This window comes from Strix aluco, chromosome 1, assembly GCF_031877795.1.
Source record: "Strix aluco isolate bStrAlu1 chromosome 1, bStrAlu1.hap1, whole genome shotgun sequence".
Lineage (NCBI taxonomy): Eukaryota > Metazoa > Chordata > Aves > Strigiformes > Strigidae > Strix > Strix aluco.
In genome coordinates, this window is record NC_133931.1 from 141,036,838 (window position 1) to 141,524,424 (window position 487,587).

General features: G+C 39.1%; 3 protein-coding genes, 1 long non-coding RNA gene and 1 other non-coding gene across 10 annotated transcripts; 2 read left to right on the forward strand and 3 right to left on the reverse strand.

The window, feature by feature from the left end:
• Positions 1-113,135: 113,135 nt before the first annotated feature.
• On the reverse strand, positions 113,136-197,843 carry HIBADH (3-hydroxyisobutyrate dehydrogenase). Of its 2 annotated transcripts, XM_074838011.1 has the most exons (8): positions 197,708-197,843; positions 189,068-189,228; positions 184,052-184,161; positions 181,525-181,646; positions 127,189-127,322; positions 126,532-126,608; positions 119,440-119,596; positions 113,136-114,130 (listed from the first exon to the last, which is right to left on the reverse strand). In XM_074838011.1, exons 1-8 carry the CDS (start codon positions 197,787-197,789, stop codon positions 113,972-113,974), a joined length of 1,002 nt encoding a protein of 333 aa, XP_074694112.1. In that variant the 5' UTR covers positions 197,790-197,843; the 3' UTR covers positions 113,136-113,971. The 2 variants fall into 2 exon arrangements, with proteins under 2 accessions (XP_074694112.1, XP_074694121.1); XM_074838020.1 differs by lacking the exon at positions 189,068-189,228 and having other exon boundaries at positions 197,708-197,821.
• A 17,312-nt stretch (positions 197,844-215,155) lies between these two features.
• On the forward strand, positions 215,156-280,945 carry TAX1BP1 (Tax1 binding protein 1). 4 transcript variants are annotated; one of them, XM_074838035.1, is made up of 18 exons: positions 215,156-215,408; positions 218,458-218,652; positions 234,041-234,143; positions 237,575-237,762; positions 239,347-239,505; positions 250,422-250,570; positions 250,713-250,803; positions 252,096-252,281; positions 255,636-255,863; positions 256,921-257,067; positions 258,319-258,412; positions 259,763-259,881; positions 261,118-261,243; positions 261,807-261,878; positions 268,580-268,754; positions 269,096-269,244; positions 279,053-279,138; positions 279,806-280,945. In XM_074838035.1, the coding sequence occupies exons 2-18, from the start codon at positions 218,476-218,478 to the stop codon at positions 280,005-280,007; spliced, it is 2,451 nt and encodes an 816-aa protein (XP_074694136.1). In that variant the 5' UTR covers positions 215,156-215,408; positions 218,458-218,475; the 3' UTR covers positions 280,008-280,945. The 4 variants fall into 4 exon arrangements, with proteins under 4 accessions (XP_074694136.1, XP_074694146.1, XP_074694155.1 ...); XM_074838045.1 differs by lacking the exon at positions 252,096-252,281; XM_074838054.1 differs by lacking the exons at positions 258,319-258,412; positions 259,763-259,881.
• Positions 280,946-282,047: 1,102 nt separating this feature from the next.
• Positions 282,048-483,354, reverse strand: JAZF1 (JAZF zinc finger 1). Of its 2 annotated transcripts, none has more exons than XM_074838077.1 (5): positions 483,016-483,354; positions 372,503-372,575; positions 313,647-313,843; positions 291,511-291,680; positions 282,048-284,369 (listed from the first exon to the last, which is right to left on the reverse strand). In XM_074838077.1, exons 1-5 carry the CDS (start codon positions 483,128-483,130, stop codon positions 284,193-284,195), a joined length of 732 nt encoding a protein of 243 aa, XP_074694178.1. In that variant the 5' UTR covers positions 483,131-483,354; the 3' UTR covers positions 282,048-284,192. The 2 variants fall into 2 exon arrangements, with proteins under 2 accessions (XP_074694178.1, XP_074694187.1); XM_074838086.1 differs by lacking the exon at positions 483,016-483,354 and adding an exon at positions 384,993-385,177.
• On the forward strand, positions 289,276-293,352 carry LOC141929030 (uncharacterized). Its single transcript, XR_012624949.1, has 2 exons — positions 289,276-289,600; positions 293,088-293,352. It is a non-coding gene; the product is annotated as an uncharacterized LOC141929030 (long non-coding RNA).
• On the reverse strand, positions 447,948-448,009 carry LOC141934713 (U7 small nuclear RNA). The gene has a single exon (XR_012626409.1). It is a non-coding gene; the product is annotated as a U7 small nuclear RNA (small nuclear RNA).
• Positions 483,355-487,587: the final 4,233 nt, after the last annotated feature.

Sequence of the window (487,587 nt, forward strand, 5' to 3'; positions counted from 1 at the left end):
CATACTGTAGTACAGTACCTCTCTGTCTTCGCTCTGACAACATAAGCAAATTAAATTTGTGTGACCTGTCAGTGTGAGCCACTTTTTGCAGTTACTGAGCTCAGAGTGGGGCTTTCTCTTACACCATCTCCAGTGTTACGGTCTCCTCTCTCCAAGTATGGAAATCATAATTACCTACACAGTGTGAAGGTATTTAGCATTTGTTCCAGCAGCAGTCTGTGTTTTTATTTCTATTTAATATTTCCTGTACAGGCAACCAAGAACTGTACCAGCCCAAATGCAGTTCTGCAGCACTGCAATGGGACTGCATGTTCACACATTTCTCCACTATAGCATTGCTTTTCTCCACCTCTGTCTTCTAGGACATGTTCCTCAGTCTGTAAGGACCTCTTGTATCCATTGTTCCCCAAAGTCTTATTTTATATTTTGCAATATTTAGAATCTGTTTGTTTGTCAGGTCAGTTTTCTCTGTGACATCTATGCCCCTTAGCTGCGGGACTGCCCTGTTACCTAGAAGAACAGATTTACTAGAGGAAAAAAAAAGGATTGTAGTGCTCACAGCTCTGCTCTGTACACCCTCTTCTTTTCATAGATGTAGTAACAGCTATGTAGGTATGCAGATGCCACATACACAATGTGGCACATGCATCCTTGACACAAATTTGATCAACATTGGGTATGTACATATTTCTCACCATCTGATTACAACAGCCAGTAGCTCTGAACATACTAGTCTGTGCTGAATCTCGTTAGCTGTAATCCCATTTCACGATGATGTCTATACTGGCAACAATTTTTGTGCTCTTTAAATCAGTCAATTCTTAACTTGCTTAAAGTAGTCTCTGACACCTACTAATTAGGGACACTGTATAATATAGGGATACTGTATAATATTAGAATTAGAATGTCGTGGGGTAACTTCCTTACAAAAGCCTAGGCTGAGATGTTTATAAACTAAACCTATAATCTCACAAAAATAAATCAAATGTGCAATGCCAAGACCTATTTTTCATAAAACTATGCTGATTGACATAACTTACATTCCTCTCCTGAATTCTTTATTAAATTCATCCCATGTCAGTTTTGCTGTTATTTTCTTTTGTATTGGTGCCATGCTAATCAGCCCACAGTTACTGGGTCACATCCTTCTTTCCTCCTGAGTAGAAGTACAACATTATCTCTTTTGAAATTTCACCAGTATTCCAAGATTTCTTGCAAAAAACCATCAGAGTTCTGAGCCATTTCTCTAAAGCCTTTGCAAATTAACTGGACATTATTATTTCTCTATCCCACTAGGCATTGTTTAATATCTTACTAAAAGTACTTAATCTTCCTCTTTTGTTAAGATTACATCACTCTAATTTCCAAACGAAGATTAAACCACTTGATTTTCCACTTACAGCTAGTATTAGATCCGTGCTGTTGAGAGGATTTCTTTTGTTTTTGGTATGCTTTAGAACTTTTTTTTACCCCTGGGTTTTTCTTACTGCTTTTTACCCCTTCTACTGCTTATTACCCCTGGATTTTTCCTATTGTCTTTAGCTTCCCTTGTCACCTTCCTGCATTTTATAATATTTGATGTGTGCTAATTGCTATGTAATACCGTTCCCTCTACATGTTGTATGGTGATCTTTTTACTTCAGATATTTGTCTTCATTTCACTCTCTCCCAGGACTGTTCTGAAGTTAAGAAGCTGCCCTCCATGTAGATATTGCTCATATGCGATGTAATTTCCAGTAAGTTAGTAAGTATGTAATTTCCAGTAAGAATGTAAGTTCTCTAGCCACCCACCAGTTTCCAGTCTAAAAATTAATTCATCATGTCAAGGTCCAAAAAATAGTTTTTTTTCCATGCTGGACAACATGCCTTTCAAGTTGGGGAATTATCCACGATTTTTAGAAACTATCAGTGATGGTTTACTGCTAGCTGCATGAGATAAAGTAGCACACATGCTGAACTGAGTTTGTCCAGATGCTACTATTTTTATTCCTAGATATTGCAGACAAATGTTTAAGAGGTAATTCATCCCATTCTTGGGTTTGATTTGGCGGTTTGTAACACACCCCTGTCAGCATCCCTGGTCTTTGTTAGTCAGTACATCAGTCCATATGCTTTTGAGACCTTTTAGTTGTGAGTTATAATTACGAAGTTGCTCTTCCGTCTTTCTGCTCACTGGTTTTACTTAGTCTATCTGCATATCCAGGTTATAATCTGAATGTCATTCTCTGTTCACATGACTCATCTCACCAGGTGCTAGTGATGCTGACTATATCTTTTCACTAAGACTTTCCTGTTCCCTGACTGCATTATCCACACACACTACCACTGTTGTAGAAGAATCAGAAACATTCCTTTTCTTCACATTCTTTGTTACTTTGGTTCAAAGTTTGTTGTTTATTATACCATATTTGCAGCTGGAACCATGTTTGTATCTTCAGCTGTCTTCCCTGGAGTCATCGTACTAACACCCTCCTGCTGTTCTAGCTAATTCCCAGCCACTCCCTTACCCATGAACAAGACACGCTATTCATACAGCTTCTCTCCTATTAGTACATGTCCCATTCTTCCACCACAGCAAAAGTTCAGCTTCAGACCAGAAGCAAAGTCCTGAGGACACTTCAGATTTTCTGCTCTTTGTAACATGTAAGTTTAGAAGGATCTCTGAAAGGTTTGTATGGATATTCATCTAGCCATTCCTCTTGCTTCCTTCTTGAATCCCCAAAGTCTTTCTTTAACCCTCTGTCACTAGTTGTAGTGAGTATCAGAGTGGACACTTCCAGGATGATTTCACACACACATCTGCTTATATAGTGCATTGATTCTCCTTTTGGTCACTTTAATGTCTTTTTGGGTGTTTGCAACCTGACAGGTATCCAATTGTGACTTTTTAACCTCTGCATGTTGTTTAAGTCCACGTTTTGGAAAGCCTATGGTACTAAACATTTGGTTCAACAAAGGATAACTACATCCCCATTGCCCTTAGTTTTGCTTAGGGATTTGCTGATCTCAGTCCATTTCAGTTCAGTCCTTTTCTGACAACTTTTACATTCCCCAAAGCTTTCAGTCATCTCATGTCATTCTGTGCCACCATGGAGACCTTTAGTGCAATGCTCAGTGATGACAAATTACAAGTGAAGGTACATGGATGCATTAAAATAAATCTTCAATTGTATCTTTGAATCCCATAGTTCTTCTAGAACTTTTCTGAATCTCTTCCCAATTTGTCTGCATCCTTTCCAAAGTGAAGATTGTATTCTAATGATGGATTTATGCTACATATATTGAAAAAAAACCCTCTCTGTGTTTGCTATCTCCACTTGAATTACCCCTATGAGCTACCACACCACTTTGGGAATTCATGTTCAGTGATTGTCAATCCTTCAGAGGTTTCAACCTTTTCAACCACAGACTGCCCCAGATCCACATCCTGTGATAAAGTCAAATGCAGGATCAGATGTGGGACCATTTACCATGTGATCCAGGTAATTTAGTCAAAGTAACATGTCCTTAAAATATATTTATGTTTGAAGAAATTCACATTCTTTTCCAGCAATTCTTCCCCTAAAAATATCCATAAAATTAATGAGCAGTGGTGATCCATAGGAGAACTGCTGGAGGATCTGTGATAGATCTCCTTTAGGTGAGGACTGTCTCTTCTGCTGATCTATTAGTTACTGGTTTTCAACCCATTTAATATGTGTTACACTCAAATAGTACTACTTTTAATATCAGAATCTGGATTAAATCAAAAGGCATTCAGAGTTTGCTAGAGAAATGCAGATATCTTTGCCAACCAAGTATATTACCATTAAAGAAAAGGGCAGATCTTATTAACAGGATTCTTCCTTAATAAAGCAGACAAATCAAAAAACACTTTTGGTGGCAATTAGTTGTGTTGCCATCTTCTCATTCTTTGTTGGTTACATCTTACATTATTTTTTCTATGGCTCTGCCTGGGAGCAACTATTCATTTTAACTTTGGTATGCTGATTTTTTTCCATCCTCTTTGACATTGCCTCAGAATTATAAGATTTGCTACATGCCCTTAATGCACCCCGTATTCTTTAATGTCCCATGGCATTCTTTGAAAGGAAGTCTAGAATTCAATTCTGTAGATAGGTTATCTACTTGATTTGATCATCTGCATTTGCAGACTGCTCTTCAATCAAGCACACTTGGGACTTTTTATTCCACTATTTCAAACTTCTATCTGTTAGCAGACAGGCCAGAACAGCTTTGCCAAATGGACTCATTTTGATCTTGCTATTGGAAATGTGCAGAGCTTTGAATTTTAACCTTGGGCACGGCGCTTGCTGTGATTATGTTGTATTCAGCTCCACTATCTATTTGGAATTCACGTTTTATCCATTTCTTTCCAGTGTCAGAAGCCAACCTGCTATAGAATATACCGGCGTAGGTTTAATTAAGAGACTTAGTAAAACCTTTGTTTCATTAACAGAGCTCCATCCTCCAGCTGCATTTTGCTATCAGAGACCAGTGCCAACACCTTCGCATTGTGTCAATTCTCTCTGGGGTTATGGCAAACAAAGCCGGTCTCTACACCATGCTTCCCCTTGCAGTCTTACATTCAGTTTGGATGTGTGTTTTCAACTGTACATTTTATTCTTTCAGCACTTATTAGATACTTGGATTAAGAAAACATGCTTTCTGCTGTGTTTTAAATTCCTTTGCAACTTTGAATTTGTCTCTCACATTAAAGTTGCAGTGGCCTAGTTATCCTTTATTTTGTCACAGATAGTTTTGTTTAGTCTGTTAACATTCATGTGATTTGGCTTTACTACACAGACTGATGACTTAATGGGACAACCATTTCAACAAGGAGGTAGTTTCTGCTAAACAGAATTTATTTATTTGAAAGAGCTGTTTTTGCATGGGTCTTCCTTCTGCTGCTTTGTGTAACACATCCAATTCCCCTTGCATTTATCTTCACTTTAAAAATCTATGCCAAACTTTTCCATACTTGTAATCGTTCATTAGTTTTGCATCCTTCTGCTATCCTCTTTGCAGTAACACAATATTGCAGGTAAGAGCATACTACTGCTTCTCTCTCATCCCTTCTGTCCCTCACATTAGGCTTGCCTGTAGGCCTATAAAGGTACCTCAGGCTTAACTCTAGCAGAGCCAAGGTACCTATCCCCCCATAAAGCTCTGTCCAGCAATTGCCTAACCCCAGAAGCATTTTATTCAGCTGCTGCCAGACTCCAATCACTAATGCAGAGAGGATAGAGGGAACAAGGACTAGGAACTAGGGATCCCAAACAACTTGAGAGGCTAGGCTGTACACAACTGCCTTTTGTTTTTTTTTAATAAAGGAAACCCTCATGTGCAGGGAGAAAGGGTTTATGGTATGATCCAGCTGGCCCCCAATGGGGAGACACAACTGCACCGCAGTCCCATCCCAGGATGCAGACTCGGCTGCAGGAAGGGGTGTGTCTCTGTGCTTGTGCCTGCTTCTCTCTGCTCCTGAAGATGGAGTCCTGGTGCCCAATGCCAGCTTCTGGTTTTGCTGCTGGGACCTGGGGTACTTCTGGAGCTCCTGCTACCTTTTTTACAGTGGTTTCAGTATGCAAACCGTATTTATAGCAAAGCACATGATGCTCAACCTCCTTGGTCTGTCAGATGCTTGAGGCAGTGTTTTTAAAATTGTAGTGGGGAAGTACATGCCTTGCAACCACCCTTATGCTCTTCTCAGTAGATACATACTTTAGAATTCAGTTGTGATTTTTTTATCCTAATCAGATTCAGTTCTGTGCAATATTCATTCATCTCCCTTGAAGAGGCATTGAGTTTGTTGAGTCCAGATTGTTGGGTCTAGAACAACTTTCTTCTTGTTTCTGACAACATTTGCATTTTAAATGGTTTGCTTTTACAAACATCAGCATTACATGTAACAAATTCTGAAGTATTATTGATAAATGCACTAGCTTCCGGATCATCCCTGGAGCTTGCACAGAAATGGCAGCAGCAAACAATTTAAACCAAAGTTGGATAAAACAGGATTTGCAAGTGCAACATCTTCCTCTGCAGACACAAGCTTTCTGTAAGGGTAATTAATGATGTTAACAGCAAGACCTAATTTATAAAGGAGTCAGCTTAAGACAATCATGAGGAAATGAGATAAATAATCAGCTGAAACAATAAAGATCAGTTGTGACATAATTGCAGAACAGCATTCAAGGGCTCCGGATTCCTCTTCATTAATCAGAGTAAATATAACATTACAGATGTTACTTATTCAAAGACTGTTGTGTGTGCATAAGTATATACAGCACATCTCTGAGAGCAGATACCAAATCGAGTGTATGTAACTTGTCTATTATCATCTATGTGTAGAAGAGACTTTGATTTTTTTTTTACAGCAGAATTCATAAGAACTTAAAAGTTCAGAAAAGCTGTTTTTAAGCTAATATATGGCTTTGGTGGATACAATAAAACAGAGCTTTCATGCTTCAAGTGTTGAGGAGGAACGTTTGCATTTCCCCAAATCTCCCCTACAAGACAAATTAAACCAGATAGAATTGTAACTAGGTTCACCCTGTGTCAATCCCACCTGAGGAAACTCTATAAGGTATCACCTGGAAATTATGCAGTCCAGCCTGGAGACACTTAAGCAATGTAACACTTGCCTGCAGTATTGGAGTGAGAGGCATTCCATTACTTGTAACACAATGACATACCGTCTCTGTATATGCCAATAAAACCCTAAACATGTTTTCCTCTAAACTGTGACTAGTTAACTGACTTCAGACTTTACAAGTAACCATCAGCTATAGCACCTCCTTGGCAGATCAACCCTGCCTCCTTGAACTAGCCTAGTGGAAACAGTGGCTCTCCTTGCAAGTCCAGCTCCTCTTCACAACTGCCTGCATTTTACTTAATGGTTGAGTGTGTTTCTCTGCATACCTGTTATACAGAATTCAGCTTGTTCTCATCATCTTGCTGAGTTAGAGCCTTCTCTGCTCCCTCCCACTTACTACAAGGGGTCTTTAACCAGCTGTGTGCCATAGGACTAGTTGAGAAAGGCGTAAGGGGCACCACATGGGTAAACCCAACCGTTCCGCATTATTTGCTCCCACTTCTGAGATCCTTGTCCCAGCTTACAGCTTAAGTTCAGAAAAAAATGTTCCTCTCTTCTTGGAAGTCAAGTTGATAGCCCACAGGTCAACTTTTCTTACAGGTAGCAGTAATATAGGTTTTCTAAGGAGCAGAGATCTGCTACATATTCCCCCTTCCCCAACTTACTTTTTCTCACTAGCTCTTTGCTGAAATATGTGGCCACTGATGTGAAACAAAAAAATCTACCAGTGCATGATGGTCTCTAGCCATATGTTTTGTTATAAGCCAGGCTGATAACCCCGCCTGTTACTGTAGTTGCCTGATATTTCCCATGATATGATCCTTCTTTGAGTAACTTTCAACTTTGCCAAACACCATAGAAATGTTCTGTGCTGGGTGTGCACTTCACGGTGAATTTATATATATACACACACACATATATTTATGCTGAAAATAAACTGTCACTTCTAAGAAGGAGTATGGAGAAAACCATGGTGTTCTTCCCATGCTAAAAATTTCTGTTGACCTTTTATTTGGAAAACATAGGTCATCTCTCCCCTATCTTGAAATCTGGCAGCCTTTATTCATTTGTGGCCTTTATTCAAGGATGCGCCTTTTACCATCCCTTTGAGATGCTCCCCAAACTTGCCATCATGCGAGTCTGAAAAATTATGGCTCTCAAGAGCTCTGTAGGAGTATTTTAAGGCTGTATGGGCTACAAAGCCATCATCTCTTTTGTGTTCTCAGTCTTTGAACCACTGAATCATGGCTTCTTCCCTGGACAGTGACACAAGAAAGTCCCTCTACCCCAGAACATTCCACAGCTTGGGAATGAGGACACTAGCATAAGAAGTACGGGATAGGGAGTGTAAATCCTATTAAGGGAAGTAAAGCACAGGCACCTATACACATACATATGAAAGCAGGCAGTTCTTTTTTCAGCTAAATTTTGTTGAGATGAACCATGGCATTTTAGGTGGAGCCAGATCCTGTAGTTGATGGCAGAATACATCTACAACACTCTCCTGACTGAGAGGATATAGAGATCTCTCGGAGGATATAGAGATGGACAGTTTCTAGTTCCTGTTCTGGTGTAGGAGTCAGATACGTGACAAACTTTTCAGAACTGCTGACTTGTGGTAGTTCTGGGATAACAGATGCAACTCTTGGCACCTGGGAAGGTTTACAATAAAAAAGAAAAGCACGTATGGAGTTTAGAGGTTGATTGCTTTGCAGAGACTTTTACAACTGCAGTCTAACTTCTACTTCAAAAGCCAGAGCCTTTCTTTGGATTTGGCTATAAATTTCCTGAAGATTCTCTCTGTGTGGAGTTGACCCCAGGTGGCTTTTCCATCTTGTAGGCCTTTCTATTGCTCAGTCCTCTGTGACACAGAGCCACTGACTCCACTCTTCCACCAAAGCCATCTTCAGGGGAAGACTATAGTCTTCTATAGTGCCAGTTCCAGGACTGTGTTGCCAAGGTTGTGAATGTTCTTCTGCCTCAGCAGTAGGCTGAGCCAAGCCCTCAAAGCGCAACTGCTTCATGACCAGGGATTTAGCCCAGGTGTTAGCAAGATTCTTCCTAATATGTGTGATAGATTTCTACCATCAGCTCAGCAAGTGCCAGAGACTCCTTTGTAAGTACTGTGAGAAGGGCTACCAAGAACGTGGCTAGTTGAGAGACCTTTGCTGGGTTATCACAATGGGCCTCTGCACGTATTGTGAAAATGGACAATGTGGATCCTGCAGTGAGAAATATGATGGCAAAGTCCATGAATAATCCTGTCTTCATGGCAAAGGTTTGAATGACACGCAGTAAGTGCACCCAGAGAGCACACAGTAACCAATGCAGAGAAAACAAAAGAGTAAGTACCTGCTCCTTAGGTTGATAACCCCTTACCCAAATGACAAAATATTTCTGCTGAAAAAAACAGCACGTAATCACATAAAGAAAGGTAGAGCGAAACCAATCTAATTTTTGGCTTTTCCTAAATTTGGTTATTTGGTCTTGCAATTTCAAAGCTGTTTCTTTAATATTCTTTAAATCTCCTAGTTTCTAAACACTGTTTTATGCTTTTTTGGTCATCCGTTGTTCCTGCTTCCCAGGTGTTGGTTTCCTTCCTCCACTGCAGTGCTGAAGCTTCTTGGAGTGAGAACTGTCTTTTTAATTAGTGTCTGCGTGGCATCTAGCACAGCGGGCAACTGAATCTGATCCCAAACACATCATTTATGTACCTTGTTTGGGTCACCTCACATCTGCTCATGTGATTTGTCTAGCCAAATGCATAGGTAGCTTCTGTGCAGTTAGAGACTGATCTGAAAATCAGTCAAGGGGCTAGACAGCACATCAGATATGATGGATCAAGAGTTCAAAGAAGGCCATAACCCAGAATTGCTGCTGCTGAACAACTTTTGGAAAGCTGATCCATTCATTGCTCCATGAAAGACTGTTGCTTGTCAGAGGTTAAAGGGATAGTACCTTTGTTTACTGGGAGGTATCGTGCAAAAAAAAAAAAAAGAAAAAAAGAAACCAGTGTATTGTATTCTAATATTGACAGAAGGAACTTTACTTAGGTAGTGAAAAAGAATTGTAGTATGTGGAAACTACCAACATGCTTCACTGCACATCAGAGTGACTAAATTATAGAAATAGGCATGTGGCTGAGAAAATAAACAAAATCACCCAATGTTCACAACTGTGAAGGATTTGGCCTGGGATGTGAGAATTTCTTACATGTTTTTGAGAGACAACTGCATCTTTAGCAATGGGGGAACTCAAAAATAAGGCAGAAGGAGAGACAAAACCAGAGCTGCAGTCAGCTCCAAAAAGGATTGAAATTTGGGATAAAGTATACTATTTTCCAACATACATTATTTTGAGAAAGTGATTGGAGACTCTTTTAGTCTCAGTTAGACAACACTGTCTAACTGTCACGTTGGTAATATAAAGGAAGAGGAAAGACACAGTAAGGTTGATAGTGGTTTACCACTGCAAGATATGCTAATAAGATACTGGTATGTGTTAGTATTTGAACATGGTGCCTGCAATGAAGGCCAAGGCAGAGATCATCAATCAAGGAATGACAGAGTGAGCAGGATTTCCAGGAGAGGAATGAAGATGTGAGACATATAGAGTTTGGGTCCACAGAGAGAAGTGAGATCCATTTTCATGAAGAGATGAAAAGTTTGACTCGGCACCCACTGAAGTCAGTGGAAATATTTCTATTGACTGGTCCAGTGGTGTAGGGTATAACAAACATGGTCAGCATGAGTTGCAAGCCAAATGCACAATGAAACATTGCCAGTGATGAACAAGAGTTGAGAAAAGACCAGCAGCGCCATGGAAGTTTTCATTATTGGTATGTACTGCTGTCAAAGTAAGGTAAGCATTTTATCCCTGCACTTTCCACCCAAGTGGTGTTCATTTAGAGGTGGGTTTAGGTGTATAACTCTTCTAGTTACTACTGACACACGCTGATGAGCCACACATATGAGTTCTTGGAGGCTTTTTTGGCTTTTACATAGTGATGTGGTTGTGATTTTTAACAGCAAGAGTGATGCACTTCAGCATGAAAGGAGACTGACATCTGACTATTAAGTGATGATGTGGATATTTTCCTGATGATTATTTAATCAAACAGGAGAACTGAGAGTGTCAAACAAGTACCAGCAATTTATCAACAGCCAGTTGTAGAAGGAAGCATTCTCTGAATCATCAGTGTGATAATTACCACTGACATTTCCCCAAGGGGAACTGCATTTTTAATTGTTACAAATATAATCACACTTCTACAGAGAAGTGGGAAAAGAATCCTTTCAAGGCTGTTTTTGGAAATAGAAATGTCTAAAGTTTCCATGTGGAAAAAATTTGCGATAAGTAGTTATTTGGTACACCAGAATAAATATGTCATTGCAAAGGTTAACTAAAATACCAGCTACTGTACTCTAATTTCCAGAAGAAAATACATTTAATAACGGTCTCTGGCTTAAGTTCTGGCCCTACTGTAACTGCAGCTTCCTTAGCTGGGCTGGAGTTGACTGACTTTTGATGGCGAGGAGAGCAAGGGCTGTGTGGTCCTGCCGGGTGAGCAGGAGCTGTTGTCAGCTCCACCACCCCTGCTTGTGGACACAGAGGAGGTAATCTTCATGGTAACCTAAAAAGAGCTGCTTGAATAAGAGCCCAAATGCCTCTTGGGGCAAAACATGACTCATCCACTCACAGTGAACAGGCTGTGGGCAGCACCTCTCTGGCTGGTCCAGAACACATAGCCAAAGGGACCACAAACCTGGTCCTCTCCCATGGCAGCCCGAACGTGACCAGTCACATGCACTCACTCTAAGGTGTTTTTTTTCAAGGGGCAGATCAGAACAAATTTGCTATGTTTTGCCTCCCCTCAGCTCGCTGTTGCAAATAAAAGCCCTTAGTTGCTCATATTCCCCATTTCAATCTGGGAGGTGTGTAAATTGTGGGATTTTTCCTGACAGGATGCTAGGAGAGTGAAGGTCTTCAGTGTAGACAGTAGCTTTTCAGGTGATAAGGCTGGCTATCTCTTGTAGCCTGCAAAAATGAGCTGAGTTAATAAGGTACATGCCACTATTTGCCAACTACGGCATTTATCTTTATTATTTAAGGTAACAGTGCTGGCCTGAGGATGAGAGGAAAGTTTTGTAGTAATAGATTGTCTTCTACTGGACCAGCTGATATGGCTGGAAAAAAATCTGAATTTTTATCAGAATAGCAAATCCTTTGTTCTGTCATCTGAAGTAATTTACAAAAATCTCTCAAATTAAAAGTGATACCAGGTGTTTTAGCTTCTCTGCTGGCAGACAACAGCAATAGTGCGTAGGGGAAGGCTATTTAGTCCTTCTCTAGTAGTGTGTACTCTGTCATACGATGCCATCACCATCATGTGCTGCCCAGCCCCTCCATTTTGCCTTCCACTTACTCAGTTGCTGTGCCCATCCCTGTAGCACGCAGGTCACAGACAGGCTGTTTTAACTAAACTGTGATTTATAGAAAGTTGCAGTCTTGCTGTTCAGAGGTGTTGATTTAGCTAGCAGAGGCTGAACATCAGCAGATAATGCAATCTGATAAGCAATCTACACAATTTAGGATTTCAGCCTGCAAATTTATGAGAAAAAAACCCCAAAACTGTTTGGCTAAGAATGATTTGGTTCTACTCCCTTTTCATTAAGGACCTTAGCCCTTCTTCAATTGAAATCAATGGAAATTCAACTCTAGGTTAAGCAGACACCACTCAGTAACACTGACAGAGCTATGCCAATTTAACTTGGGTTGCATTTGTTCTATTAGATTGCAGTGCTCTCCTTCCTTTCATAGCTAAAATTAAAAGGGATGTTTTTGTCCTGTGTAAAAAAGGAGAATACACAGAAAAGAGAATCAAACTGAAACAAAACATAAAAATATACTAGCTAATCACTTCCTTAAGTGGTTAAAAATGGAAGGAACAGTATATTCAGAGAGTTGTAAATAGCTTAAAAGAGTACAGTTAACTGATTACAGCAAGACTTTTTAATGTTTTATATAAATGAACATGATATAAAATTAAAAAAAAAAGAGCAGGATTTGCACACATTTTTACTCTGAATGTGAATACAACTGGAGATTGCATGTGCAAATAACTGATTTGCTATGCTTTTTACATATCTGCTTTTTGCATGCATGCGCCATCTTGGAAACTGCACACAGAATTTAGGTGCACATGTGTATATGGCATTTCCTGAAAAAAACCCCACCCCAAAACCACACCCCACCCCATCCCCAACCAGTTTCTCTTTTTATGGGGCTGTGTATGAATGGGACTTAACCTTCTTGCAGATCTGTTTTATGATGTTGCCTACAACCAGAGTCCTTTCAATGATGGGTGAGTACCTGATCCACCCTCTTTTCCCAACGCATCCTCTCCATCATTGCTGTGAAGCCATATGGAGCTTTCCAACTCCAGCTTTAGCTTCTGTGACCTTGTGTTGGCTGTGGGTCTGACAACAGGCCTTGGCTTGTGTCAGCAGTAGCTGGGGTTTCCAGTCCAAGCATTTCATGGGGCCAGGTCTTCTTAGCTGCCAAGATCAAACGCAACCAAGTGAATTCATCCTGTTATGGCCAGGTCCTTGTGCTTAACCCTTACAGAAAAATTACAGCTTGCAAGATAGGTCTTCAAAATGAGGACAGTATTTCAAAGGGCTTGCTGCATTCAAAAGTATACAGATGATGTTAAGCCTCTGCAGTAATGCATGGTACTTACATTTTACAGACTACTGAAAGCATGGAGTACTCTCAAGTATAAAAATAATTTTACAATGGCAAAAGGTTGCTAAAATAATTCTTTAAAAAATAAAGCCCTGAAGAATTTGGCAGGAATCTGCTCACTCCAGACTTAAAATATATTCCAGCTTCTCAAGATCTTACTTCCAGTGTAAACTTGGAGAGCTATGAGATCATTCTCCTATGGAAAAAATAAAATAAAATTCACTAAACACTTCACGATGTCAGTTGATTTGACTGATCACACTTGATGTGATTTGACACATCAGAGCAGTGTGATTCATGAGCTGAGAGGACTTTTTAGCAATTTGTTCCCAACTTATAATGTGACATCAGCACTTCTTGAAAGCTAATCCAACGTACAGTAGGCATCCCATTTTCTAAAGATCCATCTCCATTTATACTGTTCCAGCTAATATTCCTCAGTAAGACTTTAGACTTTGGTCTGCTTAAGATTAAAACATATTTTTTGAATTACGAACATTTATCTCTCATCAGAGAAGATAAGTGTCCCTTAGGAGAGACATGAGAGAAAGATTTGTGAGACCTAACAGATTTGTACAAGAGAATCATGACAGGTATTTCATAATGGAAAGATCCTCAGAAAGAGAATTCTTTAGCATACAGATGAGTTTGCTACCTTAGCAGATGTTCACCTTTTAAATAAAAATATGCTTTTAAGAGATCCTCTGAAATGTCACAGTTATCCCCATTACTAAAAGATATCTTGATTTATACTATTACAGTTGTTGAAACATTCCTAAGCAATAGGTTCTGAAATCCGTACTTTACCTGCCTCACAAGACATTTAATTAATTCCTTACTTTCATTGTAGACACTGCAATTAAAATAATTCTTGACTACCTCATGGAATTTTAAACATTTTCAAGAAATGAATTCAATACAAGATAGTATGTGTGTAATTCTGCAACTTGGTCTCCCAGCTGTGCAATAAATTGCTGGGAGAAACAATTAGTGTAGAGTCATTTGTTAGAGAATGAACCAAAAATGTATCTAAAAATGCCAGTACTAAATGTGCTGACAATTAAGAGCAAATTACTTAGCAAAGATGCCATGTGTTCATATGTTGCTTCGGCTACATGCATTTGATGTCTAGCACCACATTTTTGTTTAAGACATAATTACACATTTTGTTCATTTTTGTATCTGTACTGAAATAAGGTGATAGGATGCCAACACTTTTTAGGCAGGTCTCCCCAGTGACTCCAGTTATCACCATACCTTTTCATTCCAAGGGCAAAAATATTTTTAATTAAATGTGACGCAGGCCTTACTCATTCATTTTGATTATTTTTCCCTTGCCCCCCAGAAAGTTTTATAGGGCAACAGAATGAGAAACAGAAATGACTTACTGTGGAATTGATGTTACGTGAAAAGATCTCTCAGGGGAAGCAGTAAGACTGTCATTGCCCGATCAACTGAAAACTAGGCTAGACAAAGCATTTATTAACCCTTTGCAGAAGACATTCCTGCATTGGTTGGGACTTTCAGGATGACTTACAAGCTCTCAAGTCCCCACAGTCTACTCAGGAGAATAATTTGTGGTGAGTCATTACAAGTTTCAATAAAGGCACCTAGACAGATACACAAAATCTGACTTCACAGTACACACAAATTAAGTTTTTTTTCTTTTTTTTTTTTTTCCCATCTTACGAAGATAATTTGATACTATTTGAGAATAGGTTTGCTGTTTACGTTTTTCAGATGTGCTTGAGTAACCAGGAACTGACCTCTTCCCCTTAAATAAGATCTGACATAAGGAATCTCTAGAACTGAAATTGCTTCTTTCTTTGAAGTCTAGAGAACAGACAGCACATTGAGAGAGGCCAGTGGCAATGTTTTACCATCAATGTTTAGCAAGATACAATCTTAGCGTTCCACAAACTGTTAAGTGCAATACGTTCCAATTTAACTGCATTTCAGTATGAATTTAACTGCATTTCAGTATGAAGCTGAAATCAAGATGAAATATGGAGATGCAAAGGAGGAACAAACCAAAAACATGCTATTCATACAGTTTATCCAAATCTCAAACTGTAATCTAACTTTCCAAAGAAATACAGCCTTCAAATCAAGAAAACTATTTGTAGAGCAATAAACTTCAAAATCTGTTGCAGTTCTGTCACATTTCAGTCAGGCTTCTCTCAAGATGACTTAATTCACTCCTTCCAAATCTGTTTTGGATAACAGTAAATGAAAACTACCGTAACATGCACATAAGACTGTTGTGAATTTATGGCACTTCACTGATAAAAAGGCAGGGAAGAGATCTATTTTAGCACTTACAGCAAAGAAGCAACTTCTTTTTGACAACCATTTTGGTATACTTGATAAGTGCCTGGTGCTTTTTTTAAAGGTAAATCAGGACAATGGGGTGGGAATTTGTTAAAAAGGATCCAGGAGACCACGTACTTCCAGCCCTCCTGACAAATCTCTAAGGTTTATTACTTCAAGCCATGTCCAGACAAAAACATTTGTATTGTTCATATTGAATAAGTATATTGTCTATAGATCTATCTAATAATTTGTAAACATAATGCATCTATAGAGAACATCAAGAATATCTTTACCTGCTGCTATTCATTCATTGGTAGGTCATACCATATGTTCAGATGAGATTTACTGGTAACATAATCCATAAGAAAATAAAACCAGTTCATCACTGAATGGATTCATTTTCTCCTGCTTACAGTTTTTCATTTCAGTTTTTAGAAGATTCCAAAGCCTTTTACCACCTTGAAAAGAAAGTGAGTGTTATTATCCTTACTTCCACAGAGCCTGATCTTTCCAGAAATCTTGGCAGAATGAAGAATAATGTCTGGTAGCTATGTCATTTCACTCAGATCCTCTTTTATAACAGACTTCCATTTTGGACAGTGAAACAGTAGAGTGTGGTGGAGAAATGGGATAACTAAACCTCCTTTACTGTGCAAAAGTTTTTGTGGCTAAAATGTTGGCAATAGTAAGGTCAACCAAAGTATTGTTAGCCTTGGGGTCCCAAGTCCTCTTAATCCCCGCCAACCTATACTGTAATCCACTTTTCTGCAAGGAAGCCATCTTATTCAAGATCTTTATTCCCCATACAATGGGGATTTTTTAGGCTTCTTTATTTGTTTCTTGCCACCCTTCCCCTTTCAACTTACTAACTTCAACAGCATCCATCTTCCCTGCATTTTCTCTTATTGCTCTTTCATTATCTCCTTTGATCGGCTCTTATTTTCCCATTTCCCTTTCCCTGAGGACGTAAGCATGCCCATGGACAGTACCACTCATGAACCTATGCTATAGCTATACCTGCCTATACTACAGCTGTAACTGCCTGTGTGGATGATCTCTGACCCTAGAAGTTCCTTCACTCCAAGCTCACCTCTCTCTTATGACTGCTTCATGTCTTTAAACCTTTGCTTACTCTAAAATCTTCCTTTCTTACTGATAGTTCTTAAAGCTACCTGTTTTTTACCCTCTCCTGTCCTAGTTAATTTTATATTCAGCCTTACTAGCCTTTTCCTTTTTGCTTTTCTCTGTTCTTTTTAAAATACTGCAGTGAGATATATTATCTTCTTCTGGTAATCCTTCCTTCCGTTGTCTATTGTCTTCTTTTCATTGCTCAAGTTCACTTCAAACTCCTCATTCTTGTTTACAGAGCCCCTATCTGCATCTTTAGTCATGTTTCATCTCACACTCTTCTTCACTTCTCTCATTCCAGTTCTTGTTAGCAGAGAAGGACCTTACCAGGGCTTCTTTATCTTTCTCATTTTGGGAACACAAGCATTCTGACACATTTTCCAGTGCAGGGAACACCACCTTCTTCCTCCTGCCAGACTCCTCATTCTCTTTTCTCATTCAAGACTTTTTTTTTTTTTTTTTTTTTTTTTAAGAATCATGTATTTCTCTGGGCCAGCAGTCTAAAAATTCTGTTTTCCCTGGGCAATTGTCCTTCAATTTTTTGTCTATTTTTATTTTATTACATTTTGAAAACAGTGCTATAATTCTTTCAACAATGGCAATGTTCTTTGCCATCTTATTATCAGGGCAATGCAGTGGTTCCTATTTAAATATATAATTCTGTTATATTAATGCACACGTTAAAATAAAAGCCTGGCTGTGTTCAAATCTGATCCAAATTTGCCGTTCACTTTTTTCCATTTAAAAATATTTTTCTATGATGGCTGGTTAATAAACTTTTTCTCTTCTTGAAAGTTGTGTAAGCTTAATTATCCTCAGTTTGTTAAGGAAAATATTAAGAGCTGTTTTCATTGTGATGTATAAATGGGTAAGAGGTATTTTAATAGAAGTGAGTGCTTCAGACTATCAGACATGGTGATATTCAACATCTAGAAGCTAATATATACAAATTAAGATGGGAAGCAAGATTCAGTCTTTTAAGAGTGAGAATAATTAGCCTTTGGAATAACTTTAATAAGTATGCAATGAATTCTTCTTTATTTTAAACCTTTAAATCAAGATTGGCTATGTTATATACATAGCTATTTCAGACAGAAGTTCTGAGTTTAACACAGGGATTTCTGGATAAGTTTCCACAACTGACCATCAGACAAGATGACTGTTGTCCTTAAAGTCTATAGGTGAAGGCCTGGACCCATTCAAGTAAATGAAAAATATTCTTGATTACAGTGGGATCAAGAGTTTAACCTGGGCGCATATGAAAAATAGGGCTAGCCATGGACAGATAACAGCCAAACCTTCCTCTGCCCTTCGGTCCTTGTAGGCTTTTGGTGGATCCTACATGTCAAAATGCCCTAAGGCAGCCTCATGCCAACAACGGTTTCACATGGTTCTCACTAGCACTGGTTTATCAAGTGACACGACAGCTTTAAATGTTTTAAGCTGCACACCCTATTTTCTTGCCTTGTAGAACAGGAATGGGTTTTGATACATGCTTTAAGGTAAGCGAGTATTTTGCAGAGCTGAGATAAAACACGACACTCTTGGTTGGTTAACAAGGTGGTTATTTTCTTGTTGATGAAGGAGAGGACAGGGTAATTTTACTTTGTTTGTCAGGGTGTATTTCCTGAGAGGTTGTATCATGTGAAAGAAACCTTTCAACCCTTTCATACTGCAGCAGAATTTAACGCAGTGTGTTTCTTCCCATGAGGCCAGGAACATATTTCTAAGTGCAATAACCCTGCATCGAAAGGCTACTGCCTGCCAACTCTGAAAACTAAAATTCACTATAAAGTATCTCAGGCCCCTTGCCACAATCTTGCCTTGAAGTGTTCACTTCAAGAGGTGCTTGTTTTTCACTACATCACTAAGCAGAACACTGTTGAATTTTTGGCCTCTTTGTTGGTACCTACCAAATTCAAAGTAGGTTGGATTTTGGCAGTATCTGTATCCAAGTCCTGAGGAGTGCTAAGGAGGACTTATTTTTATTTTAGACACCAAAACACCTCTGAGGACCTGGGCCTTCAGTTCTGGGAACTAAGCTGAAAACACTGGCTGACGAATTTCATGTACATCTCTTCAAATAGCCATCAGATGGTAGTATCATGGACTGTTACAATTAAAAAGTAAAGTAGACAATGAATGCTCTACCAAGAAATGTATTTGAGTGATTTTAATAAATTATGCAGGGTTTTTTAATGTAGGTGATCATCTGGCAAAGGTTAGGTTGAGCCCATCACTCATTTCGCTTGCGACCTGACAAGCACATTAAAATACAAACATCTCCTAGTAAGAAGCTAATGCCTTAGACTACTGCATTTCCTCACCTTCCTGCTACTCTGAAGTTCCCAAATGAAATACCAGGTCATTTCCAATAATGACCACACAATCAAATGATCAAGTATAATTAAAACAAGAGATTAATCATTTTTGCCTGCGTCTGCACTCCTGCTTAAAAGTTGTCCACATGCCGCTATGTAATTAAGCACCTAACTGCCAAACTCTCTTTCTGAATCCAGTATTTCTCTCTTTATCTCTCCCTCTCACCCATCCTGACTTGCATGTTAATATCAGATTGGAAAATGGCAGAGAACGAGGGTCTGCTCCCACAGAAACCAACCGCAAAACTCCCACTGGCTCCAAAGCTTACTTCCCCTGAGTGTACATGTTTACCTGCTCATGGCTTCATAGTAAAGATAAATATTTTCCTAAAAAACGTGATTATGCCTAATTTAAAGAAAAACCCCCACAACCCATACAATGGTCTTTGTTGTGTATCAGCACATGCTTTTCTCTTTAATAAAAGATGAAGATCCATTAACCCCAAAACTGTCAAATCTCATCCAGAATAACAGTGCCTAATGCTAAAGCTGGCTTATAAAGTGTGGGAGGACTGATAAACTGTCTTTTCCCCTGGGTTCTCTCTTTTTCTTTTCCTTTCCTTTTCAAATGACCCTCCCCAAATAATAGAACAGTGTTTTATGTTTCAAATGTACCATATGGCATGACGTGAGTGCAGTTTAATTACATATTAGCATATTCTTACAACAAGGGTTGGCTGTTTAAAGCAGCTTGACAAAACATGAATTAAAATATTTGCATGAACAATTTTGGAGTAAATCTGTCTTTGTTATTATGAACATTTTTTTAAAATCGTGGCTGTGTGATGATCTCAATAAACTTTCACAGCATGATATTGTGAAACAGCAAGAAAAGCTAGATCATCCTTTTTCTGGTTGGCATTTTAACTGTTATAGTAAGGGCCACTGAAATATATGAATGACAGGAACTCACAGCTCCCTATGATTACCTGATTTTCACTCTTCCTTCAAATTTTGAGGTAAAAAATAAGTAAAACTAATGATAAGGTCAATATTCCTTTAAATTACAAAGTGGTGAAATTTGCTGGTCAAGATTTACCCTGCTTTCTGTCTCATTAAGAATGTTTCTTTACTGATACATTTAACCATCCTTGTGCTGTCCTCAGCACTTGCGGATGATCAATGGCATCATTTGGTGTCTTAAGAAGAAAGAAGCAATTAGCAGCAAATTTATATGAAAGATTTCTCTGAACATGAACCCTCTCTTACACTATGCCTTCTCTCCTATTATTTCCTCTACTGTTGCCGAAGCATCACATTTTAAAATACCTTTTAAACAAAACAAACTAAAAAATACCTACCCAGACTGTCTATACATTGTCTGCTGCCCTCGGATGGTGCTGGGAACATACTTCTACCTGGTACTTTAAAACCAGTTTTGGACATCTTTGCAAATGTTTAGACATGAGTTTCATGGAATTACTTTTGTTGATAATCACTCACACAAGTAGTTGTTTGAAAGCTCAGACCCAACATTTGAGTGGTCCAGATCTTCCCTTTACTGACATTTCAACTTCCCAGTGCTCAATGAAGTAGGGGCATTCTCTAAACGTGCTCCTGCAATCCTTTATCAGTGACATTTTCTTCACAGTTTGTCTTGAATTGTTTTTATTTTACTTCCCATGGGTAAAATTCTTGTCTCTCTATGGTCTGGGTAAAGCCTATATATCCCTGAAGCCTACAGAAGAGGGATTATGTTGAATTCATACGGTGTATTGGCCGGGTGTTGGCTCCATGTGCACGGATGAATGGCATCCATGTCAAATCGTTAGTCTCCCCAGAATGCTCTCTATAGTGATAAAGACGACTCATGTTTCATGGAGATCGGTGGGCCAGCAACATCTGATCAGACTTTTCCCATCACTTGTTCCAGCCTCTCTAGGACTGAATGTTATCTTTGGAGAATTGAAAAAAAATATAGAAGAGGCATTCAAGAGTTTGTCAGTAAAATGTATATCTAATCCAATTTGTGGGATAATTTCCATTTTAGCCTTGGCTAATTTTCTGTAAGCAAAGTAAAAGCTACTTTTTTGCATGAGATGTACAAAAATAATATACTTTTCACTGGTAAGCTGTGTGGGAAGAGGAGCACTGCTACTGGAAGGAGTCATGAGGTCAGGAATAATCAGCCATTTCAGCATGATCTCTTTGATAGGTGATCTTGGTCCTATTTACAAAGCTTTGCCATTTAAAATTTGTTCTTTCTCCTGATCCTCCATATGACTAGTACAGTGTTTTCATTTTCTCAAACCAAAATGCAAATCATTACTCTCTATGTTCAGAAGTCTCCTTGAGAATGATCTTCTTTCCATTTGTGCTTGGGGGTACTGTCTTTCCACACGGTCTGTGCATGACGTGCTGGGCAGGGTAAAGAGAGATTGTCAGGCAGGGATGGAGCTGATCTGAAACCACAGAGCCAGGGCTCAGTCTCTGTTGGCAGGGAAAGGGGAGAAGGAGGCAGAGCCTGACTGAGGGCTGAGAGGGCATGAGGGCAAAGCTTGCAGCCCTTGGGACAGAGGTGCTGTGAGTTTCCCAGTAGTTTTACTCCTTGTCCTGTGGGACAGCAGCAGCCAGCCTGGGCTCTGGCATTAATTGCAGGCAGTGGGGCTGTTGCACTGGCCTCTGCTATTTGCTGTCCTGCCTGCTTCCCCGTTGCCTGGAACCAAACCTGGTGAAGATGTTTATCCCTACTGAGCTGAAAAGTCACTTATAAACAGGGCAAGAAAAATTCTCATTTTACTTGTTTCTGCTTTGGTAGCATCAACTAGTCTCTTGCTCACAGAGGACAACCGCAGGGAGCACATGGAGAATGAGAGGGTGAGGACAGGATGCTATTTCCCCTTGCCCTCTGCACTGCCAGTGAGGTGGAATGGGCAAGATTTTCTGGGAGACCTTGGGAAAGGACTGTAGGCTTTGGGTTGGATTAGGAACAGAGCTATAAAGGTGGTGGCATCAAATAGTGTAGAAAAAAAAAAAAAACAATTGAAAGAACTGTCTGAGGGGCAAAGAAACAAGGACAGGCAACAAGAGAGAGGGAGTGTGCCTGCAAGTAATGGAAGAAAAGGAAGAAGGAGTTCAGAGAGGTGAAAAAGGGAAAGTTGTCTTTGGATTGGGAAGATCTGTTCTCATATGGGCTCAAGAACAGAGCTGTTACTCTGCAGGTAGCTGTGCAGACAGGCAGTGATGTCAGCCTCCAGCCCCATTCTCTGGCCACATCAGCATGGTATTGTCAAGGTAGCCTATTCTTTTAGGAGTCCACCACCAAAACTACTAGGACCTCTGAGCAAACAGGTGTATTCTCTCTCCTTCACACCAGGAAAGAGGAAAGCATTTAGTACACTTCTTCAGGTAGGCCAGAGTTAAGAAAGTCATACTTATCAACCAACCACATTACTAACAGTTCAGTTAAACAAACTTTTATGTTAGACAACTTTGAAAAAAGACTGTGTGGTTTGGCATATTCTAAGTTCAAAGTGGGGTTTCAGTTTTGCAGTGTATTTCTGAGATTTTTGCTTAAGACAGCAGAAATCTCACAAAGTCCATTTTACTGAAGGACATTAGAGGCACCTAAATCTGAACCCGAAACTGGACCGTTATCAGTTGAATCATAACTGAAAGTTTGCAGGTGAAATGTCTCAGGTCCCTAAAACACAGATGAAATTGGGTTAGAAGTTTGGGCTTTAACCAATCTATTTCTAAATGGCTCTTTTGGTGATGTAAGTTATTTGGGGAGTATAGAGGCAATAATACTGAGTTATAGACCATATTTATAACTTCTGAGCTCTCAAACAAAGCCATAAATGTACATTCCATAGTTCCCAGACAAAAATAAACAGAGCCTTCTATTTCTAATCCATTCCTCCTTTCCGTTGGTGCTGATTAGATTCCATATCCTGAAAGGGATGAATTCAGGCTCTTCTAAAGTTATTTCTTAGAGGTTCATTTGTGATTTAACGCAAATGTTTTTTAGATTTGAAAGATATATGGCACAGCTGTTCCTTCTGCATATGACAACCCTTGTCTAAGCTCTTCTGAAGGAAAAAAAACAGCTCATAGCTATCTGTTTGCCACGGGGTGCTGTGGCCTTCTTAAAGCCTGACGAACATCTCATTCCAGAGTCTCAGATAGGAGATGATTTTGACCGTCACTTATCTGACACTAATTCCATGTTTAGAATACTGAGGGCTGGTATGTTTTTATCTTCTCTCTTAAAAAAGGAAAGACATTTCCTGGGCCAAAATGAAATATCTTGTAATGCATGCTGATAAGCCTACAGTAACTAAATAAATTTCAAGACTTTACAAGTAATTCAAGCATCAGTGTTTCAAATAAAATAACGTGTAAGAATTTGTTTCTGTAAAAATAAATTCCCCATGTGATTTAGCTGAACACATGCTACTGGCAACTGTCCATATTTTCCCCTTAGATGTTACATTTGTGCTTCAAAACCAAGTGGCTAACACCAAGCTCTCCGGCTTTCTCTTTGTACTGCTGTCAGTCTATTCACATGTAAAACAGCACCCCACTGCCTAATCCCTAATCTGCATTGAAATCCCGAGTAGCCATTTCAGGTTTGATGTTTATGGGTCATCTTTAGTTTGGTGAAACTGTGAGTGGTGCCTCCACAGCCTCCTTCCTCTCAGTAGACCACTGCTAAAGGACAAGCACATTAATGACTAGAGGTTTTATAAAGGCCAGTGCTTCCAGCAATCTGAAGATAAACCAGTGCTCCTTTGCCATCAGTGATCTGCCTGATTTATAGAAAACATGGGCATTTTGGTTTTTCCTGTTGGGAACCAATGTCACAGCATCAAATCCCATTAAACAATATATGGATTCAAATAATTGAATACATTATGGGAGTGACTAAAGCCTGAGGCTAATATGTTATGTATACAAAGGCCTCCATCTCTGTTTATTCCACACTTCCTATCTTATTAGACCTTCCCCCTCACTACAAAAAGGACATTGAATTACTCGAGCGTGTCCAGAGAAGGGCAACGAAGCTGGTGAAGGGTCTGGAGCACATGTCGTATGAGGAGCGGCTGAGGGAACTGGGGTTGTTTAGTCTGGAGAAGAGGAGGCTGAGGGGAGACCTCATCACCCTCTACAACTACCTGAAAGGAGGTTGCAGAGAGCTGGGGATGAGCCTCTTTAACCAAGTAATAGTGACAGGACAAGAGGTAATGGCCACAAGTTGCGCCAGGGAAGGTTTAGACTGGATATTAAGAAGTATTTCTTCACAGAACGGGTAGTTAGACGTTGGAATGAGCTGCCCAGGGAGGTGATGGAGTCCCCATCCCTGGAGGTGTTCAAGAGGCAGGTTGACATAGCACTGAGGGATATGGTGTAGTTGGGATCTGTCAGTGCTAGGTTAATGGTTGGACTAGATGATCTTCAAGGTCCTTTCCAACCTAGGTGATTTTGTGATTCTGTGATTCAGGGCCAAAAAATGTTAGAATTTGGTGACATTTAAAAACATGCATTGATAATACAAGAGCATTATGGTTGTGCTGTAATCACCCCAAACCTGATCATTACAAACCCAGGAAATTCATGGTTAAATTGGGCTTCAAAGCAATGCAAACATGTAAAGATGTGGAAATACAGGTATAAATAACAGCAGCTCTGCCCTTTCCTACCAGTAACACGATGGAACAAAGAAAGTTGGGAGGAAGACAGATTTGTGTTTTCAGTCTCAAATAGATTAAACTGATTTGTGGTGACTTTTTTCAGACACCTGTCTCTTCTTGGAAGGAGCAGAATGACAGGTTTTGGCATTTAACATTACACATTCATAAGAATTACATGAAATGTTAACCTGATATTATTGTCCCTTCTGAAACCGTAACAGTTAACTGAAGTAATCATTGATAACAACGAGTTTCCTCCAAATGTAGCCTGTTCTGATGATTTATATTAATTTGAACTGTATTGGAATTTTAAGGTATCTGCACTATTCTGCTGTAATGACCTTTGAGACTAAAAATACCCTACAAGTATTCCAGATTTACTGATTTATTTCACTGTCAATTAACAACTGATTAAAAGATCTGCTTGAAAATTAATAAAATCATCCACTTCTAGTGTTATAGTACCACAAATGGAGGGAGGCCAACATCTGAACTTCACTGTGAACAGGAGGGGGTGGATTCTTTTTTGGATGATATAGCTACATCCTGCCTTAAAAAAGTAAATAGCTACTCCAGACTATTTGTTCTGTGATATTTTTCATTATTCTAGGCCCTGCTGTATACCAGAGAAATCCCCCTTCCTCTCAGAGTAAACCTTTCTTTTTTTAAAATATTTTTTGAGGCAGGAAACTCAAAGCAGAGGGAGCTGCAAGTAGTGTGCTGGTATTTTTGGTGAGGTCTATACTGTGTTGATAGTCTGTGGCATTCTTCTACTGATGTCTCCAGAAGCAACTATATTATTAAAAGGCAAGTGTTAGAAAGAGAAGGATATCTAAGATCACTTGCAAGGAAACAAAGAAGAGCTGTCTCCATGCTGCCTTCTCTCAGCAGCATGGAGGGCTACAGATCCCATGAGCTCTCAGGAGCTCTACACTTCCTTGTTACTGGTGACAGCCAATCTGACTTCTCTAAGGGCACATCATGCTTGACAGATTTGGTGACCTTCTATGACAGGGTTACAGCATTGGTGGATAAGGGAATAGCAACTGACGTCATCTACCTGGATTTGTGCAAAGCATTTGACACTGTCCCCCACAACATCCTTGTCTCTAAATTGGAGAGACATGGATTTGACAGACGGACCGCTTGGTAGATAATGAATTGGCTGGATGGTCGCACTCCAAGAGTTGTGGTCAAGAGCTCGATGTCCAAGTGGAGAGCAGTAACGAGTGGCATTCCTCAGGGGTCAGCACTGGGACTGGCGCTGTTTAACATCTTTGTCGGGGACATGGACAGTGGGATTGAGTGCACCCTCAGAGAGTTTGCCGACGACACCAAGCTGCGTGGTGCGGTTGACATGCGGAGGGAAAGGAGATGCCATCCAGAGGGACCTGGACAGGCTTGAGAGGTGGGCCCAGGCCAACCTCATGAAGTTCAGCGAGGCCAAGTGCAATGTCCTGCATGTGGGTTGGAGCAATGCTAAGCACAAATACAGGCTGGGCAATGAGTGGATTGAGAGCAGCCCTGTGGAGAAGGACTTGGGGGTATTAGTGGATGGAAAACTGACTGAGCCAGCAATGTGCGCTCACATCCCAGAAAGCCAACTGTATCCTGGGCTGCATCAAGAGAAGTGTGGCCAGCAGGTTGAGGGAGGGGATTCTCCCCCTCTGCTCCACTCTCATGAGACCCCACCTGCGTAGTACCACAGTACTGTGTTCAGCTCTGGGGTCCCCAGGCATAAGAAGGACATGGACCTGCTTGAGCGGGTCCAGAGGAGGCCACGAAGATGGTCAGGGGGCTGGAGCACCTCCCCTATGAGGACAGGCTGAGAGAGTTGGGGTGGTTCAGCCTGGAGAAGAGAAGGTTCTGGGCAGACCTTATAGTGGCTTTCCAGTACTTAAAGAGGGCTACAGGAAAGATGGGGAGGGACTTTTTATTAGGGAGGGTAGTGTTAGGATGAGGATTAATGGTTTTAAACTGAAAGAGGGTAGATTTAGATCAGATATAAGGAAGAAATTCTTTCCTGTGAGGGTGGTGAGACACTGGAACAGGTTGCCCAGAGAAGCTGTGTCTGCCCCCTCCCTGGCAGTGTTCAAGGCCAGGTTGGACGGGGCTTTGAGCAACCTGGTCTAGTGGAAGGTGTCCCTGCCCATGTCAGAGGGGTTGGAACTAGATAATCTTTAAGGTCCCTTCCAACTGAAACCGTTCTAGGATTCTATGATTCTACGATTCAGTGGAAGCAAAGAAACAGAGGAAAGGAGTCTGAGGTTCTGTCCAAACATCAGGAAACACTTTTTCACTGTGACAGTGACTGAGCACTGGCACAGGTTGCCCAGGGGGGTTGTGGCATCTCCCTCCTTGGAGATATTTAAAGCCATCTGGACACATTCCTGGGCAAGTGGCTGTAGCTGGCCCTGCTTGAGCAGGGGAGTTGGACTAGATGAACTCTAGAGGTCCCTTCCAACCTCAGTCATTTTGTGAGAAGATTTTGGCATAGGTGTACATATTTTATGCAGGTCTAATTTAAGATTTCATTCCTGCCTTACAAAATCACCTTAATTTTGAGGACAACAAATAATTTTAATCTGAAAGTTTTTTTATCTTATAAACTGGATGTTTAATTTTTTTTTGTTAAAATTATCAACATCAAAATTAAAGAAAAATGTGAAGTTACGGCAAATGTTCCTTTCACGGAATGTGGATATATTGGACCATAAAGTTTTTTACAAAAGCAGTATTTTTGTCTTCCATCTTTGAGTGCTGCTGGGTTAATGCTCATGGACTGTGATGAAATCATGCATATTATTCACACCAGGGTAGATGCTGGCAGCAAGATCCACTCCAATAAATCATCTGAATGCCTTTTATGTCTCTGAGGGTTCAAAAAGAGTCACTGTAGTATTACAAACACTGACCTCACAGAAAATCACATTCTGGACCTTGGGTCAGTTTTTCTGGGTAAGTAAATTATGAAAACACAGACCCAAAGAAAAATGGTAATAATTTACATGGGACAAGAACATGAAAATATCTAGGCTACATATACACCAATGGACTTGATTTCAGTTGGTCTTGGCTTGTTCCAGCATTTCTTCCATGTGTTCTACTTATTGCACTCTAATTGACCTAGCCAAATGCTGAAAGAACAGTTCACACAGATCAAAATTAGTCTTGTTCTTTCTTCTTCACAAGCCAGAGGATGAACAGAATAATTGTAGAGGCTTAATCCCATGGAACTGTACTCCATTAGATTCCAGCATTAGGAAATAGCTGGGAAAAATTCCCATACTGACACGTGAATAGTGCAAGAGCATGAGTTTTATTAATTCAATCTAATTACATTACTCACCCCTTATCTATGCAGTAAGTCAAAATCACTGTTATGTTCCACAAAGACAAGAGTCTTAATAAAAACCAAATATTAGAGGTGTTGTTTGACAAGATGCAGTTTATGACAGAAAATGGTTTCCTTTCCTTGAAAAGGATGTCATTATGATTGTGTTCACTGATGATTAATTGTAATTATTGTGTTTTGTTTCACTTAATTCCCTGTAGATAGGCTCATTGGATTTCTGCTGTGTATGTGTGCGTGAATGTATTTTTTACTGGACCTCTCACTCAAATATGAATAATGAAAATCTTGTATGGATCTGTTTGGAAATGGTAGCCAGCTTTGTTGAAATGCAGAACATCACCCAGCTGGCATAGTGCAAGCAAATGACACTCAAGCTTCAGAGTCTTTGTGAGTATGCTTGAAAACCATTTCCTTTACATTTTTTAATGCTTCACAGCATTGCCTCTAATCATAACTAATGCTTACTTTGTGCCTAATGGTGCAAATATCATGTATGATGGCATTTTATCTGAGGTGGCATAAAAACAGTGCAAGAAATCATTAGAGAAAATGCTAAGCAAATGTGAAAAATCAGCAAAGTTTAAAATGAAATGTTCTCTCTTGATTTCATACATTCCTGGCATAATAATACTGTAGCATATCATTATCATTAGTTGTGCTGCTTGAATTAAGGTTATATAAACCAGTTGGGTATACCCTTGTGTTAGAAGGCATTCTTGGCAGTGTGATTCAACCACAGCTGTCTTAGCTGCACTTTTATAAGAAGCCCTGGAATGAAAGACAATATATCTAACCACCAGTTTGACCCTTTTTACATTTCGGGTATGGGTTTGCTACATAAAAAGAAACTTGCATTTCCACAGCTCTCCAAACAGAGGCCAGAAATGGTAAGAAATACTCAAGTAGCAAGAGAGGATTCTGAGGCTGCCTGTAAGGAGTTTCAAACTGTTTCAAACTGTCCCAAGTAGCTGGGTGCTGTTGTCAAAATAGCAGTTCTAGTTGGAAAAGGAAATATTTAATCATGATGACTTTCAGTTTTGTTTTGTTTTGTTTTGTTTTTTTTTTCCTGATTCCAAATGGTGCTGAAGTCTCACTTGAAATCAATATAGTTACAGGGAGCAACTGGCAGGATTGTGACTGTGCGTCTATTTTAGCCTTTGCAAACCATGATTGAAAGAATAATGTAGAGACGAAATAATCTTTTCCCCTCTTCTCTTTCCCTTTCTCTCCCCTCAAAATAATTAGGAATTTGTGCTTATGTCCATAATGCTGTTTCGTGCCATTCAGTCATTCCATAAAGCAGGCACAGATAATTGAGCTACTTTGAGTCCAGAGCTAAAATTTATATATTCTGACAACAATCCACATCCCAGCTTCATATAAACATTACAAATGTAATCTTACTTGCTATATACAAATTTAGTACAGTTATAAAGATAGAAAGGTGTATATTAGTAGGATTAAAAAACCCCAACCTGTCTTCATAGCCCAAATGGTACCATGCTCTTAAATTGCAGGTGCTATATTATACGTGTTATCAAAGTGTAACAAAAACTTTATTTTGACGATGGACACTGATTTTCACTCAGATAAAAATGTATAGGACCCACCCAGGACATGAATGTTTCCTGTCACTCTTCCACATACAGAGACTGGGCATGCGCAGAGATCAATGCTCACCAGGCATCACATATACTTTGACAACATCAGTTGAGATAATTCTAAGTTTGGGGCAGGATCTCTGAAGAAAAACTGCATTATGTTTCAGAACAGTTTGCTCACATTTCAGTGCATCTGCTGCACTTACTGAACCTGCTGGCCTAAGCATAACCGAGTGGCGAGATGCTGATAGTGGTCTCTCAGAATCAGATCAACAAGACAGCCGTAACGATTAGCCTGACAAGCCTTATAGTTATAGTGTAAACACATACGCAGCAGAAGTATTCAGGAAGCAAACGTCAAAGTCATTAATTTGATGTTTGTGTATACCAATTTATTTCTAATCCTTCATTTCTGTTTCACAGCATTCGACTACATGGCAGAGAGAGAACTGAAGTAAAATGAGTCGTGTCTTCTGATGGAGGCATCCTTGAAATGCAAGCTATGGTTTTAAATGGCATCTGTAGTCTAAGTGAGGCAAGACGATGTTCCAAAGAAACAGAGCCCTATTAAAAAACCTCTATTTGTTTTGCAGGGAAATTTTATATCAAACAACAAAGCCATTTTCTTTTTGTGGTAACAATATCCATCACAAAGTTTTCAGAGCTGGGAGTGGTGAAGAACAAGGAGACAGAGAGGAAACAGAACCTTCAAATACATTTCCTTCCTGCACACTTTCTGTTGAACTGAATTTTAATTTTATGTAGAAAATACTTGTGCCATATCTATATTCTGTTTTATTCCCAGGCATTCTCTCAAAAGGAAAATCAACAGCACAATGCAAATTTTTATGCACCTAAGTGATATGTGCTCAGAATAGTGATTGGCCCCCTGTGGTATAGGGAAAAAATGAAAATCTTTGCTAATTAGACACCTTTATAATAAGGAAATTTAATGGTTACTGTTATGCAATCAAGAATGAGAATTTCTTCCATTACAAAGAGCTATTCTTCACTACTATGCCAGAGCAACCACTAATTTTATTTTCAGATCAATAGTTTGTATGTTGAGTTAATAAATGTGAAATGTTAATGCAGTATCAAATAGCAATTTAGGCCTCCGGGTCCTAGTAACATCCCTTTTAATCAGCACAATCTGCAGTGATATATAGGGCTATCTATAGGGACAGATGAATCATACAATACAGAGAGCTGCTGTTAGCTCTTGTAATGATTCCAAGCTGGACAGGCCACTCCGAAGAGGAGCTGACCATACATGCTTTTTTATCTTGTTTGTCTAATAAAATCTGTATAATTGTGAAATTTGTTTTCTCAAGAGATATAATGCATATTTATTCTCTGTCTCAGGCCAGTTGAGCTAATAATGATTGCAATCAATAAGAAAGTCTTTCATCAGTATAGTTTTCTAATAGACACTTTAAGGGTCTCCAGCTATCAGATGAACCTACTTACATCTTGCGGGTAATTCACCAGAGACATCTTGCGAAAATTACTTAGAGGAGTTAACACTTATTTTCATTTGAAGCTTGTGAAAACCTTGTGAGATCAAGGGAAAGAAAAATATTTTATCTCTGCATTAGAATGGTAACTAGCAGGTTCAGTTTTCAAAGGACCCTCTTCACAGACTCTGAAATTACATGAGGAATGGTTGCATGCCAGCTTTCACATGCAACTCAACTCAAAAACATGAGTTTTACACAGGCCAAAAATTTTCCTATGAAAACCAGGCAGGCAATATTGCATTAAAATTTAAGAGAACACATTTGAAAATTTGCCCCTGATCGTCTAGTGTGCTGTGCTTGCAAATGGATTCACTGCCAAGGTATATTTATGGGACATGTGAAAGTCATTGTTATTCTCTTTGTGTTCCTCTTGCCTGCTTTAGTCATTTGGGTTCTCTAACTTTTTCCATATGCAAGCCATGGCAGCAGAAGGCCTCGATGTGAGGTTGTGTGAGTGCCTGTAGCTCTTCTTGACAGCCACGTCCCTTCTTGGGGCTAAGCAGCGCTCAACAAACTCTTTGGCCGCATGAAGTCCAGGCTAGCAAGTTGTAGTCTAGATTAAGCAAGCCAATGTAACCGTTTTGTGGTGCAGAGTGCTGCCAACTTTCCTGACTATACCATGATTCCTGTAATGTTTTATTTTTTATTTGAAGCCCCAGGTCCTAGGACCTAGAGGATCCTGGCTTTTCTTCAAAGAAAATGAGTTTCCAGTCCTCTTCTTTTTGAAGGAAAGCTTGAAATCGTAAATGAAAGGCAAACATTGAACGTGGAGCTTAAAACTAGAACTTTTTGTTTTTAAATACCCTGATTTCTAAACAAATCTTCTTATTTTTAAGGTCTAACTCCCACTTTTGGACTTATATGCAATAATGACACTGCAAGTTCTACCAAGCACACCGTTTCTATTACCTTGCTGTTGTTATTTTTATGAATAATGGTGTTTCTATCTCAATGGTTATTTTAAAGTGATGCTTGAAGGCCAGCCAAGCTGAAGTTTGTTCACATTAAATTTTGTTTAAACAGCTGCAAACAGTGATCTGTTGTGAATGTATTACAAAGATATTATCTAGGATTTCTCATGTAAAAACTTATGTAATTTTTTACTGAAAGATGGAAGTTAAAAATGTTGATAAACTGAACCAAAGGTGCAGACATTAAACCTTCATGTGTTGCTGCTGAATGTTTTTCCCCTTACTATATGGAAAAAAATGTAATAAGTATCTTATGTCCTTCACACAAAGGACTTGTCTTTGCAGAACTAGAGTAATTGTAAAAGCATTTGTCCCATTTCCATTCAAATTATAAGTGTGGGTTTGAGATTCAGTGGGATGGCACACACTTGACTATGTATAGGATAGTACGTGATAGCTGAATTAGCATAGAAAGACGTTCATGCTAAAAAAGTTTTATTGATGTGGGACTTTAAATTTTAAATATGAACAGTTAGGTATTACATTGTGATACAGATCAAGTTAAATGAAAACAGAATTGTTCTGAATATTTGCCATTCTTTTCCTAACTTGGGTAACAGGCAAATGAGCTACTAAAGAGAGAATCTTCTATGCTAAATACAGCAAATATAAAGCATGCATATCTTCACATCGGTAAAGATATGTGCAGAGATAGATCATTTCAGATAAATGAAAACAAATTACATTCTAAGTACTAAGCACCACTGCAAATTCAGTGTCAGCTTTGTAAATGAATACAATTCTAGCATTGTTACCAAAGTGGTATGCAGTTTGCCTGTGCGTTATCTATACAGAGATTGTTAGGACCTTGCAATAGCCATAATGGAAGATTCAGCCAGAGGTGTAACTTTTGCATCTGATTGACTCTCTGAGTAGTCATGCAGAGTTCAGAGGTCAAATTTAAGACTTTATGGTAAATCTGAGAAAAATTACCTTTCAGTTTAAGAGTCCGAGAGGAATCCAGCCATTGCAAGTGTAATTTAGAACGCCAACATAATATATATGCAGGCAGATACATTGTTATTATGCTAAAATATAAACTAATGACAAATTTTAAAAGACAGGAAAGAAATCAGTAATACAACTTCTGCTCAGCAAAAAAGGTGTTACAAATTATCCATCGAGATCTGAGGCAAATACTGCCTCTGAGCATGGCTGTCCATGCAAGATGAGTCTTCACATAACGCAATGATTCTTCGTTATTTATCCACTTAAAAATAACACTAATATCCAGCAGAGCTGTACAGGAAATTATTCTAGTATGTAGTGTTTTAGACTACACCAATAGGCACTCTGTAGGTACGCCTTCTCCTTACACCCTTTAGACTCATATTTTAAGGTCTTTTGCATACCTAACATCAAGCTGTGAAAGGTGTGTCCTGGGTGAGACCTTGCTGCTTAGCTTAACCTTCCCCTCCAAAAGCCTTCGAACATATCTGCTTCTCACTGCTGACATAGTGATACAGACAATTTAGGCTCTCATTTCAGATTGTCTGTATTGTATTGTGTGTGAGAAAGGTACCTGAATGCAAGTAAGAAGCTGGTTAAGGTGGACTCCAACTCAAAATATTTTTCCTGCTTTTACATAAAGACCTAGGTACTGACAGAGCACATCACTGCTTAATATTAACTGATCACTGATGTATAATTAGGTGAGTAATTGAAATAAGTTATTTATTATTTATGAATTATGGCATTTTAATTATACCTGGACAACTCCTAATAGTTCCTTTGAGAGCCTATGCACTTTACATATGTGGAAATAAGCATCCAAAGATGACTTTCTATCACAGGCCATTCTGTTTAATCATTTTAAATACTGGCATAGTTTTTCGGGGCAGTAATCTGCATTATATTTTGCAATGTCTGGGTTCAGTTGAGAACTTTTTGGACCTTGCTTGCATCCCTTGTGAGAACAAGACAGTTGTAATTTGAGGACTATAACACTTAGCATCAGGTTGAGTATAAATAAGCTTGATACTCGGTGAATACTCCTGAATATCTGTTATAAATTGTTTTGTAAAAAATATTACTTAAAAAGAATGTTTTATAAAAAAGATCAGTAAGATGTCATTGGGCTTGCAGAATGAAGGTCACTTGTATGGTGATTGACAAAAGGTGTGGATAACTTCTCAGACTACTCTGAAATAACTGCAGTCATATAGACCAATCCTCAGAAAATGTTAGCTGATTTTTGGACTGGAAGGGATGTAGTCTGGGGACTGGCTGCTAAGGGACTATCACTTGGGAGGGTATCCCAAGATCTGATTAATGATTTGCTAAGGAAATCATCTTTTGACTACTTCGGGCAGGAGCATGGCATGCCAATACTCCACGCGGTGTTGCTGGTTCTTTGAGTGACTTCTGCAACTTCACTGACCTGTTTGTGAAACCACTCACTTGCCTCTGCCTATAAATATAGTCAGAGAGCAGGGAGGAAGGAGCACCCCGCCAGACAAGGATCAGGAGCAACTACAAAACAGGTGACTGGGGGCTAAAGAAGGGCAAGCTAGATCATATTCCTCATAAGCTGTGTTTTGTTAAGGGCAGACATTCGCTGTTTAGAAAAAGGTGTCATTCAAAAGCCCGTCCTCCTGATGAAGTCACATACGGGAATCCGTAGATGCATACTCTTATCACCATTTTAAAGACAGTGCTGAAATTAAATTTCTAAAAGTAAAATTTGAGCAAGAAAGGAAAAAGAAAACTGTTTTTTTCTGTACCAGCTGGAAGGAAAAATTGACCAACCATTATGACTAGTTTATTATAAAATGTGCTACTTCTTGCTGAGATGTGCATATTGGCAAAAATTTCTTCTGCCCTCTATCCTTTAATACATTTGTAGGAAAATATTTACAATGAAAATACTGCCTATTCAGTAAACTATAATTTCACAACAAGAACAAAGCTGCAGCAATTACTTTCCTATCAAGTAATTCTGTGGATTTATACTATCATTTAGCAGGTGGCCTGTTGACCTTCAGCCACCGAATAGTTCTATGTGTTGTAAAGTGGCTGTCCTTAAAATATAACATTTACCTGCTGAGAACAACATTATACTATTTATGAAACCATATAATTTCAATAGCCAAACTCAGCAAGATTTTATTGCTCTCTCCACCTGTAATTGTGGAACAGCTGACTCATCAGTCCATAATCATCCCTTACCAATGAACAGCTTCACTAAAACTCTCAAAGTGACTTGTTTCCTTGTCACTCCTGCAAGCACTGCCCCCCCCACCCCCCCTTTTTTTTTTTTTGGACAGTAAAAGAGTTGTCTCAAAAGGTTATAATTAATTACAGTTCAGATTAATACCATGGAAACATTCATGCAACAAACTCTTCACTGCCTTGCTGAAAGAAAGATGTATACTTTTAATAACATGAAAACAAAATAAAATGCATTAATATCTTAAAATATTATACATATTTTAGCAGTCAGTTTACCTTTTGTCTAACGTATTAATGTAAATATTCCTTCAATGATGGAGACAGTTTCCTCTGTTTTTCTTTATTCACTGCCATAGAATAACTTCTTAACAAGCTTTCATCTATTTAAGAACTTTTCCCCTTTAAATCTTTTGACAACAGACATCACTCACTATGGTCTGCAGTATTTGTTAAGGAATCAAACATCTGTGAAGCCAAAAATTTTCCTATTTATTCCCTTCCATTTTTAGTCCAGGGACAGGGGAGAAATCTTTGATTTTGTAATAGCTGAAGCTCTATATTAATACATGACTGTAGTCAGGTCATACTTCAGCGTTTTAGTGAATTAGTTGCAAGGATCAAGAAGGAATACCTGGAATTTGGTACGCAACTGGAATTTGGATTTGGATTAGTTTTTTAACTCCTGTTTAGACATTTGCTCTGCCAAGAGCTGGGGTTGGGACACTAAGCAGGACAGCACAGCACTCTGAGCCTCCTTTCTCAGGTGTTTCCTGGTACATGGTGTTATGACTTAGAGTCAAACTTGACCAGAGTTGGAGTGAGGGAAGGTCTGGCAGGAGCCCCGTTTTTTGCAACATAGAATATAGGTCACCTGTCAGAATAATCTGAATCTAACAAATTCCCTGCTCTGCAGTAAGATGAACTGTTAAACTAAAGAGCATGGTCACATCTGCAGAGCAGTAAATTAATGCTCTTCAGTGGATAGATGGTTGGAGAGTTCACCATAAATACCTCAGACTACCCCGTTTCTACTAACGGCATACAATCAGTGTATGACTGACAAACTGAAATACTTCAGATTCACCTAAGTCATTTGGACTCAATCTGTCAACAACTGTACAAAACTGCCTGGCTTGTGCTCTGCAAAAGGTCAGGCTGAACAATGTGAAAAATCCCCCATGGCAAGAAGCTCTGCAAGTCTGGGGGATTTGTGGAACAGAATTTTAATCTCTTGCTTTTGTTTGCAAGGGAAGAACAATAGCATCATAGGGACCAAAGAAATGCTGCAGTAGAACTTAGCATGGATGACTCAGTAAATCCAGGATCTAGGCTTCAGGAAGGACTCCTGATGTCAGAGCAGGTGGTACTTTTCACCTTTTTTTTTTATTATTTTTTTTTTTTTAGTAGAGCATGTAGCTGTTGTACATAACCAGGTGATCATGACAGGTATTTATCACTACACTCAAAGTGAGGGATAGTTATTACTCTGAGGAGAGAGGAAACCACCTTTTTAGACGGTTTGCAAAACTACTACTACAACAACAATCACTCAGAAACCTTTCTATTATTCTTTCAATAGCATTGCTGAGGAGATTGGGGGTTTTCAGATAAGCAGCATCCTGCATTGGCAGAGCATGTGAAAGGGCAGGGCTGGCTAGAGCAGAGCTCCTCTCTGTGAATTCCTCAGCACACCCTTGCCTTTGAACTGTGTGCCTAAATCAGAGCAGTTTCCTAACAGCTCTATTCTATGTCAAAGTGACATCCACAGTCATTATTGTATTTTCCATACTCCTGCATTCTCCATTCCCTACTTTCTTTTGCTAAGGGGGAGGTGATCCTTGACTTTTATAATCGTCTCGCCAATATTTCTTTGAAAAGCAAACATTCTTTGTTTTATCCCCCTTACAAAGTGACTTACATTTCTGTGATATTGGCTTGTGGAACATTGTTCAGATAAACCAAGAGGAATTTTATTTGAATCATAGCTATATCTGAAGTGCTAAGAGGTGCCTAAAGGGAAAAAAAGAAAGATGGAAAATACAGACAGGGTCAGATTCTCAGCAAGTAGAAATTGCTATATCCTCACTGCTTTTGAGTGACTTTACACCAGCTGAAGATTTGACCCATGCATTAAAAATGTTGGGAAAGGCAGTTTATTAGTCATCTCAGGTAAATGGAAAGAATGCTCAGAAATGAAAGACTACACCCTTTATTTGACTTCTTCAAAACATTTTTAGGCTTTATTGTTAATAAGATTAAAAAGGAGATGAGCAATAAAGATATTGGAGCCGAGTTTATTATGAGAAAAAGTACACTTCAGGAAGAGTGCTCTCCCACCACTTAGACTGAAAGTTTGTGTACACATCCTTCCATTCACGTTTTTTTATTGCTGTTTGCCTAGGAGAAAAAAAATCCCCGTTAAAAGAATGTGAGCAGGAGTGCATTGCCTCCCTTCTCCACGTTACTCTGATGCACTGATCCACGTATTTCCCATAACTATGTAATTTTCTGCCAGTCATGATTGTAGACCCTTCAGTGGGTGAAACATAATACTTCCCTTGAAAATAAAGCAAGTCATCTGACAAACTGCGTTCCTCTTGCCTTTTGTGGGCCATTCAGTGACTTTATTTTACTGAGGAACAAGGGGAAGTTTATAATAGGATCAGTTTTGTTTGCAATTTGTTTCTAATAGATGCCAATAAGCCGGTTAACTAGGCTCTAGTTAATGGAAATTTTATTGTTTTTCCCCCTGCAGTGCACATGACCTTTTCTTACAAGAGTTTGTGATTCTTGAAAACATGTATCTGCTGCCTTGCCTCAGGGTCTGCTTACAACAGCAGGGATATGACCATAGGCTCTTCTGAACTTGTTCACCAGCTCTCTGCTCTGAGTAGACCAAAATACTTTGATCATCCTGTCAGTGGCAAATTTACAGCAACATACTGGCTTTTGTTCCATGTGTATTTCTCCAAATATAATATCTCCCTCAAGAAATCAATGATAAGCTGTTAAACTAAAGAGCATGGTAACATCCACAGAGCAGTAAATTAATGGTCTTTTGTGGATAGATGGTTACAGATTTCATCATAAAAAATGGATAAAAGATTACATATCACACAGAGCGAAACTTTTAATAACTCAACATGACTTTTCTTAATGGGTTTTATTCATTTTAATCATTATAGTGTCAATGATGATTATAGCCTTATTAGATTCTGGTGATTGAGGAGCCTGTTTATGAGATATTGAAAATCTTAGTCTGTTCGGAAGTGTAGTTGCAGTCTGTGTAGGTTTGATGTGTAACTTCATCTGCAGAAGTAGGGCTTGCCAGAAGAGTTTCAATTAATACTTTTACTAAATTGCTCCTGTCTGTAGTGACCTAGGTCACAGATGACTTAAAGATTCTACAACATTGGCTTCTCAAAACAGTAGACCAGCAAGAGTGTAAATCAAAGACAGCCAAGGAACTAAAAGAAAGGGAAAAAAAAGAAGGGGGGGAATCATATGGCAAAAGAAACCAATCTGCTTTCCTCTCTAGCAGCTACATAAGAATCTAGCCTTAAGTTATGGACTTCCAGACTAGGTCTTCCTTCCTAATGATGGAGCTTTTCACATAGACTTAAGCATATATGAACACTCACAATTAGAATGGCTCTTAATATTATCTGGAACATGAATAGAATAAACAAAGCTGGTGGAACAATACTGTATAATTATCTTTTCATTCTGACAGAGAATTACTGTATCACTTTTTAAGAACTGTTTTGAAAAATGTCTATCTATGCTAATTCCTTTTAATGTGGACAAGAATAAACCAGACCACTTTTTATTTTTTTTTTGCTTTTGTTCAAAGCTGGTTAAAAGAATCCTTTTCCTTGTGAGGCCACCAATACAATCTAAACACTACAAAATGAAAATGATGCCATAAGTGTGTTTATAATGAAAATAGAATATTTTTAGTAATGACATGTAGCTCTCTCTCAGGAGTGTCAACTTCCCCTTACAAACCAACAGTGTTATGATCTATAGAAGGTTTAGATCAGAGCCACAAAAATCTATCTAAATCATCCTGAATTAATTAATCTTTTGGGTCCTGAAAATCTGAGGAGTACTTCAGATGCATCCTACTTCTCAGCTTCATTCTGCCCTGTGGCCTATCCCTCACCATCAGACAAGCAGGGCTCAGGCTAGCTGCGACCCTGTGGGTGCTAGCAGGGTGCTTGTCCCAGTCACTTCTGCCTGCCGTCTCATACCACCTATGTTAGGGGAATTGGCAGGACATATTCAGAGGTGTCCGTGTTCTTTCTCCGCCCCCCTGCTTTGCTGGATATATTCCAGGTGCAGGAATATCCAAGTCTATAGCACCTTCATCTTCTTGTCTGGCAACTGCGTCTGGGCAGTGTCACGCCTCTTTCAGAATTTAGGCAAAATTTAGTGTAATCCCTGGAATCCTTTATCCTGGATAAGAATGTCAGGATTTGTCCTGCTGCGGATTCAATTAGACCTTGCGGTGCTACTGGATGTATTCTTTTTTGCATCTTTTCAGCTCTAAAGCAATGCTAGCAGTCTTCAAATATGTAAAAAGGCAGTTTAGACAGAAAGGAAATAAGCTTTCCTGTGTCCACTGGGGATAAAACAGCGAGTGTTGGGTTTAAAGCGAGTGTTAGGCAGCAAAGAAGGTTTAGACTAGACATCAAGAAAAAGCACTATAGATGGCTAACAGTACAGATAGGGATTGCTGTTGGTCATATACAGAAATTGTGGAAACATCATACCTGGAGTTTTTTTTGAACTGTCAGGAGAAGAACTAGACAATTTTCAGAGTCGGTTTTAGTGCAATTTTTTTTATGATTTCTTAGATTCTCCTCCCTGTTCAAGAGTTTACACTAGTGGTTTGGGTTTTTTTTTAAGTTCTGGGTGGTTGAACAGTTTCTAACTTAGTTAAACTTACTCCAGATTTGAGTTCTTAAATGTGAGTATTTCAGGTTCCGCATTTTCTTTTCTATCCTTTCAATTTGTATCAGGTATCATGAACTGGCTATCGATATTTACTTTCTTAAATCACCATACTTGTTACTGAATAACCATGCTTACAATAAAGGATTACAATAAAAATCTCCTCATTATTACAGTGCCACGAATAGATGCCAGAGGAAACCAACATGAATAAAAAAGTCTGGCAAAAATCCTTCTACTCAGTCAACACAAAGTCATAGTTCCATAGAATAGCAATGTGGATCTCTTTGCTGTTCTTGATTCACTCTTCTATTATTCCATTTGCATTGCAGACAAAACACTCCAACTGCAGACCAAGACAATAAGTGAATGAGCATTTGCTGTATTCTTACAGATATATCTGGTAGATGATAAAATACAGACTAAAACCCCACCGATTCTGTCATTCCCTTTCAGCATGCCAGGTGTCATGTATTGCTTCAGATGGTTAAGCAAACGTCATTCTTATATTACTATATTAGACAACACACATGCACACAGTCAAGGTAAGGAAACAGGCCTTCAGAATTACCATTTCTACAGCTCATTCACTTGATTCCTCTTTTCTTGGTAAGCCTATTGGAAAGGTAACAAATATCTGAAAGAAGGGGGAGAAAGGACAAAGCATGTTTGTTTTAGAAATGTCTGGGGATTTTTTTTAATTAATGTGCCAATCACTTAGTAAGCTGCAGGGCAGACTCAGTAGCTGGGACAATCCAAATAAAGCCCGCATGCTCCTGTTTCAGTCACCTCCCTTTCCTCAGGGCAGGCTTATTAACTCAGAAATGGGAGACCAAGGTTTAAAGTAGTGCTACACACTTAGAAGCAGAAATTTTCTAGCTCTGTGCAGATGAAAAGCTGTGAATCAATCTCTCTCCCTCTTGATGTCTCTATCTGGACCATCTTGTAGTTTCTTAGCTAAACCCACGTCTCTCTCACTCTCTTCTTCGCTATTATTTTGCAGGAAAGCTGTTATATGCTTTCAGAAAGGACCAGCAAATGTGGCCTACAGTTTGTCATGCCCGCTGTGCCCCCAAATAGGGGCAAATAGATTTTGAGCCTTGGAGCTGTGGCACAGCTCCATCTAGCTCTGTTTGGCTCTGCCCTGGTGCTCGCCAGTCAGTGAGCTCCTCCTAAAACACAGCCGAAGAGCTGCTTTCAGCTGCCCTGCCCCAGGAGTCGGGGAACGATGCTTTCGTCTGTGGTTCTCCCATTAATCAGAGAGCAAAGCAGACTGCTCCTGGCCCAGATCACCAGTAAATTACTTCCCGCTGCGTGCTGGGGTGGGGGAGTGGAGGGCTGGGGCTCTGCTGGCTCCCTGGCAGCCTGCTCTGCCCGTCAGGCACAGACGGGGGATGCGCAGGGGCCACCCAGGGAGACTTTCACTTCCTTATTCCCTGGTGTGGGTGCGTGGGGCAGCCTTGCCCTGTATCAGCAGGAAATGCTCAGCAAATATATCAAAAGCACCAAGGCAGAAACTTGCAAACTGCAGTCTCTTTATCCTTATGGGAAAGGCTGATAGCATTAATAGAAAACAAATACCTTTCTGAACTCTCCTATCAAGTTTCATAGGGATTCCGACAGACCGGGCTTCGCAGACAAGCATGGAGATGAACATGGCTACAGGACTCTTTAGAGCAGCGTGAAAACCAGCCATCCTCCTGGTCGGCTTTAGTCATCTAATGAGCTCTCCAGGTTTTGTCTCTATCAAACATTATGAGACACCATAAAACTTCACATCATTCCATCAGAAGATGGACCAAGTTTCTCTAATGTGAGCAAACATTACATTAGGATGTGCAGGATTTGGCCAAGTATGCTCAAGTCTGCATATGTTACCACCTAGTGACTATTCAGGGTACATCACAGCATGTTCTGCACAATGTAATGATGTATTAGAAGACTTCTAATGCAAGTAAATAAATGATGATTTATCAAAGTGAATGATCAATGCCATCAAACTAATATGTAACAGTATCAGTACTAAATTGGGCAATTAAAAAAAAGGCCCTGCTTTCTTTAGAGAGATACACCAAAAATACCTTCTCCAAATATTTGGGTTTTCTTCATTAAGGTCAAGCAGCCTATACTGTTTCCTGAAATTTGGCCAGTAGGTTCACGGTCCCATCTTTTCTTCTTTTATTGAGGTAATAACTAATCGTTTCTGTTCCATACCTTTGTCATATGTAATTGCCATTTTATTGTTCCCTAAGGTCAATTTTACTAAGACTTTAAAAAAGCTGAATTTAAAATGACTAATGCCGATTAAAAGTAGGAATTCAAGGTTGCAAAGCCTATCACAGCCTTATGCCATTTCCTGTGGCTGTATTTTAAGGTAATTAAGAGCAGATCTCCCTGTAGTACATCTTTGTAAAGTAACTGCAAGTGTATTAAGGTGCAGATCTACCTAGTAAACATTCACGCTTGGTTGTGAAGTGGGAGCTTTTCCCAAGTGTTTTTCTAAATTCTTCTTCACTTCTGTGTGTGTACCAATAAAAGTTCTTCCAGTTTGCTATCACCAGAATTACTTTAAACTGCTTCCCCAAAAAAATTCAAAACCAGGGATAGTAGCATGTCATATAGCTGCAGTTTAATTCTACCACCTCTTGCTCACCTGAACAAGGCTGATACAGCTTCTGGTGGGGCTAACAGTGGCTCAGGATGGGATCTCCGATCTAGAGCTTCCTATCCAGCTGAAGAGGATTACATTCAAACAAAAATCTCAGCTATTTCTCTGGGTCTGCCAGTGCCAATATCTTTGAAAATCGAGACTACTAGTTTATAAAGATAATGAGAGATTTTGCACATCTGAAGTTCTTAAACCATGAAAAAGCAGGCTGTCAGTAAGTCTGATGGAGTTAATGAGCCTGGTTGCTTGGCGTGGAAGTCTTAGCAAAGGTAACAAGTTTTACCTTTCAGCTTGCCAGATTTAGTCTATTTCTGCTTTTACTCCAAAGATTTTACATCTCAACCCAGAATTCACAACTGAGAAAAATAAAGGTACTTCCTAAAACTTTCTGGAAAGATGCTACTGAGCTTGTGAAAGAAAGTTGGCTAAAGTATCATATAGAGGAAATATTTTTATTGTAACTATTATGATTTTTTTTGCAGTTCTATGATGCCTCTTTTTAAAGGTACTATAAACATTATTTGAACCAGGTTCCCATTACTAAGAAAGGTCAAATCTTATAGTAGAATCACAAAGTCAGGCTAGCCATTAGTCAATAAGGGTTTATGGAAAACTCATAAAGCACCTAAAATGCCAGCTTATGTAATGTGTCTAATATAATAAACACTCTGAGGGAAGTCTAGGAGTGGAAAAAATGCAGTTTCTTATTATAAAATATTTGAACATAGTCAAGACTTCAGAAATTGATCAAGCTGCATGAGCCAGAGGGCTTTGTCACGAAGCCTGAAAATCCAGGAGACCTTTAGTTTGCTGAGAGGAAGCATTTTAGCAGACCCTACAGGGTGAATTGTTAATACAAATTTGTACGCTCAGTGCTCTCAGAAGTTGCGTAGCAGAGTTATCTGGCACAGCCATTGTTAGATTCACATTACACTAACTACTGTACAAACAACTGCTTCGTTTTAGATTACAACAACTATACTGTACTGCCAGTGAGACCAAGTAATGTGGGAGGAATGAAGCATATCACTCATTTCTGTTGCATAGGTGCCTTTTAAAGAAAGTTGCTGAGAAAGCCAGTCATTGATGGCTGGTTGGCACCAAGTTAGACTGTTTTCCTGAGCAAGGATATTCCCACAACAGTTATAGTCACCTGCTATTGTACAAACTACCTGCACAGAGGCGTTTGATTTGACACTCCATCATTGTGCTATTTTTGGCACGCTCCTTCCTAATTTGTGATTAACAAGGATTAGGTTGTTTTCACTTTGTAAGGGCTATTTATAGTTCAATAGGAGATTTCCCCCCACCCGTTCCCACTCCTACAGTGCATCAATAGCACGATTTTAGTCTTAACATGTGACCACAATTATATAGTCATGTTAAGTAATTAAAAAAAAGACCTGATTATGAAATAAAAAGGACTAACTAGAAACATATGAACAATGCACTGCATTTATACAACATAAATTTCTTCTAGGAGAACTAGATCCTGACAAGACTTTGTATGATGCTTTCGCAACTAACATGCCTCCTTCGTGTGGACTACACTGTTTACAGTTCCAAAACACAACAAAATCATGTGTTACAGAAACTGTAGAATATGAAATATTGAAATAATGGTAGAACTCAATGACCCAATCTTTCTGCCCCTTAACAAATGGGAGTTTTAAGACTGAATTCAGTGGGAGCAGGAACAGGCCTGGAAAATAGTTATCTAAGAGGGAATTTGACTGAGATAACAGGGTTATGATGCATTTGTAAACTCACAAGAGAGATCAATGTGACATAGGACAGTGCCCATACAAATTAGCTGGGGGATATTTGAAGTGGCCAGTATGCAATCTTGATTTAGGATGAAGTTATTAAAAGGATTGAATGCTGGAACAGCTGTGCTCCCACTGAAGTCAGTAGCTAAAAAAAAAATAATATTGAAACTTTATAGTATTTATTTTAAAAGCTGAATGTTTGTGAATCTTCAGACAGGGACAGAAAAAGGGATTTAACCTGCCTTCATCTATATTGCGGACCTTCAACATAACACAGCCATGGAAGAGGCAGGAGACAAATGGCTCTACCCAGAAATTATTGCAATATACAGGGGTCATTTATGCTGATTTACTGTAGCAGTACTTTCCAACAGACAACAGTTGTATCCAGCTGAGATAGATAGCAGATGCACATGCGAACAGCAAGAAGAAACTGTTGTAGATTCACAAAAAGGTGTTGTATGTAAAGGAGCTGAAGAAGCACAGTAGTCTTCCCAAGTAAAAGTGCTCTCAAAGTAAGTTGGCTGGGTGATGCAATGTGGAGCTATGTGACAAGAGAGATTGGCCACAGATCCAGGAGGATGGTCAGTAGCAGGCTGCTGATATCAGTGGTTCTGACCTCTTTGACAGGACAGATGGATGTACTAAGGGTGGGATCCAAATCCTGTACTGTCACCTATCTTAAAAAATGAGGTTCCTAGTCTAGGCTAGCCATTGAGAGCCCATTGTAAATCAAGAGTGAGAAGAGGTGTATTGAAATCTCTGGGGGAGCTTGTCTCCTTCCAGAGACAACTGCAGGAATCTAGACAGCTGAGAGGCCAAGCTTTTGGACTGCTCACGGTGCCTGAGATGCATCTAATGTCAATGGCTGCAGAATGCCCGCCTGGAATCTCCCTTCTCCCTTGCTGTGCATGCTTACCTACTCTGATGCAGCCATATGTTGTTAGTGGGCCTGAACAGCTAGAGAGCTGGATCTGTACTGGTCTGCTTAGGTCCCTGGTTTTGTTTGCTTTCCCAGTTGTACTATCTTCCTGCTCACTTAACTGCTGCATGCAGTCTGTTATGCCTGCCCTACCGAGCCAAACCTGTGCTGTTCTGTTGCAATTCTCATTTACTCTTTCTCTGGTTGTACATCGGCAGAGGAGTCCATTACCAAAGCTTTGTTTGTGCTCTGTCAGATAGCCTCTTTCCCCATCATTGCTCTGTATAGGGATGTAGCATGTTTTGCTGGAGCTGTATGTCTTTGCTGAGCCCCAGGAGTGCACTTAGATTAAACCCTGGAACATCAGAGTGCAAAAATCTGGTGGACAGCCCTACATGCGATTGCCAGTTTCCAGTTCTGCATCTCCCTGAGAGTGTCTTTCAGTTCAGCCCTCCCTTTCTTTCTCTGGGCTTCCCTCCCACACTGTATGGGCTGACTGGCAGCCTTCAACCCAGACTGCTTTCTGCCTCAGGGTCTTCTACTGGTGACAGTTAATGCTCTAAGAAATTGTGGCCCAGAAAAGTTAGTATCAGGCTGCAGCCAATAATAAAATGGCCACCCTCTTCATCTGTTTCAGACCTATCCTCTACTGGCTCCCTCTCTGTTTTGTCCTCTTACTAGATATGCTCTTCGCTCTTCAGTGCAGAGATGCAAATCTCAGCTAGCTTTGATGTCATGAATACAAATGTTGTTTTTATTAACCTTTCAAATGACTGCTACACTGGGCCACATCCTGCTTTTAGTTAGCCAAATGCAAGTAATGTTTCTGCTTGATTTCTTTTCTGTTTTCCACATACTTGTGTTGCTTTGATACCATTTTACGCAGTAGTGTTCTTATTTTCATGTGCCTTTTTGATTAGTTGGTCACTTACATATTAGTCTCCTTTGCTGATAATTCCTTCACCTTTACTGTATAGTTTCCTACCTTTACTAAGAAGTGAAACATGAATAAGAGCCATTAAGCATAACCAAATATAACACAATGTACTTTAGGAAGTCATTATACTTGTTCATTTACATTCTTTATTGCTTGTTTTTCTTATAAAGTATCAGGAAAGATGCAGATTACCATTTGGTTTTATTACTTAAGAGCTCCAGCCATCCTTACTTAAGATTAAAGTCATTGTTGCCACAATAGCTCTTCCACTTCATTGCAAAGGATTGAGTTTGCAGAGAAACGCATTCAGTATAAATGGGTTCTGCTGGATCTCCAGGACTCCTGCCTAGATTAGGGCAGGTTTTTAAGTTGGGAAATGACATATCTGAGCTGTGATCAGTTGTGCTATCCAGGCAAGTCTATTTAAAAGCACTTTCCATTTTAAATATAGCAATAAAATACCACACTAGCAAACCTTCTTGATAAGGGTAAAAGCAATACATCCAAATCCAATCTAAATTTGACATCGCCTAGAACAAGAATTCACATTGATAAGTCAGGACTCATTTACAAGGCCATAAATGGGTGGGTAGCTATAATTTGGGTATTAAACTTGTAAAATATATTGATGGCATGCAAGGGCTAAATAAATAATTTACTACAAGAAAATTGGAAATCTTTACACAGTACTTAATTGACCAGCCACTCTCTCATGTTCTTGATAGCTTCCTATTCTGCATTTTTTTTATTTTTCACATGCTGAAATTTTCCCCATGTGTATTTTTTTCCAACTTCAGTGAATGTTCATGAGTTGCTATATTTCTGCAAACATAGCCTGTTTCCATCTTTGTTTTGTTGGTCAATTACATTCTTTTTGACATTTTCATTTGTTTGTTTAAAAACATGAATGAATCAAATGCCTTTTTTGGGCACAGCTCAGCTGGTGTTATTCTTAAAACTAAAATGAAATTGCCTCAGTGATCAGCCTAACTTTGAATGTTAGTTAAATCCATTTCTAGCGCAAATCAGACCAAGATATTGTAGTTAATGTGTATTCCAGTGATCACAGTAAGAGTGGGATTGCCAGCTTTATACAAGCTTATAAAAATTCTTATGACTACCTCACTGACCAGTGTAACTCAGGGTAGTTACAGTAAGGCCAATGAATTTTGGCTTTAAAGGAGTTTTGCCATCCACAGATACTGCAGATCTGGTTTTGAGATTCCACACAGGCCCTTGGTTGACCCTGCCCTCCAAAGCACCCCATGAGTCATGAATCAGACTTACTAAATGTGTAAGGTTTTATTTTTAAATCATCACACTTGCTTTTTGTTAGATTCCTCCTCCGAAACCAGATCTCCGGGGTACATCTGACCACCTTTTCCTGTGACCTATGGAAGAGAAGTGGGGGCTTCCACCTGCCTCCCCAGCTATTGTCGTTTCCTTTGGTGATTGTGGCACTACTGTACATGCTTGTATACCTTTGATGCTCATGTGGACTCTCGATCTCTCTGCTGGAGCAGCGAAGGGACAAAAACGTGCCTTTCTTTTCCCCATTAAAGGTGCTATGGTCTCTCTGTGGAGTGGCTTTCACTGATTAAAAAGTTCAATTGCTTTTAAGAGGAATCATAGAATAGTTTGGGTTGGAAGGGACCTGTAAAGGTCATGTAGTCCAACTCCCCCTCCAGTGAGCAGTGACATCTTCAACCAGATCAGGTTGCTCAGAGCCCCGTCCAGCTTGAATGTTTTCAGGGATGGGGCATCTACCACCTTTCTGGGCAACCTGTTCCAATGTTTCACTACCCTCATTGTAAAAAAATTTCTTCCTTATATCTAATCTAAATCTACCCTCTTCTAGTTTAAAATTATTACCCCTTGTCCCATCACAACAAAAAAGTTCGTACCCATCTTTCTTATAACCCCTCTTTAAGTATTGAAAGGCTGCAATAAGGTCTTTGTGGAGTCTTCTCTTCTCCAGTCTGAACAACCCCAACTCTCTCAGCCTTTCTTCAAGGAAGGGGAGGTGCATTTGAATTCAGGTTTCTGCTGGCCTGTTTTGGTTCATTCTCATATTTAGCCATCCACAGCAACGTACTGTGCAAAGAATTATGCTCTAGACAGGCAGTGGTGGTACTTCCTCATAGACACATCCTTGGAGATCTTCCCACTGGAAGCTCACGTAGCAGCAGAGTTATTTTGCTGGTATAGTCTGTACAAGTTTTCCAGGAGATATAAGGTAGAGTGCCAGAGGACTTTGCAGGCATTAGTGCTTCTCTGTGAAGGCTTTTTGCCAGGATGGAATGCCATGACAAAACACATGTCATACCACCCCAAGTCATATATTGGACCCAAGGTAAGCACTGTAGAGGTAAAGGAGCAAATCTGGAAGGAGTACAGCAAATACGGAGTAAGCAAAGGGAGAGTTTTACTCCAGCTGCTCTGGGCCACTGCCATCAGCTTCCCTATTGTTACAGGCACCCTGAGACTCCCATCTAATTCCGCTTTCCACCTGCCCTCCCCAATAAATTCCTTTTAAAATGGTAGTTATTTTTTCTCAAAATATTTCCATTGTTTCCTGAGGAATGTCACCCCCCTCCCAGCTGGGACCCTGCCCCATGGATCAGGTTGACAGAGCTTTGCTTAGCAGCCACATGACCATTTTGGAGCCCAGACCTAGCTTCAGAGTAAAATATTTTGGGGGTGAGGGGAAAGTGCAGTATTCTTTGGACAGTGAGAGGGTGGGATGTGGGTTAGGGTTTTTAAGCAAGGGTTGTTGTACCCAAATTCATACATAAAAGATGTCTCTTGCCTGTAGGAGAAATGGTACATGCTGGTGGAACTTATATGTGAGGGAGCCAGAAGAAAGAAAAACTCAATGCTCTGCTTTACATGTGTGTAGTACGCTGCTGCCTGAGGGAGTAAGAACCCACTTACAGCCCCGCATGGATTACCCTGGCTTTGTCCAGGTGCATGAAACAAGCAGGGCCACACATCTGCTTATTTCCTCTCTGGGGATTAGAAAGTGGAGGGTGGGAAATGAGTAGAGCCTGGGGTCCATTCTCGCTCGCCAGCTCAGCTGAGCTGGTGAGCGCTTGAGGGGGTTGGGGAAGGAAGGGTGGAATATTGTTTTATTTCTGGCTTAGGCCAGAGGTAAATGACTGCCTGAGGGAATAGGAGAGGAGAAGGTGTGCCGCTGAGTTACAGTGCCTCGGGGGGCTCCTGCTGCAATGGCACAGCTATGTAACGTGCTCCCTGGGGGATTGCATCTGAAATAAAAATGTAGCCTGTTACTTACTGGCATTAATGTTCACTTACTAACGTCTTTTATTGCTTAACTCTTCTATTTTGGCGCCTGGGTAACTACTTAGGCTCTTTTAAATTCACTGAACCAAATTCAGTGATCGCATATCCAGAAATCTATGTAGAGTTCACAACTGGCAGAGTAGTGTGAATTGAAAGTAGTAAATTTAAGAAAGTCTAGGGAGAGAGACGTAATGAATAAAAGCATCATGGTAGATAAGATTCCTGCCTCCACCCTCATTTATTTTCAGTCAGCTTAGTTTGAGTGGGACCTTGTGTCTCCCTGGCTCCTTTAAATACTATAAATTATTTCTGAATCTGAGGTGTCTCTCAATGAAAAAGGATGCTGACTCAGAGTTAGGAGTTGCTTGTGGACTCCTAGCACACTCAAGAAACATTTGTGCAATACTTGGTAACATAACATGGAGGTCTTAGCTCTCCAATAATACAAAGTTTGCAGGCAAAACAACATCATGATAACCTTATATGAAGCTTTCCATGAACTATCCCACCAGTAAACCTGTCTTCAACATGAAAGGAACACCCAATACTCAGTATATTTCTGGAATCAAACCTCTACCCTCTATTTCCTTATTTAATTTCCATGAAGCCTGTCACCACCCTGTCTGCACTCTAGTCCATAAGTCAGACACTATTTTTTTACTGGGCGTTTCTCTAGGTCCTTGCATCCTAGCTACATGCAGAGAAAAAACTAAGAAACAGTTTTTCTCATCCAGCTCTTGTGACTGTTACAACAGCGGTATTGGCTCAAGCCCAAACACTCCCCATGCACAGCATGGGCATGAAAGTCAGGGGAGGACTGTTTTGTTTTTTGGGCTTGGCTAGCAGACTCATGGCTGGTTGTTGGCTGTTGAGAATGCTGCTGTCAGGTTCCTTTTCTCAGCCCATCACTTGGTGCCCGTCATGCTTTTCCATGTCACCTCCCACTTGTGGCATGTCTGCATTTTCAGGCCCCCTCACATCATGTGCTCACTCTCACCACCTGTTTAGTTCTTCCAGCTCCCACTTTCCATCAGTATGCATTCCCCCAAAGTATTTTGTGCTTTCTTATCTAATTGCCTTCAGATATGGAAGGTACATCCCTAAATCCTTACTGAATGACCTCACTATCTGCAGTCGAACACTGTCTCGAAGCTGTGCTCTGACACACTGCCCTCAAAAAGGCCATCGGATCCATTGCCTACAGTGGGCACCCCTGCTCCCCCATTAGCATCTACACTTCTGGTGTTTCCTGTCTTTTAAAAGAGAGATAAGACTATCTTTTTACTGTTTGTACAGTTCATAGCACCCTGGGACTGACCTCATTGTTCTAGCTGTACAAAATGCGAGTATCTTCCCCAAAAGCCATGGCCATCTTCCACAACATTTAAAAAATTACATGCCAGCCCAAGGGTCCTCCCATGCTACTGAGCCATTGCACAGCAGCTGGAAGGAGAGGGAGGGAAAGGGGTATATACAGTGTTCCTCAGTAAGGCAGGGGGAGGAGAAGAACCAGCTCTGTGTATTTAGTTACAGTTAATTATAAGTTTATGACCTTATGATGCAATTGTTGTAACCCTTGCTCAATATACTTTTCAGGCAGAGCATGCTGAACATACAGAGCGGGTGTATTTTATGGCTGCAGTGTTTGCTTGAGCTGTGCAGATGTCTCTCTAGTTAAACCATGACAGCAGATAAGAGAGCTGTAGAGAGGTCTCTGTGCAGGACAAAGTGGAGCCATTTTGGCTGTGTAGTATTGGCAGGGTCTGAGTGTCTCTGCCAAAAGAGTTTCTGAAGTGTAGATGTAAGCCACGCTGATCTGTTGTCCTCTGTCTTGTCTGGCAGCAGGGGTTGAATTTTGTTCTTGCACTTTCAGAGGGGAAGAAAGCTGAGGGAGGAAGTAGGTGTCATTAATGTGTAAGGGAAAACCATAATAGGATTTTTTTTCTTTATTTAGGAGAAGCAGATTTGGAATTTGACATTTGTTTCACACAAAGATTTTCAAATGCCACACAATTTTTTTTCACACAGTTCTTATATATTATGTCCATTTTATGGATAAGCTAACTGATTCAGAAAGTGAACAGTAAATAGAGTGTCATTTGCAGGTCTATGAATAGATTCAAAGACCCTTGAAACCTTAATCCACTTGATCCCACTTAAAGCCTTCAAGATGCATTAACAGGACAAAAAGAAGTTTAATCGAAGCACATCAAACTCAGTTTAGGCACTGTAACCCTTCTGCTTACAAGGGTAGCCACATAAAGAAAAATAAGAAAGCATTAGCTCGCATTTCCCTGGAAAATAAGTAAGCTGGAATGTATGCCACATCCTGGCTGGCATTTTAATCTCATCAAAGTGGAGCTTTAAAAATGGCTGTTCTTTCCCTACTGTGCTTTCCAACATGCACAGCACAAATGTGCTCTGAACACAACAGAACTAATTGAACAATCACAGCAAAGGAGGTCAAAACCCAACAAACAGTGTAGCATCTAAAATGACTCTGGAGGATTTTAACAGATGGACACTTGTAAATCTAACAGGATTTCCTACTGGTGAGAATGCCTTAGGTAAAATTCAGAATGTCTCATTAAATTGTCAGCCAGCTATGAGGCATTGCTCATGTGAATATGAACAGCTATGCAGCTTTACTGTAAATACACACAGTCATGTATTAACATAGGCCTGGAAAGCAACGTTTGGCTGTGAGTTTGGTTAGAAAATCCTTTCAAAACTGAAGGAGGATAAGGTGTAACATTTCTGGCTGGGATCCATTAGAGATACAGAAGGGAAATTAAGCCAGGGGTCAGGGTTTTTCTCTCCCCATTCTTGAAGTCGTATGGTTTTGCCTGTGTGTGCAATTCCATGCAAATTTGCAAATCAGTTTGACTTAGACTTCTCTGATCCCTTTTGCTATTGCTTTCTTGTAACTGTCTGTATTCTTAGGCAGTTGATGAAATGCATCAACAGACCCAACACAGGTATAATAGTGCTCTGTGTCTCCCAAGTAGATGTTCTCGTGCCAAGAATTTGAATGTAGGTTAGCACAATGCAATGGCACAGTGGTTGCACGTTTCCATTTTTACACATTTGTTTTACATAGTGTCAGTGATCTGGATAAGGGCAATTAGTCTGTTTCTCACCAAAATGCTGTGTGTGCCCCTGTACCTCCTCCAGCAACCCTACTGCTTATGAGATCTGTGAGCCTGTTGTTCAAATCCACGTTCCTGTACAGTCCCACTTTCTTGGTAAGAAATAGTCTCTGCTGGGTTTATTGGCATTTCTCACAGTATCTGAGTTCAAAGAAAATGATTACAAGTTAAGACAGAGCTCTGTTCTTTAAAGCGCCACAGTGTATAGATCTGTTGAGTGATATATAACATAGAACAACTTCCAACTGAGGAAAGCTTAACACAGCTCGGGCTAGCTTGCTGATAGCTGCTCAGCTCCTAGAATTACTGCTTACAAACCATAAAGGCCCCAGCTTGAGTTTCAGGGCGGGGGGGGGGGGTGTGATGTGTGTTGTGCACACCGCAAGTACAGCCACAGGGCGGGTAACCCGCCAACTCCATAACCTCAGCCAAAAAATCTGGCCACTGCCTGACAGGCAGAGTATGTGTATTCGCTGTCTATCAGTGGCAGCAAAACAGCTTAAAGTCAAAAAAGAATCGTGTGAAACCACCGAGTTCAGTCGTGGGAGTATTAATGTGCCAAATCGACAGGCTTGGTATCTGTTAAAACTGCCCTTCATTTCTGTGATATTTTTGGCAAGGAAACAGCCCGTAAATATAAACAGATCACTTCCCTCCTTACTGAAAAGCAGGCACCTCGGAGGGAGGAAGCACACTGCATGTTTATCAGAGTCATAAATTCTGCACAAGGTTTTAGAACCGGCATGCAGGGGCAAATTTCATGATTGAGCTAAGAGACTCAAGGAAGGACAAGTTAACTGTGAGAGAAAAACACATGCAGTGTATCCCCCAAACCACAAAACACACCTCTGTTGGGGACTGTTTGCACTACTGTGAGTAGGGTAATTGTGCCAGGACAGGACACGAGTCTATGATTATTAACCAAATCCTTTAGCAGAGAATAGGTGCAGCACTCCCAGGCTGGAATAGTAACTGTGAAGTTGTATTCCCATCCAGCATCTGGCTGGAGAGCCTTCATCTCCCTGACACCCCTCTCCTACTCCCAAGGCTCTTGTATTCAGACTGGCACTGGAGAAAGAACACTGAATATGTATGCATAAAAATGGGTTACAGTAAGATGCCCACACTGGTACAAAAATTGTGCTTGGTGTCACTGTAATTCAAAAGCAAATAGTGCACAGCGTATTGTTACACCAAATAAAGCAAATGCAATCTTCATTAGAGCTTTAACAAAAAAAGATAGACCACAAATGCCAGGCAAGATACCTCAATACTATGTTATACGAATACTTTATATTTACTGCAGTTGATCAGAAGTGCAAATTCCTTTTAATTGAAAATTGTAAGGGGCATGTATTGTGATATTTAAAAAAATAAGGATTTTGATTAAAAACTAAGAAGTTTTTACACATTTTACACATTTATACATTGTTTAAAGACTATCTTCTGTAGAGGCTACTATTTCTTTTTCAAGTTTAAATTTTCTTCATTTTCCCCATCCAATTTTCCCTATCTTAACTGCCTACCTTTGTTTGAATTCTGCCATCATCAAGCATACACTAGTACATTATTACTTTATCAGAAACCTAATGATCCACCACTCACTTTTATCTTTAAGCATCCTTCTCCTTTCTTCATGCTTAAAAGTGTCTTTCTTTTCACTTGTTTCTAAATTGAGCCTGAAGGAGAGAAGAAGGAATATTACTAGAGTATTAATCATAGAAATATGCAAAACCTTCAAAATAAGAAGGCCATGAAAACAGACAGAAAGGTGGAGTTCCTATATTCATTTATCCATGCCTGGTGTGTGTTAGAGTCCTCTTCCAGCAAAAAAAACCCCTTGAAACTGTGTCTTTTGCACTGGAGCAATCCTGGTTGTTGTGGTTATGAAGCTGCACTAGCAAAGCCAGGGGAGTTTCTCCCTCTGCAGTGGGAGAAACCCCTCCAACAGTCCTCAGAGCTGCAGTGGTACACTGCCTGGGCATGCTGCTGTCCTGAGCATGCTTGGCAGGTGACTGAGCAACATGCCTTTCTCCTACATTTTGGCAAATCAAAGAACTCTTAAAAGATTTGTGAGATATGACTTGACAAAAGCCTTTTTGATTCTTCCCTGTGACAGCACATTTATCTATATAGCTACTAGCTCTCTTCTCTGATACAATCTCTACCAGGGTACATGGCAGAGAAGTCAGATTTGCTGATCTGTAATTCCCATAATCCCCCAAGAGTCCTTTTTGATATCATCTTTGCTATGTTATATTCATCTGATATTAAGGTATATTTGATCAGTAAATTACCTGTACCACAATTAATAAAGCATTTTTATACTTAAATTCACTTAGACTTCTTGTGTGAATATTGCCTGACTCTGGCAATTTCTTATTGTTCCATTTATGGAGTTATCCTATACCCTGTATTATTAACACTAAAATGTGAAAATGTTCCTTAGATTCATAGCAACATAGAATCATAGAATCACAGAACGGTTTGGGTTGGAAGGGACCTTTAAAAGTCATCTAGTCCAATCCCCCTGTCATGGGCAGGGACATCTTCAACTAGATCAGGTTGCTCAGAGCCCCGTCCAACCTGACCTTGAATGTTTCCAGGGATGGGGCATCTACAACCTCTCTGCAGATTCATCCCTTTAAAGAACAGGTCTATTGTAAGAAGCCTGCTGAGGTCCTCTTAGTCAGCACAAATGCAAAGGATTGATTTATTTTATATTATATTATCAGTAACAGTTTTATCTTTCATAACTGTTCCTTTTATATTTTGTTAATATTTTCACCATGCCAGGTCTTTGGAAGGCATCCTGTTTCCGATGAGTTTGTTATTATTAGTTTTTATGGCTGAAGCATAAAATCTGAATCCAGATTTGAACTTTCCCAGAATTTGGAGGTTCACATTTGGACTATTATAAAAATAGGATCAAGATGTAGGGCCCGAGGCATGGTTTTGAGCCTAACATTGCTTGCAAATATGGCTGTGCCCTTGCAAAGTGACTCAGTAAAATGGCATGGTGGGTCTCCAGGTGCTCATTCTCAGCTCATTTATTCCACATTGAACTACTCACAAAAAGAATACATCATTCATGCTCTGCAAATGAAAGGCAGGAACCTGGTTATTTTCTCTTCAGGTGTAAGCATCATCAGGGCTGCACAAAAACCCCACAGCGTACAAGGTAGTCTGGATGATTTTTCACTGCTGATGATCATGTAGGAGAAGAAAAGGACCCACCTGTAAGACAAAGCCTGTATATTTATGTCTTACACGTCTGTTGGCCAACAGATGTTGGATCATCTACAGGGAGCACCTAGACATTTGCTCTGTTGTGTTATGAGCCACTGTCAGCTTGCTGCAACCAACTTCTGAGCTGATTAACAGCCATGTAGCCACAGGGAGGGTAGCGCCCTAGTTAATTAAACCTTCCTGAGAGACGGGTGTATTACCACTAAGCTGAGGTAACACAACCTGTAGCTATCTTGTAGTGTAGGCTTACACCTGTTGGGATTGTACCATTTAGTATATTCTGCAGACAGATTTATGGATGTACCTTGAGGAACATGGCTGACTGGTTGACTTCTGAGCCTCTTCTCCAACCCAGCAACCTGACTTTGATTTCCTACAAGCTGATAAGAGTAAAAGCTGACCTTTCAGACAGGCGTCCATCTTTTTTATTTGCCATCTTCTCCTTCTCTGGTATATCCCATGCGTTTGCTGTATGTCAGCCCTCATTGTAACTTCATATTCTGTCATTGAAACAAGACACACAAGTCAATAAATATATTAAAATGATGATGTTGTGTTTGTGATATGCTGTGCTGTTTTTCTGTCACACTATTTCACATAAGGCGGGCGAGTAAGAAGAAATTAGATTTGCTTCTAGGAAGTTAGTTTGATAAAAATAAAAGGGGTGAGGAAGGTTAAATTTTGATGAGCTGTTTTTTAATTCCTAACCACATACCTCAGCTCTGTAAACAGTAAATAAACTCAACAACAAACTCTCATTGTGTGATTTTTTACCTTACTTGTACTATCATTAATTGCCAGAAAGAGATGAGAAATGAAGAAAAGAATACGGAAACTAGCCGAGGAAGATTTTTTTTTTGGAAAAAAAGTCCTAATTTGCAACTTCTGTTCATGCATTACCTTTTCCCTGAAAACTCATGACTTAATATTTAAGTACAGCAGTACCAAGGGCCTGATTTACTCTGCACATCAAATACAGCAAATAACTCTCCCATGTAAAGAAGAGAAAGCTTTTTTGTAATTTGAGCTCTCACCAAGAAGAAAGTGGATAAGGCAGGGGAAGACATAGCTCCTGACATTATTCACTTGTTATATGCAAATTTAAAAGATTATCTGACAGCCATAGGGGTTTTTTTTTGCCTTTTTGTGGAAAGGTTAGTCATTTTTTTGGTGGTAAATATTCATGTATAAAGAGGTAAACTCTGAAGAAATTGATCACACTTTTCAGTGATCATATTTCTGACAATTTGTTAAAGACAGAAAGCTTTATCTTCCAGGAGAAGCAAAATGTGGAAGCAATACAGACACTCTGAAGAATGCTTGTATTGGGGGAAAAAGAGAAGGATGTAAAAAACCTCACTTGTACTTGAATAGGAATTATTAAAAAGTCATAATACTGTGATTGATAGACTTTTTTCTGTTTTTTAATCCAAGCAAGCAGTGTGCCTCTTTTCTCCTTACTCATCCAATGCTTTGTCAGCAAGACAAGGAAGAATTTAGATTGTATTTCTAACATGAATGCAGTTGCAAGCAATGCATACATACCATGTTCACATAGCAAAACAATCTCACTTGGGTCTCCCTGGCTAGGGAGCATTCTCCCAAGGAGGGCCAATCCTTACGGAGTTGGAAAGCCAAGAGCAGTGCCAGGCATCCTGAATCCCCCCTATGTCTTGAATATGCTGAGAAAATGTTGGTGCAGGGAGGAGTTGTGTCTCCTTGATGCAGTTCTCAGTGACCAAAGGCTTCCAACTGCTGTCAAGCCACTGCTAATGTGCATGTTAAGCAGATCCTATGTGGTGACAGCATACCTATTTTCTCTGAGTATTCCAGGAATTATCAAGTCTCATTGAACTGGCCATGCCAGCAAAGTGTCCCTCCGTGGCAATCATAAAGCAAGCAATGGAAATTTGTAACAAAAAATATTTTGGCAATCCATTCATGCTTGTAATAATTCTTCCAGATGGCACTAGTGGGAGAAGACCTGATACTATCTCACTCTGTAGGCCAACCTGGCTCTCTAATTGAATCCAGGAACAGCAGAAAATAAAATGCAGTGAGACCATGTTGGCTTCATCAGTTTATAGGCCTTGAATTAGGTGAACTCACCTAGGACCCAGGACTGTGAACCAGTGCAGAATTCTAGCATCCTCAATTGGGACTGAGGGGACTAATTGTCCCAAATTAAAGATTAGTTAAAAGTTCTTGGAGAACATTTAATTTTCCAGGTGAATTCAGTGCCTTGTCTGTAGTCTCCAAATAGGTGGGTATTATAATGCCTAATGTTTAGGCACACACCTGCAATGCCTGAGCACACCTTGTGCAGCTGGCAAGGGTTACCAATGTCATGCCATGCCCTTTTGCTCAGGAACCCAGCAATTAGGGCTTTCCTCCGAGATTTGAAAGACCTAGGATCAGACTGTTCTTCTACCTCCTGGAACATGCACGCAAGTCCTCTTTGAAAAGCCCCATTACCCCAGGTGATGTGGGAAGTTAGGTTCAACCACTTAGGCTGAAGCTGCTCTGCTATGTGTAGAATAGTTAAATTCATTGTGAGGAAGGAAGGAGGAAGAACAGCCTATGGTTGGTTGGGGCCACAGGGGGACAAGCAGAAGTACTAGTGTACCCTGTGCTACCTGCTCCACACAAGGTCACCATCCTCTCCTCCTTCTGGAGGTCCTTCTCTGGCATCTGACACTGAGTGATAACTGGTGCTGGGATCTTCAGGGGATCACTGGAGTGGAGTGAGAGGCATGTGAGATATGCTGCAGATGGATGGGCGGCAGCCAGGGGGAGGAAGAGTCTCCAGGTGCTCCAAGCCCTTTATTTTTGCCCTGATTGGACAGCCTCTCCACCCCAAGATCTACAGGTGATCACAACATTTATTCTAAAGAATATTTAATTCAAACACAAAGTGACTAAGTTTCAATAGAGGAAAGGAAGGCTTTCCCACCCCAGAGCTAATGTACAGGCAGAGTGTGCCCTTGTACAATACTGTTCAGATCCCCTTGGGCTTGAGACAGCAAAGGTGCTTAATGTGACGATGTCACCTAAGTCCTCTTGCAGAACCAGTTGTAATTCCCTACTAGCTGAAAACAAACCCATTTACAGTAATCATACGTGTGTTTACAGCTTCCAGAGGGAAAACAAATAAAGCAATTAACGTAACTTACAAAAACAAGGAGACTACTCCACATTAGGAATGACTCACATGACAAAAAATATTTTCTAAAGTGATCAATTTTTTAACAGTTCAGAAGCCTTGGAAATAAAGAAGTAATTTTTTTTTTTTTTTAAATTTTAAAGAAATAATTAATGAATATACTTTTATTTTAAAAAAAGGTGTAAAATTACTTAATGCCATTAGGATAACAAAAATTCTTCCAATAAAACTACATACTTTCTACCACAGGAAGATTTTGCCCTAAGAGATTTTAAAGTCCCTGAAATGAGTACACATTATAGCATATCCAAGTTCTGTGGGCTGTGGCACGTGCATCTACAATAGCTATCACACACAATGCATGTATAGAATCTTATACAGTAATCCTGCGTCAAGGGAAATACTCTCTTTGACTTCAGTGGGAATCGGAGAGGCCCTTAAGGAATAGAAGACTAAACGGTAACAGGAACAAGGCTTAGTTTAGATGTGAATCACAATGCTGCCATTGAGTTTATGCTCAGTTTAACCTATTAAACAATGTGAGATGAACAAAAATTACTCATTTCCATACTGCTGATTTTGCAGACTTCAGAAACCCTGAGTATGAAATAAATAACTTGCTCTTAACAACTTTCGGCATGGATAATATATTTAGATGTAGGAAGAAGTAAATGATGTATTTTTATTTTATTGCTGGTTACCTCTCGGTATCAATTCAGATAAATGCAGAAGTTTAAAATTACAAGGAACTGCCTAAAAAATTTGTCTGTTCATCACAAATAAAACAGTGGGTAAACCATGCTGTTATGGAAGGTTCTGAAGATTGAGTCAATTATATCAATATAATCAGTACTGTATTTCTTGAATGACTGTCCTGATTGTATAGCTGTCCATATCATAAAAATGCAGTGATAAAATTATATAGAGGAAAAGACTGGAAGTCACTGTATGAAAATCTAAGTAATATTCCTCTATGTCATTCTTCATTAGATGGATTTCCTGTGTCAATATACTGTGTTCATTCCTAAAGACAGCACTCTGAAAAGACAACATCACTCTAAAGGGCTCTTAGCACTTGAGAAGTCTGTAGCTGCTGGGTGGTGTTTTTTCTTTTTAATAAATAAAATGAATGTTTCTTAGACCCAATGTTTTGGGAGTTTAAAAGATAAATTATTCATATTGCAAGACAGGATGTATAAGAACTAATTTATCTGACATATTAGGGAATGGCACGGAAATTGGTGATTATGAAATTTGTTTGGTCTTCTGCTGGGTAATTTGCTGATATGATAAATTTTTATGAAATGCTCCCTATGCTTGGTAGGTAAAGCTGTGGTCACTTTCTGCATAGCTGCTTACCTTTGTGAAGTCTTTTCATCTCTCTTTTTCTACTGGACTTAGTCTATGACTCTTTTCACTGTCAAATCTTAATTCCACATACAAAACTGAACAAATAATAGAACACACAAAAACCTCTAACCACTTCTAATTCCTTCCATGAGCCTTAGTTTGTTTTCTCCTTTTTACTAACTTTGCCTTCCAGCTTTGTTTTCCTGTATCTCTTCTTTCTTGCCATGACCACAAAGAATTGAGAGACAAAGATGTGCTCACTACCTGCAGACATATAATCTCTATGCAGAGATGAGTCCCTTGTACCAATAACCATCTTGCCTCACACTCTTTCCTTTGCAATATTCCCCGTGAATGTAGCTTCCTTGTTATAGCAAAAACGGGTTATCAGATTCTAAGGAAGCACAAACAGACCAGGGTATCAGGCAACTATGAGTATTATTGCAGAGCATTAAAATGCATGAGACACTATAGCTCAATGTTCTTCTGAAGATCTCTCATGCTTAGACATGGAGCTGCAGCATTTGCACAAATTTCCATGCAACTTCTTTCTGAACTTCCACTTTCCACTGGTCCTTCTTCCTGAGCTCCTGCACCATTAGACCTCTATCTCTTTTGAGGTTTGTTCTCTTTGGCTCTCCCTTACTAGAAAAATGAGTAATTTCTAAGAACAGGAGCTGGCAATGGGGGCACCTGGAACAGTGCTGTTGCTTCTGTGAGTGGAGACAGAGAGATTAAAACTTGATGGGTGCACAAAATCCATAAATAAGACATCGGACACGACCAGTTTCATGTGGGTCAAAAACTTTCTGGGTAAACTGTGACATCGAGAGCTTTGAAAGCATTTAACTTCTTCCTGAGGTCAGGGCATAGCAATCCCCTGAATTGAAGATGATCTGTCCTTAGACATGAGCTTCTGCAGTGCCCTGCCATTGCGCAGCAGCTGGAGCGCGTGCATAGCAACTCATTCTGCATGACCTATTATTTCTAAAAAAAGGCAATGTGCGGAGGGTTGAGATTAAAACCACATCTGATAAACAGCCAAATGAAAAAGTAGTTAATACTAAAGTACTAGGATTTGGGATTTGAGTCTCACTGCAAATGAGAGATGAAATGGGAGAGAGGAAGAGAGAGAGGGATGGAGGAAGACACCTTTCTAAGTCTACAAGAGTAAACATCCTCCTAAGCTTTCAAAATCTCCTCTCTCAATGTGACATCATTATCTTATTTACAACAAGAATATTGTATTATGACATATACCAACCTATAAACATAATATATATCATACATGGACCACCTTATACCCAATCCAGTTATCTGGATCAGTGTTGTAATCCATTTGGGTAAGCACCCAATTATTTGGAAAACAGATGTTGATTTTATTTCAGATACAGTTCTGGGATTATTGTTCCCTGTCTGTTTAAAAATATTAAGTTAAATTATATTTTAAGATATAACATGCTTCATTGTGATTTCCACTGTAAATCCTGTTGAATACATGTTAACTTCCTGCCTTCTTACTAGGAGAGAGAAAATAAAAATTTTCAATTTAGAAATATTTTTCCATGTGTGATTTTAAAGCAGCATGTATGAATGAAACTTGGAACCACCTTTCAAAATAAGCTGGGAAATTTATAATTAAACAGATGACAGCAAATTTGCAAAAGTCTCTCTGGAGACATGTTCAGTAAGACTGCAAACTATGTATGTTTTTTTATTAGTAGTGACTAATTTTTTTGGAATGGTTGAAGATCAGATTTGCAGCAATTAAACTCATAACAGATATAACCTCATTAAACGTTTGTATACAAATAACACTGTGATTTAGCTGTTGCTTTCTTCAAGTTCATTTTGTTTTCCATCTGCTTCTTATCTGATCAGCAAGCATATAATGAGACTGGTTATATGAAAGCCATATAGCAAAAGTTTCTCCACCCCAATGAAAAGACACAGTAAATGGGGCCAAGAGTTAAGGGCTCACTTTAAAAGTTTTCATTATTCTACATTGTTAATCTCAAAATCATATTTTCCAAATTCTCGCTTTTCTTAGCCATGCTTCTTTCCTAAATTACTTTTCTGAATTTTGAGTGTCAAAGCTCTAAGTTGTTCCAACCTGATCACAATATAAAATCAGTTTTGGCTCTAAGTGATTGTGATCTCCAGTAGTCCCACCAAATCATTTTGATTCCTCATTCTTAAAAAAACCCAACAAGTGTTTCCAAATATCTTTGAATACTCTTTTTAAACAGAAGTGATTCTGTTTAGCAAGACCAAATGAAGTTTTGTTCACAGTAAGTGTCAAGAAACTCAAGACATGGCCTCATATAGTTCCTACTGTAGTGACCCCGTTAATATGCCACCTTAATGGCCACGCGCATATTGATGCTCCTCTGGCCAGGATTAACAAGTCTTTCTTTCTACATGCCGTTTGAAGCATGTTCCTGTCATGACCTATTTGGTACCGGGATGGGGGGGCTAGCTGCAACCTGAAGCACTGCCACTGTGGCTGGGGGTGAGCCTGTGGTCTGTCTGCCAGACAATTGCAGCTCTCGCTAACATCAAAAAGAGAACTCCTGTGCCTCTTTGGGCTCCAGAGGCCACCTTGTCATGTCTGTCAAAGAAGCTCTTCCTTTGTTTTCTTTCAGGCTAAGCCCCAATGCTTCATGCCAATGCTATTCTTAAACCTAAAAGCTTGAATACTTTCACTGGGCCATCAGGGAGGACTATGGTTAAGAGCATGGAGGCTGGTCCCATCCTGCCACTAGCACAGGTGCTGCTAAGCCTCATGTGAGGCTCACAGCAGCTTGCACATTGTCCCACATTTCAGAAAAGACAGCAATTCATTTCCTGAGGTGATTCATGGAGCCAGGCAGATGCTGGCCATCACTAAAACAGTTGTCATAAGCCACCTGAGGAATGAAATAAAGAGGGTGAAAATACCTACCAGAGCAAAGATACTCCATAAGACAAAATCCAGCATGTTCTGTAGTCTGAAGTAATGATACTTTCAATTTGGTGTTGATCTCTTACACAGAAGGGTTAAACCTGAGAGTGTAAAAGAGAGGGACTAGACATCAGAGAGTTACCAGGTATACTAATTCTTTACATCATTTTAATGTAACCCAATATGTACATTTACACTTTATATACAAATCTGTTTTATTTACTAGATATTTGAAAATCTCTTCATGATACCAGTCATTTATTTTTTTTTTCTCTAGGTGAATCAGATGAGATTTTAAAGAGGAAAGTCCAGCAGCAGAAGATAGAGTTCTCTGGAGTAACAAAGCCTAATGCTTCCTGCTGCTGCAATTGCCATAGAAACAAAAATGACACTTATACTGCTTTCCCTTCTCTGTAATGAAATATTGCCACTTGAGGGGATTTAGAGGGTCACATGCAAAGGCCTGGATCCTGCAAGGTGCTGAACACTCCTGGTGAGGTGGTGGGACCCTGTTTCCCAAGGTATTTACATCTATTGATTTTCAAAACCAAAGGGAGGTTGATGTAAAAAGACTTCTGAGGATGTGAGCCCTGCAGGCCTTTTAATTCTTGCTGAAAGGGCTGAGGGTTTAGGACTTAATTCATTTGCCATTGCTACTGGCTGGGACTTCTGCTGTTTAAACAATAATAGGTCTGGTCCTTTCATAAGTCTGCTTGGTATTTATCTGAGGTTAGAATGGGTCACAGAAGGCAGCCACTGATGCAGCACAGACAAGTGCCAGTACAGCCCTAAGCACGTTGGTTTAACTTGCCCAGTTCTTATTATTTTCACATCCTTATTTCAATCCTATCCAGTTAGGTGGTTGAAGCATGATATATTCCTTATTTACTGCTGAAGGTACCAGAAACTATTCAGAGCAAGTGGCCAGATAACCGTCTCCAACTTAAATAAATTTTGGGGTTTTTTTAGATCCACAAAGGGATCTCATTTTTTAGAGAAAGCAAACTGGGGCAATGATAATCAAAGTAATATTTACCCCTTAATAACTGCCTATTTTTATACTGGTGCTAGAGGTTAATAGCACTGTTATTTACTCCTCTGCCAAAAAGTACTGAAGGATATGAAATGTAGCAGTCAATAAAGCTGAGCCGTCAGATAAATAACATTCATATTACTATCTGACAAATTCTTTTGCTACACAGGGATATAAATAACACTAAGAAAGCAGTTCCTACATTACAAGTTTACTGATGTGTAAAATGTAATTTTAAAAAGAGCCCAAAGCACCAGGAGCCTGACTGGCTGTAACATGATATATAGGAAGAGATATATGGCATATCTAACACCTGTAAGGAGAAGAAACTGGGAGAGTGAGACATCTTTGTGAAGGTGGGATGCTGTATTAAAGTGGAAAAAATGGAAAGAACGACTCCCATTCAGAGAAGTGATGATAGCTTTATGCACTGAACAAAGCTTCAAAATAATAACGATAATATTTCTGTTTCTCAGTCCTCAGAGGGATGGATTGGCCAGGAACAGGCTGGCTCTCATAGCAAAACTGTATTGTGTTTATGTTCAGAAAACAGAGGGTGTGACAAGCTCCTGATGCAACACAGGAGATTTACCTCTGAGGGTTTTCTTTTCCATAAGCACCCAGGAGGGACCAGGCTGCATCTCTCCAGCAGTGAACAGCCACAAAGAGGGACACAACAGTGCCCTTTTGGTCAAATTGTCTGAGCTTAGAATAACACTTCATCGGTTCAGCCCCTTGAAAGTGAAAAATAACATTCTTTGCATTTTTACATTGGGTTTTGGAGTGAGTCAGTAAGAGAGATACAGGTAGTTAGGTAGGCAGGCAGGCAGGCAGGCAAGTAGGTAGATAGGTAGACAGACAGACAGACAGAGGAATGTGTTTCCTAAACGAAACAGGTATAAAATATTGGCATTAGAAAAATGGATGTGGAAAATGGCAGCATGCATGAAATGAGTGTTGGGGACAAGAAAGAAATGTGGAAGTGTTCTTCAGTGTGGTCAATGCTTCATGCAGACCTGTGCCCCTTTGCAGTGTGTATGGTGGAGAAAGAAGGAATCGCTTCATCCAGGAGCTGTACAATTTCTTTTAATTGCTCCGTCTCCAGTTTCTCGCTCTTTCAGAAGGCTTTCTTTGTGATTCTTTGGATACAAAATTTTGTTGTCTGAGCTACTTCCATGGAGAACACTGAAAATCTTCAGCTTCATCTTACATAGATCATTAAAATTATGTTCATACCATTACGATGGAGAGGTCCTGCAGCCCCTCCTGCATGCTCCTTCGTCTTCAGTCCCTGGCTGGGCAGAGCCGGTGCTAGGCAGGAGTCAGGAATCCACCTCGGACCCATCTCTGCCCGGCTGAGGAGAGGTGGGCTGTTCCACAGTCCCATGGCTCCAGCGGGGCTTTGGGGGATAGCTGTGTGGCTCTGCTCTAAGTGCTGTATAACATGATCCTTTGGATGACTGTTTCCAACAGGTTTTATTTTGGAGCTTATTGAAAAATTACATTCCACACAGTCTGAGGTGGGTATTTACAGAAGATCTTGTCCTGCAGATTGCTATGTGTGGTGTTTTCTGCTGTTTTGTATCATTAAAGAGAATTTCTGCATCATGTTACCTATCAATATGTACAAATTATAAAACTTCCGATTTCCTGAAAATCTAATCTGGGCAAATGTCAGTCTTGTCTAATGTTTTGTGGAATAAACAAGCCTCTCTGCTATCACCCATCAAAGACCCCAGTGACGTCTGTTCGGTGCCTGCCTTTTGTAGGGGAGAGAGAGAGGTGAAAGAAGGACAAAGAGAAAAAAGAAGGGTGGACTGTCAGCTATTGACCTTACAGCTGAGCTTGGCTATTGCTGAGGTGGATGACTGTTCTTGAGTAGTCCTGGATTTTGCTTTTTTATGAGAGATAATAAAAATATAATTTAGGGTTATTGCCCATGATATTAATATTTTGAAACTTCTTGGAAATATGTTGATATTTCAAGTTCCATATTTCCAGAACAATTGTATGTGTCTCCACTTTCTGAATTCCAAATGATCATCCTCAGAGCATTAACAAGCACACAAAGAAATGAGAGTAGGAAAGCTGTTTCTAAAATGCCAGAAATGTCTTCGTCCAGCTAAGGAAATTTATAGCACAAACAGGAAGAGGCAGAGTGTTTAAACTGTAGCAGCATAATGACAAGGATAAGCAAGTGTACTGAAGGTTTGGACTAAATATGTAAGTAATACATTTCAATCAGATCTTGATGCTGTGGGATTATTTAGATGCGAGTGGAAAGATGTCCCTTCAGACTTTTCCCTACTAATGGTAAAAGCATTTTTGTAATCCAAATAACTTTGTCTTCTTCCAAGAAAATAAAGAAATTACTCAAATTAATAGTATTTAAGGATATGTGGGAAAGTACTTCTGCAGCAGAGGAGTGAGACCTCTCTAATTTCTTTTAGAATGTGTTTCAGATGTGGTAGCTGCCATAAGCAAAAGGATAAATTTTGCAAACATTATGAACATATCCATTTGGGAAGTCAAAACAAATATGATGTAGACCCAGCTTTTGTCATAGATAAATAGTTATTTTTGTAGCAAGCTCTGGAGTATTTAGAGCAACCCAGCAAAGTCCAATGAAGTGTCAACTTAAGCCAGGAGCATTATTATTTATTGTCAGTTAGGACCTTCATCACTTACAGACATCACTGGAAATATTACTGGTGATTGATACTGATGGCAATGATGATTACTCTTGCAATAAGCTTAATTAAAATAATGAAGTACTGTTGCACAGAACTTGGTTGTTGCCCAGGCAGGATAATGTATAAGCAGCACAAGGAAGTCATCAGCTCAGAGAGTGCTTCATATTTCAAGTGTGACATCGCTAGGAAAGCAAAGAGGCATTGTGTGCCATTTCTCCACTATTCCTGCTCCATCTCCTACATGTGTGCATATACAAATAACTGCTGGAGTAGGCACCACAGCAATTGCCTCTTAGATATTAATCCTAACTCTCTACTATAATGAAGTGCATTGGTCATAGTGGTGGTATTGCTGTTTTTATAGGATGCTGCAAGTTCCTGAGAAACTTTGTCATTATCCTTCAGGAAGCTCTTCTCTGACCATTTGGTTGTGACAGTTTAATTGATCTTCATCTGCCACAGTGAGTAACCCGTGCAATCAAAGGTTATAAGGGACCTGGAGGGAGGAGAGTAATTTCTGACCTCTCTTGTTCTAGGTAGCCAATGCTAGAAAAAAACCCAAGCACCAAGCACATCATCTCACTATTCTATTCTATTAGCTGTGCATTTAAAAGCTCGGAATATAGGTGTGAACTCTGAACCATCCAGGCTGGCTGAGCTGGTCTCAGACCCAAGTCTCCCACAGCATGGGGAGCAGCTATAAAGATCATGGGCAGCTCCAATCTCAGAGAAGGAAGATCTGCATTTATAAAGGAGAATACTGTCCCCATATTCTAGGATTTTTGAACTGGGTTAATTAAGACAGTAAGCTGTATAAACATTTAAGGGTAAATTGATTACAAGGGTTTTCATAACAAGATTTGTATTTCTGGCTGGTGTGGTCTAATGATTCAAAGTTAAGCAGGGATCATTCAAAAATCATTTAAAGAATCACACATCTGTCATATTAGGTAAGACACAGTCACTCAGGAGGAAATTTTATAGGAGCTTAGGAAAAAGCCTTTTCTGAGCAGGTAAAATGCAACTGTGCAATCAAATTAGAAGCTAAGTCTAGAGCTGTCGCCACATTGTGCCATTGAGATGGTCTAATTTTGGATATTCTGCCACTTATCCTTCCCTGTTTCTAGGTCAAAGATTGGTGACGCTTAATGTTATTTTGCCTGGAAGCTTGCACCTTGTCCCTTTGCCTGTCCATAGCTTATGAAACATGCCAAGTATTTGTTTTTCTTCCCTGTTACTTTCCACTTACTTTAATTCACTGAGCATTTCCCTTTGCACTCACACCAAAATTTTGAATATAACCTTTCTCTTGAATGAGGAAATACTGTAAAGCTAAGCAGTATTTTGTATAAATTACACACTCTGCAAGTGAAAAGGAAGAGACAGATAATGTCCAGATAAAGGAGAAAGGGCACGACTTAGGCACTTGTGTTACTTGTATAGACCTGCAGACTCCTCCGGCACAAGCTGAGGATGCATCCTCACCAGCACCATTCCAGTTGCTCCAGCCACCACAGCTCCAGTACCACCAGTGTCCTCTTGATTTATGCAATAAATAATTTTGCCTGAATAAATTACCTTTTCTCATTAGTTAAGCCTGTGTCCTGTCTCTGTTAAGAGGAAGGGAACTACAAAAGAGATATGCAATCAGCTGAATAGTGATGGCTGTAAAACTGGTTTCACGTAAGATGATATCAAGGTTTAAATTTTCTTGTGCATACCAAGAAAGAATATTTGCTTTTGCAATGAGATGTTTTGCCTGTTAAACACCACACAAAGAGCCAACTGCAGGGTTGCAGGAAGCACCTAAATCCTCTCTTACAGTCATTACAGGCGATCATATAGATTGAGGTCTAATATTTCTTAAAGAAGGGAGAAATGGTTTGACTAACACAGATGTGTTTGGCTCAGCATCTTATTCTCAGTAGAGGGTGGCATTTTCAGAAGGTACATTTGACCCAATTTTTTACAATAAAATCTCTGTGGCTTTGTGTCTTGATATACCAGCAAGAAATTGAGAAAAAGGTTGCTCCACTTTGGCCATTTGACAAACTTACAGGGAAATGCATTTAGGAATAGTTTCTAAAGAATTGCATCAGGAGTGGAGCAGCGAAGAGAGACCAGAAGGGAAAGAGGAGAGGGGGGTGTATGTGTGTGTGTGTGCACGCTCTGAGAGAAGTCTTATGCAAGGAGTATTACTCAGAGGACAGGCACAAGAGAGTTGCAGCTAAGCAGGAATAAGAAGTTTATTTGGTGAAAGTAAAGAAAATCTGTTGAGTTAACTGAAACTTAAAGGTTTGAGCTGGTATGGGCAATGAGTGGGAGAAAAACCAAATTAGTATAAAGCAACTCAGCACTCAAGACTAGAAATTGAGGGGCTACACAAGACAAGATGGCTTTACTCGCAAAGCAGACAGGTGCTCATTTTTAAGTAAATATGCTTAAGTGATTTACTGAAAAAGAAGAAAATAGGCAGCATTTAAATGAATTTCTACACAGGACATTGGTGCATGTTATAAAAATTAAGGCTTCAAACAGTTTTGACAGAAAAGGTAGCCCTTCCTTCAAAAAATCCAAACACAGAAAGGCTGCAGGTTTTCCTTTCAGACCCCAAATGTGTCTATGCAGACATGCTAGTCATAACCTGAATTCCTCCTTTTCAATGTTGATTCACCAGTTTTGCCTGCAATATAGTGAAGCAAGAAGTCTTAAAATGAACCATCATACCTCAGAGAGAGATCCTTCTGTAAGGTCAAATATGTGATCCCATTAGGGAGTTAAGAAGAAAAATTAAAGTATTTCAACTATGACTCCCAGAAGGCACCACAGCAATGCTGCTATTTAATTGTTTTTTGAAATGCAAGTTTTCAGTTCTGCCGAAATTTTTCCATTGTGAGAATGAAGACTGTTCAGCAGAAAACTTTGATGACAATCACTTTTTCCTATGTTTGAACAACTTTTGAGAGGACAAATTAACACCAACTTTTTTCTGTCCTTTTTTTGTTTTTTTTTTAATGCCCAGATGCAGAACATACACATTTCATGCAAGCAGGTCATTAAAAACTGTATCTTACTGTTAAAAATTACCCAACTTTTATATCTCAAAACATAATTATAAATGAAACATCATGAATGTGTGAGAGTATTTCTAGTGGGGCTCTGTGGAGATTGGTTCTCTGCTAAAAAGAAATATTAATCATTTTATATGGAATGTAAAAGTTATGAAGCATGTCTGATAAGGATGGAGGAAGTGGTTAAATAATGATGAGGATAGGTCAGGTATTATTATAATCCTGGTAATGTGATGAACTGGAAACAGTCAAACAATATGCATTTTAACATAGTCATTTACAAGGTCATATAAGTAAGAAGAAATCAGGTAGAGAGAATGTATACTATTAACACTGGGAAAGAAGTGATTTTGGAAAGACTGAGAGGTCAAAGCAGACAGAATTAAATATGATTTCTCAGTCTAAAATGATGGCCAAAAGGGTTATGTGATCTTCTGATATATAACTGAGGATATATAACTGAGGATAAGAGGGTGATATTCTCTATAAATACAGTACCAGTTAATTCACTAATAGAATGCTCTGTCTCATTTTAGTGTCCTTCCCCGATAAAGATCTCAAACCATTGGTTGAGAAAAGATCTATAAGAATAATCTGAGGCTGGGAAAATCCGTTTTATGAAAGAAATCCTATATATTTAGCTTATGAAGGTGAAATTTAGGAGCTAACTTAATTCTGGTTTATAAACATCCACCCAAAGATGCTTCTCAATTAACAATGAATAACAGGATCCGGGCAGCAGAAACCAAAAGCAGAAGAACTGAAACTAGAAACATGCAGGCTTTAAGGTGAACAAGGCAGCTCTTACAATAGACTGACAATAGAGGAAGAAGTTTTCCACAACCTGATATTTTTAAATTAAGATCAGATTGTCGACTAATATTTGTGCTGTAGTTGAACTAAAAGCAGGTATCAACAGCTGAGCATCTACAATCTATGCAAACAGTCTGTTAAGATGATGTTTATTGATCCATATAGTCTTTGCTGTCTATTGATATATCAGAAGAGGACCATTGTACGTGGTACATCATGGAACAGGCTGCCCCCGTGTGTATCTGAGGAAGCTGATCTTATCAAGTACAGAAACCAAAGAGAAGGTAGAAGGCACATTTCCTTACAGAGAGCATTGTACAGAGGGAGAGGGAGAATAATCATCACTCTTTGTAAGAGTGGATAGCAAAGTAGCAATGCTGCAGAGAAGAGAAAATTAGGAACTTGAGGCAGGGTCCTATATGAATTAGGTGAAAAAGCAATATGCTGATATTAATTCTAAGTGATAAATAGAAATTAACCTATACTGGAAACATTAATTTGAACTATCTGATCATATCTGGTTCTGATTTCACTATAGCTACTCTGCAATCACCTGTCAACACCACCTGAAGTAGCAAAGAAAAGATTAAATAAAGAAGAGAACAGAGACTAAGCCAGGGACTATTTTAATGGCATGATACAAATCTTAACAGGATTCTTTTGTTTTCCTATCTCAAAGATGACATAACAGAAATTAGAAAGCTTGGAAACAGCTAATGATGATGAGCAGTATATAAATGCTTCTTATTTTGAAAGGGTTTACATTAAGGAGAAGACAAATTTAACAGCTAATAATAGGATACAGTATCATGCCTAGTATAAAGATGGGACACTGGACTTTTGGTTACCCTCTATCTTAATTAAAAAATGAAATGCAGTCAACATAATTAAAGGTCAAATTTGGTGGGGTTTGTTTTTTTTTTTAACAGTGCCTAACCGTTGTGACACAGACCCTCATTTTAGCCAAGAACTTAACAGGACTGAAAAAGGTAAGATCATTGCCTAAAAGAATGGCTACCAACATCTTAAACTGAATTTTAAAAAGATTTTTCCTAAGCATGCAAATAAACCCTCATGGCTGAGGACAAAAGCCAGCCACTAGGCAACAGAGGGCTAACAAGCAGCTTCCCTCATGGAGCAGTTACTCCAGAAGGCCCCAGCTCAGTGGTTCTTCGCTGGTTAGGAAAGCATGTTGAGTGGAAATGTTCAAAGGGGTAGAAAACAATTAGGTGTGTAACTCCCATCCAAAGCAGGGGGAGGAGAAGAGGTGAATGCCAGACTTCCACCAGGCTGTAGAAAATCTTCCCATGCCTGAAGTTAAGCATGTGCTTAAATGCCTTGGACTTTCATGGTAGAGACGGGACCCTGGATTAGAGGACTCAGGGAGTGGATCAAGCATGGGGAGCTCTATGCTGCTGTACAATAAAGCTGAAGTCTCTTTTCCTGTTGTTAATCTCTTTCCTGTCTGTTAGCCTCAAGGCACAGTGAAGAGTTAATTGATTTTCATCCAGGAAAAGAGGACTTCACTGAAAAGTGCAGTCATGGAATTTTTTATTTTATTTTAAGCACTAGGCACACCTGCCAGGCTTCCAATTATTCCTCAGGAGGAGAAAGTCTACTGTTTTTCCTGTGAGGAAACTCTCTGATCCAAGCACTTGTCAGAGGTTTGTACTTCATCTATGCACTGTGTTAATCTGTCTTCCCTTTTAAAACCCGGCTGCTGGTGGAGGTTTGGGAGTGCCTGTCCTTTTGTATAGGTGTTTAGTGGTTAGGGCATTTAACCAGAGAAAGAGAAAGCCAGGGCTGGTTTCCTCCTCAGCCCAGAAAAACGTCCCCTGCAGCCCTGCTGTCTGCCCAGTGATGAGGAAGATGATGTTTTTGAGCCCCTTGGGCTGGGGTGGCCATCCAACCCCGTCCCGTCATTTCTTGGGACTAGCCCATTGCAGAAAATGGGAGATTCCTCCACATAGCATCTTCTAGGAAAAAGCATTTTGTATGGGACCTGACTCTGCTGCTGAATGCTGGCGATCTGGAAATGCCCATCAGGTCACACCTCCTTGTTGACTTAGGGAGCCGAGATGGTGCAAACACCACGTTAGGCCAGAGTTAACCTTAGAGGTGCGCTGCGTTTCCGAGGAGAATTGTAATTTGGTAAATAGAAAGCACCATTAGGAACTGGGAGCTGAAGACAGATGTTTTGCACCATTCTGTGCAGCGGCACTAGGTGTGAGGTTGAGCTCCAGCACAGGCTGTTGAAGGTGCATCAGGGTGCTACCTCATCGCAAAATCTGGACCAGTTTGGGTGAAACCAAACTGCAAGATCTTCTCTGAGAGAGCTGAGAACTCTCTAGTCACTCATGGACATCTACTGGTGCTGGTCTGAAAGCTCCTTAATTTGTCCCCCAGCCTTAACACAGACAATGTGGACACTCGGTCCTCAATACCAAACATTCCCCTCTACAGATCCACTCCTGTTGCACCACTTTACATGTAGATGAAATCTTAAATGTTAAATCAGTCTAATTCTTTTTTAAGGTACCTCTGTCCTTTTTTTATGGTTTTCATGAGTCATGTTTTGAGCCACTACTGTAGTAGTCTGCCAGAATAGTTTTTATAGTACTACATGGGGTAATGAGACCTGTTTTGCTGAGGTTTGAAATTGAAAAAAAACAAAAACCAAAAAAGCAAAAAGCAATAAATATTTGTGCTAAATTCAAACTTGCACAGGAGGCTATAATGGCTCTACATTTTTTTCAAATACCAGCACGAGTTCTGTTGTGTGTCTTGTACCCACTAATGGATTTTAACTTTATTACTATCCAGTTTTATTGGAACTAATCAGAAGACTGTAGGAATGAAAGGACTCCCACATTACTGAAACAGTTAATTTTTTTAAAGCCAGGCTACTGAAGTGCAAGTTAAAAGGGACGAGCAGATCAAATCCATGTGCGGGTCATTTAAGAGCTCGGTCTCATTTTTGAAATATAGATTATCCAAGATAACATGAATTCAGCATTTCTATGTAATGTTGCTTCATTGATTGATCCCTTAGGCCAACAGGACTTGGCTGTAGATAGATATCTAAAAACGAGTTTTAAAACTTTACTATGTTTTAATATTTTATAACCTGTCAAAAAAAAATCAGTTAGAGGCTCTGCCTTTTCTCAAGTTCTGATATCATGGCAGCAGATCTTCAGCAGAAATGTGTTTTTTCATACAACTAAATGGTAGTTGCCACAAAAGCACATGGCGAGTCGTGACTCTGAAGAAATTCCTGGGTGAACAGTAGCAAAGGTGAAACGAATGGCTAACACCTGCCAAAACCTGCATGGAGAGTGCTGATGTCATCAGCTGTGCCATCACTTCACAGGCAAAGCCTCCGCTCAGGTCTTGACAGGTAAGGGTAGGAGGCTATGACCTTCAAATAGTCTATTTTAAGATGCATTTTCTGTGTGGTCTTTTTAAGTCTCACTGAAGCCTGGGCAGGACCCAGCCTTTTACTCATCAGGTCCTTATTTATGTTTATTTATAAGCTTTTCCATGGAGGTCATCCTGGTAGTATGTGAGTACATTATGTATATTAATGGCCTTGTCCTCAAGCTATGCTAGGAGTGATGAAAGTGCAATTCCTCCTTCTGACAACAGGCAACCGATGCAAAGAGAGGTGAGGTGATGGGCCAAGGTCATGTACAGAGTCTGAGGCAGAATCTCCTGTGCCCCAGCCTCAGTCTTAACTACTGCACTTGGTTTTTGGTTAAGTTATAGCTATTTACTTCAGTGGGAGCTGAAGCTTTCACGACACTTCCCAGGGTCACATCTAAAATGACATATCAGAAATGTGATAGACAGATACAGATGTACACAAACTTCAGGACTGAAGCTTCGTGAGTGGTTTCACAGACATCTCTAGAGCTCCGCTGGACACTTTGTGTGAGCAGTATAGAGACAATGTCATCCAACAGACACGAAGCTGGAGGATGAATTTCTGGCTCCACCATAGGCTCAGCATGGGAGTATTGGCAATTTATTTAATTTTTATGCAGTGTACTGTAAAACAGACATTCTGACACTACAGCCATCCTGCCAAAGCTTTTTTGAACACTCAGGTCAAAAGAAATTGTTTGGATTTTGATATCCTTCATGAAGCAATTGACTTTTCAAACCTTGTTATCCTAAAAAAAGAATACCGTACCCTAAGAAACCATCCACCGAAGCACTGGGAATACCCGGTCAACATCACAACGATGCTTAACACACTTAAGTAGCAGCAGTAGCAACAAGAAAGTGTAGTATTTGCCCGTTTACCAAGGCTACCGTTTGGGACATAACTGCACATGGAACTAGTTAACCCGTGTGATAGTAAAATACTAGCAATCTGTATTATGTTGACATTTAATAACCAGTCAAGAAAGATGAGAAAACACAAAGGAAATTGCAGTTTGTCCTAAGGTATGCTGAAAAGAAAAGCATATTACTCTCATCTCTTTAAAGACTACCATGCTGTAGCATCAGAACTGATAGTCCAGGCTAATGGATTTAAGGTTTCAGGACACACAGCAGCTGAAATTGAAAGTAATGTGGATGAAGGTGATGTGTTTAGCCTCAGGAAGCATAGAATTAAACTGTCTGCTGGTAGGAGGTGAGAGGGGAAAAAGCTGGGAATGCAGCAGTCCCTTGTTTCGGCAACAGCAACCCACAGGAAGGTGGGAGGGGGAAGGAAAGAGGGGGATGAAACCACAGCAAGTTTTCCCTTCAGTGTACCTAGCAGGAGATTAACAAAGAATATGCTTAATTATTGCTTCCTGCCCACCTGCCTAGTTCCTTCAAGAACCAGAGCTCACTCAAATAACATTCACTCCCTTGGCAAATGCACTCCTAATGGAAGCAGTTATAAATTAACCAAGTCAGTTTGCTTCTTTTACCTAGAATGAATTGCAATTATTTTCCTCTACCTTTTTTCAGACCTGCTGGTGAACTTTCAGTTTTCAGGGATCAAAATCTGGATGTCATGCTGGGGTAAATCTGCACAACTTCTGTTCAAGGCAGTGATATTGCCTGCATTTACACCAGTCAGTCATCCATCAGTTCTGGATGATCAAATTCACTGTCCTATTTACTGCTTTCAGTAATTCTGTGCTATCCTAGCCGATGCTAGATTTATTTTGTTAATAATTCATGGGTTGCCTTCAACTCATGACTCTCTGTGCTACACAAATGATATGAAGTAATTAAACTACCTTTAAAGCACCTTGAGTGCTGTTGGCAGGAACAACAGCAAGTATTTAAAAGAATATTTAATACTGTGTACTGCCGGCATGCATGCTGGGAAACAAGCTCACATCCCAGAGCCTACCCAGGGCCAATCACAAGAGAATGGCTTAATTGGTTAATCATATAAATTACAGTCACTTAATCATTTTAATCACCATCAGCCAATTAGCTTGGAGTTATGGGCTCTGAGGTAACAGTTATGCAAATGTTTGTTCCACTGCAAGCTATTAACAGCCATATTTTCTATATCAAGCTGACAGTGACAGATGTGAAGAGGGAGGTGAAGAAAGTAAGCATTTATTTAGTATAAACTTCTCTCCTTCTGATTAGAATGACACAAATTATAGGAATGGCCTTAAAATAGATCAGTTGTCTTTTTTGTCATAGAAATTACTGTCCCTTGGTTATGCTGGTGTGGGCACACTGAGGTGATCTCCTAGATGTTTTTGCAGAACACTACCATGATTGCTCCAGTGTCCCAGCATCCCTGTCACTATTAATGAACCATTTCACTAGTAGGATAGGAATAAATGTTAGCATTCAGTTACTGGAAATCTGCAATAGTGAGTGAATGCTAGCTGGTTATAGTTCATCAACAGTGGATAGTTTCCTGGAACACAGGCATAAAACCTTTACTGTGTAATTTTGGGTCTTACCTGTTCTGTTTCTGTCAAAATCACCCCTCAGTTTCATCTCCATGACTGTAGTGTCATCGTGCTGGTTTAAGTGATACTACTCATGTCAAAGATCAGAATTTAGCTACAGCTTTTTCTCATAGATGAGAGAGTATGGATGAGGTTTTTCAATATCGTATAGCTCATTTGCATTGCTTGGGTAAAATGGGACAGCAGAGCAAAAACCCAGACGTAGGAAACACAGAGCAGCAGAAGCAGCTTTGGTACAGTAAGACTCATGGGTGCATTGGACCTGGGACATACAAGATTTTTGTGTGATCAGATACCCATTGGTATTAGTTCTGTTCAGGAAGTACATTGTTCTGCCCCATCGCCAACTTGGTCTCCCTTGATAGGCATGCAGAAGTTTCAGAGCTTCATTCCTATAATAAACCTGCTATGGAAAAAAAAAAGATGGAGAGGAGGGGGACATTTGTTAACATTACTTTTTTATAGTATATATTTATCAGCCAAAAGTACACTTAGATATCTAGCTGATAAAGAGGGTGCAACAGCCATGATTCTCTGGAGCATTCAGAACTTTGTCACTAAAATGTGATGCAGCTCTCAGAAAAATACTTAGGAGTTACAAAGCCTCACATAGAAAATGCACTCGTGTCTGGTGTGAGAAGCCACAAATCAGCCATTCTCAAAAATGCCTCACTACCATCAAGAATCTGAGTTAAAAGGTTTCCACAAAACTCCATTACCTTCATAATATTTTGACTTGGGTTTTTTTGTGTGTGATGTTGCTTTAAAATATTTGGAGTTGCAAAGTTCCATATTTGAGGCACTGAGAGGCATGATTACATATACACACATATCACTGTCATCAGAGCTATGTATTATGGCTTGAATTAAATGTGCCTACTAAGGATATCAGTAGAAAGAATAATATACAGTTTTAAGCCATAGTTATTTGAAACCAATTAACCTTTTGGACTCTATAATACTCAATTAACAAATTATTACATCTATTAACCATTTATTAGTTCTTTATCAGTTACTCATAAATAGAACCTTAAGGTAAAGCATGATCATTCTGGCTATTTAACATAACAGTCATTTTGGGGAGATAACATATGAGTTAAGAGTAACTTATTTCAGGACAGAGGGGCTGATCTTGTCAGGTAGAGCAGAAAAATTAACCCCCTTACTACATATTAACCAACACAGAAAAAACTTACGGCTGAAAAGGCTGTTCACAAAGTGTTTCCTCTTTGGTGCAGGGGAGGAGGAAAGAAATATGTTTCTGAGCTTCAGCTCAGTCTCAGTGATGCCATGAATAAATGAGCTATGTATGTATTCTAACTACCTTAACAAACAAAGAGCTACAAATAGGTTGCCACCTCTGAAATGCAAAAATACCTGGCAAAGATGGGGAAAAAATTGCTGCTGCAGCTGCAGATGGGCCTGTACATGCAAAGCAACTCTGATGCCAACCAGTAAAGTCTATAGTGAAGGCAGCCAAGCTGAATGACAACCAACTGGAGGGCAATCCCATTCATAATAGGTCTGTGAGCTAGGAAAATATTTGCTTACAAATTTTTATGGAGGAAATAAAAATTGAGATTAAAGCCTTGATCTTATAAAAAGACTAGACCAAGCAGTGTTCTGTGCCTACAGAGAGAGGACCCATCCATGGCACACCACATAAGCACAGTGCTGTGCCTGTATGGATGGCACGGTCCTGAAAGGCTTGGGATCAGTGCCATGGCTGAAGGAAAACCCAGACCTGAGGCTCAATCCCAAATAAGAAGACCAGGTCAGGAATGACACGTCCTCTCCTTGTAAAGGAACAAAATGCCTCATTTCACAGCTCTGATGCCACAGTGCTATTGCATCTTTTGATGACCTCATTTGGGAGAAATCCTGAAAAATACTTAAGTGATACTTTTAAATTTCTGTCTTTACGCAATACTTTACCTTTTTGTAGCACTACGGAAGCTACCGTTGAGTAGCAATATCTTTCATCTGTGTTGACAGGGTCCCCTGGTCTTTGCTGTGCCCTCAGCAGAGATACTTATGCCTGGTAAGCACTGCTTCCTCTGTCAAGGTCATTCCACAGCTTCACAGACATGCTCTGCCCGAAATAAATTAATAATGGAGCACACCTATCAATATTTATTACAATTACTCAGGCAGAATGTAAAACAAAGGCTTCATCCATCAGCAGCATGCAGTCAGACCATTGCAATGACCCCAGAACCAGGCCCTCAAAACCTTCACCCCCTGTAAATGGAAGTGAGGGTTGGAGCTGCTCTTCTGCTTCTGCAGGGAAGATGGACCCAGGTAAAGAATCTGAACAAGAAGAGATATTCCTGCACAGGAGGGAGAAAGCTGTGAGGGCTCTAATTGGCCTTCCACTGAAGTATTTCCCAGTGCCAAAGAGGAAGGGTGTTGTCTAGCACATTCATTTATTCTATTAGGCTGAAATCCTCCAAAATCTTTCTATGACCCGCATGCCAGAGGATGTCTTTAAGATGGTGGTTGTGCAAAACCACTCACTTCTGTAGCTAAGTGATTATATTATAGCCTATTACTTTTCAGCTTCAAAAAAAATAAATGCAGCTGTGATTTTGTATGTGTGTGTGTGCACTCTTTAAAAGCCTTTAGAAGAAGAACAACATCCTTGCTAGTTTATTGAATGACCAATTGTCATATTTTCATCTGCTACTGAAAAACCATTTTTGTGGATGTTTAAAAAGATGTTTAATGTCAGGTTTTCTTCATTTCTTTACTAGTGCTATTGTTTTCCTATCCCTACATTCACTTCAACCAAGCAGTGTGCGAGGAATGCCAGATCAGGCTTCCTGAAAATTAGGCTCAATTAAGCCAGGTGGCCTTTGATTGTTAACGATTGATTAGAAAGCAAAAGACAGATTTACAGCAAAATAGTCAATAACTGAACTTTTTTCTTTTTTTTTGGTAAAAGAGACCTCCTTTATGCCTGTTGTTACTTTTGGTATTCCATTAAGATGCTTATATTTATGTTACCACGTCTTGATAGAAAGGCTTTATTTATCCTATCGACAAATCTGTCACTTAGAAAAGAATATAATGCTGCTGCTGTTTTTACTGATTAGTGATAACGTCGACTGTATTAAATACGGTAATGATCTTAATATATTGTCATTTAGGTACACGATGGTGCTTGTTTTCTGCTTGTAGGGAGGTCACACTGTACCACACTATTTGTTTTCATTAGTGTGTTGAGGGTGAAGAGGTACATTGGTGCATAACCCCAGAGCAGGAGCAATCTCCACTCAGGAACAGTGCTGTGCAAATGTTTTTCTCTCTGATATTTCTAACCTTACAATGAGCACAATGAATCTTTGACCTGCCTTAAGCAACAGTGTGCCTAAGGAGTGGCTTGCATCACAAACTCGATCAATATTTGTTTCAGGCATTTTAGTCCAGACAGACAAGTTATCTGAGGTTGTGAATACCAGCAAACACAGGTAGATGGCCAGAGTTAAAGTCAAGAAAGGGCCATGGCAGCAAAGCGCAGCCCCAGTGGAAGCTTAGGCACCTCGGGGAGCAGCATCTGAACAGGGGCTTTCTGAATCTCAGTTTTGGCCTGAATTCCTGTTTGAATTGAAGTTTGGATGCCGGTACGTCCACTAGTTGTAATACCAATTACACCTTAGTAGCAAGGTAGCTCTGAGAAAGATCCTAGCCACTTCTGGTTTTAGAGGCCTAAATATTTTTGGAAATCTGGCTCCATCATCAGCTGCACAGAGAAGCAGCCCATCACCAACGCACAGGCAGCTGATATGAACAAGATTTTCTATCATTCTTCCTCCCCATCTCCCTGTCTCTGACATCTTCACCAGGCTGCAGGAAACAATGAGCAGCTGAATGATACCCAAACCTGAGAGATAGGTGCATGGAAGAAGGCTGGTCCATGGATGGCCTGCATTTTGAAAGCAGATACCAAAATCAGGAAGGAAAACAGTCAGATCCTGTTTTTCAGTGAGAGTTAAGTATAAAAACCGGTGACTCTCCTTCAAGCACCCACATAGCTGGGTGAGCCTTGTAGTGGGCATGTCAAGGCATTGAGTGCACCCAACAGCTATTCCTCTTTGGTACAGGGCAGATTTTCCCCAGTGCCAATGCAAAGGCAATGTAGGACTGCAGATTTCTGGAAGGCACAGGGAACTGCAAACTCCCCTTTGACTTTCACCCTTTGCAGTGATTACATGTATGGATTCAAAAGATGTTTAAGGGCCACGGGGAAATTAAGACAAAATCACAGCTGTATGGCTTAAGAAATGTAGGAATAGAAAGGACATGGTTAAATTAATAGGGGTGTTCTGTTGTTCAGATCTGGGAACATGCAATACAAGCCAGGTCTGGGCAGTGAATGTTAAAGCAGCAGTAAAATGGGCAACATTAAAAGTATAAAAGGACTATTATAAACTCCTGATTTAGCCTTCTTAATAAAAACTGAAAGCTGGCATTGCTTCCAGTAAGGGCTACTGAAAGTGTGACTGTGTTAGTACAGGTGAGGCCAGGGAGAGGGAAAGGAAGAAAAAACAGAGCATCAGGAGAAAGTGTGCTTTTATTGTCTGATTTTGGTTTTTATTAGCAAAGTTTGTACTGAAAAAAGGGTAGCTGGATTGCTCTACTTTACGTAGTGAAGGAGAGCCTGAAGAGTCCCCATAGAGAAAGAAGAGAAGGAACTCATCTTTTTAATGTGCTCCATTTTCTATCTTTGAATCCAGAGATTTCAGCCCCCAGGCAGCAGCCAAGGCAGAAGTTAAATAAGAAAACAAAAGAATTTACTTTCTTCTTTTTGGGCTGGCCATAAGTGACCTCTCTTAAAGCTCTTTTATTGTGCATTGAGGTAAGTCAAATGACCTTGCACTGGCTATGGACTAAAAAAAGAAATCTGACTGATCCTCTGGAGGGTTCCCTGTCTTTGCCTCTGCTGACTGCACAAGGGCCTTCATCAGCTGTTCTTCCTCACTGAAGTCCTTAGCTACATGCTGGACTAAGGTGCTGTGGGGACCTGGGGACACTGTGGGACAAAATGCAACCTATTGGGATACTGTGAGTGGCTCTCATCAGTGCCACTTCCACCGAAGAAAATAACCTCTTCTCCATGTGCACTAGGCTTCTAGCAATGTGTCACCAGTCAGAAATTCAAAGCGCTGAAGGCCTGACCCTACCCTGGACGTTGGCTAGAGACTTTATTATTAGCTTATGACCAAGAGAATTCTGTTCTGTTCGTTCTTTTCTCATACACCGTATATTGAATTAACTGATGAATTTTCCCCTGAAGAACTCTGTCTTCTTCCCATCGCTCTTTCTCCTTTAACCCTTAAGGATAGTATCTAAAATAATTGAGAACTAGAGTTAAAATAGCTAAAAACGAAACAGCTGTTGACCCTGATCTTTCAACTGTTCCTTTCAATTTTAGTTACTCTTGTAAATACTTTTAATGAGGGACACAGAGTATTTTTATTATCTTAACTAATTCCAATTATTTTCTCAGTTGTGTCATGCAATATGTTACTATTGATTAAGTTAATGCAAATTTTCTTTTCTTAGAAAGAAGTAGGTTAGATCTCTTTGTGACTGACCAAGGCATTTGGTTTATACTTGCCCTCTCTAATTGACAGAAATCAGACTAAAATAGACAAATAATTGAAAGACCATTCCCCACCAGTTTTGAGTTGGTAATGGATTTAGATTGACCTAAGTCTGCAGTAATGCAGGTGTGAATAAGGATTATTGAGTACAATTAATTTCTGCTTCCTCTGTGAACAGTCTGTATAAATGTCTGAACTTACAGGATAGGACTTCATGAATGATTTGGCAGATCAGCTTCAGAGAGATGGTGGATTTGATGATGTAAAGAATAAGGTAGGTGGTATACTGAGCACTTGCCCTCCCACACAGTATTCAGCACCTTTCAGGATTAATCCCTAACTGAGGGCTGTTATGATTCACATTTATAATGACCAGCTCACCCTAATAAGAAACAAGCTACATTTCAAACTTTGATCCAAACATAAATTGGCTGCTGGTCAATTAAACAGAAATTAGATCATCACTCACTAGGCCAAAGGCATCAACAATATGTTGATGTATTTCTCAATAGCAATTTCTTGAAATCATTCTGCAGCTGTAATTAGAGAAGGCAACAGAGTTTTGTGTCTCTGCTTTCTTGTAGCTCTGTCCCTTTTGGGTCCAAGAGAGGCAGCTGTAGCTGTGTTCTGGTGCATGGAAGCTCTGGAGATCTGATGAAAGGAATCAGGTGACAATTTGCAAACTGTGGTTCCTGATGCTGCACTCCTAACTTGAGCAGTGTCTCATGCCTCCCATGCTGGGAGGAAAAGTCTGTTTTAGAGAACTAGAAAAAAAACCATCATTAACTGAGAGGTAGGTATGGACAAGAGTAGTAATTTCTGTAGATATAGACTCCCGGAGATGAAAAAAGCATGGTAAGATATTATAGGACAAAATGTCCTAATCACTCCTTGAATTTTAACAGAAGAAATTATGGAAAGAGGTGAGGAATCAGCATCAAGTGAAATACTAGTGCAGTAAATACAGTAATTGTTCATTCAGGAGAATAGTATGTCAGGAATACTTTGTAAAAAGCAAGAAAAGCAGCTGTTTGATCTTGTGTTTGTGAGTAATACGTCTTACAGGTCTGTGATTGCTTACTATGCATCATGTTCTCTGTATTTCCATTTCTATTTTATTCCAGTTAATTATAAATAGCTAATATTCCCAGAAGTACAAAGCTACAATAATGTACTTTCATCTCCTGAGGACTTCATGTCATTTTAAGAATAAGAAAACCTCCCCTAACTAGATCAAGTGTTTACTCCAGACCAAAAATGTATCCACAACTGTAAAAGACTATGAGAATGTCTCCCAGTCCAAAGGGTGCCTGAAGATTCCTGTCTGTGCAAAGGGCTGTGCATATGTGGGAATCTGTGTGCAGTTTATGCACTCTGCTGGATAAGAAATGCTGTGAGCATGGCTGCAAAAATAGAGTCCCTTTTGATTGAGTTAACCTGGTTTGTACCACCATTACCATTAATTTACCTTGAAATGTCAAGGATTATAGATAGAAAAATAATACTGGAGGACTGTTAAAATAGACAGTTTTCTGTAAGAGGCATCCATTTCCAGTGGCATAGCAACTGCCACGAAGACTGAACAACCTTATACTATGTAACACCTTCTTTCCAAAAATTTCCTACCTCTGAGCTGTTCTGAGTCAGGTACCAAGCTAAGGGCAAAGGTTAAGCCAGGCCAGTTCAGCAATAGTAACTGTACTTTCTAACTTTAAGGAAGAGGGAAGGACGGGAGATGTGGGGAAAGTGGACCAATGGTCTTAATACAGAGAATTTCACATTGGAGGCTGGCAAGGAAACATGGAAAAGTAGAAGTGAAGGCAAGACAGGCAGAAGGCAACTAGCTGGGTGAGGAGGGAGGATGTGGAGACTGAGAAAGAACTGTGGTATGGGAGAAAGGAGAGAGACTGCATCAGAGGCACCACTGAGGTTACCAGGCTGTGAAGCAGAAGTGTGCCTGAAAGGACCAGACGGGTCGCACAAGGCGCTGAGTGGAGAGGCTGAGTATAACTGACCGAGGAGTCCATATATGAGGCAGGATTGAATGGTGAACATGAGGAGGAGGGGCTGCCCACTTCAGTGAGGAAAGGTGGTGGGGTAGGAGGCTACTGTACTCTGACAGAGAGGCTGAAGGAGACCCAGCAAAGGGTTGCGTTTGAGAAGGGGGGATGAAGAGAAGATCTTTCCAGAGCCGTAAATGGTAACTGAGATCTCCAGCCCGAGTCTCGCTATTCTTCTGTCAAGAAATAACTATGAAAACTGGTAAATATTTCTAGTACTAATCTCCCAGAATGATGACAGCTTAGTACTATTACCAGTTACTCCATTGACTCACCTAATAGAGGTCCAAAGGTCCAGCTCTGCTGATGACCCATAGGAGTGTCAGTGTGATGCCATGTGATAGAGTTTGTTTTTCCATATGCTTTCGTGAAAACCCTAGGAAATTACCTCACAAAAGCATATTAAAAGGACTTTATTAATATAGCACAGTTAATCAGAGTATAAGCTAGGAAATGCCAGAGGTGCCACAACCAGCCGACTGTTACTTCTCTGGGGTGTTGCAGTCCCCACTAATAAAATATCACAACCAAAATTATAATAAAAAAGCAAACAGATTTTTTTGGGTCAGTCATGCTGTGCTCACTTTGAAAATGACTGCATGGTAAGGCGAGATTTTAAAAGTTCCAAACAGAAGCAATTAAGTTGGTGAAAGAAAATATAGCTATTTGCAAATATGCCTTCTCCTCCTTCACTCTCCAGTGCAAGAGTACTCCTAAGGGACTAGTTAATTTCTGCATGTGTATGTACTGTTCTTTAGGTCACAGTACAGCAGACTGAGACACAGAAGTTCAAGCCAAAATTGTTTTGCAATTAAGAAAGTGTTGCAAGGTGAAGTTGTGAGGGGAAATAATAAAAAGGAGGTCTTTAGTATATTTTTTTTTTTTTTTACTTCAATGGATCTCAAGCATATGTTTTAATCTAAGGTACATGCTTGAGAAATATTGTTTTGAATTAGGTCAGACTTAGATGTTTAAGAGAATTCATGAATGAGGGGCAAGGCAATATACACTGCACATTGTATAATGCTTTGGTTTAAGGGTCTCTGGTTATCAGAGAATAAAACTGATATAAATCATATTAGTCACATACATTAAGAATAAAACCTGAGACAGGACTAACATACTTTAAGCAGCCCACACTGCAAGCACCTTATGGCTAACAGAGTCCCTGCCTTACAGCAAGGAATTACTTTCCAGCAGGCCGGTGAGATATCAGCGCAAATTAAGACTTTTACACTGTCGGAAAGAACAGTTTGGATTGAACCAGGGTCTCCTGAGTCCTAGCCCAACCTTCACAGTCCTAAGCAGTTGTATGTAAACCCCTTCATGCTAACTAAAAATAGGCTAAATACATTTTAAATGGCAAGCTTTTGAGAATTGTATTTTCTCAACAACCAGCCATGGAATACAGAACAAAGCAGAGCCCAAGTGTTAATTGCTCCAACCCCATAATTAAATGCAGACATACTGTACTCTGACTGTGATTCTTGAAAGCTTGCCCACTTGTTTTTTTCAGTCCAATAAAAAAGAACACCATCAATTTTTTGTTTGAGTAAATGCTGTTTGCAATAGCTGACGTGACAATAGGTCATTGGCATAATTACGATCAGAAATGCCTTCATGCATTAACTACAAGCTAAAAAAAAAAAGGCAGTAGTCAAACCACTGCAAATTATTCTGCTTATTAACATCCGGTATGCTTTAGAAAGCAGTGAACGTGCATGTGTTTATTTTGCGGTTCTGTTGGGGAATGGCCCTGGGATCAGATTTAGAGCATGCCTGCCTGGATGAGCCCATGCTCTTAGTTGGACAGATGCACGCCTGTCTGGCCCAGAAGCCAAACACTCACATCAGCACAGTACCATGAGCAACCTAATGTGTGTTGCCTCTTTGCTAGTATGTCTTCATAGCTCTGGACCAAAGGTCAACCTGCATACATCAGGACCAAAGTGTTTGCAGCTAGAGCCAGTGTCACTCTTCCTCCATTCGTGTCCTATGATCTGAGCCAACATGAACCATTTTCACCTGACCTACAGTATGTAGGTCTTTCTATCCCTCTCCAAGTCTGACCTTCACTGTTGGCTCTATTTAGGAACTAAATGCAAGTTGAATATTTATGATTTAGATGTGCCAAGATCAAGCCTTTACTTCCCAATTAAATTCAAGTGGTTGGTTTAATAAACAAGAAATCCCTTCCAAAAATTGAATCAAAACATTATATGCCTTCAGGGCTTGGATTCCCTAGGCTACCTTCTGCTTATGTTTTATTTGCATCCTGCACATTTTCTTGGTAAGTGAGTGTCTAGTTCTGCAACAAAACCAAAGCTGAGATTTTCATATGATCACTTGTGGATGCTTAAATCGAACACCAAATTTAATAGGCCACTGTAAAATACGGGCAATAATTTTCATTTCCTTTGGAGGGTGGGCAGCATTAGGGCATTGTTCTCATCACCAACTGTACGTTGGTGAGATGCTCTCACGTGGGTAGGAAGGCAGGGGTGTTGTTGCTCTCACTGCGGGGGTCCCCTCTGAGGAAGCCCCGCTCATGTGCTTGCACTTTGGAAGCTCACTGAACCAAAATGGAGGTTACCCTGTGCTCACGGTCCACCTCCTTTCGCTCTCGGCACCACCTATCCTTTGGGCATTTACCATCTGCGTCCAGATTCCCATGCAGAGAGGGGTTAAAAGCACTGCTACACTTACATCCTTAAGCTCAATGGACTTTGTACCACAATGGTTTCTGCTGTGCCCCAGCAGTACTGGCTGGCAATTTGAAAGGTGCTTTATGATCCCTGCAGAGTGAAATAAACTTGTAAGTGAGAGGTAAAGCCTTGAGCCTGAATAGTGCTATAAAGCTGTTTTGCTAAAGTTAGACAATCTCAAATAATATTCCTTTGGGGGCTGAGGAAATTCTTGTGGGAAAGAAGAGGATCAAGATACAGTGAGGGAAATGCTCAGTAGATGCTGTGCTGCTCGTGGTGTCATGGCTTTTGCCTGCGACAGAGATCATACACCATTGTTTCTCCATCCACAGGTTACTGGGCTATGCACCCCCTCTGCAGAGCAGCTCTCCGAGATTGCAAAGAGGTCTTCTGACTCTTATTTGAACCTCCAAAGTATCTCTAAATCTGATCTGATTATTTCCTGACCAGGCATATCAGTTTTTTTCCCCTCCTTGGTACCCAAATACAATACAGCTAGTGAATTAATCAATTAATTTTTTTCCCCCATATCAGTACTGTATCCTACTGTCACATTTGCATTCTGCCTTACATATTTCCTTATAAATAAGACATTAAACCTGAGGAAGCTTTAGGGAGTCTCTGACACAATTCAAACATCTTCCTGGAAAAATATAAACTGTTCCTTTCTAAATTTGTCCTACGGTTTGAAACCAGAAATATAATTCTTCTGAAGCTGTTAAATATGGTGCAATTATTAAAAGACTGTGGTGTGCTCGACCAAGAGGCAATAGCATCTCTTCAAACAGGTAAACCATCCCTGTAAGCTGTTTTAGAGATCCTTATTAATAACAGTAAATAATTACTATTACTTCTATAACCAAACTGGTTTAGGCCCATGGGAATGCAGGGAGAGAGCCGACTCCTCCAGTGAGAACTGCAGCCATTATTTTGGCAGCATTGAACCTAGATTTATGGTATTCCATTAAGAAGGAATGCATTAACTCTACAACTGTCACCACTGCATTGATGTCAAAGGAAGTGCTCTGCCTGGCTTTGCTGACTTGATTGATGGAAAATAGTATATCAGTCTGGTCGCTCTCCCTCTGATGAGAAAGGCAAGTATCCTGGATCCCTGAAGCTATAGCAAAGCTCCATTTTTTTTCTACTCTTGGCTAATTCTCCCGCATTCTTTGGCCCTGGCCATGGAAAAGGAAAAATAAGACAGTTGACTTTTTTACATTGCCCAGAGAGGAAGCAACCCAACAGGCAGAGCAATGAAGTTGAACCCTTCTTGCCTTCCACTCCAGTTCAGTTTCAGGCTTGAACTTTGCACCGTTGCTATCACCACAGTGGGTGAAACTTAAACAGTGAATTCAAACAACTACACATTTGGAGATCACTGCAGATTGAAGCCCAATCAAAATCTTGATTGCAGGATAAAGATTTCTTACCATGGAACCACTCTCCCAAGCAGATTGCAAAAATACTGGATTCATCTCTGGTGAATACTTAAAATAGCACCTATTCCTGTAGCACATTAAAAAGGCACTTATTTTTTGCAAAGCGGGGAAGTGCTGCTGTTGCTCTTGAACAGACGTAGAATTGAGACACACAGGAAACGTCTAGTAAGTAAAATAACCAGGGACCATGCTCTGGCCCCGAGGCCAGGCAGCACAGCATGGCTCAGCTCTACATACCATAGTCTCTTCTTTCCCTTCCCCACCCCCTCAGACCCAGAGTATTTGAGTCGAAATTGCCTGCTGGGAACCGTCCCTGGCACATGCTCTCCCCTGAAGCGTGTCTGTGTGTTGTCTGGAAGAACAGCAATCAGCACAGCCAGGACTGTGCTTGGGAGTGTGCTAGCAATTAAAGAGCATGGACAACTGCCGGCCTCTGCTGCCGCCCTGCTCTGTCTGTCAGGATAGACACAGCAAAAGGAGCTGTGTGTCCTTTTACGGGCCCAAAAAGGACTTGGCAGAACATGAGCATTCAAGTCCATAAATACGATCCTTAAAACTCTCATCTAAACCTATTGGCATTTCAGTTTTTAACAGCAAGCTGAACCAGATGGGTAACATTCTGCATCTGTATGTCCCCAGCTGCTTCAGTTGTGGTGACCCAGAATATTTGCTTTTCTGCTCTGAAAGACTTTGACCAGATCAGGGAGGGCACTATTGTCAGTCAAGTCAGGAATGTAAGGAAAAGATGAGATCTATGATCAGCTTCATTAGATTTGCAAATGAGATCCCCAAGTGCATGCACATGCACACACACACACACAGAGCTGTGAACATGCACACATATGCATGCACAGTCCAAGAGACAGTGTCTGGTAAAACCTCAGAGCCATCTAACATATATGCAGCAGACAGGTTCTGCAAAAACCAGTGCCTAAGTCTCTTCATGAACCAACTGATGCCCCCATAGTCACACTGGGGTCTTAATCCTCTCCGTTTCTGACCCTGCTCTTGTCTGTAGAAGGCACAGTGGCTATGGTGCTGACCAAAGACTTGAACAATCTGAATTCCTCAAAAACCAAAAGGGCAGGACCACAGCTAAATTGCATACCATACATAAGAGATGGAGAAATCAATAAAACATATTTTTTCTGAGTTTTGTTTTCCCTTTGAGTCAAGAAGTAAATTCAGATTATACTATTTTATCAGCTTCTTGCTCATACGCATTGATGGTTTTGATTCTATGCCTTAAAAAAAAATAATTTAGGATGCTGTCTGTTAGTTTTCTTCCTGTGTTATTATTAGAAATTGTCCCTGTAGACTTAAAGCTAATGTTCTCTTTACAGAAATAATCTCTATTATTCATAATATTTTTGGCCTGAAATTAGTCCTTCCACAAAGCCTTCCCATCTCAGCTGGAAGATTAGTCTCTTTACTGTCTTGTTTCACTGCCCTCTTCTGTTACTCATCTGCTCATACTTCATCTCATCCAAAGCTTTTGCAAAAGCAAGGGGCTTACAATGAACTCATTAATCAGCGTTTCTGGAGTTAAGATGTGGGGAAGTCTCACCCCTGCACATCCTCTCATCATTGCTGTGCTTATCATCATCTTAAATTGGTTTGTCAGCCAGCCACTCACCTCAGTTGCTGTTTCTTGCTATGCCAGCATCACACTCCCTTAAAGAAATCATAAATTATGGCATGTAGAGAGGTTCATATACCATTGAGCCAAAATAATCACTCAGAATGTTGTTACTGACATTTCCCTCACAGTCTCTCGCACAAATGGGTGTTTCTAATTCAAGTTTTACATTTTCTTTCTGCCAGTTTTCAGTCAAGTCTCATATTTGTATTAAATGTGAGCTATTGAACTCAGTTCACTGAGTTATTTCACAAATAACTAATACAGATTATTCCAGAAACCATCATCCCTTAATTCTTTACCTTCTAAAATGTGTTTACATATTAGGTTTCTCTAAATTGTGTAAGAATTCAGACAGGGAAATTCAGTGCAAGCCATACAGAAAAGATAATAAATATAGTTGTGTACAGAGCAGTTAGAAAACTGGTCTTTTCCACAATAGGGAGCAGATTTTTCTCTATATTTGCCTGACCGCCATCTTGCCCTTTCTAATACACTTAGTCATCACTCTTCTAGAGTACCAGGCAATGTGATTCAGCAATCTTCAGGCAAAACATAGCACAGATGTGTTTGGTCAGTCTGCTGGCTAATTGATAATACATCAGCTGACAGCCTGCAGGGGAACTGGCTGCAGATGTCTTGTGTTGAGAGCTGTGTAGCTGTGATGACCATTATGAGTGCATTAAGCTTCAAATTTTGTATTTTTGTAAAGAACTCTGATAAATGATGGCCATTTAAATATTCTGAAATAAATATGTTAAACATATTCCTGACTATCAGACTTTATTATCAAAACCTGCAGTTGCCAGGGACTTGTTTTTGATATATTCATAGAAGGTATAGATGGAAAGAAGCAGCAAAAGCTTTATTTGATAATATATATTGTTAACTGTTTGCATAAACCCTGGTAGGAAAGAACTCTGTGCAGCAACCTAACATACACTCTCATCTTTCTGTTTGATTGGAGACTTCCAAATAACCATTGGCAGGACTAGCACAACACAACAAGCATCTGTGTCTCTGCATCAGTTTCTATTGCCACGACAATTATCTGTATGAAATCAGTTCTTTACGATAATATGTGCTCTACCATAACAGACCCAGCCAGTTTGGTACAACGACTCTTCAGAGGATTTAACTTTTTATTATTGATTCAAAAAGAAAGAAGCAATCTGACTGAATAGCTGACTCTTGAGCTAAAACATGTTTTATCCATTCATTTTTCAACAAGCTTTCAAGACTGTACTGCATAAAGTTTATTTTAGCTATCAAAAAAACCATCAAGATGTGTTACTCATTTTAAACAAATGTTCCTATTGTAGTGTCAGATTTACATGTTTTTCTGGCTCTGACTCAGATGGATTCTTCATGGGGATCAAAGTGATAAAGTTCATTACATCAGAAAACTCACTTAGATCAACTTACAGTATTTCAATGAAAGCGAGTTTCCTTTGCTGGAACAACTTAAAGTACATGCATATATTTTGATGTTCCTGGTCCCAGTCTGGTGATGTTCTCAGCCCAGATACTCTCATTGACTCCAGAGACACAGAAAAGGTAATGCAAATATTCCAAGGTTATACCCATTATACACAGGACACAATGTTGAAAGTTGTAGCTTTAACAGAAATTGAAGTTATTTAACACTCTGCTAAGAGCCTGATGCACTCAGGAAGATTTTTACTGTCGTCTGTGGGTTCATGATTTTGTCAGTGGGCAGACACAGATTTGTTGCATATTTAATGAGCTATATAATTTTTGGACTATTACTGCCAGCTTCTCCTACAGAATATTGTCCTACTGTCCAAACAGTAACATTCCTTTACACCTACTCACCTATTCATGAAAATGAAAGTAAGATCAGTAAAGAATGTTTTAAACCATTTTTTAATGAAAAAATGCAGATCCATCCATCAGAACAATTCGTGAGAAGATGTCATTTACATAAATATTTCAAAGGTTTGAGGCATCCAGAATGGAATGGCTGATCAGAAGGAACAGGGTAAGCTGTGAACACACAGGGTCAAATGCCCAAACACCCACATTTCCTGGGTTTACCTCAGCTATTGAAATGCTGGATCTTCTGAGCTGGAACTTTTTTCTTTAAAACTGGTTGAGCTTGAGGCCTTGTTGCATCGCAAGACAAAAGCGAATGTCAGACATTGGGATTTTTTTTCCAGAATTGAATTCCTGTTTTCCAGCTACCCCCACCTAAGTGACTAAAACTGATGACCCCATCATCTTTTGTTTGCACAAGCTTTCTGATTTCATACCACATTATTTTGTTGGACAGTATTTTTTCCTGAGCTGATCCCTGTAGCTCACTATTAGCAGTCAACTGTGCTTTCAAATAGCTAAATATTTCTGCCAACAGTTACGTAGCACCAATGTAGTCTATGATGCAGCTGAGTTATCCCCAAACTAGCTTTTTCCACCCTATGGTCTTTAACCTCTGGAAGGAAATTTTCTTTGACATGCCCACCTGGACACAGAGCCCCTTTTACAATTGCCAGTTAGCAAGTACTTCCATTCTGTCCAAAACTTCAATTCCTCAGCCACAGATCCTACAGTAAATGGAGGAGATGAGGCAAAGACAGACTTGAAGCATGCAGACATTTTCATGCCATGATTACAGATAATGTCGATCTACTATGATATTGCCCACACAAGTGCTGCCAGGCTGTGTGACAGAAATGTGCTGACCTGTGCAAAGATAAGTTAAATACTCAGCAAAATGGATTATTGCAGAGTTAGAAAGTGACGGGTTGAAGGCATGTGTTTCTATCGGTTCCCAAAGTGCTAACTGTGAATATTTGTAAATGATGCATGGGTAGTTTAGATCTAAGTCTAAGTGCTGCCTAAGTACCTACACAGTTTTGCTTACCAAGTGGCTCTTATAAATGACCAGTGATGACTTGCAGAGTTATGCTAAATATGGAGCAGTAAAGCTACATGATATTTTATAGCACTTTCCTCTTTCTCTCCTTCCAAACCTATTTCTGTCTGGCATTAGAACCAAGCCCCAGTGAGACTACCAGGCATGAACCCTTGTCATCCATGTTTTAGCACTAAGTCATATTCAGAGACTTAAATCCAGCCCCTCTGCTCCTTTCTCTTTAATGACTTGGGGACAAGGATCCTCTTTGAAGATGAGGGCAAATATGAGAATCTCAGAACAGGTGATTTAATGAAATTTTCACAATGTTGAGACGAAATCTTGCTGGAGACCCTTATGGGATTTCCCTGCCATTAAGCCAGAATCTGAAACCTAGCCAAGGTTCAGCCTTTAACTTGAAACCCAAATCCTGAATTAAAGCTAATCTTGACCCACATCTGGTCAACATCATGTGTGTTTACATACTAAAGAAACCTCAAGCTGGTTTTGTTCTTTTTGAAGGTGACGTGCTCCTGTTTGAAAGGTGAAGAAGAGAGTGTTTTCATTTTATTATTATAGTGACTTATGTTTATATAGCATTTTTTTATCCCCAAAATCCTGAAGTGCTTTAGAAACAATACAAAAGGATCTCTTAATCCACTTCTGAAATACAGCTCTTAATGCAATACCATATAGCAGCTTCATAGAGGATGTATGCCAGAAGTCTTTAATGACCACAGACAGGACCTTGGTTTTAAGTTTCACCCAAAACACAGTAGCTCTATCAGCACAGTCTCTTAAACTCCAGACTGGGTTGGCAGTTCAATTATGACTCCAAAGAGAGACTGCCACCTACTAAATCACAGATGCCACTCACGGCAGCACCAACACATTCCTCAGAGCCGCCCTTGTCAGCCACAAATCCACTCCAACTTGTAAGATGCAATATGCCTATGTTGGGAAGTATAAGAAAGGGTGGTAAAGGGGAGAAGAATATCAGAGGAAAAAATATTCGCCACCCAATCTACACTTCTTGCCAAAGTACAATCTACCTGTCAGATTTACTTTCAATTATCATCTTGTTTATAAAAACCACATAAAAGAACTTGCTTAAAACATAATACCACTGAGGCATAGAAGTCAAGCTATTAATTAACACATAAAGCTTAATCAATAAATTACATTAATTCATGTACTGATCACATAATCTAATTTAGAAATAAGCATAACAACTCCTCTGGTAATATAAAACGTGAACAAAAGAGTATACATTTCAAATGGTACCTGAATTATCCCTCTCCCCAGAAATCCTAGACTCATCCAATAACATTGGCAATTCACAGAGGCTATTTTTCATAGAATGCATCAGCAAAAATAAATTTCAGAATCAACCTGAATATTTTGATGACAAATTATCTAGAAAAGTCTTTTTGTATTGTGATAAAACTCAGACTTAGGTCCTTATCTCTTTAAATTAGCCACCTTTTAAACATATGCAGAAATGAAAAACAATCCTTGCAATATTTATGGTTTATTTGTAAACAAGTTGATTATGTAAGAGCAAAAAGTGAAAAAAAGACTTGTCGTAAGGGCAGATGAGGAGACCAGTAAACAAGATCAAAATATGTTTCAAAGGACAAGGCTTGCAATTGCTAAAGCTGAAGACTAAGTTTTTCAAGACTGACTAGCGAGTTGGGAAGTCTCATTTTTTATATGTCCAACTAGATACACCTCTAATTTTCACTAGGGGTCTTGAATTTGGCGCTCCAAATTGTGAATGCTATTTGAATATTTTATCTGGAAAGTGAAATTAAAGGAAAGAATTATTTTTGTGGATTGTATCTATGATGAGAAAGTGCAAGGAGCAGACAAAACTGAATGTTGAAAGTTTTAAACACAGCCATTTTCATTTTCTGAGTAGAAGGACATAAGAATAATACGGAATTGGGTCCACTTGCATGAAACTGGAAAGCTATGACTATTGTATCAGGCTAAGGCAGCTGCAGAGGAAGAGTCCCAAGTGATAAGCAGGAGTAATGCTGGGATGCAAGAGCTAATGAATTTAGTCTTATTTAATTCCCTTCAACTTGATCGTATACTTTTCCTATAAAGTAATTCTTGAAGAGCCTATCACAGCCCAGAACAATTAAGAATACTGCACTAAAATAGGAGAAACAGTATCAGGTCAGCTTTTTCCTTAGTAAACGATGCAAAACCTTACTGTACCATTAAGGTACACAATTCTATTACTAAAATATGTAAAATTGAAATAACAAACATGTAGTTTGATTAGATGAGGGTATAAAAGCTGTGGTAGTAAAGTCAACATTTGAATCAATCAAGTTTATGAAAATTAAACTAGCAGAGCATGCCTGTATTACTTAAGCATGCAAGCATTACTAAAGTATTCAACATTTACTAGGGAAAACAGTGAAAGTTTTGTTTTTATCTAAAATCATATCACATATAGGCATGACCTCTGTCACCTCTTCAGTGCTAAATGAGTGAGCTTACCATGCTTAGTAGCAGATAACTTTTCAGTAATTTTTATTGTTTACTATTTCCCATTAAAGAAGCTTTCAGGGTATTATTTTTTGTGCTGCAATGTGTTAAAATAATAATAATTTTACCCATGCAAACAATGACCAGCATTTTTTTCACTCAGAAAGTGCAAAAGAAGGGCCACCATGCCAGACTGTCTAACTCGTGCTGAACACAGAAATGTTGTTTCTGAGCTATGAATGCCTGTTTCTATGACAGAATGTTTCTAAGTGGAGCTATTCAAGTTTCTGCCCTGAAGCTTTTTCAGTTTCCAGACTTCAGCCTCTATTGGTTACAACAGAAAAAGGAAACACGACATCAAAATTTTAGGTTAGTCTTTTTATTCCATTTGTAAAAATGCATTCAGAAAAATCCCTATTTCGAATCTGAATGCACCAAAACAGATGGAATGTGGATAATTTCCCCCCATGTGTTCACATTTCTATCACAAGATTGTTTCATATACACAAAAGCAAAGGGTCATATATTATGCAAATGGCAATAAGAAGAAATGCAGTATTGAGTCTGAGAACCCATCATGTGTAACAACACCTTGAGGGCCACTGTCAATTGCTAAAAGAAAGTAAGGTGGCTGCTGCCTAGGGATGCATATCTGCTCTATTTATGGCCCTTTTGCTTCCTTTATTATCCCAAATTGACACATTTTCCTTGATCTCTTTCTCTTGTTCCAGAGATCCATTCAAAAGTTATTTTACCAATGAGGAAGCAAGCCTTTAAGCAGATTTGTTATCCTGAGTTTAGCAACTGTAAGGCTAATTCATCCCCCTACTTGGAGGAGAGATATCTGCTTATCTGCCGACCACCCTAGTCTTTTTTCCAACCCTTCCCCATGGCCTTTGGCAACAGATTTGTGTCTCCTGTCTTCATATCAGGCAAGTTAGGCTATCTCCTCTAAACCCTGACAGAGATGTCCAATTGCTGGAGGGTTTAAAACAGTTAAAAGGGATGTGGTGGTGTTTTTGTTTTTTTTTTTCTTTCTTTCTTCTTAGTAGCTGCTATTAGCCTTACCCTCATGTTTCAGTGAGCTTTCTCCCAGCAGGGAAACTGCCTGCTGCAGGGTGCTTTGTTGCTTTCATAAATCTCTAATTAGGTCCCTATCTGATTTAACAAGAAGTCAATCCTGTCCCCAGTCATCTTGAAAGCTTTACAAATCTTTGCTTTTTGAAGATCCCAGTGAGAAAATAGCCTCTTACCTATCCCACAACTAATCTTTTATACTTGCTTTGAAGGTGTTTCCTAATACCTAACCTCCTCTCAAAATAAAATTGGAGCAATTAAATAGCAAAACATTGTAACATACGTTTCCATGCTCAAAGGATGTCTATTGGAGGGTTAGGAATGGTTTCTGACTGAGGATAAGGCCCTTTACTGGCAACAACAGGGTTCATTAAAGCAGGTACAACTCCACGATGCTTTGGCAATATCAAGATATTATTTGAATTTCAGAACCTTTAGGTTTTTGTTGGAATTTATTTTTTTTTTTTTAAAAGGGTTACTTTACTTCAATGTTATCCAGCAACCACAATTCTAGACTTGACAAAAGAGGGCCACCAGTGGAATTTGTTAACATTTTCTCCACTCAGATGTTGGTCACTCCTTGCTTAGCAGGTATAAGAGGAAAAATGGAAGAAGAAGCTGTTTAAAGGTTGGAAACACAGTCTGGAAATTGAGAGCAGTAGAATACAGGCATTGATTGTGTGCTTGAGTTCTCCCCCTGGGCTTTTAAAAGGAAATTTAACATTTCCAGAGTCTGAAGAAATTGTTTCTGTACATGTAACACAAGTTGGATTAAGAACAAGCAGTTTCCCTGATAGAAAAAATTGAAATAGTCATAGTCATGTTACCCCCCTCCACAACTGACATGACCATGTCTTTTGTGGCTTTTGTCCTCAAGGGAAGCCCATCTTAACCCAGTGGTTGCCCATGAGGCCCACCTTTCTCTGCAGCTTTCAGCTCAAATGCTAGAGACCTGGCAAGATTAATACATCTTTCATGAAGTCATGAAAGCATGTTGTGATAGGTGCTGAGTGCCCTATACTCACTGGAGCAGGCCAGTAGAAAACTAGAAAAAAGTGTACAAAGCAGCAAGAGAGCAGGAGAGCAGACTGGAGAAATTTCATGGTGTGCTTTCCTTGTTGCCACACTCTTCTCTCCACATCCATCAATTATTGCTGTGTATGACAGGAGGCAGAGCTGTATGGTCAGACCTGACCCAGTGCTTTTCTATTCCTACACAAGACTACAGTTCAAAGAGAATGATTTCACATGAATTGTTTTACTGCAATTATATGAGCAGACATTCACATAGGAAATAAATCACAGCGTTTATTAACAGCCATATTTCCATGAGGCGCAAACTTTGAATTTTCAAATGTTCCTTCTCCAAGCAATTCTGCAAGCACTGTTGAGTTTGAACAGGGAGGACGGAAGAACTAGAGACACAGCTGAGAACATAATTCATGTCAATAAGAATTTCAGTTCTTGACATCATTGAGAAGACAGGCCCAGAAATAACTTCTATTGCTATGACATAGCAGTAAGTGCCAAAATCCATCAGGAATGCACCTGTATCTCACATTTAGCTATCAGTGAGCATTAGTACCACAAATCATTAGTACAGAAAGCTAAAAAACCCACCCCAAATCCTAAAGGACAAATGTACTGAACAGTAATTACTGCAACTTTACAAGGCCAGAGCCTCTGTTTAATATTGAATGCAAAGAAGTTGACAAAGATCCAAAGATGCTGTCACGCAGCTTGTAGTGATCCTGACTGTGAAACCAAGTATCTGGGTGACTGTGCTAGAATATGTTTGTTAAAAGCATTCCCAAGGATGAATTTGTCACTTTTCCTTGTGAACTGTTTGATGATTAATTAGTGTTGCTGTCAGCAGACAGCACTTTTATTTCCCTCACCTGAATTTTCCAGGCTTCAGTGTCAAACGCTGGAAGGGAACTGGGGCTTGCATCTTTGTTGTGCTAAAGGGCTGGCCAGTCTTGGATATGTTCTCCCATCATAACCAGGTCTGCTCTCCACCTCCTCTTTGGGAAGCCAGCTGACTCATGCTTCCTCAGCATTGCTCTTCAGGTACATTTTCCACTCACCAAAACCACATTTGTGCAGCAGGATGCCACTGCCATGGTTAGGCCAGGCAGGGTTGGGGAGAGAGGTACCTTTGGCCAGTGCAGCGGTACTGGCAGAAGCTCCAGAGTAGGTGATGTTCCAGCAGTAAAATTACGCTTCTGCTGGTGTAACCTGTCTTTAGCTATCCAAAGCATGTCTTTGCCTGTGACAGTGCATGCATGTGATGAGTGCTTTCCAGGTTATAGTTTTTACTGGCATCACTAACATACGCCATGCAATTGGCCAAAACACTCCTGGAACTTTATCCAGGATCACATCCAGCTTTCTAATGTGCGCATATCTCTAAATATCAAAGCTAGCCACCTTATCCTAAAAGTAACACTAGGACATCACCAGTGCTAAGGAGGATCATTAGGATATTGATGTGCAAATGAACAGACTGGCTGAAATGGCAGGTTAATTCTAATTTAAAAGTTACTTGGTAGAGAAACTGTGAGACACAGCAGGTCACTTCTTTGGAGCTTGGTTTTGCATGTCAATACACTGCATGCTCCCTCTGTAAAGGTAGATAGATGGTAACTGAAGAGGGAACATAAGGTAGCCAGGGGCTCTTTTGAGGAGGGTCTTTATGAGAACAGAGATTTAATTTTTTGGGGTTATAAGGTCTGTGAGTAGACTCTGGAAAATTCCTACATATTGAACATGCAGACTAACAGTGGAATGAAAATGAGATTTGTCACCTGGCACTGTTTTGGAAGAACATCAAGCATATTTCAAGGGGCTCACCCATGTGCAAGTCATTCTTTTGATCTAAATCAGAAGAAACACAGTATAAAACCAGCTCATCAGCACACTAAAGGCTCAGAAATCCTGTGGAAAAAACTGTAGACACATTCGCACATTATAGCTATACTGATGTCATGTGTGACAGTGATGAGCAATAAAGCAAGGGGTGGAGGGATACACCCATTTGTGATCTCACATACAAAAACTCTATGAACGAAAGAAAACAAGCAATCTATTAAAATATATTTGATCTGTTAAAAAACTTGTATTCCACATTAAGATAATAACAGAAGACAGTGACATTCCTGCTGCCTGGCTCTTACCTCTCGTTAGGTACATTGTATTATTTCCAAGCAGTGACAAACAAAATTGAACATTTCTCCAAAGGTCACATCTATCACAGGTTTTATTTTCTCATTTGATTCAGTGTATTGGGGGTCTTGTTATTTATTCTGTTTTACCTGTTTGGTGAAGTAAATCATTCCTCCTCTGGATAGAAACCAAACATTATTTATAGAGTTGAGTTAACATTTCACAGCAAATAGCCTATCCAGTCAATTCAGATTTTCCTTCTGTTCATTTGTTTATGATCAGCTTGCTATTTGTTATCTCAAAACAGGGATAGTAGTTCAGCCTAGATCAATGGAAGATTTAGCTTGTCACGTGCAAAATCATCATACTTTATCAAGTTACAGCAAATGAAATTATTGCCAGTTGAATTCTAAGTGTATTCTTCTGCCCATTAGCAGAAAAGCTTTCAAACAGGACATCTCCATTACATTCAGGGTGGCCTGGCAAAGTTTGCCTTTCACCTTGATTAAGACTATTGCAACTCACAGAGCTGCCCTACAAAGGGAAACAGATAGATGAATTTGTAGCACCCAGTACAGTATCAGACATAAGCTCTTTCCTACAGTAAAAAGCATTAACTTAACAGCTAAAGCCACTGCATTCTAGGAAGAATTTCTGACTTAGACCCCTAACTATTTTCACTCTGGCTCATTTTACACAGCTGGTTTGGCCACCAGCACAGATCTTTCACCTAGAGCCTGTTTTTTGCTGGTTCTGGTTATTATAGCATGAACAGAACAATAAAGTTTTAGATTAGAAAGGATAGTTTACTCTTTCACTAAGGACTTGGGGATCTCTACAGCTGTAAAGTGGTCCCTTTGCGGGCAGAACACTACAGAGAAGCCACAGGTTTCTAACTTCACCACAGGGTACGGGAGCATGAAGCCATCTCATTGCAGACCAGTGTGCTTGGGTGTCTGTTGGAAACACCTTGGTAGAGGATGCACAGAGAACCAGGGCTCGGTCTCTGTCCCTCCCCAGAAAAGCTCTGCCCCTGGGAATTATGCTAACATGTGCTTTTGTACCTGACAAAAAACATACTGGAAAGAGTCCAGCGAAGAGCCATGAAGATGACGAAGGGACTGGAGAATCTCTCCTGTGACGGAAGGCTGAGCAAGCTGGGACTGTTCAGCCTGCAGTGGGGGCTGAGCGAGGATCTTATAAATGTATATAAATACTTGAAGGGAGGGTGCAAAGAGGATAGAGCTTCTGGGTGCTTTTCAGTGGTGCCCAGTGACAGGACCAGAGGCAGTGGACACAAACTGAAACACAGGAAGTTCTGTCTGAACATCAGGAAACTCTTTTTTACTGAGTATGGGTACAGGTTGCCCAGGGAGTGGAGTCTCCATCCTTAGAGATATTCAAAAGCCATCTGGACATGGTCCTGGGCAACTGGCTCTAAGTGGCTCTGACTGAGTAGGGGGGGTTGGACCAGATGACCTCCAGAGGTCCCTTCCAACCTCAACCATTCTGGGATTCTGTGATTCTTCCACACACCTCAGGCCACAGGGATGACAGACTGCTACTCAGCATAGCGGTGGCTGCAGATTTCAACAATGGGTTGTCCTTGTTTACCTCTTCATCTATGAAAATGTTAAATAGACCAGGTTCCTAATTGTGACCCTGTAATGCCTGACTTCTAGCTATTTAATATTTGGCTAGCTTTCATCAACAAATTTGTTGATCTTAACTCAACTTTCAAGTCCAGACAATTTTCCCCTCTGTTCATTTTTGAGAGATCCTGTCATACAGTAATACAATTCAGAAGTCAGCTATACTCTTCATATTCACTCTTGCAAATTAATTTGTTTAATGATACGATCTGATTTTTGTAAAACACCTGACACTTTTTATAACTCAAAGAGCCACATTCCAATTTGAATTGTGCCAAAAAGATAATATGGGAGAAAAAGTCCTGTCCTACTGAAATAAATGGTAAAATTTCCATTGACTCCAGAAGCACTCAGATTTTTTTACTTGCTTAATGTAGAAACATGTCCAAGTGGCACAACACGAGTCAAAGATGGAAATAAAGATGTGTGAATGCATCAAAAATATCTGCTGCAGTTTTTCTCCTTCATATTCAGTAAAGTACAATACTCAGGTCTGCCATACAGCACAACTGATGAACATGCCTAAGGCTGTGACAATTTTTCCCATGGAGGTAAAGAAGTCCATGTGAAGCAGAATTAGTTTCAATATCATATGCTTTTTCAGTAAATACTTAAGCAATATTCTTTTAGTACAATACAATTTGTTAGCATTTATGGCATGTAGTAAATTAATAAGACCTACACACTGATTTTTATTACTTTAGGTAGAAAGATCACAGCCTTCTCAATATAACTGAGCAACTGTAAATTACTGTTAACAACTACATGAGAGAGAAGGAAGTGGAAAAGTCACCTCCACACTGATGATTGTTTCCTATTCTTCCTTTGTGGGTTTTAGGAAGGGAAGCTTTCAAATAAAATAAATAAATAAAATAAAGGGACACTAATGGGTTGGAAACCTTGTATCTCTACCGGGGCTACCGAGGACTTTGTAGCTCACCATCAAAGGAATTCCTTACAACCAGCAGGATTGTCAGCCATTATGTTGTTAAAATACATTTTTCATGAATGCAAATGTATTTTGAAATCTTTTAAAATCCAGGGTCATAAAAACAAGCTCCCATAGAGAACAGTTTTAAAATCAAGTTAATATCTCTTGTTTCCACAATAATATGGTTAGCTCCATAAGAATACAAAGCTAACTGGGTGTTGCGACTCCTGTATTTTAGGCCAGTATCAGTATGCTTCCCAGAGTGAACGTTTGCAACATGCAGACATTTCACCAAACAGAAGATATATTTCAGTGTGGATCTCGCTTTGGATGACATAAAGAGTATCCCCACAGAAGTCCATGAATGTGCTTGGATACAAAATCAATGTCTGTAAGAAGAGGATCAGCTCCGCACTGCTGGAGGGCTAAGGCTTGCAATCTCACATTGATCTTACATGGCACAGGTAGTTCTCAAATGTTAAAATAACAGACAGAGGTTTACAGCAGCAGTGAAAAATCAGCTCCTCTGAAAGGATGTACAGGATCTATCTACACCAGCAGCACAGTAGGAGAAAGTCTGGAAAGCTACACAATTGGGTTTGAGGAGCCAGTGCCTGCACTGTATGTGTTTTGTATCTGGAATTTTCTCCACACCAGCTGCAGTCTGGTCCTGTGCACAGAAGGCCCATGAGCAAGTCAGAGCATCTGAGACAAACCTGGAGCACCATCCTGTTCCATTCCTTCATCTGAAACAAAACCCACCCTCATACTCTGGGATCGCTCTGCAATGTGAATACAAGTATGGTAAATGGGTACAGTCAGAAAATATCCTGTAAAGCAGGTTCCTGCTCTGGACTGGTTTAGCCACAGCCTTACAGACAGATACTGATGCAGCTGTTTTTGAAGGAGAAGTAAGAGGACACTTGATGCTAACTTAGTCAAAAAGCCAATTCAAGGTAGCAGGAGCAAGGTACAAGATGTGAAAACAAGAGTGAATGTGGTGACAGAAAATCCAACCTCCTTAAGGACTTGAAGAGTGATTTGGGAATCACTCTTCAAACTGACTACACAGTGTGTATAACACCTGTGTGAGTACTAGGGGTTGCAAAGGTACAAGGGAAAAAAAAGTGTGGCTTGAATGGAGCAGGAGAGCCAAGGGAGACAAAACACACTAGTTAACAAGGAAAAAGAAAGGAAAAGAAAAATGTAGCAATGGGTGGAGTGGAATCATATGCTGCCTTTAGGGATAAGAATGATGTGTCTCTGCGGATGGTGTTTTGGGACAAAGATATTCACATTCAAGTGTGATGGAAGAAGTGAGAAGACCACATGACAGAGTGGCTATGGGAGGAGGCAAATGAGAGATACTTTTTACAGACTGTGATCTGGAGGCAACAAGAAAAGGAGAACTATCAACGAGGGAGATCTGAGAACCAGCAGCAGGAGAATCAACAGAAAGGTCAGGTTTATAGAGACTAAACTGAAGACATTTCTTTGTCCACCTTGGAGGTGACACGAAGCAGTATGAGCAGATACAGGCACCTAAGAAGTGGTTGAAGACAGAAGAGGGTTCCAGAAAGCTCAGAAAGATGCAAGTACTGCTGGATGTGCAGGACAGCGGATGTATGAAGCCATGTGGGTCCCTGAGCCCACAGCCGCCCCCAGTTGGACTCTGGTGGTTGATAGGAGTTGGGCTGGAAGGGAATGAGGTGGCAGCTATAGACCTCAGAGGTCAGGCACAGAGGATGTCCCACCTTGGATCACAACTTTGTCCCACCAGGTTCTACTCTTTGCCCACAACCATGCTCAGCACCCAGGGCATCAGAAAAGCAAGCCCTGCAGTGCTTTGCAATGCACATTGAATAGTCGTCATCTAAAGTGGCTAGAGAGAAAATAATTTTCTGCCTGCTATTTATATCCTCAAGCATAAGATTTTATTATGGCTTGTTGGATAGCTACATATTTTACCAAGCCCTTTAAAATAATTCCAAGAATTTGACACACTGCTTTCCAAGAAGAGAGCAAAGAATTCCAAAAGGTGTTTTACATGCTGTGAAATTGCAGGTTCTTGCCTTTGTTCTAAATTTACTAGTAATTAATTTCCTCTAGCAATCCCATATTTGAATCTTGGCACTATAAAACTGAGGGGCTGAACACAAGCCTTCAAAGGTAAACGGCTGATGGGCTGATGCAGAGTGCCCTGTAATAATGTAGATTTTATTTTTTGAGGAAGTGTTTGGGTAATGTTCTTATCATAGCCTAAGTGAAAAACTAGCATCTGGCTGATGAAATAAATAAACGAAAACCAAACAGGGATTTACAGGGAAGAGTTTCTAACTATATTTATCCTGTCCATGAAAATGATATGTTATTTTACTCAGTCCAGCCTTCCACCCTATGTTTTCAGGCACAAAGACACTAACCTAAGTTTACTTTCCAAGCAAAAGGGGACACAAAATGGAAATAGTGTAAGCAGTGAAAAAACAGATTCCTAACATTTTTCACTGTTACTAGGGTAAGGCAGAATTACATGATTAACTTTCCTATGTCTAACACCAGTATTCTGTTTTAAAACACATACCTACATTATACCCTTATTTGTATACCTGTCACCCCAAAGTTTGTGAGATCATTAATACAGAAAGAATCTAGTCTATCACTTTTAAGACCTTTTCAGCTGCAGCAGGTTTGCACTGAAACTGCTCACACTGGTTACAGCAATACTTTGTGGGTTTTTTCCCCTTTTGATATTTTTGTCTCCTCATCAGAAAAAGTTGCAGTTTTGCGGCTTTCTTGATTCAGAAGAAAAGCAAACCATTGGCCAGGCTGAAATCAGTTGAGAAGTAATGCACTTTAAAATGCAAAAGACACTGAAGTACTGTAGATCTTCTATACTCTAGGGTGAATCTTACCATCTGCTGTGTTTGTGGCTGAGACTGACCACCCTTTGTATTAGACAAAAGTAATTGTGGGGATCAAAAGAAGTTTAAACAGGGGAAAAAGTTAAGTGCCAAATTTGCAGGCTGCACACAATTTCTGCACACAAACCAGCAAGCATCCACAAGGCATTTATTTTTATTCAAAGGCGATGAGTATTTTACAGCCTAGCGAAATCCTCTTCAGTGCACACTTCAGCGCTGGGATCCTTCTCCCGCAGACACAAGTGTCTGCTTCCCAGTCCTCTCCCATGTATGCTTTTTATCCAGCCAAGGATGAAAGCCACCAATGAGCAGAGAGAAGTAACTCTTCTCCAAATTTCCAGGTATGAGCTATTTTTCTAATTCCCACACTCTAGCACTAAAGAGGCTCAGCAAACATCCCAGACTGCAAGTCACCAATTACTTATTAACATCTATGTAGAGGAAAGGCACTATTTCCAAATCAGGATTCTGCCCCTTCTCACAAAGCAATTTTCTCCTGAGATTTCTAACTAAAAGGAACCCAGTAGCTTTCCTGCAAGTAAATAGCTCGTTAAGGCTGGAAGTAGGGTTTGTGTGCAAAGACTGTCCTATGCAAATCAGAGCTGATGAGCACTTAACTAATCTGTTTACAGACCAGAGCTGCTGGGCAGGCCTCAGCGATTTTCTATCAAAGCAAAGAACCATTCTTTATGGGCATCTGGTTGTCCCTGAATTGGTAGTTTAAGCATATACCCTTGCTTCAAAGAAAGATCAAAGGATTTATTACTTCTAAATGAGTGCATTATTTCCACTTACTACTTTCTTGCTTGCAATGTGTTATTAACAGCACCATGGCAGGATTACCTTAAGACTTGAGTTTCTCATAGATTCCTGAACGTGATTTTAGATGTTAGACGTAGCCTCTAATATCCAGGCTGTTATATAGATGAAGAAGGAAGTAAAATACTAGCAAACAGATTAGAACATCCATTTGTGGAAAATGGATTTAAAAAAAAAAACCCACAAAGCAGACCAGCCATATTTTAATACAACAAAATGCCTATTTTCCTTTTTTACTGTAAATGTACACAATGAGTCTGTTTCAAAATGACAGCCACAGGTCAGTGGACAGGGCCAGTTTTGGCTCCTCTTCATATGAAAAGAAACACACATCACTCCTGCTCTCAGAAAAAGCTGAGATACCGCAGTCATGAAGTAGCACAACGACTAGTTCAATGAACAAATTCCTACTACCCCATAAATGCCTGCCATCCCCATCCTTTTGGCTTACTGTTTATAGCTCCGTTTACTTATTAAGTCTGGAAGAAACAAGGGAGACACATTCATTATGTGCTTTCTGGCACTATTGGGAGCACATGGAAAGCAAGTGAGACCTAACATCTTATTTGCAGGCACACTGAAAGCCTACAGTCAGCTCGGGCACAGCACTGGAAAAGGAATTTTCGGGAGGAAGCGCAGAAGTAGATTCCAGGCAGTCAGGGCCAAGGCAGACAAAGCTGCCAAAACTAGAGCCACAAGCAGCCCCAGGGAGAGTTTGGAGAGGCTGGTGTGATGTTTAGTGCTCAGACAGCATAGCTGGGTGGTGCGATGTGGGACAGGAACTGCATTCTGCTGGCTGTGACTTTAGTGGTGGTATCTAAAGATGTCTGCGGACTTGGTGTCTCCGTCTTTATCATGGTGCTGGAGGGAGCAGATTGCAGTTCCCTTATCTGTTTTACAAGGAACCACCTTCCCCTGATAGACCTAGTGGGTCACACAGCACAAGATCCTGCCTACTTCTCCTCTTCTATTAAACACAGACTCCATTTGCATCCACATGAGCTAACACAGTTATCTACCCAGGGACAAGCAGAGGAAAAAAGTCATAGCAATAGGAGGTGGGGACAGGATCCAATGGCTTTCCAGTGAGAGTAACATGTTGGCATCAGATCCTGTGACCTACCAACCTCCATTTATTTAGCAGTGTTTCTCTCCCCTTCTTCTGACAGAGACCAGAAATTGGCTGTTTTTGAGCATGAACAGCCAATGTGGCTCTAACATGGTCAAATGTAGGAAAAAAATAACCAACCAACGTACCGCGGGCTCTTGGTGCCATGCAATATATAGGTTCAAATAAGGTAGACTTGTATGAAAACCTTATATGTAGAAATGGAGAGGAATCCAAGCATATCTTAAGTCCATGTGTTTGAAGCTCCTGCTTCAATCACCAGTGAGTGACTGAAGTTAGTCTTTTTTGTGAACTGCAGACTGACGGCTGCCTGACACAATTACACAACACCGAGGGGACTTGTCCTAGGCATTGTACAAACAGAGGCAGAAAGAAACAGGGCACAGACTGCCAGGATGATGCTGTAAAACAAGTAACAGCTACAACATCCAATGCATTAGCCTACTAAATATTGGTCATTGAAAGCTTCCAGGCTCTGTAGCCATGGAATAACATGACTAGAAAGCAAAAATGGCCTACTGTTGCTAGCCACAAACTAGCGAGTTTAGGGACTGGAAGGAGCCTGTATACACAGCACTGCTGCCCCTGCATTTACCTAGTTTCTTGGGAAAGCTGCTGGGACTAGAGAGCTGCAGATATGCAAACAAGCTAGTTTACAGCTGGCTCAGGTATGCCCAGTTAACACTGTTAAATCATTTGGAAGAAAGCAATCAGAACAAAGTAGACAGCTCAGAGATTTTAAGAAGTATTCTTTAAGCTACTTCCCACATCATTTGCTTCCCTACAGCTCTTGGTGCTGTTAAGTTGTCTGTATAAATCCAAGCTAGTTTTGTCATGCCTCTCAAACTGGAAGGCAGACAGCAGCAACACTTGATTCTGGCCACATAAAGCTTACGTCTGACTACATTTGAAAGCTATTACTTTTGTTTTACTTGTCTGGTTCCCCCTTTGAACTTCAACATGACAAAATACAATTAATTTATTTTCTAAAAATACTGTAAGGACTGAAGTGTATTGTAACAATATTTGCATTTCTTTCCAGGTGTACCGGGTCTGGCTGAGCCAGAATTGGTTTTCCCCTGTAGCAGCCCTCATGGTGCTGTGTTTTATGTTGGGAGCTGGCAGGGTGTCGATAGCACACTGGTGTTGTGGCTACTGCTACAGTTGTATTTCAGATGGTTTTGTCCAGCGCTCCCATTTTTTTTTAAATCAGTGAACTTCATAAAACATATGTTAGCACATTTATTATCTCTATATATAGCATTTACTTTAACAAACAGAACACTGTCATCACTAATGGAGGCTCAGTAAAACTAAATGAAGAAACAGACTGTGTTATCTCTGACCTCAAATGAAAATCTAGACCTCATCTCAGGGTCAAGGTCAAAAGGAAGAGTTGGGTGTAAATGCAGAGTGAGCCAGACGGCTTTTAATTATACAGTAGTTATTATGAGACATTTAGTACTTTAGAAAGGTTTATCCACCTGTTTAAATTTACCCCAAGTGCTCACAATCCATGATGAATGCCAAAACCAAAAAAAATCACTGCCATATGGATGCAGATCATACACCTATCAAAAACACCAACCATAAAAATATTCATTTTCTGTCCATCTAAGAAACTTTGTAACTGTTGCTATTATTCTTATTGGAAAAAAATTAACGTGTAACTGTGCCACCACACAAGATGTGTTGTGTCAAATCACATCTAGAAAGCAACAAATCTTAAAAATACCAGCAGCTTTTAAAGACCATACATCCATTACGCTGTTGCACAGAACGGGAAAGACATCCTTGCTATGGAAAGCTGGAGCTCTTCAAAATCACTGTTTATTCTAATTTGTAGATGTTGAACTAAACTTCTCCCACTACTGAAATACAGTTTTTCAAATGTGCAAGGCTTGCAGTAAGAGTTCTAAGATCTTGATACTGAAGTCAATAAAAAGGCTTCCCCTCTGCAAGTCCCCTAAACTTTGAGAGTCTTAGCAGACTGTAAGTCTAAAATACTGCAGAGGACTGTAGTTCCACATGTTGTGTTAGTGCACCAAGAAAACATGACAGAGGTTTCTAAAGTGCTTCAAAGTTTCCACAACTTATTAGCCAGCCTTGTAAGACAGACATTATTCTCAACTTTTCTTGAGAAAAGCTGAATTACATCTATTTTTATATGAAGGAGAAGATGATGATGTAAAGACAAATCGAAAGCAACAGGTATCACGGGTATACAGGTATCAAGTTAGTATCCTCAGAGCTGTGCCTGGATAGATTTGGTCTTCGAAATCAAGGTGGTGGACTAAAAACATAGGAAGACATCTATCGCATAAATATATTAGCCCTTGTACGATGGTAGCCCTTCTCTGCTTGTTCCAGGGGTGGCCCCAGTCTTTCTGTTCCATAAACCATTTAATAAAATCTTCTTGTGGCAAAGAGCCATGAGATTTAAACAGCAGAAAAGACAGGTATCTCTGTTCTCAGGCAGGCAGGGACAGCAGCTGTTCCCTTCAGCGTCTCTCTCATCCACTGTGGGACAAGGCTGGGATGGAGACTGGCAATATCACCTTCTCGCCAGCTCGTGCTGGCTCCTTCCTCTCACAGCCACCACTCCAACTTCTCATAACCCTGATGCCAGTAATGTGGCACAATCCCTGCCAGAGGGATGTGCTTAAGCTCCTCCAGAGCTGCATCTTGGCCACCTCTGCACTGGAATCACGTGGGCATTCAACACACACTGTGAAATCTTGGCAGTATTGTACTTATTGGCAAAATTCCCATTGATTAAAGCAGAGCCAGAATATCACGTATAATACTTTTACTTGGTCAGAATACCTCCTCTTCCTCCCGAGGCTTGTAAGAGCCATAAATAAAGTTAAAGCAATATAGGACTCAGCAGTTTTAATAGAAGGCCTCCTCTGTTAAACGACCACCAAAAATAGTTGCTTAAGACAGGTTATACTGAATCATAAATGAGAGAAGGCTGCTTAGGATTTTTTTTTTTTAAAACCATCACCACTTTTATTGGTTGTCAGTGTTTTCCTGTTAGTCAATAAATGCATTTGATATAGGTGAGTTTCCAAAGTAAGCATGATGGGAGGGCTAGTTTAACATTCAAACTAATTTAAAAAGAAGTTTCCTCAAGTTTCCCTTTGGGACATTTACAAAATATGCAGTTAATTTGTTGCACCTAATTTGTGTGTATGTACTGGGAGGTAATTAGCGTAGAAATTCAACCAATTTTACAATCTTTCTGTTCAACTCAACAAATTACAGCTTTCAACACCTGTTTCTGGCAGTGACAATAGTTTTAGTACTTGCTTAATTTCCATAGACCAGAAGTATACCCCAAGCTAAAGATACAGTATATACATATGCACATGTAGCATAGCCATAGCTAGCATGAATACCACCACCATTATATGTATCCAGTCATACAATATTCCCCTGCAAAATTAGGAAAAAACTCTGTATTCTAATATAAATTGTATTACTGGCTTCAGGTATTGGACATCATTAAAGCTTTCAAGGCACTTTCCATAATAAGACTTATTTAAAAAGTTGTTTCGAACTTTGCCAAACTAACTGCTTGTTCTAAAACTTTACATGCTGGCTGTCTGCCCTGAAGCTGAGGTTTTTTGGGGTTTTTTTTGTTTTGTTTTTAATTTCAGCCAAAATCCTACTCCAAGAAGGAGACCACAGAACAATTTGTTGGTTTGCCAAAATAGCATTCTGGCAGCCTTTCCTCCAACTTGAGCACCCTATGCTTTGGAGTAGGAATTTACAATTTGATCAGAGGTTGTGGGGAAGGAGAAATGAACCCCAGGAAGCCTAAGCTATAAGCTTTTGGGAGAAATATAAAAATAACAACCAAGTCTCCACATGCTTAACAGAGCCTTTATGATTTCAGAAGCTAAAAGCTTCAAAGAATGTATCTCACTGAGCATATTCTCTTCCCTCATGGCTCCCAACATTTATGTGCACATATAATGTCTTCAGAAAACATGGTTATGCTTCCTGCAAGCCCAGGGTTACAGGCAAACCCTAGGTTACTGGTAAACCCCGAGTTACCAGCAACCACGTTCATACCAAACACTGCTACTGGCTGAGGTGGACAGTAGAAGGAAGCATCTCTCAGCAATCCTGCTGATGCCAGCCAGATTTCCAAGCCAAATATAGAGGAGACAAACTTAACTAGGACTCTCCTACAATTCCTTAACTCATCCATTATAAAACTTCCAAATGAACAAGGATTCTACTGGCAAAACCATTCTTCGGTACCTGATCCCAAACTCATTACGAGACTAGATCCATCCTTTGTATTATGTGAGGCAGGAGTCCCATAGGAAAAAACATTACAGTGTGTCATCTTGTTAACAAAGGTTGAACCACATATCTGCAACTACGGTTCCATGTTTCTGTGTTTTCCAGCATTTGAGTGGTTGACTTAGCAATTTTAATAGTTTTTACTGCAGGTAGTTTTGTGTCTAATTTCTGAGTGAATGCAATCCCGTAGAAACAGTAGTTTTATCAGAAGAGAGAAAAACTATTTTTTAAAAGTAAGATTGCTCCTGGTATATGTAACACTAATATGTACATACACTAATATGTAACATTAATAGTGTACATACACTAATATGTAACACTAATAGTGTACATACACTAATATGTAACATTAATGAGCCCCAAATCCCTGAATAACCTAGAATGTCAAACAATTTTCAAAGAAAACTGAAAGGAGAACAGATCAACCAGTACTGTTCAGTGACTTTTGTATGATGTTACTAATGTGTTAAAATATAATGTCCAAGTTCTCAGAAGATTATTCAGACCCGAGCTAATTCAAGCATGCAATTTTGTTACTCAAATGTGCATATATAAAAGGATCCGTCATACAACCAAAATAGGAATGTAAATGCATAATTGACCATTAAGCCTAGAGCCTGCAAGTTAAGTCTGAATGTGAGGAGTTCTAGTGAAATCAACATGAGTATTTACGTTCATAAAGCCAAGTGTGTGCCTGTACTTTTGCAAGACCAAAGAGATAGTGAATGGTTAAGGTAATACATATGCAAATAGATTACCATCTCCATTCACAACAAGAGCTCTTGAAAAGCTTGGTTTTGCAAGATAATCTGTAGAAAACCAAGCAAATTAAAAAAGAAGACCACTTAGTACAAGTTTTTGGTTAATTGTGTGTGTACAAGAGTGCATCAAAAGAAAAAGCAAATAATCATACAGCAGCTATTTACCAGCATAGATTTTTATTTCTTTTCAAAATAATGGGGTTTGTTTAGATTTAAAATACTTCAGTAATTGCCTAAAACAAATGTACACTTTGTTAGAACTTCTGGTAAGTGCTGTTCTTGAGTTCTGAAAATGTGTGACAGAATACAAGAAAATATAAAATTGGGTTAGTAAAATACAATAATGGAGCTTTACAAGAGGGACACACATTCTATGTTATTTTAACTAAGTCTATCAGGTAAACATGCTGTAACAGCTCTCCACCTAGAAGTGAGTGCCTATAAACTTAATCTGCAACCTGAATCCCAGGAAAAATTCACTACTGATCACCTCAAGGCTAGTAGGTCCAAGGAAAAAAAAATCCATCTCAAGTTGTGTTTCTTCCTTGAACAAATCTTCCCTTTTTCCATAAAGTATTAATGTTTAATTTTAATAGATCACTATATATCATAAAATCACTATATAACATTCTCTTACTATTCAAGATTCATGTAAGTTTGTAGCCATAATGTAAGTTATTTTATATGCAAACGGTTAAGTGTTTCGTAAAAAAAATATTTATTTATTGCATATAGTGAAAAAAACACTTTGATGGTTCTTAAAAAAAAAAAAAAAGAAATCACTGTCTGGTTAATTGCCAAACAATCTCTTCCTCAGGCTTGATTTTTCAAGAATTATGAAAAAACCCTGGAGTTCGTTGTGATCTAGACAACCAAAGATGATTAGTCTGTATGGGATCAGGATGCACAGTATTTGATTAAACCCACATACTTCTCAAATGAGCTATAAGGATAAAAAAATGTGGTTTGTTATTGCGTCCATTTCCAAAGGACAGCTCACAAGGTTTCCTCCTCACGTAAAAACTGGAACACAGCTGAGAAGTCTTTCAGGGCATAGCCTTTTGCACACATCATCCTGTAGATCTGATGTGCCTGGGATCCCAAAGGAACTGGTGTCTTTGTGTTGGTGGCAGAAATCTGGGCCAAGCCAAGATCCTGTGGGGAGGGAGAAGAGGGAGGAAGTGAGCAGAGAGGAAGAATGGAAGGAAAGAGAAAGAGAAAAAGTCAGGGGAGAAGCAACAAGGATATAAATAGCTATGTATATATTATAGGTTATTTGGCTTCCATTGTGAAGAGAACTTTACTGCCAACAATACAATACTCCAGCCTTAAAATTTCAGTCCTGGAAGAAGGGAGTCTTGTTTAGTTTTTAATTTTTAAAACAGTAACTCAATGTTATTCAAGAGAAAAACCCCACACTTTGCAAGGCAGGCAACCTCCTTCAGGACAGGAGGAATTTTACAATTCTACATCACTATATAACCTGGTAGCAAGACTCGGACTCTTTTTCTCCACTTTGTTATGTCATCTCCACAAAAAATTTCCCTGGCTATTCATTTAAGCATTTCACATAGGTTCTAATGGCACCATTTGCTTGTTTGGACAAGAGGACGTCTTCCTAAAAACAGGTTAAAAATCAAGCAGGAGGGATTTGAATAACAACAAAATTGAAGCCACTTAGCGTACATACATTTACTGTAATGTGACCAGTTAATAGTAAAATGAGAGGCATATGCCACTTTATGAATATGGATGGTTTGCAGCCCAACTGGAAGGATGTATTCAAGAATTCTTCAGGGGACTGTCCTGGGTCTGTTACACCTCAAAGTTTTCTTTAATGACTGAAGATGAAGGGATACAGAGAGTAATTCTACTGCATTTTAAACACTAAATTTGGTGCAAAAAAAGGAGGGGAGGTTGCAAAGAGGATGAATTTGAAATCTGTCCTCCAAGAGTCCTTGGTGAACTACAGCTATAATCTGAAATAAATAGGACAGAACTCAAAGGCAAGTACCAGGTACTATTGACTAACCATAGTTAGCTAGAAATAGTCAGCTGCATGCATGCTTGACAGAAATGACAAGCTAGGCTGGACGATGTCTTGAATTCTAAGCTGAATCAGACATGAAACCAACCAAAGAAGGAAAAGCTAATAAGGGTCTGGATATATAAACAGATGTCTTGTCTAAGTATGAAAGTAACGCCTGCACTGAAGGTTGCCTTTATAAGGTCTTGCTAACGAAATCAATTTTGCAGTCCATGTTTCAAGAAAGTTGCAAAAGAACCTCTCAAGTGTTACTAGGAAGTGCCTGGATTTTCTGTCCATCCAAGATTATGGTGGTTTATAGAATTTGCTCTGGGTTTATTTTTTTTTTAAATAACAAATCTTTGATACAGAAGAACTGAGAGACTGTAGTACTGCTGAGAGCACCTTTGGCTTCTCAGGGATGACTTACAAGACAGGTCTTTACTTTCCGTGTGTCTGGATTTGAATTAGCACAAGGAAATTCAAGATCTTACTCTACTCTCTAAATGTCACTTCGATCTGTAAATCGGCTCTATAAAGGTCATTCTGATACAAATCAGAATTATAGTTACTCTTCCTATTTCCCTTGAATGACTTCAAGATCTAGGAAAATGGGAAAAACATACATATCAGATGTCATAGGATCAAAAATATTCTTCATCTGCATCAGGGCAGATAATTCCTTCTTTTGTAGTAATTCTCTTGAAAGACTTAGGACCTGACAAATCTAAGAACAGTTGCTTTAACCTCACTTACAATAAGATATTCCATGACATATTCCTAGCCTCTTCTAAACCCTCTTGGTGAAACCTGTTGCCATATTATCCATTTTATTCAACAAAGCTTAAATCATGTCATGAAATAGTAGAATGGCAAAATCATTTAACTCCAAACTAGTGAAGGTGCTTGGTTTTGGTACTGGTAATTGTGATCTATTTCTCTCTGAGGGGGCATTCACAGAAGCAATCCCTGAAAATTCTGAATAGACTGCTAGCACAAATACAATTTCATAAAGCAGCTCTGTTCACTGTAATAATGAAACTCTGGCTTCAAGATGGTTGAAACACCAGACAACATTTGAATAATTAAATGGACAAGGACTCCTGACTCCAAACTGCAGGAAGGTTGTTTTGGTTTTTTAAATTCCATTTTATAAATTAGAGCTTTGAAGGAGAAAAAATACAAAATGTAAGTAAAGCTTATCTTTAGCTTCAGGTTGTGAAGTATTTTGCACCTTTTCTCTTGAGGCTGGAGATTCCTCAAGTGAAATAGTACAGAACAGCTCTGAAAGAAATTTGTCCTTTGTTGACCTTTTTGGAAAAGGTAAAAATCAGAGCATAGTTTATGGCTCCTCTCATATTCTTTGGAACTGACATGATCTTCCAGATGTCTCACTATACTGACTATTCCAACCCCCTTTTCCCAGCTTGGAATAGTGAAACATTCCCTTTCAGAATCTGCTTCCAATGCTCACTTTGGAAATACCTGGCTCCTTACATTTGTTTTGCAGTTGATGTAAATGAAACTGCCATTTGGAATAAAGCTCAGAGGCTGTCTTGACGTGAGTCAAGAATAGTATGATAGAAATCTAGCTCTTCTCAGGATTCAAAGAAGACATTCAATTAGCAACTTTGCTGTGAATGAAAGACGGAACTTCTGGCCTGCAATGCCTCGGACATAAAGATGGCGAGTAAACTAGATTTTTTAAATGCAAAAATCTTTAGAGCAGGTTTCACATTAAATTGACTAAATTCTATGTTTCAGTATCAAGATTTCAAGACTGAAGAGCTTTTCAGAGGTGTCTGACAAACTTCTCTGTCCCAAACACTTAAAATAAGGATCCTCTGGCTTTGTTTGAGAGATCTATTGCTGGAAAAATATTTTTAAGAAAGCCTTTGACTTCTAGCATATCTGATATGTCAGCAGTAACTTGAAGTTTAGTAACTGAGCTTAGTGACTGTGTTACTGCATCACTCTCAGATATTTCCATTGTGGAGTACCTTCTTCTCAACCACAGGGTTGTACCTATCTCTTTCTCCTTTGAATATAGCTTTTTTTTTTTCTTAAGTGGCAAAAGCATGCTCTGTATTTCCCAGAAAAAAAGTCCTAACTCAAACAATTCATGAACTGCATGATATATCACATACCAGGATGAAATGGATAGTAGCAAAAGTTTCCACAAACTAAGGAGCAGTGTCTTAAAAGAGGTCACCACTGCACCAAATAATATGCTGAGGAAGATCAGCTGTCTTGGCTACTTAGTCAATCAAGTAATCTTCCGTCTATATAGAATAACATAGCATTGTTCAAGAGGCATGAGAGGAATTTAGTGTCTTCCCTTCTTACTGAGGATTCCAGTCTAAAGAAGGCACTTTTCAGGACTGGCAGGAAACGCATAGTCAGAAGAGATGAACAGCAATTACAAACCTCTCTGAGGAACATTCCTCTTAGTTACCACTGATACTTTATAACCAAAAGCTGGCAGTTTCAACAGGCACAAGCCAGGATGCTATTCCTCCAATGAAAGGAAGATCTTTCAAGGCAGCTTACAGAAGAGATGAAGGTCCCTCTTATACCAAAAGAAAAAAACTCTTTACAAAGAAATTTAAAAGGGAGGGAAGGAAAATATGTGCCCCCATCACATTTATAATATGAGGTTATTCTGGACAAGAGTAAGAGTTATGAATCATGAGAACAGAGATTGCAGTGAGAAACACGACATAACATTCAGAACAGATTCTGAAAACAGCCCACAAGACGGAAACAAGAGTGCTGAGGCAGGGCCAAGATCAGGTTGCTTATCTCTAATCAATAGCCCTGGCAAACTCCAAGAAATAACCTAACACATTTCATAAATCAATAATTTAAATAAAACTTTATTGTCCCCTATGTTCAATGACGTGAACGCGATGTAAAAACGGCAGCTTTCCAATATTTTAACACATCCCTCAAAGAAATGAAAGCTCCTGGTTGTTGGTCCACAAACATAAAATGTTGCAGGCCAACCATTAAGGGGTTTTGAGCCATGCAGCATTAGCAAAATTTTTTGGTGCTACCACATGCAAAACACTCTGGACCTACTCTGGACAGAATTTGGCTAGTTCCACTGAATGTGCAAATGTACCAACTGACATAAATCAACTGCAAAACAACAGGAACAGTATCAGTAAGCAGGTATTACATACAGGAACTCCAGCACTGTGGAGATTTGCATGGCAATATCTGAGTTTGATCACTGGCTCTGAGAATGTTGTTTTAGTTTTAAGTGCTTAATTTCCACTGTAGGTGGAAAAGCTGAAAATGGCCAGAATGCCTAACCAGTTGGGAGCACTCATAAACTGGTATTCCTTAAAACCTGTCCTCTATGAACTCAAATGCATCCCTCAGGACAGTATCCCCACTGAATTCAGTATGAAATTATTTCCTGCACTTACATGCTTAGATGAGAGATCTCTTCCAGGGCTGGTTTTACCTTAGGCAATCATCGTGCTAAATGCAGAAGTAGTTCAAGAGTCAGAGTTCCTTCCTCCAACTGTGTGCCCTCATCAGTGGGATGCAGAGTCCTGACCTCCTTGCCTAGTTTCCTCTAGCCTCTAAGAGTTTTGCTTTCCTGACCACAAAGTGACTAAGGACAGTGCTTTTCCTAGAACAGCCATGAGCATGGCAGTAAGTGCACTCTCCTGGGATGGGATAACTGTAGGTTGCAACTTCCTCATGCTGCAAAGGACCTAAACCCCAGATCTCCCACTCCATGGATGAGTAATTTAAATTACTAGGTTATTACAAGAAGCACTATTTCTGCCACCAACAAAGACAATTCAGGAAAGCCCACAGCATGGTGCAGATACCTGCAGAAAATCAGTCTGCAGGGGTGTGGGTTGAAACTTGTCTGCTTTCTGCATTCCAAATGGCCTTAGGCAGAAAGACAAGCACATAAGCAGTTTGTTTAGCAAGGAAGAAGATGCTAGAGGGCATGTCCAGTAGCGCAGTTTAAGGTATCTGGAAGAGATGGGCCCAAAATCTTAGATTCTTATGCCACTGATTTGCACCTAATTAGGTCACCTGCATTTCCCCGAATTGCTCTCTTGAGCTTAGACTCCTAAATTCTAGAGCAGTCATGCAAGAGGCACCTAAATGGCTTGCTGAATGCTTGCTGTACACACAAGTCCATCAGGACTCCTGGATTAAGGCAGAACTCAAAAAGACAGTGCATATAATCTCATTGAGCAGCTCAGCAGTAAGAGTGGCTAGAAAGAGGGTGGAGGCTAAGGAAAAGCCCCCTACACAACTCATTAATTCAGAGATATGGTAAGAGGTTGGATTCCCCTCTGTTCATGCACACATATTTCCCTGTAATCATAAATTTTCACTGAGAAGAACGTTTGCTAGAAGACGAGAGAGAAGCAACTGACATACTTTACATGCGAGTGTTATGTACCTTAGCCATGAGTGTTGTTCCAAAGCCACCTTGATAATTATTAGCAGATGGTACTCCTTCCATCACTCCAGGAACAGGGTTGTATGTGTCGCTTGACCAACAGCGACCTGAGCTCATATTTAGGATTTTGGCCAGCAGCTTTGGGTCAAGGCCTAATCTGTCAAAGGTCAAGGCAGAGAAGTGTTAATGTCAAAATGCACAAGACATGGGTGACTTATTTTATATCTTAGGACCGTACCGTCATTTCTCTCCCTTTATTGTAAGTCATGAAAAATGACAGAGTATTGATATTGGGGGTAGGGATGCTGTATCTTAAATTAAAGAGCATCAATCCACCATTTAACCAGTAGGTTTTCAGAGCTTTTTTCCTTTTGCACTAAGCAAATCCCCTTCACCTAGCAATTTTGGAAGTGCAAGCAAAATAAAGGTTCTCTGAGAACAGTAGTTCCCTTGTATTTCAATTACTAAAAGGCATTCTGTGTTCTGCTACCTACTAGGTCACATACTGGTTCTTCGTATCAAAATTATATTTTCTAAAGCTGAACAAAGTAAAAAAATTCACAAGCAAGTATGGCAGCATGAAAGTACCTGTGTGATGTGTTTATACATGAGTGCTAGTGCATTTTTGATGTAAGCAGGATAATACAAATGATCCTGCTCTTACAATGTGAGCAAAAATGCTACACTTCTCAAAAAATATTGCTATTGTATACATCTGTACATTCTTTCCTTTACTATTCTTAAATCTTCATTATATACTCCTGCTTATGAGGCAAGCGTGCCTCTCACTGTGACATATGTTATCTATTTGCAACAATATATTATAGTTCTGGGTCAACTGTTGATAAGGTTACTGATCCTGATAAAACAAAGCTTGTCCAAGTAGAAACGTCATTTGTCCTATCACGGAGCTGATGGCATAAACTGCTGCTCAATGTAGACCCTGAAAGTTCTTCAGTATTATAGGAAATTAACCCTCTTATGAATTAACATTTATGCTGATATTAAGTTGCAAGAGTAATTTTACACCAATTGCATTTACACCAATGACAAGCAGCAGCAGTTTATCTGGCCCTGTACAAATGTTCAGTTAGGCTCATGACAAAAAAGAAAGCAAGGGAATTATCTCCAGTGACAATCCAAGATAAGAAAAGGAGATTTTTAAAGGGATATATCACAGCCTTCTATAAAGGTTTTATATAGAAGTCAACACTCTAGCTCTTACACCACAGACTTTTTGCAGATCTGCATAGCCATGGTGATCCTAACACTGCTTCCAGGTGCTGTAGCACTCAAGGTTTTAATTTGTAGGTGAGAAAAGCTCATTACCAATGGAATAGTTGCTAGAATTTATGTCTATTTATTCCAGTAGGCATTTTGGATTTGAAAAACTACATTTAAGACAGTGGGCCCTACAGCACGGTTCTTGTTCCCATAATGGCACGTGTCTCCTGCAATTCTGCCCTCCTAATACAAAGCAAGATCACATTCTGTGCTGCAAAGGTAGCTTTTTAGCATTATTGCTGTGCACTCTTATTTACGAAATGCTGCAGCAGCCCCTGGAATTCAATAGCAAGTCCCCTGCTGGCCTGAATAGGATCAAGCTTTATTCTCCTCCCCATTTTTTTCCAACCTTCTGACTCAACTGAATGCTTTCAACGGCCATTTCTTTTTTTTTTTTAAAAAAAAGTATTTTCCAGCACCAATATATTTTCACAGTATTTGAATTGCACTTTTATCTTGCATAGTGTATCAACATCTTCATCAAGAGCCACTCTGAGTAAGTGCTTTAATAGTAGTCATCCAAAAAACCCACACTGGGAACAGACAATGCCTGAGCTTTCAAATACAGCAAGGTTGCTTTTTTGGCCAAAATAAATCTCTTGGTTTGTTTTTTTTCTTATCATTGTTACATCCAGATCAGTATTGTAGTGCCTGCTTGTGCCATATCTAGCTGCATGCAGAGGCCCATAATTACAGCTACGAGTATAACGCAAAATGCATATAACCCTCCCAAAGAATGCTCTTCTTACAGCGTTCCAACTACTTCTCTGTGAAAGCGTACTTTAAAAGATATGTGTGTATTATACAGATATATCTAAAATCCTGTCTGCACTAGATCTGGCATACTTTTGCTCTAAGAAATGAAAAAGGAAGATAGTGTCAGTTTAAATCCCTGCTTCTTCAAAATTCATTGCTCTTAAACACCATGCAGATTCTCTTCAGGAGACCTGAACCTAATTTTTTTTTTTCTCCTTTGCAGCAAGTGTATCATTAATAAGAGCAAGTTAGAAGTGCTTTGCATTTCATCTTTCTGAGGATTCATCCACTGGTGCATATATAACTGACAGTTAAAATTAGACGTGTATTAAAATCAGTTACTGAAGAAGTCCTCTGTCTTCCAGTGTGCCCAAAGCTTGTAATGGTCTGAAACCGGCTAGAATATACAGTAATTGTCATTCAGTGAGAGTCTATCCTAGAAAGTCATGCTTCAGTGGAGAAGACTGAGTTTCCATTTGAAATCAACAAATTAATCCAAGACAGGTATCTGAAAGGGCAAGTTTAATAGGAAGCAGCTACTGGGCTCTCAACCATGATAAAATGTTATTGCTGTTTCCCTGTAAATTGGCTGGGAACATATGATACTCTCTGCATAAGAGCTCCATCGCTGTTCAAGAGATATACTGCTCAAGCTATCAAAATGATGACAGTCTGCCAGTCCCCATAACAACTTGCCATTGGATGTGGCAAGAGCTTGTGCATGCACGTGTGAATTTACAATTACCAAAATGTTTTTCTCCCTTATAAGCAGAAAAGAAGCCCATGTATTAACTGTACTTATAATAAAGCAAAAACAATTGCTTCCCTCAAATCAATGCTTCTTCGATAACATTCCTAATGAACTGAACAGCAGGAACTCAGCAACAGACCAAACCAAATGGTTAAAACAGGATCCCTGCTCAAAACTCAAGTTTTGCTGAGCTTTGATAAAACCACGTACAGAAATTTTCATACACTCCTCCAAGAGTTCAGTCTGGAACAGACAGAAAAATTGAAATGGCATATCACAAAAAAGATACATCCTGATTTCATTTTAAGGTGTAACAACTGAAGTAGCTCAACTGTTGAGAGTTTCCCATCTCAAGATGCTTCAGATAAATACCATATGAAGTTGCAAATATTCAAGCAGAACCTCAGGACCCTTCTATCACAGCTAAAAATGACTTTGCCATTGGCATTTTAAACAAGGTAAGTGCTTTCGAGTGTCATTACTAACCTTCGCAAGACTTAGCTATAGTCCCATGCCAAAGACAGCAGAGCCACAGTGCTCTTGGAGGAATTATTTTGCCAGGTACTCTTTCTAAAATTTGCAGTGGGGATGTGCCCAGGGCTAATCATCCCTCAGCCTGGAGCATACGCTCCTCTCTATGCTGTTGACTCCCATTTCTGCTCATGTCTTCCATCTACAGCTCAGGGGTGCCCACAGAAACCAGATCTAGAGACTGAAACCATGTTTAGACTCAGCATCAGAGGGCAAAGTTCTTTTACCATCTTTTCACCTTACGTATCTAAAAAAGCAGGCACAAATCCATATACAGTAAAATTGCTTAGGGAAGAGCTGTATTTGCAGCTTTTGGCATAAGTCTGGGTGACACTGCAGTTCCTCCTCATAGAGATGACTTTCTCTGCTGTTGGACGTACAAAAGTGATTTTGCAGTGAGATTACTGCCATAGAGCCCTTACTGGTCTCCTGGTCCCTTATATCCCAACCATATTGAGCAATCTTGCCCTGCCTTGTGTCACCCCATAAGCCCTTCCCTGAGTCTGTGCAGGCAGTTCTGAAAGGACCGCAAACTGCCTGATAGGCAGCAACTTCCATCTGACCTAAACACAAACCAGGTATCAGCAATATTTCATTTCCGAGCTTTATTTTGCTAGTATTAGATAGACATTGTTTCACTGGAACTCAGGGCTCAGTAAAAGAAAGTTACCGACACTGAGATGATCAGCAAAAAGAAAAAGAAAAATAGTCTTTGGCTGTGGACAGATCACTTAATGCATTATTTTTTATTTGTGAAGTTTACATTTACTCTGTGTGTTGGTTTGACACAGTAAGTCACTACAGTATTTTGCAATATGCACATTATCCATAAAACTGTATAGCAAAATCTACTCAAGATTTTTCTACTTACAAGTTGCACTATCATGCTAGAAAAAAAGAGAATATAAATGACAATGTGAACTCATTTCCAGAATGTCTGCCACACTTTCTTTTCGTAGCAACATTCATAAAGCATCAGGAAATTAATGGAAAAAACAAAACATAACAAAACAAGCATTTCAGTGGTCAGAACTCAGGATGGATTTTTTTTTTAAATTAGTTTTGGAATCTAAACCAAATCACTTTCAGTGAAAATGGACATCTTCATTAGTAAATGAAGATGATCAGTAAATAAAGATGATGTTAGTGTAAAGCAGAAAAGAAGTGGAATAAAATGCAGAAATTACATAGCAATATTGCCTGTTTTTCTGGGAGTTTATTGTGGAATTTTTGCTCATTAATATCAGTTTTCCTTCCTCACCACATCCTATTTGTTACTTATGTTGTAGTTTGGAAAAATTCTATAATTTCAAATATAAAATAAACAAAACAATAGCAGACACAATTTAAAAATCTGAAATGAATATAACAGTAACTCTGCTTCAGAAAATGAAAATTTAGGCTGCATTGTCTATGAAAACATTAGAGAAGAAGTGGTTTATTAATAGAATTAATATCATTATTGTTTTGAAGACTTAAGCTCAGAGTATATATTGGTTTCTGTAAGGTGCTGTAATATGACTTTCCAGTTACATCTAGTTCAGTCAGCAATATTTTGAATAATTAATTATCCAAAGTCCATAAAACTCAAGATTTAAATGATGTAGCAGATATACACAATGTATGACATGAAGATATTTTATGTTCTATCTAAAAGTTAAGAACATGTCTGAGCTCATATTATGAATTTTTTAGATTTCCAGTGTCCTTTACCATTATTAGGTCATAGTCAGACTTTCTTCACCAGATATGCATCAATCTAATAAATCAAGTTCAGCTTCCTACTCTCTCCAGTCTAGGCAGCCACACTATCCTTTGAGTTTTAGACTTGAAAAAAAGAAATTTGTACACACCAAAAGTGTAAAGCTCTTATTCTAGTTATAAGCAGAAGTCATCTTCTCCAGGATTTAAATTGCAGCACATTAAAATCAATACAAGGGTTCTAAATTACTTCATAAGGCTTCAAATTACTGCCTCTGTCTTAAATCTCATGCAGTTTCAGACTAAATGAGATTCAGCTCTTTGTATAATTCAGGTTACAATCAGTAGGATTCTTCTACAGTAAGTACAGTTCCTTCTTGATTATCATGATTGTAGGGTAGGAAGGTTTGTATATTGCCCCCTTCGCACTGGATTTTTGCTTACAAATGTTGTATACAAATTCAGCCAAAATTTAAACTGGAAAAGGACAAAATGAAAAATGAAAATTCTAAACACCTTCAAGCTACAGTGACTGCAGACATCAACTCATTCTGCACAGGGCTTACACGCCCAGAATATCTGTCTTCCAAACGTCTTGATTTTATTCTATCTTCAATTTTAACTCTAATCATTCCTACAAATGTAGATAAAAATATAATGAAAAATCAGTTGCATATGCTTTATTAAGTGAACCATGACTTAAAACAGAACCTGATGAAAGCTTTACACTACACTGGATTACAATAGTTGTAAACAATGCTACTGTTTTTATTATGGCTTGATGCAGACATGCTTCAGTATCTTACAGGCTCTCAATTTTAAAATGTAAATGGTACAGGATATTGATAAACCAATTAGCACTGATGCAAAGCAAATTCCTCTTTTATCTCAATTACAACATGACAACTTAATAGGTCAAGATAGTCTAACATCTGAGACAAGGGCAATTCAATAAAACAACTGCATCTTGATATGGTAATTAAGAGGAAATGTGAATCCATTACATTGCCTTGTGTATGTGTGCATATGTAGGCGTTCTTTTTTATTTATTTAAACATTTGATGCCCTCTTGCTGTTTTTATAGTGTAGCAAATCCACATGAACACACGGTCTAAAGCCCACTTGATAAGTATCTACAATATCTGTAGTTTTAGCAGGCCAATTTTAAGGATGCTACTGTGCAGATAAATAATTCATGAAGAGCCCTTAAAAGATACACAGTTGCAAGATAATCTCTTCAAACATAGGACTTCTCTGTCTATAAATTTGCAAATGATTTAGATCTGGCTAGAAGAATTTATTAAAGGTTCAAATACTGTGATTCTGAACTGGTACTTTCATGCACTCTATTGGGAAAAAACCCCAAAATCTCAAAGACCACAGCAAAATAAATAGGTTACAATTGGAAAGGAAAAATAATTTTGTTTGACTATGTTGCCAGTTACAAGTCAGACATACCACCTGCTAGAAAAGAAATGGTACTCTTAGCATTGATAAAAGTGTAGTGGAGCATACTCCAGCTTTTTGACGAAGTAGGAGTTTTTGCAATTAGGACAAACTGCAGTGGTAAAGTCGAACAGAAAGGTACATTTTCTTTTTTATGCTTTGATCTTAATTTGATATACACACTGTACTAGAAGTTTTACTTTACAATATATTTTGGAACAATTTAACAAAGTAAACAAAGCCAATGAGCCATATGGGAGTATAATACTCTGAATACACTAGCTTAGAATACAAACAAAAAGTTACCTCTATATTGCCTCTGCATGTTCATAATGCATGACAAACATCACTGTACATTGCACTACAGCAGAACAAATGAACTGTTAACTTCAGATGCAGAATGCAACAACCTATACAGCAAATACAGGAGAATATTTCTGTTCTGAAGAGTCCTACTTTAGTTAAATAATCCCTTTAGCATGTTAATGGCTTTATAAGAGAACTTCTGGCAAAAGTTTATCTATGCCATCTAATCATCATTGTCTCAGGGAAAGTCAACTGTAAAACACAAAAACTCTTAACACAGAAAAAATGAATCAGTCCAATACAAAAATCAAGCAAACCTGATTCCAAGATTCATAGCCTCAGCAGTTCCAATCATACTGATGGCCAAGAGCATGTTGTTGCAGATCTTTGCGGCCTGAAAATAAGTTAAACCATCAATTAGTTTCTGCATTTTCATAGACATAACATGTAGGAATCTTCTTTAACTAGGTCTGGGACAGTATGATCAAATACATTCTGACAGCTCTCTTCTAAAGGTAGCACCAGTAAGAACAGATTTATGATAGTATAAAGTCAATGAAAGCTGCCCTATGGTTTCTTCAGAGATTAGGAAATACTTTTTCTTAGTACAGTAGCTCAGTTAGAATACATGGCATGTAGGGGCTCTTTGTTCTCCAGCACATTCAGAAAATCTAATTTTAGAAGAAACAAAATTAAAATCTGTGTCCTCTAAGAAGTATCATCTCAACAATCCAATGTGGAGAAGCACCCGGTCAGATGTTTTGGTACTAAGCTGTACAACATGCTGGAGAAGAATGTCATGAGGTTATTTTATAAACACATAGTTGAAGACAAGTAAACAAGCAAACAAGTACGAAGATAGATTATAGACAGACGCATTTAGTTCTGGAATAAAAGAGTAGGTATCATTAAAGAAAAACAAAGCATCAAAAATAAAAGACCGAGGTAACTAGAAACACCTCAGGAAGCATTACCTGTCCGGTTCCAACCTCTCCACAGTAGACCACATTAGAACCCATGCATGTCAGCAACTCTTTGGCAGCATCAAATTCTTGTTCCACTCCACCAACCATGAAAGTAAGATTTCCAGCTCGAGCAGCTCCAACACCTGAATCAAGACAACATTGGACTTAATATCACTATTTAAAAAAACCCCTTAAGTAGTCTATCTTACCAGTAAGGGTCTGATGACGTAAAATTTATGTGCTTAATACTGCACTTATGATGAATCTCTCAAAGTATATGTAAAAGTTAGTCTATAGTCCCAGTACTTACAGAATCAGAGATCTTAATTCTCAAATGTTTGATGAAGATAAAGCCACCTTATCTTTCAGGCATACTAGTAGATAAACAATTCACAAGACTTACAGAAAACTGGCAATGTCACTCTATAGTTTCATATGAAGAAACAATGAATCCTTTCTGCAACTTTGCACCCCACAGAATTCACTGAATCTGAATTACTAAATAAAACTTCTGTTTTGCCAAACTGCTCTTCACATACAACTATTGACAAACTATTGCTCAAAGTTAACTCTGCTTTTATCAGCTTTTCAAAACCTAAGCTAATTTTTATCAATGCTTCCCGATTTTCATGTAATTGAACATCTAAAAGACACAGGCATATAAAACCAAGCGTTCTGAATCTCTGCAGTTTATTATGTTTCTAATCTGAAGCAAAATTTTACTTAATTTGACAAACTTTGAGTTAGTTTCCTACACAAAACTTAACACATATACAACGATGTAAAGAACTATGTAAAAAAAAATGAAAAAATGATTCACATACACACACACACTATTCCCAGTTTTATTCCTATAAGGCTGTCTTGTCTTTATCACAGGTCAGTAAGCACACACCACAGTTCTTTGATTATACAGTTCCTAAGAACAAAACCAGCAAATTTTTCATGTGATATTTATCACCTCCATGAAATATTCCTTAAAAGAAGCCTAATTCTAATATGAATTACTCATACATCCTTAATCTCCTCATCCCCAACATTTAATGGGTAGAACTGCTAGAAAAATTTGGCCCAAACTGATGAACACATCAGCTTCCTCACTATTTTTCATTTTAGCAAGAAGCATAGCCACTATAAATTTTCTGGGCTATGCATCAAACTTCATCCTGTTAGGATGTACAGCTGCAGCATAACGACCTACTTTCAAATTAAACGTGCTCAACTAGGTACAGTGTTCTTACAATCAGAATGTCCAAGTGAAACAGTTTGTTCTTCCACCACGTGATGGACCATTTTGTTTCCACAGTAAGGCAGGCTGCTCTCCAGCTATGGTTCACTGTTCTTTGTCATCAACTAGCTACCATTAAACATTAATAAATGTTTCTATTGAAATAGTTTCCAGAGAGTAACTGGAACTGCCTTCACTGAGCTAGATGTTGTGTAGCTACAAATGAAAATGTGCTCTTAAAAAGCTTATCAGTTGAAGACAGAGCTTTTTTTTAAAAAAACAACCAAATAAAAAATACAGTCTAACCTCAAATAACAAAAAAAAAAAATCATTCTGTTAGAAATACATCCCACTTAAACAGGTCACTTCTGTTTTCCTTGTTCCCCATTAATAAATGAAATTATGCAATAAAAAACAATAGAAAGAAAAAAATAAGGCCACAACTAAGCCACCATCACAACCAAGTTTGTGCACAAAATTTCTGATAAAGTGGGCAAACATAGCAGGATAATCAGAGCTTCTCTCAACTTAAAGCCTTAAGCCCATGTAAGTGCTGTGCCACAGCTAAAGAATAAAGTGGTCAGTATTGGATTTGCTTTCCAACATCAAGGACAGTTACTCTGCAGCTCCTCACCCTGAAGAATTCAAAGAATTTTTGTTTGCTTTCCTATAAAAATTTCCATTGATGCACTGTCTCCTTGCAACTGCTCTGTGTGACTATGTCTACAGATGCCCCTATCTGTATCTGTCAAGCATTTATTTCCCCCATCCTGCCTTCCAACCTACACCATCTTTTGAAGTCACTGAAGAATTTCAGACAAATCTGACAGATCAAGATCTCAAAAATAGTAAATATCTACCAATTATGTGAAAATAGGCAACAGAGTAGAGGAAAGAGGCTCCTCCTGATGCAGTAGCTGCTCAACATATATTACAACCTAAAATCACAGAATCGCAGGATTGCTGGGGCTAGAAGGGACATCTCAAGATTATGTAGTTCAACCCCCCTGCTCCAGCAGGGTCAACTGGAGCAGGTTGCCCAGGACCGTGTCCAATCAGCTTTTGAATATGTCCAAGGATGGAGACTCCACAGCCTCTCTAGGCAACTTCTTCCACCATTTGACTACCTTCACAGTAAAAAAGTGTTTTCTTGTGTTTCAAATGGAGTTTCATGTGTTTTAATTTGTGCCCATTGCCTCTTGTCCTGTCACTGGGCACTACTGGTCTAGCTCCCTCTTCTTCATTCTCTCCAATCAGGTTTTTATACACATTCATAAGATCCCCTCTGAGCCTTCTCTTCATGCTAGAAAGTCTCAGCTCTCAGTCTCTCCTCATATGAAAGATGCTCCAGTCTCTTCATCATCTTCACTCCAGTAAATCTGTATCTTTCTTGTACTGGTGAGTCCAGAACTGGAGCATCCAGAACTCAGTTAAATCCCAAGTTCAAAAAAAAAACTTAAAATCAGTCTATATATACAACACTGTCGAGGTACTGAAATATCTACAATGGTAAAGATCTTTCTGCTCAGCTTGAGAGACACCCTATTTGCAGCCAACCCTTAATCTCACTTGAACAACTCCTCCCTGGGCAACTCACAGGAACTGGGCTAAGAGCAAAGCCTAGATTTAGAGCTAACACAAACAGGTCATTGTCATTTTGTTGGCTACCAGTTTACTATGTACATGACCGCAAAGATTGCTACATTAATAAACACAATGATTTTCATTCCATTCCTCTAGCTATTTTTATTCAAACCACATAATGGCCTTTACAGGCCTAATCCTGTGATCTGACCTGCAGCAAATTAAGTAGACAATTTAAGTCAAAGCTTACAAACAAAATCCAGTACTATCCATCATAGGTCAATAGCCTTGTATCTAGATTACAGACTGCTAAATAGCTTCAGAGAATCATTTATTAGAGCAAAATTAATGCTGACAATAGTTTTCAGCTGGTTAATCTTCTGACAGCTGCACTCTCTCACTTGTTCAAACACTTACATTTCAAGTAGAAAAAATAAATTAGTTAAGAGGAAAAAAGAGCAATTTGTTGTATAATGCAGAAGGCTTGGAAAATTATCTTTTTAAAAACAAAAACCAGTTTACTTCATGGTAAATTTTATCATCTAGGGTCCTTGCCAACTATCAGCTCTTTTATCAGAATTAAACAAGCAACATAGCAAATCTATAACACTGGCAATTTAAAAAAAAATTGGCAGGGCATCTAGAGGAACAAGAACTGTAACTTCAGCTAAAAATAGAAATAAAAAATCATTAGATAAGAATGCACAGCTTTATTTCACAAACACAGATTCCATACCAACAATACAAGCCAGTAAAAGAGAGCAATGGAGAAAGCAGAGCAGCTAATGTAATTTTCAAAAGTTAATGATTATTTTTCATCTTTTGATTTTTTTTAAAGATTTACCACCTGAGATAGTGCTTTATGTACCACTGCTGATTAGGGCCAAAAGTCCTTCAGAATCTAGTTGTTCTCTCTAAAATACAAAAAGCCTCTTCCCATCCTCAGGGAATGGTTTTCTGAGAAACTGTATTTGTAATTAGCATGTGTAAGATTTCCTCCGCTGCAAAGCAAGATTGCTGGAGCCCATGGCTGCAGTCCTACACTGAGCTTCTCTAGGATGATCTCCCCAAACCTGTGTGCAGAATCCTTTAAGGAGGTCACACCGGCAGATCCCACAGAGCAGCTCAACTCCAAGTCAATAGGTCATAACACCATCAGAGTTTTTTCCAGACATATAAACTGACAGGAATAGGTTTGCAGATAAATATAAGAGATCTAGCTAGTGGAGGGGCATGCAGAAAAATGAATCTCGGAAAAAGCATGGTGAGAAGTTATACAGTAGCACTGCAGTATGGCATACCCACTCAGGAGATGGGTTTCCCACTTGGGTACTAGAAGGTTTTGGATTAAGATCTGAAAAATTAATTTATTTTATCAGAAGAGGTACATAAAGAACTGCTCTTCAAAGCATCCTGTCACATCTGGCTGAGCTATTTGTGGGGCAAGGATTAGTTCAATCCACGTGCTTCTCACTTTGATCGCCAATGGATTGCTCAGTGAACCTGATGCAGAGTGGTTCCTGAGTTCAAAATTTTAGATGAAAAAGTGAATGGAGGCTTAGGAGCCCTCATATGACAACAGCAACTGGTTGCAGCTATCCTGGGACAGTTTGGAGATGACCTCAAGTTTTAGCCTCCAGGCCAGGCAGTCTAGTAGCCACCACACCCTTCCATATTCACTTTTCTGTGTTTATTATAACAGTATTTAACATGGTGGAAGAAGCCTTGTAATTTGCCATTGAGGTTTCCAGTTTGGGGAAAAAAAAAAAAAAGTCTTACCTTTGTAGCTACATCATAAAGCAGCTTGGTTTCAGTTTGTTTATTATTAAGAATACAATTTGCTAGAAAAAAGATGTTAATGTAAAGATGTTACATGAAAGTATCTGCTGTTGGTTCCAGTTTTATTACACTTCTATAAGAAGAGCAGAGTGCAGATGAGTTAAAAAGAAGTGGTATTATAAGGCTACATATTACAACACCGATGCTGAAAGTTACACTGCTGAAAACATAGGACACCCAAGCATATCCCTGTGCTAAAATATTTAAACCACTGTTGATTGCACCTGCAGTTAAAAAAAATTTGTTTCTGACAAAGTTGAGAAGAAAAACTGAAACGATATGAATATAGCTGCTTCAGAGACTCCAAAAGATAAGCTGGAGATAACGGCTATAACATTGAAAAGCTTAGGCAAAAAACCATCCATTTTGTAATTTTTCTATTCAACATGTAGTCTATCGAGCAATTTTAACAACTAATTTTGTGATCTAAACTGGATTAAAAAATAAACAAGAAAAACAGTGCTAGAGGTTTAATCCTCTCTCCTATTTTACAATGTTGCACTCTCAAGCCTAAGAGCCTGTTAGGCTTTGGGAAGTGCAAGGGAACACTGGTCCTTTATTTAGATATTTTTGCAAAAAATGTAGTTTAAGCAACCGTAGTTGCCTCAGAAAAGCAGTTTCTTGTCATGTTTGCTCTCTTTCAGATAGGTTGAAGTTGAGAGCCTGCATCTGTGTATCTTGTGTGTATGTGTTTTTAAGCACTAAGCAGTTCTTCTTAAGTATCCGTCAGCTCTCATGAAATACTTTGTCTTTTGCAACTCACAAAAAGTTGAACCAAGATACACAAGGATAGACTGAAAAGGTTACTATTGTTTTGCTACATATATAAATGCAAAACCAATTAAAAGGAATGTATAAGCAAAATCAGCTACAAATCCCTACTGGAAATAAAAGCAGAATATTTAAAATCAGACTATAAATTTAAAATAACCACTAGGAGACTAGTTATTTTATAAAATATAAATAGGGTATCAACTTTTCCTATTTGCTTCATAGACAACGTCTGCCATCCTCAATCTATTTCCAGGAAACAAGTAAACAGAACAGTCTCAGAAAAAAACCCCCACAACACACCACCACTCAAAGGGCTTGTGTTTCTCCCTATTATAATAATCAGCTTCAAAGCTAGACCTATGAAGCTATTCTGCTGCTGTATAACTAAAACACAGTAAATCACTTAATTTGCTCAAAAGAACTTAAATGTTTTAACCAGTCTGCTATCAGCAGAGATAAAGAAGAGGGCCGATGGGACCGGGCTGCAATGTGAGCCGCGTTTAAAATGCAATTGTTCTAATCATTTTCTACAGATGCAGCCTCACAAGGGGCTGCTGTCACAGGGACCATTTACGACTTGTTATGGTGTCTCTATTGTTTACCAGAGACATTCGCTAAAAAGGCGACAGCTGGGACAGAAAGCTGCTCCTCAACGAACAATATAATCCCGTGAAAGTAATCAACAAATTTAAGGGTGTTAATTAACTTTACACTTTATCATGTTCAATTAGTTGTCCTTTCTCGAAAAGATTGCCATGCACAATCGGTTTAGAGCGTGCCATGTTTGATTTGTAAGTGATCACTGTTTCTGTTTCAAAGTCCATGTCAGATGTTCTCTTGGGTTTTGGTGACACAGATGAATGGCTCCGCACATGTTAGGGGGTGATCTGGTTTAACATAAACCAGCATAACATAACCCCTTGTTAACGTATCTCTGGCCTTTCCAGAGCAAGAACAGAAATGCCCGGGATGCACACATACATGCACAAAACCTCTGCAGCAGCACCACAGACGACGAGTCAAAGTTTTGTTTTTGCTGAAACGCAAAGACACAAATAAATGGGCAATTTTTCATCATTATATCTCAAAGCAAGACTTGTCTTTTAGGGGCACGTTTGGGATCATTTCTTCCCAGCAAGATCCCTAGTTCTGCCACATTATACACTATGCACAAGTGCCTTCGTACATTTTACATAACGCACACTGCCTTTTCTAATGGCAGCTGAGCAAATGCTGGGTAGATGCACTAAGTTCTTGTGTATATCAAATTCTGGGGCGGCTTTTAAATGCCTGTACTGCATTTATAATGGCAGGGATTCTAGAAGAAAGTTGAATTAATCTATAATTAAAATTTGCCATTTTCCCTTTAACGCAACATTCTAGCTTGCTAATGGGACAAGGCAAAGCTCATGATGAAGCGACAACGTACTTGGAAGTGCACCTTAATGAAAGTCATTGCTGTTTCACTTTTCTGATAAATAGAGCTTTGCATCACCATACCTCATAAACTAGTGATGTTTGAACAAAAATGGAAATGGAGGTTCAGGTCAGTGCTTTGAAGATTTATACGAGCACTCCATATTACTCCAGACAAAAGCATGCTTAAGGAAGTAGAAGAATCTCTTTTACAGCATAATCCAATTATACAATTTGTTAGATTATGACTGTACAAAGGAAAAAACCTAGTGGATTTTTATTCTGCAGCAACAGGCAAATTAAATACACATTATCATCATTATTTAAGCAGTTACATTTGTACATAAAAACAAACTGCAAAAAACAAAACAAAATAAAAATGCAAAGAAAGCCCAATGGAAAAGTTGTTAACTCTGAAAGCTAATAATGGACTAGGTTAAATATTTAAGAGGAAATTATAGACTATATCACAAATAGCTGAAACCACAAAACAAAGCAGTAGAAAACATTAGTTTTCTGCTAGGAAGAAGATCTGCAGGGAGAAGGGAAGCGGTCGATAGATCCTTAAATTGGACGCAATAGCTGTTCTTCTATCCCAAGTTGGCAGCTGCTACATTTGCAGACCTGGTTCATTATTTACCCATAATGACCATCAAGCTCCAGTCAAAGTCAGATCACAACAACTGTCAGCAGCTCTTTTAATTAGCCTTGTTTGAATTCAGATAAATATCACAATGGCCCAGCTTCTGCTGAAAAAGCAACAGAAGACTGCAAGGAATAAGCTGCTCTGACTTCCTAACAAACAGTATTGTGAAAAAGTCCAGAGAACAAAAGTTTATTTTTTTTTTAATTGAGGAAGGGATGATGATGTGCACATTATTATTTTTCCCTCACGCAGTATTCATATCATGACCTACAATTCTTGTTTATGGGCAAATTTGTGCATTTCAAATGCCAACTCAAAGTGTTACTCCACAATCTAAAAGGTAAACTTTAAGAGATGGTTTACAGGTACTAATTAAATCTCTAACCTCTGTGAAATAGTACGTTTTGAAAAACTGAATCAGAATTAAGGAATGCACATATTAACAGGATTATCCTCTCTCCTAATTTATCTCCTTCTGTTTGTTTATCCTCAGGGAACATAATCTTCTGTTGCATCAAGCCACTCTCATTCTCCCTGTGTCAGCAGCAGAATAATAATTCCCTCCTCCTCCTCCACCCCCCTCCCACAAGCACAGGCAAGAATGAAGACGAGTGATCAGACTGTGTGCATCAGCATTAATGCTCCATGCAGCTATTTCCTAGCAGTAGCAGAGACTGAAAGAAAGATGCAAGAGAGGTGCGCAATATGCTACCTGTTCTGGGCAGCCCAGCATGAGAGGGAGTAATTAAACAGATTTTGCCTCCTAGAATAATATTAAGGTAGAAGATGCCACCAGAGACTGCTTTAATAGCCTTTCTTTAGTACTCCCCTTGCTGTCACAGTTGGGTCCCTATTTTGGTAGGTGCTGTCCAAAGACAAAAGACAGTACCAAACTCTCCAGTCCCACATGCTAATCTGAGAAGTGTTGCTGTTGCAAGGATCCTCGGGGGCCTCAAGGAGAACATACTTAGGGATTTTCATGAATCATAAGGATACACATATATAAACAATAGGTACATACATGTGTTACAGTAATAGAGAATATCACTTTTGGGCACAGAAAAAATGATGTAAACATCATCAGGAACTGAAGGTAGAAAGTACTGTAGAGGCAGGATAAAGAACTGATTAAACAAAATGGGCAAAATGGTAATAAGAAGTGTTATGCTCTTAAAGGAAGCCTTGAGTGGAGTTGTATAGGGATTAGTACTTGAACTTGGCCATGGATGTCAGAATAAAAATCTTCAGTCTGATTTAGATGTATTATAGAAGGATGCCAAAACGCAGAAAAGAATATGCCTTCTTAATAAATCATGCAAAAACTAAGTAGAAGCTGTTGTTAAGGCAGTTTAATATGATGGGAATGCACCAAGAAAATTTTACGAGATGGTATTAAGTAGCAACTGATGCCTCCAAAAGGATTAGCCAAAGAAAATAAGTTGCAAAAGGCAAATACACACAGGAGATACTTTAACTTTTTCAACAGAAGTACAAGCTGAAAGGCCTGATGAGATCGTTCTGTCTGCAGCAGTTTTTTTAAAAGCATTACATTTATTTCTAGTCATTATAATGCCAAGGAGAAATAGCAAAGCACCTGAAAAGTTACCAAGTAAAAAGGCTAACAGCACTGCAATACAAAAGGAAATAAAGTACAATTGATTAAATTATTTGATTATCTTTAATACCAAAACACTGTATCAAATAATTTAAAAACAGTAGTTCATGCCAGTCATCTTTCCTATTCTCTCCCTTTAATCCATACTCCACCATAAAAGCCCTAGACAAGAGAAAAAGCCCTTAGGTGTTCTTTCTGGAGTATCAGATTTAGCTACTCCTTTATCCATCCCTAATATTTAGATATATGTTCTAAATCTCATTCGGGGCTGCAGACCTATAGGGAAATATTAAAGCTTAATGACAACAATCGCAAGTATCTACAGTTCTGGACAGAAAAACTGACTAAACTCTTTAGCACAGTTCAAAACAAGTATCTCATTTTTTATCTGAATATTAGCAAGAAGGCTGGACAGCCAGTGAAGAACAGGAGCAGTATTTTCCACATATCCAAGATACCAAAGTTTCAAAGCAGACTTGAGGACAGTCCAAATGTAAAGCACGTGGCACTAAGCTATCTGGTTAACCACTGCTAGGTTCTGAGTAAGCACAGCAACAAATACAAGGGAAATAATAAATACGAGAGAAACAAAGAAAATAACCCATTATCTTCTTGCCCAGCACCACTGTTCTAATTTCTAGTCTTTTAGGGGAAGTCCAAAAATGAAACACAAATATTCGCACAGCTTCTCAGCTACATGGGCCAGTGTTAACCCTCCACACAACTAAAATTCAGCAGATGGGTTCTAGCACAATTTCCATCTTGCCTGGATAAGGCTTCAAGTCCTAGAAATAAAACTTCATCTCAATCACATAGCACAAAAACAGGAATAATTTTTGTCTGGCATTAGAAAGGTGACAGAGCTGCATATTTAACACCCACTGAAGTCATCACAAGCCCACCTTCTTCAGAAGCTTCCACTCTACGCAGGTCAGCAACCAGAAAACAGTTACAGGACTTCAGGACAAAAAGCTGAAAGATGAACATTTATAATGTCCCCTTAGAAAAAGAGAAGGTAAAATCCCAGAAGAGCTATTCTATCTGCTCTAACTAGAATCCACAGACAATACCAAAATGAACAGCAACACTAAAACCCAAAAAGCTTGTGAGATAGCAAAAGCCAGAAACAGAACCAACAGTCCACCTTGGCATCGCAGCTTTTCACATCTGTTTTGACCAAGCAACATACATGCAAATTCATGACCAACGAAACCAGATGTGTGGCCAACCTTGCTGAGCTCTGTAAATTACGAAAAGCAGTTAGCCATACGCCACCCCGTTTGCAGATTTTCTTAGTTGGACTTGAATGTCTCTATCTGGAAAGTATGAAATACTCACATATTGTACCTTAACTCCAAAGTGTGTTTAGACATCATTGTGGAATAGATATATAATAGATGCAATCCTTTTATTATAACAGAAAAACAAGGACTTTTGAAGGAAAAATAAACTAGAGATTTTTAATATTATTGTTTCTCCAGTATTAGTACAATCGTAACAAGATATTAATTCCCTTTTACAAAACCAAAATACTTTAGTCCTTTAGGATTTTCTTTACCATGTTACCCTCATACAGGCCCCCAAAAGCAACAAAACACTGCATGTTTTTTTTCCTGAATAATGAAGGCATTAAGCACATTGCTAAAAAAAAAAAAAAAAAAAATCACACTGAAGTATGCATTTAAACTGCATTGCTCAACAGGTATGGGTTCAAATGTTCTTTTTAATAAAAGATTTGCCTCTTAGAAAGCCAACTGCAGAAGCCTGAAGTCATGCAGGCAAATTTCTATTGATGCATACATTAGTCCTTTCCTGTTATATAAGAAAATAAAAACATTGTAAACACAGAAAAATAAAATAAAAAGCATTAAAATGGGGTAGAAGAGCATTTCTGGTTTACCTAAGCTGAAGATATAGCAATGCCATACACCAATCCTAAGCAGTAGGGGCACATTTAAATTTAAAAAGTATCTAGTATTTAATTGCACGAGTCTGACAAAATTTTAAAAATAGCAAAGCATAGCCAGAAAGAATTATCAGGCAGGTAATTTTAAAATAAATTCATCTTCAATATTTTCTGCTGGAGAATTGCCCAGCTGTGAGTTTTAATTTTACCTGTTTCGGGTACAGTCTATGACAGGACAACTGATACAGCTTTACCAACAGAAATCGGAAAGAAATGCCTAAAAAATAGGACTGAAGAACACATTGAACATTTTTGAACAAACTTCTGAACCTTGCCCCTTTAAGTGTCATCAGTGGTATGAGATCAAGAATTTTTTTGATAATGTGAACCACCATCAGAGTGCATTGCTTCAGATATGTCTGTCCTTTCTGCAAGCACTTTGGCGTTGAATCTTGCCTCTGGACACAGTAAACAGCCCACACATTCTGTCTTTCAGCTTCTCCTTTAAAATACATGCTTATTTCTAAGCATGCCTAACTCTCTATCCATAAAGTAACCAAGCATTTTCTGCTGCTCAATTTCAGCATCTTCACAGTTAATTCTCAAAGCTTTTATTAGGCACTGAAAAGGCAAAGCAGTATAACAATGCAAGATGACAACAACTGCTAGAAAAGCAGCCTAAATTGGAAAGATACAGAGCTTCCATTTAAGGAATCCTGTTGTTATAAGGCCTTTCCCAGTTCTATTTCCTGTTTAGAGATCCTCTGCACATAATTCTATTATTACTCCTCTGCAAAACAGATAGTACATCTCTTTCAGAGAACTAGATTTAGCATTGCCCTCCAGCCTAAAATGCAATGTACTTTTCAGTGTTCTCAAATGTACTTGATGCCACTTATCCAATGAGTTCAAACCCTTGTAATTTAATTAAAAGTCATACTTTTTTATGTATGAACTAATTCTAATTTTAGTATGGAAATATTTTAAAAAAGAGATACTATTTTTATTATTATTTTTATTGTTTCAGGATGAGCAAATATGTAATCATATGGTTTAAATTTACAAATCTTTACATGCTCCAAGTGCTGCACTTTAATGAAACAAAACACATTTTCACATTTAACTGTACTGAATGACAACTTCAGGAGACCCACTACAAAAGAATTCATGTACCTCTTTCTTCCCCACTAACTGTAACTATTCTAACACTACAACTTAAGCAATTTTGCACAAAACCAAATTAACCTTTCTTCTTTAATGTAAAGGTATCTAAAGTCAATACTTGCCCTGCTCTTCCATTTGGAGGAAAAAAAAAAAAAAGAAAATAAAAAGAGTGCATTTTGCCCGTGAACAGAATCAAGAGGGTAACAAAGTTAATTATTTCTCATAATCAGTAATTATGATTAGATAAGAGAGTCTTTGGTAATGAACTGCTCTAATGATGGAGGACCTCCATCCTAAGAAATATAATAGTACATTAACATAACTGTGTATGCAAAGTACATAGAACCGCTGCCACAGTTAACTTGTCATTGAATGATTAAATAGGAATTCATAATTAGAAAAATCCACAGTGTAATTTATTGGCCTTCCTGACAGTTCTGGTTCATTAGAAGTTGATTACCAAACAGTGACCTCTAGTGGCCTATAGTTTTTTCATGTTATCTTGTTTCTCTTGGCAGTTTTAGCGGCTATTTAACCTAAAAAAAAGAAAAGGCAATTTGAGGAATTTAAAATGTTTCCCTTTATAATTCATTCTTTTTTACTCCTCTTAAAGTATATAGTGTGCTAATTGCTTCAGAAAAAGGTTTATGTTTCTGTAACCATTTATATAACAGTATAAAAATGTACATGTATGTGAAAAAACCCTCAACTTCTCAGTTTTCAAGTTAATACTGAGGTTAACACAGCTGTCATGCTAATAGTCATATAATGATTAAACATAATGTCTTCTAGAAAAACTATATAGTATATTTTTTAAAAATCACTTCTCCAATGTCAGTTACAAAGACCTTGAGAAGCTCACATACTTCAAGTAAGCCTTTGTACCTTGAAGTGAAGTGCCTTTAAGCGTTGCCTTTGAACAACAGTCACTTTTGCACTAAACCAAATTATACTGGCTCAGATGGAGGGGGAAGAGGACAGGGAGGGAGAAAACTCCCCAACTGTCTGCTCGCGGTAGAAGAAAAAAGCCCAACATTTCATATTAATAGCTAACCACATGCCTTTGCAATACTCTTAACTGAAATTTCACTTTTAAACAATGCAACTTAAATTTAAGTAAGACTTGCATTTCTGCAAGACTGCAAAATCTTTTAAGCATTAAAGAGTGGAATTTCCCCTCATTCAACGTAATTAATCCACTGTTAAGCTATTTAGACAGTCTTCTATTTTAAAGTCTTCCATTATGATAGATACGGTTTTTCTTGCACTAGGACAGTGGCTAATTTTTTTTTGTAAGTATGAATGTTTTTAACAGGAAGTAGCACATCTGAAACTAATATAGAAGCCCCTAAAACACAGTATTAAATAAAAATCCATACTCTATGAATACAAGCAAATTAGATTTCAGTTGTTTTCATTTTGCATCTTGTTCTTTTTCCAACACTAACATTTTAGAAATGATACGCATGCATTTTTCTTTGCTTTTGTCTAACACAGAACTGGCTACAAAAATTATGCCCCTTTATCAGAAAGAAGCTAGAAAATAAACCGCATAGTCCTGTTTTACCATAAACAGATGTTTCAGAGAGAACTATTCCAGTCTCCCAAAAGGGGAGAAGTCCATCGTCCTTGTATGCTGGAAACAGCTTTAACAATTGCTAAAACCAGAGAAATGGATAGCTACAGGATCGAGATCCCCACCCTGATTTTTGTGTGTGTGTGCGTGCAGATGCGTGCATGCACACACAGAGGATTCTAGCTGTTTGTGGCGATGATTTAATATAGTGACTGGATAATGAGCTGTGCTCCCCGCAGCAAGTGAATCACCATTTAATGCTATTATCAACAGTTCATGACCCACCGGCATGAAATGTCAGCCTGATTAATCTGAACACTACTGACCTCAGAGAGGAAAAGGTACCTTATTGTCAGAATTTAATATATAATAAAACCATACACAGAATATAAATACCTGATCAAGCAAAGCCATTTAACAGAAAATCTACTTTATTTTGCTCTACTGTTTCTTTTAAACTTGCTAAGGCACATTTAAAAAAAAAAAATACTTTTGTCTAGTCAAGCAGGAAGCAATCCATTAGGACCTATTATTTTGATGTACAGTGAAACATTTCAAAATGGCTGTCCAAATACAAACCCCAGGCTGATACAAATAAGAAAAAAAAAATAGAATATGCTACTGTAGGACTTGCTGCTGTCAATTCATATCAGGAAATAATCAGAAATTGTTCTTGCTTTTCTAAGGTCAGCGAGGCAATAAAAATACCAATCTGTAAATCAGAAACAGTTAGCAAGAGTGATGCTGCATAGCTCATAGAAGAAAGCTACCTTAGCTTAGTAAGACCAATACACTTAAAGAAGATTAGAAACTTATGCCAGTTATATTCGTGAATATAAAGGGGAAACCCCCCCCATTTTATTACATTTACAGTGAAGATTTTTCCTTTTGTATCAGTATCATGATACAGCCCCATTGAACACAATTTTTATAAATGTATCTATTCTCTGTGGAGAATAAACCATGAAAACAATCAAAACCCCACCTTTTACCAGCCACAATGAGATTAGTACAATTTTGCTATATCTTCTCCACATCTCTTTTTAACTTAACCTGGCTAGGAGTCTTATAAAAAAATGCAGAACTTTTAAACCAGCTCTTCAGGATTCTGTATATCACAGTATATAAATAACCCAGACCGAAACTGGTAGGACTACACGGCATTTATCTGTCAAATCATATTAAAACTGACACAAGCATAGTAACTACTATGGTTTATTGTTAAAACACAGTACTGAAAAAAAGGTGAAAAGTGCTCCAGTTACTTTTAAAATGAAAACCACAACGGTTTCACCCCTCACTTTTTATTGTTATCACCTGGTACTGAAAGGGTTAAGGGATTTTCAGAATAGGGGACTGGAAAAGGACTGAGTGAAATCCCCAAAACTGCCCACATATGAATGGAATGACCGTGGGTGAGATGAGAATGATCACTCCAAATATTGACTTATAACCACTGGCAGCCAAGGAAAGAAGAACATGTCAAACTGACTTGACTAAAACTTGGACAAAACATGAACCCTGATGTCTGAACTCCCAGCTCAGAGCTCTGCTGGAAATGTAAAGAAGGAATAAAGGAATTCTGGACACTTACGCAGGAAAGTAATTCATGCTGCCAGCACAGACATATGTTTAAGCTTTGCTTTTCCATTCAGAAACCAAACAGTTCTTGCATGCCAGTTGACTAATAAGTGTTGGCTTGTTTTGCAAAGGCTGTCCTATGTAGCTGCCAATACTGCTAGCTGCAGTGTACCCAAATGGGTAACAGTATCTGACAGCAGTTTAAAACCTCTTCTGCACTGCTCTTCTGAACTTACAGAGGGAAGAGGGATTTGCCATACAGTAGCACAGCCATGGTGTGCTCACTCTTGGAAACAGAGTAGTAGTAAGAAGCGTTAACACAGAAAGGCTGTTTAGGTCCCCACCAAGCACAAATAGTACACCTGTCTGCCAGGATGCCCAAAATCCTTTATGTTATTTGTAACTAATGACCACCTTCACGATCATAGTGCCCTCTTATTGCAGATTAGCTCACCTACAAGTCTTTGCAGTTAGATTGCACCTTCTGCTCTCACAAAGCTATGTAGCCCTCTTCTGCTATTGAAAGCTGCTTTGCCTCTGTGGTTCCTCGCCGTCCACTCATTCTGTGAGCCCTTTTAGAGACTCTGTTTGCCATAGTCATTTTTGTTCTGTTCAAGTAAACCCCATTTCACCACTTTTGCCTCCTGGAGATAAGAGGAACAAGGGAGTGGGGACTTGTTCTCCCCCTTTCCAAACAGCTCCTTGACACAACCAAAGTCCAGCAATAGAGAAGTCCATTCAGACTTAGGTAACAATCCTCCACAGTCCTGACTGTGTTGGGTAGATGCTACAAGTGGCAGATTCTGCATACAAACAGGGTGTCAAAGATACAACATGTATTAAATAACAGCTTAACCAGAATTCGTATGTTGGATAGACAGATTCCCAAACCATTTTAAAAATATCTTGAAGGTGGTGGTGGCTCACCACAACAGTGGCAACATGGAAGACAGCATCGATGAACTTAAGAGAAAAAAGGGACCTGCCATTCTTGCCTAGAGGCAGACAGATGACAACCAAATAAATCCAGTTTTCCAAACCTTGTGTAGTTCAGTCCACTTCATTTTGTGTTATTTTGTTTGGTTTCTACTCTTCCTCATCATGTAAGAGTGGCTTATAAGAGAACAAACCAACTAAAATATGATAGAAAGATGTTATTTGCAACTCAAGCATTGTAAATGAACTCAGTAAAATTGCAGGTATCAACTCCTGAGTGGAGGTGCATATAGTGATCAAGGAAAGATATAACCAGGGTTTGTAAGGTGGACAGGTAAGGATGAAGGACAGAACTGCATGCTGTCTAGGAATACAGTTGAAAGGAAGGACCAAAAATGAAGTAGAGAACCTACATGAGTCCTACACTGGAAGGAAAGAAACAGCCATCCTTGAGGGTAAACAATTTTCTCATCTCGAGCCACATTTATTTTCTATTTTCAAAAGTTTTGTTTTAGAAAAATCAGATTGCATTAGAAATGCACTGAATCATTTGTAACGAAGAGATGTAATTATTGTTAATACTGAAGAACGAAGTCAGAGAATAGCCCAAAACCTCCCATTTTCAAGCATTCTCTAGAATATTTTGGCATGCATGTAACTGGTTCAACAGATTCAGACTGTTTTTTACTCCTCACTCACAAAAAAAATAATGAGAAAGCATGAACTGGGAATAAACAATGTAATTTGGCATGTTTTCTACTTGGTTTATAGCTATCTATAAAATGCCCAAGATCATTCTGAAATGTTAGCAAAAGAGAAAGCAGTAGTAGAATAATGTTTTAAAGTATGGTTTTCAAAGCTCTTAAATGAAAAGAAAAAAAACACATTTGCCTTCATAGGGAGATAACATTACAGTTCCAAATTAACTTTTTAAGTACACAGGAATGTAGATGAAGAAAGAACAGCTCTTGCTTGATATAAACACAGCAAATAAGGTTTTTAAGAGGTTATCCTTCAATCTTTCGGTGCTTATTCTGGCCTTATAATATGTAATTAGGAAGCATTCTTTTTTTTGCCCCTAAATGTAGCCCAGTCAGAGGTTTGAGCTTTCATTCATAAAGAATGATAAGGAAACTGGGAAGGATTAGTAAACTACAGGCAATTTATTTCAGAATACAGACTTGATTCTAATAAACACTCTCAAACAGCAAAGTTTTCCTAATTTTTGTACTGTGTCTATTCTCTTAGATTAACGGGGGGGGATCATGTACACAAAGTGTCGCTCTGGCTTTTGCTGTATCCCTTATTCATCAACATGCTACAGTTCAGTGGGGGCTTTAGTAAGGAAAATACAGAAATATGATCAGGTCAGTACTTGATATAAACTTTTTTGGCTACATATCCAGAGCCTCAGCGGGAAGTCAATCTGTGCTCTCTGTACTGAGAAATCTCAAAAAAAAGGCTTTGATGACACCTGCATCTCCCTTTTCCTGGAGAGTGGGGGAAAGAAGGAAGAGAGTTGTTTATTGAGAAACTTACAAAGCATATTTAATTCTATATAATTTTAAATAAATAACTGCTCCAAATAGGAATTAAATATTCAAAATGACATAAAAAATTAAATGCCTGAACCAGCTACTGAGCAACTGGCATAAAAGTAAAGCATTGACACCAGAAATTACTAAAATTGGCACAGACTATACACAGACAGTAATCAGATCTGCTAAACACAGCCTAACATTACGCTCTTATCAGGGAAGTTAATCATACCTGCTACAACATTTGAAATACCAGCCCCTTAATCACTTTTGGCTAAACATATAAAGTGCACTTTGGCATTTCAACAATTCGTTTTGCTATATGTAGAGTACAGTTTTTGAGACTACACTCCTTGTTTCTGTGCAGCCTCTATATATTTATATCAAGTACAACTCCTCACTTTCTTTGTGCAACATACACAAAAAAAAGCAAAGGGATCAGAGTCACCTACAGGAAACAAAGATGCAGCATGCACTTTTAAAAAGGCTATTTTCCATCTTGTGTCAAGGGTTAGCTAGAACTCAACACAGGAGACAGTAAAATGATTATGTAAACATCTCCAAATGTTGCCAAGTCTCCCTTCTTGAGGTAGCTGTTCAATGTTTCGATTAGAGATTTGCACTATTGGGCCAGGAGAGACTGGTCGATCAATGGTATTTCTCAATAATATCATATTTAAATTAATGCGAAAAAATTTTAAATGACAGGTTAATATCCTAAAAAGGACATTTCCAGAATCAGATAAAGGTGCACTCAAAAGGTTTCTGCTTATTTAGCATAGGGATTAACAGGGATTATATACACATCAGACTTGAAATATTTCTCCACCCCAAAACTATGTATGCAACAAAAATTCAGGGTGGCAAGGGAAGACGGTTTTGTCGAGTATGTTTTCTATGTGCTTATTTTTTTAATCTGATGGACACAAATCAGTGATTTGCTTAGTCATCATTGCTATTTGAACAGAAATGCTTTGAGGTTCCCATTCTACAAGCCAAATCTTATGAGTTTTATGTTGCAGCATCACAGGACTCAACAAAATGTATAACTTGTTATTTCAGCCTTCTTTGATGAATAGATAAAAAATTATTTTAAAGGTTAATGGCATTATTCCACTTCTTTCCAAGTGTAACCTTTCATAAATTACTTATTGCATGCTAATCATTTATTACAGTCAGTAAGAAAAATACAAGTAAAAATGTCTAAAGTCTATAAAACAATCAAAGTGGTCTTTATTTTGACAATTTCTCATATTCATACTCCATTCATATGGAGTTCTTTTAAAAGAGAGAACCCTTTCTGCACAGTCTCTAAGGTGGTATCAAAATGCTCTTGACAAAAAGAAACCCACCCATCCCTCAAAATTATGAAGTTTTTGGTCTTATTTTAACAGTCTAATCCATCTCTTCTTGAGACAAAAGGGAACCAATACATCCTGCAAAAGAGCAAGATGGATTAAACACATAAATTACAATAGGACATTATCCAGTTGATTTCAGACAGTACCAGAGGGGCACCAGCCTGTTAAATCCAGGGTGCAGTAGTTCAGGCAGGGAATTCGAGCCAGTTTATGGAGAAATGGAGTAGGGACCCAACGCTAAATTAGTGTGCTAGAGCAGATTCAAAGACTGGATGAATGGGATGCTTCGTGAGGCAGTTGCACACTGCTCCCACCAATACAGAGTCCTCTGTGTACATGAAGGCCTTTGCTGCTACCAAGTATCCTGAACTCAGTTGGGTACAACATCCTCCTTCATCAAAAAAAAGACTCTGGCCTGACTAAAGCCAGGGTGCAGAAGTCCAGGCGGGGAATCCCAGCCTACCTGCAGAGATATGAAGCATTAAATTAGAGAAGGAGTCTTATAGGGGTCCCCCTGCTACCTTCAAATTATGAAGTGGGTAGGGAAGAGCCTACAGCCAGGCTGCCCTGACTTGAGAGTGGTAACAGAGCATGGCTACAGTAGAATTAGGCATGACTGTTAAAGGTACCCAAGCTTTCAGAAGTGCAAGGTAGGTACTAGATAAAGGTTGTGATAAGTCATAATCATAAGTGACAGGACTAATCAAGTGAGGAAGGCAGAAGACCTGGTGGCAGAACTGACTGGTCAGGTTTACAAAGGCTGAATGCTACTTGCCAGAAAGAAAGAGAACACCTTAAGAAGGAAGGGACTAATGTTCAACTTTGACATAGAATTTTACAGAAGAAAAGGTAAAAGTTAGGGCTACTGATCTGACAGAAGTCTACAGATTACTACCCCATAGGAACAATCCAGACACTGATGCTTGAAGAACAGTAGAAAACAGGTCTCTCCTCTAGCCTTCCCAAAAGAAAGTAAATTAATAAACTCAGTGAAGCAAGAAGATCCTTAAGAAATTAGGATGGCTAGAAAAACTACATGCAATAAAAATCTATTCTTAGTTCCCTCAGTTTGTGGGGGTTTGCATACTCCAAAAAAGGGACTGCTCAAATCAGTAGCCTGTATGTTAGATTGCAGGCACCCAAGTGTTTCGACTATGTCACCTTGTAAGCAGGGAAAAGTAAGATCAATGAGGACAGAAATAGTAAGTGGATGAGAGTATATAACTCCCGTTAGTGGTTTTATTACTGTTTTGGGAGTGGAATGACCTGGATTCTAAACTCCTGCTAAACAGGAACTTTCTCAAGTTTGGGAGGGGGGACAGAGTTTATATCCAACAGCTTAATGGTTAGTGTCTGGGGCTCAGGGATGTTAGGACTAAGCAACCTGGAACAAGAGAGGAATAGTTCTAATTTTTTACATAACTTCTTGGAGGATGGCAGAGGAAGAGATTTCTAGTATTATGCATATTCTTCTCCTACCTATACAGAGTATTTGTGCACACTACCCAAGTAAAATAGCTGTTGCCTTGAATGTTACTAACACTTTCCTTTACAGTCTACTTCCATAAACTGCTCCGTTTAATTGAACCTGCTAAATCTAGAATACAGCAATATTAATACCCATGGAAGGGATACAGGGGAAAAAAGCTCTAGTATTGTCTTAGAAAAGTATTAAGTACATAAAAATGCATTTCTGTCACTGAGTGGGCATGCTTGGTTAGATGCAGAAATATTAGTATTGAAACTAAACATGTAGAAACTAACACCAAGTGATAGATTTCCAAACAAAATGCTGGAGAACAGGTTAGTCCTGTCCTTGTTAAAGGATGGAAAAAGCTTTCAGAAGGTTCACTCTCAGCGGTAAAGCAGCAGCTATTTAACAGAAGCAGGTTTCTGAAGCATCTTAACAACTCTCACTGGTGACTTGTTACATCTTACCAGTGGTCCCTGCAGGTCCTGTACCCTGACAGGCAGAATGAAAAGATTCTCTAACGGGGCCACTGGCTGTCAGAAGCCACCAGCTGGCCTGCCAGGGCTTTGCAATTGCAGAGGCCAGCTGACAGTCTGGGTGTTGCTGACCATGCTGAGAAACGTGCCACCCAGCTGCTGTGTGGTCACGTCCATCTGGAGATCTCCAGCCAGACAAATCTCTGGGCCTGTCAGATCTCTTCAGCAAGCCTTGTTATGCAAATTCAATTACTCAAGTGTGCCCTATTACTGCTGGCTAACTGCTCCTAGAACCAATCTCACACTGACAGTCAGCTCACATTTTTACCCACCAAAAGTACCTCATTTATTCTTGCTCAACTATTCCCTTGTATCATTAAGGCAGAACAGACAGAGTCCATAGTACTGTAACCTCTCTGCAGTGGGTTACTATTCCTTGCAAAGAGCTTAGAGAGAAATTAATTTAAAAACATACAGCATCTAATCAAACATGAGTTAAAGCCACGATATCTACATAATTTACCACTAGAAACAGGAATTATAAAACTTTGACAGAATTCTAGCTCATGAGTATTTTAAAAAGCAAACAAATAAACATGAAACAATATTCAGAAAAGCAGTGAATTGTGCTTGAGGTATTTGCTCTAACACAGGGGTACAGGTAATGAAAAGCAAGAGTTCTCATTTTATCTAGCACGCTGTTGTTTAGATTTGTTCAACTAGCAGGACTGCTGCAGCAATAACCACCTACTTCTTTCATTATTTACTGAATCTAATTTAGATGTAGCCTGAGCTATTAGTGATTTTCCCTGACGCAGAGATATGAAAGGTTTTACTTAGAGAATTCATTATGTAAATACAACAATATATAATAGAAAAGTTTGGTGAAGATTTAGAAAGGAAGAGTTAAGCATCGTATTGTTGATTTGTTCAGTATATAAAGAAAAGTTTCTGCTCAAAACATCATTGTGAAGTTGCATGCCTTCATTTTGAAAAGTTATTCAAAAGCTGACATAGGAAACGTTAGCAGATAAAACACTGTCAGCTAGAACAAACTAGCATAAGTATCTATAGCATATAAGCCAAATGTAAAATATTTGTGTTTTTCAAACTACCACCAAGCAAAATAAATATTGTTAGTGAAAAAGAATACTGGAGAGATTTTCTAAAGCGAAGAATGCAACTATATTGAGTACAAGGCTATATACAGCATGGTTACTTAGCTAGATCAATATGCAGCGTGTTTTAAAACCATTTCAGGTCTCAGGGCAGATGACAACAAATCAAGCCAAATCTCTCTAACCTAGTTCTCTTTTGCTTCACAGGAATGAAGTTGCTTTTCTAAGTGTTGATTCGTCTTTTCAACTCCTTTTAACAGTGAGTTTTGGTAAAGAGAAAAGGATTGGGGGGAGGTTTACTTAAAAAAATCATCATTTACCCTCAAAAGGTTTTGTCTTTAAAATTGACTGCAAAACAAATTTTTAAAAAATCAGCATTGGAAGACTGTGAGGAAAAATATTAAGATGCAATTGTAGAGTTGATGAATGCCTAGGAACCTGAGCTGTTGCGAAGGAAGACATGAGTCAAGCTTTGGGAGAAACTGGAAAAATGGCACAAGCACACCGTGCTGGCAGAACACTTGGCATGAGCGAGGGAGATGGGAAGAAAGATATATTTGAGAGAGAGACATTGCTATGTTGAAAGGGAAAGATATGCGATGCAGACAGAGATCAGAAACCAGGAAAAGGATTCCAGGAACACATTTCCAGCAGACTGCAAGAAATTAAGACTTTAGGTGAAAGATAATAGCAGGGAGACAAAGGATCATGAGAGGCCAAGGAGAAGTTAAAATATGCAATTTGCTAAGGCTTGAGATAATCGGGTCATGGACCGTGGTCATACCAATAGTATGGGAAGTTTCTCAAACAAATCTCAGTGAAACACCTGCAATATTTAGAACATACCCAACTTCTTGAAAAATTAAAACATAAGTCAAATATGATAGTGGGACTGGAATGTGAAAGGGAAAAGTACCAGTGATGGGGAGGGACACAGCTGACTAAAACTGTACAGCAAAACCTTTCTAAGATTGTAAAAAAGTGGGAAGGAGATGGAAAGATGTTTTTGCAAAACAGAGCACATGATAAAGAAAGTAAGACACATCTGCAAGTACACCAGAAAATGGATGTTTGAATTCAGAACAAAATTGTTACAGACAGAAAAGAGTGATTTTGAAAGAGCCTCATGTTTATTTTTCAATTTTTATAAAGGTACCCAAATTCAGTTAAGCAAGGTAACTTACGCAAAAACTTAGCCTTACTGAAGGATCCTAACAAATGGTGTAAACAACACCAAAGAAGTCGAAAGATTACCATTTCCAAATAAAATTATTTTTGTTGAATTGGGCAGGGATAGATGGGAAAAAGAGCGAAAGAAAAGTATAATAGAAATGCACACTATTGGCACATCTGGTTTTGATTTAGGAGTCCTGCTTTTGAAGAAGCTTTAAGAGCCTCATTCCTAATGGAGCCAAAGATATTCTTGTGAAAATCAACTGAGGGATGTGCATGGAACTCACATTCTTCTCCCTATCTTCTGCTTCTTAAGGAGGTGGCATGCAAAAGCATTTTCTAAAAAAAATGGGAGACTAGGAAAGTCTGAGAGAATACCAAATCTAAAATGAGTTTCACTTTACCTTCTATCCACAAAACCCACAGTATCACTATTCAGGGATAAATTAGCCTCCGGGAGAGTTCTGTTTCATTGAGGTAATCCTGAATGACAGTTTCCAGACAAAACGATATGGACAGCTCTGATGACACCACCCTCAGGCTGTTGGTGTCTGACAAAACCAAGTCAAATTTGCTACAAAATTTCTGTAACAATAATGTAAATATTGTTGTCAGATTCAGGCTATTATTCTCTATTTATATGACATTAACATTTATTTATTACAAATCAAGATGCAACTATATAAATGGAAGTTAAAGAAGCAATACTGACCCACGTTCCATTGGCAAAAAAGACATGGACAGATAATCCAAAGACAGGTATTTCAATAAAATGGAGAAAATCTAATGTCAGCTAACTTGGTCACCTGAGAAATACACTCAAGATGTGCCCAGCTGGCAACTAAGCACCATGCAGCTGCTTGCTCACTCCTCACCCCCAGTGGGATGGAGAGTTGGAAAAAAAAGTAAAACTCATGGGTTGAGATAAGAACAGTTTAATAACTAAAATAAAATAATAATAATAATACAATACAATATAATAATAGTAGTAGTAGTAATGAAAAGGGATGTAACAAGAAGAGAGGGAAATGAAACTGAAGGAAAAAAACCCAAAAAACCTCAAGTGATGCACAATGCTGATTGCTCACCACCTGCTGACTGATACTCATACAGTCCCTGAGCAGTGATCTACCCTTCTGGCTAACTGCCCCCAGTTTATATACTGAGCATGACATCCTATGGTATGGAATATCCCTTCGGCTAGTTCAGGACAGATGTCCTGGCCGTGCTCCCTCCCAGTTTCTTCTGCACCTGCTTGCTGGCAGAGCATGGGAAACGAAAAAATCCTTAACTTAGGATAAGCACTACTTAGCAACAACTAAAACACTGGTGTGTTATCAGCATTATTCCCACACTAAATCCAAACCACACTGTACCAGCTACTAAAAGAAAATTAACTCCATCCCAGGTGAAACCAGGACAAGATGATAAGGTTCCACCACTTGGTATTATCCGGTACTGATCCACCCTAACTACATCAACTAGTAATCTCAATTTCTGTATTACTTGGTTGCAGATCTGACAACCAAGCTCCTAATAGTTCAGTTTCTTGCTAAGAAAAAGGGCATAACTATTTCCCACCAAAAGAATGAATGCAAGTACACATTGGAGAAATAGCTCCTTTTATTGTCTCTTTTAACCCAATCTCTTGTTCCTTACCAGAAGTAAGAAGAGGTGCACTGCAGAGGTATTTCTAGACCAAGCTGTAAAAGCACTGTGGTTTTCCTCCAAAAATGCCAAAGAAATCAGAAAGTCCGTTCATGCAATTCTCACGGCAAGTTTTATTGCTGCATTATGCAGTATTCTGCACTGAAGTTTTATATGAAACATCAGCTTTAAAGCTCATGTGGTTCAAGGTTCTCATTAAAACTGGTTGAACAGCTTAGTCTCCCCCACACATACATTCAAAAATTCCATAGTCAAGAAGAGTCAGAGGGGTTCTTTTTTTTTAATCTGAAAGGCTGAAATCCTACATGAGAATAACATGAAAATTATTTATTCTTAACCTCTGTCATTTCCTAGGTGCCTGATGCAGTGAAGTATGAAAATGTATATGCCTCCTAGATTTTTGTTTAATCATGTCTAATGAAGCTGTGGGTGTTCTTGGTAATGTATATACTGATTTAATTCTTTAATCCTAACAAGCTTCTGCCCTAAATGATAACTTACGTCAGTGCATTAATTTAATAGATTAATACTGCATTGCATTAGAAAAAAACGAGTCCTAGTTTTTAGTTTGTTGGCTTAGAATTTGGTTGAATGCTCCTTTATCGTCATACCTTGAGAAAAGCCAAACACAGATGGGCTCTTTATTCAATCGATACTATGCCAATGTATACTTCCAACACTACCTACTTTCGGAGATCTAATTTTAAAAAGGAATCTATTATTATTTTCATCCTTTTCCTTTGTTTCAAATTCCATTTCAACAGTCTGAAAGTCTCCCCATTTTAGCTGCATCCTTGTGAAAGCAGTACAACTAGAATATGTTAGCCATAAAGCTGTGTGGCACATCACTAATTTCTATACTGAATTTACATTTTAGTATTATTTTCTCAGACCTGCTTCTCATACATGCTAACATTTATTTGTTTTGCATGCTGATCCATATTAAACAGAAGGTTTCACTAATTAGCATGCAAGGATATACAGTTAGTGGCTTAAAAAAAAGAAATGTCTTAAGTGCATTCAGCTAACTCAAAATCAGGCAGCAATGAGGAGTTAGTTAATCAAGTGTTTTTTCCTTAGTGAGTACCACTTTATATTTATCAACACTGAACTGTTTTTGACTCCATGCTGATTGATCACGTATCTTAATTTGTTGCCTTACAATTTAATTGAATGTACTTTTGTCATCATATCCCCCAAAAAGCCAGTGTATCTAGTCTCTTCTACTCTCAAGTGACAAAAAAAATATTTGAAGGACTTGTAAAAGATATAATCTTTTAAAAATTTTTTTCCAGCTAACCAGTTCACAATATGGAGATTAAATCGTGGGGGTAGGAGGGAACTGTACCACCCATAGTATTTCTAGATTCATAGAGAAGTAGCAGGTAGTGAAAGGTGCAGAACAGAAAGGAAGAATAAGATAGCTGTAGTTTGCCTATTCTGAAAGCAGACACAGATCTCAGAGAGATTAGAGAAGTAAATCTCTCATTAGATCAGGATCAGTTCACTTGGGGCTACTGCCACTGATTAAAGGGCATTTTAAAGGGTTAAAAAGAGCAACCTTTATGTCTAGCAAGAGCTTCCATTCGTCTGGGCTGCCAGAAAACGTTTAGTCCTCTCCTTTTGTAACAATTCACTTTGGCTACCCAGCCTGTCACATCCAGTCACCTACTGATGGCAGCCAGGGTTTCTCCCGGGCTCACTGGAATACAGTTGAGACAGAAGAGATCCTTTGCACTGAAGGTGGCTTCTGCATGGTGTTGGGATCCTTTCAACAGCAGCTGTTGGGTATCTGCTTGTACATCTCCCACACTCCCAGCAACCACCACGCTTCTTCTCAGAGCCTGTTCTCATAAAGGAATTAAGAGTAGACCCAATGTATACACAAATATTAAGAGCAGACATTAAATGGGCCCAGAAAAAGAGAATGTATGTGTGGACCTGAATGTGACTCTTTCAGTGTTTAACTTGGTGCAAAAACCTAGCTCATCTGCTTTTACAAAATTTTATCCCTTTCTATCAAAATGCAAGCCAAAAGAAGAAGCTAATGAAGTAGGAACACGTATGTTCCTTGCCTCAGCTCATTATGAGCACAGTGCTGAATGTTTTCTGTGAAAATCATTCCTTTATGTACGTGAGATTAATAAGGGAGTCTGTAAGGTCATTCTTCAGCAGTTTTCAAGTTCTCCAAAAACTGAAGTGGTCAAGTCAGAAATACAATCAAGGCAGAAACAGAAGGATGTCTATGACAAGTGTTCACCTTGTAAAGACACTATGACAAGTAATTTATTCCAAAACAGATGGGAGCCGTTATTTCCATATAGCAAGCTTCCATCCAACTTGCACTAAAAACCACAAATACAGTTAATCCGCAAGATTTTAACACATGTGATCCAAGCAAAAGAATAAATAATAAACACTTCCCAACATTTCACTGAACTTGCCAAAAGATGAACTGTAGACTTGAGACTTTGGAAAGAAAAAAATAATTGCAGACATAGGCAAGGACGAGGCCTAACAGAGACACCTGTAAAGAGGTGGCAATGGACAAAAAAATATACAAATCTCTAATATGCAAAAGAATAAGGTGTTGCTCCCTCCTTTATCATTAGGTGAACATCCAGGGAAAGATTTTTTCCCACCATATTTTTCTTCACAAAATTTGCTATTTACTTTTACCTTCCATTCCACCTACATAAAAAAAACATTTAAAAAGACTAAAGCACAGGGGTACAAGAACATTTACTACAGGTATATCTCTGCAAATTGTTCTGTGAATACAGACTGTATTATAATAATGAGTATTTAATACAAATACACTCTAGTGATGCAGATCTGCATGATGAAATTCTGAACCTGACTTACTGTTGTCCCCAACTTTTATTTTTGTAATTTTGACATGACAATAGTGCACCACTACTGCAGCTTTATTACTTTGTAAATGGAAGTCTGGACAGGAAGTACACAAGTTCACTCTGTACACAGACTTAATTTCTTTCAGCTCTGCCCTTTGATTTTACATGTAAATATTATCAAGACTGGGTAATAAAACTCTGTAATCACACTGAATTATTTTCCAATTTTCAACCTTGTGCCAGTGTCACAGATTTCTGCTTTGAGCATGTCTACAGCACAATTTACACTTTGTGTCAGACAAACAAGCCAATGACAAAACAAGTTAACTCACAAACTCAAAATGTAACATGAAGTTCCTGCTTCTTTTCACAGCTCAGGCATTTATGTAATACAACATAGTCTGACATGTAAGTACAACTTCAGACACTACCCAAAATGCATTTAGTTTCCTTCTGAAAAGAATTATCTTGAGAAAATTGTAATTCTGATCAAGATATAAACCACAGAAGAACAGACATACAGGGACATGGGAGAATTCTTGGGAGCAACAAGTATGATTATTACCTTGATGAAAAAAGGACAAATGATACGTCATCCAGTTGTGAGGTTGATGACAATTATAAATACATTTTTTCAATTTCAATCATGTTCTCTGGAACAATTCCTTCAAACAGAGGTCTCATATGAAAAAATGTTTATGCTAACTAAATCTAAGAATTTTGAATTTAGCATTTAGTTTTATTGTTTGAACAAAAACTTCAAGTCACATTTTCCTCTGCAAGGTTGCTTTGGCCAAACAGGCTGTTATCTGAGATTTGTATTTCAACCGTTTAACGGGCAGCATTAAGTAGGAAGATTTAGGTGAAGTCACTATCGGTATACTTCCCAGTCCTGATAAGCCGTATCTTCTTTATGGCAAAAGAAACTCTTAGCTTCTCCACTGTTCCCAGCATCTGCTACTGAACTTTGATGAACTGTAGAAAAGAAGTTACAAGTCACAAAACCTATGAGTGAGGAGACAAACATGGGAAAAAAATCTGCAATATCAGGAAGAAGAGAGGATGGCAAACTACAGAGATGGCTTGAAGCAGATTTGCAAATAGGAGACCAGGAGGAGGAAAATGCAGAGTCACAGTAAGACCAGGAGACCCAAGTCACAGATAGGAGACCCAAGGAGACCAAGGAGAGAGATTTATACAACAGGAAGTTTTTCTTGCATGGGAGAAGCACTTTCCCTCAAAAGACTTCACTGGAGGAAGTTAAGATGATGCCGTATGGCCACCTGGTCAAGACAAGGAAAAGTGGGCCAACAGAGGGCTATAATTACAGAGGTCAAGAAACACATACAATTAAACCATCAAAGCGATAGCTATACCACAGATAAGATAACCCAGTAGGAAAAAAAAAAAGAGGATGGTTGATCGAAGAATTTAATCCTGTGGAATGACAAGCAGGAATTTTTTAGTCACAATATTCAATCATTCTAGATAAAGAAAGCTTCCTCTGGTCCCTTGAATGGCTTCTTTGCAATTGGCTTTGTCACATGTTACAAGCAGTTTTTCTACTCCGTCTGCTTCCACTCTGCTGTGGGGCACAGCCTGCTGCATCAGTTTCCAAGCAAAATTAAATCTTACAGCAGGCTCACCTTAGCTTCAAAGCAGGAAGCACTGTATTAAGTTTCTTGCCACTTAATACACTCCCTTTTAAGGTTCTGTTGAACACACAGACAGGTCACAGGTTTGGGATAGCAGTACCATGCAATGAAGCATGTGCCAGTCTCCTGCAATTCTCCCCAAACCTCTACTGCAATAGGCCCACCATAATGGTGGTCTGATATTAACCCTTTCACTAGAGCAGCCATGTCCTCCCTTTTGTTCTGTCACTCTGTCATCCTGTTTATGCTAATCTGCTCTAGCTGTATTAGCTGAGGGATCTACTCAAAAGAATAGCTGCTCTGGCCAGCCCCCCCAAGCCTCACTGGATACTCTAATAATTGCACCAAGTGCAAGAGGATAATAATCATTAGAATAAACACTCTCCTGCACTCTTAGCAAGGACAGAGATGGAAGTGGACCTTTTATTAATAACTTATTTCCCTTTACTCTCGAGAACAACATTCCAAATTTGCCCTCATACTGAAACCATTTCTCTCATATTTAATGACTCAAAGTTGACAGTGCTGGTCTTGCTGATAAGGTAGAGCCACTGCCCCCCATGGGAGCATTTCAATAAACATCTCCTCCAGCCACCAGAGAAGAGAGTAGATGAACTTTGGTAGTCACCTTAGCTCTTACAGTAAAATTGTATGAGTAACATAAAGAAGGGTGCTTGTGCTCTAGGTACTCTGGAAATGCTGCTAAACCTCAGGTACCAGAACTGGAGGTTATGTCAGGAGGAATGAATTGAAATATTCCTGAAGATTCATCACCCCAGTAGGTCACAACATTCACCCAAGCAGTACTTCTCCAGCAAGAGTTTCGAACCCCTAAAGCAAAGTTTTCTTTACTGGAAACTCCTACAGCAATCTCCATATCTATGCATAGCACTGACTATATTAAGCTGAAGAGGTGTATAGGTTCCTTCCTACAGATCTGCTGGGGAGGTTATTTCCCACGAGAACAAGCTGTACCGATGTCATCAAACCAGCCAGACATCAACTCTTTTGATCACAAGGTATGAAAAACCATCTCTATGATCTGTACTTTAACTCTGGAGTTGGAGACTACTGCAGTTGTTACCACACTGTAGTAACACATTGCAGATACAAATCAGGCCAGAATTCCTACGTCACAGAAGTGATGTCGTGGCAAAGAAAAAGCAAGGTCCAGCAGAGCCACAGAAAAAATCCCAACTACACAGCACAGTGCAGAAACTCCAACCAACACCCAAATACATTAAAAAAATTATGTAGTAGCATAAGACACTGTGCTGGTTTGGTGTGTGTGGTGGAGTCTTTGGTAGCAGGGAAGGTGGCTACAGTGGCGGCCCCCTGTGAGAAGCTTCTCAAAGCTCCCCCGGCTCGGAAGGAGCCCCTGCTGCTGTAGTTGGGCGCTGGGAGGACTGCAACATGTGGGAAGGATCCATGCCAGAGCAGCTCGGGAAGCACTGCAGCCCATGAGAAGGATTCATATCGGAGAAAGTTTGCGGAGGGCTATCCCCTGTGAGAGGGGAACTGTGCTGGAGCAGGAGAAGAATGTGAGGAGGTCCCCTGCTGAGGAGGAAGGAGAAGCAGGACTGACCACACACCCCCATTCTCTGTACCTCTGCGCCGCTGGGGGGGGTGGAGATAGAGAAATCTGGAGCAAAGCTGAGCCCTGTCAGGAGGGAGGGGTGGGGGGAAGATGTTTTTAAGATGTGGTAATGCTTCTCACTGTCCTACTCTGTTAAATGTTGTTGTTAGTGTTTGAATTAAATGGATGATCTTTTTCTTCCCCTAACGAGTCTGTCTTTTGCCTGTGACCATAATGGGTGAGTCATCCCTCTCTGTCCTTATCTTGATTCCTGAGCCTTTTGTTTTATTTTCTCCTTCCCATTCCTGAGGGAAAAAGGGTGAGTGAACGGCTGTGTGGTGCTCAGTTGTCCTCTGGGTTTAGACCACAACAGACACTGTGAGCAAACATGCCCTTTCCTCTCCCAGGAGTACCCCACTGCATTAGTCCCTCAGTGACCTAAGCTGCTTTCACAGTCTTTACCATTTTTTCTAGAGATGTTCCTACTTGTGGAACTAGCTCTCCAAGAGACATTCCTATTCATTGATAAATACAGCCTCCAACAAATACCATCTATCATATTCATCCACCAACAGAGGATGTATATGTGCAAGTTATGGAAACTGTATGGCAGTTACTCCAAGATTACAGATTTCAATCCTGTGAAAAGAAAATTAAAGAAAAGAATATGAAGTCACCCACTAACTACAATGCATTCCAAGCTAAAAAAGATTGTGTGGTTTTCCCCATGTATAAATAAAAACAAACCCTTATAAACTAAGCAAGCTTCAAATGAAGACATTTATTGTATTTTCTTCTTTAAAAATAAAGCAGAAGCAGCTCAATTATTAAGACAATGGACAGAGGAGTTCTGTAACACTGAAATTTAGGCCTAAGGATTTACGGCTTGTGTATTGTTCACATTCAGAAATGGGCTTGACTATCTAACCAGTAGCCAAATACACTGGTACTGCTGGTAAGACTGGTAACACATACAGTGTGCTGCAGACAGTACTTCTGCTACGCATTTTTCAAAATAGGCTCTTACACTCTTTCAATTCTAGTTCAGTCAGAAATTAACAGAAATTAATTTCTGAGACTCCATTAGAAGTGCTCCCACGTAGCATTTAAAAAAAAAATAAATTTATCCAACTTTCATCAATTACTCATGTGCCAGTTCACAAGAAAAAGTTATTTCTTTGTTCATCCATTCCTAGAATACCATAAGGTCAAAGAGTCAATATCAATTGCTTACTTGCATTCTGCAGGCCTCCAGGACAGTGTTTTCACTTTATCTGGCCACTTAATATCTTCTAACAGTTAAAAGGGTAAACAGAAGTTATTTTGCATTTCCACATTATATTGGCAGGATGGCAAGGACACTTCTTTTAAATATCATGCATAATCAGATGAAAAGCATTACAAAATAACACAATTTGATCTCATTACACTTGCTGCCAGATAGCAAAAAACAAAAATGCAGCAAACTAAATTTCTAGGGAGAAATAACAGAGCATATTTCTTAATATCCTCATGTTAAGAGGGTTACTGAAGTATCCCTCAACATATGTAAAAATGTGGTCACAGTGCCATAAATTCAGTATGTGGGAAGTGTTGGTACTAATTACTGGTATAGAACCTTGACATTAGACATTGCAAAAACCAAGCATCAACTAGACTAGCTCTTTGACAGCAAAGAGATAATTATTAGGCTTCCACTCTTAAGGAATTCCCAGGACTTCTTAATGCTAGCACACAAAAAACCCCTGATCAAAGAAGAATAGAAGCTTTTTTCATTGTGATAAAATTATCCACTTCTAAGAAAAAGATTACATATGATCAGACAATAAAAGACCCACTTAACAACTGTTTTGTCATGGGTTTGCTATAGACGTTCTAATCATATAATTTTTCATTTTCACAGAAGCATCCAAGGAGGTGATTGACTAAATATGTCAACAGTTTCTTGAAGGCTGCAGAGTTAGAAAAAGAACTATATATTGCTTATTTTTGTCACTATCTATCCAGGTTTTGTCACTATCTATCCAGGCAAAGACAAGCTACCAAATTTGTGACTGAATCCATGCAGTGAAAACCACATATTCAAAGAAATTACAGGATCATGTATGAACTTGTCCGAATTCTGGATCTTAAACACAACTTGACATGCAAAGCCTATTTTCAAAACTACTTAGATAATGAGAATCTTAAGTCCATCTACACATGTCTTTGGATCACCGGCACTGTTAAAATATTTTAAGACCAATTCTGAGACTCTCAGAACTGTTACGTTTAAAATTCCAACAATATGTCTAAGGTATAGTGTTCATGAAAAAAGACACAGAATTTTCAGATCTGTCACACCTCAAAAATATCAGGACTGGCTAGAAAAGTATACCTACAAAGAGTTTTCATTCTTCCATATGCTTTTTCTTCCTAGCATTTTGGGATATAACTCTGGCATCTGTATGGGACCTCTGTACACTGGCTACAAAACCTCTTTGCTGGTAAGGGAGTTTGGCACTGAACCTGGTTAACCAGACAAGGGTGGTGTAATCTCCATCCTCGAAAGTTTTTAAGATTTGGCAGAAGAAAGCCACAGCCTGCCTCATCCAATCTTGTCAATAGTCTTGCTTCAAGGGGGAGGCTGGACTATATGACCTCCAGAAGTCCCTATAAATCAGGACTTCTCTGAAAATGAGACAGCAGGACAGTATGCTGGTATTTCCTTCCCAATGAGGCATAGAAAACATCCTCCTTAAATAGACCAGATTTCAGAATAGTCCTGGCATGGAAGAAGTAGTCTGGGATGTGCTAACCAATATTGCTTTCTAGATTTTCTAGTTCTGCAATGCTTTATCAGGTTGTTTGTGCCCATGACAGAATCTTGAGGAAATCATATTCTTCATCCAATAGGTCTATAGTTTTTCTATCAGTCATAGCAAGCTTAACATTAACAAAGCTATTCTTTTACGGTATACTATACTCATTCAGACAAACTCTTCCCATAAAAACAAGACATAAAAGCTTCCCATTCTTCATATGGAGCAAGACATTGGCACTTTGAGTTCATCAGTACAGAATTCATATGCATACAGTCCCCTCTCTTCCCTGTGACCCCCTTCCTGGTTCCAGTTAGTAACTCTGTATGTGTCTTACCTACGTGGATGACAGTTCAGCTTTTTCTTGGGCAGTCCACAGTCCAGCAGTGTCACACTCTCCCCTCAATACTCATTACAGCATTTTCTACTTAGATATTTTTCTTCAGAGTCCACCTGACTAGGAGAGCTGCATGCTTCAGAGGCTACATGAAGAAAACCAGAGGTGAAGCAAAGCAGCATCTTCAGCATGCTGCTCTCCCTTTTAGAAAAATTTCCCCCACAAAAAGTAAAGCACCCCCTGCTCCCCAAGAAATTTTAGAAAATTTTAGAGTAAGCTAAGACTTCTAGGACAGTCTTATTTCTCCTCACGTTTTGACTTCCTGCCTTTAGAGAATGTACATCTTAAAAACCAGTCTCCAACACCACACTTGCCTGCCCATTTTTACTGGGAAGCATATACCTTTCCATTGTCACTTTCTTTCCCCATACACATCCATGCCCTCAGTCATTCAAATTGGCCTGTCAGTAGAAGAAAACCACACTGTTCAGTAGTTCATTGTCATTCAATATCTACAGCTCTCAGTTGCTATCTTCTAGTTGCTTCCCATGCATACCCTGGATAAAGTATTGATTACTCCTATTGTTTGATATGCTTACTGTTGATTACTCTTACTTTTACTCTATTGGTCTTCAAAGGATACAGGTTATTCTCATAATATAGGACACAAGTGTGTCACTCAAAAGCAAAATAAAGTTAATGAACGAACACAGACACATTCTACAGTCAGGTCAGTCAGCCTTGAAAAACATAAAGAAGATTGTTAAGTATTAAATAATAAAATCTAATTCTATGACAAAGTGTAGTTTCATGTAACAGATACAACTTGTATTATGCTGGTTAATTTTTCTTCAAAACCATTAAAATGGTAACAAGTTTCCTATACTCTAGCAATATGGATAAAACCCTTTTTTTTAACTAAAAATGAATTGATTTTTTTATCTAAAATGTTTTAAAATGGACACTATTAAAGAAGACGAAGTGTTGATACTATGTTTAGAACACAACCACCCTCATTCAACACAGTGTGGAACTGACAAAGAATGTCAGTTTTGAAAAAAATGGTAATATTTTTCCACTGTCTAATTATATGAATCTGAGTTTCCTATAATACATTGTATACATAATAATATATTCTTTATGGATAAATAATTTCAAAGTCATCTCAATCTTGTGAGGCATTGCAGTGTTGCAATTTTTAACCATTAAATGATTTTACACAGATACAAGATTTGAGATCACAACATAATTAAGTTACTGACAAACTGAAAATCTATCAATTCTCCTTTCTATAAAATTTTTATAGTAGCAACAAAAATTATTTCACTAGATAATCATTAATGCAACAGAAATAATTCAGCAAGAAGGTAAGGTGTACACTACTACAATTACTGTCATTTTATGGCTTCAATACATATTTGTGTGGAAGGCTGAATGCAGTAAACACATCAGAGAATATCTTATTACCCAATAACGCACACAGTCAGCTACCTCATTGGCATTATAAAATGGTTATGTTAGGTTCTTGTTGTTGTAAGGAAATTTTAGACTTTTTGTTGTTCATTTTATTGAGTCATCCCTGATATGTAAGGTAGGGTACTGTAAGATAAGAGAAAAGCACATGGATATAAACGCATACATGCACGCTATTTAACATGCCCTATCTACTCGCACCTAAAAAGTATATAGTCCATAGGTGAGAACTTTAAACAGTTTATATACACTATTTCTTGCTTGGAAGATTATTTCTGAGGTCATTAAAAAATGTCAAATTAGGAACAAGCAATGATGTACTTAAAATTTCAAGATCAAATGTTCTCAGTTTAGTGATTGCCACCTTATTTAATAGGTATTTTATTTTTAAGAAAACAAAAAAAATCCAGAAGTATTTATATCAGCCACATTGTTCACAAACCAGCAGAGAAATGCATGCTTTTCCAGGATGCGTATTATTCCTCCATGAGAGGAAACCCCTCGCCTGTTGCTCTAATGAGATTTTTTTTTTTTTTTAGTTTTTTCAACAGTCATAATCTGAAACAGATAAAAGATATTCTCTGACACCTTCTCTTCCCTCCTTCTCGTCAAATGAAGTGGGCCACAAGAAGACCATAAAATAATTAGGATTTATATTCCAGTTGCTCTTGAATAGTTTTTACTCCAACAGCCATGTTTCCCTCACTGTTCAACACTGCAACCACTTGTTTCACAAACACTTTCCCACAGAACAGCTTTCTCATTAGAGTTACTTGGTGTCCTGGGAAGGAGAAGTTCTGCTATCTCGCCACACTTTATCCGGTCAGGCACGGCCCTGAGCAAAGGTAAAGGAAAGTATAACTATGGGAGAAAGACTTTTGAAATGCGTAACAGGACTGACCTTTGAAAAGTTACTACACTTCTTGAAGACACCATTCCTAACTGTTCTCAGTCCTACTCCATTATCCAACATAGGCCAGCTGTGAATTCTGCTTCTAAAGCAGATTCTGCAGATTTCAGTTGTGAAACTTGCTGGGGCTTCTATGTTTTTTTTGCCTTATGATCTCTTAATTTATCTATTTTACATCAAATTTATGAAATTATAATTCTCTAATCCCAGCAAATGGTGAAAACAATGGTCCAAGGTATCTACTTTAAAAGCTTGAGGGTGTTTTCTACAAAAGCAGCTTTAATGTCTTCCTCTACGTTTACTTCCAAGCAGGTATGAGCTTTAATGTCTCCTTCTACGTTTACTTCCAAGCAGGTAGGAGTATAAACCAGAGGTTAGAAGTTTCATGTATTATCATTAGTGTGGTATCTTTACTTTGCCACTAACTAGTGTTTTGTTAAAAAAATAAAATAAATAATTGGATTTTTTTTTTTTGAGTGCTGGGATTCTAGTAAATCTGCTACATGTCTGAGAGTCTTTGGGAATACACAGACTTTTTTTCCTCTTAAGAAAAGGCCTTTATTTTTTGATATTTTATGTAGGGTTAAAACAAAATATTACTAGGAACAACAACTGCAAAAAATCATATGCATAGCCACATCCTTTGTATACATGTAGATGTAACTTAAAAAAACCCCAACTGTTGACAATAAAGTAGCCAAACATTTATCAGATTTTCTGAAGACCACATGCTGCATATTTAAGCATTTCCATTTTTACTGACCCAAGCCAAAAACATTTACAAACAGAAGGATGAAAAAAAATTAGAAGTGTCTATGTAGGAAATAACTCTTGTAAAGTTTAAAGCAGTAAGTACACAAATACTATAAAATCCAGCCACTCTAAAATGACTGTAGCTGTAACTGATTATCGTAATTAAACATTCCCATTATACACTTTTATTGAATTCTCTATTTTAAAAAATATGTTTCTCAAGCCACTTTAAAAATGGGCAAAGCAATACACAACACTGCCATGGTTTTGATACAATGTGTATAAGCACACATATTACTCATGTCAAATGAAAAGTCAAAGAGAATTCTGTTTTCTAATGCCATTAAAAGGTATTTTATTACTTTGTTCTTCTCCTTTCTTCCCCCAATCCCCAATTTTTATCTCGCTAGCTCAAGCAATGTATTGGATCTTAAATGGATACTATGATTCTTTTTTTTCCTTTAACCAGACATTCTTGTTTTGCACCTCTGTGCTGTGAATCCGATAGCAGCTCTCAGCAGCAGTGGTGTCACACTGAACTGAACCGGTAGACGGGGAATCAAAACTGTGTTACAGTTAAACAGGTCTATAAGCAAACCGCTTCAACTTACAGAGATTCTTTCTTCAGCAACCATTATTTTTAATGAGGCCAGTTTACTTTTGGAATCTTGGCAAAAAACAGTCATTTACTCTAGTCCTAGAGCAATGACTGCAAACTGGGCAAACATAAAGATTACATGCAATGTAAAATCTGCATGTGCATATCATTACACGAAAAAACCCATGATGTGCTGGGAAAGAGGCCTGTCAAGCTATCGTGTTTGTTAATGAAAATAACAGTTTTATTCCAAACCAGTCTACTGTATCAGATTTGATAGAACAAGTGTTAACTAAACATCGTGCTTAAAACCTTTGATGAGAAAATCTAACACGTTAAACTAAGAAACAGTTCAAGGACAGCAGGAGGCAATTCCAGAACACAGGCGCAATCTATAAAGGCAAACTACCACAGCTTTTTGATGTTAAGTAAGTAGCAATATCAGTATACAACAAAGCTTAGAGTCAGACTGTTGTATCAAGTTTAAAAGTTTAATATCCAGGGTCAAAAGCCTCAATTACCTATTCTCCTACTACTTTTCTTAGTGAAGAAATCAATGTTACAGTACAATTTGCTGAAAGCATTACCTAAGTTATCACATGGGGTTTTTCTTACTCCTTTAGTATCTGAATTTTTAGTATTTTGGTTATGCTGCATCTCAGATACTCAGACTACAGCAAAACATGTATGTTTGGACTTCAACAAGGTGGGAGGTCAGAGATACTTACTTTGAAAACATATACATTTCTTAAAATGGGTTATGCCCATTAAACGGCCTAAGACAAAGGGCAACAGCACAAGAGGAGTGGCACTTAGTAAAACTGCAGATAAATTACTGCAGTAGCACTTTCAATTCATTCGTTTCAGGAGAAAGCATAAAAGTACACATTCAAAAAATACAAAACTGGGGAAAAAAAATCCCCCCTTACTCAATTTAGAGATTTACTATGGTTTTGACTACATTATTGTATTAAATTTGTCAAACAGACTACATGACACATGTTATTAGATATATAATAATTTAGTTAATTGGTGAAAGATGATTTCTAGTTATTTTTCATGGGTATGTGCTTTCTTTTGTCCACTTATAAAAGAGTATGGAGCATATGATTAAATGGTAATTGGAGATGGAGGAAAGATATCTTTTTAAGGCAAAAGAGGAAAAAACCCTCTACTTTTTCATCTTTATTTTGAATATAGCAAGATATCTTTGCACTCGATACAGACAACCACATGGATTCCTTTTCATATTCTATGCCTGTCCACTCCACAGCTTTTAAGAAATTATTGTGACGTTCACTGTGGATGAATCTAAGCTCATTCATTAAGTTAAAAAGGAACATAATTCTGTTGCTATCACCTTACCAAAGCAAAAAAACTTTTACCAATACCCTGACATGGCAATTTTAACATTTTTTACCTTTGTAAACAAAATTTAGAATTAAATCACTGTTTTTTAGGAATATTAATCATAATTATCAGATACTCTAAATTAAGCCCTAGAAGTTAGAGAAAATGGATGGGGTGGAGGAGAGAAATGTCTTCTGTACAAATTTTTATAAATTATCAATTGCCTATTTTGAGCAGGCTGGGCTGCAATGCCACCTGGTGGCTTAGAAAAAATAGTAGGATTCTGTCTGAACAGTGCTTAATGGCTTGGAAAATATGCAATATTCTATAAAAATACAAAACATGGCAACAATGTTTAAGTTATTTATTTGCATTTCTTAGCTAACAAGTCTTTTTTTTCATTCTGTTGCTCCCAGTGTGCAGTATTTTAAGTTTTAAAGTTCGGATCTAACTTCAGCTGGAATTTTACAATTGTTTTCAATTGAGAGTTGAACTTGCCGATGAGTATATTATACTGTAAACAGTTGTACACATACACACAGAGTCTAATTCGCACAATTAATGCCAAAAGTTGAATTTTTCCACATTTGAGGAAAAATCAAATACACCAGAAGTCTAAAAGGAGGGTTACTGAAATGCTTTGTAAAATTACACTGTATAATTAATTCCATAGTAAGAACGTTTTTATGGTGTGTGTTGGTGACCTTTTATTACCATCAAGTTCACAATGCTGGTGGGCTGCCTTTTAATCCCTCTGCAGACAAAGGCCCTAAATAAACACAGATCCCTTCCTGGGAAAAAGTCCTCTCTGGTTAAATGGTAAGGAAATGAGTAAATCATTAGTAATCTTTAAAGCCAAAGCTATAAACTCAAGTTACCTTAAGTTAAAATGAAAGTGTCCTGCAAGAGTTTCAAAGTTCTGTCACAGATAGAAATCTCCAGCTCTTGACTCCAGACTAGGCGCCAGCTGATAAACAAACAATTTAAGTCAAGAGCTGGAGAATTCCCAGCTTTTTCATTTAATGGCTTTGGCCAAGAGTATTTATTGCCTCCAGTTTTATTCTCACTTAGCTCTAAGAGGAAATTTAAACTCATCATTATCTTAAAGCCCCATATGGGCCACAGTCAGCTCACCTGATAGAGCTCCTTTTACTCTGCATAAGTTCTACTCCCCACTAGAAGTGATGTAATAGTGTAAACTAATTAAATGTAGTTTTAGGCTGACTTTTTAATAGGCTAAATAAATTTTGTTCAATATGGTTTATATTCCCACTTGGGGCAGTAATGATTCCAAAAAGTTTAACTTTACAGTTTCCAGTCTAAACTACCAGTAGTTTACTCCATAAAGGACAATTGAAACAAACAAACAAATAGTCTTCAGAATAAGAGCATCTGACTGTTAAAAGTAACTGCGTTGAAAATTCTTTGTCATAAATTGATACAAACCTTCACAGAATTGTGAAAAAGCAAACCACGTAACAATTCCAATACTTCAAACAAAACATTTCAGGAATGCAAGGACATATGTGTAGTTAAAATCTGGTGTTTAGTACTTGTTCTGGTTTTAAAATGAAAATAAGCAAAGATATGGAGCTGGAAATTAAATATTAACTAAGCATCCATGGTTAAGCCAAGGTGTTGAATGTGGTGAGCAAGGCCAGCATGGAAATATTTTATCCTAACTCAACAGGAAGATAGCATCATCCTGTGCTTCAGATGCCACCTTCCTCCTTCTTCTGTTCTAAAAGTATATACTAGGAGGAGGTTAGAGTTCTTTAATACAGATTCTAATGCCTATTTCACCTCAGAGATTTTTAAATCCATCATGATTTAGATTGAGCACTTGTCACCTCATTCCAGGCATCTCCCCCTAATAAAACATACTTGTCCTGTATATTAATATTTTAGAATCTTTTCACTTAAGAAATAAATTTCACAAATGTCAAAGATGGGGAACTGTGCTTAGGAAAAAGTCTGACTACCATTCCTAAAGGGTTAATAGAACTCAAACTTGAAACCAGGAGCTTGTATTCCCCTCCCAGCCGGCCCTCTCCCCACAAAATACTTTCCTAACCTGACTTGGCTGAAAAAGCCAATTAATTGTTCCAGTGTCTGCCAAGACTTCTTATTCCTTTAAAAATGCGGATAGTGTTTGAGACAGCTGGCTATTCCAAACCCAGGTAACACCCCTAAATGTGGAAAGAATGAGGGAACATGAATTATGATTAGTATTTTAAATGGATTTGTAATGAAACAGACAGACAGATATCTTAAACCTACTGTATTTCCAGCATATATTATTTAAAAAGAAAAACACAGTGTCTAGATGTCTCTGCTACGCCACTGTGTATATCGAAGCAGTTTAATGCAAATTGCATTAAAATATGTGGAACTAGTTTTCCTGCCTTTGTTAGGAACTGATAGAGCAGACACTATGATGTCATGTAAAACACACACAACCACCAAGTGACAGACAAGAACCTTTCTGAGCCTGAGCCATTGCAATCCCCACAGAAACTAGTCACTTTAGGTCAAGTTAAGGTCATTGCAAGGCAGAGAAAAGAAATCCTTATGACAGTTGTATGCCAAGAATCTGGCTTAGCTTTGAGTGGAGAACTGCAATTAAATCCTTATTTACTTTTCTACATGAATAAGAGGTCTAAAATATACTACAGGACTAGGGAGAGCAAGAAAAAAAGTCCATAAAACTAATTTTGCAACATGTCTGTTCATTAAGCTCATACTAAGAGATTGCTGCTGAGCTGTACGCGGAGTCAACGTAAAAAGGAATGAGAAAATGAAACATTCAAATATTAACTGTTAATAACTAAAACACTAATTCACATAAATTTGTATTATTTTACTGTATTGTGGTAAGTTACTCACTTTTAATCTCTTGTATTTTAGAAGTGGGAGCAGTTACTTATAGCATTTCCACTATCATCAATTAAATACACCAGATTTATTGTATGTCTTCCCTGTAACTTCAGATTTAAGTCACAGCTTTTATTTTTTGAAATAATCTCCCACTTGAATTACAGGAACATCTGCACGTAATATACTTTGTCCACTTTTGAAAGACCTTCTGTAGCAAACATGTACAGTAAAGCACAGGGAAGTTGTGGGTCAATATTGACAATTTCTAAATACTGGGAAAAATTACAGAAGTTTCCACAAATATATGAAAATTAACACAAGAAAAGAAAATCAGGGACTGTTTTTTTGGGAGCATGTTTACATCTTTCTGGCCATTTTTAGTTTGCTTGCTTTTGTTTATTTTTTAAGGAAAAGAAAAATGTTGAGACCCTATGTGCAACACTTACAAATAGGGCCTTCGTGCCTGAACTGTGACTTCTCCAGCTTAATTTTCCCCCTCCCTAAGATTAATTTCCATGTGGTTAATTTAAAAACATAAAAACTATGGAGTTCTATCTCATTATAGTGAGTACTTATTCACTGCAACAATTAAATTTGTTTGCTTTCATTGGAACTATCTGATTAGGGAGGCAAAGTGATGATGGGCTGCACAGATTAACTCTAGAGTTTTAAGATACCCAATTTGTATTGCCCTCCAAAAACACATCCTCAGTTTGGGAAGTTCAGATCCGGTTGAAGCAACACACGCAGGTGACCAAGAGCAGGTAGGTATCTTCCTAGTGAGAGTACAGGTACATATTCTAGTAACACTTGGCAAATCTTCAGGCAAAGTTCAGTGGTTTCAGCAACCTGCATTAGCATTAGGAACAGTTAAAACTCACCAATAAAAGAAACACTCCTTTGCAACTGCAGTCTATGCCAGGTACTTACAGACAAGTACCTTTCAGCTAATAAACTTCTCCAGTTCTCTTTCCCCTACCTGTATATTTTGTCATTGAAAATCCAGGGCAACAACTGGAATTTAGAAAATGTGTTTTATTTCATCAGCCAGTGTAGAGGATACTCAAATTGTTATAAAGTGATAGAGATTCAAAAATGCTCATTCCCAGCTGCAACCTCATGAGAAATAGCAATATACCTACTAGACTGGATGAAGGGAGAGGAAAAATGAACATTATTTCTGTTTCAATTAGAGAGTTAGGAAGTGAGGGACAGCATTTAAAGTGAGTCAGCCATTGTTGTGCTGAAGAGACATAAATAGAGTACTAATGAAAGGTAGTAACTTGCAAAGCCTAAATACACAGTTCTGCTTCAAGGTCATGTTTGCAAGAGATGCTGCTTTGAAAATAACCATAAAATATTCTAACCCAATATTATCCCATTTCCAAGAAAGGCAGAAAAGAGAATAAGTCATTGTCTAAGTTATACTTCAACAAAGTTTAAATAATATATTGATAAGTTTAGATGCTGAAAATAGCAAACAATAAATCCTTGAACTTGGGTGACACCAAATAACAAATTCTGTATGTTTAGTTCGGGATGAAAGATATTTTCAAATAATGAAAACAGCTCATAGTTGCATGAAGAGTCCAACCAAATCATGCCCAGGATGTCAGCTCTACATAGTGCTTTGAAAACTCTGAGTTTCAAAGACAGTAACTCAGTAGTGTAAGACAGACAGACTACCACACAGATACTTAACAGACACTGAGGACACACCTCTTCAACTTGCATTAAATTCCCAGTGAAATGGATGGACTTAAGTAGATGCTTAAGTGTTTTATGTTGATTTGGAGCTTTATAGATGTCCTTTATTAAGGTACTTCTAATGATTTTCTTTCCCATGACTGCATATAGTTTAAATTTCTTGATCCTTAGCAATAAAAGGGTACCAGTGAAAACATTACTAAAAATAAAGTTTTGATAATGATGAACCAATCATGTGTCTTGTGACATTTGCTGTTTCTGTAAGCTTCTGTTTCCAGAGTCCAAAGCTGAAAATAGCAGCTTTTAGATTATACTAAAGTTTTAGCCTTCAGTGTTTATTAAATGTTACTGCCAACAAACTAAAAATAAACTAATAAAATTTAAAATGAGTTGTCTCTTAAAACAGTCAAGATTTGGAATGTTTGACCTATAAATTCATTAACATCTGAAATTAGGGGGAAAAAAAAGCAAGATGGAGAAGACTTTCAAATGCTTCAATGGGATCTAATGCTCTAGGGTTCAATAAGCTGTTGGTATCTGCTGCCATAATTATACTTGCGCTTCCCTTCTCCCTCTTGTTAATAAAACACAGGACAAAATACAAAAAAGCAGTTTTATTACTTGTTTGTCCAATCAGTAATCTGCATGAACTACCTGAAAAAAGAAGACGCCAAAATGAGTACACAAGAAGCTGCCAAACCACATATCCTCTCTCCACTTTGTTTTACATCAAGTAACTTTTTCTTGTGAGTAATTCAAAAGCAAAGGAAAAAACAACTATTGTACTTCACTGCTTCTTGCACAATGTGATGAAAGAACCGACTCGGAAACTTTTTTCTATTTTCAGCTGTATTATTTGGTCTAATAAAAGCTTCTACCTCTCTGTACACAATTTCCCTTCTTTGTATTCTTAAACCACGATGTAAAAGAACACTGGTACTGTGTTACTATGATTAGTACTGAAACATTATAGATATGTATTATTCGTGTGGCAAGAATTTAATTAGCATAATAATACAGTACTATGGCAAGAATTTATTACTAAAAAAGAGTCGAAATTCCTCTGTGGTTCAGCATTCAGAAGCAAGGGAAAACAGCAACTCACACCACTTTTAGACTCCAAGGATTACTGCACCCAAGCAGTAATTTACACACATCCCACAAGAAATGGCAGAGCCATAGGAAATGCCATTCTTAACCACACAGGGTTACATTTGACTGACAACTGCATTCGGCCTGTCTTTTTCCAATTAAGTTCCAGCTGTTTCCTCATTTGGACTGGTTGGCTTGAGGCCTCTCAACAGAACATCCACTGTATGTTATTGCATCCACCCCCCCAAAAACCTTTCACTGCCAGAAGCCAGGGGACGCTTCCTCAAAGGATGTAATTGGGTAGGGGCAGGGGAGATGTATGGGTGGGTGGGTGGGAGTAAGCACTGCGAGCAACCTGAAAGGGCATGGGTTTAGTAACTTTGACACATCCAAGGAAGGGTTAAGTACCTTAAAAATAAAATAAAAAGCACCATTTTTCTTTCATTATATAGTCTGACCAAAAAGCTTCTGAAACCAAAATTAAATAGTGTGTTCCCTTCCACTCCCCAACATACACACACTAAAATAAATAATGGCCAAACTGATTTAAATGAAATTCTGTAGAAGAATTTGTGCTTGGATGAAAATGGCACATTTGAGCCTGAAGCAAAAGTAAAACCGCCAAGTTATAAACCTCTCAAAGGGAAGGTTTATAATGGAAATGCCAACAGACCCTTAACTATAGTGGAGCTGTTAGGTGCCAGCATATAAATAATTTTAGTTTTTGTGGTCACTTACGATAAATTAGATACAGTGCAAATGGAAACAGTGGGGTTCTGATTCAGTAAACAGTAACGGCCAAGAGTGCATGTTTGGATTTTTAGACAAGTATAGCATAGATTTGATGCTGGCTCTGAGATGAAGTCTATAAGGGATGTTTGGACTTTTTAAAGTAGTAAGCAAGCCATATTCTGAATTCTTGAGGGCTTGTAAAATAAAAACTCCTTAACAAGCTTTGCTGCCTACTGTTTCAATCTTCTAAGAATCCTTTAACCAAGTTACCAAAAAATTCTCTATTTAAGATTGGTATAATTGTCTACTAAGTAAAATAACATACTAAGTAATTGCACATAGTCACATTTAGTGCTAAGAATTGCTAAGCATACTAATACAGTGGGGAAAAAGTGCCAGTGACCAAACACTAACAGATTAATCACCACCTTCTTTATTAGGTGTGCCAGTCGCTGCATCACTAATAGAAATGCCTTCTTCCAGTCCATTTTGTTCTAGCACAGGAATGATACATTTAGGTGATCAGGTGTGTTCATTTTGGCCCTGGGAGGCATTTATTGCATTGTTTCACAGTAGTCAAGCCCCATGCCTTAGCACAATATGTTAAGGTAGTGAGAGATGCTGTTAGTGCTCTCTGCAGGAACTTCCACATTGGACAGGGTGATAGCCCTCAGAGGCAGCCAGGATTCAGGCTGAGGCTGCTAAGAGGATGCTCCATCTCAGGAAACTACTGCGTGCCAAACTCACATCAGCTTCTCATTTAGCGCTTCCACTACAAAACCTTCTCACTGCCACAGCATCACCCCTAACTCCCCACTAATAGAAATTCTAAGATGAGTATCTGCAGAAATAGAAAAGCTATACACACTCTTAGTTTACTCTAACTAGAGTGCTACTACAACGTTTTACATGCTGGTAATGCTACTGAAAATTCCTTTCTCCAATTGTCCTCCAACTTTTAAAAGAGAGAGGAAATCTCTATTCTTCTAGCATACTTGATGTAAAATGCCTTATTCAAGACAAAATAGCATTTAGCTGCTCCCAAATCCTGCTTTCTGGGAAATAGTTTAATTGGAAAAATGTTGGACATCAAAAATCAACCAATTTGAAGAGCTATACCCATACAGATTATCTACAATTTACTTTTATATTGATTTCTGAAAAGTCATAATTTTAGGCAAAAGAAATATAACACAAATGAAACACAAGTAGTACGTTCCTCAGCCAGAGCTAAAAGTCAGCATGACTTTCTCTGTACTCCCACTGGCAAATATACTAAGCCACGAGCCACACATTCCCACCATACATTCTCAGAAAGCAAAGCAAACACAGATTGAAAACAAAATGACAGCAAAAATGTGTTGTTTCTGACTGCATATTGTTAAACTATATAGTTGCTCAGTAACTAGGATCTTACACCATTCGCAGCAACTCATATCAAATAAAGCAAATGGATAATAATTACATGTCAGATTAGTATTGTTGCCCATGACCTAAACTACACATTAAAAAACCCCATTAGTTTACCATCGGTTAAACAACATAAAGGGATACTATCAAATCATTATGTGGATTTATTTAAAACACGTAAAGGTTTTAATAAAGTGTTACACAGTGTTTCACACTTCCCCCTCCCTTTTTCCCCGTCTCCCCCCAATTTTACTGCAGACAATTTAATGTTCTTCCACAATACAGAATAATTAAAATACAACTGCTTACAGAACCAGGAACAGAAACTGAAGGGTCAGCATTTGGGTAACATTTCCATGTGTTACTCTGTTCCTGTCAAGCCACCCTTTAACTCTTCTTATGAACAAATATAGATTAAAGCTGTCTAAGGCCTAGGAAATTCCACGCACTGTGTCCCAGCAAAACTACAGGAATGAAAACAATAACTAAATTTTAAGGGTTAAAGTTGTAGGTCAAATACAGTGCAGTAAGTAATTTTGTTTTCACTTCAGGTCCTATGTTGTGCTTGGCATGAAGAGAACTGTAGTTAAAAACTCTTTCTTCAGATCTGGAATTGCACGACTCTCCTCTGTCCTCTGCATTTCAGTAGATCGAAGCGGTGAGCCAACAGGACAAATACTGTTGGACAAACTGAAAGGTGAATGTTTACATAGTTTGTATGCTCACAGCTGAATTCTAAATGCTTATCAACAGTAAAAGGCAATACTGTTTCTCTTATGCTTTTATTCATATAAATCATGATTTTTAAAAATGTGGTTGGAGGAGGAAGAGTTAGAAAATCTTGATATTTCTATGTGCTCTCTGTGGATTAACCAGGAGCAGTCCTGCTAAGGAATAAAGCTCAAGCCATTGAATTGTCTCACAACAGGCAATATTACAGTAAATGCTATAAACATGAAATAATTTTCAGGTATTTGTTTAAAGCGCAGAGGCAGTACTTCTGCTAGAACATTCTCCCCTTTTTTACTAGCACAACATAAGAGACTTATCAAAACACAAAGATGCCCTCCAGTACAAGAGAACTTTCTGCAAAGAACCAGTGACTTAGAATGGCTCCAGATCGTCAAATAATATCGTCACACATAAATCACATTCTTGCCCAACTCATCACCATGACTTCAAAAAGAAAACCAGTATACTAGTAACCCAGAATACTAGCATCATCCAGAAGGGGGTCAATATCAGCTTTCATTCCTACTGATCCTGGATTCAGCCATTTAGGGGATCAACAAACAATTGACTTTCAAAGGCCTGCACTACAAGACAAGGGCAGTTGTCCCTGCCTGCAAAGTTTCCCCCATCTGGGTTTTTTTTTCTTTTACTCCTTTAAAATTGTTTAAGTGTTTAATGGGCCTACGAAAGAGTTTTATTCAACACAGAGTAGTTTGCACAAATGTGTTCTAAGACTTTGGTTTGGGTACATAGGGTTAATGTTTCTTCTCATGTGTCTAGCATAAGATCTGCAGATCTCCCTTGATGAATAAGAGACAAAATAAATGTGTAATTCTAAGCTTTCAGTGGCCCAATCCATTTAAGTAAGTCAGGTTTCACTGAACTTTTTTTTTTTTAAAGAACAGGAGTTGCACCCACAAACTGAAAAAGTCTGTTTAAGGCAACACTGAATTGCAAGTACAATGGCTTTGCATTAAGATTCAGAATAAGCTGCAGTTTCTCCAGTGGCACCTCCAGTGGTTTGTAGCTGGTGGGGACTGTTCCCACACTGACAGCTGCTGTGCAGGCACAGTGCAGTCCCAGTTCTGCTCTGTGCTGCACCCTCCAGTTTGTATTTCTGCTCTGGTGTGCATGGTGCTGGGCTTGGTGCTGACACTCACATTTAGCGTAGTACGGAATTAGGACTCAGAAGGAGTCAGGAGGTTATTAAGGTCTGGTGCTTATCATCCCCACTGTCCTAAGCACAGTAGTCACGCTAGGTTTTTTGACTAAATGAAAAATACACACTTTGAACAAGAGGCTCCATTTAAAGATCAAAAAGAGAGAAAAAGAAGCCTATGAACATTTAAAACCAAAACAAACTTTGTAGAAAGCTTCAAAGTTATCACTGCATTCCAGAAACATTTCCAAATACCACCTGCAACTCTTTAACTTTAAAAGTTCTCTAGAAGAAGCAACCAAAATTCAAAAAATGAAATTAATTTTTATTCCCTAGAACTTATGACAGGCTGAAATTTGAAAATCTTTCTTACTCTGTATCTCAGAACACTTAACAGGATGAGCCAGACACCAGCATTAAAGTAACCATAAGCAAAGAGAGCAGCTATGAGGAATGGGGTAACAGCTCACATATAGCCGTGGATACTAGAACCAGTTTTCCTGAGAAAAGGAATGTTGGCTCTAATTCTGCAGTTATCCCTTACTCTTTTTCAAAGAGTGCCACAGGGATTTTTAACTTCCATCTGGACAGTTTTCCTTTAACTGTTTTTGAACACCATGTGTGAGAACACAACAGAATTGTAGACATTAGAGATGGAAAAGACCTATTAGATCATGCAGCCATCCTCCCGCCAGTTAAAGATTTTTCCCTGCAGAATAGTTCCTAGCACTTTGCCCAGTACAGTTTAAAGCATGTCAAGATACTTGGCTTCAACCATCTCCTTTAGAAAATTATTCCACAGTGTATGAAGAATGTCATTAGGAAGTTTTTCCTGGTAGACACAGCATGCATTTTTCTTTCCTTAATAATTTCCAGCCTATTATTCCTGGTTATATCCCATTGGGCCAGCCTGAATAACTCATCTTTACACCTTAGAATAAATGGAGACAGATATGTTTCCCTACACATCGGTCACTAGTTGGCCAGACTACACACAGTTTTATAGCCAAAATATACACTATACTTTAATAAAATCAGTCATTCCACCCTTTTAGTCATTGTAGGATAATTGTCTCCACCCCGGTTAATATTTTTAGATGATACTCTCAACAAACCTGTTTATTCTTCCTTGTCTTCTGCTACCTTTTGCATTCTCCATAAAATAAAATAAAAAGCATAGTAGACTCACAGAAGAAAAATACCCTTGCAAAGTCAGCACATCAGTAAATGTACTATCTAACTCTTCTGTAACAGCAGCTGCTGCCAACATCATGATTTCTGCATAGGGTTTATACTTCCTCCCTCCCCAGTGTCAAAATATGAATTTTGCCAATGTGTAACATTTTCAAGATCTTCATTCCTTTCCATCTTCTCTCCAACAAAAGAGGTCTATTAAACTAGCTTTATTTTGACAAACATAAGTATTGTTAAATAGTTTAAAACATATGTTATCAGGCATCAGAAGTTTTTTAAGTATCTCAGATTTCAAAGTATTTCTTTGTCCTCATTTCAGCTTCCTTAAATCGGTTCACCTCATTCTTCCCTTTTTTGTTATCAGTTACTTCCTGCATTACTTTTACCTCATTTAAATTTCAGAATAACTAAATAACATTTTTCATACTACCTTTAACATTAAGGTTGTACACTGTAATTTCTCCTACCATCCCTAGATCAAAAACTTTGCAAAAAAATGAATAAGATCAGATGGATTCATCAAAAATCAAGAAACATGTCAGGAAAGAAAAGATTAGGCGAGATGTGGCGTGACTGAGAAAAAGCAGCAGCAGAAGTGAGTTATCACTTAATGGTTAGCTGGAGCTTATGGAAGTAGTACTATAAGATGGAACAGTTTGAAATGACAGCTGGAATAGAAACTCAAACTGTTTCTAACCAGCTCCAACTCATGGTTCCTACAAAAAAATGTTCTATTCTATTGTTTATTACCATTTCAGCATGACTATAGTTCTCTACATGACATCTCTTATTAACAATTAGCAGCCTGACTATTTTATTGACAACTATCTTGGCTAAAGTAGACAGTGATCTACCTAAGTTTCATTATAGGATCTAAAGAACCATACTTACAAAACAATTGAAAACAGTTTATCCATACCTCCAAAACCAGAAAAGCTGTCACAGCTTTTTGTGAAGTTCCAGTAGGATGCAGTACAACATATTTTGAGCAGAAGAGGAGCTGATATAATTTCAAGAGTCAGTGGAAGGGAAAAAGAGTTGAAAAGGTAGTATCTGAACACTAACAATGCCTACAGTGTAGAAAGCATCACATCAGAAATAAAAAACACATTTCACCCACTGTACTTTAGACAATGCATATTTTGTATACTGAATTAAGAAGAGAGAAATGTTACAGCAGCATCAGTGAAAACACTAGTAAGGTTTGCTCTGGACTGCAAGGTGAGAATCTGTATCATACTTTCAGTGAAATCAGTGGGAGGACAAACGACACAATTCTTAATGGCTAAATTTAAATCCCTTACTCAGCCAGTAGTGTCTTCAGTGCCAACAGAAGTCAGTTTTAATATGCTTCTGTGATAATGTGTGCTTTAAAAGCCTTTTATACATACAAAGATACAGAATCCAATCTTTGAAAAAATAAATTTACTCCTCTAGTAATTTTTAAAAAAATTAAATAAACACAGATTTTGAAGATGTTTCCTCATTTGTCATATGTTCACAAAGAACTCACAAATCAGGGCAGCACAGGGAACTGTGACACAACTTTCTCATGTGGACCTGCAAGAGATCCTAATACCAGGGTAAAGCGATTGCTATCTCTAGACAGCATTAGCAGCATAATCTGCATGCAACTACTGGGATTAGAAGTATTTTCCAAAGTCAGTTAATACAAAGTAACACTATAGTAACTTGGTGCATCAACTTCCACTTAATGGGTTCTGACTGTAAACTGCAAGTAAATGCTGTAGGCCAATTATATGAAGAAGGCGGCACAACTACATCAGTGCACAGGCCCATCTTAAAAAGATCAAGGGAAAGAATCTTTCAGGGATAAGGCTGCAAATAAGCCACTAAAATCTGTCACTCATGATAGGCCTTAAGATACTTAATTTGCTATGTCAGGACAGGATTAAAATCACCACTATTTCTCCATAAGGTTTATAGACCAAGTAATTTTCAAAATATTTAGTTCGTAAAATAACTTGTTCACAGTGCAGATGAACATTAACATCCATCGGCAACACCCAAATACCTAAAAACACAAGTGGAATTGTCTGCCAATAACAGCTAGTAAACAGACAGATCTAAAGATGACAGTTCAGGCATGCTGCTTTCTCTTCCTCCTCACTGCATCCCACTAACGCCCTCCCTCCCACTCCTGCCAAGTCTACTGCATTGCACAGCAACAGGATAATGCCTGCCAATTTCTAGAGCTGAGCATACTTCTCCATTTAGTGTTTTGTCTGAAGGCCAACAATGCAGTCAGGACATACAAAAATACCCCAAAGACTTGATGTGTTAGGTCTTGAAAGATAGAAAGAACAAAGCATAACATTAAAGCTTTTTCCAACATACTTAACTTCTCCACATTTCTAGCAACTGCCCACTTAAGCATGATTTGTATAGAGTGCTCCTTGGCATTCACAAACATGTACTAGAAAGCTAAGTCTCAATTCTTTCCCCCTAATTCAGAATATCACTCAATCTGTAACTGACACTAAACACCAAATAATTTGTATTCAGATAAACCACTAACACCAAAAAAGCCATTTGTATTCAGACTAGTCAACTGTATGTTACCATGCTAACCCAGTCTTGGCATTACCATTCTCTCAAGGAACAAAACCCCTGAAACAGCTAGGGTTGTTTTGGAATCAAATTTTTCTTTCTTTCTTTCTTTGTAGTTATAGCATAGTCAACCTTAAAGCAAAAACTTACAGGTAAAACCAAATTACAGACATTTCTAACAGTTAAATAATTCCCTCAGGTAAACAACATATTCCAGGGAAAGGGATTGAAGAGAACCACATAGAAGATGTCAGAATTGCCCAACTGGTAAGTAGAAGGCCATGCTGTGCTTAGAAAAGCATCAGATAGATATATAATCCACCCACAACACACTTTTTTCCCATGATTTTTACTCCCAGGATGATAATTTGTCTAACTTTATAAAAGAAGACTAATATTTTGGCTGGGAAACAAGAATCTTGTCTTCCCCATTATTTCTTTCAATATTGCCTACCTGGGTCTTCCTACTTTCTGTTCACATTACAATTTGGACGAAAATTTTGGCCTCTACTGTGTAGCCAAATCCTGCCTTAGTTTTCAGTTGAAAATGAAAAAGATGGTTAGTTTTAGTTCCTCACCAACACTCATCTTTATGATCTGAAATTCAGGCTATGCTCTTTCTAGTTTGTGCATTGCGCCCTTTACAAATTCTGTAAGGCCAAATTCTCTCCTACCCTTTGGACTTTTATTCTTTTTCAGGTATAACTATCTGAATTACCTCATTAAAGACAGGAAAATAAAGAATTCTCACGACACCACTTACATTAATTTTTAGAGTGGATTGTAAAAAAGCCAAGATTTTCCCACATAAAATGGGTTTTCCTCACCTTCTAATTCTAGGGGTTCTAGAGAAGAATTCAACGACAGTAACAATCAGCTACGGTTTTGTTTTCAAAACATTGATTTTACGCTTCTGCTCTCCTTATTCCACAAAATGAAGGACTTCCCTGCTCTATATTATTTCTTACAAGAGATGAAATACTCAGAGATCAACAGTTAACAACTTCAAGAACAGAGAATTATCACCCACATACTTTAACTCTTATAAAACAAGAGGAAAGCTCTGTTTTTTCTTGACAATGAAACCCTTTATTCCCCCCTTCATTCTCTCCTTTTTAATTAATGAAAAAGCAGCAGAACTGCTTAATGGTAACCAGTCTTTCTCTAACAGAAAGAAATGGATAGAGACTGAAGAGATGTGAATACCTGCATAAAAATACAACTTTATGAATGAAATTAAATTAAAAGGACCACTGTACCATATCATGTGAAAGCTCAGTTTCTCCAGGTCTAACACAAAAGCATATTAATAAACCCTACAAATATTCCTAAAATAAATACATTACATTAATGTAATGGAACAAAAAAACCCCCACACTGTACATATAGCAAAGAAAAGCAACACGTACAAACAAGAGTACAAACTGGTGGCTGAGATTGCAAACAAAGAGACAACATGTCCAATATGAGGTAAACTGTTAATGAAGACTTACCTCCAGAAACTGGAGCATCCATGAAAACAGCTCCCATTTTTTCAACGGCTTTGGCTAACTCTTTTGAAACTGCAGGGTCTATAGTACTGGAATCTATTAGCAATGAGCCCTTCTTCACTTTCCTAAAATAAAGAATTATTATTATTATTATTATTATTTACACAAGACATCTGCAACTATTACCATGGCATGGGCTTTCCTCAGCATGATAAATGTATGGACACTTCTTGGTACACTAATAAACACAAAGTTTTAAACTCTATTGAGCAAGGTCTGCTCAGTATTTATACTGCTGAGTATGCATACTGCACAGTTTTGAATGACTCAAAACACAATAAAACCTGAACACAAAAAAAGATGTTCTTCCTAAACACTATTATAAAAAAATTACACAAAAAGGGTGCACTAGAAAACCTGCCATCATTGAGCAGTATATCACATACAGATCACCTAAGATGCATTCTAAGCAACTGAACTAAATGTTGATACAGCCTAAAATTTCATATATAACAATACAATTTTCTTTCTATATATATACATCATAAGTTCTTATCAGAATAGCTTGATTGCATTCTTTTAATCATTGCTCCAATTTATTCTACATAAAGATCATAACTAACACCACAAAAGCCCACTGCAGATTTAAAGCAAAGCGTAGAGAAAAATGTTTTCTCATTGATAGCTAGTAAATTTAGGCAGAAGAATTGTATCTCAAATTATAGAACACAAAAAATTGTGTATGTGTTTAAAAAAATGCAATTAAAGTAAAATTTTTTAATGCCCCCAACAATAAAAAAATTATTATATTTTTACCCCTCTTTCCATTAAATTGCACTGTGATTTCATGTCCACTGGACCAGCAAACACCATGAAATGAAACAACATAATTTTTCAGTCATAAAAAGGTGAGTAATTTAAAGCTACATGACAGATGAAGAGCTTCGCTGCACCTTGCGTACTGTTGGCAATACAATGAATTTCACTGAATCAGATTACCTAGATGCTGGAAATATACACATACTGATGTGAACCCCACTGTAGGTCCAGACTCAAACAGTGCCACATACACAGAACTTGTCCTTTTCCACAGAAGGGATGAGCGGCTGCAGTTAGTTTGAACAAACGCAAATGAAAACCAGTGTGGCAGATACAGTACTACATTATCTCCTCTTATGTTCACAACAAGGAGCAGTGGCACAGGCTCGATGACTAAGTTAACCCTTAAACAGTCCAGAGCATCAGTATTTCCTTCCATAAAGCTTAAAAAGCTTCAGAAAATGATCAAAGTCAAATCAGTCACCAGGTCACTCAGGGTGACAATTAACCACTACTGTCAAATTACACTTCCTTCTCTTGAACACAGAGGCTGAGCAACAGCAGCAGCACAGGACTGCTTTCCACATTCTCTGTTCCCTGCAGTATTTTCCACATCTAGGTACTCAAAAGATTAACTGGCTGTATTGTATCAGTCAGTACTGCCAATCTGTCTTCAAAACACCACCACCCTGGTACAGTTCTGCAGCTGTTTGCCCAGCTTTGTGGGACTGACCCAATTATCCTTCTTCCCTGAAGGGTCTAAGCTATAGCTACTTAGATCTGCCCAGTCCTACTTTGTGAGGAATTAAACTATGGACAGTAAGGGAAGGAAGCAACTACTATTTCCTACTGCAAGAAGAATAAAAAACCATCTCCTCTATTTCATTTTCTTATCACTGCACCTTAATATTGCCTACAATCAATACCTAAAAAAGACATCACTGGTTTTACTGTACTTTTGCCTTCTGTATATTTCTTCCTTTACATTATTAACCTGCATAGCAGTAAGATCCTACATGATCCTTAGATGCATTGAGTAGCCTCAGCCAGCCTGCCAGGAGCAGTGCACATGTGGCCAGAAGAGCCTTTAAATTTGGCAAGTCCAAAACCTCTGAGTATTAGATTCTGCAAACTATGGATTTTAGGCTCAGTGGAAATCCCTCTGCAAAAGTTAAAAAAACCAGTTTCGCATTAAGCAAACTCTTTAAATATTTTCTTGTATAATAAACAGAAAATAAGAGTAGAAATCAATGAAGCCTTGCGAGTTATCCTATGTTAATGCACTTTAATACCATAAGACACAATGGCATCTCTTCAGAACATTTAATTTATTGGATTTCAAGTTAAAGAAAAAGTATTTGAGCAAATAATTGTGTTTCAAGCAAATATACTTGACTGTAATACATTACATTACAGTAAAAGAAACATGTAACTGAGAAGGGAGATAATAGTCAGTTAAGTTGCCTCAAATTCACATCAATTATTATTCTACTGAAAATAAAATTAAAACTTTAGCCAAAAGCCATTCAAAAGCAAGCGCAGTTTAAGAGAACTCATGTAATCAGAAATATCAAGAGTGACAAAACGGAGAACATCAAGTTACATGCCCTGAAGGCACAGCAAGAGTTAGAGCAACAGCAATCATTTGACAAACAAGATAATACAGCCTTAAGTAGGAATGGGAATTCTCCAAACTACAAAAAATTCTTACTTTAGAATTCCATTTGCTCCTGTGTAAACTTCTTTCGCATTGGGACTAGAAGGCAGCATGGTAATAATTCTGTCTGCTCTTTCTGCTACATCTGCTGGGGAATCCATTACCTTTTAAAGAAAAAAAAAAATTATGTAAGCTTAAGCTTCCTGAAAAAGAGATGCCAGATATGTTTGCTGAGTTTGTTTTTAGTATTCACAGGTCACTGGTCACAACTAAGCTAGGCAAAAAAGTAGAACACAAGAAAAACTGCTGTCCTAATGGAAATGTTGATTAATTGGATCCAGTAATAGAAAAATTAAAAAAATTGAAAAGGATGTCCTATCATGGTAGTTCCTCCAGAATATCTGTCAGTGGGGATGCTTGCATCCAATCAACCCATTCATGAATCTTCAATTCACTATAAACTATGTATCTATACAAAATATCGCTCTACAACGTTTCTAAGAAGGAACAAAATGAAGAATCACAAAAATCTCACTTTTTTCCTTGTCTTATACACAGCATTGGAAGAGAGGAAGAAAAAATAACTAATTAATGCACCTCTGAGCCTCATCTTAAAAAAAAATCAGATAAACTAACTGAAGTTTCTCACAATATTACAGTTGGCATTTTAAAAAAGGAAAATTATCAGCTCAAGCATCCTTCACCAAAAAGATCTGAACAAGTTTCAAAATATATTGTTAGGTATTGGTTGTTTAATAAACATACCTAACTTGAAAGGTGTAGTACCTTCCCCAGCTCATTTTCAGAGGCAGGCAGTATGGTATTTAAGATACATAAACAAGTGAAATACTGACAGCTAAAGTAGTGAGTTTTACCCAGAAGGCATTTGCCACTAAGGTTTTTGTCCAATACTAGTTTTAAATAATTAATTTCTTTAAAAAATGCACTGTTAATACATTCATAGCTCAGGGAAAACAGCAACAAAAAAACACTGCTTGTTCTTTTATCTTTAGCCTATATGGATCAAATCTGATTTCACTTATTCAGGCAGTTTTACTGAAAGGAATTAGGTTCCAAGCAGGAAGAAAGATGAGCAAAAAGTAGATTTTGTCTGTGGATAGGGCTTGTAGTATTTATTTTCCAGTTATTGTTCCTGAATGATGAACAGTAACCTTAATATTATAATGATCTATTCTGCTAGATATATTATATGCCTTGGGTTTTTAAACCTTAAGAAATGTCTTAAACAAAATTTTATATGTAATTCTTCCTCAGTGTGAATAAATTAGAATTTCTGTATCACATGGCTTTAGGGTTAAAGAAATTGCAGTTTAACACCTACCTGAAAATTTGTTCCTTTCCATAATGTAGACAAATCAACAAATTGATGACCTCATTTCACCATTTCTTATCTATTTATAACTACAGATATTTGTTACCATTTTTGTTAGTTTTGATAGTAAAGGCCCTTATGTAAATATATTCTTTTTATATACAATGCATTTATAAGGTCTCAGCATCAAAGAAAGCATGTTCTATATCCGTTTGTAAGAAATGCTGAATAACATCTTGAAGGACTTCTGGGATACAGCATGAAAAACTTCTTGATTTCTATTTGACTTATAAGGAATACTGTATATATTCACTGAACAAAACTCTCAAAACAGAAGTAAAGAAACTGGGATAGATGTGACTTAGAAACATGCAGTTTTTGTTTTGAAAGAACAAGTTAATACTACACAAAACATCTGGTACACCCCACAGTTATAAAAGGAAACATACCCTAGTCTAAAGTACAAAGGTTAGGAGGAATAAATGAGGCAATTATAAGCAGAAAAGCTTCTATATCTGATTAGTTAATTTTATGACTTGCTTCCTTGGAGGCCGGAGAGCCTAACTCTTTATATAGGAGCATGACACCTTTGTCTTTAGTTCTGAGTATCTCTGGTTTGGTTCAGTCCCAATGTGTACTATTAGAGGAGTGAGAAAGTGTGTAATTGGAACATGAATGTATATATGTCTTCTTATTTGAAACTCTTTTTTCCAGTATTCTTAGAGGTTTGCAAGTTATCAGCTCTGTGGCCCATTTTCATCTTTCAACCAGAAGTTGAAAAACATACTAGATTGGGCACACAATTTAAAAACTACATCAGCCTCTCACATTTGCACTTGGCTATGTAGATAAGATATAGCTGGTTTTTGGTTACAGATTTAAACAACTCTTAAGCACACAGATATATAGAAGACATAGTACAGTAGTCATCTATGCAGAAATTAATTTCTTCTATCCATGTATTTCAAAATACTAACATGCCTGAAAAAAATGAGATTAAAAATGTACACAGACTGGGACAGTACTTCCACAACCACAAAAAGGAAAATCATTTTACTACCTTGAAGTAAGTAGCACAAAATGTGGGAATTAAAGTGGGAATTGTCATTCTTGTTTTTTTGGTACTGTTAGCAAATATGATTAATAATCCCAGAGAAAACCCACCTACCTGGTTCAACAGGCAGCATACAAAACTTTTTTTTTATTTGGGACTTTCTGTCTCAGAAAAAGATGAATAATTTGAAAGTTATTAAGGAACATTAAGCATTTGAAATCATTATGAATGTGTGTAACTTTACAAAAACATACCAAATACTAATTGCTGATTACTAACATAGTCCATCCTGGCTCAGAGTAGCAGCCTACCAAGTTCTGTACATATTCTGATATTCTGATACTTGCCAGTTCAAGCAAACTTTTGCAGTATGCAGCTGGATAGGGGAGCCTTTTCTTCATACTCGTCATTGGTTTATGCCCTTCAATACACACATCTGTTTATGTTTGCTACAAAATGCTTCCCTATTTTTGTCTTTATATTTACAATAAGTCAATCAATAATTCTGCTTGCCTGAAATGCCATTCTTACTGAATACACTGAAGAAAGCTCTATTTCTATGCTGCTCTATGTATCAGATTACTTCAGTAACGCTCTCAAACTTCCAAATCTGAGGTAAGATTCAAAGATATGTAAACTGAAGCAAAGTAACTGTGACACATATGCACTCTGCTGTGTGAGAAAGTGATAACTATGAAGAAGCAGAAAGACAGTAGAGTGTGGAGGTTGCCTACTTGCTTACAGCACTGTTCAGTATTGTCCCTTGTTTGTAGCCTTGCAACTTTCTTCAAGTTTCACCCCAAGTGGTTCCATACACTCCTGTTCAGCCAGTTTTCCCCTTACTATTCACCATCAGCAGGCAGGTGGCTGCCTCCTGACATACACCATCTCCCAGTTCTTTATTTCAGAGGCTAAAGAAAGTGGAGTCACAGAATATGCAGACTTATGATCAAACATCCCTCATTCTCCATATACCTTGGTAGTAGCACTGAGTTTAAACAATGGACATTTGACAACATTTACTGTCACTTGGGGAGCATCTTTTCACCTCTGTAACACTCCTGATGGCTTTACTCTACCAGCCAGACCAAAGAGAAAGCAGCCCTTGGAGCCCAATGTTCCTTCTACAGCAGTTTCTACAAGGCCCCCTGGACCCACAAGTTTCCAAGCCCTGAAAAAAATGTTGGAGTAGGATTTACACCTATAGATCAAGAAGAGAAAGTTATGTTCACGTATTTTCTTTAAGTGTGTTTTACTTGTATTTAAGCCTACCCGTGTATTCTCTTAGTGATTTATGATCTTAAAACATACTTTTGGCTTTATTTTTAAAAGCATTACAGTTTACCTTTAATATAACGTTAAGTTTTGCAGTAGATGCCAAGGATTCTATTACTATGGCAATAAGCTATCCAAATGGGCAGCCACAGCAAAGAGATCCCAGTGCAGAACATGAATTAAAAATACAACCAATTGTTCAATACAGACTTCCTCTCCATTTGCCCAGCCTCTTACTCAAGACAGGTCTGGCTCAAGGCTGAGGGTCTCAGCTGCTTTAACAAAATAAAAACAGTAGCTAGGAAAAGAAGCTGAAAAGCTTACTCTCTCACTTAAGGCCAAGATTCTGTAATTATACAAGGGGAGCTGCAATTAATTATCAACAGGTTCACTTTATCATTTTATCTTTCAGGAATCTTGATGTTACCTCATTATTTAAAACAACTGCAATTAGCTCCAACAGTTTTAGACTTTCAAGGCATACAGTACCTCTATCTAGATCTACTTACAATTTCCTTGCCACTGCTGGAAAGTTCCCTCCTATCCTCTACACTGTCACATCAGAGTATTATTTTTGCATTGATTTCTCCCTACTTGAGTACAGTCTTTTGTTTCAGTGCTTTATGTACCTATCTATCCACCCACAACTATATAGCTTTGAAGTATGTCAAAAACATTCAAATATGTTTCAGACACTTAGAAATGACCCAACCATCTGAGAGACTGATGGGTTTCTGGGTATATTAATGGATCAACAAAAGCAATAGCACTGACTGGAACAGGGCCAAGATTTTGCAGTGTATATGGCAGGAAGGTAAACCTCCTTAATGTGATCAATTTCCTTCCCTCCTTTTTCCTTTCCATTCCTTCCTCTTCTCTCACCATAACCTTCCTCACCTCCAAGAGAATAAGCACTTCAATAATTAGATTTTTCCCCTACCCCTGAGGACTGCACCTTGAAGCAGCAGGAAAGCTCATATGTCCCTATAACCCTTACAGCTATGACAGCAGGAATTTTTAACTAGGGTCATTTAACCTGAAAAGGTCAAAGTAGGAACCAGATGAAAAGCAGCCCACTGGCCATCTAGACCTGGGGGAGGAGGAAGCAGGAGAAAGACAGAGGTGAAAGAACAGACCATCAACCTACTCTCATAAAAACGGGGGGAAAAAAACAGCTAGAGAAGTTCAACAAGGTAGCAATTCTGGCTAACAGCATGAAAATTACTTGGGGTAGAATCATGTCTTTGCTCCAAGTGAAACCTCTCAGATTCAGATTGTATTCACTATGTGTTTTAGTTCCAGTTGTGATCTTAACCAAGAAAAAAACTAGATCATTTAATTGCACTGCATGCAAGAATCATTCAACACATACAGTTATTGTTGGAATAAAGGAAGTTTATTACTATACCTGAGCACCCAAGTCTTGAAATTCTTTGCAAGCTTCTGGGAACACATCATATGCAATAACTGGATATCCATGTTTTACCAGGTTTTTTGCCATTGGATTTCCCATGTTACCCAGCCCAATGAATCCAACTGGGGTTTTGGACGCCATTGCCCTAGAACACACTGATTTCAAAACAATAAATATCAATATATTTGTATTTTAGAGTAATGTGCAACAACGATGTAACGAAAGCTAGCATGTTTTCTTTGATTTAAACAACTTCATGCTTAAAAATGGTGGAAATGTGGATCCCATCCTACGTAATTTAAACTATAAATTACAGATCACATTGGGCCACAGATACCATCCCAGAATTATTTTTCTACATATCAAAAAGAAATATTTTAATTAGGAAAATGTGGGTGTTTCAAAAAGTATAGTAATAATCAAAATTCAGCAACATCCCTGAAAGCTAAGGTCTGAGAAGAGCTCAAACACTAAATTAAAGTATGCAGGCTTGTCTGTATTTTGTTTTCTGTCTAAATCCTAAACTGGATATGCAAAATCAAATTTTATATATATTTTAGAGACTCCTTATTTGCAACTTTGGTTGCAGCCTTGGGATATAGCACCTGTTCTCTAGAAATGGACTGAGGCTGCCACTTTATTTCATGAAGCCCCTCACAGACAACAACTAGACTCTTCTGATCCTGCACTCAGATACAAGCCACTAACCTGAAGGTGAAAGTCTCCATAATGAATCATTGCAAATCCTTTGAGTCATTTAACCACAGTTTAAAAGCAAATAGTGAAAACTAGAACAAACTATAGTATAAATACAAAATTATGAAGTCTACAGGAATAACCCTTGTATTCTATTTGCTGTACTACTAAGACAGAACTATAAAGCATAACCTACAATCTGCAGAAAACACTACAGTTTCAGTCAGTTACTTTTTACAAGTAGTTAGCGAGTATCAAATGCTGGACAGTAAGTAGTGTTGCAGGCATTCATCTACTGCAATCACTGCCTCATCACTTTAAACACTCCTAATCCAAGGACAGCACATTTTGGCAGTGCCGAGATTTCTTTGCCAATTCCATAAAATAATTTCTCCTTTATGACAAAGGAAAAAGTTATGCAGAATGAACACTAAGGCATGTGGCAACTAAGGAGCCAGAAACAAGGTTAACTAACTATAGAACTACTGTAACTCTAAAGTGCACATACAGAAAATGTGCCTAAGCTGGATCGAGACTCTAAGAGGTCTCAATGCTTAGCAAGGAATCCTCTCTGGGCCAATAACACTTGATTAATCATTTTAAAGTCTTTCTGACTTTAAGTTCCTTCTTAGCCAGCAATGGTCATGCTCTTTCATCCGCAGCACTATTTTGGAAGTGCCATATTTAATAAATCAGGTTCGTTGAGAGAACTTTGGTCTGAGACAGTTTCCACAGATGCCTGCAGCAATTACATAGCTAGAGAAGTAGCACAATTTAAAAGAAAACTGCACTGGGAAAATACTTAGTGCAAACTGAGATAAGTCAGGAAAAGAGCACATTGCTTTTTTAAGAAGTGCTGCATGTCAAATCTAGGGAACAAATGAACAAAGAGCCTAAAACACCATCATCGGCTATAGTAATTCTTCTCATAGTTTCTATGAGTCAGTCTTCCCCAGTACATCACTTACACTAATCTAAAATTGCTCCTTTTGTTAGCCCAAAGCTTCCAGCTTCCTGAGGAGGTTCAAGTCCTGGTTTTCAGCATCTTTCCTCCTCTACCCCTTAATACCAGTGGATCTTATTTACCTTGACTTCAGTAAAGCTTTCAAAACAGCCTCCTCTAGTATCCCAGTAGCCAAATGGAGAAAGTATGCACTGGTCTGAACCACAAGACTGCCTGATTGAAGAAATATTGTCCAGACTGTGCTTAAACAACAGTGGTCAGTGGTTCAAAGACTAGGAACAGTCAGTTATGCGTGATGTTCTTCATGGGTCAATACTGGGGCTGTTGCTGTTGAAAAATTTCATAAATGACTGTGATGATGGGACATAAGCACCCTCAGCAAGATCACGTGTGACACCAAACTGGCAGGAATGGCTGAAAAACTGCAGGCAGGGCTACTGTGCAGAAGGACTGGAGAAGCAGGCCTCAAGACCTCAACAAAGACAAATACAATGTCCTGTACTTGGTGCAGGAGGCGCCATTGCAGGCTGAGGACTGGCTAGACAGGTTGCAGCTCTGCAGAACCTGTGGATTCCCACAGACAAGTTGAGCATGAGTCAGTAGTGTATCCTTGCAGCACAAGGTTAATGGCATACTGCGCTATATTAGCAAGAGCATACCCAACAAGTCAAAGAAATTGGTGATTCCACTCTACACAGCACAATATACAAGAGATGTGGTCAAACTGCAGACAGTCCAGCAGACATCAAGTAATATGACTGAGGAGCTGGAGAATATGGTGTGTGAGCAGAGGCCAAGGGAACTGTCTTTGCTTAGCTTAGAGAAGCAAAGACTAACTGCAGTCTTCTACTACCTAAGGAGTGGGAGGGAAGAAAAGTTACAGAGCAAATGAAGCCAGATTCTTCACAGAGGTGCCCAACAATAGGGCATGGGGCAATGGCCAAAAGCTACAAGAAGGGACATTCTAATTGGAAATAACAAAAGCATCCCTGATGAGGTGAAAGGTTCTGCACTGGAACAGGCTGCACAGAGAAGTGGTGGAACCTCCGTCCTTGGAGCAACCTTGGAGCGCCCTAAGCAACCTGATCTAGTTTTAAAGTTAGCCTTGCTTCCAAACCTCAGTCTTCTTTGCTTCTGTGAATTCCAAGTAACCTCATCAGAAGCATAAATCTGGCTATCATGTCTAGGTTCATTCTTGTAGACTCTTCACTTTTATCCTGATACCTTCTTTTCTCACATGATCTCATGGGCATCTAACCATCACCTCAAACTAAACATCAAGAAATATCTTAATCATCTTCAGAAAACCTTCTTGCTACCTTTTTTTCTATATCAGTGCTGACACCAGCAGTGATGCCTGACACCAGCAGTGATGTCTGTCACTCATACCTACAGCCTAGAAGACCCATTCATGATCTGCTTAAATCTCATTGATTCCTCCTTCATCATATTGGAGATGTCAGCTACTTCAGAACCTGGCCACCTGCCTCAACAGACATAATACTGCCTTGAGCTTCATGGAAATACAGGGAATTGAGAAGGGCATTTTGCCCATGCTACTTTCTGCCACTCCTTCCCTGCATCCTGCCTTTCTCTTCTCTACCATGTCACATAAGACTGCTTTGCTTTGATGAATTTTCATGGCTATCATCACATCTTACTATTAAGACATCAACCACTAATTGGACTGCAATGACAAGCCTACTGTCAACAAGCATTTCTATTACTTCTCTAAGGCAGGTCTTCACAATGTAAACATCCATGAAACGAACTCATTCTTCTACTATAAGGCCTTCCCTAAAAACCTTCATTTTGCAATATCTCCAGAAGGCATAGCAGTTACGCTGGAATACAAGGCGACATGCTATTTGGTATTATTAGTTTTGTATCACTGTATTCTATTATTTCCCCTTTTGTCTGTCTCTGTCGATTTTCTCTTGTCTTAGTTCACAAATCAGGGACCATTTTCTGTTCTGTGCTAACTAGAACATATTCATATCCACAGGAATTGGGACCTGTTAGAGAAATAGTCCAATTCCTGACTCAGTTTCTAGCTTCTTAGTTTGGTTTAACTTTTCCTAGCCCAGTGTTAAATTAGTCACTTTAAAATAATATAATTTGATTAACAGCTTTGAAAAACATCCAGATCCCCAGGTACTCAAATACAGGAAAACTGCTTTAAAGGACTGATGAAATTAGCTCACAGACATACCTAATTGAGCTGATCTTAATTAAATTTGAATCAACTGCATTTAGAATCACGGCGTATTTTTTAATGACTACTTAAGACAGTGGGGGTTTGCCAGACAGAGGATGTCTAAGACGACATGATTTTTCACATCTTTGCATTAGATGAAACTCCACAGGTGCTATCATGGAAAGCGATGTCCAGCTTGAATATCTAGGCACTGTTTACCATTTGATACAAGGCACAGGCTCTGTTTTGAAATAATTGTATAATTCAAACATCTAAGGATTGATATTCTGCAAACCCACATACACATACACTTAACTAATCCCATCAATTGTATAAGCATTTGCAGAAACTGTCCCCGTGGTATTAAGTCCATTTTACTTTCAACCATAAAATCTACAGTAACCTGCTGCAAACATGGCTGGAAAAATGCCCAGTCCACATTCAACTTCTAACAGAGGGCAGAACAGAACATCAGAAGTAGGAGCAATAGAAGCTACTTTTAAAATAATCACTGATACCATGTGCAACTAATTCTCCTTCACTGGAAACAGAACCAGCAACATAGGTTAATCTATAGATCAAGTTAATTGTGAGCAAAACCAGCTACAGCTACAGTGACTCCAAAGAATTCAGGCTTTTTCCAGGAGATTCTTCATTATTCTCTTGAGGGAACATGCAGGCCCGTGCCTAGAAGACTCCACTGATGAGAAGGATCAATTTATGACACTCTTGTCATATTGGGGGCTTACAGACAATACAGATAAAAATGTTTTGCTTTGAAAAGTCAGTGTACAATAGAAACACTTGAGCAAATCTACAATTTCACAAGAATTTTACCTTGAAAATAATTTAATTTAAAAATCAGCAAGAGTTTATGAATCTCTGAATGCCTTTTCTTTCCTAAACACATCCATTAAGTGAGTAAAATCAGAAATGCACAGACTGCAATCCTTAGAATACCTGGCCTGTCAATGACCTAAAACTCATCTTTTCAAGCTTCTATATAAAGATACTGAAAGCAATTTTCTTTTTAACCTGAATGTTGACGGTTACAAGTTTAGGTCATTTCAGATGTTTAAATTTCATTTCACACTACCCTTCAAAGTAAAGACTCTTACAGTTTCAAGAACATTTCAGCTCCAGCGGTGCCTTGAATTCACTGCAAATACTAGACTGCACGCAGTGCATAAGACATCTCTTTGTATTCAAACAAAAAGGAACTAATAGCTGGATAGGACCACAGACAGTAGAGCTGGAAAAGGTCCAATACGCTTGTACTCTGAGGGAAAACACAGTCCAACTAGCCAAGAACAAGACTGAGAAACCAGTAACTCTCAAATTGTAATCTCAACTATGTTATTTACTTTTTGGCTTTATAAAATCTATTTTGAACCATGTTCACCAAAATGTCTAGCTCCTGGGATGGAATCCCTAGCTCCACAGTCAAATGAAACCAATAAATCTTGCACAAGGGATAATAGCCCACATATTCCTGTCATATTGCAAGTCCTATTAATATTCTTGATCTCTCTGGATGAGTGAATCTTGAGCTCTTTTCCAATCCAGTAGGTGAGATTTAACAGGAGCATGGGAAGATGCCCAGAGGAAGCTCAGCTACTGAAGTTGCTGGGTTTGCTCAGGGATTTATGTGAAAGTACAGTTACATATGAAGTAACTTGACAAGGAGAGGGAAACATGTTGACAATTCAGTATTAGCCACTAAATAAAGGATTTTACCACTGATTTAGCATCTTAAGTTCTGGTACAACAGAAGACACCATCTCTTTTCTCCTTCCTGCTTTGAAAGAAAGGATCAGAGAGCTTCTGTGTTTTGTGCAGACTTCTCTATGGAAGCTCATAAAACTGAACTAGATCCTGGAGGGAACTAGATGGAAGAACATAGAAATTAGAGAGGCCAGCTGTACACGGGCAGAATCAGGTCTTTCTGCTCCTAGAAGCTTTGCCAATGGTATTTAAATTGCCCCAGGGTCACAGGCTTTTAAAGGTTATGCAATGATTTTGAGAACTGCATTCTGCCAAAATCATAATTTAAGAAGATTACAAGACTCTACATTTGGCCAGCTTTACATTGAAAACATCCCACTTGCTTCTCCTTGCCTCTGTAAGGGTCTGCTGATGAAAAACAGACGTGCTATCTTGTAACAGTCAGTCTTCTTACCTCATTTTTCTTATCTGTAGCTATACCTCATTTAATATTTGCTAATACATTAAAGACAAAAACATGTAGTAAGTACTTTTCATCTAAAAAGAATATCAAATGTACACTTGATCCCTTAATTAAGTAATGTGCTGGACTTCTAAGCAGCAGGTCTTTCTGTCATAATCCTTGCTTAGTAATTAATGCTTCTCTGCACCAGACCATGGAATCATTCAACAGTTCAAACACAACTCCTGCATCAACAAAAGTACTATTTAGCTATTAACTGAATGGGTCCCTATTACTCACCCAAAACTCTTTGTAAGGACATTTTCATTGTCTTCTTTGATGAAGATCTCCCTCAGTTGATGAATCTTCATTCACCAGAAAATCTTCCTTTCTCAGTCATGAGACCTCATTAATGCCCCCCACCCCCCCCTTCATTCCCACCTAGCAGTCCCCAGGAAGGATTTTTCCACATCCATCAAAAATGTATTTCTAAGTAAGGTCATATACACCCTCTCCATGAAGCACCTTTGTCAGCAGCTGCCACGTGCGGTTCACAAGACTACATGGTCTCTATCCAACTTGCTAATACACAAACATACATACCCAAGATGCTCCTCCAAAACCTACCCTCAGCTATTTTCCTCTTAGATGATTTAACAGCCTCTGATATAAACAGACAGAAGAAAAAATCCATCATGGTCTGCACCAGCTGCAAAGAGCAACTCACCAAGTAACTAAGGAGCATTCAATAAGTGAACAAAGACAGACAGCTCGCTAACCAAGCTGTGGTGTTGGACAGCTCTCAGAGCTGGCACAGTTCCTTCACTAGGATGATGTTCCACACAGAATGACAGTTGATGAAATCACTACTCAAAAGACAACTTTTAGACTACTCAAACCTAAAGAAGAGGATGGCAAACCTAATAAACACATTAGAGATGGGGAAACCTTGACATATAACTAAGCAGTAGAGCTTAGCAGTTAAGAAGGCTTAATGCATTCATAGACCTTCATCCCATAAAGACTTCTGAGAGTCAACAGGACTTTCAGCACAGTCACTACTAAGTAAGTCAGAGCTTAAACGCTGTGGGTGAAATTGTGTTCTGTGGAAGTTTCTTGGGAGACTCACAATTTCTCCTTTGACTTAGTCACAGTTCCTTCTCAGGTCTTCAGGCAAAGACAAAAAATATTTTTCAACTTTAAGGGCCAGTGTAGTGTTTTGGGTTGCTTTTCACACCTGTGCTCACCATCAAGAAGCGAGATCCCTTACATCTTCTCGACATTAAACATGACCATTGGAATACTGACCAAGACAGCAGATTTCAAAGCTCTTAGAGAAATATCTGACAGCTACTGTGCACAGAAAGTTCAAAATACACTGAAAGCTACTGCTTTCAATTATGGTATCACAAAAGGTACTAAATACACAAATGGGTCTCCTGTGTTTAACTTCACTAGCATGTGACCAACATGCCTGCTGCATCTGAGCTACTACTTAGTGCAACAACAGAGCTGCAACTATAAAAAAAAAAATCATGCATTAGTGGAAAAGAGACAGTCAAGCAAAAATAACACTGAAAGCTAATTTCAAAACTTAAGTGTCAAACATTTTTCATTGATCAGTTTAAATGAGGTTTAAAGGGGAATTACAAATTTTTAAAAGTTGCTTACTTAAAAGTAATTAATTCCTGAAATACCTTCTTAAATGTCAAGATTTTAGAACCATTTATCATTGAAAATAATATAGTTCTTCCACTTTGCTACTTGAAAAACCTTCACCTATTTGTTGGGAGCCTAACTATATAGTGACATACACGAGCAACAGACTGCTATCGAAATGACACTGAAAAGACTACTGAAGGTATATTTTCAATCACCTACTTTAGTAATTAAACTACTTGGAAACAGTAGCGTGATTTTCAGGACTCTGAAAAGGGAAAAGGTCTAGGTCCAGTTCTGCAAATACATTCTTCCTTCCCTTGCACTGACAGGACATTTAAAGGTGTTTGCGCTTTCCACTGCCCGTCAGTCCACCATATGTGCGAGTGAGTGCCTGCGGAGCCGGGACAGGTGGAAGTGCTGCTGGATTTACCTTCAGTTGAAGGAAAATAATCGGATACAATGACCGAGAGGGTTGAACAGCCCAAATGTAGGTAACAGGTATTGCTAACATGTCACTGGTGCCACAGGAAACTCTTGCGGGCTCTGATAATTTCCAGGCATGCTATTTTAAGCAAACGAGTGAAAACATTTTACTGAGCTGAGCCACGCCAAAGCTCCGGTACGGCCTCGAATAACGCGGCAGCGGAGGCCGCTTCGCGGGAGCGCGTCGTGACTGCGCTGACCCCCCCGCGCTCCCCCGGGGGCTCCCTCATCGGGGGCGCTGCACGGCGGGGGGGGGGGGGGGGGGGGGGGAGTGGGGGGGCGGGCTCCGGGACCCGCCAGGCGCGGGGCCGGTCGCTGCACCGGGCCCGTGGGGTGCGGAGGGCCCGCGGCCGCCAAGGGCAGCGCGACAGCAGCGCTGCCCGGCCCAGCCCCTGGAAAAGGCCCGGCCTTTCCACGCCCGGCAACGACCGCTCGGCGGAGCCGAGGGGAGGGGCAGGTCCTTACCCATCGCCGCGCGGGCGGCCCGCACCCGCCTGTGCCAGCGCCACCAGCCCGCAGGTCCCCCGAGCACCACAGCCGCGGCCATGCTGCGCCCCCCGCGCCGAGTGACCTCCGGGCCGCCGCCGCCCGCCCCGCCACCGCCCGCGTGCTCTGAGCGGCAGCTGCCCCAGCCAACCACAGACGCCGCTTGGCGGAACCCAGCCAATGGGAGCGCAAAGCCTCCTCCCCGCCGCCAGTCGGCCGGGGCAGGCCCCGCCCGCCACCCCGTGACGGATGGGGCCAGCCCCGCTCCCCTTAGCCGGAGCGCGGGGCGGGGCGGGGGCCGGGCAGGCGCTGGGGCGTCTTATTGGGGCAGCGGAGCTGGCGGCGGGGTGGTGGGTAGCTGTATCCCGCTGCCCGCGGCTGTCCCGAGGAGGTGTTTCCTTCCAGCCCTCCTTCTGGCCTGCGCCTGCCCGCTGCGGCCTCCTCCTCCTGCGTCGCCGCCTGTAGGGACGCGGAGGGGAGGGCAGGGCAGGGCAGGCAGGCAGGCAGGCAGGCAGGCAGGCGGGGCCGGGTTTTTGGCGGAGACGGTTCGTGGTGCAGCACGGTGGGGACGCCCGGCTCCGGCCGTGTGAGGGCTGAGGTACCCGCAGCATGGCGTGAACGGCGCCCTCGGGAGGAGGGAAGGGGTCGCCTCGCACTGTTTTTTGACTAGTCAGATGGCAGATAAACGTTGGATCTTATGACTGGCTTAATCGTTGTGGTGGATTGACTCTTGGCTGGACACCAGGTGCCCACCAAAGCCGCTCTGTCACTCCTTAGCTGCACAGGGGAGAGAAAATATATTGAAAGGCTCGTGGGTCGAGATAGGGACAAAGAGATTGCTCAGCAATTACCATCATGGGCGAAACAGACTCGACTTGGGGGGAAAAAATTAATTTGTTATCAATCAAATCAGTGTAGGATAATGAAAAATAAAATCAAATCTTAAAAACACTTTCACACCACCACTCCCTTCTTCTTGGACTTTACTCCTAATTTTCTCCACCTCCTTCCCCCCCAGTGGCACAGGGGGATGGGGAATGGGGGTTATGGTCAGTTCATCACAAGTTGTCTGTGCTGCTCCTTCCTCCTCAGAGGGAGGACTCCTCACACTCTTCCCTTGCTCCAGCATGGGGTCCCTCCCACAGGAGACAGTTCTCCATGAACTTCTCCAAGGTGGGTCCTTCCCAGAGGCTGCAGTTCCTCATGAACTGCTCCAGCGTGGGTCCCTCCCATGGGGTGCAGTCCTTCAGGAACAGACTGCTCCAGCGTGGGTCCCCCACGGGGTCACAAGTCCTGCCAGCAAACCTGCTCCAGCGTGGGCTCCTCTCTCCACAGGTCCTGCCAGGAGTCCGCTCCAGTGTGGGCTTCCCACAGGGTCACAGCCTCCTTTGGGGCTGCTCCAGCATGGGGCCCTCTCCGGGGTGCAGGTGGAGATCTGCTCCACCTTTACCCTCCATGGGCTGCGGGGCACAGCTGCCTCACCAGGGTCTGCACCACAGGCTGCAGGGGAATCTCTGCTCTGGTGCCTGGAGCACCTCCTCCCTCCTCTTCACTGACTCTGGTGTCTGCAGAGTTGTTTCTCTCACATATTCTCACTCCTCTCTCTGACTGCAGTTGCTATTGAGCAGAGTTTTTTCCCCCTTCTTAAGTATGTTATCCCAGAGGCACTACCTGCATTGCTCTTGGGCTTGGCCTTGGCCACTGGTGGGTCCGTCTTGGAGCCGGCTGGCACTGGCTGTGTCGGACACAGGTGAAGCTTCTGGCAGCTTCTCACAGAAGCCACCTCTGCAGCCCTCCTGCTACCAAAACCTTGACATGCAAACCCAATACAATTGTGCTCAGAGTGCAGTTCCCAAAGCTCTAACACAGGGTTTATTAACATCAGTAACATCTGTATTTGAACAAGCTAGCAAGAGCTGTGCTGCTTACCCACAGCCCAGCATCTGACAGGGCTTGGAGACCTTGTTGGCAGTCTGGGGAGAGCTTCAAGTCCTTCAGGGGTGTGAGGGAGCAGGCCAGGCTCTGAGGGAGGGCAGGCTGGAGGCTGGTGAATGCTGCTTACTCAGAGCAAGGCTTCCCCTCCAATCCTGCAACTGCCATGCTCATCTCCCTTGAACAAAATAGTTAATTTCTTTTCCTGACAGAAAAACTTACCTTAGTTTGTTTTGGAGGAATGCTGGGTACTCCCTCAGTCATTAAGTTATTCTTGTTAGGTACGAGCTTTTTTTGTAGTTGTTATGTAGTATCATTTACAGACTTCTGGAAGAATGTAGTCATCAGGAATGGATCTCAGGTCTCACAAAGTCACCTATTCACTCAGTTATATGTTAGCACAGAAAGAATAGGCTCAATATATGAGCTTGGCTCTTCTATCAGTACCCTAATATATATTTTTTATATTTGCCCCTATAAAGCCATGGATGATACACAGTTAAATTAACTCAGCTCAACATAAAGGAATTTTGTGAGCAGTGAAGATGGCTGTGCTTATATAGTAGCTTTACTCTGGCATGTGTGAGTGCTACCCCTCAACAGGCTGGTCTCATACCTTCACCCAGTTGCTTCTTTCACTCATGGCCTCTCAGCTGAGCACTGAGACAGAGTATGACTTGAGAAGAAAAAAAGATCCCTGCAGCTAAGGCAATGGAAAGAGACACACAAAACCAGAAACTCTTTAATTTGCTAGCTCTTTGCAAAACATCTGAAGCCCCAGAGACTCATATATTCCAATATTTTCATAAGCTCACTTGTCTTTTCCACCGTACCATTTGAAAAGTGCCAAGTGAATGAAGCTACTGAGCTATGTTTGCTTTTCTCCTCAGTGGTGACGAGGTTGACAACAGTCTTGAGTACAAATTTGGCTGGGATGAGAAGAGGTGTGATTCCTCATCGAGGCAGCTATGCTGGCAGAAAGCTGTACTGAGATGTAGTCCAAATAAGGTCTTTGGAAGTCATTAAAACCTGAATTTTACACATAATCACACAGAACTTTGAACATAGGGGTTTTGCCTTCCAGCCTGTTTCTTCACTGCCTTACATTTTCAGAGTCATCGACCCTTTTCCAACTGGCTGTAGATTCCTATCAAGTCTGAACTGAGTTAGAAAAGTGATTAATTTTATTTTTGGGGGGGTTAAGAGTACATAGATGGATCAAGTGAAGAGTGTAATGCTACACTCAGTGTGGTCCTTGCATTCAGATTTTTAACTCTCATTAAAAGATGCGGCTTTACCTGCATAGCTGCATCTTTCTCTAGACCTTTATCATGTCTAAGAGGGTTTTATTTGTGTCGGTATAAATGAAGCATTCTTTGTTTAAGAGGTATATGATGAGATTTCACTTTGTACCAGCATAATAAAAATACATTATAATCACTTCCAAACAAAGCATGAGAAACTGGAAAAAGGAGAGTCCTACTGATAAAAAGTAGTAGACTTAGCCTTATATTAATTTGCCAACACACCTGTGAATAAACTTTATTGTTACAGACATGTCCACTGTTATCTTGCTTTTGTACAGAACATGTTTTTGCAGACAGATGAAATTCCTTCAGATTAGATTAAATGGAATCTCTGCTCACATAATGAACACTGATACAACTGGTATTAGTAGTTTAGTACTTGTAATGTAGCCAGTATGAGAAGGAAGCATTTGCAGGTCTAGATGGTGCCAGGGCTATCATACTGCAGAGTATTTTCAGAATGGAGAAAATTAAATAGTGTTGCTGTGAGTTTTTTTTCTCCAAAATGCCCTCTAGTGATGTTTGAACTTTTAGTGGGCTTATAGTAAAGTTAGATCATTTTGTTAAAAATAATTTTGCCTTTTGTAAAAGTTTATCTCACTATAAATTAAGCCTTCCTAGTTAATTTTGGTTTTTATGTTTATTTCTTTGCCAACCTAATCACATTCTTTCCACAGAAATTGAAGAAAAAAGCTTTGTTAACTTCAAAATACTTTTGTTTTAAGTAAATAGCCATGAAAGCTTTTACTTATATTAAAACCCAGGATAAAAATGTTCTGTTTTCTTCCAACAAAGCAGCAGTATCTCCTTACTCACACCTAGTAAGATAGTGTTTCATAAAGATTTGTATGTGATGATTTCTGAATTTTGTAACTAGTTAAAATGCAAATAAATAATTATTTGTATAGCTTGGTTCTGCAAATTATTATTTTTTCCTTGTGTTAAGAATGGGGATAGATACCTCATCTGAGTGTATACAACCTCTACTTTTTAAAGTAAAATGTTTTAAAGTGATGTGGGTAAAGTCTAAAATTGTCTATAAAAATAAATTCATAGATATTTTAAAATATCTTGAAGTGCCAAAAAAGCTTTCCAGAAATCAGTGATTACACTGCAAACATGCCACAAAGGTGAACTGTTAATAAGTGTGCTTTTGCCAATGGTAGGAAGATTGCCAACATTTAATTGGCTTTAAAGTTTTGTTCTGTCAATGGTGTATTGTATCTTGAAAGCTGTAATGCCAACCTTATGATTTAGGCATGAAATGGGACCTCATGATATCTGACTGATTATAGCAGGAAGGAACTATTTTCTGAAGGAAAACTTGCTAGTCTGCTTGTTGCTCTAGTGTAGGTAGAGTTTGGTTTGTACAACACATCAAAAACAACAGTATACAAATTGTATGTGAGAATGACAAGCAGTAAACATATAACTGGTACGTACCTGTTTTCAGCAGTAGATCTTATAGTGCTTTATAAAAAAGAGTATAGATGCCATTATAAGAACTGATTCTTTAGCTGCCAAACCCATTTAAGTCATTGTTGCTCCCCAAACCTAGCTATACCTGGAGCTCCCCACCAGTCAGTCCAGTCAGTTCAATTGCTTTTTGACACCTTTCTGTATTGGACCTGTGAAATGAGCAGGATTTAAAAAAAACTCCACTGCTTTTGCCCCAGCTGCACATCCCCGTCCTTGAGTTACAATTTATGGCCCTCTCAAGTATGCCGATATAACTGTTAACCTGTGTCCTTTCACTCATCTGTTTTACAGTCTGACCCAACAAATGCTTGCACTGGCACACTAGTCCTCACCCCGGAGGGACTGAATGGGCTAAGGAGGAATAAATGAGTGGGACAGAAAGCTCTTAAATCAGCTCCTAAACTACTGGGTATTGGTAATGTAAAGCCAAATTCTTGGTCATGGGAAGACTAATGAGATTCCCAGTATCATACAACACACGTCAGTGACAGAAAAGGGAAAGAAAATGCAACTTTCTTGACTCTCATTATCATATAACCATTACCAGTATCACCATGTTCATTAAGGCACATTGCCTTGCTATTATTAACACATAGTTAATTGTATCATCTTGCTTTGTAGGCTGCTGCTGGAATATTTCTCCAGGATCTGAGAATTGTGAGGAAAAAGATACAGTAGCTTTATACTGCATGGTCCTGTATCCCAACTTGTTAGATTATCAAAAGTTTGTGTATATTTACTTACATTATACCAAATGAATGCTTAGTGATGTTTTAAATGTAGAGCTTTGTGTTTAAGTGACTGAGAATTATTTTCTTACCCTGTAAGAAGTATGTGTAGGCCTTAGGCGTGCTCCATAACATTTGTGATGTTGTAACATGGATGTTAAAACATGAGAACTCGTCAGAGCACTCGTAGTACAGAAAGCAGATGCTCTTGATTTACTACGGTACATCAATAGGTAGGTAGCTTTCTACCTGTTGGTACATTGTGCCCACTAAGTTCCAGGATATGTAAAGAAATACAAACAAACATGTAAATAAACAGAAAATAATGTGAAGTAGACTACTCTTTTCATTCTCGGTGCTGAAAATGTGGTCATCTTAGTTTGCTTTTAAGGTCATATATAAAAAGACAAAACAAATAATTAAAATAACCCCTAGAAATACAGAACATTTGTAGTATTTTTTTGTCAATTTGCATTTTCTTAGATTTAAGGAATTCTTTTCCCTTAATAAGGAACCTCTGAAAGCAAAGAGAAATATATGCACTCTGTTAAATTATGCTAAGGGTATCTGGATTCACTTTCAGAGCCTGCCCATGACTTTATTGTTGCAGGGTAATTACATTTGATCAGGTTTTTTTAAAATTTTCCATTACCTTTGGGAGATTTCCTTTTCAGGACATGGAGTTTTATAGTCCGGGTTGATAACTAAGCACAATTTTCACTGAATTTAGCGAGAGTTACAGGCATATGACACCTGTAAAGTGGGGCCCTCATTGCAGAGTGGTATTTAAATACAACATTAACACTACTTAGTATAGCCAAAAGAAACTACAGTGGATGCAACAGCACATTTGAGACTTGAATCAAAATGAACCGACAGCCAAGCCTACAGTGTTTCATTCCTCCTCGTAACCTTTCATCTTGCATTTGTTGTGTTTACTTCTCTGCATTGGAGAGCTTTCATAATGTTTGTAAAATGCAATAAAAGCACAGTGGAGATGCTCAGGAATCTCTGAGTTGCAAATAGTTGGAGCTGGGAAAGCATTCCAGAGAAATACTCCTGTGTACTTCCTCTCTGACTGGTCACTGCTGGAGACAGACTACTGGGCTAGAGGGACCTTGAATCCAACATAATATGACATTTTTCAAGCTTGTAAATATTTGAGTTGGGATTCACAGGGCAGCAATCATTTCCTCGTTGTGTGCACTTTGCTAGATAACTAACTGGAATGTGTAAGCAGCAATGCAAGTGGTTATTTTTGCCTACAGAAAAAAACCCTTGTGTAATCTGAACTGCTTTATTTCTTGCTGAATTGTATGATATATTCTGCAGCAGTATGTAATTTAGTAATCAATCATGAGCTGAATATATGCAATATTCAGAATATTGCATATAGTTAACGGGAAGAAAATTCCAGGCTTCTGTGGGAATGTAGTGCCCTGGGAGAACATAGAAACTTTGTTTTGGTATGAAAACTTACTGTCTGTTTTATCAGAAGCATTTGTACTGTAGTTTGGAAAGCAGTTGCATCTCGCTGGGACATCAGGTGAATATTAGAATGGGCATGTTACTGCACGGTACCAGTGCATATGTACTTGTACTAATTGATACCAAGTTCAGTTAAGCACTATAGTTTTTGCCCTCTTTTCAGATTTGATAAATCCCATTAGGATGTTTAAGCTAGACTGTGCTGACTGGGTTTCTCGGAAGAGCTGAAAAGATTCAAGTACCTATTTCCTAGAAGAATCCAATCATCCTCTTCAAGTTCTCTTCAAAATCCCACCCAATTAGAATGCAATAGAGATATTTCATCTAGCTGAATTTCATGGGAAATGCTGTGGATTTTTCAAAGTCCCTGAAGAGATTTCATCCAAAGAACCAGTCCTTTTAATCACAGCATTTTGTTTAAATGGAACGTGTTGCAGTGCTGATTATGAGCCACTTCAGTCACTACTATCTTTCTTTTACAAATAAGTAGGATGTTGTATGTGGGTGACTGCATATAGGTTTTACCATGAACAATATAGAGCTGTTCCATTTGGAGAACTGACACAAAAAAATGTAAAATGTAAGGACAGTTATCTGTATAGCATCCCATAGCAATTTGGGGTTGGTTTCATTTTTGTTTTAACTGAAAAATATGTTTAAGATTATTTTAATGGATTTAGAATCTGTCAGTATTTGTGTATAATAGCTTATTTTTACATGCTTATTTCACATGACATAGAAATGCAAAGAGGAGAACGACTTTGGTTCAGATTTAGATGAACAGCTCTTGTAAAAGCAGCTGAAGAAAGAAACAAATTCCAAAAGAAGTATTGCTACATATGATAAATATTTGGTATCAGTCATGGTCATTTTATTTTTACTTCTACCTGTAATGTACTACATATAGAACATACTGATTAGTGTTGGAATTGCATAAAAACAGTCACTCAATGCCCTTCTGCCAGTTACGGGGTATTGACATAGGAAGAGAAAATGAACATGGTAGGGCAACAGAGAAAAACAATGTGGAAAAGCTACATGGTTAAGTTGATCTCAAACTTAAGGAGTCTGAGTAAGGGTGAAGTAATTATTGCCCAGGAAAAGACACATGCATACAAACACTGAAAAAAAAGTTACATTTTTTCTAACCAACATATCTATATCAGTTTAAAAGCATCAACCTCACATTACTCTGATAAAATCCCGAACTAACCTCCTTATGATACGGAAACAGGAATCTGGGCACTAACTCAGTCCTTGGGTTTTCATACACCAAAGTGTAAAGCACATATTGCTTCAGAAACATTTTCTTTGCGTAGCATGCTCCTGAGCAAAGTCTTGGCTTTGCCAAAATGGGAGGTGAACTTGCTCCTATTGACATTCTTAAGAGTTTGTTCCTGATTTTAGACGAAGCAACATAAGGTCCCCAGAGGAGCAAGGTGCATCAGGGGATATTTCTCATCACTGGCTTGCTAGAAGAATTAGCAACCAGGGACATAACCTCCTGCAGATTAAGAGAGCAAATCTTTTTTTAACAAAGAGACACTGTTAATTAAGTAATATAATTCAACATAAAAGAACATAAAAAAACCAGCTTTTATTTTCTATAGTTGGTTGCAAAATTTTGACTTAATTTTATATGTTTTGTGCGTGAAATTAATAATAAATTTAACTCCTTTGGAATTTTGGCTATATAGAGGATATAGGAAATATCAACTTCATATGCAAAAGGACAGAGAAGACCTTTACAAGAGCAGTGCACAAATCAACGTGGATGAAAATATCTCTTCTGTTCCACACAAAGACAAAACTACTGCCATTATTGTGGTCCTGTATTGTCTGTTTTGCGCATGTTGCCTAGACTGTCTTGTCCACTGGAAGATTTTTGAAAGGAATTTGTAATAAAAAGATTTGGAATGTATACCAACATGAGGCAGTCAGTTGAAGAATCTTTATTTTAACAAATCTCCATTCTGCCCTATTGAAAATTTAAGATGAATACATTTTATGTGACATTTAAGAGTTCTAAACACAAACTGCATGTTAAGTCTAGCACTGTAATTTCACCATGTAGCATGCATACCTATGGGATAGCTTGTTTTAAATCTCTGTTATCCCTACTCCAGACTATTTTTATAGGTTAATTTTAAGTAACAGCACTTAAGAAAAGTAATAGTCAGCTGCAGTGAAAAATTACAGAAGAAACTATCAGATAACAATACTTTTTAGAAGGAATATGCTGCTTGGTTCATAAAAAATGATCTATGTTTCATCTGTGCTAGCTGTCATATGAATTCCAGTAGAGCAGAGCCGCTAGGGTATTGGTCACCAAAACAATAGGATCATTTGGTAAAGATCAGCTTTATAGTATCAGAGCTCTACCAAAACACAAAAAAAAAAAAAAGGGAGGAGGAAAAAAAGAGGAAAGATGCAGTAATTTCCTTTCTTAAAATAAGAAAAGACTAACCTTTTGTTAATGTACAACTTACAGAAGTTAAAAAGTAATTTGATTTTTGTTTTCTGAGCTGGAAGATAAATTAAGAGCTTACATTACACAGATCAAGATGTTGTTTAGACTAAATGTAACCAGTTAAATCTAATTAAGAAAGACATTTAAGAGTCTCCCCTAAAAGCACACAATCCTAAACTAAAACGTGGCTATGATTTTAAGCCTAATGCTACCAGTAATAATCATTAGTACCACTAGTAAGAATAAAAATAATGATAACAATACTACCACTAATAACAAATTAATTTACTCTGGACACCTTGAATATAACTAAATATAACTGAAATGCAAATCTGGTCTGTTGTGCCTGTCTTTTGATATCTGACAAATTCTAGGAAAAGATGCACAAGAAAAAACATCATGACAAGCTTCCAAAATCTAGAGTTGTTGATTTAGGTAAATGAGTTTTCTGAGTCAGACTTCCTCATTTTTACTATTTCTGTAAAACTGACATAGCATGCCTGCTCATGTATACAAACAGATGCTTTGATTTACAAATAAGATGAAATAAAAAATATTTTCCATGACTGATTTGTTTGAAAGCAAAATACTTTTTGAATGTGTGTGTGTCGTCCCATCCCCCGTCCCCGTCCCCTCCCCCCCCGTAACACATTATCTTCACTGAACATGAAATCAAACTTTGGTTTTTTACTGTTAAAAATGAACATAAATGTATCATTATCACTAGAGTAATATAATCCTATTATCATTTTATTATATAAGCAGTGACAATGTTGTGTTTGTAATAGCCTCTAGAGATAGAATAAATCTAGCAGGGGAATGTCAGCCTGGTCCAAGACAGATTAAATGTAGAGAAGTGGAATATAGTTCCCAGTAAACAAACGCTTTGAGGTCAGAAGGTCGTACTTACTCAGCTGTTCTTCATAAGCCCTATTGGAAATAACTTTCATACCATCACTGAGTATATTTCATGCTACCTAATAATACTGAGGGCCAAGTACAGTTGTGATATAAATGATTTCTAAGTGAAATATTGAGTGTAAAATGATCAAAAAGCAATATATAAATGGTAAATCAGGATGATGTTAGACATCCAATGGGTGCAATTCATGAGATCTGCTCTTCTGTGGGGAAAAATTCATCCCACTTGGAAGCCTGTGCAAACCCCATTAGCAAATGGGCTGATTCGGCCCCAGCAACCCTGTGATTGATACAACAAAAACTAAGGCTAACTGTATTTGAATTTAGAAGACGACTAGGAAGAACATTCAGCCAGTGACCTCTCCCTTGGCAATGGACTAATTGCAGCAGAATAGGGACTGCAAGTCCCAAGGTCTGGGAAGCAGAGAGAGAGAACTACAAATTGAATTTGCTTTTGGCATCTCTTCTAACAGGGAGAAAAATGCCTGGATTCTGGGAATGCTAAAATGAATGTGTATATATCAGTGTGCAGTTTATTATGGGTAAAGTTCTCAAAAACTGTTAAGATAACTTGGTGTCTATCACCCAATTTTAAGGAAACACTGCACTACTTACAGGCAATATTAGTAACAGTGTTGACAAACCCAGTCAGGTCTCAGTGGTAGCATTTTAGCAGGCAGTTTCATAAAGCCTTAAAAAGTCTCCTTCAGCATAAACAAAATATATTCAAAACATGCAGATATACAGACCAAATGCTGCCCACTGACATATCCCAGTAGAGATAACTGAAATACACACTGTAAAAACAGTTTCTAACTGGTGTTAGTGTACAAAACACTTACTACAGGCCCAACAGATCCTTTGTGATGTAGTGAAGTAATGCCATGGGACATTACTGTGTTTTAAAAGAGTTGTTACCCATGTTAATACTGTAAATTATATTTTGATTGAAAGATTCCAGTTCCAAAACACAACAACATGCAGCCACACTTTGGACAATATTGCTAACTTTGCTACATTATAATGTAAAATATTTATTAGCGAAACAGAGAGCCATTTATTAAATATGCTTCTTTTTGTAGAAAGTTGTAGAAAAGTAAGCACTGCAGTATTCTGCCTTTTAAAAATAGTCCTTATACAAGGAAATTAATTTGTGAAATAAGAAAAGGTATGAAAGTTTAAAAAAAAAGAATACGTGTGGTAAAAATATAGTTTGCATTTCTAACTGGTGTTGATTAAATAAAATCACAAAGACTGCATTACTTTCTGTATGTACATTTGCACAGCAAATCCAACATACTCTTCTCTGTACAATGTTAATAGACAAAATAGAATAACAAATAATCAGGGGGAAGGATTAAAGATAAATTTTAATTTTAGCACTGTGCTTCCTAGTAATTGATTTGTACGTAATGTATGTAACAACATGGTTATTATATTTTCATAGAATTTAAGAACTCAGAAGGTAGGAGTTTCAGAACTCAAGCAGTAGGAGAAGGTGAGAACCTAGACTCAAGATCTGTTGACCAAGAAGTTTTCTGTACAAAGAACAACAGAGAGGTTTAGCCCCTCTCCAAGCTGAATGTGGTCTATGGGGAAAAGCAGGGTGAGTCGCTCTCTGTCTCTAGTCCCAGACCACTCACAGTCTCTCACAAGTGGGCTACATGACCTGACAGCTCTTCTCCTTGGTGGTGAGACAAGCGTGAGGATGAACTGCATCAGTCGGGTGGTACTGGCCTTGGCAGGGAGCTGTGGAGCAGCACCAAGCTCCCCGGTTGGAGCACATGATGTGACAGATGCAGCTGCTTGGGGAGCCAAGGAACAAGAAAAACTAGTAAAGTGGTGGAGACACAGGAACTGCTAGAGCCAGGATAGGGAGCAGAAGACAGCGTTAGTGTGAGGACTCCATAGAATGGTTTTGGTTGGAAAGGACCTTAAAGATCATCTTGTTCCAACCCCTCTGCCATGGGCAGGGACACCTTCCACTAGACCAGGTTGCTCAAAGCCCCGTCCAACCTGGCCTTGAACACTTTCAGGGATGGGAGTGTTCTTAGATACTTTGAGAAAAATATATACGATTATGAGAAAACAGGAAAGCTGCCAAGCATCTTGCAGATACAGTATACAGACACTTCTGTGCTGTCAGCAGTGGCAGCCAGCGGTGGAGGGGGACCCAGAAGGGGATACAAGAAGCACACTGTAGGTAGCTGTGGAAAGTGTCTTTCGACTTTCAGTCCCTCAGGGTTAAGCGCTCTGCCTGGAGGTACAAGTACTTCGAAATCTCACTGCTTGTTTGTTTCCTGCCACATGCAGTTTTCCTGCCTCTGAAAACAAAATGTTGGTCATTTGGGAGCTTCCTATTACTTTCAGATAGCAAAGATAAAAGGCTGTGAGAAACAGTAAATCTACCAAAGCATACCAAACAAAGGTATTTACCTGTTCTATATCTGCTAAGATTTAAGTGACACCTACTCAGTGGTCATTTACATGCAGTTCTGTGTATGCCAGTAAGTGGTATGCTAGAAGGAAAAAAAAACCTCACAAACATCATAAATAAGAAATGAAACACTCCCCCAGACCTAGGTCTCCAGTGCACATATATTAATTACACACCAGAGAGTAAAGCTTCAGTATGTGCAAACATTTAATTCATTATTTGCATTTATTAAAAACATTCCTTTTCACTTTAACAATACAGTAACCCAACAGTGAAATAACAGCAATTCAAATGCGGTCATTTACAGACATGCGGTTTCTTGTGCCCATTGTACAGTGCAGTGCTGCCAAGTCTCACACCTTAGGAGTAAGCTCTTGCTCTCTCCTCTGTCACACATGTACATGCACACACATACAAAATTTACATGTCTGCTCTCACCTATACTCTTTTGGGAAAACCTACAAATTTCACCCATCTCACTCATACCGATTTAAAAATCCTGGCAGCTTTTGAATAGCTTTTCTTCATCAGCTGCAATTAAGTGTTGGAAAAGAAATCCAAAATATACAGAGGGAGGCTTTCTCCTTAATAGGAAATGTTAGCAATAGTATGTGATTTCTAATATGTTCCAAAGTTTCGCCACACCATCTTACTGGAAGGCAAAGTCTGCATGCCCTGTGATTAGATTTCCTTAAACGCTGGGCAATTCAGTGTTGTCAGCCATAATATAAAACATTATTTATAACTATTTAACTGTTTTAGGAGTATAGTTAATAGCTTTCTGTAACATGATCTTAAAGAAGTTGATTAAGTGTGCTTTACAACGTGACCAGAAAGAGCTTCCGATTAGTGACATCGATATATATATTTTACATCTCACATGGGCCATACTTTTAAAAGTTGGGAGTGTTGAAATAGGAGTCAAACCAAAATGAAATCAAATCATTAGAACCGAAGCATTTCCTTACCACACTTCATCAATATCATCATGTCACACCAATAGATTGAATATCCACAACATAAAGTACCTTTCTCTGGTAATAAAACCTAGAAATACATAATTTTTCTGTCACTCATACAAAGCAAAGATGGGCCTCAGGGGGAGAATTCAGGGCTGGATCCAAAACTCATCATGGCTTTGGTTCAGGCTGTAACACAGAAAGTAAACAGAAAAAAATGTTAGGCTCTGGATCTGAATAAGAGTTCAAATATATCCAAGCTTAAACAGATGTGATGGGGACCCATTTCTAATTTCAAGACTATAAACTGCTAAAGGAGCTCACAGATTTAAAAAGATAGTGTAGTTATGAAAATAGTAAATGTTTTCCAAACATGCAAAACTCTGTTCCCTGGGAGTCTGTAATTGCCCCACACTTCCTTTGGCAATTCCAGTTAGCTGCTTACAGTTTTTATTCCTCGTTCATCTCATGCCTGAAGAGGGACTAGTCTCATCCTGGCAAAGAAAGTCCCAGTATAATTACAAAGCAGGGGAATTTTTACATCCCAGACTGAATTTCAAACTTCGTTGGAATCTAGTAATGTTCAAATCCAGTTACTGCTTTCACATATGTTTTTACCTTATTTAATATTTCTATCAAAACCACAATTGTAATATGCCATTGTATATTTGTCCTCATATTTATGCACTTCAGAAAATGAGACACTAAGAAAGAGGCTCTGCCAGCTTTTTATTTCCAAATAAATACCCTGGTGAAATGTATTTTGCTAACAAAATGAGACATACATTCTTTGGGAATTGTACATATGGACACAAAAGAGAGAGAACAGATTTTTTTCAGTCTTAAGAAAAGAAGGCCACAGGGAGACCCTATTGTTATCTATAACCAGGTAAGCAGAGTATGTAGAAAAGATGGAACCAAGCTCTTTTCAGAGGTGCACAGTGAAAGGACAAGAGACAAAACTAGAATGTGGGAAATTCCAGTCTGATATAAAGAAACTTTTTTACAATGAGTGTTATCAACCACTGGAAGAGGTCCTAAGTGATGGTGGAATCTCCATCCTTGGAGACATTCAAAACATGGCCAGGCAAGGCCCTGAGCAACATGATTTCCTTTGACCTGCTCTGGAGGTCCCTTCCAACCTCCATGGTTCTGATACTATGACATATATAGGGGGAAATGCATCAAAAAGATACTTGACATTCACCATTTTTTAAAAAAAAAATCCACCCAAATAGTGACTAAACACTGATTCTACATGCTTAGAGTGCAATTCTGCTACATATGAGAAGTATACCATTTGTTGTAAAATACTGGCTTGAATGAAAACAGTTTGCTGTTATTGAAATCAGTGGGGTTGGAAAGGTGAAAATCAAGTCAGAAGAAGATGGGATTATTGCCATCATACCTGTAATAAGCTTTTCTAATTGAATTAGTGTATTAGCATTAGAGAATCTCACAAGGCTAAGGATTCACTATAAATGTTGATATTAAACTTCTTTTTTATTTTAGAATTTAAATATTTTGCAGAGAATGCAGGCAAAGATAGGGAAATAGTGGGGTTTTTTTCTACTCCAGAGCACATTTTTTAAAATATTTCTATCACGTGGATGAATTTCAGGAGATAGTATCTCATGATCCCTGCCTAGAAAATTCAGACTGATTAAGGCACTCAACCATTATTTCTCAGAGCAAGTGCAAGTTTCACCAGCTCCAATCACATTTTTCTTGATTCAAATCTGTGTTTGTACCAGGAGAAGAATATTGATTGCTGATCCTGGGATCACAGTGCACACAACTTGTCCATTTGGGTAAAGTCCTTCATTTCTCAATGAGGCAATAACAAAATGAGAACAGGCTTTTCACTGTCTTCCTGTAGAATAGCTATAAATTCTAGAGGGATAAGATTGCCTTCTAAACTTAGTATACAAATACATACATGAGAACACTTACTAAATCATACATTTTTTTCAGTAAGAAATGTTCTTAATTTGAATAACTGAAGAAATATTTTTAGATTATAACCACTATATATATGTGGTTAAGATATAGAATTTAAAAATACATTTTTTCCTGACAACTGTGGATATAAGTAAAGAAAATACAAGATTATTCTTGATTTATTTGTCCTAATATTTACGCTGTACATGTGACAACCAGCATATGTAGATTGTTTTACCTCTTACAGATGAATTTAGCAATAGAAGTAATAACTTAATACTGAGTTATGACTAATCCATAACTAACTCTTTTGACTGAATGAACATTTATGAACTAAGCACAGAAATACCTCAAGTTTCCTAAGAACCTCAGAATTGGGGATAATTTTTTTTTTTTTTAAATTAGGAAACAGTTTTTTTTCCAGGCATTCACTGCAAAAACTTTGTTCACTGCCAAAGAACATCTTTATTTCAAACTTCCCATTATATTCCCATAAACCAGCATTATAATGGTGTTAAATGAAAGCAAAACTACTTAGTCTCACCAAGATTGATACTCCCCAGCTAGTAATCGTAAACCCCAAGTTCTTTCCAAGTCCCAGCCCACGTGAGAACAGTGTCTTGTGACTCTTAGCCCTTTATCAGGTCATACAGAGCAAAGAGCAGCAAATAGAAGAAATGGAGGATATAGATAAGAAGAAATAGCTCTCCTCACCTCCTTAGAAATATTTATTGCTTTTCTGATTAACGTACTAGTTTCATTTTCCACTACAAAAATTGATTTGGTCTTAAAAGGAGAGAGTGCTGCACATACACTTCTTGTGTCTTCTAAAATGATCTGCTAGTACAATGCAGGGAATTCATTGCTTTCCAGGGACAAAGGAACATATGGATGATATAAGAAATTATTAATTGTGTATACAAATCAAAGGATTGCTTAATAACCTGTGATACACCTGAAGACATGACTGTTTTCAGAAACAAGAAGCACAAACCAGAAACACGTACAATGAATAACCTTATTTACTTAAAAGGATGGTTTCTATGCTCCAGCTTAGTTTTATTTCTGTTAGGACTGACCACGAAAGAGCTGGTGGACTTGTCAAAAACCTAAGTCAGTAATTCTAACAATGCATTTGATAATATTCTATAATATAATACGAATTCTAACAATAATATTACATCTCTCCACATAACCCGTTTGTTGAGAATACACATGAAAACATATAAGAAACAGTAGTTACAAAGAGGTAAAGGTGATCTTGAAGAGAGTTTGTGGTAGCAACCAACATTGGGCATACTGGAAGTGCTGCATACCAGTGACCATTACTCATCGCTGTTCGTTGTTACTCAGCCCCATTACTCTGTTAAGTGATCTGTGGCTCAACATTGGGTGAAAATCAAGTAGAATCAGTGTATTTATGAGGTAATGTACTTTCACAGAGACCCACCAATGTATGCAAGCAGGAGAACTACATGTAAGCATTTATGGTCACTCTTATTTCACCCCTCCGTCGGCTTGGGAAGATCTGCAAAAGGTGGGAGATTAATGGTGGCGATTTACGAGGTGTAAGCACGCCTGTGTTTTGGAAGTGGGACCGAGGAGGAGATGATTAAACTAGGGTATGTGAGTATGACAGAGGTAACGTTGTAATAACGCAGATGAAGGGAGGGCGCTATGATGGGGGGGGGGGGGGGGGCAGGTGCACTTGCTGGAGGTAGCAGCTACGCGGCTCTCCACACGCTGGGAACACGGCCCGGCCCTGCCCGGGCCCTCGCACCCCGCTCAAGCCGCGTGCCTGCCGGAGGGCGCGGAGGGCGCGGAGGCCTGAGGGGGCTCAGGCGGCCCGGGGCGGCCCCGGCTCCAGCTCCGGCTCCGGCTCCGGCTCGTTCCCCGGCGGCGGCCCGCCCCCGTGGGGGCAGAGCCGGGGCTGGAAGTGACGCGGGCGGGCGGGGCTGACAGGCGCTGATGGCGGAGGCCCCATGTTGATGTCCGCGGCGCCCTCCGCGTCTGTCTAGGTAAGGGGCCCTCCTGGGCTGGACTGGGGGGGACGGGCAGGTCTGACACCCTCTTCCCTGCCGGCCTCCGGCAGCCACTGGGGCGGGTGGGGCCGTTAGGCCGCGGGCCTCAGTCCTGCGCAACTGGGAACTCCCCCCCCCCCAGCTGCTTGGGCCGGTCGTAGTCGGGAGGGCAGAAGCGGGCGTTGCTGGGGGCGCGGGGCCGGGTCGGCCGTGCTGTGGGAGGCGGCGGGGCTCTCTCCCCTCCCCTCTCCTCCCCCGCCGCAGCGGCCAGCGCGTTGTGAAGGCCCGGGGCAAAGGTGATCGGCGGCGGGCAGGTGAGGCCGCGGCAGCCGCTGACGGGGCAGGGGCGGGGCGGGAGGCGGTGAGGCGCAGGCCGGCCCCGCGGAGCCGGGGGAGGGCAGGGCGGGTAGGGGCCGGGTGTGGGCTGCGCCCAGTCCAGTCCCGTCCCGCCGGGACCGCAGCTGGAGGGCTCCGGGAGGAGCTGGCTGGGGCGGTGCGGCTCGTCCTGCTCGTGTTTTTCCTGCCCGACGAGCTTTTCCTCCCTCCGTCCTTTTCGGTGCGTAAAACCAAATACGTCGCTCAGCCTCCCCGAGGGAATCGCTTGTCATGTCAGTAATGAAGCGTAAGCGTAGCTCTTCCTTCTCCTCCTCCTCCTCTCCTGTTTCCCAAGCGATAGCTGTGAGCTAAGTAAGCAAGCAGCCAGCATCCCCTAAACTATCCTTGAACTGTAAGTAGATCTCAGCTTCACCTAAGCGCCGGGGATTTTCCTGCTGGAGAACAGTAATCCCAAATGATTCTGCTGGTCTGTACAAGTTCGGATTTGTGAATAGTTCTGCTTTGGGCTTGAAAACCAGCCTCCCTTTACTGATTTCACTAAGGCTAGTACTTGACTGTGGTAGCTAGCAACCAGTGTGCAGAAATGAAAGGTTGGGGGGTTTTTTTGGTGCCTGGTGTTTTTTGGGTTTTTTTTTTTTTTGGTGGTGTTCTTTTTTTTTTTTGTGCTTAGAATAAACTATGTAATTTTTAAAATAGACCTATTTTAAAAGAAGTTAAATTCAATTGGTTTTGTTATTAATGCTGTTTACTGTTTTTGTACTTATCATGGGTAATGAAAGCTTGAACAGTCTGATTCATGTCAATGTTATTTGGCTTCAGGTATTGTCACCATAAAAGCAAGACGTTTTGGCTTACACTTTTACTGAATTACTAAAAATGAGTGAATTCATTGCACTTCAAAGATTAAGGCTATTCTGTTTCTTTTAGAATTGTAGAAACTGCTGCTTCACACCATTTATAGTTAAGAGTGAATTTGAGAGATGTCCTGTATGTAATCATCTTGTTTTGAGAGGTGTGGGAGTTTTCAGGGTTTTATTATGCCATAAAATTTCCTATGCTCTTCTGGACTCTGAAGCTAGATAACATAGGATTTATGTGTACCCTGTTGTCTCTCAAAAGCTGTCTTTCGATCTTTACTCAATTTCTTGCTTGTGTAAGTTCCTGGTTTTGTCCTTTATATCTGTTATTCTTCACAAGCTTGGCATCTTGTCTTACTACTTATGTTGTTCAGGGTACAAAACAGCTTTTTACTTAACATCTGGTGTATCAAAGTAATGTCGTGGCTACCCGTATGAACTTCATGTGTTACGCAGAATTGGGCAGTAATAAGCTTAAAACGTTGAGGGCTTAAACCTAAACTAATCCCTGTTTACCTCTTCCTTGTTTTGAATTACGAATACCTGTTTACTTCAGAGCACATTTCAGAAAACATGAGCTCTTTGCTACTTAATTTTTACCTGGCGAAAAGAAATTTTAAAAGGCTATAGGAAATACACAGGCAGCCTTTGATCTTTGGACTGCTTGAGACTTGCAGTGGCCCATCCCTTTTTGGAACTGGTTTCTGCACGCATCTTCAATAAAAGTAATATGTTATGCCATTACGTACATTATATTGGCAGTTACCTCATTCAAGATGTGAATGTGCTTGGTCAGTATAAAATTACTTCTAATAGCAATTACAAAAATAGGATGGCTCATCTTTCTAGAAATGTGTTAGATATATAAGGCTCCAATCCTCATAATATCAAATTTTTTGACAAACTTTTGATAGTATGTTGAAATCAAACACTTGAAGTTTTTCAGTTGCCTATCTTACATTTTTGGCTGATGATGCAGAATCTGAGGAAGGGACATTCTTGTTCTGCTTGTGAAGCATCATGCATTGCTGTAGTTTTTAGCACTCTGTGTCCTGAATGAGGTGATGAATGGAAAGCATGATTAAAAGCTTTTGCAGTCCAACTGAGTAGTGTTAATCCCTCAAACTGCATGCATACCTAAAATGTTCCAGCTATTGGTGAAGTCCATTGTTGATGGTAATGAAGCTAAACACACAGGGCTGGGAGCATATGTGTTATGGTGAGAACAGTAAAAGGTGCTCACAGACTGCTGAACTGAGGCAAGAGAACTCTTTTGAAGAAGCAGCAAAAAACCCCAAACAACCCCAGGCAAAACCATCCTGTTTAGATAAACTTTCTTGTTTTTTAAAAATGTCTTAAAATGGAACTTTGTTACTTTTACTAAGAGGGAAAGAAAAACTTCATGTATAAAAATGCTGTGAAAAGCACTGAGCAGTACAAATTCTGAGAAAAGTTTAAAGTGGGGAACTATGGAGCTTTGTTTTTCCTTCCCTGTGACATCCACGACCATTAAGAATATTTCATCAAGTTAGAACCATGCTTTGTTTTCACACCACCGCTTTTATTTCCCACTTTCTGCCACTGTATCTGAGATAAAATACTGGGGGCATTCAGCTAAACAGTGCTTTCTCTCCATCTTGATGTCATTGCTGAAATGGCTGCCCTTTTATTCTGAGAGGTGATTGTTTTGGAGTGCCACTGAGGCAGTGCACTTTGGTGGTCTTGGTCTGTAGCTATCTGTTTTCAGAAGAGAGGAACTAATTGTTAGGTTTCTCTGTCTTGTATATTTCAAATAGATTAATTTTTGTAACTTAACTCGTTTTTCCACTATATTAAAGTATCAACTTCTACAGTTTTGTTACAGATCAATCATGTCGTCCTTTCAAGAAGTTCCGTCTTCGGCTAACACTTTGCAGACTTCCAATTTTGCACATGTGATATTTCAAAATGTGGCAAAAAGTTACCTTCCAAACACACACCTTGAATGTCACTACACTCTGACCCAGTTTATCCATCCTCATCAGAAAGACTGGGTTGGCATTTTCAAGGTAAGTAAAGCTTGTTCTATTGCTGTTTCTCAAATGTTTGCTGTCTTCTCTCTTACCAATTAAAAAAAAATTAAATTACAACTGCAGTAAAAGCTCTGTCATAAACTTAAGTAATGTATTGGTTCCTGCTATTAGAGTGTGAGTTTTGTAACAAAGATCAAACTGGAGATCAAAACTAGAGGAATGAGTACGCTTTAAGTCTGATGGAGTAAAGGAAAGGTGTGATGTGGTAGTGTTGTGAAGATGATTTGAGAAGAGATGCGTGGGCACAGAGTGACATTGTGAACAGGACTATATGAGGAGTGTGAGCCATAGTAAGTGTGAAATGTGTGTGGAAAGAATAAAAACTAAGCTGGAGATATCCTGACCCACTTCCCTGACTCATTTTTGTTGCTAGAACAGGCTGAGCAGTATAGATCACTAAAATTTATTCAAACCAGACCTTTGAAAAAAGGAGGTGTGAGACCACATCTAAGTTATTTGGAGCTATTTTTAAAGGTTAATAAAGTTTCATTTATGGTATTAGAAATTGATGAATTCTTATATCTGCTTCTATTTAAAACCTTGATCTATGTTTCTTTGTCGGGATAGCTCCTAGTAGGTGATGCTTAAATTTACTTGAATGGTTAATAGTTTTGCTTCCAGCTTTAAAGAAGTAGTGCTTTGGCAGTGGGGAAGGGTAAGGGTAACAGACTATCTTGGTACTGGAGGACCTTTCCCTTAGAACTGTCCACTGTTTAAGAATGTAAATGCTTGACTTCGTTGTAATCTGCAGATCACCGATGGATTGTTAGTCTTTATTCAAGATAAATTACTCTCCTGCAAAATAGAAGTACTGTGCTCTATAACAAAGCAGAAGCATTTTTAATGCTATATGCAATGCCTGTACAGTCACTGAATTGTGCAAGGGAGGCATTGATGTATGAAGAGGCACATTTCTCTGGTGGGAAGTTTTTAAAAATATGTGTGTGTATATATATCTTGATTATATGCAAAGTTTCGACAAATAGTGTAACTTTAGCACACTTGAATGTTTAGTTAATGGCATTAATGAAACTTCTAAAAAATAACAAAACTTTAAAGAGGGTGCTGTTCATATTACACATAAGAATTTTGAAATTATTTAAATGTAACTTGAGAAGTGAATGTTGTGGCTTTGTCTGTTGATCTACGGGAGGGAGGCAATCAGACAGGACCCTAAAAATACTAATTAGGAAAATAAAAAAGCATGAAACAGTTTTTCAGTGCCTACGTGAAATGCTGTGTAGAGTGTACAGGTATCTTTGATTTAATCTTGACTGTGATGATAGATTTTGTAAAATACTGAGGTATGAGTTTTCTGCTTTAGCAGTAGCAGGTAATACAGCTTTGGCAGTCATTTGAGGAACACATAAAGCTGGTATAAGGTAGTACTACTGCTGAAAAAACCATCTTTTATGCAGGGTGGCTTATTTCATGTACTTCGTCTCCTTTATGTGAAACAAGTTCTTGTGTGATTAATCAAATCAGGGAACTGATTGAGGTCAAGACCAACATTTTGGGACTGGATTTTTTAAAATGGAATTCCCTAACTGAATTTCCAGTTCACCTAATTCTCATACAAGGGAAGGAAGCATTGCGAGTGGGGAAAAGGATGAAAATAGCTTTCTTCTTTCTGACTGTCAGCTTATACTGAGTAAGTGTTATGAATATACTGTCTTAGTATAGTTATGGTACAGTGAGTTAAATGGAGCCAGCTGTCCAACTGTGTGTCTACAAATATGTGTCTGTATGAGTAATGTTTACAGTAAAATAAATTGTGAAAATGTAGCCATCTTGGGATAGATAATAGACAAAAGTTGTACTGTACTGTGATCTGAGTGTAAAATGAGTGACTTCTAGAGAACTGATTGTTCCTGGACAATCAACACCTGGAGGTGGTTTGAAAACTGATGAAACAGGCAGGGGTTTTATCAATTACCTTTCTAAAACATGTAAGAAGGATGTGATGCATGTTTAGTAAAGTGATTTTCAGCATTTAAAAAACAAATCTTGACTTACGAGAACGATAATTAATGGCCTTCTGTATTGGCCTAGTATGCAGGGAAAGCGAGCCTTCTGTGAGAAAACTCAAAAGATCAGTTCATTGACTGTTCATGTAGCGTGAGAAGTCCACCTTGTCTTTCTGAGGTGAATAAATTGCTTAGAAAACAAACCTGTTTAAGCTGGTATCATTTAACCTTTGCCTGGAATTGCACAGAAAGTTACTAGTGTTGTAATAGTGAATACTGGCCAGAGGCACTTAGTTTAGAAACAAACACCCTGCCCCCCCCATCCCTGCCAAAAAAACCTAGTGATAATTTCATATTAGTATAGCAAATAAGTATGGAATAAGATTTTTTTTCTGTGGGTGTTTGTGGTTTTTTTTTTTTCCCTCCTGTGAACATTGTTTTTGGTTCTAATGTTGACTTTTGTTCCATTTTAGGGAGCAGTGCCTTCAGCTGTATTCTGTCCTGTGTTTGCTCAACTGGTTAGCTAAGAGGTTTTTTTTTTTACTGAACTGAAAAAAATCTATAGGTACCTTTTTAAGTGAGTGGTTTTCATTTAGGTTGCAAGTCCAAGTACATTTCTGCAGCAGCAATGATGTCTTGAGTAGCTACTGGTTATTTGTATCTTTATATTATCCTGTTTGTTTTGCTAGTCCAGCTGTTTGTGCAGCTGTACAGTGAAATGGATCAGGGAAATGATCTGCCAGAAAAATATGGCTCCTCCTCCCCTAGCTTTTACCACCTTATTTCACAACTGGTTTGGTTCAACTTGATCACTGTGTGAAGCAATGGGCAACTGTGCTGGCATCACTGTGATAGGAACAAGTGGACTAGGAAGGTGTGTGGGAGAAGGGCTACACCTACTTTATTGGCATGGCTGCCTAATGTGGAATGATAATTGAAGCTTCTTTTTCAAATCTTTTAAAAAGTTCTGTTCTGAAGAACAGGTTTTAAGGGTTTGGTTTGTCACTTTGTTTCCTCTTTTAAATGGAAATGGAGCTGATAGTTCCAGAAGCAATATACTGACTTAATTTCTAGCTTGTGAGGTTTTTCAGTGTTTCCATAGTATATACTACATGTCTAATAGTCTCATTTCATTCCATGTATATTTGCATTTGTGATTGTTGTAGTTGCCATTAGTGTTGTGCAGCTTACGTGAAAAAGTGTTGCTAGAAATGGAATCCTTGGTAGGAGCCATAAATTACTTATAAGAGTTTCTTTTTATGTGTCTTATTGTGGTTGTTTATTAATTTATGTATTTATTCCAGTACTTCATTTTGCTCTTCATTATATCAGTCTTTTCCACCTGGTATGCATTCTTTTTCACTTGCTAGATTTAATGCTTGTGAGTGTTTCCCCCCTCTCTACAAATGTTTCCAGTTTTCTGTGTCTACTGAGTATTCCACTTTCATCACTGAGTATTGGCTTCTATTGTGTACTGAAAAGATAATGGCTTCAGTGAAAGATACCACAGCAGTTGTTTATTACCTTCTCACGGATATTTTACAAAGCAACTTAAAATAAGGATTCAAGGCAAGATAAAGTACTGCTTTCCTGTTCTCCATCAGAGGCATCAAAAAGGTCTCGTTGGGAGGTAGAACAGGTCTAGAGCTACAGACATGAGCTAGGGATTTGTGGCATACAGCAGTATGAAAACCAACTAAATAAATCGGCAATTTATTGTCGATTATATATCAGTTCTCTGAATAAATAATTCTTCTAAAACTTAACAGGTTTTTCCGACTTCTTTGCATATGCTGTAGATGAAATGTGTTTTTGTTGTTCCCAGTGTGATTGAAGTTGCTAAATGTTCAACTTTTGTGATGCTGAGTGTAAGGCACTTGGTGGTGGTGGTGGTGGTAGGAGGTTTAAAACTGTTTCCACGAAAGTAATTTTCTATTGTATAGAAAAAAGCAAACCCAGTGTTCATAAACTGAAAGGGTAATGTTGCATATAGGAGAATTATTTCAGATATACCAGTTTTCTTACAAACTAGGTGTATCTAAAGGTGTACACTACTTTTGGGATTGGACCTTTGGCAAAAACTTGGAGGGATGGGATGGGATGTACAATAACGAAAATGATGTTACCCTTCACAGCACAAGTTCTGAATATGCAGCATTTGTATTCTTTTTGCATATATTCATCTTTCTTTTTCCTCCTTGCCCTTTGCAGGAGGCTTAAAACCAGGTTTTAACTTAGTCTTCAAATCTGTTGTCTTTCATTGGTGCTTTTTTTTTTTTGCTTTTGTGACATTCTGGAGGGTAATTGGTAATCAAGTGCCAAAAGGTCTTGATCAGTTATGTCCTTGTTTGTTACAGGGAAAAAAAAAAGGCAGCTTTACAGATAAGTACTAGTCTAGTACTTGGCATGGACATCCTGAGCCCAAGTCCCTCTTAATGTAGTTTTATGGGAACCAGAATTTGAGATCAGCTTTCCCACTAGTGAGGCTTTCTTTGCAGAAGAACCTGCTGGTTCTTAGTGTGGAGTCAAAGGGGAGAAGGCTTATCATTCTTGATTGATTTCATAGGAGGTCTGTGCTCCCAGAATGATCCAAGACCAGTGTCCCTTCTTTATTCTTCTCTGTTTGTCTCTGATTAATCAAAATCTGGAGATGCCCTTAGAGTAATCCAAGTCTAAACCTTTGAAATGAGGAAAAATAATTAATATGTGTACTACATCTGGTTGCAAAAATGTTTGTCTGGGGGAAGTCTGCATCTTGTGACTTTATTTCACAATAAAGTGAAATAATTGTATGGCCGTGTGATATTTTTTGCATTATTAATGCATAATGTCCAGATTTTCAGAATTGTTTGGAAGACTTGCTTGGCTTTTAGGAAGCAGAGCTTATCCCTCTGTCTAGGGCCTATGTGTGCAAATAGGACTGACAGATGTTCAGTATACAAGGGAGGCAGGTTTACTGTATATCTCAAAGGCACAAGGAAAAAGTGTTATGGGCATAATAAAAGATATTGCTTCAAGAGAGTAGCATTAAAGGTGTGGGTGTTTGTGGGGTGTATCATAATACTTTCTGGGTTTCTGAAGATTTAATTTTGCTGAGGCCAGCGTGCTGGGAAGACCTGCGATATCAGCAGGTCATCTTACATATGTTAGGCTAATGGATTTGGTCTTGCTGTGTCATTAATTAATTATTCCATCAAAACTTTTCTGTTCCTCAGTTCTAGTTGGTATATTTTTCTAAGCAATCTACATTACCATTCTTGTAGGATGTTGACTTAAGTTATAGACATGCTTTGGTATTGACTGCCTCAACGTGCTTCTAGAGAAGAAAAGGAAATCTTTTATTTCTTAATGTCCACATTTTTAATATCCGCAACTTAAAAATGATGATCTGATGTTCTGGTAACTTAACATATGGAAGAACTGAATAACCAGGACTGGGAAGATCTTAGTAACTTGTTTGAACACAAGAAGTACCTGCTTGTTCTGAGAGACAACTCAGTATTTAGGGGGTCACACAGTGCAGTACCTGTATTTACATGCAGCTTCATTGCTCTCTTTTCAATGTACTGATTTATAGCAAACCTCAGAATTAACATATCTGTGGTCAAAAACTTCTATAACAGAATTTAACAGTGGATTTGATGGACACCTAAGAAATAGCTTGGTGGTTATGTTTTATTGAGGCAATATATCTATTATTTTTTTATAGTGCTCTGGGTTATTTGGTCTCCTTTGGACTGCAAATAACAGTACAACTTGTGTGAGTCATTTCAATGTCCTGGTTTTGTTGTAGATTGATTTTTATTTATTTATTGTTTTAAAGACACCAATTACTTCTGTATATACAGATCATGTTATGAAGTATAGGCAACAGCTGGATGTGTTATTGACCACATGCATATAGAGGTACATGTTTTCTGGCATGGAATCATCACTGCAAAGCAGGGCATGATAGATGCAGGAATGTGTAGTGAACAGTATGTCCTGTTAAACTAGTTAGGAATAGAATTATTGGAGTGCAGAATGTTTTCAGAATTGATACATCCATGAATTAGGATGATTCTGTTGGTTTCTGCTTTACCTTCTTTGGAATGACATGTTGTAAAGAACTGAGAGAATATTTTTCTTTAAAAAAAAAAAAGTCTATGGCAATATTGTTCACTGTTTCTATACTAGATGAAGAGAAGGATAATCTGGGTTTACGTGTTACATGTGACAAGAAATTTTGACATTTAATTCCAAGTGTCATTAATTTTCTAAAAATATTTGCTACATTAGGGTTTGTGTAGTCAGAGACAGAATTGGCATAACAAAGTAGTCAGTAGCTGGTAACAATTTTGAAGTAAAAGATTGTGCTAATTTATAGTTCTCATGAAATGTGATAGTAAATGAATATTTCACTTAGGTCCCACCCTTTTTAAATACATTTTCATGCTTTTTTCTTAAAGTAAACAGTAAGTTTGTTACTCTTCGATCTGTCATAACATTTCCTTGGACAGTCATTTACATGTGTAACAAGTTTTCTTTTAGAGACTTCGTATTGTTTCTATATTTATTTTGATTTATACCTAGTAAGAGAGAAAGTTGATCCTATGGTCTAGGCACTCTGTCAATGTCATTTTGGCATATTCCTCTGAGCTATGACGATGATGATAGGTTAGGATCCTGATATTGCAACAAATACCATATGTTCTCAATAGCCCAAGTTAAAAGATTGTATGTGTTCGTAACATTCAGCAGAGATGGACTTCATGTCTGGGCATTAGGAAACATCTTAAGATTACAGCCTTTCATAAAGAGTCTAGAGTACCTTGCAGCCATCTTCTACTCCAGAAATGTTTCAGCTTTAGGGCTTCTGCTGTATAACAAATTTTTATCTCGGTGTGAGTAGCAAGGTCATGTCTGAAGTGAAGTCTTAAATGGCTTGGGCTGAGGTAAGTCAAAGATGCACGTGGTATAAGGTGATCACAGACACTAAAAAACCCAAGGTTGTTTACTTATTTAGAAATGTCTATGCCTTAAGGTTACTGAAGTGTATTTAATACTTTAATAAGTATTTTTCCTCATGTCTGTTCTGAAATTTTTTGTAAAGTTTGATTCTTTCAGAATTGGCATCTAGTATCATTATTTGGTGATGATTCATGTGTTCAAAAGTATATCACATCAGTGGTATGTCAGTGTTAGCAGTAAACTATCAGTAATTTTGCCTGATATGAGCTTCACTGCCACCAGATGTTTTAACTTTTCCATCTGTTAATTGGTTTAGAAGAACTCGTCACCTGTAGCTGCCTGTTGTAGGCTGTTAGAGGCTACAGTAGCACTAGAACTACTGTGACTTTCAAGTAATGTTACTTGAACTCAAGGTTATGGCACAAACCAAGGCTGCTGTGGAGAAATCACTTCCTAGGATACTGGGCCCAATTTTTTTTATTTTGCTTAGACACCTGTGTTCTGGGTCAAAATAACTGTTTCTTACCATGTGAAATATGTAAAGGCTGCTGACTTACTGTTGTCAGTAATAATTGTAACGTATGCCCAAAGCCTTATCTACTCACTGTAATTTCGCATCTTTTAGTTTATTATCTTCTTGCAGTACTTACAGTACTTTGCCAAATTACTTTCTAAACTATGTAATTTACCTTTTGAATTACAAAAAGGACGTAATTTTTACTCTGAAGAGTTTTGTGGTTTGGGTTGTAGTGTGGCTTTTGTTTTTGTGTTTTGGTTTGTTGGGTGGTTTGGTGGTTTTTTCCTTTTTTTCTTTAAATTGGGTCATATTAGGTGTTTACAGCAAGGGCTCATTTGTTATGCCAGAGTTGGTTCAGCTAAACAAGTGTTTGCTGGGTTTGCTTCTTTGGTTTGCTGGTGTTGTATAGATAGGTAAGACACTCTTAATGCAGCAGAATGAATGCTGCTGTTCTTACAGTTGCATAACAGCTTTCTGAGGCCAGGGAAGAAAATGCCAAGTGAGCTTCCCTTACAGTGATGTTTCTTCAAAGCACTCTCAAGATTGAGGTAACTGACTTTACCAAGGCATTATAAAAGGAAAGAAATTGAACAAAGTAGAAAAACAGAGAAGTGTTTATTTTTCAAATTCATCTGAAACTCAAGAAATTGAAAATGAAGTTTGAAATAGTTTTTATGCTGCAAAGTGCCATTGTAAGGCAGAGCTTTCTTCTTAGAAAAGCTTACATTCCTTGTAAGATGAATCAGATGAGAGTTAAGGAGATGCAGTGAAATAAAATGGTTATTATTTTTCCTCAGTAATATATTTGGTAAGTCATTATTGGCATACAGACAGGCACACAAATTTGTGCCCCCCCCCATTTATTTTTCTAGTCAGGTGATTTTCCTCTAGCTATTTTGTGGAAACTTACTGTGGGTAAAATGTAAATATGGGGAAGCTAATTGCACTGTGTGGCATTTCAGTAAGAGAGGGGCTTGTATGTGTGGGGCAACATGGAAGAAGAAAAAACTTTCATGATGACTACATGCCTATTTATTAGTAGAAGGAAAACCTGTCTGGTATGAGTATTGTGGACAGTTGAGTTGTCTGTACTTGCCCAGCCAAATTGCAGAGTACTTGGTGTTAGACATCTTAACCTTTACCAGACTCCCACATTTTCACTGGGACTACACTGTTGGTTTATATGACTAAAAAGTAGTTTATGATATCCTGAATTGAAATAAGCCTTTTTCCTCTGAAGTAGGACATAGGAATTCAGTGAATGGATTACTCTGTAATGGCTTACTAAAGCTTTCCATTTTACGGAGGGAGAATTAAATACAGTGAGGTTTGTTTGAGTAATACATTGTTTGTACATAATAACATAATCTGGATGTGATGTTTTTGTAGCAGACATGATGTTTAGTCATGTTTTTGGTTTAAAAACATGGGTTGAGAAGGTGAAAGTAGGATTTGATTTCTGGGTTATTCTGGTGATTTAACATCTGAAAAGAATGAGTGTTGGAATTTGTGCACAGCTTTCTAATTAATAAATGGATTTCTGAGTGGAGTTTGTGAGCATTAAATGTAGCAAAATGAAGAAGATAGAAGATTGTGTCAAATACCAGGTTCTCAGAGGCTTTAATTCTAACATGTTGGGGTTTTTTTCTGTTTAGGGGAGTTGTATCATCTAAGTCTTACGTGCTCTTTTGTCTAAGAAATAAGGATGTTAGTATTTTTGGAGTTTTTAAACTCTGGGCAACATGTTTTCAGAGTTTTCAAGGAATTCATTGAAAAGTAATGGTATTGACACAGCCAGTCAGTGCATCAGATGATGAACTTGAGTTCAGAGTTTACAAATCTTGTGTATAGTTTGACAGATCATTTGCCTTTTTCCTCCTCTGAACTTCAGGTTTTGTGTTGAAATTCTTGTGTAATTTGTAATGTTTGTGTGCATGAATGTGGATATTGTAATGTCTGCCATTACCTGTGCCAAGTTTTTAAATTAGACTAGTAAACTACTCCTCCTGGCTTGCAGAAAGTTTCACAGCATGTCCCATTGAAATTTCTCATTTATTTAAGATTTCTGATGGCAAGAAAGTACTGGTGTGCATTTGTTTCAGCTTTAGCACTTTGATTGCAGCTTGGTTTTATGTTAGTAGTTGACAATACTTTTTGTTTGGTGTGGGTTTTTTTTTTTTTTTTTAATTGGTATGTGAGGTTATTTTCATTAGAGGAATTCCAGCTGAGCTTTTGTACAACAAAGACTGTAGCTGTTTTGATCCAGATACTGTTTCACTTGAGTTGCTTTCATTTTGAAAGTGTTTTTCTAATTTTTTATTACTTTTTTTTGAGTCAAATGCTCTTCCAGTTAACAGTATCAAGGAAAAAGCATATTCTAAAACTATTTATATCTGGGTTCATTCTAATTAAAGTGGTGTTTTTTTTTTTTTTAAGTTTGGCTTCACATTTTAGTACATCAGAATATATTCTTCGTTGCAAGATAGGACTGTAACTTCACATGAGGCCTAAACAGGAATTAAATATGGATTTCCCCATGTTTCCCCTAATTTATAGTGGTTTATCAGCTTTTATGTTGTAACTACTAATAGAAATAAATATGCTTGTGGCTTGAGTAGTTAGATCATAAATTTTTAGAACTTGGTTAGTAAATGAAGGAAACAAATGAAACCATGTAATCAAAGACTTGATTTTAAATATATTTTTATAATGGATATAATTTTTTGCAATGACTATTTTTTTCATTATTACCAAAATTCCAACACAGAAATGAAATTTGTGAATCTTTCTTACAAGCGTTTGTGTTTTTTCTGGAATGTTTTCATGAATACAGGTGCTCACTGTTAGTCATATCAGCTGTTCTGGCAGTTGAAATAGTCAAACTCTTCTTACAGGCCTGAATATTTTTCTCTGATAACAGTAAAAGACTTTGCACTTTGTCTGCCTTTGTTTCTGATGTGTTGTGCCAGTGTTGTTATTTTTCCATTTTCTGATTTTTTTAATAGAAATAATACTGCAAGATGCTGCTAGTAAATTAAATACTTAACAACTTACTTCCATTTTCTACTGTTGTTAAATTGTTGGGGCTTTGTTTGTTTTAAACTTTGAGGCAACTAGAATTTGATGTGAAAAAGGAAAGAATAATAGACACAAATTTGTGATAGAAGTTCTATGGAGCATTTAAATAGCATCTGCATTTACTTTTTAACGTACATTCACGTTCCAGCAGAGTACTGGAGAGAGTCTGGACACAAACTGAAGCGGCCCTGCTTCTTTCTGTTTTCATGTTGAGTGCCTCTGAAATATTGGAGAATTTCTCTGCTTCCACTTATTAATTTCCAGTTCTAACGTAATGTCTGCATTTGAAATTTTGCTTCTACTCTGTTACTGCTCTGGGATTTCCCTGGAGACTTCTGTATAGTTAAGCTTGGAAATATGAATAATCAAAATAGATTTAGGATTGGATTTTTTTTCACAGAGTAGATTAGTTCCTGCTTTGTCAGTGCAAGTACAATGGGGTTAAAGCAGCCACATCACCCCAAGAACTTGAACATCAGCTGCAAAAGCTTTTGTGAGGTGGCAGGGTAACCTTTATCTTCTACTTGAACATTGTTCTATGGAGAAAATATTTCTGGAAAGACTAGGATTAATGTATCTGCTTTTAACTTAACAAAACTTACCTTTAAGTTTTCAAAGTATGAAATCAAGGAATATGCTGGCCAGGGGGACTCTGTTCTCAGGTACTGCTACCTCCAAATTCTATAGCTTTCACAGGGAGGGGCATTTAAGTAAATGAAATACGCAGTTTCTTAAAACTGCATATGCAATAAGTAAATACACTTATTTTTAAAAATATTCTCTGTTTTTCTTCAGTGTACACTACTGATTGATACTATATACCCCATGCTAACTGTATTTAACAACACCTACCTGTTGAATCATCATCTGATTTCTTGAATCCTTCACTGTTACCAGGAAGATGCGCAAAGCACAAATTCTTATGTTTACGAGAAAAGCTTTGGTCCTTTTTCAGTATGTCCCAAGCAGAATTGTATGGGCCAGTTGCTGTAATGGCCTTTTAAATGAAGAAAAACCGACAACAACAACAAACAAACAACAAAACCCTTACAAAGATGATTGTCTTAAATAGCAAGTTTTCTCCTGTCAGTGTAGTAGTCCAGGTACTATCTTCACAATAAACAGGTTTTTGTGGGTGATCAGGACTCTTCTCTCCTTCTGGAGACTAAAGTGGAAGATAGCCTGTATTAATTGTCTTAAGTTTTGTTGCTTTGATCAGCAGTCAGAGAAACAGTCTAGCTTTTCTGATTCCTTTCATTAAAATGAAAATATTTTTTCCAAGCTAATATGCCTGATGGGAATGCAGTTCATTTTGCTTCCAGAGCTGCAGCGTTTAGTTTAGTTTTGTTTTTTTTCATATAAAATCACAGTGGGGCTTTTGACACGTATTCCTGTCTTCCTTGTCATCATTTTCACTTTTTGTTGATTTCCTCCGTCACTTTTGCCAGTAGTTTTTGTTTATGTCAATTTTTATTTCCCTTAAGCAATCTTAAAATTTCTTTAACCCTATTTTTAGGCAACTATTGGTTTTCCTTCTGAGCTGAAAGAAATATCTTTGTCAGAGGTCACATTGAGATAATTGCTGAGCCATCCAAGGTCTATTTATAGTCTTATAGCTGTGATAGTATCATCTGTTGCTGTAGAGAAGGTTATGACTGTGTAGGAGCATTTTGTATTTCTGAACTACTGTGTACTACATACTAGGCTTAATAAAGAGAATATTGTCAAAAGGTATAAAGTACTAAAGTGAAGGTTTCATTAAAACCTGTTAATTATTATTATTTTTTCTTAAAAGATCTAAATCCTAGACCTAAACCATCCATTACTAAATTTTATCTTTCTTTTCTTTTCAGCATATCATTACTTTGATTTTGCTTTATGTTTCTGTTATCTAAGAAATAATCCTATGGAAATTAATGATAATCATCATTAAGTAGGAAAGACGATAAATAATGTTACTAAGTTAACCTGCTTTGCTGCAGAATCCATAAACTTCCCTGTTTTAAATGTATGGAACTGTAAGGAAGATGAGATTTGTTTGTATTTCCTTCTCTGCACTGTTGTGTTTTGATGTGTGAAGCCTTTAGCAGGGAAGACTACTTCGTAGTCTTCTTCTGAAATCCTGTGCAGTGAAAAGAGCTGTTGAATAGTCCACACCTACTGATAACTTGCATGTGCCCCATTAAGAAATAAATGGATTGTCATGATCATAAGAGTGTAAGATGGGGAACTTTGGTAGGGGAAGCAGGTGATGGGTGACAGGAAATAGGGGAAATTGCTGGAGAAAATACGTATGGGGTAAACTTCCCCAGCTGTTTCCCACTAGCTCTTGATGTATCACAGTTCTCTCTTTACCAGTAGCCCACAGATTAGAGTCACGTTTGAAAATATGGCACCTGTTGAGAAACAGAGTTACTTTGTTCTGTACATAATTAATTACTCTTTTAGCTTGTATCAGTATGACTAAAATTTTAAATCGCCTTAAAAAAAAAATCCTTATGTGGATTATTGTTATGGGTAAAGTGTTAATAAAAATAACTTCTGTTTTCAGAATAGATTATTAAATTTATAAATCAGCATGTGATATCAAAAAAAAATTTTAAAATGCTACAATCCCTTAGAAAAATTGAATCAGAAGTTGAGTTGATCTTCTAGAGGGGCCACTTTTGGTTTTATAGTCACTGGATTTTGTTCTTTCTCTCTGTGTTTTCCAAAGTGTTAATTATCAGAAGGAATTTTATTTTACTCCTGAAAATAGGATCAGAATCAGTGTGTGAGTTTGGTTTTTTAAACAGAACTGAAAACTATGAGTAGGATGAAAAGATTACTTCAGTTCTATACGGTATTTGTTCTGAACATAGTAATTCACTTTCCCTTCTGAAATGAAAACAAGTTGGGGACTTTTCATTCATTGAGAACTATATTTAAAAAGCTGTCTGCTTGCTTTATTTTAGGGCGGCAAGTAACAGCATGCTTCCCTTTTCTGAGGTAGAAGCAGGTTCAGCAAAAATGGGATATTAGCATTTGAGTTGGATTTGGAGACATGGCTAATGTAAAAAATTTGCAAAATGTTTTTCCCCTGAACTTTTATTGAGGAAAAATTGCTTTTACCCCCTCCTCAGGTTACTGGAAGAGCTTTCATTGTTATTTCTGAGATACTTAACAGTGAGGGTATAACAACCCCAGGAAATCTCATTTCATTGACATCTTTAAAAGCTCCTTGGTAGAAGGTATAGAAGTCTTCAAAATTATGGTTAAGAATAGGTTTAAGATGTAGTAGGTGATTCCATTCTAGTGGATGCATCAACGAGTCTGCACTGCTGCTCTCTAAAGAATGTTGCCTTAAAGAAGTGACTGTCGTTAGCAAAAAAACAATTTCATTTGATTTTGCTGTTGTTCATCCTTGTTTTTTAAGAATATGAAAAAGGTCTGGTCATCTCAGGCCAGTTATTTTTTTCCAAACGTTAGCTTTTCCCACGCTTTATAATACAAAGTGAAGAAGTGCAATGGAGATCTATGGGTAATACCTTCAGAACTTTTTTTTTTACTAATGCTAGTTATTAATTTTCATATGTGAAATGTATGCCTGTATACATATATAGTTGCAATTGAATTACTTTCAGTTCTATTTGCCTATCTAAACATGTTTTTTTTTTTTTTTTTTTAAACTGACAACTTCTTAAAAACCCCAGTTCTTAGTGCTTTTAAAATACACTATTGCAATGTATCCTTTATATAGGAGGATTTGGTATGAACTTGAAGTTTAGAAGTCTTGTCAAATGGACTAACAGAAATGATGATTGGTAACTTCATCTTTCTTGGGGTTTTTTTTTGTGTTTTTTTTCCCCTCTTCCTCTTGAAATGCTGTCTTACCTGATAAAAATTAGTAAACAATTTGTCCCCTTTCCTCTTTCCAGGACAATATACCCAGTTATTGATAAATCATACTACACCTAGCTTTTGACAAGGTTTTTGGTATTTTATTTTTGTCAGTGGAATAAAACAGATATATTTCTTCTTCTCCTTGACCGTTATGTTATTAATATCCATTGCTTTAGTAGTTGCTTTGGGTTTCAGGTTTAGATGCATGTATTTCAAGCTACTTGGAATATGTTTCTTCAGAGGATAGCGTTTCTTATTATACAGAACTGCACTCTTTTAGAAGAGTCTGAAAGCAGATATTTATTGAAGTTAGTGGGAACACTGCACTAACTTATCTGAGTTAGATTTTCATACAATTTTTTTTTTTTTTCTGTGCAGGCATAGCATGTATGTGTGGGAGAATTAGCATTCCAGTGAAATGCTGGTCTTTAGATATCGCAGAAGTCCAAAAAGTGCTAGTTTAGCCCTGTCAAATGTGACCTTTTCAGTAGAAGAGAGTGCTGTTTTTTCTTTCCTCCTTTTTGTTTTCTGATGAACCTGTTGGATTGTGGACATGAAATAGTCAGCATTGACAGAACTTACACCAAGAAAATTTCACTATAAAAGTCAGAATTAGTATTTGTGTGTTTTTAATACAGTAATGTGTATCTTTATGGGAAAAAACCCTACCAAATTGTAGTTTAATATATAGTGAAAACTGGTGTTTTAATTTATATAGACCCTTTTATTACCTTAGACCCATTTATTGCCTTAGGTAGGAAGCTTAACAAAATTCATACGAAATCTTTGACGTGCTTGTTAAAATCTTCCTGATTTGTAAACATTGTTAAGTATCTTTTTATTGCATGTTGAAGTGGAAATATGCATATTATAGTATGTTGTAAAGCCCAGACCATGCTATCTTAACTGTGTAACAAATTCTTCAGCTTAAATGTTTTCTCTTTCTCATTTTTGTTGTGGTTTATTTTAGGTTGGTTGGAGTACCGCAAGAGACTATTACACATTTCTTTGGTCACCTATGCCAGAAAATTATGTGGAAGGATCAACTGTTAACTGTGTGCTGACTTTTCAAGGTGAATATTAAGCAGCATCTACCTGTATTTTCCAGCCTACACAGCTTTTTAAATACTTACCTGTTCATTACAATGCTGAGGGTTGTGTAACAGTTCTAGACTTTTACAGACTAAATTGGAGGATTATTTTCCACGCTTCGGTGTGTGAACTTCAGTCATGTTAGATGTCAAGGAAATTGTAAGGGCAAATATGTGACTTAGTATGTTTTTACATAGTAATGGACATTATTCACGACTGATAGAGCAGCTCTGCTGGAAATATTAAAATACAGAAAGTGACTTTCTTTAATCATCAGCAGGGTATTTTAATCTTGGTATCTCTTAACGCATTGTGTCTTTACATTGCCTTTAGTCTCTGGACTTTAAACATCATTCTCTATGTAAAGTGATTTTTGTCAAATAGTAATGTAGATGATGGTTTGGTGAAGGGTTAGAGCAGTCACGAGAGTTGCAGAGGACCTTCTGACAGTGAGGAATTAATGAAAATGACTGAAGTTTTTAAGGAAAGAATAAAGAACAAACCAGAAAATGTTACACCGCTGTACAAATCTATAGTATAACTGCATTTTCAACACTGTGTGGAGATCAGATCCTCTCCCTCCCCTTCACAATCTCAAAAAACATCTAGTACAACAAATTAACAAAGCACAACAAGGAAGATCAAAGTAAGAACTAGCTTCTGTATAAAGGTGTGGAGTTACAAAGATGAGAGCCACATACTTCTCATTAAATATAAAAAGGGACAATGGCTATGTATTGTGGCCTGGGGGGGTTTACATCGGATATTAGGAAGAACTTTTTTACCAAGAGGCTGTAGTGCAGCACTTGAACAGGTATCCCTAGTTTGGAAGGATGGGAATTCCACACAGTTGCTTAGTCACAGCCATGGTAGTTTCAGACTAGTGCTGACGGCAGTCTCTTGAGTGGGAAGTTGAACAAGGTGACCTTCAGAACTTCCTTCTGCCAGGTTTTTCAGCCTGGGAAAGGGAAATAATGGGAAGTGACTGATGTCTGTAAAATCGATGGCATGAGTGGGTTATCCATTGTTCATATTTAAAGAAGTAGGAGCCATTGATGTAAGCTAACAAGTGGCAGAGATGATACTTGTATAACACATTCAATGTGCAGAATTTCTTGCCACAGGACATTATGAATGTCAAAAATCTACACACATTCAAAAAGTTAAGAGTACCTCTATGAAACTTGTTTAATGCTGTTTTGCTTACTAATAGAATTTTATATACCATCTTATGCTCTTTTTTTACTTTCTAGAGTTAGCTTTAGTCTTTGTGTGTGTGTTTATTGCTTAAAATATGTAGAAAGATTAATAGTTGAAATCCTGAAATGACTATTGTGTGAGCTTGTTGTCTTGTTAAAGCTGCACATAGTAGCTGCAAATAATGATAGCTTGGATGAATTTACTATTCTTTCTCTTGCACCAAGAATTTTTTCTGGTACTGTCGATGATGATCATATCCATGTGATCAGACCATTTTATAATATTGAGATCTCTGAAAAGTATGTGCACTCTGCAGAAACTGGAAGGAAGTCATTAGTTTCTTTTACAGTTACCAAAATTCCCTGAATGTATAAAATTGGGTTGGACTCAAAATTAAGTGGCCTAGAAACCTAGGATTCTACATGCTATTATCAGTCCTTTGTACTTAAAAGTTTTACCACACATGAAGAGACCCGGTAACTCTGTCCTATCTGTTACATTCCATGCTGACAGTCCTCTACTTTTATAGAGCTGCCAGATTTAATCTTCATTCAGACAGTCTCCTAGTTGTGTTTGGCAAGATATTTTAGTGCTGCTGAGATGAGATCAGCAGAACTTACAGGAGCTTAATTAACTGAGATAAATAGTAAATGTTGTGAGGCATACTTTACTTTTTTTTTTTTTTTTATGATCAAGTAGGTGTGCTGGAAGAAAATAGTCAGGAATCTGTTCTCTCCAGTGTATATTAGATGCAAGAAAAAAGACTTTAAGTAGTTTTAAAATCAGTTTGTCTGAACCAATATCAAAACTTGCTGGAGCTGCAAAGTAGATTGTTCTGAATTCATTTCTGCATAGTGTCACTGTATTTAAGCATTGAATCAGGTAAACTGAACTGCAGTGCTATATATGAAAGTTTAGTCAGATCCAAAAGCACAGAATCCTGAGGTTTTGAGATTAAAATACTATTGCTTGAGCTACAATTAATAAAGACTGATGGAAACATGAAGTGCTTGATACAAGTGCTGTCCATATAGCACATGTAACGTTTTACCATTTGTAAGAAAAGCAGCTAAGAGTATTGGGAAAAGTCTTCCAGGAATAGGGAATAGAAGTTGGTGAATAGAAATTAATGGTAAAGTTGGAAAGGCAGCAGACTGAATTGTGGTGAAATATGAACAGAAATGGGTGACATCACCTGCTGGATTCAACATTGGGTTAGAATTTATTATGCTAGTATCATACTCAAGCTGGCTAGGGTATCTGATAATTAAGTGTTCTGAGTAAAACCAATTGGTTTTCTAACCATTAAACTGGGTAGGGTGTGGTTTCTTGCATTTACTAATAAACGTAAAAATACCATTCTTCTGGAAATGATTGTTTAAGATCCACAGATATTACCATGTGAATCCAGGTGATGTAAGAGGCTTGATGTTGAAGCTTTAGTGCACAACAGTTCAGTTGAATAGTCACACAGAAATTCCTCTGAAATAATTTACTGGCAGCACACAGTATTACATAGCTATAAGAAAGATGACTTATTCTTACTTTGTGAAGTCTAGAAGAATTTTTGTTTCAATTAAAAAAATAAGCTCTTTGTTAAACTCCTCCTGCCCCGCCCCATACTTGCAGCTTGTTAATGTTGTATCATCCATGCAGAGCATTCCCATGCTTTGGCATTTAAAAATAGCAAAAGTAAATTGTAGTTACTCCACAAAGAAATGCAAAAAATGAAACATGGTAAAGTTGCAGATGTCTTGTCATTGCATGTTATTCTGCCTTTGTCTGTTGTCTTTGGTTGTATAGGTATTCCAAGGCCAAAAAATTGCTTACCCTTTTTTCTGTGATTGCATAACAGTTACATAATAATGAGGTACTGGTCCAGCTTCAGGGCATCTGATTGCTGATGATTCTATTTGTTTCATAAATATGTAAACAGCAGCTGTTACGTAACCTATGTAAGGTGATGTGTACATATAGCACCTATTACCTGACACTGTTTTGGCATTTATCTTAAAAGCTAGGAGAAATTGTTGGGGGATGAAAGTTACTAAATAGGATCACTTTTCCTTTCTGCTGTTTTGATGATTTATCTGTGCCTTACTGAGGGTAATGAGCATGAAATTCGTTAGACAGACAAGATCTGATAATCTGTTTCCAGATGGAGGCTGTGTTTGTGTAGAATCTTTCTTCAGATATGAATTTATTTTGATAGGATATTATCTACCAAATGATGACGGAGAATTTTACCAGTTCTGTTATGTGACTCATAAAGGAGAAATCCGTGGAGCAAGCACACCTTTCCAGTTTCGTACCTCTTCCCCTGTTGAAGAATTGCTTACAATGGAAGATGAAGGAAACTCTGATATGTTAGTGGTGACCACAAAAGCTGGACTACTTGAGGTTTGATTCAACAACTCTTAAAATGTTATCTTATTAATTTTTTTTTATATATGCACACATTCACAGGTATTGATGAACAAACTAGGAGGAAAAAAATCTATATATGTGTGTGCAATGTGTATATTTCTGGCTTGTTCTCCAATATTTGATTGGAGTTAGAACATTTGCAGGTTAAATGAGTAAAGATTTTAAACTGGTTACAGCACTAAGCATAGACTGGGAAACCATAAGAGAATAGATAGTTGCCCATCTCTCACATCTGTACTCTCCAACTAAACGGAGAGGGGAAGATACCCTTTGTGTGAAATGGTGCTTGTTGTAAGGAAAAAAAAATTAACGGAACCAGTATACTTTTATTTGTGCTCAAGTGAAGAGCCCTGGAAACTAGGCTGTATAATGTCAGGTGCCTAAGTATATTAGAATAGCTCTTGTTTTATTTAAAGCAGTGTTCTGTGTGTCATGTTCTTTGCTAGACTTGTATGCTTACATCCAGAGTCAAGATGTTTCCATTTGCTTGTTGATATTTTGTAGGCTGAAAACTACTTAAAAAACGCCAACCAAACAAAACAAAAAAAAAAAAAACCCCAACCCAAAACCAAACCAACTTGATTGTATGAGTTGCTTATTGGAAAATTGCTCAGTACAGTTTCCTTACCTTGTCATCAGGTGTTTTATCCTTTTGTCAGTTGTGTCTAGGCACATACATGCATGTATTCAATTTACAGTTTTCAAAATTTAAGGATAGGAGACAGTACAGAGATACATCTGGGATATTTTTGCTTTTCAGATATGTACTCATAGTACTAAAATTAAAGGAAAATAATTTTTGAAATGTTTTTGATTATCTTGGTTCATAGAGTCATAGAATGGTTTGGGTTGGGTTCTAGTCCAACCCTCCTGCAGTAAGCTGAGAAATCTTAACTAAATCAGGTTGCTCAGAGCCTGGTCCACCTGACCTTGAATGTTTCCAGGGATGCAGCATCTACTACCTCTCTTGGCAATCCAGTGTTCCACCACCCTCATCGTAAAAAATTTCTTTCTTATATCTAGTCTGAATCTACCCTCTTTTTTGTCCTATTGCTACAGGCCCTACTAAAAGGTTTGTGCCCATCTTTCTTATAAGCCCCTTTTAAGTATTGAAAGGACTCAGTTCGTATACCAGTCCTTGCTTTTGGCTATGTGTGTGTTCATTTTTTTGGTGAAATTCCTCAAACGTTGCTTTAGAATGTGTGTGTGTGTGTGTGTGTCTACACTCAGCAGCCATTTTTTCACCAAGCTGTCATTATCATAATTAGCTCCTCCATAGTTGCTGTCACTTGGGAACGGTAAAGGCACTTAAGGAGGGAAAACTTGAATATAAATCAAGACACTGCGAAGTGTGCTGTCTAATGGTAATGCAGTGCTGTTCAGTTAAAGCAATGAAACTTCAGAAATCTGAGAATAAGGGGAAAATTGTGAAATAACGTAGACAGAGGACATACATTTTGTGTTTCTGCTCAAACACTGGAATAATATGTTACCCACTTATTTGATAGGAATGCAGGGGAGAAAAATTACCAAAACCCAATGTTTTTGTTTTTACAGTTTAAAATTGAAAAAATTATAAAAGAAAAAGAAGAGCTATTAAAGGTGACTTCCGTTCTGGAAAAGGAAACGGCACAACTCAGAGATCAGGTTGAAAGACTGGAAAAAGAACTTAACCATGAAAAGCAGAGATGTGACCAACTGCAAACAGAGCAAAAGGTTAGTTGTTTAACTGATGAAAGCTGGCTCATAATGTCTGTAATGTTCCTTTTTCAAGAACCGGTTAAACGGTGAAAATCAGCTATCAAAACCCCTCAGCAGTTAGATAGACATTTACACTAGAATAGGTGAGTTCCTATTAACCTCCTGCCACTATTTCTTTTATGTCGTAAAATGTTTAAAATATTTAAGGCTTTTGGTACCAGGCTTGGTAAGATAATCGATGACAACTGTTAGCAGATGTTTGACATTTAGCTGTGCAATGCATAGTGGAAAGTAGTTGGTAGTTTAAAGTTTGCTTATGGAGGCAAGTAGTTTAGCAAGGTAGTTTAAAGTATGCTTAAAATGGAGGAAGAGTGTTCAAAAAACTCCCATTAAGGAATAACTGCATAGGACACAGAGTATTGAAAATGGTAAAAAAGCTTTGGTATTAAAAGCAAAGATCAAGACTTAACAGAGAATAGTACTGCCAGGGCATACAAAGAGTAAAGAGTAACTAGTCACTCCACAAAGGTCTGAAGATTTTCAAAGGGAAAAGAAGCACAAACCTAAAAATCAATATACATTGTTAATTGATAGTGAAAATATAAATCTAGTCTAAAACAAAGCAAGCTTAATTTGGAATTCTACATATGGTAAGGAGGAAATCTAATATAAAAACACAAGAAAGTTGGACCTAATCTATTTTTAAACTGCTGTTTTTTTAAAAAACAACTTTTAAGAGAAGATTAAAAACATGTGGGAGGGAGGTGGTGACATGGACAAATTTGAAGTAATGAAGCCTATATAATCTAGCTGTGGACAGCAGTTAATAGGCTATTTCTGAGTACTAGTATGTATATGTCAACAGTTCTGCGTGATACACCTTTAATAGGAATTTGTTGAGGGAATTTGAAACTTGAAGCTTTGTAGTTTACTGTTGAACAGTGGTAGTGAAATGGACTAGAATGGGTAAGGAAAAAAAGAAAGGATAAGATCTTTTGTAGGAAAACCTTTTTTCTAAACAAAAGAATGATTTTAATTTCAAGTCCATGGGAAGACTAGCTTAAATCAATGAGATGAGAATAAAATACTTAAAAGTAGGCATTTCATGGATTTGCAGAATCATAAGCTTGCTGGATAAATCTGAATGAGCTACATAGATACCTTTCACTATCACTTGAGGTTCTCATTTAAAAAAAGGTTGAAAGTAAAACTGCCAGTTCTAATCCATGTTAGCTTTACAATGCCATTTTAGAACAATCTGTCAGATGGGATTTTGACAGCTGTCCAGCAAGGATACAGTTAGACTGTATAGGAATAAAAATGGCTTGATACTTTCTTACATTTTACTGTGAATTTCTATAATCAGAATAGTTTTGCCTTTAAGATACCAGAATTTAGCAATTAGAATTTAATTTCAGGAATGTTTGTGGGTTTTTTTGTTTCGGCCTTGTTTTCTTGAAGTGCTGGTGCAGTGTGAAGAACTTCTCACCTGTATTTAGCTGAGCTGTAAGTAGACATCTAATCTGAGGCTGATGCAGCTCTTCACCTGTCTAGAATGCTACAGAAGTTCTATAACTCACGCAATTTTTTTTTTCTCAAGTCTTTGACACTGTCTTATTTTACATCTTTTATGTTCTCTGTTTTTCACTTGTTTAAAAAAAGCAAATCTGCTGAGTTGAAAAGTCTTCCATTTGTCCATATACATAAGCAGAATATAAATTGGGTGTTAGTTTTGACAATTAAACAAGCATCTACTAAATCAGGTGCAATAATTTAACTTTTTCATCATCAAAGTTTAATAAACCATACTTGATGTACAGCTTTCTCTCTAAAGTTTCCGGTTTTAAAGATGACTTCCCTTCTGGCTCTCCTTGCCTCCCTACCCCAGTACATCAAATACAGCAGTGGGTAAAGGGATTATATGACTTACCGTTGCTGGGAACATGTACAGTGCGTTAATGGATTGATTTGAAGATTCCTGAGCAGCAGTTATGCAGCACTCAGTTGGATTACAGTACCTAGGTTTTATTTTCCTCGTGGTTTGTTTAAAAAAACCCAGCACCAAACCCCCCAAAACAACCAAGGAACTCCCGCCCCCAACAACAACCACCAAGACAAACGCTCCAAAACCACTCCCCCCAAAAACCCCCAGCTTATCTAGTCAGCTTCATGTGATGTAACTGTTACTGGTGATAAACCTAAACAATGCATTAACTTGGATGTTTTTTATGTAAGACTACAAGGGATAACCTTGAAAGGTTAAGTAATCGAGATACATCTGTATTTTATGTAACAGCAGAATCTTCACCTGTGCTTAGTATGACCTAGGTTGTTTTGTTTTGGCTTGTTGGTTTTTTTGCCTTTAAGTTACCGACTGGTTGTTGTAACTAAGTAATTCTGTGGGTTTTTTATTCTTTTATTCCTAGTGCTCTTTTCTCACATACAGGTGGATTTTTAGTTATGCTCTACACTTTTTATACATAGGCAAAAAGTGGAGTTTATGAATTTAAAATTTCTATTTTTAAAAATGTTTAACTTAAGGTTTAAGGAGTTCTATTAAAAATTATTTCAATATACTTTAGAGCGTATCAGGCTAAAGAAATTAATTCATGAAACAAAATAGCCTATATAAGAAAATATAATTATTGTAAACACTACATATCACTACCTTTGTAGTTTGAGGAAACTGTAAGTGATAGAAATCTTTATTTCTGTTAAAAACAAGGCAAAGCTACATTTAACCCCTGAACAATCTTAAACTAATTTTTTGCACAGATTATATTTCTGCTTGTCCAAAGAGCCCTCTAAAAACCAAAGTAGTACAAAGTACTGTATTTAAAAAGCAGCACTTGCATGAGCAGAGGAGGTGGATACACTTGTACAGACACATGCATTTGGTTCTAATTGTGTGCAGAGTTCTTTATGCTACTAATGTATTGGGAACTACTATTTGTTTATTACCATTTGTATTGTGATGAGGGGACCCTGAAGTTATTAACCCCTTTATACAAAATACTGTCAATCTGCCCCTTTTCTAAAAATCTTACTTGGTTTCTTTGGAGCAAATGATATGGGTATCTGGGTTCATGTCTTTGTCTTTTGATCAAATACATTATTTAACCTGCCTTGTATTTTTATAGTTGAACAGAATATGTATGGTGTGGTTAGGAGTCATAGTATATAAGTTATCTTACTGTGGTACAGTGTATCAAGCAGAAGGTAGATTAATGATGGAAAAGCTCTGAGTTCATAATATGAAATGTTTTGTTAAAACATGGTTTTCTTAATCCCTTTTTATTCATGTTTATTTGTATGCCTTTAGGCTACTTTCCTCTTTTAGTTACTGATTTTTATCAGTCCTTTGTTTTCACAAATAGCTCAGGAGTAGTTTGTATAATTGAAAAATGTCTGTAGAAACACTCATTTCTTAATATAGACAGGATAGTTGTTGACAGACAATGTCACACCTATATCCCAATAAGCGTTTCCCTCCCACTCTTGATTATTTGATCTCTCTTTCCCACCTAGAATTCTGGGCAGTGGAGCTATTGTTTTCTCTTGTCACTTTTTGCCTAGTTGGGATGCTTTTAGAGGCTCTTTGGGGAAAATACTAGTAAGAAACGACCTTAAAAGTAGGTCAATCTTTTAAGAACATAGCATACTAAACAATCTATTCAGGTGTAATATAATGTGTTCCACTAAGTTTGAATATTGGGCTGTGCATGTTTTTAAGTGGTGAAAAGAGTCCCATTTCTTCAGTTTTAAAAACAGGTGAGTTCCTGTGTTTGTAGCACTTCAGACTGTAATGGCCACAACAATCTAGAGATTTGGGTTTTCTAACAGTGACCTTACTGCTCAGGAGATACACAGTCGTTGCCTTCTTACCAGATAGCCATCTCATTTCCTACCAAAGATAGGAGGAACAAATGCATTCAAGACATAAAGTGATAACGTGCCATTTGAGTTGTTGAAACATAGCTTCTAATGCATGTTACAGCACTCTTGTCTATGAAGGTTTCTATTTTTTTAGATTTGGGTTTGTGTTTTTTTTTTTTTTTTTTGTATTTTATCACAGTGGAGTAAAAAAATCTGTATTTTTATTTGTATTCAGTGCATTAATGTCTCTGCAGAATAGTTTTCTCAGGTTGTCATTGCCACCATCACAGAGAAATAATATTTGGAAGATGCACAGCTCTGCGCTGGTCAGTGTTTGTGCTCAGGGAATGTGCTTTCCAGTCCCACTGTTTCTAGTGCACACTTCATATGTTATGACTATTACTATTAAGTTGTGTTACTTAACCCATCCTGCCAAAGTTTAAGGTATTGTAGAACTTGGGACAAATTCAGTCTTTATTACTTTTAGGTTGATCTTTTCCTCTTCTCTCATCCAATGGCAGCTTAACGCAGTATGTAGTTCTTCTGACAAGATCAGTTTAGGGAGAGGATAAGTGAACTGCCCGTTCTCCCCTTTCTTCTCCTGCCCCCAAGCAGCACACTCTTTTTAGTCTTCTGAAAAGGGCTGTGTTTTCAGTTACAGGAAAACATAGTATTCCTCTGCAGCATTTTTCATGCTGGTTAAACCATTGCTATTCCCCCCCCCCCCCCCCCCATGACATTAAATTAGCTCTTACAGAATGTGAAGGTTTAACTTAATCTGCTACTACTCTGTGTGGGAAATCAGACTAAATGCGGAATTACTGTAAAGTCACATCTCTTTCTTACAGCTTTCTGTTAGTGTTTCAGAGTTAATTTGCTTTTACCAGGGTGATGTTCCCTGATCGCACACTTTTATTTAGAATCATGCCGTATATACAGCTTGCGACTCTACTAATATAACACTGTTAAAGTAATGATGTAATTACTCACTATGATTATTTTACTTAAGAAGATGACACATGAGGCATGGTCTCCAGAACTGTTTCAGGTTGCTTTCAACATTGCAGCTTTTCCTTTGGTTTCCTACTGAGATAACTTGTTCACTGGTGCATACTCAAGTATGTTGAGTCATGTTAGTAAGCTGCTTTTATTTGGATATATTTTACTTTTGGAAAAATTGAAGAACATTGAATCAAATCAATGTGGTTTTTTTATCTAGAAAATAATAATACAGATATTTCTGATCTTTATCTTATGCATTATGAATATAAAAATGTATACCTGTGTAAATAAAAAGAATGCATGCTTTTTGGTCTTACATGTTACCAGTTTTGTGTGTGCTTAATCTGTGTGTAAGCTCTCTGGCAGCAGTGCATTTGCCGACTGTTTTAAGATTTAATAGTAACGTGCTGAACAAGAGAAACATGCAGTAGTCATTGTGTCAGTCTTTCATCGGTTGCTCCTGACACTGCAACCATTCAATTTTGTGAACAACGGGTTTTGCTTCTGTAGCGAGCAGAACTTTCAAACGGTGCTTTTGCGATCATTTGTCTCCCTCTAGTGGGAAGAGAGTACTTCTGAACTGATTTCTTTTAACGTTACAGTGATGACAAGTCTTACTCATGTGGCAGTAGTTTCTGTAAATGTTTAACTTGAGTCAGAAGCAACAGATTTGTGGATTACCAGCTCGCTCTTTGATCCTGTGAACATTTCAATAGGGTTTCTGTTATATTGGCATGGATTGAGGCAGAAGTGAATTTACTGACTTGATAAACTTGTTCTTTCATGTTTTTCGAAAGTTTAGTTCACCATTTAACTTTTAAAAAGTGGACTAATTCATCTATCTGATGGGGAGTTTTAATAGGCCATCCATCTAAATCCACATTCTACTGGCAGGTTCTACCTGCACAGTAGCTTTATTCATTGGAGAGTTTTATTCAAATATCAGGGATTCATTTAAGTTGTCTTTGGATGCCACTTTATAAGGAGAATTTATCTGGTTAGATAGTGAGAAAATGCTGTTGTGCAGTGTGATATGTCAGCGGTGCAAGTGCCTAGTTCAGACTGCATGCATAAAAGTAAGGGAATCAACTGTTTTTTCAGTGCCTCTTTAAATCAAGCTATGTTGATACTGTTTAGGTATGCTGCATGTGAGAAAATCTGATGATCAGGGAGATGCGTTGTTTTTAAAACAAAACAAGAAAACCCCCAAAAAGCAAAAACCCAAACAACAACCAAAAAACTACTCCCAACCCAAAAAGCAAAACACAAAAAACCACACGGAACCCCCTAAGCTTCATGTGAATAATGATTTAAAGATACAAATGAAATACTCAGAATTGCTCAGGTTGGCACCAGCAGTTATAGCACCCAAGGGTGCTATAAACATCCTATGAAGAGAAAACCCTCTTTTATTGTTTTAGTGACTGTTCTATGTATGAATATTTCTTAAACTGTTTAATTGAATTTTATTTCACTGGATAGTTGAACAAATTCATTTGAGATATTTTGCACTTCAGATTATGTATTCATGAGTGGCTCTGCAAAAGTGATAGTTTATAGTGAAATTATAAGATGTTTTAAGAAGTTAACATTCTGCAATATAGATGCACGCTGCAGAATTGTAGTGTGTGTAAATACTTCAGCTGTCTCCTGCAAAAACTTGTACATCTAGTCTTCATGACAGTAATTGGGTGACTGATGTTACTTAGATGAACTTTTACAGTTAGGCCTTAGTTTTGTAGAGTTTCGATCTGTTTAACGTTAGTTGAAAAGATTAACATGATTAAATTACTACCACTGTGATATCTTAGGTTTTTGGAATAGAGAGACTTCAGTGGTTTTAGAGCAGTATTTCTATTTTCAGTCATAGTCGCAAAGATAATAGTTTAACATCATTGAGTTTATTTGGAATTGGTTTACTGTTTTACTTTACCGAATGCTTAGATCTTACTAGAAAGAAAAATGACGTGAGGTTTCCTTTCAGAACGTTCAGGCCCTGTGTTATGAGCACACTCAGATTTTGCAGTGACTGCAGTGATCCTGTTGTGTTCATAATTTCTCCTCGAATGCCCTTTAATAGAGTATGGTGTCAGCCAAGTGTTGTACATGATTCCGTTGGAGCTGCTATGATGTCAATGGGATAAACAGAAGGCTCCTGCAGATAATTCCTCTAGATCCCCTAAATTTTCAACAGGATATGAAGAATAATGGTTCCCTTGACATTAAATTATACCCAGATAAATCAATCCAGATGAAAGGTGCTGCTGCTTTTTTCTTATTTTTTTATTTTTAAAAAAATTGCCTTGTATTTGGGAATTGACCTCTTTGATTTCAGAGCTGCATAGCTCATTTTTAACCTTTCTTTTTTTGTTACAATGTATGCATTCTGTAAAAAGTAAAATGAAGATTGCAGATATTAGCCATTAATCAAAGGTGAATGCTTTAGGTGTGGAATGGCTTTTAAAAAGTGGGTAGGGAGTTTTACATGTTATGAAAATGGAAGATGAAGCATAAAAAGCCATGCTGCAAGATGTCACAGCTGCAAATAGACTTGGGTTGTATTTTTCGAGTGTTTTATTCTGTCTGCTGGATCTCTCTATGCCTTAAGTATGTTTGAAAAATGTTGTATGTGTTGATTCACAGGAAGGGACGTCTGTGCTACTTTGCTTCCGTTAACCGAACTGTACTCTGAAATGGTTCAGAGGTGTATGCATTAGAAGAAATAAGTAGGGAAAACATGTTGTTCTTCATTGTTGAACATACAGATTTTTAACGTAGTTTCTGCTATAAAATTGAGAATCTAGAAACTTTATGGCTCTTCCATTATCAAAGGAACGATTATCAGCCCATTTGCAGCAGAAGTTTAATAAATAGATTTTAAAGATGTTTCAAGGAAGAGCACATTTATGGTCTGCATATCCTTTAGGTAGAGTTTATAATAGCTGTATGAGTTTTCAATCAGTGTATTTATGATTAAGTTACACAAACCTAAAGCAACTGATCTGTAATTTAGAACTTTTTGACATAAAAGCTCTGTTCTTTTGGCAGCTGTTTGTAATGCACTGTAAACAAATCCCTATGTGTGTAATGGCAGTTCTTTGCAGGGGGAGGACAGTTCATGTGATACAATAAAATTATTAAAAAAAAAAAAAAATCAGTGTTAAATCTTTCGCCATTTTAGAGTAGTGATAAAGATTTTAGTGCCCCTTCTTGTTCCCTGTCTGAAGGTACATCAAAATTTTCAAAGTGGAATTTTGATTCTGGGGAAAATAAATTCACTTGACAACTACATTAAATTTTCTTTGTTTCATTTCACTAGTGAGACCCCTAGTAGTTACAGGAATTTTTGGTTTTGTAGCTTTTTGTTTTGTACCAGTGAAGCTGACTTAAGTAATTTCTGGCTGTTTATTCTGGCCTTTGTGGTGCAGTTTGCTTCCCCCTTCTACCCATAAGGCTGTTGCAACTTTAGGGAGGGGGATGGGGGGAGCTGCATTTGTAAATGGATTAAAAACACAATCCAGAGTAAAAATAACCTTAAAATTGTTGGGTGTTTTTAAACCAGTTCATTAAAATGATTCACGCTCTTGCTGTGCTTTTCTTTCTGTTAAGAAAGTGGGGGGGAAGGTATAATAATTGTAGAGGTACCAGATGAATTAACAATAATTACAGAAAGTAATTATCTTTTTTGTAATAGAGGTTGTACATATAGTTGATGTTTATTATATTCTTCCCCTTTAGACTCCTTCTAAAACACAGTTGCCTTCTACCTGTAAAATAGTCTAAGAGCACTCATTTTAAATTTTACAGGCTCTGAAACCACTGTAACCAGAGTGTATGGGCCTAGGATTGCAGCATCTAAATTGAATTGCTAAGAATTCTGTAAAATAACAAGTCGTCTCTAAAAATTAATCCTTTTTTTCTTTCAAAACTGTGGGCTTTAGTTGTATCTAAGCAAGTTTATTAGGTGAGAATCTGTTAAGTATGGAACTTTTACATTTTAATACCATGTCCCTTTAGAATAACTAGCAAAGCAGCATCAATTGTAATGCTGTTTGTGGAGTGAATTTTTTTCAGGCTATTAATTCCTTTTAATATATGTTACCTTTGGCAGCCTGTTTGAACTGTTTGTACAGTTTGTATATATAGTGTATCAGATTAAATTCTTTTGAAGGCGCTTGGGTTACAACAGTTACAGTTATACCAAAGTGGTGTTTAGAGAAAACACAGATATGCATTGAAATAGACTTTTTACTATGCTAGACTTTCAAAACAGGGGCAAGTAATTAGTCTCCACTGCACTAGGGAAGGACAAGCAGTTAGAACGTGTGTTGTTGCTGCTGGTTATATACCAAGTTTTACTTGGAATACTGACTTAAAATATCCTGTGTGCATTACCCCAAGTACATATACTTTTGGTTGCAGGAAACTGATAGCTCTTCAAAACTGAAGACCTTATGAAAATTGTGGGTCTTCATTTCCAATGCTGTTTTCAGAAAAGATGGTACACTCACGATCCCTTGAAATTCTTTATTATATGAAGGCATATAATAAAGACATTTAGAGTTGTAAATAGTTGTAATGTATTAGTGCTCTTCTTTTTTTTTATAGCATATGTAACAAGAATAAAAAACTATGTGCTGGTATAGTGTTTAGGAAGTGATTGAGTCGTCATTACATTTGCCACCTCTCACAATTCAACACCCCCTACCCACCCCCCCACCCCCCCCCCCAAAAAATCATAACGCCCAAACTTCTGTTTAGTTGCTTGTAAAAGCAGGGCTTAATTACACTTGCAAACAGTGTATTTTGACAATTAATGAGTAAAACCAGTCCTCATTATATTTTATTGTACTTAAAACATTGTTAGTTAGGTTGGAATCTGGCCAGTAGGGGTTCTCCGTAAACTCTGGCTGTGTTTCTCTTGATGTAACAACATGGACTTGTTTCAGGGCATTAAGCTTTGTTTAAAAATGAATAGATGAACTAGTGCTTTAATTTTCCAAATGTCAAGCAGAAAGACAACTTGTACCTTAAAATCTGCACAAACAGTGTAAGTCACGCTGTAGTCAAGCATGTTGGTCAGTCTGTCTTGACCTTGTTTACAGTTTGATTCATACCACTGTCATGGTTGATACTAAGCTGATCTTTATTGAGTTTTGATATCAGAAATAGTAGCATATTATCTCAGTATGTGTGTTCTACTTTAGTGTTACTAATTATTTTCTCAAGAAGATAGTGTTATATTGAAAAGAGTGTTTTTCTGGATTATTTAAGATGACCTCACTTTAAATGGTCATTTTCCTGTGATGGAGATGACATTTAGCTGTCCACTGCCTTAGAATGTTACGGACATTACTGTCATTAGATAATGAATGTGATACTTAAAAGTGGCTTCTCATTTTGCATCTGTCAGTTTTCTGACAAAGGAATCTGTTTTGGGTGTTGTCATCATCCTCTGTCTCAGCTTCCAATATCCAAGACATAAATCCCACGGTTGTTTCATTAGCTTCGTGAGCTTTGTGAGACTCCTCCATATGTTCTAGATAGGAGAATGTAGTGTAGTAATTAGCTCTTCATCAGGAGTTCTTCATTTTTTTTTTTCTCCTTTTGCCTGCAGTTCTCTTTACTGTGACTTGCTTGAGTGGTGTAACTGTCTGGTCAAATGCAAGCCCTCCTTCTTTTTAAGTAAAAGAAAGTACAAAGAGAAATAGAAGTTCTTCTTGTTTTCTAAGCTAGTAAGTTGATGGTTAGTTTGCGGAAAGGAGATGGCCAAAAGATACGAAATATAGCTTTGTCTTGCTCTCTGAAGTATATGTAGTTTCTGTGTAACTGAATGCCTGCACAAAAACAAACTCCTTATTGACTCATATTAACTGCACATAGCAAGTTTAATATAATTTTATATATTCAAAAAATATATATACTTGAAATGGGCTTATCATACATTTTAAGGAAGAGATCTAATGACAATATTTCAGCATTAATTCAAATAGCATGTTGTAGTTCTGAAGATACACATTCTTAAATGATACCTATTTGCAACTTTTTCAAAGAACAATGTTCAAGCATCAGAAGCTCTTAAAACTGAAATTGATGATTTGAAGAAGAAGCATGATGAGGCTGCTTCAAAAGTTCTCCAGCTTGAAGAAGATATCATGACTGTTACTCAAAAAGCCATTGCAAAAGAAACTGAGTTAGACAGGTATTTAAGTCATTTTGTTCCTTACCTTCCTTATTTTACTGTTTTTTTCCATAGGTGCTATTTTTTAAAACTTACAATTTTTGATGGTTGCATTGATTTTCTGTATTAATAGTTCTGTACTATTAATTTGTCAATGTCTTAGTCTGAAGGACAAACTGAAGAAAGTGGTGCTTGAGAAGGAGCAACTTGAATGTGTGTTAAAGACAGAAAAGGATGAAAAAGAACTTTATAAGGTAACTTTATTCCTTGTATGTGTATACACGGAAATGAAGTGGTTTGAAATAAAGGTAATAATGTTTTATAGAGAAGTTTGATAAATTGAATTGTTAAGGAAGAAAGGAAATGGTCAACTTCTGTGAACAGATTTTTAAGACAGTTATAGATGTTCTCATGTAAAAATAAATAAGGAAAATAGCATCTGAATTCATCCCATGGTATAAAAAGGTCTCTAAGGAGAATGGATCACCAATTTGTTAAAATGCAGGCATAGTAACAAAAAACAATAGACGCTAGCGAGGAAGTTCTTTAGCTATACAGTGCATCACCCAGTAACTGGTTTTAACACACTTTTTCAGAAGTAAATTACCTTTTAGTCTTCTAAGTTCTCACTCCAGACTGTTTTCTCGATCCCTACTCTTGAGTCTTGTGCATAACTGTAAGAAGCTTTAGTGGGATCTATATTGCATTGATTTTTGGTAGCATAGCTGATTTCTTTTGCTGGTATTGAGACACCCCCATATTTAAAATAAGTGTTGAGTTTGTGTCGTCCCCTGTGCCAGCCCATCCCCCAAAAAGGCAAAAAAAGTTTTATATGCTAAAATAATGAAAGTCTTAGGTTGTATGAAACAAATCAAGTGTGTTTAAAAGATTATTTCTGTTCATAGGAAAATGTCATTGTGTGGCAGGCAGTATTAGATATACACCAGAAGTCATAAAATCTCAAAACATCTTTCACAAGCATGGAAACCCTTTGCAAATAAACAACACAAATCTTCTAGTCTTTGAGTGGACAACACTTGAGTACAACAGTTATCCTTTATTAGGCATAATATGATAGACTTGATGACACCTCAAAAACAGCTCTAGAGTTGTTAGTTTGCTGTCTTTTTGGAAATTAATATTGCTGATGTAGTCCTGTTTGCTTAGATGATTGCAAGTAGATACTACCAGAAGTTTTAATTTCTCTTTAGTTTTCTTCAAGTCATTTCTTTTTTGCTTGTCCTTAGTTGTCTAGAATTTGTGAAGAGGAGTGAATTCTGAATAGCTCAGTGTGATGTGGACAGAAATCAGGGCTTTAACTTCTAGCTGTAGAGTGGAGCTGCTGTTAGATGATCAAGCTGAAAGAATTCCAGCTAAAAAACTTGTGCTGGAGGGCAGGGATATTATCAAATGCTTAATTTTTCTCTTTACCTGTTCTAATTTGTCTCAGAGATGAGTTAGAATTTAGTGAACACTTAAATGAACAGGTGAACAATAGTTTTCATAATATGGAAGAAGAGTTTGACATTTTTTAGCATTATTACAGATACACTTGAAGAATACAGAAATAGAAAACACCAAACTAGTAAAAGAAATCCAGACGTTTAAGAATTTGGATGCAAACAAAGAAAACATGATATCGTATTATAAAGAGGAGGTTGGCAGATTACAGCTATTTATAGCTGAAAAAGAAAATATGAAGAAAGCTTTTTTTCTCTCCTCATCAAACAAGGTAAGCATTGCTAATACATTTGGCCTGGTTTAAAATAAACATATCTAAGGTTATATGTGTTTGACAAGAGAAAGGAAGTTGAAGGTATCCCCAGGGTATAGGCTGAGAGGCAAGAGGTGTTCTCAGGAGATGTAGAAACTGAGCAAAAGAGTGAATTTGGGTTTAGTTTTGCACATTCTGTGCTTGTTGAGGTCTCATGTGTTGAACTGTGAGATGAACTATCTGTAAAAAAAGTAATTTGTGAATTCAGTGAAAGTGGTGCACTCCTCTGAGTTGCTTTTAACTTCATGAAAAAGGAAGGAGACTGAGGAAAAGAAAAAAGTTAATAATGTAGCTGTGTTGAGACTGCAGAGGGTGATGGAGGAGAAAAGAGGAGACATCGAAAGGTGTGCTGAAGGATTTGTTAGGTGCATGTACTGTCAATGTACAGTGATGTAAAACCTGAGAAGGGATGCAATGCCATATAAATGGACTAAATCGAGAACTTAGCAATAAGCAACAACAAAAACTCTTCTAAGGAGGAGTTGACTTTGGCTATGCAGTGTGGTAGCATTGTGGTTAGCAAGCAGTGTGGTATAGTAGGAGAGTGAAATTGCTGAAGAACTGGTGTCTATGCTGTCTGTGGCCCAGGTGGGGGTACTTCAGACTAGTTCTAGAGTGGTGCTATGGATAGATGTATTGTGTTTGTGTGGCAAGGTTTTGGTAGCAGGAGGGCTGCAGGGGTAGCTTCTGTGAGAAGGTGCCAGAAGCTTCCCCTGTGCCTGGCAGAGCCAGTGCGAGCTGGCTCCAAGACGGACCCACCGCTGGCCAAGGCTGAGCCCGTCAGTGATGCGAGTAGCGCCTCTGGGATAACATACTTAAGAAGGTGGAAGAAAACTCCACTCAACAGCAACTGCAGCTGGAGAGAGGAGTGAGAATATGTGAGAGAAACAACTCTGCAGACGCCAGTGTCAGTGAAGAGGAAGGGGAGGAGGCGCTCCAGGCGCTGGAGCAGAGATTCCCCTGCAGCCTGTGGTGCAGACCCTGGTGAGGCAGCTGTGCCCCGCAGCCCGTGGAGGGTAACGGTGGAGCAGATCTCCACCTGCAGCCTGGGGAGGACCCCACGCTGGAGCAGCCCCAAAGGAGGCTGTGACCCCGTGGGAAGCCCACGCTGGAGCAGGCTCCTGGCAGGACCTGAGGCCCCATGGAGGCAGGAGCCCACGCTGAAGCAGGTTTGCTGGCAGGACTTGTGACCCCATGGGGGACCCACACTGGAGCAGTTTGTGAAGAACTGCAGGCTCTGGGAAGGACTCATGTTGGAGAATTTTGTGGAGGACTGTCTCCTGTAGGAGGGACCCCACGCGGGAGCAGGGGAAGCGTGTGAGGAGTCCTCCCTCTGAGGAGGAAAGAGCAGCAGAGACAATGTGCAATGAGCTGACCGAACCCCCGTTCCCCATCCCCATGTGCCACTGGGGGAGAGGTGGAGAAAATTAGGAGTAAAGTTAAGCCTGAGAAGAAGGGAGTGATGGTGGGAAGGGGTTTCTAAGATTTGATTTTATTTCTCATTAGCGTACTCTGGTAATAAATAAAATTTTTTTTTTTCCCCAAGTTGAGTGTGTTTTGCACGTGGTGGCAAGTAGTGAATGATCTCTCCCTGTCGGCCCACAAGCCTTTCGTTATGTTTTCTCTACCCTGTCTAGCTGAGGAGAGGAGTGACAGAGCAGCTTTGGTGGGTACCTGGTGTCCAGCCAGAGTCAACCCACCACAACTGAATACCCATTAAGTGTTTGTTCCTGAGGTACATCTTCCTGTTTTGTTTCATCCAAAAGGAATGCAATTTCTGTGCCCTGAGACTTGTTCTGTCCTGTGATCTACAGTATGATAGGTAATAGTGGAATTGACTGGGAGTTTTGCTTCACAAATGTGCTCTTGATCCAAACCAGAGAGTTAATTTAGACACAGCCTTGGAGGCCAGTATGAAAAAGTCAGATTATGCAGGTGACTTCATCTTGTGTCTTGCCAGTCTTCTCACAGAAAAAGCAGTCTAGATCTCAAAAGTATAGAAACGGCGTTAAAGTAATATGAGTTATGAATGTAAAATTTAAGTAGAGGAGTCGTGCTGTTGAGAATGGAAATAGCAAGAGGTCAAAAATGACGTGCTATCTTGCTTTAGGTTATAGCTTATCTTGTTTTAGTCTTTTGACTGCTCTGCAGTTTTGTTTCTGAATTACTACTGTATTTTACTTTGAAGTAAAAACATGTAGGGGGTGTGTGTGCCAATATTGAAGCAAACAAGCATTTTATGTAATTAATCTGAAGTGCTTGTGATGTTTCTGGTGGGTTCATTTAACATTTTTGTCTTACAGTGTGAAACTGAAGATATTTACTGAAATATGTAACTGATGCACTGTGGTGTAAAAATAGCTAACGGACAGCACTTTAGGGCATTTCCTATTCATCCATCTTCATAAATGTTTACAAAATGTATTAGTATTTCTCTGGACTTGCTATGCTAAGTGATTATTCAAAAATTAAGAAATAATGGGCTAGATATACCTGAATTTATGTCTAGACTCAAGAATGAGAGATGATTATGCCTTCAGAAAGCCCAGAAGCTGCAAGTAGCTTATAGTAGCTTTGAATTTTGGTGGTTGGTTAGGTGTTTTTTTGTTTGTTTTTTTAATTTTTGGTGATCCTGGACTTCTCTGAGGAATGAGAGGCCAGTAGCACAGTGTAGTCAGTTGGCCCTTGGACTGCCCTATGGAGCTGCAGCAGTGCTGAGAGTCTTTAGTGCTGCGTGCTGCAGCTTGTTCTTCATTACGTTTTGTTCTCAGTTCCTTCTGAGAAGCTTGTTGTGCAAGATCTTAGGAAACGGAGCCGTGAGAAGAATGTCCCAAAGCTGCTTTACAGTGTCTTGCATCAACCAATTGTAGGCATTGTAAGACCTCTTACTCTGTTGTTAACCTGCAGTGTCCTACTGTGGGATGAACTTCGGTTTTGAAGCTGGGTAGCCATTTGTGCCAGTTAAGAGTTCTATGGCGATAAGAACAAAGATGTTCTGGAAAACAAAAAGACTTTTTTTGGTGTATGTTTAAAACTAAAGCTGAAAATACAACAAAAATCCAGTGTGGATAAAATAATAATATTTAAATGTGCCTTTACGTCATAGTGAAATATGTTTGCACACTATTGTTAGCTAAGGAGGCAAATGGGGAAGATGGTACTTGTATACTAACTTCTTGATTTTGTGGTTTTGCTAAAGCCACCAGGAAAACTTGGATTTTTCTTTCAAAAGTTTCTAATCCCTATACCAACATTTATTCAAGCTTGGAATTAAAAAATGATGGATTCTCTTCCCTCTTTTCTCTTTCCTAGGAGGATGCAAGTATTTTAAAAGAGCAGCTTCGGAAAGCTGAAGATCAGATTCAGGCTAGCAAACAAGAAGCTGTTCTAATGTCAAAAGAGCTGAGCGATGCAGTAAATGTGCGAGATAAGACGATGGCAGATCTTCACAGTGCACGTCTGGAAAATGAAAAATTGAAAAAGCAGCTTGCTGATGCTTTAGCTGAACTTAAAAAAATCACGACTTTGAAAAATGAACAGGTAAATTGTCAGTATTTAGTACTGACGTTTATCTGTATTTATAAAATCTGTCAGAGCTAGCTTTGCTGAAGTTGGGGAATAAAATAAGTTTCTGGATGATTAGCATAAATTATTATCAAATTCACTTTTGGTACTCAAGATACTACCTTAAATCAAGTGCATGTTAGCTGATTTGGAAGGTGGGTAAAGAAAGGTTTCTGCTACTACTGAGCACAACTCCCCTCCACATTGTTTCACAGAATAATACAGTATTTATCTATGTTATTTTGAATCCTCTTCCTGTCTTAATTCTTTTATGTGAGCCACAGTAGCATTAAGAATTCATTCAGATGATAAAATTGATTGGTAGATTTTTTTTTTTTTATAATGTTCTTTCCTCATTGATGGATTCTTTTTTGATTCTTGAGAGTCCTTCCAATATTTGTGGTCAAAGTTAATTTGCTTTAGTATTTATAAGTATAAAAATATTAATGTCATGGAAACTATCTTGACTTCCTTCATCTTGGATAAAAACCTAGTGAGCTAATATAAGTTTCATCATTCTGACTGAGGTGAGCTTTGTGCTGGATCTTCTGTGACTGCAACTGTATTACATTAATTTGCTACTAGGCTTACTGTAGCAATGTAGCAGTTTGAAAAAATATATTGAGCTGAACAGTAATTAAAATAGTGCAGTAAATACGAAGTGAATGGTACAACCCTCAAAAGAACTATTATATTTAAAATATTCAAGAATCACGTCTTTTCCTAAGAATTTCAATTATATACAGTATCTTTGAAATGCATCCTGAAAGAAGTATAGCAGATCATCTGAATGACTCAAGTTAACAGAAAGTATCCGAATACTGCATATATCCAGTTGGTAAATGTAGTTTGCTTAGCTGGTGTATAATGATACTGTGTATCAGCTCAGCTGAACCCCTTCCAGTAGAAACACAGTGTAATGGAATACAGTTGTGGACTGTCCATTTTTGCCACATGGCTATACTTATCTGTAAGATAGCTAAAACACCTTCTGGATCGTGTTCAGACTTTTGGTGTGTTCAATTTTTTAAAGGAAACTTCAAACACAGTGGAGCAGGAACTGCGCAGAGAAGTTGAAGATCTGAAACTTCGTCTGCAAATGGCTGCTGACCATTACAAGGAAAAATTCAAAGAATGTCAAAAACTTCAAAAACAAGTAAACAAGTTTACAGAACAGGCAGTAAGTAAAATGGGAGGAATTGCATTTGCTTTTTGTAACTTTTCAGCAACTATTTAATTTCCGTCTGGAAAAGCCAGTTCTTCTAAAAAGGATTAAAACGTGTGGTAAGCAATGGCTATTTACCATTTTCTTCCATAAAGCTAAATTACTTCTGTGATTCTATTTAGATAGTTGTCGAAATCAAGCATAGGATTTATAGTAACTGGTGTGTGTAGAAAGCTAACAGAGTTTGGATGAACCTTTAAGCATAACGTTGTTCAAGGAAGAATTTTGAAACTGAAGCAGGGAAAAATCCATAATTACTACCTCTATTCAGTACCACCATCACAAAAAAACCCCACCCCAAACCAAAGAGCGGGGGAAAGGGAGAACTTGGAGCAGGATTTCAATGTCAAGTGGGGAAAAAGTTTCTACAACACAGTATATAGTTGTATTCCATATGTATTTTGTATTCTTATCACTCTTCTAAGCTTTGTTCCATAAATACATCAGGCTTTTGCAATGATGATGTGAGTCTTATGCTGCCTAGTAACTGAACCTGTTAGCAAATTTCAACCAGATTTGAGGCCAGAGTTCTTCTGAATTTTGTGAAAATTGGTGACTGAGTCAAAGAGGAGCTCAAATGGGGAAAAGGTATATGAGCAATGGCAAGATGTACAAATGTGAATTCTTAAGAAAAATAAACTTAAGTATTTCTGCTGTCCACAGAACAAATGGGGTTGTTACCTGCTTTGATCCACAGATTACTTTAAAAAGTTGTCTTCTCATCCAGAAGGTCAATGGTGAATGAGGTGTCATATCGGAACGCCTGTGGCTTTTCCTTAAAAAAGTCTTTCACATCTTTGGCTATGTTGTACATCTGATAACAAACACCAGATTTCACTACTTTGACATCAGAAGTCCAGCACTCATTAGTAATGCAGACTCCATTTTCTAATGGAATATTAGATTTAAGTTGATGGATTTAAGTGTAAGTGATTCTCTAGAAAATGAGATTTTTCTAATAAATTGCTTAGGAATTACTGTTTCTAGGGAAAAAAAACTCTATAAAGTAAGATTATAAAAATCATAGTCTGAGGCAATTTCCGTGTTAGTAGAATTAAATGTGTTTGCATATTTATTATTACCTCCTGTTTTAATGAGCAATTGTCTCTAATCCAATTTTGGAGGAAATGATAATATAAGATATGTTACTTTGTGCTTGGGCTTTCATTTAATTAAATACCAAAACAAACATTTCTTTTCACAAAGAAAATTGCAGGGCATCAACAGAAACTGACAGATGCATCTAACAATGAGACAGCTACTGCCGTTGTTACAGACAAAAAGTTGTCTGCATCTCCAGGTATCAACAGCTTTAATTTTTTTCTATTTGTATCAGCCTGAAAGTGTTGTCTATGTGAAGTAGTCCCTAATAGTATTTCTACTATAAAGTAGGTGGACTTGTTCTGTTTAAGTTGAAGCAATGATTAGAAATGTGAAAATTCATCTAAAAATCTTGTGTCTTGCAAGTGGTAACATTCATAAATAACTTCATGTATCTTTTTCAAAACAGTTCCGTTGATATTTGTTAATGTCAGTGGGACTGAACTCTTGAATTTCTACTTGATAGTTAACAGAGCTGGTTTTGCCAAGCTAGTAAACAATTCATTAAAAAAAAAAATCCTCCCCAAATTTGCAAACTGTGTACAATAGCATGGTAATTTTGCAGTTGTGTTGTAATGACTATCCACTGTAGCGTTCTACTGTGAAATCAAATCCACTGAAAAGTTCTGATGATGTGATGGCAAGGTCAAGTCTATAGACTATTTGCATGATTTATAGGCAGTAGTGGTTTATTAGAAAATGTTTAACTAGATTACAATTCTTATGAACTGTTATGTTCTTACAAAACTGATCTTCTAGAACATAAGCATGTAATAGGTTAAAACTAAGGAATTCCCTGTGGTGGTGAGACACTGGAACAGGTTGCCCAGAGAAGCTGTGGCTGCCCCTTCCCTGGCAGTGTTCAAGGCCAGGTTGGACGGGGCTTTGAGCAACCTGGTCTAGTGGAAGGTGTCCCTGAACATGGCAGGGGGGCTGGAACTAGATGATCTTCAAGGTCCCTTCCAACCCAAACCATTCTGTGATTCTGTTACTCAAATTGATAAATGCCAGTAAATGCTGACTAATTTTGCGTTCCTTTATAATTCACACATTCTTTCTGTCTATAGAGACTATAGGTTGCAATTTCTGTCAGTTTCCTCCTGTTTTAAGTAAATACAAGTGTTTCCTAAAACAAATAAAATCCCAGCAAGTTCAGTTATAGTATGTGATGGGATGAAGTAGATTGCTGAGGCACTTCATGTTTTTACAGAAAAATAAAACCTCTAGTATGATATCCCAACGTATATATTCTGGTGTTAACTTTCTTGGGAGCCAAGGGGAGAGATGTCTGTCTTTTTTTTAATGTATGTGTATATTTATGTTCATCTTCAGAGTGTGAGAGAACTGGACACAGACATGCCAATATGACTGCTGATCTTGTATCACTAGCCACATGATACTGATTGTCTCTAGTTGACTGTTTGCTTGGATAACGTGGCACACTCTGTCCTTGATTCATTGTCAAATATGGCCTGTCATCTCTCTTACACAAACTTACTTTATGGAACAAAAAAAATCAATATTCTTGTTTTTTCTTCAATGTTCACAGTTAGCCCCATTTCATCTGACATAGTTTCGGAATTCATGGTAAAGGAGCAAGTACGTGAAATGAATAAAGAAATTGCTGAGAAAACAGAGAAGTATAAGAAATGCAAGCAAATGTTGGCAGTAAGTAAATGGCTGCTTCGGAAAGCTGAACAGAAAGTAGCTATAGGTGATAAGTCTTAAAACCACAAAGCCTACCCAGCTGAGTTGCCTTGCTTGTTTGATACACTGTGATTATGGTAGAAGTCTTAACATTAGAAAACACATTTTTATTAAGTCAGCTTTCAATTACTTGTGGCGTTAGAGGGTTCAGACAAGGACCCCTAAGGAAAAACCCAGATGCAGTAAAACAAATGAACAAACTACTACTACTTCTGTGTTTAAGGTTTTGAATACTTGTGCATTATATTTTAAGTGTAATTGCTTTTATAAATCAAATACAACATGTTGCTATAAGCTAGCTGATGTCTGGAACAAGTATAGCACTGTTTATCTGATAGGCTGTTCAAGTGTAAATTCCTCCAAATCTGACTGTCCCAGGCTTTTACAGTGTTTTGACATCTAAGTGGATGCTGCCTACTAGCTTGGGCTCAGTCATACATAAAAGCATTTATATCTGGACAAAAGTTAGCACCAGTAGTGCTGTAGCCACAGTAGTAATTTCCTTCAAATATTAATACCTGTCAGTCCTAACATGATTTTCATTTAATCAGTTTGGACGTATGTATGATGATGGAATATTGCTTCAGTCATGCTGATGAAAATTAACTGTTGTAGAATTGTTTAAGAAATGCTTTCTGGGTGTTGTCTTGTCTCTGTTCATCTTGTTTGTCTTATCACAATGAGATTATTCTATTTTAATGTGCTCTCCAGGATGTAACAACTGTCCTGTAATTCTTCTCATTGCCCTGTCTATGGAGAGCCTGTGTTAAATTCTGCTGGCTATTTCTTCTATAGTGATGCTTGAGGAAAGCTTTGCCTTTGACCTTCTGGATGAAAGATATTTAGGTTGTAAAAATTGCATGGGGGAAGGTTTTGTATTGAAGTGAGACACTTGAAAGGATAATAATGATTACAGTGTAGTATTAGATAGAAAGAAACTCAAAACTGTGAAGCTAAAGAGGAGTATCAGCTTGCTGAAAACTCATGCAAGAGTAGAGTATGTATTGAACATAATTTATGCAGTGTTCAGTGCTCTTGTCCTCTCCAAAGTCTTGAACCAGTCTTGATTTCTTGGGGAAGCCATTTGTAAATGGTCTTGTTCTAAAAGCATGGAGTTACGTGATGTCATTGTTGGGGGCAGGAAGGGAGATCTTTTAAAACTGTAAATTTTTCATGCCATGGTATAAACTACTTTAGGACGAGAAGATGAAATGCAGTGTTTATGCTGATGAACTAGCTAAACTGGAGCTGAAGTGGAAAGAACAAGTGAAAATCAATGAGGGTATAAAATTACAGCTAGCAACAATGGAGGATCAATATAAAGTAAGTTACAGATTTTGTTTATGACAATGAATGGTATCCTGTTCTTAACGTAGTCGCTCATTTCTAATAGTTGGAGTAATGAAGAGTTTTAATGGGGAAAAAATAGGGAGGAGGAGGTTTTGGTTCTCTCAGTTCTGTGGTGGGACATAAAAGCTGGAGAGAAGTGAATGAAATAAATCACTGAAATGCCAACAGATTCCTTCAGAAATAATGAGATGAAGCTTGCAAAACTTCAACTGTCTCTGGGCGGTGGTATTCCTCCTGCCGTTAGTATCACTGACACTACTCCTCATTTTTAACTTAGAATTTTAACATTCCACAACTGTTCTCTGAAAGCTGGCAAGGAAAGGGTGCTAATACACTGCTGTTATCCATTAGATAAACTTACCGAGCGTTGTTGATTTTGATTTGTAGTAGTACTAGATGATGCATGTAACTATAGTAGACAAAATTATTTCCATCTGAAAGATGAACTTAATCACTGAACTTTATGTTTTCACAATATAGCATGCAGGGAAATAGTTTCTATTCACTAATACAGGAACCTTAAACTTTTCATATAGGTTCAGCTGGCGGAAAAAGAGAGACGAATAAAGGAACTGGCATCACAGTTGGAACTCTTTACCAGTGAGAAGGTATTGTCAGGATTCCTGTTAAATTTTGTAAATTAACACTTGTGATGCTCTTTGGTTTGAGGAGTTGCAATTTATTTTTAAGCGAGAATTTGTTTAACCTTTAAACATACTTTTTCATATTTGGATATTTTGCCAAAATGAACTAGCATTTTAAACTACAAGTTCTGTTAATAATACTAATATATTTTTTTAAAAATGTACACCATAGTATACCAACTTGCCAAAACTGACTTGGCCTTTGAAAATATTGTCATTTATTGTTCTGTAATACTGTTCTAGAATACTTTCTACATATATTCTAACAAAAATGTTATAGTGTCAAAAATTTTTTCTTTCTTCCTGTCTAGAATGGTATTCCATCCAGGATCTAAAATAATTATTTCTGTTTACAGATAGGGATTACTCCCTGTAATTTAATAATGTGAGATTGCAGCTACCTATACAGTTCACAGAACAGAGGAATTCTACCAGTTCTTGTCCTATATTCTTTTCTCATCTCAGCAGCATCACTGTTTTTCTACAATTTTGCAGTGAACTTCCAGCCTCCTTCCTGCTTTACTCTTACCTCCTAGTGAAAGAGGTTCAGCTGCGTTGTGGCTAGAGGCTTAGTGCATGTGCTACTTGGCCAAATAGGAAGGATTTTGTGGAGCTCATGCTGTAGCCTTTCTGTGCTCTAAGGGAGCATCAGTTAACAAAACTTGCAGGAATCTTATTTCTTTGTGAAGTGCTAAGGCTTGGACAACAGGCCCAAGCCAGGGTTGATCTATAGATGAATCCTGTATGTTTTATAAATGATAACCATTGTGCTAGTAGGTATTGTACTAAGTTATAACAGCCCACTTATGCTGACGTAGAAGGTGCTAAAGCGTTGAAATACTGAAGCCTGAACAACAGGCCCCGAGCTGAAGCTGCTAACTTAGCATGTAGTCATTAACAAAATATGCAAACTCACTAGTGAAAGATGCAGCTTAGATAGAATATAATCAGTAGTGAGGATGAAAGGCCGAGAGAATGTATCCAACTTTCCTTTCTCAGTCTTCTTCAAGGCTGAGAACCCAAGTATTTGGCCTGTTGTAAATTCCCTTGGTCTCACCCCCTGAGCCCTGGCCAGGCTTTGGGTGGAATCCGACAGGAGAATAAAACCAGAAATTTTCCGCTCAAAACAAAGGTGCCAGTTATTCTGGCTTGCCAATCTCTAGTATATAAGGCTGGACCTGCTTGCAGCGACTTTGGAAGCCTCACCTATGGGTGGGCACACCATGAAGGACTTCCCACTTGCCGGGAAGGGCTCTCCAAATCCTCGCTGTAACCGGGGCTCCCCAGCGACTGCGGATCTGGATGATGGTAACGTATGCAAGTGGTGATGGATCTTTCTTAATCACTATTCTCTCTCTTGCGTAGTAATGATTTGATGCGTTACCCTGTATTTTTCCTATTTGTTGCTTTAGGTGCATTATTCTGCCTTTTCTTACTGCATGTTTTCTGTATTACTCTGTTACATTATTTAGTTATCACCAGTAAAATACGCCTACTCTTTTCACTCTGGTGTCTGAGTTTAATTGGTATCCTTAATCAGTGAAACACTTTGAGACAAGACTCTCTCCCTGATGCTTTCAGGAGTTACTGGCTGACAGGCAGCACAATTAGTAAACCTTATTCCCTTTGGAATCCTGGCATAAAACATGAATAGTACATACCTAGCTTGACAGTTTATTTTTTCCATCACTGGTTAGGACTATTTTTGCTTTTATCCAGTATTGTCCTATAACTAGAGATGTAGATGTTTCAGTAGTATAATCTCTACGTTTTTCATGATGTGTGCATACAACCAAATCTTTTTGACATCTGCAGTTCTCTTATTGACTGCTTGTAATAATAAGAGCAGCTTGACATGTGACAGTAGTGACTTTGGTAAACTACAACTGGAAAAATATCTTTATCAGAAAAGGATACACAAACAGCACTCTGATTTTTAAGTATGTGATAGAAAATGGACTGCTACTTTCAAGAGTTCACTGTCTAATCAAATTCATTGCCATTGCTATTAAACCAGACATTCTGAAATATTAATGCTAATGTTCTTATGTCAGAAGTACCTCTAAGGTATTGTGTAGCAATTAATCAAAGCTAGGTTTTACTGAAAAGTGAAATAATAAAATGTTTTTATTACAATCAGTTAGTATTGCGTGATATTGTGGAAAAGTTGATTGTTCACTTTACTTAAAAAATCCAGTAGTTTTAGTAAAAACAAGAATTTGCGTACTGATAAATTGAAATGAAACTAATTTCAGATTAAGCTAGTTAAATGTTTTGTAACATTCTAGATTCTCAGGTAGTTGGTATTTAATTATTTTTTTTTTAACCAAAGATGTAATTTTTAGTAGATGTCTCTCATTTTTTCTATTCAAAAGAAAGCAAAATAAAAAAATGAGTTTTGATGAATGTAGTTTAGCTGGAGGGAGTAATTTTAAACACCACACGTAAGAACAACTGTAATAACAATGTATGGACCTTATAAAAGCTTGGGACTTTGATTCTTCTTTGTAATGTAAGTATCTGTAAATTTGGTCGACAAAGTGCCTTGCTAGCCTGCAACCATGATTTAAAAGGTTAAACACAGTATAGTAAACAGTTTTTCAATTTATACTCCATTATTGGTGTTTGTTTATAAATGTCACCAAACATAGCATGCTAAAAATGTTCATTTGCTGTCTCTTCAAACCTATAAAATTATCTGGTTTCTATTTTATTTACATACTTATATAGCATATGTTTTTTTAAAATCAGTCTACCCTAGCTATCCAGCTTCTGGCTAAGACTATTTTACAGCACCTTTTTACAGTCACTTTGATCTACATTCTGTTTTAATCTTATGTGATGCTAAAATTAAAGTATTAATGCAACAGCCTCTCATTCTAAACTGCTTCCATATTGCAGAAGAAATTGATTTTAAAAAGGAAAATCTTAATTTCACTGATAATTAATTGTTCTTGCTTTCTACTGAGTAAAGATGAATTATTTGGATTTTACACGCTCACTAAAACTTTAAGATGTAATCCTAACCATTTAACCCTAACCATTTCAATCATACATGCAATTTAGTCTATAAATCTAAAGTAACGCTAGCATAGTTTTATATATTATCTACAGGAGGATATTTTACTTGGAGGGTGTTAGGCAGAAATTGTGTTGTCCTGTATTAGAAGGTTTTTCTAAAAGAAAATAAACACTGCTGTGTTTATGGCCAGTGCTCTAAAAAAGGTAACTTTCTGTAAGCTGCCTTACCATTTGGAGATAGTGCTTTTTCCTTGTTTGAAAATGACTTTATGATGTTGCTGTTGGAGTCTAAACATTTATGTCTGAAACCTGATAGTAAGTATATACCAATAAATGAATAATTTCCATCTTTACTCATTTGAGTGATGTTTTGTTTTCAGAGCAGTTATTGCCACTTGATTTTTGCATTTTTGTGTTCTAGAGTTTGGGCTGAAGTTGACCTGTTTTTAAGAAAAATATATTTGAGTTGTGCCTTTTAACTGAGACATTTTACTTCTCATGTAGTTAAATTGGTAGTTGAAGTCTTCGGTTTTACGTTTCAATTTCAAGTCTTTTGAGGAAAAGGCATGCTTCCATCTTTGAGGTTTTTGTTAACATTACGTTAGCAAATATTAAACATGAAGAAAATGCTAACCAGAAAGAACAAAACTATTGGAAAGCATATCTCCCTGAACAATTTATTTTTTAATGATTATTTTTATTTTTACATCTCTGAATTTTTTGCTTGGTTCTGAATTGTAAATGACACATTCCTTTGGATATTCTTGGCGTACGTGCTTTCTGTCCCTTAACCCATTTTATTAAATGGAGGGATGAGAAGGACTTCTTTGGATAGATTACAGCTGATCCACTGACCACACTTAAGTCACTTTAATTACTGTCTTTTAACATATATATTGGCTTAGAGTTTTAATGGTTTGTAAGTTATAAAATCCCCTTAGTAGTTTATAATAATTATTATCTTTATATAATATATGAAAGAACCTAGAATTTGAAGTATATTATTTTTGAAGAATTCTGTTTGAGCTTTTCTGGAAGAATTAATTGTCTTTCTGTTACAAATATTTAAAGAACAGAATTAAATAAAGCAGGCCATTTAAGCCTCTCAATAAATTCAACAATTTCATATTTTGGACAGAAACACAGAATTTTGGAAATAAGCTACACACAAACCCTTGATAAACTGTAAAGATACATATATAAAGTAGGTGAGGATATGAAGAAGGAGGAAGAAGGATGAATTAGAACTTTGCTCATTAAGTTCATAGAGGACAAATTATTTTTCGCAGGAAGTGTAATAACTTTAAAATCTGTGTGTGAAAATACAACTTCTTGTGGATTTAAAATCTACTCGTTTGTAACTAGGCAAGTGCAGTTTTGTTCCTTATGATGCTTGTAGTATAAATATTATTTGAAATAAGTAACCTGGTCTGGGTTATGTTTATGCAAAATAGCACTAATTTCTATTTGTTAACATAAATGGAAAATACCAACCTTGAGTTTTACTTCCTAGAATCAGTTGTCTGAATTTTGTCAAAGATGGAGATCTAATCTATCAGTCTAGCAGTTAGTGTTGAGTTTACATATATATTCAGGGGCCTTTGCATGATTGCTAGTGGCATGACCACCATACCTAGGTTATAGTACAGAATGATAGAGCAAATTGTCTTCAGTGTGACCCATTTTTAAACTTTTATTATCCCAGTGTTTACTGAAATCCTGTGGATGTAAAGTATATGTAGTGTGGTCTCCTCCAGCTGTTCATCAAGTTAAAAATCTTGCCTGGTATTTCAACAGAGTTGTCACACCTGTAGTCCATTCTGGCCTTGACAGGAGAAACCTTTTCTCACTTGTTTTCATTCAGAAAGTGGTGTAGGGTACACAGCATTTTCCTAGCCCGTTGTTTTGACCGTCAGCCTCCACTGCATTTATCAGGAGTTATGTGTTACGGTTTCAGGATCCTTTCCAGATCTTTCCTTACCTACCATTCTGTCTTATTTGGTGGTCTTATTCAGATATCATGAACTGATCTGTAAGACCCCGCTTCATCATTTTTCTGTTACGTTTTCAAATGTGCGTACTTGTGCACATTTTTCCATGCTATTTGGTTACATTTTGGAGAGAGATTTTCACTGAGTAACAGTATTTTCTTCAGGGTGCTCCTGCAAACTAGCCTTTCCTCATGCCCTCTAAGCAACTGACAACTTCGTGCTATTGATGTAGAAAACACTGCTTAACATGTTGACCCGTCTCATTACTTTTATTCTCCTTTTTTTTCTCCCTCTCCCTTTGATTTACATTTAGATTGTAATTTTTTTATAGACTACAGTCTGTCTTTTTTGAATGTAAGAACAAAAAGGTACCATCTGGGTTGTTAAGTCTGCTTTACAGTGCAGCTCGGAAGTGTTCTCATGTCTTCAGTCATTGCAAGCCACAAACCACTTCTCAACGTTGCAGATAATACTGTATATTAATTGAAAAAACAAACATCCCTTTTTCCTTCTGTTCACAAAAAGCAGAAATATGCAAAAATTTCAGCTATGTTATCAGTGACTAGGATAAGGAAGTTTTTTGCTATACTTGGTATAAAGGTAATAAAAATATTTTGATACAGTAGTAACAACTAAAAAAACCCCTAATAATTACAAGTGGAGCATGATCGCCAAGCAGAATCACAAATGAGGACAAAATTGTTGCAACTGGTCTGACATACTTCATCACACATTCAAAAATTGATTTTTAAAGGAGCTGAGAACAAGGAGAAGTAATGGATCTTTGCCTCTGTAGGTGTAGTTTTAGGTGAATGTGTTTGACAGTATCTCTGCACTTGAACAAAGTAATTTTTTTCCAGTTTTAAACACAGCTACATCTAACATGTCTGCAAAGAATACTTGACTGTGTATGCAATTAAGGGTAACTCTAAGAAGGTTACATTGTAGGGAACAGGAGACTGCTTATAATTCTCTGGTTTCTTTCCCTGTATGTGTGTTTGCATGTGAAGGATATTGACCAAAAGTTTGTTCTAACATTCTTCATTTCCTACTGAAAGTGACAGCCTTGAGCTCAGCTAATGTTAAGTTACACTTCATGGAGGTCAATATTCTGCTGTTAGATATCAGAAAGGATCCAGTGCAATGTACTTAAGTTTTTAAAGTATCTGCCACTCACAAATTCATAGGGAATTATGTCAAGTATGTACATATATGTACTTCACATACTAAACCAGTACATTCTTGAATGGTATGGTATGATATAAAAGAATTATTTTTAATTTTAACTTTTAAAAACTTATTCTCACTGGACATTATCTTTAGTTGTTGTTAATCGACCCATTATTTACCTATTTAACTGATTCTTCATTGTAAAAAGGATGCATGTATTTCTTGAAAAATGTGGCAGTTCTGTTTATGTAACTTGAATTAACTGATGACAAAATGAGAAAAATTTCTTTAAAATGTCTTATTTGTATTTTCTTCAATGACTATTTTTGGTATGTATGGTATATTTAGCACTAGATCAAGATGAAAAGACAGCTGGAAGATTAGCAGATGTATTTTTAAAAATAAAGCTAATTATTTCGTAAAATTTTCAAACTTTGCTAGGACTCCATAGATTAATTAAATTTTAAACTTTGCATTATTTAGGAACTTGGCAGAACCCCAGGAAATCAAGCTGGAAGGATGATGGAAGGACAGATTTCACAACAGACATTACATTTTCGTAACCCATATTCAGAGGAAAATGGACCAGTTCCTACAGTGCCAAGTAGACTGCCAGTATTGCAATATGGAAACCCTTATGCAAGTCAGGAAAGAAGAGGTAAGTGAATTCCACCACTCCTCCCCAATATAATTTCCCTCTCACTGTTTCAAAAGCAATGGCTCATTTAATGCCAGTTAAGTACTAACAGTCTTTATTCTGCTGTACAGAGCCTTTATTGATTGACGAGAATCAATAAAGTGCCTTTATTTTGCTGATGTGAAATCAGTAAGGTAAAGTTTTAAAGAAACACCTTTTGAAAAAGGTGATTTCTCTTCTGTTGTTTTATATTATCTAAACTGAAAATGTGTTTAAGTTGATTCTTAAATGTAAGGTAGCACCTCTGTATCTCAAAATACAAACTTTACTGAACAGCGATGATCTAATTAATTTTTCTTTAGATGGAGCAGATGGTGCTTTTAATCCTGATGACATCCAAAGACCACCTGTTAGAACTGCCTTTTGGGAGCTAGAAGACGATGTAGTGTGTAGTCAGCCTTCACGCAATCTTAGTCGGCCTGATGGTTTAGAAGATCCTGAGGACAGCAATGCAAGTTACCCTTTTTATTACTTTTTTTCCTTGATACTAACGAGTAATCAAGAGTTGCACCTAGATTTTCAGTATCTGATAAGCCCAACTTATTGTTATGTAAATCCAAAATTAAGTTTTCTTTTTCCTGAACAACATTTTAGGTGAATTTTGCTTGCTTTGAAGGACAAAACTCTGCACATCAGTTGATGATAATACACTTGTTCCCCCAGTCTCTTGAGTTACTGACAGCTTGTTTTGGTATTAGGACAGTAGCTTCTTAACCTTTTTAAATACTGAAGTAGAAAAATCCAAGTAATCTCAACTCATTCTGATTTTTCTCTCCTGTGTGGTAGAATGAAGGCTCAAAATGCAGCCATGTCTTACTCATTTTATAATTTGTATGTAGGAACTAAATTGTAGCAGGACAAATAAAAAAATTAAAGGATTCTCATAGCAGTATCTTCAGTTAAATGCTGAAATGAAGTTTTGTATCCCCTTAGGTACTTTATTCTAACATATTAATCTTCTGTCTTTTGCAAATCTGCATTTATTAATTTCCATTTAGAATGTTTTTTGCTGTTAGACATGTGTTTGGAAGAGCTAATTAACTGTTACCTAAAGCTGATTAAACAGGAAGTGACAGATCCTTCCAGATTTCTTTTTCAGGGCTTTGTATGTTTTAAGTGGAAACTGGTTAGCTTTTCTTTTTAGTACAATTAACTTGCATGTTCAAGTACAAAAAATGGCTTTAGTAGGTGGGCTTCTGTAATAAACTGGACTGTATGTCTTTTGAACAGGAACAGACTTACTATTTCGAATTCTAAGTACTCTTGCACCTTCAAAAATATTAAACAAGAAATACCTTTCTGCAAAGTATTGTGCTCTTTGCAAGTACAGTGGTATCATGACCTGTTTCTCACTTAGTCTAGTTTGCCACATTTAATTGCTATTAACCTTTGCAGAAACTGATCAGTGTTCAGACAGGCATGATTTTAGCCCTGGTGCTCAGCACCTATAATGGAGAAAAATGTATTTCTCCCTCCTGCCTTTTGCCCCCAGTGTCCATTACTGTGAATAATTAGAGAAACTGTCAGAACTTTTGCAGCCTGTTCAAGATCTAGAATGTGAGCTTAATGCTGTTGCCCACCTTTACTTCACATTTTGCATATTTAATCTGATCATTCTTGACGTAGATATTACATATGACAAGTTCTTCTCTTCTTTAGTCATCAGCTTCAGTTTAATTAGCAGGGTGTTCTTTCTGATCTATGTGCTTTGCCCTCTTGCAAACCCAAGAGAAACAGTGCTAGAGTCTTGTGCTCATTTGCTGACACACATTGGATTTTTGTAATGAGATGGAATATAACAGGCTTAAATAAAGTTCAACTTGAGAAAAGGTGCCTTTAAATCAAATAATTTATATCTTTATTTTTTTAATTTCAAATAAGAATCAGTTGCTTACTCCTCCGCAAACAGCCTGTATGTGTAGTGTACGAGTTTACATGGAAATGAGTAGTTGCAAGATTCTTTCTAGAGAGACTTAGTAGTATGACAGTTATAAAACAGTTCGAATGCAGTATTTAAAGAAATAACCAGGGAAAACTTCCATATATGTAGGTAATTAATTATAAAGGAGACCCTGTCATTTGTGCAGAAGGAACAGCAAATACGAAATGATAATATAAAGAGTCACCATTTGTTGTACTGTGTTTTAAAGTAAGCTGTTTTAGAATAAGATGTAGTTCTCTACATTTTTAACCCAGTAAGATGTAGTGTCTTTTGTTGGAGGAGGATTCCCTCCAAGAAGAAAAGGACTGGTAGTCTGCTGCTTTGTTTAAAGTATTACCATTGTATGGACTTCTGTCGTCTTCCTCTCCACTTTCCTGTTACTATACGTTATGTTAGTTAAAGAACTTGAAGGTGTTGTAGTCACTTCCACCACTTCATGGCTGGTTTGGTGGTGGTTTACCCATGATGATGAACATGTCTATGTTATTTGTCTAAGATGACAGTTCTTTGAGACCTTGGGCCAATATTATGATACATAGGAGAATGAAGTAGAGGTTGTATACGCACAACTGTAAACTTTCAGATATGACTAAAATAGGCTTTTTTTCAGTCTGTAAAGTGAGACTAGGGAAGTGTGTGCACACACGTGTGAGGAAAGCTTTGTGATTTGCTTCTACAGAATGAAGGCCAGAAATGGGACCTTCTTTTCTTTAGGATATTCATCTACCCTAAGGAATAGGTCAGCAAACTATGAAGGGGTCTAGCAAGTCAAACTTACCTGCTGTAGTTGCTGTTTACATTCCTGTGCTTCATAAACTTTATAAGCAATCTGGATGACAGAGAAGAGAACATGAATGCTTCTCCCAGAAGTGTTTTCTGGACAGGGAATTAGGTAGAATTGCTTCAAACCTACAAACTACATCTCCGCTGCTGTTATTACCTTGACTTCCTTTCATTGTAAGTGTTGTTACGCTATTTCCAACTGTGACATGTCTTCCTTAGCACCAGGGAAGGAATTTAGAATTTGTCTTTGTGGATTTTTCCATTTGCCTGTTTCCACCTTACGTTGATAGTCCTCGAGTTCTAAAGCCTTTGCCTTCACTGGACCACTCCAGTACTTAAACAACTCCTGCAGTGTTATTTGTGCTGCGAATTGACATTGAGTACCTGGTTTTTTGATTGTACTCTGGTGTTTGCTCAAAACAGAATTTTCCAGTTTGTTCAGATTTTTATTTTGCCTTCTTGCCCCCAGTTTTTATTTCTTTCTGGATATTGTTTTTGCTTTCTTCTAACTTCAGCCATGTTTGACACATGGTAGAGCTGCTAGATACTGACTTCCTACAGTTTTTTTTGTCAATTACTTGGGATAAGAGAGACACCTTAATAAATTCTTGTTCTAACAGGCAGCCAACAGCTGGCTAATCACAGCCTGAACATGGCTGCAAACTGGTCACTAATCCAGCTACACAAGAAGAGGACATGAGATGATGTGCAGGGAGAAGTGTTAGGGGGCATGCAGGGCAAATCCAGAGAAAGTCAGGACTCCTTAGTTCTCTTTTTTGTGGTAAAACTTGATTTACTTGAACTGAAATTGTCCTCTGGAGTGAAATATCTTGGACCTGTCTGAATTAATGCAAACCTTCTGTACAGGAATCCTATGTCTCCTTTATTTTTGAAAAGTCTTCATAAGGTGTTTTTGTTTGTTATTTGGTTTGCTTGGTTTTTAACGCAAATTTTTCAGTTTACTTTTGCCTAAAGAGATCTTACAATCCTGGGTAATGAACCATTTATATGCTTTTTGTCTTGTACTGAAAAAGATCTAACTCAGGGTACCTTGCCTATGATATATGAAAAAGATCATGTTTCTATTCAGTGTCATTAGAATTGTAAATTGCTTACTATTCTGGATCAACCATAGTTCTCTACATGAACAGAAAGGTGGTTCGCCATTTCCCTTCCCAATGAAGAAAAACTGTCAGCCTGTTGAGCTGATGTGGCTGCCATCATGTGTGTTTTTTATCGAGACACCTCTTAAAAATATCAGTGAGACAGCCTTGGTTGATCTTCTTGATCTTTCTACCTGTCCGAAGGAGGAAATACGAGTCTTTTAAGTATATAAATACATTAGAGTTCTGACACAAGACAGTTACTATCCTTTTTGCTGGCCATGGGGAAGAGGGGTGCTGGCTTGGTCTCTGTTGCTCACTGCTTCTTTCTCATTCCCCTGCCAGCAGTTCTGTACATTCCTTTAAGAGCACATTTGGCCTAGTGAGGCAGGATTTTTGCATAGCCTTAGAGTACTGGATAGGTGCTAGGGTGTGTACCATTCTCATTCATACAAGGAAAGACATCACAGATGCCCTAAGCTCACTTTAAGAGGATTATTTTCATGCTAAAGTTGTGCATGAATGATTTCCCTGGGGATGCCTCTATACCTGCAACTAACCATTTGATCTTCAATTCCATGGAGTACAGATGGTATCTTTGTAACCCCCTACAAAGTTGTTTTGTCTTTCCTACTGGTAAATTACAAAATTCTCAAGCTCATGACTGAGATGATCCTTCTGCTGAGGCATTTCCTCCTAATGTGACCTAGTTTCCACACTCTTAAGGGGAACATTGTTTGCTCTTACCCCAAGTGTAGTAGGCTTCCGTTTCTACTTCTCAGTAAAGACATTTTTGTTACTGGCCATTATCTTGACCAGCAGTATAAGATCAGCTGATGGTGACACTCCTGCTATACCGAAAACTTATGCTGCCTATACTGTCTTTGAGTTGTAGACCAAGTAAGGATACATCTGCAAATGCATCAGAATTTTTGTTTAAAATTGCTATTGTGTTCAGATTTTGTTTCTCCCCAAACTGTGTTCCTTGGGAACGGGCATTTCCATGTATTTGGTTGACATGAAAAAACATCAGTTTTGTATGACTCGAAGACTTTCTGGATTTCTTCATAGCTTTAGCTCTTGGAACTCTTAGGCCAATTAAGCTGTGGTTTCTGAGAGGGATAAGCTGCTCTGTGTTAATCATGCCAGATGAGCATGCACACAGTGGTGATTTTGTGTAGAATAGTTGATTTGCCACAAGTTCCTGCCATCATCTACTCAGCACTAACTTTCCATTTGCTCATGTTCCCATAATTGACCAAAATGTAATAATTTGGAGCAAATAATTTCTAGAAGCAGGTAGGTATGGGAGGGATCCATAAACAAAACGTATATATATTTTTTAATACTGAAGTGTGAGTTTTAGAAATGTAGTCTTGATTACAGTTGGCAGTAAGCCCAGAATAACTGTCCTGAGACTCTTAAACAATGTTGTTAGTCACAGTAAATTTGTGGGGGATGGAGAGTGTAACTTTTGGCAACTGACAAGCAGGTCAGGATATTTTTTGAGATGAATCCAAAATGGCCTTTCTTCTAGCAAAAACACCCGCTACACTATTAGCCTGATCTTACCCTGGCAGCCAATTGCTATCTTTTGTATATGATAGACATAAAAGGAGGAGATGGTGTCCAAGTACCTCTTGGGAGACCGGACTGCTTGCAGAAAGGTAGACCTAAAAGGTGTTTGATTTCACTCCCACAGCAGAGCTGAATCACAGAAAGAAATCGTGTGTGCTTTTCTTCCCAGTTTACCCACAGTGTATGTTAGTGGTGTGTCCCTTTATTGTTTAAAGCTTAAGATGGGTATTGGTTCGCTTAGTGTTGTATGTTAAAATGATCTGTAGAAATTGGAGACAGGGACTGTTCAAGTCTGGTTTTTGTACAGTGTCACATGGCTTTGTTTCTAATTTCTATTTGGCAATCTTGGAACTGCTTACAATTGCAATTACGAAAGCAGTACTTGAGACAAAATTGTTAGTTTTGTTAAAACTAGGTGAGTTGCGCTTATTTTTGACAGTTAATGTCTGGTTTCCCTTCTTCCTCTATTGACAAACCCCCTCTTTTTTACGATGCCTTATTGTGTAATACTATATTTATCTTTATGATTTATATAATCTGTGGAACTCATTGTGGCAATTTTAAAGAGTCAGAGTTACAGCCCAGTGATAATAGTTAAGTCATGATGTTAAAGGCATCCTTTATAATTTGTTAACCTAATTATCCAAACTTATGAATTCAGAAGGCCCAGCACTTGGTATGCTACATAACCACAGTGCCAGCCTGTGAGTACATGATACCAGACTCTTTTTGTAAGGACCTGAGGCCACATATCGACTGTGTTACATCACTGCAGGGTACTGTAGCGGGCTTGGACCGAGTACGTGCAGCCATGTCCCTAGTCATCAGTCTGGAGCGCAAGAAAGCTGGCTCTGGGACTACATGAAGGGCAGATTAAACTGTCTCTTTCTCAAAATACAGAGTATGGGCTTCTGTCCAAATAACTTGGATGACTCAACCACGGGGTCTTGATGCTGATGCCTATGCTTAAAATACAGCATAGGCCAAGCCATTGAGGCTTGACCTTCCAGCAATTGTTGTCAAACTCTTTCTGTAAAGCAGCTTCAACAGGCCTTCTCATTTCAGCTTTTGAGTCTTCAGGGGATGGGAGAGTGACCAGTTTTGAAATATCAGATTGAAAAGCATATGTAGCATCATTTATAAGAATAAAGAATGTATCACTGGTTATACTAGCTGGAAGAAACTGGTCACAAAGTGATTGTGAACCAAGATCCATCCTCCCTTCATACAATTCTCCATTTTACAGGGTACACTTTAGGAGTTTTGTCCATCCAAAATGATGGAAATAGACAGCTGTCCAATACACGGGGACATTTTCTGTGTTTTCCAGAAGTTCCAAGTTACCCCAAGGCAGTGCATGAGAATTTTTAGTTATTGGTAATTGTCTAGTGTTTACTATAACTTGTAATTAGAATAGCTGTGAAATACTCTCAGACTAAGATAAAGTTTTCGTGTTACTGTTTGAACATTCTTTAATTATACAGTAATCTCTGTAATGTGCACTTTGAGGTATCCTCGATATAAATTTGCATTATTCTTGTTTGGGCTAAGCGTAACAAAAGGTTAAGAACTGATCTTTCTTTATATACTTGGCCAAGAGCAAAAGTACACTGAGGAGACAGGCTTTCTTTATTTTATCAGCGTAATATCAATACATATTTAGTATTGTTGTTCTTCCGTGGTGCACAGGCCAGAAGCTACTGTAAGGAACACACAGTGTGCTTTTTATAGTTAATTGAACTGGGTCATGAGAAGGCTATATCCTTAGAACAATACCAAATTTAATGTTACTTTGATATCAGAAAAGCCTTTTTTTAAACCACTACTAAACTTGTGCTTGCCTTTTGTTGGAGCTAGTGCCTACAAGGCAGCAGCGCAGGATAGTGTGTGTGTGCCCAGGTAGAGGAAAGCATCATACTCTTTCTCAAATCAGCTTCTCAAAAAGGAGTGAGGAGGAATGTTTTATTTGTACATGGTAGGGTATCACACTTGCCAGAAGCTGAAAGAAAGGACAAAAGGTGTAAACAATTTTCTTACAAGTGACAAGCAGTAACCCAAATGTTAAAAAAAAAAAAGGGGGGGGGGGGGGGATACTGAACAAATAACTAATCAGAGTAAATAATGTGAAAAATCCACCCAAAGCAGACTAAAAAACCCACCCAACCTGTTAACCTATTAAAGCTTTATATAAGGTAGACAGGCAGTGGTCTGGCTTTTTTTTTTTTAAAGAAATATTTAAAATGTCAAACCTTCGTATAAATCAGTTTGCATTTTCTTGCTTCTGATTAAAATTTTTGGTTTCCTACGGACTGTGGTAGTAGAGCAGAAATATGCACGTGGGGGAGCTGATGCTAAAGCAGTCTACTACTGCTGACACCGCTAACGTAAATGGGTGGAGGGCACTTCTACTTGAATAATGTGTTATATGAACATTTCATTTGCCACTCAGTACACTTTAATCTTTGTGTAATGCCTACATAAAGACTGAAAGGTTTCCTTTTCTGGTAGGGAAGCGAAAATTTCTGTGGTATTCTAACATTTGTATGTAAGATGGATTACTTCAGGAACGATGAGTTCTGTGTTCCGTTACAGTTGGGCGTTCAGGTCAGCGGTTTCTTTCAGGTCTGTGTAAAGATGCTTTCTAAAAGTTGGGTTTTGTTGTGTGCATTAATAATTTTGAATGGAAAAAGAGACCCAGCTGTATCTTGTAGCCACATAGTTTAGGTTAATGCCCTTCTATACCAAATTAATATTTAGCATAGGTTAATCCTGACTCCTTATTCAACTAGAACTAATAACCCTTAGTATAATGAATAACCTATGCATTTGTCATTGGGTCTGCTAATCTGTCCTAAACAAAGCTTACTTAGGGAATTTGAGGCTGAAGAGCCCTTTCACCCAAGGAGTAGCTCATCCGCCTTGTCGTTTGTAAACAAGTATTAATAGGTGCTGTGACAAAAATGCCCTGTGTTCAAGAAGTAACTGAGTGACCAACAGTAAAGAATTACAAGAAAATGTTTTCTAAGGATTTAGATGTTAATTAGGCCTGTGTTTGTAGTGAAACTATTTTTCTGAAGGAAGATGCACGTTCATTTTCTCACATAAGTCCTGGTCTGCTTACAGTCTGGTGTTCAGCAAATTTGTCATGTTTTTGGCACCACATAAGTTGTAGCAGTGTAGCATGAATACTTTATAAATAGTTTTTCTTCTTTAGTACATACATCCTATCTTTTTCGTGACAAAAGGAACAAATAATATTTTAATACCCATATGCCCTTTTTACTGCAGGTGCAAAGCAAGCAAGTTAGACCAGAAAATAGGTCTGTTGCTAGCATCTGTCACAGCAAGCCCCACTCTCTGCTTAATGGAAATGTTAAATGCTTGAAACTAAACAGCTGTTGTCAGGAGAAGAAAAATACTGAGGGATCTTCCCATCCTGCCCTGTTTCCATTAACTCTTCATAAGGACGAAGTATGTTAGCCTAAAACTGAAATATGTTTGAATGTACATATTAGTTATCTGCATAAAACATATAGCTTGTATGCTGTTCCACATGGTCCCTCGCACATCCGTTTTTGAAGGTCAGCTAAATAATTCATAATTCTTGTACACAAGGTGCCTTTGAGATGAAAAGGAAAATGACCTAGGAGTTGGAGTTTCAAAAATCTTGCTGCATTTACCTGTATTCCCACCTTGAAATGAGTAGGTTTTGTGCCACGTTATTTAATTGTGGAATAGAACCAAGATTCTGTATAATCAATGTTTGATACTGCATAAAGAACAGGTTTACACACACAGTTCTGATTTTCTTCTTCCTCTTTCATCTTCCTTTTGTGCTGTTTTCTTCCCCTACTTATGTTTGCTTACATCACTGTATTTAAATTTTAATTCATGATAATGTCCTCACAGAATAAAAAAACCAACCCCAAACCCCACAAAACGTGAGTGCTCTGACCCCTTGCTCGTCAGAAGGGAACTCTGAGAATCCAGTCACTCTAGGTATTTGTCCTTTTTTTTGCTTGAGAATTTCCCACTGCAGGCAGATTTCTTTCTCCTTTTGTGAGGAGCAGCGTATTCCCTAGAGGCCGACCTCCCGTCCCAACCTGATAGAAGCTCTGAGGCAAACCTGCTTGTCCATCAGCAGAGCGATCCTCATCAGTGCCCGCTGCAGCTATTTATGTGCTGTTAGTGTCCGGGGAGGGAGAGCAGGACTGACAGAGCTGATGAGAGGAAGCAGCCAAACAGGGCAATTTAGCTGATGCGCCTGACGGCTGCGCGCAACGTGCGACACGCTTGGCTGGCCAGAGCAGCGCAGGCAGATCACTCAAAACTGACCGCTGGGAGGCAAGCACGTGAATCAAAATCAGTGTCTTTTTTCCCCTTGCTGAAACCTAAATTGGTAGATTTTTAAAGTCTGACTTGACGTTCTATTGTCTAGATTTTATTTTTGAGTTTTAGCTCTCGCTAAAATGCTATTACGGTTTGTAGTGCGATGCCCTGCATTCGCTTTAACACAGGTTTTTCTGTTCCGACTCAGCCCCCAGGCACGCACAGCGAGGTGACCTGCGTTTCCTTCGTTTACTGTGTTAGTAGAAGCACTCTAGCAGTGCTGGCACAGATTCCTGCTCTAGGTACAAGGCCAAAAGGCAGTCTGTTTAGCTTCTTGTGTTCATTAACCACGTACCCCTTTTCCACACTAAAGTAAAACTGAGGCTGCAGAGATTATAAAACGAAAGGTAAATTTCATCTGTGTTTATGCTTGATAACGAAAATGCATTTGGAGGAGGAAAAAAAAGCAGCTGCTTCTAGTGGGTATTGTTTAAAACACTTCATTTTTTTTTTTTTTTTACTAGGATGATGACAACACTGTACCTTCTGCTCCTGATCCTCCAAGTCTCCTCTTGCATGAGCGTGGAACAGGTTTCTGCTTTGATTCCAGGTACATGTTAATCTTTTATTGGCCTTTAATGGCATGGATATGTTTTTATATAATGGGATGTTTTTACTAAAGAGGGGGAGCAGAGATGAAAAACTATTAAGCATTTTCAGTGAATGTTTGGTTTACAATTAACTATCAGAGAATATGCTGTTAGAGTGGGAAGACTATTTGTGTTATACCTTATTTTGATGGAATGTGGACAATTGCTTGAGTAAATGAATGAATGACTTCTGGTTTTTCCCCTCTCTTTCCAACCTAATTGTGAACCTAAGTTTAGAGCTTTTATAAAGTGTTATGTTTGCTAAGAGCAAGCATTTATGAGCAGGGAGAGTGGTTTCCCATGAAACTGCTTGGCCATTAAGACATTCAATAGATTTGTATTCAGTGGTAGCTGGAATTATGTCAAAATTATGTAGCTTTTAAAATGCCAGGTTATTTTGGAATTCCTGTGTAAAACTACTTTAACTGTATCGAGCACTTACAGCAAAGATGCTTAAATTAACTGTACGATACTTGCTTAGATACAGAGTCTGCTCAGATTTAAGCTTGCAGTAAAGTTCTGAATGTCGGTGGCAACAGGATCCTCCTTTTATTTTTATTTTTTCCTTCTTCAATACCAGATTTAATAACCATTTCCTTTTTTCTTTCTCTCCGCCTCCTCGTGCAGCTTTGACGTGCACAAGAAGTGCCCTCTCTGCGATGTGATGTTTCCACCCAACTATGATCAGAGCAAGTTTGAGGAGCACGTTGAGAGCCACTGGAAGGTGTGCCCCATGTGCAGCAAGCAGTTCCCGCCTGACTACGATCAGCAAGGGTTTGAGAGGCACGTTCAGACGCACTTTGATCAGAACGTACTAAATTTTGATTAAATCCTTTTGTTTTGCAGTGTAGCTTAAAAAAAACCAACTTTTGAGTAGTCCACCTATGGAACAAAGCCAGTGCAGCTTTTCTGTAACAGTGCAAACTTCTGAGTAAAAGCTAATGTACTCTAACGGGAGCCGTGGTCAATCGTGGCTGTGAGCTGCTATCGGGTTATCTTCCCTCTCTACCTAACATTATACTAAAATAACTCCACAACCCCCCCACCTTGTTGTGTATGTAGCTATTTATTCCCCTGCTTAGTGGAATTTGTAAGGACACAGGAATGACTTAGCCTCAGACAAAATGAGACCCGCTTCATCATGCTTTTCCACTACGTTAAAAAAGGCCACCAAACCACCTGTGGTTGCTCTTGGCCATGGTAACTGAGGCAGGATTAAAAGTGTAATAAACAGGTGTTTCTCCTAGCAGATTTGCGTAGTTTCTCTTTGAGTAACAGCTAAATCAGAAAGTTACATTACTCACCCAATGAAAATATAGTTTTCTAGTACATTTCTGAAATGTAGATGCATGTACTGTGAGATTACATGCTTGCAACAAAAGGAATGGCAACTACTTCAGTTTTGCATACAGAATGTTTGCCTTAAGGGATAATGTCACATTAAGTACATTATACCTTAAGGCAGTATTTTTGAGTTGAAAGAAACTGCTGTGCTTAAATGCCTAAAAGTAATTGTTTAAAAAACCCATTGCCATTATGTTGCAGTCAGTAGAAAATATTGTTATATTTTCACAACAGTGAATTGTGTTCCTTTTGGCTTAGGGCTTTTAAAACCTTCTGCATTTTAACTTTATGTATTTCTTTCCAGTAAGTAAAAACATGTGTGTATATCTAAACATTTTATATTTACTTTACTGTATTAAGTAAATTTGCTTTCCACGTGTTGTACAGTAGTCTTGTTACATTAAAAGCAAAATTATTCATGGAGTCAGTGGTCCTTCTTTCCTGCTGCTCATTTTGAGGTAAGACGGTTTAGGCTTTACGTACTTACAGCAAATGATGTTTCAGCTCTGTCTGACAGAGAAGCTGTTGCTCGCATCTATTTATGATGTTCTTTGTTTGAGATTTGGGGATTAGTTTTGAGCAGCTTCTGCTGTCTGCAGTTCTCTCCTGAACATGTGCAATATCCTGTTCAATGCAGGATTTATTAAAAGCCGCACGACACAGACGAATCGCAGTGTCATGGGTAGCTGCTATTCCCATCAGTCCTCTGTCTTCCGGTTTAAGTCTTAGATTATTTTTGGTTTTTTTAACTGTGAACTTCATGTCAAGAGATGGTCTAAGGTAAGGCATGGAAGTACAGAAAGAATATTTTGTCAATTTTTTTTCTTACCATAACTAACTCAACAGCATATGAAAACAGTTAGAACAGGCTCTAAACCCCAAATATTATCAGTTATTATTAAAGACTTGGGGAATCTCAGAGGTTGGATTCCCAGGCAGGCAGGACAACCTCAAAACCTGACTGTGCCAAAGCGGGACTTCTCTTAGAGGTGTGTCTGTACAGGGAATTACTGAAAGAGTTTCCCTGTTAAACAGCCACCCTGACATGGCTGCTTGCTTAAAACAGCATCCCCAGGGAGTTTGCAGGTAGGTGACAGAAGCCAAATGCCTCTACCAAAACCTCACTGAATTAAAATTTTAATGATTTCTCCTTTCATAGTGATGGCCACTTCATTGCCGACAACCTTTGGAAGGAAGGTACCCCACGTCCTACCATTAAAAGGGGCTTCTGTAGCATCAGTACAAATCTTATCTGGTAACCTGAGCCCTGTTGCGATGTTGGAAGGAAATGGCCTGTGAAATCTGGAGTCCTGGTGATTGATTAAATCAAAATAACTTTTTTTTTCTTTCCCCTCCAGGCTGTAGTATTCTGTGGAATTTTGTGCATTAACGGTGTAGTGCTCAAGTTGTTTCAGGTGTTTATTGAATACAGAGTTTGATGATACCAAAGTAAAATGTACAAATAAAAGACTATATGCAGCCCGAGAACTTAACTCTTTGGGTTAGTAATGAGTAAAGAGCAGCCTTTTTAGGTCAGAGGCAGTTTATTTTAAATGTGATTTGATTTACATTTATAAGCAGCTTTCTTGACAAGAATTCTTTAAGTTGCCTTCAGTTCTAAAACAAACCTCTGTCACTTTCAAACTTAAAGTACTTTGTCCCCAACAAAACATATGAAAATATAATTTAAAGCACACTTTTCACAGACACAGTACAATACATTCACTATACACAGTATAACAAAATAGTCCCATCTTTACCTGTTTAATAATACTGTCACAATGAATAGGTAAATAGAAACTGGAATTTCATTTTTATAGTTGAAAGGAATTTACATGCAACAATGACGTTTTACGACTGTTTAGCTGTTGAACAAACTTACCCAGCCTGTAGTTTCTTGCACTAGGAGCAGAGCCAAAATGTATTTGTTGGCCAGATCTGTTGCCAAAGCTGCAGAAGGTGGGAAGGGGCCACCTGGGGCCCTCTGTGTGCCAGTGACTCTCATGTCTGGATCATCCTTTAAGCCCGGCTGACAGCACTGTACAATGCAACAGGCACTGTCGCCTCCCTGGGATCTGAAAAAGTCGTGTGTTTTGTTCCTAGGATGATTCCTAAGTGTCTGAACGAGACTTTTACTCTGCTGGAGAACAGGTAATTATCATCCTTACAGAGTTTTCATTTAAAGCTTTGGAAAAAAATAAAGGGAAAGCTCATTCTTCCTTTATCTGAGCTTTCTTTTGCACTTAAAACAACAGGAACTAAGCCAAGGCAATGACTGTGCTGAAATGTTTCTGGCAGTGGGGGGGGGGGGCGGGCGGGGGTGCCCGCCTCTGCTCCCCCCAGCTGAAGGCCAGGAATAGCACTTGTGAGAGAAGGCAGCGCAAGGCAGGATGGTAAGCAACAAACCTTCAGGTATGGTCCAGACACGAAGTGCTCTCACGTTGGCTTTTGTTTTAAGTCGGTCTCTGACCACCTGCTGCAAGAAGCACTTAATCTTCAGTAAGGCTCATATGTCATATTTCAGCAAAATTAATGGTAAAGCTAAACAGACACTTCCAAATGGAATGCAGTGACCTACAATGAGAAGCAAAAAATGCACAAAGAAAATCTCAAAATACAATGAACATGAGGGAGCGGCATTAGAAACTCCCTTAGCACAAATAATGGACCTCCTCAAACCATGCGCAGAATTTTTAATTTTTATTTGCAACCACAGGCACATGCTCGTACAGTAGTTGCAAGAATTGGCAAACACATAAAACATTAAATCTGTTGGCAATAGAGAACTACAAAGTGCTTTAAAACTTCATCTGAGATGAAGATAATTGTTTCTCACACACACATAAATTTGCACTTAAGTATTTCCAAGTGTCTTTCTAACAGATAGTTCAGGGGTAAATACTTAGTTGGACTGGGATATTGGTCCTCAAAAGTTTGATGGGCATGAACATAATATGACATCTTGTACAAAAAAAAAAAAAGTAGTAATTTCTAAAACTAAAGTGATTGTTTACTAGTTCGAATGGCAAGATTTTCAGCATTTCAAGAGGGAGAAAAAAAAAAAGATTTGCAAGATAATATAAAATACAGCAAGCACACCTTTTTATGTATGTTATTTAAGTATGAAAATATTTTTAGCATATTATGTTAAACATTCTTTCTTATTTATATTTCCATTACCTAAAAGACTTGCTACTCCACTGATAACTCCATTATGTAAGGCATGTTAACTATAGTTTGACGAGGGTGGTTTGTTTTGGTTTTGCACACACATTGACAGATGCAGTGAAAGTCTTCATCACGTTACAATCTTGAAAGGATGTCAGTGCCAAGCTCTCCTCCTCTCACTCCTATTCAACACTTCAGTACAACTAAATACGCAACGCCCCCCCTAATTTTTTTGTTTTGTTTTGGAGAAAAATGTTCTGAAGAACCTATAGCTTTTATAGCACCTTATCTCAAAGTAATGAAAATGGGTATGATGATTACATGTGCAAATGTACAAAATCATTAACTCTACAAAGATACATCATTCCAAAATTACAGAAAATTTTAAAGCATGCATTTAACTTTTTTAAAGGGTTGCTGAATGCTTCCCCTGAAAAAGGTGGCTGTTCTCAAAATCAGCAACTGCTGGTGAGGATTTCTTGGCACGTTTGTGACCAGCATGTTATTGCTGCATCTTCCTGATAATCTCAGCAGACACGGGGGGATGGAAATTGATTGTGTGGTGCCGCAGGCCCTGAGCTGTCTTGTAACTCTTTCCACAGCGACATTTGAAAGGTTTGCGTACGCGGATTTGCGTTCTGTGGCCGTTCTTGGCATGGTACTTTATACCGTTCACATTCTGTGAGTGAGAAAGTAAAACGTTAGTGGCCGAGTGGTCTGATTATGGCTTAGCTTCCAGTTAAAAACCTAAAATTCATTAATGTTGTGGGCAACATCACACAAATTGCTAGGAACTCCCAGTAGGTGTTATGCACATGTTGGGCTTTCAAGAAGGAGAATAATCTCTGCAATTCTAATGTATGAAGTTTATCTACCTGGGTAATTCTGATTTTTATCTCCCAACATATGGCACTTTCCAAAAAATACCATTTAATGGGCTTGGATGTTCTTTGCTTCCTGACATTTTTTCATATAGCACTGACAAATTTTATTCAGAGGTTCATTTACAAGCAAACAAAGAATTGGCATGAAGACTCGAGTCACACTTCTTCAAAAAGCTGAAGCTCACCCCATGGTGTGTTTGTTCCGTTCTGTGTCATTGTTTCTAGATATGTCTTTAGGCACCAGCAAATTCTGATAGTTTACACATTGTCTCCGAAGAATTAACTGCAGGGAACTCTTAACTGAAATTGTTACACGGGGCACTTAGAAAATAATCCAGAGAAGCCATCTTCAAAATAGCTATTGTTTGGGAATATGCTACAGCTAAAAACTGGGGAACTGATCGCCACTAGTTTGGGGAGAAAGAGCCAAGGACCGGCACTACAACACACCGTTACACTGGCAAGGTCAGGAAACAGGCAACACTTTGGCTAGATTAATCAAGAACCTTACTAAACATAAACCAAAATCATACCCCTGTCCTCCTGTTCACGTATTTCTGGCAAAAATGGAAGAAGGTGTTGTGGTCTCAACAGCTGCTGTGATACTGCTTTATGCAGGATTCGTCTTACTGGAGTCTCTCTTACCTGCTTCCACTAAAAAAGCTTGGCTTTTTGGACAAGTAAGGGAAGGCAAACTGTCTTTCAGTAGAGCTTCTCTTATGAAGAAACCAAAGAAGATGCCAAGACAATTTGTGACAAAAAGATGCAGTTCTAAGGCTCTACCGTGTCCTCTCTATAAAGTTTCCAGATACATATCTCAGGGTTTTTTAAAAACTATTAAAAAAAAGCTAAAATCAATTAACAGCCTGGATATTAATTAAGGCACTAAATTAAATTTTAGAGATTTTGTCTTTGCTGAACCACTGCCTTACACATAATAAAAAGTCCCCTTGGCTCTTTAAGCCACAAGTTCAGTTTTATCAACGCACAGCTTACAGTAAGTGGAAGCTTCACCTCGGAACTCACAGCAATTAGACAAGTTAGACAATTGGGTTAAAAAAAAAAAAAAACCAAAAGGAAAAAGCATTCAGTAAACAGAACAGAGCTAAAACTCCTACAGCTTCGGAAGGCTCTATATCCATCCCAGAAAGGCATGAGGTTAACACCTTCAATACCCCCCTACTGCCACTGCTGCCCTTTCTCCTCTACCTCCTAATCCAACTTATTCAGAGTCAGAACCTGAAGTGTTCTGTCCCACTCCTGAGAGAGACAGTCCCCCTGTGCACTGCCCTTCACTGCCCTGCTCTAACCACAGCTCGCCACAGCAAGCAAAAGAAGGAACTTGCAGGTCCCATCAGGAAAGTAGGGAGGAATGTAATTGCAAGGGAAATCACCCAGTCTCCCAGATAGCTAAGGCGTTCTCAGCTTACAACGTAAAATGCGGGTCCTTATTTATTACATGTTAACTGTGCCACGGCAGCAATGTATTTTTAATCTTTAAGCAAAAACAGTTCTCCGGTTTCAATCATACAGTTGAGCGCGGTACTGTCCTCGTCAGAACTCCTAACGCCCAGTGTAGTCTCTGCTGCTGAAGTGGCATTTCAGGGCAGCTCAGGTGTCTGGAGAGGTTGATTGGTGGAAATTCTTTAGAAAGGAAAACTTAGCCTGGAAAAAGAGGATGGTGCAAGACTGCAAGCAACTGCTCTGCCCACAAAGTCATGCTTCTCTCTAGAGCACCCAGGCACTGAATCCTCACTTGACGTTGCAAATCCACCCCCTAAATTGTCCTTTAAATCCTTTAAAATACTGGACAACTGCCCAGCTGTCATCTGAGATGTGGGCAACGAGAATCTTCAGTCTCCCATACAAACCAGACATAAGAAAACGAGCCTTTAGTGTGGGTTACTTCTGGATGAAGAGTATTCAGGGGAGGTAGAATGCTGTACCACCAAGACAGACAAGAGCACATCAAAGCTACAGGCCATCCTCAAGAGCAGTCAAGTGAATTCCCTGCAAGTTATCCGAGATCCTGAGGCAGCATTTAGCTGGTTTTGTGTAGTTACAACCTTCAGCATCTGCAGGACTGTTGAGGCCAGGGATGACACTGGCATGAGGACTGTCCTAAGGCATCTGTCAACATCCAAGTACTCATAAGGACATCTGCCTCCAAAGAAGAGAAAATATGGGGGTCATCTGCTAAACTTCTGCTACTGCAGTGAAATTTGGGGATAACAAAGTTATCCCCAACCCCTATATATAGTTTGGAAACTACAGAAACCTGTTTAGACTTTTAATTTTTGTAAGAAATCTCTTTAAGATACTTTTAAACTAGCATCAAATGCTACAGATGTCATAAGTCTGTGATCACAAAGATCCTCACTATTCCATGCCAACAGTACTCTCCTGATGCAGGTTTTTTAATGATCCACTCAGCCTCAAGTACAGCGTACACTACACGCTTTGATGAAGGGGGAAAAGTACTTTCAAGGCAGAATAATTTAAGGAAATGCTAAACCAGAAACTGACGTGGAAGGAATTGGGCCATAGAAAGTTTGAAAAATAGTAAACCACGCTGAGGAGCTAGTATGACGTGAAATCTGACCCATACTCCTGTCTAAAAGAAAACTGTTGGTAGAATTACAGTCGACTCTTCAGCACTTTTTCCACTGCTGTAATGTAAACACTTTGTTGTATGTCTGGGTTGAGTTTGTTGAGGTATGGCAAAAGCCACTGCCAAACGCATACATCATTTTTATTGCTCTGGTTACTTAGGTTGCTCATTATTTACTTTCACAAATGATTGAGGAAGAAGATGGCAGTACAGAAGGGCACTCTGAAAACTTAAACAGAAGGAAACAATTATTAACCTGGGACCAGATCAGGAGGAGATACGGAAGTTTAGACTGGCACCACCTGGTTTGCATGGACAGGAGGGCACTTGCTGGGCAGGGCCCCTCGCACGGCAGTACTCCTGAGGCCACCGCGCTGCAGAAGGTGTGAGAGCTGGCCACCCCCTTCACGTAGGTACACAGACATCAAGGATGGTTTGGCAGGATTTCTTCTTTCAGGACTTGGACATTCATGTATGTTGTTGTATCTCCTGGCTGTTCCTCCTGAAGTTTTCTTCATGGGTCCAGTTTCTCTTTGCTCAACTTGCAAGCTCTGGCTTACTCCTTTCTTTCAAGTAAATTCCCTTCTTTCCCTCTCTCACGTCAATATTCTCCCTCCCTGAGTTCTGCCGAGTGTCACCGCTCCTAGATCAGCCTTCCTGGGGGTTTGCCCACCCAACAGGCCTGGGACCCTCGTCCCATGACCTGCCAGAAAGACAAGCCCAATGCCTTGGCGTTCTTGGAAGGTACCACTGCTCCTCTTGTCCAAGGCCAAAAAAGCAGTCGTGCATATAAGCTACATTTTATACACACAGTAATCTATTATTCTTGTGTTACTGTATTTGCACAAACTAGAAAAATTATGACAAATACTCTAGTGTTTTCTCTAGAATAGTATACATGCATTACCTGTGGGGTAATTTTTGCATCTATTAAGTCTCAAACTTCATTTGCTCTTTGGAAGTTGCCCAAGTAAGTTTATCTACATCATATACACATTTTGAATGTCCTTCTCCAGAGCTCAAGACTAAATAACTGACACACATAGGTGGTATTGAATAAAATACCAAAATTGCCAGCTTCATAAATCCACACTTTAGTTCCTACAGGTGGCATTTTGCAAGGCACGTTAACAATACCCACAGACGCCTGGACAGGTCATCTAAATGGGGATGTAAAGCCAAAATTTGGTGAGGGTGAACTCCGAAGATACAAGACTGAGATCTCTTGGGTTCCTTTAAATCACAGAGGTCATTTTTTAAAAAGTCAAACTTATGGCAAATGCAAATCATATGAACAAAAAAATCCATAAATGTCAAACTATAAAATAATAATAATTTGTTCTCTGGGTTAGTAACCATAATTAGAGAAGAAGAAAGCAAGCTTCAGGAATTAGTTCAGAGGCTTGTGTTTTAAGCATTTAGAAGTCAGTGTGCTCCAGATTCATTTAGCTGTTTCTGACTGTCCCACAGACAAATTTACAAATCATTAAAAAACCACATTTTTTCCCCAGAATCTTTGGCCTCTCAAGAAAATCTGTGCTACACTATATAGAGGGCTTAGTACCAATACATATTAATGCAAGCAAGCAATTTTGTGTCTTAAAAAAATAAAGTTCCCAAAGAACAACTAAATGTTTATGACTCATTTCTACTGCACTGCCTATGGGAAACTGCCAAGAGATAGCAGCTGGGCCGGAGGCCAGCAGGGTCTTCTGATACTCATCTGGGTTTGTGTATAAACATGTTCTTATTAGTTTCCATTGTCCGCCCCAGCCCATTCCTTGGGAGTATTTGCTGTGCTCATTCTCCTCTTATTTACCTTTCCATAATGACTTTTCAGTGCAGAGGCCATCTTTTATCCTTGTACATTGTTTGCAAAAAGGAGCCCCATCCCTACTGGGTCTTTAAGTGGTACTGTAACACAAATAACATATCTAAAAATAACATTTCTGCTTCTCAAATGTACGTCACCTAAGGCCAGACAAAAGAAAACTGTGTATATCCTCCTTTCCTCCTCACTCCCTAAAGGAATGCATCCTTTCTCAGCCGTAAAGTAAGTCTGGCAATTACTGTATGTGCATGTCCGTGTTCCTGTTTGGAGCTCTATAATTGTTTTACAGCCCTGACTGTGATTATCCAGTACCCACCAGAAAATCCCAGTGCTTTGATCACAGGACTCCCTACCCAGACTCTGCAAATAATTCATCAGAGGAGGGGGTTAAGCAGAAGGGAGATGAAGAGGAAACAAGAAACACAGCTGACACAAAGCTAAAAGGAAGGAAACAAAGATAAAAATGTAAAAAGAAAAAAATTAGGCTGGAAAGAAAAAAGAGAGGAAACAGAGCCAACAGAAAAGAGAAAATGAGGTGAGGCATAGTTTAGGGAAACGTGTTCTCCTATCAAGACTAAACAGAGGTCAGTCTCTTAGGAAAATACGGTATTTTTTATTTGCTGCTGCTCTCTGTCAGCCTCTCTAAGGGTTGTTAATTTGTCCCTGTCCGACTGTTCTAACATTAATGGTGTACAAGATATCCCTTAGACAGTCCTCATGCATTTGAGATGAAGGTAGTGAGATAGCAGAAGCAGGCAGAAACAGCTTGCTTATTTGGGCAATAAAAAGACAGAGGGCTGGCAGTCAAACAGAGAACAGACAGGATATAGCAAATTACAGGGTTCTCCTTCTAGCCTTTGCCATTAAGTGAATGTTTTCTGCAATGCATAGATGCCCTGTGGGCACAGTGACTTCTAACAATCACCATGGCTTGTTTGCTTCCTGAGCTAGGGATTTAGCTTTTATATTATATCCTTCATCTGGCACAACTTCCACCACACGCAAGGAAAGTATTAATCTTGAATAACATGGGTATATCTGCAAAGTAATACTTGCAAATAGTCTGAAAACATCTTTCCCTCTGCCCTGCCCATGGAGATGGTGTTTGGTTTTTCCTGTAACTGAAGAGGAGAACAACCATTACATAGTTCAGGTTAATCTCTGCAAAAAAGACTTGTATGTCACCAAGAAATGAGCACACTGCTTTCTTGCTCATGTTTTAAGTAAGCATTGTCAGTATTAACTGATCTGTATAGGAGTCTGAGTCTTGTGATTTGCTGCTATGAGAGCTGCCACAGTCCAGAGCAGCTGCAGCATCACTGAAACACATTTTTGTCCACTACATGGTCTCATGCAGTTTATTCATTCTTGACACAACTGTTTTATCTCAAATGTTATTGGTCTTCCTATAGTTCTCTTTCATATTTCTGTTCTCTTTTAAGTCCCTACTTTTCAGTTATTTAAAGAAGCAGCCATAAAATAAAACTAGTATAAAACCAACCCAACCACTGCTGCTTTTTCTAGGGTATAGGTCAGTGGTTGATTTTTCCAGTACTTCATGCAAAAACTTCAGAAAATGATTTAGAGGAACTGTGCCAACATGCTACTTCTGTTCCCAAATGCCAATGACTACTGAATACCATACTGAAGCCCAAGCTGTTCAATACAGTTTCATCTGTCTCTGCACCGGTTCACATGAAGCAATACTCCTGTCCTCACAGGAGCACATTCTATACCAGCCAGCTCAAGGTTCAAAGTTAAAAGATGTTTCACTTCCACAAACAGACAAAAATTCCTCATGATGGAGAGTAATTAAAAGGGCGGGGGGGGGGGGGGGGAGGGAATTGTTTGCCAGCATGTCACGCAGAGGGCTGCAAGCCCTGCACGCGGGGCCAGACACGCTGACGGATGTGCAGACAGGGCACGGGGACTTGGACCCAGGACAGAACGATGCCAGAATTTCTCTGAGGCTTTGCCTTGCCGTGGTGACCTCTGACTCGCAAAATGTTAACCACCACCGTCCGCACATCACCTTTACCAGGAGAAGTATCCTAGGCACAGTCTCGCTAAAGGACCGGCAGCATCTTGAGCAGTTAAGCAGAAGGAATTCCTTCTGGCACTGATGGGCAGCAGCTTTTTATTTAGTGTCTTTGAAAGGGACTCAAGAGATTATTTTGCTAGTAGTACCTCCTGCATTCTGCAGTTAATCTGTCTAAATAATAGAAAGCTAGTTAAAATGTGTGAAGCAAAAGAGTCACTATACATAATCTCTCCTGACAGACAGGGATGCAAAAGGCTAGATCCTTTGTAAAAACTGGTAACTTGGCTGTGCCTGAGAGGAAACCCGTCAATAAAATATGTACTCTGCTAAAATGCCACAAATATAAATGTGAAAAGTCTATTAAATGAGAAAGGTACAAATTGATTTTAGAGGCTTTTTTTCCCTCCCTCACTACATCAGCAGGAAATAAGGTAGGTCTGTGCTGCTGCTTACCTTATATCTTTTTTTACATCCAGGAACAGGACAGGCAAAAGGTTTCTCATCCCCTCCATTCATGCACATTGAACTAAGGATAGCTTCAGAGCTGATAGCACTTTCTGTAGTCCAGGACTCATCACTGTCTGATTCTTCATAGTCTACTTCCTCCTCATCATATTCACTACCTAGAAAAGCGGGGTAGCGAGATAAAACAAGAATAAATAAGAGCACAGCAAGATAACACATTCTGCATTTATTACATCAGTTACGATGACTTGTAATTTCCCCACTTTTGTCTTTGCTGGAAGACAGTTATTTTTAATTTTATAAACCCATCCTTCTTATAGTTATTTATTCCTTCATAAAGACAGCAGTGCTTCTTTTTCTAACAACCAGGACAGGCATTATTAATATATCTTCATAAACTGTTAACTGTGTGGCACAAAGTTCAAAGGACTGATTTTAAAATGCAGTTTCAGACTCCTCAAACACCAGGATCCTTCTGTCCTTCCCAGTACCCAAACAGAAAATGTGTTTCCCCCCCAACTCCTGCAATTAAAGCTAAGTTTAAGGCTTTTCTTTATGCAATACAATACTGAAGAGCGTAATTCTACAGATCATAAACAGTGTAAAATAATATGTTGACAAGTCCTAATGCATTTACTAGCCCTTTGGAATTAATAGGAATTATAGCACAACATTAATAAGAATTATATTGTAGCAATTATAGTTGTGAAATTCATTCCCTCAGGTGTGGGGATAAATTGCATTGTGTGGCTGCCCTGAACAGACCGCATTATGTTCCAGATATGCTACGACAGCCATTTGAGCAGCTGGTGCTGAGTTTATTTATTATTTTTAATTGCAATAATTATTAATGAAATCCTCTGAAGAAGTTAAATGTGAAACAAGAGAAATTAGGAAAGCAGAATTCCAACTATAAAAATACAGTTAAAAAAAAGCAGGGGAGGGAAGAGCCCCAGCTGATTAAAAAGAAAATATATGCACAGAGGGAGAGAGAGGGAAAGCTGAGGGAAACTTCTGTGGTGTCAGCAGGAGGTGGTGCTATGTTTCCCCTCCCCTTTCTTCTTTCCCTTTCCCAGCTCTGCTAAATTTTATCCTTTCTGCTGAAAGACAATTTGGCTCCGAGTGCTGGAATAGCTCCCGTTATTAAAGACAGTTATGTGACACTTGCATGGCTCTATTCGCTTCCCTCATATGCCCTTTAAGTGCACGCCTCTAAAGCTGCTCTACATGCCAAGAAGCAAACGCAGACAGATGCCTCACAGCACTTTAAAAAAGAAACATCCCGAATTCACAGAGAAAACCCATGCTGCAATGTCCAGTGGGGTCTTTGGTGGCTTTTTTTGCTTTCGATGAAACTAAATAACACACCTATCGTCTCAAATTTTTCCCTTGGGATTCCCCCTCCCCCAGTACTCAGACTCAGCACCTCTCCATCACTGAGTAAAAACGCATGTCAACTGGTAGCTGCAAGTACTCAGAGCTCCTGAGCTTTAATCAGATACTGCAAGTTCGCTTACAGATGTCAGGCTATCCACGTTTCTTTCCTGTGGTTTTCATCCGTACAGGGTGGTGCGCAGATGAGGAAAGATGGATGGTTTCCCACCGTCAACAACTGTCGACATGAGTGCACGCACACACGCTCTGCAGCACATCTGGAAAACTCGGCCCTGCTGACTGCGACTCCTTATCCCACACCGAATGAGCAAAAGCCAAAGAAAGCATTATTGACCTCTTAAAATATTTCTGAACTCTAGGAACAGTTAACCTAAAACGAAGTTAAGAGTTGTTATAGTTTAATTAACTAATAAAAAAATGGAGGCAAAACCACAACTCTGCTTCTACGATTTCCTGCTCTTGATTGTATCTTGATGGAAAAAATTCCTCAAGCTGTTCCTTTCAAACTTTTTAGCTCAGTAGGGTTTTTTTTTTAAGAAAATGCAACAGAAAACGCTATTGTAAGTACACGTATGTATGCCTAGGATGAGAAAATATACAACCATTCTAAACACTGACATACCAACAATTTCTGCCATTATAATCACCGCTCCCCTCCCCCCCCCGTAAGCCCCCTTAAAAGAGGGGCTGATTTCCTCCCAAATAGGATTTTGTTCTCCCAAAGAAAACATCAGTTGAGACTGTGTGACATCTACTAAGGATATCACTACTTTTAGTGATAACAAGGAGCACGCTATTATAAAACAACAATCAGTGCTCTATAAAACTCAATATGCAAGATGGTATATAAGGGAAAAGATACACAGAACAGTGGGGAGAAGCAGCAATCACTGCAATTACGCATTTCCATATGTTGTCTTGTATTTTCAGGGCATCCTTTTAATTTTTCTAATAATTTCATACAGTAATACCCAATTCTGTAACAACTTTTGCCCATGTTTCACTTATAGGTAGATACACAGAAGAGAGACAGAAGAAACCAAAACCCGTGCGCAAGCACCTGTGAGGTCAGACCATCCTTATGGTTTTTAGTTAGCTCACCTGAACAAAAATGCAAGATTTTGTCTAGCAAAGTGAAAAGAGTTGTTTAAACGGTATAAGCAAATGCTCCATTAAATCCAGACTTGTCACTACAGTTTTACAAATATGATGAGCTTTTTCAAGTATGAATAACCATATAAACATCTATTTCTTCTTGCACAAAACAGTAATACTAATGGTGCCAAGTACCTGAAAGGCAGATTACTTAATACAAAGCTAGAACTTCAGTCTATCGCTGCTTTTATCTAACAAGTGTTCTACTGAACTCAATTGCTTGTACTCTCTTTAAAATAAAGAATAAAAATTTAAAAATCCCAAAATGTATTTAAGAGGGCCCTGCCTGGTATAAACAAAATGCAAAAAACTTACTGTCTTGAAAAAAATTCATCAGCAATAAAAATTTATCCTTTAAATAATTATGTTGTTTCAGTTGCCATAGAAAAACAACACTGATTTAGTCAGGCTTTTAACTGATTCCGCCTCAGAATTTAATTTCCTCAGTTGTCAGTGTCTAAGAGCAGCAACCCGTGCGGTGCCTCACTGACTGCGTGCAACACATCGGGGGGGGGGGGGGGAAGGGGAAAAACAAAACGTACAACACACAGGTTGGCGCTGCCATAATAAACAGCCCCTCGACGAGGTATTTTAATTAAGTACTGTAAGGCCGAGGATGGTGGTTTGGCGAAGCCGTTCCCACGCCGAGCAGGAGTCCCTGGCCCTCAGCTACACGTCAGGTGTACAAACTGCAACCCGAGCCGCCGGCTGCCGCTGGCTCCGTCGGGCAGCTTGCCAGGGTACCAGCAGTGCGCTGAAGGGGAAGCGCACAGCAGCGCACTTTGATCAAGATACAGCTTGCTTTGTTTTTAAACTTGGTGTTTCACAATAATAATTGTAAATATTTACTTTTTTAAAGGAAAAAAAAATTAAGCACCTTTGCATCTAACCTATGGCCTGTTCCAGGGTGTAACAAGTGCGTGACTTGGACAAGCACTCGCAATAACTCTTAGGAGAGCTCCAAGAGAGCTGGCTCAGTGATCTCCACTTGGTTGCCATGCACATGGAAAACAGGACGCCTCTGCTGGGGCACGCTGCCCTTCTGGGGGACCAAGCTACGTTCCTGTAGCACATGTGCTAATGGCCTTACCGTTTCTCATCAAGCTTGGAACGCAGACTGATCACTCCCCCCACCAGTACTCAAAGGAAAAATATCGGAATTATGCTTCAGGAGCCTGAATAACAAAAAACTCCCCCAAAACTCAGCAACACACATTTCTCTAAGGTGAAGCATCTGAATATCTGGAGGGGAAAGCTCATAGAGAAGCACATGCTTTCAGCAAGGCAGTGTACAAATACACAATATTATTACCGTGACTAAACACTAGTTCCACAATAGCACCTCTCTCCTCTGGCAATGCTCTGAGGCTCCTTGCTAGCTCGTTGCTTTTTTACCATATCGAGTTTCATCATCTGGCTTTCATTCAGAGACTCTACATGGTTCTACATCAGCCTAACCTAAACTCATTGCTTTGTTGTCCAAATGATTCAGTAACATCTTCATAATATTGCCCCCACCCTCGCATGCAATATTCCCTCAGTCCTGGCCCACAAAGCCATTTCCCCTCTCCTCACTCCAGCAGCCTTGCCCAAAAGGCTCACTTCATCTGTGCTGCCCCCAGCAGATTAAAAAATGAAGCAAAACAAAACAAAGGCAAGGAAAGAATGCTAGTTTGTTTTGTTTTGTTTTTTCTGGAATTTTCCATGCTGAGACAAATGCCACTGCTCCTCAAAGAGGTGGACTCCACTGCTGGGGATAGACTTGAGGTGGGCAGGGACTTGAGGTGGACACCACTAGGCACAGCTCATGTAGTATGCCGTATTGGAGCCAGGTATTACATAAAATTACTAGTTGTGAAAAGACAGAAAACATACAGGGTCATGAAATATTCCAGCAAGTTATTTATCTTAATTTTTATGCTGCATTTAAACACAACCATGACAAACAAGAAGGCTGTCTGCATCACAGCAGTTTATTTGCCAAAAGTAAACACATGCACAAAAAGGGATTATGATTACTGCCTGTGTGGTAAGAAGTCTTTGTAGTGTGATGAAAAGCAAAGTTGCACCATAAAGAGTTCCTCTACCTCTTCTTCCAGTCCGTTTTCCTATCAAAATCAGTGAGAACATCACTTAATCCTACAACAAAGACCTCATATCTTGAATGCCCATCTACTACTTTTTCTTTTTCCAGTAGATGAATTCAGTAATTTAAATAGCTCAGAAATATTTTCCAGAGAGTTAATCATTTGACATTCCGAAACAGACAACATCCTAGCTACGCTGCTGAAAATCTGGAGCCTTATCTTTTATTTTTCTGGGGTTTACTTGGTATTCACACCACTGTAGCCAAGACAAATTCTGCCTTTTGCATGAAAGAATTCATCCCACCATGAGATTTACAAAGGATTTTTTCCCTCCACTTTGAGTGAATCTTGGTTCTAAGCAGGTGCACATCATTTGTAGTTATGTCACTTTAAATCTAAAGACTTCTATACTGTGCCTTGAAATATAAAAAAAGACATGGCTGATTAAAACCAGCACAAGCTGTGTGTGCCATTACGATGAATACGATCTATCTTGACCTCTGATGAAGAACATTACAAGTTCTTCTCTTCTCCCATGAAGAAAAACAAACCCAAAATATCCCTGCCAATTATTTCTGTGACCAGAAAGCATACATTTCAGTATACAATGAATAGCTATGTGCAAATAGCTTACTGCAGTGGGAACCAACATTGCTAGTGTCACTGAAAGTTCATGGTAATTCCAATGATCTCTCATAAAAATTCAGCTTCACACTTTGTCCCGTGCGGGACTTGCAGTTTGTATTTCATAGAAACAGTTTTATGAGAGCACTTATGTTAAGAAGTTTGCATTCCCATATACTGTGACAGCTTCCTTGATAAAAAAAAAGTGAATTATTAATATTATGTGTATTTTGGTCTAACACTAAAGCACATTTATGGATTTGTCAAACTTCTTTCCTCTATGCCCATGGATGCACACAGTCTCCTCCATGCTCACCAGCAGGGAGAATGTTCCTACAGCTGATACTCATTGCTGATCTAAAGACATATAAGTCATTCAAAATGAAATACTCTTCCTTTATATAAAGCACAGGAAATAAATGCTAGGGGCAATGAAATACAAAACAGTTATAACATGCATCATGGCTGCTATGCAAGTCTTTAGTCTAGAAGTTGCAGCAGGACTCTCTCGGCTGCAAGCTGGTACAGGGGGCACAATGCGTTGGCCCTGCAAACTCAGGCAACAAATGTCAGAGACTGGTCAACCAAACAGTCTAAGCCACGGTTTTTCCTTTGCTTGGTTGCTTGTTTTGGGGGCAGGGGGAGAAGGGGACTCTGAGGACAGTGTTTTTCAGCCTTTGTGAAAGGTCCATTCAGATTAATTTCTTGTATTTTCAAAAATACTTTTATCATTCACATTCATGAAGATGATGTAAACACGTATGTAATACAACTGAAGAAAAACCCAGGGTAGTGTGAACAAAGTGCTGCGTAGTGCTACGGACACTGGTGTCTTAGATTGCAAGTGCAATTCCAGTGTTCAGATTAAGCACCTACATAAAGTGAACACTAGGTTCACCCTAGTGAAGGCCTTTCTTCAGGCAACGTGCACAAGCACACACGGTTAAAAGTTTTCTCTCTCATCCCAGTAAATATCTCTGAACTCCTTCCTAGGAGTGAAGAGGCAAATCTGTTCTCAAAGCCAACTGAATGCTTGGCAGCTCTGCTGTCACTCGAGGGAGCTGCTTGAGATGGTTATGGTTTGTCAAATGGGTACTTGCCAAGGCTGGCAAAGACCTCCATCCCTCTGCACGATCACAAAAGAGCCATCAAAATAGCAATTACAACTTATTATTGAGTTGGCCCTTGCGCCAAGCAGGGGGGTGGCACAGGGCATGTCCTGCTGGCCGCTGCCAGCCCCCGTGCAGCGGGTCCCGCGGGCTGTGTGGTCTGTGGCGGCCGCTGCCGGGCTGCACTCACACATGCTCGCGCCAGGAGCACGTCCCTCCTCCTGCATTTCAGCTGTCACCGCTGCCAGCATCCCCCTCTTACTCGTGACACTAGTCAGAGCAGGATTTGGCCAGAAAATGTCTTATGGAGAAACCACCCTTCCTCCCAGTTCTCTCCTAGTCCACATCAAGTGCTAAATAATGAGCTGTTTAGGAACTATTACTACTCAGAAGAACTAATTTTCTATTGTTTCTGACTGAAGCAAGGCTTGGTTAGCAAATAAGCACCAAGACAATTTCAAAAATGTACCTCATGTAATGATCTGAATATGGATTCAAATACAAAGAGCAATATGGGTTTTAACATTATTTTTATGTACAAGGTACTTAAAAGCACTAGAGAAAATAAGTTAGACCAAAAAAATACTATTTATAGTTTGTTTGCATCATTTGAAGGGTAGCTTTCAGCCAGTAGGGTCTGCTGTACTGAAGGAAGGAGCGTTTAAGCAAGTAAGGATATAGGTAGAAGTTTCTGGGCATCCTCTACCCTCTCTCACAGTTGCCACAGAAAGGGCAACTATAACTTGGACAGTCACACAGACAGTCTGAAAAGATACATTTCGCAGCTATTTTGGAAGGTGATACCTCAAAGAGGACAAACCTGTAAGTAGTTATGCACCCAACCCACAGATAATCTTTGTGTTTTAAACGAAATGGTAGATAGGAGGATTCCAACATTTCAAATCACCTTTAGTTTTCATTTAAATGCTCAGTGTAAACTCATGATGAATTTTAAGTGACTGAAGATGTATTCTCAGAAAGCACGCAGACACTTCTAGGTCCTGTAAGTAAAACACAGAACTGAAATTATTTCAGCTGAGCTAGCCTATATGGGAAATCACCCTGAAATCCTGGAGGCAAAGATAAAATGATAAAAGTACAAAATAAACATAAAGGTTTTTATTTAAAGTGCTATTAGTATGACATTAGTATTTTATATTCTTATTCACTGTCTGTAAAATTGGGAACTATTTACACGTGAGGTCTGCTCATCATTTTGGGCTACAGGAGAAACAGAACTAATAACACTCAGGTTAAGAAAAATAGACTTTGAGAACCAATATAAGTAGTGGAGGAGCAGCTGGACTCTATCTGGTCTTAGGAGCAATTGTGTGCCATTTTCTATCTTGATATATCTGTATCTTGATATCAGTATACGAAAGAACAGTCTTTAAAACTAAAACACAGAAAATCCCAAACCAGAGATTATACATCCACTAAAAGGAGTTTGTACACCTATATAAGCAGATATGTTACAATTTATTGAACGTATAAATGTATGCAAATAAAATATAAATGTAATAAGCTAAATAAGAAAAAAATTTTCTCCACTTCCAAATACTTGTGAAACAGCAACTAATCACAAAAACATGCATGTAAAGACCCGATTCTGGAAAAAACAGTCAACTGATACCATGGCATGTGTTTTGTAGAACAGGACTTTCTGAGAACGCTGCAGAGGTGCTAAAGCAAATTGTTATAATGTCACTGCACAATGTGCTGTTGAGGTTTTATGGTCACACTGCGCCAATAGTCTCGGGAAGTTATTTTGCATTCTTATATAAACTTTTTTTCCCAATCCTGTTTTCCACAAAAAAGGGCTTTCAATAATGTACAATCTTCTGTTTATACACAGTACAGGAAAAACATGATAAACCCAAGAACACAATCTCTACTTTAAACATATTTTAAAACTAGATTTCTACAACTTCATGTAAACAAGAATAAGCTGTTAAACACTGGCCAAAAAAGAGCATAACCTTCCTGTAATTAAATGGCAGTGTTTTACACAGCACTTTTTTAAAATCATGAAAATAAAAAAAGTAAATAAATAAATCAGTCCAGCAGACCCCTCCCAACTTGAGGCTTAACCTGCAAATTAATGTAACAGTAATAAAACCTATGCCAGCTGGAATCCTTTCTTTCTCTGGCTTTGGCATGAGCAGCAAGAGCAGGTATATGTTTGAAGAAAAACAAAGTAGGACATTTTCCACCTTTAGTCACAGGATGTTAATTGAACTCTGGCAAATGTTTAAAGATATTCTCAAAATGTTCAAGAAAGAATTAAAACCAGTTGGGGCTGAGAAAAAGAAACAATCCATCCTTCCTCCCCCCTCCTCTCCCCCCAAACATCTGTTCCAAACTTATACTCCAAAAACCACAGTGAAGAACAGCCATAATTAATGTTATTTTGGCTTTTTAGTTGCTAGGCCTGCATTCTGAGGTTAGAAATACAAAAATACAAGTTCAGGGCACTATTACTGTACTTAAGGACTCTCCTGATGCATATAACAAAAAGGCAGTTTTTCTTTTTTCTTCTTTTCCCCTTTTTTCATAAAAAGAGAACTAAAAAATAGAAAAGGTATCAGGAAACAGTTTCATGTTTAAGATAAAGGATTACAATAAAAAGTACCTACATAAATGAACTACAGTTTATGAAGCTATGAAAATACATTTGAGACGTGTTTTATAACATTGGGTTAAACATGCTTTACAGCTGTACAAAAGCTATTCAGCCACTTACAGTGCAGGCCATAAACCTGCTAATGCACGCAGTCCTTACCCACCCTGACTGCCGTGTGCTTTGCCTTCATCTGCGCACAAACCCAGCAAGGATGCACCGAGCAACGGCCAGGCTCCAATCCAAGGAAGCGCTACCACTGTGCAGGCAGCGCTCACTACACGAGGAGTGCCGCTCGTTTCAGCGGGATTCAGCTACGTGGGGATTTCCAAGATGCTTCTGGGCCGGACCTTAGACCCTCACGTGTGAACAGGCTGAACCACGTGAAAGGGATCCCGCGGCAGGCTGCCCATGGAGGACCAGGGTGCGGCGGAGCTGCAGAGCCCCAGGGCAGCTGAGCACTCTCTCAGCAGCTTCAGGCCGAGGGAATTTCATGCTTATGAGCCCCAGGAGGGTTACAAAGCCCTGACCAGCAATGAGGGAGGCAATGGCAGATTCTCCACTTCAATGCACTGAAGGGCGGGAGGATTTATTTTGCATGAAAATATACTTAACGCTTCTCTTTAACTGATATAAATGCTCTGACCATTTAGATTTAAGAAACTCCATCAGTATAATTTGAAAGATCGCCTTAATGACAATACTCAGAATTACCAGTAAAGACTAAAATGCTTCTGAGCTGTAATAAAACATATATGGTATTTATTATTCAAATCTCAAGGGGAAAAAGAAGTTGTAGTCAGGATGTTGTGGCCGAACAGTTTTGTAATTCTCTTATGCAAATAAGAAATATGTATATAGTTTCTATTGTTAAAATCAGTTGTTAGAAGGGAGCTAAAATGGCCCCCATCTTCAAGCCACTACAAAAACACTTGTGCTGAGTCATCCCCCCTTCTGTGACGGAAACCTGAGAAAAGCCCACGAAAACAGGAGAAAAGCCCGGGAAACTTGTTTACACCTTTGCAGACCCCTCAGGGTACACCCATCATGAATATGGATGAAGCCTACACTATAAAGGGACTCAGTTCTGTCCTGTAAGGTGTGTGTCTTGGCAGAGCAGAGACTCCCAGCACACCCAGCGCTGTTTTGCTCACTCGCCGCTTGCTAATAAATTTATTATTGATCACTAAAAATTGAGAAGTGGTTATTTCCCACTAAATTACTTTTCATCTATAACATGAGCCAGAATTAAGGCTTTTATCATCCCACCCACACACAAAAGCTATGGGAAAGATCTGTTTTTTAATTAATCCTGCTTTGTGTTTCTGAGAAAGAAATGCATTTTTAACACCCAAACGTAAGAACACATTTAGTGGGGAGTCATGTCTCCTCTTTTTTAAAACAAAGATTCTGATAAAATCTGCACTGTGCCTGGTATGCTGTCACAAACCTTTCTCTGAGGCTATCGCTGTTTTCATCAGGTGTACAAAACATGCTAGCAGGTGTGAGTTGTTTCAGATGATGTATTGCTGGGCTGAAGTTGAAATGAAAGTACTTTTCAAGTTGGTATTTTCCATTGCTCCCTGGCTTCTTGTATCCTTTGGCATTAGAGGCAGAAGTGCTGAGAAACTGCCGTGAGTGATGCTGTCTGACTCTATATGGAAAAACCTTGCAAGAGGGAGCCTATGCTAGCACGGACAAAGCACCAGCCATCATCTTCAGCAAGAATTAGGCTGGTGTCTTTCACCTGCCAGGCCACAAGCGCTAAAAAGACAAGAGAATATGTAGTTCTGGGGGTCAGCAAATGTTTCATAGCCTTTAGCTCACTTGGTAGTACACAAGAGCTACAAACAACCCTATTTTTCTAGAATTTTTCAAAATTTTGATGATCATGTACTGGCGGTTACCACCGACTCACAATATACCATTTCCCCTGTGAAATAAACCTCTCTGTGTTTTAAGTCATCAAGTGTGAAATGGTACGTTAGTCCTTGCTTTTTTCTACTTCTGATTTGCTTTGGCTACAGTGCAAGGAAAACTCCAACGTTTGCTTAAGTTTCACCATCTTCAGCACACTGAAGTGCTGGCCTAAATAAGTATGCTTTTTTTTCTGCTAGGCACTGTAAAAACTCTTTGAAAACCATAACTGCTTTCAGTACGCAGACATAGAGCACTAGTGCAGCTAGAGTGATTTTCTCAGTTTTCAGTTCTCAAGGCACTACAATGGTACAAATCCCGTTCAATCTTGCAGTGTAATATTTTTTATATATATATGTACATATACACAATTTAAATAAGCACCTAAAAGTTCCATGTGCCCAACTACAGTTTCCAACTTTCTGAAAAACATTTGTGCTTTCAGTTAGTAATTTTCAAGGTAATTAGCAGATTACTTATAAAGCTAAATAGTAAAAAAATAAAAAAAAACTCCTTCCACCAATTGGCCCTTGCAGTATAAACACACAAACATGAATGCCATCATTGTTGCCCTGAATCACTGAAGTTCCTTTTTGAGCGTCAAGCAATTCCTACATTAAACCAGTTATGCCACAAGCTGTGAAAGGCAGGCAGATTGTGCCTTCTACAAAATGTCTATTTTTTACACATTTGGAAGAAGAAAGGTCCATGTACAGTGGGTGCGCTTCTACACCAAAAAAACCTATCACAAATTAACACAGAGATAATCTTTACCTTAAGCTTACTGTACATTTTTTTTTGTTCTCGACCCTGTTAAAAACGGTTTGCCAGGTTAGACTACTACGATGGGGATTATAAAACAGTTCCTGTGCTTGGAAGTACTTTAAATCTACAAGCCATGTTTCTATTGCTGCTTTGTAGCTCAAAAACCAAAACTAGTGATGATTTTATGAGTTGCTATAGTCTAGACAACTTGGTTACTTTTCAATGAAATTGTTCCTTAGGGAGAGTACTGTGAAAATTCCCATACAATTAATTACAGGTATGTGCAACTAAAATACAATTCTACAGCACAGTAGCTTTACAGTTGCCGGTGCAATTTATGTCTGTATCAAACAAGAATGCTCTGAAGAGGCTGGGAAGACGAAGTACAACAAACTGGAGGTTACATGTAAAGCTACCTGTAGTGAATGAGATGAGATAAATAAGATGCAGTGTTAAATTTTTGATGTGCCTTCTCCCCTGGCAAGATTCAGAGCTCTACTGGAAAGCACAAAATCCGACAACTGAGTCAATCTTCCCAGAACATATTTTTATAGTAAACTGGGCTCAACACATTTTTACTGCCAAGTTAAAGAGCAAATGAGAAATTTAACAGAATTATAAGGGAAATGCACCCATAAAGCAGCAAAAGGAAGAAAAACAGAAAATGCAGGAAAGCTAATTGTGAAAAAAACCTTCACGCATTTTCCCCTCTCAGCACAGCCCTATTTTCCCCCATCAGCTATTTTTACCTCAGTCTTACTTTCCCCTATATACACTTACAAATGGCCTTTTAACTTCAAAAGTAATTTCAATTGTTATAAGCACCACTTTAAAATAATTTCATTTTGTGAATGTAGTACAGACCTTTCTGTACATAGGTTGTAAGTTAGTTTAGGATGAAGTTAAAAAAAGGACTAAGCAGGGGAGGTTATCATAGTATGTGTCCTTGTGAAAACCATAGAAAAGGTCAGTTACAGGAGAAACCTCACCGTTTTACTCCATTTTTACAAGGTTATGGCCTTGGATCAGTGGGAATCCCAAATCTCCAAAAAAGTAAGCTGCTCATGGGTTGTGTTGGCTGGTCTAGCACAGCCCTGCAGAAATAGGATCCGTACCCCAAAGCTACAGGACTTTGAAAGAACCATAGTCACGCGCCTGGGGCCCTGTGCTCCTTGCAGACACTTAACTGACACTCACCTGGTCCATCTGCACTGCAAGAGGTGGCCTTTGGGGAGTCCCAAAGCCACTGTAAAACAAACCAGATAACTCCCGTAAAGCAAACGGAGGCTGGGGTTTGCAGAGTCCTTAAAGACTCCAGTTTTGCCTAGGAGACAAAAAAAAGGACACCATGGTCTCCCTTGTAAGAGAAATGGTCATCAAGCCTGCGCCAACTCTTATCCTTCTTTTAGGGTCCAGTCAAACTGCAGAGCAGGTTGCCAGGTAATCACACAGCTAGACTTCAATAAATGGCATGTAACAAAATGATACAAAGGAGGAAAATCAAGATGCTTTTTGGTAGATCAAAGATAAAAATGAAGTAACCTAAATCTGTCTGTAAACACTTGTCCTGTTTAGATTTCTTAGGCAAAATCTCACTCCCCTTCCCTTTCTGCACACCCATTCCACATCCCCTTGTGACTCTTGACCCTCTGCAACACCTGGGTGCTAGAGCCCCCTCTGCACTCCTACAAGATGTTATTATCTCCAATGGTAAATATGAGAAACTAATCCATCACTGGAAGTTACTTTTACTTATTGCCACTGCTTTATCAGAAAACTCATGAAAAGAATAGGAGCAACAAGAGTTACAGCAGTCTGCTGGTGGTCCCTCAGCAGGAGAGGGACCTCCAACCGCTTCAGGACATCAAGATACAGTTACTTCCTTACAATCTAGGTGTACTTGGAGATCACTGAGCCACCAATTTGTGCAGGTTTGACTAAGATAATGTTCTTGGTCTTCATGATAATTTCAAGATGTTTGATTTGAGGCTATAGGTTAGTAATTATTATTTGCCATGCAGTCACACCCAAGATAGGACAATAGCACTGTTGCTGTGCATGCAATAAGAGATCATCTTTGCTCCACAGATCCTCCAAGCTTGAGTTTCCATATGTTCTGGGAATTTAATTCTTTTGGTTTGCTTTGGTTTGGTTTTGTCTGTGAGTAGCCAATATAATACATACTCTTGCCTCTCTAAGGAACCTGGATGGCCACCTGACAGCAGGTGACTGCTAGAGAAGAGAGATCCATTTCTGAAGCACTTAGACAAGCACAGTGACGAGCACTTGAGCATTTTTCACTCTGCATTACTGGAAGAAAGAGCTGAATATGTATGAGGTTAAAGCCTGGCTCCCTAGAAGGGGAATGTGGCATCTAGCTCTGAAAAAACAACATCTTTTAGCTGTTGCTGGGAACAAATCCCACCTGTGCTAAGAAAACCCCTATAGGAAATAATTGCACTTTTACTTATTAGTTTTCATTGTTTTTGGAAACCTACTGTAGCTTTATTCCTTAAGGCAGAAACTACCACAGATTTTACATATTCGTGCTCAGTCACGACCTCAGCCAAAAGCTCATGTTAAAATCTCATACCACATATTATAGTTAACTCATATGTTGATCAACTGTTTTGCACAATGCCATGCATTATTTTAAAAAATTATTATTTATGTGTTTATTTTTTACAAGAACACCCATAAGGCTCTGTTAGAATAGGTGCCTCAGACTGCTAAATGCTGGGCAAACATATGTATATATTAATTAGCGTGCAGGATTAATATAGGCTCCCAAACCTGCAATTAGATGGAACCATTTTGGCTCCAATAATTATAAAGAAAGTTCTCTTTCGTCATCTGCACGGAAATGTGAAATCCTGGCACCAGTGAAGTCCCTCAGAGGGAAGTTTTGCCACAGACCACAATACAGTTGCCTCAAGATATTTTATCATAGATTTTATCATACCTTGTAGGCCTGAAATATTGAATGCATTCAGACAAACTTTCGTTATGTTGGAGAACAGAATTTAGTCTTCATTTTGTGAAGTATGGCTAAGTTATTTGCCCATACTGCTTATACAAGAGTGGGTCTGTATATCTAATTTTTAATAAAAACATAGCATACAGGTTCTTCAGTCTCTGAACAGGCAATTAAGCAAGTAGAAAGTTCTGTCAATCTGAACAACTAATGAGATGGTTCCTCAGACATCTGAAAGTGAGTTTTTTCAAGCTGCAGGAGAACTTGGTTGATTCGTGCTTTACTACGCTAGACACCCCGTAAGTCAAACACACAGAAATGTAGCACTCTCAGCCCACTTCTCAGCACCGATTTAATAAAACAGCCCTGGGATTTCATTTCATATTGCTATTTTTCATTATTTTTTAAATTACATCTGCATGATACTATACTACATTAACATAAGGTGTAATAATTAAACCTGAGCATTTACAATACACTAACGCAGGTAAAGCATTTTTGAAGTGAATGGCTAAAGTTAAGCTTTTGTGCATACATAAATTCTTGAGCTTGCAGCTCTGCAAGTGCAGTATACTTCATTCCAGTCTGACAGAACACTTGTTCAAAGTCAGGCATTCACCTCCTCAGTATCAGCTGCTTAAAATTAATCATGTGCTTAAGGGCACGTGACCTGAATTTGTAGTATGATTTTCAAAAAGCTGTCAACGTGTACTTGTTTCCACTGACTCGTACTGACTCCCAAGTCTAATTTCAAGCACCTTTAAAATCTTAATTGAAGAATATTTTGTAGTCCACTACCCTTAAAAAAAGAAACCCACCACAAAAAGAACAAGCTCTCACTAGCCAGTCTGCATCGTCCAAAGAAAAAACTGTTGCAGATTATCAAACGAATAGCGGATTCAGTGGTTCACAGTCTACTCTGATTCAACCTAACACAGCATTCAGAAATGCCACCTGCTGACAGAAGCCAAACATATTCTGATATAAATAGCAGTTCTGCTACAAATTCAGATTCATTTGGCTATGTATTAATAGTACATCCACAAACAAAAAAGGTTTGAGCACCTAACTTCTCCTCCTTTCAGTCCTCAATTAATTTGTGGAGGGGACACATCCTGTCATTTTACATTTCTACTGTCCACTTTAAACTTACGAAGTAGCTTAGCTGAGTAGACCTCTTTTTCCTGCCGGATTCTGTTTAACATGCTGCTATAGCACTCTGCGCCATATGATTACTTCATTGTTGAAAGCATAACATATGGAAACTGTACTGAAACGTTAGCTGCTTTGATACCTATGAAGAGGAATGAGCTCTTGCATTACAACAAGACAACACATTTTTTAAAGAACTTGAAGTAATAAAAATTAATCACACATTTAGAATTTAAACCATATTCATTTCCGGCATGCCTGTTATTCTGTTTCAATGCCCAATTCCAATGGCTGGTTACTATTGTGTTTTTGATTGCTATTACCAGCAAACAATGGATGGTTTTCTTTTAACTTTTGCATTCTTGGAAAAGGGAATAGACCCAAGAGAAGGCCCTCAGGATTCCTTCATGAGTTATTCACGAAGGCAAATGCTGTACAGCAGAATTATAGGAAAGATATCTCACGTTATCATGAGATAACATTACTTGAGATAACAAGGTTTACTGGGAAAACTCAAACTGCCAGACAGTGCTCTGCTTCCCAAAACCAGAGCTCCCACAACAGACAAGTCCTTAATGGACCAGAAGCAAGGTGGATCCTTACAGATTCATTTCTGAGTCCCCACTGCCTTTGGCAGAAGCAGAAAGGAGATCTTTAGTTGTAATACACAGACTTTCCTTCCCTGTAAATTAGTCACCCATAGAGGGAACAATGAAGCTCTAAATTATTTCATCAGTAGCAAGAGCTCTCGTTAACACAAACTGTAATTTTTTGGTCACTGTTTTGCCAGTAGTTGCACTGGAATCCTGAACAAAATCCAGCTGAATAAGAAAAACGATTAATAGTCTGAGTTATAAGAATCTATCGATTCTATTGAATAAAAGGTTATATAGACACTATTTTAATCTTAGGGGATATTCCCTAATGATGTAAATGGGACATGATTCTCTCTAATTTAGTGTGTTAACTAAACGTACAACAAACATAAACATACTTAAAATCATTGTAGATATTTAAGAATGTAGTCACACTAGGTATCAAAAGTACTTCTAATTACACTTGGCTCTGTAAATATATACTAGGTGAAGACTGATTTTTTTTGACTGAAAATATATTGAATTTCACTTTCTGTCTTTAAATCACGTATTATATGAAGTCATGGTTCAGCACTAGTATGATTTCTTAGAAAACAATGGCCCATTTCACATGATATGTTCTAACTGGCTGAAACAGTGCTGCTTTTAGGATTAGTGACAGCTACAAAGCAGTCTTGATTTCAGTTTAGGAATATGCTCTATACATCTTGAAAACTACTCAGTTACTGTAGATCATCTCAAAACATCATTCAGTATCCTCAGGTGGTAAAGGTAATGGTTTCTGCATCAATAGTACTAGCTCGAAAGCCTCAGTCATAGGTTTTTTTAAAGTCTTGAAATATTGCTACACTGAATTTTTAGCCATATTTGATTACAATATCACTGTTTAGATCTTACATTCCTTAAAGGTTAAGGCCAATCCTACAAAGTACTTTTCACTCCAAATTAAAATTAATTCTTACTTTCATGTTTTACTAGAAAGAAAAAAAAAAGATTGAAAAGTTAGCTATTTTCTGTGGGTAGAAAATGGGGTCACTTTTGTAAATATTGAGATTGGGCTAGTTGAAGTTTCAAGGAAGTTTGCCATATTAAGGAAAGGTAAAATCTTTCAAATGCAGTCAATCAAAAATGACTGCACAAATATGACTCCCCAGAAAGGCATTTATCCTAATTAATAAGATAAACCAATAGTTAGTCACCTACTTAAAAAGACAGCTGCGAATCAAAAGGGGCCTTGCCAATTCTCTCATGGGGTCAGCTATGACCACCCATGAAAACTTCACTCTTTCATCTCCTTTACAAGTGGAAGGACTGACAGACGGCCGCAGCTGTTCCAGCCAACCATAGCATCCTTAACGCTCGCTGCCAGGACTGGCTGCCATCCGCTGCCCAACACGATCAGGCAGTAAGTAGGTCTATAAACCTATTAAAACAGCATAAATGTTATAACTTGTAACCTATTAAAATCAAAATAAACAGGAAAGGAGGTCTAAGAGCCAGTTTCTTCAGAGCAAAATGTAATGCTAATTATGAGGTTTTCAAATATTCCAGCTTTTTTTTGGGGGGTGGGCAAGACTTAGAATTGAGCCATTAAAAAAACAGTTGGTAGTATTAAACTCTTGCTTTAGGATTTATAAGAAAGCCAAAAATTCACTCCAGGCTGAAATTTACTATCCCAGGCCTGGAATCATTTAAAAAAAAAAAAAAAGTCATAAATATGGAAGAAAAAAACCAAACAAACACAAAACAGTGGTTTCAGATGATTTTTGACACTCCTTCAATGTAAAAGTGGCTTTATTTATTTATTTATTTTTTTTAAAGTCTGAGATTCATTACTAGGAATTACTTTTGTAACCAAAATTGGGACCAGGTTATTTTAATAATGAATTACCAATAAGTTACTATCACTGAATCTTTTCTAAAGCTTTTCAGCATGACGAGATACCATAGTTTTCAAAGGAATGACAATGCTCTGACTTACACTCAAAAGCCAGGAAGTCACGAGTGGAAATTTCATCTGTGAGCCACACAGATGTATGAAAAACATTTAAAAAATTAACAGCGTATGTTAAAGATGCTATGTCAGCCCCATTTTTATCCATAACTAGACTTCATTAGTTTTGTGGGTTTAAAATTGACATTTAAAAATAAAGGCAACATAAGTTTTTGTGACTTAATTGAGCACTCCTTAAATGAAGAGATATTTCAATGTTTGCAGACTGTTAACGTCTTTCCAAAATAAGCTATGTGCTGGTGCTACTTAGCTCTATTTCCCTATCACCCTAAGGAGTCTGTATTGCTGATGGAAGCCATTTCTTTTGCTAAATCCCGCCTGTGAACTCTAACAAGAGCCTTTAAGCCTATTAAACAAAGTCTCCTGGGAGACACTATTGTTAAAACAAAACTGGAACAAATTTTTAAAGTGAACTCTCTACAATCATTAGAGGATGCAGGTCTTAAGAAGAGAAAACTTGTTATAGGAGAGGGAACAAAAAGCCAAATGTAAGCAGAGAGCACATGCCAGTCACCCCTGAGGGAACAGAGGGGAGGTATAGAAAATTAACTGCTGCATTTCTACTTCCCACCAAAACCACAAATGGGCCATTCCAAGGGACTAACACATACACAGTCTGCAGATAAATACATGTCTACCTCATTACCTGAGAAGAGCCTTAAAGAGCACACTTCTTTGCTGAATATTTCTACTTCTAAATGAATAATCCCATTTATGCAGAAGAAGGTGCTATACATACACATGCAACATTTGCAGCATGTATGGGTGTCAGCTTGGAAGCTGCTCAGCTCCGTCTGTGAATTTGGCCTGTAGTCTTTTGGCACGGATTTTTACTGCAAAACTTAACAAACATTCACTGCAGCCAAACCACCTTGAACTGTTTCTTATCAAATTTCACAAGCTAAGTGGATTTGAGTCTGGTCAATACACGGATGAGACATCATTATATGAAATTAGGCTTTGCTAAAAAATGACAACAGTAGCTTAACAGCATCAGGAAATGGCTGGACTTAGCTGTAAGGACATGCACAAAGGTGAAGCTGCTGGCTTCACCCAAGATAAGACTACCACACACCTAGGAAAGCCAAGACTAGCAGCTTACCTAAAGGGAGGACACTACATGGAAACTGGGACCCAAAAGATTAGTGAGGTTTCTGCTTTCTACCTCAAATATGAATAGAAAACAGCCATATAAGACAGACACTCTCTGCTGAGGGACATGCAGATTTGTATGCCAGCTCACCAGCCTGTAAGGCATGCTTTCTCTGCCATCTAAAGCGGCACCATCTTGGAGTTACACCTTGCGTGGTAACAGCAATGCCAGGCACGCTGCTGAAGTTTGGTGCCCTAACAAAGTATCGAACAACTGAGATGGGAGATAATAAAAGAGAAACTGCCATTCTGAATTCTTCATGAATAGACTGGGTCAAATCAATCCCACTCTGTTTCTGACAAAAGTATAGGTCTAAAGGAGGATGAGAACAACGATTATATTTGGATTATAACAAATAATTAACATCAACCCAGATGACACCCTTCCAGGCAACCTAAGGAAAAACATCTTCTTTTTTTTCTGAAGTTACCGCAACATACATGTTTACCTGTATTCAAAGACGAGTTAACAAGAGTTTGCTCGGAGTACAAATCAAACAGGATCGCACAGAAGGAATACAGCATTATTCTTCATCCTCACTGGATGCAGTGGAGGGTATGCCTGTAGGGCTTGAAAGTTGTGTAGGCACTGTGAGGCTGAAATGCAGGACTATTTACATACTCTAAATTGTTTCCGTGAAATAGATCTTGCTTAACTATCCTTGGTCTTATCACCTTGGTAGTCAATTGCCATATATACTTGCACTTGAGGGAAAAAGACTTGCATCAGCCAATAACAGACCTGTGAGCTGTCTATCTAAAATTAGTCCGCTGGCCCTCCTGGGCTCCCTCTGCAGGTACTGCACCGACAGAAAGAGAAACTCAGCCATGGCATGACTCTGAGCACCTCATCTATGTAAGTTAGAAACATCACGGAGAACAAAATCCTATGCCAAGCAAACACTGGGAAAAATTCTGTAGTTATCAGAAGAATCTCAATGCTTATTTTAGGTCCAGAAAAACTTCTAATATGTCAAAAATGGAAATTCTGGGTGGAGGTTGCTGAAATGCAACTCAATTGACAGTTAATTAAAAAAAAAATCTTCAAGAAAGAATATATGGTTTTTGCTACCAGGCTATTACAAACCCTAACCTTGGAACAGGGCTCCAACAAGGAACTTGGAACAGAGGGTGCAGGAAGTGGAAGCTGGTATTATTTATAACCTGGCAGGCAGGACTCCCAGAAACTCGGTTAGCCAAACCAAGTTGATTCTCCTTAACTACAGGTAAAACAACATTCTGAGTAACTTAAAAAGTTTGAAATATATATAAATAATAAAAATAAAAGTATTTCAGTAGACAGATGCTGGCTTTTTTTCTTTAGTATTTGATGAAACATGTTTCAAAGAGTACATAGCTAACCAATGTTCCTGACAGATGTGCAAAGTTATACTACCTGACCACATCATGAATTAGCCTTCTTAGGAGAAGCTGTACAAAAAGTAAAACAAAAGAAAGCAGAAATTCCTTGACATCTGTAGGATGTCAAGGAACCAAATCAGTTTGTTTTAAATAGGAGATAATTAAAAAAAAATCTTCTAAAATTTTCTAACATCTTCTGAATTACATTAGGACTTTATCATTTAGCTGTTCTCAACATATCCAGGGACATACTGAACAACCAATTAATTTCAGACTTCCAGACAGAATGTCACAAGGATCACTACAACTTTTCCATTTAATTATTAATACTAAACATTAAATAGCTTATATAAAACATATGGCATAACTGTTTAATCAAGGCAGGGATGGTCATGTGGTTCCCTGTTAAGAAGAGTATGTTGAGCCTATTTAATTAGAAAACGTAATAGAAGTATTTTAAGCATTTAGCTTTTCAGAAGGAAATACTGGTATTTAATCTGAAGTATATCAGAATTATCTGACAAGATGTCTAGGTAATGTAAACCAGACTGACTTTGGCCAAGAGATCTGGTTCAGCACAGCAAGCAATTTTCAGTTTCTCTAATCAGTGCAAAAAAAATCCCAGGAATTTTATACCTGGAAAAACCACCAGAATACTTATGTGTGAAGAAAACACAGATCACTTTTTTCAAACATTACTTTTTTTGAACATAGTTTCCTAATGAAAGTCATGTCTACATGATGACAGCAGCTGAACATTCCTCCCTGTCCACTCATTTATCTATGAATTCAATCCACCCTCAAAAAAAAAAAAAAAAAAAAAGGTAAAGGGGCAGGGTGAGATCCTGACCACTTTTACTTGTATCTTAAACTGGCACTGTACCATGTGCAGACCTCTCCTACTGATACATCGGGGTCTTTTGCACATTTGGCATTTCTGGTAAGGTTAGTTTCTTCGTGTAATAATTTCAGATGCAATTTATAAAGTTAATGTCCTTCTCTGCTTTAGCAAAGAGTTTGGAAACAAATGCCCAAACACATTTTAGAGATAGCAAACCAAATGCAAATAAAAGAGCCCAAAGCTCTTTTGTTTTATTTTTAGGGGTTCTTCTTCCCAATGCCTTGATATGTCTACTGTTCTCTAAATGTCCTGTAGCAAAATTGCTAGTTTATGTGGAATAAACCAAACAGTAGATGCTTACCTGTAGGAGTACTACTGCGAAATGAAGAGGAGGGAGTGATTGGAGGGGTGACTGGAGGAGTAAGGCTTCCACTGCTGTGGCGAGGTGGAGTAGATACATTCCCACGGGACACTGTGCTTGACAAAGTCAAAGAGAGTTTCGGCTGAATCTTTTTCTTCAAAGACTCCTGCTCACGTCGAGCTGCATCAGTCATAAATCTAGAACAAGGACAACCGTGAGGATGAGAGGCTTGAAACACTGTCTGCAAGAAAGTTTTAGGTAAAGATAAGTAAGTATTTTTCACCCTCAGTGACCAAATGGAGCTTCAGACTCAGCCATGACAAGTTCCCCTGCAACACACAGATTTCAAGAATATGAACTTTTCCAGCAACAGTTTTATTCCAGTGTTCAAGATCTGGGCCATTTGCTTCTGATTTCAATAGAACTTACATTAGACATTTGTATCATGTGCAAACACACAAGTTTTTTTAAACTCCAACCAGAGATCAGCATTGCACACAATACTATAATAACTACACTCAATCCTTCTGTGAAAAAGTAGCTGAGTAGCTGTAACAGAGAAAAATGTTTGGGGCAAATGTACTGAATCTGAAGGTCAAAGGGATAGTATGAATTACATTGTGTAGATACATCATTTCCAATTTAGGATAATCACATCCTTTTTCTAAAGGTTTTAGACAATGTTGCCTGACACAAATGATGTCCAATTAAATTGCAATTCCTCAAAACGAGTTCCCAACTCTTGAAAACCAAACAAGGTCTCTCTGTACAGCTTTGGTGTCTGCTGCTGAAGGCCTAATGCAACTTACAGTTCATCTCTGTGGGATGCTGAGAGGAAATTCCACCAGCACAATGCAAGGTGTGCACTGGTAGTGCAGTAATTCCAACAGTGCATTTTTGGGTGAGATCTCTCACCCAGAATATATAGCTTTTTTCACTTTTATTCTGATTCCTTCTAAAACAGAACAATTGAAGTGGAAAAGACCACTTTTATTCCAAGTGCCTACACAGTTACACCAGAACACCTGATACTGCATTATGCTGACATTCAGAGAATCACTGCTGGCACCTGTATCAACCCTCAACTTGCTGGGATTTCCCCACAATGGGATCTCTGCAACTCAGACTTCATGCACTTAGCATTCAAGCAGTATTTTAATCTGTTGTCTTTCCCCATCCACTGCATAAGGAGCCATCTTGAAGGATTCCTAAGACAGGCTAAAGTAAATCACCTTGTCCATACAGTCCTCTGTCCTTCATGTTAAAGTACAAACTACGCCTGTCAGTGAATAAAATAATACGGGCTACCATATGATACAGAGTAAGAAGTTAAGTTACACCCAGACATTTGTCTGACCAGGTTAGACAGAGTAAACCAGGTTTTAGCCAAGACACAAGCTTTACATGATGAGCTCTTGCAACCTTGGCAAACCATGAAGGGCGCATTCAGAGAGGTGAGAACGTGGTGCAGTCAGTATGCTGTACTTGCCTCAGAGCCAGCTGTCACCTAGAAACTCACATTTGCAGTCCAGTAAGGAAACAGAATGACAAAAATTACCAGCAATTATTTGTATTGGACTAAGTGAGGGTGACCTGGCTTTCTTTCAATAGTCACACTCTCCTCAGAGGAGACTAGGAAAGAGAATGAGGCAGACTCGTGGATAGAAGTGGCCACAGAGAACAAGTCTATGGAGGAAATAACGAAGATACTGAATTGTTGTATTGGGTGTAGGTGGCAAGGCTTTGGTAGTGGAGGGGACTGCAGGGCAAGAAGAGGTCAGGGGCTGCCAGACACAGCTGGTTTCAGCCACCTCTGCAACGGACCCACCACATGACACAGCTGAGCCCATCAGTGAAGCTGGTGGCACCTCAATGAAAACGTATTTAAGGAGGGGTAGAAAATGCTGGAGGGAGAGAGGAGAAAGGAACAGAGGAGGAAACATCAGAGGGAATGAGAGACTAATGAGGTCAGAGGAGCAGGAGGTGCTGCATGGTGGAGAGCAGGTACACCCCCAGAGGCACTGCAGCCCATGAGTGACCAACATCAGAGCACAGGACAATAGTGACAAACAAGGGGTGGCAGAAAGAAACCACCACAACCTGACCCCAACCCCTGCACCACTTGTTGCTTCATCGAAGGGACTGAGTGTGACCTGCAGCAGTAGTAGGGGAGGAGAGATGTCTGGCATGAAGTGAGCCTGGGAGTGAAGGTGAGCCTGGGAAAGGGGGAGGAAAGATGGCTTTTTTTGCCCTAAATGTTTTACAATTTTTCTTTTGTTTCTCAATAAACAACACCCAAATCAGTAATTAAATATTTATGCTAGTTGGCAATAAATTAAGTTAAATTCCACAGGTCAAGTCTCTTTTGCCAGTGACAGTACTTGGCAAGTGATTCCCTTTATTTCAGCCCATGAGTCTTCTCGCTCCTATTCCCTCCCTCATCCCGCTGGGGTCAATGATGTGGGGTGAGTGAGCAAGCAGCTATGTGGGTGCCAACCCACCACTGCCACGTTTCTTGTCATGCGACAACTATATTTGCTATGTGACCAAACTGCCTGTGGTGTTACTTGACATTCCTTATCATATGAGAAGACATGGAAGCAACCCCTGACATATGTCTGAGTCCAACAGAGGACTGGAAGATCTGCCGTTAGCTCTCAAGGAAAAGCAGCAGACCCTGAGGAGAGGGAGGCAGAAGGAATACTGCCACACCAGTCACCTGGTTCACAGTTTATACCCTGCCATTGTATGAAGGATCAGGCCAGAGGCTGGCTGGACAAACCCATTCTGCAGACCGTAGTACCACAACAATTGCCCTGAATGTGACCATCGTGTCATACTGGGTCTCACAGCAATACACAGTATCTGCCACAGCATCTGCAACATGGTGCTGTAGGGCAGTGCAGTTTCTTCTCTGGGTCTCAACCAACAGTTTAAATACATATGAATCACTATATTTGTTTAGGTTCCATAGAAACCCAACATTTTGTGACTGCTTGCAGCACATGGGCTGTTTGGGTGGAAGCTGGGTAGATTCTACTGACCGTGAGTCCAGACCTGACTGCACTTATGCAGAGATCTCTTAGAAACAACAGCTCTTGCAGAACAGTAAAGGGTGTGTAGGCAAGGGAGAAAGGAAAAAAAAAAAGGTGTGTGTGGGGGTTTAGGCATCTGTGTGAAATACAAAGGAAAAATTTGGCCTAGATAAAAAACCCCAGCTCATTTTCAAAAGAGATTTGTGTACTTTAACACAGCCTCAAAACCACTGTGGCATAAAATTTTAAGTACCATCAGAGCAATAAAAATGTATCCTGTCCATCCATACCATGAAGGCATTAATAAGTGGATCTTTGCCATGATACGTAACGTCAACACACCATCTACAGACATTAATAGGTATATGACATGACAGCTTATCTTCTTTGAACAGAGACAATACATCATGTCAAACCCAGATATGGCATTTTTATGAGGTTCATATTTAAAAAGCAGATAGCCATAGTAACAGCTCAGTTTAACATTTCTCTTCTTTAAACAAGGGTGCAGATATTATTGACAAAATAGTCCCCAAATAGAAATCTAAATTTAATTCAAGAAAAAAAGAAGCAAAAGGATCTTAATAAAATGGGCATTCAGTATACGTTTGCTTTCCTCTAACTAGGAAACATCTAATTCACTATTTTTGGAATTTATTCTATGATGTATGCTTGCTTCTGGATGGGAAGCCTTATTTCTTAAGAAAATGTTATGGCAACATTATAAATCCTTGAAAACTTGGAAGATAACCTCAAGTGTGAGATATTAAAAGCAGCAGCATGAACACTGCTATTTAATAAACTCAGCCACAAATAACAATGTTAAAATATTATTGAGGTATAACCAGTCTGGTTGAAGTCCATAAAAATCAGGAAAATTTGAAGTTATAGCTGAAACTTCTCCCTGTCCTGTTAACTCGCTCCCATTTGGGTTAAGCACGTTGGGTATATTCCAAAACTTCATTTGTTGTCTACATGGTGAACCTGAGAGAAACGGAAGGCCGAGTGTGTCAAGAAGTTCAGTTCCTGATATCTCAACCATGCAATTAATTTTTTCAGGTCCAAACAGTCCCATATGTGTTTGCTGAAGCACTGGCACAGCTATGGTTTTGAAAATGAAACTTTTCTAAATGGATTAAAATAAAACATTTTTCAGTATTTTAAATGAAATGCAGTATTATACTTGTGCCTAACTACGGTGGTGTTCTTCAAAGCTTACAATATAAGCGTTTTAATGATGGGTATAGAATGACATTTCCAACTAAGGCTTTAATTTTCATGTTGAAAGTACATTATGGTTGCGACATCAAGTGCTCAGACATGAAATATGCTGGAATTAAGGTTGAATACTGGTCTCTAAATTACACGTTGGCATACAATTTTCCCTGCCTCATTTAAACACACAAGATGTGAGGGAAACAGAAAATGAACAGTAACTAACAAAGGCTGCTGCTGTAAGACCACTTAGGTTAAATCCCATCTACTTGTTCAGTAGTCTCTCTCACCATCTTTACATCCACCTCCTTGTTGAGCAAAGCTACCTCTGCTATTTTCAACTCTTATTCAGTCCATGACCCTGCCCCTCTAGTTCCACCATTACACAGATTTTAGTCATCTTCCCTGTTGCACAGGATTGTGTTTACACCTCATAAGCCTCTCTCTCCAAATCCAATATACCACGTAGGTAGGTGCAGTGGAACAAGGAGAATCATTCCGTTCCCAGACATTCATTGACGCTGTGTTGACAAGCATGGGGTTTGCGTGCTTTCTTGCAGATGGTTCACAACATTAGGGAGGAGCCCATTCCTTAGGAAGAAATCTCTTCTAGCCCCATTTTTTCTTTCCTCACCCTTTCACCTTCTTAATAATTCAACTCCCTGCTCCAAAACACGTAGGTGCAATGATTTCTGAATCAAGTGCTTGTAGCAACTTTAATAAACATGAGCAAAATATAGTATTTCCCCCTCCTCTCGTTCCCTGGAATGGTTCAAGTATTTTTATTGAAACTTTCCCAAGAAATTCAGCCTGAAGGAGACACCCAGCATGGAAAATTTCAGCCCAAACAGCTGAATGTTGGCAACATAATAGGCAACTGAAACAGTCTTATAATGGAAAGTGTTGCACAACCTTCCATATAGGTGGCAATATAATACAAACAGCGTTAGCTGTTGTTACCAACATAAAAAGTCACAAAAAAGCAGAGGCGATGTTCAAATTTAAAAAAGCCTTTTAAAATCAAACCCTTGTAATGTTTTTAAGTCCTGTCACCCACAAATGCTTTGGAATCAAGAATGAACAGAAGCAGAACACACTCTCCCAGAATTTCCTTGAGCTGCCCCAGTATGACTCACATGATGATGTCAGAGTTAGTTTATCATAAAACTCTTACTACACACAATTCTAAGACAGTTTAAGAGCTCTAGACTCATACACCCAGACTGAGGGTAACAGTAGTTATAAAAGTGAATGGCAAATAAACTGAAACTTTTTAGTTGAGATCTCAGTTGAAAGGGAAAAAAACAAACAGGTTGCCCTTCAGAATGTATCTTCTTAATAATGGTCATAAGGCCACGAGGTGCCCTTTCCTCCTCTTCCCCGCTGTTACAGCTTGCTGATGCAGGACCCACAGACATTTACACAGATGGTGAAAAAGGAGCATCACAGCTACCTTGTGGGATCTGAATATTAATTTGCCACATTTGGTTTCTTCACGACCTAGTCTCTAAAACATACACAAACAGAGGAGATGATGCTATCACAAGTCAATTGTTCTCCAGTTACTGCATAGGCACACTAGAGAGGGGAGGGGGATTATTCTGAGCTTGCAAAACAAGCAGATTATACTGTGGAGATGCTCAGGCCCAGGACTGCTCCTTAACACTGTCCAACTGCACACCAGCTAAAAAAAAAAAAAGAGAGACAGCACAACCTGACAATAACATATATACCTTGTCCTGGGCCTTACCACTGATGTAGCTGCACTAAACGGCAATGAGAAAAGGTATCAGGACAGAATTAGTTCTGACCTTTTCTCATTATCACACAGAAAATTACTGAAAAACACTGATATTAACATTCAGCTCATATTCATGTTTGCCTAATTTGGCTAACCTGTACTGGGAAAAGCCCATCACCTTTATCAGAACATGAGAAATCATGCTGCTGAGCTTCTACCACTTGTATTTCAGCAGACTTCTCCTTAAACCAACACCTGGTCAACTTCAATACTGATTGGACAGAGGAGAAAAAAAAAAATCCACGGTGCCTTCTGGCAGATTTGTGCTATCTTCTGATTGTATTATATTTAGATCAAAAGTGGTCAAACTTACTTGACAGATGTGGCACACACTAGCTTAACTACATACTACATATTTAACTACATACATACATGAAAGCCACACATTAATTCTCCTGCTACTCTTTACACCTATCAGAGCAAGGTGCTGGTTATATCTGCTTTTCCCCTCAATCCTTTCCCACTTTTGTCTCGATGTTTATGCAATTCTTTGTCAGTGCTGTACACCAAGAGAAACAAGGAGGCAGGAATGGCAATTTTAGCTCCCAGTCTTCCTCATCACATTAGCAGTGTTTAGGGGTAAAAAAAGCTAGGATGGAAAGCATCTCTAGTTGTACAGTATTTTAAAATTTCAGGAGACCTCTACTTTGAAGATGGATTAGGAGGATCCACTTCTCAAGGCCTCCACTTCAGTAGGGTGGGACTCTGTGGACCCTGAAATGCGCGAGTGAACCCCTTAGTCAAGAACTGACCTCCACACCTTTTGCTGTCTTTACACGCAAAGACAAAGCAACATGGTTGGGTTTAGCTAATGCTGGGAAGAGGACACAACTGTTAAGTTGAACTATTATTAGGTTAAGGAGAAATCTGGTGAAATTTAAATGGTGGGAGTTCAGCAGTAGGCTGTCTTGTCTCCTGGGAAGGATGAAAGGCTTTTCTCAGTTGAACTTCACAAAACTGGGCCAAAGCAAAGACAATCGATGTCCCCAGTAATGCCTTGCCATGCTATTTATGTGATAATGAGGGAAGAAATATATGAGTAAGTTTCATACCATCCCTTAACTCAAATAATGTGATGAACACCCTTGAGCACTCTCACATACCATTCTTTGTACAAAGCATGGGGAAACAGAAGTATTCTGCAGCTCCATACAAACCTCTCTTGCTTCAACAGAAGCTATCAAGCATTTTTTTTTCTTTAGAGATCTTCCATTACAGTTTTAGCAAAACCCTAAAAAGAAATGTCAGCATGAAAAAGCCCCATTAAGATGTGTGCATGATCACACTCATTTCTCCTCACTATTTAGATCACAGAGCATTTGCATAGTGTTAAAACATATGATTTAACAAAATTCCCTTTTGCTTGTCTTGTTTTTTCTGATTTCACAAAAAACATCAAAAATGGGGAAGAAACAGCATAAAAAAATAATCTCCTCTCAAACATTCCCCCCAAACCTATACCACATTTCACAACAGGCCCAAATCAGATTAAACAAATCATTAAAGGGCATTTCTAAGTTTCTGAAAAGTACAGTTTTAGTCCTATATAAATATATATATATAGTAGAAACACCATGCATCTAAGCTGGACTTCAGCATGCACATTCATCTGACATCAGGTCTTACAAAGGACTTCAGTGTTCATTCTCAGTACCAGTCGCACTCAGACTCACGTATTGAAAGCCTTTCCTATGTCCTAAATAAGGAATATTTATGACAAACTGATGAGTATTTTAGAGAGACAGGACAGAATGAGATTTATTTTTACTATTAGTCTTAGGAATAATTTATTGCTGGTACAATTCTTTCATTTCCATTATTCAACCTGTTTTCTCAAGATGTAAAAATATTATCACCACAAAATCTGCTATGGTGTAATACACATTCTTCTGATTATGTGCATCTTCAACAGATGTAGTGGAGAGTATTATGATGCATGTGTACCTTAAAAAAAAAGTTAAAAGCAGACTTTGCATTGCACTTCTGCCTCATCACTGAAAAGACTTGAACACAACATGCAGTCATACTCATATTGCTGTCAGTAGACTCAAGGCTGCAACCCTAGGAAATCTGTTCAATACGAGCAAGAGTTCAGTGAGTTTACTTTAATTGCCTGCTCTTCACACTTTCTTAAAAGATACAATAAGACACAACAAAATATCCACCTAGTGGGTATTCTGTGCTTCTAGCATGGAAAACTGATTCAGAAGATTGAGTAATTTCATATTGAAACATATTTAAGTGGAGCTAATGGACAGTGAGATGCCAAATACTCTATTATCACTCAAAAGGAATAAAAATAAAGCAGCAATTACCTAATGATCCCAAACCATATACTTGCCTACAGTAAAATATGCGTGTTTATTCACTGTTGATCGATACAAGCAGTGTTAAAAGTACTGGAAAGGAATTTAGTATCTCATGATTTCAGGAATATACAGACAAAAACATCAGTGTGAATTACATTTCATATTTAGGCTAACATAAATTCCAAACACTGGACATATGCCCTACTTTCCCATTTTATATTTATTTAACATATTTATTATATATTTAATTTAATATTTTCTGTTTGGGAGAGAGTTCTTTTTCTTCTGTTTATTTTTTCTTTTTTTTCTCCTTTATTCTGTTAGTACCATGCTTACACTTATTGTACTATATCTACTTTTCACAGAGCACCAAAGTAATCTTTAATTTAAAATTAAAAAAAAAAAAAAAAGAAATCTCCCAAAGATGGATGATTGGGGGTTTTTTAGATTTTTATTTGTTTTTTTAAAAAACATGGTTATCTTGTCCTCTTCTTTCTTGAATTTGCATAGGTCATGCAGCAAATGCAAAATCCAGGACTGCACTTTATTTTTTTTTTAAATTGACAGAACAAATGCACACTGGATACATAACATTAGAACAGTAATGTAATCAGGACAGATGCAGTCTTATTTTAGATATTTAATTCATAATGTTAATTCATTACTTATCCCCTAGATTGATGATGGGGACTCGAGAAGCCACCCACATCATCTTTCTGCAGTTGTTAAAATAAACAAATGACATTTCTGTGTTTAAAAGGAACAAAATTGGAGCTCACCGAAACCAACTTAAGAGAGCAACGGTAATTTCCAAAACATTAGAAACATATTGCTATTTCTCTTCCTTTCCCCTCCCACTCCTTCCCCAGTTTTTTCCACCCTATTTTGAAGTAAATGAGTTTCAGAAAGGAGCTGTAACTTTTCTGCAACTTTAAAATTCTGTAATTTCCATGGAGAGAGAGGCAATAGTTAAGCAATCAAGGAGGTAATTAGCTGGACGGCAACCGCTGTTTGGCATGATATTGTCACCTCTTACAAATAAGTAAGAGTTTAAAAACTTGTGATAACCCTCTCAAGCACATCTGATCAAAGTGCTCATTATGCTGTGCTCTGCCTTGACATCAACTTATTTCTTATCAAACTAATTCCAGAGTTTTGCCATTGGCAAAAAAGGAGCATTCGGGTGGTGTAAAACACTTGCAGACTTTCTCACAGTTAGGATAGGTTTTCAAAATGCCGCAGGCAGTTTCAAAACTGCCTTTAGCTTAACATTGCAGTCATCATTTCAGAAATCATCCTTCCTGCATTTACTAACAGTCTTATTAGGATATTCATCAGCCTTGGCTTTGCTTATGGCCATTAACGAACAAACCAGTCATCCCCTGCGGCTAACAACAGATACTTTATGGATTATTGCTTAATTAATTATTGAATATAACTTGATGAATCCTTAATTTCACTTCATATCCTTGTTAATATACAAGACTGATGTAATGACACACAGCCATAAATATTAGAAAGACCAAAGTGAGAATCTTAGCAGACATCAATAACATGAAATACAAAGGAGTATTTGTACATTTAAAGTATTTTAAAAACACAATTTTAAAAATACACAGTTTTAAAATTTGCATCACATATACAAAACCCCCAAATTAATTTTCTTAGTACGAAGTTACTATAACGACTAAAGATGGTCTCACATGAAAGCATACTGATGGTATCTTTTCAGTAATACTCTAACTTATCCTATCAGTTATTCAATTTAAATATTTTAAGTATTGTTTTTTCACATTTTAAGACTTCTTAGACTACTCTATGCTTTCACATGAATGAAGTGCAAAAATTCTTGAAGGCAGAGTAAAAAATTAACTTTTATTTTAGTGGGAGAAAAGTGCGGGGAAGTTAAATTGTATTTGCCTTTTTATTTGTAGAAACCGTGAACTTTAATAAATTTCCAATCTCCTTGTAGAAGAGGAAATTAAGTTGCTCATAGAATAAAAATAAGGGGTCTGTATCTCCTAAGTTTGACTCGAATCTCAAAATAGTTCTTATGTGGGACTAAGTAGTGTACCAGCCCTGCTCTGGCTCTCTGCACAGGCTCCAGTATTGTCAAATTGCCTAGTTCCCGTAGGATGTTTTACTTTCAGATGTCTTAACCTAAAATATCATGTTTTTTTCCATTAGTGGTCCACCCTCTTTCCTTCTTGAAGAGCTTATTATAACTATTTATGTAAAAACAATTTTTCTCAGTCAGCCCTACATAGAAATAGATCTGTGTACCATGACACGCACTTTTACTGTTGGACTTGGTTTGGTTTTATTGATGCCTCAAGGACTTTTAGCTTTAAGAAGCAGGGAGCTGAAATGTCTGATATTTTATTCCTGTAATGTTCCATTTATGTTCGGGTATTCTTGTGTCATTTCATACCGAGTTGTTCTGAGAATTCAAGTCAACACCCAAAGACAGATTCATCAAGCAAGAATTTAAAAACAGATATTATCTCAAGGCATTGCTTATTAGCTGTAAGGATGTCTAATATCATTCTGCATAAATAAGCCAATCTTTGGTATTTTACACAGTAGTCATCAAACACATTAACCAATGCATTTTTCAGTCTTTCAGAAATGTATCACACATTGTCTGCAGTGGCTGCTCCAGCAGCACGGATACAGTAAGCAATCCAGAATACTGATTCCACAAAAATGTGGTAAAAAAGAAACTGTAGTAATAAGCTGTATAATAAATGAATTCTTAAAACCTATAGATGCTGATTTTCTTTCAAATACAAAGACACTAAAGTCAGTTACAATGCATTCAATGTTTGATCTTATTTTTAAAGAAATACTGAATCTGTCTGGGAAAACACCGATACAGAATATGATCCTCCCATCGAGAAAGAGCATTCAGCTCAAAAGATGCTCTCCCAAGCTTAAAATGTAAGTGAAGATTTAGATGGAGAAGCATTTTTTAAAACTGATTTATAAATCTGTACAGAGGACTGGGTGGGGTAAAGCTTATAATGGAAAATTGCAGCAATCTTAACATCAGGAATGTGAAATGTCTGGTCTTAATAAACCAAATTTTCAGGCATCGTGAGTTGTTTGGAAGGACGATAGCAACTTGCAAACAACCCAGCCTCACTGAAAGGGCAAATTGAACATTCCCAATCCTTCAGACTCTGCTGCAATGAGTCACACATCCATAAAATAGCTGATAGGAAAGCTTCCTCCTAAAAGGCAAGAAAGTTCAGGTGAAGGTAGACAAGGGAAAGTGGCGAAGGAAGATAACCATCATAGGTGTTTTTGCTCTTTCATACAAAAGGAAGAACGTACTCTCATTTCTGCAATTATGTGCTCTTTTAAAAATGTACTTTTCTACACTTTAAGCTGATTTGCCTAGAGGACCAAATGACTGACAAAGTTAACAGTTCATTATGTAATCACTGTATTAGTAGTTGGGGGCGGGGGGGGGAACCAAAAAGTACCTAAGAATCAAGAATAACTCCTGAGGCCCCGTTATTCAGCTGTGAGGTATAAAAGCAGACCACCGATTTGCATTTTGAAATTTCGTCCCCATTAGTCTCGGGGTGTGCTATTGTACCAGACCCAGGCACGTATGTGAGAGCAGTAAATCCCCCAGTTTCACTCAGTCTAACAGAAACCATTCCCGTGCGTCCCTTGCCGGCAGCCACCCTCCCACCTCCAGCTCGGAGTGATCTGATGAAACCAGCGAAACCCTGCTAGGATGCGGAAGAAAAGGACTGACATCTGAATAACTAACAATGCGCTGCCTCTCAGGCAGACAGCAGGGAAGTTCCTTCAACGCTGTTTGATCTGCTTTGCCGGCATTATTGCAAAAAGCCGGTTTTTCATTAGGTAGGAAAAAAAGCCCAAAGTTGCGATGCAGCCTGCTAAGCAAGATTACAAATGCACGGTAACACAATGATTGAAGAGAAAATAGATGGTGTAATACAGAAAAGCCTAAGACTTGCAAGTGGAAAAAAGTATAAATGACTATTTTAATTAATTTCCTAATGTAAAACACAGCTGTAGTAATGTTGGCAAATATCACCTGCCTGTTTTAAGTTTGTTAAATGAAATCATGCGCTTTAATTGGGTCTTAATGTACAAAAGTACATTTTATTTACTTTTTATTACAATATCAGTATTTTAACTTTCAGTTTGCTTGTGCAAAAGCTTTATAAATTACTTGAATCACTTAAATCTGAATACTATAATCTGCAGTTACAATGTACCAGTTTGAGTTTCAACAATTAAATGCCTTTTTTGTGGACTCCCGCTGCTATGTGAACTAGCTGTAGGCTATTAAAATAATGAGTCCGGACTGAGTCATCTGATCTCAGCCTTGGTGCAAAGCCTGAGGAAAAGGATTTAGCCCACAATTCCTAGTCTGTTTACCAGACTAAGACCAGACTGTTGGAAGCATTATCCCCGCGCTCCCTTCCCCCTCCCGCCGCCGACTGCACTTTTGCCGGGGGAAACGCGGTGTCACAGAGCCCTCTGCAGGCGGGCGACGCGCCGCCGCCGCCCCGCCCCGCGTCGCCGCCCGCCCGCCCGCCTCACGGCACCGCCTCACGGCACCGCCTCAACACCCGCCTCACCACCTCACCGCCCGCCTCACGGCACCGCATCACCACCCCACCAAACAAGCTGCCTACTTACTCGCCCTTTGTTAAGAGTCACCTCTTCCAGAAGGGTCCGGAAAGGGCTGTAAGGCCACACGAGGCGAGAAAGTGTTTGTCACGGGAAGGTGGAAAGGCCACGTCAACAGCATCTGTGAATTCGGGATGCCCCGAAGATCTCGCTTTTTCAAAGCGTGGATTTAGGAAGCCAGGCAACACAAGGAAAGGGGACTTGGTGGCCTAGGAGATCCGTGACAGGCCCCTTGCACCATGGCTCCTAATCACAATCAGCTGTGATGCCACAAAAATACCACAGTAGATTTGGACAGCCCACGAATGCTTTAGATAATCTGGCCTCATGCAACTCCATAAATGTGAAACTCTGTCAGTAACAGTAACAAGGAACAAACTCCAAAATCTTCACCTATTTCACCTTCAGAAACACCACCAGCAGCACCCGTCACAAAGGGAACAGCAAAAATGTCTGACCTTTCACATCCTTGAGAGGAATCCAAAAGCACCAGCATTCACTTTTTATTTTCAACAACACAAAATATGTCTTCCTACAATGTCAGTGTATAAAATATATATGCACACATGGCATGTGCACATGGTGCTGCCTAAAGCAGTATCTACCTCAGCTCAAACTCCAGCTGGCATCCAGGGACTGATATATTCTATATTATTTTTAAGTTGGTTCATGTGCCAAGACATATAATTTATCTACTTCCTTGATCTCTCCGCAGTTTTTGATGCCGTATGAATATGTAAAGGGAAGATTAATGAACAGAGAGGTTTTTCTTAACGAATCTCCACAGCTTTTTCAGTAGATTTACCATCATCATTTCCACTTACCACTCTTCTGGAAGAGATCAGAGCTCTACCTTTTACACCTCATGCTTTACACTCCAATTATGTTTACATATATTATCAGTCCATACTGGCCTTGTTCTCCAACAGCTCTGCTACACCCCAATGCATACTCTATACATTATCAGTATCATTTCACCACTCCTTTTGACTTAGGATGCTTTTGATCTCAGCCCTTGCTGTTTCATATCTTTGCTCTGATTTAGGTGGTCTGCCCTGTAGTTTTGCATTTTTTTAACATGGTTTAAAACTCTAGAGAAGTTTGCAAATATCCTTTGAGAACATCTTAAAAGCTAAAAACTAGAAAGTAAGAAAAGAGAAACTTAACTATTACTCGAATTTTGAAATATCGTAATAAACTGTGATCAGGTCTGACATTTTTGAATTTCTGAGGTTGTCAATAATAAGACACGATACTATGCATGCAAAGCATACCTCTGCATCCCCTTCTGCTTCCAGAAAGGCTGGCAAACAGAGGGAATGTGGCAGAGAAAGTTCAGAAACAGACTCAAACCACTGCTACCACTATCTCCATTCTTCAGTCAGTGCCTAAGCCATTATGCCACGTTATCTTCCAATGCATGTTCAAATTCCTGTTTTATTTCAATTACCTGCAAAAAGCTAGCCTAATAAAATGCTTTAAATGCAAATTTCTGCTCATCCCATGTAGATCCCAAACCACACCAACAACCTCTGTTCAAACATTAGCGACGTTTAATAGCTGACCTGACCAACTATAGGGACTTGAAACCTCTGGCCCTCTCAGCTAGCACAGTGCTTCCCACAAGCATATGCTTAGTGGTTCCTTGATGGTCTACAAAATTATATTAAACAGCAGTTCATTAGAAGCCAGAGGGTAAAATTTGGTGCGTTATGGTCTGAGAAAATACTGAGTGTTGACTCTGGCCTGCTGAAGTGCTACACTGGAGAACCACTGTCCTGGTCGAAAGGCACAGGGCCAGCGTTTGCTCTTGTTTCTGCCCCGAGCATCATACATGAACCTCCATGAGGGCATTTCTCAGCTACTCATCTTGCCCAAAACCCTGACCTGGGCCAAGTGGCCCATCAGTGAGGGACAGTCCTCTCACAGCAGCAACGTCACCTAGAGAGAGAGTTAAAAGGCAGACAACGAAATAGTTTCTTGTTGCTTGCTTGTTACAAGTGTTTCACAAACTTTGCTTTACATATTAACATAGTACTCTCTTTAGAGGTGGGGGGACTTTTTTTAAAAAAATCTTGGGATATTGATTTTCAGATTTTATTTCGTTCACTGGGGCTAAAAATATATTGAATGTCCCCACTCCCCTTCTTGCTCTTGTCCACTTTCCAAGTCTGCTTTGGCATATTCCTACCACATAAACTACTCACCAAATACTGAGAGACTGGAGAGATACAAGTCTTTTTTTTTTTTTTTTTTTTCCCTCCCCAAAACCTATGTCAAGCACCAAAGGAGTCATTTTACAACCTACAGGGCTGGAATACAACCTATGGACTGCTGTCAATGTAAGTCAGTAATAGCTACCCCTAATGTTTTTCATTCATTGATCAACATCTATGGTGAAAAACTTGAAACTTTTTGTATAGTGCACTGACACAAAACACTTTGTATCTTGCAAATCTTTAATCAAGAGCTTTTACTCTTCAAATGATTTACTCCAAGTCCTCAAAAATGTTTTAGCTGTTTCTAAGGCCAGTCCTTAAAAGGGATTTTTTTTTTTACTTCTGTATTTATCAATCAAAAAAATTCTAAAGGCTGTTCTATTAATAGGATCAAGGTAGAGCTCAGACCATGGTTCAGAATGCATTTTTAAAACTTACTTTCTATAGAAATTATGAAATACAATGGTAATAAATATTTCATGTTTTTTCTTGGAGTTGACTTCCTAGAAACTCTGAAAGACAGTTCTTATCAGTCTTTCACAAGTAGAGGGGAACCACAAAACATTTCAAAGAAGGATTTTTTTTTAACACCTGCAAATGCAAAACTTGTGTGATGAACTGTCTTCCCTTAATCATTACCTTTTTCTTTCAATGCTAGTGTCCTTTTTTCTGTCCAAACTGATTTTATAAACTAGTTTTTCATACATGGAAGCCGATTTTTACTTGAACTGTCACTTCTTTACTAGAAACTCTCAGCATGACTAAACAATATAGAAACAGTGCTTTGCAACAAATTTTACTCTAGAACTTTTAAAGCTCCTGGGATTTTCTCGATCACTCAGGTAGGCTTGCCCCTTGACACAAGCTCCTTTCTGTACAGGGAAGAATTCTGAAATTGCCTTTATAGTATTTTCCTATGTGAGTTGTATGTGAACGCTCACATATAATCAACTACTATACTTAAACTCCTTTCTACCCCCATAATAAATCATGTCTATTGTGCTGCATAAATAAGAAAGAATAACAAAATCCTATATGCAGGGTCCATACCTTTTTTAAAAGGGAAGGCTCATATAGGTCTGAATTTTTTTAAGGCAAAATATGAATTTAATAAAAGTATGACTTTTAATGACAACTATGAAAACAGAAGTAACAAAAATTATTAATTTAAATGCAAAAAAATATTTTACATTGGTTTTGCTATTTGCCCTATTTGTCCCTTAAAAGCAAACAGTTTCAGTGAATTTTTCAATTACAAAGCTGTCAAACCCTTGACCCTACTTTGATAACCCTAAGTGAGATTTTCAGATTAAAAGTATCAGAATTAAGATGGATATTGCTGAACATACTCCTGAGCTGGAGTGTTCTTTACCCTAGCAGCATCAAAAGACTAAACAGATGTAATATTTTTACTTGCTTTTGCTGCAAATTATTGTGAAGCACTGTAGTCTACCAAAATCAAAAGCTAAAAAAAAAAAAATTGAGAAATGTGTATTTGCAGTAAAAACTGTGACACTTAGCACCAAAATTTAATGCCGCCCAAGTTAACTCCTTCCCTCTGGGTTAATAAACTCCACAGTGATACAGGCTGATCTATTTTCAGGGGTGACATAGCAACAACTTACTGGAGCTGCTCAGCACCATTTTTATCCTCATCTCCCACCGACACTGGAGTAATTGAAAACACTTGCATGAGGTGCTCAGCAACTTGCAAAATCAAATACAAACACCAGCAAGCTTCAGCACTGCTCGAATCCTGCACGCAGCGGAATGAAACCATCAGGGTCACCGCAGCACTTGAGTGGGAGCCAAGATAAGTGGAATAAGATGGGAGTGCTACCGCAGAAGGACTCGATGCTGGGGGTGTTCACATTCTTGTCAGCAGTGACTCAAAACAGCACGTGGCAACCTGATGGGACAAGGCACTTGTATTAATTTGCAAAGGTGAATTAAGATGTGCAGAACTGGGCAGGATAGAGAAGTTAGGAGTAGTTAAGGTGAGTGTTTCACTTACAACAGTCCCATGGTGACAGAAAAGGAGGGTTGGTTAAAACTCAACTAGCACTATGGAAGTTCAGTGTTAAGAAATAAATAGATAAAATGATGTTTTCATTCCAAACAGCTAGCCTCATATAACTGTCCCTAAATCATCAAGATTAGTAAGACGTTGCCCAGTTCTCTAATTAAAAATAACAGTGTGTCTGTGTACGTCTGTGAACTCACTGAGAAAACTCTCTCTAGATCACAATCATACGACTCTTCCAATAACTTCCCAACAGGAGGGGAGCATCACCCTTGCTTAGTCTGATCTGACGTTGCACAACTGGAGAAGCAGTTCAGTACACCCCATGCCTCAGTGTACCAGACTGCCAAGGAGTGGGAGCTGCATAACAGCTGGCATAGTTTATGGGGTTAAAGTCCCAGCAACATCTACAGACTGCTCCCCCCCATGCTCCTAGGGGTATTGCTGCTAACTCTTAAGGGCCAGAGTGTAATTTCAACAACGCCAATACTTTCCTCCTTCAGAATATGGGGGAGGACAGGTGATGAGGATTAAGATAAAATTTGAGTATCTTCAGCATAGAGGAGGAAAACCACACCGCAGTGTCATGATTTAATGGCAGAAAGATGAACACGAAAAGCATAAAATTTAAAGCAAACTTTTTGACAGAAAATGACCAAAACCTCAAAACCACTAACCCTCCTGTCCCCCAACCCACACAACTGATGTAGGAGTGGAGGAGGGAAGCTACTCATAACAATATTGGCAGTGATGAGCAGACAAGAGCTAATGGAAGAAACAGAACAGTTCAATCAGCCATGACGTCAGGCTATCAAAAACAATCTGGTCATTATCACATTAAAAATCCATTCAAGTAAACAAAACAAAAATAGAGATGAGAACAGAAAGCTCAAGACTCACTTTACCAATGGATTAATGACTATCATTAGATGGTAACACTCTAAAAAAACAATCTATGCAAGCTAAACATTATTATCCATATTAATCAGTTTACTACTGAGAAATGCTGCCTCTCTGCCAAAATCTGGTGCTAAACCAGATAGACATGTTCTGCTGATTTCCTTTCCAAGAGTTGAAGAAGTGGTTGACTTGTCTTAAGCCTTTGGCTATCACAGCAAGTTAGAAATTGGAAAATAACTCTTCATAATTTTTGCCCATTAAAAAAAGGAGTCTTCTCCAGAGCACGCAGCCACCACAACAGCCACAATGAAGTCTGAAAATTTATTTTAGATGAGCATCTTAAAAAGCTCTTAACTTTTCAAAGAGTAACTTAAGGATCCATTCACTGTGGATCATAAACATACATAAAGGCCCTTACATTTAAATAAACAGAGCGATAACAGTATCTAATGGATGGGAGTTGGAAACATTCTGACTTCGAATTAAGGAAAACCAACACCTAGTTAACAGTAAGGAAGATTTACCAAGTGAAATGAAGTTTGTCATTTGGCTTCAAACTAATATTGGATGTTTTTCTAAAATGTATGCTCTACTTCAAATCACAAGTTAGAGAGTTTGGGCTATACTCATGCCACAAAAGAGTAGAACTCCTTTGCACAAGTGGTGAGGGAACATCCTTGCCTGTGTTACGCTTGAAGTAAGGCTAAGTAACCACAAGCATCCATCCTGTACTATCAGAAGCTGTGTAAACCTTGATACAGATAATTGATCAGGGGCCTGTTCGCAGCTTTTAATTGTGAGTATCTCTCTAGAGCTATTTGAGAGAGCTGCTACTCCATGAGATGAGCAGGAAATCACTGTTGTGTGGTTGGGAAGAACCTCCTTCCATTAACTACTGAGATCAAGTTAATCCTTCCGAGTCCCCACCAACTCATCTCCATGCAGTACACACAAACCTCCTAATCTACCTCTCCAGCCCACTGTACTTCACTCACCTAATCTTGCTGATTTACTCCACTTCTCTGATACTGCCCTTGATGCAGAGAGAAGAGCTTAATTTGTCTAGTCTGAACTATCTCCTTGAGAAGCATCTCTCTCCTCCACTGATTAATGAGGGAGGCAGTTCAGCGTTCCCTGGGGAGTCTAATCGTTAGTTTTTGTGAACACCTTCTCAATGTCAACTACCAGACACTGATCAAGAAGACACCTCTGACCAGATTAGCAATCTTTCATATCACAGTTCATTTTACCCTCGACATTAGGTTGTTTTTTTTTTTTCCCCCCAGTTTTTGTCAAAAAACTCTGAGTCAATTTGCCAGTGAAATTACACAGAAGTAATTACAGTAGGAAAGAGAAACCTGAACCTCCCAAATAATTTTTCAGGTAAAGACAAACAGCAAGTGTCACCACTCTTAAGAGGCTACAGAGTTAGCCTCTGAACTATACGTTGCTTTTGAATACAGCTTATCCCATGAGGCCACAAGTAAAAACTACCTTCCTGCTATCAGATACTTAGGAAAACATATAACTGTAAAAGACAAGGCCACATGTTTGCTCTTTAGGCAAATTTCAGAGAGCTTCCTCTAGCACAAAGACATACAGTAAGTATTCATTCCAAAATTGCTAAATTACAGACCATAAATGACATATAATATCAATACTACAGTTGTTTTTACATGGTGGTTCTCTGTTGTCATCGTAAGAACTTAATGTAACAGGTAAACAAAAGAGATGTTTTCATGTACAAAACCCTGCCTTTTAAGATATGTGAAGAATAGTTGCTTCTGTGGTGGTTTTGTTTCACTTTTTTTTTTTTTTTTTAAAAAAATCAAAAACTTGGAGATAATCAAGACAATCAGCATGAAGAGCCATAAAGATTTAGCTCTCTACACGTCTTATTTATTTCCACTTTGGAATAAAGTGCTTTCAAATATTCTGGCTATTTCACCACTGTTGTTCTTGGTTTTGCAATTCTTAGTCAAGGAAACGAGTATCACTAAGAAACTAGTAACTACATGTGGGAATAAACAGCTGAATCAGAACGTACTTTTCCCATTCCTCCATCATCATTGTCCAGCAACTGACGAAAGAGCCCACAACTGGTTTCTCTGATGGGATAATCATCACTTCTGGATTCATAAGATACTATCTCAGTCTTCTTTTAAAAATAAAAAAACATTAAATAATTAAAACCAGGACATGTAGGACTCTGATGAGAGAAGGCGGGGGCGGGAAGAGGACTAGTTTGAAATTTGGTATAAAGGTTAAGCTGAATCTGGGAAATTCTGAGTTTCTTCTCACACACACCAGTGAAACAGGGACATACCTCTTACAGTGCAAGAGATGCCAGTTCAGAGAAAGCAGCAACTAACTTCATGTTCACCGGAGGACACCTCTGTTGATATTTCAAACAAAACTTATTTCTATTTTATTTACTTACAGATGAAACTGCAATACAAGAAAGCATCTAAATCTCTCTTTCTTACCCGTTCAATGCTCTGGGGAATGCTCTCCAACTGTGCTTTAGAAACATGGCAGGGGAAGGCAACACCACATTAAAACCAGCAACTCCAACCAACCTCTGGGATGACTTGCCCACTATTTCATTCATTTTTTGGGGTAATAACCCATTCAGTTAAGTTTTTGGGTGTAGCTGCTAGCCTGACATACACATCCGTGTACTTTTGTATTGCCTTCATAAAACTAGATGCATTTTCCTCATTTATTTATACAGTTCTAGGTTTCCTCTGGCTCCTCAGTAGAGCATGTCTTATCTAGAAACCCACTGCTATTCACTTCTAAAAGCCAAGAAGACAAAGTCTACACCAAACAACTCATCACCTTCAATGGCAACAAACCTACTGCCCAAATAACAAGCTCTTTCAGGAAATTCCGTAGCCTTCAAGTCATGACTTGCACTGTACAAACAGTTTCTGCAGTGCTTAAAATCATACATTTTATTGCAAGGTCATAACAGAATCTGAAAAGAATAATTTGATTTCTCTTTCAAATGTTAATAGAATTATTTATATATTTAACATCTAAATAGCTTTTCTTCAGGTCTTTCCCAAGTTTAAGGCTATCTGTTTTCACTTAAGGAACAGTCTTCTGCCAATATTTTTTGGTACATTTGCAACTGCTGAACAATGAAGTGAAAATATAATTGCTAACATAGCTTAAATTTAGAATAAACACACAATTAATAATATTTTATTTAGGTTTAGCCATTTTTCTTAACCTTTATAGAAATCTTGAATCATGGCATATTAATGAATTTTATTAGTTTTCACAAGTTGCAGAAGATGTCTTTTATCAAAACTAACTCCAAATTTATTGCTGACAATCCTTTGCAATTTACACTCTAATGAGAAATAAACCATAATTCTAACAGGGGCTGCTCTTAGTACATTTTAGCCTAATCCACTACAGCAGATTTTATTTGGCTCTTAAGTATTGAGCTTCCCATCTAGAATCCCTCAGCTATTTACATGCAAAAGACCACACTAATAACAGATTTCTGTAAAGAATGCAAGGGGACCTCTTGTTCTACTTTTACCCTTTCAGGACTTGATTATTCTCATATGTTATAAATTGCATCTGGAACTAGGCAAAGTATATCCATTTTCAGACCCCAAGTTCCTTCTCCACTTGTTCACGTGCTCCTCTACTTACCCAAAAGCACGGCAGGGCTCTCACCATTGCCCAGGCAATTGAGCTGGCTAAACCAAAACTGATTTTAAAAACCTCAAACCATTTACCTTTAAAGATTCCCAGGCTACTTCTAGGGAAAATATGAAGAAACAGCTTTACAGGACAAGTTACACATTCCTCATGTAAACTCCTTCAGCCAGTGCACATAAGAAAGCAACGCAGGAAAGGTAAGCGCACAGCCTCAGACTGTCTCTGTCCTCCCCATTTTCATCTCTCTAGTATCTTACAACCACGTAACGACCCCCCAGGTCTCAGATAGTTCTAAACAGCCTTTGTGCAATTTCAAGGGTAAATCCAAAAAACAACACATCAAACCAAGCTACTTTTATGCACTATGTCAGTTTTACTGTTTTTACATTCTTCAGCATCTTTGTTATCGGTCAAGGCTTTGTGATAACTGGCAGTCTGCTTTGCAAATGAGATGAGATGAATGCTTGCAGAAAGTCACTCAAGAGCTAAAAACAGTATAGGCTTCTGCACCCAGTCTTACCTTTTTCCACATTGCCTTTCAGAAAGAAAACTGCAAAATTACACATCCTTGTAAGCTATTCTTGCACTGTAACTCTGTCTGGCCCTAAGGTTAAACTGTGGAAATCTAGGATTTTACTAATGCCTCCCATCTGACAGACCTGGTATTTTTTTCATAATGAAGCAGACAAACTAATGAAATTTTTAACATCAGGTCTCAAACTCAGTCCCCGCAGATGCAGTGTCTGTAACATGGGGATGTTCTCTTGGAAAGCATCAGGCCAAAAGAAATCTCTCCCAGGTGAGGACAATGTCCAGTATCTGATGACTGTCCCACCAGTCACTTGAGTGCTACCAGGAACGCAAGCCAGACATCTGTACCATGACCATATGGGCATGGAAATACAGAATGATTAACACTAACCGAAGTAAGTGTCCTGCTAGTATCTTGTTTTACCACAATTCAGTCTTTGTATTTTGGTTAGTGACAGTAAAAACCACGGAGCACCTCTCCGTGATGTATTTGGGATTCCAAATATGATGAAGCTAAGTCTGCTTGCCTGCATTTCAAAGCTAATACTGAATTTAGTGTGTTTATCTTTTCTGAAAAGTCAGCCTCATTGTCAAGTATGCCTTGGATCCAGGTAAGAGATAACATCTGCAGATTTACGTATTTTTCCTGGACATAACCTATTTCAAACTAGCTCATCACAGTAAAAACTAAAAGAAGTCTCTGTCTAATGCCTGCTGGTAATCCTATATGAATGTTCCAACTGTCTTTTATCCAGCTCCCACACCCCCCTCAGCACTGTGGTTTACATGAGGCACTCAGCTCTCAGGGCAAGGAGTGTCTTTTAATACAGGCTTGTACCCGAAGTGCAATGGTCCTAAATCTTAAAGGAATGCTCTGATGGGACCCAGTAAATAAAAGGAAAAAAGTAAAAAGAAAAGGGGTGGGGGAAGGCCCAGTATTATCAGTATTAAATGTCAGAAGTCAATGACACTATAATTACTGAAAAATAAATAATTTCGGTGACACAACATGTTATTTTAATGGTTCTGAGAAGTCCTTAAAAAGGTTATTGCTGATTATCACTCTTTACCAGACCTCCCCAGACCCAGGCTCTGACTCTCCTGCTGTTCCTGTGGAGGTGACGGTTTCACAATCCCCCTGCTTGGCGTAACTCCTTGCTGCTGCCAGGCAACGTGGATGGTTCCACCTTTCTTTCCACTCCAACCTGCCTGTTCTCACCAATGTCTCTTCTCGGCAGAAGTGTTTGTGCGCTTGCGGGCAAGCTGGAACATGGGCCTGGTCCAAGTGAAAGCTAACCCAACCAAAACCACGTCAGATGCACAAAGCCAGCACACAAAGGGAACAAGCATCCCAAGCAGGGAGAGGCAATCATCCCTTTCTGCAGCAGCACTGACTTATGCCAAACGAAAGCGACGACAACTTCAGACTGACTTGCCTCATCATAGACTCTCTCCAAATATTCCTCAAATAAATTCTTTTGCATGACAGTCTTTCCATTGCCTGTTCCCATATACTAATCCAGACGTTGGGCTGGATGTACACCATGGGAGTGATTTCTGAGATACACTGGAGAAAAGGAAAGACTTCAACTGTGCAAAAACCTAAAAGCTGTTTGTCACCAAGTCATTCCCCAATTGTGAGCCCACTACCCATCCAGCTTAAATAAAAAAGTTATGTAAAGAACAGAACTAATGAAGCTGGATTTCCTAAGGGCATGCAAACCACTTTCTTCAACTTCCTATTGCAATAAACACCAGCTCCTTCTGTGTCTTCTGCAATTCCCTCCTCTCGTCTTCATTTTCCTTGGTGACCCCTTCCCTCCACATTTAGGCCCAGATCCTCTTTCACAGTGTTTATATCTGTTTCAACCATGACCGGAACCTCTGACAAATCGCTAAATAATCACTGTATCCCACTGACTTTCAATACCTACGATGTTCTCTGAAAATGAGGCCCATGCAAAGGCATCTACAGTTGGGTTCTTCAAACCTCCAGTCACTTAGAAATCCTCATGTAAACCCCTGACTCCTGGTATTGAGTCCCAAACTCCTGCCCATCTCAGCCAGTACGCCCAGGAAACCTTCTGAGGATGGGCTGGGGTTTGCACTCAAGCCAGACCTCGGCTCTTATCCCAGCCACATGTAGCAAACCATGCAGACAGGGCAGCAGGCAGCTTCCAACCCACGGCAGGGAGGGAAAAGTTTAAACCCGTGCAACTTTGACATGCAGAACTTGAGTGTGACCCACCTATAAGGCATGGGTGAGGTGGTCAAGACACACCGTGCCTGAATCCCCTACCACGTACTGCCTCTGCGAGGGACCAAAATCAAATGGCCTACACAGGATGGAAAAGTCCAAGGAGAATCTTTCTTTGAAGAAGCTGACCTTGCACAGCCTTGAAGCCAAGCAGGTATGCAGGATGACCGAGCTCCCACTGCCCCTCTAGCAGGGCACACGTGCCACTCCTCAAACATGTGCAGTTTACAGGTTGCCAATTTAGAGACACCAGGGCACATAGAGAAGGCTGTGGCTTAGCCACAGCTACCACACACCGCATCTGTGCACTGTCATGGAGGATGCTGTCTGTTCCTCTGCCTTGTTAAGCCTTTCAGGTGCCTCTGAAGTGATATTAAATAACCAAACCCAGTAACTAAATAATGATATATTCTTACTGAGGTGTAGGTGTTGAATTCTTATACTGGTTAGATAAAGTGATAAACCCTCCCCAACTTTTCTACCAATCTGTTATTTAAAAAGATGTTTTCAGGGTAACAAAAAAAAAAAAACACAGTTACATTTTAATACATACTATCTAACATGCAATTTCAAGGGCAATTTTTTTAACGGAGCATTTAAGATGCTTTCTTAAGAAGTCTGGATCTTTGATATTAAATTTATGATCAGTCATTGCTTGACAATTGTAATTAATATGCCGGGTGATTTTCTGACTTGCTCTTCCAAGAGACATTATTATTTGTAGTCTGTCAGTGTAACACATAAATTATAAGCAATGTTCACCTGTAATAGACTGAAATGAAACTTCAAAATTGACATTTATGAAGAAAGATGAAAAAGTCCTTTCCACCATGGGATGGGCATAGCACACAGTCTGCAGTAGACTCAGAACAGAAGAAAGCTTAAGTTATGTATTTTGAAATACCTGCCTGCCAAAAGCAATTACATACTTAAAAACAGATTTACTCTTTAGTTGCAAGATCTCATAAACCGGACAATGTCAAGCATGATTACGGAGTTTTACACACACCATATTTTTTTCTTGCATACTGAACATTAGTATGCAGTCATTTTTCAAGATAGTCATGCATATTAGTGCATCAAGATCTCTTAAAGGAATGAAAAAAATTACCTCCCTGAAACAGAGTATGAACTATTCATAAGAAAAAGTCCCATAAATATAAAAGGTTTCATCTTTTTCTAGAAAAAAACAAAAGTAAAATAATAAATTTCTACCTAATCTTGTCTTTCCATTAGAAAGCTATGCTGAAGTTCAATTTTTAAATCTTGTGTAACATGAAATTTCAAACCAAAATGAATCAGGACAAAACAAGAAGCTATTTAAACCAGATGCACACCAACCACGTACCTTGATGATCTAGATATGAAAATCATTGTGTGGAAGAACATGCCCAAACATTCGCTAGATATTAATTTGCAAATTTGAAACAGCCAAACATTCTTTCAAAGCTGTTGACCATTATGTCTACAAAAAAAGATGCGTGTACATGCTAGGTAAATGCATTCAGAAAGCCTAAACCTTCATGGGCTTTTACTTAATAATGCAAGTAAATGGAGAATATGCAATATGTACTTTGCCAGGTAAAAAGCAAAGAACTTTTATTAAAAAAAAAAAAAAAAAGGCATTAAAACAAACAAACAAAAAAATGCCTGAAGTAAGTGCCATGCATCTGTATTACTGGAAATGTCCAGATATGCTAAGTATCCCCATATTCCACAAACTTCAAGTGGGAATCTAGAGGAAGCAACTGCAGCTACGAGGTTACCTCTGCAGAGCACCCACGCTAGTGCAGGAAACGCTCTGGAGTGCAGGTGTCCCGAGCCCTAACACACGTGCTGGAAGGGCAGATGAGAGAAACAGAAGCAACTAAGCTATGCATATACTATTGGGTCACAGGGAAAGGCATCCTTTAAAGCAAAGAGTGAATCCTGTTTCCCACCCTAATGGGCTCAGCAGGTGAGCTGTGTACATCAGCAGAAGTTCTGGGCTTGAGCTAAAGTGTAGATATACTTAATCACTAGGTGCACCCTTGGGTGTAATGTAATAGTGTGATGTTTTAAATTTCTGAGAAAAAAATCCTTAACATGGATCGGAAAAAACTTACAGTTTTAGACAGACCTAGGCACTTCAGAGTGCCTTCGAGTTATACAAATACGCCAAATCTGATAGCTTAAAAAAAGCTTAAACCACAAACCTCTACTGAGATCAAAGTGAAAACTAAACCAAATTTTATCCTTTTCCATACTTCAGCCTAAAATAAATAAAACCACTGAAGTTTAGCTTTAAGTTTTGTGACAATTTTTTTGTTTGCTCCCATAAGAAAATCTAACTTTAATATTTCCAAGTTTTAAACCAATCAGAACATTTTGACATTTTTAGTTTGGAAAATATGAGGCATACACAGTTCCAGGGAATAACCCTGTGGGGGCTTTTTGGTTTTGCTTTGGTTATGCAACCAACTTTGCCTCAGGCATTCATGTCAGAGTTTGAAGTAAGGGAGTCCGATTTAAAATAATCTGCAACTGCTGTCCCTCCTGTCTATACCTTACTCTTGCCCTGGCTCCTCATGTGCAACCCACACTGTATAGCTACGAAGCAAAAACATCCACCTCGAAGGGAGTTCTGGGCTAACCATGGACTGAACCAACAGCATCTCTCCTCTTAATTCCTGTATTGTTCCTTGCTAGCCCACAATCTTGGGGTTACATTAGTTGCCCAGGTTGTAGAGACTAAAATAGGAGCGATAAAACCCCTGAAGTTACAGATGCCAAAAGAATTACTATAAATACAGGGGCAGTAAAAGTCTAACCAAATGGTCTCAGATTAACAAATATGTCTGCAGCTTACTCCTACTGATAGCATTATTGGTACTGTAACTATATAATTATTTTTCCCTGGCTTTAAAAGGTTTAGTCTTTGAATTAGTACAGTCAATGCATTCAGCCTACAAAAACATGTCTGTCCAGATTAAGGATATTTTTTTGCACACTTGTGGACAAGATGTTGGCTTCATTTTACAACCAACATCTTGTCCACATCAGGGGAGCGTTCTCACACAGACATGCATACCATGTGGGCTACCTGCTGAGTTTTGGCAAGCTTGGCAGGCTGGAGAACATAAAGGGTAGGCAGTTGTAGTGGAAAAAACCTTCATGGGAATTTTTTTTTATGTCGTGAAAAAAGAAAAAGGAAAAAAAAAGCAAACTGTTTCCCAATGAACCACACTGTGAGCTGGCATAAGGAAGATAAGGGCAGGAAATTGGATGTAAAACTTGTGCATAGGTCCTTTAACAGAGGAGGCACTCTGCAAGTTGCCAATGTGACATACACATTTCTTTTCTAAAATTCAGCCACTTTTTTCTTTTTAATTAGCCATATGGAAAGTTGAAAGACTTGTGAACTTACAGCATCAATCCCACATGTTGAGCTTAATTTCTGCGAGGTTTTACTCAATCTTGTGTCTTTAATTTATTTTTATACTCACATTTATACACCGTTAGACAAAATAACACACGTAGAACAAGATATGCCTTATGCTATGAGCATAGTTCAGTATTACTTAGTTCTTACATAAAGGTGCTAAAGTGTTTCAAATTAGGAAATGAAGTGCACCCTACAAGTGGTTATGTTTTAGTGTTCCACCCTGGTAAATTTTACAAATAATGGTGTGGCCAACTATTCTTAGTTTCCTAGTATGATCTAGAAAGCAAAGCAGAATAAAAATGATTGCTCGAAAAACAGCAACAGCTGAAAGCAAAAAATGCAACAGCACCACCTAAGGCCCATCTAAGACAGTGCAACAAGTCATCCGAGTTAAGAGATTCCTTATTCGTATTTATACAGCTGTAACATACATTATAAAATTGTAGCATGGTATTTCTTCGTGGCTCGAGTGTTGGCTAACCAAATCCTGATACATATTTATTCACATTTAGATTTCCATACAGCTCACAGTACTGTATGAATCAAAGGGCGTGGGTTCAACTGCTAAATAGATTTATACTCCTGATTTTTCCACTCTGAAATGAAGTGATATTGTATTTCAAACACATCACGGGGAAGAGAATTCTTTAAAGTATTTTAAACCATTGTGACAAATCATCTAACCGCTGGTGAAGTTCTGGAGCACACAAGTGCCCCCAGGTGCAGAATTTCTAAAGTAACTGAAGTATCAAGGTTGCTACAACTCTTAAAGTGAAGAACTTTCTTCCAGTTTACAGCCTCAGTAGATCCATGAACAAATTTATAACCATTTGTTCTGCTAGCTCATGATTCTTTACTTTGGGTAGTTCCCTCCTCTGCTTGTTTACTCTTCATATAACATCTATAAAAACTAAGCTGTTTCTTCCTAGCATCTAAAGGAGACCTAACCTTCTCTTACAAACGACTTTATTCCCTTCAACTATACCGTGTCACCCTACACCCACCCCAAATGAGTCCCAATGCTCACTGCAACAGCACTGGTCTCACCTTACTTCCACTGGAAATAACTCTTCGAACACATCACATTTGGTCTTTTATGACTTGCACATTTACATCAACCGCTACACCATGGGACGACTGAATAGTGTTCAGTAATACGATTAAAGTCTGTTCCCAGTGAGGAATACAAGCATGCTCGAGTTGCTTTTTATTTTATTCCCCTATTATTTTATAAGGAATTAATTTGTCATAACATATGGTATCATGTAAGTTTAAGACTTCATCAATTAATCAGTGCGAGACCACTACAGAAGCCACACAATGTTATCTCTTCCTCTGACCTTTTTTCTTTCCTTGTCAGTAAATTAATGTGACACTACCAAAACCAAGCAACCTTTCTTTCTGAAAAACACGCGTGTAAAGGATGTAACTGGTCTCAGGAAGTTCTGCTAATGTAAGAGTTGTATTATTAATAGATAATCACAATGAAATGGGAGGTTGATACCGTATCTTTTGCCAATATTTGTACAGCAGAGGTAAAGTGTGTCGCTCAGCTTGTCAGCTGGGAAACCTCATGTTGTCAGAAACAGCTCCTGCAGAGAAGATGGCTGTATGCAGAAAGCAAAGTCACTGAGGGTGTTTGTCCACACCACTGCCGAGGCAGGTGTACTTAACGCACCACTGCACAAGTTATGGGCCACTGGGAACAGACGACAGCTCTAGGAGCGGTGTGGATGGGGAGTGAGGGGTCCTTAAAAAGATGCCCACGAGAGAGATGTTTAGATCAAGCAAGCCTGACCTAATATGCTCTCTTCATTGCCCAGGCACTGAGCACCCCTTTCTGTCTGCCCCCCTTTACCTTTACCTGACAGATATGCACCTAGGACACAGCAGCCCAGAGGTTCTGCAGGGCACAGAGCTTCCAGGCTTCCAGGGAGTGGCCTACCTTCTTTTTCCTATTTTATTCCAGGCACAACTCCAGCCACTGTCCCTTGTACTTAGCCTATGAAAGGAACTATTTGAAACCAAATTCCTAAATAATGCCCTCTGAGCAGATGTGATTCCCAACCTGCCTGCCAATACAGCTCTTTCACTGTGCAGAATTTAAGCTCACACCTTCCCAGGATTTGTTTATGTTATTAACACAAAATTAACAATACATTAACAACGCTAATTTGAAAACTGTACGCCAGACTTGGGCAGGGTAGATTGTTGGATCCATAAAAGCTGTGTCTTAGGTTAGTGGTCCTCAGCACTCATTGCCCAATGGCAATAGGAACAAACTATTTACATACTGCAGTCAACATAGTGCTCTGCTCTCCTCTCTGGCCTCAATTTTAGCTTTAATATCCTGTGGCCCAAGCAATTAGAGTCTCATACACTGTGTTGTTCCCACAAGCAAAAGGCTTAATGCTATTGTAATACACACTTCTGCTGTTACTCAAGTGGGGTGGCAGGTCACTTCATTACCTAGAAAATTATCTTAAATATATTTTCCTTATTATTATTATTTTAGGAATGTCTTACCGGCAGTCATACAAATAACATGAAAGGGTTATGTTGTCCACTGGTTACAAACAGATATTTCAAAAGATTAAAGACTAAAGCTTTCTATAGGTATAGCAGAATAGTCAGTGACATGGAAGTTTTATTTCAAGTGCCTGCCATGAGACATCTGCATGGCGAAAGAGAGATTTGAGTGCTTTATTCTTCACAAATAAGATACTTCGTTATTGAAGCATCTACCAAAAGTTGTCATTTTCATGACTTCAAGGGGAAACATTTTCTAACTATGCAATTCCCGTTTCAAAAGCTGTGCTCTCACACAGTAACACAAACACCTCCCTTGCTCTCTCCTAAGACAAAGGCAGAGTATCTCTTGAAAAAAGTCACGCACACCCATTTAGAAAACAATCTATGGTCAAAGGTTATTAAAGACTTTTAATAATTGAAAATTATCTACTTACTTTCTGGAACTGAAATAATACTTCAACGTATTTTACATTTCCTACAGTTATCCTTAAAATGTATATACTCCTAAGATTTTATAACATATTACTTTCTAAAGTATCATTCATCCATGCTTCATTCTCTCAATATTACCTGAGGGAATTTCACAGTAATTAGTGCTCTCCTTAAGCAAACAATTACCAGAGAGTCCTATCGTTATAAAAAAGGGCAACAAACTCTTATTTCCAGAACCAAAATAATGAATTAACCACAAATGCTGCCAACAGAAAAGTGGAAACATCACCCACTCTACATGAAGTATTCAATGCCACAAAGCAAACCGAAAACGACTCTAAAATGCAAGGTTGCCAATATCAAACCACATCTTTTCAGCTGAGCAGAGTTGACAGTATTCAGTTGTAGACATTTCAGTAATAACAAACCACTTATTTAAAGAATTATTACAGATACAAATAGTAAGTTAAGATCTTATAGAAGAAAAGGAAAGCAATATCACAAACAGCACACATCATCTAAACATGGCTGCTAAAGCTGCTCTCTATTGCTAGAGAGGTATGAGATGCCTAACTGGGAAACCATATTCTATAGGTAGCTACTGCATTTCAGCATCCCTTGAAATTTCTTTTTGAATACAATATACATCTATATATACATCTTTGCACTAGCTTTTTTCAAGGAAACACACTATGTTCACATAAATGCTATGTTCTCATTTGATTTTGTATCCTTAAGAAGCTATAGGTGAATATGGAAGTGTTGAATCCTTAACATATTAGTTTGTAAACGGCTTTCAAAAACATTTTTCAAAGTGGCGTATTTTAATAAATTGGTTTCTTTAATGAAATGAAAGTGCCATAAACTGTCCATGTGTGAATCAAAAACAAGAGCTGTGTTAAATTAAAAGTGCAGTATCTTACTAATGCTAATAAATTAGGTCTGCCTTCAGGATAGAGTATTTACCTCTTTAACGTGTCAAATTATTATGGTACTGATAGGATGGAACAGTCGTGCTAAATAGCTTTTCAAAATTAATATTTCTTTGCAATCAATTAGGAATGAAATTTAAAATTTAAACAAATACTGAGTACAGGCACTCTTGTGCAGCACTATCTCTTTCATAAATAAGCTCATTTGAGAGACATGATCTTTTTGCCAATATTTCATGAAATTAGCATGGTAAATATTGAAATAAAATGTTTCTTAAGTACTACTTGGCCTAATTTTTTTGCAAGGCTGCACTTAATCTTTATTCTTCCATAATCAGTATTTATTGTGTGACCCTGACAGCTTGCTACTGCTGTGATAAATTATCTGACTCAAGTCAGATTAAAAATGCAACCCCGAATCCTAATTATCTCGGCAGATCCGCTTAGTAATAGCGTTTCTTGTCAATTCTGGAATCACAGCATGGGTGTCAATTGCAACAAACGCCCAGACCCCTCTCCGAAGCAGGCTCCCCAGAATGCTTTCTTACCTGCCATATGTAAATCTCAGATGCTCTGTACCCTTGGTGACCTTTTATTAGCAAACTGACAAAATGATAAAGCTAGTCATGGCAAAACTCCCACTACTAGACAATTATCCACTACAGTTCCAGTCCGTGGGAGATCAACAAGACATTGTTAATTGTGATGCATTTTATTGACTTCCCCTGCTAACGGACCCTACAGGTCATCTGAACCGGGAGGGTTAGGCATTTATTTCACATCAGAAGGGGACAGCAATGTGATTTTGACCCACAGGAGGACTGTTTCCATCCTTTGTTTTTCCTCTTCAGTATGATGCCCATCATTTGTTTTTAAAAAGACTCATGAAATAATTTGTATACTTTTTCAACATATATATAAAAAATACAAGTGTTGAGAAAGAATGATCTGCTTCAAGACCGTACAAAACTGACATACTCTCCACAGAAGAGCATCAGTGAGATCAAAACCACACAGAACTCCCTCCCGTTGCCTCACCATACTGAAAACCTTAATCAGAACTGAAACCCTTCCACTGGATTCAGACTCCAGAACATCCCATCCCTGGCAACTTACCAAGGCAGACAAGAAAAGCACAGGTAAGTAGCAAAAGCATGAAAACCAAATAACCCTTTCACCCACAAAGATTATCTAACAGAATTAGGATTCTGCAAAATGCTTTTGCCCAGGCATACAGTTATTTTGTAGATAAATACTGCTCAGTCTCCAGAACCATCCTGCAAACTCACAACATCTTGCAGTGCCTCCATTAAAATGTTATACACACATAAGACTAACGAGTAAGGTAGAGAGAGAAACAAGTTGAAAATTGTTCAGCACAGTTCAATCTTCCTGCTCCCTCAGAGCTCTCCAGGGACCTACACCAGAATATCATCCCAGAAGTTTACAACACACCCTCAGATGTTGCACTAGAATTTAAAATTGGAAAAGTCTGCTCTGATTTTGGCGCTAGTCACTCCATTCCAGCTACCTTCTGGCTGGCTGCAGTTGATAAAAGCATCGTGCTCTGCAGGACGCAGTGTCAGGCAAAACCCTGTCATTTAAGAAGCTGATGCATATTTGCTTTGCAATACAGTTTATTTCTGAAAGCACAACTTGGCCACTAAAATTCCTTAGGATTTTCTCAATTGCATGCAATGAGGTATTTGGAGAGCGCACACTGAGCTACAACTCCTACAGTCTTGTTACCAAGGATACGGCTGTTTAAACAGTACATGAAAGAACTATGATGACGTGTTGCATTTTGGGAAGATATTCTTATGTGACTGACAACCGGCACTCTCATGTCACCACCTCCTGCAAAAGAGGTGTGTGCACCATGGTGAAGAAAAAAATAAGAGGGGAAAAAAATGTTTCAGTTCAATCAATTCCTGATACACATTTGCTACTCTGAAGTGGATAAAATTCGTATCTTCTTGAAGAAAGGAAAAGATTGATTTCAAAGTGAATGATAAAGAGGTAAACTATGATGTATTTTTTTACCAGAAACAGAAGCAAGCAAGAGAAAAAGAAAGCTTAGAGGGCAGATGGGAAACCTATGAAGCACATGAGAAAAAAAGAGAGCCAAAAGGTGAACTCTGAATACTTCAACTAAGATGTGGGCTTAAGAAAAATCCCTGACATACAAAAAAGCCTTTCGCTACATTTTTGTCCACAGCCACATTTGTGATGGTCACTGTGTAGTTCTCATTAATGCAACTGTGTTCTTTATCTGCGTTCTTCTTTTGTTGTTCAATTCTGAGCACTTGCAGTACGAGCAACTGCAGTATTAAAGACCATAATGTGCTGAAACCAATATTCATACTCATGAAGCAAAACTAAAATACCGGCCAGTCTTGCACACTATTTTATAGGTTCAGTTCCTCGCTCAGTTAAATGATTCCAAATGCTGTGAAATGCATCTATCTCACCATATATGAAAAACTTGTGAAGATCATGTCAGTTTATAAATCAAGAAGATGGAACAGATTCAAATGTCTGTATCAAGTTGCATAACATTCTTCCAGTAACATATCCTCTGAAACAGTCCCACAGCACAGAGGAATATTTGGTTCAGACGCGATGGTTCTCTAAAGTGAAGCAAGGAGATTGCAATCCCAGCTGCAAATGGAATGAAATAACTCCAAAAACTTTGAAAAAAAATATAAAAAGCTTTGAAAGAAGATATTTCAGCATGGCATTATTTCTTCTTTCATAAGCGAGTTCAGTGTAACGACCTGATCTTTCTGCCAATGGTATGTCAAATTAGTACAGCAAATATTGAAATCAAGTGTTTCACAAATTCTACATGGCCTGATTTTCTTTCAGGCTGCACTCAACCTTTAGCAATCATCCATTAAAAGTACTCTTTGTTTCCCTATAAAGAAAATGTTCTTGATTGCTCTTTAATGGTTGTCTAATTGCTTCCTTTGCTGAACTAGCTGTTTTCTGAAGCTTTAGAGGTGTGCAAGCACAACCATCGCAACAGATGAAGCTGAATACTGCAAGATTCACACCATTTTGCCTTCTGCCTTAAAACCAGAATTTCTCTTTGTTCTTTGGAAGCTGAACTAGTTACCGTGGTAATATTATAGAACTTCCATATACTCCAGTATAGCTGACGCAAGAATATTAGACAGTATAAAACCATTCTGTATGAAAGAAATATGAAAGTCATGTAACTAGGGATCTTTCACACTCTTGTTGAAAGTGTATCAGTCTGGAAGTTTAGCATCAAAGATCAGACTAAACATACTATGCTGTTGCCTTTTCTCTTGCGCTTACACACACTCAAAAGGAATAATGAAAATGCTCTTGATTCACATCCACACACAGCGAAGAGAAGAATTTGTGCAGCAAACTGTAGCTGCATCAATTAAAATACTTCTACTGTCAGGCTACACTCAAATCAGGTTTCAATTTGTACTCTTTAAATATGAGATTACTCTAACCACGTTTGGCATCCAGAAGTGCAGATCTGTCCAGAAAATACCATGCTGTTCCCCTCGTTGCTTGATTTATTTTTCATATACAATATAGTGCATGCATCCAACATGGTTTGTATTCCACATAATGCATCTCAGGCAATGAAATCTAGTGTCGGCTCTGCAGGACGGGTTCTTCATTTAGACTTCAACCCTATTAGCACAGCTCCACTGGCTCTCTAAAATTGCATCTGTGCTCTTACACGAGAAGCAAGGAAGGGAGGAGGATTCCTCATCTGCAGAAGGGGAAACCAAAAGAGCCAGTACTGAAGGAGGGCAGTCCTTTCTGGTTTACTGCTTCCTTTCCCCTCAGTAGCACAGCGCATATATAAAAGTTTGCCTTTGACCCGACTCCTCCCATGCTGCTGTAAGACCACACACCCTCGCCTGTAGCCTGTGGATCTGCTGTATAGAATCACACTTCTGCCAAGGGATGGAGTGGCTACATACCAAAAAAAAAAAGTTTTATAGCAAAATGCTGCATTTGTTAAGTTCACATGCCTGGGAGAACATATGGCCCTTAATCCCTCATATTTTTCTAAACTATTAATGATATATTTGTTAAAATACTTAGTGGTTGTATCTGTAATTGAGATAAATTTCACTGAAGGCATAAGCTGATGAGGCTACCTGAGCCGTTCTTACAGCAAACTCTCAGAGGCACACTGCCCAAAGAAAAATTCCTCACAGAAACTTGGGTTAATCGGCAACTGAATATTTGGTGACTGATACTCCAACTTCCAGTGTTTAACAGCCAGCCACATATGACAGACAACTAATCATCTATACCTGTCTGAGCTGCTGCTCTCATTTTTTATGAAGTACATCACTGCTACTACAGATCACTGCAGCGATTAAGGTCTTTGAAAATGCTACCTTCTAGCAAAGAATTGCTGATGGAAAAGAAACATCAGCCCTCTGCAAGTGACAACATTCTCCTTTCAAAGAAAATAACCACAGCCCTGCAGCAGCAGCAATCTCCAGCTCTCACACACAGTTTTATGGCTGCTAAGTACAGGACATCATCTTGAGAATGACAGGAGGGCATCCAATTTCTCCCACTGACCGCTTATAAAGCCGCAGCTTTCCTCTCACAATTTTCTGCTGTCTGCAGCATTTCCCTGGAGATCTGGAAAAAGCCACAGCTGGTGGAGTCCCTCTGCAGCAGTGCTAGAGCTTGGGTACTTTGAATAAATCTCTATCAAGTACGTCCACAGAGTCCTAACCTTGGCTTCCACTGAAGGGCATGCTTTCTTCTAAAAGAGACTGCCCCTCCCACTGATCCCAGTGGGTTTCTCAAGAGGCAAAAACCACTGCAGTCTTGTATCTGGGACAGAACAACCCCATCCTGAGGTACAGGCTATGGACTACTTGGATGAAGAGCAGCTCTTCAGAAAGGCACCTGGGGATTCTGGTGGTCAAGGAGCAGAAAATGAGCCAGCAGTGCATCATGGCAGCAACGAAGGCTAGTCATGGCCTGTGTCGCATTTAGTATGAGGGCAGCCAGCAGGTCGAGTGGAGCAATTACTCCCCTCCATGTAGCACTCGTGAGGACAGATCTGGAATAGTATGTCCACTTCTGCAACCCCAACAAAGAGGGAAAGTGATAAAAGGATGTCAGTTCAGCATGGAAGCACTAAGATTGTTGAGGCTTGACCTCATGCAAGATGTGAAGAAGCTAAGCAAGCTGGCTGGTTTTGACTAGCTAGGAGGTTGAACCAGGCTCTCCTCAGAGGTGTGTGCACATCAAAAGGGCAAAAGTCAATGGACAGAAGTTTCAGCACAGAAAACTTCAATTTTATATAAAGAAAAAAGGTTTCACAAAAAACCCTGTCACTGGAAAAGGCTGCCCAAAGAGACAAGATCCTGATCAACCTGATCTAACTTTGAGGCTAACCCTACTTGGGGCCAGGTACTAGACTACAAAACCTCTTGGGATCCTTCCCAACTTAAACTATTCAGTGTTTAGAAAAGGACAGATATCCCTCCTTCCCTAGAGGAAAAAAAGATTGTCTTAGCATCTCCCAATAACAACATTTATTTAGATATTCAATGCTGGATCTCATCTTAAAACCAAGCTCTTAAAACTCAAGTGCCTGAAATACAGATCTGTGATTAAAGAATAGTCCTAGAAAAACTACTTTAAAACTTCCACTGTATTCTTCAGTATGTCAAGAGCCCCAGCTTCCTGCTAAGGTCTGGGTAATAGGATTACCCAGGCTCTATCAATTACTCTATCAAAACAGAGCTCCTCTTTGATGTTAAGTACTTTAAGATCCCCATATGGAAGGCAAAAAAAGTTTAGCCTGCTCTGCTACATGTAAAATGTTACCTAGTGAGAGACTAATGTACATTATTTTCTTAGCACTGTACTCCTCCTCTGCGGTTTCATTATGTGACATTTTCATTCATTCCAATATAAAGTAAGTTTCAGAGTATTCGGAGCTGTAACACACAGACACATTAATCACCAGCCTAATACATGTCCTGTGTAGTAGCTTTATTATCTTTTCAAAGCAGAGCTGTAAAAACAGAGAAACTGTGATCTTTTATGCTATCCTTTAATAAAGTTATTTTAAAAATGCTATAAAAATGGTTTCAGTTTTTTTTCCAAGCTACAGCTTAATGCAACGAACTCTTGTACATCCAAAACAGTAAAGTCTGAATAAGTAGTTTTAAAAGTCCCTGTGGACTTGTAATCTAGCAAGAGTGAAAAACTCTAACCACTAGAGACAGAAATGGGAAGGAATCCTGAGTTTCAAGTTACAAAACATGCCTGTTCTTTTGTCATTCTGACGGGGCACTGCCTTGCAAAGTACTCTCACTTCTGTGATAAATTTTAAATGTCTATTCCTCTATGCCAATATTTACATATTTAGGGCAAGGGTGGGTTGGGTATTTTTTCCCCTTCTTCTTCAGGCTCAGTATCAGCCTAACTCCTCATCCACCTAAATTAATGAGTATTTTATGCTCACCAAGATTGTGTCAATAGTAGATTGTGCCTTAGTAGACCTGTGTACTCTTTCATGCAAGGCATGAAGTGGACCAGCCATCGAGGGCGAACATCTTGTCCTCTGTCAAGGCAAGTAGCAGGGACTTGAATGGCAGAGCACCTTGTACTTCATTGAAGCAATATGGGCTGACACTGGTTCCTTCCCTCCCTGCTCCTTCTTCTGCAGAGGAATGAGGGTACATCCACACATTTATGGCTTTCAAAAAATATCACTTTCAAAGATAGACCTGAAACCTCAACTCGACTTGGAACAAAGCCAAAGTGTTAGAAAAATCCATGTGGTAACAAGAACAGCAATTGACAGCAGGCTTCAAACCTGGTCTGGTCATTACATGCCACCATTTGTCCTAGTGTCCTCAGGTGGTGGCAGTGCACAGTAATTGAGGAGAAAATAGCGTACTTGAGTTATGAACAACTTTCACACCTACGCCTTGGGCAAGCTAGCACTTTTGGACAGAAATCTGACATAACCAGGCAATTCCCCTGATGGGAGACACAGCTGGGATATTTGCATGAAGTGAAGTCAGGCTCGAAGAAAAAGTTTTTCTAACTAAATAGAGATGATTCATTGGTATAAAACCAGCACTATTGCAACAGACTTTTACCACTCCAGCAGGAAAATCACCCCTCAGCTCTGTATGAAACAACCACCCACCCACTCCCAGTGTCATGGGGTAGGGGTCTGGCCAGCACACTGGTGGGCTTTATGTGGCCACTAACCCAAAGCAGGAGATGCTTCGGCCATTTTCTCAACATTTCTCAACTTGTTCCCCCAATGAAAACTAAAATTAGAGCAACAAAAACAGAATAAAACTTGCATCTCATCAAGTGTAACTTTAAATGCGTCATTCAATGCGTCTCTCCCTCAATATCCAAAAATTTCACCCTGGGCTCCAGAAGTTTCCTTCCACAAGGTTCAATAGGAAATGACAGGTTTTTGTAATAAGTTTTGGTTTGGGCAAACCAGGGTCTTCATAAGAAATGGATGTTGGAGAAAAATGTTTATAATCTTTCTCGGGGAGGACAATGACACACAAGCAACTATACCTCTGACAAGGCTCTTGGCCTGCATTAACCCCTTGGAAATATTGAGACAGATGTGATCAGCACCCTACCACAATCTGCGACCAAACCCTTTTAAATGGTGGCCAAATGGAGATGGTGACTGTTTTCTTACGATACTCTGCTGTACAAAGCAAGTGTTCCTCTGAAATCACCAAGGAGCTGAGGCTGGTTGGCATGCTAGAAGGCACCAGTTTTCATGTCAGTAACAGCTGTGAGGCCAATCCCCCTTCCTCTCTACCTCCCCTCTCCATTTTTTTTATCCTTTTTTTCTTTTTTTAATCAGAGCAATCCTGAACTTTCAAAAATGAAAACAATTTATCAAAACAAGGACAAAATTTAACTCATACTTTATTGAACCCTTTAATTGGGGAAAAAAAAGACGAATTCATTCACTTTTATTTTTACATCTGGTAAAAAGTATGGAATTCAGCTATTTTGTGCCAAGTTTTGACTAGAAATGAATTTTTACATCCAAGTAATAGATGACTAGGGAAATGGAGTGGCTTAAAATGCAAATGTGGGGATATTAATTATTGTTGTTATTGGGACATTTACAAGAATAGTGTGGCACTATTTTAGAACCAGTAATGTCTAATCTTTTAAAACTACTGTAACAAAAATAGAACTAGAATAAAAACAAGCATTAAAAAGTGAATTCCCATAATGTTTTAGTTTGTTTTGTCTGAAAATTTATTTGAAGTCTGGAAATGCCTGGTGCACGTATTCAGTATTTTGTAACTTAATTTGTTCAACAAGAACAGCAGTATTTTAACAAGGTGAAACAATTTCATGATTAAAGCACTGCCTGCTTCATCAGTACTAAAGAGCTCCTGGAAAAATATCTAATCTTTATAAAGCAGAGACTCATAATTTAACTGCTGAGAACAAATGAAAAGTATAATTCTTTTTTGCTGCTTTAGTAGTAGCATGTGGTGATAGCAAAGTATTAGCATAAGCCAGAACTTGCTCCCACTTTTCTTTCCAGGCATGTAACAAATATCTGATGGCTATGCAAATTCCACCCAAAGCCACGGTGTCCCAGCTGGCAAGCCATACATTAAAAGGTAAATTACACAAAGCTGAGGCCATCTGGACTAAAATATTCTCCTGTCAGTGGGATTTCAGGCTCACTAATTCCACAGAACTAAGAACAATATAGTAAGTGCGGACAATGATATTTTGAGGTGTGGGCTTTTTACCAATCACCATTTTTAAAAAGAAATGAAAATATGAGAATGGACTACAAACTAATTATGGTATTTTCTTGGAATATAATTTTGGAAGTTTACATAGCCTAATTTTAGCTGCATTGTATACATACCATATGTTCAAGTTCATAAATGCCTATTTTCTGACAAATGGCAAGTTCAGGTAGCCAACAGATCTAACCTACTACATGAATGCCAAGCACAAAGAATCTGAAATCTGAAAGAAGTCTGCCAGCATATACATTTTCACACAGCTGTCAGTACTGGATGTTTCTGTGAAGGCTTTTACTAGACAGCAACCCTTGACAAGAGCACCTTGATAGTTTTGTTTCTTGTTTAAACCAGTCTACCAAAGCAGATGAAACAGGTAGGAAAATGAACAGTTGAGGGCAGAAAAACTAACCAAACCTTTATAAACCACAGTAGAGTCTCCACTTGTGTTAGTGGAAATTTCTACATTTAATCCACATTAAATTGTCTATCTTGTCCAGTCTTGAAAAACTAATCTCTGTGTTACGTATTATGGAATTTAAAGTAACATCTGTTTCATTGAAATTAACATACTTCTATTTGATTAGCTTATTAACTGTAATTCTCAATATGCTGCAGGAACAGACACCAACTAGAGAGATGCAGTTGACAACACCACCTGTCTGATATAAAGTCCTTTTTATCAGACATGGAGGGATCTGTCAACAGTCAGCCAAAGCATCAGATTAGGAATTGACACAGGGGCAGGAAAATTACTTGCCTCAGATCACGAAGCAAGTTAATTGATGGGATGGGGAACAGAACCTGTGCATCTTGACTCACAGCTTCATATCTTTGCTAACGGCTTTCCCCAAAATCAAATGATGCAAGGAAAGAGCAGTTTGTAACTTGGGCTACGTTAACAGAGACCATATTTGAGGAAAAATACATTTAGGTATTTTACATGCTACTGGGAATATTTATTATACTTGTCCTCTAATTTCCATCAAAAACATTTTCTATTTCATCCAGATGTGAGATAAACAGAAGAATTAGAAGTGATACATTCATCTTAACGTGGCTACTGTCAGTAATTTTCTCTTTAGTAACAGTGATTGCAACAGTCTTCAACAAAAGAGGTACAACAGAAGGGATTTCATGCAGAACACCTTCCTTCCTCTGCAGCTCAACTAGCAGTGTTTAAAAAATACATATTCTCAAAGTCATAATGCATGAACAAGGGTAAAGAGCAAATATGGCCTCCTTGTAGACCCCACTCTTTTCTCCTTTCACTCTTCTTTCCTATCTGCTGAGATCCTATGCTCCTCCTAACAGCAATGAGTCTTTGATATCCTGTCAACGTCTCTTAACCTACATTACACTTCTTAAATCACACAGCATCTCACCATATCAAATCTAAGTCATCAGCTCTGTCCTTATTGTTCCAATATACCGAGAGCTAGAAATGCTCTAAAGTTATTCAGAGAAAAAAACACGACAGAGGCACAGTCTCAGTTGTACTAATTTCATTTTCACGGGAAATCAGGAGGGGAAAAAAAAGAAAATACAAATGCACAGCCAGGCAGCAAGAGCTACGAGGCTAATGGTGGCCAATGCTTACAACTCTAAGCTGCTTTGGCTGAATTGCTCCTCAAGGACTACCGGTTTTGTTCTCCTCAGAGCTGTACCACAGACATGATCATGAAAATGCTACTTTCTGTGAACTGTTGCTCTCATGTAAAAGTCTTCTCAGTATGCCCTCTTTCTGTATGTATGGTTTTTAGGCTTGATACCCAAAAGTAAATGTTAATGTAATTATCCAGCCAAGTCTTCATTATCTGTCACTTGAAAACTGGGGTTATAGTTCAGAGACTGTGAACTAGTTGCTGAAAGTGTGCAGAAAACTTCCGTCTACAAATGAAATAAGCACACAGACCCACGTGAAGACCCACTGTTAAGACTGATAGCATTCATCCCTTTAGATACCACTCTCTGTCACAGCTACCATGGAATTCCCAGTCCCAATTTCCGCTCCACAGCCTTTGCCTGCCTTTGTCTGCAGCGCACAGTATCGTCAGGAAGGCAGGTGCCAAAGAGACCTGACTGGAAGACTTAATTTGAGAGATTTCTTGGATATCTGAGTGCTTATTCTTATGTAAGTTCCTCCTAGAGCTGCTCTTACTTTACACTGTTCTTTACAACTTCCACTGATCCGAGGCCAGCAATATAGCAAGGCACTTAAGTTCTCATAGATGTTTAGTGAATTCCCCAAGGACTAACCTGTACTGTGAGAAATGTTTGTGCACCAAAGAGAAGGCCATAGGCAGTTTCCATTAGATGATATGGACAGAAAACAAACTGCCTATGACCAGCAAAAATAATGGAAAACAGCTTTCTCTAAGCTCCTATGTGTCAAGGCTACTCCAGGGCTGCACTGCCAGACAGCATTTAGCAGCTGAGTCCTTCTTTCCCTCAGTACCCAGAGCATTTGTTTGTGTCTTTCCTGTCCAGCCAACAACTTAACAGATGAAGATTAGATTAATTTATCCAATGTTTTAAGACCTCTACTCTACTGTTAAGCTTAGTGAAAAATGGCCAGCAGGTTCCACAACTGATTGGCATGAAGTATGGTGGGTTCCCAGAAACCAGGCTTCCTATATATGTTGTGGGATATCACTTTTTATTTATTATTGATTTTTCTTTCATCAAATACATTTCCACATACCTTGGAACTAAAACAAAAGTTCAGCAGCTTCAAGTGCTAGCTAATTTGCTTTCAGGATTGTTGACAGAGGACTAAAAAAGGAACTATTTATTAGTGGCATTACCACAGAAGAATGATACCAAGTCCTAGATATTCAAACATTTGTCCATGTGTCTTTTCCTGTGACACAGTGCTCACAAGGGAGAGATCCAAGCACCAATATCAGCAAGTATCTTCTGAGGATGAGGAAACAAAGTTTTTAAGTGACACTCAGCAACAAGAAGATCATATTTACTAGAGACGATTCAAAGTAGAAAGCTTTCCTTTTACATCTACTCACCAGGATCCAGAAATAAACCTTCCATGAGAAATTTAATGCTTCCTTTCTCTAACTGCCAAAATGAGATACCAGCCCCCACCCATCACACTGAAGGACCCTTCCTGGACTCAGTTCGTGTATCCCCTCCCTTGAATTCTACTTTATGTGTTTCAGCCATCCTATAACTTAGCTAATGCAGTCTTTTATTCCCCCCAAATATTCGTATCGCACAATTAAAATTTCTCCCTCGTTCTCCAAAAAACTCCCATGTTGTACCTGCAAGGGGAAGCTACCCTCACTTCTGCTCATCAGCCTTTCCCTGTCAACAAAAACCCCACCTTGCATGCACAGTCTGATCCTGACACTTGAACTGCAGCCCAATAATGACCAAGTGGGAGCTTCTCAAGTGTGATGGGTGATCCTGTCTATGCCTGCCTTTGCTCTTTGTGCTTTTGGGAGCATGTCCTGGTTTGAGTGAGTGGCGGGGGTTTTTTGGTAGCAGGGGATGGGGCTACAGCGGTGGCCCCCTGTGAGAAGCTTCTTGGTGCTCCCCCGGCTCCAAGTCAGACCCACCTTTGCACTGAGGTGGGGCCAATTAGCTGCACCTCTGCAATAATGTATTTAAGAAGGGGGACCTGGGAGGAGTTGTGGGAGAGGACATCTGTGCGAACACTGAGGCCAGTGGAAGGAAGGAGGAGAAGAGGGGAGGTATGCCAGGGCAGGGACTCTCCTGTACCCCATGGTGATATGGCAGGGCCACCCCCCTGCCACCCATGGGGATCCACAATGGAGCAGATACTAATTTGCAGCCTATGTGGGGCCCCACACAGGGACAGGTGCCTGCACCTGAAGGAGGCTGGGACCCCATGGGAAGAAGCCCCCGCTGTTGTAGTTCGGCGCTGGGAGGACTACAACACATGGGGGTGACCCACACACCCGTGGGAGTGACCCATGTCGGAGCTGATTTGTGGAGGACTGTCTCCTGTGAGAGGGGGACCATGCTGGAACAGGGGAGGAATGCCAGAAGTTCCCCCTCCAAGGTGGAAGAAGCAGCAAGTCTGACTGCACCCCCCACTCCCTGCTCTGCTGGTGAGGAGGAGGTAGAGATATCAGGGGAAAAGCTGAGCCTGGGAAGAAGGGAGGGGTGGGGGAAGGTGTTTTCAAGATGTGGTAATGCTTCTCATGGTCCTACTCTGTCAAGTGTTGTTGTTGTTGGTGTCTGTATTAAATTTATGCTTTTTCTTCCCCTAATAAGTCTGTCTTTTGCCTGTGCCTTAAAGGACGATGTCGTCCCTCTCTGTCCTTACCTCAATTTCCTGAGTCTTTTGCTTCCCTCCTTTCCCCAGCGCTGGGGGGGAAGGGGGGAGTGAGCAGCTGCGTGGTGCTCAGTTGCCCTCTGAGCTCAAACCACAACAGAGCACAAAAGTCTTGTGCTTTCTGTCTCCTTCCTACCTGATGATACTGTCAAACCACTCACCACACCTGACTTTTTAAATCACTTTACGCTGGCCTCAGTTTACTTCCACTGGAGTTTGAGCAAGCAATGTTCAGCTTTTACTGAAGTCACCAGTAGTGTGAAATGACTGAAGGCTGAGAGCATATGAAACCAATATATTCCTTGTGGTTCTTTCAGTGCACAGTAAATGAGCACAGATTGGCTGCAAATTCAACCCAGACTTACAAACCTCAGCAAATGTTCTTGTGAACTTGATCCAACCTTCAGGTTTGTTTCATCCAGTTTCAGGTTTCATCGTGAAAGTTTCACTGTGCCCTACATGCTGCCCCAATAAACGATGTCTCAAACAAAATGAGGACATCAGCAAAAATGAGGGAACTCTTCAGATAGCAATGTTTTAGTTTTATACCATATGTGAGAACATGCATCGACAAGTAGTATGCATAGAATTACTGCTGTTACAAATCAAAAATTGTTGACGGTTGATGGACTTCTACTTTAGTACAATTTCTGCCAAGAAACTATTTTCAAGAAATGTGGATGGAATACCTCGGTGCCATAGTTATTTTCTCTCCCCATCATAACTGCTAAGAAACTGTAAACCTTTTCTTCTCAACACATGCACAAACCCCCCAGCACGATTTCTAGACATTTGGGATGTGGAATAACTAAACTCAAATTTTGCTGAAGCAGTATCTTCTGCCTGCATATACCATCACTGAGGTAGCAAAGGGAAAGGAAAAATAACGAGGAAATGGAACATCTTTTATGGATCACATGAATACAAAGCCAAAATGCACTTAATTGCCTAGTCATTGAACATATGACATCTCTTCCTATAAAGCTTGTACTACTGGCAAGGTTTCCTTACTTCTCAATCATATTAAAACAATAATTAAAATAAAAAATCCCTAGACTTACTATACTTTTGGGAAATGATGTAGGTTGCTATTTTATATTGCATATCATCTAAGCAAAATCTCGTCAATTTTGTAGTCTGAAATCAAAACTAAATTCATGGTACATTCAGTTTTGGGAATTATTTAATCCCTGCACAAAAATATTGTTAAAGAAAAAATAAGCTTTATAATATTAATGGTCCAAGTCATGTAGGAAGATAGTCAACTTTGATGTCTCACAAGCAACATGCTGCTGAGATGACTGAAGTTAGTCCTCATTTATACAGATGTGATTTGTAAAAAAAGTCACTTAGAAACTGTGACAGGAGGTTTCCCATAACAGATTTCGAGGTGGATACACCCGAAGACAATGTACCATTCCAGTCAAGTTGCCCTTACTGGACTGGCCCAAAGCCTAAAGGGAAATCCCTATTGAGTGAAAGAGATGTATGCTGGTTTCCAGTAGAGCAGTGGTACTATCTACAATTTCCAGCCTAGCTGTGCCGAGTTACACAGTTCTAACTGAACCAGATGGACAAAATCAGAACTACCAGTGACATTTCATAGGCCCTTAAAATGTACAATGCAAACGATCAATTATGCACACAGGACCTTAGGTGCTAATAAGAATAAATGAGGTTGCACTACATGGAGCATTAAAAGAAAAATTAGCAGTCGTTACCTATTGATTGTATGTTTCTTCTACTAGCACAAAGAAGACTACATTAATTTTATATAACTGCACTACAGGTTTCTACAACTCCTTTTTCCAGCTTTCTACATTAAATGGCAAACAACAACAAAAAGTGGGCAACCTCTGGGTGATAATGACTGTGAAAGGGAAATCAGTAGAAGAACTATAAAAAATAAAGGTATACATTTTACAGGGCAAAATTAATGGGAACAGGAAACCTAAGTACTCTCCTGCATGCATGTGAAAACCCCCACAAAATGTCACTTTTACAGTATATTTAGTAGATTATGAGAATTACATTTAGCAAGAGGTATTTTTTCATTACTGAAAATGGTAACACTCTTGGGTTTGTTTTTATTAAAAGAGTTGATATATAGCACTGGGTGGAAATTCAGGGCATTTCTAGGATCTCAACATAGGTAACACAGGTAACAGTATTTCTGTAGTTGGTCAGATCCCAAAGATCACTTTAAAAGCATAAGCTCAAAGTTTCAGCACTGGAAATACTCAAAACAGGCTCTTGTGTTTAAGGTCTGTGGTTATAAAGTCAGCATCAACCTCGATAATCCTCTATATAGAGGACAGAAACTGTTCAGCTACCTCTTGCCAACAGCATTGTCCGACTGACCTGGTTTAAATTGCTTAACAACTTTTGGTAAATACGACCTTTTAGAAATAGCACGTGAGCGAACAAAGTAAGAAACAGTAGAAAAGGAAGTCACACATAAATGCAGAGTCACCTTGAACAGAGGGATGTTTTGCTTTGTTTTGTTTTTAACCCTTTGTTAAAAGTGTTTCACACTGGAAGGCAGGGCAGGGAAGGAAAGTGTTTAAAAAAAAAATAATCTGGTTTTGTTGAAATTACATTGTGTGTAGCAGCAGGAGAACCTACTACCACAAATTGTCAAGAAATGCACCACCACCACAGGAGCTATGGGTGAACTGGATGTTAACAGGAGTGGTCTTGCTATCCACACTACAAACGCAAGTAATAAAGTCAACCTATACCCAGCTCAAGAGTTCTTGTGACAAGTTAATGATTCAAGGCACGTGGTCAATCCCCAACACTGATGATGGCAAACGTGAAATGTTATTTATATGCAACTGTGGAACAACCTGTCTCTTCTGCACCTCCATCCAGAGTGCCCCTTTATCAGCTTGTAAGGATGCACCAAGATTATATACTCTCCTCACGGCCAATAAACTGCTAGCATTGCCCAGCCAGAAAGAGAGGGGGACATAAGGGACAGTGGGAGAAGCCTGAAGAGGCTGGGGGCAGCAGGAAGAGCAGAGAAGAAAGAGCGAGCAGAAGCCAGCTACAAAGTGTTAGTGATCCTTGAGGCTGCAGGCCTCATTATGACAGTTTCATTAGAAATATAGATTAATACACCTGACACATTAAGAAAGTCCAGGAAAAGAATGTATGGAGGAGAAGCTGCAAGAACAACAAAAAACACACCAAAATCCTGAGATTCAGTAATCTAACATCATTAAAACAAAGTCAGAGGAGAATTACTCAAATCTTCGCTATTCCCTGTAGCATACCACAGCAGCAGATACCAGAAATAATGGTGTGTTGAAAAAGGAAGGTCACAGTTTTACAGGAGAAAGAGTTTATCATGGGCTGTCATGCAAACTTAGGATGATGAGGCTAGTCTCACCCAAATACCTCTCCATGTTGGTACAGATGGTAGCACAAAGGCTGTAAAGCACATATCCCAGCCCACAGCTACTTCCCTCTCTGTTATGCTATCTTCTGCATCCAGTACAAAAGCTATTCTATTTAGAAATGACACAATATTAAACAACTACGCAAGGCAAACCCACAACAATTCCTCTGCAAATCAAGGACAAATCACCAGTGTCTACCCCTGTGAACCATCTACACCTATAGATGGAATTACTGTTGTAATTATTTCCATTTCTGCCTGTATCCTCATACACCACCACTTGGGGAAAAAAGATGTGCTTGATTTTAAAAACCAAAACCCCAAAACCCCAACAATAAGCAAGAAAGAAAACCTTTCTCAGTTCTCTCAGAAATTAGAACAAGAAATCTAATGTCTGCAAACGTACTGCTTCAGGGAAACTAAGACTCAGAAAGCATTAAATCAGCCTGACTAATTATACTATAACTGAGTCAAATTAAATGAATAAAGCCTCCTTTCAATAGTGTTTGTTTGCTGAACCAAGCAAGCTTTTTGACTACCTGTTTCAGGCCACCTTAATCCAACTTAGGTTGCTTAAACAATGTGTAATGCAAACATACACAACAACTATCCTTAAAATGCATGGGATTAAACTTCAGAGCTCGACTTTCAGAAATCAAAGGTATGTAACTATCCAGCTGTATTCACAAATATGTACAGACAGCTGTATATCCGAAGTAGCCCATGTACATGCACCAGTTTCAGGGTTTTACTTCTACTTCACTGTGCAAATTCTCAGTTTTACAACCTTGTAAATTGTCTTTACTTTCTGAGGTGGGGACAAGAAGTTTCACAAAAATCCAAGGACGAGATCAGAGCAATCTAGCCCCTGTTACTTCATTCATAACAACAACAACAAAAGGTAGTCATACGGTTTTGCATATGTCTCTACACTGTTGAAAAATTATTTTCTGACTACCTAATGCCATACTATCTTAGCAAAAATAACTAGATAAAAAAAAATTTAATGGATGATGTGCCAGGGATTCCTCCTCTTAGCACTAACAGCACTTTGCGACTTTATGAGAGCAGCTCCAAAGGAAAATCAAAAGCCAAATAAAATTCCGTTACACAGAAATCTTTTCTTCTCACTTCTCCCTTGATCACATGAAAAGTTCCTTTACTATATAATGTCTGCTCACAATCAAGGCAGCCAAGCTTCACCATTCCTTGTCATAATATGTATCCTCATTGCTCTCTTTGATTTATGTTTCATATCCACCAGTTACTTTCAGTTGACTTCAGTTTTAACCTTCATTTGGTTTTGCATTTCCATGGCATGAAGTCTAGTTGGGATTCCAGTGCAGAACACTGGTTCCTTCCAGCTCTCTATTGAAGGTGCTTGGCAACTGTTAGAACCTGTGTTATTCCAGTCATAGATCTCAGAGAACCATCTTCCAAGAGCATTTTGCTGATGGACTGCAAAACTCCCTGTTGGCCTGCCGAACTCGCCCACGGCCTCATTAGGAACATAAAGGAAGAAGCCAGTTCCGTCAAGCTCTCCACCTGGTCTCCATTTCTTGGGACACTGGAGTATTGCAGAGGAAGTGGTGGGATAATGAATGCATCCTTGCAGGACATACAAACTTTCTCTCTGGCTCAAAATCAAATTGAGAGGTCAACACAACCACAAAAATATTTAATGAAAATTAAGGCTGAGACGAACACTTTGGAGTAGATTTTACGTAGCGGAAGATGACATCAATATTCTTTCCTCATGAGCCAACTTCTCCAGCACTAAGAATATTCTCTCATCTGCACTTAATCTCCAGAATAGGCTATAGGCTGTCCTAAAGCATGACCTGGACAGCCTCTGTATGCAACCTCCAAATTGCAGCCCTACTTCTGAATGTCCACAAGAAGATACAAAGACATACTTTGTGCTGCAACTCTATTTTGTTACGTGGCCTTTATGCTCACAGTCCCCATCCCTCATTGAATACGAGCAAGACTTTGCCAATTATATGTGAGAGCCCTTATCTGGAAGTGTTATATGCAAAAATGATAATGAGGGAGAAGGGAGGGAAACATCAAGTGCCCACAGATACTTCAGAAATTATTCTGGTATGTAGTTTGTTACATTTTAATAAATTACAAGTGAGTGGGATATTCATTACCGGAAGGAATCTAAGAATACACAATGTACTAACATATCTAAGAGCTAATATAGGAAAAAAAAAGTAATGCAATAATTTGCATTTTGAACTGCTGAATTTATTTGAAAAATCTTGCGTTTAGTCTTACTATAGATTAATCCTATGCATGCTTTTTTGCAACAAATCTAAATGGGTAGCATTAGTATGAAATATTGTGGTTTTTTTAAAAATCAGGGAAGTTAGAAAAAGCAGCACAACTACTTTTGTACAAAAGACCAATGATAAGTAAACTTTAGATTTAAAAAAAAAAATCAGGCCACAGTCCGTGAATATTACCAGCAGCTGGTCTGGACCGCCCTGGGATTTGAGGGGTGGTAAGCTTGCCAATCTGTAAATCATCACATGCAGCTCAGATGCTTTAGATTTTAGCAAAACACTGGGCAGCAAGGACCTTTCCTAGAAAGTTATCTACTCTGCCTGTAATTTTGTCTTGTGTGCGTAATGTTTTGTTGCTGCTGTTGATGGTGATTTAAAGAAAAAAACATATTAGCATTGGAGGTAACTAGCTGTATACAACAGCCATTTCTGTAAGTAGTAGAGATAGGAAGAACAGCTCCTGTTTTCAGCCATTTTATCTCAGATAGTACTTGAAAGAAAACTAATACACAAATGTAAAATTTTTGCTCATCATTCACTCTGAAATCAAAGCATAACAGACTTTCCACAAATTCTTATTTCTGCAGAGGATCTGAAACTGGCACATTAGTGTGTTTTTCAAATAGGTTTGTGAGTACGTTAAATAACTGTAATATAAAGAATGAATGTACGTTATTACCAGAGTCTCGTAAGAATAAGGGTCTCATGCTATTATTCACAGAAATAGATAGTGAGAGAGCTGTTACACCACATAGCTGACAATGAAATATCTGAATACAATTTCTTCATACAGCAAACACACAGTCCTGCTGAAAGCACTATTACTGCTTATGACCAAATTTAAACATCACAGAAAAGAAATGCCCTCCTTTTTAAAGCAAAGGAAACTGAAGAATTTCACCCCTTCCTCCCCTGTGCAAGAGTAAGTGGAAAATATATGCAGAAAGCTAGGAACTGAAACAGGATGGGCCAAGATAAAAAAAATTGCCAGAAAGACAAGATGATTTTTTTCATCAATTTTGGCGTGCTACATTGACAAAGGATGAAGAAATACCGCTAAAGACAAGAATCTTGAAAGTCATAAGGATTTATACCAACAGCTAACTAAACTACACACAGAGAGGTGCGTATATGCGCACTTGCAAGGAACAATGCTGACTTGGCAACGCTTCTTTTACTCGAGGTTCACAAGAAGGAATTTTTTCTGTCCCTGGTCTTTCATATAAGCATTGCCAGAAGAAAGCTAATTACCTCTCAATTAGAACTAAAAAAACAACTCCACAAATAAAACACATTCTTTCAGTGTCCTACATGTTTTAACTCATGATGTAATTTTTATTTCAGGGCATGGCATTAGGGCTTTTCCTTAAAATGCCAATCCGCTTTTTGATCTTTACTGCTGACATGAAATAAAAGAGCTGTACATTATATAAATCTTCAGTTTCACATAGCTTGAAGCTGATAAAAAGAGAAAACAAAACCAACTGCATAAATCCTTCCAAACCAAAAGGCATTCCCCTTACCCTAACTAACATTAATTTCTGCACATCTTGTTTGAATTATCATCTGAAGATTGTTTTGTTCCATCTCCAGAACAAGTCAAACAGCAGAGCATAAAGATATGGCTACATGAATAAAAACACATGATCAACTTGGTCACTGCAAACCTAAAAATAAGCTCAGACAGAAAAATATTATCTGGCAATTGACACGTTACTTTGATCCCTTCCTTTCTGTGTTCTGTCACATGCATTCAATCCAGCAGCTACTGGAAGCATTGGCATGCACCTTCAACGTGATGAGAATCAATAGCCTGAGGGAAACACTGCACTCTCACAGAGATGTGATATTCAATTCAAGTAAGAGAGTATCATGTTACAGAAAGGAAAAGTTAAATTTTAAGACAAGGGGCAAGAACTGTGGTACTTGGCACTATAAAATGTAGCAAGTCTGAACAGGTGGCACAGCAATCAGATTCCCTGGCTTGGATCTTCTTGTGCAGAAACTGATCTGCAGTAGGATTCCTAAAACAGAAAAGTCTTTCTTGTCTCTACCCTTTTGCTTCTGAATCATGACATGAGAATTAAGACAGTGCATGCTATACTGAAAAAAAAAGTTAGGATGGTCTTCTTTTAATTACCTTTTTTTTTAAAATGCTGGTTTTTCATTCAAAAAGACAAATTAACTACTTTGAGATTAAAATCAGTTTTTAAATATAAAAAAATTAAGTTTTTATATATTTCTTTGTTGCATGCCTCAATTAATCTAATCTACCACCAATAATACACCTTCAAAGCTGAAATCTCAGGCCTGAATTAGAAAGAATTAAAGTCTGATCTTCTGCTTATCAGGTGAATGCTGTGAATACTTATTTTAGAGGAAGATGCTTACTGTTTCAGAATTGTTTCATTTTGCATATGCCTCCTGAAAAAGCATCCATTAAGAAAGCAAGTAAGGAGAAATAAATTTACTTCTCTCCAGCCTCATGATTTTAAGTTTGATTCCAGACCGTGCCCCAACAGGCATTCCAACGACAGTACACTGAAATCAAGAGGCAAATAGAAGAAGTGTCAAGATGAGAACTGATGTCCTACCCCAAGCCCGTTAATAGTCTTATGATTAAAACACTCCTAAGGGATCAGAGGAGGAAACTGAATCTTGGTATTCCACACGTTATACAAAAAACACTCATGCTCTCACAAAAAAGGAAGCAACAGGATTTGCACTGCTGCTGAGAAAATGTTCTAGAGAGGTTTTTGGTGGCACATTCAGTCACTGGGTATGACTTCTGACAGGCTACAGGCTTTCATTAGCTTCTTATTTAACTACTGCTGATAGCGTACCTCTGGGAAATGTCATAGCAGAACCACAGGAAAAAGTGCACAATGTGTCACAAAACTGTGGATGCTGCTAGGTAGCTTTAACATAAATCACTATACTTACTGAAAGCATGTTTAACTGTTATAACTAAATGCATCCACAGAACCAACTGTCAGAGGAAACCCACTGAACACACAGCAGAAGATATCCCCAGTGATAAAGAACTGGTATGACTGAAAGTGGCCAATGGCAAGAGCGAACCTCCCGTATAAAATGGAGTAAGAATCACTTCAAATTTCTATCCAGCACTGAACATTGTATCTGAAAAAAAAGTTAAGGCCAAAGAAATAAAGTATCATGCAGCTTGGATGCTAAGAAACCACACCAATGTAGTCAAAGGGCACTGCCTCCAAATCCAAAATATTCTTCTTGTTACTGCATTAGTAACATAATGCATACTAAATATATCACTGCCTAATAAAGTCTTACCACTTTTTAAAATAACTTTCAAGTGATCATTAAATCCTATGGTGCTGGCTGTTAATTTTACTCCTGGAAAAAACAGCTAATAGCAGTAGAACCAGAATTAGTGAGCTGGACAAGCTGCAGGGACAGTTTGCAGTGGTTAGAACTTTAATTCCTTTCACAAATGCATATGCTCACAGAAATGACTGGTTCTACTTCTAGTGGTATTAAAAAAGGAAGCAGAGTAGGGAAATTTGTTCTTGAGAAGTCAATGACTATTGGAAGGAAAGGGAAATGGGGGGAGAAGCCTGGAGCCTACAGGAATTTATAATGGTAACAGTGAGGCAAAATTTAACTAGCAAAGTTAAAAATCTGGAGGGAGGAGCAAAAATGTTAGGACTGGCTCAGAGATGTGCAAGGACAGTCTTGGACTATTCAACCAAGAACCCCATCCAGTTTTGATCACAGGCTTCATTTGTGCTCCCAGATGTGCACAAGAATAAACTTTATAGACATTCAACAGCTTCATTTAACAGACTGTCCACAGGCAACACTGAAAATGTTCACCCCAGTGTGCTGTAACTGCTTGAAGGATCGATGCTTAAAACCTATTTTATTATCTAACCTTTCTTGTATGATCTCAATTACCAACAGAAAACCACTATTAAAAAAGAACCTAGGATTAATGTAATTAAAAGTATTTTGGTAGCTTTTAAAAAATTTTAAGATTACAACAGTCTTTGCTTTCAGCATTTCCCTAATATAGCTATTATGTGATTTGCAGTAGAAACACTAAATAATTAAGGCAGCTTAGTTTCAGTTGTAGGTGCATTCTAGCTTCATTTTTTCTTCACCATGATGAAAATTTAATCAAAGCAATTTCTGTATCTAAGGAAGATGTATTTTAAAGGAACTTTATTAAATGCACATTTAATTGCTCTTCTTACGGCATATGCTTCCAATAATACAAGTTACTATGGCACTTCCTACCTTCTATTTTCAAGGTGAAAGGAATTTACTCCGATAAATTATGCTTTCTTCTTATTTCTGGTACTTACCAGCCCAAAGCTGAAAACCTGCTTTAAAATGTAACTGTAAAGGATTTTTCATTCATGAGTTTTAGAATCAAAGCTTTTTATTTTTAGTATTTTTCTTTTTAGTATTACCTTTTTAGCCAGAGGAAGTATTTGTATGCCTCTGCTGTCTCCTCACTTGTGCTAATAATGCTGGGATGTTTATTTTGTTTTATAAAAAAACCCAACCGGTTCCCACAACAGCTACTTTCATCACTAACAGGTAACCAGAAGTATCCATATTAAACAAATTTTTGAATATGCAAATGCTGAGGAGTCTCTCTCTATTAGACTGCACAAGCCTAAAAGCCTTGACAGTATACTGCAACTCTAGGGCTTCCCAAGCAAACAAGAACCACCGCCTCCAAAGTCCCAGACGAACAATCTCAGAGACACAAACAGCACTACGTAGCTTCCAATAAACACCAAGCAAAATTCATTGTCATGTTAATTAATTTAAAGCTCTAAGTAGTGAATCTAAGTAGTAGTATAAGCAATATTAATTATTGCTGCTAATCACTGCATCTGAATGCGATACAAAATATATATAAAGGTGTCTTGACCCATATGCAAAGGAAATACCTCTAGAAAGTACTGGAGGATGTTGGCCCAAGTGCTCATTTTCAACTACTCCTGACAGATCACAGCCAGTATCCCACACATGTAGTAGCACCATTGAACTCCTTGCAGACAAACCACTCCTGTATTTATAGGATGGAAGCAGATGAACTGCATCTGCTTTGGCAGCAGTGTGTCTTACTGACTCCAATTTTGACTTCTAAGAAAGCAACCCAAAATTTAGTAGGGAAGAATCACCAATACCGGAGACTGCATTAAGGCTACACTAAACTTCATCTGAGAAAAGGATTTGCAGCAATTCAGTCAGTGCCTGGTGCAAGTGTTTGATGTAGCGATAATAAACCATTATGACCTATAATTTATATTTGTCCACCAATTTTAAAAGGAATGTTATCTGTCTACATGAGGATCACACACTATGGAAGCTGCATCTGTGTGTAGTTACTGAAAGCCGTAATGGCAGTAAATCTCCAGCAGAGAAAGAGATGGAGCCTTACAGATTCAGACATCCGTACTCTGAAGGTTGTTTCAGAACTTAAGAGCACATACAATATTGCCATATTAATATGCCTGAAAAAATAACCAGGGGTAGAAGGGAAATGGAAACAAGAGTATGTTTCACGTTGTAAACAGAACACTCCTGCACTCTTCTATATCTTCTATCTGCTTTGCTGATACCTTATCCTCCCAGCTATCAAACCAGACAACCCAGATTTATGTTCTGTTTTGGTTTAGCTTATAATGGCCACCATACAACAGGGCAATGGGCAGAGCATAAAGCACACCCACTTAATCTTTCTCCCACAACATATATTAAGTGTACATCTTATCATACACTTTTGACAGTCCCTGAGAATCAGAAGTCCCTATTTTCCCAGGCTCCACGAGAGCATACGGCCCACACAGAACATACTGAATATACAAACCTGCAGAGGAAGATTGTTTTAAGGTCTGGAACTCACAGCAGGAACTGAGCTAAGTTCAGTTCCACTTGGAAGCCATAAAAGCATGGGTTTAAAAAAAGTGCAGCAGTATCTGGTGTTTGATATCTAACAGTATGCAACATGTTTATGACATGTATTAGGCTACAAAATCTGAGTTCATAGCCTGGGACAACAAAGCAGAACTTGGATCTGGCATATGTAGTGGGAAATAGAAAGGCATGTCTTCTAAGTGTAATGGATATTGCTGCTCCCTCAAGAGCCTGAGCTGCATAGAGCAGGTGGTTCAATGAAAGACATCAGCACTTTGGAAAAAATTAAAATACAATTAAAAGAGCAATTAAATACCAGCTGGTTTAAGTAAGAGTCAACTCAGATTAGGTTTTACTATAGGAACAACTCGATTCAGTTCTGAAGAATTATTTCTCAGAATTGAAAGGGTAAGAAAGTTTGGGCAAAATATGCAGTGAGTAACTAAAACTGTCTCAGTCACATGGAACTCAGTTAAAAAGGGTACCAAAATGATGAAATCTAGATGAGGTACCACTTTCAAACTACTTTAAAAGTAGTCTGATTCCAAATCAGACAATTAAGTCCTGTGGCACTTTCTGTGGTCTTAAAACAGCTTTTCCCTAATTTTCAAAAAAACTTCCCTCTCTCTCACATTAAGTAAAATAACCCCAGAAGCAACAAGAGAAAACGCCCAAGTATATAATGGAAAGAGGGAAACATACCAACATACACAGCATACCAAACCTACATATTGAAAAAAAAAAAAGTTTTATACATTAAATGAGATCAACAGAAATAACTTTTAAAAAGGGTCATGGTCAATTTCAAAATATGCTTTAAAGGGTAGGACTGTCTCCAGGAAGAACAGGAGTCACTTGCCAAGTAGGAAATCATGCCAATACCACCTATTCTTAATCATTATAGTCTCATACAGCGGAGAAAATGTAGTCATTTCACCAAGTGAATGCTACTTCTTACTTTCATAACTCAAAGTCATCTTTCTCCCCTCCACTGACACCCTTCCTCTACAGCAAATATACAAAGCCAAACGGTGGATTCTGTGTTTGAAAAAAGGTTGGTGTGGGGTTTTTTTTCCATTTTCCATTTTTAACGTGAAGTAGAATTAGAAAGAAAAATTTTGCGTTATGTATGACCCATGAGAGTTTGAATCAACTCAGTCTACCCTAAATTAAATTTTGGGTTAATCTTCCAGGCTTGTGAGTTTGTATCCCATCCTCTAGACAGCAAAGATGCAAAAGAAAACTGGTGTCCCATGTATATATAAAAAAAACCAAACCACTATACATTTTCTGAGACATGCATTTCCAAAATGCAACTAACTGGAACTTTCAACCACAGTACTCCTGATCAAAAAACCAGTATGATGTGAAAGACAAAAACCTTGCCATCTTTCCCTTTCATGCAGCATGCTCCATGGGTCACTTTCCTCCCAGAGGAAAAGTAATCTGAGCTATCTCCACTGAGTTCTGCAATATGCTTAGGTGAGAGGGAAAATAAGGGGCAACTCCCAGGCTGCTCTTCACTGTAACACAGCCTGAGACATGAGCAGTCCTTCCATTCCTCCATGCTGGAGTACTCTGGAGGTTTCAGTTCTGCCATCAGTCAGTAACTGAAAAGTCGGGGCTCTGTTATTTAGATAAATGCTTTAAAAATTGGTTTAATTTCTTAAATCTTTCAAGTTTTAGATTATATAGGGCTGGTAAGCAAGATTTTTAAAGATATACACTGTGGTTGAAAAAATTGCAAAGTACTGTAAAAACTTCTCTTACATATTGAACTATTATCAGTTAAATTTCACTTTTGATTTAAAAAAAAAAAAAAATCTTTCTCCACTCACTTGTATGGAGTACAATAAAGTAGAAAAATAGACAAAGACAAATTATGTTGTTTTGCACATGATTTAACTTAAAACATAAAAGGCTAAAACCTCATCCCCTAAGTATTTGAGTGGTGCAGCTGAAGGGCTTCTTGTGCCCTATGTAAAAGTGATTAAAAATCTAGTTAAATTTTAATTCAACTGTCTTTCCAAAACAGGTGTTATCATAGTGTCATGTAACATGAATCAAAACAGAGTGTGTACTTAAGCATGTTATTTTGGCATATGCATATATACACATATCATGCAAACCAAGATCAGTTATACCTGAAAAATAACCACACTTACCTGTTAATGTAACTTAGAGCAACATAGGTCGGCTGCTGAAGCTCTTGTTTCTCTAATACACGTGGGTCTGTATCTGGAATAAAAAATACATAGAGTTGAGTTTCTGTATTTACATTGAAACATACAGGACTGTATACTGCAAAGTAACATAAATGAAGACAAGAGATAGAACTAATAGCTCAAACCAGTTTATCCATATAGAGTATGCTTAGCACAGCACAATCATTTGTTCATTCATTCATAAACACAGTATTGCATTACTTTACACAAGAATTTGAAACATCAACAGTGATGTAATTTCCAACTGTCACACAAGCTTTCACAATCCCCCCCATAAATATTAGTTTTCACTGCTTTCCATGATTTACAGTGTTAAAAGGATCAAGCTTTCTTCTTTTTTAGCTGTTTCTAAATATGGTTGACACACTTTGAGATGTTTCAAGAGCGATTAGATGTCTTCAGCGAGGACTTGATATTTTCTTCTGGAACTCTTGAGTTTTGCTTTCTCCCTTCTCTACAGCTTATTTTCTGAAGCTCTCAATCAGAAAGGTCATACAAAAATGCACTTAAAGCAAAATGCTTGCCAAGCAGAGCACTGCCCACCAAAAGTCCTGAAACAAACACAATCCAATTCCCTCGAGTGCTAACTTTCTCAGTCAGATGAAAGAACATGTTTTCAATCACTGTTTTCATTGTCCTTCTCAGTTAAGTTTTGCTTTTATCTAACAAAGAAGTAGTCTTGGTTTAAATTTCTGAAACCAAAACCAAGGGAGTATGCCCATAGTTTATGTAATTTTCTTATACAAAAAAATAGGATTATATTGAGGTTTCAAACACAGCCTTACCCTACATTGTAGAAATGCACCTTTAGGAGCTGAGCACAAACAGTTTTCAAATGTTCCCAATGGAAAATGTGCACCATGCCTGTGCAGATTACTACACAGTCATTAACAACATATTTTATGCATTACTTTAAAAGCAATTCTGGGTGCAACTTCTGCATTTTTAGCTATAAAAAATACAAACTGCCCTTACTAAATGGCTCCCCATAGTACTGCTGCTATCCATCTTTTATTTCTGAAAAGCATCTACTTTGTGTTGTGGGCGGGGGGAAGGGGGAGAGGAACCCCAAGTAAAACCCATATTTTGGATTGTTCTTGCTTCATCCTACAACTTTAAGCATTGTTAATCTTTAAAAGCTCATTATCTTGATAGCCACATTTGTTTGACCTGATCAGTTGCTTCTGGTGGTTTTTGAGGTTTTTGTTTTTAAAACTCGATACAATTATTTCAAAATCTGTCTCTGCTGCCCTGCCTTAAGGAAGAATTTTAACTGAACTGAATGGGGACTGTGCTTGAGGTAGACGCATTTGTCTCACCACTGCCCGAAGCAGATAACGTCTTTATTCAGTGAGCAGGGGATCCCCTGTCCCACCCCCCTCAAAACAGACTGATCCTAATCTTTCTTCCTACATTTGCTCCTACCTTTGTAGGCTCAGGCTCCAGGATTTGCTAACATGCTTTTATCAATATGTCCCTAAAGAGATAAATACCTTTAAGGAAGTTGAGAGAAGAGGGATAAAAGCACAAGTGCCAATCAAACCAGCCACCCCAAGCCTGTTACCCTTAAAAGGAGCAGATCTTGCTAGAGCCTGGGGAAATTCTGCAGTAATTACCAGCACACCACGATAACCAAAGACAGCAAAGCATCAGCTATCTTCCGTGTTATCTTTATAATTCACTTCTCTGAGGAAGTTAGGCTCACAAAACACACAAAGATCTTTTACTTGCCTTTGTTTCTACAAACCCCACGGTCATTTAGCAGGCCAAGCATACAACTGCTGTCATGGTGAGCTCTGTTAGATTTATACCTCGGTGGTACATGGCCTGCCATGAAACTGTCTCAATCCAGAATGTCTGCAGAGCATTAATCCCAGCCAGGACTATCTGAGAACTGCCTCAACCCAAGTTCAGGCATCTGTGGTTAAATGATTATGACTTTGCTAATCCAGTTCTTAAATGGGATTAACCTCCATCTATAAACAACAATTTCTGTGACTAAAGGAGACAAAATTGGGGCTGGTTTACATCAGAGTGCTGCACATATCTGTGGGAGAGGACAAGGGAAGGAGAGTCCACCACTCTTCTGCTGCTTACCGGCAGCTCACAATAACAGCAGCTCAAGTTGAAAATGCAAAAACAAAACCCCAAAGCCCCGTAACTTTTGTAGGAGTGTGTTATCAAAGCACAGAGACATTTGCCTGCTGGCACCTGCACGGAACAGTCCTGTCTCTCTGTAGGAGCTGCCTGACACACAAGGAACACACAGCACAGTCTCTATTCAGCATACCTACCCCTTCTCTCCTTCACATATCAGACTTCGCATTGTATTTCAAGTCGTTGTATATACCAATTCCACTAAAAAAAAACCCAGGTGGTGATCAAGAAAATCTTGCATGAATTTAGCACTCAAAATGCTTGACACATTTTTATTCCTCTTGCAACCAGTTGCTGGGTTGCTGGTCATGAGAATGTCACATTCACTTCTGCACTGTAGCAGGAACTACACATAACACTGTTGGATATTATTTCTCTTCCCCAGCTACAGTAACAGAAGATAAAAAAGAAGCACAGAACCTTGTGCTGGGGCCACTGCATGGCCCTCAGAGAAGAGCAGAAAAGAGCAGAGACCAGGCCAGCTGTGCCATGAGTGCCAGCAGCCAAGCTGTCCTGGCACAGCCCTTCCCCAGATGGAAGGGCAGAAAGGCCATGCCAGCAGCCCACTGCACCCACCTAAAACCTGCCCAGCCTTGCTATCCAGGGCACATGTACACTTTCCTCAACACTGCCAGCTTTTTTCTCACTGTCTTAAAATGCCACCAGTCCATTACTTCCCTCCTTCATTTCCTCCTCCTCATCCTCTGCCCAACGTCAGCCAGCACCTTTCCCCTCTCCTGCCCCTTCCAAACCCCAGTTCTTGCTACTCGTCCTGCCTCCCATTACTCTCTCCTGCCCTCGCTGTCATGCTGCCCACTCCCCTCCCCTCAACATGCCCTGACATGTGAAAAAGTTAAAAATCACATGGAGATGTCTATAACCACTTGTTCACTCTTGTACCACAAGACTGAACATAGATACAATTCTTTCCCTGCGGCCTCTGACTCCCCCCTTGGCCTTACTGTATCTTACTTCCAGTTTAGCCAGTCTCGACTTACTTTCTTGATGTTAGTTAGTACACTTTTGAGCACAGGGTGAATACACGTTATTGTTAACAACTACAAAAAGACCGCAACCATCCCAGGCTTCCTTAAAAAAAAAAAAAAAAAAAAAAAAAAAAAAAGACAATAATTTGCTATCTTTAAAAAGAAAAAAAAAATGCTAACACAGCTACAGTGATATCAAGTAGCAGTATTCCTTGATGCTGAACCTTCAAGCCTGGACTACCAGTGCTCTGCTTCTCTCACACCTAAGCACATTCATACAGACACTAGCACTGTTTTCTAACACCACACATGCTGCTCAAAGCCACAGTCTCCGGACACGTGTTACCCCACTGACCAGGATGTTATGTATCAGCCAACACTCTCAACTATCTGACTTGGGGATGAGGAGCAGGGGAGGCAAAAATCTGTTGCCAATCTCACAAAATGGCCCTGTATAATGTTAAATGTTTAGTCAATGTTTCTTCAAACACACATAGGCTGGTCAAAGTCAGCCAAAAGTAGCCTAAATAGTTTCCAAACAGAAACCTATAATGAATTAAACACTCACAGATGACAAATCTTTTTCTTGAAAAGTATTTAAGCAGTACAACTTAGGACTGATCTGAGCTCCCTTTCTTAGAAGAAAAATATCCAGATAGCGTACACAACTACAGATTTTGAAGGGACCTGTTGATTAGCATTACTTTAACTAGTTACCCTCATTTCTTGAATTAACACGGGCTATCAAAGACTCACTACTTCATTAGTTTTGCTGCAACATTCACTGCCTTCATTACTTATCTCTTCTCATAAGCATTATGTTCCACTGATTTCATTCCACAGCAGGAAGAAGAAAAGCACTACATACTTTCTGTAATGCTGTGGGGGTTTTTAACTATGTCCTCTTATTTTACTATGGTGTTAAGATTCTGGAAACCCTGGTTTTTTTCTCTTTTTCTTTAATGAAATATTATTAAAATGAATTTTTCATTGCATATGAACTACCTCAGGGTTTTGTTCTGGGTCCCACCACCTCACTATTAAAAGAGTGAAGTGTGGGTGCTAACATCCACAAGAGAGTTACTCAGCTAATCATCGATAAGATCAGACACCTCCAATTTCTCACATCCACAACCTGTTTCATACTGGGCAACCAGACAAGTACTTTGAGTGTGCAATTAAGGCTAAGACCATAAATTGCACTCTACCATCTCTGAACTGCTCAGACGAAGCCATGCATTTTCTGTGGACCATGTTCTAACAAAATGAATCACTGACTATTGAACCAAGCTACAATTACTAAATCACCTCACTCTTACACAGAAATAACTTGCAGCTTGAAAAAGCAAAATCCTAACCTGGTGAAGTATTTTAAAGAGATCAAATAATAAAAAAGGCATACACATCATCTGTAAGTACAGTCAGTCTTCATCAGTTATATAACTTTGTTCTACATGAGTATTTCTGTACAAAAATACATGCCACATCTTTGTTATTATATAGTTGTGCAATAAGTTTTGCCCTACAAGTTACAAGAAAGTTATCATAAGCAACTTCACATTAGAACTTCACTTTCATAAAGTCCCTGCATTTAAATCACTGTGAAAAATCACTTTTCACCTTATAAAGGGCACATAGAAAAGTGCTAACAAATTCCAGTGGCATTATTTTACAAGCGCAAGCTTTCTTTCTTCCAGGGACTAGGAAAGGTCACTACCACTAGCAAGGTGGTAAAGATAGTTTCAGAAGAAAAAATAATGACTTAAAGGAGGTAAAACTTAAACTACCCTTCAACATCTTCAATATGAAGTGGCCAGTGCTGGTTTTACCCCATTGTGCCACCACTGAACAGGCAGAAGTTGACGTCAAGATTGACAAGAGTTCAGGTACCTAATGAAGGACATATGAATCCCTGTTCAAATACAAATGGAGTGACTGGATTGTGAATATTTTTCGGTAGCTGTAACCCTCCAATAGATTTCACTGATGTTGTAAATACTGCATTTTGGGGTGGGTGGGTGGGGGTGTCCCTATCTTAAAAAGACTTACGTTTGAAAAACATGTCTTCTATCAGCCATACCATTACTTAAGTTAAACAGTTGCAACAAAAGCAAAAAGACAGAACTCCCCTTGCCAACCCAAGGGCGTTATTTCTTTTCCTGTTTAATCTCGAAAAGAGTAGCAAAATGCCTCAAATGTTATGAATATAATGGTCCTGCAAAGAATTTTAATAGCACTAAAACTCATATTTACAAGGACCAAGAACTTAGAGTATGATCTGTCTCCCAAATTACTCAGAGATGTTTATGATAATTTCACCTTTTTGTGCAAGATCACACTGAAGTGAACCGCCAACACAGAGGTCCCCCAGACTCACAACTGGCTTTGTCAGAACATCTGTACACACCTTCTGCTCGCCCACCACCAGGTTTGCAGAGTGCCTGTCTTGTATTTCACTTGGCCTTGAAACTGGCTGATATAAGTCAGCTCAGCTAGTTAATTAAAACCTACACTTCCCTTGAAACTAGCTTGCTTCACTAATGATGCCAAGACAAACATTTCTGTTGGCTTCCTCAAAAGTTTGCAATTGTTCTTACATGGATGTAGCTTAAGAAGCCAGAAAGAGATAAATTCAATGTTACTGGAAACTACTCCCCGTTCAAAACCTTCATTACAAGGAAGCCATTATGAATTTCACAGTTTCAATTCCAAATGCAGTGTTATTCAGGTCTTCTTATTAATTTAAAGAGTAAGATCACAGACGACTATGATTTTACAGATATTAACTCAGTCCCTTATTTACATCTTTAATAGAAAAAAATTTTCCCTCTTCTCCAAAAAGGAGATGATGCTCTACACTTCAAAGACAGAACACTGGAGGATAAATACCATGATTCTGCAACAGTTTCAAACCTACCTGACTTCAGGAACACCTTTAACACTTATTCACAAGTTTAAGTTCTTTCCAAGATCAAGGTGTTAAATGCCACAGAGATGCACTTATCAAAAAGAGTGAAATAGAGGTACCACACTCTTGCATATTTCCAGATTAAGCTCTCATTAGATAGATGACTAAGAAAGCTACATTCAGGTAAGTACAAACAAGAAATTACTGTATTTATTTAAACTTTCTCAGTTTCAGTAAACACTAGAGGCTTCAGGATATTTTTTTAGTATAAAATTCTCCCTGTTTGGTCTATCCCAGACTTGCAAAAATTCCTCAGCTGCAAACAGTTTATTTCCCCCATCAAATTGCTCTAAGTGCATGAAGCCATGAAAAAAAACCCTGAAAAACACAGGCCACATAAATATCACAAGAAGGTCATGAAACTGCAGTCTTTTTGGCCCATGGGGAGACAGCTCTATCGGGCTGACAGTGCTCTATTGGCACTCTGCTGCTGCTCAAATCAGGCCTGTGTACTTCCCACTCAGCAACTGATTGATTGCAATTGCTGCATTACCACACAAGGACAACGGAGTCCAAAGCCAAGGTAAAGTATCATAGGTCACAGTCCAAAGTTTAAACTACTGTGGACTTCTAAAGCCTGCAAGCACAAAGAAGTTCACATTAATCTTAACAACGGCAAATTACGTATTAGGTATGTAAGCAAGTGGTTAGCAAAACCAAGTATCGAACAGGTTTATTTAAATGAAAGCTGCCTCAGGAAATAAAGGCAACAAGTTTGGGAATGCACAACAGGCAGCTGGAAGGCATAGAAAGCAGCATCTGCTGACTTAACACCCTGGTTTAGCACACACTAGCCTCTTTACACAGGCGCCCCTCACAAGGAAGCGAGGCAGTCTTCATGGGAGTTCCTGAAGAAAATAGGAATTTGTAAAAACTGCTTCTTCATAGGATATGCACCCTGATCCCAGGGACACCACTCCAGAGTGTTACAACTGCAGAACCTGTAAGAAGCAGTCAGAGGACATTACTGCAAGAAGGACTGTATAAAAAAGGGGGTCACAGAAGTTCAAAAGCAGCCTGCTGAAAATTAAAGCACAAAAACCTCCAAGAACACCACAACCAACAGCATCCATTCACTGCTGCAAATCAGCACATGTGAAACTCCATTTTACAACGCAAACTCTGCGAGACACAAGAACTCAGAGCTTTGTCATATGAGAAAATGGTATCTTGCTGGGTGATAAGGTATATATGGTATTTCAGATAACCTATACAGAAACAAATCTGTGCTTTGGTCTTACAGCAAACGGGAGAGTAGAATGTTTTTTATATAAGCAAACAGAAGAGTAGAACATTTTTCTATGTGACACTATTACTGAACAATCCTGTTACATCCTTGCAAGCTGCCACTATTTAATTCAGACTACGAACTCTTAGAAGTAATGGCCATCCCTTACCTCCCATTGCCCAGCCAAATAGGGTTCTGATTACAGCTCCACATGTACTAATTTAATACATAATTACTAAAAGGATTTCAGGTTAAAATGGTAGCTCAACAACACAACTGAGTAGATCATTTGGCATTTTCAGTTTTTAATTTAAAAACCAAAAAGCTAAGTAAATGGAAACAGAAGGATTTGCAAATCTTCTGAAAATATCTTTCATTTAAAAAAAAAATTTGTGATATAACCATATGTAAGAAAAAGATATTTCAGATATGGACAAGGGAAAAGAGAAAGAAAGCATGGAGTTCAATCATGGATCTAGAATCTTTAAAATGTTCTAATTTCTGCAATTAAGTTAATTATTGCACACTAGTAAGTGACCACAGTGCTCCTCAGTTGCTGAAAGCAACCTTTGGATCTGTCATGCTGTCTTCAAAGAGGCAATTAAAGTGAAAAATGAGAGTATGCATAACTTTCTAGTGCCATATATTATCCATAAATAACACAACACACAAATAAGAACAGAAGTTCTCAACCCAAACACTTGATCAACTTAGTCATGCCTTCATCTGTTTATTTGAAAATAAATTATTTTGCTACTCTTGTGGTCCTTATTACAGACAATTTACTGCCTTAAGAAGTTTTCCCTTGCCACAAATTAGAAGAACTTTCCATTCCTCTGTCACCAAAATAATTTGCATTAACCAAGGTTGGATAGTATCAAGCATGCTAGGTTAACTGCGAGATAGTGGACTGATCAAGCAACTGATCTGTTTCTTTGTTCCTCAGTGAGGCAATCTGGTTGACCAGAACTTGCCTGAGGTTGCCCTAAGAGTTGCTTTCTTGCTTGACAACAATCTACAGTACTGTAAACCAAGTGCAGAATTTGTGAAATCCTTTATTGAAGAGATTTAAAAAAAAAAATAAATCATATACTGTAAGTGTTCTCAGTGGGAAGCTTGAAGGTCATATGTAGCCTGTGAGGAACATCACAGCTCCCTTCCCATCCTCACAAGGCATGTGAGCTCTCTGCCTGCCAGCCTGCATTCTTGTCACTTTCCCAAAGCTCCTCACTCCAGCAGGCGAGCACAACTAGCATCCTCTCTCAGCAGAGAAATTCAAGCTGTATCCTTTCCTGGTCCCATCAGAAGCGGTGCTGATCATACAGCCCAGTCCACGTGGGCCTCCTCAGACCTTTGGCACAGCTAAACAACAGGCTACCACCCACAGCTGGTGGTTGCCTCTGGCAGAAGGGATGGCACCTGATCAATCAGTTTTTAAGCCATCTCCCATGCACCCCTCCTCCAAAAACCCAACCAAAACTCCAGCAGCAACTACAAAGCGGGGAGCTGTGTAGGAGGGTATAACCGTTAATTCATCAAGAGAATATTACTGTGCACCGTGACTGCAGACATCCTCATAATATTCTCGGTAGCTCATGTCTCAATATAAAAAGTAATGCTGTAAATCAGATACTTAATTTCTATTCAAACGGAACGTAATTGCTGGTAACTAGCTGCAGAGCTACAAATGTCATAAAGGCATCTCGTGATCTTTCAGATGTAGTGAACTGCAAGTACACTTCATGTGCTGTGATGCTTTTCCAGTTATGTTAATGAGTTTTTATCTGAAACATACAATTATTGCTGCAACCTAATGCAATAATTAATGGTTACTTTTAATAACTAAAATATTCATTAATCAAATCAACAGATCAGCAGAGTGCTGGAAAGGTCCCTTAGAGAAGGAGGGGGAAAAAAAAAGTCTGCTGCTACTTTATTTTATTTTACTTTTTAAATTGTGAGACGTAGTCAATTTTTAAGCATTTGAAATGTTAATATCTTGCTTGCAACTTCTAAGTGCAAATATACTTAATGAAGCTTGAAATAGAGAAAAATTAGAATGCCATTTTCACAGAATTTCCCAACATTTAATTCAAGTCAAATAATCTCATGAGGTGCCACTGGAGAGTGTTAAATAAAAGGCCCATTCACACTTAACAGTCAAGCACACAGGACATAACATATATTATTAGTAATCTCTAAAATTATCCCATTTCAAGAATGAAATGAGTATTTTCATTCCGCACCACACTACAATGTTTCTTTTGTCTGAGAGTTTTAAAAACTCATATACTGTGGAAAGGCACTCACCTGTAATTCACCCAAATTGGGGAAGGCCCCCAAAATTAATTAAGAGGAAAAGAAGTCCAAAATGTAAGGATATTATTCTATACTGAAACAATGATAAAACCACCTTCGTGGCACGCAGCAATGCCCCCAAACACACGCACTGGCACTATGGTCTTTTTAATCCCTTTTGTAGGCCCTGACTACAGCTGGTGCCCGCCGCACGAGCGGTAACACCACAGCGATGTTGGCAGAGCCGTCTAATGGGGACACAGCAAGAGCACCTCAGAAGGACTCCGCTTGTTGCCATAGTTGTATCACCTCCCCAGATAACAACTGAGGCCAATAAAAACACTCTTGCCTGCATTGCTGCGATCCCCACCCCCCACCCCCGAGGTGAGCTGGTATGGGGATGTCTGCTGGCGAAAGCGTTTTTCATTCCCTGCGCTGACAGACTGTAGAGAAAGGAGGGAAAAGAGCTGGCGGGTGCTTTCCAGAGCAGACATGCAGATTTTCTGGGTGTTCAGTCAAAAACCTCGTTTCCAAAATTCACACATTTCTCCACTCTCTAAGGTCATACATATCATTACCCATTACATTTGGAAGCTGACAAAAAAGAAAAATGAGGAGCATTCATCTTGCATTCAGCATTTTGCCAAAATTACCAGGAAATAATTTTTGGAGTTGGCAATGGATTGATTGAGGGTTTAGTCGGTTTCTATGAGAACTCAGGCCTGGCCTGGGTAAATCCATTGGGAGGTTTGACCTTTTTTGGGCAAAACTTGGTAACCAGTAGTAGAAGAGCAATCTTTACATAAACCACAAGTCTGTGCTTTTTCAAATTAAGCCTGTGAGGCAAGTGCATGCTTAAATCTATATTCTAGGATAAACAGTTTTGCATAAAGCAAGCAGTTATTTCAAAACCTGCTAGTTATCCTATTAAAAAAAAGAAAATTTATAGACTTGTGTTTTGCCTTTTTATTATTATTACTCAAATACTCAAACCCTTGTTCTCATCTAGTTTTAATAATGAAAACCCGGCTAAACATTCCAAAATAAATAAAACCTAGTATTACTTTAAATAAAAGTTCAAAATATATATCTTGACAGTTCTGATGCTTGAGGGTTTTATTTCCCAAAGTAGTAATGATCTCCAGGAGTTAAAATAATATGATTATATCCCAACTCCATAGCCAGCTAAACCACAACTGAACTGCAGTGGCACATATTTCATTTGCAATGTCAGAAGATCTCCATTTCAGACTATCAACATAGCACTAAATTTTCAAGTGTCATTGAAAACAGGCCACTTCTAATTTTAGCTGGAAACACTAAAACGAACCACTACAGGCAGCGCAGCTAGTATTTTACAAGTTAAACCTCTTCATCTTTACCAGGAATCAAAAAGGAAAGCTTTTTACTGTAAGTTATTTACTGTGTCTTCACTCCTCTGCAAACAGTGGTTGCAGGATTTTTTGGTTTATTTTGAGGGAGGGTTGTATTAGAAGGGAACAATACATATTTTTCCTGTGAATCACTAAAATTGCTATAAGGTTATCTTCTAGGCTACTACTTTGCACTGTCTTGTAGGAGACAGACTGGATTCCTATCTTCACTTCCTGCTGACAGGATCAGGGAATGTATAAAAGTAAGCAATTTCTTGTAAAGAAGAAGGAAATGGCATCATTACTTCGTGTTACTCCAGAGAAGCTCCCTCCAGAAGATGGCAACCATGCCTGGTGTAGCCAGAGAGCGGTGGAACAAGGACAGGAATGAGCTGAAGAAGAATGCCAGGTGCTCACATAACCTTTATTTCCTGAAATGTCTTTCCCAAAATGCATTTGGATATACTGTGTCTTACACAATTATTTTATTTCATTGGAAATAATTTTACCACCAATGTGCCTTATCCAAGACTATGAGCAACTCCACATTTGTCACCAGTGCTACACATGAAACATCCAACAACAAGCATACCCCATGGGGAACAAGAAACACATACATACACATCGCCTATATCAGTACATTCCTTGCAGGGAGTAGGGGGTGCAGTTGTCCCTCTCTCCAAGAGGAAGACATCATCACTGAAAACAATGCACACATGTGAACCTAATACCGTGAGATGAAAAATCTACTTCTCCGCAAACAAATTGACAATAACCTTCAATAAAAATAGTTATCCCAAACCCCACCTTTTAAAAGTCTAACACTCAACCATTGGAATAACAAGGGCTGGTACGGACAAAATTTTTAAAGTACTGTTAACCATCAACCTTGAGCAACAAGACTATTTTGCTTGCCCTTAAGTACTAACAGTGGAGCAGTTTTGTGCCTTTGATATCTGTTCTTGAAAGAATTTCAAATTGTCTTCTCTTGAGAACTAGCAAAGGTGAAATAGATTATTTCCCACACTGAAGTTAACACTTCAGTTCCACTATCTCCAGCCACTGGAAGCCAAGTGCAGTAAGTGGTTTGGTGCCCTCCACTGAGGCTACCTCAGTCCAGCTCCTAGAGAACAAGAGTTTGCAGAGCAGGGAAGAGGTGAAGTTTGATCGAAACTGGACCCTGTCATTCGCAGTCTCACCACAATGGTCTGAATTGATATAACACAAAGATAAAACTGAGCTTTTGCCCTCACACAACCACTCATGAACTCAGGGTTGTGGAGGGATGCGAGGAGACATCTTCTGTCCCAGGGAGTGCTGTGACAGTTTTCACGGTAAGAAAACTTCCAAGTTTTCAGCACGGTCAAATGACTTTTTCCTCATCATTAAGCCCAATGCCGATTTCCACACGCTGACTCACCCTGGCGTGTCATCCGCAGGGGCAGGAGAGCTGTAATTCACAGAAAGTCGCTTTTAACTCTTAACTCCACCAGACAGGGAGTGGAAACACCCTTCCCACAACGGGCAGCGGCGGCCACTCCTTCACGGGGAGACACAAGCGCAAAGAAACGCCTCGTACCAGTCCTTCGCAGAAGCCTTCGCAGAAACGAGACATTCAGCTCTGACGTGATGGACACACCACCGAGGCCGGGCCGTTAGAGTGACAGGGATCCGTTCGCACTGGATTTACCACAGTCTCTGCAAGCCCCCCCCGCCCTGCCGTGCAGGGGCCGAGAGGCGCGGGCAGGGCGCTGCCACCCGCCCAGCCCCGCCGCGCCCCCGCCTGGCGGCAGCGGGAGAGCAGCCCCGGCCGCCACCGCCGCCATTTCCCCTCCCGGGCCCCGCCGAGGTGCGGAGAGGCCGGCGGCTGCCGCTCGACAGACCTTATTTCACCTCCCGCAACAGGAGGGGGTTCGAGCCCCTTGTCACCGTCCCGAGTTTTCTCCGCACAAGGCGCCGGCGGCAGCCGCGGTGTTTCCCCTGCCGTTTCTGGCAGGCACATAGCCCCTCAGGTGCTCTACGCCAGTGGTGACGGGAAGGATGGTAGGGAGGTACCACATTTAATATCAGTAACAATAACAACAACAATAATAAAAATAATGTAAACATTTGTTTCTGTCAGGTGAAGCCAGAGCAGTCAGAGCAAGCGACTGCGGAAACGGGAGTGTGACAACCCACCATGGAAACATGGGGCACTGCAAGTGCCACATGGAGGCCCCTGCTCTGTGACTGCGGGCCACTCTGTTTTGAAATGGGGTACACAGAACGGGTTCCCTGATGAACGTGGCAGATAAACTGGTTCACCTTCACAGGAGAGTGGGGCATGCAGCAGCCTCAGCCTTTCTTGCCACTTGGTACCATTAAAACATTCCTGTTAGAACTTACAGTATTATCCACTGCTTAAATACTAAGGATGTCACTCTTTAGCTGTTTCTTTCCTTCAAACCTGAGATACTTTTTCTACTTCCAATAGCTCTGATGTAGAGAAACCCCAAATTACATTGATTTAAGCTAAGCCTCAATGTCTCTTAAAGACAAGACTTAAGGCAGGGGAAAAAAAGAAAACGTGAATGATACGTTTAAAATAGAAAATAAATTCAGATAAGCCTAAAATGTTGACATTAAGTAGAGATTTAAGGAAATCAATGAGCTTAATAAAGATGTTCTAAGGCCAACACATGTTCTTACACATTCTATTTTTACTTTATTATGCCAATCAAAAACATGCTGTGTTCCACAAATAAAAATGAGTTTCCCAGTGTGAACACAAAGGAAATGCAGTAAGTACACCGATTCCTTTAAAATTATAATACTCTCTTTGCCCTCACATAGAATTTGAATATAGATTTATTAATCAAATAGTCACACCAATGAATACAAAGCTAATAACTTACCGTTAAAGTATATACAATGAAGACAACAGGAAGACTATTCACTAAAAAAGCTCACAAAACATTACATGTAATTCTTTAGCTTTCACAGTTTTGCCTAACATTCACGTTAAGCTGAAGCATCTGTACTTCCTTAACGTTTCATGTAATAAAAAGCAACAGAAGGGCACTGCGCTTCTGGCAGGTGAAAATGGTGCTCCAGGTTCATACAAGTGGAGCTTGGAAAGGCTTCTCAGCAGAGAAGGCTCATTTTCTGCTCAGGAACACCTAAGAGGATCAAGCAATCTAATAAATGCACTGATATGTTAAAAATCTGTTTTACTTAAGTTAGGGTAAGATAGAAAAGAATGCAGACAAGCAATGCCTCACTCCTAGTTCAGTACAACTTCAGAAGGTAGTACTGCTCTTTCGAAACAGTGTTAAATTTGCTGTATTTACAAGTCTGTAGCCATTTGAAAAATGGATTATTCAGAAATCACCAAAACATCAGTTCTTTTGCTCTTATGTATTACAACTCATTAGAATCAAGAACCTGGAAACAGGTAGGGGGGAAAGGAGGACATCAGTGATGTTGAAAACTCAAGCAAGGCCCTCTCAGATCGTGATACATAAATATCTGCAGTATATATACACACCTTTCCTGTATCTCAGAGAGGCACATTCTTCTAAACAATCCAGCTGCTAATTTTACATTTAATTGCTGACAAAAAAAATTACTTCCTAAAATGATGTTTTAGTACCTTCTAAATTCTACTATTGTTACTACTAAACAGCAATTAACTGTTAGAAGTTGATAGCATTATCCATTATTACAGCAATAAATCTTGATATTGTTTTTATTCTGTACTGTTCTTCCTCTGATCAACAGCCAATTATGACATAAAAAGCACAGCATACTTTATCAAAATTATTTAAGGCATATGATAAAATGGAGACATTTAGCAGATAAAGGTTCTGATGCGAATTTAAGGACAATTTAAACTGATGAATTTGGCTCAAAGTTTATTCAGCTATGCTGTTACTTACTCTGTTGGAGTTTTTTTTTTAAAATTCTCTAAAGAGCATTAAATAATTTGGCCCCAAAAGACTACCAAGTCAATAGGAAGACACTTTCAACTTTAAAAATAATTCTTTTTCGGAACATATTTCAATAATTATCTTACAAATGTAATTGCACATAGTATTAGAAAAATAACATCACCTTTCCAAGTATGCTACTACATGAAACAGCAGATAGTTTCCCATTTGTAGTCTGTTTCTCTCTTCTAAAGAAATAGCTTAAAAAGTTTAACCAAACTCTTTAAAATGTTTCCATCGAACACTTACTTTGAAAAGGTATGGCCTATTAAAAGGGTACTTGTTCAGAAGAAGAGCTTGTTTGGTTTGCTGTTTCTAAACAAACTAATGAAAGAATCCAACTGGCAAGCAAATCTTTCTCCAGGTTCAACAGACACTTGCATATCAGCATTAGGACAATGTAACTGCATTCCTGCTGGGATTAATTCACAATATTTAACTAAAGTTGCTTTGAACTCTCTTTGTATTCAGGACCAACATGGAGTAAATAAGTGTGGTGGCTGGATTACAAGAGAAATTAAGACCACCACCAAGAATACTCTCCTCCCCCAAAGCATTTTTCCCTGCCCCTCCCAATAAACCTTTTTCTATTCCCTACTCTTGTTTCTAAATACATCTACTAAGTGAAATATCTCCCTCTCCATTCAGTTTGGATTTTAGCAGCTTTTAATATTCATTCCTTAATGCAGTGTGCTCATCCCTTGCTCTACAGAGTGGTATTGATTTGCAGTGAGAAGCAGAAAAATGCCTAGTAACTCCTCTGTAATTTATTCTAGCTCTAAAGCTTTTCACTACAGTCAGTAGACTACCTAATAGCCTAGTCAAAATGAAGACAAACATCTTCTATGACAGAAAACTGTGGGGAAGGTGGCATGAATTAGAGTATGGAAATAAACACCTTAAACAAACTACCTCAGTGGGAGACTGACATTGTCTGTCTGCCAACGAACTGCAGACAAGATGCTTAGAAAAGCCCCTTAACAAAGAAAAAGCTGCATATTGTTCCAGGGTTCCCATGTCAGCACCACCCTTGAAGCCAGAAACATTAATAACTTTTCTTCTTTCTGGGGAGGAGAAGCGAGTTGAAATAAAAACAAACAAAAGTATCTAAAGAAGACTGCTTTTACTGCTAGCTGAAATTTGTCCATGCCAAGTACTAATGTACAGTGCTGTGGCTGAAGGTTTCTTGTTTTTGTTTTGAAAGGGATAACAGAGTCCTACAATTTGGCTGAATCATAAGAAGCTTCAGACACTCCTTACCAGAGGCTCTCCACTGCATCAGCTCAGAAGCCAAGCTTGCCAATTTGATGAGGTGGTGAGCCTTGCTTACACTTTTTTCTAATTAGATCTACCTTTTTCTCCTTTACATACTTGGAAAACACTTTACTAAATTTAGTAACAAATGTACCAGACTGACAGCTGCCAAAATATGCCCTTTGTATTGCCTTGGTACGCAGAATTTCAATATGAGCAGTCAAAATGTAAGTTTTTCTATTGTTATATCACTGGTTTAAACACTTTCCAGCTTCCAAGTCTGAAGGCATGTACTGACCTATCATTCCAATACAGGACAACAAGACCCAAGTACTCCAACAACCTATTGCAATCTGACTTCAACAGAAAGAAATCCGGTGGAGTGGGCTGTAGAAGGCAGGCACAGGAAGGTACAACATGCTCTAACATCCCTCAGTCTAAATCATCAGTGGACTAGGACAGAGGTGGGTGACAGGAGGCAGACTGCACTACAGTCATGATGCAGCCTGAGGTAGTGTCTGCTAGAAAGACAATAGTCCATTCTCCATGTCCATGCAATAAATGGCCTTCTCTCCACAGCCCAGCTAAGATTATAAATCAGCATGTTTTGCAATATTAAAAGCCACTCCAGCTGCAAAGGAACCAAGATCATAAATTCTTTTCAATGCACAGCATCAGGCAGTAGCAAGGCTTTCCTGAGAATGTTAGACAGCTGTAAAATAGCTGCTTCAAATTTAGTTTCTATTACAGGAGATGGAAAAGACCTGTATGAACTATTTAATTAACAGATCATGCCAGTAAGACCTATGAGGAAAAAATTCACCTCTTAACAAGAGGTTTTAACTCTGTTTCTTAAAAAGATTATTTTATATTCTATGTGATGTTTTTGAATTGAATTAAGACAAAAACCTGAGTTGAAGAACATGTCCAGATCTCATCTCCCAGTTGCTATTAATGCATGTCAAGTTATCAGTGATGATGCAGTTTGAGGTATTTGTAAAAAGGATCAGCATGCTAACTAGGGGTCTGGGGAATCCACACACTAGCTCTTCCTTACACAGGCATGAAAAAGGTCATTTCTAATCAGTTTCTTTTCTCATATGACGTCAAATGGCGCTCAATCTCCAGCTGATCACTTAATTTACCAAAAAGGAAAGTAGACTATTTTTTCTACAACTCAACAGCAGCTGTAATTCCCCTCCTGTATTGCCTATGCAAATTACATCTCCACTGTACACTAGACCTGATTATTTAAGAGCAGGTTTGAAGTGGAAGGGGAAAGGAACATTGTAGTATCTGCCATGACCATTAAAGGGCCCTTGAATTCTCTGGCTAATGATGATCAATAGCTGCAATTATTGCTCAGTGCTTTCACTGAGACTTGGACTCTGAATGTGAGAAGAGCAGCATGTTCTGAAATCTGAAGGGATGCCATCAGTAAGAGAACCACAGTGACTTTTCCAGTTATGCTTGACATGAACCAAGAAGGGAGCCTACTAGCTAGCACATTGTCTGGAATAGTGGACATGGGGGACAGTAACAAGCTATGCCACATATCTCTAAGACCGGACCCCTAAGAAGTGAAGCAGATGAGAATTTAATGGACTCTGATCAACAGATTAGGAGATGACATAGAATATTGGATCTTTTTCTGTTTCTTACAGCAAGTCCAGACACAGTTCTGGTCTGCAGCATAACCAAGACATTCTAGATCTTGTTTTCTGTCCAGGTATAAAGATCTTCGTATAACAAGGAGCAGCTTCATTCCTCCAGGTTTAAAGCAAAGATGAAAAAGGATTATCTCCAAGCAACTGGAAAAACACTGCACACAAAGTATTGTTTTAGCCTACCATCACTAATGGTAAAGCTTATCTTAAAGAAAATGATTAAGTACCAAAGTTAATTTTGGGTCAAATTTTAAATAACAGAGTGAGTGTTCTGCACTGGCTAGGATCAAAGGCTACAAGTTCCATTTCAAGCTCAGCCACAGACTGCTTAACAGCCCTGACAAACTCATTTCTTTGCTCAACTCACCTTTTTTTTTTTTTTTTTTTAATGCCTCAACCCTTCTTCTGTTTGCTGTGGATAAAATTAAATGAGATTCCTTATGCTACATTACATTTGCTGGCACAGCTGAGTACCTACAGACAGTGAGATGTGAGCATAACTGTACTTAAAAATCTTGCCATAAACACACTTTTCACAGTTCCAACAAAAACAAAATGCCATTTGCCACATTATTACCAGTAGTATTGATACAGTCACACTCTACAGTGTACCACTGTAAATAAAGACACAACTCAAGCTGTAAGGTACAACACTGGGGAGAAAATGCAAGAGATTCTACCCTGCCAATGTATATAACACTAGTTGCTGCCTGCATCCAAGCATTCAATGATCTACAAGTGCTTGGAGCCACCAAAACAGAGCGATCAGGGTGGGTGGGGAGGATGACACCCAAAACCACCACTACCACCCTGAAAATCAAAAAGAAGCACTCAGTTTGAGTTCACTGTCATGTTCCTGGCAAAATGGCTGCTGAAGCACTGCAGAGAATTTTATAGGCCTAGAGAAGACACTGAAGAAATACAAACAAATCAATGAATACCAGCAGCAAGAGATAAACAGTTTCAAATGCTTCATACAACTAGAATCACTTTGCAGCCAGATTCATTGCCAAGATGAAGACTTGGAAGGCTTCTGTCAGACTGTTTCCAATTACAGTGCTTTTACAGTACGCCTTGATGAGAAAAAACAGTGTATATATAGGCTCATCATCCTTGAGCAGAAAGCACTGAGGTAAGTATAGTTGTTATGGATACGTCTGCATAAGTAATGGGTGTTATTGCATCTAACCTTCAGTTTTCATTTATTTTGTATTGGAGGGTGTGTGGGTGTGTGCAGAGATTTATGTTTTATGTTATAAACTTTCATCTGCCACAAAATCCTGAAGTGTTCTTACACTGTGTGACTAAAAAAATACCTTCAAGTGATGAGTTTAATGTAAAACCAAGGGAATCAAATACGATATTTAGAAGACTTTGAAAGACTTTGAAAAATGCACTGTTGATTGTTCTTTTAATCAGTTCGTGTATTGCTCAGTTTAAGAACTATTCTTTGATAAGCAATGAATATAAGCTGTTTCTCACTGAGTACACACAATTAAACGTGAAGAGTTTTCATGACAGAACAGATACACAACTCATTTGTGTGTTCCTTGTGTCAAGTGACTTCTTAAGCTAAGAGCTGTTTTTCTGGTGACTGATGCTCTAGTGCGGAAAACAACCCACCATCGTTGATGACCTCGCAGTTACTACATGAGGCACACACAAGCTAGAAATACTATCATATTTTATACATTTGCATGCATAAAAAAATAGGAGGTAAGATTCTAAGGACCACTAGAATCAACTATCAGACATAACTCTAAATCTGTTTTGGTATTGATACCAGGTAATATAAGATACACATCTGAAACCAGGTCTGTAGTTTTGTTGGGGTTTTTTATTTGGGTTGGGTTTTTTTAAAGTAAATTTTAATTTCAGTAAGAAAACTCATAGTTACTAATAAGAGATAGTCTGTATTCTAACGGACTATCTATATAATATATATAGACCTCAGTTTGACAGATCTGGAAATCAGTCAAGTGAAAAATCAGATTCCTAGATTTTTATCCCAGTGATGCCAACTTCACAAGTTTGACCTATCGAGACTGTGTATTGAGTTTGGAAGCTATGGGCCTACAAAGCTCAAAGATCGTGGTTTGAAAAGCCCTATTATTACATTAAAACCTTGGCCTTGGACCTCCATTTCCTTTATACCCAAGCTTGAAAAACTTTTTCTCCTCTCCTCACCTGTCAGCAGTCCATAAAGGCAGTTTGTGCTTACATGCATGATTTGGTCAGATGAAAACAAAGAAACAAGAAACAATGCCTTCAGTTCTCTCTTCCAATACTTGGAGCCCAAGAGACTCCAGCAGCCTACAAGAAGAGTTGCAAAGAAGTCACCTTTCAATCTCTTCAACAAACAGCCTTTGAAAAACCCCAAAAATTTTTAGAAACTTTTGCTTCTTTACAATCTCTTAACAAACATCTACTAGGCTAAAACCATGAACAATTTTCAGACACCTGTAACCTGGCCAAATTTGAATCATTTTAATTAAAAAAAAGTCCTCTTTGCCCTCTGTTAAATTCTAAAACTTGCTCCAAAACAGAGATATGGATCATCTGAATGAAATGGGTATCCTTTCTTTAACATTAGGAAAACACATTTTTTCCCTAATTTTCTTTAAAAATCACATGGAAATTTTTATTTAAAATTATAAACAAAGAACGTGTCCAAAAGCAGACATGGAAGACAGAAACGCCAGTCCAAATGGTTTAGAAGTGGAAATGATCTAACATTTTGTCTGGTTTATCTCTAAGGTCTCAAAAGACTGGTTTGCTCATCTAACAGGCGAGCTGCTCTCCGTCCTGACAGTATTTGAGAGTTCAAATGTCTGGCTTGTCTTTTGGTGAAAGTACCTGTTCATTTGGCAGGTCAAATACAGATCCGAATTTTGTTATGGAAGATAACAAAATGTTGGTTTTCAGATTTCCTCTTAAGTTAAAAAACTGCTGCAGAGCTGCTATAAGCAGGTTGGAGGGAGAAGAAAGAAAGAGAGAGACAGAGAATTAAAAACATTTTTTGAAATAGAAAAAGTAAGTTCATTGAGAGGTCTTAGTGCAATTTCTTTACAGATCACAGGTGGCTTGGTATTTTAAAAGTTATCTGCTGAACCGGTATAGAAGGAACTATCAGAAACAAACAGCCTTACTGACAAAACAAGAGCATCTTGACAACATGAACACAGAAGGAGATACTATCCAGCAGAACTTTTCTTTCTTCTGTTATTCCATGTATTTCTTTAACCCCTTTCCTTTACTTTGAAACAAGAGTGGAGAGAATAACCTGACAGATAACTTTGTACATTATCTATTTAATAGAAGCCAATATCTGAAATGGAAAACTAAACTCTTCCCAGTTCAGAATTTCCCATCTTAGGTTGTGTCAGTCTCTGGCACCATCTGCATTTACTTCTTGATCTGTTTTTCCAAATTTCCTTTAACTTTTTGACTGCTCCCTCAGTTTGTTTCTTGCAACACCCATAATTTCAGCTACCTCCATACAACCATCTGAAGCGTTCTTTGAAGTACAGAGTTGACAAAGGGCAATCAGTTCAGACCAAAAGGCAGGAAGTTCTTAAGATGCACGTATTTTCTGATCTCATCTGATGTTTATTTTGTCATCATAATCAGCTGCACTACTACTTCTGCAATATCAGGATCAACTGAACTCCTTTTAATACAAGTCCTGTTCATTTTAATGCTTTAATGAGGTTCCCAAATAATTTGCGACAGAACAGAATTTGCCACCATCCACCTGTGTGGTGGCTGTAAAGGATGAAAGTAATGAAAGAAAATGTGTGTGTGGGGCAGGAACAGACTGATATGGAAGTAGTATTTTAAATAGGATTTTTGGCTGCATGAAGAGATTTAGCTAGGAACTATATTATATCTGTAATTGTAAAATTATGGCACATTCTTCAGAAAAGTACTCAACTTCAATACAGCACTTAAGTCAGCCAGTCAGAAATCAATAGGGAAAAAAAATTTTTGTTTTTGCAGAAATCATTGCTTCAGTTAAAAAAGAATGCTTTTAACACTTAGTTTAGTTGTGTATTTTAACAGCTTATTTATTTGTATATTTTGACTGCACACACACACACAGACAAAACCTTTAAAAAGATCCTAAAAATGTATACGCTCCTAAAACTAGCTCAAGAGCATCAAGAAATTTTAAGCTAAGAATGTCAGCCTACCAAAACAAACAGAACTCGTGAAAACACCAGTCGCAGAAGACTGCTGCATCTTCCAGGTAGCAGTATCCCATGTTCTCAGCAATATCGGGCCATAAGGAACTTTTCACTTCAGTGGATAAGCAGCAGCATTTCTTCCCACCTACCCCCAGCCACATCTCACAACTGTTTCTGGGAGAACTCCCAGTTTCAGGAATTGGTACGTTCAAGCATGATTGCTGCAGTCTCGCTATGCCTGGAACTTCGTGGACCCGACAAGCTACTGGCATTTGGCTCCAAGCTCAACCAGAAAATACTGCTGTACGTGAGAACTGCTATAACTCTTGTTTATTTTACCCATTCTAATGTGTTCTCTCTCTGTCTCTCTCTTTCTCCCCCCTCCAACCTGCTTATAAGTAGCTATGCAGCAGTTTTTTAATTTAAGAGGAAATCTGAAGACCAACAAAAAATATCTTCCATAACAAAATTCGGATCTGTATTTGACCTGCCAAATGAACAGGTACTTTCACCAAAAGACAAGCCAGACATCTGAACTCTCAAATACTGCCAGGACAGAGAGCAGCTCGCCTGTTAGATGAGCAACCAGTCTTTTGAGACCTTAGAGATAAGCCAGATAAAATGCTGGACAGGAACAAAAGGTACAGTAACATTGTGCAAGAGCTGGAGTCTAGGATAAGAACACAAATGGGGGGACAAAAAAGGCCTTTGGAATTTAATAAATTTGCAAAGCCAAATTTAACTCATAAAAGTAATTTGAAGCTGAGCCTAAGATTTTTCCTTCATTTCCCGTGACTTCTGGAAATCACAAGTACATCATACCAACTCAAAACTGCAGAACAAATTATGGAAAAACTGTTCCTGGTTTGATACTTTCCCCATCTTGAGTTTGGAAAGAATGTAACTATGCAAATTCAATTTACAGCATGCTATAGATAGGGATAATTTTCTGCATGTCACAGGGAAAACTGTCTCTTTGTTGCTGTTTCCTGGGTAGGATGTGAGAGAGTGAGCAATAGTATTCGAAACAAAAATGAACTCAGAAAATAAGAGATATAAGAAAGGAACAAGTATTTACAAAACAATTTTCCAGGTATTTTAGATAGTTATTAAGATTGATTTGTTTTCTATGCTATAGCCTCTGGCATAAGCTTAGAAGAACAAATGGCTTGATTCTGAAACCCTTCTTCACACAGTTTAATCTCACTGCCTTTAAGGAGTAATGTACATGATAAGAGGGTAAACAATAGAGGCTCTGAGATCAAATAACTCAGATAGACAGATACTGAAGTGAAAACAGTGTAAGAAAAACTGAGTCAAACTGGTTAACTAGGTACAAATAGGACTGAAGACGTGTTTTTAGAATCCCTGTCATGCGTTACATTCATCTTTTGGGCTGTCAGGCCATGATGACAGCACTGGCAGAAGAACACAGAAGATGAAGTTAGAGAACGCCCTTATCAGATGCTCCCACTCTCTGAAATAATCACGGCAGTAGTGGCAGACAGACGTAGGCTGCACTGTGAAATCAGGCCCTGCCTTCCACAAACTGCAAGCCAGGCAGCACTGCAGCATAGTGGTAACAGTGTAGTAAAAGTTCAACTCTTGAAATAGCTGCCATAGTGGAAAATAGGTACGCTGCACTGGGCCACAGCTACAGAAACAGAACAGAGACTTTACTTTTCAGAATATTACTGCTGTCATGCAAAAGGACTCTGGGGTCAGACCTCTCCAGCGAAGCAGCCAAAAATGGAAGCAATTAATTTGTCATTACTGAGTTTACCAGCCAGGATAAAATGAAGCGTGCAGGAACCATACCCTATGAAGCCTCAGATAAATGGTAATTTGCTCTGTGAAAAGTTCATGACGCAAAAACAAGACCTCTGATACATAATACATTGTGGCTAAGAGAGGACAAGAGTGGCAGTCCCTCTGAGAACAAGCTTCCTTCTGAGTCAGAATTCACTCAAACTTTCAACTAAGATTAAAGTTAAAATTTTTATGTCTGCTTACATTTGTGCTAAGTGATTTCACACTGAAAGGTGATGCAGATGAGAACTTGCAAGAAAATGAGAGCATGTCATTATTAAGGAACAGGAAATAAGTAGCCCAAAAAATAATGTCAAGGAAATGATCATCAGGGATAACAGCGGGCTAATACAAACACTGAGATATATGAGTATGTCCATAAATCTTGTGAGCCCATCAGCTATCACAACCTTGATTTTTGCATAGTGTTTTGTCCCACTTCCATACTTTCCACTCATTTTCCACTTCCTGGGTATTCAACAGAACCACTTCTGTGGGAGTGAGAAAGTCCATATATTTAACCCCTCCATGCGGTTCACGATAGCATGCCACAGCTGCCTAAACTCCTGCCATGGCCTTATACCTTTCTTCAGTACAGGATTATGACATCTTTCAGCAAAGCATTTTTGAGTTTAAATGGTTTGTCTTAAGGCTCTCAGTAGACAACTGCAGGGTTTCATGAATCATTGCAAAGATGGAAATACCTGCTGTCAACAAACAATCAGATCGCAACTGTTTCACATAAAACCAGAGGACAGATGTATCCAGAGTGGTCCCACTTTGCATTGCTTTACCAGTGGCTCAGAAAACAAGCAGCTGTGGAAGTCACAAGACCACACACCCTACATGAATAAAGTGTTTTCACTAGACCTGCTTATGTTCTCTTCAGAAAGGTTCATTACTGGAATTTTCACTATTAGGGACATTGATCCGATTTCCATTAGACATCTTGCCATGTTATGTCCCGCTCCACATCCATATGACACACGCCTAACTTCTACATAGGCAAAAGATGCCATATAAACAATACCTCATTTCAGCTTGTTTTCTTTATGAACATACTGCAAATGGGTATGTTCCAGCAATCTCTATTTGCACTGGAGATTGTTTGGAGACTGGAGAGCAGTGGCACTCCTTGGAGACCACTAGCAAGGATGTCATCATGGTGACAGCATGCTTTAGATGTGTTAAACATGATGACTGCATAGTATTTTAGAAGAAGGATGAAGATAAATACCTAATCAAGATAGGGAGACAGCAATGAGATATTTAAATTATTTTTATTACCTTTAAAAATACATACTAACCTGACAGTGATAAGAATCAGTAGGAACCCAACTGATACAAAGTGTCTTCAACTGCAGAAGTAGTTGGGGAACACCAGTGAAAAAGCACTTCCAGTCTTCCATGAGATTAGCAATGGAATCTGGTTATGGTGTTTTAACATAAGCACTTAGGTGCTTTGTTAATCAGCTTTTGAAACATGGAGTTTAACACTTTGGAAATTGTTTTAATGGACACAGCACAATGAGCTTAAAATTGTTCAAGTGATTAGCCATTTTTCTTTGCTACTTTTCAAAAGGCAGATCTGTGATACAGACCTAGAGATGCTAGAGTATGTCTCAAAGGTAACTTGTTTAGGAAAATGTAATGTTTCAGGGAGTAAGTGACAACATTCTGAGTTGTGTTAACAGAAATGTCAGATACTACTCTATGCAGCTGGTCATTTTTTTTTTTCTGGATTTTATTTTCACACTCTTCCCCCTCCGTTTCCCACATATATTCCTAGGATTTAATTTTCTTTTACAGCTTACATGTTAAGCCCCTACAGAAGTCAAAACTCTGAATTCCATTGTAATGCAAAAGACTATGGAGAAAAAAAGTTTATCTGTAGTCCTTTATAACTTATTTTATATATATATTTGGTAAGTTTTACATACGAAAGAACTTCATTAACCCTTCTTCAAAGTCATCTAGAGGTAATACCGCATGAAATAGTTTTTCTCTTTTATATGGGGTTTCTTTTAAGTTTAATACCTCAAATAGCTGATTTGGAGAATTTAGCAATGAGCAAACACAACCAGTTCTACAGACACCATCCACTCTCCTTCTTAGGAATGAGAAAACCTTTTAGGATGCTCAACAGACTTCATTTTTAAGAATCATGATGTAGAGATAACCCACCATCTGTACAAGATATTCTTAGGGGGAGTCAAATAATCTGTTCTACACAGATTACAGAGAAATGCACATTATAAACCACATAGTTGTAATTTTATGGAGCTAGAAGCCACATCAGAGACACAACATGATGCTTCTCAGTATCTGTATAAAGGAGCTATGGTTTCATCTCTGAGAAAATAATATAGTTACATAAATACATTATATGGTGCCCAAGGTTAAAATTATCTCAATTTCCAAAGTAGTCACATTCTCGAAGAGTTGTAACTTTCTTGCCAGCATTTCTTTCAAAAACATTGCTCTATATCAGAGTGCAAGACTCCAAATTTAATCAGGGCAGACAATTATTAAAAGGACACAAGGTAAGACAGACAAAGGAGAAATCAAATTAGACATCTGCTGTACAAGCCACAGAGACAACAAAAACTTCTGTCTTTCACTCCCAGATCCCTTTGTTCACTCCTCCCTCCTTGTCCACTAGCATTACAACACTTCATGTTTTCAGGTTGAGTTGTAACAGACCCAAGACAACCTTTATACTACTAAAGTAAGTGTATATATTTTATTCCGATTACGTGACACAGGATAGAACAATGCAAACATTTATTTCCCAGAGAAGATGTTACAGAAGTAAAGCTAAGATAACAGATGAGTATGGTCTCTGTTTCCAGTCTCAGTAATCTCATACCTGTTACCATGACACACACGAAAATGCTAGCAAAGCTATCAGCTAAAGAATGAACTCTCCCACAGCAGTCTGGTTTGAAACTCAAAGTCAGTGAGCGTTTTTTTATCAGCTTGGGATCATGCCTCAGGAGACTTACATAGTTATTAAGTCTCTCTTCAGGTGCCCAAGGAAGTTAGAAATTCAAATGGAGTTTCAAGAAGAACAAACACATACTCCAAACCTATTAAAACAATTTAGAGAGCACTAAATACAGTAATTCCCTGTTGCAATTATATTAATGATGGTGCAAGGGAACTTCACATCAAGAAGCCTCAGAAAAGTCTAATAGTAGTTAAATACATTGGAAGGCTATTAAAGGAAATCTGCATTTATTTTATTTAAACCAGCTGCATAAAAGTTCTGAAGGAATAAGATACAATTATTACCATAAGCAAAGCTAAAAGTTGCTCAGATTCAATTTGTAGCCATTTTAAACTGAAATACATGCACTAGAGAGCCAAATAGAAGATGTAATCACAGCTCAATTTTGTTTATTTATTTAAAGTCATCCAACATTCCTCTGAAAGTTAACATTTTTAAAGGAAATATTTTCAAGTAAAACATTAATGTATTTTTCCCCAAGAGTAAAACAATTAGCACAGCAGGTCTTAATCAAGTGGTTTACATTCCTCTACCCTGAACTCTCCAACTACAAGCGTCACAAATAATATCTCTTTTCAGATATCAACAGGTTAAGAAATGCCAGTTGTAGTTACAAACTTTACGAAGCTGACAAATGCGTTCATAGTAATGACTACTCCTTACCCCCGTGAACTCTCATAAACTGGGGCTAGACCTAATGGATTCAGCTCCTTTGTAACCATACTCTAGCAGTTCTCAAGAGACTGTTTTGCAAATTCTCTTATACAAAACTAATTAAACAGCATCAATCTAGCAAGTTACTTGTAATCTAGAGATTCCAAAATAATTTGAACCAGGGAACTGTAAGTCAAAAACCAGTAGCTTTAGTAGTGATTTAAGAAAGACTATAACCACTAATCTCACTTTGCAGACTCCAGCAATTATACGGGAAGAGCACCATGATTTGTTTCCAAGTACTGTGTCAAATCTGTGCAGCATAGTTGTATCCCTTAATAGCAGAATAGCAGCACTTTAAAGTCACTAAATATCCCCCACTTCTTGCTCTAGAGGCCAAATTATGCATTCATTCGTCACTACCTCTCAAAAGCACCTCCACAGCTGCTTCTAGAGTGGTCTTTCTAGAATAAAACTTCTCTGACCTGAACCCATATGATTTTATCCCAAAACTCAGGTTAGAAGATCGACTGTTTTATGAACATGAGGAAAAGCCAAACCAGTTTCTGTTGGATTTGTTGTATGTCACTTATACCTCCTGTCTCCACCTCAGTGGCCACCCTACCTTTCACAGTACTACCTCTACTGTCCTCAGACTCTTCCCCGCCAGTGCCAGTGCACTCTAAATCCCGTGTATGCCATCCTCAGCTTCCACACGTATCCCCAGGACATCCTCAGGACATCCCACTGCTTTAAAAATGCAACCCTAAGCCTGTTACTGGCCAGGCAGAAACAGGCCTGTTTGAACTCCATGCACATCAACTGACTGCCAAATAAAGGGAAACTTGACAGTTCTCCCTGTCACTTACTCTGCAGAGGCAATAATCTCCCCCATTCCCCAAAGTCTTCATAAAGTTTCTGGAAACTTACTATCTTTGAGATTTCAACTGCACAGTTGAATTGTAGCACACACCTGCCAACACATTCAAAAGCTATTGGAAGGAGATACAGTGGTCTTGTTTCTATTGAACCTAAGAAAGTAATCAACTGCTGTCATCTTCCAGGAAGGGCTGGGTATGATTTACTGTAATTAAATGTGTGCATACATGGAAGGAAAAAAAAAAAAGGGGGGGGGGGGAGAAATAAACTGTTTAGCATATTACTACCTCCATGGTTTCTTAATTCCTCTAGCTGTAAACTTTGTAGAGAATGTAGAAGCAAAGGTGAGTTGATCCTGATGTGGCTTCTCCTCTTCTACTCCCCCATGACCTACTGCAACATAACTATAAAGACAAAAGGAGCAACATTCAAAACCTTAAAACAGGCATCAGCCTGCTCTGGCAGCCTCTTCCTTCCTAAGCCCTTTTGCAGCAGCATGACTGCCATCCTGGGGATGCTTTTCCATATGTTTGCTGTACTGTGGAAGCCTCCATTGCGAGCAGCACGCTCACACAGTAACATTTCATTCCTTAGCACGGTGCAAATGCAGCAAGACCACCCTTCCTGTTCTTAAAGGCAAGCAGAACAGAATGTTCAGCCCCACTAAAACTGAGAAATTGTTCCAGCTATTATCTGTTTTCAGTCACTTTCTCTGTCTTCACAGACCTGATCCACTTCCTGTAATTACCGAACAAATACCTAATGACAAAACTGCTATTCATTGCAAATCACTTGTAATAATTCAGCCTTTTGGTGCTGGAATGTGAATACTGATGGGGGACAAACACTCATGACACACATGCCAAGATTATGAAGCTGCCTATGATTTCTAATAGCCCTGACATGCTTCCAGCTGTGTTAGGTTACAGAATGACATGGGAAGCCACCAGATTGTTATTGAGACACCAAACAGAACAACTTCAAAACAGACTAGGGGAAAGTGGGAAAGCTGAACACCTAGACTATGTGAAAGGTTGCAGAATATTTATGCTACAAGCCATAGCAGGTTTTTTCTATCTCGCTTCTCTTGCTTACCATTTCAGCTTTAGGAGCAATACACTAAGGAAAAAATACCAATCTCTTTTTCATACCCTTAAATAAATGATGAAAGCTCTGGGACAAGAAGGATCATGACTCAAGTTTTAAAATTCAGGTCTTGTCTATTCTAGCAGACCACAGTGACAAAAAACTAGTGAAACAATGAAATCACAATATGAAGAAGCAGCAGAGTGAATTATAATTAAGCTCTGTTTCACTGCTTCTTTCTTCTTTCCAAATCTAATACCTAATCAACATTTTGGGAAAGCAATCTGTGTTAATGTTTCAACAATTCAGACCCTGAGGTTAAGTAAAAGACCTCACAGTCAAAATCGGAGTCCCATAAAAGGCTCTCCGTTAGGACTCTACCTAATATCATACCACCAGCACTATATGAGGCAACAAAAGCAATTAAATTTAAAATAAAATTACCTGGAAGACTAATTATTGCACCTAACTCTTACAGCAAACTCCTTTATGTTCTGAATGAAGAACCCAAGGCAGAGAACAATTAAATATTCATTTGTTTCTTTAACACACAATACTTCAAGATCTATGACATGTACTACAGTTTTAAGAGATTTTTAAATGAACTATTCAGGATAAATCAGGGTTTCTTGCACCTTATGGTGTTTTGCCATATAGTGATTTCTGCAGTGTTGTTCAATAGCAAAGTGCTTGTAAGAAGACTGTTGCAGAGACCCACTCTACTGTGCAATGCCCATGAATGAACCCTCTATGGTTTTCATTAGAAATCTGATTAAAACATATTTAATTTTGATGATTTATTACATTCCTCCACAAGATTTTTCCGGTTAGAACTACTGATGAGTAGTTGTTTGCCAAGCACTGAAGCTTTAAATTAGTTTGTTTATCATAGATGCTTCAGCTCCTTCTAGCAACCTCATTTCCATAGTGTAAACCTTTATGGTTTTGGCTACTGCCAAACTAAATCCAGCCTTGTTGTCTAGGTAAATCTGTTTAGGACAAAGACTAATGGCCATTTCCATGTCTGGTCAATTAAGTCATTCTCCTGAGTCTGGAAACAACAATACATAGAGAGTAAAGTCTCTTAGCTGGGGTGAAATGACCTTTTATAAATAATATGATGTGATCCTCATCATTACCTTCTCTCAGCAGAATGCAAAATAAAGATGTCAGCATGAAAGAAAGTGCAACAGTACAGGAAGATAAGAAAAAGACCATTCAGTGAGACAGGACTAGTGTGGAAATTAGAAGACCATGGTTCAACCTTGATCTGCCCATTCTAAACAGCTAGCACAAACTTACTGTATTTGCCCTAGCTCAAAAAGGTCATAAATGACAGCTATCCCATTCAAAACAATCTTAATTTATGAGAGGGTGGATGGAGTGAAACCATATTATAGAAGAAAATGCTATTATGAGCCAAATATGTTAGTTCAGATTTGCTGAACTGCTGGCACTACTGGCTGTATCCTCAGAGCATTGTATTTTCACATATAACAAGCTCACATTTTTCCTCAGAAAAAGTAAGAACAGGACATGGCGGAGCTACTGAATAGAGAAAATGGGGGGAGCAGAGAGATCAAATGGAACTTCCTCATATTGCCCTCTAACCTGCTCTGTGGCAGAACAGCAGGCTAGCTTTCTTCCTTTTAAACACATATAAACCTGGAGACTATTCAACAGGAAATGCAATACTAACATCAGCAGCACCCAAATCCTTGATTTCCCTTTCAGCCCTAAAGAGTATCTTTTAATTAAGTTTAGAAGCAGCTCCAACAGCCATAGGAGGACAAAGATCTGTTTATTAATGCAATAAAAACAGACTAACTCTGCATATCACACTGCAGCAATGGGCACTGAAATATTATTTTGGTACCTAAAAAAAGTGCTCTCTCTGCACTACTGGCAGCATTCATATCCAACAGAAAACACCGCAGCCTTTTCACCACTTAGTCCACTTCCACCAAAGAACACATCTCTATCACTTCTGGATACATTCTTCCAAATTACTGTCAGAAGTTACTCTGTTTAATACATGAAAAAGCAGCCATCCCTTTAAGTAGTGGGACTGAAGCCCTTATTTATAATGTGCAGCCTGAACTGTCTATTTCTGCTTTTTTGTGCTGGACTTCTGCTACCAATGATACTTTCACTTGAAACCCAACATCAAAAACATTTTTCAATCTGATCTATTATCAGGCAGTGCAGAAAATGTCCTCAAAGAGAAACTGGTGAGGATTTTATTGGGAGCAGCCACCCAGAAGACATTGCTCATACTAGAGCTGTAACAGCAGCCATGAGGAAAATACAAATGCAAAGCTCAAGGACTTTTGTGAACAGAAGTAAAAGAACAAACCCCAATTCCTTTGTAGCACAAGGGCTTTTCTTCCCCTCGGATTCTCTGGTATACAATTGGGCTTATGCCACTATCTTTTCCTTTCTCCTATGGTCTCTTTCTCACAAACCCAGCATCCCTTTCTTTTATCCCCCCCGCCCCATTTGTGAGGTGTTTTTAAATTTAAATTTTAAAATGCAACTTAAGGGAATGATACATCTCTGATATTTCTACTCTTGCATCAGGGTTGGTTGAAAACAGTCAATGTATTTAAAAGTTGGAAGTGAAAGGAGAAAAAGAAAAGGAGTGATAAAAAATGTGATTTGCCTTGTTTCCTAAAAAATAGAAAACAAACAAAAACAAGAGAACATAAACAGCCAGCCAATGTCATCCAAAAAAAAAAAAAAAAAGGTTGGAACAGACTTCTCAAAAGTACAGAAAGGAAGAACTAAGATGAGAAAGTTCTGTTCTTGTACAGCCATAAATTAGCTAAACCCAAATTAGTTCATGTTTTTCTAACTTCAAACTGTTGAGCTGCATCATTCCAAGAGGGGAAGAGGGTCATCTTGTTCCCGGAGATGAGTTGCTGATGTTATCAACCTTCAGCAAGGAAGGCAAATTTGCACTAGTTACAACATCCCAGTCCAAGTGCTAAAGCTTTTGCATGATCTGCCTTATATGTCAGGAAGTCTGCGACTCAAAAATTGCATGAAGTGGATGGGCCTCAAAAAAACTGAAGGAATGTCATGCTTATCTATCTCATATCCTTTCAGAAATGGCAGATCAACTTTGACTAAGGCAAATAAGCAAGAACATGCAAAAGTGGTCTTTTTGACCACTGCTACTGAAAATAATCAGACCGAACCATTAGTTCTAGACTTCCATGTCTAATTTAATCTAAGACCCAATGTGAAGATGGTTGTAACTAACCTGGAGGTTAAATCTAATTTACTCTGCTTTGTTCTACATTTCTGCAGCTTGTGCCCAGCCACATGCCGACATGGGTAGACTGCTGTTACTACACTTGAGCTGAGCACATCTAAAGCTACCTTAACTTTATTACACACTACTATCACTGCACTGTAGCAAACTCCATTCTCCTTTCTCCATCACCTCTTCGCACCCCTGCCGCCTTGTTAGTTCAGTAACAGCTTCACGGCAGAGACACGATATCTTGGGAGAAACTCATTTATCTTCACAGGGTGACCAATAAATCCTCTAACAGGGGACATGGGATTTCTTTGCACCCCAGTTTGTACAGAGCACAACTCCCACCAAGAACAGCGATAAGAAGATGCAATGGCTAGAACTGCTGCAACCGAGATTACGTGAAGTGTTAATCTAGGGGCAAAATTCATGGCTTTTGTCCATGGAAAAAAACCTAAATTTTGTTCACTGGGGACATTATGTTTAGCAATCTGTGTCACCACAGTTTCAGTACAGGTTTGCAAAACATTTTAAAATGTTTCCATCTATAGTAGAATGGGATTTTTTTTATAACATTGCTTTAATCAGAAAGCCATACTTCTGCATACTGATTTTTATTGCCAGTTTCACTTACTTGCATAAAACAAAAACGCCACCAAAGCCCAATGAAAACATATATGAAATTTCCCTATGAAGGTCATTGTGCAATGAAAATGGGTTATAAATGACACAGTCCATCAACATTTAAAGCCTGCAAATAAGAACAATTAAGATCAACTACAAAAGGGAAGTTAAACAAAAATCACAGGGAAAGGAATCACACCTTCAATTGATTTAAAAGGGCAGTAGAAACCCTGGCATGTGATTTACTGGCAGAAACTAAACACTCTAGTGTGGGCTAGTTGTAAAGAAAAAATATTGTCATTTTTTTTCCAGTTTGAAGTCTAGTGCGCTGAATCTTAAGAAAATACAGGTTCACCCAAAGTGCAAGCTTCTTTTGATGTTAAAGGGAAAAAAATTAATCTCCTCCATATCTTCTATATTAAAAAAGTTCATTAATGAAAGGCTAAACATTTAATTCACTGGGATGGTTCTGTTTTTTGTCATTTTTGCATAGTTAACAAGATCATAATTCAAATAGGTCACACATTGTAAATATCCTCACTATATTGTTTTCCTTTCCTCTATAATTAGACCACCTTTTGTTACCAAGAATCCTATAAACTGTTTAACTGTGAATGGTTGTAAACTGCTCGTATTAAAAATTAGGCATCTCCTCCTCCCAACTTTGTACAATGGGAATTGCATCAAAAAAACACCCCAACTATGGCACATAAAATCAACATTACATCTCTGACACCTCTTTCTGCAGGGGTTTGACCCACATTACATCATCTGCACACTTTACACAGCTTCTGCCTTTTTCTCCATCCACACAAATTACTCTTGCCTAGTCATCTACTAACAAAGGGAGACATACAAGCTCACTGACAGCAAAACAGATTCAAGCAGTCCAGCTGCTGCTGAAAATAAAATAACTTGATCTTCACCAGAGCTGCAGGAAAGGCAGCATAGCAGCTATTCCAGCAGCTTCTTGGAGGTAAATGCAAAAGGTGCCGAAGTCCTGCTTGCTCGGGCCAGCACACAGCAGCAGCTAGGGAGCCCAAGAGAAAAGACAAAGTTTCCCAAGAGCCGAAACATCTCAGTGTTGCTCTGCTCTTCATTCTGTTTTGTTTTTGTTTTTTTTTTTAAATTAAGGTACTTTCTGTAAACTGGCTAGACACAAAGGTAGTCCTTAGGGGAATTACAGGCCCATTCTTGAATGAACTTAGTCACTGCTGCCCCCCACAGGTATTTCCAAGGTTTTGTTCAGTGCGTTTGCTTCCTACTTAAAAACTTCTTGCCATCTCTCTACCCCTGGAAATCAAACAGCAGCAGTAGTAACAGCATTCCATGTTCTCCTGAATCACAAGTTACATGGCATATTTACTGGAATAAGTAGTCATGAGATTTGTTTTAGCGTATGGGTATTGAAACCCCATGAACTGACAAGGTTCATCGAAGTCAGTAGGATTAAGGGATCCTATCAACTGATTTTCGAACAGGCTCCTTATGAAGAGTACAGTCCTCTTAAATACACAGATTTTATGGAAAGGATAGGTTGAACTGCTTAACCAGAGATGCCACAATCTGAACTGTTTTGTACTGTTAGTGGTTTGATCAATAAGGTGCAGTAAAATGCTCACAAAAATTCTCAGAAACCTGCCATGCTTATTCTCGGGCCAAATGGACCAGAGTAGGGAATATACATATGTAGTTTTAGGAAACACAGCACTTCCAGGTTATTTTTTTCCTACCTCATCTGAAAAGAGAAAGTGAAAAAAGCAAAAATTGTGGAAGGAACCTGTGTGGGTGATTCCATCATTCACTCACCTATGGGATACTAAATTATTTTCCTGACGTTAAACATAGGCTTGGTTGGGGTTTTTTAATTGTGATTTTGACAACTGCTGTTTGACATACTCTGCATAAATTCTGATGCTGTGATTGTTTCCAAGAACACATAGTGAACTCTCATTCACTATTCACTGGCCATCTAAAAAAGTCCACATTTTTGCCTGAAAAGGTGACTTTTGAACTGACAGTGCATAGCCATTATATTCTACAGGAAAACACACTTGAAGAAGCAACTTCAGCTCTCACATTTCAGGTCGTTTGGTCAGAGAAAGAGATCATGGATTTCCATAGCTTCCAGGAAGAGCTGCAGGCTTGCAGTCTTTTCTTCCTGGTGGCACTGTTAGTGACACAGCTGAGGCAGCTATAAAGGCAAGCGAAGACAGACACGATTGTACAATGGAACACAGATCTGAATTCCTCTAGTTCAGCAGGGGAAAAACAAAATAGAACCACCCAAACCTGAAAGATTTAATTCAGATGAAACAGTAATGTTACTCAGAAGTAGAATGCTATAGAACGGAAAATCGTATTAATAGATTTAAAAAGATGCTAAATCCTTGAGGGCATTATAGTCTCAATTAAGTACATCTATGTCCTGTTAATTTGCCCAGGACTTTGCTGTAACAGAAAGCACAGAGAAAAAGGCCACGGAGATTTGCATTGCAGTTCACTGGCTGCTTCCCAGCACATTCCACCGAAGGAGTCAAACAGCTCCCGTGACCATAGTGGGTGCAGATACCAGACAACACATCTCCAGTGCGAACAAAGGTATTTTAAAAAGGTGCCAAACTGTTGCCTTTCATGATATCCCAAAACAACTGTGAAGCTCAGTCCAACATTCATTTGTAAACATCAAAGAATATTTTTAAAGCATTTCATTATCTAATAAAAATTCTGAGGTTTCCCTCTTCCTATTCTCTACCGTATTTCAGAGTTTAAAAAAAAAAAAAAAGAGAGAAAAAAGCTCCTATAAAAATAAAATGGTATTTGATGCACTACCATCATTACAATAACTAAAAGAAAACTAAATCTCTCTATTGCAAACTACTTTCCACTTGCAATAAAAACCTTGGTTTTCTCCTTTTAACCCCCATTAAAAGATCAGAGGGAATGCTGACATACAAGATTTGGCAGGCACTCAAGAAAGAGTGGGTACCCCATCAGACATCTCTTGTTCTTAAACACTAGACATCAAGTAAAAATGAATCTTGGCCTGATATCAAACCTTAATAGTAATCTATGGTAATTTAGCTGTTCATAAACGAAAATGTTCAACCTTTTTAAATTTTACCTTCAGGAGAAGTGAAGAGAAAGGGAAGAGTAATTTAATATTGAAAAACAGCTTGCTAAACGGGTAATTTCATTATTAGACTCCTTTAATCTTGTTCTGAGCACCGATACAGTTTATGGATAAGGAACCTGTATTTGGATATGGTGATTTACATCAATCTCTAAATTACCAATATTTCCCTTGAATCTTGGTTCATATCCCATTTTCAACTTACATTGTTTTGCTAGGGTTTCTTTCCTGATACTATTGGTCTCCTCTTTCTTTTAAGAGAGAAATATTTGCTAATGATAAATATGATTCACCCTATTCTGTCATAGAATATGAAATATTTCTTGCATAATCAGAAGAAACATCCTAAGTAGAAGCTAGTAAATCACCTTTACCTTTGGTATAGTACAAAGCTTAATACCAATACTGTAAATCATGTCAACATTGAAAGATGGCTAGCTTGCTAGCATGATTAACAATGGTCACATATTACAAACCTTGGAGATTTAAATTATTCCAAATTCACATTCAAGTTAGTTCCATCAAACCTCTAGATTTCACCTAAAGCTGTGCTCTTTATTTCTTCTGATATATAAAAATAAAACACACCAGAAACCAGGAACTGCGAAGTTAAATAATAGCACCCACAATCACTTCGGCCCCAGACAACAATCCTACGAATGCTTCTGACAGTAGAATAACAACAATGCATTTCCTTAATGGTTTGGTAATCTAAGGTTTTAACTGATTAAAGAAGAGAATCTGTGATCATTCCTATGGAAGTAAAAGATAGTCTTCAGCTTTTCCAAGCCATCACACCATATTAGCTATGAATTTATACCATCTAGGTATCTTACACCACCTCCTCCTCTCACATAGAGACGTCTGCCTTACATGCTCAGGTAGGTGTACGAGTAGCTGCATAGGCAATCTGATCTGACAAAAAAATAACCATTTTTTTCCCAGCGGTAGCTCTGAAGACAAACCCAAGATGTTATTTATAAACAGAATCTAGCTGGTTAGACTTAATGCTGGAAGTGACTGCTGAACAAACATAACAGTTGTGGCTCCCCCACAGAAGCCCCTAGCTTCTTAAAAACGTATACAAATACAGACATGTTGAATTTATTACAATGCTGCAATAATCGTAAAAGCTTGGTTTGGCAGGTAATCCTAGAAAGACTTGTCTGTTATCTCCAGAAACACTATATTTTAATATGAAGTGGACTTTCCTCTTTCAGTACTGTAAAAAATGTGGACCATTTGACAATTTTTCCAATTCTAGTATCAACAATGGCAAAATGTAGATCCTGAATAAGGTTGCTGAATTTAAAAAGAAATCACTACATTGGTATTAAACGTGCCCCATTCTTATACATGAGATTACCATACTGTGTGTAGGTGCTACCATACATTCCTTTGCAAAGCATGTACAGAATGGGAGTGTTTATTATGGACATTTTCAAGGGCACAACACTAAATTCCAAAGACTCAATAAAATCAACAGGAATTGACATTTAGCTACCATGTATGTCAGAAAAATAGTCATCCATTACCACATCAACTTGGGAAAGACAGTAACTTTAAGTATTATTACCAATTTTTTGTGAAATTTGCATTAATTAGCTACCAATGTTGTTTGCCATAATTGAAATTTCCGTTCCATGTTGAAAGACAAATTTTTATATTTTGCACAGTCTTCATAATAGTTTGCTGTTACTGTAAATCATAAAAAAATCTAAAAGGTTCACCTATTAAAGATTCAAACACAACTTTTCGGCAAGTATTTTTAGTGAGCTTGGTTAGACAGCAAATTACAAAAAAATCATAGAATAAAGACTGGATGGAAATGCCTTAACAACTTCAATATATTGATCTCAGAAAGATATTTTTCTACCATAGCAGTTCTAAAACTTCAGCATTTCTACTGTGAATTTGACTTTACATATACTAAAAAACCACAAGCAAACAAGAATTTAGTGCAATTTGTAATAAAATTGTGTAATTTTGTTACTATATAACACACAAAGGATCCAACAAAGAAGAAACTGAGGAGATGAGGACATAAGGAATACAACAAAAAAAGGTATGTTTCTACACACACCCCCCTCACCAGGACATAAGGACACTCCTTGAAATCAAAAGACAACATATTTCATTATGAATGTTATTTAAAAAGTGAATTTAAAAAAGAAATCAGCATCTGAAGTTGAAGCAGCTGTAATAATATGAAAACGGCCAACAGTTGTTGATGTCAAACATACAATGACTACTCAGTGTTGGACAATTACATACAGTGTAGGAGTTTTACAGTCCCTATGGGGAAAAGGGAGATTTCACCAGTTAGAAACATATTTTTTAGAATAAAATATTGCATAGAAACAGACATTCACATTTCTTTGAATACAGAAAATAGCATGAGTAAAGTCCATCATGTAAATAGACTTACCATTAAAATAAAAATCTAATAAATGCTAATGCTCCATTAAAATATTTTTGATAATTCCAGAGCAAAGGAGAAAAATCTTACAAATGAAAGAATTAACACTTATTTAATCTGGGATCACACATGGAATACCAGAAATAGCAATTAAAAAAAAAAAATTTAGGTAATACATCTGAAAACATTGTCCTAGTAAAGTCATGCTGACTGCAGCAGCAGAAGAAATTAATCCCCTGTATGTTAACTATGGTGGGTCAAAACAGAGGGACTATTCTAGTGGGGATTCTCCTACTGATGTGACAGTTCAGATTTTAAATTGCTTCTCTTCATTCTGATCAGTGTATCAATGCCTCAAAACAGTCCCAGCAACTGTAGTAGAACAGAAGAAATCAATTACTTCTCAGTATATAAAAATCAGAATATTAGAAAAATATCAGAACATTACTCTATTTCTACTTAAATCCTTGGGTCATCCACCATACATAAAATAAAACCCAAAAATATCACTCTAAGTATGTTAAAGTATGTTATTAGTATATGCTGTGACTTCAAGGCAAACAAACTGATTCAACTTCTAATTCTACTTTTTCCTCTTCAGAAGCAGTGGCGACTTCATTTTGAAAGACTGCAAGAACAACTCTTAGTTGGTAAACTCTCAGCAATATGGACATTGAGCAAACAGGAATGATGGGATTACTGAAACAATTAAAAAACCTGGCAATAATAAGATTTTGCAAACCCTGTCCAGATTTAGAACATATGGGCAGAAGCAGTAAGTGTTATGAAGTTATACTGTGAAGAGCAAGAAACTATGTTCTGCTTGCTAAATACCTAGAAGCACAACAGTAAAGTGTGTACTGTAAAGTATTAAAGAGTATTTTCTCTGATTCCAGGTCTAATTTTCCTTCAAAGCATTAAGGAGGGAGATTCCAACCAGCCAGCCCACAGGGTTCAGCTGGAAATAGCATCATATGACTAAAGGACATGTTCTACATGGAGGGAATATGCTGCTTCTTGTTAGTAGAATTATCCTGAGACATGCACGCTTTATTTATTTTGGGCAAAACTCACCCTAAATCACAAGTGTAGACATGCTTCCCTTCTTCCCACTTTAATGCTGCATACTAGAAAGCTACAAAGCGTACCTAAGAAACTTTTAATGAGGTACTACCATAATATGGGGTTCCACCCCTGCCCTACTGCAGATGTTAGCACTAGTATTACTGTCTACAGACTTACAATAGCTATTAATGAAATGTAGTTGGAAGGCGGATCTTCTCAGGATTCCTCTAAGTGCTCACTGTTTTTACCTCTTACAACACAGATCAGCTAGCAAAGAAGGGCATGGGATATCGTGTCTTGAAGGAACATCACAGCTCCCATCACTCCAGCCTGTAACAGGGGACGGATTTGCTTGGTATTTCAAATATTACGTTTATCCATGTACTGACAGTATCCAGGAGAGGGCAGGAAGGGAGGGAATTTCCTTCTAGGACTAGAGCGCAGAAAGCTAGGAGCAGTTGCACCGCATTTACAGACACAGTCAAACAGAGGAGGAATTTGAACTATTTGGCAGTCTCTGCCCAAGAGAGAGCCAAACCAAGAGAATAAAAGTAGTATTTTGCAAGGCTCAGGTGCAGCTGCAGCATAAAAGGAGGAACCTGCAAGAACTCATTTTGTACTTACATAGTTAAAGGTAGTATTTCAAGTTAATATGTTACAGAGAAACATTAGAAGTACTAAAGATTACAACAAATATTACAGGCTTGAATATTAGGTGTCTAACATATACAGAAATTATAATTGTTTTAGAAATGTTGCAAAAGAAGTTGTTGTAGTATTTCAAAAACAAGTGAAATTGCAAAAGAAAAGTCAGCCTACAAATTACAGAGGTTTTTATAATCATTGCAGTTGTAAACAGTATTAAAATAATGTGATGAAATTACTAAGGTCCTCGAATATGACCTCCTGCCCATCACCTCTGCTAATGGGAATGAAAAAAACATTTAAAAAAAAAAATTTAGAAACATTCATGCAAATGCTGCCAAATTTTTGGCTTTCAGGCAAACAGAATGAGAGGAGAAAATTCCCCCTCTTGACAGCACAAGTGGAAAGAGATTCATACTTAAAATAGTAATAGGATTAAGTTTGGGTGGTGTATGAAATAACAGGCACAGAACAAGCACACATAAACAAAAAAAACAACCCACAAAAATATCTTCACCAAATAATGCCAAGGAAAACTTGAACAATTATTTGTGTGTTTTAGCTACTTAAAGTACATTTATTTCTCTCTGGCTGGCTATATAAAAAAAAAGTGTACCTTTTACTCATTTATCAGCCAGCAGGAAAACAAAGAAAAAAAACCCAACAACCCATATATACTTTTTAATATATATATATATAATTTTATACTATCTAAAATACATTTTTAAAAAAATCAAGAAAAATGAATGTAGAATTTCAGCTATGCAAACAGTTTCTAAATATTTAGCAAAAAAATCTGAGCAACAGTAATTTCTGCTATTACTTTTGTGTGAACAACCAAAGACAGATTTTATGGCAGCCTAACTTAGCTCCCTACAAATTCAGATCACAGCTTGCTTTCAGTGGCACTTGTTAAACCTACATTTTATTTATTTTCAGTAAATGAGCACCTTCTTTTTTATGGTTCTTATGTTACCCCAGCAATTACACCACCAAGCATTACTGAGACACAAGATAACCAAACAGTAAATAAGAAATACCTGTCACAGAAGGATGGCCTTGAAATTTCAGTTGCATGTTTTTAAAAACATTCCTGGTCTCTATGAGAGTTTCACAAATAAGTCCAATATCACTATCAACTCATGCACTCAGTAACTAAAATTTAGTCTTTAATATGGTGATTTTGTCAGGAAAAGAAAAAAAAAAAATCACAAACAGACTCACTTCTCAGCAGACAAGAAGCAATATACAAAGTAACAGTATTTTAAAGTAAAATGGAACAACAGCAAAAAACCCAGACCATCTCCCCTTCATCTTCTACCTTCTTTAGCTTTTTATGATCTTTTTGAGGCTTTTATGCAGAAAAAACCCCTCTGCCTCTTCTCTTTAGGCATAAACTAGACTGTCAAGCTGAGCTACCTTGACCTACTCTTCCTTCATAATTTTTTTTTTCTGGTTAAGAGCAATTATTTTCTTCCGCACAAAATAACTGGCACATTGGTGCTTGTCAGATTAATTTTTGATCCATATTTTGATTAAATAGGGCATCAATAATCATGGTGCTCATTTTGTCAGAGCTGTGTCCAGACAGAATTTACTCCCTTTCTCCATGAACCTCACTTTCAAATGAACCTCTGTTGTCTTGTTTCTCACTGCCCACTCAGTCAGCTTTTCTTTCCCTTTGTAGTCAGTATCCAGTTTAGAACAAAATGTTACAATTTTTTGCCACCTACTTGTCCAAATGCGTATGTGAAAGTTTATGCTTATCTACATGTTAATATGATTGAACTACACCAGAGTTAAAATTTATGCAAAGCTTTAACTTTTTTTTTTTGGAGGGGTGTGTGTAAGTCAAGTCATATTTTGGTTAGAGTGATTCTTAGAGGGAAATTTATTGAGAACTGCAGGTGCTTATCACTTCAAGGAAAAAAAATTTAAAAATCACTCCAAGTATAACACATTCTCAAGATTCCTCCTCCCCCATAATATCTAGTCAATCTAACCTCATCTTTTCCCTCCTAAATCCCACCACAACAGGATAGATATCTCTAATTGTTTAGGGGGTGTTGTGCACATGTATTTTGTAGTACTTTGCATGTTATTGAGATAAATCCAGCAATTTGGAGCTGCAGAGTAGGCTTTCCTTCAAGGGATGGATTTCTGTTAAGTCCTTATCTGCATATACATGTTTATTTATGATCCTATTATCTGCAAAATTGTGACCAGCACTTTCCAAATATTCCTTAGGGTTTAAATTGTGAGAGTTAACAGGCAAGAATAAAAGCAGCATTTTAAATAGCCTGTGTTGAAATTTTATGCCTACTATGAATTGCTCTCAAAGAAGCGCCCCAGAAGTAATCAGGAAAAGAATGCTCATTTGAGGTACAAAACTGTGTCCAGAGAAAAAGCAGCCCCACGACCCCAAGTCCTTCACTCCACAGTCCCTGTCAAACAGCATGGCAGCTTCCCCTGTGATAATATATGAACAGGAAACTTCAAAGCAGTATCACAGCTTTGAAACTGTAGTTTGAGGTTAAAAGATGATTCCTTAGAAGGACCAGTAGTTTTCAGTAGTACTACCAGACAGAACAATAGATTCAGGTAATACAATACAATGTTGGCAATGTTTAAGTGCTAAGCAGCTGCAAAATACTAAAACCAACTAACATCCACAAGCACATTCACACACAATTTAATGCAAAATTCTAAGCAGTCTATAATTTCACCTGAATAAATACACCTTCTTAAAAGAAGCAGAAACCTCCTGTCCATATTCACCATTGTATCTTTCTTCCTATCTGAAGAGGTGAAAATGGATGGATGAAACCAAGGAAGATGCCAGCCATTCCAAAGCAAAGTCAGCAGGTATACATATTGTTACTATTTAAATATCAAAACAAAAAATGGCTATCACAGCTTATTTTTGTCTAAAAGAGACTGATGCAGTGAAGTAACAATCGAGCAGTTCAACAGGAGGTTGCTTTATTAGCAAAGAGAAGTGTCATGTTCAGGATGCTGTATTTACTCAACAGAAGGAAACCCAAGCTCCTAATGACCTACTTATCCCTCCTAGGAATATTTTTCAAATTAATATGTAAATAAATGTTTTTTCAATACAAACTATGACAGCAAGTATCCTTCTTTTTAGTGAAGATTTCACAACTGAAAAACATCTTTTCCTTTCCCATCAGACAATTTTCTCCCCAAGTAAAAGATACCAGTACATTCTGCACAAGAGATGACAGTACTTATTTCCTTCTTTTTTTTTTTTCTTCCTCATTTCATTTCCTGCTAGTATGTTTATCAAAAGTTCTCACAAAGGGCAAATCATATTTCGCATCAATCTGGAGTATACACTTAAAGATCACATACCAATGCTCTCCCACAAAAGCACATGTCCACACAGGTTTGTGAAAGACCTTATACATATTTATCTCCATACAATCTATTTTTGGAGTTACACCAATGTGCATGCTTTTTATTGCCTTGAAGGTTATCTTTCCTTCTGAATTTCTTTCAAGTGTCTTTATCACTTTAATGCATCTTGGCAAGCCTGCCACTTCCTGATATTTTGAAATAACTTCAGAGTTTGAAGACTCTTAAGTTGAGAGATTTTTATGACAACTGACAAAGGAGCACGTATTTAATTAATGTCTATCTATCTTTTGGTAACTTGAGTAAACTTTGTTATGAATAAGGTACTTCTCTGCACTCTAATTTTCAAATTGGTTTCACAACAGTTTTCACAAAACGAATGCCTTAAACTTTTTGAGTGACACCTATCAACACCACACATCTCCTTTACATAAACACATTGACAAAATCCCAATGTCTTTTCTGAACCCACCTACTGTATATATTTCTTCTAATATTTTCATTGCTTATTCTAGCTTGAGGTTTAGACCCTCTGGTCTTTCAAACAGGAAACTGCTAGGCACTGATTGATGATGTTTTGGTACCTTCCTGCAGAAAAGCTATTATTTGATATCATTACCTGATTTCCTCTTGAAACGCTAAAAAGAGCTGCCAAGAAAAACAAACCTTTTCCAGACTCTTTGACCCATCTCGGCTATCAAACATTTCCAGTGAAACATCCTCTAAACTACCAATTAGTCCAATTCCATCTGATTCTGCCGAGTTTACTGGTTGCAGCGCTAACCCTCCTCTAGCATGGAACATAACAAGAAAGTAAATAAAAAAAAAATATCATCTCATGGTCTTGCTAACAGCCTCCCTACCAACTGGAGATGCTGGGTAAAAAGGAAGACATTATACACCTAAGCTTACCTGACTTTAAGCTTTATTATTTTAATTGGTTTATTAACTGATCCTGTTCAGTGATACCTTGGTTTTGATCCCTGGCATTTTACACATAAAATAACCACCATGTCTTTGACTTGAATATGGGTCTTTCCTTGCAAACATCAGCATGCCTCTCCCATTCAGATCTCTACCACTCCCTTCCCTGCTTCCTCTCCCCTGTAACTCACAAGCCTGTGCCATAGCCAGACTGCTTCTCTTCCAGTCCAAAGGAGCATTTTCCACCTAAAAAGGTCAGCTCTCATCCACTGGAGCAGAGTTCCATGTGCTCATATGAGATACATGGAAGAGGTACACAACACAAGCTTTTACCTTGTTCTGTCTGGAGAGAAAAGAAGATAATATAAGCACTGAAACTCTCCAAATGGAAATGCTTGAGGGACCTTAATAAGCCACACTGAACCATTTATACATGTTCCAATAGGAACTTTTCCTATTGTAAAGATTAGTATTTGCAGCTAGCTACATGAACAAAAACATAGACACTCCCTTATGTTTTGAAGTCCACATTGGTCTTAAAGGGTCAATATGACTGATGGACTGTCTCTTCGTAAATACACATGCATACACTACCCCTGAAGCTGGTGAGCATGAAAAGGTTGCATGCAAGAATGTACCATCAACCCAGAATTTGAAAGACTTCTTTAATATCTTTCCTAAAGTTAAAACTAAAGATACTCACTGTAGAGTAGACCCTGTAAAAACAAAAAAACAAAACACAAACAAAAAAAACCCCAAAACAAAACACAACACACACACAAAACAACCCTCAACCTGTAGATTATAAAGCATAACAACCATAGATCTTTTTTTCATAAGAGTAACACTGACAGCAGTATTTCCCCATGGGACTCCTGCATTTACTCTTTTTCAATAACAGAGTAAAAACCACAACTTTGTGTTTTAACAGTCTGCTAAAGTTACTGCTGCTGGATTTAGGGTTTTGTTTTGTTTCTTAGACTTGTACTGATCTTATTTTTATTATCTATTTACTATTATTCACCTAATCTAGTTCTCTTATTGGTTTACCACTGGTAAGAATACATGCCTGTTTTTCTGATTTATACAACTTTATGCTGATAGCTGATCAAATTACTCTTGTAGTAAAACAGAGTCTCAAAGTAACAGCAACAGCTAAGCCAAACACAACTGCAGACCTTGCTACCTGTTCTTACAGAAAAATCTCAATCATTTACCACTATTCCACAAGAAGGTTATCATTTTTTATTTTTGGCTTTTTTTGAACAGTAAATAAAGGGTACTTATTCTAAGAGTGAACAGTCGTTTGACAGACATGATGCTTTGTTCAGCTTAAGGCAGGAGAATTTTAAACTGTTATCAGGAAGAATACACGATTTCACAGTTTAAATTATATGAATTCAAGATTCAGACAGTTTCAAGAGGTCAAAACTCTGCATCTTGAATTTGTACCATTTAAAGAAGTTTCTGAAGAGCTTACTTCAGAAATCCAGGAACTGAAAAGTCATTCGATGTTCAGGCAGCTACTAAGATACCAACTATTACTTATCTGAGGTGGGGAGGAAAAAAACCACCACAGAAATTCATCCCTTACGCACACCAGCAGCTGCCTTCAATGTTCGATGGCACAGTCTATACCCAGGCTTGCTGAATGCAGCAACAGACTTCATCTGTTTTTGTTGTGCACAGTATATTGTAGCTGAATTGTAGCTGAAGGAGGTTATTCTAGTTTTCGAGACACCAAATTAAGCCTATGGGCATTGTGTTCCACTTAACTTGCACTGATGAATGAAGCAAGCTCCTTGTTTATCCAGCCAACAAGCAGAAAGGCTTCTAGTGTGATCTCACATGATCATATTCTTATCTCCCACCCTGGCTGTATTCTCTGTTTCAGTGCCCCATATATACACATAGATATAAAACACTGAATATCATACTATCTCTTGACTAGGTAGCAAATTCTGTATGTGTAGACATACATACATGTATGCACACATACACTACTTTCATGTATATATATATGTACACATGTACAAGGAAGATATATAGATATATTTACACACATCTGCATGTGCATGCACACATTCATTCATAGGTGAATGACCACTTCACAACCCCCATGTTTTCAGGACACCATTAAGAGAATTACAGGAACTCAGCATTTTAGGCATGAGGACATAGCACTCCTGTAGCACGGGGAGCTGAACAAAGGGCATAATGCAAATGTGAAACCTTAGAAAATACAGACTGAGGATTTCTATCTTTAGCATTTCAATAACTTCCAGCTTTTGTAGAGGTGTCATAAAACATTATGTAGGTATGCATGCGGAGGAAGGTCAAGATATTAGATATTACAGTTTCAGAGATACAGCTCACAGTAGTATTAAGGAGGAGGGCTTGCGCATTTTATCAAGGTCTGGCTGGCCTGCAAACGCTAAATCACCAGTGCTTGTGCTTCTGCAGATGGTTAAGACAAGCTGTATGACAGCAGGAGCACAGAATTACCTAGCACCGTTGTGCAAAGGCACAGTCAGATTTTCTGCTACTGCAGAAAAGGCAATGTTAAATGTTACATAAAGCTATTCCCTATATATCCTCCATAAAATATAGCTACTGCTTAGACTGTATTAAACTGCTGTGAAGTTTAGCAAAGGGATTAAGAGAGGTCAGTCAACCATTTCACATTCGGGCATGCGTGCCGGACAGGAACCATCCCTAGTACGAAAGTAAAACCCTGTACCAGCATTCATCATCTCCTGACTGATACCAGGCAAACAACTACCCTAAACCATATACCATATTCAGCAAGGAAAGGACTTTCTGCTTTCCTATCTTAACTTGCTAAAAGGCACAGAGGGCTGCCTCCTCTGACACCTTCCTCCTTTCTGTCACTCAGGAAAACATCCCCTCTCTGCATCAGACAAGCAGCTGTTTGGCAACCACCTCTCTGCTACACAGTTTCTGCTGAGAAAAAGCTGACAGCAGAATTTGAGTGTACCTCTCTGCAGAGCTCCAACACTTTATTTGTTTTGGAGTGTGGAAGAACTGATAACTTGACATGTCAATGCCTCTTCTACTTCTCTGTGGCTTCCAAATATTTTTCCTGCAATTCCTTTCCTCTTTTTGTACTCTCCTGCACTGCAAATATTCTAATCCACAGTGACAGCACTTAGGGCTGATTAAAGTGTTTGCAAGTGATGACAAAAATATGCTCAAATGGCAGATGGCTTGCAAGGACAGATCTGCAACAGAGAAGGAAAATAATTTATGAGCAGAACCTGCTTTAAATTTGCAGTAGAATCATTACCTGCACCATCCTCAACGCATCAGGAAAGCAAATAATTGTAATTACAGCTGGGACACAGCTCTTGCCTATTTAAAATACTCAGTAATTACTGGAGTGAAGGAAGTCAAGTCAAATGCAGCCAAATAATGTTTTTCCTCCACAGAAATGAAACAGATTTAATATTACCCTCGTCTAAAATTCATCCAATTCTTTAACATTTGTTTAAATTATATTAATCTTAAAAAAAAAAATCTGACTCCCAGACTTTAAAAAAATAATTACTTTAGGGAGATACAATGAACTTTTAATACATACTCCCCTCCCCCTTTTTTTAAATGGGAGATTGATAGCACTTTTTCGATCTAGGCACTGTGCCTGTGGGCAATGTGCTGGCTTCAACAATTCTCCAGCTACTACAGTCCCCCCTATTAGGCACTGTGCCAGACAACACCTTATCCAGAAGAACTAAAAATGGGCTATTGCCTTCACTTGCAGTCCTGCCCAAGCTAGGCTTACAGTGCTGGTTTCAAGACAATTCTGTGATACAGCCTGACCCACAGTTCTTGCAAAAGACAGGCTCTCTGCAATGAAAGGCATACAAGCCATGATACACAAGCTCCAGTGAGGCTCAGAAACCTCCCATGAACTCATCTCTGGTGGCAGAAGAAATTTTGACTGAGATGAAAACATGAATGAACACCAGAGGATTAGTATGGAGAGGAACATTGCTTGGGAAGTCCATTTTTTGGTATTTAACATAGCATTAATTCATCCTGAATACTTCCCTGTGCTTACAGCACTCCTCACCTCACCACCACATGGGATGACAAAATAAGGCGACAGGTCACTGCACAGCCTTTCCATCACCTGAGGGCATGAAATGAGTCTTTTTCCAGAAAATTGAATAGGAACACCACCTCTCTGGCATCTTCATCCCAATGGCGAACTTGGTTACAACTGGCCAAAAGATGAGACCAAAAAAGATGAGAGGGGACCTCAGGTGGTTAACTAGTCCACTCTTCTTCAAAAGGATCAGCTATATCATTCCTAGCATTTGCTTGAATAACCTCCAGAAACAGAGATACCAGCCTCAAAACTACTTCCATCACACACAAATCTTTCTTACTGCAAATTCAGGTAGTCACTTTTTGTCCAAACACACATTTGAGGGGAGTCAAAAGGACAATTTTCTTCCCAATTCTTACAAAGCATCAGGTCTGACCCACCGAGGGCTTTTCTGAGAGCTGGGACTAAGCTCAGCTGACCTGTTTTGTTGACTCAAAACTGGACTTAACCATTTCAGCTCCAGCCTTCCCAGCACCACTAACTACAGACTCTGTTCTGTATTTCAGACTGAGGGGGGAAAAGGCCAGACACCACTGGAAAGGGTCAAGAAGAAGTCACCAGCAGTAGGAAAGGCAGCACTAGGAACTAATAGCAGAGAGTAGTTTATTGATTTGCTCCCCGTACTAACTCACACTGCCTGCATCATTGAAAAATGAAAGCACAGAATTGAGCATTTGGTCCAGAACCAAGCTCCCCAGAACCTACTCTGCCCATCACTGTCTGCTTGGAAAAAATTCCCTTCTCGTTTGGCATTCCTCTTATAGTATGTTGGTCTGCACCATGGCAGTCTCATAAGAAGCTGTGTGAAAATGCTTAGTATGGCCAAGACAAGGGAGAAGGAAGAGATGCTCCCTGTGGAGAAGCAGCAGACATTAGCCAAGAACAAACACCACAGTTCACTGTTACTCTCTCTGTTATTCAATGATTTGTCCCCATATCTTCTGAGGAACAAAAATTAAGATTACCAGTCTGTAATTCCTTTTATCAGCCCTTTAAGAGGTACGCAGTAAATTGGGCTTTTTCCTAGTTTCCATATACTTATATAAAAATTCCCAAAATGGGTGACAGAAAGCACAGAGTACTTCCCTTTCCAACTCAAGACATAAAGAACCAAGCCTTGGAAATGTCTTTATGCAGTAAGTTATGAACACAATTAAAGAGTTTTCATACTAAGCAATCAAAACTCATGATGATAAATTTTTAAGCCACTAATGCCATTGATTTAGCCAAAGATATAGAAAACCACAATTTGGCCTATCAAATTCCATATAAATTAAGTTCACTTTCTACTTATTCCCTTCCCTGCCTTCACCTGAAAAACTAGAAGTTACCTGGGGAGGCATCACAGCAGACAGTTACTTTTTTGTTCTTTTAGGTAGATCTTGAAAGTCAGACTATACAAAACACCATCCCATCCACCTCAAAACCCAACCAATGGGAAAAAAAAAAAAAATCCCTAATATATAGAGTTTACAAAAAACCTCTTTTTGTTGTCTACTTTTATTATCTACTTTGCAACCTAGTGAGGCTCAAAACAGGCAACTGAGCCACAACTTTACCAACATAGAAAAAGCAGGGAAACAAATGAAACATCCAGCTAAGGAGCATCCCTCAGGGAAGCATTAATTCCACTAAAGCCAACCCTAACACTGTGCAATGGAGGAAGCAACAAGCAAACTTGAAAATCCTAATTAAAAAAAGGATGAGCCTGCAAGTTTTCCAACGCTTTGCTTTTGGTATCAATGAATCATACTCAGTTCCGAAATTAACTTGAGCTAAGTCTTCAGTAAAAATAGTATCTTATTGTAGTACTGCCTGCTTTCTAGGTTTTTTTCAACATGCTTCATGTGTTCTGATCTGTATTTGATGTTCCCTTTTCTTTTACCAGGCAAAACTGGAAAACCTAGTGATGAACTGCTTATGAATTTACCTAATCTAGAGTTTATGTAAACGCATAGGCACTTTTGACATTTAAAAATGCATTTTAAGCCTTAATTTGACAATAAACGCTTTGAACCATGAGTATTAACAATGCCATAAAGACAAAGCTAACAGATAAAACAACAGCGAGTTGGTAAGGAATGGGAGTATCTCTCCTAGTGTTAAAAAAACCCAACCAAACCCAAACCAACAAAAAACCACCCTCACATAGTGTGTGGGAATGACAGATCTGCTCCGACTAAAAAGACAAAGTTGACGTGCTTAAAGTACATGTTTAGGATCGTAGACTTGGCTTAACTCAAACCGCTTTGATTGGATGGGGTCCCTCAACAGTATTAAAACTGCTCTAATTGCATTCTTCAAGCCAGCTGAAGGCTGACAGCTTCCGCTCTCCCGCTCGCTATCAGGGCACATCAAGGACTTCTGTTATGAGAGGAGCACCTGGTCCAAATTTATTTCAACGGCCCAGAGCAAAATGGGAAGGTGCTTAATGTTCAGCCACAATGGTGACATTTTTACGATACGTCCAAAGTTCAGAAACAAACAAATGAAGGATTTGAAAGGCGCACGAACAGAAACGGTGACAATAAAAATTCAACATTAATATATCAATTTTAAAACATATACCACCCATATTCTTGAGGGCAAGGCCAAAAGTTCAAGGCAGAGAAAAGAAGAAATCTGTGTAGCTAGCCTGGGGGGGAAAAAAAGTCTCTATAACTTTTTGCAAGAAATGCTGACCTTTTACTAAAAATGACATATTTAGTTTCATCGTATGTTAGAGGACTACAAGTAGTACCACTCATTCCACCCAAAAGTGGTGGCACATTTCAGCTTTAACTTAGAAAGCCAGTGGTATCAACAGCAAATTTTTCTACTTTTTATGTTGGTTTGTGCCCCTTCCCCCACCCCAATGTTAAAAATCAAATCAACTGGAGGGGCAGGGGGAGATGCACCCAGGTTAATATTATAAAAAGTTCATATCAGTAGTGAGCAATGAGTGAATAATTATTGAGAAATTTATTATAGTGTTAAAGAGGCTTTAATAATGTTTCTTAATTTCTTTGAAAAATACCAGTGCTATTTTTAACTGAACCTTTATGAACATGACACTCTTACTCAGCTCAAAATTAGGCCAAGTTTACTTCTGCAGCTACAACGAAATTAAAATTAGTCATTATGTAAATTTTTAGAAGATTCCTCACATACACAATGACTGAAGATTAGACAGTACACTAAGCTATTTTTTTATTTTAGAAATTGAAACACTGAAATTGCTTCACAGTAATCAATGCATATCCACACAGTAAAGCAAAGACTACAGCAAAAACTCACAACTATGCAATGACATAGGAAATGTCAGTTAACTCTTTATAAACAATGGCATTTAGGAAGAATTTTAAACGTGTGGCGCAAAAATCAAGAAACAGATTATTCTACATTAAGCAATTTTGTGCTATTTATAATAAAGATCTGAGTTCTACGACTTGGAAATTTCCATTTAGGTATAAGAACATACTGAAGAAGAGGAAGTAAATTCTTTAATTGGTATACTGGCTTTTGTACTGCAGTAGAAAGCATCTATTTCCTCCTACTTGGAAATTACTGGCTTTCCTTCCAATCAGTATTTATGGACAGATTTGTTGTTTCATATGAAGTCATTGGCATGCACATATATGGCACTTTTCTTTACCAAACAGATGAAAAATTGCAATTTCGTAACTGACCGACAGAACCTCTAGTATAAACTAAACTGCTGAAAAAAGACCTCATTCAAGGAAGATTGAAATACATAACTATACAGGTAAAAATACACTATCTTTAAAAATGAATCCCAAGTAATTTATGGAACAGTTAATACTGCAATTTCTTGTAATATTAAACTGCAGCTCTGCCTTCTCATGCAATTTCCCCTCTATTCTACATGGTGAATTAGAGAACAATGCCCAAGCACAGACTTTTCTTGATGGTGTCTGTTGATACCAATCATGAGTATGGCCATGACTATTGTGCTTGATCAGCAGCATACTTTGCAGAAATATTTTCCTTCTGTTTGCTTCTTATTAACTGGGACAAGCTTCCTTAAGGTCTTTCTCAAGAATAGCCTGACTTAAAGAGACATCATGTTTCCTTATTTTATCTACATAACACTAACATTAACATTTTTCAGATAGAAATTTTTAGTGTACTAACAAATCTCTTCTTTTCACTAAACAAGCACTGACTGCTATTAAGAAGCAGCATGTAACAGCATTTAAAGATCTTTAAAAATCCAAATCCCAGCCCACTTTTCCCCCAAAACCTCTAATGAAATAAACAGTTTTTAAAATAAAAAAATCTCATGAGAAAAGAGGGAAAATGTGTCAGGAGAAACAGATGGATAGTGGAAGAAAGAGTTAACAAAAACTGCAGTACACCTTAAAATGAGCTATAAAAGTTCCATAATGAACCTTCTAGTCCTGAACTATCTCTCAGGCGCATTCACTTATATTTCTTTATGCTGCCATCTCTCACTGCAAGTATAACAAGAAAGTTAAAATGTAATTTTACATGTAGGTATATCACCTCAAATTAGCAACATAAAATTACTGACATTTATTCTAAAGAAAGCCCTACCGGCTAGAGGTAAAATGCTGAACTAGCATCTGTCAGTACTGCTAATTGAGGTAAGGTTAGGAACTATAAAGTACTATTAAAGGAGTAAAATAATACCAAATGGAAATGCTGAGAAGGTACACTACCCTTTTGACACTCTAAATTATTATCCCGATTAAAGCAGCTAGCATGTTTGACTCTTAAAAGTGCCATGAACAGTAATGCACTTCAGAATTGCAAGGAACATTCTTACGGGCCACAGTGCCTGAAAAAACACATTAACAAATTCTTGCAATATAATACCTATATGTTTGATGTGGTTTTAATGAAGTGTTCCATCTTCTGTATTTTTAAAAAGCATCTGTCTTTTTTAGAGAAAAGCATGAATGCCACATTTTCACCTCCAGCTTCAACAGTCCCACCTGGTCCTCTTCGGCCTAAGTTTTGAGCAGATCTTCAGACCACAAACTACTTGCAAGATTCTTGTCATCATCTTGTGAATGATGACAACAGAATAAAAACCAACACTGGACTCAAAGGTAAAACAATTAAATCTAGAGGAGTATTAACAAAACTTAATCCAACTACCTTTTTTTCTTGTTTGGCATATCTACCCCTTTCACACCACAGTATGACCAAACCTGTAGAGCTCTGTCTCTGTGTTCTCAAATGAACACACAGCAAGTTTTACCGTGGCATCTAGAAGTCTTCTAAATAAATTCAGTTTATCAAACAGACATCCCTTCTTCCTTTTTCAGGAGGACGGAACAGCAGGGGCAGAAAATCAAAGACTGCTCTGATCCTCATAGTCTGACCTATGCCTACAATTTGTTGCTAGCCACAGCTTTTAGAAAATTCAGAGTTACAAACCAGCAGTAGCCATGGTACAAAATAAAGGCAATATTAAGAACATTCAAAAATGAGAAGGACTATATTTAATTTACTTCTGTGTGACTAAGCGTGGTAGGTTAATTTATCAGCAGCTACCTGCTCTTTGAGAAAAATGGTGAAACCTGAGGGTAAGACAGTCACAGCAGTATGTGTACTGTGCTTGAAAATATGAAGCTGTATCAGTTTAAAAGCAAACATTTATGGCCAGATCCTATGAGATTTATTTTTGTACAGACTGTTCACATGAGAAAAAAAAAAAGTATACATTTCTGACTTGCTTAAAAACTTTCATAATAGCACTAGTTAAGAAAGAAAAAGTTCATGCATTTCCCTTCACCCCCCCCAGATAAACTGAAAAATTACAACTGGTTTAACATTTGGACATTCTAAAATTAAGCCAAATAGAGCTTTATAGCTGAGTCTGGAAATTATTTCAGCTTACGAAATTTATGTAGATCATTCACAGAATCCTTAACCTCATGAAGTTCAACAAGGAGAAGTACAAAGTCCTGCACTGGGGGAAGAACAATCCCAGGCACCCCCAGTATATGCTGAGGGTCACTCACCCGGAAAACAACTTGGCAGAAAAAGACCTAAGGGACACCCAAGTTGAACACGAGCCAGCAATGTGCCATAGTGACAAAGGCGGCAAATGATATCTTGGGCTGCATTAGACAAAGTATTGCCAGCAGTGCTTAGCAGAGGTCCTTCCCCTCTATTCAGTAGTGGTGAGGCCACACCTGGAGTACTGTGTCCAGTTCTGGGCTCCCTAGTACAAGGGAGACATGGACATACTGGAGAGAGTCCTACAAAGGGCCACTAAGGTGACAAAGGGGCTGTGGCATCTCTCCTATGAGGAAAGGGGGAGTGAGCTGGGACTGTTCAGCCTGGAGAAGAGAAGGCTCAGGAGAGTCTCATCAATGTGTATAAATATCTGAAGGAAGAGTGCCAAGAGGAAGGAGCCAGGCTCTTCTCAGTGGTACCCAGTGACATGACAAGAGCATATGAGCACAAAAATGAAACACAGGAGGCTCTGTCTGAACATCAGGAAACAGTTTTTCACTGCGAGGGTGACCAAGCACTGGCACAAGTTGCCCAGAGAGGTTTTTGGAGTCTCCATCCTTGGAGATATTTAAAAGCCATCTGGATGTGGTCCTGGGCAGCCTTCTCTAGGTGACCCTGCTTGAGCAGGGGGGTCGGACCAGATTACCTGCAGAGGTCCCTTCCAACCTCAACCATTCTGTGATTCTGTAAAAGAAGCTTCAAAATTTTTATGTGCACTTTACAGTCACCAAAGAAGTGTTTTCCATATTTTAAGTGATCTGAAAGTCAGTTTTTGTATGGGAGATTGCATGTAAGCACATGCATATACATATGCACACGAACATCCTCACTCCTTTTAAAGGATAGACAATTAGTATTTAATTCTTTTGCCATCTCACAAGGCCTTCCAAAAAATACCTAGCTTGAAAAGTCATGGTGAATCTACTGCACATGAACAGTTTTTGAGAGGGGAAAAGGACACAGTTATTCTAAAGAATGTCAGAATAGTCCATCAAGCTAACGAAGGACACTGCTGTAAAAAAGTCCCTGACTTCACAAAAAGAATGAAGAGAAGCCTCAAAAGCCACTGAAGTTCTCTCCTGTATTTTGTCAGCATTCAAGTGACATCCATACTTCAGAATTAACAGAAATGCACCAGTTAACTGGGGCATTAAAGCAACCTCTGCAGAACTGGACAGTTTGTGAAGTTCATTAGCACCCAGATTACCTTCCTACAGACTCCCTGAGCCCCTCACAATCATCTGAAAGATCATTAGATTCTGACACATTGTTCTTATATATCTAAATGACCTTTCAGATATGCTCTTCAGGTTCTCACTGTTAACACTGGATGCCAAATGTCACCAAAATTTTTTGAAGGGTAAGTGTCACCAGAAGACATTTTGACAGGCCATTTTGTTGCTACATACAGCAACAGAATTATGTTACGCTGGGGGTGAGGGACTGAAAGAGAGAAAAAGCATCGGATCCCTAGTCAGGCACACCATTACTTCTCATATCTTGCATAGTTGTCAGCATACACTCAGAACCTGACAGAGGAAGGAGAGGCCACTACTCCAAGTAGCTCAAGGCTCCTGGCATCCTCAGTTGCGTAGAGCATTTAAAGAAGACACGGTAGCTGGAGAAAACAGGCACTATGTGCTGCATTAGAGGGCAGTTCCCCAGTCTTAAGTACCACCGAGGTTCCCAAACAGGGCTAGGTTTTCTCAGAGTGACCAGTTTCAACGAATGTAGACTGATACACCATTTTCCCAGACCTCACGCATACTTTGGCATATGATCACTGAATAATCTCATCTCTTCTGAGGAGCAGGCTCAGTTTACACCCTAGTTTACACCCCAGGACACACCACACAGTGCTCCAAGATAGCTCACGTTGCCAGAATGAATATAACCACTCCTTCCTGCAAGCCCACTGTACCTCTAGGTGCAAAAAAAGCAGACACGCTAATACTTTAAGAGGATTAGGGAAGACAGGAGGGACAGTGAGGGGACCCATTTTTACTGGAGAGGGGCAAGATGCATTGCTTCATCTGTACCAGTCAGTGTCCTTCTTTTGACTTGCTAGTCTCTCCCTTCCAAAGAGCTTCATGGCAGTAAGATGACCCAGTTCAAACAAACAACAGAAAAAGTCTGCCACATTTTCTGAATGAATCAGTACAAATAAAAACCATGAGAAACTGGGTGTGAATGAGCAAACAAGCATCAAAAGACAGGAGCTCATACAGCTTCGACTTCATGGGGAAAGCCAAGAACCATTTCCAATAAAAGGTATTCCTAGTAACTTTCAGAAAACTGAAATATTTCTAAGAATTATTCAGCAACTGGAAGAGTAGGAGACCTTGGGTCAGAATCACTTTCTAATGCATAACCATTTTCCTTTTGAAATTGCTGTCTTTTTATCAGCACTATTTAGTGCACCATGAGCACTGAGGTCCACGGCTGCACCTTCAAACCTGCTTCAGTGACATCTGAATACAGTTCATCTGACTACCACCAACATTAGAGGATGCTCATCACACTAAAATAGTGTTAGAAAAACATGAAATCCCAGAGAAGTCAGACTTCTCAGAGCTATACAATTCACAGCATTAATTTGCTATTAGACAAAGAGCTTACCAATGGAATTTTAATGAACAGTTAATGAACAATCATGAACAACCTGCCGGACAAACAATCTTTTAATGCAAACAAGCAAATTATAACATCATAGGACTTGCATGAAATTTCACGTCACACACACTGAACACATGAACTAGACAGTGGTACATACGTGTGTGTGCCTGTTCTACATGCTACCTGTCAAGGCAGACTGCCTACAGCTTAGTCAGGAGGAGACTTTAAAAACCTTGTGAAAATACAGATGATAAAAGGATCTGAGAGGGTGGTACAAAGTAACTAGCTTCTCCAAATAAATACTCTCCACAGCTGTAAACTAGATTTCAAGTTCCTGGGGAAGCAGGAACAAATCCTCAGATAAAAACCATATCTACTTAATGAATAGATATGTGGGAGCAAAGAAAGGCTGACATTTCTATAGCAACAGAGTTAACGGTGCATGGAAGTATTTAATTTCACATTTTCAATTAAATTTTCTGGCTTTCACTGTTTGGGTTTTTTTGTTACAATGCAAACTACTTAGGATATTCATCAGAGTTCAGGAACACACAGATTTGAGAACTCTGAAGCAATAATGTAAGTCAGCAAAACCGGGTTGACTTTATTCCATCTACAAGCTTTCCCCACCCAGAAAAGTTTCCAGAAACACGAGCTGAACCTTGAAGTTTGTTAGAAGCTCTTTCCCAGGCCTTTATAAACCAAAAGCAATAAAACATTGTAGGCAAAGCATTCTGATCTTAGACACCATGTACAGTACTTATAGCAATCACCCTATGGAAGTCTTGTTATTGCTCCCTATTAAAAAAAGAAATCTGAAAACCAGAAAGTTAAAGCCTTGCTGCTGTGGAGTAAAAGAATGGCCTTTTTATGGTGTGCTACTGCTGCCTTAAGGGGTAAATCCTGTTTAGGGCAAAGCCTAGAAACAAAAAAGCCCAGAATCATTGTTGTATTAAACAGATCCCTCTTTTTGCTGACTTTATGGCACACATAGAGCCAAAAACCTCCTTATCAGAACAAATGCTCAACTACTTACTTTGGAGCCAATTAAAAAGGATTGTAAGATGACTTTTAAATTAAGACTTTCAAGATATCCAACCAGCCAAGTAAACTGTGAGAGCCGGATGCCCACCCTCAAAAGGTTTAGTGCTTACGTCCCACCACCCACTCCCTCTTCTTTCATAAATAAAGTCATTTACATTCCAGGTTTCTTCTTTGATATATGCAAGCTGCTTTTTGGGAGGATTGGCCTTTTTATTTGCAGATACGGCTGGGGTAGGGGGAGGAGGGAGGGAGAGAGAAGAGAATCCAAGCGACACAGCTTCAATTTGTATTACAAATGGAAAAATTGTAGGCTCCTAAAAATCATGGTTATCCTAGAAATTATATGTCAGAAACCCAACAATGAACAAACTGGAGAGCTAATGTCAGTAAAAGAAATTAAGGTATCCATCTGAGGTTAACTTGTATCTTTAAACCAAGAAGAGGCTAAGCTCAATTCTTCATTGAAAGCTGTGGCATTTTGAAGCAGCAGGACTTTAGCAATGGAAACAACCATCATCTCAGACTCATCTAGCTTTTTAAAAAAATGTATTTAGGTACTCAGAGAAAGAAATATCTTTTAATGGATTTCTCCCCAGCTATTTCTATCTGTAATTCCTAAAAATGATAGCTAGCTAGACATCTTAATTTTGTTTTAACCAGCAATGGGAAAGAACAGGAGAAAGAAGTAATGAAGTTTTCCTTCTCTCTTTCAGTAGTCTTTGAAAAGCAGTTACATGCACAGTAAGAAAAGATTAATAAAACTTATGACACATTAACTAATTATATGGTAATGGGTCAATTTTACACTACTTGTAAACACACCCCCATTGGGAAGACATGTCACATATTAAGGTCCAATCATTATTCACCGTATCACAAGATTTGAATATGGAAACACCATTCTGGCACGTTATATATACTGTTTTCAGTTTTCTTCGAAATCCAAACACTAGCTTTACAATGTGTAAGAGCAAGAAAAAAAAAACCCAAACCACAAATGTGTATTTAAAAAAAACAAAACACAAAACACCATTTAATATTCAATTAATAACTAAGACCATTTAAAAGCATTCAAAACTCCACTATAATTTAAGAAAATTCACATCTTACAGTGCTGTTAACCACCAACAGCACAGAAGCCTTTCTAGGACTGTTCTACTGCATTAGACAAAAGAAACACAAAGCATTTTTGAAGTAAAACCTCTAGCAGGCAATCATAAAGTATTTTTAAAAAATTGTGATTTTAAGATAACACATTAGAGGCTGTTTAAAATAAGCTTTTAAAAAAATCAATCCTTTAAAAAAAGATCACACATGGGGTCAGTGATATTTTGCTAGCAGAAGTCTATATAGGTTCACACAAGTTAACTTAGCCCAGGTGAGGATCACACCCAAATCCCTGTATTTAACAGAATATGTTTTTAATGCTTTTCCCCCTGACCTTCACACTCCGTTGCAGCAATTATATTTTATCTATAAATTGGTGTTTAGTGTTAGTTTATGTTGTGGATAAAAACTTCAAGGTATTAACACTACAAGATTTTTTTTTAAAAGTTATTGCACACATACCATGTTTTAAAAATATTTACGACAGAAGTATATACATATATGTATATGTCTACATATAGACACCCACACAGAGCCTAACTTCCACTAGGGAGCAAAAGGTAGCAACCTTTCATCTCAAAACCAAAGAGTCATTCCTCAGCTACAGAAATAACATGTACAGATGAAAAAATTAGCAAGTCTGGGGTTTTTGCCTTTGTTCAACTGATTTTTTTTTTTTTAGTATATCTGTATTTTAAATGACTTGCTTACAGTTAGAAGCCTATAGTATAAATTTCATCCCAGAGTGAATTTTTATGATGGAGTTATAAACCCCTAAAGAAACAGGGTTTACAATGGAAGTGCTGACATAACTAACTATAGCAGCACTAGCAGTGCCTCTGTAATCAAGGCACATTATATTTATGAGGTAGGTAAAAGTCTGTAACCATCAATCACTGGAATCATATTGACAGATTCTAAGTTTGAGGTCCAACAGAATTAATGTATTCAGTTTCTCACACCATCGATATGAAGGGGAGAATTTGCAGGCACTTTTATGGGCTTAGGCTTTGACATCTTTACAGAAATCAGTGAGAGGCTGTCTTGCTGAAACATTTCATTAATCTGCTGCCTCAGCATTTCTAGGTTTTGCACCAACCTTTCGCAAAATACTAGAGAAGTAGATTGTCCAGAAACCAAATGTGACCTTATTCACGTAAGTATGCTTCATGAGCTGGTCATTACAAACGTTAATTCTACGTATATCCACCAGACATTTAAAATTATACCTAAGAATGATTAATCACCCAAAGAATATCCAACTCCTAAATTATAACTCAACATCCCTATATAAAACAATCTAAAATGTCAGCACCTCAGTCTTTATGATATCACACCGTTCCAATAATTCTGTTTTACAAGTAAATTCCTATTATACATTAATAAGTGCTGTTGGTGGCTAAACTTCATGCCTTTGAGTAATGACCAGGTTGAAGGCAATTAGGCTGGCCAGGTGCAGCTGGGTTAGGTACTAATAAAAAGTTTTTAAATTTTACTATTTCCGTTTGGATTTTGGGGATGCATTCCAATCTGCCCAAATTAGGGAGGAAATTGTTTCCATGTTTTCAGCTGTTCCATGGTCTGACTATTACTGAATGATAACCCACACAGATTTTTTTTTTTTTTTTTTTACTTACACACACACACACTCACTGGACCAAATGTCTTTATTTTTCAACTGTCAGAGCAGTACAATAGGAAAACTAAGAAACTATTGTATAAGTTTGCAGAGAGTTTTCAATTCAGTCACAGGGTTAGCCAGGCTTGAGTGAAACTTGACTGAAAACAGGAAATCTGGGTTGGTTTTCGAAGTCTTTAAGTATATATAAAAGCAGAATAAAAACCCAAATGCAGCCATGTCACCCTCCCTCTACTCCTCTGAAAGTCCAGACTGTTGTGAATGTTTTCTGTAACATGCTAATATTTCTTTTTAAATTACCTGAAAACGTGTGGGGTTTTTTTAAATGAAGCTGACTTAACACCATTTACACTAATTTAAAAGCCATGTTCTATTGACATGTATGTAGCACGTGCAAAGTGCTGTCAATACTCATGGTTTAAGTCATAGGAAGAAGGCTTTCTGAAGTGATACCACTGCAAACAGCCTGCAAGAGTCTTCTGCGTATGTTCACACATACATTTACGTACACCTTCCTGCCCTCTTGCTCTCATACGCGTGTTTTCATGTGTGAATCTGCGTGAACTACTGTCTGAAGTTCAGCATGGAGAGTATCACACAGTGGTGGCCAGAGGCATCAGAAAACCTCCAACACTGCTTCTCCCCAGAATTACCTCAGAAGGCAAAGCCACTGCCAGGGACTTGAGGAGCTCAGGGACAGAAAAGCTACCCTGTTCTCCACAGAGGAGTCCTAAAGCCTTACATGGTCCCGAGCTTCTCCACTGCAGTATAAAGTCATTCTCTCACATGAGGCTTCACTTCTGGAAGATGGAAACTGGAGACATGGATTCTTTTTATGTGCTCACAGCAGCATTTATTAATGTTTGTTATCTACTTGTAAACCATAAAGATATGCCACCTTGGCTCAAGAAGGCCTTGAGCCACAATTTGCAGGTGACCAGGAGAATATTCTCCAGCAGGATCAATGCAAGCTTGCCCCATACCTACTTCCCAGAAAGGCATCCTCAATGAAGCCTGTGAAAAAATGTAGCATACCACAGACCTTAGGTCTGATGGACTACGGAGACTTCTGCAAGAAAGCTCAAAGCAACATGGCCATGCTGAGGACACATCACACCAGCACATGAGTGACTGCAGAGACACATTTTTCTCCTTCCCAATGCCCCAAGTCCAACGTAACAGGTCTGCCACTCTTTGATAAACAGATTTGTATTGTGAACTCTTTTTAAGCCCCAATCAGAAACATAACCTAGGCAAATCTATGAAGGTCCAACAGTATTAACAGGAAGGCATCACTGAAGCAGACACGATTTAGCCACAATTAAACTGCAACCTCTGCTCCTTCTGTAGCTTTTGCACAGATTTCAGTCTAGGGAAAAAAACCAAATCAAACAACATGGATTTTTGAAAACAGAAGTATAATTTTATGTGCCAATTTAAAAAGCTATCATTGATTCCTATGGCTTTATAATCTGAAATTAAACATGGCATACGTTTACTGTTTTGAAGACATTACTTGGCAGGCAAAATGAAATAGTAGTGCAGCACGCAGATATGGGCATACAGGATGCTCAAAGAAAATGACCTGCCTTACTTTCCCACAAGCGAGCAGTGCCCTGAGGAGGGCAGCATGTAGGCACATATTTAAATAATATGCAGAAAACTGTTCTGAATCACATACTTTGCTAAAACTGCCTCGCTTTTCATGGGACTGGTGAAGTACCACACACACAGACAAACATCATCATAAAATGTAGGTAGAAGGACAGCAGGATATTAAACCAAAGCTCACTAAAAAATGCCAAAGCCCTTGCCTTTCATGAGTATCACAGGAACAAATTCTTAGTATCTGTAACATCTCAGAATTCTTCACTCTAAAGCATTGCCAGTCTAATTTTAAATGTGCTTCACTGAAGCAAGAGGTTCAAGAAACAGATCATCTAATGTTGATCACACAAGTAAAATAGGAACAACTATCAAAATCTGCAAAAACATAGCTATTTTTAGATCAGATCCAATTTTAAAACAATTCTATTTAGTTTTCGGGTAAGTCAGTTTGGTAACACAAGTGATAAAACACATAATCCCCAAAACCCTCCCCACAAAATTCTGCACAGTTTAAAACTCAATTGCTCAGTCAGACTTGGTCAGTAAATTTCATGAAAATAAATCAAGTTCAAAATAATTTTTAAAAAATAGAAGGTATCAGTTTTCAGATAGTTTTCTCAATTACTTAACTAAATCTCCAATTCAGTCATGTTGTCTTGAACACTACAGGAAGGAACATGGTTTCCTGTTATAAAGTTTCTCAAAAGTGGTTACAATGCTCAGAGAAAGCACCATTACAGCCAAACACACCATACGTTTGATCTGTTCATAAATACAACTGGAGGCGGCGTTTTTAAGGCTTTTAATACAGCATTGTTGTAACTGCCCAGCCTGTCTTTTCCTACCAGTCCTGTTTTTGTCAGTGGCCTCAGGATGATATTTTGAGGTGATGAAGAAAACTGGGCCGTAAACAGAGTAGGTAGGGTTTTTTTAATAATTAATTACAAATTACTGTTTGGAGCTTCACAAAAGCTCAAAACCTAGAAGCACGGGCGGTCTCAGCACCGAAACTGACTTGCCATCTCCAAGCGAGAGGTAACGTATCTAAGGCCCAGGGCAGCTGTCAGCAGTGGAAGCGCTAATTGCGACGCTGGCAGCAAGTGGCAGAGGCGGGCGGGCGCGCGAGGCGCCGCGCTCTGCCCGCCGGCGCGCGGGCAGCACGGCCTTGCAGGCAGCGGCCTTGCCGGCAGCGGCCGCGCGGGGCCATCCGCGGCCTTGCAGTGCCCTCTGGTGCTGCTCGGGCAGAAGTGGAACGTCCCCCCGCTCCCGCCGCCGCTCCTCCCAGCAGCACGGGTGTCTTCAGCCCCCCGCCGGGGATTCTGCAGCCTCTGTGTCATCGCACACACACATATTTAATGGAACTGTGGGAAAAGGACTAAACTGCATGAGGCGCCGCCTAAACAAAATGCCACGAGGAAATATAAACCTACGACACAACTGATCCCTGAAAAAGGAGCATCCAGCAAATTATCCCAGAATATAAAAATATACAATGAGGGAAGGTCAGAGTTATATTTCCACCTGTTCATAAAACTCCAGGTCCCATATTTCTTGGAGCCTTTGGAAGCTACAAAGAACACGATCCCCTGCTTCCCAGCTGAAAAATTGATAAACACCCATAACCTTAACCACAGAAATTCAGGAGCACTTTATTTCAATGCCAGTCATGTTGTGATTAACATTTTGCCCCCCCCCCCCCCCGGCAATACAGATAGATGGATGCTTTCAATAGGATATTCTCACAACAACAAGAGATGCTTTCAAAACAACATGAAGGGACAGCAAGAAATTTCACTTAGCTCCAAATTAAAAACATCATCAAAGCTCCTTCTCCTGAAGACCCTTCACAATAGTTTGGAAAGACTCAATTAAGCAGCCTGCATGCAGTATGCTTCCCCCGACCACACACGGGGGCTATCTCGGTTTGGTTTGCTTTGCCTTTTTATTCCACAGGCACACACCACACCTCAAGGTAAAAATCTAGACATGGTTCAGCAGTCCCAGGTGCCCATTTCCCCAGTGGAAGCACCTCCAGGTCCCCAGGAGGGAGGCACCAGCTCAGCACCACTGCAGACAAGGCTGCCTACGCTAAGCTGAGCATCTCCACAGCAAAACTCAGAGCAGCCAGCACTGGTGCTTCAGTCTTTAAAGTCAAGGGCAGTATTGTTGCTAGCACGAGGATACAGAGCTGTACAGTCCCCAGATCCTGCAGGTGAGATGAAGTCAGACCAAATGCTCATGACAACACATCCAGCCAGGTAAAGCTTTGGTTCAGGATTGCTATTGGGAAACTCCTTCGCCCGCTCAACAAACAGGGAATGTCAGGAACATTTGGGCCCCTCACTACAAGACAAACACTGAGGTGCTGGTGTGTCCAAAGAAGAGCAATGAAGCTGGTGGGTCTAGAGCACAAGTCTTATGAGGAGCAGCTGAGGAACTGGGGTTGTTTAGCCTGGAGAAAAAGAGGCTGAGGGGAGACCTTATCGCTCTCTACAACTACCTGAGAGGAGGTTGTAGTGAGCTGGGTGTTGGCCTCTTCTCCCAGGTAACAAGAGATAGGACAAGAGGAAACAGCCTCTAGTTGTGCCAGGGAGGTTTAGACTGAATATTAGGAACAATTTATTCACTGAAGTGTTGTCAAGCATTGGAACTGGCTGCCCAGGGAAGTGGCTGAGGTATTTAAAAGACGTGTAGATGCGGTGCTTAGGGACATGGTTAGTGGTGGACCTGGCAGTGTTAGGTTTACAGTTGGACCTGATGATCTTAAAGGTCTTTTCCAACCAAAATGATTCTATGAACATTCAAAGCAACCATTAAAAAAAACCCCAAAGGCCTAACACAACTTTTTTCCTGTGTATCTCAAGTTTTCTGCAGCTACATGGGAAGGTCGTGTATTTTTTTCAGCATTAAGCCAAGTTTTGCTACCAATCCTGGAGCAGCGATGTTAGTCACTAACCATTAACCGTTGTTACAAATTAATTCAGAAGTCTAAGCTTATTGCATCAAACAAGCATTTAAATAAAAAGAGTAGTATTTCTAAATTTAGTTACGCCAGAAGATTTTCAAATCACAAGTTAATATGCACTTGAAGCTGTCAGGCACAGGTATTTAAGGTTTCTGGAATAATGAAACTGCTCAACCTCAATTCAAATTATTAGGTTATCTCTTAATATTAGTTCTCCTCCTACACTGATCAAAAATGTACTTCCTTTCCTAAGCTGTGTGCATTTTACATGCTTCTAGTGAAATATGAAACATTTCTTTCAATTACTACCACAAGTACTTCCATTAAATGCCTCTTCCACTTCAGTGAACGATGTTTCTGTATTTTCAAATGATGTTTCTTCCTCTTACAACAATTCTTTTCAGTTGCATTATTTCAGTGTTTCTTCAGAATTCCAGACAGCAAAAACGTGACAGAATCTTTGTAAAACAGACAATAAAACTGCTAGTAATGTCAAATGAATTGCAGCCACTGTATTTAAATTTTATAACTGTGAACATCCAGAAAGTTCAATAACGGACCAAAGTATTTTAAAAATAAAAAAAAAAGGAAAAAGGATCACTTTCTACAACAATTATTAATGAATTGTGAAGAATGCTGTTAACTTTGGTGCATCGCCGAAAAGAAACAAAAGTAAGTAAAATACAAGAATCCAGCATTTATGTGTGAGAGCACACACATTTTAACCCGTCAGGCACTCAAATGCATGTTTTTAAGATGCCACTTCGCAGAGCTGTGCAAAAAGTTCCCCTGCTGAGCAACATGGCACAACATTCAACTTATTGGTAGGCACCACCAACCCCAGGCTAAGCAGAGCAATAGCCTGGAGAGGAAGGCAGTGATCCAAGAGACATGGTCATACTTCACCAAAACACATTATTCCAGAAAAGTGCAGGAAGAGATTTTTCTGCATCTTCCCCAGAGAATGATAGATGTGGGAAAGCAGCCTTCCACGGTAATTCCTTTTCTTCTTTCCCGTAAAGCTGAGGCTATAAGCTAAACATGTAGACAGTACAACATTACACGTGAAGAATAATCATCTCAAAAGCAGGACTTGCAAGCAGTGTTCTTAAACTTTTAAGTAAATAAAACTAATCCTGTGATACCCACAACTATTAGAGCAGGAATTTCATTAGAATAAATCTCAGTGACTAACTGCAGCTTGAAATATAAAAGCTGAAAACTGACAGACTGTTCTCCATCACTCAGAGGATGACTATCAGAAAGACCTGCAAACACTTGGACCTTCAGCACTATCTGTTCTTTGGCATCAGCATTTTCCTACCCCGCCTTTTTTACTCTACTCAGTTACTGTTAAGGTATTTGGGGAAGACAGTAAAAACTCCTTTAAGACAGTAAAAACTTGGAAGCAGTCTTCTCAAGTTTATAAATAGAATAATTAAAAAACAAAACCCCAAACCAAACCCACAGCAGGCAAGACGTTTCTCACTCTTAGTTTTAAGTACATCAGCCTGCAACTCATGGAAGAAGTAATTCAAAAACAGCCATATGGTTGTAATGTAAAGCTTTACCACCAAGGGTCTTCCCCTCTCTGTCCTCAAAGTTGCTGTAACTTTGCTAAAAGACTAAGTGCAATGGAATGAGAGCAAAAATAAAGCCAATGTTATGTTTCATTAAAAAAAGCATTGGCATGCATCACTGACCCCTAATGCCTTAGGACCACTGCATGAATGTGAGAGCTAGCTAGGTGTCACTACAGTTACGTGTGCCGTCAGAGGTGGGATTGCAAGGTAGGTGGACATGGCCAAGCAAACAGTGACCTTGCTAGCTGGGGTAGCAAGAGCCATGAAATCGCAGAGGCACCAGCCTCAGCCGTGCGTGAGAAGGCCTGAAGAGTGCCCAGAGGGCTTGGCTGTGTAGAAGTCATTTCCTCCACAGCACTCCGGTTTTGATACCAAAGAAGGATGGATTAAAACTCTGCTTGGCTACGTTACCGCACAATACTATTTACTTCCTGATTCCATTAGATTTTGAAACCGCACTAATTCACACCAAATGGTCCAAAACACAGATGCGCAGTATTTCAACACCAAAAACTCTACAGCTGCCTATTGTGGGGTAGTTCCCCCCACTCCTACAAAATGGAAAAGTTTTGCCTTTGGAAATGAAGCTGCTCAAAGACTAACTGGAAGTATACAGAGAGCACTTTCAAGTACAAACACAGTACAATTTTACCTAAGACACTTTTTCTACACGTTTTAGGAGGAAAATGTGAATCTTTATTCCCACATACCGCCCTAAGGAGCAAATGCACAAATTGAGGAGACAGAGCACTTATTCTTCACCAGATTTTAAGCACCTTAACTACCTCCAGAGTTCCTCCTCCCTGGACAAGGCACATCTTCTAAAATGACCTACCTGACCTTCATGACCTAAACTGTAAGAACAGGGCTCTCTGTGCTCTACAGGTTAAAATTAAGTACTGCACTGAGATGAACTTGGAATCCACCGTGATCAAATTGCAGCTTAAACTGGTGAAAAAGGAAAGGCTTTTCACAGCATTCAACACTCCAACTGAAAACTGGGATTTTTTTTTTTTCTAGTTCCAAATATAACTTCAGGAGCTGGATCTACTTACTTACTGTAAGAGGCCCATTACTGGTTTGTATGTATCTGCTAGATCCACTGCAGCTGAGCATCTACTTTGACAGTATTTAGAGGCAAAATGATGGACAAAAATACCCCAAGGAAGTTGCAGAAATAGGGGAGGAGGAGATGGGGGAGAAGGGTAAAGAGGTAGTGTGGCAATTCAAATAAGCTTACATCTTTCAAAATACCATGAACCTTCCATGATACTTCATCATTATCAAAACAGTAGCAACTATTCAAATTTTAAAACTAGGCAAAACAGAATTTGAGGGGAAAAAAAAAAAAAGAGAGAGAGGAACCACACCACTTTTTAACTCTCATAGAATCATAGAATGGTTTGGGTTGGAAGGGACCTTAAAGATCATCTAGCTCCAACCCCCCTGCCATGGGCAGGGACACCTTCCACTAGATCAGGTTGCTCAAAGCCCCGTCCAACCTGGCCTTGAACACTGCCAGGGAGGGGGCAGCCACAGCTTCTCTGGACAGTCTGTTCCAGTGTCTCACCACCCTCACAGGAAAGACTTTCTTCCTCATATCTATGTCAGACAGAGCCTATTCCAGATGACTCTTCACTGGACTACCATGACTTCTCAAATAGGATGGATAGTGGCTTGGCCACTTCATCTGCCAGTTCCCTCAGGACCTGCGGATGCATCTCATCAGGTCCCGTGGACTTCTGCGCCTTCAGGTTCCTTAGATGGTCTCAAACCTGATCTTCTCCTATAGTGGGCAGTTCTTCATTCTCCCAGTCCCCCCCTTCGCCTTCTGCTACTTGGGCTGTGTCACTGGAGCCCTTACTGGTGAAGACTGAGGCAAAAAAGTCGTTGAGTACCTCAGCCTTCTCCGTATCCTGGGTAACCAGGTCTCCCGTTTCCTTCTGGAGAGGGCACGCTTTTTCCCTAGTCTTCCTTTTATCACTGACGTACCTGTAGAAGCTTTTCTTGTTGCCCTTGATGTGCCTGGCCAGATTTAACTCTATCAGGGCTCTGGCCTTCATAACCTGACACCTGGCTGCTCAGACAGTTTCTCTGTCTTGCTCCCAGGCTTTCTGTCCTTGCTTCCACCCTCTGTAGGCTTCCTTTTTGTGTTTGAGCTTGTCCAGGAGCTCCTTGTTCATCCATGCAGGCCTCCTGGCAGTTTCACCTTACTTCCTCTTTGTTGGGATGCATCCCACCTCAGCTTGGAGGAGGTCATCTTGAATATCAACCAGCTTTCTTGGGCCCCTCTTCCCCCCAGGGCTTTATCCCATGCTACTCTACCAAGCAGATCCCTGAAGATGCTTAAGTCTGCTCTCCTCAAGTCCTCTCATAGCCTTTCATTTATTTTGCTACCGAGTTAAAAGAACATGCCTAATATCTCTTCACAGGATTTCTTTTTTTAATGAGAATTATCAATGCCTCAAACAGAAGTTTTAAGAGAAAGCAGTCAAATTTTAAAATCTTCAAATGGCAATAAGGCAAAACCTGAAACAGAAAAAAATCTTCATACAAATCCCTTACCAAAATATCTGCTGGTCTTCTGGGGCAGTTATTTGGGTTTATTTTTTTCTTTTTAAAGAATGCATGTGAGTTTTTTAAGGATTAACAACATTTAACAGTGGCACAGAAATTAGTCTTACTATTAGTAATGAAATTGCATTAGGGATGGTATTTTCAAGGTTTTTTTAAACATAATATTAGGACTAGTCAAACCATTTCACAAGTCTTTAGTATGCATGACATCTGTTAGGAGAAATAAATTAGAAGACATTCATCCTAATTTAGTTGAACAATAAATAATCTTCAAGTATTTTCAGAAAGTTGTGTGTGCATGTCTGTCTGAGGCTACAGAAGTGACCTATGTCAGCATAAAGAACATTTATGCCCCCTGGCAGGTCAAGGAGAAAGTTTTTGACTACCTCCTTAATTTTCACAGCTACAATAAGATTATGCTAATAGGACACATTGCTGGTCTTAACTGCATTTATAAACATGAGCCAATTTTAAAACTATTGCCTTCTTAAAGCTGACAAACACAGCAACAGTTCTCTTTGGTCTCTAATGCTGCATACATTCATCTGCAAAGCATTCATCATCTTCGTCACTAATATGAAGTAGGGAAGTAGGATTTCATTCACGCTAAGAGAGAAAGTGGTGAGCACAGACAGAAACGCATGGGCCACAGGGTGACTGCCAATACCCAAACCACACTGCATCAGGTATTAAACCTGGAGTTAGGAAGCAGAGTGACCACCCCACATGGCCCCTGACCCAACTGAGAGCCTTTCTCATGTCGCATCAACAGACATGAGTATCACCAACAGATGGTGTGGTGGAAACCCTCCTGAAAGATATGGAAACTCATTTCAGAAATACTCTTCTCCAATGCAGTCTTCAGGAAATTTCTTTTGGAAACTCTCCTAATTGCTAGTGATATGGTGGCTGTATTCATTGGAGACATGAAATGAATCAGACCACAGCAGCATCTCAAGCTTTTTTTCAATGTCTCTTCATGTTTATTTTCAACAAGTCAAAGAACATAGAAGAGTTTCAGAAAATTTGAAAGAAAACATTTAAAGAAGGGTAATGCATATAATTAATGTATTAACCTGACACTGACAGTGACTAGAGCAGCATTCTATATGTAAAGATATAAAGGAAGAGAATATAATTAATGCCAATCACTACAGACTCACAGAAAGAAGATCACGTCCAACTACTGAATAGCTTTCTCATTTCTCTGACAAAGTTAAACTTCTTGTTGTTAAAGTCAGTAGCATTTAAGTCACAAATGAAACTCCACAGTAGGTTCTTCTGCTGATATCCAAGGGTGCACAAGAGTGGGGGAAAGGGAGGACAAAAAGAAAACCAGCAACCCGCAAAGAGTGTTCTTCAACCTCAGCCTTGGCCCTAAAGGCTGTAGATTAAAAGGAGCGCACCTCCTACAGCTCTCTGCCTGGGCAAACAAAGTGAAGATCTGGTGGTGCAGAGACTGTCCTAAGCTAGATATACTGAGAATTACAGCAGCCAAAATAAAGTCTTCCTCCATACAAGTAGTGCCAAACCAGCCTACACAAGTCTGCCACCACCAGAATGCCTGTTGGATAAGTGTCTGAACGCCAAATACAATCTTTCCACAGCTACAATTTGCATATCCTCTCCTCACCACGGGGTGGGGGATAGACTGCAGTTCTTTTACTTGGGGAACCCATGAGACCGGGCTCACCAATTCTTGGGCATGAAGCATGGTGGCTGCTCTCCTTGGCACCAACCAAAGCAGGGATAGATAACCTGAACCAAGGGGCTGACTACTCTGCCTGCTTCCTTGACTTGTCCTAGCCAAGCCAGGCACAGATATGCAATACAGACACGAGCTCCTGGCCACCCCAGGGCAGGACATGGCCACTGAGGGCTCTGTTCCACACACCAGCATGGAGGGAACTGGAACACAGCCCTTCTTGGGTGAGGAACTGAAATCACATTATTTCTCTATCAACTAGAAGTAAGGTGCCAAAAACCACTCGCTTCACCCATGCTAGTATCAGCCTGTAATTCTTCATTCTCTCTCTCTCACACACACTTCCCCCTCCAAAACCCTAATTGCCCATCATGGTATCTTAATACTTCTCTTCCCTCCTAACATTTAGGGATGCTGGATACTCAGTTAACATCCTACCACAATATAAACTTTCAAATAGTTTTAAACTCAAATCCCCACTTCACTAACTGAACAAACTGAAGACTGGCTGCAAGTCTGAAAGGGTTCTTGTAACTGAGAAGTCATCACAAGCAGATGAGCTTCTAGCTGCATCATTGCTACACTAGTTCTTAGACCCTTATTATGCAACGTTTTAAAGTTTATGTTATTAAGCAAGTTACTACTGACATGTTTGACAAGGACAAAAATCTAGAGATACAGAGAGAAACTGCAGAATGTTGCTGATGGGAATCAGGATGAAGGAAACCAACTTCTGTGTGTCAGAAGTCACCTCGAGAATGCCTGCAACATTTAACATGGTGGAGAGGAGATACCTGTCTGGGAAACATCTGTTTTGGAAACACTAGGGAATCAAGGTGGATAGCTACTGGGTAGTAAGGTGGAAAGGCTGTAATACAAAGATTTCAAACTTTAATTCACAGGAGTCCAGATTCCTAATAAAGCACATGTTTTTAATACTGAGAATAAACCTCTGGAAGAGCTTACCAAGTATTAAGATGGCTCGATACTAGAAATGTTAAGCTCAAGATCAGAGGATGCATACTTTCAGAGAAGTATTAGGGTGAAGAAGTCCTGTAATCAGTGCTGTGCTGCTCAGTGCAGATCAACACAGTGAAGTTTCTTGGTCTGCAAAGGAAATTTTGATAGCAGTTCGGCTGGGTATTTTTAAAATAAAAATTTTAAACTTGAAACAGCCACTGCACTCAATGGAAGAACAGACAATACTTGGTCTTGAAACCTAAACATAAATCACAGTTGTACAGTCACGTTCATCTGTGCCTCTGAGCCAGAATTACCTACAGAAGCTCATCGAACAGAGCTAAAACTCTTGCTGCCCAAGCACACTATCAAGCCTAGGAAATTCTTACCCCACAGCTCATTTCTCTGGAGCAAGGGGTCAGCCCTGGAAGAGCTGAGACTTCCCTTATACAAGAGGAATCCAAAACCAATAAATAAATAAGACTTTGCTATTTTAAAGCAAACCTGACAGACTAGGGAATCCCACTGAATAGCACAATATTACTTGTCTACCAGTTGCAACATGCAATGTTTTCTCTCAATGTGATATATCACCACAACAAAAACAGTCAGAAGAACCCACATCACACAGGCATAAACCTCTTCCTCCCTCACCCTACACAGGCAAAACCTACCCAACCTCACCACGCTTCTGGACCCTTCCTGTGTTACTGATGACACATGAATGTCTGCACAAGAACAAGCAAATACCTGACTGGGACTAAAATCCATTGCAAATATTTATCTTTCCACTTGTGCATTCCCACATACACACAAGCTGTCTGCACAGTGTTTATGCCTCTCTTTCCCTTCCCCAGAAATCACCTCACTTGCATGAATTTGGTCCTTTCAGAGAAATTAAAGCTCTAGACAGAACATACAGATTTTGCTGCCCAACACGCACGTAAAGACGTTCAAACCTATCATTTGCTCAAAATCAGGTAGGATTTTTTTTTAATATGCTGTGAAGTTTTGCCAGCCTTCATTATTAAGTGGGGGGAAAAGACTTCTAGCAGCTCAGTTCTGTCACAGTGAAAAACCCAAGCCACTAAAAAGGAGAAGTCTACCACAGACATACCTTTGCTGGTTCATTCTGACAGCTGTCATTTATATGTATTCAGCAGTGTAGAAGGTGGAGGTGGAAACCTTGCTGATTTCTGTACCAGGTTACACACAGGAAGAAAGTCCCAAAGCAACATCTAATCCCTAGCAAAGTTTGAGGTCTAGCTGACATTCGCACAGAAGACCACTCCAAGCTGGAACGTGGCAACCCCGGAGTCTTTACACACACTGTGACCACATCCAGGGAGTCTTCTGGGCACTGACTCTTGCCCTATTCCTGTATGGAGCAGAGTTATCACCCGCTCCTCTTGCCAATCCAGTAACAAATTTACCAAGTATCTTTGGTAATCTTGCCTATGCAAGAAATTCAGGAGGAGCAAGCTGTTCTTTAGACAAAGACAGAGTAACAGAAAACAAGGCCTCTGAAACAAGGCTCCAAGTTAAGAACAGACTTTTATTATTACCTAGACCTACTAGATAAACTAAAATCACCACCAAGGTTTGGCTTTAAGACACTTTTCTTGGGATTAAAGCCATGACACAGACTCCTACCAATATTCCCTTAAAGTTACATTATTGCCAGCTAAAGTTGTCAAATCGACAGTTTAGGTAACCCAAATAAGCATCAATACCTAGAGCAGTACTTTCTTGAAAACCATAGGTGAATTCATTTTTTCCCCAAACAAGTGACTATGGAGCTCTAAGAACATATATTTAAAATACCAGGACTGGCATAAAATAATGGTTCAAATACAAGAGTCATGTGCAAAGTGCATCAGTAAGAACAACGTTGTTCTTTGTGCCAAATGAAGAGGACTGATCTTGGAGAAGAGAAAGTGCTTTTTTGTGTGCATGAACTAAAAATGTTCCTGGTACCCACAGTCACGACACTTCTTACCCTAGGCTTCCAAGGAAATGCTTGTTGGCAGCACCCCATCTGATGTACGAGACGTGGATGCCAACCAAATGTCCTCAGAGTAACTAAACCGAAACCTTTGACAGCTGCACTTCAACAGGAGCCTGGCACATGCCTAAATGCGCAAGAAAATGCAGTCTGTGGGTGTACCTGGGTATTTTCAGTTAGTCCAAAAGCAAAGCAAGAAGCCAAATGAGAAGCGAGAAATACCGCATCACTAACAGGGAAACAGAAATATCTAAAAGGACTACATGGCTTACAAAGTACAGACCTGAGAAAGGACTGCTACTTCAACACCAGCGTCATCAACAGCCATGTGAATTTATCAACTTAGCTCTCTGGTAATGGTGTTGGTAAGGAACAAAACCAAATATGGGAAAGGCTGAAATATAGGCATGCGCACTGTCAGTTCTTGCAGCAAGGCATAAGAAATCAAAAACTGTTTGAGGTGATAAGACTAATGAAAAACATGGAGACTGTTTTCTACATAGAAAAAACCTTGCAAGACACAGTTCAAAGAGCTGAAACACTGTAAAGGTCAGAAAAGGAAGCAGAAATAAAAGCAGATGAGGACAGGCATTATTCATGCTTGCACGTACAGTAGATCACTTTGTTGCAATCGAGGGAGCTTTTCAAATTGTACCAAAATCCCAGCTAGCTGCTTTCTCTATAAACCAGGCAAGAACAAGAAACAGCAGCTGGTAAGGGGGGGTGGGGAGAAACTTTTAACCTACACCTGGGGGAATCAAGCCTAAGAATCTTAATTGACTCAATTAAATCTGCAGAGAACAGAGATACTGTAAATACTAGAACTGGCTTGGAAAAAGGAAGGGAAAAACCCTCCGAGGCAAAACATTCTTTTATTCTATGATCTCCGATGTGCCATGCAATTCAGAAGACAGAGGTTTGCCCCAGGGCTACATTAGGGGTTATGCTTTGTGGTTTACAATTTTGATATGCCATTTCTGAGGTTTCTCAGGATATCTCATGAGAGAGAAGGATTACGGCATATGACAGAAACACTTGTTATATGACAGAAGTTCAAATCTGGGGAAGAACCCATTATAATATACTGAACTGTCAATCCAACTGCCTGTTTCTTCCTGTAAAGGCAACACAGGAAAACAGAGCCTTTACTTCTTTTTTTTTTAAGCTATTAAACATATTCACAACATATAAATGGCAAACTGTATGATGTCTTTCTCCTTAGGATGTTATCAGTGTAACTAAAGAATTGGGGGGTAGGAGTGGGCTGGTGGTGTCAGTTTTTATGGCAGTACTATAGTTACACAAGCCCTAACACAACGCTGGTACTTGGCCTTCTGACCAACTACCTGAGAGAGAAACACTTCACACGAAACAGCGTCACAGCCACAGCACACAGAAAGCACTAATGGACCCGGCAATCTCATTATAAAGTGCATCCTTATCCCCACGCACTTGCTGAGGAATTTTAACATTTCAGCTCCAAAAAATATACCCTAAAGCCACGACAGAGCACACAAATACTCTAATAAATATTGCAAGTGTCAGTCCACTCAACAACAGAATGAAAGACCCGAGTTTAAAGAAAGGGATTTAAAACCTGTGTGTAGTTTATGAACTGTACAGTGAAAGTTTAGCCTCAAAAAAAACTATCTAAACCAGATGTTGGCTTCACAACACTCAATTTATGATAAATTGTTTTAATATTTATAACTAGCACAGGCACTGTAATAAATCAGACAAAGGCAAAAATATAACGAGCATTCTGAAGTAAAGAAGTTACATGCTCCTGCTTTTTAAAACCAGTCTGTTTGGAAGGCAAAGGGAATAAATCTCATGGTGGCTTAATGATATTTTTCCTCACCTGCCATATCATGAACTACAAAACCAAGCAAGAAAATCCGAAAAACAAATTATTACTAACAACAGCTAAATGCTGGCTTTCCAGCCTCCGCCCCGGGCAGGAGGGAGCTGAGCCCCCAGCCTCGGGCGCGGAGCAGGGACGGGTCTGCCCCGGGGACGGACGGGCCGGGCCGGGCCGCCCCCGGCGCTGCCCGCGGCCGCCACGCGGGGGCTCCCGCCACCCTCCGGCCGGGAAGGCCGCGCCCTCGGAAAATCGGTATGCAAAGGAAATAAAGGAGGGTAGAGTGAGAGAGGTAAGCGCGATAATCATCACCCGCAGTGTTAAAGGCGCGTTACCCTGCGGTACGGTAAATTATGGAAGAGCCGCACTTGAATTTCTCAGCTACTAACGTTGTTCAACAAGATGTTGCTGCGTCGAGAGAAGTGTGGCCAGAAGGGCGAGGGAGGGGATCCTCCCCCCCTGCTCCACTCTTCGTGAGACCCCACCTGCAGTGCTGTGCCCAGCTCTGGGGCCCCCAGCGTCAGAAGGACATGGACCTGTTGGAGTGAGTCCAGAGGAGGCCACGAAGATGATCAGGGGGCTGGAGCACCTCCCCTGTGAGGACAGGCTGAGAGAGTTGGGGTTGTTCAGCCTGGAGAAGAGAAGGCTCTGGGGAGACCTTATCGTGGCCTTCCAGTACTTAAAGGGGGCTACAGGAAAGATGGGGAGGGACTCTGTATCAGGGAGGGTAGTGACAGGACAAGGGGTAACGGTTTTAAACGGAAAGAGGGTAGATTTAGATTAGATATAAGGAAGAAATTCTTTCCTGTGAGGGTGGTGAGACACTGGAAGAGGTTGCCCAGGGAAGCTGTGGCTGCCCCCTCCCTGGCAGTGTTCAAGGCCAGGTTGGACGGGGCTTTGAGCAACCTGGTCTAGTGGAAGGTGTCCCTGCCCGTGGCAGGGGGGTTGGAACTAGATGATCTTTAAGGCCTCTTCCAACCCAAACCACTCTATGATTCGTTACAAGCAGTGCTAGCATTGCTACTGATCGTTAGGAAAATGGCCTTGAGGTCTAGCAATGCTTATTTAATTCAAGGTAAAAAATGAGGCTCTTACTGCCAGCTTGTGACTCTTCTCAAAATACCAAGTGGGATTTAGGCTTTGGCAAAGGTGTGGGGGGAAGAAGTTCAATAACCTATACTCAGTTTGAAAAGTAATAATGCATCAAATTAAATAAGAGATGGGAACCAAATACTTCTGATCAAAAACTATCTAACTTTATCTCTGAAAAGCAAGGGATAGTTCGGCACAGAAATGCACATAGGTATGCACAGGATCCAGAGGGGAGATGTACCATTTCATACCATCCTAGAGCAAACCGAACATGAAAATCTTGTCCACAAGAACATCAGTTTCCTGTCACAACATTTTACTTCAATGCCCTACTAATTCAAAGTCAGACCACTTATGTCAGGAGCAGACATTGGAAGGCTAGCTTCTTCCCCCACAAAACCATCTGTTTTAAGCATGTTTTGCTGTCAAGAGGCTTCACCTCCACCCCCTTCCCCATCTCTCCAGGAAAGTTCAGATGCTGCCAATGAAGTGTCAAGTGGCAGCTTTGGCACCACATGCTGCAGGAAGAGAATGCAGTTATGGATCAGTACAGGCTGAATAATGTAAACTGCAAAGAAGAAAGAGTTTGTGTTATACTGAATTTAAAATTCACAAAATACCAGTTTTTGCCTTGAAACATCTCGCTGATAGAAAGGGCAGGTACCAAAGCAGGAAGGCAGACTCTTCGCCTTCCCAGATTGAAGGGAACCTGCATTTTTTCACATCTAGGAATAAAGGGTGCCACAACTGCACTGAAATGTTGTTTCCAGCACAGCTGGAGTCATGGCTCTCCATGCCACCCACTGGGCACAGAGGTCAGAAAAAACCAATGGAAAGTAATGAGAAGAGACTGGAGAAAACTGCATGAGTGGGATTCACATCCTGACAGTAATTTGAAGAAGTTCCTCACTTTACAGTGGTGCCATCATAATCCTGGAGAGGGCCGAGGCAGCTCTGCTTCAGTAAGTGCTTTCCAGTGGATGCCTCACATTTAATTTACTGGGCGTTTGCAATATGACCAACAGTCCAGGCAGCCAGGGAGCCACAGCAAGTAGTAAGGGGGTCTCCTAGCTTTTAAATTTAAGAAATGCTTTCACTGTTTTTACAGTTCCCTTTCCTTTAACAGAGTTCTACTGGCAATATTCTGCAATCAGCTTAAAAAAAATTAAAAACAAACAAACAGAACATCATCACCATCACCCCCAACAAAAAAAGGCTTATATGCCGTTGGAAGCCACACTGAAAAGCAAGGCTTTGATGTTTGAGGTGCAATTTGCAGTGGCCTTTCTCAGTGACAACCCAGATGAGTGCAGAAAGGTCAGAATAAAAGCAGCAACGAAGTCAGAGCACTGATGAATCCCCTGCGGTTTACTTCACACCGCTTGCATGATTTTGCAACTCTTCTCATTGTTCCTACTCTACATGAGTGGCGGCAACTCTGACCCAACAGTTGGTTTTGTGTATTGCTGGACATTTGAATGAACAAGAGAAGTAATCCAGACCTGCAGTCTGTCAGGTCTATTTATATTTAAAAAAAAATAAAGTCTATATTCCATTTGCTATCTGTGACATTTAATTGCTGAGGATTCCCCACTACAGGGCAGTGTTTTATTGACAAGCCTGTGCTACTGGAAACTGCGGGTGTTGCTGTATTACATTAATTTTATTTGCTAGAGCAAGCAGGCAGTACATTTTGTGCTAGGCCACCACCAGTTTGAAGAACACATGGCAGTTTAGGACAACAAGAGCTGACAAGGCTGGTTTCAAAGCATGGGAACTCCTTGGGTCTGGGACTTTGCTTTTGCATTCAGAATCAGCAGCAAAAGGCACTCCCAGGTGCAGACACCGAGAAGACTGAGGGATACGTTTTAAGGCAAGAGGTACAATACACTAAAAAGATTATCTCAGCCAGTTTAGACAGCTACTTAAGTTTGGATGCTACTGTAATAACCTCACCTGAATTTAGTGTTCCCTTTGAAGAGGTTGGACTACATGAGTTCCCAAGGGCCCTTCCAACCTGAAAGACTGAGTGATCTAATAACCTATGATGACCCAGTGAGGACATCTTAAAGGAGAGGCAGCTGACATACTTCCTCAACATGAAACAACAGGGCGTACAAACTAATCCTCACAGGTTCCCAACCTCCTAAGTGCCTTAGGTTTTCACTATCCCTTTCCAGGCACAGCACAGGCCATGAAGCCATACCAGCTTAACAGATACTTTTCTTGCCTTCAGAAGATCCAGAAGTTGGTTCCCAGAGACAACAAGCAACCTAGGAAGATGTCATCCTAGCTCTGAAACCTTAGATGCCATTAGCCTTGAAGGGATAGAAGTAGTATTTGTGCCAGACTTGAAGGTTACAATGGTCTGGCCCAGAGAAGCTGCAGAAACTCAGGTCAGGAGAGAGGACACAGACTAGCAAGCTCCACCACCAGCTTCCTGGGGGCACTCTTGGCAGACAAGAAGCTTTAAGTGCTGCCTTGGGGTACCTGGCTGATCTTTTAGAATGGGCCGGTGACTTTTTTCTGGTCTGAAGCAGAATTTTTTGAGTTAGTCTAGAAGTAAACACCAACAAGTACTAGAGGGGATACTTTGACAGGACTGTTATCTTCTTCGAAGCTTAAGGCCCCAGCTAGCTCTGCTTCATACACATGGCACAACTGGCAGTTTAGCAAATGCTCTCCTTAAACATTTGAAAACCAACGCAAGGAGGTAGGAGTTTATGTGGCTAGCTAAGGGCCAGAAAGTCATGGTGCTGACTCAGAAGACTCCCACACATCTGAGATCGGGGTCTCCTACAAATTCACATACATAAGAATCAGACTCCAGAGTGAGGATTATTTGAGTTTTTCTGCTGGGCTGGAGACGGAAGGAGTCTGGGGCAACTGAGTAGTTGAAATTTCATTGACACCAGATTTGTGTCACCAACAGGTAGTTGTTAAGGAAGAACAACATGAGAGTTCTTTCTGGTATGGAAATAAAGTGGAAAATTGTGGTCTCACATCCTTTTTCATGTGTCCATTATGCTGTTGAAGTGGGCATGTCACTCCTTCACCTACCTGAAGCTCATCACACCATGCATGAAGTCCAATTATAAGGTTTTAAGAGAAGTTACAACTATGAAGAAAATTAGTTGAACAATAATTCCAGGGGTGAATAAAAAGACCCAAGAAAAGTGGTCTCCATACACCAGAGACAGCACGTGAAACAAAAAACCCTGACTCATCATCACACTAACCAAGCATTAGAAAAGCGAGGCAGTACAGTCATGAAATGATGTCAGACACAGTGCTGGGGTCCAGCTCATTTCCACAGCCAAGACCAGAAGAAAAACATGAAACACTTTGTCTCATAGCACAGTGGTATGCATCAAAACACAGGGAACAGCCAGTCCAGAATCCAGAAGGATATACAGGAGACAAGCTGTTGGACTATGCCTACCCCACGGTGCAAACAAACCTGCTCCTCAAGTGACTCTCATCGTTAACTGGACACCGTATCAGGGCCTCCAGCCACGGAGTCATATAGCACAAGTCCCTCCCTCGAGCCCTGCACAGCATCTACTGCATTTCTAGGGATATGCATTCTGTGAAGGAGCTGTGGTTTGTCATTCACTCTCACACTTCATGTTTCTGCCATCCTTTCACATGTCAGGACCAACTATACAACTCAAGAGCATCAGCTGGGTAGGAGGGACAGGGAACCATCCCTCTCCACTGATGCAGAGGTGGAGGAGGCAGCTGCCCTTCGCGTGAGAGAGTGGCCAGAGCTCCCAAAACAGCAGGTAATTGAAAAGGTTGCTTTTTCTACTACATGGGTATGAAAATACATTCTGTCTCCCTTATACACACACTATGGAGCGTTTCACCTGTACAGTATGCCTTCAGACAGCCTCATACAGAAATCAGATATAAAAATACTGTTAAATAATCATTTTCATACCAGGGTGCCAAAAATCACTCTCTTGGCAATACAGCAAGAGAATGACATAAGTAATGATTTAGCAAAATCAAGTTCAGCAACCAGCTCAACCTCTTCGTCCTCTAATTAAAGTTCAGATTATAATTAGAACTCCTACAAAGAAACAAATATAATGATGCTGACTTAACATGAGGTTATGTCATAACACACATCTATGCATTAAATAATAAATTGTCAAAATATACTTTTGAATGAAGCTGGAAAAACTAGGTTTTGAATAGTATCTTAGGGAGCCCAAACCAAACACACATCAGTGTTTGAATACAGCAAACACCCAATGAACAGTATTTTGCGATGCTGTGAAAAGAGAAAAGAACAAAAATGTCCTCTTCCTGTCCCCTCCTCTTCTCTCTCCTTTTTTGAGCATGTTCTCAGTACCTACTTACAAATTATCAACCATTTTCAAGAACTTGTGCTGCCTTTTAAGGAAGAAGCTGCAGAGTCACAAGAAGCTTAAGCAGATTGTTAGAAACTATCAACTGAACATCACTAGAACTGATATAATTTTGCTTCTCATCTCATCCACACGCAGGATTTCATCATTATAATGGAGCCAATATACCAGCCTTCATTAATCAGCCTTCCTCCTCTTCCGCAAATTGAAGACCTTGGTCAAACACAACCTGCCTGTAATATTTTGGAGAGGTCAGCTCTGACCAAGAATCAGCTACAGGCTTTAAAGTTTTTTCATTTCTTTCTGTTCACCTTGAAGTACCCATGGAGCTGAATTTTACAGGCTTCTATTTCAAGCAGAAATATTGATGTTGCCACATCACCGTTAGGAAGAATAGACCGTGCCTTTTATACCCATTAAGCTGCAACATTTTATGGGGAAGGAAGTGGGAAATCCTTTTACTTTCATGTAAAACTATGCTTTCTATGTTGCAACCATTCAAACAAAGTATGCTGGATATCTCAAGCTGTACACAGTTCCACGATATATTTAAATTGCAGTTAACAATTAATTAATCTATCACCAAGAAGGATGAATATCTGCCTTTAGGGCTATGCAATCATGCTTACCTCCTGCAAAGAGGCTTAACACGAAGGAATACACTGATGAGATACAACGACTGCATACTCATAAAAAAAAATAAAAATGCTTCCCTCACATTTAAAGTACTGTTATAATAAATCCAGTAGGTCATTACTCTTAAAAACCTGACTACCGCAGTAAACATTCAAGACTCTAGGTAATTTTTTTCAATTGTATTAGGAGTCCCCTTTGGCTGTCCACTGCTGCTGTGCTTTTATTCGTTCTGCAGAAGGATACCCACAAAGAAATTAGCCTTACTAAAATCATGCAAACTTCTACCTGCCAGCAGCTAGCAACAGTACCATCACTGGAAACTCATGAAGGAGGTGCATTAGCATCATTTCACAGTTAAGCAACCTCAGTAATAACTATAGCAATGGAAGCTAATTGGTAAGATAGAGGAATAACAAGGAGCGTTCTTTGAAGCTAAAGCAAAGCAGCAAGTAATAAAGTGAATGGCTCTACAAACATATAATAATATACAGCCAGTAAAACACTGAAGGATCAGCACAACTAAGAACATGTACCAAGCCCTGGGTTTCCTTCCTGAAGATGAAGATAAAACACTGTGAATACACAAGTGAATAAGCACTGCTGTATACCCAGGAAAAGAACTCTAAAGAAAGTTCAGGGATGGTACTGAGATCAATTAAAAAAACCCCCCAAAACTAAACAGGGATATTTTCTTACTAATAATGAAAATTAAAAGGTGAACAAGTTCGTTCACCTACTTAAAGAGACTCTGCTAGGTGAAGAAACCCTTCTAAAGAGGAGGAGTATAACACAAGTTGCATTTGTGAATCCATCTTAAGGTTATCCTCCCCCTTCCCAGAAAAGGGGTGGGCAACAGACAGAGTCAAGTATGACAAAAAATTCAATCCAGCACCCAGAATAAAAGTTTAGCATAGAGAATTAATCAGATAAGAACATTTTCTGTGCATCTTCATGCCTGTAAAGTCAGACTGTTTCAATCTCTAGTACAATACTGCTCAGGAAATAGAACAAAAACCCACACCTGTTCTGTACTGCAGTCACTGTTCCAGGGGGGAAAAAACAAAGCAGGTAACTGAAATTCTAAAGGAGTTGTAAGCATCCGGTTAGCACAAGCTAGCAGTACCCTGTGATCTTGCACTACGTAACACAGATGCAGTATCAATGGCCAGTGTCTCAAAAGGCAATGGCATATGCTATTTGAACATTTCACATAAAACATGGGAGCAGTGGAGAGTATTAAATTTTCTTGGAAAATAACAGTCACTTAAACTAATACTTAAGCAGAACTACTAGACAGCTTTGCTAAGCGATGATAGCTCCTGTCTTTTGTTACGCATCCCACCTGAGACCTTGTCCACACCTTAAGGCGTAAGGCTTTGGTGTAATTAAAAAAAAAATTATACATGAAGATAGCCATTTACGTGAAGTTTTATGTAGATGCAGTTGACATCTACAAGTGCATTCTGTCTCCACCAAGATTTCATACTGAGGAAGCTAAATAAAGTTATGTCTTGGAGAGAGGAGGCACGAGTGAGATGCACAGGCTTCCACCCATGCATGCACACATGCTATACCCCATCCTCCAGTGAAGTCCTCAATACTCTGCTCAAATTTGCTCAGCTAGTTTTCTGTACTCTGCCTGAGCATGTTACAAGGCTAATTCTTTAAAAAGCATCTGAATTCTCCTTCCTATTTAGTTACCAGGATTTGCTACATGTAAGCATGGGGTTTTGTTCTTCCTATTCCTGTTGTATGAACAAGAACTCTTCCTATTAGGTTGATGGGCTGATACACTCCTCCTCTGTTCTTTCTCTACCTTCTTCCACCAAGTTAATCCATGTTCCCTCCATAAATGCAGCTCTCAGTTGCTCTGTAGCGGGGTTTAAGCTACATAGCTTGTATGCCTTTCTTCCTGGAGTTAGAGGCTCCAAAAGCCACTGAAGAACTGCATGTTCGCAGATACCAACACGTGAAAATGAGAACTAGCTGCCTGAGCTTTCTTTCCAACCACATTGCACCATGGAGGCCAATTTATTTTTGCCTTTTTTTCTTTTCTTTCTTTAAAGACAAATAAAACGAGTAGTGAGAAAAAACTGTTTTAATCAGTATTTTACAGTAAGGAATGCAACAGGTGCTAAGAGCCGAAGGAAACCCACATCTGCTCCACTGCGATGGTAGGCCCTGCCTGATCAGATTTTATAATACATATTTTGCACATGCACGGATTACTCAGAATCTGAGGAATGCAGCCCATACCGCTGAGAGACCATAAAAATATAAGGAATCTGCAGTCTTTCCTGCAGCATGGATCTGGAATGCCTGTACTGTTTACACAGCGTTACAATAATAGTAGCCCCAAAACTACCGCCAATATCATTAAGCACTCCTAGCCCCAGCCAGAGAGCCACAAGGTTTACACATCACACCAAGACTTAAATCCTTTTAGTTCTGCACCCAAGGTAGAAGCCCATCTGCCCACTTCACTTGACCATGAAGGTGGAAAGATAAAAATTACCGCTGCTTTTGCAAGGGATTAAAAAGGGATAATATCAGGTCAGCCCTCTTCCTGGGTTTGCAGAAGTTGGGTACTCAGGGATGTTCATGAACTACCAATGTGTGAGTAACAGCTGCTTATCTTTGCCTACAGAGTCACCATACCACCAGCCTCTGACTGCCTGCCTTGTAAAAAGCTTTGGGGTACATGAAGCAAGGAGGACAGTATATCTACAGCAAAATTGTATTCTCTCTGGTTCGGTGGGTTGATGAGGCAAGAGTCTCTATTTGGCCTTTTAAGGAGCCACATTCCTTCAACTGCCTTGTAACAAGTTTCAGGGGATAGCCACATTTATATGCGCCACACAGATAATGCACTTGAAATGCTTTGGGACTGATATGAATAGGAACTATTCTTCCCTTTAATTAGCATTTTTGCCAGATGAACACTGCTGCAAAGTGCCAAGCTGTGGAGTCCTCCTGCAAGTTCCAAGAGATACACAACCGACGGCCAGAGCATACCCGAAATCGGAAGATTTCCTTTTGCAGCTACAATTCGTTTTGCCCACTTGAATGAAAATAATGCAATTATCAAAATGATCACCCGGGATAAGGGCAAAACCAGTGCACTACACAAACCCCGAGGAGTCGTACATAAAACTCAGATGAATTCTTGGGCAGCTGCGTGATGTTCTTTGAATGGTGACTAACATGATAAACATCTACCATGAAAAAAGGAAATGCATTAGTATATGTCCAAAAAGATAGCTTATCATAAAAACATCCAGAAGTTTTGGGTTTTTTAAACAGCTGATCCTGCCCATGATCACACACACAAAAAGTAGCCATGGATGACTATTAGACCATTTACAAGCATATTTCTCCAAAACTTCACCTTAAGTTCTGATGAGTAGGAAAACTATGCATCTAGAAATGTAGTAAAGACATTAGTTATACTCTTTAGAGTGTTGATGATCTTGTATTACCAGATGAACTGTCAATTAAATAGAAAGACAGTATGGATTAAGAAAAAAAAAATAAAATACAAAAACATTGGCTTGTTTCCTAGCAACAGCTCAGCTAAAATTACTTAACATTTCTACTCAATCAAATGTAAATTTGACTATGTTATCCCTTAAATGTTGATTATAACAGCCCTTTTCAAATGCAAATTCAATGTGTAAAGTGAATGTAAACGTTGACAAAGCTGATACGAAAATCTCCTGATTAACATCATTTGCATGTACACAGCAACATTATTACAAACCTTCTAAAGACAGAAGGAAATGGAAATTGGATAGAGAATCACCTTCTCCATCATCTCCTTCCTTCCTGCTTTGTTTAAGAGCAAAACAGACAAAAATATAAAGCCTTTTGGATTTCATGCAAAATTCCAACAGTTTAAAAGTGCAACGCCTGAGCTGTATCTGAATGCCATACCTTGTGTGTTAGCAAATACAATGGAGTGAAAAATTCTGTTTCATTTCTTAGTCACAGAACTTGCCAATTATAGGAAATATATATAGCACAGGGGAGACTGTAAAACTTGTAATACCATGTAGCCATTGACAGCTTCCAAGTTCCCTTGCCTCCTTTAGCTGCAATCGTTGAATGAAAAAAACAACAGGAGGTAGAGGGGAAAAATGAATATACGTTACTCCAAAAGCCTAAAAGTTTGTTCTTTGCACTGTTAATCAACTATGGGATTCAAACACTTTAGTCAGCTATGCGTTCACTCAGAGCCAGATTATTTTTGCATAAAACATATAGAATATCCTTCAAAGGGGATGTTAAAACACTTCTTGTTGCAGCATTCCACAATAAGGGCATTAAAATACATTGGTTTACAATATTTGCATTACATCAGGCTGATTTACCGCTACTTAACCAAAAGTCATCAGGAAGCTGAGAACAGATGCAGTGTACCTTCAGCACAAAGCAAGTAGTCAGAATTAACCTCTTCAGATGAGAGTATTTTCCACCACCCTTCCTTCTTAATCATCTTAAGAAGGACACTAGGTTCAAACACAAGATTTACATCTATAGACATTACACAGCCCTGTGTTTGGCAATAGGGTGAGATTTTATTTTCCATACTGATACAGGCAGGTGCTTTGATAGCTCACTGTGACACGCATGTGCTAGTCCAGCACATTTACACTATCGGGATTTGCATGGCATCAGCTACATCAGTGCAAAATTGATAATTTAGCATACATCAGCCACCTTCTAATGTTTTATGGTGCTACATTTTTAAAGAAAAGCAGAGGCACTTTCTTCCTCCACTGCAGTTTTTTAATATAGTTACTACAAGCCTATTGAGGATTATCTTTTCTATCCCAGATTAGAGTTGCTGCTTTAAATTTTTAGACAGGACATAATCCCATCCCCTCTACAGCCCCAGGCTGCAAACTTTAGCAATGTCAGATCCTAAAAGCTGAAGTAGAAGAATTTCTAAGAAATAGATAAGCACAACAGATGACTATTGAGAAGGCACTATCAGTAAAAATGTTTACATCCATAATAAGCACAAATCATCTCCTTCTCAAAAAGCCAGTCCCACATCAAAATCATGGGTCTGGGACAGAGCTGAAACTGAGTTTTGGGCTTGACCAAGAGCTGGGAAGGTAAGGAAACCCAGAATGACACATGCAAGAATACTTCATCCTCCTGTGCCAATTCCTGCCCGCTCCCTCACTGCTTACAAACTTAAATGTGCCAGGCAAGGATTAGCCAGAGTCCAGTTTCAAAGATACAGCTCATGTCTGGAGATGCATCCTGATCACATATGAGCTGGTCTTCTTCAGCAAACCCTAAAGCAGCAGAAGCTCTAGACCTTACTTCACTGATCCTTCACCCTTAGGCTGCACATTTGCTGCTCCATCCAAATCTAGCTTCTGGTAGGAGAAATGAGGACAGTAATGCAGGCTTTTATGAAAATCTTGAGATACTCTATTTTATTTTTGTTTGGAAATTTTCCAGAAACCCTTTTAGTATAGTATATACACATGAAAATTAATTCTGTTCTCTCCTTGTATTAATACATTTTTTCAAGTGTCTTCTACAGTCTGAAAGCAAAGGTCAGTCACACTGGGTTCCAACAATGCACTGCACTGAAAAAGTAACTTTATTTGACCATATGGTACTGTAACTAAACACAGAGAAAAAACACTCTTTGATCTTATAACTGTCTCTGAATAGATGGCTAACAATCAGATTTTTCCAAACTATGTTAGCTGGAACCCCATAAAAAATATCTGAAAGACCTCCACCACTGACTGCATGATTTACCATTAAATATACCATCACTGTACCTAGTATGACAGCTGGGTGTTGAAAGATCATTAGTTAACTGGACTCTCACCTCAAGACCATGACACAACAGGTCGGGATCTCATACCCAGGACAGTGACTGAAAGAGATAAAGCAGTAGTTGTTGAACCAGCAGGGCATTTGCAGCTGGGAACTAAAATAATTGACTCTTCTCCAGAAACTATGTATGCTGCATAAAAGCCACATTTACAAGTAACAGGAGAAACATTTGCTACAGAACAAAACTATGTAAACAAAACAAAGGCAAGACATGCACAAAAAGTTATCCTACACCATATGGACTACCACTGCAAAAAAAGTTCCAGAGACAAAGATTTTAAACAACTGAAACTTAAAAATCAGCAGAAATTAGCTGAATGCAGACAAGGAACCAACAACCAACCATTACTTCTGTACAGAGACCTTAATGGAAAGACACAGAAATAGTCTCAAAGGAATTGTTAAGCCTTAGGTGAGGTGCTGTGGGCACTCCTAAAAACTGAGACTACACTTATTCAAACTTCATGATGCACTAGGGTCCCGAGTTTGGCGAAAAATAAAATGCCTTAAATTAACCAGTGGCCCAACTTTTACAGAAAAAAAAAAAAGGTTTTATTCTGAATAAAACACACCTGAAATCCATGGCTGTATGTATAATGTCTCTTACATATGCTTAGTGCCAGCATTCAATTCAGTATACTTACAATGACAGATGTCAAAGTTAATTTGAAAAAGGTTTTACTACTTCTTGTCACACACTTAAGGACCAGAGCAGGTCAAATGTTCCTCCTAGAGTTTCATATGCAACAGAGAAGAGCGCAAAACATGGCAAGCTTGACACTGAAATAGGAAAGAGGAAAACTACAAAAAGAAAGACAAGAAGAACTAGCCTGGATTTAGACAGGAAATATGAATATGATTTGTAAACATCACAGAAAATTATTTTTAACACTTTGTATTCTTAATGGGAGGCCATATCAGAATGTGTTTTAAAACAGAAGTCAAGCCACTTATAAATAGGATTATAAGACACAATTGCCTGTGCAGTTTGATGATCCAGAAGACGTCATTCAGTCCAGTGCAGAATAAGGCACAATCCAAGGCGCAAAAGGATGAAGGACAGACCAATGCAAGAGCAGCTAAGGGTGAGGAGCGGCAAACTCAGAGGAGGGAGAAAAACGGAATGGAGGAAAAAATAAAACAAATGACTGAAAAATATTAACCTAAGTTCCTAACTCCCCTAGTGAATTATAGGAGAAAACAGTTCCGTTTTAAGCACCTACAGCCGACAGAATCAACACAAAACCCTGTTCTCATCTGGGAGGTAAATACGGTCGAGATAACACCCTCTAATACCAGGGGCAACATTTACCTTTAACATGACCTATAAGTCAATAGAAAACCCTCTTTTGGTCTTCAGATATTAGCGTTCATGTGAAAAAAGTGACATGGATTGAGGAAGGGCACAACTAGAGTTTATATAAAAACTTGGTTGCAACCACACATTTTAAATGACCCCGGCAAGCTCTTTGATCTTTTATCTTGCAGGCAAGCCTCTAGATTTAAGAGAACTAAAAAAAATAATAGTAATAATAAAACCCACAGAACTGTGACTGTATGTGCTGCTCAAAAACAGAATGGTGATCCAGAAGCATTGCCCTGCCTCATGATGGAGAAGACCTCAGACAGATACCATTCATGCTTTTGACAGAAGGCGGGACTGTGTGGGTTGGGGGTGGGATGACATGACAAGAGGGGAGGGGCAGAAGAGAAAATCATAGAATCATAGAATGGCTTGGGTTGAAAAGGACCTTAAAGATCATCTCGTTCCAACCCCCTGCCACAGGCAGGGACACCTTCCACTAGACCAGGTTGCTCAAAGCCCCGTCCAACCTGGCCTTGAACACTGCCAGGGAGGGGGCAGCCACAGCTTCTCTGGGCAACCTGTTCCAGTGTCTCACCACCCTCACAGGAAAGAATTTCTTCCTTATATCTAATCTAAACCTATCCTCTTTCAGTTTAAAACCATTACCCCTTGTCCTGTCACTACCCTCCCTGATACAGAGTCCCTCCCCATCTTTCCTGTAGCCCCCTTTAAGTACTGGAAGGCCGCTATAAGGTCTCCCTGCAGCCTTCTCTTCTCCAGGCTGAACAACTCCAACTCTCTCAACCTGTCTCCATAGGAGAGGTGCTCTAGTCCCCTGATCACCTTTGAGGTCCTCCTCATGGCAGTTTCAGACTCTACAAGGCACCCTCAGGCCAGACCACAATATGGTTTTGATTCATAGAAAGAGAAACTACAGTATGTCCATAGCCTGTGATTTCTGCCATAGCTTCTTTTATGGGCAGTAGATAAACTATCTGATTTAAAAATAAGTAGCTTCAGTAAGCATCTTTAAATTAACCAACTATCACAGCCACACTCCTTTCCAGCTACCCTGTCTAAGAAAGGCAAATCTAGGATAAACACACTAGGAGAGTATAAAAATGAGGCAAGTGACAGTCATTAAGGTACAAGCTGCTCATTAGCACCCACTTTAATCCTTGCTGACTTCACAACTTAACATAACACTACTTTCTGGGTGAAAAAGCAATCGTTCCGGCATCTTTTAATACAGCTCCATTTTAAAAGAACTAGCTAATCTGTTCTTACTAGCAAATATAATCCTTTACCGAAGCATCAAAGAGACCATTTAGTTCAGTTCTTGAAATTCATAAGGAACAGAGAGGATACATGAAGCATGAAAAATAAAAACAAAATAGAAGAGAGGAAGGTTTGCTAACTGGAGGAAAGAGCACTGCTACAATCTCAGTCCAACCACTGCTTAAGTTTTATTCATCAGTTCGTTCTTCTTCCAATTTTTCTCTTTCTGCAAAGACAACCCACAGCACCATATTTTTGTTACTCAATACAAAGTCAAAATACAATCCCAGATCATTAAGTAAGAGATAAATTACTCCTCCAACTCTAGTAAGAGAGTCAGAAACAACACCTTCTTACACATCTAGGGTCTCCACCTCTCCCTCACCTTCCTAGGGCTATTTTTGCTGCAGTATCCTGGTCAAAGCACACACAATGGAAGCTCAATCCTATCGCTTCATAGAAGGAAAAATGGAGGCAGAGAGAGAGGTGGTTTCCCTTTGCAGACCTCTAGCTCACAGCCATTTTTGCACTCCTCTGAGAACCCATAATCGCCCTTGAAATTGTGCATGGCTGCCTTCAGTCCACCCCTGCCTACTCTGCTGGTCTCAGGAGCTTTACTCGCTACACATGATACTCTGCTAGTCTTCACAGTGCTGATGGGCTGTAACTTCTCTCTCATACTCCCCATTTCCTTCAGGGTATGACTTTTTTTTTATTATTTCTTTCAAGCCAGGTTCAAGTACTGCTAATATACATCTTACAGCAGCTTCTGATTATGAATGTCAAAAAGTCAATGAACTTTGCCAATAAAATACTGGCAAATATTTTGGCAATATTGCCAAACCCATGGAGCCACAATTAAGAACATATAAGAGAGTCATTAAATCCCACTGTAGTCAAATGATGTACAGTAACGTTGTTCAACATTTGCCACTTCAAAAGCTCTAAACAGATAAACTTTAGAAAAGTCAAAAATGAAAGAAAATTAACAAAGAAATATATAGAGAGAAAATTCAAAAGACAGCAAAAAATAAATAGAGCAACTAATAAAAATAGTAAGTCCTTGGAGCACTTAATAAACCTTGGATTCAGAAATGGTCTCACAGACACTGCCTTGAAATTAAAGCTCACAGACACAACATGAAGCTTAGAAGTTAAAATACTTGACTGCTGGGATAAATATTTATGGTTCACCTCACCAGCCCACATATTTGGACAGTTTAAGATTTTCTCCTTCACAACCAACTGAGAGGAGATAGTTATCAAAGCCTCAGCAGCACGATTTGTGTGACAGGGAAAAACACTGGCAAGAGTATAGTTATTGTAAACATCTGTTTAAAAAAAGGCAATCAGAAATAGAAGGTATTTATCTACTCTCTCTACAGTAAAACCCATTTTGAATTCTGTGATCTCACCTCCTTGAAAAAGAAATTGGACTTCACTTTCCTACCCAAACCAAAACCAAATTATCTATTTATATGTAATATGTTTACATGTAGACAAAGGAAGCGTGAACATCCTTCATGCATGTATTATGTTTGGCTTTATATATTTATGTATAGGCTTATTTATGAGCCTGCATCTCCTGATATGCTCATTGGGATCTTTTCAGCAGAGAAATCATCCATGTGCAATCCAAAAGTGTCAGGGATCATCCAAAGGTTTTGCTTTTAAGAGGTGCAAATTACCTCTTTATGTCCTCGGTGCACAAATCCTTCCTGCCCACGCACCTCCCTGGCATCTCACAACAATTCCTGTAAGGAGAAGACCCAGCCCTGCCACCAGCCCAGGACTGGTTCTACCTCTCTGAGTTGGTTCTCCTCCTCCATGGTTTGCTGAGCCATGTAATCCTTGCAGTCACCTCTAAATGGAAAAGACACATTGCCAAACATTAATGTTTATTATTACAGTCAATCATTTGAACTATAATTCTACTATTGTTATCCATCAACACTTTTCCTGCTTAAGTGCAAGATATGTTTACTTTATTACTGAGGAATTCAAATGTTTTCTTTCATAATAAAGTAGTCCCTTCCTCCTCCCACCTAAATCAAGGTGAATGCTCATGAATCAGACCAAGATCTGGAACAATATTTTCACTTCTATGAAACTTCACAGTGATATGGCCAGATGCAGGAAAGCTGAGAATTAGGATTTTCACCAGTTCTAAGATCAGTTGAAAGATTTCGCAAAAAAGAGGAAGTTGGCAGAGCTTTCAAAAAACCAACCAACCAAAAAAAACCTTCACACCCCCAAACACAACACCCAACACCACCACACAGAGTTGGCACTTTATTCCTTTCTCTTTTACAATATTACTGCTGAAGCAAAAGTTCAAGATCTATTACACCAAATGAAATAGCCATGAAGGAGGAGATCAGATGGCAAAACAAGTAACACAAGTTTTATAAAATCCCAGACCTATTAGCACTGTGTAGACAAAAGCAGTTTGGATCTTATTCCAATCTGCTTTGCAAAGGGCCTTCCTAATTCCCTCACCTTGCTAGACAGAATCTGCACCAGTAATGCTGGTTCACAGTTACATAAAGAGAAAGCATGCAAATTCCACTTCTACACTGTATTTAATAAACAGATTCATTTCCTCTATGGTCCATATATACACAGAAGAGTGTTGGCTATCTCTTACAGACAGTGCTTTGTCTGTTCACCTATAGTCAGCTAAATTAGTGGGAAGAACACAGGACTCCAAATCCTCGATCCAGATCAACTAACTTTAAAGCTGGGTGCAGAGAAGAAATTATGGAAGTCAGAAACAACACAGTGTTAAGGCATTGGTGATTTTTAGAAGTCATCTTTGGCATGTTCAGTTCTTTGGAAACACTGGATATCTGCTGAAAAGGAAAACTTAATCCCAACACCTTGTATTCACAGCTGGCTATGGAGTGCAGTGCTGGTAACCCATGCTCAGGAAACAAAGAGCACTGTTTTCATTTTCCCATACCCAGTTCAAAACAAGTAACATTAAGCTGACACCACAAGTGTACACCAGCAGGAAAAGATTGTATTTATCCAAAAATCTTTACTCCTCATCAGAAGATCTCTATATAAGCTGCTCCCTCAAAACTAGAACTGATAAAAATCAGCCAACCACATACATGCACTCACTGGGCATGAGACCCGCAAATTGCAAAATGTGTAGGAACTTGTTCCTTCTCAGGAAATGCCCACAATCAATCCTCAAATTCAAGGCCCAAACAAACATTAAAATACCACAAGCCACTATGCCGTTTATCTAACTCCTTAAACCGCGACCATCACTACTGTTATCTGAGCACTTGAACACAACTGACAAACATGCGCTTAGCAACATATCTCATTACTACATTTTTGTGGCAGGCAAGCATACAGGCTTTTCTCTGTTCTCCTCCAACCAAGTTATCTGCTAAAGTCTGCATCTCCCCCAGCCAGCTAATGTGTTATTCAAGCCGTTCTCGTTAAGGTCACGTCATCGTTACTGGATGTCTTTCATATTACAACACATCCTAAGCAACGGAAACAAAATTACGGCTGAACAAGTTCCTACTATATTAACAAGTCCATCAAATCACTAGAAATGCAATGTTCTCAGAAACAGCTCTGCGCTCTGCCACGTGCCATCTCCAGAAACAGCATCCAAGAAGGGAGGATGGAGCTACCTCCACACGGATGTACCTCTCACTACCATGTCTTCTCTTTCCTCAGGCCGTCAGGTAGGAATTGCTGCCAAGCTTGGTTTAGTCAGTGTAAGTACTACAGATTTTCCACATAACAATCGATCAGCTTTGTTTAACTAAACCATATACATCAATTTTAAAAAGCACTTAGTACCAAAGGGAGACACTGCAAAAGACCATCAGTTTTCAGAGGATGAAGAGCTCAGCACTTCCTAAGTATCAACCCCTCTGGAAAAGTATCTTATGCTGATTATGCAAAAACTAGGATACATGTTGTCATCCCCCAAAACACTAGTTTTCCCCTCTCAAAGTAAAGAAAACTCAGTGTATCTATGGATATGTGACAGTCAAAGTGTTACAAATAGAGCAGTAACACAGTTGTGCTTTTCTCTGGGATGCACAGCCCAGCCATCACCTATGCAACCAGAAGCACTGAAGAGTGCATATGCCTCAGCATCAGCCAGCATGGGATGTTCTACAATATACCATACAGGCAAGCTCCTGTTTTATTGAATTCACATATACGTTCAACTGGAAGTGGCAGTATGTTGTTCTGCCCATGTAAACTCATACTGCTTAGGACATGATTACTCACTAGCTGTTTTGTTTGTAGGAATCTTTTTCCACATCCTACTGCACAGCCATGACACCATAGCACCAATTAACAAAGAACAAGGAGGCAGGAGGACTGCGAGACTTCAGCTTCATCTACCTAACAATCAACAACATATGATACTCCACTACACAGCAAGGATACCAACAGAGAAAGCAAATCTCCTTTACCATGCTCTAAGAGACTTTGGGGCTCAAGATATGCAACACTGAGCAGTTCACCTTGGTGCATTGTTTTAAAATGGGGAACAGCCAATTTGCTGTCTTGGATGCTTGTGAGATAGAAGTCTGACTTGAAAAGGAATCCAAACTAGATTTGTATCTACCCAAATACAAACATCAAACCTTCTGCTAACGGTCTTCATGCTTACATTCTGCTCTTAGTAAAAAGTCAGAAAAAAAAAAAACCCAACCCAAAACCAACCAACAAACCAACAACCTTGCTTTCTTGAGTGCTTGTCATTAGCCCTGCCTACTGGATTCTAAAAACTGCCATCATGCAAGATGTGCAATTGTTTAACTCCAGAGGTTCAAAGGTAGGAAGCTGCAATGGGCTTAAGGTGAGTAAATCAGTGTACAAGTCAGGAGAGGAGATCCACAAAAAACAATCTCAAAATTAGCTGTAGACTGCCTGACAGAGAAGCTATTATTAAGAAGTCTGTCTTACTAAACCACCTACCCACAACAAGAAAGTAGAAAGCAACTAAAGGGTACCCAGAAGAGAAGGCCTTTATGATCTTAAACAGACATCTGTTCTGCTGTGGAACCACTGGGAGGGAAAAAGGGAAGAAAAAAAAAAAAAGAAAAAACACATTTCTGCTACAACAGCAACAAAACATTTGTTTAGGAGGGATGGGCCACCAGCCCAACATTTAATGAATCCAAGGACTCCAAACAGGATGGCTTTAAAACTGACCTTAAGAGAAAGTCTACTGTATTCTTGGAAGAACAGGAAGAGGGTATGTCATATATGAGAAGGAGATTGCTTATTTCTTCACCAGGAGTGCTTCAGCTTACACGGTCAGTAACTGAGAACCAGTGCTTTGAACCCCACCCTTTGGACTGAGCATTCAGTTCTCAGCATCCTGAGCAGCAAAGCCAAGCAAAAAATTTAAAGTCTCAGATATGTAAAGTTCTGCTTAAAAATGAAAATATGGGAGGGGAGTTATCTACATCCAGATCATAAATGCTGCTCTCAAGGATCATGAGTGAAAAAATAGCACCTCAACAGGTCACCTGCAGAGGATGGAAATTCAAAACACTAAGAGGAATTGAGACAGCTTGAAAAGGTAGCTACAATAACCTACAGGAATGATCAGATACAAGGAGGTGTTTAGTAATATTGAGAGAGGTCTTCCAGATAAATCAGGCAAGGACTTTGTCGGCAGTGTACTGACAATACTTCTGGCATCCATTAAGAGCTCTGAAACTCACCAAGTACATGCTCAAGCAGACTGCATGAACAACCCTAAGCATCCAACCCCAAAGTGAGTCAGGAGAAAGTGGGTGGCCTGTGTACTTGCTCCTGAATTACGGATGTCTGACTAGCAAGAAAAAACATGGTTTCTCTTCAGGCATGTAACTCTGCCCAGCTTCTGAGATTCAAAAACTCCAACCAAGACCTCCTGTTACAGAGCTCATTAAAAAAGGCAGACTCCTTTGTCTTTCACAAACTCCTTTCTTTCCTTCCTTGCTTCAGCTTCAGATTTCTTCATCTTTACTCCTTGCTGTACTCTTGCTTCTTTGTCTTCCTTAGAAGGAAGCGAGTGAAAATTAGGAAAAAAGATATTAGACATTAGTAAAGAATGGAGCCAATATGTGCAGATCCAAGTCTCCTCAACTCTGAAACCTGGTGTTTCAGCATTAGTTCTTCAGTTTGAAAGACAATCATCACACACGTGGTGAAGATGAGAAAGGCACCTCCTGTATTTATATGGTTAACATACTAACACAGGGGCCTAACAACACAAGTACAGTGTGTCACACTATTATGCCTGCGTTATGTTTCCTGTTCCTAAGCCACACCTGCCCTACAGAGCATCAAAAATAAATAAATTGGAACATTCAGCATTCACAAGAAAAGCAGGGTTGGAGATTTTACAGGATTAAGTGGTTCAGTGGTTGCAGGACAGAGGAGCAGCAGCAGCCGCCTTAATAGAAAGGCTCCAATAAACCACTCATCTGTGGAGCAACAGGACAAGAGAACAGAATGAACAATCAGAAGGGTCAGCAGTAGGTGAGCACAAACACCGGCTGGAGATTTTTTTTTAAAAAAAGCAGTAACAGAACAGTAGGCAATTTCTGATTTCCCTAAAAAGCCTAAACCAGGTACCTACCAACTCTACCACAAAATGCACATGTAGCACCTTTCTAGGTGGATACTTATTATGCAAAGGGCAAACCACTTTGGGGCACCCAGAACCAAAGTCTGCCATCTGTGTGTACATGTAGCAGAACGCTCTGCTGAACACAACTGCTTATCAAAAGCTAAACACCGCCGGAGCAGGGTTTCCTTCACGGACAGTAACAGGTAGATATGGAATTTATAATCCCTTTCCTTCCACCAACAGTCAGGGCTTGGCAGATAAGAAGAAAGGTGGCAGGTGATGAGGGGAGTTGAATTTTCCTGGTTTAGGAATAAAATCTAGGACATAACAGAAGAAAGAAAGATGTAAAGGTCTGTCTTTGCTCCATAGGTCAACACAGATGAGAAAAAAAATTTTTTTTAATTCCACCCCCCAGTTTGTATGTTGTTTTTTCAGTCACGAAAGGATGACTAATCCCCTGTAACTGTCTTCCCAAAATACAGATAGCTGGAAGGTTTTTTTTCTTCTTACCTCTGCAGTCTACTATCTTGTGTCAATTTGCCACAACCAAACTAAATATGTGGGCTCTTCCTAACCACCTCTCTTCAGTTCTCACTTCTTATCCTAACCACCTGCATTTCTGCAGGCTTCTGAAACAAACATTTACTTGGTCTGCAATTACAATTAGTATTTTAAAATTACACATGCAGAAAGATCAGCATGAATTACTGTTCCTAATTATTGATATAACAAGTCTAATGGAATACAATGACTGTATAATAAATTTTATATTATTACACCACAGAAGTTAACAATATTTTCTAGAGAATTGTACACTCAATTGCATGCCATGGTTCTAGCCACATAACACTACTACATATTATAAACAAATACTAACATGACTTCAATATTTATGCACATCTGCTACTACAGAACAAGCAATGACAAAATTCTGTGTTTGGGCTCAATCTTGAATTCATGAGGTACCAAGTATTTCTGGCAACCACTTACACCACTGCGGGCAAAACTCCACTTCTTTCCAATATTAGGGGGTTGGGGTTTGGGGGGCAGAGCAAGGAGGCTTTGTTTCTAAATGCAAATGCTATGACTTTCATATAGGCAGGGTCAGGGAAGAGGCATTCCTTCGTTTCCAGAATACTCGGTGGTAGTACGCAATCCTGTGGCTGGCACACTGTGCTGTTTGCAAGAACAGAAGGGGTCACTAGCTGTACACCCACTACGCTTCCGAGGTCAGTGGGTAACATAGAACGATGGTGATACTGCTACAGGAACTGTGCTTTTTAGTTAAAAAAAAGAAAGAAACAAAAAAGTCAGGTTGCCATTGAGAAAAAAAAAAGCAGCTATCAATTACCCAGTATATCTACAGAACATTCATTAAGCTTATAAATTAATATTCATTTTTATTATACTTGTTTCCATATTTGAAATGCATTTGAGGCCACATATAGTTCAGGCATAGCAGAGTAGATAAAGTATTTCTCGCCCATCTCTTTCATGATGATTTCTAACTCAGAGATATGAAAATTGCTACAGCACTAAAATTCATCAGGTAAAGGCTGTTCAAAGGTATTTTTTTTTTTAAATTAACATCCAACCACTTAGTATTAACATACAAGAGTGCAACAAAAAATATCCACAGAAGGTAACAGCAACAAATACCTTTTCCCCATCCTGAGTATCCAATTATTGTGGTATACCTGAACAAGTTCTTGATATTTACCCTGGCTCTGGAAGCAGGTTGAGCAAGCCACTAAAACTCCCTGGCATATAACTATGTTCCAGATCACGGTGTCCAACACAAACTTTATCTCCCCGCTGAATCGGGTCTAAAGCCCTGGGTAATTGCCCCAAGGTAACTGTCAGCAAAGACAGGGTAGTTGCTCTGTTCTGAAGACAGGCTCTTCACAACCTCACAGAAAACTTGCCAGCGGGAGAGGGGTTATTTTGGGTAGTTGAAACAAGAACAAGGTGTTAGGTACAGGTAGCTAACTCTCCTGATAGCTGCTCTAGGACAGAGACCAAAATCTGGAGCCACTGTTAAGCATGGCTGCTGAAGATAAAGCATGAGAACAGATACAGCTACAGTGTCAGTACTTTCCATCTAGAAGAGCATTTACATAGTACAGGAGTATTCAGCCAATTTAAGAGATTTTCTGAGGTGTAAGGAAAATGCAATTATTACCAATGCTAGGACTATGTGGAAAGAGTCCTGCAGCACAGCTAGAAAGTCTCTCTAAACTGTAACGAGTGCTTACACTGAGCCCGGGAAAAGGAAGACTCCCTAGCGTAGTCCTGTGAAATGAAAGCACATACAAAAAAAACCCCACATAACATTATCTTCCCAACCCCCCCCCAACCACACCACTACCTTACCCCACGTCTTCCCAGGAGCACAGCACACTTATAACTACAGTAGAGGACCCCAGATCATCCTAGTCCCTCTCTGGAAGGCTGTGCAACCATGGCATTTTATTTTAAACACCTTTTAGCTTTCCTTTGCCCTCCAAATATAGTAGTTCCAAGCAATTTTTAGTGAACTTGTTACTGTCAATGAAGCTGTCAACTGCCTGGTCCACCCTGCCACATCCATGGTGCTCTGCACTTGGACGAATAACCCCCAGCCTGAGCACACAAAGCAGCATACTCCTGAGCCTCTTTCCCTTTCTGTGATGCTGCTGCTGCTGAGATTTTTTGCTCCCATTCCACAAATCCATCTTTTTCACATTAGCATACTCATTAAGTGAGTCAGGAAGCTCTTGCAATATGGCCCAAACAAATTTATGGGCAAAAGCAAGTTATTTGGGGTTTTCCTTAGAATTCCACTTATCTTTCCCCTCCCTCTACGCAAAAAAAAAAAAAAAAGGTTCAGACAATGAAGAGCTGATGCCTCAGTAGGAAGACTCTGCACACATCCCAAGAGCTTAACAGGATAAACAAGACAAAAAGCTCCCTGGCCCCAAACTGAAATAGAGATGACTATGTGAGTGGTTCACTGTTATTTTTTGCATCAAAACTGGGACCTTAACAACTCTCACATCACCCAGTTAACCCGGTACAATCATCAATGATGCCTGCGAGGTAGTAGAGACTCCTCTACTCAGAGAGTTAGATAAGTTGCAACACTTCTCCAACAGATTGATAGAAAAACATGTAAACTTCCAGGGTTTCCATCCAAGTTTGTCACCAAATTTACTTGGGTCAATGTCAATCCTTTGATCTGAAGACAAAGGAAGCAAGGGTAGACCTCAGTAATTTAGTATGCAGCTTTCACCTGCAAGCAGGCAAGCATCTGAAGTCTACATGAAGCCTTTAAATGAATTTTGAGGTCGCTCCCGTAACACTAATACATACACACACTCTGAGATGAAGATACACAGCAGGATCGCATCAAAATGACTGAAATAATGACATAGTATTGTTTTCTTCACTGAATGCCACTGTCATCTAGCACACAAGGGGCTGAGCTCACATTCATGTACCCATGCCAATCTCATATAGCAGTGAAATTGGATCTCCTGTGTCTTAAATGTACTCCCTCCCAGTTTCTGGGTTACAGCTCCACTTGCTTCTGTTGGGATAATTCCCAGAAAGTAAGATGGTGACTACATTACACACTGCTGAAGAAATAAGTGGTACTTTACATTTATTTCTCCTTTCCACAGCATACTCAGATATTCAGCGGTTCTATTTTTATTCAATGACTATTTACTATCTGTCAAAATATGTTATGAAAAAAATGAATTTCCAGAAGGAACAGAAATGTTTGCAGCTCACTCAAGTTTGACAAACAGGGGGGGGCTGAGAAAAAGGGAGGGGGAAACCTCACAAGTGTCCAAATATTTCCTAAATTAAAAAAACATTTTGTTGGAGCACTTTCAGCAATGCCAGCATCTCAGAATGAAAGTGCTCAGCTTTTCACAAAAAACTTAAAAAATAAGATGACCTGTATTAGCACACAGTGAAATCTTTCTCAAAATCGTAAGAAATTATTCAGAATTCATCCACAATTATAATCTTTTTGGCCATAGAGAACTGACCAGCTTGGCTTCAAAATCCCATTCCATTTTTTTCCCCTTAAACTGATATATTTCTTCTTCTATGTCTACTCCATCCTTTGTAACACAAGATGGAACATTAAAACTAACACCTGTATTTAAGTCAAATCATTCTTTAATGAATGATAGTATATTAAATGAAACTGCACAGTAGTAATGTACTCCCCCATATCCTGGGCACTTGGAGACACAAACAGCACCATGGTGTCATCAGCATCTCTGGTGAAGAAATCCATTCCCCTTGCTTATCATAGCACAAAGTTAAGAAGGAGCCTCCTGAGAATTCAGGTGAAAAACACAAGTATTAATAGCAAAGAAAAATCATTAAACCAAAAACTGGAATATTCTTCCCATTCTACAGATCAGAATATTGCTTCAGCCTCTCGTAAAGGACAGTGTAATAAACCATATGTACTCCCTCAAGCATTTCCAAAAGTTTCAAGATAGAATTAGACACTCCTAACAGGAATTGGTTGTTTAATTTTAATTGTGAAGTTATTCACTGAGCAGTCCCTTAAAACCAATGACTCTTCTTTTGTTAAACACAGCTGATTATCAAATCAATTCTCCAGTTGTCACCATTTCAAATTAACACCAAAATCTTTGTCTCTGCCTTTCTCAAAGTGTATATAGCTGCTATTTTATCATCCAAATTTTGAAGTACTGGTGCTTACCAGAGACAAATAAAATTCTCAGTGAAACACAGCTTATTCAGGAAAAATAATTATAAATAAAGGGGAAAAAAAGCACATTCAGGAGCAACATAAAGAGTACAGTGGAAGCAGCTGGCCTCCAGTGCTTATTTCTTTTGCATTAAAGTACTCTGCAGCTTAACAGCAAATATTTCTGATTACTTGTCTGTATTTGCATTATATTATATAAGAGGAAAAAATGGCAGGGAAGATTGTCTCCAGATTGAACAGGTATGTTTCTTCATCTTCTAGCATCACCTCTTCCTCAAATTATTTATTATACAATTTCTGGTCTTTTTACATTCCCCAAGAAATGATGAAGTGAAAAAAAAGATAACTTGACTGGCAGCCACCTGATTATTTTACAATTCTCGGAAGGACTGCAGGTTAGCTACAAAAACATCCTTTCATGCCCTAAAGAGCCCATGATTATCATGCCCATGATAATCACTGTAAATCTCCCCCCAAAGGTAAGTACACACAATTGAAGTATAACACTACTGCTACAAGCTACCTGATGTGTCTTCAGTTTTTCATTTTCTGATTCGTATTTGTGTAGATCTGTTGGCGTGCAAGAGGAGCAATCCCTGCCAATGGTAGGGACACAGCCCTGCAATGGGCCTCACCCAAAGCCACTCAAGCCGGCAGAGGAAGAGGGAAAAGATCCCTACTAACTTTATGTGAGGCCTTCAGTCTTAAAAAGGAAAAATCAGTTTGCAGCATGTTCACAGATGTTTGTTTTCAACCCTTTCTTCCTAGAAAATACACCACTCAGGCTTTATGCCATTAAAACACTCTATGCCTTAGCCTCGATGTACTTGATAACCTCAGAACTAGAGCAAATTTCATGTCACAGAAGTATCAAAAATCATGTTTTACTTGAAGTTTAATGGTGATTCCAGTTACCTCCATAAGATCAATATAACCTAGAATTTGTTAAAAATGTTGCATTTACATTTTATCACAATTTAAATTCAAACCCAAAAAGCAAAGGAAACCAGACTTGGATCTGGAGAATAATCCAAAAACCTGCTCTGCTCAAGATTACAAGCTGGGGAAAAAAAAAGTGCCGATTGGAACTGTTAGTCAAAAAAGACTCTATCTGATAGAAAACCCTTCCTGAGATAGAAGAGCCTTCCTCACCACACCAATTTGCAAAGCAAATAACCGACATCCTTGGAACATATACTCTTCCACATCACTGTGAAATGTGAAACATATTTTCAATAAATAACAAAAATTACGGCTGTAGAAGCACTGGGCAGAGGATGAACTTCAGATAAATATAGCCATAAATGTAGGAAGTTGCTTCCCATGAACAATTATTAGTACTACTGCTGAGGTAAATACACGTAACTGTTCATTTATTTTGCAAGGCCACACGTTCACGCACATTACTGGCAACTAAGCATGGGTCTGTCCTTTGATTTCCAGACACTCAACAGAGCATCCCATATACCTAGCTGCCACATCGCTCTCAGTGTAAAAAGCTTTGGGTTAAGATCTACCACCTCTTCAAAACAGCCAGTCTTACCTCTGAATGTTAAATTACACACTGAGCAAATGCTAAAAGAGTTACATGACAGTAACCACTTAAACAATGTCCATGCTCTTCTGAAGAGCTCTGCTTTAAGCAAACAAAATCTTTCATACAGACTTAAGTTTGCTAGGCCTTCTAGAAATGCTGGTGTGTAGCCCCTCATCCTCATCTTTAGCAACATAAAAGGGTTGCACATTTTTATGCTTGTTTTACACAACATACTGTGGGCTCCAATATAGAAGCTGTCATCTATGTCATACTGCACTTTATCCAACATGCTGGTGGAAGTTTGGGCAACACATGAGAGGGAGCAAAGCACACATTTTAGCAATACCAAATGCCATTTTCTGCATGTGCTCACAGCCAGCTTGTAATTCAACACCTTTTACTATCAAAGTGAGGACACAGCACAACTGTTATTAGCATTTCTGAGAAAATATTGAAAGGGCCAACTTTAAGCAAGCTGCATGCATCCAGCCAATGGATTATTAAACCACTCGAGCTCTTTGCTGTGGAATCTGGCACCCTGACTGCCTAATACTAAATAAGAATTGAAGTCACTGAAGGTAGCAGATGTCAAAGTTACCACCAGACACAGAATTTCAGAAGCTTCTTTCCCCCTCCATATGACCTGAACTTTCCAGATGGGTGGTATTTTATATGTAAGATTTTGGTCTGTCTTCTGCAACTTTTCTTTTACTGAAGTTTTAGTTTTCTTGCTAATCTTATCACTTAAGAAAGCAGCTGCATCTGTTCCCACAGCAAGTACTGTCCTGTTGCAGGACCCATCCTAATATTTGGGAATCGGTCAACTTTGATGAGAAGCATCACAGCTCCCAGTTCTGACAGCAATACTACACACCTCACTGGAAGCTAGCCATCACCAGGACTTCTTACAAAGCTATGATGAAATGTTCATCCGACAGATCATCTTAAGTTCGTATAATTACTGTATAAGCAGATGGTCTTTTTTTTTTAATTTTCCCTTCAAATTCTTCTAGCAGTTTCAGTACAATGCAATTAACAAACTCTACTTCCACTAAGGCAATACTGCCTTCAGTATTTATCTTTTTTATCTCTTCTTATCCACTCTTACAGCTCTTTGGGCCCACCACTGTATGTTCAGACACTCACTTCACTCACATCCATTTCCTCAATGCTCGATGAGTCTCAAAGAAACAGGACTGCTCACATCAGCCATACAGCTACACAAGTGCATGCAGCATGTCAGTACACATCACGAACCAAGTGAACAAAGAGTGGCTCATACAATCAACCTCATCTGCACACATGATTAAAAATAGTCTTTGACTATAAATACAAAGCAAAAATTAAAATAAATTGGTGTTGTCAAAATCTGATTAAGAGATTCAGTTTAAATATTGGCTCTTCAGTATCAGAGTAAACTTTGTAATAGCAACTAGCTTTAAGGAGCTACTTGATCCCTCACTCTAAAGGATGCAGTTCAGCTGTGGGTAGTCTGAGGAAGAATCAAAGTCCCCCAAAAGAAACAGAAACCAAAGTGTGTGACCATTTGGACTTCTATGAACAGCTGAAGATGCCCCAGAAGATTACTTATATCAAGTTAAGACTTAAATGTAATTTCAGAAACACTCTGTGGAATGAGAGGTGACATTTCTAACATCACAGCTGAAGACACTACCAGGAGTGCAGAAACGCAATAAAATTTGCCATGTTGCCACAGCTCAATACTCAATAGTTCATGGTTGGGGTTTTTTTGGTCGGTTGTGTTTTGTCCTTCTCTTGACAGTAGTCTGGGGAATTGACTGGATTGAGTCCACTCCATTCTACAGTGTGAATCTGGCAAATAGAAGTAAATTAGGCCTTTTGCTCTCAGACTAGAGACATCAGAAAAGTCAACCAAACTACCTGCAAGGGATCGAGGCAAGCAAAGCCAAGAGGCAGGGAGATGGCCTAGCAGGACAGACTAAAACCTCCCCCTTCTTGGCACACATGCAGAGAGGGTAACAACAGCACTTCATGTTGCTTGGACAGCATGACTGTAGAAGCAGCTCACAGAGCATTTACTTATCAGCAATTTTAAACCAATGTCTATTTTCAGCTGTGACCCACAGAAATCATGAATACACTATTTGATAATATTGCTACAGACTTAAAGAGTTCCTCCTGCAGAATGTGGTCTCACAGAATCATTCAGGTTGGAAAAGACCCTTGGGATCATCGAGTCCAACCATCAGCCCTACTCTACAAAGTTCTCCCCTACACCATATCCCCCAACATCTCATCTAAACGACCCTTTAACACATCCAGGGATGGTGACTCCACCACCTCCCTGGGCAGCCTATTCCACTGTCTGACCACTCTTTCTGAGAAAATTTTTTTCCTAATATCCAGTCTAAACCTCCCCTGTTGGAGTTTAAAGCCATTCCCTCTTGTTCTATCGCTAGTTACCTGTGAGAAGAGACCAGCGCCAACCTCTCTACAATGTCCTTTCAGGTAGTTGTAGAGAGTGATGAGGTCTCCCCTTAGCCTTCTCCAAACTAAAGTCCCAGCTCCTTCAATCGCTCCTCTTAGGATTTATTCTCCAGGCCCTTCACCAGTTTCGTTGCCCTCCTCTGCACTCGCTCCAGCACCTCGATATCTCTCTCATATTGAGGTGCCCAAAACTGGATACAATACTCAAGGTGTGGCCTCACCAGTGCAGAGTACAGGGGGACTATCACCTCCCTACTCCTGCTGGTCACACTATTTCTAATACAAGCCAGGATGCTGTTGGCTTTCTTGGCAGAGGACACCAGTAGGGTCTTACGGAAAACCTCAGAGCAGTGGTCCTGAGTTAGCCTAATTCTTTGCAAGCCTTCAACACATAAATGTAAAACCCAGAAAGCAACTGATATGCTGATGGGCACATAGCACCACCTCAGAGCGGAATATTTCATCCAATGGGCACAACTGTCCCAGGTTATCTGCACTGATACTTCTTCTAGTAACTGGTAATTTATCAGGTGGCCACTAAGATGTGGGAGAAAAAAACCAAACCACTGTACACTGAATTATTTCATTATCATATAATTATTCATGAGTGTCATGAATAAGGAAAGCAACTACAGAATCCCTCAGAAATCAAATATATTCTGTCCCCAGAATGCCACAAGTGTTTCCTTATACTAAGTTGAGCTCTATTTGCAAGGTTGGCCAACAAAGATTCTTGATAAGTATTTGTTCCCACTTTTTCAGAGACACAGTACAGCTCTGAAAAATGACCAACCAGCACTCCACCGATAATGTGATTATTAACCCATCCCGTGAAATGTGGCAGAGCAGCAGCACCACAGCAGCCAGACCATCAAGAGCCCATGCCATACACGCCTCCCCACACAGAGCTGTCTGCAGCATCAAGTTTGTTATCTGCACTGTAACACCGTCTGCCCAGCAATTGCCCACCTCAGTTTAAACTAATAATGGAATATAACTCAATCAAGTTTTCTTTAGTCCTGCAGCACACAGAGAATGTCCAAAGCAACGTATTTTTTATATGACATGTTACTCTTTGCTTTGTGTGCCAAAAACTACAGTCAACTTTTAAAGCAACAAATTTCAGTGCACATTTCTAGACCTGTACGACAGCAAAAATTGGACACTGTTTGCATTAAACTTACTGAGAAAGTAATTCCAACACAAGCTCCTATTCAGATGTTTACTCCTTTATTTCCCAGCTGCCTTCAGAAAGGTTAATCACCTTTGGTTGAGCGCTTATCTGGTGAGTTTTCACAGATTCTCATCCTTCAGGCTGCGCCAGGAGCTCCTCACATGCACCAAACTGTAAAGCTGAGCCTCCACGTGAGATCTGGGATCCATACTCGGTGTCACAGGTGCAGCTCCCTACTGATTTTTCCAGTGTTTGATATAGATGAGTAACACAACATACCCACATCTTGTATTCACAAGCAGATCAAGTTTAACCTGCGGTCACGCTGAGGTGAAACATTAAAGATGAAGCACGAGCAACCTTACATCATTCTCCACCAGTCTGTACTCAATCAGCTGCATGTGTGACATTGTACGTGCAAAGTTTCAGTTGTGTCCTGCAAGTCTTGGCAAATGACACGCTCTATCAAATGTATGTGGGTGTTCAATCTGTAATACTTTAACTCTGAGATAAGAAAAAAAGTAATGAATACCGGCTACAGAATTAAATATACAATTATTAAGAAATTACAGTATTTCAGCATAAAGTTCTCCTCTCTGCGTAAAAGTCTCAGAACCGTTGATTGGGGATTAAACAGCAACGCACAGATCACATGGGCTGGACTGTATCTTTTCTGACACTCTGTGGGCTGTGGCACCTCCAGGCTGATAATCCACTTGAGGGACACACAAGATGACTTATGAACTTTCATTTTGGGAACCTGTTTCCCCATAGCTTTTCTGGTGTAACGTGATGCATAGTGTAGGAAAAGCAAAGAATGAGAGATTCAAAAAAAAAAGAAACCCAACAATATCACGACTGTATGCTCGCACCACATCGAGTCATAAATTACAGAGTTTTGTGGTATGTGGTTTTGTTACCTCATACTAGGCATCGTGATAATTATGAGAACCACACCTTTCATCTCGCTGACCTATAACATTACATTAATGTAACGTTACACTCGCAATTCAAGCTTCAGTGATTATTTTCAGGTATTCAGGCCTGCCTATTAAAACTTAATAAACTGAAATGCACCCTAGCTTCATCGCTTTGCGGGAGCACGGTGTTTCCTCATACTTCTCGTGAAATACAGGAGTCTCCAGTCCAGGGGTACTTAAAACTTCTGTATTTTCCCCCTGGTTTTAAAGCTCGGCCTGCCTCAAAGAATTAGTTCCATCTTGGGCAGTTTCAGCGCTGTATTTTACTAGCAAAAAGAGAAAGCCGAGACGTTTCAGAGGGGAAGCAGCCCAGAAGCCGGGGCAGCACACCTGCCGAGGCCGGAGAGCGAAGGTGCGGGGCGGCAGCCGCCCCACGCCCGGCTGGGGACGAGATGCTCCGCTCGGAGCCGGGACGGGCGGGCCGGGACGCCTCAGGCCCGGCCGGGCGCGGGCAGGCCGGTCCCGCCAGAGGCGGGGGGAGAGGGAAAAGTTGGCGCCCGCGGCCGGGCGGGAGCCGCGCCGCCCCCTCCTCCCCTGGGCACCGCCCGCGCTGCCGAGGGGCGGCCCCGGCGGCCCCTGCGCACGCTCCCGCCCATGAGGCGCCCTCGCCGGGAAGGCACTGACGAGTCATCGCCCCGCAGGCCCGGCGGGGTCCCCGCCCCCGCGGCCCTGGCGGGACGGGCGGCCGGGGGGAGCGGGGGGGCGGCCAGGCAGCGGCGCGGGGGGGGATGGAGGAGGGGGTCCTACAGGTGATGAGCCGGCGCGGCGCTGCCCGGCCCGCCCCGCCGCGGCCTGGCCTGGGCTGGGCTCCGCGGCTAACGGCGGCGGGTCCCAGCGCGGCCGCCTTCGTCTCCCGCCCCGCCGGCCCCGGGGGCTGCACCGGCGGCGCGGGCCGCCGGCTCCGCCGTTTGCCGCCGCCGGGCCCTCCCTCCACGCCCACCGCGCCGCCGGCCCCGGCCTCCCTCACGCCGTCCCTCCGCCGAAAGGCGCCTCCAGCGCTGCGGCGGCCGGTGCGGCCGGAGCGTGACCCGTCCTCCCCACCACACCTAGCAACAGTGCTGACAGGACGCAGTGGCGGCGGCGGCGGGAGGAGGAGGAGGAGGAGGAAGCGGAATGGCTGCCGCGGCGGCGGCGGCTCGCTCCCTCCCTCCCCGGAGCCCTGACAGCCAGAGCCGGGGCGGAAGCAGCAGGCGGCGTGCTGTGCCCGTCCTCCTCCCTCCTCCTCCTCCTCCTCCTCCTCCGGGCTTCGGCGCTCCCTCCTGCCAATGCAAACTAACTCCCCCTCGCCAGGGCCGGCGGGCTGCACGCCTCCCCCGCACCCACCCATGCCGCTGCCGCGCCGCGCCGCACGCCGCCTCCCCCAGGAGCCCTCCACGTCGCCCGCAGGACCGCTCCGGCCACTCCTCGCCCGCCGACCTGCCTCCCCCAGCGGCCGCCACCGCGCCCCAGCTCCCGCTGCACCTTATGCCCCCCCCCCTCCACCCACCCACCCGCGCCACCACCGCACACGCGGCCCCCACGCCCCCCCCCCCCCCCGGTGCCCGCCGGCGCGGGGCGCCCCCGCCGCCCGCCCTGCCCTAACCTACCCTGCCCCGGCCGCGGCCCCTGCCCCGGCGGGCACTCACCGATGTGGTTGTCCTCGATGTGCTCGATGAGCTCCGCCAGGGTTGGGAAGTGGAGCCCGCAGCCCCCGAACCTGCAGGCGTTGGAGAAGAAGGAGGCGGCGGCGATGCCTGTCATGGTGTTACATCGAGATCCCCCGGCGGTGCCTGCTCTGCCAGGGCCGGCGGCGGCAGGGCGGGGAGAGGCGGGGGCAGGGGGGAACGGGACGGAGAGAGAGAGATGGGGAGCGAGAGAGAGAGGGGGTGGGGGCGGGGAGGAGGAGGAGGTGGCGGCCGCAGCGGCGGCGGCGGCGGCAGCGTCGGGAGCGGCGGAGGGGAGGGCCGGGCTGGGTGGGGGGAGATGAGGCAGCCGCAGCTGGGAGGAGGGACCAGCAGCGCGGCTCTGTAACAGCTGTGCTGCCCCGGCGGCGGCCGCCCGGCGGCAGCGGGAGGAGCAGGGCACCGGGGCCGCCCTCCGCGCCCGCCGCCGCCGCCGGGGGACACCCGCGCCTGCTGGCCGCGGGGGCGGCGGAAGCGGCCGTCCGGCACCGAGCGGCGGTGGGGAGGGGAGGAGAGGAGGGCGCGCCCCGCCGCTAACTTTCCCCCTCAGCCTTTCGCAGGCGGCGGCGGGGCTGGGCTGGGCCGGGGGCTGCCGTAGCGGCCGGCGGGGCGGGGGAGCTGCTCCTGGGGTAGGTGCTGGGGCCGGGAAGGCGGTGCCCGCCCCGGGCCGGGTGGGTGGCTCTCCCGGCCGCCGGGAGCTGGCTTCTGACGCCGCCGTCACCTCCACCGTACCGGGGGGAAGCGACCAGCCCTCGCCGAGGTCGCTAAACGGAGGGGTGGCTCGCTTCTTCCCCGAGGGGAGCCGAGGCCGCCAGGCGCAGCCCTCACCTGCCCGGCGAGGAGGCGGAGGCCCGGGGCACCTGCGCGCCCTTTGGCCGGCCAGGCCTCGGGGGCAGCGGGGTCCCCCCGCCGCTGGCTGGGCTCCGGTTACCCGCAACCCCCCGCCCCGAGCAGCCGGTTACAGGCCTCGGGCCGGATCCTTCCCGCCTTCGCCCGGCGGCCGCCGACATGCCCGCTTAGGCGGGGCAGGGGTGTGAGGCTGCGGCCCTGAGGGGAAAGTTTGCAGAAGTCGCACACGCACACCACTCTCCCAAATCCGATTTTGACTTTTTGTCTCCAGAAAGGTATTCAGCAGAGAGGCTGACTGATTAATTGATTTTAATGAAGGTCTCCCTAGGCTCAAATTCGCAGACAGCTTTATTTAAAATTAAAAGGGGGAAAAAAAAAAAAGTGAGAGATTGATTGTCAGGAAGGCTCTCCCCCCCCCCCCCCCCCTTCTATAATCATCTCTTTTTTTTTTTTCATATTTATACGGATCTACAATATTAATGATTTTGAGCAAGAGTGTGACTAAAAAACACCTCAAAATCTGCATAAGGCTCTCATAATTGTACAGACGTAAGTGACTCCACTGATTTTGCTGCTGGGTAACAGTCCCAGGCTGTTCTCATCTCTAAAATTGAGTGTGTGAGTAAGAATAAGAAGAGCCCTTGCTGTCTTATTAACTGTATTGCAAGTGAGGATGTTCCTAGCATTGCTGCGGGAGCCAAAGAATAGCAAAGCCTAAAAATGCGGTAGAATGCTTAGTGAATGCAAAGATGAGTATTTGTCCGTTTGCGTGAAGCATGAAAAATCTTGGAGCTAGTTCCTGGTGTCCTGTATATCAGAGAACTTGGTGGTGAGAAAACAAGTTTTATCTTGCAGGTTATTTTAGCCATTTTTTTTTTTACACATTCACTTTAATATTTTTCTTGATGTATGAATCCACTCCATTTAGTTTATATTGAAGAAAACAGAGCAAGCGCAAACCCTGTTTTCCAGAAAAATAGCATGTGAAGAAGCCTTCCTTTGCTTCAACACATAGAGCTAGAGTTTGCAAATAGAGTTTGCATAGCCATGAGATGCTGAACCACAGAACTATAACAATACTGTTGATTTTACATTTTGAAGAAAAATGGTAACACAGACACGTGGTAGTCCACAGAATGTTTCCAGGGTTGACTGCGGTCAACCTGTAGTCTAGAGGGTTGGGGAACTGGTGCTGTTAGACATTTCATGAAAACGTGTAATTCCTTTGAATAATACAGAAGGTTTTGGTATCAGATATCTGTCATTTGATCCACCTGTTTCAAGCATAGCTACTTCACAGGTTACTATTCTTCTAATTTCTCCACTGCCTTTCTGATGTTATCGAAGGAACTTGCTTGGAGTTGACTCAGTGAAAGAGGAGTTGTTCCTGCTTAAGACCACCACCCTGGAAACTCATGCCACACAAGCTGCTGTCGTGAACAATGCCACAGATTCAGGTATGTGCAAGTGCCCCTGTGATCAAGACCTAAACCAATAAATAGCGAGTGGGGAAGAGGAGTAAAATGGTAAAATAAGCATCTTCTCTAAGAAGTTGCAGTTTTGGAGGCTAATCTGTACAGTCAAACACATGGGCCTTTTTAAACCCATAGTGGTTTTGGTAAGCATGAATCCTCAGCACCGTTAACAATACCAGGACTGTAGATTTTACATTTTTCTTTGCATATGAGTAGGCACGGTCTCAGTGTCGATCACTGGCATAATTAAAATAGAAAACTTCTAAGGAAATCAAGATTAATCAGAATGAGTATTAAATACAAGCATTTTTTGTGGCTGATCTGTCAAGGTCAACAGATGTGTGATTTAGTTTATTTGTTATGAAATAAAACTGTGATGGGCATTGGGTTGATATCAATAACTTTCAATAGCTATTAACAAAGAACACTGGTCACCTATAAAGAAATCAAAGTAGTTTTGTAGCTGTCAAGTAATAAAGATTCGTGGTTAACCACCTGCTAGTAATAGACAATGTAATGATTGCTTTCTGATGTGTGAACTTGTTCAGTTAGCTGCAGGTCTCTTTTCATTCATTACTTGCTAAATTCTCTGGATTTTTGAGACCCTTTGAGCTAGGGAGAGCACTTAACTCTTGCATCAGTCAAGAAGGGCTGGAAAGTCAGGAGCTATTTAGTATCCTGTAAGGTTACGATTCAGATCCGTATCTTTTGATGAAATTACTCCTATTCTGTAGGGTCTGATTTTGTAGATATTCAGCTTTGATGGCTTCACTAGAAGTTAGGATAGTTAAACTGCTTCATAGTTTTTTCCCTGTGATTTAAGCACTTGGAACAGTCTTTTTTTCCTCCATAGAGTCAGGAGGGTTTTCTTCCCAGCATAGTTAAGGACTTTCTGACCCTGGTTTTGTTGTCAGGGCAAGGGACCAGGCTCATGACATGAACAAACCCAGTGAAGAATGCCCCAAACTTAACTCTTCTCATCCCTGATTCACTGTCGTTGTTGTGTTACTATCTGTGTATTACAGACAAAATACATTATGCCCTGATAATAAGTGGTGTTTGTAGAAAGAACAAACACTCTTCCCCATACACTTGTCCTTTTCTCAAGTATCTGGGAGACAGAGTAATTTTATCAAACTTGTCAGTAGTTTGCCCCATGCAATATATTTTAAAGTTCTTTATTCTAAATGATCATTCTCTTATTCAAGCTTTACTAGGATAGAGAACTAGGGTACCCATACGACCAACAGGCACACTGAGAGAAAGTGCTCAGAAGTTGCTCCTGTCATTTTGTTCTGTGGTAGAAACAAATGGATATTAGACCCCAGTGATTTGTCAAGCCAGGGCTAATTGCTGAGTAGATCCATTTCAGAGGTGATAATAGCTATCTTAAAGAATACTTCAAATAAATGGAGCTGAGAAAAAGCTCAAATGGCTGGTAGGCCCTGTTTTATTTGTTTTTGAAGAAGTAATTTTGAAGGCCACTTAGACCCTTAGTTTAACAATCATTTCAGCTTAGGCAGACTCTTAGGCACAACTGAGAGCAGGACTGCCTGTGAGAAGGAGGATATGCTGCCATTCAAAGCTCCCTACAAGGCTGAGGCCTGATTAACTGAGTAGATTTCTAGATCGTCTGATTATCTGATTATAAATGCATATGTTAGGACTGCATCTTTTCTTCACTAGCTTCATATCTTTGTGCCTTACTTTAAGTCCATTTTGATAAAGTAAGAAACATGTTTAGAGTAATTTTAATTCATTTCTTCCTTAAACTGATGGTTTATGGTCTTGGATCCCTTATCTCCTTGTATGGTCTGGCTCTTAGACCTTTTTCAATGACTTTTGACTGCTGGTCTTTCTAATAACCAATTTCTACTAATAACTTAGTAGTTATATTGTGGTAATTAACTGCTGTAACTGCTGGGCCTTACCTGAGGGTAGATTGCTACCAGCCACTGATGGTGTTCTGGATTCTCAAAAGCTGATTATTCTGTCCTGATGCTCTCTGGAAGGCTGGAGGTCTGAATTTCAAAAACTTGGTAGATGCTGCCCTTGCTGCTTTGAGGGTGGTAAGACTTTTATTGAAGATACCACCCCCCTGTCAAAGTCAATACTTGCTTCAGAGTCTTATTTAAAGCATAGTTTAAGTACTTGCTTTCAGCTGCATTTATAATAGTGGAGTGTTACTGTCTCAGTTGTTATCACTCTTACA

Coding starts and splice junctions, on each gene's coding strand:
- HIBADH (XM_074838011.1), bottom strand. CDS start 197,789: ATGGCCGCGGCTGTGGTGCTCGGGGGACCTGCGGGCTGGTGGCGCTGG. Junction 127,323..181,524: donor GGATGCTCCAGTTTCTGGAG/GTAAGTCTTCAT, acceptor GTCTTGATTCAG/GTGTTGGAGCTGCTCGAGCT. Junction 119,597..126,531: donor GCTATGAATCTTGGAATCAG/GTTTGCTTGATT, acceptor GACCTTTGACAG/ATTAGGCCTTGACCCAAAGC.
- TAX1BP1 (XM_074838035.1), top strand. CDS start 218,476: ATGTCGTCCTTTCAAGAAGTTCCGTCTTCGGCTAACACTTTGCAGACT. Junction 252,282..255,635: donor TTCTCTCCTCATCAAACAAG/GTAAGCATTGCT, acceptor TCTCTTTCCTAG/GAGGATGCAAGTATTTTAAA. Junction 268,755..269,095: donor TGCAAGTCAGGAAAGAAGAG/GTAAGTGAATTC, acceptor ATTTTTCTTTAG/ATGGAGCAGATGGTGCTTTT.
- JAZF1 (XM_074838077.1), bottom strand. CDS start 483,130: ATGACAGGCATCGCCGCCGCCTCCTTCTTCTCCAACGCCTGCAGGTTC. Junction 313,844..372,502: donor GCTCTAAGTTACATTAACAG/GTAAGTGTGGTT, acceptor TCCTTGTTCTAG/ATTTATGACTGATGCAGCTC. Junction 284,370..291,510: donor GATGTAAAAAAAGATATAAG/GTAAGCAGCAGC, acceptor TCTCACTCACAG/AATGTGAACGGTATAAAGTA.